Genomic DNA, 568,021 nt, shown 5'->3' on the forward strand with positions numbered 1-568,021 from the left:
ACGGAAAGCATCCTTGGCCACGGACGCACGGAATGAAGAATGAAGCATTTGCATTCGAGAAAGCCAACCTTCGTCGTTTTCTTCCTGCCCAAGAAGTCGCACCACGAACCAGGACGTGGAAGCGAGCAAGTGCGGAACGAGGAGACGAAATAATCATTTTTCTCACCCAACACTCTCCATCATCGTAAAAGCCGGGTATGATTTCGTGAACTTTCGTGTGCTTATATTCAGGACACCATAAAAGCGGACACCGAGCAGGGGTACGAAGCATGGATTGGCAGGACACCATGTGCTGGGATGCGGCCCGATTGCGACGAAAAGTTTCGCAATAATCGTAAGATTCAATTACTCGTCGACTGAGGTTGTTTCGCCAGCAGATACCCGATTTGGTTGGGTATTTTTATTTATCATAAGCAGGCAACCAGCAATATTGGTACACCGATCGTATATCGTTCAAGCGAAGCATTCAATTAAGCTTCCATGGGCACCTGTGTATTTTCTTGCAATGCCGTAATGCCGTTTTCTAAATGATGACTTAAAAACAAAAATGAACGTGCGTGCGGCGCTTGGCATGTCAATTCCACCATTTCCCTTGTCAAAAGCGCGACATGTTAAACGCGAAACTAACGCCTACATAAAGTGCCAATCAAACGCAACAAACGCTTTTCCACATAATGGCCGCCACACGCTCACACGTTGAGCTCATTTTCACGGCTCAACGACAAACACTGATACACAGAACGCTCGCCATTCGGCCGTAGTGTTTCTCCTATCGCCCTAGCGCGGCACACAAATTAATGAGATGCCTTTTTGTAACACTCTTTGGCATGCTGCCATCTAGCACAGTGTCCCATAATCATCACCATCATCATCAATTGTGCATAATTTCGCTAGCAAAAGATCGGAATAGTGGTTGGCACGAAGGGAAACTTCAGCAAAGCGCCACCACTTGAATGCCCCGAATTAAGCTTCGATTCCCGTGGCCAGAACATGCCGGAGTCTCTACGCTCGAACATCCCGCTGATGGCGTCCGAACCGGGAACGGTTATGGGCATTTGCCGTGCCACTAATGGGTCAGAAGCGCCGACCGGAAATGGGCAAGAAAATCACGGACTGATGAATGCCCGGCCCGTTAAGGCATGATCTTTTTTTTCGGTAGTAGACCAATAGGCCTGCGAAAACAATCGTCCGCCGACGCTACAACAAACGTAAGGATATTAGTACCGTTATTCAAGCAAACCGTTTTCGTTTTCGTCTCTCCTACTCAATTATCTTAATGTGTAATGGAGCAAATATTTATAGCCCTGAAGTATTTATGATATGTACAACATCAAATAATGGTTTTCAATTGAAAAAAAAAAAAACATTTTTTTATAATCGCGATTTATGATTACAAAAAACTGGATCACGTGCCAACGAAACATGCGTGGGAGCTTTCCATCTTATTTTCTGTCAATCGATGTAGTTACTCGCCGCTTCAACCATTAAGAAATATTAAAATAACAGTCAAATTAATGTCATAAAAACATCACGATAGATAAAAACATCTCGATGGAACGAGAAACAATTTCTTTGCTACTCCGGGTAGCGAAGTTTTAATGGTGGTGAAATTTACAAGCGGATTATGAAATCGTAAGGAATAAACATTCGTACTTCCATCGATACGTATCACTCGCACACGAAATGTCACCAAATCGATTCTCCCATCGACGACGTCACTTATTCGACAGCTGAAAAAGGACGAAAGCGACACGCTGTGGTGGTACAATCACACGAAACTGGCAATGTAAAAATATGTGCATTCTGCGAGTTGAATGGTTGAAAAATGAACGATACGAAATGAAGAGAGTAAAGCAAACTCCCACGCGTCGCACGGAAATACGCGATGACCGATACGTGAATATGATTTTTATCCTTTTTTTTTCTCGTACTGCTTCCTTCTCAGGGTACCCATTCTAACGTAAGAAGGTTTGTTTGCAGCAAAGTCATGATTTCATCATTTACCATGAACCCCAGAGAATCGCCCATGACCGCCTGCGTGGTACGCGGGAGTCTCCACCGTCGCAGGACAATTGATGGCTTGCGTGCGAGTGCAAAACGACACAAAAGCTCCCTTTTCCCATATGTAGTTAAGGACGTTCTCGCCGGTGGACAATCAAACGCCCCCGAAACAGATGTCATTTAACGCTACATTGTGAGCCGTAAACCGTGTGAACTAAAAAACACAAGACATTAGGGAGAAAAAATTACACTATTTACCGTAAAACCGAAACCGTTTGGCTGCTTAATGGAGTTATAGAACAATTTGAAAGGGTCAACTTAGCTTTTAATGCAAATGAAAAATAAACATCAAACAGGTTCACTTTAATGTAACAATTTTTTAAAACAGAAATTCTACTCCATAATGTATTGTCGATGAAAATCTTGTTGAAAGTTTTTACCAAACATTTCATGAAACAGAACGCGAAGCAAAATTGTTGTCCATCACTGTATAACGAACACCAACCGGTACCAAATAGTGCCTGTTTCACACGATGATCACACGTTATGTGACCGTTTCACGCAAGTTCGCTGCGGACTTTCCGTGTGCACGATGAGTTTCGCATCCAATCGACAGGACACAACAAAAGGGTTTTCCCACCGTTTACTTTTCGTATTTCCCCGTTTGCATCGATCCTGTTACCCGTGTCAGACCATTTTTCCTTGCCTAATTCCCTTTACCGGAGCTCGTACCACCCAACGGATCGTCACAAATCAACCCACGTGGATTGATGGCCCATGCCCATGGCTCGTGTTCATCGAGTTCCCATGCAAACGGAGGTTAATTAAAGCTTACCGAAACGCATTCCTTCGTCGAAGGTGCGGCTGGGAATGCGGTGATGGAGCGCGAAGCTAGAAATTAAGGGACGGAAAATTGCTTCACTTGCCACGAACGAACGTAGACACCGTGGCAACCGAACTTCCCGGAATCGTAAACCCCGTCGGTTGCCAGCGTAACCAAAAGCCCCATTACACCAATTCGTTCCGTTGGGTTCTGTAGTTTTGAGTGGGTTCGATGCCAATTTTTCGAGCCTACAAAGGCGCTGTTGGGCTGGAAAACCCGTTTCCCCACAGACGTCACCAAGGTCACGGGTACGTTCGGCATGAACCACTATTTTACGCACGGCACAATTTTGCAGAGGAGGGCAACATGCCGACACGATTTCTCATAACGTGCGGATTTTCATCGTGTTTGAAGCACACCACCACTTGAGCCTCATTTTGATGCGGGGCTATTTTTTTAGGGAAAAATATGACTGGAGCAAATTAAATGACTCTAAGACTATTACAGACACGTTCATATCAGGAGTTTTTTAAAAACATTACGAAATCATACAAATTTTAAATTTTAAACTATTATTAAGAGAAAAAACCTTAATTTACTAGACAATAAACACTAACTATTTTACCAATTTTCTGAACAGATATATTAAAATTTGCAATTCAAATTCGTTGAATGAATGAAACACCAGAACGTAAAACAATAAATAATGAAACTGCTGTCGTTGCTTTAAGTTCAAGTCTGTGATCTGAAATTTTGCTATAAGTACTTCACTCATCGACTTAAAGATAAAATGAAATGACCATCACTTCCTAGAAAAGTAAAACCAAACCCAAATGAATATCTAATCTCAATGCATGCTTTCTAGATGAATTTTGTTCTTGATTCTGCGAAGCAAAATTAAATATTCAAACGTCTCTTTTCAGTGAAACGAAAACATCATCAAAACTTGTCCGAATAACTTTTCCTGCGACACTACAAATCCGGGAAAGTTTTTTTTTTTTCAATCCGTTTCATCCAGTTTTTGAGCAAAATAGTGAAGTTGAACGAGCCGACGTTCCTTACTGTATTGCCAGGATAAATAATGAAACGTTCAAGATGGTACGAGCTGGCGAACTAGCAGATGCTGTTTAAAAGTACGCTCGCCAACATTTGATTTCTGAAAACGCCATCCATCAAAAAGAGAACAGTGGAGCGAAAATATGCACCCCAGTGAAGGAATCCTGTGGCGATCGATATTCACTTATCACTTAATGAAGCCGCTATGTAGTTAGTGGTGCGATTCATTCTACACACTTCCTGTTCTTTTATATTTTTTGCGCTCTCTCACATAGACCTGATGCTGAGCTGCAACATGCTTTCTGTCCCATAATTATGTGACGATGACGATCCGAAATTTCACTCCCAGTAGGACGCTGCATGATGTGTGAAACGCATGGTGGCTCAAATTTGCGACGGAGTTACGTTAGTAAGCTACAGCAAGAAAACTTAAATTTGCTAACAAGCAAACACTGAATGGATCGATCGAATGGATTTCGAACCGAAACAGTAAGCAAATATTTGACAGGACTCGTCGTGAAAATTGAAATATGCAATCAAATTAATAAAGATTCGCTTCAGGTTAGCTTCAGAATATTTGCACAATACTTTCGAGCAAAATACCAAAATTACGACTTTTGCATCTTATCATAGCAAAAAACAGATTCTCTTAACATAAAGCAGTGTTAAGGGAACTTGTGAGCAATCCACGTACACTACACGAATCATTCCTATCACCTGGGTGAAACATACTAAGTGAAGTCATCTGGTGCTAGCCCGACCAGATTACCTGGCACTACAAAATAATGCAGAAGAAACAGGACGCATTCGTGGTTCTCCTTGATTTCGTCCGCTTCGATAGCCGAACATTGTCGCATGGCCATCGTAAAATTCCCTTTCGTTTCGAGAGGTCGGGTAAAAGCGAGTCACCCATTTACATTATTCATTAACCTGTTACAGTGCCAACATCGCGCCTGGACTATCCGACCTCTAAGTGCTGCCCGAACGACCATGGGAATGATGACACCGGGAGAAGTTCAACAAATATATACCGACCGACCGTAGAGCACCAAAACAGTACATTCCCCCTGAGGAAAACAAATAGATGCATGTGCCTCCAAGAAAGCAAACGCTCAACCTGTTTCCTTCGTTTTAGTGCCTAGGACGTAGGTGGAAGGCAGTTCTTGTTGGTTACATTTACATCCAGGATTCAACACGTATTTGGAGCGAAAAAAATAGAGACAAAAACGTCGACCTAGTCGGGACATCAATATGATAAAACTAACAACTAAGGCACCGGAACAGAAGAGGAAAAAAGAGTATCACGATGGATCACGCTACGAAAGCGTAACTGTCGATTAAGCGATCTTCAGTAAAGCCTGGTCTTAAATTTCTTATCGATTCCGGTGATGCAAACATGTAGTCAGAATCTACGCTCTTTTTTTCTAACAATTATTTTTAAGTGGGATAAAATCTACCTCAAAATGACAAACTAATTCGATAAAATCGTTCTTGGTCCGTTAACCATACCGACAATGAACGGAAGTCTCTTTTATCGCTTCATTTAGAAAGCGAATAAATGTAATGTTAAAATACAATTTTCACACCACATAAAAAAAGATAGCCCTTTGAGAAATAATGATAAAATACAGATTAAAAATACACAAATCAACGCAAAGTACCTCGTTCGATAAGTTAATAACATTAAGAGAGTAGCATTTTATGATACCAAACCAAAAGGTTAACAAAATTAATCATGTCTCCACCGGCGCTCCACTACTAATGAGCCCGACACAAAAGAAACCCAACACTTTCAGCGTGACAAACGAGCAGAGCCTCGTTTATGGTATTTTTCATGAACCGAATACCATAATAACGCCCTGATTGTTGTTCAGCCTGTTCAGCACCCTTCCACCATCCAGTTGGTGGTCGAATCAAGGGCTCCAACGTGGCAGTATTTAATAATGAAAAACAACTACGCTCCTCCCAGGTAGCCTCCCAATGATGAGTGCCACCCAATTTCACCGGTTCACCCCCGTCTCAGTGAGGGTGCGATCAATTATAAATGCTTTAATACATTCAATATTTATGCACGGCGACATTTGATTTACCACACCGGCGGGGCAAGGCGGGACACAAGCCCACGCCAGAAACTCGAAACGGAAGTGGATCTATTATTTCGACGGCAGAAGCAAGAACCGCCAAGCCGAATCACCTCTGGCCCGGTGTCGCGAAACAACAGCGAGCTGTTCGTAACAAAATGGCAAAGAAAACACCAAAAATCACCCCGGCAACGGAAAATGGATCGATCACTTCCCAGGTGTTCGCTGTCAGACTGCCGGTTGTGTTGAGGAACAGAAGGACCAAACGCTCACCCGCTCATCGCCTGGGCGCGAAAGCCAAACAACGGGTGTCCCTTTTTCTTCCAACCGACGACCACGAGCAACGGGCGGACGGTGGATGGAAAATGCATACCCCACAGGCCACAGTTCCCCAGCACTGCTCTATTGTTACACAGCACTGGTTCCGTGCCCGGCGGTTAAACGTTTTGGCGCAAGAGGTTGCATAAAATAACGAAAAACGACAAGCCGGCTCGTGCGAGCAACAAGCGGTATTTATTTTTAAAGTTATCAACACACCCCAGTGATGACATATTGCGGAGTACATAGCGAAACTGCCAACGATCGGACTCGGAAAATGATCTTGAGCCCGAAACGATCCGTTTCTCTCCCTCACTCTGGTTGCTCATATTCGATCCTTACCGTTGCGATTATATTGAAATTGGTAGGCACTCTAGTTGTAAATATAAAAATCAATAATAAATGCTTAAAACACGATGTTCGCATGATAAACATTAAAAAACTAGAGGGTAACTGGAAAAAAAAATATCATTTAATATTGCTCCAGGATATTTCTTGAAATCCTCAAAAGGCTTATTTTAATTAACAATTATTCTTCACATAAAAAAGTAACAATAATAGTAAATGTTTTGTTAGTATGCTTGTTAACGTATCCTGTGGCCAAATAATATATATAAATATATATATATATATATATATATATATATATATATATATATATATATATATATATATATATATATATAAATTATATATAAAAAAATATTTAAAACAAAATAAATCTAGGAATGTTACTGGTGTAAGCTTAATGTACTTTAATTGAGAGCGATAGCAAAGATGATAGTGTTCGTCATATCCCTGCGAAGATGACATTGTTCTAGCATTGAAATAAAATAGTAACACCCGTGGATGGATGTGTATAGATGGACGAGAACCATAGATGGATGTACACTCGTAGATAAAGGAGGAAAAAACAACCATCTAATGGCAAAAAACAACGACGACTACTTCTCCAATATACTTAATACAGGTTTGTTGGCCCGAGGAGCACAACGCACGCTTTGTTTGCTATCATGTCCAATGTCTCCCGCAGGTGCGAAAGAGAGCAGACAAGGATGTGTGCGTCCTCGCGCTAGATGCGATGCGAGTAATGTATGCACAAGCAGGACGACGATGGACCAAGGAACATTTTGAGAAGCAGCATCCTTTCCCCCCTCTTTCGCATGTTTTTTTTCTCTCAAATACAGTTATTATCTCGCATTTCGGTGGCCGACGATTGGCTCCAAAATGCAGGTGCGACGTTGTGACTATGAAACATCCCGCCACATTCTCTAACGCACTTCGCATCTCCTTTTTTCTGAGCCCCATCCAAATAGGCCAACCATGCGGCAAATGCAAAATTGTTGCTCAAAGACTACTTATTTGCCAGGGTATATATGTTCGGGAAGTAATCTTATTTATTAATTTATTCATTAAAAAATATCCAGCCGACTTACCTTCATGGAAGCGACAATTGTCCCGAAGTAGAAACGGGATTACGTTAGAAGACAACGCATCGGAACAATACCGACGGAACGAAGCAACCAGGACGATATTTACCCGATCTGCATGAATTCAGCAGCGCATCATGGACTAGTGCAGTGGAAGAATAGACACTCACGAACCTAACACAGTCGACTAACGAACGGTTACCGTGCACTACACTTCGGAAGGCGCTGATGGTGGCCAGGCTCACGAAATGCACGAAAAAGTTTGGTAGATTTCAAATTGCGATTTTATCACGCAAAACAGCTCTGTTTTCTTCGCTAAACTCGATAAAAAATCGCGAAAGAATAAACCGCTGTCATTTCTGTCAGTCGTTGATATGACGTTTGTGACAACAACCCGGGCCAATATGGATGGATGCTGTCAGATTCCTACCCCTCGCTTGTTTGAATTCAACAGCGTGATCCGTTAAAAATAGTAAAAATTAAATATAAAATAAAAAATTTTACTGATCTTTAAAGTGATTACAGAAATTAAACTTGTTTTATTTTTAAGCAAAAAATAACCATTATATTATATGATATATCATTTTTAGCAATAATACGGAATCCAAAGCCATTTTATCTCGATAGAACAATCACTAAACGATTTCTAAATATGATTTATCTTTTTGTTTCAATAATAGTTTGTTTAATACCCTAAATAACAAAATAATGCATATATGTAATAATACAATGCATAATTATTTATTTAGGTACGACCAGGAAAGGCATATCCTCCCAACAGTATAATACATCACAAAATCATACAAAACTTAATCCTACATAATAATCATCATCAATAAATTAACTGCATTGATGATTTAGATTAGAATCTAAACCTCAATGGAATCGAAATCTGGCTGTCTAGCCAGCAGTGCTAAGCCTATTAACGATTTTGTCTGCGAATGTCTAACAACCGATCACTGGCCGCCAGTAGGTGAGTTGTTCGCTCCAGACGTGAAATCATTCAACCTCGCTCCCCCCTAAAAGAAACGGATGCTCTAACGATAGTTTGCAAACCTTCTGCTTCTTTGTGCTTCTGTTCACCTGCAAAAAATCCATGCTAGTCGGTTAGTCTAGTTTGCCATGCACAGTGCTCGCGAGACACCGCAACACTTCAAAGAAAACGATTCTCATTTTTTCTAAAGACGTGCCTAAACATGACGGAGACTAGTGCACATGCTGAGCGATTTGGATGAATGGTAGGAAGCAAACAACCAGACATCAAGAAGCAACAAAGTCTAGACCGCAGACCTCCGCGCCAAACTCCTGCGCAACAATTCCCACCCGCACGTGACATCTAGCGCAGTAGACCGAATCCGACTTTGAATCACTTTTTTGGCTAATGCGACTCCTCCAGACATTAGCCCGTCCGTTGCACTCGGCTCCCCCAACTAAGACCCCTGGGGCCGGTACGCTCTTGAGACGCCCTTGTGGTCGATTATATCACGTTTCCTATTATCTACAGTTTTCGCATTCCCAGACACCGGTGTCTATGAGATCCTCTGAAGCACCATTAGTTGAACTTCTTGGTTATTCACTGTCCCGCCGACGCTTCCAGTTTCCTTAGAGGTGACCCCAAACGACACTCCGAACTGGATAGACGACTCGCGTCTCCCGGGCCGATCGTCTAGCGCGTTCCTTGCGCTCCGTTCTCCAGGAAGTCTGGAGGTCGTACTCTTCTTGATCCGCGCGCTCTTGCGGGTCTTTTCCTTCGCTCCTTTATGGCTCGCGACGGTCTCGAACGATCGGTGATCGCTTGTTCTGTTCCTGGGCTCTAAACATTTGGCAATACGGCGGACTCGGCTGCATATGTGTTTCGTTTTCGGAACTCCTCTTACTCGTTCGTGGTAGGATGATTTGTCTCAGCTCCATAGAACCTACAAAACTGGCAGCGTCTGCGTCTTTCCCTGCATCGCCGATGTTTAAAGGCCTCCTATCGCTCCACACACAACTTGAACGCTATAGTGGGTTTTAGACGCACTGATGACCTCGACGATGACGCCGAAAAAGCGATCAAACGCAAGGATCGAATCGCAGTGGTGGGTGCACTTTAGGCTTGGCGACAAGCCGCCGCCAAAACCGTGGTTAATAATTTTGTGTAATAAAATGAATCCGCGAAATGGACGTTGCTAGATCATGCCGGCTAACCGCCTTATTCCATTTCCATTCGGTCGTGAATTCCGTGTCCTTGGTCGGGCTCTTGATTAGACGGGGATGCGCGTGATCGTTTTGCTTTCTTTCTTGTTGCCGCCAACAATCGGCGGCTAATTATCGGGAAACCAAAATTAACCATACCGCCCTTTTACGGATAACCATTAAATTTTTAACAACAACCATTGCCAGCGGTGCGTGATTTATTTATTTCTAACAATCTGTTTCTTCGTGCCCTCAGGTAAGGAACTCGCTTGAGCTTCATTATTATTCCCACGCACATTTTCGATCATCTTAAAACAAACATCTTTAGATTCAAGAACATCATTACAATAAACCAGGCGGCTCCATCGTCATTGTTGACAATTACGGAGATAGATTAAATTTAGTTTGCTTGTCTTAAATTAATATAAAAATCTGTTCATTGTGAGCTTTCATAGCTAAGTCCTATAAATAGTCGATCAATTACGACATTTCATTCAATATACAACGTTCTAATTATTGGCTTCTATAATGAGTCGACAAGATAGTTAAAATTATGCGATCCGTCCATTCTTTCTAAACCCCCGCAGCGGTTCTCAGTGTTGCTGGCTGGATCCATCTTTCGGTTTGGGCTTAACTTATTATTTAACGCTTCTCCCTGCCGTCATCCGCTCAGGCCTCCCATTACCATTGAACAGCAAAAGGAAACAACGAAAGACAGACACGCAGGGGGAAAAAAATCCCGCCATCGCCGCTACCCAGTCCGGTTGTAAATTTGGCAACAAACTCTCGACTGCAAGGTCTGTGGAGGTGAATCACCGCGGAAGACGTGCGCCGCGGTTGCACCAACCCTTGTCACGGGTCCACCCCGGTTGCATCCTTCGCTTCCACGCCAATTCGCGAATAGATTTCCTGTTGCTTATTTTACCTCCGTTTCGCGCTATCCGCGGTTTTCACTTCTTTATTTTTTTTTTCGTTTCCAGTCCGTCCTATAATGCGCCCCAAGCTACGGGTTAGTGCCGCCACGGTGTGCATGTTTTTCTTGCTGCATTCGTTTTTCTGTTTTGTTTGGGGCTTCTCCAAGCGAAAGAAAAAGAAAACCCAGAGCTAGCCAAAAGGCCGCCCCGTTTATTCAGTCACTCTTACGTTCGCGGCCCAATATTTGTCTTTGAAAAATTGGCATCTCCGAGCGTCTCGATTCGCGGGCGTTTCGCTGCGGCCATAAACATTGGGCCGTTCGTTCGTTCGGACGATTCGCTCTGGCCTAATCCTCACACAGCGCGGCTATACTCGCGGGTTCGCGACTTAGCGAAGCCTCCTTTTCGGCTGCATTTTACGGCGCGCGTGCAGCGATCTTTCACGGGTATGCGAATTTGGTGTTGTCTTGCAGCCTTCCTTCTTCAACCTCCTGGTAAAACTGGTGTCTTCATTCATTCGCTCTCTTTTCTTTTCGTTTTTGTTTTCGCCTCCCAACCCCCAACTCCGTTCCAAACCTCTGCACACCAATCGATACCGGTGGCGCTGCTGGAGCGTTTTAAATTTAAAACATTCGTATTTGAGCGTGCATCGGTCAAGGTTACCGGTGCGCAGTTTCGGCGCAAGGTTTCGTGCGTCCGCCTTGAGTTGGTGCACCTCTTTTTTTTTTGGCTTCGCAATGTCCGATCGCTCGACGAAAAATGACTTCCCGGTGCGGAGGCAAGGCGCTGCTTGTCTGTTAGCACAAATTGATAGAAGCACCCGATCGGTGTGCAGGGTGAAATATTTCTGGTGGGGATAAATAGAGAAACACCAACACAAAATGCAATCACACACACACACACAAACATGTTCTGGAAGGAAGTGTCGATGAGGCGGTGGGAGGGTTTTAACGATCAGCTAAAGGGTTTGGCTCGCAGGGAGCCACAAATGCCTGCCGCAGAAAGGGTAGAGGGCGAATATGCTCGGGTGCAGCGATTTCATCCGGCTTCGTGATACTTTGTGGACCGCAGGGACATCAGCTGGAGGAGGCAAGGTGCAAGAGAATATTAATAAAAGAGAAGTGGACAAAAAATTTGGCTTAGAAGCTGGAAAAGAAGTAAAAAACCGAAGAGGAGGAAACATTCCCAAGTTGAGATAAAAGTTTTCGAATTCGATCTTGCAGCCAGATCAAGCTGCACAATCGCAAACGTTCGGAATTCGGAGTGATGAATAAATTTGATGTTGTGAGAGCCGTTTTGCTTTCAAACTTCGCTGAGGCTTTTATTATTTTCTTGAGGCACAAGCCATAGTTTATTTTACGAATAAAATCAGACAATTTTTTAACATTAAAAACTACTTTTTACATGGGGTAGTTTTTAAAAAGGTATATTAATAAAGTTTTTTGAGTGAAATAGCACTAATTTATCGCAAACTCACATTCTTGAAAACCTATTTCAAAACGACCTTTTCACTGTGATGTCATCGCATATCAACTGAAAAATTGGGAAACTATACACAAAATATTAAATAAAAAAAAGGACGTAAATCTCCCCATTGTCTGATTGCATTAAATGCCGCACGAAAGCTTTAACATAAAATCACACTTTATGGCTCTTTATGCACCGAAAACCGCCTTGAGGCAATCATGAGACCATTCAACGTGTTTAAATGAAAAAAAAGAGGAAATCCAGATGCCGCCTGGGATATGATATCCTCGTTTCATGCATCCATCACTTGACATTGCATTGACATTCGCATCCGATCCGATTGGGTTGCCTCGAATCGCGCGGAGATGTGTTGGTCAGTAGTTTGGGGCATTTTGGTTTTGTTTGTATTGTTGCATGGATTTCGTGGGCTCCGAGCTTTGGTTGCAGAAATTGCATCAACCCAGACCAACCGGAGTGGGGATTCTCCTTCTCGAGGTTCTTATGCCACCTGGCGAGGAAGTTTTCTCGAAGCTAACTCTTGAGCGAACAGCGAGGGCTTCATATGGTTGTAGTACGAATTATCTTCATAGAACGTTCTGAAGGATGTCACATCATACTCTTTTCAATTTTGGGTGTTTTGTAATCAAACGGAAAATACTTTTCTAATCATTGATTTTTGCTCTATATAGAGCCAGTGATTCAAGGGTTTAATGCTTAAAAATCGTCCAAAATTTGCCATCATCACCTCCCAAAAGGTTGAAGGTGGCCGACGGCGACCACACGAGCCCCACGGCGGTAGTAGTGTTAGTAGTAGTAGAATAAGTGGTTTTGTTCCATTGACCAGACCCGGTCCGGTGGAGCGCCAATTTTATTGCAATCACCCCGCAACTCCCTCCGCCGTTTGCAGCTTGCGGTGCATTTGTGGCGAGGTCACGGCTTTTCGGTTGCATGCCGCTTGACTTTGGCATTGGTCACAAGCGATCGTGAGAGATTTTTTACTAGCTGTTATTTGTTTTTTTTTTTCGTTTCTGTTACTAGTCGGTTATCTTCTGAAGGATGGATATTTTTTGTGCACGTTTTCATGCCACTAACACGTTTCGAAAGGAAATAAGGCCTGCATTTGGGCAGACAAAGCACAACGCGGATGGAAATGATTTCCGGTCGTGAGCGGATTGCAAGAATTGCAGCTTATAGCCACGCTGCAAGCCCCTCGGGGTTTTGTGGTTGTAGTTTTTTTTTGTTTCCATACTTGATTTTAGACCACAAACAGAAATGAATTTCGTCTGCAGTTTCTTCAAGATGATGTCAAACGAAAAAAAACCGGCGCTCGTCTTTTGATCCGGTATTTATGCTCACTTTAATTTTCTAGTCATCTTCAGAGATATATTTTGACATAATCTTTGCGACGTTTGTCATAAAAAAGGGTCTTCAAAATTATCTCTCCCAACGTTGATTAGTATTCGCAGAGCGAATGACGATGTTTAGTTAATGACGAACCCAACTCAAACGATCAATAAAGTAGAGCGCAAACCTTCCTAGAAAGAAGGGAAGCCGATTAACGGTGTTGCACATTTCGAGTGGATCTTAAATTTTTAATCACAAAAAAGGGACACGAATTTCTATCTTATGTATGTGTGTGTGTTTTGACTAATATATAATCTAACGGAACAATTCACATCCGCCAAAGAACCTTTTGTTGAATCCTAGAAAAAATCAAAAGTTTTATAGCAAAACTCTTCCTAGAACCTACCATTTTCACTCGTTTTACGATGGTCCGAGAGTAGGGTCCATCCGATCACCCAAATTGGTTGCGTTGTAAAAATGTTCGCCAATATTACGACCATATCTCGTCGTCCGACGATCTCCACTCCTTTTCTGTTTCTTATTTTAATTTCTTATTTGCGATCGCTTGACGCGGCTACCCACGATCCTCGGGAGATCACGGGAGGTGCCCTATGATCCGCTTACGGACGCTTTCAAAATGGCGCAAAAAACAGGGGTACAGGGGATCGGCAACATTCTGTCCACGCAACAAATCCGCGACATTACCGCTTCGCTTGTTCTCCAGTGGAATCCGGTCGCCAATTCTCAGTGCGCGCAATCGGTTTGATGACCATCCTTGAAGTTGTGTTTTATTCGCCTTACAACCACCCCCAACCCGGCCCGTGGTGAAGCTCTGGTGTCCAGCAGGTATAGAGCTTTATTTTATTTATATTCACGACCGGTGCATTTGTTTTGCTTCACCGCGATTCAGTCCCGCTTGCAGCTAGGACGAGCTGGTGAGATGACAGTTTATTTGGCGAGCCGCCATACGCTGTCAAACAGTGCGGGCACGTTTAGAGGGGCAACAGCGGCTTTATTGGCTTGTTTTTCTTTTTGTTTTATTTCCCTTCCTCTCGAAACGATGCAATTACCATCCGCGTTAATGAGCTTCAACCCACACGGCTCCGTTTTATAGTAGACAATCCGCGATTACGATTGATTGTTGCACTGCGCCCGCTTACGGTGGGCAAGCAATGTGGGTGAACAAAGGTTATTGACCCTTCCACTGGTGGTGGAAGCTGAAGGTGGGTTGGGGAAGGACAATTACATGTGCCATCTTGCCGTTTTCCTCACCCTTGTCTCTCTCCAGCTAACCGGGAGCTGCAATTCCAAAACGAAAATAAGACAAATTTATGGAGCCACACGCGTCACAAAAAAGGGGTAAGCAAGTAATGCGCCACTCAATCGACAACCTGCATCCTGTCCTATCGCGGAAGGACGCTCTCAAGCGGGGGAATGCTGCACAAATGTGCCAATGTGTTGGTGCCGGTGTCACCGCTGCAACTCCGCGAATGCGAGCTCGCGCGTAAGCACGCTTAAACCGGCGCACTGTGGGGTGATTTATATTTATTTCGACATTTATGATCTCATACTCTGGCTTGCTGACGGGCGAATGACCGAAAGGGGTGGAGTATCCATCCGGGGATCCAGTGTGACGGCCGGATTGGTGACAAAGAACGCGCGAAATCGAGGTTACAGTGCATCCGCGCAGGCCTCCGTCGTAAACCTTCGGCGCACGGTGCAAGTGCAACATCTGAGAAACGGAGTAAAATGGTCGGCTGCTTAAGATATCAACCATTTGGTTACCATGTGCAGTTGGAACGAAAGGGCTGTAGTTTAGAGAGCTGTTTAAGATCAAAAACACTACTCTAGGGTTTTTTGTGGGATTATATTAATAAAATATTTGATCGTATCATTCATATAGAGATGTTTAAAAATACTTAGCCTTATGGTAACGATTTAACATTTGACTTTAACATCAACGATTTTACAAATGTAGAATTTTTCAACCGATATGGTACCTTCATGGAAAATTCGCACAGAAAGGATGTCCTTTCCGATTTTTCCGAGGATTTCCTTTTCAGCACAACCCATCAGATTACGGGAATTAGATGCCACCGTTTTTAAATTTAAATTCATTCTTTAGTCCCCTGAGCTAACTAAACAAATATTACTATAATCCACCCATACCCAAATTTGATGCAACGGCGTCAACGACCACATGGTGCACCTGATTTATCTGTCACCCCGGTGTAGGTAAATGACATCTGCGTTCAACCCCGAGCCACTTCAGCGTGCGCGAAAAGGAACAGCATTGTTTAAGATGTCCGCATGATCTTCCCATCCCTGCTACTACGCCGCCTTAACTTCCCAACTTACTGCATACTTCATTTATGTGTTTTTTTTTCCTTCTTTTGCTCAGCTTCTTTTCGCATCTCCCGGAAAACACATCCCAGCGTTCCGCCCGCATCAGCGACCCACAGCGCGCCTGGAAGGGTCGTTGACATCGCGCTAAATATCACCGACCGGAGGAGGAATAACTTTTGCGAAGGTGTGAACTGATGCCGAACTGTTTCTGAACAAATATCGCTCCTTGGGACCACGGACAGCCGGAGCGAACGTTATCATACCGCGCGAACCACAAACGATCGCCCGGCGGCGAATGTCGAAGCGAAGCGGTTAAGAGGAATGATAAATTTGTTAATGTTCATGTCGCGATCCAGAACCCCAGCACGGTCGGGTCAATTCTTACACCGTACCGGACGCCAAATTTGACCGTCCGATGCACGGACAACGTCACAACTCGGTCGTGTAGTGACCGAACGCCTACGTCCAAAATCGGTCTCCCTTGCTGGCCATCGCTCGCTCTAGGAGCAGATTAACGAGAACGAGTTCTGGGTCGATATTTATTCCCCTTCTCGCGGTAAGCCGGTCGACAGGAATCCGGCACTAGTGGAGCGGATCTGGACCAAGATAAAGATGCAAGTCCGCTCGTGGTGTCACCCTGACCGGGCTGATTCATATCAGGTTAGCGTTAAGGTGAATTTTAAATAAATTAACGGCAAAGAAGCAACAGGACAAGCGAGACCAAGCTCTTCTCAAGAGCCCAGGAATTTATTCGTACGGTCGGATTTCCCTAGTACCTGTAGAGCATTGTTGTGTAAGTTTCATTGTTTAAAAATAATGAAAATTATAAAAATGATGCTATAGTTGACTAAAAAGAAATAAAGATTACCTTTCTCCAAAGAACCAATGTTACCTATTTAAAGCATTTAATTTTGGTGCCTACCAGCAATGGTTGTTTCAATTTACTAAAGCACAACCATTAAACGTCCATACGATTTCTAAACGTTCAACCTTGTTCCCATTTTGATAATAAATTACATTATGATGTAAATTTATAGTAGAAGCATACCCTTCTCAGAACTCGTAAACTTTATCGTAATATTGAGCATTATTCATGTATCAACCCAAGATTACAAACAGCAAAAACGAATTGGCTAGAAATTGCATCACCGTTCAGCACAACGATTCCGCAACCAAACGACCCAATGCACGAACCTCCACCGACAGGTTTACAAATTAGTTCTTAATTAGTGGTCTTGAGCAATCGTCTCCTCGGTGAGCAGCGCTGGCGTCGAATGAAAAAGATAAATAAATAAACCACCTCGCGATATAATCTACCGAGCCTATCCGGCCTCGATGCGCAAATAAAAAATCGGACCCACCTCAGCTGGATGCCGATGCACTTCTGCTCGTCGGTGCAACTGCTCGCAGAAGAAGCAAAAGCAATCCGTGGTCAAGCCGAGGGCTGAGGTACGAGTCTGTGTCCATCATCTCGTCATCGTTTTGCGGGCCCCAATCCACGTTCAACCCCCCAGCCGAGGAGAAGTGGTTGACCTCCGCGAAGTGCAGCGTGGTGGCGTCCGCATGCAAATTAGCCGATGCGAAAACTAAGAGTGCACTCGAGGTGCCTCTTTTTCGAGGTTTGTCCCTTCCAGCTCCACGGTGACCTTCTCGAGGCGAGGAATCACACCGGCAAGGTACAGGTGGAATCGAATGGTTAACTGATTTTTGGGTATGAAAACTACAAAACCTTTGCGAAGATAGCATTAAACAAATGCAATGACGTAATACTGCAAAAAAGCATGCTCTTTTTTAATATCGATACTCCTCTTGCAGCGTTCGATCTCACGATCAGATGCATTAAATTGATCAGAAACATATCGAAGATCGTTTTCCACGCCGATCGTCGGATATCGAGAGATGGAGCGAGATTTATCATCGCTTCATCACCTTATGTCAGATTCTTTTTTTTTTTGCCCTGTGAATGCACACTTTTTCTGTTGCATGCCTGCTCTTTTTCGGCATTATTCGATCACACCCGAAATAAAACCGAAATAAAGCATCGGTGTGCAGCGTTCGTATTATGCTCCGGGACCGATACACGATACCGGAGTGGAGATCGCAAAATATTTGTATTTGGCAGCCCGCACCAGGCGGGCAGCCTCATCGAAACGAAAAAATAAGGCATCAAGCGAGCAGAAGAGAACGAAAACTTGAAGCCGTAAAATATTACACTCAAAAACCGGTATAAATATCGCGGGATTAAGATTGCGCATGCAACCGCGCGCGACCAAATGAAGCAACAATGCAGCGACTCCTGCGTCGCGGAGAGAAGCAAAAGCGAAAATACGCACAAAATCACAGAAGGAGGGCCGACCGTTCGGGGAGGTGGCCATTATGCATGCACGTAGGGCTTTGTTTATGCTTCCGTTTACGATTTTTGTGCCCGAAAGCTTATTATTAAATGAGTGAGGTTGGGTGTTTTTCTGTCTCAAAAAAGAGCCATTGCAAAGAAGTGTCCGAAGCAAACCACGAGAAGCCGATCAGGTAAGCGAGATTGGTGTTATCTGCGCTCGAAATCGAGTGTAGAACTCTAATCGGATTCTCATGCAAGATGTGAAAAAAATTCTTCAACAAAACGAACAATGTAAATGGCTTTTAATGAAATGTTTACGACATTTGCTTCTGGTCACATAGTGACACATGATCCAGGGGGTGGCTAAAGAATAACGTAATAAATTGCATATATGATAATAATGTTCTTTGAAGCTCGTGCTTCTACAAGTGTACTTCTAATCTTTTATCATTTTTTTTGAATAGTTTTACATACATTCTTCAATATCAAATTGAGTATTATTCTCTAATTTATATACCATTTTTCAAATTCGTTTGAAATTGCATTCTACATTCAAGTTGCCAGCCTTTTCATTCTCTTTTCTAGTGTTCTTCCTTTTTTCATTAGTGTTTAGTTGCCAAAAATATTATTATCAATCTTGGTGTGCAACCAAATTACCATGATTTTGTTTATTTTTCACTTATAAATAATACAACGCGCCCAATGTTACTTTGAAATTCAAACCAAAGCCAGCAAATCCATAAATGATGGCCACAAGATCCTCGCGATCGCACACCGGAACGTCTCGCGCGCCGTTGGTGGTAGAGTGAAAAATGTTCCCCAGCCACCAGCTAGGATGGAACTCTCATTCGCCCGAAACGAAACCAAAGCGCGGACCAACGAAACCGACCCTAAATCGCTGTGGAATTCAACGGTTCCGCGCCTTCACCCATCGCTTCGCTGCACCAGCAGAAGCAGCTTGAAAAGTTGCACTTTTTAAAAGTCGATTAATAGGGTTTGAGAAACCATTTTTCACGGTCATCCCGATCCTGGCGGGCTGCTCCTGGATGCACGATCGCTCGAGGGAATGTGAACAAGAAATCCCCCTGACGTTTGGAGCTTTGCTTTTCTTTTCTCTCCCTTTTTTTTTTCATTGAAGTAGCACAAGGGCGGAGTCGTTCATTCCGTGCCCGTTCCCCGGGCGTTTTTTTAACCCGGATCACGAATGGAAGGGTTGAATTTTTGGCGGAAAAACCCCCGCCAAAGGCTTGCGCCACAGGAAGAAGGCTGCGTGCCTTTCCGCGTAGGGCCGCGTTGTGGAAGCCGTGCAGTGTCGATGGTGTCCAGTTGATATTGTTGCACAACGGGGGAAGCTCGTTCCTGCTATCTTCTCCGGTTGGTATTACCGATCGGGCGTATCATGTGGCATTAAATTGCAATTAGTACGAGCCACGGCCGACAAAAAGCGAGTTCGCTTACCTACATGCTCTTTTATGCGACTTTTCGGGAGGAGCTCCCAGCGTTTTTTTAGCTTCAGATCGATCTTGATATTTTAAACTCAAGCACCACATCGTGATAAGCTTCTGATTGGTCCTCGGCATTATATGTTTAAGCTGCTTCTATTCATCAAAATCATTTTCCATTTTTATTTTACAAATATACTCTATGAAAGTTATCGTTCTAGTCCTGCGAAAAGTTTTCATTAGTAGTTATTTATTTTTAATCACCCTCGTTTGAAGTATACACATATGAATTTATGCGTTTATGAGTACTGAATCGATCCTATCATAAGTCCTTAGACTTAAACTTTTTTCAGGAGCTTCCGAAAAAAATAATAATAATTATAGATTAATTTAAAATCTATTAATTTACCACGTAACGAATAGATCTAATCACATGCTAATTTATGAACTTTTCATGCTTGCATAATGCAACGAAGCAATTTGTTTTTGGCTCTCTTTATCACACTTCAGGCTTGGCAGCTCGCCTCCAAAAGACGTCTGCCGCTTGAAGCGCAACCCCAGCTCAGGGCGGCTTATCGCAAAATTTAAAAACTGTTTCTCTTCGCTTCGACGCCTCGTAACGCCCCGTCAAACGCTGCATCGGGCGATGGAGCGCGTGTGTCTCTTTCATTTCCGTTCAGAAGATGAAAAATTTAGCAAAGCGGTCACAAGGGTGAATAAAATAAAACACGCATACAAAGCCGCACGGGCGAAAAGCGCAACACTGCCCGCTCGCCCGCCCGCCGAACATTAGCATACATTTTTAATAACTCGCTCCAGACGCGCATACGCGACGAATGGCAAAGTTGTGAGCTGGAGACCAAAAAAAAACACTGCCATTTTAGCTTATATTTGGCACCCGGAGCCGCTTTCGTATTGGTGCATTCTCGCGGTTTGTTGAGGTAAGTTGAGGGACCCTCAAAAAAGAACTTCGTTCGAAATACATCGAGCAAACAGGGATGAAAGAAAATGTTAGTTTTGTGTGGATGATCGCGTTTAAAATTTCATAGGAACGAAGAGTCTTTAAAACTTCATAGAAACATAAAATTGGATTCCCAAACAGCATCAGGAGTATTTAACAGTAAGAAGACTTTCTGATATTAAACGTTCTATTTTTTTAATCGGAAATAAACCCACCCATCGGGGCCCATCGCATAAAAAAAGCATATTCCTTAGGCTAAACGTGCCTGATAGTTGATGATTTTTTGTAAACCCTTTATCGCTTTCTGCTCCTTTCTGTTTCAGGCGAATATCTTAGCTAGGCTCTGTTTGTGTGCTGTTCTGCTCGTTTCGTTCATTAGATTCATTTGGCGGCTTGCTGAAGTCATCTTCCAGCCTCTCTTCGCAAACATCTTCCCTATTCGTTATACCTCTCGTAAGCGCTGTGCCTTTTGCGACTCTGGATGTATTTTATGACTGCATCCAACCCGTTCCCTTCGCTCGTTTCTGTCCGTTGGCCGCGTTGGTGTGGATTGTTGGGGTCCGCGAATCGCGTATATCGCCAATCATCGATGCAGCGTCCCATTTCGCTTCTCCATCGCTGCTAGGGATCGGAAAAGCGGTGGTGACGGAGCGGGAAGAAAGCGAGAAAAAAAAAGCAAATCAACGAATCGTCACCCCACGACTTACGGGCCGATACTGAAATTGGCGTGAAGCGAACCCAACCGGGCCAAGCGTTTGCATGGATGAAAAAAAAGGGAACACACAATCCACACTACGAAACAAAATTGTGGGTGCATTTTGGATGTTTATGTTTAAAACGTATGATTAGTAAAAATCAGTTAATTCTTCCAACTGCTTCATTGTTAAATTAATGATTGAAATCAAAAGCATTGCTATGTTTTAGCAAGTAAAATCAATTTGAATATCTAAAGGCAGTGTGTCTTAATAAATATAATAGTATAGAACATTTGTTATTCTCTACAATCATCAACAAGAGAACAATCGTTTTCCGCAGGGTTTTCATACAGGTTGATCAATTTTCATGAAACTGCATTCCAATTTTCAAACTCACCCTTATTGCCACGTGGCACCCTTAATCCAACACCCCTTAGTACACGGGCTCGGGATATCGAAAACGCTCAAGTGGGTGGCGGCGACCGTCCGATCGTTCGTTCGTTTGGGTGTTGCAGACCCAAATAAAAAAGCCAACCCTTCCGCCATTTTCCCGCCACCACTACGCGACTGATCGTCCACCCCAAAAACGCACCAAAAAACGCCAAATAGAAACGCAACCCAAAAGCAGACGGAACGAGAATAGCAACAACGTCGCAGCGAGGCGAAATGTGTGCACCAAAGAGGAGAGACACGAAGAGAAGAAGACAAAAACAAAGAAACGAAATGCAAGAATACGAATTGCCAAAAATGCCTCCCATCATCCTGCCCCCGCCATTAGCCCCTATGTTCTTTGAAACCCGATCGTGAGCTCCATAACAAATGGCGAGTTGAAAGAGAGCAGCAACATGCGACGCATCAAGAACCGCACACCAGTCCGGGATCCTGAAGAAGAAACAGTCCCCCATGGAATCGGTGGAGCAGCGAGCAGAGAGAAAAAAAAAGCAACCCCAACCGAAACGGCTCAACCGCACCCTCTGGGCCACCCCTAGGTGGACGGCGCCGAACTCTTCCCACCCCTACGAGGATTTCCAGCACTGTATGCGCTAACGCATACAGACGCGTTCCGGCCGGCGTATCATAAACGGCCGGTTTCGCGCGAAGGAAAAGATCTTCGACTCCACCGGATCCGATCGGTTTGTTGGGTACGCACACTGCCGCCGAAAAACCTCCCGCACGCATACACACACACACACTCAGGCAGATCGCGATCGCCGAAGGAGAAGGGATCGGTGAAGATCGGGTGAGATCGAGGGTCGGAAAGTCGCGCGGGCGCGCCTCGGCTTAGGTGAAGCGCCCGGGCAAGGTCGAAAATTTTCAATAAGACCAGATTTCAAACACTGCAAAATTCCACTCTAACGTCAGTTTTCGCCGAATGCAGACGTGTCTTTCGAGCGCGCTCTTTCGCGTCACTCCATCCGGTTCGGAGGTCGGGTTCGAGATAGAGACTTACCATAGTCGATCACACCCGCGATCAAGTAGTTTTGTGAAAACCGTGCGAGTGAAACCCGTGTGAGCACTATTTATCTACTAGTGAATTTGTTAGGAATAGAGGCGCCTCCATCTGGTACATGCTGTTGACTCAGGTGTGCACGGATGACGGCCAGGTGGAGCGATGGAATTTTTTTTTCTTATCGTTATTCAGTTAACAATTCTATCCGGAACTATTTCGTAAGCGATCGTTAGCAGCATTTGCGAATGGTTTTGTTTGCGTTGGACATTAACAGCCCGTGACAATCTAGCGTTAGGAATCATAATTCGGAACTGTCAATTAGTGCCGCGAAAAGTGTTCTCTCGCGATCGCGATCTTCATGCTGGTTTTTCCGCGTGGTTTCATTCGCGTGGAAAAGTGTGTGAGTGATCGTTATTTTTTATTTTCTCCTGCGGAATATGATCGCGGATAGCGTAAAGTGTAATCGAAACTGATCAAGCGCCATTTAGCGCACTGAAGAAGATCGATTCGGATCGTATTCGAAACAAAGACACCAGAACAAAAATACAACGTTCTAAATCCACCCGGCACCGGGGCGATGATGTCTCACTTCCTGAGCACGCACACATCGCTCTCGCAAACGTCGCGCCCAGAGAATATTAACGAAGACATCGGGCGTGACGGTGGCGGCGGCGTTTCGAAAGCGAAACGGAAGGAAAATACACCACCGAAAAGAAACACACTTCCCACATTTGCGAATGGCGGACGGAAAACGAAACATGGCGGGCTCGGGGTGCGTCTGGTGACATTGGACGTACCGACAAACGTGTGAATGGCCTCCAAAATGGGACCTGAGGTGGTGACATACGGGCGTGTGCTCCGGTCGTTTCCACAGACATTTCCCACTGCACAAGGGCGTGCATTTGGTTCGGTCGTCGCTTTCTTTCATTTCGCACATGGCGCACATGAGTTTTACACACGGGCTGCAGAAGAGCAGATGTGGATCTTCGAGAGTGCACCACAAGAATGCACTTTTACGTGAGTTCAGTTCAGGAAAGCAGCATGCTCAGTAACAGATCTAATCTAGCCTCTTCTAGGCTTTGTCTGTACAGTTTTCGCAAACCAGACATAGCCTGTCAGAGGTTAGGTGAAATCTGCAAGAACACCGCACAGTTGAGCGTGCAGATCCAGACCTTTGGTGCAACCGGATGAGAGGCAGACGTGTCACAAAGCAGGATGATTCGTGTCGAAGGTATTTCCGTTCGTGGAGGTACATAAAAAAATAATTGACGATGAATCATTGGGAAGGAATCATTCATCACATTCCATAAAGGACTTTAACCTTATAGGAGAATTACATTGCATAAAGAACGGTAAGGAAGCATAATTAGTGATGTTACTGTAGATTAATTTGATAGTTTGGTCTGTAGTAGCAGTGCTTCATGTTGTGTCTTTGATCATCGTTTAAACAGCATCGTATATCTTGACAAAGTTAGTTACTAACTAAGTTAAAATAATGACCAAGTTAGAAAAGAAATCATTTTGTTTTTCATCTATCAAAGATGCAATTTTCTAGCTTCCTCATACATATCCTAAAACACTGAAACATGTTAGGATAAAGTAACACTTCCAATCATCTAATTATTACGCCACCCTCATTTTCAGTTCGTTAAAACGCATTGTTGCGCTCAAATTGATGTCATTGATTAGGAAAGAAACATTTAAAGCTGTTTGTTAAAAAAATGACTGCTGAAAACGAAAACAATATCAAGGCCATCGTCAAACTGTCGGCTCAATGCCTCTACGTAGCATGCGCAGATGGATGAAGGTGTTGCACTGCATCGGTAAACGAAAGCGCATTCACTGTTGCGTTCACAATTAATCGCCATCCGTTGTGCGCGAGTGCCGAAACAAGGGATTGTGATAAGCTCGATTCACGATCAATGTCACCGCACGTTAAAGGTCGACCGGTTGAAACCGTCAGCTGACGGTGGTGGGTCCAATCCACAGTCCACGAAAGGTCAACTGCGGTGTGGTAGTGGAAAACTCGCAGATAGTGTGCTCGTGGTGGAGGCGAGTAAAGGTATTGCTTAACTATGACATAAGCGTCTAGAGGACGTTAGCATAATTTCGGCATATATTAGTCTGCAGCATGCCCTCTTAATGATGGGTTTGCGGTAGAGTTTTCATTTCAAAACCTTTTTGTGTTTCTGTGAAGAAAATCTAACACCTTTATTCTGAAAAATAGTTCACAATGCATATGCAGCAAGCAATTGCAGTATAACTTATCAAATGATTTATTTGAAGATCAATCAGTACAACGTACGTTAAGAAATTATAGATTCTATGTGAATTATAATCCAAGAGAACTCAAGCTACAGTTTCTCCGGAATGAAATGCTCCACCCAACCATAAAATCTAGCGTACATAAATATTTTGCTGGTTTACCAGCTGCAGTAGAACAACCAAGCAACGATAACAATAGCAATCCATACATGAAGCGATAGCGACTCACCAAAAGGCACGTTGACTCCCAAAAAAAACTCGCATCTGCTAGGAACCTGTTCTCAGCCGCCCAAAACGCTCCAAGCCAGTCTGCGGACTCCCTACTCATTGTTGGCTCAAACGCGACATGCTTTCTTCATCGACAAAACCTGACGTCATCGTTAAGCCACAGAGATGTAAACGCTTTCGAAAAACGTCTCGAGGCGGCATTCGTTTTCGCTACATCTGGAATGTGCCATGAGGTGCAGTCAGTCGCACCAGTGCGCCTGTTTTCAGTTGTTTCATCTCTCCGGTAGACTTTGTTGCTGTTTCGAAACCATCCAAAAACGATAGCAGAAATGTTCAGCAAGTCAAACAAAAAACATCAACTCTCTGGATCGGTTGATGTGCTCGAATGGGTTTTGTTAGAACATAGGTTTGTAAGCGACGTTGGTTTAGAAGTAGTTTGGAAGTATTCGTGGCAATTCGTGCCCCAAAATGTCGGCCAGATAAAAAAGGAAACGCAAATGCGTTGTTGTACTATCATACAGCTGTTCCACTTGGCCAAACAGCCGTCGGCCGTCGTTGCCAGTCATTCAAAAACGACGATCATGTGGCAGGGAACTTGATCGTGAACTTGAAATTTCGCCCGACCACTCATAATGAGACAGCCAGTTCCCGAGTCGTGCTCGTATTGGTGAACTAAAAGTGCGTGCATGCGTGCGGGATGGTGACTTAGACGCAACAAACTCCCGTCGTTCGTGCGTACGTGTGCGCAGCCATCAACGCGGCCGCTCGCTTAGATGGTCTGGCAATGTGTTTTGGGGTGTAGGTTGGCCGAAAAGTTTACGCCCTGTTTCTCGACCGGCAATTACGACATAAATTCGAAGATAGCATCGGCTTCAAGATTTCAAGCGAAGATACTCGTTGCTACTGTTACTCGAAGGAATGTCTACAATGTTTTCCTCACAACGTAACGGGGATAAAAAAATTATAAAGTTTTATTGCTTTTTCCACTGTATAAATTTTATATGCTAAAATTTAAAAGCCAAAATTTAAAGTATGTTACACTATTGTTTTATATAAATTTGCTAAAAGATGCAAATGAAATATATAAACATTAAATAACAATAATTCGTTAGAATCTATACATTCAGCTGATTTCAAAAGGTTTCAAGAACGATCTGCATGATCATCTAATATACAGTAAAATTATATGCTTCTCAAATGTAGATTACCAAAGATGCATTTCAAATATTTCTTTAAGAGCGTACACTTACGTAAGAAATTAAATAATCAAAATTTACAATTTTTCCCAAACTTAACTATTACAGCAAATTTTTTCTCTCACAAGTTTCAAGGCAAAACATAAAGTATTAAGTTCCGGCTTTTCTCAGCTGACCTCACAGATTGACCTCATTCCGCTCGTAATACTCGCAGACATTATATGCTAAGCTCGAGGGAAAACATTTAACTGGCAACCAAAATCCAACACGCTTCATCTTGTTTACCGCGCCACCCTTAAAAAAGCTGCTCTAATTGTTTAATCACATTCATTCATTACTTTTACATATTCCACGTGCACTTGTTCGCGTTTACCGCCAGACTCTCATCTTTTAAACATATATCTCCGTTTTGAGTTGCCTTCCAAAGGGACGTAAAGCCCCATCTGCACGTGGGTAAAGCGGCCGCGAAACAAACGAAGTAGGAATGCCGAAACAATATACTTTTCTTCCACCATGGAGGGCCGGCCGGTCCAAATTACCCGAAAGAGGAAATGGCGATGGAGATGGAAGTGAGCCGCACGAATAATTGCCCCTTGAGAAGAAGTCGAACAACAACAAAATACAGTGTGAAGAAGAACACTAACCTATAAACCCACTCTTCTATTAGCGAATCAGTCGTGCAAGCTGAAAGTGAAACCTTTGAACCTGCGCATTTTCCTTCAATTAGCGTGCTGGCCTGAAAATTATCGGTCGATTATCTCATCAGCGCTCAATCTGCCTGGGCGGATCAGATCGAAGGCCAGAGTAAAAGTGTTGGGTCGAAGTAGGGAAAGTGTTCCCGATCGATTCCGATCGTTTTATTGATCGGGGATTGCTTCCGGTTCATGTCGACCGGTAGACAATCGGTTTCTATTCCATTATCGCGTTTTTTTTTTACTATTTCGCTTGAGCCAAGACTGAGAGTGAGAGTAGAGTGTCGGTTTATTTGAATCCCCTAGCAGAAGCTCCAAATGTGTCTCTGCATTTCCGATAAGCGACAGTCGGAGACATTTCGTCACGATCGTGATTTGCTATCAATCATGCTTTACGAGAGGTATTTGTCATCGATTACCTAATTTCGGAGCCATCTCAATCCCCCCGAAGATTGAGCAACGTTTGAAACAAACCGAAAACTCTACCCCAGGTACGAAAATGATGGCCCATTAAACGCTATCGCTTAGGCAATCGGAAGCGCTCGGGTAGTTTCCGGTGGGAAAAAGCTAACCCGCCCGTTGGAAAATGTGCCGTAATCCGATCCGCCGCTAGATGCTGTAATGCATGAGAGCCCTAGAAGACGATCGCGCAGTGAAGCGCACACTAAAACCGGTGAAGATCTCACACGCGCTCTTCTTCCTCGATCAAACCTCGATGTGTGTGTGTGTGTGTGTGTATCCGATGATTCGATCCTTAATGTAGGTTACGAGGGAATAAGATAGGGTGGAAAATTGTTCAGTTTGGCCTGTGGGCATCGCAAACAATTATCGTTGGTGGTGCGAGAGTGAGAGTGAGAGTCATCTGCCGTAAAAGGCGAGTGAGGTGAAGGAGAGATGATCACCTCATAGATGGACTATGATTTTCTTACGGAAAACTCAGCCACGCGTGGAATACGTTATTTATTGGGGATGATTCACTAGTCCGAAACTAACACTTGAATCGGTCAGAGCGGCTACTGTGCAAAAATAGCAATGAAAGATGTGAAAAGTACTGTTTTCAGGTAACAAAATCGACAAGAAGTAAAAAGGCAATTTGAACAAAAATAAAACTGACCCACTTTTACTTATTAGCCGACTCAAAAATAGTAAAAATAAATTTAAAAAAAAGTAGTAACGAAGGGGAGAAATTTTTGAAATAAAGATGACAAGAAATAATGTCAATTTCCTCGATTCAATATCGATTATTGTGAAAATCGTATTCGTATCGTAATCGTATCATAAAGGTTTATTGTGTGGTAATACTACAAAACAACATAGTTTACATGTAATAATAAATAATTATGTCATGTGAAATGGATGTTAAATATGTTATATTAAATACATCGGATAAATTGGGAAAAAGTAATGATCAAAATTACTTATAAAATTATTCGAAAACTGTTGTAAACTAGATCCGCCTAAACTACATATAATTGAAAACGTAAACTCAATTTTTCACTGCCAACGAAATATTCTTTTACTTACGACATCCTCCACTGCACAGACATGGGTGGATCAGTCAACCTCTGGTTTGTTTGCTCCTTTCGCACATTGGAGAAAGTCACTCCCGCGATCGTCCGCTCCGTTCGTCAGCACCACCACCTCATCTTGCCTATATTTGGTCACTCAGCTCACGCCACAATCCACACCAGCAGCTGAGCGTCAGTGGCGTTAAAAAACAATCCCCAGCTTAACCTGCGTCGCACGTGCCGGCCTGGAATGCTTTCACGATCATGCCAGCCTCCGACCGACGGCGAGCGTGAGTCTCTCGAAGAAAGTACCCCAACCATGGCCGAGGCACTCAACGGAAGGCTAATCGCAGGCGAGAGAAATGTGATTCGCGGACAACAGGGAAAGGTGATCCAGCGGTTTCGAGCAGATCGACCCGATCGCTGGCTCAGTAACGGTTCGGTGTTCGAGCGTTTCGGTTTTGCTACGTCCCGAGTGCTCGAGTGTTGCCAAAATCTAGCCTAAAACGATAGTTTGCGATCCAAAAGCGCACCATATCGGACCGGTTGTTGGTGGCAGAGTGGACTATAAATCGATTGTTTTCGGCTGGACAACGTCAGACGAGCGTGGTAGTTTAAGATTCCTTCCAGAAGAAATTCGTACACCGTCGAGCGAAGCGGTCACGCAGTGCTACATTAATTTCGCTGGAATTGGCACACCTTGTTTGGTGAGTAAAAGCATCCCAGCATCGTACGATAAGCTCGGGAAAAGTTGGCAGCAATTAGGAAGCAAGTGTAATATTAACGACTGTACGCTCGATAAATGTATAATTCATGTACAATTGTCCTCTAGATGTGTTTACGAGTACAAGCGCCGGGGTGAAAATTGTGAATTATTATGACCGCAAAATCAGATGGCGATGTTGCTGACAAAATCTCAAGAAACCCTCCACCGAATGGAACATTTTTAGAATTAGTTTTTTAAAGAAAACTTCCTTTGTTGTGAGATCAGTCTCATGTGATAAATAGCAAATTTCTACAACGTATTTGAATATCAAATGAAATTTTTTTTCTGTCTCATCAGCCTTTTGGTTCTTTTTTCTGATCACTAATTAAGAAAGGGTCTTTAAAAAGGGCTAGAACAAGTCGGCCAGCCCGGGCTTAGGCATCGAAATCGGTCTGTCAGTGATAACCTGAACTATAGAAAATCTCGCTCTCGATCAGTAGATGATAACGGTGGATCTGTTGAATTATATAACTCAGCCCCGGGGCACAGGCCTATAAAACATCCTGTACCGTTCATTTTATAGACCCATCTGAAGTAACAGTGGGTCTACTAAAGCCATTTTCTCACATGCCTTTTTTGAATTTTTAATCGGCGGAACCATAAATCAGAGCAATTTGTCTAAATAGCGGTGGATGAAGCTATACATGTCTTGAAGAAATTTATCACCGTTATAATCCACTCCAGAGCATTAAAAGTTGACAAAACTGTATCTGAACTCAGTGTAGCAGATCAGTTATGTAGAATTTGTTCAAAACGATAGAGATGATTTATACATACATCGTGCGAAGTAGGAGCTTTAGTTGAAACTTTCAATGTCAACATCAATGAGCTTACTCATAAATGAACGGAATCTAATTAGTGTTTTCCTATGGTGCTATGTAAAGGCTTTTCCAATATAATTTCATGTTATCGTACCATACACAAACCTTCCATTGTTGACTAACTCCGACAATTGCGGTGCCATGATGACGCTTTAAGTGACAACTCTATTTCTCTTGCTACCGGATCCGCTCATTGTCGTCACTGTCAGCTTACTTTTAATGCCTTCAACGTACACTCGCCCCAATCATAATGGGGCTGCAAAAGAAAAATGTCCGAGTCCTGTATCAACGTCGCAAGTGGCATGATTTGCTTCGCATTCCCGCCCGTCGTCACCGGAAAACGCTCGTCATCAACCCTCTTCCGAAGGGTTTCGATTTCACAACGATTTACATTCTGCCCGCGAACGCCATCTTCCACCCCCATTCATGTCTCCAACATGGCCTTTTCTTTGCTCCCCCGATCCGTCAATCGGTGTGTGTTTGTAGGGCTTGACAATTTCTCGACCTTTTGTCGCAAACCGTAGGCAACAAGTAGACGACCGATCGTTAGGGTCAGTAGCGTTTCACTTTCAAATGCTCCCGGCTCGGACACCCTTACACAAGGGGCACATAATTCCCTGTCACAATCGGAAATGGGCAGGTGTTTACATTTGCCCCCTTTCGCCGTAGAGATCGGTCGAGTTGTGAGTGCATGTTCAAACTGGAGCTCATCCAAGTAGGCCAGCTGTGGCTGCTGCGTTGACAAACGTTTGTTTCCAGAAAAAGCTACACCAGCTAAATGTTGGGACCTTAAAAAGGTACGCATAAATATTGCTTTTAAAATGTATCGCTTTTAAAAGGAATCGAAGAAACAAGCCCACTCATCGGATGGCTCTCAAGCAGTCACATCGACGTCGCTGACCCGCGCGTGTTTCGAATGCGGAGAGCGTATTTCGAAAGCCGTTTCCGGATATTTTTTCGAAAATTTTACCCAATTCGGTAAAAGTACTGCTAATTTGTCTTCCTGGGTGAAAAGTGAAAGGGGACTACACGAGTGCGTATGTTTGAGATATTGTAATGTAGCACATTTTATTGCAGACAACCCGTTAGATAATTGATTTCAAATTCCTAGTTTTCGTGAAATTTTATTCACTGCAAGGCACTACGAGTGAAAAACTTTTTTTACGATTTTCAAACTCCTATTGTATAATATTTGGCGTAAACAGAATGCTTTGATATTGAACAAACATCTCATCCACATTTCGCCTAACCAACTGACACATTAACACATTCCTCCAATCATACCCGGACTCGCATGTTCCGGCACACATCGAGCGTAACATCTTTCACCAACGCATCTCTGGCAGGGATTTCTTTCCGCACCTCCGTCCATCAATGGATGTACGGTTTCTGTTCGGGGAGCGAAGAATCCAAACCACGCACATCACAATGTATCACGCGGATCCGATAATCGATTTGAGCGCAATTGTTTCGACGTGCTGAATGCAAGGCACGGCAATGTACAACAAAACCTCACTACGCGCTCGGATTCTGCCGGGCCAGGACTTTCACTCGACGGGCGTTATTCGAAACACGTGCAAACATGCGGCAAATATCGCACAAAACCTCGAACAAACGCCCCTTCTCGGTGCAGTGAAAGATCTGGACCGAAGCTTGGCTCCGAAAATTGTGACGCTCAGGAGAAAAAAACGCACTGCGTCCAAACCGCACGATGTCTGATCGAGGCGAAATCAACAACAACCTCGGCCCAGCCAGATACAACAGTTCCGTGGGGTGGATCAACTACTTTTGATTCTAGAGCACTTTCATCGCTCTCTTGCGGTTGCAGATCGATCGCAATGGAGAAGCAAAAAAAACGCATAACACTTCGTTCCTTTCTCACTCGATCGCATACTTTCATTTTGTTTCGTTCACAGGCGGCTAGAAACCGCGTACGTTGAAGGCGTCATTCGATCAGGAACAGTCAGGCGATCAGTCATTGGTGGATGGTGGTGATCGCGAGATCGTTGATTGCAGTCGTTGATCCTTGGTGCAACGGAATTACCTTAGGAGATCTAACCGGATTTAGTGAATGTTCTAGAAGAGGAGCTCTCTGAGAAGATCCTTCAAGCCACAATGAAGCAGCCAGTGTTCCGAACGACACCCAGGAGGTGGATCTACGCCATAGTACTGCTAATGATGATCACCCTAGCGATCACAGCTGAGGCAGCTAATGTGGCGACGAAAGAACGCAGTTCTGGAACCGGAATCGCTGGTAAGTTCTCTGATGCTCACATCCACAAGAGCTGCTACTGATTTCATGATCCCTTCAGAGTCTCGGACATTCGGGCGTATCAGACGACTGCAAGCGATGATCGTTCCGGCGATGTTTTTCCTGGGCGTGATGAAGACCCTGTTCGCTCTGCTAGTTGCCATCAGCTTAAAAACCCTGTTCGTCGGCGTCTCCATACTGGCGATTAACGTCGGGTTGGCAATGGCGAAGGTGATCGCGTTCTTCAAGAGCAAACACGAACACCACGGCGGGCATGGTGGCGGATGGGGTGACAAGAACATTCACGTGCACATCCACAATGATGGGTACGTCCAGCATGGCAGTCTTCCAGTGGAGTTCGATCACGTCCCACCCACGGGTTTGCAGCACGCGTCACCGAGTGTTTTCCCGAGCTATGGACCACCTGTTCTCAACACGTATCACCAGTCGAACCTGCGCTCCCGAAGTGATAATGTCGCCGATCCGATCTACGTCTCACCGACGGTGGATCAGAACGAGAATCTGTACCCGAAGGTGCTGATCTCCGATCGTGACAAGCTCGATCAAATCTACGCCCAGTGGCGTCAGCTGCATCGGAATGGGCGATAGGTGAAGGAAAAGTCCTACCAAACCTCTCTATCGATCTAGTGATGCCAAAAAATAACCTATCCCAGGAACTCCTGCGAAATCTCGTTGAGGGTTCTGCGACCTATTTATGCCACCTACTCCGTAAAGAGAGCAGGGTTTTCCCAAATCAGCTCAGTGAAACTCGACGACCTCTATGCGTACCTCCACAGTGTACTGTACATTATTTAACTCCGTTGTTTTTGGGGCCGTTTCCGTTGCCTCGTAGGGTATTTAGGATCTGATTTAATTGTAAGCTAGCGAAGAGAGTTAGATAGATTTCAAGGCCATCCGTACTTCAAGTGAAAGCGGTTAGGGAAAAAAGACATCCCTTGAGCGAGATGCTTCAAATCGCGCTCGTGTCTGACGAGCGATGGTGCGTTTTATGGTGAAGAAAATAATGCTAATAAAAAGGGTACCCACCTTCTTAACGGGTGGTACATGCCGCCTGCAGTCAAGTGAGTCGGAATTGAAATTATCCCCTGGAGAACCCAACAACATTGGCACGCGTCTGCCTCTAGGCCGGTTAAAAATGGTCCCGTACAGCGCCGTGAGGCGTAATTGTAAAAAATGGTAGTAATAGCATTCCGGGAATGATTTATCAGCATTGCGAGTAAGCAAAAGAGCACACACAAAAAAGCTAAAGCCACGCTAAGCGTTGGCCTTCACGAGAAGCTTATAGCGTCCAGCAGGAGGCTTCACTAATTAATACACCTGATGGGGCAGTTTCTCCTGCCTTTTCGGGTGGGAAACTAACTTAGCACCTCGAGCCAGCATCAGCTGTTCCATTTCGGCAATCCGGGAGATCCGCTTTTGTAGGTGTAATTTTCCCGCGTGCACCCGAGGGAAAAAATCAGTCATGGATGTAAATTAGATGATCTTCATTTGCGTCTGCGTTTTTTTGCCTTGTTTAGCAACCAGAGAAAGGGCCATAACGGACGTCTGGGTCAATGGGCGGGAAGGTTTGCGATTCAAATAGGTCGTTCGGATGGGAAATAGTACCAGCAGGAAGTGAGTCGGAAGCTACGTTTTGTAGGCTTTCATTGAAGTCATTGAAGAATGAAGTTTTATATATCAATTCAAATGACGGTAAGGATCATCTACTCATGAATAATTCTTTGCACTAATTAAAAAGCGGACTTACATCATAATATATAAGATATAGATTCGTATGAGTTAGAATTCAAATTTATGTAACGTATATGTTTAGCAAACACTAATTTGGTTTGATACAATAAATTATTGGTCATCAAATAACTACAAAACTTGGAATTTAATAATAGCTTAAAGCATGTGATGATTGAAGAATTTTAATGATTAAATAATGTATGCTATGAAACATTAAATTATGCTACACTATGCCTGATACTTATGCAATTATTATGCTATATCATGTACGTATGCTATTGACATGTATTACGTATTGCATACCCTACAGGCGTTTTGCACCTTAAACGGACAGAATTATTGAAATAACCCTTGATGGTAACTAAGGCTTGTAAATAGCACAAAAGCAAACATTGATATTTAAAATTATTTATATCCGTGTGTATTTTTAACCCAAAAATAAATAACTGTATCAATGAACTCAAATTGAAGAGCTACATATGAATAAAAAAGTATATTTAACAGTCGTAGACGAAAAAACTTAAGCATTAGAGAAACATTTTATACCGAAGATTTGAATTTTAGTATCTATATACTAATAAATCTTTTAACTAATAATCTAACGTGTTAATAATATTGCGAGTACACAACAAAGTGTAGCAACACTATCATTTTCTTTGCATAATGCTATTGTATAAGGTTAAAAGTATCCTTTTAGGTATTGTTCGATATTTCATTCATTAGATTCTCCAACCATACTCATCACAACATTCGGTACATTGTGCCATATCTCATCCAACAATTTACAGGACAAAAGACCCACCAAGACATTAATCAGTAGCTCACTCCCCATCGGATGAAACCATCTAAACATTTCCTCCGTCTCCCTATAATGACCATTCCAATGAAGGAATCAGCTCCAACCATGCACCCTTGGTCGTCAGCCTCCATGGGACAAGATTTCATTAACCTTCCATTCAAAACCACTTGACGCACTGTCACTGCGAGAGAAAAGCCCTTTTGCGAGCTTTCTTCTCGCACTTCTCAATACATCCAACCCGCTTGCGAGCCAGCTCGTTATCGGTTCAAGCACCAAATGGACACCACGCGGCGGCAAATCATATCGATTGGGCCCTGCGGTGATTACCATTAAACATGGGCCGCCACGTACAATAGTTTTCCATCCGGTGCATCTTCGTGCAGCTAGGGCCGGTATGCGCGCCGATGCGTTTCCCTATGTGCTGATTGAGCCTCAGACCGACTGGGAAGCGGCACATTCCTGACGTAGCGCAAAAATGTCTGCTCGTTCGTGATTTCAATCGAAATATCCCTTCCACTGAAGGGATGCCTCTTCGAGCCTTCGTTCCAATGCTGGTGAAGGGATGTGAATTTTCCGAAAAAATAAAGAAAACCATAGCTAGCAAAAATTGCAAATCCCACAAAACCGATCAGTACAACAACATGCAAAACCTGCAGTCAAACACAAAAGAACCACACATCAAACCAGGCGAGATGGGACGTCGTCGCAAAACGATCGTCTTCGTCGTCGATGGGCAACCTAGCGGGCCGTTGAATATTAATGAGCCCTCCGCGCTAGTGCAAAAGGGAGCCGCAACGGAATGTCCGCGACCTCCCAAAGCCGACGTTCGGTAGGTTTCGCTTTCTACTGCAAAGTCTACGGCTCCGTCCAGAAGCTCGATCCGTTCGGGAAAAGCGCGGCCATTTCGCGTAATGTCTTTCCGTTGGTGGCCTTTCGCGCATCGACCCATCGCCCATCGCTGCATCCTCCCGGGTGGGTCGTACCTTATTCGATTCTCGAAGGGCTGCCAGTGGGAGGTGGCACGATTTTTCATCTCCCTTTGCCGCACGTTCTCCAGGATTCCGGGCCGTTTCGCCTGGCGCATCATGTACGTTTGCGCTTCCAGCGCAAGGATTGTGATTTGCCCCTGCCCCTGACCTTACCCAACCACGGAAAGATACCGTCAAGAAGCAAACAAAAACAGCACTCCTCGACACGGTGACAGCGACGGTGAATGAGGAAAAATCGTGTCTTGTTTTCCGCGTTACCATCCCACTTTCGAGCAGCGCAACCTCACAGACAACCTGCCGAAACCGGCTCGAACCCGATACGGCATCAGATGGACACTTTCATCGCGAAAATGGACCCGCACACACAAGCACATGCAGGCCCCCGCGAACACGTGTGTGCCTAAACCAGACCCACGAAGATTAACGGTCGATTAGATTTTTCCTCCCTTTGGGATGGAAGATTCCTAGAAGGGTATTTTTTCCATCTTCGCAGTTTTATTTATGACTCAAACTTCCACATCGGATTGAAGCCGGGTAATGCTTCCCACCAGGTGTGTGTGTGTGTTTTCCTAATTTAGCGTAACGGTTTCTACAGTGACACGCGGCGAGAGACATGGGAACTTCAGCACGCGTATCGAATCGCCAGACTGGAAGGAAAGGGTGAACCATCTCGTAAAGCTGTTCGGATTCGTTGCACCTTTGGTTGAGTAGCCTTCGTGACCTTCTGACCGATTTGGTTTCTGTGTCAATCATTAGAAGTATTACGTTTCGAAGGCATAGGTTTAATCTCCTACATTAAGAACCCATAATTGGTTATTTTTATACTTCTAACACAAAACAAAAATTATCCTAATCCTGCTCTAACAACTACAAAATTCTTAATCCTCTTCAAATGTTTATGCTAGCGTCATTTGAAGAACAGAATAGCAAGATTGCCATTGCTGAAATCAGGGAAGAAACAAGAAAGGCGTATGTGGAATATCTCATTGAATAAATGAATATAATTAAAACATCAATGTCCGGTTAATTAATCTTCGATCAACTATGTGCAAAATTCCACCAATGGCAAACATGCGATAACCGCCCGTTAGCTTGGAAATAGTACGAATTCCTCTTTACCACACCATCAAACAAGTCTCATCAGTTGATGAATGGCATGCTTTTAATTAAGTATGCACATCCTGCAGCTCACTTCAAAGCTGCCTGCCCATGCTATCGTTATCAGTCGTTGACCGGGCGTGCTTTCCCTTTCGGTTTTTTTTTTTGCAATTAATATCGCATTACCTGTTAGCTGATGATGCTGCTGTGCAAATATCAAAACTTACGATCAAAAAGCGTCTGGAGTGATGATGGTTTTCCTCACCTGCAAACATCATTACCTTTAGGTATGTTATGAAGGCAAATTTAAGTAATTAAAAAATTACGCCAGATTTACTTTGTTGCACGTTGCTGACCATACTGAGCCTAAAACCCACCACCTACTATGCGCGAGTGCGATCACCTTCGAGTCTCTCTGCGAGGCCATTCGTAGAATGAGGAGTGCAACAAAAAAGCTTCCCTAAATGACCGTAAAAACGCGCAGCTTAAGCTGAAGCTGACCACCGCCATGGTATCGTGCCATGTTGCGCGCGGATGCACTTTCGCAAAGGGATGCTCCAAGCCAGGGCCACTGATAAACGTGCACGTGTACGTGGTGCCACTAATTCGCTAATCGTGCCGTTCATTTTCTACTGACCATTACCACCGAAGCCAAAGCAATTGACTTTCCTTTTTTTGTTTGTTTTTTTTTTTTTGCTCGTTTGTTTCTTTCCTTTGTCCTTTCAAACGGTTTTCCTTTGATAGGTTTGATAGGCGAGCTAGAGTATTTTACATGAGTATCTCACACAATGTTTTCACAAGGCGACACTCTCTAATGATCTGGTAGAAATACCAGATTGATTTTTACAAAAATATCGGAGATAATGTTTGCTATATTCAAACAAACAACATTTGTTTCAACATTGATCAATAAATAATCTTCTTGAAGCCTGCGGCACATCAGCCGAATCCATACCATTCCATGCAAATCATAGATTCCCCCCTGAACCAAACTATTCAACTTTCACTTTCAAGCAGAAGTTCCGTTCGGTTCGGATCTCAATCGCAAACCAGCGGATCACGATTCCGAACGTCTCAACACATTAAACATATCCCCAAACATCCTCCGAGCCGACGACTTAGCCGCGCCCGCTCAATATTTCGATGAGCAACTAAACAGCGAAGTGAAAACACGCTAAGCTATTCCTCGTGGGGTCTTTTGGATCGTTTCGCCTATTGTGCTCGCGTGGGGAAGACATTTTCGCAGCTCATTTAAATTCTGTCAGGCTGCTCGCCCCAGACGGCGCTGGGTTTCCTTATCGTCGAGAGATTTCGGCTCGTTCGATCAGCAGGTTGATCGCGTCGATAAGGATACCTCGGTCGTTGGAGTTGTTACGTTTTTCTGTAGGCATTTTTTGCATACAAATTAAAGAGCAAAAACAAACGCACTCTGTTTTCGTTTTTTCTACATTTCTAATCTACTTACGCCGAAGGTAAATCAAATTAAGTACATTTCCAAATAGCCTCTAAACATTCCATTTTGTTCGGATCGTAGAAGATCAAATGCATAAGAACGGTAGCCTTAATTATCATGTCAACATTTTGCTTCAAAAAATAACACAAAAAAAATTATAAATATATATCCTGTCAATCGCTTTCTATTTACAGTTTCCATCATTTGCAGTAATGTGTTACTGCGAAACTGTTTATTTTTACTAACGCCTTCCTCATTCTCCAGAAAATTCGCCAGGAGCAGTTTTCTTCACGCCAATCGTCCACCGTCAATTATGCGCTTCCCACTTACCACATACTCATGATGACTAGGCACTGGTAGGTAAGCCGCATGGCCTCGATAAGCAAAAAAAAAAGTGTATCACAAACTCCCAGACTGACCCACAAAGTCGGCCCTTCCGAGGGCGAAACATGAGCAAAAAATGCCCGCATCCCTTACCGGTTTCGTTAGATAATGCGTGTCCAGCCTTCCCAAGCGCCGAACATCGCCACTTACAACTGTTAACACCACGCGCGCGTTATATCGGCAGCGCCCTTTTTCTAGGGCTCGTAGCGATCGACGAGACGGGAGCATGTCCGGTGTGGCCGCCTTATCGACCCGCCTCATTGTCGGGATATAAGGATCGCTCGTCTTGTCGGCGGGAAATCAGTGAACTATGGCAAAACAGGAGGAGCATCTCCTGCCGTTATCACACCCCCTCGGGATGAAATTCCAAACGGCGGGCGAACGTGCGGAAATTCCGTTACACTGCCAGCTCACTTGCGTGAGTGCGTGAGCTCGGCCTTTTCACTCTCACTTTGCTCACTTCACTCGTTCGCTCTCACGCACGCCCGTGTGCCTTTTCGAAGGGCTTACGCACCGAAGAAAGTGGTGAGCAGGATGAAGGAATCAAAATTAAAAGAAAAAAAAAACATCCCCTGCCATTCGCGTTTCGCCCCATGAACGCCACCCCACCCAATCCGCAAACGTTCCGTTCGTTCGCTCGCTCACTCGACTCACTCTCTCAGGGCTCGACGCCTGCTATGACTCTCGAACACTTCCGAGACCGAGTCTTTCACTCGCGATCGCGCGCCAGTATAAAACCGATCGTCCGGAAGCAGCTCACGCTTAATATTACCTTGATCTTGAACCGGTACGTATCAGCAGATTCCAGCGCAGCTTCGAACCGTTCCACTCTCGTTAATAGGACGCGAGATAAAAGGAGTCGTTTTGAGTGTGCTTTTGGTGGTGTCCGTAACCTATTGATAACGTTTAAATGTGACGTGTGAGGCGGTTTTTTTTTTGGTGTCAACTAGTGGGTGCATGATCTCCTCTCTTGGTGCTTGCATTCATGTCCGTGTGTGTGTTTGTGCATTTTTGTGATGCAAGTGTAAGCGTGTGAGGACAACGACAGGATGCTGCTGGAAGCGAATGCATCACGGCGATAAGCACGATCGTCGGTTGACTCACGCATACCACTCGCGAAAATGGTGTCAAAAATTTCAAAAAGCAGACAAAAAACTCTGTCAAAACAAGCCGTTGCTGAACGGTGCTGACCGGTTGGTGGGTTGAGCGGGTCGATGGAAAGTTCAACGGTTCGGTTCCGGGAGATGGATCTCGAGTTTATCTTCCCCCTTTTCTCTGACCCTGAAACGCCACATTTTGACAATTGATTGCAGGAACTAACGCGTCTCAGTCGACATGACCTACCTTCTGGTTGTTTTCATTGACCGTTATCGGTGTTTAGTGTTTCTAATGAACGCACTGGCGCCTTTAAAAAATAACTCACACACTTGTTTTTTTTTACTTTTTATAAAACGGGATCAAAAATGGTGGAACATATTGGGTTATGTTTCACAGCAGTTTACAGTTACACATACTGCAGCCAATGGCTTATCTGATAGGAGATCAACCGACCCTCTTGATCTGTTCGGTCCGTGACTTCTCCAAAAAAAAAAACGAAAAAGCTCATGCTTCACGCACAGTTGATACTCGGCGCTGACCCGCTTTTTTACCGGCGTAGTGAAACTTTTTTCACTCCATTCGATATCCGAACACCACCAGCTTCCAATGCGAATAATAGCGAATTCCGCTTCCGTTTACCACGCTTATTTCGTTGCTTTTTTCTTCTCTCATTTTCGGCTACGCAACGTGGGCTTCGATCGCACCCAAAACCCCCATCGAAACGCAGACATCGGAGTGCTCGATCCGGCAGAAAGTGCAACGCAGATAGGCGCGACATTACAGCATGATCAGCATAGGCGGGCGGAACGGGTTGCGGCCCACGGTGGGGCTAATGTTGGTCGTCTTCGTCGGGGTGGCCATCGCTGGTCAGGCACCCGATGCGCCCGATGTGAAAGTGGAAAACGCAGGTAAGTGCGCCCCAGGGGAATTAGTTTTTCGATTCGAGGGATGCCTTTTTTCGGCGGGTTGCTAATAATTGATCGTATGTAAAAGGGGCGAACGGCGGGGAGCATACGTGTGTGTATGAAGTCCCATTCCATTAGAGCAATGCGTGATCGTTCGATCGAGTACGTGTAGAGGACAAATGTGGTGTTGCTTTCGAAGATCATGATCGAGGAACCAAAGAGAAATTAGATATTGGAGTAAACAAATGATCGGTGATAAAGTATTATTTGTGGTATACTTATGAGTATGCGTTTCAACAAAATAAATATCTTTTTGGGAATTTTGCAACAATCTCATGATATATTTAAATATACATCTCGTACAACATGAGTGTTTCTTTACTTGATTGTTGTATAGAAAGTATTATGCTATAATGCACTTGCTTGAATATTCATTTAAAAGAATTTAAAAAGAAGTGCACAAAAACATACATTTTATGTTTTGTATGTTGATCATTGGAAAATTAAAATAATATATAAATTATTTCAAACAATAGTCATAATACTTTTCTCACACACGTAGAACAAAACGGCTAAATTATGATAACGCCTCAGCAGTGGTGCATAATGAAGCCCGTAAATGAATCTAAATAAAAGCACAGTCCATCCCTCCGATCCATATCTCAAATATTGATACAACGCCTAACGCACGGTCGTAAAGAGTTAATCATGCGCGCTACCATAACCCACCCAGTACCTGCTGAGCTCGAGCAGGCATTATTACTACGTCTAGCCCATCATCCACTATCCACTGGGCTCCGTTAAGCTCGCCCTATACCATAAAGCTTCCCCGCGAGGGCTGGAACCGAGATGGAAATCACCGTAATTCCTTCATCACCATCATCACTACCACAGGCAGTGCGAAGACGAACCCTTTTCGGAACGACCCTTAATGTTATTACTGCTCTCCGCTCTCTCTCTCTCTCTCTCGCACCAAACCGCACCTGTCCGACTAGTTTGGTTCATTCGCTTAACGTAAATTACTCACCCGCGGATGGATGGAAACATCTCGTGAGCAAACAAATCAACTGTGGCTTCCCTGGATCGAAGTGATGTGTGTGTGTGTACCAAAAAAAAGCGACAAAAAATTATTCACACCATTCCGCACCCAGGGAGAGTGATTTTACTTTCTACACGCTTCCCCGATGGGAGGTGGTGTTTATTTTAAAGCCATCCCAGTCCGTGAGGGGGCTTCCAATTCTATCGTTGCTAAATTTGGGCCCGGGAGAAAGTATTACAAATGGCTTACACATTTATCTATTTGGCTTAGGCGGAATACGAGCCGCTGCCTGGGTTGCGGTTATCGTAATCCGTGGTCACCCGTTTGGCGACCCTGGTTATGATGTTGACAGCACAGTTCAAGGTCGTTATACGTCTTGGACCCTCTGATGAACCGTGGGTTAATCATTGCATGATCGACTCGACGAAAGGATGGATTATGTTCGTAAAATATGATCAGGATGGAGGAACAGCTGAGTAGAGACTAAGCGAATTTTCCTCAATGTCCTGCTACTTATGTTTCATTCATCCCATTCAAGAAGTATGGCTTTTTGATTAGTTCCGTAAGCAAACGGAATCATCATTCCAAAAAAAAACTCCGTCCTTAATCTCAGCCCAGACAAATTCCGTCCCCCATTCAGTTCATTCACCACTCCATTTAGCCATTTCTTGAGACGATTTCCACCACCCCGCAGGTCAGGATGACCTGGATGGTCGGTCCCCGGTCTGAATGGAAAGCCGTTTTCGGTTGGCTTCATTTTTACGCGCCGCCCCTGACACGCCTTGCCGCCTCGCACCGCTGGTCATTTTCCAAGCGTCAACCGCCTGCCCGTCCTACATTTGGCACCGGGCTCCGGACACGAAAGCGAATCGTAAATCAATAGAAAATCTGCGTTTTCCGCACGCCAACACAGTGTTGGCGTGTGTTCCTTTTGCTACTCTCCGGCTGTGCACAGCCAGCTGCCATGTTTAAGCGAGCTGTGATTAAGCACGGCTCTAATAAGCCAAAAATCGTCACAAAACGTATAGGAGGAAGAGCTAAAAAAAGAAGTCTATGAAGAAAATTTACTTGAAAGCGGTTGCATGAAAAACGTTTTCTCGGGATCATGCCTCTGCCGAGATCTGATGACTGCCGGATGAGCTGGTGTCGTTAGAAAAAACAACGAGTAATAAAAGCTCAATCAATCAGTATGAACTCGAACACAAAGTGTTAACTGTTAGAGCTGGATTCGCGAGCAAGCGATGAACGTTTCGCGATGATGCCATATTCGATGGCGTTGGAACAATTCGACTAGTTGCAAGACAGGCGAATAAATTACAAATGAGTTAGAAAGTTTGCCAATTCGGTATTGTGTGAGATCGAAATGGAGTAGCCGAATGCGGAAGTCACACCTGGGTGGCAGTTTTTTAAATCCGAAATATTGGCGTGCTAACTGTTGTCTACGTGTATCACATTGTTTAATACATCGCAGCTTATTTGATCGGTGTCCCATATCTTAGTTCTAAAAAACCTATGTTAAAAGCAATATTGGCTAATTTATAATGAGAACTACTGTGAGCTGTAAAGTTTTGATTCATCTTACCATCAACTACCTATCATAAAACAAAAAAAATGCTGTTACAGCTTTCAAAACAAGCTAGGCGAGATACACCTGTACATAAAGCAATAAAGTAGTAAGCACCTTACCTCATCGCTCGAAAATAAAACCAACTCCTCGAAAGCAGCACCAAACAGCAAGCTACGTCACTCAACGAAACCCCCTCGAATACATTAAACAACGTCCATAAAATCAAATTCTCATCAGCCACCCACCCAAACGAGCGCTGTCGGGCGAACCGGAAGAAATTAATCCGCACGCTTGCCACTCCAAAAAGAGGCAGAAGAGAAAACGCTTTCACTTTCCTCGCTCCCGTGGTGGTGCTGAATAGTCGAGAAGAAATTTTATCTTGCAACGAAATGTACACAAAATACACCACGCACTTTTGCATGCGATTGGCCGGCATTCACAAATCGAAAAAGCGATCAAAGCAGGCGCATTCGCTCACGCAAACACCGCGGCCTACTTGTGCTGATTTACGCGAACGAATCCTGTTCCGGATGGGCAAGGCTGTGTGCCACATTCGGCCGAGGGTGACACGATTCGCTGTGCCACCACCGATAGCACCATATATCCTCCGCCGGCATCAATTCTGGCACCGATACTCCTTACATCATTTCGTACGCTCGATTCTTTCTGTTCCCGAGGGCTTTCGTACCGTTGGATAACGGAGCTAGAAACCGGATCCAGATATCAATGTCCATATCCGGCCTTGAGGAGGGCCAGTTTCGCGAACCAGTGTGTTTCCCGACCATCCCTTTTTTCTCGCGGCGATCCAATAATTACCGCTAATATTTCGATCTGATCCCGGTCTTCCGGGTGAGGCTTCAGCATTAGCTCACGTTCCGCGTATCCAGCGGTGTCCCTTGCACGTGACATGCTTTACTCGCTAGAGGGGGTTTTGTGCGAAGAATTGGAACAGATCGTGAAACGGGTGTGCACTACATTTTGATCCACCTTGATGTGGAACGGGCTGCAGCCGGGCTGCACGCGTTATGCTCAGCGGGCGGGAAAATCAAAACCCACTCACAAACACACCGCAAACCGATCCCATCCGATGGCTAATGATGTCCCATTACGACACCGGCGAGAAAGAGGTGTAATTTATCGCTTGCCATCTAGCATATTCTGGTGGCATTGCGGAGGGTCTCTAGCGGGTGGTGCTTTATAACACCGCACTTCACTTCACTGTTATTTACGACGCTGTTTTGCTTATTCTTTCTCTAACTTTCTTACCCTCCACAGCTTCGATTGACTCGTCGGCCCTACTCGAGGCGGCCCTCTGTGTCGTGAAGGCCAACCCGGGCCAGTGTGTGCGGCAACAGGCAGCCCGTGTGCTAAACAACTGGGAAGACATTCTGAACGCCAAGAAGACGGAAATGCTCGGTAAGTATGCTCTGCGCTTGCGGTGTTTTCTTTGAAAGGACCACTATTCGGCGAAGGCTTAGAAACAATATCTAGAATCATTCTGAGGACCATGAGTGTTTATTACAGCTGCAGGTCTCCCATTACCGTAAAACGGATCATTTCGTAGCTTTGGATGGCCAATTCTACTTAAGATATAATTAATTGAACACCGTGTTTATAGCACACCTATAAACCTAGCTCACGAAGGGCTGCTTAACGGAGCTTCTACGGCCATTGAATGATTTTGCCCATCATTTTTCGAAACAAGAAACATGAGCTATGTGCTGTCTGCGGTGCTGTAGGACCTTAGCTCACATAGAATAGCACATTGAAGCAACGGTTCATAAGCCTCAAAGGCGTAAAGGTCGCCACACGTGATTGGTAATAACTAGCTTCCCCTCGAGGCATGAAGCAGCGTGTGGTGAAAAGCTCCCAATGGCTTTTTCTAGCCTTCCGAACGTTGAGAAAATCGCTAACGACTTCATTAGTGGTTGTTTTTGCCACCCATCATCTGTGTTTATCATGCAGATGGTATAACATGCAGCCAATCATCACTCACCTGGGTGCTGTTGACCTACTGACTCCTGCATTGTGTTTCGCATAAATGGATTTATGCATTTTAAAAGCATTACTTTTATTTGAAAATCAAATCTGTTAAATTCATACTGATATGGCAATGAAAATTATATCAGCTGAACATTTTCAGCAAAAAAATGTAAAAAAAATCAATTTTATAGCTTATTTATCGATTTTTGTACAAAAGACTTCAACGCTTTTCGCGAACAAAAATTTAAGCGACGAACCCTAATTTGTAGTATTTGAAATTTTGATTTGGATTTGAAAACCAAATCTGTTTAATTCATAGTGATATGACAATGAAAATTATATCAGCTATACATTTTCAGCAAAAAAACGTAAAAAAAATCATTTGTATAGCTTATTTATCGATTTTTGTACAAAAGACTTCAACGCTTTTCGCGAACAAAAATTTAAGCGACGAACCCCTAGTTTGTAGTATTTGAAATTTTGATTTGGAATTGAAAACCCAATCTGTTTAATTGATAGTGATATGACAATGAAAATAATATCAGCTAAACATTTTCAACAAACAAAATGTAAAAAAAACCATTTTTATAGCTTATTTATCGATTTTTGTACAAAAGACTTCAACGCTTTTCGCGAACAAAAATTAAGCGACGAACCCCTAATTTGTAGTATTTGGTTCAAAAAAGTTACCTTTTCAACTTTTTTAAAGTTTATTGTTAACCTTGGACTAAATGAAAAAAAACTGCAACACTATTATTCAACTTTCTAGTAATTTACAGTCCCACTATCTGCTTAGCAACACAAATTGCGCTTCGCAATTATCAACCAAATGCGCGAAGAAACTTCAAGCACCATATTTTATAAACCAATTTTTTCCTTCGTCATTCCACCAACCTCAATAGAGTGAAAATCGTCCCAAAAATGTTTACTCCGAAGCTCTGCCAAGTAGAGATGAAACTGAAAACCAGCATGAAATTGCGTAAAAATTTTCACAAAATTATGGATGCTTTACCTTAAGGAGGAAGTGTTTTATGCATGCGAAACCTCATCACTGACCATAATTAGCTGCGCTCTATTAGCAGTCGTGCAATTTTCACTACGGTTTTCAGATATATTTATGGTGACAATTACTGCCACTATTTCACCAAGCTTTATGTGTGCTTTCCCTGTTGGAAACGTCATAAATCCGCGCCAGCAAACAAAGAACAATTGGCCAGTAATCGATCCACGACCTACCGCAAAAGCTACCACCATTCGCTACTGTGGTGGACGCCAACGATTGAGCGTCTTCGGAAAGGCCAATTAAGAACAACTTTCCCCGTCTTCCGGCCTATCGTGCATGTGGCTTCTGTCATTGCGATGCATCCCTATAATCAATTTCGATTTCTACCAAACAGCCCAGATTAAGTGTTTTCTCTTTCATCGTGCATGCGGCTCTTTGCGCATTCTACAGCCCTTTATCCCTCAGCGGGGGTTTTATGCGATTTCAATAATCGTGCCACAGGACCACGATGGATGCATCCCGATAAACCCTCCCTGATCTCGGAAAACCGTTACCTTCCGCGAATGGCGCATTACCGGTAGCATTTCGCGTAAGGTTCAATAGAGCAGCGGCTTTTCCTTGTTTTCCATTAGAGGGAAAGGTCGTCAACGGCCGCTGCACCATCACCGATCACCGGTGACGATGTCGTAGCTATGTCGTGCGAGAAAATGGAAAGCCCCGATGATGCGGAATCCCGCGATGCTTCCCACGAGTGCCTTTAGCAGCAATAGCAATAGCTCGCCCGCGCTAGACAGGTAACCCGCGCCTAGCGCCCAATTATGTCTTCTCGAAAGCCCCATGAGCGATGATCATCCTCGATCGTGCGGTGGAAAGCGAAAAGCCAAACGGCAAAACGTGCTCACTTTCGCCGGGAGCTGGGCAATGCAAAAGGATGCTGATTCTCGAGGAAGATACCGGAAGATGCCTCTACGAAGGGCTTTCCCTGCAGGCATTCACCATCCTATCGTGTTTCTAACGGTAGTCACACGGGATGAATTTTCGCATTGCATTCCGTACGTGCAGGTAAACGATGTCTTTGCCAACGAACGACGTGTTAATCCAACTGCGGTGATCCCGTAAGGAATGTTGTCTTGCGAATGTGTCATGTTGAGCACGATAAATGCTGCATTTTCTATGTTGACGTGCCGGAAAGGAGCCTGATTGTTAGTGCTGAAGCTTAATATGGCACAGGCAATCTTCCTGCCGGTGAAATTGAAAACCATTTAAGACAGACTAGCCCTAATTAAAATATTTGAACAGTTTTGTAAGAACTAACATTCTATCAACCAAACAATGATCGAATAAGAAGAATTTGTCAGATTCATATAATCAAATCGCGAAATCAACTCAATCGTTAGCCGTTCATATTCAATTCGATACATAGAAACAAGAGACTCACATGCGCGAGTAAGCGACGAACCCGCTCCAAAAAAGAGCAGGAGCAGGTAATTCGCTCCTGGGTACGATTTATCGGTCGAACGACAATTGAAGATGATGCTTTTCCTCGGAATCGACCAAACGACCTACAACCAGCAACCGGTTCTTATCCGTTTCCTGCACCACACCGCGCAGCATGGAAACGTCATCTCGTTTCCTTCTGCCAATCGCAATTACTCTCCCACCAGCATCACCGGTGACAGTGAGTATGGAAACTGGCCACACATCACGCTTCCTTTCTGCACTGGAACTGAACCACTGGTGGGCTTACTCTCGTGACCCATCCTGAGCCCTAGAATCTGGTTCAGGAGTACTCGCAGCCCGGCAGCTTCCACACAACTCGTAGCAATAAGGTCAGGAATTGGAGCAAACTGTAAAAACAGGAATACTGCTCCGTGCAAATCTATCGTACCGCGCGTCGTAAAACTAGTTTGTGGTGAGAGCGATAAGGTAATGGTGGGTAATGTGCTGGAAATGGATACCATTGGCCGATATCGGGCTCCTGACCCGTTTTTAAAAGTGTTTCATCACTTCCATCATCTTTCTCGCCTACGGGTGGAATGAATCTGCATGTTACGCGGTCAGTTGAACTCACTTTCAATCCAGTTTACTTTTTTTTCAAGTATTATCTATTTTATTAAATTACTTTATGGCGTATTAAACCTACACAAAGATCATACCCCAGCAACCAGCATATTGCAATTAAAAACGTCACTAATTGACCGATTTCTTGTTAACCATTTGCACTCGAAAACTCCACCAGCCGAAGCCGATAAGGAGGTGATAGCGAAGCAGCAGAGCCGTGGACTCAGCGACGCCGAGATCGGACGCGGCAAACCATCGACCCTGATGAGCCAGATCGAGACGGGCCTGACCGCACTCTCGGAGTTCGTTTCGGACGGTGTGGACGAGTGAGTATTCGATTCGCCAAGCAAACAGTGCCACGTGGCCAAACTGCAACTGCGCTTTGTCTCCGCAAAACCCACCCCCCCCCCCCCCCATACAGGTACGTGTCCGACAAGGAGCAAGCGAAGGAAGGCGAGGAAACATCCAAGACGCACCTGCACCATCTGCTGAAGCTAGGTAACGAGGACGGTGCCGTCCCGGCCCAGGCCGGTGGCCCCGTCGGTCGAGCGGACGCCGACGACGAGGACTACCGCGATCAGCTCGCTGCTGTGGAGGATGGTTTGGTGGATTATGCTGGCTTGGCGGGCGCCCCGGATAAAGCACTTGGTAGAGGCAAGCAAGAGGGTGACCAACCGGATTATGGGTTTGGTAGTGGCGAACATAGTGCTGGTTTCGGAGGTGGGTCTCGTAGCGCCATTGGCGGCGGTAGGACGGCTACAGGCTACAGCGCGGTGCAACAGGAGCAGCAGCAGCAGCAGCAGGTGCAGGAGCAGCGGCAGGATGTAGAAGCAAGCGGTGAGGTGGCCGAGGACAGTCCGGCCGCCTCCGTGCGCTTCATTGACGATGACGTCGGTGGACTGCGAAGACGACGTACGCACACCAACGGGCGAGACCTTTTCTTGCCTTTCTATGCTTTGAGTACATTGGGTCCAATTTTGTGCTACAGAAACAAAAAACTCAAAACCTTGACGATGAAAACCCACCCGTGCGCTTCCTTTTGAAAACCACCCCAACCAGTCCAATGCGGTGAATGGTGTTTTCTTTCCAGCGAGATGCAAAAACATCCCATTTTTTTTTGTTTTGCTCACCAAATGGACACTTGTTCCGTTCCGTGGCATCGTTCTTTGTCCATGGGTATTTTGATTTATTCTCCGTAACATCCTTGATTCGAGAGGTCCTTGTAAACAGAGATAATCCACCACCGCACCATAAAAACCCGATCACGGGACAAAGGGTGTCGGTGCTAGCCAAACCCGAGTAAACGATCGTAAGACCCATAGAAAGCCATCCGTATAGTGCATTTTAAGCCCAAAAACCCATTGCTCAAAGCGTCTGATAATGACCCACAGAAGGCAGAAGACTTCTTGGGGAGAAAAAAGCGTTCCTGTTTTTTTACTTTTCGTCCCTTTAGTCCTTCATGGGCAGGGGGAAATTTGTTTGGGCAAACTTTTGTGCCCAGACTAGACCTTACTTTTATACGCAGCAGATACGTATGATGTGATTTGATTACTCTCAACTATGCCTCCTTCACACAGCCACATATACACGCGTCCTTGTGATTAAAAAGAAACATCTACAGCACACGCACAGGACACCCAACACGCACTCCCTTTTGCCTACACGATGAACCAGCAGCGAAAGCATTTATGTTCGTATCACTATCGCATATGAAAGCAAAAGCGAGAAGAAAAACGAAAACGAAAAAGAAATTACAATTCAAAATCCCTTTGGTCACCTTCTGGGGCATGATTGCATGTGGCATCGGAGTCGGAATGTGGCTAGATACAACTTTGGCATGATACTGTTTTTGGCTTTGGCACGTTGCACGTCGATTAATCGCTAGTGAAGCGGATTTATGCAAACTAAAACAAACAAAACACACCAACATTCATCGTTCATCCATGGTACATACATCATCATAAAGAAAACGTACATTCACACCTATCCTCATTATCGTCATTATCATCATCATTATCATCACCATCTGCTTCATCGCTATCAATGATATGCCTGTGGTTGCATATGCATCCACCAAGTGGTTCACCAACCGCTTGGTATGCTTGCGATAGCGATCTGTTCCGGTGTGCTTTTTCTTCATTTTAGCGGGCCCTACGTGTGCCATTCGTTACATCCCTTTAGTGCATGCCATTCGTAGTGTTGCGCTTGATTTGTTTGTTTGTTTTTCACTTCTTGAGCTTCTTTTTCTTTGCTCTTTTTATTTTGTACACACATTTTGTTCGGTTACGTATGAGTTGCTTCTTCATTTATCGCTCTCAATCGATGCAGGTCGGATTTCCATGTGTTATTAACTCATCTTAAGCGAATTATGCCGCACGTTCATGCTTTGATTTCATACGAGTTTTTCACGTGTGGGATTTTTTTATGCACGAGCATAAAAAGAGCACCAAAGCTCTTGTTATGTTTTATCTTTTCACGCGTGTTAGCTAGCTAATTAAGCGTCAAGGTATGAAAAGTTGCTTGATACATTGGCACAAATCAGGCTTTTTTGTCCAACTGCGGAGCCTGTTAGCACCCATTTCTCTCCACCCATTTGAAGCCTGAAGAGTGGGTGCTTTGAGAAATCATTTATCTATTTTTTACCACTTCATGGTTAAATTGCTTCGGTAGCAACAAATGTTTGCCGATTTTTCTCAGTCTTCAATTTATCTTCTAGAAATTGGTGTAACCGATCACTTGTAACTTGAGCTTATGGCAATTTATCGAGAGTTACTTTTTTGCTCAAACATAAATCATTAATTAATTGCATCAAACTGATGCAATATATTGACATGACATGCAAATTAAATGTTTTATTTTTCAAGCAACTTCATAAACTTCAACTACAATATTAAAGCACCCCATCTGAAAAACAACAACAAGATCAAGAAACCGAAAGACGCTTTGAGACGCTTCATGTTTTAGTTAACTTGAGTTAGTGCCACTAACATTGTAGAAGTAGTACAACCCATTAGCCTAACTTTTTGTTAGCCCTGCAACCCCTCCCGTAGAAAATTAGTAGTAGCTGCAGAGTGTATGTGTGTGTTTGTGTGCGAGTGTGTTTGATTAAGCTTTTCATTTGCTGAAAATCAGCCTGAAAACCGAGTGTTTGAGTGCATGTTTGTTTGTGTTTGTTGCTTCTAGTTCATGCTAACCGTGTCCGCAGTAGAACTCCGTAGTCCCGTACTAACGCAACGCGTCCAGCAAGCGATCGTGCAGCTGAAATGGAATTTTATTAACATTACTTTCCATTTTTTTCCTCCTTCAACCCTCGCCGGATTGGCACGATTTAAACACAATCTCTGAACGCTCAAACACTCGCAAAACCCACATCTACACATGCACACACCACAGGCAAGCGCAAGGGCAAGAAGAAGAAGACCTTCATGAAGCTGTTCATCCTTGGTGCCGCCCTGAAGGCCAAGATCGAGCTGCTGCTGAAGATACTGTCCTTCAAGCTGCAGCTGAAGTTCTTTGCCGTCGCCCTCATCGGACTGCTGATCAACATCGCTCGGTTCTGGATCGATTTCAAGAAGCAACCCTCCCCACAGAAGGTGAGCAACCCTTACAGCTGATGATCGCGTGTCTCTGACCTGTTTGCGTTCCCGTAGGTGATCTACTACGAACACGCCCAACACCAGCACCATTACGACGATCATGGCGACGGTGACTTTGGTGGGTACTGGAAGCGATCGCTCCATGGCATTAGCGAGGACGAGCCTGTGTACCAGCACGGTGTTAAGGATCGTGCCGAACGCTACGACGAACCGTACCTCTACCGGAACCCGAAGTACGCCCCATCCGCTAACCACTATGCGCCCCAGCTCGCAGACCCACACGCCATAGCGTACCAGCAGCAGCGGCCATATTGAGGTCCGAGACCCAACCCCGGCTGCAGATGAACGTGCGAAACGCATTTCCAAGCGGGTGAAGCACGAGCTTCACCTTCCTCCCACCAGGAATCCATTCTATGAAAAGCTCCCTCTCGTAATCTGCTAGAATTTCCTTCCCAACGACTGTCACTCCTGCCCGAGTCGGTTGCGTTTGCTGCTCAGTTATGTGTTCGATGTTTCTCGTTTTGAAAAAGACAAAAAGTAGGCTTCATTTTAATCATCTTCATCAGCATCATCATCCACATTCACATTGTCATCGTTTGTACAAAATACTCCAAGGGCAGGCATCACGAACGTCCTATTTTCGCGCCAAATTGTTCTTTTTTCTTTATCGAGGAAATGTACTGTCTAACCTGACCGAGCCTAAGCACGCGCGCTGATCAACGGGCAGGTGGTGGGCAGGTTAATTTATTGCTCCGTTAATTTATTGCTATTTATTTGCCCATCCCTTCGGCGGTGGTCGCCCCTGGCGCACATCGAATGCCACAGCGAAGGGTCGAAATGTACGCCACGTGATTGCGGCACTAGCAGACAAAAATGTCGTAATAGGTAGAACCTTTGTTCGTTGAGAACGGTGAAGTGAAGTAATGTTAAAGGTAGACTAATAAAATTGGCTTGATCAAATAGAAATTTGCTCGCTATTTTTTCATAGAAGCATACTTCAAGGATAATTCGTCCTGAATATGCGCATCTGATAAGACCATGAAGGCTATGCTGATTTATATCGCTGTATATTTTCAGTCACTGTGTTGAGTTATTGTGTCACTAAATAAAAGTAATAAAATTCAATGTCTTGTATAAAATTTTCCGCTTAGCTTCCCTGTTACATAGTCAAGTCACATTCAACCAGTCTAAAAATAGCTGACGGTAACTAGCACAAACAGTCCTACCCAAAATTTCAACAGAATGATGACACACCACTTTTGGTGCTCACATCTGTGTCCCAAGCACGATGGCTCATTTATGGTTTTAGCAAACAAAAAATCCAGACACATCGAAGTGAAACGCAACGTTGCAGACGCTCTCTCACGGTATACTTACATACATTTGCAGCTCCATTCATGGCTTTATTTTCCTTTTTACCATACAGCCGAAAGAAAAAAGAACATAGCCAAACTACAGAACACGAACCGCATAGCGTATCATCTACGGCGATCACGATGTGACAAGCCGACCGGAATGCACGCACAACCTGATGGCACGCCGAGCGTTATTCCAATCACAGGTTTGCCAGGTCGCGAGTCGCGAAATTCACCACCCAGCCCACCTATCGAGGTAGAACATCACGCATGCAGATCGCTACTAGCCTATACAATGTAAATGTTTGTCGGACCCCAGCCAAACACCTGACGCGTCTGACGACATGCCTCAGGGGAGGCTCAACTCCCAACCAACACCGTCATGTGGCTAGAGGAACTGGTCCTTTTTGCTGGGCGGGGAGGTTTTGCCCATTCCAACATGAGTGCCAGTTTTGCCATTCATGACAGGTTCGTCACCTGGCACATGCATGAAATCTGTGGTGGATTTCGGGTGGAATGTTACCGGTATCAGAACAACGGGATCAATTTTCTTTTAGCACATAAAAGAAATACATTACGACTGACGTAGATAAGCAATAAGATGCAGATTTAAGCCTTTACATAAAGCTTGCGTGATTCTCACCAGTACATATTTTTGTAATAGTATTCCTCAGGGTATTATTTAAAAAATTGATTCTCAAGCCCATTGTTCGTAGAGCAACGGAAAAATTGTCCTAGGCACACGTCCCATCGCACCCGCACGTCAAGCTATGAAGACATTAAACTCGCCAGGAGGGCAGTTGAGACTCTTCCACTCGTACGTGACGTGGTCCAGTCCAACCACACTGTGATAAAAATAACACTCACCCCGTGAATCGATTGGAACTGGGTTTTATGCGTTTTTAATTGAAACGAAACACCCACCAAAATGCAACTTGCATCGCACAGCCGTGACCACGCCTTTCATTCCACCGATAGCCGCCACTCGAAAGACGTGCTCGTGCTCTAGGTGAAGGTGGATCACCATTCGAATGGCGACTGGCCGCCGCCAAGGGGGAAAGATTTTATTTTTATTTTCTCCGGTGCATTCGAGTGCATGAATAATTCACCCGCGCTTCGACGGGAGGCTTTCGGGGATCGTTTCATGCTTTGCGTGAGGCCATCCAGGGGTTGGCTAACTTGATTCAAGATACATTCGGTCAAGAGCAGTCGGTCGAGTGAAACGCAACTAACGAGAGCACTGGTGAAACCGTTGGACGTTGTTCCGTTGGAATTGGAGCAGGTTTTGGGTGCTCCTATCACAAGGGAAAGGCTGGAGCTAATGTTCCGGTGGCGTTCCGGAATGATTAATTTCGGTATCTCTGTGCTGTAGCATAATTAGATTCCGATACTTCACCTGTGTACCATAAACTGGTGAAGAATGGTTAGTTGATTTGCTTGCAGTTTTATGCTTGATATTAATGCAGTATTATTTTGACATACAATTTGAAAGCTTCTCAATTGAAGTGATCTCTAACTGCCTAGCAATCAATGAACTTTTCGTCAGGCGTCAGATGGCACATGGAACCGTTCAACGCTCAAAAGGTTTGTCCACTTCCACGTGCAGTTAAAATGCATTCAATAACGTGAACGTGAGCATGAGCACTTCTTCAAAATTCGACAACCCTTGGGGAGGGATCACGCTGGCAAAAACTGAATGGCCACCATCGGTTTGGTGCATATGATCATCACGCTTTCCGTTGCAGTTTTGATTTACTTTCCACACCGAAACCATCCAGCAGTCATTGACAGTCCACCGTGGAACAGGAAACACAACGTGACATTAATAACTGATCGATATGGCAGCGTTTCGGTGATCTTGCAGTATCATCGGTTCGTTTTCTTTCCATCATCATTATTCGTGCAAGCCATCGAAGCTGAAATTTTCATTTTATGAACGAAACCGAACTTGTCATGCCAGCGTTAATTTCCACGCGATCGCGTCCCCTCTGTAGGTCAGGAAATAGATCGGTATGGAATATTAATTTTTGGATACTTTCATTGCACCCGGTGGGCAACGCACGCACACGACAGCCGGTCAGTGTCACATGCTTCACGCCCTGCTCAATATTCATTCGGCGCAGGATGCCCCTAGATAAGGGCTTAACAACGCGCACCCGAAAGCTAGGGTGGCATGTAAGACCGAAACACGTAGCAGTGAACGAATTTCGCCACCCCGTCACCACCTTTCGGTGGGAAGAAATTGGAGAAAAAAAGAATGCTTCGAATTTTCAGCCCGATTTTATGGTGGCAGCAAACGAAATAAAATTCACGTTTAGGGTAATTACTTAAAACCAAATTGCCGGCCTCAAGGCACGCTTGCAGGGTTTTAAAATGGTTCGGCCATGAATTTCTATTTAACATAGCAATTCACTTTCCATCCAGTGTAATTCCCTTCGTGAGGGTGAACGGACTGACAAGCCCCCAGAATTACAAGCCGGATCCATTTTTAGATCAAAATTTTAGCTTTCACAAAACCAAGGCATGATGAACGATCAACATACCAAAGAAATGTACCATTGGGTGTAATTTTCAGTACACTTCTTTTCCACACTGTGCCCAAAAATGTCCTCTACATTAGATTAACTTGATTTTCGTGATAAAACAACCATGCAGTCTTATTTCGTTCGTTTGACATTCAACTTATGTGGCTTGCTAATTTTTCACGATACCTAAAAGCTCATAAAGGGCTCATAAATTATTGATAGAGATATCAAGTCGAATGTGTGCAAGGATATTACCCTTATCACATGGTAATACGTAAAAGGTAGACAGCATGACTATCGTGCTGCAAAAATGGCTTGCTATGATCATATGAAAATTGCAATCCTTGCATATTAAGCAGATTCGGTCGACATTCAGTTCTTCTGAGAATTTATTGTACTATAAATTCTGTCAATTTAAACCACTTCACAAATCTTCATCACCTCACAGGACTCGTTTGAAACACGTTGTATGTGCTCTGGCATGTGTGATGCAGGCGAGTTTGGTGAGTTATTTCGCGATTCCACACAACAAGTGTTGACGTTCCCCATTCCAACGCGAATACCTCACCATGAATGCCATCCAAAATACCATCGAACACGCCACTCTGCTAAACTCGGTCAAAATGGCCCCTGCACCGTACACTTGCGCACCAAAAATAGGCAAGTAATTTTTTTTTTCGAAATATTTAAACTTGCATTCACAAAAAAAAAACCACCAGCGCGAGCCACCGAACTGCTGCAGTGCTCGAAATAAGGCTCCCGAAACTGCTCCACATGGTGCGGTACGCCCGCGCCGCGACCCATATAGAAATAGCGCGCCATAAAATATTCTGAACCTGTCCGGCAGGCAGGCAGGCAGGAAGCCTCCTTTGCAATGCAAACACCGTTGACCGCGAACTGGCGCGCTTCCACGATCCCGACCTCGGCAGCCGATGGGATGGCGCCCTCAAACGCACCCTGATCGAACGCGAAATAAAAGCACCACCGGTGGGGGTGCGAATGTTCCGTTAATGAAATTATTGCCATCCCCGGGGGTGAACCAGGTGGAGCCGTCACCTAAGCCACCAAACCCGCCACCTTCCGAGCACCATTTCCGAGCCGCTGGTGCCGTTGGTGGTGAATAATTTATAAGTCCTAAGACTACATTCTTCATTCTATGCGCCTAGGCGCGTACGGCTCACACCCGGTGCTGTCTGCTGGGGAGTGAAAGAGGGACAATTGCACGAGGTACAAAGTCCTTTCAGGGCATATGTCCAAAGTCCAACGACAAGCTTCTTCACTTCCGATGCAAGCAATGCAGTTGCATCGAGTGAAAAGCGGGTCGTGTGCAACCCACGTTAGGGTGGCCCAAACCACCACCGATCTAACGCCACACCACGGACAGTTCTAGATTTGATCGTCGCCGAACGCGGAAGGCAACCATCGATTAGGAGTAGACCGTGTCCGACGTTGTTTGCAAATTGATTGTGTAAATTGTGCAAATGCGGACCGGTAATCGCGGGGGTTTGTTCTGGCAGTCCCCTCAACCTGGGAGGCTTTTCTTTTATTAGCATTCACCGAAGGGCGTTGCAGGGGTTCTATCGCTAGTGCGTCACCTGCAGGTGTGATGGAGCTGCATTCCAACGGGAGATCGGGGAACGGTAGAGGAGCCCTTTGTGGTGTTTGCTGTTATCCTTTAATTTTTCGAATAGGAGCAGCATGTTTAACAAACAACTCTCAGTGAACAAATGTATGCGCCTGAATATAGGCAATCTCAAAGGGCTGGCAAAACTTTTTTTAAACATTTCTGAAAAAATCATGTCAAATGAAACTATAATTAATTGAATAAAATCGATGTCATGGATGGCTGTTACTTTTTTGTTACCATCGTACATACAACTTTTATTAATTCACACTCTTCCAAATCGTCCTATTTTAGTCCTGCGTGTTCAGCTACACGCTCAGTATCTGGGGAGTTACTATAACATCCTATATTGGTATGGTATGAAGTTGACCTGCAGCAAAAGCAGTCCCTATATCACGTCACGCGTGCAAATGCATTGACTGTTCAGTCCATCGATAAGACGTAGCTTCAGTAGTAAAAACTGCGATACCAGAGCTCCCAGTAACGAACACGCCCATGGTCAAAGCCAAGATCGGACCTCCGTCTACCGTCTACGTTACTTCGCTGTACGGCAGACAGCCAACGTTCTAAATCCAGCCCTGACCGAGCGACGCCGGAAGAACCCAAGCCCAAATGCCGGTATCCAAACGAGCAAGAAAACCCGAGAAAGGTCGCCAGACCAACCGCATATGCAGCCCTATCGCCTGGCAGCCCCGTTCCGCGAGGACCGCGTGCAACCCACGGTCAGGCAGTATGCTAGCTGCATGCATAAAAGTGTTTCCTTTCGCATATTTCTCCCGACCAGGTTCCACCCTCGGCGTGAGTCAACTTGCGCGGGTGTTCGTGGCTACGTGCATCTCGCCTTCGTACACATGCGTATTTGGGCGAGGAGAAAACTGAAACCGACGATGTTAGCATACCGACGATGTCGATGATGGCGATGACAGCGCCCGAGACCCAGCCACTTGCTGGTAGTCGTGTGGCCCCAACGGACCAAGGGCCGAATTTGACCGGCTCCGATTAGCCGCGGCTTTTCACTATAAATTGGTGGTGTTTGACAAATTTTCCGCACATACTACGGTTGGCCAAGCACCGGGACGGGGGTCTATCGTGAAGAGCGCCAGCACCAAAGTGTCCAGAGTGAGTCCACACGTGGCGTGGTACGTCAGTAGGTTTTAGAACGGTTTTTTGAACGCGCGCGTCCAGACAAACCGCTACTGCTGAGCGAGTGCCCAATCGATAAAGCCCCAAGTGCGAGTGCGAGTGGCTGTGTGCAGGGCAATTTTATGCAGACTTCAATAAGTGCCTAAGGATAACGATATCTCAAGGATAACCTGCCAGCGTGCGTCAGGATCGGTGACGTCAGAACCACTTGAGTGTGCGCTTCAGCCAAGATGGTGCGGATAGTTCCGTTAGCAGCCGTACTGCTTACGCTGGCAGTGCTAGCCAACGCCAGAATACTGCCTAACCGAGTAAGTGACTCATTCTTCGCTGTTAGAACGAAGACCCATGCAAGGGAAATAGCGGCACCAGACATTCCACATCACATCCTGGTTAATTTCCGTCGTCGGAGTCGTTTTTAGTTTGATGAAGAAAAGTGGCAAAATTTATTTGATTCGGCTCCCAATAGATATTGGTGTGCGCTCTGTTATTTCGCGAATTATTCAATACTAACTTTACTTACTTGTAATGCTGAAAATCGATCCAATTATCTTTAAAAATATTCTTTCTGAACATCTGCCTGCTCGCATCTAGATACAGATCTATTGTACATTTAGACCTATTTGATAGATTCATGCTACATGTAAACGATTATTTAAGGCTACAAGATTTGAAATCAAATTGATAATAACTAGGTCAGAGTACGTTGTACAAAGAGGATATTCCGTATGCCTTCTCTACGTTTAAAATATTTTCAAAATTGTGTATCGAAATATTAGTTAAAAATAAGTTAAAATTCATCTTTCAATGGCGTTAGTCACAGCTATCCATACGCCTACAAGCGCACATGCTTAAGCTAACCAGCACCGCATGATAAGGAGCTTTGCTTTCCCATGCACCCTCAAGTGCGTTGAACTTGGCACCCTGTCCCAACATTGGCGTGTGGCGCCGCTATGCCACGCGTTACGATCTTTCAAATTGATAATTTGCTGGCACGTTTCGTGCATTTAAAAATATCGTTTAATTGATTTTTTTATTATTCGTTTAATATCAATCTCACCCTCCATTTCCCACCTTCCGAATTCTCCCAAATAGAGCAAACAAGTGAAAGTGTACAGCTACGTGCTGCCGGCCGGAGCGGAGGAGATACGTGATGATATTAATCACTCGTTTGCGTGCGCTAACCGTACCGATGGGTTCTACGTTGATATCGACAACGACTGCCAGGTAAGGAAAAGGGTCACCAAACTGATAGGTTTAACGCCTCGAGGGATTCCTCCGATGGTTTTAAGCCTAGTGGATGGCGTCAGCCGGTGAAAGGTGCCGCATGATAAAAGGATTGGGGTTTCTATTTCCCTTGAGGCTTGACTGTGAAGTGTCAAAATGCCATCCGCCATATTTGATGCCACGTACTTGTACACTTTTTGACAAACCAAAACATCGTTTCCATGGTTACCTTCTCTCGTGTGTCTAGATATTCCATCGTTGCCAAGACAACGCTCGGTTCAGCTTCATCTGCGCCGAACGAACCGTGTTCAGCCAGATGTACCAAACGTGCGTCCACGATGGCCAGCTCGGTTATCCGTGCGAGGATTCCGCACAGTATTATCCCGATGGTGAAGGCTATGAACCATCGGCAGCCGAAACGGGACCAGCAGAAGAAGCTTCCCAACCGGAAGAAATGCTGCCTGAACGACAGGCAGCACCCTCGCAGGAGCTAGAAGCACCACAAACTCCTACGAAAATGGACGACGCCGTCGTGCAAACTGCTGATGATACTCCTGTTGAGAATGTTCAAAGCATTGCGGAACCATCCCAACCAGCCGTGGCGGTCGAGGATATGCAAAATGATCTGGAGCTGCAGGAAGATCATCATCATAACCATCAAGACCAAGTGAACGCAGATCTGTTTGATTCGGTTGAGGAAGAGAGCGATAAGTCTTCTGAAAACTCTGCTCAAGAGGTGATGGACGAAGAAGAACCATCGGCTACTGCCGATGCTGCAGGATCTGAGAGCTCTAACGCGGTCACGCAGCAGCAGGAGGAGTCAAATGAGATGGAAATAACCGAAGATCAAGATCAACCGGCAACAGCCGCCCCCACGTCTGCTTCCGATCATGTCATCTCTGACGCTACTGCACAGGTAGAGATCGTTAACGAACAATCTCCCGATGAAATGCCCAGTCAAAGTACTCCAGCTGACGAGACAAATGGAGATCGTGAAGCTCAGTACGAAGGAGACTCGCTATTGAACGCCGTTCAGATGGTGGAAGAACTAGAACCGATCGTGCATGATCTAGCTGTGGCTGGTGAAGAGCTCCAACCACTTGTCGCCGAAATGGTGCAAGACCCCGCTCCGGTCAACCTCGATGTAGCAAGCCATGAAGACAACGAGGTCCTGCCCGAATCAAGCGCTGGAACGTCCGATATGGAAGTGGCTCCATCGTCCGCGTCATCGTCCAGCGAAGGTGACGAAAGCTCGAGCGGGGAAGAAGAAAGTGATCAGCAGGTGAACGAACTGGCCCCGGAGTCGGAGGTGAACGCCGCTAGTCTAGTACCTACCGCTGATGAATCATCGTCGGAAACGATCGTCAGTGGTGATAGTGAAGCAGACGAAGCCCTGCACCAGCACACTTCCGAACCGGAAACCGCTGACGTCAAGCCGGAAGACACCGAGGCAGACTTGAGTGTGGATGAGCCGGCTTCAACTTCCACCGGCGAACAGCGGCCACTTGAGAGTCCCGCCATTGTCGAAGAGATGACGGCACTACGACCGAACGATAGCGCCGAGCTGCCGGAGCTGATCGTATCGACAGAGTTCCACCTGGACGTTGCTACTCAGGGGCCAGCGATTCGGCGAAGGAAAACCTTCCTTTTCCGAGCCGACGCCATCGGGAAAAGGCCATGAAGGTTAATTAGAATGAATGCGGAGCAACATCCGTGCTCGTTGTAGGTCCACTGGGTGAATGAAGCTTATTCCGTCCACGTGTCCCTCGCCTGTCGCTTTGTCAGGTGGCCAGTGTAGGTTTAGGTAATTTATTGCAATTTTAGGCCATGATCGCCTTCTGGGTTGAATGGTTTTACAAACGAGCCCTTGTCGAAGCGTACCCTTAAAATATCTCGAAAAATATACTAGTAGAATAATAACCATTCATGGGACAAGTTCAAACTAAAGAAAGAAAGAAGTAGTGATACGCAATCCAATATGAGAATGGAAAAAATGAATCTATACCCACCACTGTAGATAAATGTAATGCGTGTTGCATACCTTCAGGCGTTTTCCCTTTATATGCCTGATTTTGGCTACGTCGTTGTTGGAGTAATATTCTCAACAAACTAATGGTAATCAACTTATACTTACGGGGTTTTCACTCTCAAATTAAAGCTCTAACAACGGCAGCTGCACTCACAAAGTTTTATTGGAATAAAATCATTCTTCGCTCTAGCTGCCGAGCGTTGTTGAAATGCATGCGCTTCCACATGCCTATACTTATTAACCTATTCAACTGTGCCTCTCGATGCTTCGGAATCGTGGAAAACAGCACCAACCATCAAACGAAGCCCGAAGCTTACATCTATCAAACCGTTAGGAAGCTCGTTGTGGTTGGTCGTTTAAAAATTATACAGGTAGCATAAAATCTTGCAAGCTCAAACGAAAAAAAAAATACGCAGACGAAAAAAAAAACATTTGGTACGATACGTGTAAGTAATACGTGTCCGTTCCCGCCGCCAACACTCGGCTCGGTGCTAGGAACGCATGCTGGAGGCTCAAACTAAAACCATAAGCCCTCCGGAAGGTTGGTTCATTAGCATATATGGACTAGGATTTGCACTCAGGTTGGTCCCGTGCGAATGTTCTGTTGGTTGTGGTGTTGAAGCGGCCGCCGTTTGGTTAGCATTCCCACGCGCCTTGATCACGCTTCCGTTTCCTGCTCCGTGATGTCCTGCTGCATCTCCTCCGGTGTTCGCAGATCGATGGCAAACTTTTTGCGGAGCGACTTTTCCGAATCGCAACCACTGCCACCGTTCGTTTCTTCCGCTTCCTTCACTCGTTTGGAGTAGTCCTGGAAGGAGGCGGCCAGGGCAAAGGTCAGCTTTCGTGCCATCGCTCTGCAGGACAGAAGACAACCAATAGAAATCGATCAATATTCAAATGTCGCTTTAAAACACCCACCTGTTTCTCTTACCGGCTATCGCACACAAACGCGTGCACGTCAAACGGATTCTTCTCCTTCAGGTTGTAGTTTTCCTTCACGACGATCATCGCGAATACTCGCGTGTACACGAGATCCTGCACACCGTACGAAATCGTGTCGATCGTAAAGTTCGACACCGACGTCAGCTTGGACGTGATCGATTCAATCTTTACGCCATCCAGCGACACGGTAAGGTTGCAGAAAGGCAGGATGCGATTTGGTGGAAGATTTTTTGCCACACTAACCTGCAAGGACGAATAGATAGTAGATCAATACCATATCGTCTTGATGCAATGGTTTTCCTGGCTAATACTTACTAAATGATCGACCGGTAGTCTTGTGTGTTTGATACCCCATAATCCGGTGGCGGGTTGGCTTCCAAGGTATTTAACCTACAAATGATTGAGTTATTGATATTATATTTTACCCTAAGTAATTAGAAGTTATGCGTATTCTAGCTACAAAACCTTTATACGCGTTAGTACGATCAGCTTTCAATCATCGTGATTATAAGTTTATGCTCTGTTTCACCCTCCCAAACATTTTTATTCAATCATGAGGTGATTGTGCGCTTAACTATATTATAATAACCTAATAATAGAGATGGCTTTTATATTTTAATGCTCCTACAAATGCTACAATAATGATCGTTTGTGAGAGATGAGTTTTAAGTACAAATTTTTAAGAATGAAACCACTCTATCATCAGTGGCACTAATTGAAACATGCTCACCATCTGATTTAACGTGTGTTGTTGAGCTTTAAAATCATATCTCATATTTTAAACCCCTCCCGTTTGTTGCATCGTTCTACACATAAACGGTTATCCCAGAGGGCAGCCCTATTCGAAAACCCATCCACATAACGAGCATAAATTAGCACCAAAACGGGCTGGCATTATTAAATAAATGAAACCACCCCAACCACCGTCCACCACAAACGCGTTCACGATTCCCGGGGTGCATTCGCACGCCCAGCGGAACACGACGCAAGAAACAACCGACTGCATCCGCCCCGATCCGATACTCTCCCATCCATCCAGCCCCAGCGCCTTCCCATCCGGCTAAACGGTTTAATTAATCCCGCCGACCCAAGGCGCGCGTACTGTTTGAATAGCTCGCGTAACGAATCATTCATCCAGCCCGTTTTACACTCGCGGCCCCTTTTTTTCCCTCCACCACGGGAACGGGGAACAAAGGCTACAAAAGGCTGCATGAAATTATATTGCAACCGATTTCCCTTCAAGCGAAGGGCAGAAAGCGACAACCCGAGCGTCCCCGTTCAATACCAACTCGCCGAAAGTGATCGCCCTCTTTGGGAGCGCTTTGTCCCGAATTCGCCGCTGGTAAGGGTGGCCACATGCAATTATGTGCTTGCGCCCTTCCCGAAAAGACCCGATAAAGCGACCGCTAGATGCGGCCATTATTCATCAAAACGGTGTTTAAACGGAACGCCTTGGAAGCAAAAAGGGCAGCCAAGCGGGATTTAAACGCGCTCGATACCTTTACCCGGAGCGCTTTAATTGATGTGCCTTTTTTTTTTTTTTTGCTTCTTCACCATCATCTTTCTCCGTTTGAAAATCTCAGCTTGAAGTGAAGCTTTTCAGCTCGCCTTTAAACACTGCTAATTCATGGCATTTAATTGGTTTTCCATAGCGTTAGGCGAGTGTTAGGCGCTCTGGCGATCGACGGACATTACTCGACGTGGAACAGGTAGTAGGAAGTGCGTTTCATTTCCACGTGACACGGTCGCAAAGCACCACATCCAGTGGCTAGAACGGACCACCTCGGTCACTTCCGGACCGTGCACGTCCCGCCCGCGAGCGGAAGTTCACGGTTGACGGGCGACCGACAATGTACCGGGTGACTGGAGCGAGAATAACCGTGCTGGAGAGGTGGTGGTTTCTCTTTTTGATAATTTTAACAACAGCACACACACACAAAAAAAAACAAGTAAAACATTAAAACCCCTGCCCACCGGCTATTTAGAACCATTTCACCTGAACGGATGGTACGGATCGGTAGCGGTGCGGGTTATGCAAGCGGAACGGCGAGTCGAACCCATCCGTGATGATTCCCTGACGCGGCTCGACGGCGCATTTCCGGTCGACTGCACCCGGGACGAGACTCACCTTGAACGAGATCGGAAGATCCTTAACGGTCACTTGTACGTCGGGTGAATCGTTGTTGTTGTTGTTGCTGGTGGTCAGCTGGGATGCGTTGGTGGCAGGATTCACACCACCGCTGTTGGCGTTGCTGAGTTTTGTCGACATTTTGGGCTACTTTTCACGTCACATGCACATGCACTTGTTGATCGTTTTTTTCTCCCTAATCGATCGTCCGTTAGCAATCCGCTATCAATTAGTCGAAGCGATCGTCACTTTATATCGGGTGCATCGGTAACACTTGAACGTTTTGAGATCACACAAGCACGTTATCGGCACGGGATGAGTTTACGGTACCAATTATGGCTGCGTTCTGCTTCCCGGCTGCGTACCACCTAGCTGGCTGTGTAGGAAAAACGATCGAAAGGAAAATGCGCGTGTCAGTTCGAATGATTTTTTCACGTTTTTATGAGCGTTATCATGAGCCATGAGGTAATCTTGTCTACCCTTTGAGGGTGGCTTCACTGAATCGTCGTCGAATTAATTTTCAAAATAAAAAAAAGCATCTCTACCGAAGCAACAACGAAACATAAAAAGCAACTCGACACAAACCACGTCCGAGTGCGTTGCAATATTATGAAAAGGTTATCCGCTGCGACGATGGCGCAATGACGGTTGCCTCCAGTTTCCAGTTGGTTTGGTTAGAGATAGCAAAAAAATAAAGCAGGAGAAAAATAACACCAACAAACACCACGTTGCAGCAAACGCCACACACAAAACCGGTGGAAAACCGTCATTATTGAAATGGTGGTGCCTTTTTGAATTTTCCTTCTTTTTTGTTGCGCTTTGTCGTGATTGTTTTTTTTTTGTCTGTCCAACGAAAGCAAAAGCTTACAAACGCGAACGCGTGAAGCAATGCCATGCCGAATGTCACAGGCCCGAATGCCCCTCTTGGCCTCACTTCCCCACGCTCCGCTTCTCTCACAACCCAGCACCTGATGAAAACAAAATCTGGCAATGGCAGCCAACCTTCCGGACGGAGAGCAGTGAGCTGTGACGTCGTTGATGGAGCTTTTTTTTTATTTATTTTCGTCATCACCATCATCATCATCATCATCATCGTGCCTTTCCTCTAGTTTATCCCCCGTAACGCTCTTTCTCTCCGAGTTTTTCCTTCCCCCAGCAACGCATTGCTCATCTTGTTTTAATTCGTTTCCGTTTTAACATTATTTTTACCTCGCGCTTATATTTCACGTCCCTCCGCGCCACGAGTGCTTTTTTACGGTACGTTTCTTTTACATGTTTGTAACGATTTTCGAGCATTTTCCCGCCCCGAAGACTGGCTGCTTTTTTTTCGAGGGTCAATTGTTGCGTTGTTTTTTTGTACATTCTTTCGTTCGTTTCCGATGATGTACGGGTAATTTTGTCCATTAAAATGTACCACCGGCGTAAATGTAAGCATTTACGCACTTACACACGTGGTAGTTACTGCTACTAGCTCATCCTTATGGTAGCCGCGTTGTATAACTCATACAAAACAGGGTATTAGAAAGCAGCGAGTAGAGAGAGAGAGAGAGTGAAAAGGAATGGTGCACACAATTCGCACAAATTATGCATCTTGTTTTTCAGTTCCGGACAGACGAAAAGAATACCAACAAAGGTTAGAAGAAATTTGAAAAATGGTGTGATAATGTTTGCATGCGAAAAACTTGCCGGCAAGCCACTCAATGCCTTTTGCTACATTTTCGAGCACCAAATTTTCCACCCAAACGCATCCACTTTCGCATTCTATTTTCAGCCCAATGGCAGGCGAATGAAACAGCGGCTCGCCACAACACAGAAAAAGCACACCGGCACGAGTTGACTCAAACACGTAAGCCGCCCCGAGGCGCCTGCTCCACGAACCACACCGACCCTGAGCTACGCGAATCGAACGCGCGATTGTTTATGCAGCTGAAGGGGGTTTTGCAAGCTGATGCGAAAATATGGAAATAAAAAAAAATACTAAACGAAAACATGTGCCCGCTGCATTCGCGCTGCATGTCGGGGCGTGCGCGTGTGAGTGAATGTGATTTGTAGTGCGCAAGTAGTTATTGTTCTTTTGTCGCGCATACGTCGTTTTCCGACGTCCTCCCGATGGGTTTTTGGGGGAGGAAAGAAGAACGCCAAAAGGTCGAGGCATGGTGAAGGGAACAGAGTTTTCGACGCGCCACGCGACACACTAATGATTCACTCCTTCCCCCAAACGGGTGGTGGTGTTCCGTCGGTGCATCGGAAGGACGGTTTCGCAGGAAGGTCTGCATCGACATTGTGCATTGAAATCGTGGGTCGCTTTTGTGGGTGAGAAAGACCGGCTGCTCAACGGTAGGGAACAGTTTCATACACAGGCTCAAGCAAATGGGAAAGGAGCACAAATAGAAGCCCGTTTCCTTGGTGCAAATGCAACGCAGCTGCATTATGCAAAGTGGCAAAAGTATTTTGCAAAACAAATACGACACAACAAATATTCGGGTGAATTGTTTTCCGCTCTGTCGGCAAGCGTTATTAAAAGCACCAAAAACACACAAATGATCGTTTGTCGTTCACTGAAAGATGTTCTAAATTCAATTATTGCGTGATGATCTTTCGTTGAACACTGTAAAACTATCGCGACACGTCATAAATGTCAAATTTCAACTACACTACTGTATCGCACACTGCTGCACACGTGTCTTACACCCTTCATCGGTTGGAATTTGAAAATGAAAATAAGCCCAAAATAGTTACCCATTATTTCGCACACCATAATTATGACCAATCCCCAGCGAAACCGTACCGTAGTTTGTGCAAAACCGTTTACCCGCCCGGGGTTATTTTTAGTGAATGCCATTTTTCACACTTAACCACACCGAAGCATGCTACACGTCCGCTTGGCAAGCTGCACCATCACCTCGGGTTCGCTCGACTGCGGTTAGAATATTGGGCACGTTCCCGTCCCGACCAAACGGATGGGCCTTGGCCTCGTGCCAACAGAATCTCCACGGGGTTGGTTCGGTTCGGTGCATCGATCGTAGCGCGGTTTGTCTTCGATGGGCAAATTATGCATCACCACTATGTCTATGCTGCGCTGGTAGGGCTGACCGGAACCACTTCCCCGTGATTTACACTTCCTGTACATGTGTGCACCGGTTAGAATGTGCCCCTAGCATCGGTCCGTTGCACACGTGCCCTCGGTTAGGAAGGAACAAGAAAAAAAAAACCCCAACCCAACCAAACCATCGGTACGGTTGAGCGACTGGCACACCTGTTGTGTCATCCTGCCCTGTCCGAGGAACCCCATCCTGCTATCACCTCGGCTCATTATCTCGCCATCAAAGCCGCAGATTAATTGTAATTTAATCCATTTCACTTGATGCTCCTCGGCGAGCGCATTAATTACGCGCCACGAGCTGGAGCGATCCTCGTCGGCATTGGTTGATTAATTTACTCTCCACTTCGATCATTAGGCCGTCAGTGATCGCATCGAAGATCGGGGAGAGTTCGTACCGGCAGAACATCGCATCCTTTTCGTTCGTCTCCTAAGCGGGTCGTGAAAAAGGCATTCGAAGGGGAGCCCACCATTAAAGGCTTATGTTTACAATTTTCTCTTCCACGCAACACGATCACGTAACGATGCACTAAAACGCTCGCTTTTGCCTTGTGGTGCCTTACGAAACACATCCGATCACAATTAGCAAAATTACTCGACATCGGAGTTGGCAGATGAGTGTCTGCAGGGTTCCTTCGAATCGCTGCTGATGGGGCGGTTATCTTATCGTGCTTTACACCCACGTCGGAGCGTGCGTTAAAACGACCACCATTAGTGATTATATGGCTGCCGGTCGCTCAATCGACCGAACCAATCAATAACAAGCGATCGTAAAATGGCGACAATGGGCTTGTGGTAAATGTTCATGTCCACGCTACGCGTCGTGGGTATGAACGCGAATGGAAGGCATCATAAATTCTGCGTAGTTATGGAATGTAGTCCACAGCATTATGGAATGTCCTGTTTGTAAAGGAAGCAGCTTTACAGCGAGAGAAACAAAATCTATAAAATGGTATTTTCCGTCTCATGTTAGTCCGTTTAGCCCGTACAATATAGAAAATGCAGATGGATCATTAGCTGCAGCTCGATTGCTCTTAATTGCACAAAAATTAACACAATTTTTCAATGCACATCACAACTAACCCGAATTAATGATTGATGGTGATGGAATGTTTTCTAGCATAAATGCAAAAGCATAATAATTCGATAGTGATTTTCACGAGATTGTCTAATCTCAAAAACATAATGCAATCATGTTTCCGTGTCTTTATCGTACCATTATGTTGCCATTTATCTATCAAATCGATCCATTTCGCTCTTCAAATGCACTCCCATTCGCATGGATCTGATATTTACGACGAAAAGCACGTTTCGTCGACAATTTCGCACCCCGAGCAAATGGCACCCAGTTGGCGAGCGTTTGCCCGGTACGGTGACGGTGAGCACTTTCTTATCAATTACACCCCGCTTGGTGCCCATTATCAGCCCCATTATATATCGAAAATGAAGTAAAAGTGTTGCCACCACCGTTCGACAACAGCCGGTAAAGAGGTCTACCGATTCGACCACACCGACGAAGATGTGTATAAAAAATTGGCTTTATGTGGCTTGTATCGGGCGCCTGATTTTGGAACATGTTTTTTTGCTTCTTTTTTCTATCTATTTTCTTCTATTAATTTACAGCGCATAAAAGCTATTTGCAGCCCGTGAACCTACAGGGAGCCACTCACGGCGGGACAGTGAATTCGGCCGGTTTTTTTTTCGAGGTCTTAAAAGAGAAAAAAAAATCCCCTCAATGTCGGCCCACGGTTGCGGATCTCTTTGTTTCGATGTGGGGCACAATGGGGCACAAACCACACACATAACGATCGCCAGTTGACGCACTTTGTGCGATACAAATTGATACAAACGGTCCGGTGGGCGAAAATTCGCGAATCATTTTCTTGCTGTGGGTTTTTCTCTATCCCTTTCCCACATCACGCATCACACATCTGCTGGAGTAGGTAAGCGCAAGAGTTAGGAAAAAAAGCATAAACCGTAAAACCCGTAAGGGACATGGGGAGAAACATATAACAAATTCTAAAAAAAAACCACAATACCAATTGGAGGGAAAAAAATGTGCAACATAAAAAAGAATCGGTTTGCAAAGGCAAACGAAAGAAGTGAAACAAAACAGTGAGAGGAGAAACAAAAGCGAACGAAAGAAAGGTAAAACCGCGCAGAGAGCTTCAGCGAGTGGGAAATGAAGTGAAGCAAACAAAGCATTTTCACCCAATTTCGATCGTTTCCGGATGCACACACACGCACACACACGTTAGGTTTATGAATTAATTTTTCCGCTGATAAATATTCCAGCAGATTTACTTTTTCATATCACCAGCCTGTGTTGAAATGAACAGAGTGTCACATGGCGGGGGATGTTTTTAGAAGGCAAAAATGTGCGAAGGATTAAGTAGGTATAGTGGCGTATTGCACGATATTTCTCGTATTGCTATCATCATCAGCAGAACGATTAGAGTGGTTTATTATCGCATCAAAGGCGACACTCATCCGTCCCGGGGAACGCCACGTGGAACACGAGCACACCTTCACGCGATCGTGTAATTAAAGCCGACGAAAAGCATGATAAGAATCGCCATTTCTTATCGCACAAAAGTGCCCGATGGCAGATTGATGTACCGCCGCGTTCGATAGCCCGCTGTAGTGCGTGGACAACGCCACACCAAGATACGATCTCTGCCCCTATTCGGTGTGGGATGGAAAACGCTCCATGACACGGCGCAAAAGGAACGGTCCAAGTTCGAACGCCAAACCTGCACACCGCATGGAAGGGAAAAGCCACCACAAAATAACTTCGGCACATCTAAAAACGCGCACCGGACCAGATCCGATAGTTCACCGGACTATGCCACTTGTCATGGTCACGGTTGACCGACGATCGCGAAAATCGGCGTTTCACTTTTCTTTGCGCCCGTAGATTTATTATTTATTTTCGCCCGATAATCCCGCCCATTGTATTTCGGGCTGCTTGTCTTTCTCTTTTATTTCCCCACGGGCCACGGCGGCTGGGAATGTGGGTCAGTCGGGTAGGTACTAGTGCTTCACTTCCGCAATTTTAGCTGGGAGGAAACGGTTGATCTACAGCGGCAGATCAGTTCACGCCGAAAAAAAACAAGCTAGAGGAAATGTACACCAACCGAAAAAACGGCGGGAATAAAAACATGCTTCCCATTTTTATGCATTTTTTCGCTCTGGGGACAAAGTTATAATCCTCTGGTGTTCGGTCGTTTCTCGAGCGTTAGGCGGTTGATGGTAATTTGGAGAGCGAAAATCCACCGCCAATGCTTAGTCACAGTGAGTCGTGGAACGTGGAAAGTGGCACCGACGAAAGCCGGAGTTGCTCGATCCGCTGACTCATCTGCGATTGAGACCTTCGAGTGGTCAACGGATCTCTACCCAGTACGCAAGGTAAACTCTCACTCTTGACCGTGGACTAAACGACGAACTCTGGACACCCGCTTGAAACACGCACAACCTGCTCGATGACAAAGGTTGTGAATCATACGAGCTGCTGCTGGGAACTGACTCCTGGGGCCATCTCTAAGCAGGTGACACCTGGCGGGAATGTGTCTTATCTTCCACAATGTGCACGATACCACACATGTGGCACACTAGTTTCTCTCAGTCAATCCATCTGGGTTACGTTTTATTCCAGTGCAGGTGTAGATCTTAGTTCAGACCTTAGTTTAGATTAAAAAAAAACACAATAAACACTCACTGGAACATTTGCCTGGTGCGTTAGACGTTACTAGACACAAACCATTGAAATGACGTCGTAAATCGAAGAAAAGTACCAATATCTTTCCCTGTTCAAGCAAGAACACCTCGCAATTCTCGACAAAACCCACCTGAAGCATCCACAGCACGTAAACCACTATCCAACAGAGCAGTCGGTCGGTGTACGTGTCGCTCTTATCGGGTGCTATTCAATTGCCCTCCAGTGTCCGCGTGTAATGCGATAACAACCCCAACTGGTGCGTTGATAAACTTTACCCAAACGGGCGTTCTTTACCTTCTCTTTTGCAGTGTAATGCCTCCTGCTACACATGACCTGTCGCAACGCGAAATAGAATGCCGCAAAACACCAACAGGAGAGAGACTTTCAGCACCGTGTTGTGAAATTCTTCGTGAATTTCTTATGCAACATCATACTCTTTGAGGTTATTATATTGCCGTAGAAGAAGTCAAATATATGGCAGCATCAAAACCAATCGGTTTTTGCAAAAATTTCTTCACAACTTATTCACCAATTTCCCGCTCAATTCCCGGAATGATGGCGATGGATGGATGTGCAACAATAAAGTGTTTATTATTTCTCCCTTCACACAACACATATATCTATTATGTAGACCGAAAAATAGATTCAAATAACACTCGCTTTATGAATGTTTCGATACGATTCAATATTACTCCACGGCCGCTTCTAGAACCAGAGACTTCAAAAGCCAACAATGCGCCCCCAGAAGTGAGTAATTGACCGCCAAGAACAACATATTGCCACCACATGCGGCTCCACCATTCTTTGGCTCATGAGTAGCGGAGATATTTGCTCCATTAATGTACCACCCACGCGTGCTGCAACGGTTGGGGGGCATGTGGCCACACAAAAAGGGGGCGCAGCTGCACTATCGGAAGCTAACGGGTAAGTCCGCTTTCGGGCATAATATTGATCGATCGGAGCCATATTTTTCGTCTTCCTGAGCCCAAAAGTGCTTAGACGCGCTAGAGGCGGAACAACGGCACATGCAATCCCAAATTGAGAACGAGCGTTGGGGCGTTTTGGGGTTTCGGCCAATTTTGGGTCAAGCCGGAACGGGCCAGAGGTGCGTAATGCTTGCGTAGTCGAGGAAGAAGTCGTTTCGCACCCTGAGGGTGTAGTCATCGATCACAATGAAGCCATATTTGTGTAACTCCGGTACTGGGTTACTGCAAAGCCTACTTGGTCTCGTGCCACCGAAATTGCCGCCTCAAGAGGGTTACAATCATTCATCGAGGTGTTTGATTTTCTTATATTGTTTTCCAATCACTAATATCGCTAATTAAGTGTTATTAGGTCTTGTGTGATGCAAAGATTACGATAAAAAACTAATATTTTATATGAGCTAAACAGTGGTGTACAAACGATGCAAAAAAAAACCGAATTGGTTTCAATGAAACACATTTCACAAAAAGCGTTCTGTTATCATGGCTAGATAATGAAAACAACAGTATGCACTGCAGAACTTCTCTCCCTCTTTCTTTCTCTCTGTTTGTACAATCATTACCTTGTTCACCGATAAAAGCATAGCTGTTCACACCTCACCATGCCAAGAACGGACACGAAGGTCAACGGTACCGTATGGGCGTATACTGCAACCGGCAAATTCATCCAAACCAGCTGTTGCCGGCTATGGAAGGCGTTTGGGGCATTATATGCAAATTGGCTTCATCATCACTTATATCCGCCGGTGGAACGTCCGCTATGAAAATCGTACGCATCGGGGTAGAATCGAAACGCACCAACGGCGAGTTGGAAGCAAACGAAACAATGAGCCTGATAAAGAATGATCAAGTATATGAATGCATAAGGCGAATAAGCAACAACCTGCTCTTTCACTCATTTTCGTCGATAATTCGCAATGATATGTTTCTTTTAAATATTCATTCATCCACAATCAACGTTAAGCATCGTTGCGGTGTTCCTTTTCCGGTTTGTATCAGGTTCAGGAAACGAAATCTTGCAAACAGACCATTAAAAACAGTAACACAACATACTTCGAAATATGCAAATACCAACAAAACCCTCCCCCATTCCTGATTGGTGGAGGATAATTAAATCGAAAACGGCGCAAAAACGCACAACCGCACCTTATTTACGACTACCGCTATGGATATGGTCAATTAAATTGGCCCAAACGGCGGGGGGGGGGGGGCACAAGAATAGAAACATCCTCCGCAACACATGCGATCAGGCCAGAGCACCAGCAAAACGATTCATACCGTGGCCATAAAATCTTCTCGCTTCTTTCCTCGGTGCGCAAAGCGGTACGCGAACGAAGACGCCACGTGCTTTACGCCTCAAGCATTAGGGGGTGGCATTTGCAGATGCGTTAGCAACAGATGTAAACAACACCGGTCTGACCTTTCTCCTTTGAAAATCCCACCCTAAAACCCACAGAAATTCGAACGTACGATTGGAGTACTGCCACGGGAACCGAAATAAACAAAGCTCCCCGTTTTCCTCGAACGCGCGCGTGGGGGGTTTTTTCAATTCAGCTAAATAGCTTCAATTCAACTAAACAATTCAGCTAAATAGCTGTCAATTGGCGTGTGCGTTCGCCAACTGAAATGAAATGTTTGCAAACTCGTGGCACACCGCCATAACGATCGATCGGCGCACAGTCTGGTCTGGAGTGCAGAATTCAGCCAAAGTGTTAGGTGGTCAAATGCGGGCTCTACACACACACACACCCACACACACACGCAAATTGCACCCTTTCGCAACGGTGCCCTCCTCCCATAGGTCATTTGGTACTGTGGGGGATGCAGCAAAAAACAAAAAAGCAGCCCATCTTTCGACACATTCACCCCTTCCAACGCGACTTAACGAGGGGTGCGCGCTTTGGGACAAACGGGCGAGTGTTTTAATGTGTGTTGTTTTTTTGTTTTTCAATTTCAGCTCAACCACCATCATTTTGGCACCGTGCACATCCGCATCCGGTTCGTATTGGAAAGCTTTCGCCACCCGGCGTATCCGCAACCTGTTCCCCTTCTATATTTCTTTTTAGCTCGACCACGTACACAATCCCTCGCCGGGCTAAGAACATGAATGGACACCCTTTGTTCGTTCGGTTTCGCCAGACGGTGGCAATGCACTTCTTCACCACGTTTCAGACACTGCGCCAGGCGTTGATGCGCTTTACACGTGTTTGTCCGCCGCGCAACGGACGCACAAATATACCGACTCCGTGGGGAGGAATCCTTATCAGTGCGAGCCCGGGTGATACGTCTCTGTTGGTTCGCACACTTCACCTCACATTCACTGGTTGGCTCTCGCGCCAGCAGATAAGCGGTTCGCCGAACGTTTTCTATTGTTTGCAACGTTCGTAAATGGCGTTTCATTTCGTACCACCTTTTTGGCGTATTTTTACCCCATTTGATTCCGCTACTTTACTATATGCTTTTGCGCGATCGAACGCGATCGTACACAAAACACACCGCTGAACTACGCACGATCAAATCCCGCCGCCACACCAGATGCACGGTTTTCTTTCGCTTAATTAGTATGTTTTAGTTTTGGAATAAATTGTACACACGCACGCCGCGTCTATGCGTCGACTCACCCCGTAGAGCGGTTGGATTACGCGCAACCCTTCGTTGGGCAAAACGACACTGAAAACTTCCTTCCACAAAACGCAACCCCGAAAATGGCCGTCCGCACCGGACGATGGCTCTCGAAGCGAATGAAACGCGACTGACTCGCTGTTTGCTGGGGCTACCCTCCAGGCGGGCCAGTGCTGACGGCGTGCTCACCTGCGTGTGATGCGCGCGTTGGAAGGGGAGAAAGCATGGGTGTGTACAAAGGGGGCAAGAAAGAGAGGGAATGAGAGAGAAGGCAGTAGAGATGGCGAACGGCAGATAACGTGGTGGAGGAGCTCTTCCGAACAGCTGACTCTACCGGCAAGCGGTAAGATCTAGGTTTGAGCCGAGAATCCCTAGCCTTAGCATACTTTTGCTAGCATTTTGCAATAGGTAATTATAAAGGCTTTTGAAAGGGTTGCGGATGAGTTTTTATATGCAAAATATGTTAGTAAAAGTGTGTAAAGTTATGCAGAAAGTTTCTAAAGTGTTTCAGCTTCGTAGTTCGTTCATTGCTTATGAAACATTTGAAATGATTGAATGAGGAATGCTTGAGAATTTCATCTACAAGTTCTTTTTGCCACAAATGAGATATTATTCAGTCACAACGTGTGCAGTGCGGTTTATAAATTTACAATTGCTTCCACAACTAAGCTACAAAACCGCGACGTGCGTTACTTTAGAGCATTAAACCGTTAAACCTCAAGGATGCTTTGATATCTACGGCACGATGGGACGACAAAAGAGCCATTAAATTAATATCATGTGGAGGTGACATGAACACCCACACGCTTTCTTGGCGTGAGAAAAGTTTACTCTTCGCAATTCCCGCCATCAGCACTCCAGAAACTGTCGTACGTGCGGTGGCGGCGTGTCATCATTTCAGGCACACTGTAGAACTACAATAAATATATATTGCTGGTTCACAGCAAAGTCCCGTGGCTCTGCTTATTTCAAGCGATCGCAACATGTAGCAGCGTTTGTAACGATCATGGGTAAATCAAGCTGCATGTGGTGCCCGTCCAATTCGCAACCAATGAATGGTGCAGAAAACGCAGCTTAGCGACAATTTTATGACTGAAATATATCTTCATTCGTTACACAGTAGAGAAAGAGTATAGAAGATAGTGAAGGGTGAGAACAAAATATGTACATGCGACTATAGCTAGTTCGGTTGATGATATTCTGTAAGATTAGAATTCAAAAAGCGACAAAATGGGACGCAAAATATATATTAAATAGTCTACATTTATAACACAGAAGAAGCGCAAAATGTCTTTCCATAATTGCCAAGCTGTTATTCGATATAGTTTAGAGCCTATTCTTTCAAACATAGATGAATGAATAATAGTAAAATACAAGTGTTACACTCCATATATTTCAAATAATTTTTAAATTTAAAAGTAGTGTCTTGTTCGAATTATATACACGTGTTTTCTTCAAATTAACCCTTATGCACGGATATCTCGAGTAACAAGTCTCATACTATAAACATACGACAAGAATGACAACACGTTTGTTTACCACCTGATTATCGGAATAGTGCAAGAAATCAATCAAAGCTACGTGCGTATACTTGTTTCTAGTTAATAAGTGCTGCTATTGTCTTTTAGTGATTGGTTTAAAAAGCTAAGAATGATTTTCAATTGTGAATAACAATCCGGAGGATTTATGTAATCCATCAAACCAACGCATCCGAGTGGAACAATCATTAACAGATTGGTCGCAGTTCAACCACGTCATAGTTTTCACTATGGGGGACAAATCGGGAAATCCATACGACATGGACGGATCGTCTTTCGATGCTGATCGGTATCTGCAGAAGCTGCTAAAGGTAGAACCAAACACTTTTCTCCATATGCTGTCTTTAATCTTGCTCCCCATAACTTGATCTAGGAATGTTCGCTCAAACAAATCATGGACACCGAGTCGACGATTGTGCGCCAAACGCAAACCCTACACAGTGACATGCAGACGCTTGTGTACGAAAACTACAACAAGTTCATCTCAGCCACCGATACCATCCGTAAGATGAAGACCGACTTCAAGTCGATGGAAACTGAGATGAATCTCTTGATGGCCAACATGCAGTCGATAACGGACTTTAGCGAACGGATCACGGACACGCTGCAGGAAACGCGCTCGCAATTGACCCGCTTGTCCGGTAAGCACCAGTTGCTGAAGAAGCTGCAGTTTCTTTCCTCGCTACCGGCAAAGCTTAAGACGCTGATCGAAGAGGAGAACTATCAGCAGGCCGTGCAGGAGTATTCTCACGCACAGAAGGTACTACAGCAGTACGGCCAGCAGCCATCATTCCAGGGTATTCAGGAGGATTGCATCAAGATACTTGATGAGCTAAAGGAGCGACTCAAGGGTGAGTTCCGGCAGACGGGCAAATCCGCCCAATCGCTGACGGAAATCGGCGAGTTGCTGCTCCAGCTCGGTGAACGGCCGTCTTCGCTGGCAAAAGAGATGCTCGAATGCGCCTCTAAGCGGCTGCACGAACAGATCGTCGTCCTGCAGGATCAAACCGATCGCGACATGATCGAGTTCATCGATCTCGGCATCGAGGGCTTCCTGAAGGATCTTACGCTGGTGATCAGCTCGTACAACGACATGTTCCTTACGAGGCACCTCGAACAGGAGGCGGACAATTTTGAGCAGGTGGCACGGCTCGACCTGAACGAGTTCGTCAACCGAAATGTGGACGAGTACCTAGGCCTGGTGCAGGATCGAGCCGAGCTGGAGATTGGCCACGGAGACTCGCAGATTATCCTCCGTGGGTTGGATCGCCTGCACCGCCGCATGACGGCAATGAAATCGCTCTGCCGTGCGGTCGACATGAGCAAATCGGGTATCGACATTATCGTCAACGCCGCCCAACAACTCTGCCAGACGCACATGCGCTCGTTGAAGGATCATTTCGCGGACCGTCTTAGTTCGGTACGGTTGGCACTTGTTTCGTCCAACACAGCCTCCACCGGTAGCGCTTCCGCTTCGTCCTCGCAATCGGCAGCGGGTGGTGGACAGAGCAGTGCCAGCGGAACCCCAGGCAGTGGTCCGGGAGGACTTCGAGAGCTCATATCGAACCTGTACATCTCCACCATCGAAAAGGTGAAAGGTCTGATGCAGGATCTACTGATCTTCTTGCAGCCGGAGTGGTCCTTCAACCTGAAGGGAGACCCGAAAGGTATCCAATGCATCGAAGGTATCCGGGAGAACCTACTGGTTGCGTTTCTACACCACTTCTGCTCGACAGTGAATGGATACGGAAATGTCAGCTCCACCGCACCTCCAACGCTGCTGCTCGTGCTTTCGAAGGTGTGCCTCGAGATGGACCGTGCTGGTGTTCACGCGCTAACCTCACTCGTGGACGAGCTGTACAGTCTGGATGCAGAGCGTAGTGCATCGCTCGTGCACGAGTCAGAGCTCTGTACGGAGATGCGTGATTCCGCCCAGTTGCTGCTCGATTCGTACGTACGCGTACAGGGTCTTCATCTTTCGCAGATGCTACGGAAAAGCGTGGAAACACGTGACTGGCTCAACTGCCTCGAACCGCGATCGGTACGAGCGGTCATGAAGCGCGTTGTGGAAGAGATTTCATCCATCGAGCTCGTGCTTGGCGAGCTGTACGATAGTAGTGCGATCACGCACGGTGGCTCACGTACCACTGCCAGCAGTGATTCCAGCCGCAAGACCCACTTCAGCATGGCTGCCTCGAAGCAATCACAATTCCGGTCGACTTGGTCGACCTATACGCCCCAATCGCAGCTAGATAGCAGCTTCGTATCGAACATCCAGCGGTTGTTCTCGGAGAAGATCGAAATATTTGCACCAGTCGAATTCTCGAAGGTTTCCATCATCACGGGTGTTATTAAGATCTGTCTCAAAACGCTGCTGGAATGCGTACGACTGCGCACGTTCAGTCGGTACGGTCTGCAACAAATTCAGGTGGACGCACACTACCTGCAGATGAATCTGTGGCGCTTTGTTAGTGATGAAAAGTGAGTAAACACGGCCAAGTCTGTCCATCGATTGGAGGTTATTAATGAGGCGTGCCCGGTTGCATTTTTCTTACAGCTTAATCCACGTGCTCCTCGACGAAATCCTCGGATCGGCCGTGCTTCGCTGCCTCGAACCCATCCTCATGGAACCCAACGCGGTGGAAATTATCTGTGAACGAAACTAGCCAGTAGCGGACTAGCAGCTTTCAATTACCCATGCGACGAGCATCCGAAACCATTTACATGCATGCGCAAGTCATAACCAATAAAAGACTCGCGAATGGTATTATATTTATGGAAAATAAAATGGCTAAATTGTACTTAATGCTAGTACAGCCCCGGGCACGTGGACGTGCGAAAGCGAACCGAAGAATGGTCTTTTGTTCTGAGCAAGCGACGTGATTGGTTTAATCGATCATCGCTGCACTATGGGGTAATACATGTCAAATGATCTCCGCTTTTATTTATTACTTTAGTTTCACCTGTTTTCGTACAAAACAAATGCTACATGCTTCGGGAAACAATAATTATTTCACAGACGATTATTGAACACAATTCTTGTTTTGTTTTGTGCCCAAAATGAAGCTTCTTTATTCAGTTAAATAATTTAAGCCCGAAACAAATCTCACAATTTATGCCCACCAAGATCCCGTAGTGCACCTAGAACAACAAGCGATCGTGGGTGAGAGAGATAGGATGCGGATATTCACCGCGCCAAAACGAGCGGCGATATGGATTGATAACGCTAGAGGGGGCCAAAATGATAACCTAGTTTTGCAGATGCGTGGAAGCGAGACGACGCTACTGTCGTCGTACCAGGCTGGTAGCAACCTCTTTGGAGCATGTTCTCCTGTTATCGGCCAGTTTTCGATAGCAAAATTTACCTTTTTGTTGAGCGCCGCACAAAAAGAGATTTCTCGAATCTGGTGGAATTTTGGGGCTGAATTGCGCGGGAAAAGTACCGTACGCACGGTGATTGGTGGCAGAATTTGGGGGGTTTTGGAAAGATAAGTACTCCTGCATGATTTAGCTGCCGTAATTATGGGTCATTGCTAGAATGTAAGATGCACAAAAAGTGCAACAATGCAGTTCTGATCGATGTATTATGGATTAAGGCGTTTTTCTTTCGTTCTTTTCGGAAATAGCAACAAGCGCTCGTGTATAAATAAGGATGTGAATAAAATTACAGTTCTATTGGATGTTATTTGCATTTCTTTTATTATAATAATGACGGCGTTACTTGTATTTGAACAATTTTCCCAATAAGCGGAAGTAGTTATAAAAATAACCCTCTTATACACGCTCTTTCTAGTACAATCCAATATAATTTCGAGTACAATCCAGTACAATTTAGAAACAAATCGCTTTTCATGCCACAAATAGGACATTCTAAGCGCAAACTTACCCTTTGTATCGTCAACGTAGAACGAATCTTGTGCATTTGCATTTACCCTTGATCCCCATACAACCGCGAACCGCGGTTGTCCATATTTCGGATATTCAAAACCCATAAAACGCAAGGCAAAAGGATGATTTTTGTTCATTGTTTTTTGTTGACTTTTTCTTATTTCACTTTATATGATACAAATTTATGTACACTACAATCACATTAATCATTAATTTGTTGTTTAATTTGTTGTTTTTCTTTCCTGCGCCCCGTTCTTCATCCGTTTTGTTTCCGTATTTCAGTTTCATTTGTATTTTTGTTGTTGCGGGGGCTTTTCCGTATGACGTGCGACCCACCCCTACACTACCTACTACTCGCTTTTCTACCACCGTCGGAAAACTTTTCCTCACGACCACTCTCTCTCCCCGTCGCTGGTTGTGGTTGGTTTGTCGCTATACCGGTCCGTTCCTAATCAACCGTACTAAAAAAAACACATCTCTCTCCAAGAACCGGCTGTATTTTCCCCGTTGGTTCTACTGTTCTGAATTTTTTTGATCGGGGGTGTGTGTGTGTGTGTGAGTATAGATATTTGTGTTGTTTATATTTCGCTATGCCTCCACTCTACAAAGGATCTTCAGCTCTCACATGTGTCTATCCTGTTTTCAATTGGTGTAGTACAATAGTGGTGAGCTTGCGGTGTTTTAATTTAGTCTTTGCCTGCTTATTTCATCATATTTCTGTGTGCGACGTGCTTTGTCTGTACCGCGGCTAGCGGACTTCATTTGGCGCTTCCGGAAGGAATTGGTTTTCACAATATTTCTTTTTTCTTGTATTATTACTCAATGTTCACAATCACTCAAGAGCACACTCTCTCTCTCTCTCTCTGTCTCTTTTGTTTATTTGCACTTTTCTTACGATTAGCTTTTTATAGATTTCTGTTTTCCTTTCTTCTTCTTTAGAGCGTGTGTATGGTAGGGGAGGGGGTTTGTTTGTGTGTCGTGATAAAAATGTACTTTTCTCTCCCCTCTTGGGATAACAGGCACCATCCCCCATATCATCTTCCCCCGGGGCTCCCCGGACACGAAGGGGGAGTAGTAAAAGCAAGTGAAATTGTTTGCTTATCAAAAAACGAGAAAAACAAAATTGTAACAATCAAAAACGCATCTATAAAAACTTCATTCGTTGCCAGTTGCGTCCTAGTACTGCCCCCCGAAACACGCACGCACACGTGTGCCTTCCCCGTACCTGGGGTTAACTAGAAAAGAAACTGAGAGTATTTCGCGTTCGATTAACATAAAACCGACCAGTAGGCGGTTGCTGTGGCAACGGTAGAAAGAGGTAAAAGAAAATTACTATCGACAGTGACCGTCGGGATGATCCTTTGGAATCCCGACACGCGTGCGTGCACCCTCGGGTGTATGTGTGTGTGTGTATGCGCTGCAGTATGCGGCGATAACGTTTAAAATTCGACAGATTCAATTTCGACAAAAATCGACGCGTGTCCTTGCGGGGAGCGTTTCGTAAATTTGGTGCAACGGAAGGAAGGCTCCCACGCACATCCTTCTCCTCGCCAACACACCCGCCCGTCGGTTGCTGTCGGGTTTTCTCAGCCCTCACACATCACAATGAATTGCAATTTGTTTTGTTAATATTTGTTATCCTAGTACACGTGTTTTTTTTTGTTTGTTTGTACGCGACACACCGCGACTTGTCTCCCTGGGATCGACTCCTCGTTCGCCATCGTAAAACGGATGCCCACACCGTGTGGTTTGCGGCCTGCGATCGTCAGGCAACGATGTAACGAAACTCCCCCATCTGGATATTAAACGCTCGTGAAAATTCCGCGGGCCGGTGTTTTCGTGGATGAAATGTGCGAGCTTTTTGAGGTTGGTGTGTCGATTCCATACGAATTCCGTTCCAGTTCGATCGCGTCTAGTGTCTAGCGCTAACTATATAAGGTATAAGTTTACAATAGTAATATATTTCCGCATTCTCTCTTCCCAGCACTCATTCACTCACTCTCTCTCTCTCTCTTTCTTAATAAACAACGCCCTTCTCCTCACTACCGCCGTTGCATTGTCACCCACGTGCACTCTTTCCTGCTCGCACCGGAAAAAAGAAAACTTATCGATAATGCAACTTATATATTACGAGTAATTATCTTTCCGTTTCGCGCCCTTAGTGCAGTACCCAAACGAACGGTAGAAAAAAAAAACTTACAAACGACATGAGAACCAACAAATGCGCATTTAATAGAGGTATTTTCGCGAATAGGAAACAACTTAATTTTCCTCACAATCTCTCTGTTTCTCTCTCTCTTTCTCTCACTTTCTCCCTTTCTGTCTCTCTCCCTCACACGATTACGATTTATATCCTTTCGATCCGTCTGTCTAGCAAATCCTTCTTCTTTCTGTCCCTTCCACAAGCTATAAAATAGACTATCCGCTAAATCCGATATATGCACTGGTTTTGTATCTCTAACATGGACGCATACGATGGGCACCCAAAACGTGCAGCCGTGTAAAGTGTCTATATGTGTACAATTGAATGTCCTGTGTGTATTTATGTATGTGTATGTGTGTGTGTACATGTGATCCTTCTTTTTCTTTTTCAATTTCCGTATGACTCACAATGGGATGTGTGTTGATTTTTGCCATTTTCTCGATTACATACATATGTTTCGTCCTTTCGTTTTTTAGGTGTTTGCTCCCCCCCATTTTCGCTCTTAGCATTATTTGCCCACCCGCACACGTGAATTCTTCCTTTGGTCTTGCGTTCATAACACCCCATACAACACATCCGGCTCATTGGCCACCCAAAACAACGAATATGCCGGCGGTTCAGCATCTACTACTGCTCGATTATCCGACAACCACAATCTACTACTGGCGTGTGCCAACGTTCACGCTTTCGCTTCATCACATACATTTTACAGCTTTCCTGCGTAGATCAACCCCTCTATCCCGCGATTGGTACTGTTATTGAAACTGTGTTTATCAATAGAGTAGTTACTTTTATAGTATCGTTATTAGTAGCATTATCCGTATCATATGATTAGTTATTATTATTATTATTATTAGTTTTAATAGTAAATTTGTACATGTTTCACATGCTACGCGTTCACATTGACCGATTGGATTTTATGTTTTCGTTATGTATGTATTATCCTTTCCACGTTCCATTTTCTCTTGTTATCTTCTTGCCCTCAGCGTACCTGGTTCTTGTCTGTCTTTACTGTTCTTGCTCAACCTTTAACACATTTGCACTGCCCGTCGTTTAGAAGAAAAAAAGTTGCCATTCTAGTGACTCGGTTTGTATTATCGGGGATAATGGTTTTTTTTTTTTGTTCCTGGGTTTAGGCTGTATCCACTCTCCTCTGCTGCATTACCGCTCTTTTCGTTTCCGTTCCCAGCACACCGTACTAAGACGGATAGCTGTGCAAGCGAGAAAGCTAATTTGGGGGTGCCATATAAGGAAGTACGAGTGTGTAGAGGGTTTTTCTTTAAGCCCTAGTGCAGCTTAACTCTCGTTCAGTTGGCAAAGTGAGTTGTTGCTTTCTTATTTTAATCCAGCGCGCCAGCAAAGACACACGATCTCTCGTTTTCGCAGTGCATCGTATTACGTTTTGCTTGATAAAAATGTGTCCCAGCAGTATGCAATGCCGTTTTCGAGCGATCCTTGACCTTCCACACTCTTTCTCTTTTTTTGTTTTTGCTTGTGCATTGCATTGCGAATGTGCGAAGTTTTATCGTTTGCTTGGGAAATGAAAATCACTAAAATTCGTTCCTTCTCCTTGTGCTGCTCTTACACGAACGCTCTATTTCCACCCACAAGCAAGGAGGGGGGAGGGGGACGCTCTCACACACATTCATATTCATGCGGTTCGTTCATATTGTGTTATATTTTTTGTACGTTTCGCCTTCAATCTCGCATCCACCCGAGAGGATAAGGAAAAAGCCTATCCAAGAGAAAACACTAACATGACACAGGAAACGCGCTGTTTGCAATTTGTTATAGCTAAATTGATAGTGGCCTAGGTGCGCTCATCTTCGTTTTCGTTTTCGCCACCGGTGCAAGCTGTGGGTGCACGAGTAAAGGAAGTAGTATGATTGGTTTCCAATTCTAACGACTAGGAGAAACACGCACATTTCGTTTTGTATTGCACCCCTGTCAAAAAAGGAGCAGAGCGTGTTGGAGCATTCCTTCGCGTATTTGCGTATGCTTTTGTATCATGGAAAGCGATTTCTAACAACCAATTGTGGCGCGGTATTTGTTTGTGTGTAACGGCTAGCACTAGAATTAGTTTAGCTTTTGCCTTTCATATTTATTTTGTTTGTACCTTGCAAAGCTGAAACAGACACGGTATGAGAGCACTACTGCGACAAAACTATGAGTGTGTGTTATACTACGAACTTGCCCTTTTTATATGAATATATGTGTTTATAAGTTGCCTTATCCTGCACCCCTTATGGTGACTCTATTTGTTGGATTTGTATCTATATGGGCGCTGCAGCATTGGTTATCACTCTACGTTCTTTTGTCTGCCCTTTTTCTCTTCTGATCACCTTCGTTTGCTCGTCTACTAACGTTCCCAGGATAAGTTATATATGTCGTTTTGTAATTCGTTTGCTTACGCATTAATTGTCCCATTTTGTATTCAACCTACACAACACACATGCACAACAATATTTGTAATGAATATATATATTTATGTATATATATATATACGTCCTGCTTTCTCTCCCAACACCCATTTGTAATTTGGTACTGTTTTTTTTATAAGTTTCCAATATTGTAGTCTCATTTTATTCTTATTACAAAAACGGAACAAAACAAAGTAGAAACTAGTACAATTATAGCACATCCTGTAACCCAAGTTGACCCTGTAACGCCAGTCCGTTTGGAAATGGTGTTGTAATCGGTTATCGCTTTATTGGCGAATGCCTTCTGGGATACTTTATTGAGTGAATCACGATACATAGTGCAAGCAATCCTGCCAAACAGCTGCTTATGACAGATATTACCGGTGCCATCAAAAACACTACTTTCAAAGATGCGAAACGAAATTTGAATATTGCAATTACGATTCGATCAAATTCACAATACTAAGCAGAAGCAAAGCTCGCCGGCAGCATTGCTGCATTCAACACACGTTGTCTCTGATGTATCGGAAAACACTTATTACTTCACTACCGTGAACATAATGATCTTCGGAATTAATTTGAAACGCCTAATTAAACGAATAGTGAGCTATAAAAAAACATGAACACAGCATGCCCGTAGGATTTTCTGTGCGCAATAACCAAACTTCTATTGTTCTTGTTTCTATAAGAATAAATCAGTTACATACGAATATTTGCACATTCTACCCACGTTAGTTGTGTCGTCCTTAGTCTTCGGCTGTAGCTGTTGTTGGAGTGAACGGGAGCAACTAGTTTGTTTAATTTTGATTTTCGTACCACATACATCATTAGCCCTAGTTTAACTAGGCGCGCATGTCGGCCTCACTCTCTAAGTGTTCACATAAATCACTTCTTTTCGATTGTTTGCGTCATTAGCCAAAGATTACACCTGCTTTTTTATACTTATGTGGCCGGTTCACCGGTAAGGATTTCACGTTTTGTTTCACAAAAAATGCTCCCCTTACACATGCGCAGTATATATATATTATATTACGTGTTACTGTACGAATATATATATCTATACATACATGCATTATGTATAACGATTTACATATGCATCTATGTATATACACATACGTGTATATAATATATCTATGCTGAATGAACTCTTACGGTATAGTTTAACACAGTTACGCAACATTTGTTTGATTCCTAAACATTCATACACACTTTAAAACACACATTCACTCGGTTTTTTTTTCCTCATACCCTTTGTAACATCTTCAACGCTTCCTTTTTGCTTTCGTTCTCTCGTCCTTTTCAGTTTCCTGGCCCACTTGCATTCTCTATCACACCCAGCATTCATTCATTTTACAATTATTCCACAAATTTTAAATCCATCCAGAGACTCGGTTCTCGGTTCTAATGCACTATTCTCATTGTGCGTGCAAACATACAAATCACACACCCGTGTACGTTTTGTTGTGGTTTAAATTTTCTTATAATTTGGTGTAGCAACTCCCAGCAGTAGTAGACGATTCTTCCGGTATACGGATGCGATGGTTACTAAAGTGCAAGTAGCAAACAATCGCAACAACCAAATCGTAAGAGAGTTGCCTGGCGCAGGAGCACACTCATCGGTTTTGTATCCGTTTTATTGCAGCTTTTTTGTGAACGGGTGTGCCTTACTACTTCCCTTACTCTGTCCTAACTGAATAACGATCAAAATCCAGAATCATACTTTACTTCCACCGCACGCCAGCCGAGCGGGATGAACATATTAAAATTAGGATAATGTAACCTCCTTAAATATTATACATATACAAACGAACGAGCCCCACCTCACCCCACACAAACTTCCTCGTTGTATCTATCAACCTTTTGTCTTCCTTCACTGCTCGTTTTATCACCCCAATGCTTTTATCCTCTACAACACTGAGCTTGAATTCTATGCTAGCATCTACGCTTCTTGCTTGCCTCTCTCGTTCTATCGCCTTTCGTTTTAAACATTATCTATTAGCTTCATATCGTGACATTTATCACCCGTGTCTATCGAGCCATGATTTCTGTCTTATTCTTTTGTTCAGCTGTCCTTTGCAACTCAAAACCATTACAACTTTCGATAAGCCAACTCATGGAGTTTGTAAAGATCATCCATACAAAAAGCCAACGTATCCCATTCAATATTGATCTTCAATGCGAAATAATCAAAGGAAACTTTGCTAAAACTTGTTTTTTGTTAGTTCTAGCCAAAAATAAACAATATAATAGTTGCAAAACAAAATCGTTACGTAAAAATACGTAGAATTTAATCAAAAAAAATCTTCCTGCATTTGCATGCCAATTCATTTGCTATATAACCCATAATGCAATCGGGGAAAACGTACCCGTTTAACTTTTAATAATAGAAGGTAATATTTTTAATACCATCCATGACATACACAAAACCTAAAATCCAAATGCACTATTGAATGCTATTCGCACGATACGAAATTGTAACCAAGCGAGCTAAAATAAGTTGAAGCATTTTCGCAACAGCTCATCAAAACATACTTTAAAAAAAAACTATCTAATATTAATTCCGTTTCGGTTTGCACAACCTATTATTTCATAGTTTGGAAGAAAGAAGTAAGTAAATGTTAAAACAAAAATTACGCCTTTTGATTTCATGTTAAGACCATTCTATGCCATTATTAGAATACTGTGTGCCAAGAAACACAGAATGTTAAAAAGAGACAAATCCCATTTCTAAACGCATTGTAGAGAGAGTTCACCTTGCGCAAGCTTTCCGTCCAAATAACACATAATAAAATTGAGAAGCAAGAGAAATACATCACTGTCATTTTCACTGGCTCTGCGCTTACCCAACGTCTTGTGCGAGAAGCGAGACAAAAACATATTCTAACCGCCGACGACAGTGTTTTGGCGGTATCTAAATACAAATTAATTACTGAAAAGTACCCGAACGTAAGCCAAAGAGTAGATAAAACAAACAAACAATACAACAAACGAACGTAGCTGCGCCATCTTAAACATATGCAACTATCGACGAAGTAGCGAGTGAAGAAATCATTCGCATGCATTATCGACGCTCTGCCTACGTTCAGGCGGCAAACGAAGTCATACCGGACCAAGCGCCTCCATCACCGGGTGGTTGTTGACGAGCGGAATTCGATGGTGCAGGGCCGCTGCCACCATTACCTCCGCCACCAGTGGCGACAGTGGAAGCCATGGACGAGAATGCCGGATATTTTAACGTGGTCTGCAAAAGATCGTTATGCTCCTCCAGCGAGTTGGTGGCGTAGTGGACGACCAGCGATTTGAGTGAGTCGTAGATAAAGTACGGCTCAGCGAACCCGTACCCGCGTTCCGTCTGGTGAATGATGCAATGATTGACCCGACCATCGCACGCGATCGATAGCGCATAATGGCCAGCGTTGCGCGCTCGAATCAGGAACGTTCCAGTCGGTTTGTTGGCCAGCTTCTTCTCCGCGTCCTGGCGGGAGTAACGCTCCCGCAGCCAGGTTGTCTCGTCCAGGTGCGGCAACTCTTGGCTAGCGTCTGGGTTTGTCGCTGATAGATAACCGTCCTTGAGTATCTGCTTGATCTGCGCGTCCGTGATGGCCAATCGCTGGAGTGCTTCCAAGTACTGCTCTTTCAGCTTGCTGAGGTTCATTATTTCCGGTTTCAGCTTCATCAGCTCACGCTGAAGCTCCCGCACTCGCTCGCGCTCATGCTCCATATCCTCGTCGAGGTTTTTCTTGCACTTACGCAACTCCTCCAACCGGCTTTCGATCAGCTTGCGGTTAAGCGCCAGGCTGTTTTTCTCGTGCGGTTGAGCCTCTTTCTCGAAATGCGATTGCACTTGCAGCTGGTTGTTGAACAGCTTCTCCGCCTCCACGAACGCATCTTGGGCTTGCTTGCGCAAATCGAGGTGCGACTGGGCCTGATTGAATGCTTCTACTAACGACTCGCGCACGTTCTGTATGTCGTTCAGCTTCTGCACCGTCTCATAGAAGTTCTGCGCCACCTGGTGCACATCGGCGGCCGATGGGTAAATCGCGTCTTCCTCGAACCGCGAAATCGGATACAACAGGCTTATGTCAAGGATGGTATTGTACTCCTTCAGCGTGGTCGTGCGGAATTCATTAATCATGCCGACCAGACTCTCGAAGGTGCACTCCTGCGTGAAACCGTACTTCCCGTTCTTGTGGTAGATCTTAATCGGTCGATCCGCACCGTCCTTTTTCAGCACGAGCGTAAACTCGCCGGCGTCATTGATGGCGTCCCGCACCAGAAACGATCCGTCCGGAGCATCCATCATTTTCTCTTTCGCGACATCGCGCGGAATCTTACCCCAGTACCATTCCGCATCGCGCAACTCCTGAGGTGTGTCTGGATCGGTGATCAGCGAGCTTTCTGCTAACAGCATGGAGCCAGTTCCCACCGTGGCCACCGGCTGCTGAGACGCATTGCGGTACATCGGCACCGAAGATGGCCCGATGGAGGAGCTGACCTCGCTCTCGATCAAAGGTGGACCGACGGTGCCACCATCCGGTGAGGCAATGAGGGCCTTCTTCGTTGGACCTAGAAGGCTACTGCTCTGAGCACCACTGCTGTTGCTACTACTGCTCGAGCGAGACGTTTTTCTCGGCGGAACAGCCGGAGTCGAGAGAAACTCGGGAAGCGTTTCATTCCAGTCCAATTTGTTCATGAGAATTTCCAGCACCCGCAAGTGGTTCTTTATGTTGCCCACAAAGTGCCTATAGTGAAAAGAGCGATGTAAACCGTGTCAATAACTATATAAATACGCAAGCATTAGGAATAAATATTAGTCGTTGAGTTGATTTCCTTATTCCATGTGTTAGACTTAATTAATTAATGAATTAATTTAAATCGCGAGCTAAATTTGGTATAATGCAAACGAAATACATGTTTACATCATTGTTTCTCCAGAACGCTAAAACTATTCTTGGATATCCCTTTCGAGAAGCAAAGTTCACTTACACAATCCGTTCCCACGCTGGACGCATCAAAATATGGCACCAATTTTGCAGCAACATCGTAGGCTGCTGCTTGTTCCCGCGCATGAACTGCAACCGGCAGATTCGTATCAGATGCCGCATGAAATAGTGGAGCGTCTTGTTGTGATGTGGCGCCATATCCTGTATAATAACATTCATACGCTCGGCAGCCTGGGTGTCGTCGAGCGCTGCACAGGAAGAGTATTTTATTTGGAACGGATATGTTTAGAAAGCGAATGTTAGTATATTTACAAAACAAAAAAAAAACAACCACAAGAACTTCCAGTAACACTCACCAGCAGCATCTATGAACGATTGGTACAATGCCACGGGAATGAGTGGATCAGGCAGTTCGTGGAAAAACTTCTTGAGCACCGTTGCGACACATTCAGCCGAGTAAGTGTTCAGATCGATGTTGAGCAGATTGTTCTCGTTAAGCGCGTCGCGCAGCTTGTTCACCTCGTCGTATCGAAGCGGCGTAGTGCGATACAAGGCGTACAGGTCGAGTCCTTTGTCCTGTACCGCTTTCTTCTCCAGGCTAAGGCACAGATCCATCACGATCTGCGGGGCAGCCTGCTCGTTAGAATCGAACAGCAGACAGAGGCTTTTGCCGAACACGTGCTGCAGCTGTTGCAGATGTACCGCACCCAGCACGCCCGTCGAAGATGTTAGCTGCGGTTGTTGCTGCTGCTGCTGCTGAAGTTGCTGCGCCGCACGGTCAGCAGCGTTGCAGGGTCGCAGGCCCATCACCGAGCACTGTCGATGAACGACCAGATTGCACTGGGTGCAGAACAGTCCCTGGTGGACCAGTCCGAACAGGTACTTCTTGCACATATCACATTTTTGCTGTCTCGAAAACGAACCGTCGATTAGGTTGTGTCCATGATACTGGTGCTGTTGGTCGAAGCTGGTAGGGACGGTTGCCGTGGTCGACACTGCGCTGATGTCTGCCGCCGTCGTCATGTCAGCACTCGTCAGAAGATGTCTGATCGTCGTCAGGATGGTTTGCTGATGGAAATCATTCTTAATACCCATTAGCTGCAATACGCCAAGAAATGAGGTAGATTTTATATTATCTTAAACTTAACTGCTGCTTCTGTCGTCCGTACTTCGTACTACAAACTTACTTCAAGCTTATCACGATCCAAATTCGGTAAATCACAGCCTTTTATAGCTTTCGTTTTGAATACCTCTACGTGGTCACACATATTAACAGCGGCCAACCATTCCAGTACATTTTCCGTTGTCCATTCGTTAATTGACTGCAAATCAAAATTAGTGATGCATTACCCAGCCATTTTATTTCACCTTATTTACGCTTACCTTTTCCGTTCTGAAAGTACTCGGTTTGTTCTGGTAGATGTCCGAATTTCTTTGGCACGGCCTGTACAAGGCCATCGGTAGGCAATTGATGTGGAAACACGCGGAGCACTCTGTGGAGTAGGTAACAGAGAATGTGAGGCGGATTGGAACGAAGAATCCGAAACCATTATGGAAGATCTGTGAATGATCTATCAAATGGCTGGAGTATGCTCCTCGCTGATACTTACTGCTACATTGTCCACCTTGCCTTCCAAGCCCCCAGATGTAATCTCGGCCTGCATGGAGACGCACGCGGGACGAACCATGATGACATCGCGCAATCGCCGAGTGAAAAACGCCACACGAGCAATAAACAGTATCACAAGGAAAAGGGAAAAGATGATGGTCAAAGAAAGGAGGCCGCAATAGTCGAAGGAAAGAAATAAATGGGCGCCACAGGGAATATCAGGGAAAACACAGTTCAGGATAGTGACAATACATGAAAAAGAGACAGAGACAGTAAGAGAAAGAGAGAGTGAGAAAAGGAAGAGAATAAAGAAAAGGAAAACAAACAAACAAACAATAGAGTTAGTTGGTTCTATATTCTCCTTTTGTTACCGACTCCAAGCTCACACACGCGGTGTCGTACGGACGATTTTGAAAATGTGAGTTCACAGTCCAAATTGATCTAAGGCTATTTTTTTCCAAAATATTTAACAACAGTAAAATAAAGGTCAAGCAGAAATGAAAAATCTACCGTTTGCCACCTAGGTCGCATATCTTGCATACGGATCTCTTTTTAGTTTCGCTCACTACCAACTGTGCGTGTTTGCGTTTGAGCTGTTCTAATTCGTTCTCGTACATTCTCTCACTCATTCACTCAGTCTAGTAAAGGCTGCGGATTTAATAGTAGTTCGGTAATAATACGACATACTTACAAAACAAACATATAATGGGAGTAACAAAGTAAACGAACTCGGTCGCATGACCTCTATTATTGGGTTTGCTAGACATTTCATCTTTCAAGGCTACGAAATGGTCACAGTTAGAGATGAAAGATTGAGTAGTGGTTGGAATTGAACGTAACAAAAAAAAGTATTAAGAAAAACATAAAAGTGAAAAAAATAACAAAACAAATTACAGGAAAGCGGCATTAAAAGGTAAAATGGGTGATTTTTGAAGAGATAAAGAGAAAAAGAAAGAGAAAGAGAGATAGAAAAGAGAGAAAGAGAGAGAGAGAGATAAAAAGAGAAAAAGTATAAGTCAACTTGTATCGAGAAAACGATGCTCGAGTTGGAATACTTTACATCAAATTTAAAATTTACGCGCGCACACACAAAATAGGTAAGAGCAAGCGTTGGTTTGCATTGGAGGAAAAATAACCTCCAGCAAATGTTGCCGGTCTTGTATTTATAGAATATATTCAAAAAAGAAAAATGACCTGTGTCTATTCCGTTCACATCTGGAGATAGTTCTAGTTTCAAACGGAGAAGTAGGGAAGAGCCGTATCTGTTTCAGCAATGCAACTGGAATAAAATGTATTGCTATCCTTATAATATTTTCATTTTTTGCGTGAGATTTTTCATAGCATCGCACGCTAACACTATACGATTTCCAATGATCTAATTAGCTATGTTAGCTGATGATGGTGCATGTAATATGTTCATGATGGTGAAAAGTAAAATAAATATTTAAAAAAAGATCTATGTATCGCGCTTATTCGAAGTTTTTTTTGTGTTAAGAAGATCGTATACATGAAACAAACCAAAACGATATCTGATAAAAAAAATGCTCAAGCTACTGCGCAAACATAATCCCTTTAATGCCATCCATCACATTGAAAAGCAAACAATACAAATATTAGTGTTTGACCTTTCGCTTTTCACCAACTAATACTTTGATACTCTCTTGTGCCACAAAATATGCAACATACATTCCGTAACACAGATCATCAGTCAGAATGTACTGGAAAGCACTAATGTTCCTCGTTAAAAAAAATAATTTGAATTCTACTGAACCACGTAGTTTTAGGCACCGTTTTGGAAGCTGTGGTTTCTCTTCTCTTACCTGGATCATTCAGCACCGAGGTCGGTTTGACGCATTTGACGTAGAGCTCCTCAGCACCAGCTGTGGTCGAATCAGCTGCCGAGACGGTGCCACTTCCCAACCGAAGTCCAGTGAAGGAGTCCGCAATGGCGGTTTGTTGCGATTGCTGTTGCTGCTGCTGCTGTAGACCGCCGCTAACACAGGCGCAACCGATCGACACGGAACCCAGATGGAAGTGCCGTGGTGTTCCGGGGCTGTACGGTGTGTTGTTGTCGAGCGATGAGAGTTTGCTCACTAAAAGTTATAAAAAATGGAGTGGAATTACAAAGATCATGTCATCAACAAAGGGGTTAACTTTAACTAAAAATATATATGCTACCGAAATGTCATGAGTGTTAACGATTGCTAACGCCCGTCCTAATTCCGAATGCAACAGCAAAATATTTGAGTATATATCCCGTTCGCTAGCATACAAAAAAAAGTAAGTAATCATCAACTTACACTGCACGTAGCCCGTCTGCTTGGTGCGATCGTTGGTGGCCTTGTACCAAGCGAATCGGGTTCCTCCTTCACCCTCGGCTGCCGTACTGGTCGGCGGCTTGGTCACCGGTGGCATCCACACGTGCACCACGTCATCCTTCTCAAACCCCAGCTCGTCCACCAGCGTCGGTGGGCCGGTATTTTCCTCCAACGCCACGAATGTACCGAACCCTTGCTGCTGCTGCAATTCCTTCTGCTGTTGTTCGCCCTGCACCGGAACCTGTTGCTGCTGCCCGTCCTCCATGCCGACCACACTTATTGTACGTTATTTTTCGGTGTGTCTCTTAATAGTTGTGTCGCTTGGCTCTTGCCTTATTTCCGTGCCTTCCACCTTCCGGCATCAACAATGGCGACGGCGACGCGTAAAGTCCCCTCAAACCACGCGCACCCTCTCATCCACGAGACCGCTGACTTAAGCGACGAGAACACAGCCACGTGAAGAGGACACGGGCTTAAAACAGGAAAACCGGAAGCAATGTTCGTGATCTTCTTCGCACCGTTTCTCACTGCTTTGTTTTGCGCTTGTTACCGGAAGCGCACACCCGCGATCGGGATTGCCGGGCGATCGTTTACTTTTCGTTCACTGATTGTGGGGATTCTATCCCTCGAACGTATGGCCGACGTATGAGCGTGTATGAGTGTTTACGTTACAAACTATACCACACCTGTCTACGACAAGCGCTTCTTGTACTACGGGTTATTTGTTATTAGTTTTTATTATTCTTTTGTAGTTTTTCTCATCGCACGACGACGGGGACGTGTTTTGTAGGTTAAATTTTGTTCCGTTTTCTCTTTTCCTTCCCAACGTAGGCCGCTCACTTTCTTATGCTGGGCCGGGTGGTGGTGGTGGTGCTGCTACTTGACGTAACGGAAACGGGCCAACAGATTGCCAAAGAATCGCCAGTCACCCGGAGCGATGTTTTGATTAAAATATAAAACTACGATGTATAATTGTATATAAATCCAGTTCTCTTCGCGGGACATGCGACGCGAATGATGGCGCAAGAGGGTAAGCTTGGAAGAAGCCTAAGCCGGTGTGAGAGTATGTCCTTTGAGGATTATCCTGGCGATCCGATCTCGTCCTTTCGGGGCTAATGATTGATTGACTGTGTGGTTGATTGTTTTCTGCCTTTTCGACGCCGAGCCGTATATATGCCAACTTGTCCCCTCTCTTTTTCTCGTTCCTTTTCTCGCTTTCGTCCCTCCGTTTGTACGTGGTGCGTATGATCGCTTTTTCTAGCTGGTTACACTTATGCTACTTCCTTCAAAACGATTTCCTCCTTGCCGGATTGCGTCTGCGCGTATGGAAGGGGGAAATAGGACGAAGTTCTCGATCTCGCAGATTGATAGTAAGGATGAAGAATAGCAGATGGTGACAGTAAATCGTACGACGACCGATTGCACTGCGTGATGCTGCCGGCTGGGTGGGTTTCCTCTACTGACGGCACTCCTGTTCTTTGTAGCGTTGCGTTTCGCAATGAGATAAGGCACACATTGTTGTTCACGAGGAAAGCTTGCACTTTCGCTTCTTACGATGCATCATATCATCGGTTGGTGGCCGTTGCCGTTGGGTTGGTACTGGCCGCCAAGAGCTGACTACTGCATGCGATGATGACGCTGCTGCTGCTGGCCACGATGGGCCTGCCTGTTGTTGTGACGTGGCAGGAAGCGATTACCTACGACCGTGGCGGGTTTGCGGTAATTTCGCACAAACCGAACGAAGCATTGCTGAAAGAGAGAGAGATAGATTGAAAAAGAATTTTAGACAAATATGAAACGATACCGGGAGCTATTCATGATGTGAACAATCGCACATAATTGCATGATCATGCTACAATAATTTGCATTTAATACGATTTATCTCCGCTGTTAATACTTGTAAACAAGAACGCGAATATTACCATTTTAATCAAGTGACTACTGTAGTGGATAAATTTATAAATGAACGACCCCACTACCACCGTTTCGCATCATACCGCCGTATCGATTGAGGTTCACACCCAAGGCCAATAGTACGATATTGTTTTGACGCATTTTCCAGATCATTAGACTAAATTGTTGTTCACTTGCTTCATTTCAATTTGTTTTGTCGATATACAACATTAAATCCGCAAGCAACCCCGTTAATGTATCTAACAACCTGTTTTAGAAACAAACGAAATGCATGATACACAAACAAAACACACAACGCTGGGGTGGTGTGTTTGCGATAACAAATCATTTTCTAAACATTCGCTCAATACTTCTTCGTATTTTTTTCTGATTTAAATACCGCAAGTAAAGTGAGGCACACATTAGATTGAGTCACCAAACACCTCCAGGTCCTGTCGCGATCGTTCGATTGATGGGATTCGTTCTAGAGCCGCCAAGTAGTGAAGTGACGGGTCTGGAGAAGCTGGAATGTTATTTATTCCACACAAATCGCATCGAACTGGAACCGATAAATTATGAACTCAAATACACACACAAACGATGAAGGCCCGACTAATAAACATTCATCAGGCCGATCCAATATACACACCCTCTCTCTGTCTCTCGACCGGATGATGACAGACGGTTTCTTCCCACCTCAGCCACAACCCAACAAACAACACCACACACGCCGGGGTCGATTGACATTTTAGTATCGCCGGTTTCCTCGGAACGGAACGAATGCGCGCGCGGGGACGGACGTCATCAAAGTCGTCCATATCTTTTCCCCTAATTGACAGCGGAGAAACAATAGCGAACGCACGCGAACCGAAACATACACACACACATACACATTATTACTTGCAACCGAAAGCTCGAGGGCATCATCATTACCGCCGTCTCGAGACGTTCATTCATATCGGTCGCTGCAGTCGCACCTTGCTGGCTGGGCAGGCTTCTATCTTTCTCTCTCTCTCTCTCTCTCTCTCTCGCTCTTGCTCGAACGCACTCTACCTCATGCGCTCAAGCGCACGCCGCCGCACAATAATTATTCATTGCACACTTGATCGCGTTTTCGGACCAACGCGCGGTCGCGATGCATACAACGGCAATGCAAAACAAAAACAACTACGGACACATCATCGGCCAATTCTGAAAACAAAAAGCAACACCCACAAGTTTTATTTCACAATCCCCATTTCGTATTGTGTTACGTTAAATTTTGGGTACTTCATGGGACTGCGCTAAAGATTGATGTCACATTGTTTAAAGTTTCTTGTGGCATAGAAATCTTTCAGAAAAAATACTCTCCAAAATGCTGTTGCAATCAAACGCCAGGAAAAAGGGAGAGAAAAAACAATTCAACAGTTGTTATATTGATAAATAACCAAATATATAGATCATAAAGTTCCATCTCTTTGCCTTTATTCTAGTGCTACATGGTTGTTAGCAGGCAAAGTGAAGAATTCTAACTCGGCATCCGAATCAAACCCCGGAAGATGGGTCGGTTGAAGTTCTCCCTTCAATTCATTATCCACGAGACAAGTAGGCTTGTTTCCTCCCGCCCACCCACTCACCCACAGTGCCACACTCGCTGCTTGTAGCGGTAGTCACACTATAAAACACGCACACACCAAACCAGCTGATGCTTAAGACACTCGCGAGGCATCAGGCCCATGTTCTCGGGTGCACTATGCTCTATCGTAGCATTATCATACTCTTGTACGGTGTTGTGTAGCCCTCCGTTATGCTCTCCCACTCGTGGTCGTTCGATATCCTTGTCTCTTTCTCTCGCGTGCGCGCTTCATCGCTCTTATCAACCGTAATGACTTTCTTCTCCATCAAAAAGCATGTGGGGAAGAAAGATAGGCCAACGAGATTACAGTGCTGAGAGCAATGATGTATCCAAACGCGAGCATCAATATTTTGATCGATGCATAACCGAAACAAAAATGTACCACAGAACTCGAAACATTTTTTGTGACGCCGTGAAAAAGCAGTGCAAGAGATAATCATTAGAAAAAACTCAACAACTATCACTGAAAAGAGCTGTCAAAAATAAAATGTCAATAGAGGTCCTTAAAAGGTCTCTGAGTCAAGTGGAGGGACCTATTGTGCATTAACTAATTTCTGGACAGTGTGTTTCTGCTCTAATCTACGAACAACAGTCTCACAACATAATCGCGCATTGCAAACCGAACTCCCGGGTGGAAATGAAACTGCAAACCACGACGCAATTCTCCGGAGGACCCACTTCTTCCCGCCCGGGCGCACACTCGGCTGATGTATTCTTAAATCGCGTGTGTCGAGTATTTTTCGAACGAACGACGCAATACACGCTCTCGGCCGGCGTGCTGCAAACAGGCGAGAAAAACTGATGCGATTATTTTATCCCCGATTTTTTTCTTTTTCGATCTATTCTGATCCATTCTTTACAACGCCTTCACGACTGATTTCGCTTCTCATTAGGGCTTTGATGCACGTGGGTGGGAAGTTGATAAAGGTGTTTTATGAAGCGCAAAAGCCAGTGAAGCAGTGAGGAATTCGTATTTGTTTTTCACACGTCGAACACAAAAATAATACATTTTCATTCTTCGTTAGTGTGTACGTTTCTACCGAAGCGATATTTTTAATTCCTCATGGAATTGAAGCAATCTAACCTACTTTCAACTGGCCAATGAGTGAGACATTCCCAAACGAGTGGTGATATTCAGAATTTTCCCTTTTCCTGAGTTTGCTTCAGAGCCCGGGTTCTTTCAAAAATACCGGTTATGAACTCTCCATTTTTGCGTACCGCACTGTAGCTTCTTTCCACCGGCAAATGTCAGATACTGAAAACGCACACCACACACACACACACATACCTATGTGGGCACTAGATACAGGATCGTTCGTTATCAGCCCGGAAAATGAGCATAGGGGGAGGCGACGAGGGGGAGGAACTCGCTGTAGAGATAAGACGGAAGGGACCCGACCGAAGGTGAGAGAGTGAAGAGAGTCAGCCGAGTTGAATCCCTCGAGCACTGTGTGTTGGGGGTGTGTAGGTCCATCACGAACACGAAAGTCAGCCCAAACTCCCTTCCGTCCTTCCGCCTATCCGACCCAAGAAATCATCCCACACTCTGCTATTACTCACACGCACGATAAACGCTTCGCTTATCTCGTATCATCAATTTTCAAACAAACCTTCGCTTCACCCCTCCCACTCCCCACCACCCCCATCGAACGCCTTTTGTGTACTTCTTTATCAACAAAGTTCCTTTCCCTTTTCTCGGGCCGAGTGCGTGTTGTGCGAGCTTTATCAGACCGGCCGTCTTCTGCTGGGCAGACTACAAGGAGACTTCTGTTCCCCCGGGCTGCCAGAAGGCACAGGGTGGCGGCCCTTAGCAAGGGGCGGGAGTGAGCGTGGAGGGCCGGCGTTGGGCTTTCAAAATAATAGCAACATCATTCAAAAGCCTGCACCCTCTCTCACATTTGCTGCGCTTCCCCCGCTTGGCGTACGTAAGCTATCGAGATTTTATTTCAGCAGTTTTTTTTGTTCGTTTTATTTTAACATTTTTTTGTTGTTGCTGCCATCAAACGCATCGACTAGAGCGGAAGCACCGAAAGGTGGAGGTGTTAAAGAGGCAACCCTGCCACACCAGCAACCTATTAATGCGAACCTTTGGGCTGGGGAGGTTTTTTACACTCAACTTCCCCCCCCAAAAAAAGAACGAACCCTATCAATCACAGCGGGTTCTCTAAAACCCATGAAGTGATCGCTTTGGAAAGGGGGAGCAAAACTTATAATTACCAAGGACGTAATGAAGCACGTGCAATCATGGTTCTTAGGAAGAAAGGCTGATTTTGGTTGCTTTTTCGGCAAAATATCTTGTAGATTGCGTTTTTTAACGACTACATCTTACGATGCTTTTCGAACTGAGGAAAATTGAGAAGATGACAGAAATGGAAGCACCCATTTTCACGACACCCTCATTCAACAGGAAGACGACTTCAAAAATCACATCCCTGCGTCGGGGCGATTTTTTGGAGTAAGATGCCGGCAAGCATAATCTGAGCCGTCAAACACCTTTTACCTTGACATTTGACACACGAGCGCGTACACACACACACACAAGTTCCTGACACGAGTTCCTGAGTTCCGCGAGACCAACTGGACACACAGGAGCGCGGATTTGGTTTTATTTCTTCGCGATTATCGCGCGCGCTCGAAGCACGTCTGATTTTACGACACACGAGACTTTTTGGCCGCAAAACGCAGACCCCGTGCCTCTGTCTCTTCTCGTTTGGGCCAGGGAAGAGAGTGCAACAATCTTCCTGCCCGACCGCCAGTGCCGCGGGATAAGCCGACAAACTTGCCGCGTAATCGAGCGTAATTTAAAGCACAAAAAAAACGTACGAAGAAAAACGCACCCTCTCGCTCTCTTCCTTCTTATCACTACGACACGGTGGTGAAAGATAGAGTAAAAGGACGAAAGAGAGAGAGAGAGAGCGAGAGAAAGACGCAAAGGGGGATTTGATTTTTGTTGTAGTTTATTTTCATTCACTTCGCACATTCGCGTGCAAAAAATAATCAGCGTCGCTACTAATCGTGTCGCAATGAGGACAAAATAATAAAAAGTAACAGACAGAGTGTGAGTGAATGAGTGTTGGGTGGCGGGGGGGGGGGTAGGTAGTGTGCAAAAATGATGTGCGAAAAAAAAATGGAGGCAAAAAAAAATGTAGACGTAAATCAAACCCTATCAATGCCCTGACGCATGCAAGACGTTGTAAAACAAGGAATTAGCGGTCCAATTCTACCGTTTCTGGAACGTAGTTTTATTGGACGTGCGTGGGGATCTCGAGACACGATTCGTCAGGGAACTGATCATTTCAAGATCTAGATATCACTCTAAAGAAACAGTAGAACAATGTATTTCTTATAAATGCAATAGGATGCCTAACAAGAATAAATCCTTTCTCCAAATAAAAAAAACCCTCTTACGTCTTGAAACGAGCTAATCTTGACGCTTTACTCATAAAAACTGTACCCAGCACGCTGCTAGACGTGCAAATAGAATAAATACACACCTAAAAAGAAACAAAGGACCTGTTGGTCGACCTAATTTTCTCCCGCCAGCTCCCATTTAACATCGCTTCAGATGTTAAATCAGAACTGCATTCAGAGTGTGTCATCATCGGCACCTTCTCCTATGGAGGTGTGTGGGGTGGGTGGAGTGGGTGATGTGTCCCCCACCCCATCAGCAACCCATTACGGAACACACATCAGTAAACCCCCACCCCATTGGCAAGTTCTTTGGGTTTTTTTTTCTTTCTTTTTTTGGGAGTGGTCCGACGAGCAAAGAAAATGCATTTATTTCTTCACACATTGGCCCCGCTTCTTCTTTCGTGCAAATAATCTGCAACAAATGGGGCTGCGATGAGACGTACATAGCACCATCGCGACAAAATTAGCGATCAATATAAGGGGACGACAATCGTCCACTGCCCCTTCATTCACGGGGTTCACCTACCACCACCGGCGTCTTCCCAACACCTGCAAACAGACCAAACCCCCTTTCCACGCTCAGCTCGCGCTGGAGGGCCCAAATTAATAGATTTTACTTTATTGATTATCGGTATCGAAAAATTGGCTTTTCACACCCATGGCAAATAGAGGTGGTGCGATAATAAAACGGGAAAGCGCAGGTCTCGCCCTCCCCGATCGCCCGTTACCTCTATTCATTTAGCAGAGCAGGATCGTCGCCAAGCCTAGGAGAGGGCTTGTGTCTTATCTACCAGATGCGTTCGAAAAGAGGCAAGAAGCAACGACGTTTAGTGCGTGAGTAGATACTTTGAACTAAAATAGTTCCAATACATATTAGACTAGATCTACAACCGATCGTTCCATGATCTTCTCGCGAAAAACCGTGGACATCCCTAACATCTGTGCGATGACATCTGCCACCAATTAGCTCCATTTTTGGCACAAGAGCACACACACACACACACACACACACACACACACACACACACACACACACACACACACACAAAACGCATTCAACATCCCCGAATACCCTTGGCAGGGATACCAGGGCTGAGAAGAGGATTCACCGTCCTTTTTTTAGCCCGCGAGAGTTCCGCACATTCGCGATCTATCGATTAACAGATACCGCACCTAATTCGCACCATCATTCTAATGGGCATCATGTGCGGGGGAATTTTCTGTCACCCCCTGGTGGGGGGTGGCGTTTGTACTCTAAGGGGACATGGATCGGAACACTAAATGGGCCCCCACCCCGGACAGGGCTCACGGGACCGGTCAGACACAAGGTCGCGATCGGAATCGGCAACAGCTATCTAAATATAGTTTTATTTATTGTCTGGTTGCGATTAAACATAACCACCACCGCGCGGCTCACACACGTGTCTCCTGCACTCTGAGGCTGACTACTTTTGCTTTTGTCCTCCCGTCTGGAGACACCCCTTCGGACGGGTTCCATCGGGCAAGGGAGGAATTCAATGAATTTTTCCGTTCCACTTCTCCAACCGGCGGGGAGTGACTCTACTGGCGGCGATCACTAGACGCCCGGGACTGTTTAAACACGATAAAACTTCGAGCCGGCTTGTCGGACGAAAGTAAATAAAAGGGGAAACACTCAACTGCACAGTCTCGTGGAGCCCTGCATAAGCACACGTTTAAGCCCCTAGAAAATGGTGGCCGATTTAGGGGTCGAAATAAGGGGTTGCATGCGCTCCAGGAAGGAATGGAGAAAGAGCGAGAAATGAAGGAACAAGTCGGGAATAGAAATCCCGATGTCATTTGGAAGGAACGCATTCCAATATTTCAAAAGAAATATTTCGAACTTTGGAGTGCATTCCTTATTACAAAGCCATACGCACCCTTCTGATGTACTTTACGGCTTACGAAACATGATCTCCGACAAACGATCTTCCTTGATCAGCACAAAACACGTTTTTTTAGGCTTTACTTCTATTGAGAGTTGGGATTTTAACGCATTAAGTCCAACTAGGACGTATATTCCAACCCCCTCAACTTCAAAATGTCAGTTACGTTAAACTGATTAAGCAGAGGTGTTAAAAAGTTGTCCAATCGAATGTGTTGCAGGAATGCTATTATCCTAAGTCATCAATCATTGAGCAGAACATTTTTGAATGGCCGAAAGAAAGAATGACCCTTAATCCAGATGATTCTTCTCAGGATTCGTGAAAAGAAAGATTCAGTGACAATGCATCGCACACTCCAGCAACATTTTCGCCTTTCGTCCTTCACAACAATCGCTGTCATTTACGAGAAACTGAACGGAACAGCCTGGCTGACTCTCTCCGCCGTTGGAAGAGCTAAAAGGGTTGCGACTGTTACGATGACTCATCGCTCGAAATAATTGCCCGCTCGGGTGTGGAAGGAACCAAGGTCACAAGGATACGGCGAGTCGGGAGAAAACATTTCCCTACGTGCACATGAATCGGTGGTTTCGGTTCGTTGCGAAGCGTTTTAGGAAATTGAAGCAGATCCTTCTGCCAAATGCCAATCGCAGGACGCGTCGAACCGTGTTAGCTTCTGTTCTGTTGTCTTATGTAGCCCGAAAAAGGCCCACTCTGCTGGTGGGAGAAAGAAGGTCCTCCACTGATCGGTCACTTTCACTGCACAAACGCCGTTTTCATGTTTTATCCCGCCCGTGGGAGAGCGAGAGAATTGAGTGAGATAATATGAGCGAGAAAGAAGGAGCGAGAGAGAGAGAGCGAGAAAGATGAAACAAAAAAGAAGAGAAAGACATAAAGCCGGGAGGGCATCGTTAAAAATATACTTTTGGAGAGCGGTCAGCCCTCAGCGGCCCCAAACCCACCTTCTCTCTTCCGACAGATGCGAGTCCTTGAAGCAAGGAGCAATTCGTTGGCATGAAAGCTGAAAACCGCTTTTATCGCGGCGAGTGACTTTCTATTTTGTTTTACCTCATACGTTTTTTTTTTTCGACTGCGCCTCATGCTACGTCATCATCACTCCTCCCTCTCACCCTTCGGGCACTTTCCTGCCCACCCACTCCGTGCGTGTGCGTCTGTTTTGTGTCTAGCTTAATCGACGTCGGTTTGTCCGATGATGATAATGTAATGTTAATGCACCCGGCTACTTTGAAGGTGATTTGACAACGGTCCTTTTTTCTTATTACATGACTCACTGCTGCTCGAGAGAACAACACGCTTCGAGGCAATAAATAAGCGGTGTGTCCCCCTTCAACAGTATCGGTCAATCGGCTGGGTCTTAGAGCGTATGTTTTTAAGGAAGCCGAGAAGCAGATAAAATAAAGAAGTCGTACGCGCGCAGGGCCAACGGTAACATTTGACCCCTAAATCACAGCTACGTGCGGAAATGATGGAGGCGGTGAGGGAATGCACCCAACGGAGCCTCGTCCGAGTCGTCGTCCGACAGAAAAAGAGAAACTAAGGCCCCCTCGCGCTTTTGCTTCTTGTTCCTTCAGTTGTTTCTTACTTTCAGTCCAACCGGTCGCGAGAAGCCGCTAGTTGCCAGAGGGCAGCTCCTTTCTCTGCCTTTCTTTCCATTTCTGCCGCGTTCGAGTAGCAAAGAGGGGGAGGTTAGATGAGCAGAAGCTGAATATCTCGTTGGCACGTGGAAGGATCCAAATTTACATCATAGTTGGCGAAGAATGAAAGAGCGAGCACGAGGCTAGCCGCAGAAAAGAGAACACAGTAGGCGCGGCAATCATGGAAAAGTGACAGGTGGTGGAAAATTCTCTTCAACACTCCCGCGCACGCACACACACATTTTCCACTTGGTTCTCTTTCTCTCGGTCTCTCTCTCACTCTCTCTTCGTAAATCCATTTTCAAGGTGAGAAAGCACAGACAGGAAGCGATGTTTCCATAGGGTCCTCCCCCTGCGTCGAAATGTGCACGTGTCTGCCCTTGTGTGCGTGACCGGAAAAGCGCCTGCTACTGACCGGTAGCAGAAAAGCCGCAAGAAACCCTCCTGCTAGTAGCTAGTAGCCATATCCCCGCATTTGGTTTGAATTTTTTTACATCAAGTATCCTTTTTGATAACGAAACAAGCAAAATGGACTACCGTGCGCGGAAGAATGTAAATTACTACCATTATTAACCGTTTGCTAAAAGCGATGCGAAACACAAAGACTTCCGCGGGTGGGAAATTTTTAAGGGAAAAAAGACGAAACCAGCTAGAGAAACATCCTGCCGATTTCGGAGAGGGGGCGCGCATGCGCCCTACGCTTCTGCTCTCGCGTCTTCGTGGGGCTTCGCTCCATCTCTCTCTCGTGAAAGCATGAATGAACATAGGCACAAACCTTTCCCCGGTTAATGTGCGCGTCCTTTTCTTCGGTGAGGAAAACAAAAAAAACACAAAAATCTGTGGTGAAGATGTACCACCACCAACTACACGCGCACACGAAGAAAGCCGCATCACGCCGAGGCAGGGCAGAAGATGAGCCGGAACGAGACTGGCGTTGGGTACGAGGAAAAGTGAAAGACAGAGCACGAACACCACACGGGGGGTTCACATTTCGTGTTGGTGGTAGAAAGAAAAGAAAGAAAAAAAAAGCAATACCCGATGGCGTTGACCCGATTTTTGCCGGTTTGTTCCTAGGGTGAAAAGTGCAAAAGAAGCTGGCTAGTTAGCAAAGAAAACAACAGAATGTGTGAGGCAAACTGTGGCGAAAGGCAAACACAACTGCTGGGGCAGTCGATGAGAGTTCTCTGCAAATCGTTTGCATAGTCTTTACTTGAACAAGTTCATAAAATTACAACAATTTACAAAATATCCCCCACCACGCTTCCAAATGTAACCGGTAGTGGAAACGTAAACGGATGATGATGTAAAATACAGGAAAAATCTCTTCAACATCTTGTGGAATCTTCAATCCGTTCCGCTCTCTGGTACGGAATTCGGGAAAACACTTCAGGAAACGGGATAAAATTGAGATGTATTTTATCACGGTCACATGGAAGCGACGGAAATAGAATTTTTCCAGGAAATTTTTCATTGACAAAAGAGCTTCCTACCAACCAAAGCGAACGACCAGATATGAGCACGTGTACGTGGGTGTGCGTGTGCGCGAGAAGGGGGAAAAAAAGGAAAAGGAAACAAGGAAGCAGTAACCCGGCGAATGCCTGCAAGAGAGCGACAATACCACCAGCTAATGCTGCTCTGGTGGAGCATTAATGTTGGACAATACAATAATGCAACCCTCGTACTTCCGCCGGCTTATGAGCCAATGGAGCAAGCGAGCGGAAAGGTGGGGGGATGGACAACTTCGCAATTCAATGAAAACCGAGGCACACGCATCAAATTCTTCAATTCCTGCAAAACACGCAACAGAACAAAGGAAGCAGGGGAGAATTTTACATTAGAAACGGAACTACACCACCCCACCCACAGCCCACCGCACCCACTGACGCGCACCGTTCGCTATGCGCGTTCTCGCTCGTGCTCTTTCTCTCTCTCTCTCTTTTGCACTCACGCGCAGGTACCGGGGATGACGCGACCTTGAGCTATATTAACGCCGCCCGGTCCCGATCCCTTTTCCGTCTCACTCGAACGCCGGGCGTAAAAGAGAGAGAGAGAGAGAGAGAGAGTGAGCGCTAGGCGATGATGCGCGCAAGTGTAGAGCCCTTCCATAAAAGGGATGGAGGGCGGAGACAAGGGGTGGGAATTTTCTCTTCGAACTGCGAAAGTGAAATCGCGTGTTCCGGAAGGATCACGGGTTCACCCATTTCGGGATGTGTATGCAATATTTCCTCCTGTGATCACCCTTTCGATCTCTCGCTCTCTCGTTGGCGCACACCCTCTTTTGTCTTGGAGCAGTTTTCCACCCTCCCAGCATACTTTTGGCTAATGCCACACACACATACATACACCCTAAAATGGCAGGAAAAGTGTGCTGTCAAAAAAACCGGTTCATTCCGGACAAAGAACACATTTCGGCCCGGTACATGCGCGCCTATGTTTGTGTGTGTGTGTGTGTGTGAGAGAGCGTTTGCGTGCAGGCTCTTATGCCAACTGTATCTCGCTGAGCGCAGAGAAGGGGTTTTGAAAGTGTGTAATGTAAAAATGAAGAAAACCCTCCCTTCCGAAACGGTTAGAGCAATAACAAAAAAATACACAACAGAAAGACGGAGCGACAGAGAGAGCAACAGCAACCGTGTTCGATCAACAATCGGTTTCTATGCAACGTTTATGTGGTCACGGCTTGCTTCGCCTTTCTCCGGGTGACAGTTCTTCATCCCCTAAAGCGAAGCATAGATCGAGAAGCACACACACACAAATACAATACCAACCCCCATATACCGAGAAGCATCACGCGTGGTGTTCCACTGACGGATGGAAAAGAGTCCCACAGGCAGGCAGCTTTTTGGGAAATAAGAAATCGACATTATTTGTGCAAACCAGCAGCAAACCCGAAACGAAGTACAAACATACCCACACACACATGCACACCAACTCGTGCGCATAGGCCATTCGGCGCACACGGGGGCATAGCGGCGCAAATTATGCAATGGACACGGATGGCCAAGCATACCGGTTAGCAAACGATAGCAGAAAAAGCATACGAGAGAGAGAGAGTGAGAGAGAACGAGAAACAGAGTGAATTAGACCAAGCGAACACGAGAGAGTGAGCGAGAGCGAGGGAGCAAAAGAGCATAGAAGGGCACGCGAGAACAGGAAGCATACATTCTAAGCGAAGAAGCGTCGTCACCGACGGGAACAAATTACGCACACCGCCCCTGGGACGGGGCACACAAAATAAGCAGCCGAGACCGCCGGGCGGTTCAGAAATGGCGTTTCTAAAAAATATTATATTAGAATATTTACGCGATGCTTGCTACGCGACCGTGCACGCACACCAACCAGCAAGCAGGCCCCGCGAGCAGCCGTAGCAATCTGACAGCTAGAGAGGCCGCCGACAGCAACACCGAGTCAAGCCGGCTTGGGATGGTTTGTCATGCACTATACACAACTTCCGCTTGAAACACCGCGGGTTGCCAGCGCGAACACACACAGAGGACACGGCCCCACAGCCGCGGTGTGTATGCGTTTTAGAGCCTTTCGGCAACAAAATAACCAAACAAAAAAACTCCGGGTGTTCGCGTTCTTTCTGGGGTCCACTCAATTGAGTCCTCTGAAAACGCACGACGGAAAGGGTTAAGAAGGGAAGGGGGGATGGGAACAGGCAGCCAAAGGACGGGTACCACCTTCAGGAGCATTTTGGCTATTCCTTTCGCAATATGCGCACCATTTTTGCAAGCGTAAACCGGCCCCAAAGCTGACGTGAGTATGCTCGACTAGTGAACCAACCATCTTAAACCGTGCGCTAGCCGTAAGCGTGCCGGTTCCATCTTAGTAGCCCCGTGTGTTTAGCACCGAGCAACCAACAACAACAACAACAACAGCAGCATGTAAAGCGCAACAGAGCCGGCCACAAGAGCCAGAGAGCATGAAGCCGTGCGGCGTTGTTGCTGCTGCTGCTGCTGAGCTGCCTGTGTAGTTCGTTCCTTTTGCTCAAGGACAAATCGCTCTCCGCGGCGCGCACCCTCTCTAACGCCACCCTATTCCGCGGGCGAGTACACACACACACCCCACCCGACTCCCCTCACCCATGGTGATGAAGCCACCGCCGCCGAAGCGAGTAGTTAAACTGTTCATCTGTCTCGTTCCCGTTCGCTTGCGTTCGCATCATCCATCTCGCTTGCGCGAGTGTAACCGAGAAACTATTCTGATGTTACACGCAGCAACCCCTCCCTGTTGGGGGGTTGGGTTGGGTTGGGATGGGATGTGTGTGATGCCATTCGGGACTCGCGCTCTCTCTCTTTCTCTCTCTCTCTCTGCTATAGGCACATGAATGTTTTCTTCTTCACTTTTTTTTTTCAACCCCTCAAAACACCCCTAAAAAACCGCGGCACACACAGCAGCTTCTCTCTCGCGAGGTTTTGGGACGAGATTCGAGCAGCAGCAGCACGTTAGATGCCGGGGGTTGGTTGGTGAGAGGGTGGCGAGTCCCCCTCTACGCCCTGCTCGCTTACTTTGCATACACACACACACATTAGATTCGACTTTTCGATTGACTTTCGCCCCTATGCGCGCGCGATGGCGACACAAAATCAACCCCTCTCTCGGGAGCGCGCACAGGTGGTGGTGTGCGTTTCATTTAATGAAAACGAAGTCCCCCAACCATCCCCCTAGTGTCCGTCGTCCGTCACCTCAACACACCCCCTACACCCTCCCAAAAACCAAACATGCCAAAACTTCTGCGCCACCCTACCCTCCGCGACACCACCACCATCACCGAGAGATTCGATCAAGCAGCAGCAACGGCTTACGCCTCCCTCTGCGCATATGTATTTCTTGACCAATTTTTTTTTTGCTTATTCCCCACTGCACATGGTTAATGTATGTGTGTGTGTGTGTATGTCGGTCGGTGTGTGGTTGTGATTAACACACAAATTCAATGGTTGCTCCCCATCGGTTCACCCCCCATTCCGATGTCTTCGATCCACCCTCTCGCACAACCCCTTTCGCGAGATCATATGCTTCTCGCCCTCCCCCTCCCCTCTTCAACCAGGGACCACGACACCCCAGGCGCCTTCCGCATCCCCTGCTCTCACCCCACACACAAGCTGTTGCGCCGAATTCCGGAAGGAGGCGACAGGCGCACGTACGGCCACCTCCACTTCCACCGCCTCCTCTTCGTCCACACCCACCACAACTCTGAGCCCCCTTTGACCCTCCCCCCCCCCGCCTCTTCATCATTGTGCTATTTGATCCGGATCGTCTCGCGAACCGCCCCCACTTCCACTCGTGCGATCTCTCACCCCCCCCCCCCCACCAGCCTGCGCGTACCAAACCACCCTTCGATCGCTATCTCATCCACTTTCCCTGTCTCGTTTCCTCCGCCTACCCTCGCTCGTACTATCTCTCATCGCGCACACACACACACACGTTGTAGGGTGATCGGGCTTCTTTTCTTAGCCCCAATGTAGGCTAAGGAAGTGCCACTCTCGGCGGTTGGCTAAGGGAAGGGAAGGGATCGGGAAGGGGGGGTAAACGCTAGCGCGTGTGTGGCATCAGCGATGATCGCGTCACCAAAAGGTGGCAACTTCCGCCAGTGCAGCCAGACTAGAAAACATACATACACGATGGGTGGGTGTGTGGGGGAGCCGAAGAAAAAATCCAAATATACATACACACACACACACACACGCCGTCCTCCATCCCCGTCGGTCACCCTCAGGACACTCCTGAGGAACGCGAGGGTGTAAGATCAGCTATTAAGCCCTACACACGTGAAAAGAACGCGGATTGCTCCTTCTTCACCAAAAACCGGCGCGAGCATGAACCGGCGCGCATGTGTGAAGGTTGAATGCTGCGGGGTGTTGTCAGAGTACGCAAATTGTTGATAGAAGCCGATGAAAATGTGGTCGACCTATGGGGCCGGCCAGGAGCATCCTAGATGGTATTCAATTTAAACCGTTCGCAGGAGAAGACGGTGCGCGATTCTTTCCGTCGTCTGAAGCCAGGTGAACCCCTCCCTCATACAGTGAGAGGTCCTTTTTGGTTTTGTGTGGACTTGGCGACCCCTGGCGTAGTGCCTTACGCAGGATGTATTTCGTGCTGAGAAGGCTTTCATCGCGCGAACTATGATGAGATCATCGTTAAGCTTATAGACAGATCAGACGGATCAGATCGGCTGGGCTTTTGAATGAATGCTGGCCACGAGGGGTTCGTACAAAAAGAAGAAAAATGAAAAAATGAGAGAGAGAGTAACCCTTAAAAAGTTATACATTGAGCGCACTTGAGGATCTCGGTCGAACTATCGTTTCGTACAAAATTGTAGCGCTTGGAGTGCGGGGAACGTATGAAGTGTGATTCCGATCGCTTGGAGCCAGCGCGATTCAGCAATGTACGCTAAAATATCCAAACTGCTCTGCTCAAAACTAAATACATAAAAATTTGCTGTTGGTTTGCATATCTGTAACGAAGGAACTGCTGTCAAAAGTTTAATGGACGAACGTATTTCTGATCAGAATAACAGTCCCACTTCAAGCATTACATTCTAAATGGTTCTGATGATCGAATCCTTACTTTAGGCCCACCAGTGTCGATAAAATCGCATCAGGTTTTGAGTCTTTTATAGGACCACGTGTGATACATTGGCTCTAACACTAGGTGTTCAAAGTAGATAAGCACATTTTTCATTATAAAGCCTTGAATAGCGAGAAGAAGATGTACAGAATTAATCGTTTGAATGCAGCGTGGTCAACCTCTTTTTCCCTCAAACTTTATCACAATAGATTATCATATCCTTACATCCAAAAAGAAGAAGAAGAAGAAGAAGAAGAAGATCAGAATAGAATTGAATGCTGATGATGTTGGGATGTTTTTTTGTAGCCTAAAAAATCGAGAACAGTTGGCGAAAACTGTTCTAGTCTAATTGCAGGCAAAAAGAGAAATATAACGCAAGCGATGAGCCCTTCTTTTCTCCCTCTACTGATCCTCGCGGGCAAATATACTCCCCCTTCGAACAGGGGGGTGGTGTAAACATAGAACGGACATTCATTCATGAAGCGGCACAATGAACGGGCCTCAGACGAACACTTATCTACCTTTTATCAACCCTTTCGAGACACGTCTTTTTATCGCATGCGCTCATAGGTTTAATCAGTTCAGTCAGTCATTCCATAGGCTTGCAACGTGGTTCTAGTATTGCAATCATAGAAAAAAAAAATACTTTTAAATGAATCGTATTAATTAAAAAAAAGGTCAACACCCACAATTTCTCGATTCGTATAATTAACATGATAACAAAGCAACAGTAAGATGACCCCATCTTTCTCAACTCAATTCCGTACAGGACTTTGGCAGCCGTGGGAAGGATTTAATTTGATTTTTAATCGAAAACAGAATGACTGCGAGTCGTAAAAGCAGTGATGCAGAACTAATGAATGAGTTTTCTCGGAACGATCGCTCATAAATTGAACGTGAATGATTTATGTTGACAAACATGCCTCGCATGCGCAAAAAGGTTAGAACATTTCCGCTATAGTTATCGATGACGAAAGGCAACCGGAGAAGGTGTCCTTTCTTACCAGATGGGTGTTGACGGACGTAAAAGCGATAGTGCAAAACTAACGCGTTTGTTTAGTCTTCCTTTAATTGCTTGCATTGTGTTCAGTGTCGTGGCCCGGGGCGCGTCTACTATATTCAACTATTCATCTTGCTCTAGTGGACAGTTGAAAAAACACTAACTACTTGATCGTATAACGTGCCAATATTACTCATTTTTGTTTTGCAAGCATGCCCTACTGCGAGAGAGTAGCCAATTTTCCGAACCTCTAAGCCCGGTGTTTAACCGAGGGATTAATTTCGCACGAGAGGTTCAAAAACCTCCGGCCAAACCTTTTTCACACACCCGCAATTAGTAACACCTGTTTTGGCAACATTGTTGGGTTGAAGTTTTGCTCGCTTATCGCATCCCGCGGCTACACCTAATTAATGCCAAGCAAGCTGGCTAACGAGCGCACGCGTTACACTAGAAAAAAACCTTAACGCCCGCTAAACCAGCCGGAAGAATTTTCTCGACAAGAAGTCCCCCTTGCCAGCGGAGGAAGGGGGGAGGACGCAACAAAACGGATTCCGGCCGGAAAACTATTTTAAAAAATTCCATCTCGTCCAGATTGCCCCTGCGACTGGTATGCTGCGATCCACACACAAAAAAAGCACCGCGGCGGCCACAAGGGCGAAGGATGTGTGCCCGTGTGCTCGCGTGCGTGCGTGTGTGTGTGTTCGCAGTGTACCGTGCCTCCGCGGGTCCGTCATTCCAAGGTGAGATTCGAACGAAATGTCAAAAACTCATCTCTCACTCTAATTCTTCTCATCCAAACGGCGAACAAAGGGAGCGGCACTCGGCAACGCGAGTGTACATGCAAGAGCGAGAGTGAGAGAGAGAGATAAAAAAGAGAGAGAGAGATAAAAAAGGATAGCGAGAGAGAAGAAAGCGGCATATGCGTGCGCGCTGTAACCAGTCCCAGGCTCCCCATTTATTCATGCACATTTTTTTCCGCACCATTTTTCCTTTTTGGATCCGGCCTTTTTGCTCCACATCGGTGTCCGGAGGCATTAGCTTCTCGCTTCTCTCTCTCTCTCTCTCTCGGCAACGCCGTTTACATACACGGAACGACCCCAAAGCCGTCTGTGGGGGTTTTAGCCGGCATGAAAGCGCACACACCATCGCCCGATGAGGCTCCACCATCCGAACGAAACTCTCAATTTCATGTTCGCTTTCGCAATAGGCTGTGAGACAAACGCACAAACACAGCAGCAGCAGCAGGCCGTGTGTGCGCCCGCCGAGAGGAAGATGATGATGATGATGATCTTCTTGCGAGATGATGATGATGTGTGGTGTTGAACGTCTCCCCATCGGTAAGTTTTCTTTCTCCAGCCAGTGTGTGCCTAAGCCGAGCCATATCCATACCGACGACTTTGTCGTTTGCAAATTTATTCACATTACTGCCGCCTCCCACACGCCTTAATCGGAGCAGACCAGGGCGATGGATGATGAGGGGCCATCAGTGATCTGGAGAAAAATTAAAATGATCTCTCGGTGACAACGGACAAGAAGCGCTCCTCCTCTGTCCATACTACCCCTCCCCCCGCCACCTCTATCAACAAAACTCACGTCCATTTGACATCTCTTCTTTCGCTTTGGTACGTAGCATTTGCTTCCCTGCTTTACATCCGCGCAGTGGCGGCACGGAGGAGGGAAGGATTAGTTTCGAAGTTATCATAGTTATATTACATTTGACAGGCACGGATGAAGAAAAAAACATCATAATTCCACACACCACATATTTCCTCCTCCAGCCGTACCATTGCTAGCGCCTCGCAAAGCATACCACGTACACGTACACACATACACACTCGCGCACGCCAGAAGGCACACGAGATGATCGATGTGTGCTCGTGTATTTGTGCGCGCAAGGCAAAACCAACCAACGAACGACGGGGCTCTCTCTTGTAAGGGTTAGTACGTACATAAGGAAGACCGCTTCTTTGGGCGATTTCCATGGGGAAATGGTAGTGTTTTTCCGACACTTTCGGCGTTCAAATTCACCGCACAGATAGTGGGTAGGGAACGGGTTAACAGAGGAAAGCATTCATCCTGATTTAATTACCATTTTTTTCGCCAATCGCCAAGTCGAGTGGTGGCCAACTTTGTTGCCAGCTGAAACAATGTGTGCTGCTCGCGCTCTCTCGCTCTCACGGACCAGCGCCAGCATACATAACCACCGACAGCATCTCGCTCGCTCGCTCTCTCATCGGCTCATCTCTAGCCTGTCCTGGGCCGCACAGAGAGGACGATGAGAAGGAGGAAGAGGAGAAGAAGGGAGCAACCGCGGGCAAGCTGGTATTTGTGCGCTGTGTGCGTGTGTGCACGCGTTTCCTTCGTTGTCGTTGTGGATATGTACGTTTCCGAATATATATGTATATATATATACCCCTAGCCTTCCTGCACGACGGAGCCGGATTCGATGAATGTCTCCTCTCTCACTCACTCTTGCGCTATCTTCGGCATACACTAAGCACCCGCGCCCCACCGTCGTGCTCCTTTCCGACGATTTTTGAACCCCCTCCGCACACACCTATCACCGGACGACGTTTCCGTGCTGCTCCTTATGCTGCGCGGATAGTTTGCTGCTGCTTCCAACTCAACTCTTCTGCCCCGCACCGGGCACACGCTGCACACTACTAGTTACCATATGCACACACATAAACACATACACACAAACACACTTATACGCGCTGCCTCAGTGCACGTTTGCGGCCGTTTCCACGGCAAACCGCTTCTTTTCACTATGGCGAGCGACCGCCAGCGAGATCACACCACAGTAACACAAGAGGAAAAAACCTTCACCGCGAACACTAGGTAGCCACCAGGGAGAGGAAGGTTTGGGGGGGCGGCGGGGGAGGAATGAACGTCATGCACTCTCACAGCGCCTCGCAAAAAAAAAAAATCGCCGCACACACGACGTTCCGTTCACTTCAGCTTCCTGTGGTGCTGGGAAGTAACCTTTTTTCGCATCCTTCCTTCGAGTGCTGCCAGTCCGAAGCAAGGGAGGGATAGTGGGGGGCCTCGAAACACTAGCAAGGAGAGAACACTGCGCGAATGTGGCACCACCAGCAAACGTTTCGACACTTTTACCCAGTAGCTAGCCGCTACACCGCTACGAAACCGACATCTCTCGAGCTCGCGTTCAACCACGTTATTCGTCCTTCTCTCCGATTCGACGAATGGCGACCGCTTGCGCACGTAGTTCCGAACTAACCATTTGACGGTTGCCCTGCTTATCGACAGATGGTTGCGGGGTGCACATTAGCGCCCTCTAGCACACTCCCTGACACAAGCAGTGGTTTAACTAAAACGGTAAAAACTCAATATATACTCCCAACCCCATTTCTTCACTGGACCCTGACAGTTTGGGCGCTGTCAAGTATACGTCACCATGTAAAAACAAATGGGTTAGCTCAAAAATGTCTTGTTTACATGGTAAAGCTAAATACTGTTGAATAAATTTTACCGTTTATAGTTTTTCCCAAACAAATATTTTGGTAAAAATGTATTTAATTGGGAGTGGGAGGGGGTTGTTGAATGTGTTGGGTGGGAGAGAGGTGGGGGTGAAATTTTGCATAAATCCATAAATTGTATAGCAAATACTAATTCCGTTTCGAACGGAAATGAGCGCGTTGCTGCTGGAGAAGCTATACGTTATGGGCGTAATTCCGACAAAGTGGGATCTGGAGAATGCGAACAACATCAGTGCATCGTCGTTCTGGCGCAGGAATCTTTTGCTCGTGCTGGTGCGTAACAAGATGTCGGAAAACGTGTCCCATGCGATCAAGATGGTCGAGCATGGCCACGTGCGCGTTGGTGTGGGAGTGGTTAAAGATCTCGCGTTCTTAGTGCCGCACACGCTGCAGGATTTCGTAACCTGGGTCGACAGTTCGGCAATCCGTAAGCACCTGCAGGAGTATGATGATATGCGAGACGATTTTGAAGATGGTCGAATGTGAATTAATTGAGCATAGTATATGCGAGTTGTTTTTAACTAATCAAGTGCTGTCCTCTGGAGAAAAAGCTCAAGCCTTCCCTGTTTTGAAAATACCCATTATATATGTCCATCTTTAGTCAGCCTTCGGAATCAATATCTAAAACAATCTTTCTATAAAAAAATAACTGTAATTTTTTTTATATTTTTCAGTATATTTGAGGCAGTTAATATGATGTAGTTCGACTTCAAACCACTGCAAGTAATAATTCTTCAACAATTCCAAAAAAAATAAACGTATAGTTGTTGGTATATGAATAATGAATAATTTCCCTTTGAATACCTTTTGCATTGCCATCTACATCTTTTCGGGGTCCATACCCTGCTAGTTATGGTGTTAGATTCTCGTTGATCCTTTCTGAACATTAATTTGTTTGTTGTTGTTGTAATTTGTCATTAATAGCTGTTGTCTCTCTTCAATTATATTTGATTTTAAAAATTGATCAAATGCACTCTGCCTCTCTTTGTCTCTCTCTGTCATAGTCTGTCTCTCTATGCCTCTCTCTGTCTCTCATTGTCTCTCTCTGTATGTGTGTGCGTACGCCGGCCATCGCCACCGTCAGGATATCTGGCCTACCATGCAGCTCAGCTAGCTCGTCGTCGGTGGAACAACGCATCCTAGCTGTTTTACGTCTCGTAGGATGCCAAGACTAAGTGTACAACCGCCCCTGACATGGGTAACAGACGCTGGTTCGCGCCGCTCGTAACCTGGAGAATAGATGCTCAGGGATGAACTACTTGCTAGTACCAGTCTAATCCCCCTCTCAATTCAGCCTTATCGTCCATCCGCCCAAGGGGGTGGGTTTCCCCGTATACCCAAGCTTGGATATTTAGACGACAAGTTACCGTTCTGTACGTCGCGGACGTATTGAGTAGGAGTTGGGGAGGAGAGCCTATAGTAGCCTTCAGGAGGCGTCGGATCCAACCCTTTAAAGAACAAAAAATTATTATGCCTGCGTGCGTGTATGCGTCTGTGTCTGTGTCTCTCTATCTGTATCTCGCTTTGTCCTTCTGTTTGTATGTGTGTACGTGCGTGCGTCTATCCCTCTGTGCCTCTGTGTATCTGTGCCTCAGTGCATCGGTGGCTCGGCATCCGTGCATCAGTCGATCAGTGCCTCTCTGCTATCTGTGGACATCAGACGATCAGTGCCGCTGTACATCTATGCATCAGTTTTACTATACCAGTGTACAATCCAGTGCACCCGATACCTCTGTGAAACTATGCCTCTATGCATCGGTGCTCCTGTTCTCTGTGCCTCTATGCAACTGTGCTCCTGTATCTCTGTGCCTCTCGTGCGTCTACGCTACTGTGCCTCTGTGCATGTGTGTATCTGTGCCTCAGTGCATCGGTGGCTCGGCATCCGTGCATCAGTCGATCAGTGCCTCTCTGCTATCTGTGGACATCAGACGATCAGTGCCGCTGTACATCTATGCATCAGTTTTACTATACCAGTGTACAATCCAGTGCACCCGATACCTCTGTGAAACTGTGCCTCTATGCATCGGTGCTCCTGTTCTCTGTGCCTCTATGCAACTGTGCTCCTGTATCTCTGTGCCTCTCGTGCGTCTACGCTACTGTGCCTCTGTGCATGTGTGTATCTGTGCCTCAGTGCATCGGTGGCTCGGCATCCGTGCATCAGTCGATCAGTGCCTCTCTGCTATCTGTGGACATCAGACGATCAGTGCCGCTGTACATCTATGCATCAGTTTTACTATACCAGTGTACAATCCAGTGCACCCGATACCTCTGTGAAACTGTGCCTCTATGCATCGGTGCTCCTGTTCTCTGTGCCTCTATGCAACTGTGCTCCTGTATCTCTGTGCCTCTCGTGCGTCTACGCTACTGTGCCTCTGTGCATGTGTGTATCTGTGCCTCAGTGCATCGGTGGCTCGGCATCCGTGCATCAGTCGATCAGTGCCTCTCTGCTATCTGTGGACATCAGTCGATCAGTGCCGCTGTACATCTATGCATCAGTTTTACTATACCAGTGTACAATCCAGTGCACCCGATACCTCTGTGAAACTGTGCCTCTATGCATCGGTGCTCCTGTTCTCTGTGCCTCTATGCAACTGTGCTCCTGTATCTCTGTGCCTCTCGTGCGTCTACGCTACTGTGCCTCTGTGCTTTAGTGCTCCTGTGCCTCTGTGCTTTAGTGCTCCTGTGCCTCTGTCTCTCTCTGTATGTGTGTGCGTACGTGCGTCTGTGCATCTAGGCATCTGTGGAAGCGCAAGCATCCATGAGCAAAAGCGCTCGTGAAAAAACAAACTGTGGAACGCTATTCGCTCTTTTACTCATTCAAACCCTCATGCGATGTAACGCCTGGAAGCGCAAGCATCAATGAGCAAAAGCGCTCATGAAAAAAACAAACTATGAAACGCTATTGTTCCCTATTTTACTCATTCAAACCCTCATGCGATGTAACGCCTGGAAGCGCAAGCATCAATGAGCAAAAGCGCTCGTGAAAAAAAAAACAAACTAAGTAACGCTATTGTTCGCCCTTTTACTCCTTCAAACCCTCATGCGATGTAACGCCTGGAAGCGCAAGCATCAATGAGCAAAAGCGCTCGTGAAAAAAAATGTAACGCTATTGTTCGCTCTTTTACTCATTCAAACCCTCATGCGATGTAACGCCTAGAAGCGCAGGCATCAATGAGCAAAAGCGCTCGTGAAAAAAAAAACAAACTATGCAACGCTATGGTTCGCTCTTCTACTCATTCAAACCCTCATGCGATGTAACGCCTGGAAGCGCAAGCATCAATGAGCAAAAGCGCTCATGAAAAAAACAAACTATGAAACGCTATTGTTCCCTATTTTACTCATTCAAACCCTCATGCGATGTAACGCCTGGAAGCGCAAGCATCAATGAGCAAAAGCGCTCGTGAAAAAAAACAAACTAAGTAACGCTATTGTTCGCCCTTTTGCTCCTTCAAACCCTCATGCGATGTAACGCCTGGAAGCGCAAGCATCAATGAGCAAAATCGCTCGTGAAAAAAACAAACTATGAAACGCTATTGTTCCCTATTTTACTCATTCAAACCCTCATGCGATGTAACGCCTGGAAGCGCAAGCATCAATGAGCAAAAGCGCTCGTAAAAAAAAACAAACTATGGAACGCTATGGTTCGCTCTTTTGCTCCTTCAAACCCTCATGCGATGTAACGCCTGGAAGCGCAAGCATCAATGAGCAAAAGCGCTCGTGAAAAAAACAAACTAAGTAACGCTATTGTTCGCCCTTTTACTCATTCAAACCCTCATGCGATGTAACGCCTGGAAGCGCAAGCATCAATGAGCAAAAGCGCTCGTGAAAAAAAATGTAACGCTATTGTTAGCCCTTTTACTCATTCAAACCCTCATGCGATGTAACGCCTGGAAGCGCAGGCATCAATGAGCAAAAGCGCTCGTGAAAAAACAAACTGTGGAACGCTATTGTTCCCTATTTTACTCATTCAAACCCTCATGCGATTTAACGCCTGGAAGCGCAAGCATCAATGAGCAAAAGCGCTCGTAAAAAAAAACAAACTATGGAACGCTATGGTTCGCTCTTTTACACATTCAAACCCTCATGCGATGTAACGCCTGGAAGCGCAAGCATCAATGAGCAAAAGCGCTCGTGAAAAAAATGTAACGCTATTGTTCGCTCTTTTACTCATTCAAACCCTCATGCGATGTAACGCCTAGAAGCGCAGGCATCAATGAGCAAAAGCGCTCGTGAAAAAAAAAACAAACTATGCAACGCTATGGTTCGCTCTTCTACTCATTCAAACCCTCATGCGATGTAACGCCTGGAAGCGCAAGCATCAATGAGCAAAAGCGCTCGTGAAAAAAACAAACTAAGTAACGCTATTGTTCGCCCTTTTACTCATTCAAACCCTCATGCAATGTAACGCCTGGAAGCGCAAGCATCAATGAGCAAAAGCGCTCGCGAAAAAAACAAACTATGGAACGCTTTTGTTCGCTCTTTCTCTCTTTCAAACCCTTATGCGATGTTGTTGTTGTAAAGATATTAGTAAGGTATATATATGATATTAGTTTAAATTAGTTATGAATATATTAATATATAGAATAAAAAATATATAAATTTGTAAGGTATATATATGATATTAGTTTAAATTAGATTAGTTATGAATAATAATGAACCCTAATGATATATATAATGAATGATATATAATATAATGATATATAAATAATGATCATTTAAAAAAGGGATACTCCGAACATCGGTTTTACAAATCCACAACTTCATCAATAAATGAGATGTGTAATTTAACTGCATATGTTGCCGCTCACGCCTAAATTATTGAAGTATTAATCGAGGATCAACATAAAACTGTATACTATGAAGTAAAATAGTACAAGTGAACTTTTTGTCATCACATGTAAATTAGTTATGAATATATTAATATATATAATATAATATATATAAATTTGTAAGGTATATATATGATATTAGTTTAAATTAGATTAGTTATGAATAATAATGAACCCTAATGATATATATAATGAATGATATATAATATAATGATATATAAATAATGACCATTTAAAAAAGGGATACTCCGAACATCGGTTTTACAAATCCACAACTTCATCAATAAATGAGATGTGTAATTTAACTGCATATGTTGCCGCTCACGCCTAAATTATTGAAGTATTAATCGAGGATCAACATAAAACTGTATACTATGAAGTAAAATAGTACAAGTGAACTTTTTGTCATCACATGTAAATTAGTTATGAATATATTAATATATATAATATAATATATATAAATTTGTAAGGTATATATATGATATTAGTTTAAATTAGATTAGTTATGAATAATAATGAACCCTAATGATATATATAATGAATGATATATAATATAATGATATATAAATAATGACCATTTAAAAAAGGGATACTCCGAACATCGGTTTTACAAATCCACAATTTCATCAATAAATGAGATGCTAATTTAACTGCATAATAAAAAATAAATAAATAGTACAAGTGAACTTTATGTCATCACATGTAAATTAGTTATGAAAATAATTATATATATATATATATATATATATATATATATATATATATATACATATAATATAATATATATATAAATTTGTAAGGTATATACATATGATATTAGTTTAAATTAGATTAGTTATGAATAATAATGAATCATAATGATATATATAATGAATGATATATAAATAATGATCATTTAAAAAAGGGATACTCCGAACATCGGTTTTACAAATCCACAACTTCATCAATAAATGAGATGCTAATTTAACTGCATATGTTGCCGCTCACGCCTAAATTATTGAAGTATGAATCGAGGATCAACATAAAACTGTATACTATGAAGTAAAATAGTACAAGTGAACTTTATGTCATCACATGTAAATTAGTTATGAATATATTAATATATATATATAATATAATATATATAAATTTGTAAGGGATATATATGATATTAATTTAAATTAGATTAGTTATGAATAATAATGAATCATAATGATATATATAATGAATGATATATAATATAATGATACATAAATAATGATCATTTAAAAAAGGGATACTCCGAACATCGGTTTTACAAATCCACAACTTCATCAATAAATGAGATGTGTAATTTAACTGCATATGTTGCCGCTCACGCCTAAATTATTGAAGTATTTATCGAGGATCAACATAAAACTGTATACTATGAAGTAAAATAGTACAAGTGAACTTTTTGTCATCACATGTAAATTAGTTATGAATATATTAATATATATAATATAATATATATAAATTTGTAAGGTATATATATGATATTAGTTTAAATTAGATTAGTTATGAATAATAATGAACCCTAATGATATATATAATGAATGATATATAATATAATGATATATAAATAATGACCATTTAAAAAAGGGATACTCCTAACATCGGTTTTACAAATCCACAATTTCATCAATAAATGAGATGCTAATTTAACTGCATAATAAAAAATAAATAAATAGTACAAGTGAACTTTATGTCATCACATGTAAATTAGTTATGAAAATAATTATATATATATATATATATATATATATATATATATATATATATATATATATATATATATATATATATATATATATATATATATATACATATAATATAATATATATAAATTTGTAAGGTATATACATATGATATTAGTTTAAATTAGATTAGTTATGAATAATAATGAATCATAATGATATATATAATGAATGATATATAAATAATGATCATTTAAAAAAGGGATACTCCGAACATCGGTTTTACAAATCCACAACTTCATCAATAAATGAGATGCTAATTTAACTGCATATGTTGCCGCTCACGCCTAAATTATTGAAGTATGAATCGAGGATCAACATAAAACTGTATACTATGAAGTAAAATAGTACAAGTGAACTTTATGTCATCACATGTAAATTAGTTATGAATATATTAATATATATATAATATAATATATATAAATTTGTAAGGGATATATATGATATTAATTTAAATTAGATTAGTTATGAATAATAATGAATCATAATGATATATATAATGAATGATATATAATATAATGATATATAATGACCATTTACAAAAGGAATACTCCGAACATCGGTTTTACAAATCCACAACTTCATCAATAAACGAGATGCTAATTTAACTGCATATGTTGCCGCTCACGCCTAAATTATTGAAGTATGAATCGAGGATCAACATAAAACTGTATACTATGAAGTAAAATAGTACAAGTGAACTTTATGTCATCACATGTCACTTATGTTCCATTTGCCTTCTCTCAAAAAGTCTAATTTAAGATATTTATATATTTGAATTCTTATGTATGTGTGTGTGTGTATGTGAAACTAGTGTTAACCTTATATCATACATCGTTTGCAGTAAAAACAAATTGTACATTTCAATCAAATTTTGTGGTAAATAATGGCGCTAATGGTAAATAATGGCGGGAGTGGCTACTGTGCTTTGGTGTTAAGCAGCCGTACATTTCCATTGCATTTTGTTCAATAGAATCCACATTGCGGTAAGTGCATTAATGTAGGGCATTGTATAATCCAAGCGTGGAGATCCTCCTTATTTTCCACTTCCACCAATAGTATTTCTATGGCTGCAAGGAAAACGGAAAATGATTACGATTTATGAGTGTTATAACAGGTTCATGCATGATTCTTGAAATTACGATGAGCGCAGCACGATGGAATGACAATTACCGGTTTTGTAAAAAAAACATCAACCAGTGATTGTTTCTTCTTAAAATTATACAATGTATAAATTATGAAAACAATTGAAGAGAAATTTAAGAATGTACTTTAAAAATGCATTGGAAAATATACAAAACAAATTTCATTATTGTTGTTGAACAATCTAATCTAGTAATCTTGGGCATTTTGAAATCAAAGCGGGGAGATGCTACTAATATTCCACTTCCACCAATGGTATTTGCTAGCTTAGGTACTTGCCGCGATTTGTTCGTGAATGCGTATGCTTCCATGTCGTTGAGGTAAGCGACGGTTGGTTCAGCACCACTCGATTTCGAAACACTGTAAGCCATCCATTGCTTTACGTATTCAACCGGGTCATCCACGTCGTTGTTGATGCATATTTCTATGCCTGCAAAGAAAACGGAATATGATTAAGATTTATGAGTGTTGTAACAGATTCATGCATGATTCTTGAAATTACGATGAGCGCTTACATTTGTAAACCACTTCATCGGATGGTTCGATACCCAGCTCATCGAACTGCACGCAAACAGTTTCAACGCACACTATTTTCACACTGTTCTAGGCTGCTTTTCACAACTTTTCTATGGAAAACACTCAATAACATACAACATCTTTGCCACAACTTACTTACCGCGATTTGTTCGTGAATGCGTATGCTTCCATGTCGTTGAGGTAAGCGACGGTTGGTTCAGCACCACTCGATTTCGAAACACTGTAAGCCATCCATTGCTCTACGTATCCAACCGGGTCATCCACGTCGTTGTTGATGCATGTTTCTATGCCTGCAAAGAAAATGAAATATGATTAAGATTTATGAGTGGTGTAACAGATTCATGCATGATTCTTGAAATTACGATGAGCGCTTACATTTGTAAACCACTTCATCGGATGGTTCGATACCCAGCTCATCGAACTGCACGCAAACAGTTTCAACGCACACTATTTTCACACTGTTCTAGGCTGCTTTTCACAACTTTTCTATGGAAAACACTCAATAACATACAACATCTTTGCCACAACTTACTTACCGCGATTTGTTGGTGAATGCGTATGCTTCCATCTCGTTGAGGTAAGCGACGGTTGGTTCAGCACCACTCGATTTCGAAACACTGTAAGCCATCCATTGCTCTACGTATTCAACCGGGTCATCCACGTCGTTGTTGATGCATGTTTCTATGCCTGCAAAGAAAATGAAATATGATTAAGATTTATGAGTGTTGTAACAGATTCATGCATGATTCTTGAAATTACGATGAGCGCTTACATTTGTAAACCACTTCATCGGATGGTTCGATACCCAGCTCATCGAACTGCACGCGAACAGTTTCAACGCACACTATTTTCACAATGTTCTAGGCTGCTTTTCACAACTTTTCTATGGAAAACATTCAATAACATACAACATCTTTGCCACAACTTACTTACCGTGATTTGTTCGTGAATGCGTATGCTTCCATGTCGTTGAGGTAAGCGACGGTTGGTTCAGCACCACTCGATTTCGAAACATTGTAAGCCATCCATTGCTCTACGTATCCAACCGGGTCATCCACGTCGTTGTTGATGCATGTTTCTATGCCTGCAAAGAAAATGAAATATGATTAAGATTTATGAGTGGTGTAACAGATTCATGCATGATTCTTGAAATTACGATGAGCGCTTACATTTGTAAACCACTTCATCGGATGGTTCGATACCCAGCTCATCGAACTGCACGCGAACAGTTTCAACGCACACTATTTTCACAATGTTCTAGGCTGCTTTTCACAACTTTTCTATGGAAAACACTCAATAACATACAACATCTTTGCCACAACTTACTTACCGCGATTTGTTCGTGAATGCGTATGCTTCCATCTCGTTGAGGTAAGCGACGGTTGGTTCAGCACCACTCGATTTCGAAACACTGTAAGCCATCCATTGCTCTACGAATTCAAGCGGGTCATCCACGTCGTTGTTGATGTATATTTCTATGCCTGCAAGGAAAACGAAGAATGATTAGGATTTATGAGCGTTGTAACAGATTCATGCATGATTCTTGAAATTACGATGAGCGCTTACATTTGTAAACCATTTCGTCGGATGGTTCGATACCCAGCTCATCGAACTGCACGCGAATAGTTTCAACGCACACTATTTTCACACTGTTTTCACTAGATCACACTGTTTTCATTAGATCACACTGTTTTCACTATATCACACTGTTTTCACTAGATCACATTGGTTTCACTAGACCACACTGTTTTCCAATAGATTGTTTCCACAACTTTTCTATGCAACAGATTTTCACAACTTTTCTATGACACTAGATTGCTTTTCACAACTTTTTTATGCAAAATACCCAATAACACACAACATTTCGCGCCACGACGTTAATTCAACAAAACTAAGAGTAAAGCGCGCGAGCGTCTTGAACGTAATGACAGTTACCGGCGTCAGTTACAAATGTCAATGAGGCGCTCTGCCAGCACGATGGAATGACAATTGCCGGTTTCGAAAAAAAAACACCAACCAGTGATTGCTTATTATTAATAATATACAATGTATAATATAGTTATGCATAAAAACTCGGTAAAAACTCAATATATACCACCCTCATTTTTTGAATACATTTTTACCAAAATATTTGGCGGCGAAAAATTATATTACGATGAAATTTGTTCGACAGTATCTAACTTTACCATGTAAACAAGACACCTTTCAGCTAATTCATTTTTTATACCTGTTACCAATCCATGGGTCCGAATAAGTTTTTTCCAAATAATTTATTCCACAAGCAGCACAATATTTTAGACGCCAAAATTTGTTTTAGTAAATGCAATGCTAGTTTTAAAATCAAGGTGTCATATGACATGTGCCATATGATTTCGGTTTTGTCAAACCATGTGCGCGTGTTAGTGTTTTGATTTGCATCGCCGCGGTAGGATTGCATATGTTACGCGCTTGGTCATTGATAGTACTTTCTTATAGTAACGATTACTGATCAACTAAAAAAGTGCTGAAAACATTATCTCAAAATCCGATTTTACTGATTTATTGATTGCCTGTGTTAGAGAAGGAATAATAGTTCATTTAGAACAGCTCGACTGGCTTTCCAACGATGGAAACCACTTCGGTCGATTTAGGATTCCTAGAAACGTGCGAATCGTGGAAATTAACGAATAAGTTCTTTTGCAGCAAAGTTGGTGGAAAACCGGCTTGGTTGGAGCTGAAAAACCTTCCTAAACCAGAAGAACTGTTATGCGAACAGTGCAAGGAACCGCTTGGGTTTCTTTGTCAGGTAATTCAAAATCTTTTAACTTTTAAAATGTGGTAATTTCGATGTATTCATTATTCTTTTTTTAGATATACGCTCCTGCAGAAGAAAATGAAAATGGATTCCACCGAACCTTGTATGTTTTTGTTTGTCTTGCTGCGGCTTGTAATCAATCGCCCGAACCAACTTCGCGGTAATATATTCTCGTAAAAAATGATGATTAATCTAGGGATCTAAAACTCGACTGAACTGTATGTACCACTTTAGAACGATGAAAGTATTAAGAAGTCAGCTACCACGAAGGAATGAATTCTACGAGTATGATCCACCAGATGATTCAATCGAATCGGTAATATGTTGTATTTTCTGGCAAACGTTCCCTGTAATCCTAAGCGTTCCTTCACTCATATAGCCCGCCGTAAAGTCACCAGTTCCATTATGTGTCGTTTGCGGTTGCCGTGGACCTAAACTATGCTCCCGTTGTAAAGCAGCAAACTACTGCGGCGTATCGCACCAACGGTTCGATTGGAAAGCTAATCATAAAATCGCGTGCGTAGAAGGGGAGCTCGTGGAAGCTTCCTGCAGCAAAAACGCCTTGCTTCTCCCACAATTCGATATCATTACTGAAGCAGAAGAATATGTAAGATTAAAATGTAACTTCCTTTTCAGTGTTCAAAGTTGCAACATTTAAAACGAATGCTTTATATGTCGATTGATGTAGGAAGCAAAAGAAAAACTCTCAGAAGAAGAAAACGCAAAGCGACAAATGGAGGAGTTGGAACGCCTGAAACAGGATGGTAAAGCTGGAACACTGGACGATTTACCCGAGGCAGAACTAGACAAATATTCTGCTGACCAGGTGGAGGATAAAACATTCGACAAATTCAAAGCGCGCATTGCCGTTGATCCAGAACAAGTATTGCGATACGAGCGTGGTGGCAAGCCGCTCTGGCTATCACCCGTTTTCCCGAAAGACATCCCGGGTTGCAGTCGTTGTGGCAGTGCCAGAAAGTTTGAATTTCAAATCATGCCCCAGCTCCTGAACCATTTGGGCAACGATCAGCTGGACTGGGGCACTCTTGTGTGTTACACATGCGAAGCTAGCTGCAACATTGAAGAATACGCGGAGGAGTTTATTTTCAGACAAGATGTGCTAAATATTGACACCGTCAAAAAATAAACCAAAGGGATATCAGCAGTATTTTGATGCCCAGCTAATAGCTAGAGTTAAAATCTAAACGTCCGTTTATTGACGTTCATAAATGCATGCTCTGGAAGACTCGTGTGCGTTGATGGCTGTTACATTTTGCGAGCAAAGCCGCTGGCCGGTTACCATGGCATTCGTCGCTCACTTGCCCTCAGTGTTCTTGAGGAAATCATATACCACCGAAAAGTCCTTGTTGGCCAATCCCTTTGCCATCAGCGTACGATAAATCTGATGCGTCAGCGCGCCCATCGGAATCGGGGAGTTTGAACTGGTAGCAACGGCCGATGCAATGCCGAGATCCTTCGTGATTAGCCCAGTAGCAAAACCACCAGCGTACCCGTTAGCAGCTGGTGCAGTCGGGATGATGCCAGGCACCGGATTGTTCACTTCCGACGCCCAGCTACGGCCTGTCGACGCGTTCACGATGTCCGCAAATACCTTCGCATCGAGTCCAAGGCGTATGGCTAGATTCATACACTCAGCCAGGCCACACATCGAGATGCCCAGCATCATGTTATTGCATACTTTGGCCGCCTGGCCCATACCGTACCCGCCGCAGTGCGTAATTTTCTTGCCCATGCCCTCCAGCAGTTCCTTCACCGCCTGGTACTCTTCGGTCGTGCCTCCGACCATGAACGTCAGTGTGGCGTTCTTCGCTCCGGGGACACCACCCGACACTGGGGCATCGACAAACGTGGCGCCAGCTGCTTGCACTTTCTTCTGTACCTAAAGCGGAAAAGAAAAATCGTTGTTTCAATATTTGCTTTATGTAGAATCGATTAAAGCTTAATAACAACACTTACTGCCTTCGCCACATTCGGATCGATCGTGCTGGAATCGATGAAGATCGTCTGCTTCTTGATGCCACCTCCGCCGATAATGGTGTCGTACGTGTCGGCCACAATGTCGTTGTTCGGCAGCATCGTCACGACGAAATCGGACGCCTTGGCCAGGTCAGCCACGTTGTCGTACGAGACGGCACCTTTCGCCTGCAGTGAATCCTTCGCTTCCTTCGAGATATCGAAAACATGCAGCTTGTGGCCCTGTGAAATTTAAATTTAAATGATGACAGTGGATATCAAGCCCTCAAATCTGTTGATAAATCATAAGCTTAAACATCTCAACCTCCAATTAGTGCACAAAATAAAAATTAAATAATAAACTGTTCACTTAATGTGATAATAATAGACGATATGAAACAAGTGCAAAGGAAATGCTGAATGTACGCAATACCCGCTAGTACAACCATGTTGTTTGGAAACAACGAAACGGACATATCCAGATCAAAACGTTCCCCTTCCGTAATTGCGCAGTAGAGCCGAACATACGCCACTCATCAACACGGTAACATGTGTCCGTGGCCGTTTCACTTTCGTTCTAGCGCCACCGTGCAAATGACCGCAGTTTGCGTTCGTGACGCGAAAACGCGTCGAGACGTAACGAATGAATTTTCAAGGTCGACTAAGAATAGGTTAGAAATTCGCTCCACCATACCCGTACCGAGGCATGCTTGGGGGTGGCGGAGAAGGTGATCTTATCACACGACAGTGATTAGATCCACCGAATCAGCGTAAGGAATCTCTCTCACGAGTGTGTGTATGCAGAATCGGTACAACTTATCAGTAATTAGCAACATTGGGAGCCTCGCGACAGAATGTGGCTTCCCCAACTCGGTACACGTTTCCGACCACGCCAGATGGGAACCACGATCTTGCGTGTATGCGTGTACGCAACCTGGCAGACGGCAGATTAAAGGCTCTATCGCGGCGAGCCTCCACGCATTGCGGCGAATCTGAATTTTATGAATGCGATATTCACGCCCTTATCACGCCGTCGATGATAAAAATTCGCCTCTCCACGATTAAGACGCACCCGTGGCGGTTTTTTCATCATACAAGCAACGGACACGTGAGTGTTCGTGCGTATTCTCGGGACCCTTGCCGTTTTACGTAATGCCAATGGCAGAGGTCGTGACTTACCTTGGCCATCAGGTTGCTCGCCATCGGGGTGCCCATGTTGCCAAGACCGATGAAACCGACGTTCTTTGATCCGCTGCTGAACGAGCGGATCAACATATCGGTTAGCATCTTGAGCTGTTGTTGCTGCTGGTTGCCGGAGGCACGGGTCAGTACGCGAAGGGCCATGTTGAGGATTTCCGCAGGATAACGACAAATATGTGGCTGAGATCACTAGAATACTCCGTCTTCTGATCGATGAAGACAAGGGCAGCTGAGATGGAACGGACAATTGGCAAGAACGCACCGCCGGGATCGAAACCTGCCTTACGACTTGTTGGATCTGTCGGATGGGGCCCGTGTATCCCCGCCCGTATATACGCACACCATTGCGCGGGCGCATAGATTAGAGCGAAACCGGCTCAACATTGTGGTGCTGGCCAGTTTAAGGCCGCACCACTACACCGTATGTCGGTGGTTGGCCGACATCGCACGAAACGACTTACATTGTAGCGAAATTCAAATTGACCGGCTGATGATCTTAATTTAATCATGTTAGGAGCAACCACACATCCACATCATTTACTCTAGAGAGTGTTTTGCCGTTGTTTAGAATAAACCTGCGCGTTTCAAAGCATTGCAAAGTATATATCGCTTAATATCCTTTTAGGACGTTAAGGATAAGGATAACAATTTTCCAAGGGTATAGCTATGTCATTGTGCATCTAGACGTGCTATTAGAATAGCTGATGCGAGAGAAAAAAGAGATTAGAAAAAATAATTCGATACAATAAAAAATTTTAAACTCAAATCATACATGGAAGAATTTATGGGCCTAGTCTGCTACAGGAAACGTCGATTTTGGTTGATCGTCCAGTTGTGTACTCTTTCATTACCTTTCTTTTGCTTTTTATATTCATATTTTGTTAGTTATTGGCGACGATTTGTTTACCAAATTAATTTGAAGTTTTTTAACTGTAAAAATAGTTTTGCCCAGCTGACGACTCTCACAGCGCTAATAACAATCGAATTGAAATGTCCGATTTTTCGTGCAGGCCGTACAATCTAGAAACGTCAAATCCCGGCAAAGGGTAATCAAAACAAACAAAATTTCGTTATAGTATTTATTGATTCGTTAGTTTTACGGTATATTAGACTGCGTAGCAATGTCTTTAGTTATGAGAAAGCTTTTTTGCAACTACAGAATATCTCGACTAGCTAAACACTGCACGCAACTATCGCTGTGTGCTCCCTGCTCAAAAGTTGCATCACCAGCTCAAAGCCCCAACGGATACAGGCTTTGGACTGCCATTGCACCGAGAAATTTTAGTAGCAAACCAAAAAAGGACGAACATTGCAATGTAGGAACTATCGGCCATGTGGATCATGGTAAAACAACACTCACGGCTGCAATCACAAAGGTGCTATCGAAGGATGGTGACACCAGCTACGTTTCATACGATCAGATCGACCGAGCACCTGAGGAGAAGGCTAGAGGTAGATAAAACCTAGTGGCTAATGACGACGCATCCATTAATATATTTTCTATTTATGTTTCAGGCATTACAATAAATGCGGCACATATCGGCTACAAAACGAGAAAGCGCCACTATGCTCACACCGACTGCCCCGGGCACGCTGATTACGTGAAGAATATGATTTCAGGAGCATCACAAATGGACGGTGCCATTCTAGTCGTGGCCGCTACTGACGGTCAAATGCCCCAAACGCGCGAACATTTGCTACTAGCTCGGCAAGTTGGAGTTACCCGGATAGTTGTATTCATCAACAAAGCGGATCAGGTCGATAATGAAGTGATCGAGCTGGTTGAAATAGAGCTTCGTGAGCTTCTGACCGATTTCGGCTTTGATGGCGTTGAAAGCCCTTTCATCGTTGGCTCAGCGCTTCTTGCACTTCAGGGAGACCAGTCAGAACTGGGTGAACCCTCGATCCATAGGCTTATGGACGCGATCGATACGTACATTCCCACGCCGACCAGGGACCTTACGTCACCGTTTTTACTCCCAATCGACAATGCCTTCACCGTTCCCGGCCGAGGTACAGTTGTCGTGGGAACATTGGCACGAGGTATTATGAAGAAAAATGACGAGGCGGAGCTGTTAGGGTTCGACGAGGAAATACGCACTACAATCGGTGGAATGCAGGTGTTCAAGAAAGACGTCAGCGAGGGAAAAGCTGGCGATAATATCGGCACGCTATTACGTGGAGTGAAAATTCATTCCGTGCAACGCGGTATGCTGCTGTGTGCGGCCGGAAGTGAGCGCGTATCGAACCATTTCGAGGCATCCATGTACCTGCTGGCAAAGAACGAGGGTGGCAGGTCAAAACCGCTAACGTCTAAATACATTCAGCAGTTGTTCAGCAAAACGTGGAACGTCCCATGTCGGGTGGATTTGGTTGGACTAGATATGCTCATGCCTGGTGATCACGGTGCTATAAAGTTAACGCTGCTTAAAAAAATGGTTATGTCACGTGCGCAATCGTTCACGGTGAGAGAAAATGGGAAAACCGTGGCTACCGGTTTGATCACCAAAGTGCTGGACCCAGTAAATTTGCCACAGAAGAAGCTTATAAAGCTGGAACTAGAAAATTAAATCCCTTTAGTAAAGGTAAAGTACCTCCTGGCTGGTACCTGTTGCTACGCTCGTCAGTCGTTAGATGAAATATAGATTATCCGTATTACCCAAACCATCGGAACATTGTGACTCTGCGATGAAAATAAGTTTCCTGAGAAATAAGCGACAGCAGCAGGGCACTGCTGTGCTTTTACATAACGCAATAGAAGCAAAAAATAAATCATGGGTGAAACCAATTTAAATTTACAAATTATTTATTATTTGAAATCTCGACAGTAATGTTGCTTCTTTGCTGGTTGCTTAAAACGGTAATAATTGTTTGTGCTCGAAACAAGATACTTTTGCTTCGGAAAATTAGCATTGTGTTCTACAGTACCGATAGACAGATCCACAAATGGCAGAGACAGATAGAATAAGAGAATTCAATTGACTAGGCATATGATTCGTTTGCTTCAACCTTGTGAGCTTGCTCAAACACTTAGTTCCGCCGTGCCATTGCGATGACTGGAGCACATAGCAGATGTTGGAAAAAATCGAAGCACCGCCCTATTTGGTTTTTGCTGTTAGCCACCATTTAGTTGGAATGTGGAAGCATAATGCTGGTATTGACAGTCTTGCCCAACTCCTCAATCGTTTCCGTCCAATCGAGAGCGGCTATCTTGGGTATAGTGTTGATTATAAGATCTGTTACCTTGGTGACGTTTTTCTTGAACGTTGCCAGTACATCTGCAACATTGACATCTTCACCCGTTTCCCTCCAGCAGTCATAATCGGTAGCCATGGCGATGGCGGCATAGCACAAGCCTGCTTCCTTCGCCAGCACAACTTCCGGTACCAGAGTCATATTTACAAGATCGGCACCCCACTGGCGGAAAAGATTGCTTTCAGCTTTGCTGGAAAAACGAGGACCCTCAATCGTGACAACGGTGCCTTTCTCGTGTACACTCAGCCCGATACCCCTGGCGGTTTCGATGAGGACGTCCCTCGTTCGATTGCAGAATGCCGGTTCCATCGGGATGTGGCACACGCCTGATAGCAATTCATTACCATCGTAAAACGTCTGTACGCGCTTCGTTGTACGGTCAATAAAGTTGTCCGGAACCACGATATCGCCCGGGTGTATTTCTTCCTTCAGAGAGCCTGTTGCTGTAGACACAATCACATGCGTACAGCCAAGCGTCTTCAACGCCCAAATATTGGCTCTATAGTTGACGTTGGACGGCATAATGGAATGGTTTCTTCCGTGTCGTGCCAAAAGAACGCAATCCACGCCAGCGATTTTACCCTCGATAAGAACATCCGACGGAATGCCGAAATGTGTGTTGACCACGCGTTCGGTGCGGTTTTCGATGATTTGACTATCGTCCAGGCCGGAACCACCGATGATGCCAATCTGTTTCAAAACATGCGAAAGCAATGTACGTGAGAAGACGCCGCCATTTAATGTGCCCACTTTCAATCACCTTAACTTTCGAAGCCATGTTATACTTATGTGAAAAAGAGCAGCGACTCTAGCTTCAGCGTTAGGACTAATTTTTGTGCAATGCTTTGTTTTTCCTCTTTATGACGGTACCGTACGTTCTAATCTTATCAGTCAAAGTTCTTAGAGGTCGAGGTAAATTTACACTACGACAAAATTCGTGTTTGAATCAATTTGTTTTGGTTAATTTCCTAAAAAACAAATAATTTCAATAGGGGAATTTTCATCATTTTCATATCTTTTTCACAATTACCATAAACTATTGTATTCTTTAGAAAAATATGCTATATTTTAACCTTAAAAGCATCAGTGTAATCATAACCTTACATTGTCTACTCGTTCGTCAGCTGTTGTCAAACTGTGGTTTGTTTAGGTTGAGCACGCGTGCAATTCACAAGTGAATGGTCCGAATAATTGAAATTCAATACTCTTATGAATTAACCCATTACGTTAGTTTTGTGTTATTTATGTTGCGAAAAAATGAGTCTCTGGACGGAGAAAAAATTTGCCGACCTTGGCCTGAGCTACTGGATCACACGGCAAACCGAAAAACTTGGTACGCAACAGCAGATTAGGAATAGCATTGGTAACATGTAAATACAATACTTCCGTGCATTTTTAGGACTTCGAAGACCGACACCAATTCAGGTCGAATGTATCCCACGTATTCTTGAAGGACAGGACTGTATCGGTGCGGCTAAAACGGGTTCGGGGAAAACTTTTGCCTTTGCCTTACCTATCTTACAGAAGCTTAGCGAAGAACCTACCGCCAATTTTGCCCTCGTGCTCACACCGACCCATGAGTTGGCGCATCAGATAGCGGAGCAGTTCATCGTTGCCGGACAGCCGATGAATGCACGTGTTTGCGTCGTGACGGGTGGAACCGATCATTTACTTGAGAGCCAGCAACTACAGAAACGGCCACACATAGTCGTCGCCATGCCCGGCCGGTTAGCTGACCATTTGACCGGCTGCAATACATACTCGTTTGCAGCGCTTCAGTTTCTAGTGGTCGATGAAGCGGATCGGATGCTTTCCGGAAGCTTCGATGATGACCTGAAGGTGATCAATCGCTTTCTGCCGCAGAAACGGCAAAATTTGTTTTTCTCCGCTACGCTCAAGGATTTCCTCAAAACGTCGATTGTGTTTCCAATCGCGAACGATGTATTCGAGTGGTCCGAACAGTCGCATGTAGCCACGGTGGAGACACTGGATCAGCGGTATTTACTGTGCGCCGATTACGATCGTGACACGGTTCTGGTAGAAGCCTTGCGCAAATACAAAGAAGAGAACGAGGATGCCAGCATAATGATATTCACCAACTCGAAGAAAGACTGCCAGATTCTGTCGGTGTCGCTGAACTCGTTCGGATTCGATAACGTGTGCTTGCATGGGTTCCTCCGGCAGAAGGAACGCGTGACGGCTCTCAACAAATTCAAATCAAAGCACGTGCGAATTATGATCGCAACGGACGTGGCCAGCCGTGGACTGGATATCCACGACGTACAATTGGTGCTGAACCATCGGCTTCCCAAGCGCCCGATCGAGTACATTCATCGTGTTGGTCGGACAGCACGTGCCGGGCGATCCGGAATGGCAATATCGATCCTCCGATTTCCAAGAGACTTAGAGGCGCTGGGAGAGATTGAAGCTCTCATTAACACGAGGCTTACAGAGTACCAGGTGGACGGTAAGTAAACCCGGTGTCATCAATAAAATTGCATATGGTTGATGGCTTTTTTATGTTTTTTTTCCAAGACCGGCTCGTCCAGCGAATATTCATGCAGGTGAAGGTGGCTCGGGCAGAGGCAGAGATGAATTTAGACAACAAGGACTTCGATGAGCGTCAGCACAAATATCGTCGCTTGCGATGGATACAGGAAGGTCTCGATCCGGACGTTATGGAAGCAAAGTGGAAGGAGGAAACAAAAGCCCGTGAGGAGGCGCGACGAGAGCGCTTACGACAGGAAAATGAAGAACGCCGGCGACGCGATAAACAGATGATCAATGACCCGCAGGTGGTGAATGATTCGCGTTTTCAAGCCGCCGCATCCGACGGGAAGTTTAAGAAACGGAAATTCGTCGCTCAGGACAAGCTGAACGAACTGATAGAGAAACGCAAAACAGAATCTGCTGATAAAACGGCAGGGAAGAGAAAAGACAAGAAACCCGTCAAAAAGAAATCAAAACTGACACAATAAACACTGTTCACACTTGTTGCACAGAACGAATTCAAAGCCAAAAATACGTTTTCTCCTTATATGGTACTGTTGCTTATATTCTCATTCCTTTTGCGGAATGTTTTCCATTTTTCCGCACAAGAGAAAACATATAAACTTAAAACACGGACTGAACGACGACCACCACGGCACAGGCGACGGGCAGACCGCAGCTAGCCAGGGTTTTACTTCTTGGTGGCCTGTCCGACCTTCGCCTTCTTGGTGCCGCGCACCTTCTTCATACGGTTCTTGCGTTCCTTGCGCTGCTTACGAGTCATCTTCTTCTTCTCGTATAGTCCGTGACGACCGAGACGGTGCTTGGGTTCGAACTTCTTCGCATGGTCAAGCGTGTCGTAGATCAGGGCGAATCCAGTGGACTTGCCACCTCCGAAATTCGTGCGGAAACCAAACACAAACACTACATCTGCGGTGGTTTTGTACATGACGGCAAGCTTATCACGGATTTCCTTTTTCGGAACCGAAGCAAGTCCGGGATGCAATACATCGCAGATCATTTGCTTGCGGCACAGCAGCCGATTGCTCATGTAGCGACGGGTACGAATGGTTGCAGTGGTCATCTTGGAATCGATCTAAAAAATAAATACCCCATGTAACACATGCATTAGAATGTAGAACATATTGAGCCACCGAGATTTCAATTCACGGTCCAGTCTCGTTCCATGGTTCGTGGCAACGTCGACGAAACGTTAGCCGAAGGATCTTGCGGCGCTTAGTACACATACTGAAGCATAACCTCACATCATTCTGTGGCTAAGCGACGAACCGATTAGAGCGTTATAAACTGAACCTTGAAGCGATTTCACTGGTAACTGAAGCGGCGTTAGCCAGCACGAAGGATATAGAGCATTTTGCGATGCACCCAATTCAAAATTGAACTCGATAAACACCTTTATTTGCAGACTAAATCCGAAGTCGCAACACGTCTTCGTGAACGCACTTTAGCGAAAAGAAAGAAACATGCTCTTTTGACAGCGAATCCGCGGTTGGCTGCAATGTGTAGCGGTTGTCAACATTAGACGTATTCTAACATAAATTTTAGCAACCTTGTTCAATTGATCCGTACGATCTTGCTGGCTCATATCATTTGTTTTATTTTGCAATTCTGCACAAAAATTACGATTTCATGAAAGGCTTCACAAGGCAAACCTCCCAATATTCTTTTACACAGTTTCAAAGAATTAATATAATGAAGATTATTAGAGTAAAAGTAAAGATTTTTATCTTGGCAGTTGATAGAACATTTTCAGTCCAAATGTAAAGCTGTTTCTCATAAATAGTCAAGGAAGTGTAAGTATATTCACTTTAACACTTCATGTTACTAGCTCACGTAATATTTTATGCTGCAGTTCCGAGTTCATGCTATGCTAAGAGTTGTTTGTTGATGTTGCGGGTAGCAGGAGAAGGGTGATTTTGCCGGTTGTGCAAAGCAAAATAATCGCCCAGCTGCTACATATAAACATAGTTTTGACATTTAAAGCATGATCAGTGTCAGTTTCATGTTGGCGAATAGCGTAAATTGTTTACAAAGTTAAATATATTTAAATGACTGCCGTTTACTACTAGGAAACTTTTTAAGTGCCGCAGTACATAATACAGAACACATTATTATTCACGATAATGCTACCGATACCGATTATTTACTATAATGCGTCATTAAAGACGTCCGCTATGAATAATTTGTTGATTAAGACCTTGCCATGAATGGTGACTCAAGAAGAAGTGAAAGGGAACAAACGATAAGAAGAAACGTAAACACGTAGAATTTCCATAAGCTTTTCATGCCATTTTCCATTGTGTTTTGCTATCAAGAACGCTTCTAAGGGATTGTACAATCAACTGCCCAGTTAGTGTTCTACTGCTGTAGTTTGTACTGAACGTTTGAACTTATTTTGCTTGGGTGAGCGTTCTGTTGCTGCCAGTGCGTTATTCATATTTGTATCTTTTTTTTGAAGAAAACTGGAATTGGTATAGAGTGTGTTCTAGTTTTTGCTCGTAGCAATGGTGGACCCAGCATGGATAGAAATTAATGAGATAAAAGGTTTCGTCACGTTCCTAGCTAGTGTAAGTGGTATTGATTCGTTTGGAAACGTTTTTAAGAATGTCGCGTTTCGCGATTCCTTCAATTATCTTCTCGTATTTCAACTTACAGATTGATTGGTACGACCCATGGTTGATTGGATTAATAACGTTTCACATTTGCATAACCTCGACGGCGCTGCTCACGCGAAACTACGGAAATTTCCAAGTGTTTTTGTTTTTCGTTCTGTGTAAGCCAAACAATACGTCTTATCGATCGTTTGGGATCGATATTACTCACGCTATCCCGTTTTTCTTCGCTTTACTTTAGTACTGCTAGTATACTTTTCGGAAAGCATCAACGAGTATGCGGCGATTAATTGGAGATTTTTCTCAGCACAGCAGTACTTCGATGATAAAGGCTTATTCATATCGGTGGTGTTTTCAGTCCCCATTCTGCTAAACTGTATGCTCATGGTGGTAAATATCGACCTGCTCAAAATACCGCTTTTCAGAAAGTACACGTTTCGTTTGCACCGTCCACAGGGAAGCTGGCTTTATCAGTCGACACAGCTGATGACCAAACTAAAAACGGCCCAACTAAAGCAACAAATCCGACAGTCCAACAGCAGGCAACGGTTAAAAGACGAAACGCAAGAGTGAAAACCTTTCGGGTTTTTTTTTGTCTGTCCAATGAGCTCGTCTAGGACGTGGCAAAAAACTGAGCATATAGAAGGTAGGAACTATGCTTTAGAATACGCACCACACCTTGAAAAGGCGAACGTGGTATGCTGTATGAAATTTGTGTGCTAGGGTATTTGAAGCAAATTGTTTTATACTGCAGAGCACAGCTCTAGAGTGTTGAAATGCCGGCAATCGATTAGTCAACCCCATTTTGAGGTATTCCCTAATGTTTGACGATAGTTAAGCATATTTTTATCTACTTTTACTCTCTACATCAAGATGATTTTTTGATGCACTGCTTTTCGACAAAATGATTCCCGCAAACAATATTAAGCCATCTTTTCGGTAGGAGGCTCTCGGGCTGAGCCTGGTGAGGGCGCATTACACCAATGAGCAACACAAAAATCTTTCACCTTGTCAATTTGCCAGCAGCCGTTTCCTAGTCAATATGTATTCCACGTGTTTGCTTTTGAGGCGACACGTTGCTCGATAAGGATGATAGCTACACGGCCAGTTATGGGTTGGTTTTCACTTCGGCTTAATCCACAGCAACAGCATCAACAAATTAACAACCGGAATGTATTTTATTTCCGGATGGATTATTTTAAGAAAATAAGTACAATCAAAAATCACCATACCGCGTGTTAGCCAACTTTTATGTTTCTTTCCGTGATATGTACATAGTGAACAGCTACGCGATGCCAGGGCCAACACACAGTCTGAAAAGTAAATAAATTGACTAATAAAGGGATTGTTGTTTTAAGATGTAGTATACAGCAATTTTTCTATTCCCTTTTCAAGTTATTTCACCGTAAGTTTGCTCGGAAGAACTGAGAAACAAATGCTAACACCGTAATAGTGCACATTTCAACAGCAAACAAGGAAATGGATCTTTTTGTTTTATTAAAATCTATAATATGCGAAACAAGTTTATCTCCGTCAGTAGTGTCGTATGCAGGGACACCCTTGATCTAGTCCTAGATCCTCAGCCTCTTGCTTATATTTTTTAATTTTTTTGGTGATTTGGTTGGGCCAAATTGGTTGGTTGGCTGTCATCTATCTGCTTTAGTTTTACTTTGCTCATCTCGTTTAATCTCTTACAATTTTTCATTTTATAGAAAAATAGGTAGAATGGCTTAGTAATGCCTTGTCTGCGTATAATTTTCTTCGCTCTTTACTCAATTTGATATCCCTGTCTCGAATTTGGTAGGGGTTCTCTGTCTCTATCTCTTATTCTGCTATGCTCATTGCTTTCCTATCTGGTAAATATCCGATTCATTTTATGGATTTGCTCTTTCAACATTGATGAAAAACTAAAATCAAAATAGTTCAATTGTTAAATAGTGTATAACAATCCATTGGATGTACAATCATTTCTACGCTATCGTTCTTCAGCTGTCAGGCGAAACTTTCCTTCCATGCTCCTCCCTCCAAGTTGCGCTTTTTTCGCTCTGCTCTGACTAGTATTTTTTGGACTGTACTCCAAAAGCAAATAACTTTTAACATTGCGTCACCTTCCTAGTGTTATCCTGGGACAAATCAATTACCTACAATTTAGATTGTCCCACTGTCGGATCAGTTGCATTGGAGTCAATTTTTCTCCTCATTCCGTCAGTTGGGGGTAATTTTGCCTATTTTCCGATCACATATTTATGTTTCGGCTTCGTCCTTTCACCAGCAACGGGTTAGCTTATCAAGCAATGGGCCAAAAAGCAAAACGTGCCAACCAGCACGCCATTAGGTATGCAAAACACACGATTGTCGATCCCACTTTGTTTTTATCAAATTGATTAGGGTATTTTTGATGCTTTTACGTTTTTGCATATAGTGCCGGTATTTATAACACGCGGTCATATGGTCGCGTACTAATTTTCGCAAACTCCCATATCGCCCACCGTAGTACTGGATTTTTAAAGCTTTTTTTAATCTCATATACCAACCCCCCATTTGGATGGTGGTTAAATCAATCGACCCGTTTTCCATTTATGTATTTTTAGTATTTGAAAACTGTAAATCGTGTCCCGAAACGACAATCTTTGCGATGCAAAGGGAAAATATTTCCATTTTCTTGCGCTGACTGAGGCGTTTCGTTGCGCTATAAAATAGTTACCGTAAAGAAGTCATTACGAAATTACTGCTGTTTTCCGTATGCTCTCTCTCTTGCACACGCGTTTTATTCCTATTGCTCTTTATGTGCAATAAATAGGAACAGCAGTTCCCAATTGCGTCCAACCAACATTGCTATCTCAACAAGTGCTATCAAAATATAAATCCAACGATAAATTCAGCGATAAAAAGTAGTCACAAATGTCCTCCTCGAGGTGGCTAAAAGTAGTCATTAAAAGATTCAGAAATAAACACAACAGTGGGGGTTGTGTGAATAGGTTAAGGTAAAATAACACCTCCACAAACTTGTACATGGCATAACTGACGCGAGCAGTTTGAATAAATTATGGCAACAATTAACAAAAGTGCAGAATTAGTATAGTCAAGGAAGGGAAATTCATCAACATATGCTAACACGAAAACGAAAGCAAGTTGTGGTTGGAGTGTTGTTGGTTTTTTGGGGCGAAAGGCCAATTGCCATTCTGGTATATCGTTGGCAAAAACGGGTCAGCTCATCATCGTACGGGGAGACGCATTTTAAACGCAGGTAGCCGTAGTCCCATTGCTGGTGGCTGTTGTTCCATCGAGCCGGAAGTCTCGGCTCTTGGAGCACATATCACAGATGCGTTTTACATCCGGGTTCAAGAAGGTACAGAAATTGCAATTCCATTCGCCACCCGTTTGCGTTACTTCCCCGAGACCGCCGCCGGTTGTTGGGCTGGGGTTGATTATCGTTACCCCGCCAGTGTCGAAGGTGGTCGTTTTCTTTTTTCCCGGCGCTGCAGCTACGCTGCTGTTGTTGCTCTGGTACACGTTGCCAGCGTTGTTGACCAAAATGCCCAGAGTGGTGGTCTGCTTGGTGGTGTCCTTGAGAGATGCACCGGCGGCCGCTGATGACGATGATCCAGAACCTTGGGGTGTTACTTGTCTTTTTTGCACCGCATTCCTTCGACCATCACCATTCTGCTCAAATCCTAGCAGCTCATTGGCGGCCGCCTGGGACAAGGACATTTTGCCAATCTTCTGTACCATGGATGCGGTCCCTGTAGAACCACCACCAGAGGAAGCGTGCCGTTCGTGACGGCGCGTTTCAGTGGCCTGTTGCTTCGAAGATGAAACGCCAGTAGACGATTGCCGTACAATTCCATCCACTTTGTCGGCGGCTTTTGGCTTCATGGCTTTTAGCTTGTCGTTGTGATTACGGCGCAGAGTCGTCGAATGGCTCGACGATTCCCTTGCCCTTCCCGAACGATTTTGTGTCTCCTGACGCCGCTGCCGAGTGTCCTCACCATCGTCGGCCATACCGGCCCGGTTACCGACACCATCATCCATCTCGTCAACCAAAAAATCACCTCGTTCGCCCAAATCCTTGGTGTAGCCCTGTTTCTCTAGGTTTTGGTACACATAGTTCCACGATTCAAAGCATCCGAATCCGTCCTGGTTTTTGCTTGAAATTCGTCGGCTCACATTGTTGCTTTGCTCTTGTTCGCGCTGCATCTGCTCCTCCTCGTAGCTATCGAAATCCGACTGCCGCGAGTTCCGTGACGTCTGATGATGCAGATGGTGATGATGGTGATGGTGCTGCTGCTGCTGTTGCTGCTCCTTGTGGTTCCTTTCGGCCAACGCTTCGGGCAACATGTCACTCTCGTAATCAATTAGCAGCTCAGCATTCTTATGATACCGGTCCAGTTTTTTGGCACATCCTCCAGTGGTCCGTTGCAGGGTGTCGTTACTCCGGCGCATACTGGACACCACATCGTAGTCATCGTAGGCTTTCTTTTTGTTGCTTAAAATCGAAGCACCCGGTTGGGCCGGCGTGCCTGCATAGCCTGAAGTCTGCGTGGCAGCGGCTGCCATGGTGGAACCACCGTACATTGACGCTTCCGCCATAGCTGGATCGCCGTAGGGATACGCCAGCATACCGTTGAAGTTGCGGATTGCAGGGTACCCTTGGTTCATGGCCGAAAGGCGGTACGAACCGCATCCATCCAGCAAACCGTTCTGATGATGTTTCATTCCACTCATAATAGCCGGGCCTCCACCGTTCATGAACATCGGTCCGGGCGGAATCCCCATCGGAAAGTTTGGGTTGCCAGCGTACTGCATCGCTGGGTAGCGTCCGCTGCCTGGAACATTGTTATAAGCATGATTGTTACTGTTGCAGTTTACGCCAGAGCTGCCACCTCCGCCACCGGGCGCGTTGCTGTCGCCGCCAGCAATAGCACACGTCATCATTCCGTCCAGGGTTCCCTCGTAGGTGGAGGACATGGCGGCTGCCGACGATACTGCCGGCTGTCCCCCACCGTACGGCGTTGCTAGCGTGTAGTGAAAGGGTTGGTCGATCGAGTGTCTTTGCATGTACATGTTCATGCCGTACATGGCAGAAGCAGCAGCAGCAGCGGCACTATTCGCGTCCTGATAATGATCAAGGGACTTTGAATGGGGCATCGTTGCCAGAGTGGGAGCGCCAGCCTGTTGCTGCTGCTGCTGTACTGCCGAAGCGCTCGTCGGCGGTTGGACATTATGAAAACTACCGTGTTGAAGATGATGATGATGATGGTGATGATGGTGGGGTTGTGGTGGATGGTGAAGAGGTTGGTATGCACCACCGTATACGTTGGCTGGCATTGGCTGCTGCGGCGGCGGTGGCGGCTGTTGTTGTTGCTGTTGCTGCTGCTGATGATGATGATGCTGCTGATTATGAATACTACAGGGTGCAGCAACAGCGCTATTATACAGCAGACTACTGCCAACAACCATTCCGTTGCCACCACTACAATAAGCAGCTGCTGTTTGCGGTGGTGGCCCAACGGGAAGAGTCTGTTGGCTTTGCACATGGAACTGATACGGGTTGCAAGAATTGCAGCTACTAGCGGACGCTAAAGCGGACGCACTATTATTGCCGTACGTGTCTGGAGAGAAGAGAAATGAAGAAAAATCGAACAAGATTTACGATTTGCCCACGAGCTTTGGAGTATTTTGAAACCAAAAATTAAATAGACTTGTCGTCGGGACGCACACAAGGGACATGAAGAGGTTTTGATTGTTTGGAAGATATTAGACGGATACCTATGATCAAGTGATCGAACATGTACATCATGCACAAATCGTTTTAGTGTGGAGAAAAAAGAGAAAGAGTTTAGTGGTCACAATTACAAAGAAGACAAAGTTATTTTATTCAAAACTGTTGTAGCAATTGGTGCCATCTAGTACCATCTAGTAAAATTCTTTATATCAAAGGATTCTTGAAGCTCGTGACTAGTCCTGTTTGCAGGAATTAGTAAACAAATATTACATTATATAAAACATAATCAATGATCATTATACTACCGCTAGGTTTATAAGGAAAAGCCTGAGCTAGATTGTGTTAATATTGCAAACAGGTATGACATTGATAATTAATAAAAAGCTAAAAAAGTTTATTTTTTACGATACATATTTTACGCTGAAATGAAATTCAGGTCCATTCAGCTATATTTATAACTTAACGGTTATTATGTAACTTTCGTAGGCAAGTGCATTCGAGTAAACCAAAGTGCGTTCGGGGATGTTTGAGAACGTGTACGGTATAGTAGCACATCGTCTTTTCCAATTTAGGGCAATAGATAGTTTTTAGCTTAAATAAATGACAAACAACAACGAAGCAATGAATGAAACGATAAAAATATAGTATGTAAATTTAAGTACTACGTAGGTTGTTTAAATAGTTGCATTCAAAAATAGATTTTAGCATATTTTCATGCGGTAGGTGATATAATGTTAAATATAAGATGGAACAATACAGTGAACTATTTTCATTGGACTAATTTTACGAGTGATGCTAACAAGATATGTTTTTGAGCAGTATACCTCTTAATTTAGCTTGTTGCTTTTTATGATGCTTATCCTGTATAGAGTGAGCCATTTGTTTGACTGTTTGCATAACATCAGCTAAAAATTATAATATGAAAAGCAAGTTGTTGTCTTTATCAATGCTGTTTATGGCTAAAACTAATACTAATTTTGATGCACTCACCAGCGTGGTAATTTCTAAAATTGTAAATATCAATCCAATCAACCGAGAGCCGAAGAGCAGTTAATTCACTATAAATTTCTTTCATCATCTACGAAAGAAAGAAGATTTTGAATGAACAATCCGTTTCCGTGGTTCATACATTTGTCACCCAACGGCATTCTAATTACCTGACATTCAACATACGCCGTGAAGGCATCTCTTGCAACGTTCATCACCTGGTCCGGACAAATAGGCCCGTCCAGAATGAGAGTTTTGTTTGGCATCAGCTGATAGCCCATTGCTTGAAATAGCTTTTCTGCGTTCACTAGGTTGGCAGCAATTTCGTGTTGGTAGAATCCCGAATACATCTGAAATCGTGGCAAACAAATTATAGTGCAACTGAGTAAGCTTTCGCAAACCCGTAGCCATTTGCGTACCTTTATAACTTTATATTCCTTTCTCCATGGTTTGACAAAAAGATTGTTCGCGTATTGGCTTATTGCCTCAAATCCGATCGATGCTTTATAGGCCGAAAAATCGTCCAGTTGTGCAACAGAACTGGAAGGGAATCCAAAGTTGCATTGATAATTTGTACAAAATTATCAAATAATTAAAAAAAACATCACTACCTGTCGAATGCATATTTTGTGTCGTCTAGGAAAAACTTTTCATTTGGTGGCACCTTCCCCAATCGCTTTTCAATCAGATCTAAAACGAAAATAAAATCATGTTTTTCAGACATGAGTTGTGCATATAATGACAGTGGTGTGCTCATTTTTTTAAACACTCCACTATGTGCTAAGAAGGTAAAAAAAAACCCGCAGCATCAGGTAGTAAAAATTGTTGTTTCTACCGTTTAGAACGTTCACACAAATCAAACAATCACATGGACGAAAACGCGACATGCATTGTTTCTTATCTATTACTTTTAACGTCGATTTGCGCTACGCCCATCGATGATTGAAATTGCAAATTCAAACGCGACGTTTCCATTTGATAACACCAATGATTCACCCAAATGATTTACGGCTATCGCACTGTGAACGATAGCGTGACCGGGTGAAATTCTACAATGTTAAGATAATTTTTGGTTAACGCTCTGTTTCGGTTGTAAAAATCCTCTAATCAATTAAATAGGAAGTTGATTAAAACTTTCTTAAATGTACATCTCGTTAATTGATTTGTATGTTGCACAAATCGTACAACAATTTTTGCTCTTAACCAATTGCAATTTAGTTCGGACCCTGTGGCACCTGCCGCAAGGTGATATAATTATACCTAATAACGATCGCGGGGAACTGGTTTTCCCACAGCACTCGCGCCGTTCCTGCAACAATCGTACTATCACTTTGCATTTTTAAGTTTTTACCTTCCACAGCTCGCCGCAGCTCAATCTTCATCATCGTTTCCTCCGACTCGACGTACTTCCAATGGTTATCCAATATTTGTTTCCATAGCGCGTCGTGCGTTTCGTTCGGTGCATAGGCCATCTTTGGATAGGTGGTTTGCTTCGGGCCCCGCGGTAACAAACTCCAATCGGGCCAATGTCGTCAATTGATTTTTCCTCGCCGACACGACTTTGCCCTACTCTCGTTTTAGTGATACCACCGCCACCGCGATACCGCTGCACAGGTCCAATGCCGGAACCGGAAGGAAAGTTCGGGAGCCCGTTTACGTGTACACTTGTCCGCACTTTCGTAGCGTAACATTGGGATCGGAATGCACCGTCCGACACCGATACGACAGGTGAACCGCCTGTGGGGTGGTCGTAACTTCACACGTTTCACAATAAAGAATCACGTTGCGGTCTTATTCGCCCGTATCCGCTTCCACTCGTGACATTTTCGTTTCACCAGCGATTGAACAACACATTCACTCGGACAGCTTCGCCAGCAAGCAGGATTGGTAAATTGGAAACAACCAGAAAATGATGCTTTTTTAACTAGAATTTACCGAATACTGGTCCACTTTTTCCTTTCGTTGCACAGTACAAACCGCTCGTTATAAATATAGTGACTCGCCAGCAGCAAAACACGGCGAATGAAACAAAAAAAAACACTAGCTTTCTATAAAAAGATCTGCATAGCCAGCTCCGTCTCTGTCGACGACACAAAACACTCACTCGTTGGGGATGATGTGTCAGGTGTGTATTGTTGTTGCTTGTTATTGCTTCGCTTTATATCGGTCATCACTTGGCCATTTCCTCGGGATACATACCTCGTTAGATCGCAACATCCCTTAGCTTGGTGTCCGCAACCGTATTATTTGCGCTCGTTTTTACACATCTTACTCGGCAAATCAGCTCCTTAGCTAGCTCAACTTCCGCAATGATTCATTTCATCTCGAGTTCTTTCACTTATTCTTCTCCTTGTTCTCGCTCTTTCCGGAAAACAGGTCAATGGCAAATGCGCCAAAGGCAACCATCCACTGCGCACTGGTTAAACACTACGTACATTTTAGTTCACTGGTTTACTAATACTTTAGGATGAGAGATACATTGCAAAATATGATATATTTCCAAATTGCAATGTATAGAACACTGCATTTTCTGACAGATGTGTTCCTGCTACTTTTGCTCTTGCACTGCGCCACTACCCCTGATGGTGATTTGCTTCCGTATCCCTCAGCATTACACAACGCCGTAGCTTTGAATGCTGCTCTGGGGAAGAAACCAGCTGAGACCATTGCACGAAACACGCACTCAAATTAACGAATTGATTCTACTGTTTAGGAATTTGATAACTTTTTCACAGATGCCCAGGATTCGTGCAGGATTGTTGCTACTATTTACGTTTGCCTTGCTGTTGCTTTCATTACTATTGTTATTATGCTTGTGCAAAGTTAGACCAAAGTCTAGCTAATGATTTCAACTACCAGATGACATACGTAAAAACTACAGAGCATATGTAATTGTTATAATTTTACAGTTTACTCGCAATTTTCTTCGGAAACATTTATCAGAGATACTTGGATAAATTTCTGCTGTTACTTTAAATTGTGGAAAAGATGTTCGCTATGAAAGTAATCGCACACTCTTGTTTGTTTCGAAATTTGTTAACAAATATACTAGAAAAAATTACAACAAATAAGATTTTGTTAAATATACTGCACGAAACAGTTGTTACTGGATTTTTTAATCAGCTGCAAACGTCAAATCCATACAGAATTGTAAAATTTGATACGTTCCACGATTATTCGAGCAGTTGGAAACCATTCTTGTTCGAAAATGTTCCGAATTTCAAATATTAGTGAATTTTAATACATATGTAGTTGTAAATTCCATGCAAATTAAATTATAAAAAGAATGGTTTGTGTACTTTGTTTTAGATTTTTTTTTATGTACAAAACATTGTAAAAATCGATGAAAAAAATAAAATGATAGCACGAATCAATCAAATCGAGCAAGAAGTAAACTAGCTGTGTTAAACCTGCTGCTCGGAACGGTAAAAATAGCGACAGGAAGAATAAGAAGACCTCCATTTTCTTCGAGCAAGTCGCGCAGTTCGTGCGAGGAAGTGAAGGAACCCATTACCCAACAACGACGACATCCGTGCAACTTTAGGCCGAAGAAAGAAGTATTCTAAATCCAGCTACAGCCGCAAACAACAACGATGTCGATGATTTCTGCCCGTTTGGCGGCCTCGGTGGCCCGCAGCCTGCCCCGAACCGCTAGCCAGGTGAGCAAATTTGTCCCAAATAACGATTCCGGAAACCTCCCCCATCGAAAAACGTGTGTGTGCGAAGCGGTCTTATCGATTCGTTCGCTAGCGGAAAAACTGGTGACATAACCAATGCGCCGGGTCTTTTCGAGCGATTCTTTTGAGAAGCAAAAGTAAAGTGCAAGTGCTGGTGAAATGGCGAAATATTTTGTGCATGGAAAATGCATTTTACTAATTGGCGCTAGGTTATGCAATCGAGAAGATTTTCACAACGCCGGGTGCACGGTTCTTCTCGTCGCGATGACGGTTCTGCGTTATGTAACGTCATATGCCCATGGCTGAAGTTGTGAAAACCGCAAAATAGTGAAGAGTTGGAAAAGTGTTTAAGATGCTTATAATCAACAGCGAGTAAACGAGAAAAAATGGCTTTTAACCAAAAATGCCGTTCAAAAGTGAGACCGATGGAAATGCCCTTCCAGGAGAAGAATCCATAATGGCGGATGGACAATGACAGCAAAGGAGAAATGCGAGATAGTCTGCCGCATTGCAAAGTAAATCTAGGATGTATTTATGCCGGTTTAAAAAAATCCTTTTAATTTTTTGGCGATTTTTTGTGACCATTCCCCAATTCCTTTTTCGTGTCATTGTTATGTAATTAATTCCAAACTTTTTTTCTCTGCCGTAGGTCGCCAAGATTGCCGTTCCGGCTGTTTCGGTTGCCGCTCGCAACTTCCACGTCTCCACTGCCAACCGTGGTGCTGAAATCTCGTCCATCCTCGAGGAGCGTATCCTCGGCTCGGCCCCCAAGGCTGACCTGGAGGAAACCGGCCGTGTGCTGAGCATTGGTGATGGTATCGCCCGTGTGTATGGCCTGAAGAACATCCAGGCCGATGAGATGGTGGAGTTCTCCTCGGGTCTCAAGGTACGTCGGTGAAGAGCAGCACATTTTTTTTTCGATATTTTCGGATTCATGGGCGTATTTGGTTTCTCTAGGGTATGGCCCTTAACTTGGAGCCCGATAACGTCGGTGTGGTCGTGTTCGGTAACGACAAGCTGATCAAGGAAGGCGACATCGTCAAGCGTACCGGTGCCATCGTCGACGTGCCAGTCGGTGATGAAATCCTTGGTCGTGTCGTTGATGCTCTGGGTAACGCCATCGACGGAAAGGGCGAAATCAAGACGAACCAGCGCTTCCGTGTCGGTATCAAGGCCCCGGGCATCATTCCCCGTGTGTCGGTGCGCGAGCCCATGCAGACCGGTATCAAGGCCGTCGATTCGCTCGTACCGATTGGACGTGGCCAGCGTGAGCTGATCATTGGCGATCGTCAGACTGGGTGAGTTAATTCTCCCATCCTTCTGTAAAAAAGCAAGGGACTATTTAGATGGGTGACAATTACTGATTCATGTTTTTATACGTTTATTTTCGTGTTTGGTGGGTGGGAATAATTGAAACATGCAGCAAGACCGCTCTGGCCATCGATACGATCATTAACCAGCAGCGTTTCAACGACGGTCAGGATGAGTCGAAGAAGCTGTACTGTATCTACGTCGCCATCGGTCAGAAGCGTTCCACCGTCGCCCAGATCGTGAAGCGTCTTACCGATGCCGGTGCGATGAAGTACACCATCATCGTGTCTGCCACGGCCTCCGATGCTGCCCCGCTGCAATACCTGGCGCCGTACTCGGGATGCGCCATGGGTGAATACTTCCGTGACAACGGAAAGCACGCCCTCATCATCTACGACGATTTGTCGAAGCAGGCCGTGGCCTACCGTCAAATGTCGCTGCTGCTGCGTCGTCCCCCGGGTCGTGAGGCCTACCCCGGTGATGTATTCTACTTGCACTCGCGTCTGCTGGAGCGTGCGGCCAAGATGAGCCCGACGCTCGGAGGCGGTTCGCTCACTGCCCTGCCGGTCATCGAAACGCAGGCTGGTGACGTGTCCGCGTACATTCCAACCAACGTCATCTCGATCACGGACGGACAGATCTTCTTGGAGACTGAGTTGTTCTACAAGGGTATCCGTCCGGCCATTAACGTCGGTCTGTCCGTGTCGCGTGTCGGTTCCGCTGCCCAGACCAAGGCCATGAAGCAGGTCGCCGGTTCGATGAAGCTGGAGCTCGCCCAGTACCGTGAGGTGGCTGCTTTCGCCCAGTTCGGTTCCGATCTCGATGCCGCCACGCAGCAGCTGCTGAACCGTGGTGTGCGTCTGACTGAGCTGCTGAAACAGGGCCAGTACGTGCCGATGGCCATCGAAGAGCAGGTCGCAGTCATCTACTGCGGTGTGCGCGGTTACCTGGACAAGATGGACCCGAGCAAGATCACCAAGTTCGAGCGGGAGTTCCTGGCGCACGTCAAGACCAACGAGAAGGCGTTGCTGCAGCAGATCGCCTCGGAGGGCAAGATTTCGGACGAGGCTGATGCCAAGCTGAAATCCATTGTTACCAGCTTCATGTCCACCTTCTCTGCCTAAACGGTGCTGTGTTGCGTAGAGTTCTCGGAGTCGTAATTCATTTTTTCACATCCCTTCTAAGAAGAGAGCGAGAGAGCGAAAGCGAGCAAAGTAGCGAGGTTTATTAAAAGACCTAGCGACAGTGTGACAAGATCATGGTGGGAGATAAACCGAGCAAGAACGCGCGCGCGCACAGGTATTTGTTTTGTATGCCATCAGCAAGAGTTATTGTACAACCGCCCGCCTCTAAACAGCTAAGATGCAGAACTGTAGGATGTTCACACCTGTGCGATTGATAACATAAATGATCCTACCGCTATTAAGATCCGAGGGCGAAGGCGAACGTGTATTAGGGAGAAAATGTAGATGGAAGAATTTAAATAAAGCGAGCGACGGTCACCTCCCAGCGCTCTGCCAAGCCATGGTGCTCGTATGACCCTCTGGGCAATCATTAAGGCTCTCCGAGTGTTCGAGTGGCCCGTTTGGACGCTGGGATGACTGAATAAAAAAATCGAATATACCTTGATTTTTATGCTTTCCTTTGTATCCTTTTTATCACATTCGACAACCACATTTGATGGTATACACATTCTAGCATCACGAGACATAGCGAATTTTCCATCTTTTGTATTTTTTGTTATACGTATTATTTTTTTTCATTCCAAGGATACGAATGGGTTCTGAAGGAATCTGCTGTTTTTTTTCTTTCAAATGCTTGACAAAAAAATAAAAAAAAAACAAGTCGATTTTTAAGATTCTTCTTCACGTTGCTTTTTTCCTTCACAATTATTGTTTCTGGTTTAGCATTTATTCGCAATAATAGGTGTAATGTTATAATAATAATGATAATAATAATCAATAATAATTGTGTATATAATAGATTAATAGTTATTTTACTTTGTGTCGCTTTTTTCCTCCTTATATTGCAACTGCCGTTAGCGTGTTCGTCCGTGAGTCCGTGTCCGGTTTGTGTGAATATTCTTGTTTCTTTGCATTTCTTCTCCGCCAGCTCTTTACATCTTATCTTCGCTAATCGATTCTCTTTTTTTTGCCACGGCTGGTTGCAACTTTTCCATATTTCAATAATATCTATGAATATATATTTCTATTTATTGTATTTTTTTCGATGAGCTGAGATAAATGCTACCATCGGCATTGTTGCTTTCTTTGCTTTGTAGTAAAATAAATGTTGTATAATCTGAATGTGTGAGAATATTGGAGTATGAGAGTTGTTTTCGCTGCCTTTTCCTCGCGGTGGTAGGACCACATCCTTCCACAACGCAGTTTAGCAAGTATTAGCATTGATTTGTGGGTCTTTTTAGTATCCTTCTTCTATTAAATATGAGTTGTGTCTAGCACGGGTTTTTTATTATATTTAAAAACGAATGGGCATTTGCTTGCCTGTTTTGATAATTTATCTATTTTTACAATGTTTCTCTGTGTCAGGTTCACATCTTACAGGTTCTGGTGTTTTGTTTCACGTATGCCATCTTTCGAACAATCATCTGACCATGCGAATCACTGGTAGTTTGTTAGACGGTACAACAGCGGTTACATTATGTATATTTGTGATTTTCTTTTGTATGTTTATGTGTTTATGCTCCCAACATTTAAATCAACAACCAGCCATAGTTTTTCCCTCGGAGTGTTGTGAATGTTTGGTTTAGCTTATCTTGTCTGTACATTGTTTCATCTCCCACAAATTCGTGCTATTCAACTGCAACTCTACTGTACACGTGTGATTAGGTTAATCGAGATCCCGTGAAAACGTCCTTTTAAAGCATCAATTCCCGCCCTCTCTATCGCTCGTGTTTTTGCTTGGTGGTACTCTACTTATGATACTTGGTTCGAAATATGCGTTTTTGCCGAATGTACAGTGCTCCATTGAACGTTACTAAAGAGTCTAGAGTTTGACTGAGTCGTTTTCTTAATTCCTTTTCATTTCATTTTTTGTTTTGTTTCAAGAGATCAAATCATGAGTTGGAAAGACGAGTCGAACCATCTTACAGGGTGGTTTTTGTGCTAATGGATAGTGCTATAGTGCGGGTGTGCTAAGGACTGGCGATAATTCATACGCTTTACAGGATTTACAATTTACATGCTCAGCTACTGTTAACTCCTGCATTTGCAAGGGAGTTTTTATTGTGTTTTAGCAGCTGTGTTGCTTCATTTGTATTGCATCCATTCGGTACTATTTACCTACTTTTATACCGGCAACGGTGTGCCTATTGCCAAAACTGTGATCCACGCCGAATGCAACGACGAGGGCAATGTAAAAAGAAAAGAATCTCATTAACGAAGAAAAAGAACCACGTGTCTTCTAACGGAACGCTCGAAATTTAAAAAAAAAAAACAGAACAGAGAGCACTCTTTCGAAGGTGAGGTTTTTGCAACCAGAACACAGGAACAAACGACCCCTCGTAACCACGTGGAGTACGTGTAACTAGACTCAGAGAAGAAACCATTATGTACAGCGTGTCTAACGTAAAGAATTTGCACTAGCATACATGGCTTTAAATTACGTTTTTTCGCCATCGCGTTTGCGTTAACCGAGAGACATTATTTCACATAAAAACAAAGAAGCTATAAAAGAAAAAAACAAATATCCTACTGGCTACGCGCACGTGTGCCCTTTTCACCCTCATTTGGCCGTTCGTCGATGCCACAGCAGCGATCCTCGCGCTGTGCATGATCAACACAACTATTAAATAAAGAAGTAGTTGCAACATCGGTTTCACTTCGCTTGCCCGCAGCGGTCACACAGCGTTGGGAAGCAATGCTTCCGACCTTATGCTAACCTACCATGCACATGTCACATAGATCTGCAGGTCGCAAAAACATCATGCGCATCTCTAATCTAATCTCTCCTCCTCTTGTTTAGAACGAGGGTTCGATAATAGTTACATTTTGATTGCATTCCCAGACTATACTAATTTAAAATATGTGCTTATTTATAAATGTACAATTATATGCAACATACGTATATAATTCCGCATAAGGGTCACTATTGTATTGTTTAGCCTGTGTTCGGAGTTTGCTTACCGCCCAAGGAGTGGCAATGCTCCTTTTCTTCCTACTACGTCTCATTTACCGACTATCTCTATCGCGAAGCCCTCATGGCCGATTCAAACGCGTCCAACGCGTCCTATTTTCGCCAAAAGGACCCTTACTGTAGTTCTAAAGTAAATTAAACTATTTAATCATCATCTTGTGCATTTGTGATTTGTTTTTTTTTTTAGTTTTCTCTATCTTCTCTCTTTCTCCCTTACATACACATAGTTTCAAATTTGTACAGATTTGTGTGTGTTTTTTCATGCTCAATATCAATGCCCCTTGTCCTTTTTTTAAAATGATGAGCACGCTCGTTCTGGGACTAAACAAAAGAGGTTATAGTTTCTAGGTTTCTTGTACGCTCAGCAGCTCTGCATAAGACAACATGTCGAATGCATTTGCCGTAATAAATAGAGACTATCGTTTTGCTTCCCTTTCTGTATGTTCTGTATGTGTATATGCTTCGTGTTCATTGCACCAGCCCGTTTATACGGTGATTGAGCGATAATTAATAAGGAGTATGATAAAGTCTCAAGTTTCTACGTGCTAATTGCGGCGAGATACGATGGACGACGTTACAATCAAACATTAGATGTTTTTTTAAAATGCTGTACGAATGATGGACATAAAGCTTTACAGAGAATTAGTCATTTCAATAAATTGTGTTACACCGGTACTGAATCTCGCAATGGGAATGTTTGCAGTTTACAATTTGACTAAACGGTAAAACGTACCAACATACAATTGACGATTGTTTCCGCAACAACATACTTACTTACTTGTCCAGCGCTACAACAGCGATCGCGGGCTTCCACCAAGACCAATTGGAACTACTCACGATCGAGCGTCATATCGAGTCAATTGAGACATACCACGGAACCCTTGACCATTAGGGCGGTCTAAGAAGATTTTACCATCCGGACAGGTTACATGATCAATTTGTAACTAGTGGAATTGAAAATGGTATGAATAGCTCCAGCTTTGGCCTTCGCGACAGGTAGTTTGAATGGAGATGTTTCCACAGGCCTTAGTTCAATCGTATGGCTGCAAACACCTTAACTCGTACTTCAACGTAATATTATTTTTGGTACTAACTTTTGACCCAAGATAGGTGAAGTTTTGAACGACTTCAAAAGTACACTAAACAAAGCAAAAACGAGCAGACCAGGGATAGCAACCGTGAGCAAGACATGCGGTCATTATTACACGTATTGAAATGATTGTTGCAAGTAGTCAATCGACTCGGTAAAGCTGTCGACGAAGGGGAGGTTGTTTGGCGTTTTTGATATATCCGTGGACAACGCCGTCGCGTTTCCTGCGGCATCGCCCTGGGACTGAGACGGATTGAAATTCATACCGGGTTGCTGCTGCTGTTGCTGGCCTGCTACTCCACCAATTGATGGGTTGTGATGAGACATATGAGGCTGACCACCGGTACCACTTGCACCCGGCACAGAACCACCACCACCTGTAACACCCACCTGTCCAGGGGGACCAGGCGCGTGTTGATGATGTTGCGCCATCTGCGGATGATGCGGTAGGTGACTGTTGTACTGCTGTTGCATTTGTTGTTGCTGTTGCTGCTGTTGTTGCTGTTGTTGCTGCTGCAAATGATGCTGATGTTGATGATGTGTTTGATGCGGGCTTGGGGTTTGCTGGGCGGCGTGACCATGCTGTAGCTGGCCATGCCCTTGAAGTCCATGTCCCATCGAATGGCCGATGGTTCCGGAATGATGAGAATGGGGTATCTGTTGATGGGTACCGTGATGGTCCTGAAAGTATTGTTGCTGATGGTGATGCAGTTGCTGCTGGTGATGATGCTGATTCATCATTTGTCCCGGTTCTACTACAGGAAGCATCTGGCTATGGGCATGTGATGGATGCTGCTGTTTGAAGTGGTTACTTTTCGTATGAGGCTGTTGTTGATGATGTTGCAGTTGCTGCTGCTGCTGTTGCTGTTGTTGGTGCTGATGGTGATGGTGATGTTGTACTTGCTGCGGTGTTAGGGCTGGCGATTGTACGCTCTGGCCCCTAGATGGTTGATGCGAGTCTGAGCTTGTGCGAGGAGTAGCTATCATATCGTAGCCTTGTTGTTGCTGCTGTTGCGATTGCTGTTGCTCAAAAGTGCCGGACGTTGCACCCATCATTTCTAAGTTGTTCAATATATTGCCTAAATTGTTGTAAGCACCATTGTTGCCAGTATTTGCATTGCCTGCATCTTCTTGAAATTCCATTTTCATCATATTGGCGTTCCACATGTCCTAAAATAAAGACATTCGGTCTCGTTATTTCAAATCACCCGAGAAAACCTCAATAGCAAATAATTTGAATTATGTATTGACTTAGGTTCATTATCGTTTTAAAAAGTGTCTAAGCCTAAGATCAATCAAAAAAGTAAACTAAAGTTTAAGATCAATTTCTTTCGAAAGTTTACCCAACTCACCTGATATCCCATCATGTCCTGACTGTTCATGTTCATCATATGCTGCTGTTGCGAATGAGAATGTTGTTCTTGCATGGGTTTACTTTGCAATCCAGCTGCCTGTGTGTGATGAGAGTGATGTGAAAGATGCTGCTGTTGCTGTTGTTGCTGCTGCTGCTGTTGCTGCTGTTGAAGCTGAGATTGCTGTGCATGGTGTTGCATGTGCTGAGCGTGATGCGATGATTGATGCTGCATTTGCTGCGGAGAAAGGAAACCAGCCGAGACACCAACACCCACTGTCCCGGCGGTAGTAGCGTCGTGCATTGCGTTGTAGTACTTGTTGTTGGTCGCACCTTTCATTGCACCGCTCGATGAACCCTGGGTTGGACCAGCGGATCCAACTGCAACACTGCCTGGCAAATTCGTTTCCGCGTTGGTGGCGTTTGCGATTTCCATGCCTTGCCAATCGAAAGCGTTATTCAATTGGCTGTAACCATACGAAATATTGCCAGTATTCGCAGCTGCATTTGTGCTCGTACCCACGGATTCTCCCAATCGATAACCCATCGAGGCGGCTTGCTGTTCCGGATTCCCGGCGGCCCCACCACTTCCACCAATACGAGCATTGTAGTGGAGACCTGCGGCATTGACAGGACTGGCCATTCCGACAAATTGAGATTGAGCATGATGATGTGGGTGTGCTTGAGAGTGGTGCTGCACCAGCTGAGATTGTTGCTGCTGTTGCTGCTGCTGCTGCTGCTGCTGTTGTTGCTGCTGCTGTTGCTGCTGCATATGATGATGATGGTGAGGATGATGCGAATGATGTGGCCCGCCAGTAGATACACCAGACCCCGACGGACCGAGCGCGGAATTGTAGTTCATTCCTCCAGCATCGTACGGGTTGTAGGGAATATTCGGTCCGCTGCTGCCATTATTACCACCACCCAACCCGGCGCTGCTTCCGGCGCTACTTGTTCTTGACGGTGGCACCATCATACCGCCAGCGGATGATCGTCCGTCCGTTTTAAGCGTAACGCCCTGATTCAATGCCATCATTGGATTCGTACTCAGCTGACCCATCACATTCGGGCCTCCCGGTGGCATTGCTGCAACCGACGGGTCTTGGTGGACCACTTTTTCGATACCTTTCAACCCAAGGCTACCACCGGGGACGGTAGACGTTCCTGCCGCCATCGCACCCAGCGGTAGTTTTGTGCCGGAAACGATTCCCGATTTGTCAATGATGGGGTCAACGTGTGCCATCACGTTGCTCGGAGATGCAGCAATCGTTGCGAGCCCAGGCGGGTGGGACAGTTTTTTGTGTTTAGCCAGGTTCGCCGCCGTACGGAACGCTTCCTTACAACCGTCGATCGGACATCGGAAGGCTGCCTCTTCCTCGTGGCACAATTTATGGCGTTTTAGTGACCGACGGGCGGCAAACAACTTATTGCAAATGTTGCACTTGTATTTCTTATCCTGTTTTTTTTTGTTTTATGAATTCAATCACAATGTTTTAGGAATATAGGAAATACAGGAAAACAAATGAAATATTATACGTAGCAATAAATTTTTTTTAACTTACCATCGAATGTGCTATTTTGATATGTTCTTTAAGCGCTTCCTGCGTGAGGAATGACAACGCACAATGCTCACAAATGATAGATCGGTCCGTTACCGTCTGATGTACTAGCTGATGTTTATCGTAGTCCTGTTTCAATATGAAAACCTTTGAACACTGTTCACAAGCAAACCAAACGTCTGTTCGAGAGGAAGCAGAGAGAGAAAAGCATTAGTAATGTGTTACGTTACCAGTTACAGAGTTTTTTGGCCGGACATACCATTCTTGTGACATTTCAGCATGTGCTGGTAAACCTTTAAATTAGAATTGAATATTGCACTACATATCTCGCACGCTATGCTCTCTGTGTGATGGTTCGTTTTCTGAATGTGTCGATCGAGCTGGGCTCCAGTAGCAAACACCAAATTACATGTTTTACAGTTTAATCGGAGCAGTTCTGAAGCGAAACGAGAAAATATATCGCTATTAGATGCTGTGGGAGACGGGGACCCATGAACTTACTCTTGCCTGGGAGTTCTTTGCCTTCCTTGCTGACGAAATGATCCTGTACGTGCAGTTGGAACTGCTGCGCATTGATAAAATTAGTTTCGTCGCAGTGTTCGCACATAAAGTTAGCCTCAGGAAGCTGAAAAGCAGTAATTTAGAAGGGAGGAAAATAAAGAGTATTACTTGTAGTCCTTTCAATTCGTAGGCGATAGCGAATGTGGAATTAAAAGGAGGTAAATTAACACTACCACCACTTACAGAGAATCTCCTCGTATTGCCGGGTAAGTTACTGGTACCCATAAAACTGCTCCCTGGTCCGCCTATCGTATTCGCGATTCCGCCCGATCCATGGTGATGCGTTTGGTGCTGCAGATTGTGATTTTGTAGATGATGGTGCGCACTCTCTATGAAAGTGCCGGTTGTTGCAAGCGGATCTTGCATCGGTTGCACTGTGCCACCGCCGCTACCACCAACTCCCGGAAGCGACGACGATCGATGCGTCGTAGTCGATGCAAACTCCAGATTTTGCCATCCACCGAGATGTTGTTGCTGTTTGTTCGATCCGAATGTGAGAGAGGGATCGTTAAAGGCCCCACCTGCTGGCTGACCAGTTACGGTGCAGGTTAGTGCTGATGTGCGGCTACCAGTAAGCGATCCGCTACCGGCAAGCATTCCAGAACCTCCGTCACTGCTAGCACCTATCGTCGACGGAATAGCCGGTGTCGACGATCCCGCCGCCGTATCGGAAAATTCATAGTTGAACGACATGTTATCGCTAAAGTTGGTACTGCTATCGCCAAGCGATTTTTCACTGCTTCCAAGCGATTTCTTTAACGCACCACCGATCCCCTTGAGAGAATCACATGAGCCTCCTCCCAACATGGCACCATCGCTATGGGTGAACAAATCTGTAGGGCTTGGATCGACTAGCGAGCTAGGCGTACTGGCGGTTGCAATGGCGGGTGTGGTTTTTGCTTTCTGTATTCGTTTCGAGGGAGGATCAATGTGATGGGCAGTCTTCATGTGTCGGGCAAGGTGCGATTGGTTTTTGTACGATTCCTTGCAGTTTTCCACCGTGCAGCGGAAAGCGCGCTCGTCTGAATGGCAAAGTTTATGGCGTTTTAGGGACCGTTTGGCGGCAAACAGTTTGTTGCATATGTTACACTCAAACTTGTTTTCCTACAAATAAAAAGAGATTATATTGCAATACAATGCAATATAGAAACACTTGGTTTTGAATAAAAATACAGCGCAATACTTACCGGAACGGAGTGTGAATGCTTTATATGCTCCCGCAAGGAGGGTTGTGATAGAAATGAGACACCACACTGCTCACAGGTGTAGGCTTTGTCCGTAACACTAGTTCCCTGCAGTAGCATATTCCTTTCCAAGGTAGTTTTTTGAGTAAACACTAGACACGGAGATGAAATTATCATTGGACTATTGTTGCAAGAACTCCTGCAAACGCAAGCGCTTCTACTCACCGTTGTGATGCGTGCGAGTAACGTGCTGGCTGAGTTTGATACTGTTACAGAATATTGCACCACAAATGTCACACACCAAACCTTCCGCCTGATGGTTGGTTTTCTGGATGTGCTTTTCGAGATATTTCTGGTTGTTAAAAACGATACCGCACGTTTTACAGCTGTATTTGTGAGTTTCTGATAGGAAAAAGTATAGACAGAGTAATGATCATTAGAATGTTACTGATATGAGAGAAGCAACAGCAGCTGCAAAGGCGAATACTTACTTTTACAGTTTTGTTCCGCAACCCTGTCCTTGCTTATAAAATGCCCCTGGACGTGTATCTGATACTGTTGATTTCGCGTAAACGTTTCACCGCAGTGTTCGCATATGTGAGGTCGATTTTTGTGATAGATCCGATTATGTTCAACGATTTCCTAAAGAAACATGTATGCAAATTGTAATTAAAATTGCGTGTTCCCATTGAATTATTTCATTCTCTTACCTCGGACGTGACTCCGCGCTGCTTCCCACAATCGGGACAGAATCCCGGATGGTGACTAAAGTGGATGACAAGAGATTTTCGTTTCCTATAGCTGTAGGGGAAACGGCAAAACAAGTAAACCATTAGTTTGCATTTCTCACGAGTGACTCACGCGACGCACCTTTTATCACATAGTAAGCACTGGTACACTTGCTCCTTGTTTCGCTCATGCGAAACCATGCTCGAATCGTTTGTATCGAGCGTGTTAGTGTCGGAGGAAAGCATCAACGAGGTGTTATTCGTCGACGATTCTTCCTCCGAAAAGATTTCGTTCGAATTACTAATCGAATCGTCCTCTTTCATTAGCATCAGATCCTCGTCGTCCTCATCCTTTAGCTCCTCGAAGCAATGATCGTCGGCGATCGAATACGGCGGATCGAAATCGAACTCTTCCTTCTTGATGTAGGTTGCGGGTGGTGAGTGTGACGATCCACTGCCGTAGCAGATGGCGGGAAGCGACGTTCGAACCGTCACCGTGGTTAGCGCGGGCCGTTTCCGCACAAATATTCGTTCGTTTTTATAAATCTTCCACGTCGGAAAGATGCTTTGTTCGAACATGTTGAACAGCAGCTTAAAATCATGATTCGCAATCATGCGAACCAGCGATCGGTTCATCCGCACATTGCCTAACCACCGATTGGCGTGCGCAATTCGATGGCTCGCCTTTAGCAAAGAACTACCTTTAGTGCTAAATTTCGTCCCTAGTTGTACACTGTCGGTTGGTGGCAATCCGTCGAAGATGCTGCCTCGTAACAGCTTCCCCCGAAGATCCCACGGGGCAAATGGTGGCGGTTGGGTGCGGTGCGGGTGCATAAGCAGCAGACCGTCGCCACTGAGGGAGAGATCTGTGCAGCGAACGCTGGTGGCAGTGCTTATGTCAAGACAGGCTTTGCCTGCAACATCGCCTCCGTCGTACGAGGACAGGGTCGTGCGGCCTGTGGCTATGGACGAGGACGAACCTGAAGCTGCCGCGCTACGCGATTTTAGCAGGTTCACCACAATCACATTTTCGATATTATTCAACTCTTTGAGTATTGCTGGCCTGTAGAGACGCTCCTGGCAGTCGTTGTACAGATACTTGACGTACAACTTGATGGCCGAGATAAGAAACAACAGCGCCTGGTATTTATCGTCCGACTGTAGACATTTCAGCGTTTTGATCAGCGCTTTGACCTACGCGGGAAGGACGTAGTAGCCGTTTATGTCATGTTGTGCAAATTTATTGCAGCCACATCGGGGACAGGTATCCGTGGCCACACATACCATACGTAGACGCGCCAGTTAAGGAAATGCACAATGGAAACGCAAGAAAAGTGAGAGAAAAAAAATCCCAACATTAGAAGCTGTGAAGAGATGCAGTCCCAATTTACGAGCCACTCAACCACCACCGGACCAGCGTCGGGAGTGGCCGTGCCGAATTAGGCCATCCTCTGTGCTTACCTGTATCTGGAACATATGTGCCCGTGACCTGTGCTGCATTTTCACTTCCATTTAGGCCAGAAAATGGTAAGAAAATTAAAATTTTCTTTGATTGTTTACCAAAATCCTATCCTTTGACATATTGCTTTTCAGAGTTTTTTTTATTATTTTTTTTGCTGCTTGACTTTTTTTATTTGTCAATCTGATGCGAAGAAGCGCAAGGTTATCATGCCTGACAGATTGGATTGTGTGCACTGAGCCGCCATTTTAACCATCCGTTTGACATTTTTCTATCCACTTGAAAGTAATTGATTCTTTAATTTTGAATTCTTTTACTTTTTGCGAGTTTTACATATATTAATGACCACATAAGTGAGAGAACATTGTTTGTAACATGTATAATATGATTGTGGACTGGAAGATAGATATGATCTCTAACGCACCATGTGATTTTTATCGCTAAACTACTTTCAAAATAGAGCTTGTTAGTATATCATATGCATAGCAGTATATGTAAAAAAAGAGGCAAAAGAATGTGTAATATTCTATCTTAACGATTAAGCGAAATTACATATGAATAGCATGGTTTTGAGGTAGTTTCAAATCAGTCGACATAAGACACCATTAGTCGACTCCATTTGCCGATTGCTTTAGTTTGAACATAATTAAAAGAAATTAAAAACTAATAAATAATTAATTAGCATGTTGATTTGATTGTTTGTATAAATTGTAAGCTTTCGATACTTTGTTCCAGCTCATTTTTCAGCTCAATTTCAGCTCATATTTTAAACAAGAGTGAAATAAGAAATAACGAAAAATATGCATGTTTTATTTGACGTTTGATTTTGTCAAAACGCGCGCGATTGTTTTGGTCTGTTCTTTGTAGCCGTATATTGGGCAATTTATCACTTAAAACTAAACTAAAATACATCGTTTAGTAGTGGTCATACCAAAAACAACATAAGTGTAATGTGTCTCCATTTCATTACTGAGTGAATAACAATTTCTCAGGGTATATGGTCATATAATTCTTCAGTAAACGAAGAAAAGGAAGAAGCTGTTTGCGGCATAGTTGGTGGCGGTACCTAAACAATCGGTCCTTGCTGTACAAGACTCGTGTTAATAAGATGGTATGTAAAAGGAACATATCCAAATTACAAAGAATCTACGTTAATTTTAATATTGCTTTCAGCTATTCTATTCGTTCTTCAAATCCCTCGTGGGAAAGGATGTTATCGTCGAGTTGAAAAATGATCTAAGGTGTTTGTTTATCCTTGTCCTTAAAGAACGCTATTTGTTGGCGTTTAATGTTGGATGATTCGTTTACATTATCTTCTTGTTTTAGCATCTGCGGCACACTGCATTCGGTCGACCAGTATCTCAATATCAAATTAACCGACATCAGCGTGACCGACCCGGAGAAGTACCCTCATATGCTATCGGTCAAGAATTGCTTCATTCGAGGGTCGGTCGTGAGATACGTGCAGCTTCCGGGCGATGAGGTGGACACGCAGTTGCTACAAGATGCTGCTCGGAAAGAGGCGGTAACCAGTGTGCGATAAATAATGACTAAAGGCGGACATGTGTAAAAAGTACTTATGGTTTCGACTTTCTTATAACTACGGCATTGTCGGTCAAACTGCCGTATTGATGACAGTAATTTTTTTCTATAAAATGATGCAGTTCAACAGTGTCCATTGAATAATTCAATCAAGTAATTCAATCAAGAATAACTTTGATACTTTGTTTGATAAAAATACTTTGATTTTTCTTAGATTACCTAAGCTAATATTCATAAAAAAATGGAACATAAAATTCATTTTCATAATTCATTTGTCATCTCGAGGAAATAAAATGTATACGGTTTGATATTTTTTTAATACGACCTTCTTCTTACATTTCTCACAATTGCTCGGTTGGGATTTATTTTCTCAATATGCAGGCCCTAATGGCTACCCTTACGTTCCAGTACGCGATTAGGAGGCATTATCATTCGTGTGGAAAACTGAAACTCCGTAACAACAATAAATTACTAAAAACTACCAATCGCAAAAATGAAAAACCACATATGGGCAACAGATGCTAAGATCTTCTTTCGTTTTGTTCCTTTCCCTTGTTTAATCGCGAGAACAAGACTTTTCAAAAGAAGATCGATAGAGTGAAGAAGAGGAAACACAAAAGAATAGCGCCCTTCACGGTGTGCCCCCCGAGCTTTTGTCCCCCTTCAACGAAAAGCTCCCAAGGATGACCTGGATGTAGCAAAAGATCGGTTGGGCCTCGGGCTGGCTTACAGGATCTAACATCTCGCGGGTTTGATTGACTAGGTTCGGTTCCGTTCCGATCTCAGTGGTGTTCGATGGCCGTGCTCGCGTTCCGTCACTGTTCGATCACCGTTGAGTTGAAGTAGGAGTTCTGCATCAGGTAGAGCTTATCGATGTGCGTAATGCTACCGGCGACGTTGGACATCATCGAACCGATGGTATTATTGTTGTGGTTCACCAATTGCCCACCATTGTGAATGCCTGGCCCCGGAAGCCCTCCAGGACCTCCACCACCACCAGCGCCCAGGTTAGGCTGCAGGTCTAGGTTCTGCAGCGACATCGTATCGGAGGTTGCTTCGTCCACGTTGTCGAAGCTTTCGTCGAGCGAGATGTCCGAACTGCAGAGGCTGGCGTCGGAGTTGTCGGGAAAGTCTGTGTATGGAGTGGCAACGTAAAGAAAATCAGAAAACAATGGTCTAAGTGTCGTCAGCACACGTGACTCGTGACACGTGACTTACCGGGTGAATAAGGAAGGTTCGGGTTGAGCGGTTGACTGGAGGAACTGTACGAGCTGTCCAGGCCCAGGTAGTGGCTGTGGTCGCTACTCGGCGACTCCAGCTTGATCGATTTGTCCTCCTTGTCCGAGTGGCCCTTATCGCCCTCGGTTCCGTTCGCGTTCGCTTTCGATTTGCGCGATATCTTCTTCATTTTGGCGCGCTGGTTCTGGAACCACACCTGTACGACCCGCACCGACAGGCCGGTATCCTTCGCGAGGGCCTCTCGAACCTTCCGGCACGGTTTGGGTGACACATCGAATGACGCCTTGAACTGGCGCCGCTGGGCGGAGGTGAGAATCGTACGGGGCCTTTTCGGTCCCCGGCGGCCATCCCGCGTCCGCAGCCCATCCTCAAGCAGGTAGTCGTCCCCATCCCCGTACAGGTGAGCCCCCGAGGGTAGATGGGTCGGATGAGGGAGTCCGGCCGATCCGTGATGGTGGTGCATGGCCGCTGCAGCCGCCGCCACCGCCGCTGCGGAACCGTAAAAATCCTTCTCCAGATCATGCTGGCAGATGAGCTTACCGGCACGGATCGAGAACGGTTCGCCCTTTTGCAAGGGCCGGTTGCAGGTGTAGCACAGAAAGCAGTGCAGATGGTAGACGAGGTGTTTCGCTCGCATCACCATTTCGCTTGGGGCGATTCGTTCACCACAACCGTAACAGTCTCGCTGCTGGCCATGCATCTGGTGTGGGTGTTGTTGCTGCTGCTGAAGGGTTGACACGCCAAAGATCCTGTAGAAAGGACAAAAAAAAAAGATAAAAAAAACTCCATAAGTCACGTGGTGGCGATGGAAAATGAAATCCCCTTCCCAAGACCAGCACCAATTGAAAGCTAGCCGGGGAAATTTCTGACGGCCCTGTCTGTGTGTGGAACCGGAATTTTAGCACCCGCACGTCCGTCCTCGAGAAAACCGGTATCCGGTGGAACTGGCCAGGGGCTCCACCATGGGCCACCCAAGCAACGCCCCGTAACGTCTGAACTTTGCCGATGGCAACTGGTTCTTCTGGATTTGGGCACGGCACGGCGTGTTCGATGGTAGTGGCACTGATTGAGAAAATTCACCGCCAAACTGCGACACATATCGTCGATTCCAAAACACGGTCGGTCGGTTGGGTGTGAAACATGATTTTTCGATGTCACCTACACGGGTTTTGTGAGTTAATCCGAAAGCTCAGGGTGTGGTGCGAATAATTACCCGTTTTGAAAATATTGATACCCCTGGGAGTTGTTTTAATAGCTGTTAGTCTGTTTAACGTGCTTTAGGTACGTTAATTGTGTTTCTTTCACTGGTATTCGGTTGGTGCAGCTGAATTACTATTTACTTTTAAGCGGTGTGCAATAATTGCATTTCGCGGCGTTTATACTTGATCGTTCAGCTCTTCGCTGGGCTAAAGCAGCGCAAAAAAGCTTTGCAAACTCTTTTGTTTTATCAGCCCCACGAGCTCACGAAGCACAAAACGAAACAAGCTACGACGGGAATGCCGTTTCAATTTCGATGCGCTCATAAACCTACCGGTAGTAGTCGTCCTTGCAGTAGACCTTGGTGTTTTTGGTGTAGCACGTCTGGTTGAGCTGGATGCGGCATATGCAGCAGAGAAGGCACTGCTCGTGCCAGAACTGGTCCGGGGAGAGCTTCATAAAGTAGCGATCCTTTATCTTTTGTCCGCATCCTTCGCATATTTCCTGCGTTTTTTCGCTCTTGATCGTACCGACGATATCTGCGGGCGGAACAAAAGTACACGGGTAGGTAAGATAATGGAGATACGTGGGGAAAAAACTACGGAATGTCATTTAAAGCGGTGCGAATTTTCGTGGGTTTTTCTAAGAACCTATGTTTAGCTGCATTATAATTTCCCGTCCTTCGTTTAATATCAAACCCCAGGTAGGACTTGGGACACAGTTTGCTACATGTTCAGGTTACAACTGCATTTCCTTTAACAGTTTCTACTGGCTCTATCGTACTGTTTGGACGTGCTTTAGCAGGGTAAATCAACTTTGGTCAGAGTTGTTCATCGTTTTACCGGCACCTGATGAAGTCAGAACACTATGGGAAGCGTAACGTACTCCCACTGCTATCACCACCCTCCCGTTGGGTGCATTTTTGCGCACCTATGACGCACCGCGGTGCAGTGCATTCGCAGCATTCGCTGACAAAATCCTCAAACATGTGGGAAACTCCCTCAGCAGGAGCAGTTCCGTTCCACAATCCGCGAATGTTTGGAAATGATCTCATGTTTCGCTGTTTGCTCTTAATTTCATGCAATTGCAAATTCATCTCGATTTCTTGAACGCAACCGACCGCAACGACAGCTTTATCGAAAAGTGAAGTGCTCGTGCGTCACTTGCATACATCGAACAAGTGTCAATGCAACACCACTGTCCTCGGAAGTGCATGACGAATGCGGATTATCGATGTCATGGTACATGGGGGTGTGTAAAAAAAAGGAGAAGAATAGCAAAAGCCAGATAAAACACACCCAACTGACAACCCGTGCGGTCTTGCTCCTGTGGAGCTCAGGTTCACGTCCTCGGTGCAATGAAGGAGTAAATGTTCCCTCTCTCTCTCTCTCTCTCGCTCTCACCAAAGAGCCTGTTTGAAGTGCATAAACAAATAGGCATCCATTCGCACGGGGTACAGCAAAAAAAAAAAGAATGGGGGGGCACAATAACAGTGGCAATAAATCCGGCCGGTGTTTATGTGGCATGCGCCGGTCAGATGGGAAAGGGAATACCGAATGACCCAACTCTCTTGGTGGAGTGCAAAACTTTTGCTTCGTAGCACTCTCGAAATTCATTGCTAGCAATTTGTGGGTGGCCGTGTACACCAAGGACACAGGACCCCTGGGAGGGAGGCCATTTTTTGCTGTTGTTGTTTCAGCATGTCCTTATTACACTCCGCAACAATTTTACCACATCCGTCGGTGGGGCAATTGGGCTGGCTGCCAGGAAGGAGCGTGGGTTTCGTCATTTATCAACCGCTTGAATTATGAATCCGGGGTCATTTTTCACCTCGGAATGTGTGTTTGGGTGTTTTAGAAAATGGCACCGAAATGTGACCCATTTTGGGCTGCTGGGGGATGATGAATTTAGAATGGCGTCATAAAATGTCGACCATACAGAAGCTTGATGGTTGCTAAATACAATTGGCTGTGGTGATCGATGCAAAAGCGCTTTTCTTTAATGCATTTTGGAACGTTTCCTGTTTGCGGCATTAAGCCAAAGATGGGAATAAATCATGGCGTAAATGGGTTTTGGTTTACTTTCGATCGTGGTAAAATATTACGACTTGCTTCCGTGAACGAGTCCCATCTGTGGGGATTTTAATTGCCCTTTCATGTATTCGATTTCTTTGCTGTAACATTTTCCACCCGCTCCAATTTTGGGGTCGGAAAATGCAGCTCATTCCTCAACGCCAGCAAAGGATGTTACCGTTGTTGTTGTCGACGAATGGAACATTATTTGCCGACGGTGAAAATGCAAACACCCGGACGATACCGTGCCATCTTATCAGCTGTTGGATAAAGTTTTCCCCTCTCACCACCCGCATCCCTCACCCCACCCGGTACATGTGCGAACCATTCCACCGGTTCGATATATTCCGCAATTTATGTGCAGGGACGGGCGGGGGAGATTATTTGCTCCAAAAGGGGGGAGAGGCGGCTGGGTGTACTAACAATAAATCATGTATAAATCATACCAAGCGCATGGTGCGGTGCTTTTTCTCTCACTCATTCGCTCTCTCTTTCTCTCTCTCACTCTCTTACTAAAGCTAAATCGTGCCTGTTATGTTGGTGTTTTCACGTGTTTGGCTAATCAATATGTTGATCATATGTTTCAATTCCCGCGCGTTTTGATTGATAAAATTCCACTAATTATATATGTTCCCTTGTGTTATCGAACAGCATACCGTTGGCTTTCTCCCCTCCGTGTTAGCTGGTGAAAGTCCTGGCATGAATGAATGTGATGCCAAGCGAGTGCTAATAGCAGCATTTGATTTACCATAGGTCTATACACCTTTTTTATGAGAGTAATTTTTAAATAATCTTTGCGCAAACTGCTGAACTTGTGAGGCTTACATTTGTTCGTAAAATATGTGTATTAAATGTGTATCATACTACAAGCTTATCACAATTGTAGTAGGTAGAACTTTGACTGAAATAAGCTCAACAGCAACATTCTCAAAATATCATCCGTCAGGTTAGATCATAAAAAACCAAATGTGCATTAAAGTCTACAAACGCATGAGCGTCTGTTCACAACTTAAAGACCCCCTTCTAGGGATCGAAATACTCGACGATATGTTTAGCTCCTTCGATGGAACCACTCTCGAGGTGCAATCGAGTGGCAAAAGGAACGAAATCGAGGCTGTCCTAAAGGTGGACCGAGTCCGTCTTGTTGATTCGCTGCCACCATCTCGAACTTTAACCCAGCGAAGCGAATATCGATTACGGCCACTTTTAGACGACTTTATTGCCACTCTTCCACTGCCACCCCTGATAGCGTCAAGAAGCAGAAAGTTACTCCGAGAAGGAGCAGCGCGATGCCAATCCATCGTTCGCCGGGGATGATGTCCTTACTCAGTCTGTGGCTTTTCGAGATGGACCTAAAAACCAAATGCAAACCGTAGAGTAGCTTCCGTAACTCGGGCGGAACGGCCTTAGCCAACGTTGACGTGTTAACTTGCCACCAAAGCACACCGAGGGTGGCGGACATTATCCATTTTCAACCCCACGGACTTCCGGTTGGGGTGCTATAGCGCCCACTCGAGCTAATGCGATCGACGTCCACTCGTACATTCGACGGACCAAGAGAAGATACGGGCACTAATGGCGGGCCGGGAGCCACTTCCGAGAAAAGCCAGCGACCGGTGTAAAAGGAAAATCTTCGGCTGAAGATCATCGAAGGGTTTTGCGATTAAAGTGGCCTTGCCGTACCATCTCCCAAACTTTGGTGTCTTCAACTTCCCGCCAAACTTGGGCGGTGGTTTTTGTTTTTTTTTTCTCTACTTTTGTTACCTTGGTCGATTTTCCGCGCCACACAGGCTGATGGCACTCGAAAATGGCGTCTTGCAGTCGTCGTGCCGGAATTGATTAAAACATATCCTTGCGCTCTTTTGCACTCGCGCGTTCGAGGTCCTTTTTACCTTGCACAAACGCGCTCCATCTCGCTCGAGCTCTGTGCGTCTTTCTCTCTCTTTCTCTCTCTCTCTCTCTGGCACACAGTCTAGTGTAAGGTTCTTTTTACCTCTCTCGCTCGTTTTTGTTAACTTATTTATTCGAACGTTCGCATGCGCGCCTTCCGAAAAACCCCTTCAAAAACTTGCCCAGTAGGCGCCGAGAAGGCAGGAAGAAACAAACTCCCTCCCGGCGGGGCGTTTTTAGACGTGAAACGAGCGCATTCTGGTTCTTACGGGTTTTTACCACCCGTTTTGTTGGGGTTCGGTGGGCTTCTCGCCCTCACCGTCAAAGGAAGTGGGCTTGTTTACCGCGGACAAATATTTCCGAACCCATCGAACCACGTCGAGTTTCGGTGTCACTTCCTTCCCGATTTTTCCGCTCGCTTTCGAGTGATGGGGTCGAAAGGGGCAAAAACGGCCTTTGTAAATTTTGCAGATGAGCAAAAGTTTAGCAAACAGCAAAAAAAAAATAGTTCATTCGGGAGTTTCTTGCAGGACTTTAATTTACGCCAACCGGTACTGACCGTGGTAGCTGGTGTAGCCGTCCTTAAAGATAAGCGTGCAAAGTGAAGCGATTTTCGTCGATATGGCCCTCTTGGATGCAGGAACTTTTTGTGCATTTGTTATCAACGATTTATTTAGCACATGCTTCTAATTGAACACGAAATGTGGTTATATTTTCCCTTCGATAGCCAATCAAGTTAACCGAGTCAGCCCGGGATAAGGCTCTCTGCGGCTGTTGGGAGGAAATGCCTTTCAGCTCATAAATAATTATTCAAATCTAAATACGGCCAGGCAGTTCTTAAATAAATAATAAAAACAATAACAGCCAATCAATTTTTTGAACAAATACGTGTTCTGCATCGATATAATGCTTATTGTTGATCATAATAACATTCCACTGTGTTGGCAAAATTACGATTGTTTGCTTCAACAAAAATGAAGCATAAAAAATTAGTTGTTTTGTTTGAGAAAAAAGAACTGATTTGAATTATCTACATGAGCGCACGATTCCATGACACATGATTGGTTCGTTAGAATAAGTATTAAATCATTGGATACTCTGTCCCGCATGTAATATTGACCGATCACGTATTGGTTGTGCGTGAATAATCAAATAAATCGATTGATATAACATCACAACCACAGTTTTGCGTTTACAAAACTGCACAATCTCTCATTTATATGAAAAGTAAAACACTTTCTCCCGCGTCCACTACATACCTGTACGTTCGTTCCCGTCGAGCATGTTATTATTATCCTTTAAATTGGTGTCAGGTGCTGGTGCCGCAGGAGGCAGACCGGTGTTAATGTTGAGATTATGATAAAATTCCAGCATCTTTTTCGTTGGCTTTGTCGGATCGTTGTTCCACCGTAACTTCTGTTTGCTATCTGTTCAATTACTGCACGCGAACGACTCTACAAACATGACCATTTCGTTTCAAATTGCGTTTGTTTTGTGTCTGTTTGTGCAGAATCTGTTCCTGCTTCAACGGAGGCACAAACACTCGCGTATCACACAAGCTTTACAAACCGCCACACACTGTTTACGATATCGAAAAATGCCTTTTTTTCAGCACGGGATGGCTCAATTTTCTGTTTACGGGTAATCACGTGTTCCACTGGTCGTAATCGGATGCACTTGAGAAACTTCTATGGCACGAAAAACTCGACGCTCGACTCGAAATGTCCACCAACGGCTGGAGCCAGTTTCGTTCACGCACCGAACAGCGGCGATCTCTTAGGAGGTCCCAAGCAGTCGTTCGCAACGTTCGCAGGAAAAAGCACGTCCGTCTGTGACGAACGACCGGGCGCATGTGAATCGGAGAAAATCACATCATCCCCTTGGCGGGAGAGTTTGCGCCCTCGTGTGCTCTTCTCTTTCGGTTCGCGGGGTTCCGGCGGCAGAATGACAAAAAGGGCGCCGGAAAGCGATGGAAAACCGGGACGACGGTGACTCGAAGGGAACTGATGGCAGCGCAGGGCTGAGAGGTGAACCGGTTCAACCGTTCCGGCCGCGGGATTCCGAGGGGCGTTAAAACTAGGGTAGATGTGGTTTGCTGCACAGGGGATTTCGGGCCCTTCCCGATCGGAGGGCCGCTGGAGGGAGTAGAACCGGCAGGTTGTGGTTGTCCACCGTCTTTGCCGTGTCCAGCCGAAATCGGATGCACCTGGATGCCATGGATGCTGCCATCGAAGAAGCTTCAAATTTATGGCGCTGTAGGTAGTGTTGAGGAAATTTGTGCTGTGACAGTCAACGTAAATTGGCATTAAACAATAATACATGGCGCCATGGAGCCGTGATAAGTTACACCGATTTAGTTTTGATTGATTTTTCATGCCATCGAATGATTGTTTTGAAGACTTGATGAGTTTACAGTTATTGATGTTTTTTATCATTGGATTTTAAGTTAAAAAAATAAAAGATTTTTTCAAAATTTGTTTGGTGTCGGTTTTTTTAAATCATTCAATCCCTCAATTGTCTCGACAATTCTGTTGTATCTTTGTTTTGCTGACGTAGGATGAATGAAAGTGGGATGCAAATATGTATAATTAGTCAAAAATGGATTGTTTTATGTAAATAATAAGTTTCGCAAGCGATTCCCAAAATTTAAACACATTTTGTCAATTACAAGGAGCATAAAGATGCATAATTTTTGGTGTAAGATTTGAAATCAATCCACACGAGTCAGACCAAAGTTGCAAAAGTAAGTGTCTAATGTGTGCGAGCGCAGGAAAATTCAACCCGTGCTCGGGAAAATTGTATGCACTTCGGAGAGGCGAGCGAGAGAGAGAGAGCACGTGCGCGAGAGAGAAAGAAAATGAGAGCGGAGCGCATGAATGCCACGCCTGTCAACAGGCTCCCCCTACTTATTTCGGGCTTTCGTCGATTCTTCGCCTTAATCTGGTTTGATCGATTCGAGCAAGCAAACAAAAATGGCGTGGTTAAAAATGGTTCCGTTTGGTCCTTGAAATAGATCCTACGCACAGTGGTATTTTCACAGGATGAATGTCGATAAATAGCTGCTGATATTGCAGCGAAATGGAGAGTATTTCTTACTTTACAGCTAGGCTGAAAAGTGTTTGAGATTTTTCAGTTTACAAACATTGCAGGATACACGAGATTTCACTACGAATAAATAACAAGATATAAAAAAATAGCAAAAAAATCTTGTTCAGCTGTACATCACAATGTACGGTAATTTGTTACTGTTGTTCCGATATTTGTTTGCCCATAGTTGGCGTTCAACTGTGCACAGAATCTTCACTGGACACTTTTTGGCCTTTTTAATTGTGCGTAGGTGGATGTTTTTTGTTTGTTTCGCATTTGCATTCAGCGTCCATTTTTTGCACTCCCAGCACAGGCGACAGTTTCGTCGTTTTCCCCTTTGTTCGTTTCGGCGTTTGATTGCGCACCGGTGGGATGCATCGATTCGGCCATTCGGTCGTCCACGGGCGTTGATATTTTATTGCGTACGACTGTAATAAAAATGTCTCCCAAGTGGTATATCTGCTGGTGGGGAGAACTGGGAATGCAGGAGCGAAATGGGCCGTTGGGAGGCTGAAAGTGTGGTTTGCTGGTTTTTCTCTCGACACCGTCCGCGTTTGGGGTTTGATTGTGCCATTTTCACAGCTCGTGTTATGTTTGTCTCGTCGTTTTATGGCCAGTTTCATTTATATAAAGAAAGTCTATGAAGCTGCTTGGCACCCTAGTTCGGTTCGAAGAAGGACAGCCATTTTTTTTAGCTTAACGCTGCAAAACAAAATAAACTTTAAACTAACTTTCTATGCTAAGAAAGAAGTCGTTTTTTTTTCATTCAATAATTGTGTTAAATTTGTTGCGACAATTTTCGAGTACTTTCGTATAGATGATTTTTGAAACAAAGAAAGATAAAAACTTTCTCTCCTTCTTACACGTAATGGTACATTTAGCTATTGGTTTCCTCCACCGATTCGCACGTATTTCGAGCGAGAGACAAAATTCCGCTCACGAAGGCCGCCATCCCGACTTGAATGCTGATGAGACCGGTTTTGCATTTTTATCGTTCGCAGCGTCCGTTTGCCAATATCTATATATATATATATGAATGTGTTTATATTTTTGTCTTACTCCAATGGGCCACTGCAAAAGCGAAACCGACTGTACGGGCGCCTGACGTTTGAATAAATAAATATGGCGCCAATCCTTGTGCTGCGTTCCCCAGCCAGGACGATGATCTCGCCGTTCGTGCTTTCTTTTTCAACGTGCTTTCTTTTCGCTGCTCGTTTTTCGCACATTCAGATGATGGTAGACGGGAGCACTTGCACCCGTCGCCAGGTTACGATGGTGGCATTGGCGAACGACACGCATAATGGTCTCGCATTTCTTGTCAGCGAAAAGTCGCCCACTTTTCTTGCTCCAGTTGCTCTCGTGTTCTCAATCCTCGTCACCGCATTCCTTGGATTATTTGGTTCTGTACTTCACTCGCGCGACAAGCAAAAAAAAACACACGAATGAACACGGTGTGTAGCGATTGTGCTGCTAACGGGATGGTGTAACGCAACGAAAAAAAAAACAAAATGGAAACACATTTCATTCTCCGGTTATTTTTGTATAAGTTGAAGACGTTGTTTTTCGATTCTAGTTCTTGTTCTGTAACTTATGATGATGGTTAGCTTTAGTATAATTTAAATTATATACTGTATATTTCCTCAAACGTATGAAACATACATGAATATCAACAAAAAGAAACCTTTTTTTCATGCTTGCCTCTTGTCAATTTTTCTTTTCTACGACACAATTCCTTCACAAACCGTTCAAACTCTCCACACTCGCGTTTCTTCCATGCGAGCTCCACTGCCTTGTCGTCGGTGCTTGTGTCGAAAACACTTCAGCTGTGAATTGAACATATTTTTTAATTCACTACAATACGACGCAAAACACTTCTGCCTTCGAGTCTCTTCAGCAGCGAGAAGGGGGATCAGGTTGTAACACCTCTCACCTTCTCGGGCCGACAATAGCGCTCCGGGCTTTCACCCACGCCACCACCAAACGCGAACGATTGTAATTTTTTAATAAAGCTCAGCAACGGCGCGGCAACGCGACACGCAGCGCTGAAAATCGTCCTCGAGGGCTACGATGAGAGAGCGAGAGAGTGGGAAAAAAATAGCAAGAAAAATGCGGCCCTTATCCTCGTCCTGGGGACATGGTGTGGCGAACCATCTTGGTCGTCGATGGCCCCGACCGCCCGGTGCATTCCTGCGCGCATGTAGCACTCGGTTCGGTTTCGCTGCACAAACGCCACGTCCACTGGCAGTGATAAGAGCATTTCGGAGCGTGGTGTCACTTGGGAAGCCCGGGCGGTGAAAAACGGAAAGCGAAACCGAGACCGGCGAGTGCGGCCATCAAGAAGGTGATAAATGCTGAAGTACATATCGTTAGCGTCCTGGCGCGAGGACTTCTGCGAGTTGGAGGCGAGCGCACACTTTAACGGTGCGCCTGGGACGGGAGTGCTGAAATTTCATCACCTCGTATTGCGTTTCAGGGTATTGTTAATATTTTCTGGCGCGTGGAAGAAGCAGAACTGCAATTGACGCCATCTTCTCTTCGCAATTCACGCCGAGAGGAGAAAATATATATGAATTGAATCGAGGAGTGAAATGGATGCTCTTATTACTCACATTAAGGAAAGCATTCGGATCGTGCTTTTTTTTCAGTAGATATTTAGCTAACGAAGCAATTGGAAATTTTATTAAACCAAGCCACCAATTGAAAGTGGGGCATTGTTTTACATGATTAAAAATTTTCTTACACGTTCCGTTACATACTACATGGAAAATTGCGAAAACTGCTGCGTCTGTTTGACAATTTCAACCTACAATTACGAGGCAAGGCTCTATAGGACCGTTTAACATTTTCTAGCATCGCATGAATTGCTTTTGAAAGAAGAGATTGAAAAAGCTGATTTTTTAATTCAGCGCTATTTGTTTTTCACAATCAAAAGCGCTAATGTTGATTGAAAAATGGCACAAATGCACGAGGCACCGATTTGCATAACGCAAAGAAGCGTCTGTCCGTTTTAATTAGCCCGCTGTTCAATATAAATTAAAATTTGAAAAATTAAACGCAAACAAACCTAGGGATAATAATTGAAAAGCTATGCAAATGCGAAAACGGTCCCATTGCATAAATCCACGGTACAGAAATCAAAGAAAACGGACCCACCCGAGTGCGGGCGTATCGGGAGTTTGGCATGTTCGGCAGCGATATTGTATAAATTTTCATTAATTTACAAAAGAAACGATCGCCCAAGGGAGCAAGGATGTGGATAACCGCAGGGCGTGACCGCGATGAAAGAAAGCTGTCTTTTCGGGATCATCTTTTACGTTCATGCAACCGTTATCCTTTTCCCCGGTCCCTTGGCATCCTTTCCTCGGTCGCGTTGCGCTGCTGCATGCGAAAGTTTTTGCTCGTTGGGTTGCAGTTCCGGTTGCGGCGTATCATGGCCTGCTGCGTTTGTGGGTTACTTTGCCGATTTTCATGCTGGCAATCCCCCCGAAGCTGTCAAACGTGTCAAACGTACATAAATATTCATCGAGTGTCAATATTGAAAAGGGCGTTCATCTTCATCCTGCCGCAGCTTTTCACCGATCCGTGGTGCTCGTGCGGGAGGAAGTAGGATTTTAATGCCACCATCTTTTTGCCACCTCACCTCGGTTGGCGTTTCTTATTTTAATTAATTTTCTTTCGATTCTAGCTTAGTGGCAGGGCGCCGTGTTTGAGGTTTCATTGGAGATTGATTGATCAATATGAGTGCGCGCTGAGAAATTGTAATGAGTAAATGATGTGCTTCGATGCGGACCAAAAATGCAAACAAATCATCGTTAGCTCAAGAAAAACATTTAGCCGTGAGAAAAAGGGCCATGGAGGTAACTAAAATTGAAAAAAAATAACTAGAACGGAATGCTACAATTTTTCCGATCGAACGCGGGGTGGAAACTTCAAACTGATTTGCATAGTTTCGCGCATTATTAAAACATAACTTAATCCCATTTCTCACGCTGATATTGCGAAACGCAAGAAAAACATTCAGCAGACAAACAGAAACGAAGGAAAAATTGTAACAAAGAGTGCAGCAAAAAAAAAAAGATGAATGTTTAAAGAAAACTTTATCGACATTGATGGAGTTGCAGTGCGCCGTTTTTTTTCTCTATTTTCTCGCGGTTTTCCCGAGCGCCATTCCAGCGGGAAGTTAATTAATAACAATTCGTCCCCCGAAGGGGTTAGGCGGCTTTCCTCAAGTTAAACGATTTCTCCGGCCGCATGTTTCCAGTAGCAGTTCAACTAAAAAAAGATACAGAACAATTTGTTGAAGAATTCCAGCCGGGTCGAAATCCAACTCCGATGGGACTTCACGTGCTGTGGTATTTCTTGCGTGAAACCGAGGCTGCAGGAGATGAGTAAAAAGCTTTTGCTCACAAAACCGGCCAATTAATTACCTACCCGGTTGCTTTACTCATTCTATAACAGAGCCAGTGATAGCTACTTTAAAGGGGGAATATCTCTGCTCCTTAAGAAATGCCCACGAAGACCGATCGAGAACGGGCGATCAATCGGAAACGGAACTCGATGCACCCGGTTGACGGGCGTTGGATAAATACGTTGTCATAAGTCGTCAAACAATCGCCACTTAGCCAAAGGGACGCAACAGGGCACTGTGTGCGTGTGTGCGCAAACATCTGTACCGGTCACAGCGGATTACTTACCGCTTCCAAAAGGACCCACAGCTAATAATGCCCGAAGGGCAAACAAACTCGGTGGCGCATCATCGTGCGTTTTTTTTGCTCCTCTCGTTCCTCGACTCCGTCCATTACATTTGCGGTTTTTCCAACCGGTTTCGAGAGCCACCAATGGAGCGTCGAATACAGCCCGAAATTGATTCTTCAATGCGCTCTCAAGTGGCTATTTACACGCTGCAGGGTCTTCACTCTCAACCCTATGTCATTCCGAATTCGACGACTGCACGGATTGCAGCTTCCTCGCGTGCAGTTGCGAAAATCTGCTCGCACCGGTCCGTTGCACCTCTAAAGCGGCCGTTTCTCGAAGCGTCCTTGAGTGGGCTGGATCGATTACCTGGCCCGGTGAGGAATTATCCCTTCTGCTTGGTGTTTCCGGGGGTTTCGAGGTCTGGCTTATTAATTTTTTGTTCACACATTACCACCGACAGGAGCGCGCTGCCGGAGGGCGCGTGCTTCAGTTCCTTTTTTGTCAATTAACTGGTCCCTGTTTGCGTGACGGCGATGTGTTTATTGTGGATGCGAGACCCGAAAGCACAGCCCTTTTAGGACCTTCAAGTGTGCGGTGCAGGGCTCCGAAGGGGGTCGGTGAAAATGCTCACCAGAAGAGGGCTATCGGTTTCCCATCGAACCGTTTTCGAAACGGGTTGATGTTTTGTTTTCACCCTGCTTAGCCAGCGACGTTTTGTGGTAATTAGCATACGCGGATTTGTTTGTCGCTTCATTCTTTTTGGTAGCGTTAAAGAGGCGCCTCAGGAGAAATATGTTCCAAAAGACTCGCGCGACTGGAGAGTAAGTTTCAAGTGGGTTTTGTGGCTGTATTGTTTGGTTTGTAACAATACGAGAGTAATTTTACCGTCTCTGGAGCTGACTTGAGAACCATGAAAAATTTAAAAACTATGTACAATTTCCGATGAATTTTCGCAAGATAATCGATCTAATTTTGAATTTTCAAACGGATGAATCGGCGTTTATTTAGCGGGATTTAGAAAGTTGTGTTAAAATTGCTTTGTTTGTAGAATTAAAACAATTCAAAACGATTCTGTGAGAGCGTACTTTACTATGTGAATTTATGGCTGAATAACCGCAGTCAGATCATTAATTTCGCGATCCTTTCCACCGAACGCACAACCACGCGTTATTGGGTTAAGGAATTTCTTCAACTCGCGCACAAAACCCAACTGTCTGTCTGGTATTTTACAAAACAAACTAAACCGAGCGAACCAAATTTCCACATCTCACGGATCAACACCTTCTCCGGGGCAACCGGAAACCGCCCTCGGTCGATTGATCCAGGAGTCCTTCCACCCGATAGTCCGTGCGAGCCACACCGTGTTTCGCGCGGGATGCTTTTCCCAAAGGACGCACGCTACAATACGCCAACAAAAGCGCACGGTCCGTGCCGTTTTAATTTCACACATTCCCGACTTCATTATTTAATATTCATCGATGCTAGAGGGCGGGCGGCACTCGCCTGGCACCGGCTATTAGCCCTCCGGTTCGCGGGTCGCAGCCATTATTCATATCGCTCCCGGCGGGCCAACAATACCTGACCCCTGGGCGCAAGGATCTACACCCGATCGGGCCACCCCGGGGCCAATTTGCTCACCCGGCGTACCCTCCCACGCGAGGACACGTGACTTGACGCCGGATTTGGGCCGTAAACCGTAAACAGTGGAATTAATATCGCCAGCACGGTAGACTACAAACAGTTTAACGGATGAGCGGCGTTTGCCTTGTCGTCCTGGTCCTCGGGCGAAGGGTTTTATCTTCGAGGGAAAATCTTTTGCGACCCGACGCAAACGCGCACGCACGCGAGGGGGAAAAAAAGGACACTGTTGCTGGTGCGCCTGCCGCTTGTTTTTTTGTGCAGCTTCTTCTCCTCAATCGGCCCGCTAGCGTTGGACGGAAAATGGGAAAACAAAACGCTACAAACTGCGGGCGAGTGAGCTCTGTTTTCTCGCAACCGATTAACCGACGCACGTTTGAACGAGCAAGTCCCTCTCGCTCCGAGGGACCTTAAACGCGGTGGTTTTGTTTATTTCCATTTTCGTTGCTCTCACTCCTCAGGATCGCAGCGAAAAGGATCCGAGGAGGCGGTTGACTGAAGGCGAGCGCGTGGCCAGTCACGTGTCGAAGCCTGCGGGTACCTGTTGGCCACGTGGCCCACGGGCTGCAAGGATGCCAATTTCTTTCATCAGTGCTCATCGCTTTCATCCGCGGCATGCCTCTGAAGGATGCTCCGGCACGATTGTTGCTGGTTTAGCCCGTTGCTAACGGGTGGGCATTTGTTTTTTATTGCCAAAATTGGCCCACGAAAACGCCGCACCTATCAAAACACTCCATCGCTTGTCAGTGTCCTGGTGGGGTGGGTGATTGTGGATAAGCGTGCAATGCGATGGGTGCTTTGATTTTTGCATCGTGATTCGCCGAGCCAAGTGGCTGTATCGTAGCCACGCTCGAGTGGTGCCATGGTGCCATGGCAACGTTTACGGGTCATGATGGTATCGCGTTGTCTTTGATATGGATCAACGTTGATTGCATTGTTGCAAGTGAGCGATTTTGTTTAGTGTTCTATTATTTTCTTAATTTTTGTAGATGACTCAATAAGTGCTTTTGTGCCGTCTTTGCCGACAACAACAGTCCTTTGATAAGCAGGACGATTTTGTTTCCTCTGTTCAACATTGGGATGAATAGGGGATGAAATGAATACACATTTACGTTATAGAAAATTCTTAGATTTTCCATGCATTACAAAATTGAAAGAATATAAAAGTTTGCTTTTATTTTCTTTATTCTATTGAATTTGCTCAGCTGCTAGCTTTTATTTTATCTCATGTTCAAATGTGTGATATTGTTTTGCTCGTGTTAGCAAACTTTATCTTTTCGATGAGGAATGGGATGATTGCCATAAGCAACCGCACAACAGAAAGCAGATAATTAATTTATGACTTGACAATTATGTAGCATAATTTATTGCGTTTCCATCAACCGTGCGCTTTCGAACTCGCATCGCGATAATAAGTATCAGTTTTCCTGCCAAGCAACGCACCTCGTGGGTAATTTTCCGCATGCGAACGTTCCTGCCACGGTGTCGCTTTCCCATCGTTTAGCGCAGTTTAAACGAAACGAAGGGACACAACGCACACGCCTCCTGAGCGAGGTCACGTGCCGGTAAGCACGCGGGTTGCCGGGGATAACATCCTAATCTTCGGAGTGTGCTGATGACTTTATAATATTTTCCCCCGTTGGCGATTGCTTTGACGGGTGGTTCGGGTTTCGCGGGGTCCGTTTTATTGAATATTAATAGCTCACAGGACGCACGCCCCGAGGGAGGGAGTTGCCGGAGATGTGGACCACATCCACCGGAAGTTCGCCCTTCCGAGAAGACGCTGCTGGCGGCCGCAGGTTGTTTGTACGACGACACGATACCGTTCAACCGTAGCAGAAAAAAAGGAACCCTCCCGCGTGACCGGAAGATGACGGAAGACGACGGAACCCGGGACACGTTTTGTGGATCGATTAAAGTGGTGCATCAAAACCCGGGCCACGCGGGTCCGCCTTTATGCCGCCATTTGTGGCCACGGCGTTAAATGCGTCGTTAATCCGTCTCCGGTTCGATTAACTCCGGACGAGCCGCACGCATAAAGCCATCGGTGGCTGGAAGTTTTGCGCCGGCTCACCCGAACCGGGAAGGCGTATAAATCTGCGATGGGAACTTATTAAATATTTATGATTCTGGGCCGGGAGCTGGCGCCCGAATGAGAATCCGCGCGGTGGCTTCGGGTCGCGATAAAACTGGGAGGATTAAATTAGGTTAAATTAGACATCAACGCTGGCAAGGCGAGGCGTCGTCTCGCCGCCTCGGTGGGGTTTATATTTATTTCCTTCCGCCGTTAGTGAGGCGGTTGTGGTTTTCGCGGTTCGGGAAATTAATGTGAAAAATATTAAAATCACTTACACGCGATACCACCCGTAGACGGTGATAAAGATGATTACGATGCTCATTTGGTGTCTTTTATGTGCGTGACTGATACGTGTGTGGTGCCGTCGCAGGAACTCAGGATGTATTGGGAGACGATCCCGCGGTGCCTTTGATGGCCGTTTGAAGCTCGTTTCCTGGGCGTGATCGTGACGCATGATGGTGGCAGTTTGTGTGGACTGTTTTAACGGGAGCGTGAAGCATAAATCAAAGCGTTCCATAGCGCGGTTGTACCGATGGCAACGGAGATGAGTGCTTTTCATTCCCTGGGTGCTCGAGTGTAAGGGTTTTGTGTGAATCCTTGCTGTGGAAGAATAATTCTCTAACAACGAATTTCGAGACCTCAATCGCATCCATCATACCTTCTGTTGGCAATGTTCTAAGGGCACATGCTTGTGGGAAAGTTTGGAGCAAACTGTAGGATATTTTTGATGAGTTGAAAGAAAGCTTTTAGTTCCCAGGGGATCAAATATGAAGAATGTTGTCTAGCACAAGGGTCTATCGACGGGAAGATATTGATTTATTTATTCATACAAATTTTCCTCACTTTTTATTTGAGCAACACTTTCCGGTGATATTATTTTCCTGTCGATGATTTCAATTGCAGAAGCATTTACACATCCTTTTGCAGCCTTTTATCTCCTCAGACGCACAAGAATTGTATTGTGTAATTTAATTTAGTCTCTCTTGAATACAGAAAGATCAAAGTTTCATGGCGATATCGTTGAAATGTTTAATTTTGCAACATCCATGCGGAAGAACCTCTAGCGAAAAAGAAAATCCTCGGTTCTAATACAAGAAAGCTGCACACCCCATTCTCGTAGTAGCAAAACGAGAAACGAAAGGCGTATTCCTGGCGAAAACCGTGCTCCAAAGTTTAGTGCATTATTGGTACCTAACTCATGAAAAAGTGGTCATTTAATGATCGCTCAATCCCATCCTTTCAGACGCGCTTCAGCGCTCTGATGCATTGGTCATTAGAAGTGGAATGGCCTCCAACGTTTCAACAACAAAAAAATCCCATTGCATGATCCTGGATCTGTGGTTCGTTTCGGGGCAAAAGTGACGCGCGTTTTGTTCATTTCCACACGGGCGACCAGTGAAACGGTTATCGAAATAAAAAAGATGCAAACCCAGGCCGGCTACGGGACGAAATGAACCAAATGGCGCGTTTCGGTTTCAGGTCGCATGAGGCCCCCGTCGAAACCGATTGAGTTTGGCTGCCGGCCACGAGCTGGGACGGGTTTTCCGAGGCATCAAAAGGAACTCCCCAGCGGTCAGATCCGTATGCACCGTCGACGCCACTCGACGGATGGACGGACGATGCGATGACGGAGTGTTTGCAAGCAACTTCAGCCTAGCCTGCGGGCGTACAGCAAAAAGGATATGCCGTCTTTCGGGTTGTGCCTGCTGCGAAATATTGTGCTGGTCAAAGGGCCCGTGTTCAGTGAGCCGAAAAAAGGAACACCAGGGGAAATTTAATTTTCCGGAAACGTTTGAAACCTCCCGCTTTTTCGGCAAGTGCCGTACCGTTGTATGCTCGTTAGTTTTTGCGCGCTTTTGCCGGACTCGCACGTATCCATCTCACGGTGGGTCAGAGGGACTCTTCCAGCCTCGTTTGGTGCGCGATCCTTTTTGGGATGTGGAAAAATGTGAAGCAAAAAGGCGCCCACCATGAAGTACGTCCCTTTGAGGGTGCTCACTGAGGGCGCTGTTTATGAGATGCGTTTCGGGTCGGTTGTGCAGCTCGTGCGGTGAAGAAGAAGCCAAAAAAGGAACGAGACAGTTCAAAGCCCACCAAACAAGCCACCGTGTTGGAGTGTTGGAGCCTGGCAACGACGATTCGCGTATCCGGGAGACTAATAAACGGGTTTTGTGTGGCCCAGCAACGGAAGGGCAAGCATCCAAAAAAAAAAGGGAAAAATGAAATCCACCTCTCAAATATGATAATTGCATCCGGCCTGAACGAGAAGGATTGACTTTGGAAAGGATATCTCGAATTCTCGTTGGCACTCGTCGAGGAAAATGCGACTATGCGAGTTGAGCTTCTTTTTTTTGCACGCTGCGTAGAATGTGCATTTGAAATCGATGATGTATTGTTTGCTGCCCAGGAACTAATTGTGGGGCTAATTTTGATGCCGAATCCGCTTGCCTCTAATGAGGTTTGTTGGCTAAAGTAGTACGGATTGGATATACTTAGGATAGAGGAAACGTAGGTCCTATTTTTTATCTGCCAAGCATTGGAATTCCTTCATTTAACTGCAACTCTATTGAAGTTTGATGAATGGACAATGAGTGAGCAAGGAATGGGAAACGATAATTCAAAGGATCAGACTGTTTTACGGCGTTACTGATTTTAAAAGTAAAAAGTTTCTTGTAGAAGTCTAAAAATAATGAAAAAATTGAACCGAATGGTTTTGTTGTTTATTCAAATACTAATAGGTAACACGTATTCAGGATGCAACGCATGCAATTTAAGATAAATCTATTCTATAACGTCCAAATCGCTCTGACAATAGAGCCAATAGTTAACTAGTTTTTCACAGTGATTCCCATAAAAAGGGTATTGAATGACCAACCCAGAGTTGGACACGTGATAACACGTACCGAAGAAGTGATGAAATTTCCAATCTTCACTTCCAGCATCCATCAAACAGAGAATAGAAAAAAGGACCCGTGCCGAGCCTCGACAAATGCGTCACTTTGATTTCGTGCCACCGCTTGACGGATCTGTTCTCGCATTTGTTCGAGATTGTGCTAACCGGTTCGTCCGGCTCGGCATCCGGTGTGCCACGTCTGAAAGAAGGCCCATTTTAATCCTGCCTCCCACGGGTCGAATCTCTACGCGGAAGCAATTCACTTCTCCTGAAAGCCTCGTGTTCGCCGCGTGTGCCAGAACCACTCGTCCGTGGCAGGTCCTGGCAATTGCACATGCAGTCGGTCTTTCGTCCCAGAGAGACCCCACCATGGTGGCCAATCTCGGACCCTCGACAAAGCGGCTCGTGTCAAGTGAAGTGTGCATAAAAATAGCGACAGCAACGTAAACAACTCGTTGCCGCCTGGAAGCAGCCCAACAACGAGCAGCAACACGAGCATATTGTCGAGGACGAAACGCACTCGCGCAGGAAAACGGCGTGTGGCGCGTAAGGATTATCCGGGAATAATTCCGGCCTGTTCCGGTTCCGGTGGGCGCCTCGCAGCCACTTTGCTACTCGAGTCTCTCGGGTGCTGGCAAGGTTACTGGCATTCCTCACACGGGACAGCATGGGACGATCGGATCGCCCATGTAGAGGGTTCTCGAAGCAAGCCGTAGGCCAATTCTTCGACCCATGCCTGTGTAAGGGACCGGCAATATCGAACAGACACAGCGTGCCCACGGCGCTCTTGGGGATGAATGTTGAGGTCGTCCGAAGAACCTCGAACCCTGGCAGACTGATAGAGTGGCGTAGAACTAACCCATCGGAAAGGGTTTTTTGTGTGGATCTCGAGTGGAACCAGCCAGCGGGAAGTGAAATTGATCGTTGGAATTGGAAATGATTCTGGTACCGATGACGATGGAGGGTTGTCCGGTACGTCGAAGGGCCTTTGTAGTTTTGTGGTAAGAACCAACAAGAGGCCACCATGAGCAAACACACTCATTTGATTTACGATTCATTAAAGATTTTGAAGTGAAATTCTGTTTATAATTTCGTTAACATTGATCGATGGAATTATGATACGTTTATGTCTGAAATTTGATAACGCACATTATTGGTGATTTTGAATATTAGACAAGCCAAGGATTTACTTCAACATGTCTCTGACTTTTCTAAAATATTAAATGAAAATTACAGCACAATAAAACAAAATTATAGCACTCCTGCATTATGCATTTGTCTAAATATCAAGTTAGGTACTTGAGGCTATGATCATCAGGCATCCTATTGCTGCATGATTGTGAATTTCATGTCACTGTTAGCATCTCTCTTGTGCATCTGCATGTGTCGTTCCGCCTTGCTCCGATAGCAGCCGCTGTTTCACCGAGAATGCTTTATTGCGCCGGAATCAGCAGCCTTGGTATTATCTGCTAATCCCTGACAGGCCGACGAAGGACGACCGCGTGTGGCGGACGCTTGCTCTCGCAGGAAGTAGACGCGTACACGTCCCATCCGGAGCTCTCAAACCGGCCTCAGACGAAACGACGGCAACTTCCTGCGCGACCAGAAGGCTTCACGCGAAAGGCACCATACGGTGCGAACATGCGCGCGAATGCACGTTCACGCGAATCCGACCATACGTGGTTCGCTTGATCCTTCGTTTTTCATGTTTTTTTTTTGCTGGAAGTCCCCGCCCCCCTCCAAGACGGCCTCGGTGCGATGGTTTGGTCCTGGATCAATTTTGTGCGGGAACATGCCTGCGCTGCCGTGGCACGGTACGGTTCAAGCGTGCCCGACAGCATCGTTAACGGTGGGGATATCGTCAAACATGTCTTCATGGTTGCTTCGAGGGGGAATTCTTTACGTTCGTTCGCTCATCCTTCCCATCGGGTGATAGGTGGAAAAGGCTGCGCTGTAGCTGGAGCTTTAATATTTTGGGCAGACTCGCGGTGAGACTGCTTCTCTTGCAAAAATTCGTTAAAGTGTGTCTATGGACTTGGTGCTTTCCGAAAAGCCAAGACGAAACTAAAGTACATGAATCTCTTTTAACATAATCTAGTTGATTTATAGAAGCATAGAACGAATGAACAAATAGAATGAAAACCATGTAAGACTTTTCTTCTGTGAAAACAAGTGCAGATTAAAGTAACAATGGCCTTTGATTGAAATAGCACAGGAGCGTGAAGCTCTGCAAAGATTACGGAGGAGTTTTAAATTCTTCAAGCTTATCAAAACTCGGCAGATCAATCCAAACACCAAACGCATCCGGGCGATGCATTTGCTTTGATTTCGAACGATCGAAATCCTGAGCCTCTAACCCCGACCGGTTTCCAATCAAAGCAACCTTTGCTAATCCCTGCTAAACAGCGGCAAGTGTCCTCGGGCGAACCGAAAACAAACCGTGCGCAGCAAATCGTGTCCGTAATTGAAATTAGTTCCATCGATTAGCACCGTATCGATGTCGCTCGCAGGCTCTCGTACGCCCTCGAACGCAACCGTGACGTCGTGTGCTTCCCGGGAGTGACATCAATTTAACACTTGTTCGCTCCAGAAAACGAGCCCACACCCCGATGGTGGCTGCCGAACGCCGAAGAATGCCCATTTTTAAATGGTCCATCACCGTCACGGCATTTTACACGACGTGGATCAAATGTGTGCCCTTTTTCGGGTGGACATAAATGACGGGGGAAAATTCGCGTCCTGCCGGGTTCGCGTCCTTGCCGACCGAGAAAAGCGCCAAGTCCGTGGCGTAATCGCTCGGAATGGTTATTTGAGTAGCATAAAATTTACCGTACCCAATCCGGGTGAGGGTTGGATTTTACTTCCCCTGTTTTCTTTCTTTTTTTTTCTTCTTCACGTTTCATGCTTGTTTTCCTTTCGCGCCTCGCTTTTATGGACGGCGTTCTGTTCCCTGCGAGGACACTGGCTCGTTGTGAGTTGGACATTTTGTAGCCTATCGTTAAAGGTTTCACTCGCGACACGTGCGACACGTTTGAAGAACCTTGGTCAAAAGCGCACCTCGTCCTCGCCGTTCGGGATGATCGGTCCGTTTATGGTTTTATGAGCTCGAATACAAATTTCTCTCTAATGTTTTCCCCCCGGGGTCGGTTGGACCGACGGGAATCCTTTCACCGTGCGTGTCTGTAGCAACCTTGGGCCGGTCGGTTTAGTATCGCTCTTAAAATCGCCCGCCCATACCCACAGCATCCGACCCATCCGGTTCGGCAATTTTATTGGACACGTCGCGTTCCATGTCAATAAATTCGCTCACTTCTGCGTACTTTTTTTGTGTTCCACTCCTGTACGGCTTCGTTCTGGCACGGGACGTGTTTTTCCGACTTCAATCCGCATCCAGGTTTTCGCCGGTCCGACTGGAAAACGGTACGGCCACCGGGTTCGGTTTGCCGTGTGGTTCGAGGCGGGATGATACGCAAAATTCCAAATTTGTCACGGCTCGGAACAGGTGACGCTTTGCGATCGGATGGAACCGTCGCGAGAAAGCACCGGAACCGATGTTCGAAGCAGCGAACGAACCCAAGGAACGGAACCCTGGAAACGGAGTGGAAAAGGGCGATCGGTTTGGGTGTTTTTTTTCCTTCCTTTCTTCCTTCGTTCGACTTTTCGTTTCACTCTCCTGATGCCACCCTTGCGTAACCCCCGGCAACCGGATGGGGTGTCGCTTTTGACATCGAAGCAGGCGAGCTAAATCGTGGCCGTGGTGGAAAGGGCGAGCTCTGTTCGGGAGGGCAAAATTTTACGATTTTTCGGTGGTAACACGTGCAGACAATTGGGCCCTGCCAGGAGGCCGCACCCTCGGTCGAAGGGTGGTGCATAATTTTTGATGTGCTGCAGTTTCGCCCTGACACAATTATGCCATCACCGAATGGGATGGTTAGGCGTCAGCTTTCGCTTAAAGCTGCGCGCCCGTTCAGTAGGCTGTTGCGCATTGGCGTAGGGCGAGGGAGAACGAAATTGAGAACGTGAGCCAAAGGGATACGCTTTAGCGTAGGTCGTTTGGATGCGAACGTAATGTTTACATTTGCATGTTGTGCGTCCAGAGTCGCCGGAGTCAGATGTACTACAGAGGTGGTAAAGAGGCCGCCTGTGCAAAGACACATTTGCGTACACAATCAGGATGGGAAAGTTGAAAATGAAAGTTAAAATTCAATCGTATGCTTGCTCTAAATTCGATTCTTTGTTTTACGCCTAATATCGAGGAAAACTTTTGAATCTGTCGGCATTATTTGGAGGTTGTTTATATCGTTTGAAATTGGTTTTCTTCGGGTCTGGGTATCTTGAGAAATAAATTCTGCATATAATGTGGTATGCAATAAGCTTTTCCGAATACATTTCTTAAAATGGTACAATTGAAATCTGTAGAAGTCAGATCACACTTCTAAACACACTTCTAAATGAGCCATTAAAGGGTCAAATGTCGTCTTCAAACCCGACTCCAAAAGTAGATGTATGTCAAATGCTCTCAACACCCACCGTTTCGCACGCCGCGAGTTCCGATGTGACACTTATCTTTTCGCTTATTCCCATCAACGGGTCACACGGCACCAAAATTCGCACAGTTACACCACGGTGTAAGCCGTGTATTTGCGCCCGACAATCATTCCCGTTCGATTATTTATTTTACTTACCCCGGCGGGCGTGATTTCGCTCGTAACGATGCGACCAACAGTATCGCCGTGGCCTCGATTGCGGTTATTATTGTTGTCATCCCAGGGAAATGGTTCGCCTGTAGCCCTTTTTCCCAGGCCCACCGGGCAATGCGCATCAATCGCGCCATTCGAACGGTTCGATATTTACTCACGCTAGTGACGGTGGTGGGATGTTGGGCCTTTTGGGCTTCTCCGTGAAGGGCGACGGTCAGCCCTTGTTTGTTTACCGGTCCTGGGACAAGTGACGGACGCACCAGTCGGTCGTCGTAAAAATAAAAGATCAACCCGACAGGCCCGGGGCCAAAGGTAAATAAATATAAAATCCCGGTCGACCCGGTCGCACTGCGGCGCGGTGATGAATTTATTGTTTGTATCAGCTTTGTGCACGAGTTTTGTCGTCCCGGCGTTCGGCGGACGTTTGATTTATCCGCGAGCCATGTCCTCGGCCCTGGAGCCCAATCGCGTGGGGTGGGTTTTCCCGAGGAGGCTTATTAAACGATCACGTGCATTTTCGGTGGCGCCTGGCAGCGTGTGACGTTGTATTCCGATTTGTAGCACAGAATGGCGGGTACAAGCTCAAAGTTCGTTTGGTGGGATTTTTACAAAAAAGCATCATCGATTTTTGTTGAGATTGCAAAGAAGCTAATCTTTTTAATCCAGCTAATCGTGATTACCAAACTACTAGAAGTATTCTACATATTTTACCACACACAACAATCACAAGATCGCACTGAAATATGGAATAAATTTATCATGTTATAAGCTTAACCGATCTGACATAATCAAAGCATCTAACAAGCTATCAAAATGAGATGTTGACTGTGAAATGGGTTAGACAATATTTTCTTATTTTCCACCAATTTACGATCAGCCCCGGGGTTTAGTCTCTTGAAACACTAAGAGACGTTTAAATCCGAGTTTAGTTCATGTTCACGACTTCCGTAGCTTTCTCTCATCGCTTCCTCGCAAACACAAACGTGTATTTAAACACTTAAATTATACGATCGACCTAACTTTGAGCTAGGGGAACGAATATCCTCGTCCCCAGTAATGACAGTGGCCAAGCAATGGTTATTACCCATGGGGTCACCGTTACCGAGTGCGAGTCTGAGCCAACCTAGAGCTTGCCTGGTGTTTTTTTTATTCGCCATTTTCTTCACTCAGCCGGCTTCCCACCTCGCAGCATAAAACGCACTCATATCCATTACCGTTTTTATCACTTTCACCCAACATAAACCAGAAAGTCTCCTAATGTGATAACGATACTGTGCAACCGGGAGGAAGCACATCGCACCCAATCCCGAAGGCTCGTAGTGATGGCCATCCGGTTGGCCATCCTTTCTGGCCACACTCCCCAAGGGGCCTGCGGTGTAACATCTTGAACGACTCAGCGTCCTTTCTTTCTTCCCCAATCGGCTCTTCTGGCTCAAGGAAGGCCCTTAGAGCTGCACCGTGGAATTTCAACCACGAAACGGCGAACAGGGAACTGAAGCTGGGCACGGTGGCCATTTTTGTCCGTCACAAAATGGGCGCTGGTCAACCGAAACGACGAAGGGGAGCTTTATCGTTATCGCTTCGTTTATTTTTATTGAACCATTCGATCGTTCGGTTGATAAATCGGACCCTTTTTTTCTCTCTCTCTCTCTCTCTCTGTCGAATCGCCACTATCAAAGCCGGTCTGGTGGTCAGTGATGAGGGTACGATGAGCCTGGACCGGGTCCGGGTGATATTTTTATGATCTACCATTTTTCCTTAAACCCCCAAATCGAAAGATGGCTCCGTATCCCCCGACTCCGGTTTCAGAATCAAGCCGTTCGAACTGAGCCCGAGGGCGTCCGGGAGGGTAATCTGTTATCCCTCTGTTTTAACCCTAGGCCTCGGGTTCCGAGGGGTTTCGTTGAAAGAAGTCAGATATAAAAATTAGTACCGTCCTAACGCGACCGTAAGGGGGGTTGAGAAACGGGACACATTCCGGGTGCTGCACCGCACCGGAACCAGAGTAAAGGGCTATGGATAAGGCAGTTCTAAGCAGCCGTAGCGAATGGTCGAGTAAATGGTCCCTCCACCCCGCTCGGTTGAGGAGTTTCTTGCCCCTTTTTTTATGACGTGTACGATGACGCCGAGGAAGAGAATGGCATCCTTGGAATGTGCATCGTTTGCTTATTCATGCCGCCGGTTCGGACACAATTCACTATCGCCCACTAGCGTGCGCGTATGGGGTATTCGTTCGAGGTTTTTTGGGGTGGATTTTTCGCTCTGTTTCGCTTGCTTGAGAGAAAAGCATGCGAAGAATACATTCTTCGCTAGAACCCTGCACGCAAGACAGCACACGCGCATCCTGTGGGAAGGAGTTTTTTTTTTCTATCCCTCCGGCAAATATCCCCTATTTTGCATCGATAATTAATGACATTCCGCGGATGCTTCACCGTTGACCGAGCGCGTAAGCGTTGGCGATGGGCAATGGAATGATAAATCCAGCGTCGGTTCACGGGTTGGTCTGTGAAATCGCTGGCAGGTTATACAAGCGTGGCGTTTCTTGCCAGACAATGGGGTGGATTTTCGTTCATCAATCAATTAGCGAAGGAAATGCTGGCTTTACTACCCTTTTAGGAAACACAGGATGCATTGTCAATCATTTGAGCGAGTCAATGGAAATGGATTAGTTCATTTTAGATGATATAAGAAATAAAAGAAAATAAAGTCCATAAACGGTTGACGTTTTTAGGCATCATTTTTAAGGTAAGAAAAAGCAGGAGGAACAAGCAATTTTGCCAAAATTAGGTGTTATATTAAGTAAAAATATAAATGACAAGAATCTAACAAAGGCATCTGGACATTACATCTAAATTTTTATTTATAGCAGCAGACACACAATTTACGCATCAAATCTGCATACTTACGGTATTAAGCATTGAATCAAACAGCATGTCGGATGTATTTCGCCACAAACACAACACAAGGACGTATGATTTTTTGCAATGTACATTTATTTTTTGATTTAATTTTCATACGCGAAATAAATATCTACGACTGTTTGATTTGCTTATATGGTGTACGTTGTGCAGTAGCCTTGCAAAGGATCTCAACGGATTTTTTGTTCCTACCCAGAACCCAATCTACGTTTTGAGTGCGGTTTTACCTAACAAATAAATAAAAATCAATAAAAAAGCTAAAAAACATTCAACGCACGCGTCAGACAATTGGTTGAGGATTTTCCATCCCCTTATCGGACTACGCAACGTATCTCACTCATCTCGCGTCGTGTATTCGCAAGGTCTACTATGATTAGTTCGCCTCGTTCAAGATGACTGCCTACTAAGTAGAATCCGCGCGTTCAAAAGCATTGCAGTAATTGACAGCTCCTGGTTAGTGGCTTTCTGCTGCATTATGTCACCGTTCAAAATCAGTGTCCTCCTGCAGTACCATCAATGGCAATAAAATTGACGAACTACGAACGTCGTCGCCGTCGTTTACTATGTTTACTATGAACTATGGACTGCATTCTGCCGGCGCTGATGTGCGACGTGTGTCGTTTTTCCATCGTACAGTAGGTTGACTTACAGTTAGCAGATTTTTACATGTTATCTATTTAAAATAGTAGCGTTTTTTCATGTGTTTTAATCGAACTCAATCGAATTTAAAGCGGATAAAACAAGATTTATTCCATGATTTACGTCCCTCCTTTAGCCAAACCTCTGGCTAGCAAACGAAACGAGATCCAAACGTCCGCTCAAAATGAAATTTACGATTTTCTATCGATCAACATTTTCACCACCCCAAATTCAACACAACAAAAGTAAACTTACACGCTCTTCGAATGCTATTCCGTCATGCTTACATTACGCTCTCTTGCTGCTGTTGCTGTTGCTGCTCGATCATGGCGTTGCACATTCCACCAATGTGCTGCGCCATGCCAACGTTCGATGCACCTAGACCACCTCCCATGCCCGATGCACCGGGCGCAAAATGGTGCGGCGCCATCGACTGTATCCCGTGGTGTTGCTGTAACGGTGGTCCTGCAGTCCCGGGCGCAGGACGTTGGTGGTTTCCGGTCGGTGGTGTTCCGGTGGCATGTCCGGTTGAACTCGCAGGACACGGTGGAATCAGCGGGCTGTCTTGGTTGCAGAAGTACGAGCTCTGCATCGAGTAAAGCCGATCGATGGGGTTCAGCATCGGTGCACCGAGGGATTCAGGACCTCCGTGGCAGCCAGTTCCGCCACCGGGATTGCCTCCATTCAACGACGAGGCCAACTGTTGCAGCGACACACCGTAGTCCAAACCGTTGTTGCCGGAGGTTAGCAGCGATCCCGAATCCAGTGCCATGTTTTCCGTCTTGATGCCTGCATTCGCGTGGTGTTCTTTGGGGGAGTGGAAAAGGCAGACAAAATAACGGTGAAACTGACCGTTTGATGAGGCGTCATCGGTGCTGGCTCAAAGGGGTACAGGGATACTCGAGTGAGCTGGGGAAGTGTAACTTTCTGTCGTGGTGTGTTTACGGATGGCAAATAAAACCGTGCTTCTGAACACGTGTTTCCAGATAAGGTCTGGCAAATCGAACCCTGATGCAACGTGGTGTTGGTGGGTTCATGCAAAAGCATTCAGCACAAAAACTCTATCGATCGATCGATTTATGAAAGGTCTGAGTAAATATGACAAGCATACGAGTGCTTCCGCTGTGGTACATTTGCCATTATCAGTTGGAAGTGGGCGACGAGCATTACGGGGGTGGATTGGTTAGTGTTACAATCATTGGTTTGAAATTTCGTAGTCGACGAGGTTACAAACTAGGTAATATAACTCATTTAATCCGGTGTTGTATTTAAAACACATCGTTAGAACGTAAATCTTGTATCAAATAAAATTCGTTTAGAATAGTTGACAAGATTTGTGTAGATTTTATTATAAATTAGGGTAATTGGATTTTACATTACTTTAATGTATGTAATTTCACTTTCCTTAACTTATTTTCTGTTGCCAAGATTGAACAGAATATAATCATATAAGTACTACATTATATAATCGTTTTCATTATCATATAACTGCGATTTGCGGTAAACCAAAGAACAAGGACGAAGAGTCCAACAACTATACCAGCCACAAATGGATCCAATCCAAAATGTGCATTGTCCCTAAAATATTACAATCTCCGAATAATGCGCTCGACTTCCGGCAGATAATAAAGCACACAGTCAAGCAGTTGAATTGCTGAATGTACGAACGCTTCCGCTTGCGCAAATGTTGTCTTTACAGATTCCATATTTCCGGCCCTTATTCTCAGTTCCGTTTCCTCATCGCCCGGTTCCACCATCACCTTCCATTTACGCCCTTCGTATTAGCCGTATTTGTTGGGGCGCTATGCGTTGGTGCATCATTGCGTAGGGCGGCAACCTGTTGTTTACAACCTGCTCTCGCCTAATGCATTCACGCGATCGTGCAATTTATTCTAACGACCTAACGTACGAGAAAACCCCCATCCGAAGCTGGCACTATTTGTACCGGAACGGTTACCCTTCGACCCAGGGACACTCGCTACCAGCAGGTGGTGTGGCCTAACATCACCGACGACTACGACGACGACGACGATGGCGACGATGGATCATAATGTAGGAGGATCAACGGAAGAAATGCGTTGGTGTAAAATAATTTCACATCCGAGTCATCCTTCCACCGGCCCGTTGGGTGGGAGAGGGCTTTGAGGAAGATTATCGTTAGCCTCCCGGAGAGCGCTGTTAGGCGTTCCCAGGCACAAGTTTTACGGTGCTGGACAAGCAGCAAGCACGCCAGCACGGAAAATCCCACCTTCAGAGCGCCAACGCGATCAGCTTTAAGATGGCCAGTATCCTGGGCGGTTTTCCTCCAGGGGGAAAATCCCGAGCAACTTAATAAATCACAACATCATCCCCACGGACGTTGGGTGTACTGGGAGACGAACGCCGAGCGGAAGGACTCGCATCCTGGGCGAGCAAAATCCTTCGGGCTCAGGGCTCGTTTATGATGGACTAAGCCCGGTCCACCCGGCGGACCATGGACCATGGCTGGAGCAGAATAATGTTGCAGGATTTTCCTCAAACGACGGCTCCTTTCGCAACGAATGAATCTTTCCCTCGTCGCGGGCCTCGTGGCGTTTTCTTCACCCCGTGCGGTGTGTGGTGTTTGTTCGTGGCTTTTTGTACGGCTGTGTGTTAGTGTACGTGTGCGTGTTTCCCGTGTGTTTATGGTCCGGATGTGCGTCCGGTGGAGCGCAAAGCAACGCGGCGAAAATTCCTTTCTAATACCTTCGGTAAATAGCGTCACGGTTTTCCCTCACTGGGTGTGTCTGGAGGTTTTCTCGACTTCTTTTCTTCTTCCAGCTTGCCCGTTCGCATCTTCAAAGCTCCTTCAAGGGTTTTTCTACGCACGTGAATGTGTATGCGCCCGAGCAGACGCCATGGATCTGATACCACTCGCTAAATCTTCCCCGGCCGTGCCTTTTGCGGGAACCCCCATTGTGCAAACGACGGGAGTGCTTCTCTCGTCCGACGCGTCCTGCGGTGTTTGGGGATTTTTACTACCGTTCCGAGACCAGCTCCTCCCACCTCTCACGGAGGCAAAGGCACTGACAATGGGGAAGAGGGAAAAAACAGAGAATGAAAGAAAAAATCTCGTCCATCCCTTGGCGAAAGAAAAATAACTCATTCGGCATCGGTGGGGGTGATGGTTGAGAAAAGCAGGGTGAAGGAGGCAAAATAAAAAAAAAAGAACACGCCATCACCCGCCATGTTGCGTGGCAGCAGTTTGTTGCCGAAAACGCACGCGAAGGATGGCTGTCTGCCGCCCGCTCGAGTTGGTTGGTTTTGGGATGGAAATTCGCTTGGAATTTTCGCAGCATAGCGCGCGCCCGAATGATTGAAGCCGGTAAGTTGGGTAAGAAAATTTTATTGATTTTTTACGGCTGTCCTTTCGCCTTCGGTCGGATGTGGGTGGTTGGTCTGGTGGAGGTTTACCTCGTACAGGTAGAGCCTGACGACTGGTGGTGGGGTCTTTTTACGACGAACAGGTCCGTCGTTTTGCGAGGGATTACGGATGATGGGTAACTTTTCGGAAAAAGTCAACACACGTATGATCACATTAAACAGGGGACCTGTTTGGGCTCGAAATTTGCAATAACTTTGGCTCAACGTGTCTAGATGTGTATTTGGCAGCACTAATGGCATAGAATGTTGCCCAACAATCGTTAAAACAGCCGTACACAGTGCACATTTAACAACAAACATGATTTGGAACTCATCCTTTGTAACTTGATACGGTTATGTTAATCGTATAAAGCACGTTTAAATGTATTTTCCATCATTCAAAACGGTTGTTCAATGAAATGAGTATCAAATTAATATCATGCGATCAATTCGAGATGTTTGAAATTCGCAGGAAAAGTGAAATGTAACGCAACCATCAAACGAACAGTAACAGGAGCTGATTGTCCAGGCGCAAATATACCGGAAGCACCATTTTCCAAGGACCTTTTTGCTCAACCAAACGCCTGCGTCTTGTGCACTTGTTTTTTTCCCGCATCGTACGAAACACGAAACATAAACAGCGCAAAGCAAACGCCGCTCGAACCGGATTCAAACCGAGATCGACATTTCCAAACAATTTCCTGGCACGTAAATTATGCACCTTAAGGTGTCGATTAAGGGGCGCGAAAAGTTTCCAACTTTCCTGCGCGCTTTGTTCTCTGTTTTATTATGCAAAGGGAGCCTCCTTTCTTTTAAAAAAAAAAGCGTGCAGCAAGGCAGCAAGATAAAAAAGAAGAATTAAAACAGTCGAACACAAAGCAGAAACAACTTTTCGATGGCAAGGCAAGATCAACAAATAGTACCTTTTCGCGAGGACTCGAAAAAGTTTGCCGGTGTGCTTCCTTCCGTTCGGTTTGCTCTTTATTTAACCGTACGCACACACACCGATAGACAGACATCCGGGCCATCAGCATGCCTGGTGGAGTTTCTTGCCCAACGACGAAAGGCATATGGAAGCAAGTGACACGGATTGTGCGTCCCAACGGTCCCCTGCTGGTGCGATCGGCCCACAAAAGTTGCGCGTGTTCGATCGGAAGAAACGCGCGAAGAAAGGAAACAATGGCACAAAAGCGTCGTGGCAACAGTAGCACCGGAATGCGGTGCCGAAACGGACGGAAAATTGTCTCCATGGCATCGGCCAGCCCACGGGGATGCGGGAACTTTTGATTTTTCTTTCCGATTTTTCCTCCCACTCTCGGACTGCGGAGCGAAAACGATGAGTCGCCGTCGGTACGCGTCGGAAAAGTTTCTATCAATTTCCGCGAGGAAGAGGACGGTGGAGCACACATTTTTCTTCGCAAAGCATAACATTCAAACAAAAGTTTTTTAGGAAGAATGCAATGAATTTTCCTCCGCGTGGCATCCGGATCGATCCACGGCCGCTGCAAGCTGTGTAGGGTGGAAAGTGTCCATTTGCTTGTGCTGCCGAGGAACACATCAGTGTGGCAAAAGAAATGAGACTTGTCGAAATACGTTTGGTGGCTGGATCTTGTAATTGTTGAAAATTTTAGCTTGAAAAGGCATGTTTATATCATGTTCCATATAGAAGAAATGCGAAGGCAACAAATATCGATAAGCTACTCTGGCTAGTTTTTAGATGTAAAGTTCAAAGAAGTTCAAAAAGTTGTTTTTATTCATTATGATAAACTGTGCTTAATACTTCAGTTTAATTTTCACAAGAAAAGACGTATAAACAGGCTGTTAAACAGACTACCCTTATCTTTTTTTGCTGTGATACTACTAGCACACATAAGCTTTACGATAACGCGCCAAGAGACGTGATGCTCATAAATACCGTAGCAAAAAGGTGAAATTTTCCTTCCCCACAGATTTATGCCACAGGTTTACAGGTGGCTAATCCGGTACAAACCTCCCATAATCCGTAAGTATTACGTACGATATTTACAGCAAACGCAACCAGAACCGAACTGAGCGGTGTTCTTTTACAACTGCATGCTGTTTACGGTCGGTTTTGCGCCATGTTGTGCTTCAGCTTACCAGCGGTTCTGTTTACTCTTGGCTGGGTTGTAGAAGCAAAAACGTGTACAAGGCGCTCTTGTTGCAAGTGCAGCGAAGTGAGGCGAAGCTTATGGTAAAATCTGAAGTTTAGCAAAAAACTGATTTTGCATGCAGTCAGTTGCGATTTATTTTCTGCTTGGCAAGGTGACAATGATCAGAGCAAGCGCCACAGAAATATGGCCTTTAAAGTGTGTTATATGAGGTGAGTAAGTGCAGTACATCATAAACGATTGATAAGTTTGTTTGAATCGTTTATCGATACAACACTGTGAATGAAAAACAAAGCTGTTTTGCATTAAACACTTTGCGATTAAAATGTTGTATACTGTAAAGGGAAATTGATCGTTTGGTGTGATGGTTTCATGTTGCGTAATTACTATGAAGCCTTACAATACCCACAGTGAAATAGTGCTTATAGTGGATTATAGCAAACCTTCTTTGTCGAATCCGATCAATTCTGATAGCATATATTTTACATATATTATATATTTATTTTGTTACACAAATAATAAAAAAAGCTCTTCTCCCGCGAACTTTAGTCGTGTAAACTTATCAACCAACTACAGTTTACGAGGGAAAATCAACTCCGCTTCTGCCTCACTCTCCTTCGACTGTTTGATCAGCTGGATTTGGTGGGTGGATTACCCGCATTATGGTAGATCTGCTTTCATATGATCCCAACCGTGTTCCCGTACATGCGTACCGTATCCCGGTCTCCCGTGACGCAAGGACACATTGTTTTTTGTTGTGTTTTTTTACGACCACACGATACGTGGGATTTTCCAACGTTTGTTTTTTTTTTCCCCGAGCCTGGTGTGTTGCCATTTCTCCGTCACCCGGCGTAGTTCAAGTTTGTGTTCGGTTGTTTGTTGCGACACCACCGTTTACGATAAACCACTAATACTCACCCCCACACGGGGTGGTTGTGGAAATGCTGTGCTATTTTATGTCGCTCCTCCTTTTTTCCCCGTCGTACATTATCCGCCACACATCGTGTGTGTAATGTCGGTTATAGTCAACTAGGCAACAAACCCCACACGTGCCAGGGAGCCCTAGTCCAGGGTGTGTGTGTGTCGAAAAGTGAAAGCGTAAGCGTAAAGTTTTCCCGGGGAAAACAGCCAAACAAAAAAAAAAGCGAACCAAAAATCCCCACGAAACAAAGCGACACCTAAGAGAGACAGAACAAAAAACGTCGCCCACAAAGGTGTACGTGAAAAACCAGGGTGACTCTGGTAGTTCTGGATGGATAGAGGGGCCGTTTTGTTTGAGTTTTTCCCGCCACCAACCGAGCGGCCAATAGCGGATGACAAAGTGCAGGTGATTGTGGTCGACAAATTTAGGAATAATTGTATGTGTACGTGTGTGAGTGTGTCGGCTTAGCTGTGGCACCTCGGGAAAGGACAACTTACCGCTGGCGAATGATTTTCCACCGAAACGGCCCCCGCCTGGCGTCTGGAGGTGATGATGGTGATTATGTTGGTTATGCTGGTTCGGATTCGGCTGAAATTGCTGCTGCTGCTGCTGCTGCTGATGGTGGTGATGGTGGTTCGGAGTCGACATGGCCATCCGGAAGTAGTCGTCCTCGAGATCCAGCTCCTCCTTCACGATCTTGTAGGGATCGGATCCACCCAAACCGAGGCGAGCCGCCGTGCCACCGTACGGACCACCGTCGTTATCAGTGACGGTGCCTTCGTTATCGCTGCAGCTATCATGGAGGTAGTTGTTTGACCCTATGAAAAATGGGTTAAATGCGCGTAAATTGAATGCTGTTAGTTTTTTTATAGAAATTTTTGCAGCACATCAGAATCTATCTATAAAGAAGCGTTTTTATTAATCTATGAAACAAGCAGGAACAAGAGCTTACTCGTGTCCATAAACCAAATCTACGTTTGACGGTTTTGCCCTGCTATTATTTTATTCATTTTCAAGCACCAGCTCTCGTTGGTTGCAGGTGTTTGTCCGGCTTGTAAGTAAAAGGAATGATTTCTAGCAATAGTTCATAAGCAAAATACCTCACCAAAAAGCATGTTTTCGGGCAAACCGACTTTACCGGAAGCGAGCTAAAGCTAGATCTGCATACCATGCATGGCTACGACGATGAAGCATTCGCACCTTCCTGCTTGAGGCATTTCTGTACTCTTATCGAGCGGATGGCAAAAACTTCAAACGCTTTTCCGACCAACCAGAGTTAACTATGGCACACGGAACGATCAAAGGAAGGAGCAAAAAGCAAGCTCAAAAAGCCACCCACACACACACACAAGCTTGGTGTCAAAAATCCATCCTCATTCGACACCGTTTCGTGCGAATGTCACTCAACGAACCCAGAATGGAAACGCCAAGCCTTTCCTCGGGAAAATGCGGCACCGGAATATTTGACACCGTTTAGCCGCCTACCAAAAGGACGACGATTGCTCGAAACGCCCTCGGGGATGTCATGATGGTGATATTTTTAGAGGCACACTTTTAGAAAGCCACCCACGAGCAACGGTAGTCAAAAGTCGGTGTCGGCAACAAGACCGAACGGTTCATTTTGGGAGGACTTTCCCGGGGGGGGAGATCAACCCCTGGGAGAAAGTGTTAAACTTTGTGGGTGTTTTAAATATGTGCCGACTTCCGGTTAGTCGGTCTGCCGGGTAGGCAGTTGAAAAATGCAAATGTGGTAAATGGGGCGCACGGGTGTTAAGGTACAAATTCCGGTACCACCTGCCGGATGCCGCCCGGCTCCGGGGACAGAAACGAGCACACCCGGAATGACTTCCGACCGCGGGCCGGAACAGGTGCCCGGGCAGCTTCCGCACTTGGAATTGACTGCCGTGCGCTGGCTTGAGCTTACTTACTCGAGTTTTCGTCCTTGATGCGGAGCGACAACTTGCCCCCGACGGCACTCTCGTTGTCGGACAGCTCCTCCTGCGAGTCGTTGCCCTTGGTACTGCTGCCGTTGTGGTTTTTCGTGCCGGTGTGGGAGTTGCCACTGCCACCGCTGGAACCGCTACCGTGATGTGAACTCTTGCCACCATCCTTGAGCTGTTTCTTCTGGATTTTCTTCATTTTGGCCCGCTGGTTTTGGAACCATACCTGTTGTGTGGTGAAGGTAAGAGAAGGAAGTAACCAGATGACCTTTCTCGAACAATTGAATGAGGTTAGGTTCGATGATGAACTACGAGCTACAGCGTCAGCCTTGCATCAGTACCCTACTTGAATATTTTGCTAGCCAGCATTCATGCAGCTTTTTCATATGATAAAAAAATCATTTTATTGCCTCATTACCATTCCGAGGATGTTTTTTTTTGTATTTCGGACAAAACAATCTATGAAACATGCGTAATTAATCCAAAAATTAAGAGATAGTGCCAAATTCAAAATAACTCAATCGAAAGAAAACAATTTGCCGTCTTAAATGACACTATCAATTTCATGCAAATCATCCACACAGTTGAACACACTCCGTGAATCCCCTTTATTGACCAGATAATGATCCTACCTGTACTATCCTTATGCTAAGCCCGGTGTCCTTCGCTAAGCCTTCGCGAATTTTCCGGCACGGTTTGGGCGATATGTCGAACGACGCCTTAAAGGCACGCCGCTGTTGCGTCGTCAGGATGGTTCTGGGGCGTTTCGGGCCACGCCGCCCGTCGATGCGCGTCTGAAACATGTCCTCACAGCAGTACTCATCTGCAAAGGTTGAGATCGTTTCGCCATTAGGGCACGTCAGACACCACCTCCACTGATCGCTTGGCCCCGAAGAAGGGCCGTACCTACCGTAGCTGTAACCCTGGAACATTTCCACCTCCTTCTCGTAGTCGGGCCGGCAGAACAGCTGACTCTGCTTGATGACGTACTGATCGCCCTTCTGCAGCCGGGCACCGCACACGACGCAGATGAAGCACTTCAGATGGAACACATTATCCAGGGCGCGCATTACCAGCTCGTCCGCACCGATCTTCTCACCACATCCGAGGCATCTGTTCCGCCCGTACAGGCTGTGGAGCGAGAGCGAACGGAGGTGTCAGCTAAACGGTTTTAGATTATCATTGCAAAACTTTAGCTTCCGGGAATGGGGACGGGAAAACCACCGTGGCCGTGGTGGTTCCGGGAAATTGCTGGATCGTGACTCGTCGGGACGTTATCAGGATAGCGCGCCAGCAAGCGTTCGCGCCAGAGAAGTTCGTTATCAAACGACGATTTGAATGGCAATAAAAGGCCCATTCCGATCGATGAGAAAGGTAACGATTGATAAAAACGGCGTGCAAAAAGTGCTATTCAAGTGCGATTTGCTTGCGGATTGTGTTTTAATGATTCCAATGAATAATATCACGAAACCCGGCAAAAAAGAGGCCTTAAACAACTCAATGCAATGTTATCGTTATTTTTATTATTTAAAGATTGTTACAAGAAATTAATGATGATTTACTTAAAACAATATTTTTAGAGATCGTTTACTTTAAAGATGAATCTTGATGGAACAAATCGCTTTAAAAAGTTTGTTTCCAGTCCATGGCTTTTCGCGCTGTTAACAGCACAATGTTGTGTTCATTGAGCACTCTCATCATTTTTCATTTTTGTTTTTTTTTTCTTGTTCCTCCATATGTACCATTTGCACCTAAATCCCGATTGTTGACTGCTCAAATATTGAACTGCCCCGCGATGAACGATCATTGATTTTATTGCCAGCGCCCTCTTTTTTTTCACCCTCGCGGCATTTTCCAGCAGAAGTATTGTCGAAAAAAAAACTCGTTCCATTTCACCGGGCTTGGGTGAAATGCAAAAAAAAACACAACAAACTAGTCACGCCGAGGAAAGAGTTGCAAAATAGAAACAAAAAGCCAACGTCGTGTGTGTGTGTCAAATAGTGTCCCATCATCGTTCGGTTCGCAGCAACAAGCCATTGCTGTATGATGTCCTTTCGTTGCAGAGCCCATTTTCGTCTACCATTAACCACGTGTTGGGTACCGGACGGGGCAGGACACCGCGACACGATTGTGATCCTGGTCGGGCGGTCGATGAATCAATCTCCGGCATTCAGTGGGTTCCTCCGCCCATGCATGGGAGGACATACGCGTGCGTAAGAATTGACAAATTGCCCATAATTTATTTTACACCGCATTGTGATTGTCATTAAAATTCAATCCATCATGCGGCAAACAATACTCTCTATCTCTCACCCAGCCAATGTGCTGAGGTGCGTGCTTTTATTCTTCTTCGCTTTCCGGCCTTTGCTTGCACTACGGCCAGGCTGGGGTTTCGTCTTGTTCGGCGGCTGTGTAAATCGGCACGAGCAGAAATCATAAACCCCCTGCTAGGGGTGCCGTAAAGGATGACTGACCCTGCTTTCTAACATACGCAGCTAAACGGTGCAGCGTACGGAGCGTGGCTGCCTGCACACTGCCCATAGGGGAAGCGCATAAAAGTCGAAAGGACATCGAAAACGACCACATTTATGTGCTCGACATCGTTAAGGGGTTAGGGCTGTGATGGTTCGTGTGATGCGAGTGTCGACCCCCGGTTTTACAGCGTTTTTGCCTGCTCATTACAACGCTGCAAACCGAGGGATTGTGCGAGCGTTGTTTTTATGCGAACGATACGTTGCTAGCGAAACATAAATTGTCAACCTTTTGTCCGTGCGCTCGGTGTAACACGGGGTTGGAAAATTGAATAATACATTGAATAAAAAAGCGCAGCTCAACATCCTATTTGAGTGTTGTACCAAGTTGTTGTATGGCATTTTTCATCCTATTTCTTATCATATCTTTACTACAGCCTTGAGAGTAAAGATTAGAATGATTTCAAAGAGGGGCCAGCAAACGAAAAAGGCACTAAATGCCGCTCGATTCTTGCCTTATTTACCACATCCCAAGCTTCGATTATTTGTCGTCGCCGTCTCGCAATGTCGCTCGTGATCTAGATGGGAATGGTTTGATTTTGGCAAAATTTACGACCCCCATCTGTTACGCGGACGACGAGGACAACACAGCAAAGCACCAGAGAGGCGCTTCTCCTGCGGTGGAATTCGCCATCGACACACCGAGCACAGGCTGCGATAGACACGAGAAAATTCATGACCACCATAAAACGGACACTGTTGCGATGGCCGGTTTTAATTTGGCGACAGCACCGAAAGGGCCCCACGACGATGGTCTAATGGGTCAACGGAGCCGGAACATTTGAAGTAAGAAATAAAATAGCAGCAAACGGCACGAGCTGTCGCGATAGACTTATGACTCGAAGCTCATAAGTCGATCGAGAAATGAAACAAAAGCTTGTATGTTGCGTGCGCCAAGCAGCGTTCGTTGAGTGTCCAATTTGCTCGGAATTTAAATTAGGAAGCCAAAGATGACGCCACTCGCACATGGGCGCTACGGACAAAACCACTGAACACGCGCGAAATACGAGGCACCGGGCTTTTCTCAGGTGGTACCATTTCCCGAGGCACCCATTTTGTGTTGCCACTCGTTGACATTCTGCCGAGCGCTGACGGTGCGTTTCCGCTGACACGCCGGAAAAAGGGCGGCACGCCGGAAGCGAGGGAAGGACCGATTGTTTGAGCTACCCTTCTAGCCAACCCACCCACGCGCACCCACAATTTACATTCGCAACCGTGCACACATGCGCATGAATGGAAAATTCGACAATCGTTCCGCTGGGAAATGTTTGCGAATCTACCCGAATCCTCCCATCCCACTCGCCCCGTCGCGGGGTTGGAGACGAGCGAGTGGGCGGTGCGGGGAGATCGTTTCATTCCGCCGGAGCGGAAAGACAATAATAAAATGGAGTATCGCTTGGCGTTCGGTGTTTGCCTTTTTTCATCGGAAAAACAAGCCCGTGAGTTCCAGTCCGTGGGGTTGCAGCGTATCCTTGCGGAAGGATTCGCTCGGTGGCGCGGCAGGACCAACGGTTGGGCTAAGGATTGTAAACGATGTCTACATGACTCCGGTCCCGAAGTGACGCCGCCTGTCTCGTTGGGACGAAAACTCGTCCGCCATCGCGCCCGCACACTAAAGAGGGCGCACGGGCCAGGGAGCCAAGATTAAAGAATCAAGCCCGCGAAGACCTGTGCAAGGATGGGGATGAGAGCACCGGTAACGGAGCGGGTAGCATGGAGCGGAAGCGGAACAAGTATAACAATAAAATCTTCAAATTTATTTGTTTGTTCTATCCTGAAGAGCGGGGCTTTTGCGCACGGGAAACGACATCGTTGCGATGCCGGTTGTAGGTGGAGTCGGTGGCGCCGGAAGACGTCTGTCTCTTCACCTGCTCCCCCCCGGGATGAAGACATTTTTATGTGTGCTTGTGCGGAGCTTCAGCGAGCGCTCTTTTTCCCGAGGGTTAGAACACCGTCCGGGAGGGGGTGAAAATAAAACAAAACCTATCACTCGAGGAATCGTAAAAACTCATCCAACATCGGCCGGATTTGGCGCGATGTGGGAAAACACAGGATGAAACGAAAATGGCGGCCGGGAATTTTTTTCCCGCCCAATGGAACGAGACAGCCATTCATCAGGATGCCCGAACGGGAATGTCCTTCCCGAGCAACGAGTGCCGTTGTGGTGCGATGCAAATCCTTGACATACTGATTGAAAGGTCGCTCGAGGGCTCGGTAGAATGGAATATTTCACAAATGCCGTACCAATTGTGTTCGATTAATTAGATTTCTCTCCCACTCGTACATGGAGCACTCGTACATGGAGGCCGAGCAAGTTGGCTGAGCAATATGCCGTCGTAAACAACCCGTATGCACTTTAATTCAATTGTAAGAAAATACGATTCATTACTGCCAACAGAGAAGGTTTTTGGTGAGTGAAACTTCCTTCAAGAACAAGAAAAGCTGCTCTTGTTAAGCCTGATTCATAAACGCAATACAACCGTTGTAAGCTAGAATACATGTTTTTCATGGTTTGGTGATCAAGTTTTCCTTTCGCATGAAATGGTTGTTTGATTCATATTCGCATGAATTGGTTCATTCTCTGAACTGTTTACCAAACAGACTAAATCAACATTAGTTTAGTGTGTCATATAGGCACACATTGTTTGACGATGATGGCTGATGATGATAAATGGCTCATGAGTTATACTCCATCGAATTGCACCACTAAAAAGGTCAACTAAAGTCGGCATCAATGCGCCAACACACAAATACACAAATGTAATTGTCTGATTGCGTGGGCTCTAGTTTCCACTTTCCCACATCACAACACCATGCTAACCTTTTCCAATTAACAAAACTGCAATGAACAACGGCTGCAGCAACAGCTCGTAAATAAAAAGTAACACCAAACCACGCCGACAGCTGAAGTGCGTATGAAGCTCGACCTGTCGACATCGCGCCTCAATAAGCTTGTCAACTGCCCGGTCAAACCAGCCCACATCTCACCGAACACGAGCCACCGAGGCTCTATTTTGTGGTTAATTTCGTGTCCCTCTCCAACCACGGCGCACCCTTCGGACCCTTGTGCCCTAATCACACACCAAAACATGGTGGTCTCCCGCTCCAGTTCGAGTACTTACCGCTCGTAGTCGAACCGGCAGTACAGCTTGCCATCGCGCATGAAGCAGGAGTGCATGAGCCGGATCGAGCAGGACGTGCATTGGAGACACCGCTCGTGGTAGGTGATGTCGACCACCTTCATGATGTAGCGATCGCAGATCGGGCCGCAGCACTGTCCACACAGGGATCCAGCTAGGTGCCCCGCAGGTTCCGTGTCCCCAGGACGTGTTCCACCTTCACCTGGACCTGTCATGACGGCGGCAAGCAGGAGTCGTTGGCCTTCTGCTAACGTGGGTGATGACACGGTCGACCCGGCAGGGTATGGCCTGTGGGCTGAAGGTGGGCTTAGTGAGGACGGGGTCGCGCCAGGCGTCGTAATTGGTGTTTTCGCACTACCACTGACGGTGGGTGGCGGGTGTTGGGTGGGTGTATTTTCGTTCGACAACGATCCGGCCGTATCCGGCTCCGGTGGTCCTCCGCTGCACCTCGTGTCGATGGGAACTGAAACAGATGTGTATGTGTGAGAGAGAGAGAGAGGCAATGGTTAGAGGTGGGTTAGGAGGGAAAATGATATTTTCTCGAGGCAAATAGCGCAACGTAAACGGGGCAAAGGGGCTAAAGGATCCAAAACGGGGGCTCGATGACGCGACAAGCCGGTGTCGTCGTAGCGTTACAGCCAATCACCAACACCACTGGCGTCTTTTGACATTTGACTACCCCCCCACGGGAGCAGTCGCAAAAGGACGCACGGTCGAAGGACGTTATAGGAGTTTTATGTAAATTTACCAAATTATTCGAATCTTGCGCCGGTGCGAGTAGTGTCGCCCGTTGCTTACATCCGTCCATGGACATGGATGTACGGTAATTTTCCTCCCGACGACCCAACTGACGGCAAAGGGCAGCTTAAAAAGGACGCGCACACGAGAGCAATCAGTGTTAGGGGGAAAAATTTAATTTTAATCAAAAACCCCCACATCCCCGAGCTCTCGGGCGAGACATCAAAAAGAACGAACGGACGGCGAGTTCCCGGTTGCGCAGGATGCTGCACATTTACACGTTTGTTGCACCTGCCGGGGTCGGCCCAGAGCCCTTCGTGTACCCAAACCAACCTCGCAACGGTTGGGCTTTGCTTGCTCGAACGAGCACCGGGTGCGTGTTTCGGTCGTTATGGTTGCGTTTAACATTTCCCCCTGCTTTTCCCCGGGAAGTGTGGGTGGAAAACAGTGCACCCGGATGACCCGCTCCACCCTGCCGGTGGATGAAGTTATTTGTTTTAAAATTGCACTTTTCCACCGTAACCGGAAGCCGTTGGTGCGTGCACGCGCCGGACACAGGTGACCTGGTCCTCCTGTGTGGTCGGAGTGCATTCAATTCCCAGCCTCGACTCCCGAGGTCTCTCGTCTTGCTGTGCGGGATTTGCATTTTATTGACATTACAATGTTGCCCTCAAGTGAAGCGGTGGAAATTTGCCCTGGCAATCGGCAGAAACACTGCCGGACGTCACTGCAAGTGCCACACGGGCACTCACGGGCAGCCGGTTTGCAATTGACTGTAATTTAAGTGATATTGCGGTCGAGTGGCGGTTCCCGGAATCGGCGAGTGCCCATTGCAAGCCAAACATATCTGCATGCGTTGCAGATGCAGCGGGTATGCACCGGAAAAGAACCCACACCCCGGTCGATGATTGCGGGGAAGCAGCACAGTGTTTATTGAGAGTGCGAAAGGACACCGTTGTGTGGCATGAAACGTGAGCGACAGGAGGCAAATTAATTGTTTTCTGCAGCGCGATACAGGCTCTTTTCGTTCTTTGAGCGCCCCTCGAAAGGTGCTACAAATTGTGTTATCTTTCAGCTTGGCTGAAACAAATTAATTTTACAAAGTTCTTAAAAGGATCACAATTTGATGATGTTGTGGTGATGTTAAAAGGATGGCTAGAAAGGGGTGAATTTTTTCGGATCAATCTACAACAAAGTTCAAGCTTTATAAAACGCAAGCCAATTCATGTATGGTGCAGGCTAAAACAAACAGCAAATAACTCAAGTCAAAAAGATAAAGATAATTCAGAAAGAGATATCAAAAGATGCAAAAAATTATACAAACTATTATGTTTTCAAACAACTACGGCGATCATGGTATATATGAGGAGCATTTACAAAACAAACCCAATAGAAAGCAAAACAAGTGACCCTTTAAACATATGTTACATACAAAGCGGCTGATGGCTTTGCTGTTCATCCAGAGATCAAAGCCTCCACGAATTCCCTTTAATGCCGGCATCGCACCAGATCAGTGTCAGGCATTAGTGACACCCTGGAAACACACCATACCATGGGCACTTCTTAATTCCAGCACCAGCAGGAGACCGAAAAGGTGCCATACCGGGTTGGCGTGACTCAATGGTGCCATGATCGGATTTAGCTCCCGCCAGGACACGCAGCCAAGTGCACCTGTGCGCCTCTGACTTTGGTGACGGATGCGCCAGCGAAACGAGCGTCGGTCTCGGTGTCCGTTTGATGGATTTATCCGATTATCCTTCACAGTTTAGCGCCTTTTTTTTGGGTGGGATCGGCCGACCCGGCACCAGGACATCCGCATCTAATCGATCATAAACAATTACGCCTCTCGTCGGTACGGTCGACCCATTACAATCAGGCACCCGGAGCAATGAGCTGGCTGGCCCACTTTATTCGCCCCGGTGGCGGTTTCGTGGTCCCTAGCTGTACGGTGTGAGGTTGTGGTGGCACAAACTTCACCCTCTACGCGAGAGCGGGCAGCAAAAATCACCTCTCGATCGGTGGGGGGACGCAAAGCGTCACCGACACAACGACTCCTTTCTCCAGCACGCGGTAAGGCGCATCCTTCGCGCAAGAATCCTAATTATGCATGCACATACCAGTGACCATTTTTATGCTAATCGCATCAGCGTAACAAAAGGCATGCACCAGAAGCGACGTGGTGGTGGCGCGTCCTGGCGCGTCCTGGCGCGCGGTGTGGATGAATTATTTTGCCCTTTATCCCGGACGGGACGCACTACCGGGTCGCAATATCCTCGGTTCACGTGCGGACAGACAGGCAACATATTTGAGTTCCGCTTTCTTCCCCCGGTTTGGCCGTTCCCGATGCCAGCTGCGCTAGCAAGGGTGGACGGAAAGGAAGAAATGGTAGAAAAAAAAAGCAAAAATTGGGAAAAGGATACCCTCCGTAAGTTCCCTGTCAAAGGAGGACAACAGCGATACGCCGAGATCCGGCTCAAACCACGGCCACCGTGGGGTTGGTGTTTCGTGATCTCGTTGTTTTTTCCTCCCTGACAGTGGAAAATCAAAACTCACCCGCTTGAAAAGGGACACGGTGCTGGGTGCGTAACCCTAGGAAGGGCGACAAAATTAAAGCAAACCGGAAATCGATGCACTTGCTTCGCGAAACGGTGGCTCTAGTGCTAGCGTAAGCGGTAGTAAGTTTTTGGCAGAACTAATCCGAACCGTAGGTGGTGGCTTAGATTATGTCGCTGACGTTGCGCAAACTTGCGAGCAGGAGATAGGTTGATAGCTAGATAGAGGGCAGAATTCGGTGCTGTGCGCTAGTTTTCCAACCCCTTCCGAGGAGGAACACGCGGAAGGATTCCTGCCGGGCGTTCGGAATGCCATTTTTTACGGCATAAGCAGGGTTTCATTAATCGCTGCTGCCGCAAGCATTAGGATTTTGGGTTTTACAGTTTGCTGCATGAAACTGCACTGAAAGTTTTCAGTAGAGACTGAAGTAAGAACATAAACAGAAAATTCTGAAATCAAAAATCTTAGAATTACACTTTTTGTGAAAAAAAATATTAAAGAACGATTGCATAATGGATATAATTTATAACTAATGAATATGATTTTACTTTTAATTTTGAATATCTTAAAAAATCAAGCAAATTTTATTTATCCTTTAATATCTCTTTCTGAATAGATCCTAGTGAATCACAGTTAGTTCGTTAGTGGCTAGCAAATTAAACGTTTACTATATATATTTTGTTCATAAATTTTTTTAGCCAAAATCGTATTGCAGCAACATGATTTATCATAAAAATGATTTAGTGGTGATGCTCGTAGACTTTTTTATTCCATGTCAGGTTTTTTATTTCATGACCGTTGGCCATGCCGTCTTACACTGTCCCTTTAAAAAGGACTAAACCGTGGCTCGCTGCTTCCGTGAGATGAATTCCTCGCCATTGCTCATCGTTAGTCACGTTCCATTCATTCTCAAAACCCCACCCAAAACAGGCGACCTTCGTCGGCAAGAAGAGGATGGTTTTTCCACACGTATCAATTAGCCGTGTGCGCCCCACGCCGATCCAAACCGGATCGACAGGGCGCGGAAAAACAGGACTCCCAGGACCTTGAACCCCGTTCGCCGGCGCGCCTAATACCGGTTCCGCGACTCATTTCGCAGCTCATTCACTATTCATCGGCCGTGTTAATTATGGAATCCGTTTGTTTTCGAAAACGAAAACCCGAAAAACTTTTCATTACGGAGCGCGGCTAGAATTTCGCCTGCTTTCGCTTTCCCTTTTCACCGGGTGGGTTCGACCATCTGGTGAGGCATAGATCGCATGTATGTGTGTGTGTGTGTGAGTGGGTGGACGTGCTCAGACACGAAGGCTCAGTTGCTTTTCTTTCGTCCTTCCCAGTTCTCTTGCTTTCTCTCACGTCCCCCAAAAGGGGGCTTAGATGCTGATTCGGGAAAACGAAGCCTCAAGGGGTTGGTGGAAAACGGCGAAATGTTAACACCTAGCCCCATTACCAACGGTTGGTGGTCTCGTGGCCTCCCCGACAAAATGTATCTCCGTTTTCTCGGCACCCACACCGGTCGGCTGCGTCGGTCGTAATTATGTACCCCACTAGCATAAATTATGCTGCCGGTGCTCGCGCTCGCCATGTTGGAACTTTTAGCCAGAACAGGGGAGTGGGTAGGTGATCTGTCGTCACGGCGCGTGGCGAACAGGGTACGCGGGTGGTCTTTTTTTACTTTCAAACCACTGTCATACAACAGGAACATCAAAGAGTACAAAGCTATGAGCAAACGCATCAGCTGTAGGTGCCACGAAAGGGTCAGCATTTATCGGTGTACGGTTTTACACCAAAAGGGCACGAGGACAACTTTTGCAGAATTTGTGACCCTTTTTTTGTTGCTTTTTTCATACCAATATTTCCAATCAAGTAAATTAATAATGACTAATCGACGTTCAAGAATGCCTGTGTTACCTTGTGATCGTTAGCAAAAATCGTTAAAGGTTATTTTTAAAATCATGCAAGAAGGAAAGTGTTTGTTAACGTCAAATACAACAATCAATAATTACATTCACTTAAAACAGAGTACCAGTACAGAGTAAATGTAAAAGACAACCAGTAAGCTAAACTAAAACGCCATCATCAACGCCACCCGTCGGGAAGTAGGCAGCAGCAGCCTAAATTCGTCCGACAGACACGTGAGCCTTCCTAGAGACAATCGATCCGCCAACACCTTTAGTCGCTCGTAACGACGGCGGCGACAAACGCGATGACATGTGGCGCAAGACAGGAAGAAATACTTAAATAAACATTTCGCTCGACATTATGTAACATTTATTCCTATCATCACCTTCCCGGCCCGGCCAGCACTGCCAGCCTAGCGACGGAAAAAGAGTCCGGAAAAAGAGTTAAAATCCCATCATCGAATCAGTCCCGACGGCTTTCTCCACGGGCCCATCGTCTTTACGTTCGCGTAATGAGGCAACAGCAGTAATACCGTCTTCGGCAAGGTTATAAATCTCTCCGAGGTAAGGTTTCTTGCCCAAACTCTTAGGCCGACCTCACGGCCTTAGGGAGTGAAAGAAAAGTCACCAACTGTCTCGGCAACTGCTCTCCAGTTTCCCGAGCTTGCACCGTTCATCCTCCCGGCTTCAGCTTCAACTTCATCGATTTATTCCCTTCCGCCAGATGTTCGTACGGAGAAGTTTCCTCGAGCACCCTTCATTCGCTTCTCTTTCGAGGCCATCGGGGACGGAAAGAGTTACAACAGCCTCCGCCAAATGTAAAAGAAAGCGAACACCAAACGGCGCGACTCGACGGCAGGACAAATTAGTCACAGTTCGTTTGAGAGACAAGAACCCGTCGGCAGGGGTCGACAAATATGTTCCAGCGATCCATTCTGACACGGAAAATGATTAATTCAGGCAAAGCAGAGTTTTGAAGAATCATCAAATTGATAACAATTGTTGTTTCCGGCACGACGAGGAGTGGGTTTAAATGAATTAAATACGTCCGGTAATTTATAGTACCCCTGTGAATAGTTTGTATAAGACTAGCAGCAATAGATGTAAAAAAACAGTAATTTTATATCTAAAGGGACTGCCTAATATGTATCCTTATCGATTTAATATCTTATCTAACAAAGAAAAAAACACTAAAGCAACAATTCGACGTTCATCTACCAAAAATTACCGACGGCAATATGTATTCAATCATGCACCCTCAGAGATAATACGAGCAAATAACGATAATGGTATCACTTACAATACGATAGCTTTGGCTGCTGATCAATCATGATATCACAAGGTGAACTGCCGAAGGACTGTTTGGGTATTTTTCACTAGCCCTTCTTGTATGCAAAACTAGTTTAGATAAGCATTATTCTCTCTTCCTGTTTTCAAAGAGCTAAGCACTAGATAAAAATCCGCCGGTGAAATGGACTAATTCTCACGCCAGAAACATAAACGGGTGAAATTGTTTTTATTGAATGAACACCACAATGCAGGTTGAAAGCAACCGTCCCGGACATTTTAAACACGCGTAAAATTAGTCACACTCTTCGGTACACTGTTGTCCTTTTACGAAACACTCGACCCATTCGTACACATGGCATCGCATTCTGTGTAAATTGATCTTGCAACACGAAGCAGAAAATTCAACCCAGAGTGTTTCGAGCCGACTCCACGTGCACCAGCGCCTGCTGCGAACGTGAACTAAATTTTTACTACACTTTTGACCACCGTCTGCATCAGCTTTGGTTTACTCCGCTCTTCGTTTAGCCTTTCCTCGAGTCCGATCTAGTCAGCAAAGAAACGGAGACATGCTAGACGTCGTGTTCTTCCTGGATCTCTCAGCCGGTCGACACACACTACCACTACTTAATACCATGCACATGCACTGAAATGCATTCTAGAATATGCACAGATGAAAGTGCATCTGCATGTTGGATCAAAGCTTCTCGCGAGTGTTTGAGTAGGACGTGATTTTATCGGAATTCAACACGTTTTGGTGTTAATTCGCAAAGCCAGCATATCCCATGTTCGTCATATACGTTGGTTAGACTGTACTTTTCTGTAGACACATGGTGGGACTACGGCTCACGGAGAGTTCACACATTTTCAAACCACGCAAACATTCACCAAGGATACGCATATCGCAACGATAAAGAGGTTATGTTACTGTCACACGTCCATTGAGGTGCACTAATCCCGTGCAGAAGGATGATCCTTGGGTATCCATGGCTGACTCAGACGTTTCAAAAAGGACACATCTACCAGCACATTGCTGTACGCTTGTAAGTAGTTAGTAGCTCTTGAACGACTACTACTGTCACCGTTGCTACCAACACTAGCACACACAAACACTACGTGGCAGGATGACACCCAAGGATGACCGATCATGTCGCGGCGGTTCCTGCGATTGGCGTCGTTTCGCGTCCAGTATGGCGCCTTTCCTCGAAATGCCGAATGCACGTAACCATACCGCCCGAGCCTTCGCTCAACCTGCCCGTGAGCAGGAGGGTGAGAATCCTTGGTGTTGGCTGGAGCAAAAACAAAACGAAAATCAAACATCACCCGCTCGCTCGTCAACAGGCGCACGGTGGGGTCGCCGTTATCTGTCATCTCGTTGGAGCTCTTCCTGTACGGAGCCGACACAAAAAAACATGGCCTGCTCGGAGGCATCGGTTACACGTGAGCATGGTAACCGGCGCATCCTGCATCCGGTCACGCTCGTCGTGCAAGATGGCGGAGGAGGAAGAAGGCTAATTGTATACCTTTTGAAAAGTGTTGCTCGATCCAAAGCAACTGCATACATCGGCGAGTCTCGGCATATACTAAAGAAAATGGAAAATCATGAATTCATAAATTGATGAAAAAGGTGCAGGATTTCAAAACGACAACTCTATGCAAGAATAAACCAGTTCGAGGGAGACAGAACAGAAGATTTCGGGATAGTCTTCGCGTCGTTCCAGCAAAAAGAGAAGCTAAACGTCTGCAAGAAACGTCTCTGAGCTATTGCGTTGTTTTTGCGAGACGACCTGTGAAGCGGAGAGAAGTTCCGGCGGTGATGGCGCGCATGCACGTTGCTAAACCACGCCCATGTCTGCAGACGCCAACAAAACTGATGCAGTGCGAGGACGAGATTGAGCCCTGGTGGAGTTGCACCCTAAATGGCTCCAACGGACCAAACCGTGGAAAGAACACAGCATCACTCTTTTGTTGTACTGCTGTGCTAATGACACAGCTTGTTTTTAGCAGTCTTTCTAATCGCACGGAACGGAAAGGATCTGGGAACATGTTGCACGTATGAAGATATGTAACGATTGTGCGTAAAGGTGAAGCAGGGGTAGTGAGTTCAAATGCGGTTTATTTTAGTTTCTGTGTGCAGACGATTGCTGGACAAGACGAAAATAATGGGATACAACAATATTACATATTTCATCTAAATAAACATACCTAAATAGTGATACTTGTAACAGGCAAATTGAAATAAATCAGACAAAGCTTTAGCTGAAACAAGAGCAATCAACTAGAATGTGATATTCGCACTTAGCAAATAATTTAGATAACGCCAGAGTTAGAGAAGAATGAGAATGGTAAAAGAAATCAGCTACATCACTGATGAAACATTATTTATTATTACATTGATCGCTAATCAGGATTAGCAAAATTTGTGGTTGTTTTGAGATGCACCCTTCCTTACATTTGTCAGAGAGTAGTATGGTGTTGCCGTAATTCGGTCATTTGACCTTGTTTCATGTGTTACGGGTAGGACGAAAAATACACACCCTTACTGACCATATTACGATAATTTGATAGTGTATAAACGCTATTAAGTAACTCTGCTGGAAGATGTCAATACAGTTCTTGTTCGTGTTATATGAAGTATGTATCTTTTCCCTATTCGGCTAGCCGCTGATATAGTATATTAGGTTATGTAAATTATATTTGTCACTCACTCACTCACAAAACAAGCTTCCCAACGTCATACAGGAATGAATAAACATATTTATTTTTATGAAATGAATAAATATTTTCCAAATAAATATTGCTGATATACGTGTACCTGTGATTTTGCTTTGCGCGGACCTCAATTCTGGTATCATCAATTGCTTTGCAGTGCAGTGTTTATACGCTAGCTTCAGGTGAATTGGACTCAAACGCATGCAACTTAAACTTATTTTGATGATCGTTAATCGCCATCATTTCACATTGAGTGAATCTAGGGTTTTAATGGATTGGAGAATGTCCGTAGGAATGCGTTAGTAGAACTGAGAGTGTGGAATATAATGTGTTGTATAGGTTTCTCCTATTTCTAGCCTGATGTTTAGGAAGGATATAAATCGAGAAAAACTCGATCAAAATCCATGGTTCCAGTACGTCTAAGTCAATTGTATGCAACACCACATGCTTAGCTTCTTCTGTTTCAAAGTACACCATTTATAGGGGTTTGTTATCTAATTAGTTCTGTTACTCTGAAGACAAAGGGCAGCTGGTCATATTTAAAAACAGCAAAAGGCACAGATATAAGAGGGTGTCTTTGCTTGCTTGAACGTTCAAGATAAAAGAGTTGCAGTTACGATCGGATTCGGTTCTTACAGGTATTAAAAATACGCTATCGCTTTCAGCTGGTCAATCTTTGAATCACGGACAATGATGCTTAGGTTACACGCATATGCCTAGGACTAGTTGAGAATCTACAATCAGTACAAACTATTTTTGTTTCAACAACTATCACACTAGTTCCTTTGCCAAGGACATTACTTTCTAACGAAGGATTCAGAGGTAGTCACAGCAATACGCAATCCTACCGACGATATTTGGACAAGCCATACCCTTATTAAAATAAGTCGAACATCAATATCAGCTCTGAGAATAATTACAACAAAACAACACTCTTCCCGAAAAGCCTCGGTTTTCACACAACTAATATAAAATTATAAAACAGTAATAGCAATTGCTAAAGACTCACAGAATAATCGTAGGTAGCAATATTTGAATCACAAATATAACGTTCATCAAATAAAAGTAAGAGAGCAAACAAACAATAAATCATATTTTTTTCTTTTTACAGTAGGATTGTTGCGGCTCTGCCGTTCAATATTCAGCTACAATCCAATTGACATTATACCATTGCAGTAGATATGTATACTTCGAATCTACGAAAGCACAAAAACGAACATTTTGAGTATGCTCTCTTACTGGCTAAGAGGGGAACGAATACTTCGCATGTTTGATTTCCTATTGTAAACGACTATTAAATCACATGTCTTCTTCATAGCACTACATATTCTCATGACTTTCTACACACGGTGTTGTAGATGACTGCTAAGTATGTAATACGGTAGAGAAAGGCTACAGATTTCATTTGTCTTTTTCTCAGTTAAGTCATCGCTAATCTAATATTTAATCTTGTTATACCAATTCCAAATTCACTTTGCTATAAGTACACCTATGTATCAATCAGCTTTTCAAATCGCAGCGTGTTTTGTTGCTCATTCGCGTACGTGCTAAAACACTCTAATCTCTAATTAAAGGAGCTGAGCGATAAAGCTCACATAACGATTAATTGATTTGACTAGATTAATAATAAATGACTATTAGTGTTGATTCATCGGTGATGTACTAAATCATCGATCATTCCTGGTAATTCGCGCGTCGCTGACTAGAATATTACTAGACTAGAATATCACGCAGACTGAAGGGGAATATTCTTTGATGACGGTTCAAGGAACACTTAAGGCTTTCTGTTGAGTGGGACATCTATTCACAGTCACTATTTTTTACTGTCTGGGTAAAGTCAGTATAAGTTCTGCATCTGGGTACATGGGGAAAACCCCACCAGCCATACTACCCAGTTGATACACCAGCTTTTAGTCTTGAGTCTAGTGCTCATCTAGATAGGAGCCCTGTATCTATATGTAATAAGCTCCAGCATTACGAATTGTCAAATCGCTTTGTTTAATCAATTGTTGAGCCTTCATTCAAACAACTCATTTGGGTGCATGACGGTTTCAGTAAACCGGACCGTTTTTACCTGTTTCTTTTCACCTTACCGGTCAAACAGCCGGCGTCATTGGATGTTACAAACGGCCGACGAACCAGCTCCAGAGTTATCCAGACGCCGCTTCATACCTTCAAGATAGACTTCGCGATTGAACAATCCCGCAGCCAACGGAATTCTATGATTGAGAAGAAATTGCATCCGCAAAGTTAGTTGACGGCATTTAAACTTGTTTTGAGCTGTTATAGTAGCTTACGTATCAATGCCGGGTCGGATGATATTTTTGAACAGCGCCCAAACAGGCTTGTGATCGGAAGATGTAATGCTCTGAACTGAATCGTACGCGATGCATTTGACCGGAGAAGGTGGGTGTGAAATCTTAGACCCAGGTGGTACATTTGAGCCTCGTCGGTGGACCGTAGTTACAGGGAGAGGTTTAAATTTGTACAGTATTCGATCAGTGTACGCAGGAGCTCGTTGCTTGCTGGAAGAATCGAACCGCTGCGTGCCGGGATCATACTGCAAATAAATGATATAGGTAGGAACACATTTAGGACTATTCCGCGCTGAAAATGAAAGAATTTATTTTACAATTAAAATTACCTTATAAGTTGGAGGGAAGGTTATCTTAGCCTCGCGGAACCCCCGAAATGCAGCTCCATCAGCCAACACAGACGTTAGCTGGTCCGTGTGCATAAATCCGTGTGGTAGATGCGCCGGAAGTGGGAACTGTGTCGTCTCTATCCACTGCATCAGCTTATCACGCGGCTCGCTCAGGCGAAAGTTAAGATCCCCGCACCAGTAAACGCTGTCAAAGTTTTGTGTTACGTCTTTATTCCGGTGCTTTACGGTTAGATTACGCGGCAAATCCAGCGCGTGTATGATCTTTTTCACATCGGATACGCGTTCTTTCACCTTTTGCTGGTGGGCCGTCAGATGCGAGGTCACAAACAGGAACGAAGTACCAAACAGACAAAATGAGATCGCAACCGCACCTTTCGTTCGAAAAGCCGTACCAGGCCGCACGGAGAGACAGGCGTCCTCCGGTTCCGAACAGAACCAGATTAAATCACGTCGGATGAATGCAGCCAAGTGCAACGTACCGAGGCTGGTGGAGTGTAACAAGATGTGCGAGGGTCCCAACGTTTCCTGTAGCGTTACTTCCCACTCAAAACGCTCGGAGCAGGATTCTTGGGTGCCGAAAACGATAATGTCTGGCACGTGTTCGAGGGCCGTTGGCAGCACAAAATCGTTCATCTGGCGCGGTGGGCTCTGTCCATTCATGTTCCACGTGCCGACGAAGATCGATACCTCGCGTGTGGGGAGAATTTTATCCAACTCCGCCGCTCCCAACAAAGACGTCGAGCCAAGCCGCCCATGAAGAAAATTACGCTGACGGGCCTTTTCCGCAGGAATTAAATTGAGCACGTGCGCAGCCATTAGCGCCTGGCGGGCGAGCGAATCAGCTGATCCCGGAGGTGGTTTTTGACCAGCAGCTGCATCATCCAGGATGGCAGCGTTTTCGCAGGGGGCTGTCGTTACCATGTCAAATGACATTGACTTTCGGGACTCACGTCGGTCAAGATCGCACCCACCGGGAAGCAACAAATCATCCTCCTTCTCGGCGATGTTTGGTGAGCTGTAATGTTGTTCCATCTTTTCGTACCCATCCATGTTGCACCGGTGCAATGGGGGCAGAAAGCGTTCCTTAAAACGCGACTTACTCGACATGATCGCTCGCTGTGTGTGGTTTTGATACTCGCGAAACACGATTGGTTTTGTCACGACGCGGTTGTTCACCAGCGATACGTTCGCCTTTTGATTGCGGCCATTAATATCCTCTTCCTCCTGCGGCGTTTCCACCTTCGGGCCTACCTCTAGTGGCCTGCGGTGGCGCATTGGGCTCGACTTCTCAATCGGATAACTGGTGCATGACTTGGCGGTCAGCTCCAGCTTCAGCTGCTGCCGCCGTTGTTGCATTTCGAGGTCGTACGAATCACTGCCCGCACTAGAACTGCCTGTAGCCGGGTGCGAAAAGCGATTTCGCGGTGGTGACTTGACGATCGCTTCGTCCATCGAACAGCACAAATTGAACTGACCGCCAACGTCAGCGCTCGTGGTGCTTCTACCTCCTACACAACTGCTTAAACGGTTGCTGAGCGTGCTTCGGGTGTTTGAATTGTCACGCTTTCGAATGGCGGTCGGAATTTTCGTCGCCGTCGAGCTTTCCGGCCCCGTAGACGAGGTGGTGGTCGTGGTCGTCGTAGTCGATGACGTCGAAAGAAGCTGGTACGAGTTGGTGTCACTTGGATTAGACGAGTCCTGCCGATGGCTGGTATTGCTAGTTGACGTAGTCGTTGCAGTTGTGTTCCCCCCATTGCTAGCGGTGCTGTTACTGCTGTTGGTGGTTGTCTTCGTTGGGGGATTCGAAGCCGCATGGCTATGATGGTTTCCGAGTAGACTAAAACCAGACCCAACGTCGATCGTTTGCTGTTCGTCTTCGCTCTCCGAGCATCGCTGCGGCTCGACACGTGACGAGCGTTTCGACAGCAAACCGAGAAACGGTCGTTTGCCCTTTCCACTTGCGTTTGCGGTTGCGTTTATATTCGAGGAAGGCGGTTTTGAGCCGCTCGGCTCTGGTGCTGATTTATCCATTGGGCGTTTGTGTTCGAAGGACTCCGAGTTTCATGTGAAAATTAATCTGCTGCTCACCTAAAACAACCGATTCACTGCACTCGCTGCCGTTATATAAGACTGTAAACATCCCTGCCGGACGCAGGATTCTGACGGCGCTGCGACGATCGGGTCCCGTTGCAGCTGGTGACTTAGTACGAACTGATGTTCATGGTCGCGGCAGCAACGGTAACGACGGGAACTGTGGCGATACTTTCCGTCCATTGTTATTTATTTTTAGCCACCAAACGGGTGGTCCGTCCCCATGCTGTGCCCTTGATAGTATGATGAAGATGATGGTGAAACGTTTCTATTGGCCTCGTAATACGCCGACAGTAAACAACGGGAAGATACTCTCGATTCGCGCTGCTCGGACATCGTACTATCTTTGGTCTTAACAGTGGCGAATACTTTAGGCGTCATCATTGCACCAGGTTACGTTTAGGGCCGGTGCATTCGTTCTGTGACGCTGCGGTCCGCCTTGTCTGCACCTCCGAGATGACCAAACAGGTACATGTTTTTTTATGATTTACATCATCAAAATTTGAGATCTTGAAGGTCAATGACGTACGGTAGCTGTGTGGATAGAGATGTTGATGCTTTAATGAACATAAATGGGAACCTAAATTCATTGAACTTTGATCTTGGGTTATTCTAAAACAAAAGATTGCTGCACCCTTCAACATGGGTTCTCTTAAAACACGTTACACGTTAAAATATCGTCATGTCTTAATCGGTTAATTAAGTGATTCTTAACAATATGTACAGAAAGGAATAATAGATCCAAATTGAGATAAAGTGATGATTTGGAAGTGTTGGGGAAAAATGATATTATTGATTGCTAGACAGTGGCGCATGACCACAAGCGGTTCCGGTCTATTCTAAAACTGACCTAGACCGCTATGTGGATATAGTGCCGGATAAGTAAGTAAACAACTCCAAGCTCACCCAAGCAAAGTTAGTATAAATTGTTGTTCTATGTAGTACACTTATCACTTGATACAAACAGAATCAGTAAGAGGATTCATCCTTCCAGCCATGACTACGACATTTTACAGAACAACTCATTACAGGAATAAAAGGATTAAGTTCTTTAGCTAAAGAAGTTTTAACGTTAATGAACAATTTTTTCCCTATTGCGCACAGCAACCGTAAATTATTATTAATTGAAAACAATGCCACCCTCTCAACGATACGGGTGATTTTTTTCAGGATTATTTATTTACTTATACTGTCAAATGGCTTGACAGATCCTTTTTTGTTTGTTGACGTCAAAAATCCTTGTGAGTTAGGCACCAAAATCTATGGAGATTTGAATAAAAATATAAGATTAAAAAAAATAAACAGTAAAAGCTGTTTCAGATCATCGTATTATTTGTCTTTTGTTAATGTGCATGTAAAAACTAGCTCTGAATAAACGCAAAAAACTAAAAAATTGCTGTCTAACCCATTTTGCTTAAGTTAACAGCTGACATCTGACATCTTTATTTTGACAGATAGGATAATAGAATCTTTTTTCTCATGAGTTTACTTCAGTCTAATGTTGTTGTACAAATTTGCACGGAAATAATTTAGTGAAAATAGTTCGTAATTTACCCCGTTTTAGGGGAAGTCGCTTGCGTGCTTTAGTTAGAACCAGCCCATTTGCAACGATGGATTTGAACAAGAACAATGCTTTTTTCGAAAAGGTAAACTTTGCTACTGCAGTCCATTCCTTGTAGGGGACCCAGTCTGTTATTGTCACTGAATGTTTTCTGGTTTTAGCTTAAGCAAAATGTTACTGATTCATTCGATCGTTTGCGGAAGGCCGTCGACATGCGTGAGAAGTTGCTGCTGAGGCAGCTGACGGTGGTGGTTCAACAAGCACAGCACATCACATTCGAGTACGATAGCATTCGTTTTCTATGCGACAGCGAGGAAGAGCTTGTTAGTCGTATTCGTACGTTTGGCAGGTACAACATCGACAATTTCAACGTTATTCTGCAGAAGGAACCATACGAAAATGAAGATTATATACAGCCTTCGAACGATCATGATCTGATGCACAAAAGCTGTCGCCAGGGCGCAGACGATGAACGGAACCCAGAGAGTGAAGAGATAGTAGTGGAGTTCTTTAACAACCGTAGTCTTATAAAGGACAGCGCTGAGATGGTGCGAGAATCGATCATCAACCTTACGTTAAACGAAAGTCGGGAAATAATTGATCAAATGATAGGGACTAAACCATGTGGTCTCGTTGGAATGACCGCCGAAGAACCTATTTCAGATGCCATAGAATCGTTACGCGTGTGTAAAATCGATCAAACAACGCATCGAATGCACAGAACTCGGAATTCTATATGTGACGCCCCATTGGTTTCGCTTTCCGTTCAAGGTGAGCCGCAGCAGGATGATGGTAGTAATAATAACCTTGTTTGCGTTGCCAACGGCAACTCGAAGAAGGTTCGCAACTCTTCGCGTGATGGGGAAAAATGTATTTCACTTTCGCTGCCACCCCATCGTATGATACCAAAAGCCTCGCAAACCGATGGACTGATTATCACGACAACCGACTCGGAAGGAAATATACGGGAAACAATGCCTGCTTGCAAAGCAGTGACAGACAAACGAATGAAAAACGTAAATCATCTCACGATGAGTAGCTGTGGCAGCACGATTAACCTTAAGAATGTCACAAATCTTACGATTAATGCATGTGCTGAGCGATCATTATCTAAACCAGTGAAGGAAAAAGAACATTCGGCGTTGACTGATCCTGGTATCGTCAGTAACGTTCAATCGGAAGAAGGTAGCCCAGAGTGTGGCTTTTACAAGCGGCTCATAACGGAGAATAAAATTCTCCGCAATCACATACTCAAGTCTAAGCTGGGTTATGCAGGATCAGGGCCAGAAAAGTTGCAGCAACCTGTGATCAGTTCCTCTGTATCGAATAATTCACTTTCTTCCATTATTGATGGCGTGACCACAAACTCTAACAAGACCGTCCCGACGGAGTCGGACAGTTCCCCGATTGATGATACCAGCACTGCTGCTAACAATGAGGCTAATCTCGATATGCCTCTCTCGGAGCAGGAATTGCAGCAAATGCTGGAGATGCCTTCTTCCATATGCGAAAAAAGTTTGTCATTCGTTCTAGGTGAATTGTACGGCATACCCAATGGAACAAATGGTGTGACTGCACTGCCGAGTTCTGCTTCCGGTGAAACCAAGGAACATACCATGCAAATTCAGCAATGGTTGAAACAAATCATTTCCGAAGCCGAAACGGAACCGTTTCAAAACGCAGAAATGCTTGAGTTTAGCAAAATTCATAACTAGTTACGCAAGGAACCATTTTAACGGTGATTGTTCCATGATAGTGTGCGAAAAACTGTGCGATTACAATTATTCCTGTTTATTATCTGTGATTACTTAGCTTCGGTATAGCTTCATTGAGTTGCGATCGGCCTGTGATGTGTGTCCTGTGTGTAGACATGCACGTTTGCTATACTTAACAAAAAGCCCTCGCCATGGCTTCGAATATGTTTCGAAATGTTACAAAGATTTCATGAACTTGTTCACCTTTTTGATTTGCACGTGTTTCATTTTGTTGCATTAACAGATGTTTATCTTTCCAATTTCTTCGTAATGCGTATTTTATATGCATTTTAATATTTGATTTCTACGAGTTGTTCTCCAGGTTTCTTATTATTATTATTGAAAAACTACTTATGCGATAAGGATTTGGCAACATTCCATTTTTTACCGGAAGAATAACATTAGTAACTAAACAATCTACTCACATCCACCCATTAAAAATCTTTTAGTGTGTGCCATTGTGGTCGATTTAAAAAGTACTTAGATGTAACTTAGTACTTGATAATGAAATATTCTCATAAAATGTGTGAATTACGTTTTGGTACGTGTAGTTAGAAATTTCAGATCGTCGGCAATCTGTTATCAAACAGCTGAAAAAGTAATAGAAATAGTACCACAATTGGTTAAATAGCATATCCTAGTATCAAATAATGCGTTTTATGTACTTCTTGAATGTAACGATGTTTGTGTAACCGTAAGCCGATAGTAGAGAAGTTTCTTCACATTACGAAGCCTTTTAAACAAAAAGTATCGCGAATTAAATGATAATTACGGCTAATCCTTAAACTTTGCTTAGTGCTTCTTCGAGTGCCGAGCGAAGAAAAGACGCTAATATTAATGCATAACATCGTGTGTACTTATGGGTAATAAACGATAAAAAAAAGAGAGGTCCTTTTTGTTAGTTGGATATCCTATCATAAATCCATTTATGGGAAATATTATATACTACTAGAGATAGTTATTTGATAACCTGGTTGTTAGTGCCTTCATAGCTTTTTCTCAGTGTTTTTGACTTTAATATATGGTAATTCAAGCATGGTTCAAAAGTATTTTAAATTTAGTAGATTTGAAAGGATAACGGAAGGCAGATTTTTTGTAATACTATCAAAACAGAAAATGTTATCGAATCATTAACAACCTTGAGGCTATGATGATTTGAGCGCAAATGTCATAGCTGATTAAGAAAAATTGGTTATTATAAAACATTTAATGAATCATGCAATGCAATAAATGTACGTGATATAATTTATAAAAAAGAAATGATTACTTTTTGGAACTCTTTTTGTCATTTATCATAAAACATGTATCTTTTAAAGTTTCTTAAAATAGAATGAAAATCGGACCTACAACTGTCAAAACCAGACCCGGCATCGTGCCGCTACATGTCGGTATGAGCTAACCGGATTTGCACTCAGTTCAGTTCAGATTTTCTGCACAAAAGTTGTGTGAATGGAAAGAGCCTAAATTTTGTTTTAATTGAAGTGAAACAATTTAGTGCTGCGGCCGTGGAAATTGTTCGAGTGTTTGTGGTGATCTAGAAAGGACTGTGAAAACGGTTGTCCCTTGCATCATGTCCGCCAACTCGATTTTGCTGGATTTTTCCCTGGACCCCGCCCGGATTATCGACGAAGTTTCCCGCAAGGATATTGTGCGGATGTGCAAAGAGAATCTGGAGAAATATCTCACTGCACTGAAAATCTGTTACGACATGCTCACGGCCGATGGTTATCTGTGCATCCTCAACGAAACCGGCACCGGTACTATCGTAACGATCCGGTTCTTTGAACAAGGCCTGATAACGATCAACGTCGAATACTACCGGAAGGATGGCGATGAACCGAAGATATCCTTTGATGTATGCGATCACGCGGTGATATGCAAATAACATTAGATGGTCACAAAAAACATTGTTCTAGTCTATTCGTTAGCGTTCGCAGATTGTTACGAATGAAAATTCTTAGGGAAATGCGATTGATGGGGTCATCGTGTGTGGGTCAGGCCTTTCTTTTGGTTACCTCGCTATTAAAACATGCATTGACTTATAAGTCATCTTTTATGTGTACCACTGTAGATTACGTTTTTGTCATTTCGTAAAAGAGAGCTTTTACACGGATTATCAAAAATATTACCTACATAAATGGGGTTGGAAAATCGATACAGCAAAAGGACGTCAAGCATTGAAGCAAACACATACAAATTTGCACTCACACATGTTTTTGCAAGGTCATTTGTTTTACCCACATGGTGCATAGGATGCCTCTTCTCTGTGCTCCCATGCTCTCAAAGCTATGTAGTTATGCTACTGCAAACGAAAAAAATCCGCGCCGTTTTTTACGCGATTTGACAGACGTCCGCACGTGCGAAACAATCGTACACCGGTCAACATCCAAATAAGTGCGAGACCATGCTGCCGATCAGATTTGAACGATTTTTTGATCACTAATGAAATATTTCAATACATATTTTATTACTGATGTAATGGGAAGCTGGTTAATTGCTGTAAATAATCTTAATTGGACTTTAATAATTTTAAATAATATGCATACATGTGCATGTGCATGTTGCAGCTACTACATTACGGAGTACAATATCAGCTGCTCCAATTGCGTCATATATTTGCGCGTCCTATGAATAAATCCTCTCGCAAGAGCATGAAAATTTGCGTGCCTAGTTTTGAACGTACTATAAAGGTAACCCACTATTTGCACATCTTCTTGGCACGGTGTCATGGTCATTAATATGCTAGCCAAAGTTGTTATCACCTGTGCAGCGCAGTAGTTGATTTCACAGTAACTGTGAATTTTTAGAAGAGTTGCTCTTTAGATTTTTAATAATCAGCGATCATAATGCGTTGCAGTGAGATGAATGGCAAGTCCCTTGAATGCACAGTAGAGTCTTCACTAACATTCTCTACACTGTTTGATCTAGTAGGCTCGATAAGATTATAATTTTTCAACACTCCCCTAATTATCTAATGTTGTGTTATGTCCTTCTCGTTTTGACACTTTTTACTATGTTTAATTCACAAATACACCTGCGGTTTATGCTCGTCAACGGTTGAATTGTTTTCCCGTAGAACATGAAAACGCTAGAGAACGGTTTACGCATCAGATTAGAGGCAAAACGGTCCAAGCACCTTCCACCAATAAAACGAGGCAGTAACGTTGACGTTTACTTAACAAGCTCAGGTTAGCAATAGCTTGATTCACTTGATTTTATACACATTTCTTACGATTCATCGAAAACGACACAGTCTGTTATGTTTTCAACACCATTCCGTCCTCGTTGATACTAGCGGTTGTAATCTTCTTTGTTTTATAACTATCTACTACATACACCGTTTGTATCATGTAAATTTTTTGTGGTTTGTTTTATGAGTTATGAGTTTGGTTTTTAGTTTTCTACCGGTTATTCCTGGTTTATTACTTCTTCCCGCTAATGGAACACCGATACTGCGTTCCGTCTGTACCCTTGCTGTTCTGAACTTTTGAAATGTTTGAATTTTTCAATTTTCAATTATCTTTTCCAACTTCTCCTGTTCACAATCGAATGCTTACTATATCATTCTTGGAGTGTTTTAGCTAGACCCAGCCTATGCAAGCTATGTATCACATAAAACTTCCATTATTTTCATTATTGGAACCCCGATCGGAGCATCATGACAGATAGCTGAAAATTAATATGTATCAATCCGTTAACGTAGGTCTCCATTTCATTCAACAACTATCAGTAGATTGGCCCTTCTACCATTTGCCCAGCATTTTTTTTCTTTTGGTAATATAATTATTTCAAATGGCCTACATAAGTAGATTGAATATCACATATATGTTTATTTAATTTGTGGTATTTTAAGCCATTTTTTATTTAAAACTTTTCAAAATATAATGTCTGATAAACGATTTATTCTGGATCAAATTCACACAACAAAGAATAATCTTAAATACAAAACCACATGTCACCATGGTGCCTTTTAGTGCATTCAACGAACTGGGAACGTGTCATTTATTTTATGTTTCCTTGTATTTGGGATTTATGCTTTTCATAATGATACTGAAGAGGTTTATTCTTTTCTGCATAACCGTTCCATATATTTCGTAATGGTTCTCAATTATATAACATGTGGCTTGAACTCAGATTTTTTACATTATTCTCATACTTTTAATTTATGAAATTTTTGAGGAGAAAGATATATTGTTTTATCTGAGATATTTCTGAAATCTTCCGAATGAATAAGACTAACAAGCCTCAATACTTAGGAGTTTTTATAGCTCTAGAGACCTTATCTATTCAACACCTTTGCCTCGTTCTGCGTGTACGATCTACTAAAATGAGCTAATTTTTAACGAGCAACACTTTGCATAGGTTTTTTTATTGCTAAACTGACAATTTTAATTTTGTTCCTTTCCTTTTTTCTGTTTCATTCCACCGTTTCCATCCGTTTGCATTCCGGTTTATTGGTTGTCGGTTTCTCAAACGAATAAACATGCTTGCACTTCGAAACATCATCGTTCCGAATCATCATCAACCATCATACCACACCAAAAATTGTCCATTGAAGCAAATACGCGAGCTCGAGAACAATTTGGTGCAAAAACTAAAACTCAACCATGGCCAATCGCTACCACCGCTCCAACGGGGTCCCTTAACCCGTTATTTCCCGACCGCAGGTAAGACATGCGATCATCACTGATATTCATACTAACCATTATGATCTAAGAAATTAATTCCTTCATCGCTTAACCGACAAGTCGATGCCACGATCTTCATATCCCGATCCCTTCAGCTCACTTTCTCTAATGGCTTGGATTAGTTTATACTTTTTATTGTGTCTTACTTTTTTTGCAGAGCGCGCATTATGCATTATTTTAAATCCAACCCATACATATGTTGTGTTTCGTTGTTTCTAAGAGAATGTCTCAATTGTTTCAAATTCGATTTTATAAATACTATTCACTTCAAATATGGTAATCGCATGGCAATAGATTTTATGGATTTATATACCTGTAACAACTATACTGTAGTTATACTACATAGAAAAGCATATAAAATATCATAAAATAACTAATAATTTGCATGATCTACTAAATTATCTAGTTATGCTTAAAAATACTTTATATTATTTAACCCTATTGGTTTGTGTTTGATTGCAGACGAGCGTGTCATCGAGTACGACATCGATAGGGTGCTTTTCGATAAGCGTTCCGATTTCCAGAAGATCCAAATCGTGCACTCCAAAAGCCTCGGCAATATGCTAGTGCTGGATGAATTGCAAAGTATGTAGTAGGGTGAATTTTTTTTTCAGATAACAGTTACATATGAGGTTTCGCTTCTACGAACTCTTCGAAATATAGTCTTTTTTTGTCTTTTTGACCATTTTGATAGATATTGCCGAAGCGGATCTTATCTACACCGAAACGCTGATGTGTCGCGGTGCTGAAAATTATGCCGGCAAAGAGATCTGCATTCTTGGCGGTGGCGATGGAGCTCTGTTGTACGAGCTGCTAAAGGAAGGCCCGAAACACGTGGTCATGCTTGAAATCGACGAAATAGTCATGCAGGCATGCAATAAGTACATGAACTCAATTTGTGGCGATGTACTGGAGAAACGTACGGATGAGAACTACGAGATCATTGTCGGGGATTGCATGGTTTACCTGAACAAGTACATCAAAGAGGAGCGCAAGTTCGATTACGTATTCGGTGACTTGACTGACATTCCGATCTCCGACACCCCAACTGGTGAAATATGGGACTTTATTCGGTTGATCCTGGAATGCTCCTTTCAGGTGCTGAAGCCGGATGGAAAGTTTATGACCCATGTAAGTAGACTCGCAAATGTGCGTAGCCGAAACGTGGACGATAAAGGTGAAACCTTTACTTTACCCAATCAATAGGGAAATGGTGTCAGCTGCCCGGAGTCACTCCGCATGTACGAAGACCAGCTGGCAAAGCTAACGCCAAAGGTATCGTTCACCAAAAGCACGGCTTTTGTGCCATCGTTTATGGAGGAGTGGGTTTTCTATCAGGTACAGCGTGAGGTCGCTAACGCCACCGAAAGCGTTTGACTTTGTTCCTTCACTACCAACGCCACCGGTTGTGATCGAACGTTGCAATCGTTGACAGCGACAGCACGTGGCGTGTTCCTTCCGCAAGCAATGGTTCGGTCAAGCATTATTACGTCTAGCACCAAAAGCGTGAAATTACGATAGCAGCACAATTACGAAAAGACAGGCCAAAACGGCGCTAGGTTTACATTACGAAACTACTTGAATACAAAGAAATACAGGTTAGCTAGAAAGGAAACTATACGCTCGAAATGGAAAGCAATGCTTAACCAAAGTTTGCCCAGAGAGATAAACCAAGGAGAAAACCAAGAGATGATAGTGTAGAAGTAACTTCCATCTTCCCATCTTCCTCCTGCATTCACTTAGACAGTGATAGCAAGCTTAATAGTTAAAAATTGACAATTATAGTCCTTTTTGCCAGTAGCGAATAGCGCGATTATCTAGTAATCTCAAGTCACTGCTCCGGAGAAGCGGAACCTTTGCGCGTAGTGTAACTGATGTCATATTAATTTATAATTCATCAATCACGATCTGAACGTGACTTGTATTGTTATATTCTTCCGTACGCCACGCGTACACGCGTATCGCAAGGCAGATACCGTACTAGTGTATGCACAATTTGTAGACTCTTATTTTTGCTTCGAACATCATCCTTAACCAACTATCGAATTACGCGAGGCATATAGTCGTTGGGTGTTTACGCGTTGTTGGTTACATGCTTGCGGCATGATGAGCGCTAGTTTTAGTTTAGATACGTGTTTTTTTTTCTTTAGTTTATTTTAATGTTGACTTTTCAGTTTAATGTACTTACGGATCGAATGATGATCATGTTGCTACACGCTGCTTGGTAGGATGCGAAATGAAAGCGTTTGAATAGTGTACTAGCCGTGACAACTATTTAACGTAGATGCGAAACATAGAAAGTTGCTCGAACAAATTGCCATTAATAAAATCTAAAAGAATTGTCGAAAAGCGGATTGTGTGTTGTTAGCATTGATTACTGCAGCAGCAACAAGAAGCTTTAGATTCGTTAATGGTTGGGGAATCGATTCTTCTTGAAGTGTTTCAGAGTCCTTGAATATTTTATTAACTAAAGTATTTTGAAGAGTCCTTTAGGTTTTAAAAATGACTCGTTGAAATATTTCTGAAATGTTCTTAACCCGCAAAACTGTCAATGCACCAACCTGATGAAATAGATCGTCACTGAAGTATTTGTTTATCGACGATATTTTTCCGTGCAAGTGACGCAATGTTGCATATTTCGTGGTTTCAATTGTTTGTGCAATGTATGGGCCCTTTAAATATGCCATGGGCGTATGCATGTCAGCACAGTATTCCGTAGGTCGCGCAGTATTCAGGTGAAGCAAAAATCGCTAAACGATGCATAGTTCTAAGTTCAAATCGGATTGTTTTCAAACCTACCCATTCCACCGAGCCGCGGCTAACGGATGTTCCGAGGAAGTGCGGCAACAGTTGGCCACCGGTGCAAACCCATATCAACCAACACACCAGGGATGGACGGCACTACATGCGGCCATTGCAAACAATGCGGAAGATATCGTTCATCTACTGCTCACTCGATACGACGAGGATTGGGCGGTTATCCGTGAAACGATCAGACATCGATTTCTGTGGAAGACAGAGCAAACCGGGTGGATAAACCGACCGACACTGATAGCCTGGACGGAAGAGGAATGCCAGCGTGCTATGGCTTTGTCCGCGAGCTGCCCGGCCGGGATTCCACTTAATTTGCAGGTGTTTGTAATGCTGCATCACCCTCAACAGGGCCATCGGTTCGTTGCTCTGGACGTATGCAACCGGAATAAATGGATCGACATCATGCGAACTATCCGGCGATTGCTGCCAAATGGAGTGCTCTCGTTAAACCGAAGCGATATGCGACAGGACGTAGCGAATTACCTTCACCTGGCTTGCAGACTTTCAACGAAGGAAATCATAGTAAAACTGATCAGCAAAGGTGCAGCGCTGAACGTGGCTTCTGGCGAACATGGCAAGACGCCCTTTATGGCTGCGGGAGAAACGATGCGTAAGGACGTGATCGAGCTGCTGTTCACGAAATACCCCGATCGGTTTGATCCATTTGCGTGCGATTCGAATGGGAACAACTTGCTGCATGTGATGTTGCAACGGCAGCAAACCCACATGGTGGATTACTTGCTCAAGCACTTGTTGAACTATCGCACGAAAGCTCTCCGGGAAACGGAAATGCAAGCATTAACCCGCGCCCTGAGATTTGTATCCGAAGAGTACAAATTCACGAACGTCTGGACGTTTATAGGATCGGTACCGATGAAGAAGCTGCTCAGCAAGTACATCAAACAGAGTGGGCTGGATTTGTGTGCCCCTGCGGGCGAAACGACAAATCTCGCAGCTATGATCAATAAAGGCATTGCGTTGGATTACTGTTTCGCGCAAATCGAACAACATTTGGAGCTTTTGCAGCTGCGAGCTCACGAGGAGTTGATCCTACACACGCTGATAAGATCCCGCCAGTTGACATTCGTAAAGGCTCTCTACAAAAAGCATGGGCCGCTCGTTAAGAAACTGTTCGAAGCTGAAAGTCCTGAACATCGTCCTGCCTTTGAGCTGTTAAGACTGCTCGTTTACAATACCGATATCGATGGGTTAAGGTTCGTGCTGGAGCATCATCGTGAGTTTTACGCGAAAAACGTGGCAAAGGTGCGTAGCGTCAGCGTTAGACAGCACCATCCAAAGAAGGCTGCATACGAGAAGGTTTACGATCTGCTCGTAGAAGCTTTTCCGGAACTGCACCCATCTGCGGATGATGAGGTGAAACAGCTGCACGATTCTCTGCAGCATGAAGGTAGGAAGGTTGAGTTTTTATCGCAAATTTGCACTCCATTTGCTAATGGCTTTTTTTCTATCCTTTTTTTTTGTGGTAGAATTTTACAACGAGCTGCGATCGCTGCGTGACAACTTCAAAAAGACGGTCACCCGGCTCGAACAGGGCGGCAAACGGCTCGATGAGTATCTGGACTGCGATCACAGGACGTTTCTGCACGTGGCCGCGTCGTGGGGCGACAAAACGTTGGTCGAAAAGCTGCTCAACCACGGCATGGACGTGATGAAGCCCGATAGCAACAATGCTTTGCCGATTCATTTGGTTGCGCGATGTGAGAGCATTTTTTCGATGCTGCTGGCCCAAAACGAGCAGGGACAGTTGTCCTGGGAGCTTGAGGAAGGATACAATCTGTTGCACCTGAGCTGCAAGAAAGGCATTTACGGAGATGGGTTGGAAAGACTGCTCGAGCTTGGTTTGGATGTGAATGCAGCGGCAGCGGACGGTCAGTTGCCATTGTCGCTAGCTTCATGCTGCGGGACGGTGACTTTTCTGCTAGATCACGGTGCACGTGTGGAGCTGCTGAACGAAGACCTGCTGAGTAGCAGCCTGCAGCACATGCAGTACTGTGCAGCTTCCGTGCTGCTTCCAAAAGTGTTCCAACTGGAATGGTTCCGCAAATGTGCCCACCAATACCTGCCGTGGATGGTGGGAAGCCAGAATCGGGATTTCTTCTCATGCAGCAACCAGCGGTTTCTGGAAGAGCATCCCGATATTCGTCGGCTGCTGTTTGATAGTTTGTACGAGCACTCGAGGGAGAAGGCGTCCGAATTGTTCAGCCGGGTTTGCCACAGATCGATCCTTAGTTGTGCGAAGTGGTTCAAGGAGTACAATTACGCCATCGATTACGACCATCGGGATTGGGGCCAATCGACGCCGCTCCTGGGTTTGGTCAGCTACTTCGAGTTCGATGTAGAAGATCAGCTGGAAATCGCACGATGGCTGCTGCAAAAACCGATCGACGTTAACGCCGTCGATGATCGGGGAAAAAATGCTCTCATCGCACTGGCGTCTCGGTTTAGATGGATGAAATCTTACGGTGCTTCTTTCATGGCCACGGCAGAGTCGCTGTTGCAGTGTGGGGCGAAACTGGACGAACAAGACGAGTCCGGTAACACGGTTCTGCATTACGCGTTCCAGGATGAACAATGGGAGTTGTTGGAGCTATTGATCGACAAAGGGGCGAATGTGTCGGTGAAGAATGCGTCCAAGAAGTTACCATGTGAGATGGGCTCCGTTTTCAGTCGAAGTTTGTTCGGCTTCATGAGGCTATGAGTAAAGATACAATTCGAAATTTACAAAGAGGAACTCTCGTAAAGTGCACGTTTTGAATTCGACAGCTAAATTATTTACAAAACCGCTCGGAAAATGAGGCTATGATTTTCAAACCAAACGCCATAAATTAATTTTTATAAAACGCTTTGAAAGCGTTATGAAGTGCTATAATTCATGTTCATTTTAGCGCCATCTATTGATCAAGATTTGAACCACTGAAGCGTTTCATACAGCGCCATCTATGAGTGAACTACAAAAGCTTACAGATAGCGCCATCTATGGGTGAACACTGAAGGATAGATGAACAGCGCCATCTAGTGTACACTAGATGAACTATATTTTTGTTCACGCTACTAGCGTCATCTGTTGGTCAGTTGGAAAACTACCGCTCATAACAAGCATGCTCTCCTGTTACTTTTTTTGCGACCAAAAAGTAACAGGACAGCATGCCAGTTTTTCCCGACCAGTGGGCGGATAATTTTTGAATCAATTTTATAAATATGTTACTTTTTTGCTCTGCACACTATATTTTACGCTGGTAAAGGGCATGTGCTTTGCAAATACGTTCGCAATATCGTGATATAAGGTGAGTGGTTGACTGATTTGTAATGATTTTATAAATTGTAGATGTATAAATTATATCTTTTTAAATCAGAAGAAACGCCCGGTTTCGAAGATTTTGCAAAAAAAACGTTGTGTAGCTTCAACTTCGAGCAAGGTGTTTGTAAGAATTTTAAAAAATAGTGCATTAGTAACGGTTTGAACTCGAATAAGTAATTAAGTTGTGAACAAAATATGTTTTAAATTTTTGTGCAATTCAAATTATAATAATTTTTTTAAGGTTGAATTGGACAAATTTTTAATCTATTTTCTTTAACTATTTATCGTTTAATCCAATTCAAATTTAAATACATTAAACTCTAAAAAGCGTTCCTTGAAAGTTCCTAGGCATAATAAAATTCGTGTTGTGTACTTTTTTACGTAATTTGTAAAAGAAAACGAGCACTTGGATTATATTATATACCAAAAGCATATATTCGAAACATATCGCAGTGTCGATTTATTGGACTTATTTTAACCACTTCACAGCCCATATTGAAACCATACCAGCTTTAATTTATGCAACCAAGCATCAAGAATGCAGTTGTTTTGAGCGCTTAAGCAGTGATCGACACACACACCAGAACACTGACGATCGTGCAGGGCTACTCGCAGTATTGTGAAGCCTCTGATTTGACCATTCTTGTCAAAATAATTCCTTACGCAGTGTTATCATCCTGGCCAACAAAATCGTTTACCAAAAACGCCAGAAATAGATAAACGGCAGTTAAACGGCGGATAGAAGCACATTGTCCGATGTTCCATCAGCCCCTTTAACAAACCAACAAACCCCAAACGCATATATGTAAGTGGATGCGGCACACCCCAATCACAAATCCAACCAAACAGAGTGCCTCATGCACATGACAACATCCCCTTGCCGGGTCGCATTATCAGTCACGATTGGCCCCAAACCAAGCGATCGTATCTCAAGTACCGTCGAGAAGCAACAACGAAGCCCTACGGAAGGAAGGTGTTCTCGTCAGTCTCGCCAGTGCTTCAATCACAACCAGTTCACACAGGAAGCCCTACTCATCATGTCGTCGATCGTACGCAAAGTGATCTCCACCAAAAAGTGCCCAAAAGCGGTCGCCCCATACAGGTACGTGCAGATCGCTCCGTACGATCGTCGATCGCATAATTTCGCCTAACTTTTTCCTTTCAACTTTTGCAGCCAAGCGATCGTTGCCGATCGTACGGTGTACTGTTCCGGCGTGCTCGGTATGGAACTGGACACCTTGAAGCTGGTTCCAGGTGGTGCTGGAGCTCAAACGGCGAAAGCACTCGAGCATCTGACCACTTTGTTGGCTGAGGCGGGTTCCGGCATTGATAAGGTTGTCAAAACGACCGTCCTGTTGGGTGATATGAACGATTACGCCGTCGTCAACGAGGAGTACAAGAAAGGTATGGGAAGTTTTCGGGCAGCTTGTGGCCGCTGTTGATAAGAGTTGTTGTTTGTGGGGTTTCTTCCCGCATGAGTGCTGGCATGACTTCATATTCGCCTAATCTTTGCCTTCTGCTCGATGCTGTTGCCCTGTTAAACGGAAGTCTAAATATGCTAATGTTGTTGCATCGTTTAACGTGTTTCGCTTTCCCGGGGATGGGTGTGTGTGTGTGTTTTTTGCAGTGTTTAGCAGCAGTTTTCCGGCTCGGACGTGCTTCGGTGGAATGAAGCTGCCCCTTGGTGCCGCCGTTGAGATTGAAGCGATCGCATTGACCGGTCCGGTGGTGAATATTTCCGAATGACTAGATGCGAAAATGTAGCACCCATTTAGCGTTCGATCGGAAGCGAATGGTGCGCATGTTAATGTGGTGTGTGAAATGCGTTAATTGCCCGCATCCCTATGGGGTACGAGTTGGCAACAGACGGTACTCTGAGCGCATCTCTGAGCCTTGTGAATGATAATAAATGGTAAATAGGTCGAAATTTGGTGTATTTTTTGGTACCAACTGGCCGCAAAACTGGCTTGTTAACATCACACCGAATCAATTAAGATAAGAGTGTGAAAAAACACCCATCTCCTTTGAATTATCTTGGCAACAAGCAATCTGATTTATGAGAAAAGAAATATATTATTAGCAGAGAGTAGATAACGAAACCATCAGCCTGATAATAAGCCAGAGTGTTTTAATCACACAACTCGCGAACGAATTCGTATACCTTTTGCAGTTCCCGAAATAATTTAGCTTAGGTTTACAGATCAATTTCCAAGGACGAATATTCAAAAAATAATCAAACGAAAATCGAATGTTTAATTTTTCCTTTTAAAAATACGTCAGCTAACAGTGTGTGATATTATTTTTGCAAACTTTCACACAACTATGTAGCGCAATGAGTAGAATTAGATACACTCTCCTAACTACTCACCTGCCCGTTGTAAAGTACCATATTGACCTCAGCCCGAACGGTGGTTAAACATTAACTAACTTGCTTTAAAGAAACACACACACACGCACCCTTCGTTCACCTGGCGGCCTGTCCTTAACGAACGCCACTCCATTTCCCTTTTATTGATTCGATCGTGCGGGCGAAGGTCGCGACCCTAATCTACTGACCGTCGTTTATTAATGCAGTAATGCCCGCTTCGCATGTTCCTTTGACACTGAGTGGTTCCTTTCGCGGAAAGAGAGCTAAATTTCGTTTGTTTAAAATGTTCCCAACACGTGCGCGATACACGCCTCTAGGGAGATTCGGCCACTAACGATGGCAGTGTCGAGTTTTGGGGGGGCGTTTTCGAACGAAGCATGAGCCTACTTCCGTTCGTTGGCATTTGTACCGTTTTACAGGGTGTCAGAGGACCCACTGGAACTGTCGTCACACTGAAGTAACCGTCTCAGTTTCGCGTTGTTCAACAACAACATCTGCAGTGCGTCTTCACCATCACTGCCCTGGTTCGTCACACGTTGCAGGTAGTCTTGAAGTTTCTCTAGGGCCGTTTTTTGCTGCTTATCGTCCTTCGATCGCTCGGTACCGTCGTCAACAGGATCTACTCCCTCTCGATCTTCGGCAATTCGATCTGCCTGCTCAAGGGCGCGAAGTTCCTGCAGAAGTTCCTCACAGATACGTTCTTCCTCCTCGGCGTCGTATGACACATCCCGGAAGGAGGTGTTCCTAAGCGTCTTTGTCGACTCCTCATTCTCAGTGGTCTCGATCACATCAAGCGATCGCATTCTTCGATAACTTGCACCTTCCATGGGTGGCTCTCGATCGACAAAGCCATCAAGTGATTGGAATCGCATTAAAGCCCGCAATCGAACGGCTGGAGGGATGTCCTGAAGCATGATCGCTTGATCGTCGGTTCGATCACACGATACCGATTGCTGTCGTCGAAGGACCCCATTCGGTAGCCTTCGTTGGATGGTTCTTTGGCTTAAATCCTCCTCATCCGAATCGCTATCCCCGTCACAATCGATGGACGCTTTACTGAGCAACTCAACCACCTGATCTGGGTTGCGTTCGAGCTGCCGAACCATGCTGATGTCCTCATCCACCCGTTCCTCGATGTCACTGAGAATGATGGAGTTCAGCTTAAAGATGAACCGTTGCACACGTTCGGAAGCTGCAGTTGAAGGTGGAGGAGCTCGGGTGACACTGTTTGGCCGTCGAACTGGCGTCCGACCGGGTGTTAGTATTGATGTCGCCTTCAGGACCTCAGACCGGAAGTGTTCCTCGTTGCTGCTCAAGGATTCACCATCGATCGAGGTTTGTGCCGGGTGCCAAGTTGCGTCTCGGCTGTGTTGGGGATTTGTTTTATCGTCCAATTGTTCGACCGTTCCGTACGTCCAAGAACCAACACGAACGAGGAGGAGGAATTTGATAACATCATTAATCATGCATTTTTGGGAAAAAAAAACACCCGGGAAAAAGGGCAACCACACAACCGGACATCGCCGGCAGCGAGGCCAATGCGGTGAAATAAATTGGTTTCTTTTCTTATCGATAGCGAGCGATCAATGGGGGAGGTTTGATTACAGTGAGGGATTACTTGAAATTCATTAAAAACACATTAAAGTTAAAGCATGTCACGGTCGTGTAGCATGTATGAATGATCCAGGAAGGCGATTTTTACTAGTCGTATGGCTGCTGAATTATGATTTCAAACGAAACGGGTTAGATATGTAGAGCAAGATAAAGGTCAAACTGAGCTATAAAGCGGGAATTATGTAGGAAATCCTAGAAAGCGGAATATGTTTGTCTATGTTACCCATAGGGCATATTAAAAATATTAAAATCTAGCTTGAACATAAGTATGATAATAAAATTTACACTTCATTTACAGGGGTTCGATTTATTTGTACAATACGATATAGCCTTCGAAATTATGTCATCATGTTATGTACAGCTGCATCATGTTTTTGTAATGTAAAATAATAAACCCAACCCTTACGTCTCCTGCAGCATAAAAGCGCCATTTTCTTTACATCATTATTCACACCCAGCATCACACGCGGTTAAATTCCTAAATAACGATACATTTATTTTCAAACATTCCTTTTTACAATTACTTACACTAGGGCAGGCTTATTTACAGTAATCCTGGTTTCTTTTGCTTTGATTTTCACACATAAACACACAAACACACAATGATCGGACATTATGAAACGGGAATGAAACGCATTGATGGTACAGTACCGATCAGGGTACGGGTTTTTGTTTTGCTCTTATCACCCTCGTAGTTTGAACTGAAATTATATGCTTTTGGGAAAAAAAAGAAACAAAATATCGTTGCGCCAATTATTACACAATGTACAGCAGGTGAAAAACAGGTCGATTAATGCTACTGAATGGTTGAATTCGGGAAGGTACACATAATAACTGTAAATAACGCGAAGGATTCCTCCGGATCGGCGACTCATAAGGTGTGAGAGTTTACAATTATGGGGTTGAAGGGTTGAATGGAAAAAAACCAGTAATGTTGTGAGACGCACAAAAGGAAAGACGGTGCCATGGTTCTTCTACCGTACTCACACGTCGGGTTTGGGGTCTGCTGTTGCAGGTGTACCACCCATCGCCGGCATCATCCCTTCATCACTGGCGGCGGGTACGGTCAAGGTGTTGAGGGTTGCCTTGGGGGAATCGGGCGTAGGACCGGCCAGTATCCGCTCGATCTCGGGCTCTGGTGAAGTAGTTTTCAAACTATCAATCGAGCGGCTCGGCGAGCGTGCCGTGTTACCTTCCAGATTAAGGATCTCGATCGTACCGTCCTCGGAGGAGGTGATGCGTGTCGTCATCTCGATGCCGGTTTCGGCGTCTCGCAGTAGGTCCTCCGTTTCCTTCATGAGATCGTCTGCCATGCGGTCGGTGTCGTCACCGAAGCTTTGTGCCTTTGTGAGCAGGTCGTTCTTCATGTTCTCCATCAGCTCGGTGTCCTCGACGCTGTTCTGTTTCGAGCCCTTCAGCCGGATGATCTGATAGTCGCCGTTTTCGTCCGCCGGTGCGTCGTCCTCGTTGACGTGGTCCGATTTGTCCTTTTTGCCACCGAGCACGTTTTCTATCTCGTGCGTGACATTTTGGACGGCTTCCTTCACGTGTTCCCCGACGTCTGTGGAGACGGAAAATAAATGGAAATGTTTGAAAAAAAAAACTGTGATAAAATGAGATATCTCTAATGGTTTGTGATACATTCTTGACAACAACAGAATTCTTGACGGTTGATAAAACATCATAAAGGGAAACGTTTACCAAACGCTTCCCCGGGACCGCTGGTTGTTGCGTTGGTGACCTTTTCCGTGAGGGTTGTTGGGAAAACAACCAATACAGTCAAACGCAGCAACCCGAGTCAAACGCCAAATGGCAACGCGCGGCCCGGACGCAATAAATAAGTGAGCCGTCCTTTTTACGCTCGTCATCTAGCAGGCGGCGAACGGTTGCAACGGGCGCAACACATGTTTCGGGCTCGGAAGGGATATGCATAAATCTTGGGCTTGTCCCATAGCCGGCTTTAGTAACCGCGGGTCAGCAACAATGAGGAACTGGCGGAATAAAAGTAGCAGTTACTCTTAGTGGCTCCGTTGGGGGTCACTTGCCTTCCAGAGGGACAACGCGACGTGAGTTACATTAATTAGCATTCTAGCAGCCGACCGGGAAAACGCCTGGGAGTCGTCCTTGGTCGAGGGTGTAAAAAAAAACTGAATGCATGTTCGTTGCTTTTGGGAGCTTTTTTTTTTGCTCGTCAAGCGTCTTTTACGAAAGCATACCACTCTCGTTTGGGTATGTGCATAAAATGCATTCGCTTTCGTTTATAATGCAACCATGGTATAGCAAGCATTCGAGAGACTTTACCACACAAAAAGCTACCGCCATGAACCATACTTGGTGCGCAAAATGTCGGTAAACGAGCAGAGAGCTGACCAAAGATTTGTGGCAAGTTTGGTTAGAAAGATGGAGTAAATGTGCACACTGTGTGTTTTGCTACCCCTATGGCGGAATGAAGAGAATGTAGGGTAGGACATGGATTTAACCACATAGCTTTCTTTTGCACCTTTGTGGTTTTTGGTTGAAGCTAGTTGAAGCTAAATGAGCAACACAGGAGGCCCAAATAGTTGGAATAATTGGTACGAAAAAAGGTTACGGAAAATAGTTGCAACTAATTAGAAGCAATAAAGGTTCAGAAAGTGGGTAATCAAATGGTGTTTACTCTTAACACTATTGTACGGAGATATGATTTTAATTTTCTGTGATTTGAGTTCTTTGACTGCTGCTTGAAGTAGTTGATTTCTCATACCAAATACATTAGATTCATAACCGAGTCAGCCCGGGATAAGGCTCTCTGCGGCGGCTGTTGGGAGGAAATGCCTTTCAGTTCACAAATAATTATTAAAATCTAAATACGGCCAGGCCGTTCTTAAATAAATAACAATAAACTAGATTCATAACGAGCGAAAACCGCTTGCACTCAATCGGTTTTTGAAAATGTTCATAGCTTTTCAAAACGATCACTCTCTTTTTTAAGAGAGCTTTGCTCCAGAGATGTAGCTCGCTGCGCAAAATAATTGCACCGAACGATAAATGCCCGCTTTTGTGAACGAAATGAATTATTTGTTCTCGAAAGGTGACCAACAAAATGGCAGGAAATTATACTACAAGTACGTACAATTGCAACCGGTGCAAGCCGCATCCGGTCACTACCAGGTGGGCATAATTTTTCCTGCACCCTTGCATTCAAGCTGTCGATGAGGATTTCGCTTTCCTTCGCTCGTTAGACCGGTTTGTAGGCCGGTCGGTGCGCTCATTAGAGGCTCGTCGCTCGTTGACCTTTCATTTTACTACCAGAGCGAGGAGAGGTCGCACTAAAAGCCTGTTGCTGCAAACGAATGGTAAACATCACGCTCGAAGGGAAGCAACAATGTTGCGCTCCTAATCGTGTTAAGACTGCAGTGGCGCCAGGAGAAAGAAGAAACGCTGATCATAGCCACGTTGTGTTTGTTAATTAAGTCTTGTTTACAGCGCAAGTGGATGTTTAAGAGCAATTTTCAAAGGCTGAAAAAATGCCGTTGAGCTGTTCTTCATAGCTTATAATTTATTTCTTACAACTAAAATTTATTCTAAGATTATTCATAATGTTTTACAACGCTGCGTACAAAATGACGGAGTGCAAAGGAATGTTACATAAAATACCGTTGTGCAAGATTGATAACGAATCTGAAACCATTTATTATTAAAGTAAAAGCATCAGCTTCTTGCGTAATTGCAGTAAATATAAGTCGTAGATTCGACCTCGATAGTGTCAAAATGTTACAGCTGCGTTTGTCAGCTGTTGGCGTTTGCCGGGAAGAGCTCAGTTTATGGCCTACTAGATGAATGCATGTGTCAGAAGTGATCATTAAATTTGATGTGCCTTTCAATTCACGCCGTAGGCTATTGGTGGGTTGAAAGAAAAACCACCATCACGAAGGCACGTTGAACTGCCTTGACCCCGTGCGGCAAGGACATTCATTAAGACCGCGACGAAGGAAGCGAAAGTGGGTAGTGAGCAACGTTGGAGCTAAAACATGCATAAGGAACACGTGTCCCGAGTGAACTGTCCGTTTGGGAAAATGTTTTTGTCTCACCGAGTGAACGAACGGGTGGGAAAAAGATTGATAACCCAACTCCCATTCGAAGGAGAGAAGTCGAAAGAAGAACAAACGCGCGACTTGTTGGGCTAGCCGATCGATACCAATTAATGGGTTGTATGATGCAGCGTTCGAAGTACGGTCGTTACATTTCGGGGTTGGATATCCAAGGACACCCCGCAGGGCATCAGCTGTGGTCGTTCTGTGGCGGATAAAGGCTATCGGGTATAAAGGTGCGACCATCTGATATTCCTTGCACCCGAAGGTCAGTCGTGTTTCTTTCTCGTTCATTTACAGAATCTTAAACAGACCACCCATGGCTCTTTGGCAGACGACGGGGGATTTTCTTTTTTGTTTTTGTTTTGCTTCTGCCCAGGACCTCCTGTTATGACCGTAACCTGCGAGAGGTGTTGAAAGTAACGTCTTGCATATTTCAAACACTTAACGGCTGGGCGTGGCGGGACAAAAATTCAATTACCGACCGGGTCGCCGAAGGATCGTCGCGGCGATAACTCCATTATGCGATGCGCCGTCTTCTGTGTGCAGCGTTCTGCTTCGCACCGGCCCCGATTTGCGCCGTTCTCGATTGCGGTCCGCTTGTTTTGTTTGAGGGCTCATTGTTTATTTATTGTTCATGCGCCAACTGGGAATCGGATATTATTGCTCGTTCCCAGGGACACGCCTTTATGGTGGTATAAAGGAGTAAAGGAGCACCAAAGGGAGGATGGGAAAAACAATTGATAGAATTATGACAAATCAGGGGATGAATAATTTGTTTCGGGCCGGCTTTTTTACGACTCCGTTGGGAGCAAGCTTTGAGGTAGCTTTATAAGTATAGTTTTCCTGTGTTAATGTTTTCCTTCAAACCACCGTGTTATTCAATTTAATGAATTATAAGAACGAAACACTGGGCGGCTTCTGTTTGGTGACTAATTTTGCTCATTTGAAACATCGACACTTCAGCTGACATTTTGTCCGTGGCAGCTAATAATGAATTTACAAAACAGCCCCGATACAACGACAAAAAAGCAAGCTCAAAAAACATCTCCCGGCCTTGAACTTTGGTCTGCGTTGTTAAAAGTGAACCGTTAGACAATAACAAACCAACCACCCTCGTCCGGTAAATGAGCAGTCGAAGAAAGGAAAACACCCAAACGAAGGAAAACGGCCACACTGGAGGCACTTCGAAAGTACACAAACCGGCACAATAAACAATTTACGCGCCAAAGACGCCACGGCAACCGACGAAAGCAACGAAACAACATAGGAAAAGGTGAAATCGATGCCACTGTTTCAATTGTACGAGCGACCGGAAGGGAATCGAGAAAAGTGAACGAGAAAAGCGAAACTGTCGTCTATTGGGAGAATCAAACCAAACTCTCGGGGGCTGAAGTAAAAAAAAAATAAACTACCCACAAAAAAGCTCGGGCAAAAGCTCGACGAAGGAACCACAAAAAAACCGAACGGAAACAACGACCAATATTGAGGAAGCTCATTAATTATTCATGATTTCTCGTCTCTGTCAAGGTAGCGCCATGAAATGTGAGGCGGGAAATGTAAGGCACGTGCACGCGTGTGTGGGTGTGTTGTGTATGTGCGCTTGAATGGGTGTTTGATGTTTTTTCCTCTCATTAACTTTGATGTCTCGTTCCGTGCTTTGTGGGGGGATTTATTTAAAGAAACTGGGGTTCTCCCTTCATCCGGTTCTTTCTTGCCTTAGGTGGGTGGACAACCCGGTCGAAAGTGTCCCTAAGTTGGGTGGGTTGGGTCACGGAGAGTGGGCTGTACTGGCGTAAGAGGTGGCGGAATGTCGGCGAAACCATTAGTACGTCTGAGCCGAGGATCGAAACTGGCCATTATCGTAGTGCGGTGAATTATTGCGTCTCGCATCTTCGAGCAGAGTGGTGCTATTTATAATTTTCGCGCCACCCATTGGTGAACTTTTATCGAGAAATTGTGCTTTTTTGTTACATTACGAGTAACTTCTTTGTTATTGCAGTCCAATCGAAGCAAGTAAAAAAGGTTGATGAGAATAACAGAGAAGCTTACATTAGGAATGATGGATGGGCTAGATTTTTTTTTCGTTTAATTAGACCATGTTTCAACGCTGTAGGTATCGTTTTTTCTTCGTAATACAATGGAGTACACCTTTAAAAGGATACAATGCTAACCACTATTGCCATCTTTCTTAATATAGATCTGTGGGTGTAATAAAATGCCAATCTAAAACGCCCCTCCCGTGATTGGGTGACAGTTTTTTTGTCCATTAGATGTCGTCCTCCCACCGTGGGGTGCCAAAATGAACGTAAAACGATAGTAAAAAAGGCAAAATAAAATAAAAACCCCCAAACGTGAACTGTGAAACTCGCCGTTAACGATAGCGCGTAGCGTGTACAAATCAAGCCATGAATAAAATTAAGATATGCATCAATGCTTAGATTGATGGTTAGCCTTCCGCGTCGAGTGAGAGTAGCAGAGGGATTCCACCAAACGGTATGTAAGCAAGTGGAGCTTTAGCCGCTGGTATGCTGGGAAAAATTCAGACACATTCAGACGTGGCGCCGTCCGATTCCAAGGGGGAATGCACTCGGAGTAAGGCAGCTGGAGGACGCGGTCCAACCGGAGAAGGTTCGCTCTGAAAACACGCTAGAAAACACTTTCCGATGGGTTCGTGCCGGGCGCGGAAAGATGGTGAAAATTCGTTGATTTGGTGGTGAATTCACGCGAGCGGAATCGGGAGTGGTTTTGGAAAAAAACGTTGACCTTTTTCACGGAGGGATAATGTTGTTTGAGTTTTTTTGTTTTGCAGCAAGCCACTTCATCCTACACGAGGTCAGTTTGCGTTGGGAATCGTTATTTGCCATGTTGAAATCCGTACCGTTTTCTCAGTAAGCCCGACCGCAAGCGGAAACGGTTGCACACGCCAAAAAAAAACCGAAGCCCGCAATTCCGTTGAAAGTCCCATAAGCAATCCATTTAGGGCGTTTCTTGTAATGGGTGAATTTTAGGCAATTCGCACGAGCCGCGGGAAAATCACTATCGATCGGGAATGTGTTTGCGCGCCGGAACGTGCGCTAGCGTCCCGCACATTCGTGGCAATGGAGGCGCATGGTGGTTGACGAACGCCACGCGATGGAGGCGCATGGTGCCTGATAGCGTAATAGAGTTTATTGCCCGTAATGATGTGCCCATTTGTGTTGGGAATGGAATTTTCGATTGTACCGAGCCCACCGACGGTGCATGTGAAAGTGAGTGGCTGAGCTAACAATGAATGTGTGCCATCGCGCACCCGTCCCTCGGTTGACGTGGACGTGGAGGGTATAAATAGGCATGTCAGTCAACACACGGCCCAATTGTTTGAACAGCGAATCCCACCGAAGTGTGTATGTTTTAACGGAGAAAGCCCTAGTGGGGAAGATATGTGTTTGATTAGATGGTGGGCCGGTGTGGCAGCTCGGTATTGCCACGTTCTCGATCGTAGATAATAGCTTTTCGCGTGGATTTCAGAATATAATTTATAGCATAAGCCGCGTGTTCCTCGACAGTTTTGTTAACACAAGATCTTCACGTTGTTTGCTTGCAATTATCGTGCGAAATCAATCATTGCTATGCAAAATTATCTTTGATCATCATTCTTTGTCTCAGCAGAGGCCACGTTGTTCGTGGAATGGATTATTCGTCTTGAAATGAACATCAAAGCAGCGGATTAGAATGTCCACTCAACTATATTATTGAAAAGCTATTGAAGCTGTAGTAGTAGTTCAGCATCATTCCTTGAGTGTGTTTTTAAACTCGATAGAGAACATTCAACTCGTTTAGTAAATATGACAAACCACTCAGCAAGCTCCCCGAATTTCATTCAATTTCAAATCCCTGCACTTCCGTAGCGCTCTCTTCTGTTCTAAAACACTAAATTGAAATCAACGACTGCACGTTGTATTAATTAAGCTCGCTTACCATGCATCGCCGCTTCACCAGCATGCAGCACATCGTTTGCGGTTTTTGCAGCGGCTTCCTTGGCCGACTCAACGACTCCCCCAGGACCTCCACCGTTGATGAGAGGCGAACTGCTAGCACAACCCATTTTCACTGCCGAAAAACGTTCGCGATTCGCTTCTAAGCTCGCTTTCTCTCTCTCTCTTTCTTTCACCTTTCACCCGTAAAGGACGAGTCCACGCTACTCACTTAACGGACACACTTTTCGAGTTCTCGCAGGACGATTGGAGCCACTGATAAATTGCACTTCACTTTTGGGGTGAAACTTTGAGCCACCGCGCAGCGAGAAACTAGAGCGCCAGAAACAAGGAACGTTGACTTAGCTAATTGTCTGCCATTACTGCACCGCGTAGCTGGGCGTGCCGTAGAGGGTGATGCACCAGTAGATTGATTCTTACAGCTGCATCGGTGCCACGGCGTCTGTTCTTTGGAAATGATTTCACTCCGGCTTTCGGTCAAACTTTCCCTCACTGGATTTCCTAATTAATACGGCTGCTCCAACGAGGGTGATGTGGCCGCGAGTAAGTAATGAGCGGAACCGAACAGGGGTGGTTGTTTGCGTGCACTGAAAGGACTCCTTTTTCGCTCTAGTCCGATTCGTCTGTTATTAGAGTTGAGGGCAAGTTTCCTCCAGCATTCTTCCAATGCGCGTCCCCGAGGCGGAAAGTTTGGCTTCCTTTTGACCTGTGAGAGACAAAAGTAGATTCGATTTTAGTTCAAGTCTCTTCGGAACAGAGTGCAACAAAAGTGACTCTTGGAAAGAAAAGTTACAAGTTCACCGTTACCGAACCGAGGGTGCAACTTTCTTGGCCAGATAGAAGATAAAGTTCTTTTGTTATTTGATTGATTGGAATTGAATATTACTCTGCGTTTGTTTTGACAGTTTTTTCTAGCGCTTTACGAACGAGAAGGAATCAATATTTTTGTTTAACGATACGCAATATTCTCAACGGCTGCTTGAATATAGTTCATAAACTCATATGGAGTGTAAAATGATCGTTTTGAATTATCATCCATCCGCTATCAAGCGTGCCCTATTCTAGATGATGACAAATGATACGGGTTTTTGAAGTGATTTGACAAAAAAACATTTTTCCTTCAACCTAATAGCTTGAGTATCGTATCGGAGATTTACACATTTTTATTTACCCATTTCCGAGGAGTTTCATTTATCCGCCCAGTCATGTCGCAACTTGAAAATTGCCAGTCATACGAGATTCGGGAGCGATCTCTTTTGATAGAGCTCAATATTACTGAGCTTTGGGTCCTGGCTCAGAATAGCCCTTGAAGTAGTGCCACAACGGAATTGCTTCAAGCTGTTGTACCTGTCTAATCGCTTTGGTGCTTTTTTCAATTTAAAATTCAAACAGCACTACTTTAAGCGTGTGTTTCATGCCTGTTGTATTCATCGGCGAGGTTTTAGCTAAACACGAAACCATGAATTATGCACAGCTCTTTTCATTCCAAGCCAGCGGAATGGTCCAGAAAATGGGTTTGAATAACGTCCCGGGGGTCATTCGAAGCCAAACCGCTGATGGAATTCGATCGTTCCCATTATCTTAACGGAATCGCGGTTCGAGGGAACTAGGTGAAATGGGCACCAGGAAACATGGTACCACTAGCGGGTCCAAAAAGTGTTAGTGAATAATTTTCGGACCATAAATTACACCTTCACCACCCCCCCAAAAACGCCCCAGGAAGTGTAACACAATGCGAATGCATGCACAAAATCGCGGGCACCCTTGATTACAGGGAACCCTAACCTATCCCTTAACAGCTTACTTTTTTTTGGGGTCAACCTACCCGAAGGGTTTCCTGTGACCCGAAATGAGTAAGCCCCACCCCGGGGAGCGGGACATTTAGCCGAGGGCCAGCTAAAACTCGCGAACGAAATTGCTTTCCGTCCCATTGAGCGCAGTGTGGGGAGGAATAAATTGCTCCCTCGGGCGAGTCGGCGCGTAGAACTGTACGTAACCCAGTTTGGACCATGCGATTACCTGTTTTCCCTGCACCAGTTGGCCGTTTGTTCGAGGCACTCTTTTCAAATGCAAACAGGCGGCTTACATTGACGAGACCGAGGTGATTTTTACTTCACTTTACACGCGTTTTACAGCCGAATGCATGCAGCACTTCGTTTCGTTTGAGCCGCACGATCGATCGGTTTAGTTTATCGTCCCGATCCGCTCAGTTGCAGACACACTGTTTCACTTAATCACCCGACGGGAGTCTTAGCTGCTTCGGAGGTCCTAGCGCTTGTTACCGTCTCGGCTGGCGGTTACAACAAAACTGACCAAAGTCCAGACCCCACCGAAATCCGGAAGGTTCCGAATGGGCGCGTTAGGACTCGCAAACGACGCCTCGCGTGTTTGATGGAGTTTTTCCCTCTCTGCTTCATTTTCCCTTAGCCACATTTCCCAACCTACAGACTGGGGGGTCTCTTTATGAACAGGAAAAAAGCCCCATTGGTCATCGCCGTCGCTTCGTTTGTGGTAGTTAGTGGAAGTTTGTGTTGTGTTGGAAGGAAGCGTTCGCTCAGCCAGGCCATTTTTCTTACCTCACCTGTACCCAGTGGTCGCGTCGTTTCCTCCACCGAGGTGGCTTCTATTTTAAGCATTTGTGTTAGGACCCCTTCGGCCCGGTTCGTCTGGCGTCTGGAGTGTAGCCTGCATGTTCCTGGGTATGTGTGGTGTTGACTGTTGATGTATGGGGGTCTGTACCAGCACGACGGTACAAGCCAATCATATAATTATACCTCACCGTGCAGTGGTTCCTTTGATTGTGGTTTCTCGCTGCTGGACTGAGCTTCAGATATATCATACAACCCTTAGGGGTAAATAAACCTACATAAATTAAATAGATTATGAAAAAAATATTACACAGTTGCATGTAAGGTGTGACAAACAACATTGTTGAGTTGGATTTCTTAAGTCTCGATCTAAATCTTTTAACATAATGAATTTTATTTTATTTTAACACTTCTGAATAAATTGTTTTGTTGTACTTATTATCTTTTTTTGAAACTTTTTCGTCATGATTTCAATTTGATTAAAGCTAAACGCAAATTTTATTATGCTTTTCCGTTGTTAAATGAACTGCAAATAGCACCTCCTTCGTAAGGGTTAAGTCGAGCCTCAAACGCGACCTGCTAATCAGTTTTTCGACAGCCCCAATTTTGTCTGAAGCTGTTGTAGGTCGCGAAGCTCGTGTTCATTCCCCTCGCCAAACATCAAACTGTTGAAGAAATGGTCCAAGTCGTAAAGCTTGCCGCTTTCGAGAGGCGAAGAAGTTAGAAGCACCCGTGACATGTTGATTCCTTGGCAAAGAATTTAACACTTTTTTGCCTCACACGTCCGTTCCACCGCAAGCGTATGTGTGCGACGGCTCGGATCATTTCTCCCTTCGTGATAGACCTACATTTTCGTGTCCTCAGAACCTCTGAGGCGCATTTGGCGATGTTAAGAACGAGCCCAGCGTGTGGTTCCGCGTAAGACGGTGCTGCTATTAGGTACCTAATTCTCGAACGACGATTCCCATTCCTACCACGGAACACTTTCACTCGTCACGGCCCAACACACACCTACACCTGCGTGCGTTTGCAAGGAAAAAGGGGACAAATGTACCACCCGGTAGAGCGCGACTTCCAGCACTCACTCTCAGGCACTACAAATGGGCTTTAATTAGGCGATACGGCACGCGGAAAAATGTCCCACCATGAGCGTGTACACGCGGAAACGAAATGCCGTTCTGGTGGGCGCACGTGACGCGATTAATTGCGCTGCGGAGGTTCATACTCGTCGGATTCGGGGTGGCTATTGCCTGCTGGGGAGAATTTCCAATTAGCTGTAGCGAAATGTTGCGGAAAACCACCGAAACTTGGCTTTGTTTATACGCGCAATTTACGGCCACCATTCGCAAACCAATGAATGGAAGGTTTTTTCGTGTTGATGGTGTAAAAATAAACTTACCACGGACTATGTTTTGCTGTTGCGATTATTTCTGCCATTCATATTATTATTTTCCGTCATTTTTTACATCAGTGGGTAAAGCGTTATCCCGAGAACAAACTGAACAATGGGTAAAATTCTTGCCTACAATTCGCGCAACATTTCGTACAAGCATTTTCTCGTTTGCCTGAGCAGCGATACGCCAAGTGAAGGCAATTTGGATGATTATTCCACTCAATGTGCATCATGCATTATGCATTTGTTGCTCGATGTTGCTACGGAACTGAGTGCATCAAATTAGCTTAATGCACCTAATGAAATGATCTCCATTTAATATATCACATTCCAATCCAAGGCAAGCGTGAGTAACAGCGCTGTTAGCTGATTACGTACTGTAATTTGCACGTACCGAATTTGGAGGAGAAACAGCGGAAATTTCTCTGTCTATTGCACTGAAGGTAGAATCGATTGAAACAGCTTATTCTGTTAAAAAGCTTAAAAAGCAAGCAGTTTTGTTCAACAAAATGTTGTTAAAAAGCTCTGCAATAAGAACGTAAATTTGAGAATTATATCACTATTGCGCAGCGTTTTATTTCAATTACATTAATCGTTGTAAAGATTACTGCGTAGCTAAGACCATTAGTTCATTCATATGGAAAGGCAAGCAAAATTAAGAAGAAATATTCTACTAGATTTTTGCTGGCGAATTTTGAATGTAAATAAAATAATCATAAATTAACTCTGAAAACCCGGCTAAATAAAACATTTCAACATCCAAAACCCTTTTCTTTTTGAATGTAATAACATTTAGCCATCGGTACAGATGTGAAAAGAAGCCCTTTTACACAAAGGAAAAAGGATGGGAATGGGATGAAACAGGAAATGGCAACAGCTGCTGAAACAGCGCTCATCCATCTGCGGCAAAGTTTTCCTCTCGCTTGTCGATGATTTAGGATATTGTTATGAAAAGAAGGCGAACACGAGATGGATCCACCCATCCGCTGCATGCTAGTTTTGATAGAAATTTTGTTTTGGTTTGTACATTTTTTAAAACCATTACTCCACGCCTCCCACGGAAGCTCCAGTCTGTACAAAACCACTGCAAATCCAATCCCTTTTCAAAGTTTTTCCTTTGCGTGACTTAAACGGCCAAACCAAAACGGGTCGGAAATTGTGTCACCATATGATAGGACGTAATAAATCACCTGCATGCACTGGCTGAGCGGGAGCGTTGATGGTGGCTTTTCAAAAGTGAAAAATAATTGGCCGTAACATGGGCGAGAACATGAAAAATCAAAAGGAATACGAATCATTTCACCGCTACGTTGACGTTCTCGACACCAACCGGTCAGCGGTAGTAGGCCAATCGTAGGACCACAATCGTATTTACGTTGTGATTGAGTTTCCGTTGCAGCAAGTCGAGATTCATCATACTTTTCACTTCCGGTTCAAAATCAAAATAAAAAGAAAATATAACGGTGTGTTTTCGTTGGAATAAAGTTGCTTCTAACTTTATCATGCAAAGGAATAAAATTTCGGTGGTTTAGTACTGACCAGATTTTGAAAAATCACGCCCTCGGTACATTTGTGGTCATGTTACCGCTAATGTGTTAGATCGATAATATTTTTGCTCACTCTTAGCAAACGGATAATGTAATTTCCGCAAGGCAGAAATGCTTCTTTCGGTATCATATCGTTCATCTTTCCGCATCAACCAAATGCCACACCAAAGCCGAAAAGCAGCACGTCCTGCTGCTTTGGGAAGCTTCCGTTTTAATTAAATAACGACAACCTGTTTCCAAAGGAGAAAGTAAGGTCAGCGTGGCCTCCACCAAAAGTCACATGCACCCTGGTCATGCTCCCTCAGATGCTCCGGGAACGATGACGATGATCACCGTACGTTCACCAACGGAACAATTCGGTCAGGACATACCCGCAGCGTGCGCGCCATGTCTCGCCCGGACATAGCGACATAAATTGGTGCTAACAAATGTACACTAGACATTTAACCTATTACGTCGTCGTTGTCGGTCGCGAGTGGCGTAATAGTTTGGCTGTTATTTCCGTCCGTCGGTGCACGATCGAAGGAGGCGAAACTTTGCAAAAAAAGCTCCCGCTGACCCTCGACTAGCACGTCCCTTTCGCCGACGATCGAAGAGGGCTTGGAATATTTTTATTGAAGTTTGTAGCATTTCCGTTTTACCTTGGCCGTGGATTGTTGCCTTTTATCGGTGCTTTCTCGTGTATTTTTAATTCCGGCAACGCTGGGGAATGCATTTTAGGGCGAATGAGTGAGCTGATGCTATTGTGGAACGGAGAATAAAAAAAATGCCGACAAAGTTTTCCCATTGGGAAAAGTTGAAGAATGTAAAACCGAAGCTTTTTTTGGCTCGGCCGAACGCTAAACAGACAAGTTTTCATTTTTTATTGTTGCACTGAAAGCAAATAGATACTAGGTGGGTGAACTTTCCCGTCCGTTGGTGATCGGTGGCAATACAAACAGAATAGTTGTGCTAGCATTTACTTAGTTTCGTTTGCATTGACGAGTGCCTGAATCGATGCAGCTATTTGTGTGTGCCTGGGGATGTTGTGAGGTATATTAAAGCTTGTTACAACATTCTATGCACGCTTTGCAAGCAAGAGAGTATGAAACGGGTTCGAAAGATGATGTAAATTTGGACAAATTTTGTTCTCTTTATAAATTTGCTACACACCTGGGAATGAAAACACATTGAATCAGCATTAAGGCTTTAATTCTGGATTGGGTTCTTTATTTTATCATCGATGTTAAGTCGATTGCAACCTTATCAAACCTCTAGCAGCCAAGGATGCATCGATTACTCAATTTTTCCCGGTTCAACATGCTTGCTTCTGCCACCCCTATTAAAATCCCTTCCAAGAAATACGATCGATGGTGGAATGCTTCGGTTCCCCCAGGCAAAAGGGATTAGATTAGTTTCCAACCGGCTCCACTCGCTCCGTTTCAACCCTCATGTTTGGGTATTTAATTCCCGAACTCAACCTTGCACGTGTAAGGTCGATGGGTTTACGTGAAATCAAACGAAGAGCGAGAGAGAGAGAGAGAGAGAGAGAGAGAGAGAGAGAGACAGAGAGTCTATGGGAGAGGAAAAATGCGCCTAGAACGCCATTTGCCGAAAGATCACGTAAAGGTACACTGCATCACGCTATGGGACTGCACCGCGGCACCGACATTTGCATTCCGGTGTTTGCAAGTGCACGCGCTAAAAATCGATAACCACCAGAAACGTGCCTTTGTTTGCGGGCCATTTTGTCGTCCTTAGCATTAGCCCTTGCACGCTGGATGGAAGTCAGTGCTCGGGGGGTTGCTCGTGAATGACGGTGACGATTGTTGGCGATATTAATCGGAGCTAGGGTTGGGCGTGCTACGCGGAAACACGCATGCTTCCGGTTCGTTGTGCTCGTAGAAGAGGTAGTACAAATGCATCTCGCGTAGGGTGTTATCGCTCACAGCAGGCCTTGACGAGCGTGCATAATGATGTAAAATCGGTTGAAGGCTCGCAAGTGCGGCATTAAATGCGTGGCTGTAATGATTGCGAAAATGTCGGTGCAACTTTCCTACGGCACTTTTCAAGGCTATACTCTTTCGAAGAGAAAGTGAGGACTTTGACGATCACTTAACGCTTTAATGAAATGCTGTGGATAGAAAATTGCAGAGAAGGACATTTTCAAATGACAGTGACATTGAATAATAAAAGTCATGCTATAATTTATGACTTACAACCTTCTAGTTAATATACGGTTGTTATCACATGCTGCCATGGATGGTGTTGAACATAATACATTGAATTAATTTATAATAAATCCGTACCAGCATGCTAATGATTCTGGGAGAATCTATTGAAAACTAGTGAATAATTCAGATGATGGAAAATTGGGTATCTGAAATTATACGTACATTAACGATAATGACGAAACATAATTTTGAGAAGTGAAAAACTGTGTAACTGTAGTTAAGTTCAGAAGAAAATACTTAGATGATAAGCTTGTTCCGTTAAACAACGAATTGTTGCCCGATTATACATGGTTACTTTAAACACTATTCAAATAAGCATTAGAAAAGGAATACCACGAAAGAACATTTACCTAAATAAACAATTCTACAAAAAGTTTCTCTAGCAAAAGTATAGGATCTGCCGGAACATTTATCAACCGTTACCCGGCTTCCCAACATGCCACCGCGTACAGGAAACGATTTTCCTACCGAAACGTTTCCGGCACTTGATTGGAAAGAGGGTCTTTCACCGGTCGCACCTGGTGCGTCGCACCTTCATGGTGGAAACTTTTCTCGGAGTTCGAATCAATTTCGATTTGATACCGGGTCGGCGAGGCGTCAAGTTTACGCTCGGCTGTGTGCAACAGAGTTTATCGATAATTAAACACTTCATAGTTCCGACCAGCTGGTGGGAGCTATTAAAAGTCAATTTTATTTAGAAAGTCATCCCAGTATTGGCGAGAGGCAGAACGATGATAGATGTAGAAGTTTTGAAGTGAATCAAACATCTGCCGACAGGTTCGGTGAGGTAAATGAAGTCTGAAACCACGTAAAAGGATCATCAAGAGCTCATCGAGCTAGCAGAATCGTTCGTGCACTCAAATATCAAAGTGGAGTATCAATCAAAGGAGAATTTGATAATAATGGACAATATGACAAGAGAAGAGCTCATTATTTCAGTGATAATTAATGGAAAAAAATATTGTAAAGTTTTCATGTGCTTTCACATCAAACTTGTTGGTTATGAAAAAAATGAAACTTCAATAAACGATTTGACCGAAATAAAAATTTTAATGATTCTTTTACGAATCGCACAATGATAAATTAATTTTGTCGATCTAACATGTGCCTTAATGGAATTTAAAATGATTTTCCTAGCAAAAGGCAACAGTAAATGTGTGTAAACATAATTGCTCCTCCCACCGCAGAGAACAAAGCACGGTGGCAAAAGTCATAGGGCAGTCGTTTCACCGCTTCGCCTGGCATGATGGCGCTATAAATCATATTTCAGACCATTTTATCGTGCCCTAAGCGTGCGGGGTAGCGCATTTGTATTTTTCTTCCCGTTATCCCTTCGCTCTGCACAACGAAGCGTAACAGTGCGGTATCGAGCGAGTGCTTTGTTCGGGAGTCACTTTAAGGGCCCGTGATCCCGCGTGAGCTTCCAGCACGCTTTTCAACAGCGGTTCCGAAAAGTGTTTTGTTCTCGTTTCATTTTTTTCTCCTCCTAATGGCACCAGCAAATCGGTAGCTGATTGTGAGGCAATCAAGCAGGAAATCACACGCCGAGTGGATTCGCTTGTCATTTTCGTCCCGTTGCTTGCTTTTTTGCGTGCTTCTCGAACGGGACCATGCTGGTTGATTTAATTATCAGCCATTCCTCGCCTCACTTTGTAAGCGGCAATACGCTTGAACTTTGCTCCCCGTTCGCATGAGCCAGTGCTGGTTTGAAGGTTAAATCCGAAGACGCCCCAAGAGAGAAGTTTGTTGCCGCGAGCCAGCATAAATCATGAACGTTTATAGAACGGGTGCCCCTTTTGGATGGGGTGTTTTTTGCCACCCGCCCCACCATTTTACCGAAGTCTATTTCTAGCAATAAAACCATTCCACCCGCACTCCGGTGAGGTTTCATATTAGTTCGTCTGAGGATTTTTTTCTCTCCCCTTCCGTTGTATTTTGTTGCCCCGACCGGTTTGTTGCTTAATCCGGAGGTGACGTTATGTGGCAGGAAATAGAAATAATACTCCTAACCGTTCCCTTCCTTGGGCGCTTCCGAGAGGGAGTTAAAGTTGTGCCGTCATCGAATTTGATGACGACGAACTTGGGGTTTCTTTTTTACATTTTCATTTAGAGGAATTATATTACTCACCTCACTTTGCTAAATGGAACGGCGCTGAGCGTTAAAGGATATTTAGGCAAAGTGGAATAGAAAATTGAATCTTGTAGAGGTGACGGAATAATTATGCTGCTCGAGTTGAAGCATGGAAGTTTTAATACATCTATATATTAACTAGCATAAAAAACATACTACTTGCGTAGTAAATGGACTATAAAAATTGTCTCAGTAAATCTTAAATCTATCTGCATATATTTTGTTTGCAAAGTTTATAAACAATATTTCCAGACCAATATATTTCATAACATCATTTTGGTGCATCATTCTACTTGGCAATTTCAAACACCCAAACGAAAAATCCTTGAGAAGGTCAATGGCGTCGGGTCCACCCACCCATCCATCTACTTCTTTAGTTGACGTGTTGGAATATTTTGAGCATACAAAAAAGCCCAAGTTCAATCTTGTAAAAGTCATGCCCTAACTTCCTGTCACGCAAATGGTGCTATAATAAAGTGACGTATTATAGGCGATGAATTATACGTATGTAAAACTTACCATACATAGCTGCGTTCGGTTTGGAAAACAAGGAACAGTATAATTTACCGCGACAAAATTATCCAGTTGTATTAACACGAATCATTTTTAATGCTTCTATGAATGATGGAAATTTTAGTCCTGAATATTTTTGACAATCATGTGCTACAGTTGAAACGACTTGAAGATTCACCTTGAAAAACAACGCTGAAAAATGGAAGCCGCACGAAGTCAAGGTCCTGTTCTTGCACTACACTTCGGAAAAGAGAAGCACAAAATTAACCACCCTTGAAAATTCTAACAAAGGATGCGCATGGTGTAAAAGTTGGGCACATTTCCTGCGATAAGGATTATTGTCGCAACCCATTGTCACACGGCTCCGAGCGTCTGCTGCAAGCCAACGGTGCAACGGATGCATCGCTCGCTACACCCGGCTTCAGCACGTCGTGGTTTTGCATCGGAATTCTTTTGTGCAGTCGTCACTTCTCGGATCGTTAGCGCGCTTTGCACCGTTCACGTTGGTGTGCGAATCGGGCAAGACAAAAGCACGTTTCCCATTGCAGCCAGGAATGTTTGCCTCTTGTTTTTCTGTTGTCTTAGTGACACATCAGGGTGCAGAGAGTCTGAGATGGCGTGAGGACCGGAACCACACTCGAACGCTCTTGTGCCGAGCAATGACACTGTTCGTGGTTGATTATGTCGCACGGTGCTTTTTTATGATGGTACATGCGATCGTAGCATGGCGGGACGAAGCCTCTAATCATCCAAGTGCTGCCCTTGGTATTACCATCATGGCGATGCTCATATACTGATGGTGGGCTTTTGAGTAAGACATCCGCGCAAGTCGTTGTGGGTGCTTTTATTGACTTGCGTTTAACGAGCAACACGGTGAACGTCGGGCAATCGTGGTACTTTAAAAAGGTAACAACACTTGACTGGCTAACGATGTTGATGCTTTTTTAACAGCTTTTTGAGCATTCTCATACGGTTTATTGGCAGCAGCACTGGGAACGGCAGACGATCATGACTAAAATTATTCTGAAACCACAAAATATGCGTAAATTCTGATCTGTATTCCAAGCGTTCTACGTCACAGTAAAATGTTTATGTTGATCATCGAAGGCAAAGAAACATGTGTTGAAATGTGTTGTCTTCATGGACAATTGAAAAAGAAATTTAGAATATAAAAAGAAAACGTTTCGGTATAGAGATAATATTCCATCCTATTATTTACTCACACATTTACCTTCGATAAGCCAACGAAGCAAATTTTATGAAAAAATTTGAGATTGAACACATGTATGAGCGTAAACAACCAGGCGTCTCCATCGGCTCATAATTATTTTCAGAAATGCAGTTCTTATTTATAGCTCATGATTTAAATTTTCAAAAAAAGTAGTATTCTATGTTGTTATCTATTGTATACTTTGTTTACGTATAAATAGACACGTTTTATAGAGTTTACACGTGATTGAAAATAAATATGAACGAAAACAACCAGGCGTCTCCATCGGATCCTAGCTATTTTCAGACAAGTGGTTTTTTAATCTAGCTCATAATTTATAGTAGCACGAAATATTCTATGTTGGTTTTATATTCTTTTCTATTTTCAACTTTGTTTATGTTTACGGCTCCATCGGAGCATATAATTTTAGAAATGCAAATATTAAGTATAGCTCAAAATTCACTTTTTTTTCAATTACAGCACCTACATAAGCAGGTTTAAGTAAGTAAACAGGCAACCTTTCTCAAGTGGAAAAACACTGGAAACAAAAACAACTCCAAGCAAATTTGTACACCAAAACCACATTTATTTACTGTCTTTCGCATGCGTTAGATATACATCATCCTTCACCTGAGACCGAGATAGCAGTCTCCGTGTTCGTGTGCAAACGCGAAAACATGAACAGTGTTGGGAGTTTATTTATTTGGTTTAACAATCGTACTTTGGCTCCCATCCGTGGCCTCGCGTGCGTGGAAAATTCGTTTTAAATCATTTCGTTCGTCTGTTGAAAAACGGATATAGAAATCGTTACTGACTACAAGAGCTATAAAAAGAATCCCGCACCATTTCGAGCTCTACTACTCATCATCATATTCTTCATAAGGAAACAAACACAAGAGTAACATTGAGTAATATTTAAGGTAAACACAACTTCGTCCAGAGAGGCATCTATTTGCAGGGTTCGAAAAGCAACTATTGACCGGAAATCATAACTGGAAATCTTTCGATACACTCCACTCTGCGTGTACGGTGCAACAATGCATCCTCATCGACACACGCAAACATCACAATGCCGCTCGAAAATCTCGTAACAAACAACATATACTTCAAGCTCTGATTTTTCTACCTCTGCACCGGGGAATTAACTCTACGTTCAAATTTGTTATCTCTAAAGAGTTTTCCCGTGCACGACCCGGTGTTCTTTCGTGTTGCTTCCGTTTTTTGGCACCGCGTGCCTGTAATTCATCCTCAAACAACCATCCGCGCGAATTATGTACCACTTCCGTGGGTGAGGTCGCGTGCAGAGTGCTCTATTTTGTTTCCATGATTGATGTGAGTTAAACCGAGGTTTCGGTGAGCAAGTGTGAAGACATTTCGTGCAGATGTTACTGATCCTAGTTAGTCCTGTGAGGTCGAGTACGTTGGGCAGCATACAACTTCTATCGCATCGATTGCTTATGCCTAGCGAATTAATCACAAGTAAATGTACGTCCCGAATTTATCTACCAACGCCTACTTTGACGGACACTCGCGGCTTGCGTTTAACTTGCTATATTTGTTTCAAGTATTGCACTCTATACCGTGCTGTGCGTTCGCAATTCATCACTATCATTATGAATACCCACCGTTTTTCCTCGGTTCATTGTCCTGCAAGGAAAGGGCGGCCAATGTTAACGTTTTTTTTTTCGTGTGAAAGAATACTAAGAAGGCGTAGTGTGTAAATTCCCACTTTTTTTCGTACGCCTTCCATCACACTCGCTACTTATCGCTATGAACGGCTGTTGAAAAAGTAAACAACACTCACTAAAGCATAACAGAAACAGAAACAAAAAAAAATACAACCACATTTACATTGAGTTTACGGTTCTAAAGTGGGTATTATCAATTCTCCCGCACCGCTTGCCCATCTCTCGACTAGCTCGGAGGCCGCTCATCATGTGACTACTTGCGCCGTTCTAATTTAAGCTTATCCTAAACGAGCCGGTAACTTTAGTCGGGTGCTTTTATTACTTTTTCTGTTTCTTCACCTGCCCGTGAAAACCATGGTTAGTTTCTGCTGCGTTCAATTTGCACGTTTGCGCCCTTGAAACTTTTCGTACCTTTCCGCGGTGAGTCTGTTTGGCTTTGCTCTGAAACAATTTCAATTCCCTCGTTCGCAATATGATTGGCCCGCGTGAAGCGTTACTCTTACGCCAGGATTACCTTCGTTGCCCTTTCTGCAGGAGGCTTCATGTGCTTGCTTCGCCAGTGTTTGTTTCGAGCGTAAACAATCTTTAGATATTGAGTTTATGGCTCCCTGTCTCTCTCTTTCTCTTGTGCGCTTCTCTTGTGCCAATTTTCATCGCTACATAAGTCGACGTTTTTTTCTGAAGGCCCAACATCGCTGCCGTGTGGTGCGTATTGCGAGAAAGACCTGTCTGTACCAATTTCCAGGCGGTTTGGCGCGATCATTTTTACCCAATCGAATCGGTTGCGCTTCGGCTGCTTTGAAGACGAGCTTTTCCGTTCGCTTTGCATATCGGTTTTATACGCATGCGGTGAAGTCGCGCTTTGTTTTCGAGGTACAAGAAGGAGTTTCGTTGCCGGCACGGCTGAGTTGGTCACAACCACAAGAATAGACGCTGCACGTGGTGTGTTTTTGAATCAAGTAATTGACTTTTTCGTGTGCACCTGGAGAAAATTCGAATTGCTTTTTGAGACGACTAACGAAGCCGCATCGTATGTTTCGATCATTGGGGGAATGTGACATCTGAATAATGCTTTATTAGTTTCTCTATTCTTTATTGCTTTGATAAAAAAATTATTTAAAGATTTTTTAAATAATATAATTATTAATAATTAGTTATCAAATAATTTTTTTTATACTGAAGAATTAAAACGAACGACGAAACGTTATATGATGTGAAAACACCCATCAAAAAAAGGTATCATTGAAATTTAATTGCCGAACCACCCCGGCAGATTGCAGCCAGTTACAGTTTCGAATAGTCAAAATGAAACGACTTCAAACAAAGACCAAAACGATGGAGGTTGCTGTGGTTTTTCATCCACCCTTTATCCACTTCGCTGAAATCTCTCGACAAATGGCACTGGGAGGCTTTTCTACTTTCCCTCTCGTATTAACTCGCTATCCAACGGTCAAACCCCACGGCGGTTAGAAAGTTAGTTGTCCGTCCGTTTTTATTCGAAAGCAAAAAGTCTCCGAATGGGTGGAATGTGAGTCCCAAGGGATTGTCATAAAACTTTTCCAACACATCTGAGAGTGCTCAGGGCAAGTGATATCATTGTTTTGGTCATTCTGGTCAAGGAAGGTTGGCAATAAGTTTCAATTTCGTACGATGTCAAAACTGAACCTGTGCTGAACCTTCATGCTGATGTTTAAAGGCGTGTGTACGAATTTGCCAACCAAGCAGAACGGTCTCACGATGCCAGAGTGTGGATAAGACCCAAGTTCGACTCGGACAAAGTGAGTGAAATCCATCCTACGAAGCCGTGCCCGCACGTGGCTTAGCCGCGGTCAGCAATTCATCCGATTCCAGTCGTTTGGGTTGTGGCGAAAAGTCAAGCGAACGTTCCAACTCCCGCAGCATGGTTCCACCCATGATTACTTCGCTTGATGATGGATGATCTGTCGCTCGAAGCGAAACCATCCAGAAATGCTCAACGGTGGCGTCGTCTGCAACCCGCGTCGATGAAACTATGTCAAGCGTATTGCGAGCGATTATGGAAACAAATGGGTTCGTTCGAGATAAGACATGTAACATTTGTGCCACAATGTGCGGGCCATAAACAGTTGACAACAAACTGAACAGATCCGTTTTCGGTTCCTTTTCGGAATCTTAATGTAAAATATTGTTCTAAAACGGTCTAGAGAGATAAACAAATTTGTTTTTTTAACGTATAATACCATCAATAGCAGAACAAGTTTAACCTTAAGTTGACAGTTCTACAGTAGGCCTTGGAAAAAATGCGTCAGGCAATTTGCCAACTAAATGGCTTTAAAAAAAATAAAAAACATTATGTATGTTATAGCAACCAACTTACTCATGTTATAAGTAATTTATACCAATCGAAAAATTATAACAAAGCATGTAATCATTTACAATGTACTTTCTTAAATAAAAACTATTTTAGAAGTTATTTTATTCTGTACATAGCAGCCATTTTCACTTACTTTAAGCTTTAAACGGAATGGAATCTCAAGAGAAACTTTCACAAGCAATTTATTAAGTTTTGTTGCAAGAAAGGAAAAAAAAACAACCGAAGCCAAACGCCCCGATGGGCCAGAAAATAAGTCTCTAGCAGTCATCACAAGGATGATTGAAACTCGAAGCACATCCCATTCCTTGTAATCGAAAAATGCACCAACTGCTTCCCCGACGGCTGCATTCATGTCAGGAAAAGTATGAAAAGACGCCTCCAAGGGCGCTTGTTCTGCCGTCTTACCGTTTGACCCAACTTCGATAGGAAGCTACTGCAGCGCACAATTGCACCCATCGTCCCGGACATCGGCAGGACATCACCCGGTATCGGTAGGGGTAGATTTTTGCGCTGAAGGCGATGAAATGGCACTGGTGCCTGGCTGGTCGGCAACTACTTTTCAACACTTATCGAGCGATTTCACACACATTACGTCCCACGGCTTCCGCTGAGCGTACAGCGAGCAGGTCAACTATTCTGTTCCAGCGGTCAGACAGCCTTTTATTGTGAGTCTTTGTTCTCGTCCTTTCTCGGCCCCAGTGCCAAAGGGGTTTGATCCTTCGGGTAGCTCGCGGCCACCATTTGGTCGCCTTCGGTTGTCGTAACGATGCCGTTCGCTTGCGTCACTTCAGACGATCCAGCATCATTCGCCACTTCCGGAAGCGTATCCTTGCTCGCGCACGATTCCACTACGTTGCTGGCAGGAGCAGGCGATATGTCCGCCACGACGCTAATCACGTTCGATCCCATCTTCCGGTACTCGCCCTCTCCCGAACCGCTAGCCACGTGTCCTTCGTCCTGCGGGCTTGTTGGTGCCGGTGATTTGGAAAAGTTTTTGCTCCGCCGCTCGTGGATGACCTCGATCGAATCGTAATGGTCGTCGTCGGTGGGGTGCGCATGCGGTTGGAAATTAGGATAGCGTTGGCTTCCGGCTGGCCCCGGACCTCCGGCAGCTCCGGCAGCTCCGGAGCTAATGACGTAGATTTGATCGTACTCGTTGCTAAGCTTTTTGCCCGTTACTTTGGGTTTTGGCTTGCGGAAGCTTTTGGTCGAGTTGCTTCGCTGGAGATGCACTTGTCGGCTGGCCGTTTCTTCCGTGCCGGCTGTCTTGGGGGTGAGTACTAGCGAGTCCGGCCGTAAGGGTGGGTTTTCCGTGGCGGGAGGCACCTCCGAAGGGGTGGGTTGTTTTCCGTGGGTGAGTCCTCCGTCGCCGTCAGTAGCGTCCTTTTTATTCTTCGCATCCTCGTCCGCCTGTTCGTACTCGGGTGAACTTTCCTCTTCCGGCACGCACGGCTCAAGGCTCGATTGACAGGACAGATTGCGCTGACTGATCGCCGCTGGTTCCGAGCAGATGGACAGCTGGCTCCTGGGAAGTGGAAAGCAGAAACCAGGACACAGAAAAAAGAGGTAAATGTAAAATTGAAAAAAAAGGCTGTAAGGTAGCAAAATCATTCCTTTGCTATTTTAGCCAAAAAAGAACCTACCCCTTTCGGGTAGAACAGGGGTGTAATAATAATTCGGTCATTAGCATCGTTGCGTGACGGAACGGAATTTGGCGTGCCGTTGTCGTGGAGAGAAGCACAACAAAAAAGGCGAACTAGGCGAAGGGCCACTTTATCTAACGCCATCGAATGGCCCGAGGGAATTATGTACCTGACACGCGCCAATCCTGTTGCGTCGTGGCATTTATTTATTTTCCGTCCGACACCACCTCACGCAATGCGCGAGTCATCCGTAGCCATTCGCGCGTTACCATGGTGACGAAGGGCTTATTGTTGTTTCCTTTACGCCCACCACCACCCAACTAGTGGGTGGGTCAAATCTAGCGGTGATTGTTTCTCTCCCTTTCCACCGTAATCGGGGATGTTGAAAAGCGAAAAGAAAAATGCGAATGTCCTTAGTGCCCAAACAGCCACGCATTCCTGGGATCCGCCGACAAACCGCACACGGGTCAGTCAACTGTGGAACTCGATTTGAGTTTTTCGTTTCGTTTTTCCTCTTACCAGCAATCCACCTCCGCACGCTCGGGTGAAAGGCATGGAAACAAGGACCAAAACAGCGGCTGGAAAATGCCCACGTCCCAACGGCGCGGGTGGGCCCCAAAAATGGCCGCTCGAAATCGATACGCTGATGGGAAAAAATGAACACCACAGCCCTGGAGACATTGAACTTTGCCGGTCGGGTGGAGTGGGACAGAAGGGACGAGATGGATGCAAGTGGCGGAACGGAATTAGAAACTTTTTTGTTTTTCGAGAACAAAGGCCTGACGCTGCTCGGGTGTGGATGGGAACGGACGGCCAATTTTTGGGCATTAATTTGAATAATCGCGGGACCGCTCAACAGATGGCGAAGAGCTCGAATGTGGCTACTTTGATGGTTTCTACCGATGACCTATGATTACGGTCGCGCTTCTTTGTCGTTTTGCGCGCCGTTAATGTGGTGTGGGTGAGGAAAATCTTTCCTGTTTTACTTCGTCCAGCTTTGATGCAAAAAAAAAGATTCCAGTAATGTGATTTGTTGCCCGTTGTTGAGTGTCGTTAATTTTAAAGCTTTTCAACGGAAATAATTGGATAACATATTTCAAAATTCTAGTGATAAATTCTTTCTTTTGAGTTTCGAAACATTGAAACATTTTAACAATATAAATGAATTCAACCCCACGAATCGTGCTAGAAAGCTCCGAAAACCAACATCCACCTACCTGCACTCTTTCTCAACCGACGGCGTTGAAATCGGACCGAATGCCTTCCGTGGGGGCGTCAAACCAAGCAACAGCGACCGGTCTGGGCTGTTTATCTCGATCGTCGAAGCGGCTCCACGCGAATCGACACTTGGCGTCTTGGAGATTGTGGAGGCACGCCGACTGCTTCGGTTCAACTTCGAGGACACCGATGTGTTCGAAATGGTGGAGGCGCGCCGGCTGACGCGACCGTGCTTGGGGCTACCGACCGATTCGTCCTTTTCGATCTTGGTCTGACGCGACAGGACGTGCCGGCGGGCCGTATCCGAGCGCTTGTTGCGATCTCGCAGACGGTGCACAGGCACGATCTCGCCTCCATAGCCGTACTGGACTGACCCATGCGAACCAGCCTGATTGAGGGTCCTTTTTTGGGGGGAAGAGAATGAGAGAGTTACAAACTAAAAAAAGAAAACATGCCCACACAATAAGGAAACGGTGAATAAACATGGACGGTTTGATCGTAATTTCTAAGCGGTGGGTCAGCAGTTCTGCGCTAGTTCGCAACTCGACCGAAGAGAAATTACACCATTTGGATGTGGAAACAGGTTTTTGTTGTGTGGCTTTTCTTTAGATGATGGATCGCAGTTTATAGTTGTTTGAACAGAGGGAGCATTTAGGCAGTGAACGTAGATGCGAAATAGGGTTGAATTGTAGTGACATATTTATGCACATTTCATTGGTCAAATCAAGAGAAATAAATCTTATGTTCGGAAGCTATTTAAGCTATTTAAGTTTAACTTTACCGATATGTTTTTATTGTATTCTAGCTACGAGTTGATTTTATTGATGTTTCATTTGTGGAATCAAGCTGCTGACACGCTACTGATAAAATATTGATGATAATCTATTTGCGTCTAAGAACTATTCCAATAAAGTGTCTTAAAATGTTCCACGATCCATCAAGTTCTTACATTTCTTCGCTTCAACAAACGACTTTACGCTTCTTTCGGCGGGTTTCTCATCCTTCAACTCACCTGGCCAGCGGTTCCGGTTCGTCCACCGACAAAGCGTGCCTGTGGAACTGAAGCATCCCGGGATGCAGGAGTCCTCCGCTTCCGACGGCTTCCCTCGTTGACCGTTGCACCATGCTGCTTACCCTCGAGCCTCGGTGGTGCCGATGGCTAGTTGGACCCTCTGAACGGACGTTGGCTGGTGAACCGGATGCCATCGCGGGCACGTTCAGCTTCTCGGCGTACAAATTGGGCACCGAACCGCTCCGGGACACCCGCCGACTTTGGCCCGCGCTCGGTCGTCGGTGAGGTGACGATTTGGGTGTCCTTCAAGGCGAGGTAGAAGAAAAAGAAGCGAGAGATAGTGGTGGCGTAAGAGATCATAAAACATCAGAAGCACCCCGCAGGTTTTGAAACGGAGCTTAGAAGCTCGGTCCATCAAGGCGACTCAAGCGGATGAGATATCCTTAGCTGGTGGCTTCTTAACCCGCATCTCGCGAGCTTTCGTCCTTATTGAGCCGCTGGTGATGATGGGACGCTGGAGCTCGAGTGTTGTATGATAAATCGTTCCACTGGCCTTGTGTTTTCGTCTTTTTGTACCTATCTTTTGCAATGACGGTTATGGGAGCCGTAAAGAAATAGTATCCTCGTGGCCAGGAATGGCGCATTTTGTTACCGCTTTCACCGCATTATCATTATTGCTATGATTAGCTGACATAATTCACGATGATTAATCGACAGCTGCCGAGGAAGCTGTTCTATTTGCAGCCAAATATGCTAGTTTGCGCGTCTTCAATAATAAATCAGTCTGTTGTGCGAGCATCCGTCCAGCGTGTTTGAGCCGGAAAGGCATTGCAAATAAATCTACATTCTTTACGAGCTTAAAAGTAATTTTTGGGAGCACTTGCAAAATAATCAACCAGCTATTATATTCAGACAGGTACAGTTCTGCACACTGCCAAAAGGTATTCATCATCATCAACATAATGTTAGTGGAATAAATCAAAGTAATGCTCCTTTCTGCGTTAAAAAAAACAAACTCCAGCTCCTGCAACATTTTCTGTGAAACATTCACACATGAAACATTGAGTGAGATGTACAATGTTTCGTGGTAATCTTCTTGAAGATCTGATTCCACCGGCAGGCGTGTTCCACAAAAACATTGTGCTAGTAGTGCTTCAGGTTGTTCTCGTGATAACATTCGCAAATAATGCAATCAAATTTTACCTCTCAATTGGCTTTTCCCAACAGAATCATGCATGATGTCATATGCCCAGCATCGTACGGAACTGGCATGTTTTTTTTGCCACACTGGTGGTGTTGTTTAATTGATGTCGAAAGTAAAACAATGCTTCCGGGAGCGACGAGTTGTTGATTGAGGCAATATGAAATCCCACTGCTGCAGAATGTTCATGAAAAATGGAGGTAAACACGCTTGACCGAGCTGTGAAGGGTCGAAACCATCCTCACGAAACGATGTACATCTCAGCCGAGCAGAATGCTGTTTGTTGCTCGATAATAAATGTGACGTTCTGCAATTCATGCTCCACTACTGCACTGGGTGGCACGAGATGGAATGTAAGTCGTAAGGAAAATTTAATCAACACCAAATGCGGTTGGAAGTGTCGTCAAACGGTGCTAGGAAATCCTCGCCACCGAATGCGTTGGTATTGTGCTATTTAATGTAACAATGTTGCCCGAGGAGATTTGCTCCAAATGGTACATAAATTGTTGTGTTTTAGTGTTACTTTACGAGTTTATGGTGGGACAATTTCCCAACTATCAAAGACGATTGTGTGTTGTAAAAATGATTGCGTTTACAAATAAAGCATAGTATCCTTTGGATTGTCCTTCAAATTACGATTACGGGTTATTGCTTGTGTAAAACCCGCGCAAGCACACGATAAACGCTCCATGAAAGCGTCATCCAAGCGCATGAAAACCGTATAAACGATGAAATACCAGTATTTCACTTTCCAAACTCCCCTCGTTCAAGAGCTCTTTGGCTAAGGCGTGGTACGGTGCAAAGTTTTGCCTTCCCGGGCAGATTAAATTATCCTTTCAACGGTATGTCGACAAAGGAAAAACGTACCGCACCTTCCCAGTAACCCGATTTCATTGTCGTCTGACGGCAGGAAAAGCCAAGAAAGGTGCCCAGAAACACGGTACAATTACACCCAGTTGGAGTCGGCCGCCGTAGCCGTTGCACAAATTACATAGCGTGGCATCGATGGCACCGGCACGCTGTCCGGTTGTTGTGTTCCGTGGTCAGCCGGTCAAAGCGATCCCCCACCATCGCAAATTCTTCGCCCATTCGCTTATGGTACGCGGAAAATGGAACACCCGGGTCGCTTTTCCGACCCGAGTGTGAATCGAGAGCCGGTAAGCTTAGCTGAACTTAACGCGAAATGTTGTGATTTCTTGTCATTTGTACAAGCTAGACCGTCCGATTTGGACGATACGGCCACTTCCGTGCCCGACCACGTGGGGTCCTTTTTGAGCTCGCCCGTTCGGTTGGTTGGGAAATCGTATAACAAATGATTTTCATGCTCGCACGCCATATCGAGGGCTTTCGTCTTCCCTTGTGTGGAAAAGAGCGCGAAAAACTAGGGCACACGACTGTATATCCCGCTGATAATGCACCCCGATAAGGCGCTGGTGTTGATGGCCGTTGGCGATTAGATTTGGGGTTTTCATCTGTCTCCGATGGTCCGTGAAAGTAGCGCTGCGACAGTCGTCAACGAAATAGGATTTTGCTTCCCCGTGTGCAAGCGTGGGGTGGCTTTTGGGTGAGAAAATCCAACCGTATTGCGTCACTATTCGTTTGGTTTTTGAAATATATCAGCGCTTCGTATTGATTTTGGTCTGATCCTCTCAAACAGGCATGCCGTTTGCTGGACGAAAAGAAAAGATCCGAACCTGCAAAGGCAGCCGAAGACCTGAACGCGAAAACATTCCTTTTAACGGTCGTCCATACCATCGACCCCAATCTACGGCTGGTATTTGCGTACCGAGAACGGTTCCATGGCATCGGCTATCAGGTTACCAACGGTCCCGGACCCGTCGTGTTCTGGGAGAAAAACTTGCATCAATCCACCTGCCCGGTCCGGATGAAAGAAGTATCGATTTGCTTCCAAAAATAGCCCCTCCCAATCTTGCAAGATGAGGCAAACATATCTTGCGTGCGGCTGGCGTGGCTCATCGATATGAACGGTAATTCAATGGTACAGTCCGATCGTAAACGATATTACAGCCCAAGGGTGAGTGGTTTCATCTGCCGCCTGGCAGCCTGTTTTACCCAGCGACCATTTCGGGATAAAAGTATTAGCATGGCAAGCAATCCATTAGTATTGACTGTCGGATATGAAAATACTCCAGCGAAGGCATGGAAAGGACGATATTTGATCCTTTCTGGGAAACCCTGGGATATTTCAATACTCTAGTTTCCAATTGACGAGCAAAGAAAGCGACCCCTCATAAGGCTCATATTCACAGCGAACAATTTGATTCTTCTTTGACAAGATCTAACGAATATTAAGTCGAGAAGACGTTGAAAATAGAAAATGCAGTCCAACTTCTTCTCGTTCGCTTTCGCATGGAAATTGATTGAAAGAGAAAAAAAAATAACGAAAATTCCAATATTTGTGAGCAATATTCATTCGTTCACCGAGCCTCTATGCAAGCTATCGTTATATGTGAATTCACCTTGATATATTTTCTTCCGATTCACGCACAAACTCACGTTATCGCCCAACACCTTCTTGAGGTGCAGTGCTAGTGCAGTTATTTCCCGATTTGTGTGAGCTACTTGACACCGGGGATGGCAAGCTTTCTCGCTGCAACGGCATTCGCCTGCTTGGATATTATGCGCATCTTATTCGCATACATTTTCAGTGGAGTGGAGTCTGGCTTTTGGCGAAGTAGGCGTAAGGAATGCCGGTTAGGATGTAGCTTCAGGTGAAAGCATCCGTTTGCAGCACGATTTGATGGTGGCATGAAAGGACGATATTGCACAGGACTTATGAAATTCGCCAGCAAGTTACGCTGGCAGAATGCGCGATAGTAAAATTGGCTTTTTAACACTGGGTACGTTTGGATTGAACACACAATTACATTATTACCCTATGTTGAAGTATCTTACCAAACGTAGATACTAGCTTTTTTATAAGCAGTGATTTAAGGTCAGTTCTTTCTGTAAGGGTACTACATATTTCAAGTTACTTTAAAATGAAACCTGGCGCTCAAACAGCGACTCTGTGGCAATATTTCATAGTGTGACCTCTTAACAGCACTCTTTCGTGCCGATTACCTAGATTTTGAACCGTAAACTTGAAGAAATCGAAAAATGTACACCCTCTTCGCAAATACGCTTCACTTCACTTCGGCACGAGACGAAACACTCTCTCCTTGCTCGCCCATGATGTAGCATCCTTGAGCAAGTACAAAAAAAGAACCCAAACACTCTTATCGGTTCGCACAGCGTAACGTCCACCAACATACCCTAAGGCTTTGGAGAAGTGCACGAGGGCTGCTGTGAGTGCTTTTCGGTCCGGGACCTGCTCGGTCGCGGGCGAAGTTCGAAAGACGCCCAAGTGCTGCTCCCAGCGGGCGGTCTGCGATCCCACGATGGCCGTTGGACCGTTCGAGACACCTGAAATGGAAGGTAGAAAAGAAAAATGAGCGATGGCATTGGCAGACCTGCGAGCAGCTACTTAGAGAAGATGGTATATTTTATTTTTTTGAGGGCGATGTGCTACGAGACGCAAACCTCTAACAGCTGTATGTTAACATCAACCAATGCCCTGCTATAAGTCCCTGTGAAAAGCCACATCTTTGCAAGCCAACTTCTGAAAGTGCTTCTCTATTTCTGTAACCCGTAGAGCTCTCCATAAAGGACGATGTTTAATATTCAAACAAAACTAGCTCAATCTCCGAATCAGTTCTATTTGCTCCCGTGAAACCGTTTAGCACAAAATAATAACAATAATGCATAATCTTTCGCTTTCGCACCCTCAAAAATGAAAAAGTTTCATAACAAGTTGACAGAAAGTCTCCACACACAACGTGGGAGCTGCAAATTGATGCTAGAAGTCGTCCTTCGGGGTACTTCCACCACGAAGCCCCAAAAGTCGGCTGCACTTGACAAAAGTTGTATCCGACAAACTTTAACCACCATCGAAACGGCGTTCTTGAGTCTAGAACGGCACTCTTATCGTCCAGTCCACCCTCTCGCTGGGTGGCATCTTGTAATCCGCCGATGCAACAGACCGTAGTGTGCGCTTTTCCATGCCGACGTGGGAATAGTGCAAACACTTCTCACACGCGCCCGTAACGATGGTCCTTTATCTCGTTTTGCCCGAGCTGCGGGTTGCCGGTGGGCAGAAGTTTTGGGGTCTCCTCCTGCGGGCATAAAGTAAGCCACAAACAAGCAAACTTTAATTGCGGAAGGACGCGTGTAGCCGCGGCAAAAGTTGTTGTGGTGCGAAAATGAGGCAGGCACGGCACTTGTCCCAACGGGGAGCCAAACGACGGGTGACATTTAGCGATGGAGCTGATGGGTTTTGTTTTATTACCGAAGATAACGCCAGAACCACATCCTGCGCATATGCAGTTGAAAGTAGAAGATGAGCAGTTGTTGTTGAGCAGTTGAAATGAAGGCAGTTATTTGCATATTTTTTGGACAAGGCTGTAATTACTTTAACTTAAACTGTTGATGAATAATTTAGTTTTTGTAACACTAGGACTGGAGGCAAAAACTAAATGTCTAGAGTTTTTACTCTTATAAGCTTTTCATGTAAACTATTTTTATAATTTGAACACTCTTCTAATTGTCAATTTATTTCGAGTATTTTTAAAGTATTTTAGTCATCCGAGTCAGCCCGGGATAAGGCTATCAGCGGCTGTTGGGAGGAAATGCCTTTCAGCTTACAAAAAATTATTCAAATCTAAATACGGCCGGGCCGTTTTTAAATAAATAACAACAATAACAATAAAGTATTTTAGTCGAGCTTTTGGGAAAAGCTTCGAAATTATAGCATACACTTTGAACAACTCTTGATTTATGCGCTGCCTCCCATAACATACAATCAACACGTAAAGGTCGAACATACTCCAAAACGATCTAACTAACTAGTTTCGTTACACCTTCCTGATTTTGTTCAACTTGCCTCTTCTTTCTCGATGGCTTAATTTTGCGTTCGCCTTCTAGCACAAACCCATCGCACACGAGGACATCTCTTTCATGGACGTTCGTAGCGTGTTTGCACCGTTATGGTGTATTTTCCTTCCGGCTGGATGTCCAGCACCAGTAATACGTGCCTCTTGTGGTGGAATATTGCAACCGTCTTTTGTTTGCCCATTTCCGTGCCGTTGTCGTAACTTTCGACGTCACGGAATGTCCTGCGGCAACAGAAAGAAAATCACAATATTCCACGTGTTTGTCAAGCGAGATGCTGCTCTTCCTGGTTTTCAACTTTTTTAGGTTCACCTGTCCTTTTCTTGGAACGTTATTTTAGTGCGAAAATTGATTACAAAATTTATCTAAACCTTACTGGTGTTCCCTAAGTCAGGACACGAATCTCTCACTCGAAACGGACCCTCATTTATCTGCTCGGACCGGTGTCTATCAAAATACGTAAGACGGGATTTTTTCAAAAAGGACCTTTCTTGTACCCCCTTCGCGAGAGAACGCCGACAACTCTCAACGGGTGAACCTTATCACTGACGTTTGATTTGTGTTTCTTAGACCCTTTTCAGGATGACGGTGAATGGGCCCAATGACAGATAGATGGCTTGGTTTTTCATCATAACCGCACCACATTTTAGACGATAGATTTTCCCAAGAAACAGTCCAAGTTCGACTTACCCGTGGATCGTCGGGAGTTATTGTTGCGGCTGGCATTTCGAGCTGATCCTTGAGCGTTCACTTTAAACCGAGCCGGTACCACCTTAGCTGCCGAATCTCGCGCCTCAAACGTCATCACACACGAGGCCACCACGATGAAACCTGCCGAGAGAAACCGGAAGAACAAAAACGGTTGAACGGTCGAAATAGGCAAACAGAAATGGTGAGCTTTTGCTTGGAGTTTTTGAAAAGCAAAACCTCAAATTTCTCGAGGAATGTGCCTCGATGTGCAACCACCTGATTGCGTTTAACAAACGATAAACCCTTGCCTATCTTTTCGAAGGTCGCTGGCATTCACCACGAGACAAGATGGCGGGACTAGATCCAGGGAATTCCATTTCCAGCTCCCGTTCACAACGATGCCACATTAACATTTCAATTTTGCTCAAATGTCAGACACATCTTTTCCATTTGTCAGACAGTATTTTCTTTTCGTTTACCGTAAAACTGTTTTGTTGCTCACGCCCGGTTCTGGAACGTTGGTGGGTGTTTCGTTTATTTTGTTCTCTTTTGCGAGGTCACGGTCGTTCTGCTGTCTTTTTTTGTTGTTGTCAGCCTGTGGCGTTGGAAGTTTTCGGAAAAGAACAACCGTGAAATACGCGCACGATGATGCTACCACGCGACAGAAAGGATTCTCGTTTGCAGCAAGGAAATAAAGGGCATGTAAAACCATTCAGTGCGTTTGTGGATTGGGAGCACGAATGTTACATGTGAAATGACAAACCGAATCACCGAGTCGCGAAATGAACGTACAATTAGCAAACGCAACGGATCGTGTGGGGATGCACCGTCTTCTTTTCAGCTTTGAAACACGCGGGCCGTTGGTACAATCCGGTTGGGAGAGCATTTTCACCACACATCAGCATGTACACAAGAGTTTAAAACGACTGAACTGAACTAAGACTGAACTAAGCTTTAAAGCGCATAAAGTTAGTTGACATTTTCTTACGTAACGTAGGTTTATCTTTAATGACATAATTTATTTTTTGATTTGTTAAATGATTAAAGTATTATTTTATGTATTTTTCTTTCTTGCGTACTTGATAAAGGTTTACAAATTGTAGTAAATATACATTTCATACCATCCAAAACACTCCATAGTATCATAATTTTATCTCGCAAAATCCTTATTAGCTTCGTGAACATGAACAAATTGCCCAAAACGTGCCAGCAGGACGTCAACCAATATCCATAATTTAGATATCATGCACATCGTTGCTTGCGTTCGTCAAAACATCTCGCAAAACCACCGCAACCGACCTTCACGATTACGATTATGATCGTCCGGCATTTGTATTGGCGAGGAAATTTGTCCTGCATAGATTGGCGGCTGCGGATGACGAGTGGAACCAATTTGCATACGCCCGTGTCACACAGGATATTTTCACGCTCGACCCAAATGGGACCCTGGGAGGTAGCCACATTCCGGCTTCGTTAAACAGTGTGCACTGTGGGTGTGTGTGTGTATGAGCGCCTGCTATCACATTCCTCTTGAATCTCGTCACACAAAGGACGTCCGCTTTCAATTCGGATGTATTATTTTCCATTCAATGCCGTACGCTGCATGTTTCTTTCCGACAAACGGAGAGCTTTTTCGGGGATCTGTTTTTTGCTGTTGTTGTTCGTTCGTCGGTAGACGTAGACGACGTCCTCGCTGGCGGGCATGTGCGCCCCGTGGCGACATCGAGCTCGATGAAGCAGGAGTTTTCATGGTTTTTATGCCCTTTTTTCTCGCCGTCGCACGATGCTTTTCAGTTTGCTGGATTTGCTTAGTATCGCTCCGTTTGTTCAAGCTCGGAAAAGTACGTACGATCGAGACGAGGAAGGTATTTCTTTTGTGTAAGCCATGTTTGCCGTCGTATTGAAGATGTTGGGAGGCAACATTACGATGGAAAGCTATCACCGATGATATGTTAGAATTAGGGTGGTTTTGATATTTTTATTCATTTTTCAATTACGCTTCCTAATTGACTATCATTATGAATCGCTACAGAGGCAATTTGTATACATAATTGAAACAGCTAATCAGTTTTGGGAGTAGCCTGTGAGGAAAGCTTACGAATCATATCCTTAAAATGTAAAGCATTTAGAGCAGGAGATGTTGGCACTAAGTGAAGCATTAATGCATATTAAAGAATGCAAAAAAATCGATGCATACTATGCATTATCAATTATTTCAAAATAAACTAATTTGATATTAAACAACGAAAGCTCCAACAACACGCGGCAATTTCCATCAAGGTCCTAAAAGCTCCGACACAGTACAAAGCTGCTCTCAATAATCTGTTCAATGATTGTTCTAATAGCACCGCCAGTACAACGAAAGACATTACACCAATTGCCGGTCACGGTTTTAGGTCCTCTGCAATGCGCCGAACATCTTAATGCAGCCCGTCAAAGCGCTCCACAACGTCTAGCTCAGCAACGTAACGGCGACGAGCGGTGAATCGCTTCACAGTCTGAAGGACCGCAGCTTCCTCAACATCCTCGTCGCGTACGTTTTGCTTTGTTAAACCTACCGAGCGGAACTTCTCGTGCCCTTCCAAACGGTGCCGCATGGCGCAAGGATGCGATCCTTCTCCATGTAAAGCTCATCAACACGGTTCTGTTTTGGAGTTCGTGGCACCACGAAAGCACGAAGCATGGTCGGTCCGCGCGGTTCGCACTTCATTAAACATGAATAATTCTTTCCGTTCCACTGGCGCTTCTGAAACCGCTCTCCGGCGCCGAAATTGTTATTATGTTTCAGCTCGGTCGGTTGAGGGAGTGAAGTTGAATAATATTTTCTTTTCCGCTGGCGCTGGCCCAACATAAACCATTCCGAGGCAGAGAGCTGTTGATTTACATGTAAATATTGATACTGATGCAACCCCACATTACGTGTGTGTGTGTCTGCGAGTGCATACGCACCACCCAACACGTACTAAATCAAATAAAGCAAATTGTAAACTAATGCTGATTGATGTTGCCAAAGCAGCTCTCGGATCTCCTTCAACGCCCTCCAACGCCAAATATACGCGTGTTCCTCTTTCTGTCCCTTCGTTCAATCTCCCGTGAAATTGAGTGCTAAATTTTTGGCCAATTTTCTCCTGACCCTTGCGCGGGAAATTAGAAAATACATCCGCGCGAAACCAGGTTGGACCAACGACTCATTATCCTATGTAAATATACGCACACTCGGGGTCAAAATCCTGCACGATGGTGCAAGGAAAATAAAAGTGGCACCTCACGCTGGTACTTACCTCCCACGCCCATGATGATCGGACCGACGTACGACAGATTGTTCAGGTGCAACCCGCGGTGTTCGTTTTTGACGCGTATCGACGACGAGCTGTTGCTCCGCACGTCCGACAGCGAAGGAAAGTTGTTGGCGTAGTATCCTGCCATCGCAAGGAGAAAGAACCATCAGGAAAGGCAATCAGGAACCCAACGCCAACGAGAGCGACTCGGGAAACTTACCGACGGTGGCCATTCCACCCCCAACGAACATCAGCACCATGCCAAGGACGAGAGCACGGCAGGCATGCCACAGGCAACGGGACGTCATTTTGCCACGCACCACCTGCACATTCCAGGTCGCACCCGACGCCGGATGGGCCCGCCGGAGCGGCCCAAGCGACGCTTTCCGGCGGCTCTGCCATTGCGAACCGCCCCGAGCGTGCATAGCACGGTCTCAAGTCTGAAGCCTTACCACCCAGTCCGGAACCCCTGTCCGGCCCAGTCCGGCCCGGTTCGGGCGCGCGCTGTCATTCACCGGCCAGTGGGGTGGGTTTTTCCTTCGCGTCGGGTGGCGAGTGAGCGGGATATGATTTATCGCCGCCGTGGGGCTATGGACAAGAGAGAGAGAAAGAGAAAGAGAGAGAACGAGAGAGAGTGAGATCATTAGCGGAGTCGGAGCGGAAGATGGCCTGATGTGCGGCAGATTCGTGGCTGGCGTGTGGAGCGGAATAATAATGTTACGCGTCCTGATGAAATGGTGTGTGATGGTTGGGGAAAAGAAAAGTTTGACGCGCCAGGATACGCGGGAGCAGATGCTGATACGGGAAACTTTAAAAAATATCCTCTTAAGGAGCTTAGCAGGAAGCGATCCCTGGAAGGGATGTGAGTGTGTGTGTGATATTTTGTGCAAAGACAAAAGAAGGCAAAAAATAAGTAAAGTTTAATGCGAAAAAATAGCGCTTTGATGTGGTTAAAGAGCGAAGATTCTGTAAACTGCAACAAGGCGAAAGGAACATTAAAACTCACTTTGAAAACTATTCACAGCTGGCTGCTCTTGGTTCACAGTTATTATCAATGGTACAAGAAACAATTGGTCAATTGTTTAATTCCATTAAATTAGTAGCTAGATACACATTTTATGGCATCAAAATATAAAACTCATATGTAAGCGTTTAAAGCACATTTTTGCACATATTATTCAATCAATGATTGCTAGAAGTTTAATAAAAAGCTTCAAAAGAGTTGAAAAAAACCTTCATTGCTAATCACCCTACTATGAATCTACTACGCAAAGGAGTTACAACGAGACGGTGGAAAAAAAAATTAATAATTAGGATAATGCTCCCCCGATCGTTTGGATGCATAATTTAGATGCCCCGCTGTGGATTTGGGCAAAACGAAAACCCCAAAAACCATCGAACCGCCAACGAGTTTGGCTTTAGCGTACGATTCCAAAATCTGGCTCTCATGAATATTCCACCCGTGCGGAAAATGGGAAAAGTTTATCACTTCGACCACCGGTGGAGCGAAAATTCAACCACAAACAAGCAAATTTCCCTCCGGTGCTCTTTTTCATCCCCGCCTGTCTCCTGGTTTTCCACCCACAACAGCCCACCGGCCAGCACACAGACAGTGTGGTCATTCCACGTTGCCACATCAATTGAAACCCGTCCATAAAAATCCAAATCGCTCATAATGGCCCAGGGGTTGGGTTGGATTTGGGGTTTCGGGCTGCCAGTTGGAATGGAATTTAGGTGTTTACAATCAGCCTCCAGACACTGGGCTGCCGAGATTTAGGGACGCCAAGAAGGCTTATCAAAACGCTTAGATTACACCTCGTACGAGATGTGATCGATACTCCGTGAGCAAACAGGAAACAGCAGAGAAAACGGTAGTGGGATTTATGGTTTGTAAAATGCGAAACAATTTTGAGATATAGATGCTTAATTAAGAATGCTTCAAAATGCGAGTTACATCAAAATTTTTTACATTTTTAGTAAGTAAACATGCAAAAGCAAGAATATCATCAAATTGTTACACTCTTTATCATTGGAATACCTCTCTTCTTGAAAAAGAGGATCTGGAAAAGGACTTTTCAAACAAACAAACAGAAAAAATAACAATCGTTGTCAGAAATTTCCATTCTATTTTCTTTTTTCTCCGATACCAAATTGATTACAATGATAAATTCGTTCTCCGTCCCGGCCTTTCAGTTTCTCTGACACAGTGAATTGGAAAGAAAATTTGTTTTCCACGCTGGTCCCATTGCAGGCTGTTTTCCATCTGTGAAACGCGGTACAGCTGGAGCGAAATTTGAATGTTGATACAATATCGTGATTGTTAAGGGACCTTCGGGACAAAAATATGGACTGATACTCAATAGCAGCCGGTTTCGTCGGCGCTAACTGCTGGTTTTTTGGTTTACGTAGCTTTTGGGGGTTCTCGAAAAAAGCACAACATTTGGATACGATTTCATTTTACAAATATTTTTCCCCTCTTTCAGTAGATATCGGATAGCTGCAATAGTTTAAAAATGTATAATACACTTTCGAAAAGGAATTTTATCACATTAAAAATTGATCATTGTCCTCAGCTTTACGTGATTGTATTTTAATATTAGCTTTTCTTTCATAATATGTTCAAAATTCGCCAAAGTATCGTTTGTGATAAAATTTCTCAAGTATAAAGAAAGAGACCAGGGATCAATTTGGTACTCTCGAGAACAAAACCGTTAACTAGGCATGGTGTCGTTTGATGTGACTTTAAATTCTGAGGATAAAAAACAAACACTGTAGACTATTTTTCCCCCTCGACCGCGATACCGAGAAACATCGTGGATTACTTATCCCCACTTTAATATTCAACTCACGTCGATGAACGCGTGGAGCCAAAGCCATCATCGTTCGCTTCTCGGTGAAAAGTCTCACGGGGCTAAGGGGCAATCGCCCGGAAACATCCTTATGAGTCAGTGTTTTCGTGCAACATGCCAAACGCAATCAGAATGCCAAAGCTCCAACCACCCGAAAGGTGACACGACAGGCGACCGAAGATTCTGGCGCTGACCCCAACGAGTGGTCTTGGTTTGTGCTGGAAAATCACGGCAACCGTTTCGTTGGAAAAAGCTTGACCATTAATAATTCAACGGCGTGCGAGTGAAAACGAAACCCACATCGAATTGAACACATCATCCATTCGAACATTTTGGGAGGGGAAATAATTAAACTGTATCAGCTTTTAAAGCTCGAAGCATGGACTCTGGATGGCGCATTCGGATGAACCTGAGATAGCTCGGGTGTAGATATAAAATATTAATTGTAGTTAAACGTCGCTATACGGTACGCTCCGAATGTCGGGACCGTCCCAGCGGGGATTAGTTGGTGAAGCCGAAGGTGTAAATTAGCTCCACCAAGCGTACGCTAATGGAGCAATAGAGATAATGGAGCGATAATGAGTGGGTGGGTGGAGAAGCAAACAGCACTCCGCCCCGGGTGTCGAGGTTTTCACGCCTTTATTTCAGGACCAAGGGCGTACAGTGCGGGAACATTTTACTCTTATCTCGAGTGCCATGCGGAGGTTGGACTGAACATGCCCCGAAATGGCTTGAATCGTATGAAATTGCGTGTACATTTAAATTAAATATTTGCATGATCCATAAGCCTAAAGTATATAATGTTATTCCGTTTTAAACACTGTGTTCTTGTATAGTTTTTCCTCATTCAAAGTAACAAATATTTCACTGTTTGAGTTTTACGTCCTCTTAGAATAACCGTGATTAATTTTAGTGTGCCGACTAAATAGACTTGACTGCAGCGTTGGTGTGTTTATTTTTCACGCTAAAAAAGTGCTTTTTTTCCAAGCTTGCTCAAAAAACTGCAAAGCACATGGCAGCAAAAATATGATTTGTCTAAATTTTGTCACAAACAGCGCAGAAATTATTCCCCCGCCGCTCAGCACCAAGTTTAGTGCAATGTGATAAAAATGGAAATAAATTACCCCACCCGGACCGGTACAAAGCTGCGATGGTGACGATGCCACCACCGACCGGAAGATGCGAAATCCGACAGAAAAAAGGATGTACATGTAACGCGCCGTGTACCGTTCCGGTGGACCGCTTCTGGCGCCGGCAGCTGTATCCGTTCGTGTCGTGGAAAATCAAATGCCAGATGCTTCACCTTCCGACTTGCCTGGTGACGGAGGTGGTTAAGAGCATGGAGCTTCCGAAAAGGTCATTCGGAAAGAAGACAGAACGCGAACAGCAACCGAATCTCCCCGAGGCCTGAGAGCATAATTTACGTCGACTGTCGTAAAGCATTTAGGCGCAAGGGGCAGATCACCGGGACAGATCGCGTTCAATTAGGCCGCGATGTTATCGACATGGCCTCCGGAGTATGCTGGCCGCAACCGGAAGCGAAGGATTGATTCGATCGGCTAATCTTTTTAATGCGTACATCCGTTGGTCGCATTTTACGGCTTCTCGCCCTGAGCGGCTGAGAGTCGTAACTCGCGAGGAAAGCGGTAATTTAATCATAATCGTATTATATCGCCCCCCGGGGGGGGCGTGATCCTTTGGAGCTTGTTGGCTGTTGTGAAGTTATCTGTAACATTTCGCGATGCAATGAAACCTTTCTTCACCGTTCGTGGTGGATTCAGCGTAACTGGTTCCAGCATTTCGTAGCTTCTAATTATGCAATATCTCGTCCTGGTACGGCTGGGAAACAAAGCATAACTACCTGTTTAATCACACGCGAGCAAACAGTCGCTTCTGCTGCCCGCGGTAGCATAATTCGTGCGAATTGTAACGAAACGAGAAGAGGAGCATTAACAACAACAAAAAACTGTAGCGTAACCCACTTTCACCACTCGGACGAACGCAGAACAGTCAGGTGTCATTTCCAGCAATGCCGTGGCTGTGCGAGACTCTCTTGAGCTGTCCTGCCTGATGAAGAGCTTGTGTGCCTCGGGGCCGGGCCTGGTCGAGTTTGGTAGAGGATTTTCCATTTCCCTTTCGTGCTTCCCATCGCACGGTGGCTTCCTTCCCAACCGAAATGATCTACAACATTCGCTTGTGTCAGTGTGCGCGTGTTCTTCTTCTACCGCAGCTTTGGTATTGTGTTTGTTGGCCGTTTTACCTGAGAAAAGTTAACATTTTCCGATGAAGTGAACTGCGTCTCTCGAATTACTCGAGCGTAAACTGCGCGACATAATAGAGCCGGTACGGTGGGAAATGCTCCAAAACATGGAGACTGTCGTGGCAAAAGTAGCGTGCGCTAATTTTCATCGCCAACCGTGCATGGTGGATTGTTGGGCGAAGCGGCATAAATCGTAAAGCAAACACCGTGTGACGCTGGAGTGTATTTATTGCATGTGTTCATGCTTTTGGCAGACCAGGACGAAGGGATCATAATAAAGGCTAGGTAAAATAGCCCATCTTCCCGACACAGGCGCATTTTTGGCGATATTTTCCGGAAGGTAAATGAAGTAATATAAGCTTGAAATCATGGCAAATCAGGGGAACAACGAAAACAACATAAGTGCAAAAAAGGCATGATGGGATGAGTGTGCTAATTTTGAACAAATATGCAGTTCATATACCTGAAACCACTGGTTTTTAAACTTCTTTCCTGTGGTGCTTTCTGCTACTACCGTTTCCTGAAAGCACTACAAAACTAGCCAAACGATGCAATGCTTCATAAAACCACAGGTTCTTTTCATTCCGTGGTCCGGAAGACCACGCTCTAACATATATCTTGCGCTCTATCACTTACAGCTACCACTTTGCTCGCGATTTCTCCGTCGCGTACACTAATAATTAACTTTACCATGATAAAAGCTGCTTCCAAAAATGAGGACACTTTTTGAAGAATTTGTTTTGAATCTTTCTAACACACGTTAACGTTGGGAACGCGTTTCACCACGTTCGTTGAAGAAATCTCCTGAAATGGATCCAATTACAGCTAGCGATAATTTACTTAGCAGCGATTTTTTTCTTCATCCCCAGGCTTCAAATTTATTTTTACGATACACAAGAGATGTCTTCCAGGCTTCCCTTTTTTACTTCGTTACGCACAGACACGGCCCTGTTTTGATGGCTCGTTTGGGGAAGGCAAGATTTTATTTTCAACCTTTTACTGGTTTCGTCAACCAGCCGTTTAGTTGATGATAAATTCACACGAGAATATGAACTACACTTTTTGGCTTAAATTGAAACATTTTCTTTTTCGAAAGCTTTCTTCGATGGGTTTGCATTTCAACGCGTAGGGGAACAAATTTCACTCAGACTAAATGAAAATGTATGCTTTTCCCGATCACAGAGAACCGTACACTAGCCATGCTTTTATCCCCGAGGATTTCAATTACGCACCACGCACATCATTGCTTCGGGAAAAACGAGCCACACACGAATTGCCAGGCCATTATTCTTGTTTCATCTGCATTTTGCTCCTTCCCCGGTGATTAGAGCGATGGAAAGCATGAAGAGTTACGCCTATTAATAGCGATAAATCACCCCCGGGGATTGTTGATGCGAGCTGATGGAAGCAATTTTCACTCTTCGCACTGGCGAACGTTTTCGCCACTGAAATACACTCTGCTTTGGGGAAAAGCTCAAGAAGAGCCCGCACGGATGCAACTGGGTGCAATGATGAGTCGTTCCTCACAACGTCGGACCGTTTTCGTCCCACACTAGCCTCGTTTAGAATATCCAAACTAGTCCCGACATTCTGGTAGACAGAGCTTAACGGTTGCTTAGATCAGTCAACCGCTCGCGACCATCGGAGATTGATAACTGAACTGCTGGTGCTGCTAAAGACTGATAGCTTTGCTCCAGCGAGGTTCCTTCCAGGTGGCGGAAAACTTAGACCAGGGTACACGAGAGAGAGAGAGAGAGAGAGCGAAAGCAAGAGCAACAGCATCCTGTGATAACAGGTTCCCGTGCATCCTTCGAGTGGTTCCACGCGATGAAGCTGAACACGCTCCGGAGAGCTCAGGTCAGCATCCGGGCGTGTTAGGTGTTGTTTCTCAACCACTCTCAGTTGCTCTCAGCATCCTTCTGGCGTGGCTTCGGGAGTACTTTGTTTTGATAAACCACTTGTAACCACTCCGGGTGGTGGGCTAACGGCTGGCTGGAGGGTCGAAAAAACGCGCGTTTTTGGGTTGTGTACGAGAGGAATGATTCATTATTCAATGTTCAGCCAACTATAAGCTTCTTGTTATTACACAACATAGCCTTCATTTTTCACATTTTAGTCTGCTGGTGTTTTGAATGTAACATTTATTCATCCATCCATTGAAAAGAGTGTCAAAATAGATTATTTCATTGCGAAAGCTACTATAAGTGTTGTTTTACAAATGCTTTTTACAATGAATAAAGCATAATCATGTGTGTAACTTCCAGCTTTAGAAGAGGTCCTTCAAAAAAAAAAAACCATAGAAAACTGTTCGATGTAACGTGTAATAATACACAATCGTCAGCTCATTCAATTGTTTGTTTAACCATCAGAGTACCCACACTCGACAACCTGTCTGTTGGTTTCATTTTAGACCAAACCATCCAGCATCCTTCCGGATGGTAATATCTCTCATTTTCTCTATCTCTTTGGGCGCTCCTCTCCAAGTGGAAAACACTCTCCGGCACATGGAAATCCCAACTCATAAATCCCGCGAGCGAGCGTGAACTCTTTATCAGCGAAAGCAAAAGTTTGCCCGTAACAGGTTTCCGTCGCTCGCAACAGGTGCCATGCGCGCATCCTGTCCGGACATCGCACTCACGTCTGACAGGGACGTTTCCCGTATTTTCCAACCTGACTTCTTTGGTGACTCTCTCGCTCTCACTCGCAGATGCTGAGATCAGCTTGCGACTCCCACCGGAGCGGTCCGTTGTTATCAAGCGTATCCTGTTTGTGTATCCTGGCCATCTGGGTCTGTTGGGTGGTTTGTGTTTGCTTTGCGAAAGGAGACGCCCGCGAGAGTGTGGGTGGGCTTGGAAAATAAGGCACCTGCTCGACGTCGTTCGTCGCGTCTTCGATGGCAGCAGCACAAAAGCTCCGGCACAAACACAGCGGTAAACAGTGGCATTTTCACCGGATGCCGTCATCCGCACGGGAATAGCGGGAAATATTGGAACTGGGATTGCCCGCGGGCGAAATAAACTGTACTGTAGCCTGAATTCAACGGTGGTGCTCTTTGGAGGGTATGCATAAGAAAAAAAAAACGCTCACCTTTCGGCAGAGAAATTCAAGAAAAAAGAACGAAATATTTACGTGATTTTAAAATAACTTTTCATGTTCATGTTCTGATGGCCATTTATTTAAAATTCAAAGCTGACAAACTATGCTCTAAACATTTGAAAAACACTCATATGGAAATATCCTTTGAAATGTGACGTCCTAAATGATCCTACTCGAGCGTTTCTAACCCGACAAAAAGTTGGCCGGTCCGCACCACTGCTCTAGAAACTCGATCACCCCCGGGATATCCGTCTGGGGTGCCATCCGAGCGGCCACCGTCAGCTTACTCCACGCGTCCCTGTTAGCCAACCGATGAGTACGTTGAAAGACAACAGGTTGTCGACCCATCACGGGGTATCCGCTAACCAAACACGGTTGATCCGACGGCCCCAGACACGCCTCGTACAGGTTTCGATCGTCAGTCGGAAGTGCCTGGTCGACCTTCTGGTCCATACTAACGGCCAGTACCCACTCGCGAACCTCCTCGTGTAGTTGTAGCTCATTTTTCAAGTGCAACCCAGCTGGAATCGGCACCGAGCTCGGAAAATCAGTCGCTGATAGGTCCGAATGATCTACCAGCGTGCCCGAGCCCTCCTCAATCGCCTCACACACATCCAGATAGTGATTCAGGATGACAAACGCCTCAGCCTCGCGACCCAATCCTCGCAGATCCATGCCTGCCTCATAGTAGCCCTTATCGCACGGGATCACGTCCGTATAGCGCAACATCGCCACCGATATCTTCATGGCCAGTGATGCCAGTGCCGGCGCCTGACGGCAGGCAGCACGTGTAGCATAACAGTGCGCGATCACCAGCAGATGTTCGAAGCGATCGATCATCTCCGGTTCGGCGTGATCCGAGCCTCGCATGGCCTGCACCAGATGTAGAAGAAAGGTACGCACGTTCTTCCACACGCCACTCGCGTCGGGTTCACGTAACGCGAAACATTCCACTGCGATGCGGTTGTAGATGTTGTAATTGGCGGCGATCGGTGGAACACCATGCTCGAGGTACAACTGCAGTGCCCCGGTGCAGTCACCATCTCGAATGAGCTGTGCAGCGTACTGAGCCATGTACTTCTGCAACACTGGCACACTGTGTTGCTTCGCTTTCTCGATGCATCGTGTCCACTGGCCCTGTTCCGCGAGGAGATCTAACGCACCCACCATGTCGATGTCTGCCAGCTGTTCCACGTTGCCTTGGTTACGAAGGCGCGCCTTCTGTTGTGCCTCCACGTAAACGACCAGCTGTGGATCGATCTCTTTCGCGAGTCGACGTGCCTTTGCCCAGTTGTCGGTGCGGATGAACACGTCTACTGCCTCCTGAGGCAACTCTGCTGCCAGATATAGCTGAGCCGCCGGTCCTATCTGCCCGATCTCGATCAACCGTGGACCAAGCTCACGTGCCATCTCGATCGCTTCCGGACCCTCGAGAAACTGGTTGCAGATCTCGGCAGCTCGCAACAAAGCTCGTGCCACCGTCGCTTCATCGGCGTTGCTCTCGTTGATCTGCAGAAGGCATTCCGTCGCTCGACGGAACTCCTCGTTACGTGCGTGTTCTGACGCTTTCTGCAGCAGGTATCGGGAGTCAGTCGACTCACCTGCACTGCGGTTCATGCGCGTGTACAACTTCTGCAGCTCGGCCACCGCACCAGGGACGTACTCCTTGGCGATGCGTAGTGCGTCCGCCACCATGTTGTACTCCTTGTAGTGCTCCAGAATTAGATCAGGCCGATCGGCACGGATCATCAGTGCCTCATACTCCGCGTAATTGCGGCTTTCGAGTGCCCCGTTTGCTTGACTCAGCAACACCTCATGTACGGCCTCAGGCAGGTACTTTTCGGCAACTCGTAGTGCTGCTTTCCAGTCGCCACCGTGCGTATGCATCATGATGGCTTCACGAGGCTTATGTGCCAGCAGAAACTCGGCCTCAGCCTCCGTGAACTTTCCATCGTCCTCAAGCGCCATCGCGATCTTCAGATGAACGTCGTCCGCCACGCGACCACTAACTTTACACAGCTCAAGAGCGAAATCGAACTGGCCTGCTTCGCAAGCGTACGCCACACAGCTATCCAGCAGGTTCATCTTAGTGAGCAGTCGTGCAGCACTCTCGATCGGCAGCGATTTGGCCCACATGAAAGCGACCTGTTCCGAGGCTGGTTGGCCTCCCTTCTGCTTGGCAACTCGGTGCGCTTCTTCCCACTTGCTGGCGGTGCAGTACATGTGCACGGCAGCCTTCCAATCACCCGCAGCCAGAAAGTGGACCTCGGCATTCTTGAGCCTTCCCTTCGACTCGAGTTGGCGACCCAGTTGCAGGTGGGTCTGCTCTAGCAAGCTCTTGTGGAAGCGTTCCACCAACCGGATCATCGAATCGTACAACTCGAGCTCCTTGTACATGCCGATTGCCAGATCTGGTTCGTTGATCGTCAGCAACACACGCTCAGCGTCACGGTATTTGCCCTCACGTTCGAGTCCTTTCGCCATCTCAACGAACATCTCGCGAACATCCGCGCCCGGTAGCGAGCGATCTGCGATCTCGAACGCTTTCTCCCACTGACCGTGTTTGTTTAGCAGCTGAACAGCCTCCCGGTGGAGCTCGGCACGTACCAGTAGTTCCTCTGCCGTCTTGAGATCACCGATCTGACACAGATGTTCGGCCAGTTCGATGGCGTACTTCTGGATCTCGTCCGGATCGTCGACTACCTTCGCAATCTGGACGGCTTTTCGCCACTGTTTCGCACCAACGGCCGCTTCTAGAGCCTTTACTGTGGAACCGGCCTCGATGTAGTGGCTAATGGAGGCGTCAAGTTGTCGTTTACCGACCAACCAATCACCCCATTCCTCTTCCAGGTTGGTGACGTCGTCGGGCGTAACATAGCGGGCAAGTTCGATGGCTCTCGCGTATGCACCACCCTTCCGATAGAGTGTGATCGCGTTCTGCTGCTGCCCTGTCCGGTTCGCCAGCTCTGCTGCCAGCTCGAACAGCTCTACAAATAAAGGGATAAAAACGAACATAGAAAACCTGAGTGACCTGAGCAAAATTCATCAAAGCAACCCTTCCATTACCGGATTTTATCAACGACGCGGACACCCTTGATATAAGATTCTCGTTCGAAAGTAGATGAGGTGTTTTAAGCGCCAATTTCGCCGCTTTTACCGGTTTGTTGGCTTTCATGTACAACGTCATGGCTTTGTCCTTTTCACCACGTTCCTCCAGCACCTTGCCAGCCTTTTCCTCCTGATCGGAGGACAGCAGAAACTCCATCTGAGACTCCTTCAGCTCCGTTAGCCCGTGGTAACCTCGGCGTTCGGCCAGCTTGATCGCGTCATCCCACCGGCGTAGCTTCGTGTACATGGCCAGGGCGGCCTCAATGTCACCCTGCTCGATATAGATGCGTTCCGCCGTCCTATTTGACCGGAATATGAACTTGTTAACAGGTATGCCTTACAGCTGCCACCTTCCCTATGTCTAACCTTAAATCCCCGCCAAGCAGAGCCATCATGGCGCGTACTTCTGGACAACTCATACCGGGTCCGGTTGTCTCCTCGTACTGCTCAGCTATCTTGATCATCTCGCCAATGTAGAACGTCTTCGAGGCGTTCCCAAGCGCAGCAAAGCAACGTTGAGCCACTCGTAGATTTTGCTGTGCCAGCGCGATATTCGCCAGGTTGTGCCACATCGCCTTAGCGGCGGGTTTCTCTCCAAGCGACTCCAGATAGAACACCGCCCGTCCAAAGTCACTATCATTGACGGCGGTCCCAAACTCCACCAGACCCTCGTCCAGTGGATACACGTGTTCTGAAGCGGCCTCTCGGGTGATGATCTCAGTGCGGCCATCTTCTCGCAGGACATCTACGACATCTCCACGCACCGGCATGATGGTGACGTGCTCCGGTAGGTCGATGTTGTACCAAACCGCGACGTTGGTGTCACTTTGCGCCACAGCCACATCGCTCGATGGAACCCACTGCACGAAGGCTACCTTCGCCAGTAACGTCTGCTTCTGACCACTACCCACGTCGACCAGCACAAGGCGCATCTTGCGATCACGGAATAACAGTTTATGGCCTGTTTCGCTCAGCTCCAGCCAATCGATTTTAGAATCGTGCGTGATCTGCGCGATCGTCGACTGCAGCATCAGGTCCACCACGCAAACCGTCTTCATGTCAAGCAGGTAGGCCAGCTTCTTGTTGTTGCGCGTGTTGCCCCGTTCATTCAGCCTCACCGAGATGACGTGCGGGTTTACGAACTCCGTGCGTACCGATCCAAGGATGTAGTGCTCGCCATACTCGACCAGTGAGAGCTCACCCGCGTTGAAGATCAACGCCACTGTTGGGTTCTCGAAGTAGAACCGCTCGTGACGGCCCGTTGCGATCCATGGGATTTCGCTCGTTAGGGAGCGTGTCAGGTCGCACAAGATCAGTGAGTCCTCGGTGCGTCCCACTAGGTAGCTGTCCTTTCCCATGATGCGGATGTCATCGATTTCAAGCCCAAGCTGCGACTCCACCAGCATCGTTGTGATCGGCTCGTGTAGCGATCGCAACAACACCTGGCTAGGGGCCACAAACGTCAGCTCGAACTTGTCCTGCCAGATGGTGCGTCGAAGCACGGACTCGTACGCCAGAACGGCTCCACACAAGGACCCAACGGCTAAACGGGATCCGTCCTTACGCCAGCAAACCGCCGTGACGCTGTACAGGTTCGGGATGGTCTTGCAGAGAGACTCAGCCCACGCGTTCTGGCGTGGACTCCAGCTGAAGATGCGCAGACGGTCGAAACTACCCACGGCGACAGCTTGTCCGTTTGGGCTGCCTGCAGCCACGGTGAACTCTCGTTCCGATTCGTCCCGCGCGTAATCGAAGGTACGCATCGGACGTCCTTGCAGATCGTAGAAGCAGATCTTCTTGTCACAACCCGCCACAACGATGCCACCCTGTGGCCAAGCTAATGCCACCGGAGCTACCGGGTGTTGTAACAATCTACCGGTTGGTTCTCCCGGTTCCTCTACCAGCTGGAAGCGTACAACCGAGCCATCTTCATGCCCTGACAGGACACCGGTCCCTTTCGTGTTTTGTGCCAACGTGACTACCATGCTGTCCGTGGCGTATAACGTCTTCGATTTGTTGTTTTTGCTGTAAAGCGATCGCACTTTTCCATCTTCCAACCCTGCCACGATCAGCCCACCGGCCAACCAGGTGATGCACGTGACAGCGGCACCCTGGGGGAACTTATTACAGATCACCTTCTTCTCGTTCCACTGTTCGCCCAGCTTGTACACGTACACGATACTATCACTCTGTGCGACGGCGAGCCGGGTCGAGTCCGGGCTGAACGTGATGCCCCGGATAACGTACGAGTTCTTCACCGCATTCGGATCGGCCGCTTTGGTAGAGAATTTATCACGCCGATCGCCATTTTCATCGAACAGTAGGATGGTCCTGTCGGCCGTTGCCACCGCTAGTTTTTGGTTGTTGGAGGACCAGCACAAACCAGCGACACGATACAAATGATCCTGCAACGTAGTTTGAACCGATTATGTCCTTGCGGCTCGAATATCGAAAGCTACAAAACAACTGACGATGCGCTCTTCTTACCTGTGCCTCGACAATAGTTTTCATAAATTTTAGCTGCATCGTGATATTTGTTAGATTATTTGCACAAAATTTTGCTAGCCAGTGCTTAGAGAACCATTTCGTTGCCTTACTGGTGCGTTATTGATTTTGCACCGCTTGAATTGTTGGTGTTTGCGTTCGATTCCGTGTCCTAGCAACGGTTGCGTTTGAGCACCGCAAAAGGTGGTTTCTTTCAACACGTGGTTAATGGTTAAATATACGCTCATGCAACAGGTTGTCCTGTTTCAAAGCGCATGTGCACATGATTTATTTCCTGTTTGCTTTTGCGCATGATAAAATGCTGTTGTGAATATTGTGGAAAATCGTAAACATGTGTTTGAAAAAATAAAATGAAAGTATGAACAATAAAACCTCCTTATAGATAAAATTTTTCTATAAGAAACGACAAGTATATTAACGTTTCTTTCTCCCATTAAGCAACTTTTTTTTATCAATACAGAATGAATGATTAAATACAGCTTTCGTTCAATTTTTGACTGAAATAGTCCGTTTTATTCGCTCTACATTTTTCTCCATCAACATCATATCCAGCACGTTGGATACAATTGCACAACATTTATTCAGCAAACGGCTCTTTCTACGATGAATGTTGGCGTTCGGCATCTAAGTTGAATCGTTGGCTGTCGGTCGACTACTCGTTATTTGGTCTCTGTTGTTTCTTCGACTCTGCTTCAAACAGATTTCGACGAGCGAATCCTTACCGATAGGATATCGTGGATCGCTTAAAGAGGGTGGTGCTTGGAAAATCAAGGCATTAAACAAACACACGTTCAATCTAACACATGTATACACACAACTGCACATGCTCTTTTGGTACATAAACAAGTGCTAGTATACATCATGGTGCTAATTATGTGTGCAACATAATCAGGTTCTCTGGGAGGGGGTGCCACTTGAGGTTTTCTTTGTTTCTTGTCGGTTGAGATACAAATACGTTCAATCCATACTGGCCTAGTGATGATGCGCGTTAAACAAATCACCAGCAGAAGGGAGCGGAGCCAGACCACCGGTTACATCCGGTAGGGAAGTCAGATCGGGCAAATTGTTCATATGGTTCCTAACTTCTTTTTGTACTTCTTTGATTTTAGCAAGTTTATTCTGATATTCCTGGTGTATCGAAAGAAATTACCATTAGTACAGAGATTAGGAAATGTTTTAAAATTCAATTTGAGATGCATACCTCTAACCGATTTTCTGCTTGCAGCAGCAGTTCTTGTTGTTCACGTAAGAAATCTCTCAACATTGTTGTCAACTTCTTTCGATCGTCCATCTCCGCCGCTAGCCGCGCGTTGTAGTCATTTAGAATCTTTATGGCATCGTTGACCTTCAATAGTAACGGCATGTTATCGACTTATCGTTATGTGTCGCTCTTATTCTGTTATAATACTTACATCCGCGGCAAGCTTCATAGCTGCCTCTTTGTCTTCTAGCTTATCTAGTGCTGCCAATTCCGATACTTCCGGCTTCAGGCTAGCTATTCTTTCACGTACCACCGCATCGCTTGATGCCGAATTTTCCAACTCCAGAATTACTTTGATCAGATCTTCCGGTTCCGGAGGGTCGCCGTCCGGTTGATGTGGGCTGAGCGTAATATGCGTTTCAACCTTTCCGTTGACCTCGACAACCTCGCTTTTGGCCTTCTTTTCTGTTCCCACAGCAGCACGTGCTTTTTTCGAAGGATCATTCTCGTTGCCAATGACGTCGCTTTTCCGTTTCTTATCACTACCATTCACTTCCACACGCGGAATTGTTTCGGTTCCGTTCAGTGCCGTGGAGTATTCTTTGATTTTGGGCTCTTCATACACACCCCGATCGCCCCAAATGCCCAGTATACGGTTGAGACTGTTGATCGTTTTAGGCTCCGGCGATGATTGTGCCACGTTTTTAAACGCCTTAACCAGCACGTGTTCGAACTCGCGACCGAACTCAGGACCTTTCTTTTTACTGTTTTGTATCACATCGTTGGCCAGGTACATAAAGGTGAGTTTCTTCGCTGAGTGTGCTGCAAGGACATGGAAACAATGTATTTAACACACCGCGCATGGTCGTGCGTGCAATCACGCAATGCTTACCTCTTTGCAATTCTTTCAGCCATGTTTTAACGATAATTGAGTGATGCTTTCGATGATGAATCAACCACAGCGAGAGAGTTTGAATGCTTTGTTGGCTTTGGTTTAGATCGAATAGTTTCTTCACCAGTCCCGTCTCGGTGAACGAGGACATTCTAGCGTTTTAGCTTCCAACTGCTGCTGTCTATAAGTCGACCGACACTGGTTAAACAGCTCCAACCCGGAAAGATTTTCTGAACGACGCAATGTTTGGTGTTATGTTATGATTATACTTCCGATGAAATGATGAAATATGACTTCTTCTTCTTCTTCTTCTCTAAGATTGCACTAAGGAACTCGGCTTTCTGTATCTGTTTCGCGCCAAAACTCAGGACAATCGATCTCAAAAACTGCACCCGCTTGGATACCGATAACTAAGGCTTTCGAAAATATTCTAAGCCTTTCTAATTACACAATTAATGGGGGTTATAAGTTTAAATTTTTATTGAATGTTTGGTAAACAACATTCGGGTTTGTTTTGAAACATTCAAGACTCCTGTTGTCATATGTTTCTTCATGCATGTCAGCTGAGACGTTTATAGCATACAAACTAAAGGTTCAGCTCTTAAACCACGTGGTGTGGCTGAATCTCGTGCATTCTAACATTGTTACGATGATTTGTATTTATTGAAATATTTATACAGTATTCTGCCTTAGAATGCGTTAGAAGAAAGATTTGAAACCCAATTACAAGAATCAATTCAAATCAATTGAAGACCTAATTTGAAATAAGTGTTGAATGCATGCTTGAAATATTTCAGAAATGTTTCATTCATCAGGTGCATGTGCAGCATGCAATGTGATACTTTGAAAAAAAAAACAGAAAAACATTTAAGTAAGAAAGAAGTAAAAATAATAGTGGAGTTATAGTTTATTCTGTGTGTGATAGCCTCAAAAATTTGAAAAAAATTAAAATTTTTATCGATAATTTTGCTAAATAAATTTTCCTATGCGTTTCATGATAAGTACATTTGTTTAGCTGACCATGAAATTCATGTTGCAAATGGAATGTAAATATTTAATAAATCCTTCCATCTACGCTTAGAAACATATCTTCAGCAAGAATATCGTAACAAAAGTCTTTCTTAGTGTTTTTAAATGCTCAGAATTCATGTGACTAAGCAAATACGAAAACAATCCCATATGTGAATGCGTCTGTTAAAATTGTATAATCAAACCGGACAAAGTCCCAGACACATGTCACCTGAGCACCGGCACCAAGCGTAGGTGTCCCTCGGTGCCGGTACATGGTGCTTCAGCATCCCGTTTCGGTTTCCGCTCGATCGGTAGCAAACCATGCATCTCATCTCAATCACAGCGCCCCAATAATCCCCGCCACCTCAACGACGGTTGAAAGTAAAGGTGCTGCTGCTGCTGCTGCCGTTTGATACGAAGTAAAAATAAAAAAGAAAACGTCAACCACAACCTCAGAAACTGGAAAAACGAGCCTACGGTGGGCCCACGAGTGCAGGGGTCTCCTTGTCTCCCGTCTGTTTGGCGACCGTTCGCGAGGGCTTCAACGCAGCAACTCGTAGCTGGTAGATCTCATGTACCTCGTGCACACGTATGGGCGCGCGCGCGAGCTCGTGTGCTCAAAATCGAAAGTGATTCAATTCCAGCACCACCATCCAGCAGTCTCGCGGCGACCTTCTTCAGCGCAGCATCGCCAGGCACGAGTGCGGAGTCAAAGCTAGCCAGCTGGGAGCAGGTTCGTGTCCTGGGTCGGATTTTCCGTCGATCTGATGTGGCCGGTGCGGTTTGCAGGCTGTCCTCATACTACGACGAGTTGTGTGCCGGTGTGCCGTTGTGCAACGTTAACGCGCCTTGTTTGACAGACGGCCACGCAGCCGTTGGGCGGACTCGCGGGTCCAGCATCCAGCATCGGGGCTTCGGTTGCAAGCGCTTGCTACGCCAAAAACCGGTGTCGACAACAATCGCCGTGTGATGTTGTGGTAGTCTTGGTGTCGGTTGCGGATTGTTTCTGCTCGCTCGATCGTTCGACAGATCGATCTCCACCAGGGGACGGATCGCGTGTAGTTACAGTTGTTCGTTGGTGCCGTCGAGAGGCCCGTCATCGAGAGTGCGACGTTCGTGCGAGTTTGGGGTTACTTTTTTCATTGTTTTCGTTTATTGTTAATTACCTGTTTCGAAAGGTTAGGCTACTCTTCCGGAAGTAGATACGAGGGACACGAGAAGCACGAGGAACACGTTGGGTTAGGGTTGGGTTTAGCTGTGATCGTTATTTGAGATGTCCTTCGAACGTCCTTGACATCAGGCAGACCGTACAGAGGCATTTACTTCACTACGCGTTTGCTTGTTTAATTGGCTAAATTTCGTAAATGTTCTAAAAGCTTTTTTTAACGTTTTCATTTGAAATTTATAATTCTAAATTAATTATCGTGTGTGCACGTAGCACGATCAGAACCTTCGCCGCGATCGAAACGAAATTGAAAGCTCCTTTTACGTTCCCTCCTCTATCCCGTCGTTGACTCAATCCATCGTCTCTCAGGCCCACCGGTTCCGGTTAAATTACGTGTGACATTTAGTGTGAAACTGTACGGTGGATGTGAGACGGCAAAACATTTTTACGAATCAACATAACAAAAAAAAAACATCTCGCGAGACGCCTTACGAATCCATCGCAGCAGTGTTTCCCATGTCGGATGGATTTATCCGCGTGTGATGAAACGATTTTTGTCGCCAGTGTGAAAGGAGAAACGATTTTCGTGCCTCTCTCGTTAGCGTACCCGCTCCGGGCGGACCAGCGCCAGGCAGTTACGGAGTGTTTCTAGGGTTGTCGCTTAATTTTCCTACCGTTCTTACTACAGGCCCCAGAAGGTGCAATAAGAAACGAAATTCGCTTTGCGATCGAAACAGGGCACACGTGGTTGCCTCGTGGCTCGAAGGACTTACAGTGCGAACGTGTGACAATCTAGGATATTCGACCATGGTGCGGCTCGTGGTTCTGCTGCTGTGCGTGTCGATGGCGACGACGCAAAAACCAGGCAATTTTAACTTCAAAGAGAAAGGTGAGTGCTCACGCGCCTTCCACACACCCTAGGCCAGTGCCTTCTGCTCCTCCTACCTCCCTGTAGACCGTAGACACCAACGACCGGATTGGCTCCTTTTTAGCTGGGTGCATAACGCCAGGTTTGCGTACCCGTGTGCACATTTGGTGCCTTCCCCCGGCGTGGACTCCCAGATCCGTTGCATAATCCGTTTGTCCTCCTATTGGTGATCCCAGCCAGGTTGCCCTCCTTTTGCTGCCTTGTTTTTTTGTGCGGCACGAGAGCACACTCGCTGGTGGGATTGAATATTTAATGGTTTTCAAATAACAACTTCGTGGTGGTTTGCGCCGTAGAACAATGCCGTAGATGTAACATGTAGCTCGTTAGATCAGTAGTGTGCATTAAACCAAACGCTCGTGAGTGGAGTTGCATAACGGGCCAGTAGTAATTGTTCCTTGTAGTTCGTGCGTGCTGTAGATCCTTCCCAATACAGAGCATATCCCTAACAAACGATGCATTCCACGCCAGCGAAACCTGTTCGTCTTTTACTTATTCCATCCACCGTTAATCGGTACATCCTTGAGTACCGTTCGTAGACGCATCCTGTCGGGTATTTTTTTACCTTTTCCCAGTCGATTGTTGCCCCATTAACCGTGAAAGATGTAAACCCACGCCCGAAAGACCTCCCGCAGCTGAGTTCTTCACCACGCGAATGTCCTGACCCGACCCGACCCCGTTCGAAACCGGCCGGAGGGTAAACTCATGTCACTGCATAAGCCTCCCGTGACCCCAATCGCTGGCGGATGGGTGAACGATGGGGTGTGATTTCTCGCGCACCCATTACTCCGTCCTCCCATGATCCCCGTTTACATAATCGCAGGTCGCGGTGTGGCCTGCCGTAGGCCGGCGACTGTGACGATGATAATTGGGATGAGTGGAAACGAAGATGCGAACAAGGAATAGGGGAGGAACAATATAATTCCATCAGGGAATATACTTTTATTCACGCCATTCAGCGTGCCGGAACGCATATTTCTTGACCTTTCCCTCTTTTCATCCTTGCTCGCCTGTGGGTAATGGTATTTCATAACACGACATCGGCATCGCTGCTCCTTACTCCTTGTTTGGTGTGTTTCGAGTCAGAGTGTAAAGTTCCCCGGTATGAACGCGGGACGAATGCGATTCCTCACGCTGTCCGATAGCGTAGGCCAAGGAATAGCTTTGGAGGCGGATGTTTTGTCGTATGCAAATTTTATTGGCCCATTTCCGCGACGCACGCTGGTAGCCGTGGTCTCAGGCACGCTTCGAGCCGTATTATCGCTCCTTGCGACGTTTTAATTGCTGCAAATCGATGATTAAATTAATTTTAATTGTGTCCACTCAGACTAAGCAGCTGCTTTACTAAGCTATGCGGCAGCAGCTCTTTCCTTTTGTGTGCTTAGACGCAGAATTAGCACAGCGATATGCTAACGTTATATGATCAGGATGACTTAATTAGACCAATGGAGACATATATTTAGAGAGCTGAATTGAGACATCTATGCTGTTTATTTTATGTCTTCATCAAACTTTCTTAAATTCCAATAAATCCATACCGGATACTACAACCATTTAAAAAAGCATAGATGAATTTACTCCATTCGACCGCATCGTTTGAAAACTTCGATGAAGAAATTAAACGATATCTTCTGATGGACCTACGACTGCCTACAAAAACAAAACATTTGGGTGTGCGAATGTTATGGTAATATGGAAATCATGGTATTGGACCTGTAGGCCTTCACCTAGTAGCGACAAAAATTATGCTTTAAATTATACAAACGAGCGGAACAATTTGAAACGAGTATGATGGCAGAATTGAGTGCGCATTTTCAAACAAAAATCGGTTGAATTAACGAAAGCTCGGTTTAATCACTGTGTTTAAGTTGCGTGTTTATTGGTTCAACACTTCCAAACAATGCTGCTTACGGCAAGATTCTGTTTTCGTTCATGAGACCGTTGCGTAATGCTTTTTTTTCCAACGACTCCGGGCCAAAGAATCGAGCACATTCCAGTTTCCAACGCGAGCTGCAATCTAGATCGCAGTTATCTAAACATAGTATGCATTGCGTCGGTGAGGTGCAATCGCGATTTCGACACTCCCGCCATCTAGCGGCATTTCTCTCACTCTCTCGCACAGCTGCATTCTACTGGCAGTTTAGGAAAATGGTGCACTTACCGTCGCGTGCCGTCATTGGATGCTGCTCGGGGCACGCGCTGCATATCACTATTATCGTCACCGATGGTGCAACGGTGTTTGTAGAAAAGCAGTGAAACCGGTTGAGAGTTTAGCTTTGGGTGTGATAGCACGAGCGAGAAAGAGCCGTGAGTTTATTCAAAACGAGAAGATGCTGGTTACATATGACAGCGCGTTTACAACTCGCTCTTTGTACGTTTTATCGAGCTATAAAAGCCACATAACACTACGAATAGTTATTGCCATCGTTTCTCACTTTCTCCAACGGCTTTCTCCGTGGCATATTACAAAAAAAACGCATCATCGAAACCCCTAAGAATGAATTCCTCAACCAAAACTGTGTATTTTTTCTCAACCGATTCGATGAAAGACTTGAGCGCGAGGGAAGTGACGAACCCGGATTGACGTAATCGAATTTATATAAAACACAAAATACGCACATACCCATCGGACGCGGTAGGTGACCCAAATACCGAAAGGCTCGAATGTGGAGTACCCTGTGGGGTGCCCCAACGGTGCAAAAGGGGGAGGCTGTATGGCTGCGGGTTGCAAGTCTATCATGGGTGCAGGCGCGATCAGGTGAGAGCGATGAACCGGTTTTTGGACCGACGATGATGACGATCGACATACCCTTTCTCGGTTCGTGTGTTGATTAGACCTTTGGGTGAAATTTCCGCACATGCACCGTACGAAAGGGAAATGATAAGCGAGAGGTTTCGAGATCTGGTCGGGGCAACCTTGAATGCTACGTAATGTTATTGCCAACCCTGTAGGATGTCGAAACAGGACAATTAGTTTCAGGTTCCATCGACACCAATAAATGATTATGATTCATTGTGGTTTTTCTATCAAGATTGGGCGGGTTTTTACATTCATTAAAACGCGACTCATGCAAGATGAATCGGATAAGACTAGGATACCTTTTGCCTGATGTAACACGTGTTCAATGCAGCAAAGTAACTGTACATAGCCTTAGTGTTCTTAAGCACAATGTTCCAGTGTGAAGTTCATTCCCTTCGCGTAGGCAGGAAACCGTAAAAGAAAAGCAACATTGTTACGATCATCGCAACACTAGACGCAGGATATCAGTGTTCGTGCATCTACGATTTAATCTTCATTTTTCACACGATAACACTTTGGTTCTGTTTGTCGTTCTTGGGTGGACAAGAAAAAATCCTTGCTTGGAAGCAAACGTTTACGCCCCCACGTCGCATTTATCGCGCATTCTATTATTAGCCACTCCGTCCAAAAGCTCGCTACCGGCCAGCTCTTATGCTGTGGTCCATCATTAGCATAAAGCGCCATTGTTTTACGTCCGAATCGGGATCGGTGGACCATGGCCGGTGGCATTCATCTCTCGCACACGCTCGCTTCACTGCGGATCAGGTTGTGTTTTCACCCTTTTCCACCTGAAGAATGCTGCTGCCAAAGTTCGCGAAGAATCCGTGTTTCGTCATCGGGTAACACATCGCGGTGGAATTGCACGCGCCAAAGCGCTAACGTTCGAGACTTTTCCATGGAAACCTGATCTGTCGCCGCCTCCAGTCGCCGGTAGTCGGCCGTGGAGGTGTACAAGGAAAGACACATAGTTTTCTGCTTTCAAACATTCCCGCCAGAATCCAGCCACTTGATCAGCCGACCGGCTCGAAGGGTGGAAGGAATTTGAATTTCAATTTATTCATTCCGGGTGATTAATTGCGCCGGTACCCTGGTGCGAGGGAGCGTTTCGGTGCCAATCAACCCACCGGGGCGGTACTCATCTCCCGCGTGGTAGATGGGGTCAGATAGGATCGAGTAGCGGAATATACTATGATGTTGGCTCCAACACCACGCCCGGACGATAGAATGGCGAAGAGCCCGATTCTGCGGAGGCCATCCAGTGCTCGGCGAGGGTGGCTCATCACGGTTCGGTGGCTTTTTTGGTGTTATTTTTCTTTCGCGCTCCGACAGGATGCCGTGCTCATCCGTGCGCACGAAAATGCTTCGCGTCGATCTGGTGGCGTAACGTGCCGCACAGCATGAATCGAACGAAACATGATCGAGGCTCGAAGTGGTTGTGGTTGCAGGGAGAAGAATCTTCGACGATGTCCAAAATGTTGAGCAATCGGAGCCGCGAATGCGAGCGCCTTCCGATTCGCGTTTTCTGCACGGATCGCTGATGAAATGCATTGCTTTTTTTCTGTTTTCACGCCATCAAGGCACTCGTGAAGCTTCTTTTCTGCTCGACAAACCACGGGGTGAGAGAGAGAGAGAGCTAGTTCAAACGGATCGAGCGAGTCGTTCATTAATCAAGTGGATGCAAATGACGATGAGAAGCGGTTTTGTTCGGAAAGAGGGAGATCTGGATGGATTAAATTTTATGTTTATCTAAACTGTGTTTCTTTACTATTTGCCTGGTCTTATTGCCCTATTACCATACCTTTTTTCTATCATTTTGAAAATGCATACAAGAATAAAGTACTCAATTTACGATACGATAAAATCGACGAAAAGTGGTTTTCCGTATCACTTCAGTCTTGCAATCTTTTCGTCATACATGGTACAGTAGATTAAAATCACAATCCAGGATCAACAATATACACGGCTTGTCTATTTTTTGTAATTGTTCTCCTTGGAATCATATGTATTTATTGCCATTTCTGTTAAACGTATACCTGATACATACATAAATAGATCACCTTAGTCGCAGTTTTTAATGATTTTTTGCGAGCTCTGCAGCTAATTTATTGCCATTTAAACAGTTTTATTCCATGCAATAAAATGTAGCCTTCGTCAACCTCGAAGGACACGGTACATTCAAAGATTGCTAATCGACCATTTAGCAAAGTTTGACAACATTCCCATTGCTTGAATTCATAACATCTTTTAGTGATTTTTCTCTACATCATTTATAGCTAATCATGTTCGGTGGCACAGTTGTTGATTGAATCATGAGAAAGAAACCCCACATCGTTGTGTGGCTGCGTGGGATACTTTTCACAAAGCATCCACTGCTACACTCGCCCACGTAATTCCGTAACCATTCGTCTAAAGCCAAACACGTGAACACCAGTTTTAAATGCACTCAATTATGCTCCTTACAAAACGACCCAATCGGTGCGCGCGGTTTGCAAAACCCTCTGCCCCAGATGCCCCACAATGCTAGCCGCCAGTTCAAGGTTCCCAATAATTATCGCGAGCATTTCGCGAGCATTCGGATGCGCGCAACCTGCCGCTACTGCCGTGGAAGGAAGAGCATCGACCATCTAATTATCTCCAGCGCATTTGCCGCAGCAGGCGTGTTGAAGCGTTGCCCCTTTCCGAAACATTTGACAATTACCACTTGCACAATTTGACAGCACCATTTATGCGGCACAACAGTCCGTGGCTACTTGGATTGTTGTGGGTTTTTTACGATTCTGTTTCCCTCTGAGGCGTGCTGGCGCTTCGGCACCGCGCAACGTTAAGGCATGGAAGCAGATGCGCGATGGCGAGATTGCCTCAAAGACACGCTAACGTGGTGCACGATTCAAAGGCCAGGTTCATCGTTCGGTTCCAGGTGCATATGGGGGCTACAAATTGATGGCACTCGCGTCGCTGGGTAAACGAGGATTTTCACACGTGAATCAATTCACCATAGATTCACCGCCCCATTGAAGAGGGATTAATTCCGTCGCGTGCCTGGTTAGGAATTACGATAGTGGCAAAGGGATCCGAAGCATGGTGTGTGCTGAGACGTAGCCACATCAATTTGCTTCACGATGCTCGAAAGGGAAGCGATCGGTTGAACGGTAATGATCGAAGATAGGTTTTCGATTAAGCTAACCAACCGAGAGACGATCTGAGGGGATGAGATTTACCATGGGAAAATGTGTTAGCGCATGTCGAACATGTGGCCTTTGACGTACGCAACCTTTGCATTCCGTTCGCATGCAAATACATCGCAACATGTGGGTGCGATTTGAATGCCTAAGAAAATTTAATCGACTCGTTTGAATGCAGGCAATTTATTAGGACGTATATTTGCATTTCCATATGAACTATTGAAATGGAGTTTTGTGTTACATTAACTCTACCAGAACAGGTCAAAATCATTTGCCGTTTCAATGAGATGGGATGCTGATTATCATGCGTCAGAGAGATCGGCGATATTTACTGATAACATTTGTAGGGGAAATCCATTTAATTTAGTGTGGTAATCCAGCTGGTACATGTAACCTCTTCGACACATGATCTCTCGTTACTAGCGAATTCAAATTTGGCGATTTTGGCGTTCGAAATGCGACGCCGAATCGAACCGCTAAGCGACGAGCGTGGGCTTGATTTTTGTGTATTTGTTGCATGCAAGCGTGTATCTTCAGATTTGCCCAAGCAGTGCTCGGGTAGTTTTGATTAAACTTTATTCTTCCCTATTTGCCTTGTGCACTGTTATTTCTTCATTTTTTATGAGCATGCATAGATTCTCCATAAACATATGTGCTGCGATTTTGTACTTTTATGTTGAAATCGTAAAATTTTTATAAATTACTTCAATTTTTTGATGGAAGGAAATGCCACGTTTTTTCCAAACAACAAATAAAAAAGGGTGACAATTTTTTGACCCTATGTTTTTAAACTTAAGGACTGTAAAGTGTCAAACCAGTAGATGCACGCTCAATGTGACCGAGGACTGCTCACCCAAAACTGTGAAAGGGTTAATATCCCTAACGAGATCCGCCAGTGCAGTTCCTTGTTAGCCCGCCATTACCGTAATCAACAGCATCTTGCCGACCAAAGAACGGCCACAGTTCGATCCGAAAGCGACACCCGCTTCAATTATGGACATACGCCGCCGCACATGCACCGCAGCAACAGTAAAACCAATGGTCCACATTATGACTGAAACAATAGTGAAAGGAACGCAAAAATTTTCGCTCCCCAAAGACAGTTTGGCTCGCACCACAGGATCCCCCGGCCCGGAGCCAGTTCGTTAAGTAACCGGCCCGTTTAATTCCGTAAACGTTGTGCAATGCACCTCGTGGGTCATACTCTCGGTGGGTGAAATGAGACAAAAAAGCAAAAAATCAAACGAGGATCTACGGTTACGGAATGGTCGAGTGTGTTCCTTAGACGTGAAACTCGGTTCCATCCACCCGCTGTGGCGTTTTAGATTTTCTAGACCGCAACCACGTCGCCGAGGGCGTAAAAGAAAGCGTTACTCAAGGCTTCATGCCTCCGTTCGACTTCATGGATGGGGGCCGGCGGTGAAGGAGAAACATCCCTGGTGTGCCAGGATCGGGCACTTTCCGATGACTGCGGAATGCGATCGGTGAGCTGGTAAAAGTGAACGTGCCTCACCAGGGGAAACTGAATCTGCGCCCGGTGCAATTGCACCTTTTCCTCCGAACGATCACTTTGGGTTTGTTCGGGTGTTTCGAGAGGGAAATGGGACGGAAGGCCAACGTGGTTCAGGTGGCTTACATCGAACCAGCACCAGGTGGTGAAAGTACACGAGCGACATTCGGGTTGAATGTAGCAAATTTCAGCCCGATTCATGGAACAATTTTTGACTCGCTTTTAACAAGCATAACTTCCTCACAAAACAGCTCACGTGTGATGTTGTAGACCTCCTGGAATGGATGCTCAATTCTGTCTCACATTTATGGTGCCAATAAGTGGCATAAAATCGACACCAAACCCAACCAGTTCGTTCTCTGCTCGGCAACAAAGCGCTTCGTATATAAAACCCATTGAGTCCGATTTCGCCCCCAAAGGCGCGCACACGAAAGGATCATCATCGAACCGGGGCGGCCAAAGAATGTGGACAAGCCGTCCGGTGTTCGTGCTTTTCTTTTTCTTTACTTGTGAAGTCCTCCTCGCGCGGAAGACCGGTCGACCTTCTACGTCGGGTCCAAAGCCGGACCTGGTCGCGCCTTTCGTTCATCTGCTCGCTCGGGGTACATACGCAAACGCAGAAAAGTGATCGAAATGATGATATACCTGTTGCGCGGATAAACCCCGAACCCCAGTGAGGGGACATTCTTTCCCACCCCACGTAATCGACCCTAGATCGGGGTGGAATATTGAGGTTTTTTTTTTGCAAAACCGATCACCAGCCACTCGATCCTGGCCCGGGTTGGGTAGTCCGTTACGGCAGCTCAATGACCATTGGGAGTGTTCGTGCGTTGGTCAAGAGACCGGTGCAAGGTCAACCACGATCGGCCCCCGGCGCAGGCATGAGATGGTTTTATTTTTCATGTATTATTTTTTTTGCACAACTCTAAGCCTTGCGCGAACTAGACGTGGGTTTTCCCCTTCTCTCGCGAAGCGAGTGAGACAAAAAAAATATCTCTCCGCTTAGTAACGGGTGGGTTGTTTGGTCCGTTCCAACGGAAAACTCGTTTTCCTTATCGAGGGGTGGGATGGTGGGTGAGATGAGGGGTGAATGGGCAGCTCGAGCTTTGCTTCGCCCACTTGCACCCACCGAGAAATGTAGAAATTTGAGTTTAATTTATCCAGACGGAAGGATTTACTTACGCCTGCTCGAGGGGTTGCGATTCATTACGCGTCCGTACTAAGGGAGAAAGTCCATTGCAAGGCGCCCGCGCAACAATGACCGAGTGAAAACCTGGCCTTCGCTGGTCCGGTTATGTTTGTGAGCCGGAAATCGTGGCCACGGTTGTGGGTCTCGAGGAAATAACATCTCGCCGAGAAGAAAGCGATATTATTTATCTCGCAAACTGTGGACCTTTCGAGGAACCGGGCAGACAAATGGTCGTGGAAATGGGAGTTTTCGTCCCGTTCCACGCTGACGGGCGATCTCGTGCAAAGGCGGAAGTAAGTGCCGCAGAAATATGGTCCTTAGGTTTCACGTGCTTCACATGGATCCTGAGGGAAAGCTTCGTTTCATTTGGCTATTTGTGCGATAGATCGTTCTTGTGGTGAGATTAGGTTAGTTGATCATTAAGCGGCTTATCTTTGAAGTGTAAGATTTCGATCAAACCGCAAAGGCTAAAGGGTTTTCTATATTAAGGAGCTCAAACGGTAGTAATTTTCTCTTCGCTGCGGGACAAGAAAGTTAAATTACAAAATGTTGTACAACAACGTGCTGCATATTTCAGTTATCCGTACCAGATGCCGTTGAGCCATTTGTTGCCATGGTGATTTTAAAAGGATGTCATGGATTCACGATGAATTGAATTTCTCCTTAGTGACTTATGCTGTTTTATATTAATTTTTTACTTAGTTTAATGCATTTACATATGCTTTACTTTGTGTTACTCTATGTTCGTTGTTACATAGATACTTTTAAATATGTTTGACAGAAATTTTACCTCGAAAATGTGCCATAATTATGCAACAAGTCCTAAGTAAAGCGATATGCAAATGCAAATGAAACAAAAGCAAACACGGACACATATTTACCCGTTCGTGTATGCTTATGGTAAAAAAAATATCGCAAACACCCGTCAGCACCAAAGATTGCACAATCCCAAGGTCAATGGCGTCCATCTTCGCTCGTCCCGTCCGGCATTGGCTCACCCAAACGGCAACCAAATGGCAAATAATTTTCCTCTCATTATCGCCACCACGCGGCTTGCTGGCAATGTAATTTTACTCCCGCGCGAGCAAACAGTACCGAACCGTCGGCTTGACCATGTCCTACAAAAACTGAAATCTAAACAAAACCAAAAAAATACATTTACCCACCCCAACAGCAGCTTCTGAAGGGGTGAAATTATTGGCAACTTGACCCGCCTATCGACGATTCGCGTGGAGATGTAGGAACGGCGCGCAAAGTGCCGTGGACACGTGCGATGCTGAGATTGAAGCTTTTACACTAATGCTGCTGGCGTAAGAATGGCGTGTCGTCATGCTTCTTTTTTTGTTTCTTCCTCTCACCTTTTCGCTGCTAACCACCTGCTTGTCGCTTTCACACGAGGATGATCGAAGCTGGATGGTAATGAAAATTTCGCTGTTTGTTTCACTGTTTGCAGGTTTCAAAAGCAGCCAAAGTTACGGTGAGTGTTGTTGGCCGCGCTGTATCACACGCCGGATTGGACTTGACAGGCCATGATGATGACGTTCAGCTACACACGAAACGTCGCCACACCTTGGCCTGGTTGAAAATCGCTTCCCAATTATAATTGCTTCGTTACGATATTCCGTGCGTAATGCGCTAATGGTTAATTACAATCAATTTTGAGTGGTGCTGTTTGCGGATCGTTATTTGCGGATGCAATGTAGAGCGTAACATCTTCGATTGAGATGCAATCGCATGGCGTTTTTGAAGGTCAATGTCTGGTTTAATTCTCTCTGCTGTTGGCTGTTAACCATTAAACAGCGATTACAAATGAAAAGCTTGATCTGTTGATGCCCTAACTTTGCTCATGGCATCCTTGAGCTAATTTTTAACAGCATTTTAATTTGATTTCACTTCTTTAGGCCTGTTTTGAATGCAATCTTGTAATTGGTGATTTTATTCATACTCATCAGCAACGCCTTAATTCGCTCGAAAAGTGGAAAAGGCTATTGTTTATCTAATACCTTGAGCGGGTTTAAGAATGATCAACTCATCGTCCCTCAATTAGTCACAACGATCAGCTAATGATACGCCTTCGTTGGGGTTCGTTTAACGAAGATTCGTTGGGGGTTTCAAAAACATAAAAGTTGCTTGGTATTTTTGTCATCGGAAGAGATGTTAAAACACAAGATTGCTTGTACATTTACTAGCAGAGATATGGTACATTTCGCTTATCAGCATTATATCCTACTCATTTGAATCAGTCGATGTGACTGTGACATGCTTCCTTCAAGGCAGGTTGCTCCCGAAAAACTCGCAATTGATTTCAACACATCGCCATCCCCGCAGGAATCGCTAAAAGCAGTCATACGTCACTGGCTGCCGATGGGTCATAATATTTATAGGCTCGGCAATCGTCCAGTCGAATAAGCGCACCTACTCCTATACAATCGGCATACAGATACGGCCATCCATTAGCCTCATTGTTGCGGCTCCGGGAAACCACCCCAAGGAGGATGCAGTGCAAATCAAACAAAGGAAATTTATTCATCACTTATTTGTGTATCCATCGCCCTCGATTTGGGGCTCCGATCGTTGGGGGTCCGATTCCGCACCCGTTGAGGGTTTGGTCATGGATGTTACGCAGACCTCTGGCCGGATCGATAGATGACCACTCCTTGGGGCGCCATAAGTGTTAGATAAAACTTCCCTTTGATATCGTTGGCCCTCATCACAAAGGGGTGGCTTTTCTTGGGTTGTCGATCGCCTCCGAAGATGCCTGCTTCGGCCTGAAGGGGATGGCGCCATTTGTTTGTTTCCCTCAAGCCTTATACTGCCACCATCGTCACCACCGCCATTACACAACCAACCCCAAGCGCGCGCTCTCTCTCTCTCTCTATTTCCGTATTTTCTTTCTCCTTCTCTCTCCCTCTTTATGTTTCGCTTTCTGTTTCTTCTTTTGTGCCATCGTTTTCCGCCTCCGTATTTCGCTGCTTGCTTACAAACTCGATCTTTACATCCAAATTCCACCCCACCGACACCGTCCCTCCTTCCGCTCGGACCGCACCTGACTGGATTCGCACACGCCACCCCCGATTAGACATAGACCCGCAGGTGCTGGAGATCCAGCGGCAGAACCTGATCACGCAGAAGATCCTGCAGCGGTACCTCGAGCGGAGGCTACATCCAGGCCGCAAACCCCAGATCCGCGTACCCTCGGTGGAGGAGATCCTGCCAAAGCCCTTCGCACCGCTTGCCTCCGTGCGGGACGTCCGGCAGCAGAATGAAACCAACGACGCCACCACGGGCGAAGGATCACGGTACGATCTATTCGACGGGCGAAACGGTCGTCAGTACAATCGCACGGATGGGGAGGAGCAGTACCAGGAGGACGGGGAGGAAGGCGGTGAGGATTACCAGGAGGAACGGGACCTGGACCAGTACGACGATCTGGGCGAGTCCTTCGACATCGAATCGCTGCAATCGGGCGAATCGGAACACGTGGACTCGTTCTACCGGGACAAATACTATGGTGGCCACCGGCAGAGAGGTAATTATCGTTGTGTGCACCCTTTTCCCTTCCCCCCCCCCCTGGGTCCTGGTTCCTGCCGTCCTCCCCCTCAGCTCGTTGGACTTCGTGGCCGTGGTTGCGTGACACCTAACCTCACTCTAACAACGCGCCATACTCGCGGTGCGGCGCGGTGTCTCCGACGGTCTCGGTTGATTGTTAGGGTTCTTGGTGTGTGCTTTGCTGTCCGATCGCGTGATCTTGACCCATAATGGGATCGATGGAGGTGATCGTGATATCGCGCGCGTGGTTGGCGGTGCGCTGGTGACTTGCTGCATTCTTTGCCAAGGCCTTCGGTGGTGGTTTGGTGACGCTACTTAAAAAACCTGCTTTCCATTTCATTCTAGAACTAACTGGAGCACGATCGAGGGAGCGAACTAGAGAGCGAGTGTGTTTGTGTGTATGTTGGGTCGAGGGACACCCTTCCAGGGTGCCCTTAGGTGGGCTTTGGAATGACATCCGCGTGTTCTCGAGTGTCGTGAGCGTGTTGATGGATGGAAAGACATAACTTTTTAGCTGAGGTTGCAATCCCAACCGTCACTTGATTTAAACGGAGAGAACCCCTCGGGATATTGGGTAACCGGAACCAGCTTTGCCCTCGCTGGTTTATGACGATCGGGAAGCAAGTGGATGTGATTCCACACGAGTTTGAACCTCCACACAAGCCGTTATGCAAAAGACCGCTCCTTTGGAAGAGCCTACCGGTTGTGGATGAGTGTAAAAACGAAGGAAAAAAAACCCGCCCGGTTAAGTTATTCGTTCAGCATGCAACAAACTATCTTCCAGCTGGCTTGTGAAAGTTCCCACTTGGGTAGTTTTTGTTTAACATTTTTTTTTGTACCACCTTCAAGCTGCGTCAACTCTGGTTGGATCCACTGCGGTGTAAAACGGCACGTGTGCGATTTGAATGAAACAGTCTGCACAAGCTCGAGAAAATCTCGTTTGGGTGGGTAATGAATTGAAACATCACTTCAGGAAATGGCCGGTTACGTGTGCGGTCGAGAGTCGAGACCAGCTTAACTCCGATGGATTTACCAACGATATGTAAAGTGTCAAAATTGGCCTTATCGCTGTGTTGGCTCGTCGACGAAATGGTGAATTCCTTTTTCGTATCTGAAAAGAATTAGCATAGAGTAAATATTTGTCACCAATAAGTCCTGTGGCTTTTAACAGAGGTATTTAAATTAAATCCTTATAATGACTCCATTCGAGCCAAATATGTCCATTTTCGAAAGGCGATTTGTCTCAAAATTGTTAATAGTTACATGATAAAAATTAAGAAAAATTTGTGCTCAAATTTGAAATGTGAAGCGAATAAATAACAGTTGATTACAACCTCGCTGAATAACGATTAATCGTAAATTAGATTTGGTATAATTCCATTACCAAGTCACCAAATCTCCCAGTGCTCGCCTGCTAGCCAGAAAATGACCATTCACCCTTTTCTCCGGACGAGGAAAACTCGCCATAACATCTCAGCCAGGTCGTTTGTCACGCACAGCTCAACGCTGCATAATCGAATTACGCCCCACGCGAGATGAATTATCTCGATTCCAGTCGCTAAATGTGCCAGTACTTCCGCAAAAGTTTGTCCACCGTCGAAAGGTTGCAGCTCGTCTCGTGCCAACGGTGAGCTTTTCGATTAGGCTCAATTTATCGTCCCAACGGCGAAGCGGGTCCAGTTCGGTCGTCATCGCCTTCATAGGCCTTTCCGTTCGATGGCTGCTTTCTGTCGAATGATCGATCGATGGTTGCGGTAATTATAGCTGTTTTTTTTTTCGCAATACGGCCACCAGACTCCCAACGGCAGCGATCGGTCAGTTACGCCAGGGACGTCTCGAATGGCGGTACGACGACGATAACCATGGCCAGAGAGTCCGTTGGGGGAGACAAATTCTGCGCGATTACGGGCCCGTTAGAGTGTCCGGAGTGCGTTCGGTGCATTCAGGTCATTTCCCTTGGCCGTGCCAGTGGTCCATAATTTGATGGATGAAATGTTTGACAACTAATCAAGGGGAACATGCGCCACGGTTGGTTGGAGAGAGCCCATTTTCATCGACCGGCTTGATGGGAAAGAGAGAATAGATAAGTAGTGGCTGATAGGCGCTAATGAGCGGTTACGCAATCGAAGTCTCTGATACTTTGTACGACCAAACAGACAGCTTCTGAGCAGTGATCCGTCCATGGGAGCGGGACTAATGCATTTTGGAATCGGCCATCGACGTTTGGTTACTTTGTAGCACACTTTCAAGCGCATGTACCACTGCTACATTAAGACCAACGAGCCCAATTAATGCCTTCTCACGAGAAAACTAACTGTAAATAGAACATTTTTTGAGCAACTACCTCAGATTGATTTTTCTCTCATCCATTCTTTTATCCAATTGTTTTTTCATCAAAGCCCGATTCTAATGAATTTTTGTGTATGTCTTTTTTATTGCAGCATCTCAGCTCTCGGGTACGTACCAACTATACCTCATGAGATCGATAAAGTTGCATAAATTTCCATCACGCAAAGAACGAAGCGTTGTTTGAAGTTTTTCAAATATTTTTTATATTTTTTGATTCACAGATTTTTTACAATTTTTTTCAAATATTCTTTCTATTATTTTAAACGATTTTTCCAACATAAACTATAAAACATATGATTAATATCCAGTTAAAACCTAGACGCATTGAAGTATTTATTCAAGTTGGCGATTTTTTCAGCATCAAGATTTGTCTTTTTACGTTCAAAAACGAATTGCTGTTCAGCACTCTGCTGCCATCGAAAATATTTAAGGCTTACTGTCGTTTCCTTGACCTTTTTTTTATCGGTATCAGCCATCACTTGATCATCTCACGGAAATCTCGACCTCATGCGAACGGTGCGTGCTCACGGGCTTAATGTCTTCCCGTTCGAGCACTTCTTAACGCTGCAATGAGTGCAGCTTATCCTCAAGAGTGTCGTAGCTGCTCCCGTCGAAGCTATTTTTTTAAATGTAAAAGCAATTATACCGCGAGCTTGAGCGTGTCGAATGGTGCCACTCGAGGACGGCGAAAAGCCCCGAAAGTTCAAGAGCCCCTACAGCCCACAGAAGCCCATCATTTGGGTGCATCAATGCTGGTCCGGTCTCAAGTAGTTGTCGTCGGAAAATATCAAAATTACTACCCTCCACGCTTCGCTATTGAGAGCGGAGATGATTTTTTTTATAATCAAAGGGTATTCAACCGTTTGCATAATGCAAACCTGTCCACCGATGTGGAGAGGGCTTTAAAAAACATATTCCTCCTTCATCGACCGAAACAAAGCGGGATATAAGCCAAAGCGAACTGACCTTTGGAGGGCATCGTTTCGTTTTACGACGTCTCTGGACATCTGCATCCTGGGCCGCTTTCCCGACGAGCAACCGATTCCATTCGCTTCGGCCAGGGTGGCGTTTTCGATTGCGAGACTCTTATGCTCTGCAGCACCTAACATAAAGCACCATGATCTACTTGTTCGGTTAATATGCATATCGCTCGGTGGATCACGATCGTACTTTGTTTGAGACGCGTTTCGCAAAAAAAAAACAAGAAAAACGGCAATCACAACGAGTGCTTCGCGATGATCGCACACGTCAAATTATGAGCTCGACTCAACACGACCTGCGCAACCATCCGCGGACCGGATCGAGCTCGATCGCGTGTACTCTGGGGTTGTTGGGGGGGGGTAGTTCTGACCAAATTCGCCCACCCCACACACTCGCACATGCGCGCTCTTAACATGGTGCGAAAGCGTCCGCACGCTTGCCGGCAACAAAACAGTAATTAACCTTTAAGACATCGCGCAGCCCAGCATCAACGGCACAGCGGTAACACCATCGTTGTGCCATCGTTGAAACTCCACTCGAAGTATCGAACTTGCGGTACTGAACGTGTACGACGGGCGGACAAAAAGGAAGCCAAGGCTGCAATTGGGGTCGCGTGCCGAACGAAAATTGGCCGCTAGCGGTGGTGGCTTCCTGCTTACGTTGCTCTAATCTTTGATAATGATCCAGTTCTTATTTATTGCTGCTGTCGAGCCACGAGCGCTGTGTTCGCACAAGTGCTCGAAACTGGGGACGCTATGATTATGAAAAGGCTGCAGTCTGTGCAGAGAATGGCTTTGCTGATGAGGAAATGGTTGAACGAGAATCATTGATGATCAACGCCTGCCGAAACAATGGCAGACGCTTGCCAATTTCTGAGGTTGTAGGGAAAAGCGATAAAGCATTTCGGAAAATGCTATCATTTACCGTTTGCCGTTAACGCTCGATGTTAAGCTGTAGCTTTTATGCAACGCAGTATCTGCTGGCGTAGTAGGCTGGATTTGAGCAAGTGGTTGGTGCAATTTGGTACGAACCACCAATCGAGATAATCAAGCGGTAAAATGGTGGAAATTACACGTTTATCGAACATAATGGAGTTGATAACAAGGTGTAAAGACATGGACAATATTATATCTTTAACCTTTCGTGAAAAATTACGATGATCGGTATGGTTTTTTTTTTGGTAAAGCTAGGAAAAAAAACTTTGAATGAAAGGATGGAATGTAATTTTAATAACATATTTTTAAAATTTCAATGTACTTCATCCTAAACGATTCCGTAATAATAGGGCAGTATTTAAACGCAGCATAAATTGATTATAAAATTAAATTTTCATCATTCTACCTTATTTGGAGCCTTCTTCAGATACTTTTTGTTTATGCATTACAAGTAAAATAAATTAACATTTTGTTCATGTTTCAAAGCTAGTAGATGGACTATTTATCTTTTGTTTGATAGCATTCAATTTACAAACCACGTGACCGCACATTTCATTGTTCAACCCTCACTGGCAATTCAATGCATCATTCAACCATTTACACCCCGATTGACATTCGTCTTTGTAGCCGTCGTTGACGAGGTCACAACGTGGCCCAACAACGAACCCCTCTTCCGATTCCCAGGCTACTTGAAGCTGGTTACATTTTTCCAGCGATAAAGCTGCTCGAGCCCTTTTTATTACCCAAGGGTGACTTCATTAGGTCCTCAGTAAAAAAAAAAAACAAGCAACTCATTTTAATCTAATCAGCGAATCATTTGCTCCCCGCTTAGCGCCTAATAAACTGACCAATGCCACAAAGAGCCGGCTAGATGACATTCCATTGGGTGCGAGGTACCTAATTTAGCGTTGGATCTCTCATCTTCCGCGCCAAGCCCCCGATCCCGAAGGGTAGTAAATCAAACAGAAAATTCGTCCTTGACATTTGCGTCACATTCGCCTCCCGAGCGTGGAAGGGTGACGCCCGGCACGCACACCGGACGATGGTGATGAGCTTGACGAGACGCTGGATCCGGACACCTTCAGATACCTCTTGCGCTACGCACGATTCAGGTTCAGGTCTACCATAGAGAGCGGTTAGCTTGGGGAAGCGATAAAAGAGCGCAATTATCATTCCGCGCCAATTAGCCCCCAGGGCTCCCTGTTGGAGACGGAGTACATTGCGCTGGCTGACGAGGCTTCTCTACCGTGGGACGTTTGGAATTCGCGCTTGGACGCGTACCAAAAGGTCGCTCGGACTGGAAACCCGGTAGACCGGACCTGTAGCGCGGTTTACTTATTTTATTCCACACTGGGAATGGCTTGATGGCGGCTGTGGCGCAAAACAAGCAGCAGAAATCCATAAACGGGCTGGTGAACTTCCATCGAGTGGCTGATCGAGTTATCACACGTAGCTGTAGTCTTTTTGCGATGGAGACCAGTTTTCCCCCAGAGAGACCATCGTTTATGAGAGATTTTCCTGTTCCGCCCTAGCAGGAAGCGAACGAACGCGAGTGATCAAGTTCAAGGACGTCATTAAGCGCCCTTTGGTGTGTCCGCGAAATCCGCACAAGTTTACGCGCGCACCAGATTGCCCCCGGGTCAGTGGAGCAACCGTACTGAGGAAGGAGATGCTGGGCTGACCCTTTCGAGTGTCATTAGCGAGTCGAGGGAGAGCCGCTGATGATAACACGCGTGTGCTAATTTATCACTTATCGCACACGGTGTCGATTATGTACCGAGAAACCGGCGAAAGGTTGAATCAATTACCCGTGGAGCAAAATCAGCCAATTTGTAGGTTCAGAAAACCGTGGGACTCATGTCATTATTCATACTTAACCCTGAAACGTACTCATTTTACTTTGTGCTTCTCTTGAGAGATCCTTTTTGTGTCCATTATTCACAGCGATTTTTCCTACTAGCGACATGCCTGCAGTCAACTGAATTGATCCAAAATTTGTTTAAATATTCTTATTAGCCTGTGCTATATGTTTATTCCATGTGGGTTTTCAAGGCTTCGGTTCCATATCCAACTGTTTCTCCAACTGTTCACTTATCTTCACAGTTTTGAGTCCTGAATTGAATACGAAATCCTTAAAGTGGTCTTGGCTCTTCTTTGTAAGTGTTCAAATTAGCTCCTGCCCTTTCTGTTGCACTGGCCCAATGACTAACGTCCTGTACAGTCCCCGGATTCCTATCCTGTCCTGTATGTTTCATATATGGTTGTTCGATGTAGGCAGTTTACGCATGCGATAAATGTATTTAATCTTGTATTATACGTCCTATCAGTATATAAGGTTGATGTACTTTGTATATGGTTAATCACACATATAACACACCTATTCACACTTCGCACACCACCCGTTCACTTTAAGTACGATTGATCAGATTAACCTACTCATCTGTACAGCCCCTGGGACATTGGGAACATATATGTTCGGGAGTTTGTTAGTAACTACAAAATGACGTTTTTCCAACCAACTGGAAGGAGACGTGCAATTGGTTGATCAAACTGGCCGTTCGACACTACTACTGACCCCATAACACTGAAGGAATTTATTCAGCAGCAGCAACAAGGACATGACGAGAAACACCCACGCCCCCATTGCCACATACACACCCTTCTCGCTGAAGCGCCGGTGGTCATCTCTAGCCTAATTATGTGTTTTCTTTTTTTCTTCTTTTTTTTCTTCCTCGCAACGGCACTATTGCCCCTTTGCTTTCTGGCGCGCCATCTTTCGGCTTGCCGCGTCTACTTAACATCGTTCAAACGGGATGGCAGCACGCGATTCTGGCGGGTTGCTTGATTTGAATGATCTGGATGAAGATTTCGAGGACGATCCCGAGCTGAGCGTGTTGAGTGAGATCACGAACGAAATTCGCCTGCGGCAGGAAGCGGCCCGGGAACCTCCGATTGGCACCGGAACCGCCAGCCGAGTGAAACGTCAGGCGATAAACAGCCGTACGTCACGGCGAGGTCGGGTGACATATCGCGAGACACCCTCCATCACAAACCGGGTTGATTCGCGGTACTATACGTCGGATGACTACGTCGACTACCCGACAACGCCCAGGTTGAATAAGAATCTGCGCGACAACTACTCCGAATACCGGCTGCTGTCGAAAAGCCGCATTGCCGCCAATGAACCGGTCAAACCAAGCCGGCCACGTGCCACAACGACACAGACCACGCTGGCTCGGAATGCGGCTCGATCGCGCAATCGTAACACGTTGAAGTCTCTCGCGTACAAACCAAACGTGTACAACGCCAACACCCGGCGTCCAACGTTCACGCTGTCGGCGTACAACAAGGCTCCTACACGTCCCGGCAACAACCGTCGTGGTGGAAGCGCGAGACCATCCTACAACAAGGACGAAGAGCAAGGGCGTAACTGGAACCGGTTCGGGCAGGCATCCGCGTCGACGCAGGATTGGCGCCGAAAGACGGTGAGCCTTGGAAGCTCCAACATCCAGCCCAGTACGGCAGCCCTTACGGTGACGTTCTTCCTGCCTACGGACACGACCGTGTCCGTGGTGGCCAACTCGAAGACGGAGATCAGTCTGATCAAGACGACGACGACCAGCATCGAGGAGATCTGCACGTCCTGCTTCTCGTTGACACAAGGCCCGAATGGGCTACCAGTGCACGTGTTAAACAAGGAGATCACGTCCTTTAACAACGACGGTCTGTTCGAGATCACTAAGTTCATCCTGAGCTCAACTCCGACCACGACGATTTCGGTGTCGCAAAACACCTTCCGCGGTCGTTCGACGGCCTATTCGGCTACGATTTCGACCACGATCTATGAGGCGACTCCATTTGTGCAGACCAAAGGCAAAACGGCCGATCCTAACTCGGTCCTTTCGAACGCACCACTCGCGAACATCCTGCTCTCTCAGCTACTCCTCGGAAACTTGGGTGTGGCTCCGGAACCAAACTACATTCCCCGGCCGACCGAGTTCCTGCCGGATCCAAACCGCTACCAACTCGTGGTGACAACTGCCACGGACTACAAAACACACGTCAAAGAGATCGTCGAAACGGTCACGCAGACGAAATCGATCGTACTGCCGGTCACGTTCCAGGGGCGCGAGATCCTGACCACCGTGTACGAGAGCGACGTTACCAGCACCGTGATCACGTCGTTCATCACCGAGACGCTGACCATTCCGACGACATCCACCATTCGTATTCAGCCCACAACAAATCCAGCCGACGACCTGTCGAATAAACTGAGCCTGCTGCTTCCGCTGCTCGAGGAGCGCGAACGTCAGAATCGATTGCTGTCCGCCATCGAGTCAACGCTCCCGATCGTGTCGACGACTCCACCAACGATCGCGCCCTCACCGACGGCTAACAGCGCCGTGTCGAAGGTGTACGTGTCCGGGCAGCATCCGGGCGAGTTTAGCGTCTCTTTTACGACCATCTTTAACACGTAAAACCACGAGGTCCGGTATTGTCACTCTGGAGATCCAGAGATCCACTCTAGTAGATTAGTGGGCTAGCTACCTGACACCGAGATACTCGTCGTGGCTTTAGGGCAACTATGTTCTTCCCAATTTTTGATCTGCGGAAGACTGTGCCCGCAGAGTATGAGAGATTCCCCTGTTTTCCAAATCAAACCAGACTAAAGTTGTGTCATCGTCCCCATTAGAGTACTGACAGGGATTCTGCATATTTTTTATAATTTTTGTATGTGCTTTCAACACGATGTGTGAGATTCTGAAAATCAAACGTTGAGCACGGATGAAACAGGACATTTTTTTGTTTAGAATAATTGGAAGCTCATCATGTGGCGAACGTCTCGGTTTGAGAATGCGCACCGAGGTTGGTTGTGTAACATGTTTTTCGTCATAAATAAATCGTACTAAAGCTGTGAAGATGGAACCAGAACGCTTTGCCTCCTCAGTCGTCTTTGTAGGGTAGGTTCTGGACATCCTGCACGATTTTTGGAACGTTCATTTTCAGGCAGAAGCTCTCTGTGAGGTAAGATTCCACAGTGGAAGGTAAGTATACCAGCCAGTTTGAGATGAAGCCTGCCCTTTCGAAGGTAATACAAAATTGAATTAATTTAACTAGAACGTTGGTGTTAGTGTCGATCGGTGTCGGATGTCTCCTAATTAACTGTGCTAACCTTTAGCGTTCCGAATCTGAAGCCACTCTTGTCTCTTAATTGACTCTTTCCGGTAATTTCAACGTGCTTCGGGTTTATCGATAAACTAGTCATTGTAGTTTTATAATCTCCATTTGATCGTGCTTTTTCACATTTCTTGTGCCTCTTATGCATTGCTTCTTCCGATTTCTCTTACTTTTTTAATGTTCAGTCTTTAGTCTTCTGTTGGAAAAAAGGTTGCTTTTAGTTCGCTGATTCGTATTTCACAACAAAAAAAACAAAACATATATGAATACCACCTGATCGTTTCTCTGGCATTATGATCATATCGCATGTCCTGAGTGGGTTCCATCGTGAACCACGCATTTAATGGACGCTCATTTACTATCACCTGCTGTTGTTAACCCACCGACTCTGTGTGTGACATTCGTAGAAAAGGCCAACTTTTAATTAACAGTAAATAATGAATCCCATACACCATTACTCCTTATTGCCATGCTCTTTTCAAAACGTTCCTCTTGGAGAAAAGCCTCAAGAACTCTGACATTATGCTTAAATACCGCAGGACTGTGTTATGTTCAACCAAAATCCCTCCGTGCCTGATCGCGAAATGGTGCAAGCATTTCAGTCAAGCTAAAGCCCCATAAACGTCTGCTTTTTCCTTTCCGGAGCACTCAGACGAATATGCAAATGGGCGTTCAGGCGCGAACCGATCGGATTGAGCCGGAAACATGAACCCGGAGTGCCGCAGCGTTCCAAATGTCACCGGAACACAATGACCTTACGGGCGAACGAATACGCGTGGCTCAGAACCGGTGGGTGAATGATAGAACACCGATCAGTTCGCAGTTGAGGTTGGCGATCTAGAATTACCGAGAATCAGAACGATCGACCGGCTTGGTTACCATCGTCGAAGGTCGGCTGCTATTTTTATCCACACCACAGCCCGTTCCTTGATGGCTTTCCGCTTCGGTTTTTGTGGTGGTATGTTCTCGCACAAAGCTCCTGCTGATCGATCGGCAACTCTCGCCAATATGCGGTTTTTGTGACATGCACTGTAAGATTAAAGAACAGCTTCTATTAGTACATGGAATCGAATCGAAAGGGAATACTTGAAAAATACCCCAAGCAATTCCCTGCTTGTAAGAATTACCACATGATTGCTTTATGAATAATCAATGGCCCGTTAATTGATACTACCGCTTCGCACTTCTTACGAGCTATGGGACACGCTTTTTCTAACTCAATAAGCCCCGGAATGTCGGCGGAATGGCGCGTTACATAACGCGGTCAGAAGAACGGGCCAATTTAATTGGAATTTATTACCCTTCCGCCAACATGCTTCCGTCCACCGAGCACGCTTTGTTTGCTCTGGCTGTCCGCAATCAATTAGTTTATGTCGCACTTTGCGCAATAAAAGAGGATTGTTTGTGACTTTCAATTTAAAAACAATCCCCCCGCCGTGGCCAGCAATGTGACCTGATTGCATCGATTAAATGGCCGAAAAATGGCCGAAAAGTGTCAAGCGTAATCCAAGCAACCGGTTCAGCGTTCCTTGTCCGCTGCACGTTCGAATAATTAGCGCCCAAGTCGTGGTGACATTCTCTCGACCAAAGAGTAGGCCCTGGAGAAGAAATACTTTCGCAGGAACGCGTTAAGAATGCTGTCTCCTTGACCGGGAGCTGGCGAGAGGAAAATGCACAAGACAAAAATAAAGAAAATCGCGTTCTTCTCGCTCTCCCTCTGTTTGGTACACAATTTATCAACGCCTGCGATGAAAGTGAAATGATCCTTGGCGGTTTGGTTTCTGATTTTCTACTTCTTACCATTGTGCAAAACGGCCCACAAACGTCTCAACATTCACTCGCACGGGGCGAAGGTTGTTGGCTTCTTATCCTTGCCGAAGCATTTTAATCAGGACGTCCCTCTCCAGGCAATCGAAATCAGGTCCAAATCGCAGGCCAAGGATGATATGCTGACAGGCGTGCAAGGTGCACGATCCCATCCCACTCGGGGCGAACATTCGCTTACGGTTTCGGTTCCACTATCGGCATCATTTTTCATCCCTACCGTTGCCTTTGCCCGACAAAATATCCGGGGGCACGTGATTTATGACTAGCTGACCTGTCGATGGACTTTTATTCGTGTCACGACGGCATCATGCATGCGGGTGTTGGCGTGAGAGGCTTCAATCAGTACACCAAACATAACCCACATGTCGGTGCCGTAGGTGTTTGAGGATCCGTTTCGCATCTACTGGCCGAACTGGCTACCGGCATACACGCCGAAAACCGGCATGCCTGTCAACGTGATATTCCCTTTCTTCAATGGCAAAAAAAAAACACCTTCATGTCCGTAAAAGGGTAGGCATGTCGAGAAAAGAAAAGCGAAGGCAAAACAGTTCACTAATCTGTCAACCCTTGATTGCGTAACACATCGGTCTGTTGTTTACGCCACGGCCGTGATCGTGATGCACGCGATCGTATTCGAACGCTTGCGATCGTTAGGAATGTTCCATTTTCGGAAGCGTCTGGGATGCCCAAGGCAACAATAAAAAAAACTTTACATCCATATCGGTGGCGAGATGAAGCGAGAAATGAAATAAAACAAGGAGCTTGTCTTCATCTCGTGCTTTCTCCCGTAAGCGCCATCTCCCAAAACGGTTGATGATGTAAAATTCGTGCACCCCGTGAGTGGCATGGTTTGGGACATCGAGTACACGACGTCTCGCGTTTTTTGTTTCTTGTCCAATACAGCAATACATGCCTTGCGATGAACGCGCTAAATGAAAGCAAAAGTGGTACGACGTGACAGCTGTTGCAGTTGCGCTTCTCAGCGAAAAACCGGTCCGGACATAGAAGCATCGCGGTTAGTTTCGGATTCGCCGATGGAAAAACTAAACCCTCCACACCGTGGACAGCTAGCCCTTAGATGGCACTAGAATTCACGCACGCCACACGAAGCGCGAGCGATTGCAAAATCCCAAACTGCATTCCACTGGGGCGATGTTGTTTTGTTTCTCTTGGTTTTTTTTTTGCAACCTGCTGCTAAGCCTCCCGCACAAAGCCACCTTGCGGGTGTTGCTCGTGGGCGCACGCCTCTCAAGGCCAGCTATCGTGCATTTTTTTTTGCCCTCCCGTTGTACGTTTGCCTTCAAATCAGGCTGAAGGAGAGAGCATAGTGAAAAAAAGCTGGGGCCCGAAGCTGTATTTGCATATCGCTGGTGCCTTCATTCGACCGTTTGACAAACGGTTCGATTTCCCAGCCAGTCGTCCTCGTGATCGTCCTTCCCGCCCGGTTGAGCTCGTCGCAGCAACACGAAAGACTGCCATCGTCCACAAGCGACGAACCTCACGCGCGCGCTCGCGCTGAAGACGCAACCAGCCGCGATCCGTTTGTCGATCGTTCGGTTTCGAGCGGTTCGTTCGGTGCGGTGGGAACTGCAAAGCCTGGAGAGGGGGTGGGCCAGTCTGTTCGCAAGGGGTAGGGGAAAGACTCGTATGCACCAGCCAGTGCCAGCAGCGATCTCCTGTCGTTGGCGTCTTTTTCGAGCGCGTGCGTGGTTAGTTGCGGTTTGGCAGTCGTCGATCACGAAGCTCGCGTTCCGGATCGCGCTTCTGGTTTCTGGTAGTTTTCTTTTTTTGTCAATCGAGTGTTGGCGCGTGTGCCGTGGTGAATGGTGTGTTCCCTCACAACCGGACTGCCCTCGAGTGCGTTGCGAATTACGACGCGGTGATAGTGGATTATAATTTTTGAGTGTGTTTTTTGGATGCGATCGCGATTCAACTCGATCGATTGTTCGATTCGTTTTCCCAGTTTTGTTTCGAAGCGGTTAAGCCAAAGTCTCACCATGCAACCATCGATGGCTGGGTCCCGTTCGCGGTGGAATCGGATGGGTTTCGTCCTGGCCGTGCTGATCGTGCTGCTCAGTGAAAGTGTAATTCAGTGCGCAACCCCGAAGGCTCTCGCTGGCAACTCTCACGGTACCAGTAATTATTTTCCCCCAATTTTCCTGGGTTCCTTGGTGGTTGGATCAGAGTTTAGTGCGCCCGTGGAAGCTTGCTCTCCAACCAAGCTCCACTCGGCATGTGGTTCCTTTCTCCAATTTTATGACATCATAGATAAAAGCGCCGGCACTGGCCACGAATGGAGCGCTGCGGGAGCGACTCGATTAACATAATTACGCCGAAGAAAGTGACCCTTCGCACGCGCGTGAACACCGATGGACCGATCCGGTTTTCGTGAGCCACGGGTGGCACGAAACGGGCTGGTTGCAGGGAAATAGGGCCAGGATTACGCCGACGCCGGAGGATTACGTTACCCAGCGACGGTGACAGGCGATGGATCGAGTCATCCACCAGTATGGGGAAAATGTGGTGCCGGATCGATTCAATGTTACCCGCTACCGCACTTACATGTCCTTTCGCAATCATGACCTTAATTACACGCGCGCTCCGTTTGTTCGAAACTCGATCTCGCAACAAGCGGTGCGTATTTCCCATGCTGTCGCGCTCGATTTCAATCGATATGGTGCGTGCGCGGGGTTTAGTTTGCGCGTGGTATAAATCCAGCGTACCCAAATGCCGGCCAACATGCCGATGTCGTAAGCTTCCGGTACTGGTGCTGCGTTGTGGAGGTTTCCGAAAGCGAGCCCTTTGCATGCAAGCCTTAATCTTAGTACGATCAGTTTAAGCTTGGAAGGTTCAATTGAAATTCGCAAATTTTCACATGCCGCCTGTGAGTGGGAATAGCGGATGCTTTTTAAAACTCGCTTCACTTTACTTTATTATTGTTTTTATATAGGAAAAAGGCTAGCCGGAGTATGTCATACAGCTAGCTTTGCTAAATTATTATTGATGTTAATTCTTTTAAAAATTATCTAACTTTTTAATGGTATATTTGGGAGCTTATCATAAAAGTTTACCAGAGCTCTAAGAAGTTTTCCTCAAACCTTTCCGAGGATATAATGACATTAAACTTACCTGCTGCCCATCAAAATAACCCCACAACTCATACTTTTCCCATATGAGCTGACAAATGATCATAACTCAAAAAAAATGACTACGATGCTTTTACTAATGATCTTCGATGGTCAAACCACCGGCTTGTTAGCTGGAATGGCTCAATAGCACCAAGATTGTAAATAAATTGGCTTAACCTTTCCATCAAGCACTCATCCGTCTTCCTAACGTTGTCCGTGTGGGCAAAGGATTTGATTAAGCATCATATCATATGTGGTATTTTGCTTTTTTTTTACTTCTTCTATGCGTTTTGGGTAATCGTAGCATCCATTGCTCGTATGTCGAGATCGTTGAATGTTTGCCCCGTTGTAGCTTTTCCCTCTGTACCATGAGCTATGCGATCAACAGAGCCTCATATGCCCTTCACAAGCATGGGAATTTCACAACGATCTCACCCCAAATAAAAACGGTACGCTTCGTATCAATCTCGGTGCGTGCATTTGTCACTATTGTGACACTGCGGTCTCTCAAATACCGTAGCCGTTGCGCCGAAATGGTAGGAAACATTAGCGTCGAATTGTATTCAAATACCGAGCGTGCATTTGGCGCCACAGCGACTGAGCATCCATCTATCGATTGCTTCATATCAATCAGACGCGCGCGCGCGTTCGAAGGCTGATCATAATAATCCGTAGCAGCGTAGAGTCACCGCACGAGTTAATTGTTTCGAACAGATACGACCGCGACGGATCGATGCCGACCGCATCGAGGTGTCTACCGATCGATTGTTTCGTGCAATTGTGCGGAGCTCTGAAACCATAGTCTCAAGAGTGCCCCGAAAGTCAACTTCCTTGCCGCACTGAGGTAGTTTCGTAACGACTCGAGGTTTCATGGTCGGTGTCATTTTGGGGTTGGCAAGGTAGGGAGTGATGCTTGTCTATCGCCCTATTTTGCCTTGATGCGATGGACGATCAGCCCTCCAGCTGGCGCGACCCCAGGTGGCTGTGTCCATGTGAATTTAATGACATTTCGATCGGTAGCCTATTTTCACGCGGTGTTCGATTCTCGTCAAGATCACCATCGGTCACCATGCGGTGTCCAAGAAACGCTCATGTTGGATTCTTTTTTACGATGCGCTCATTGAACGTACAAATGAATGCACACTATTCAACTCCAAGATTGGGAGGAAACGAAGAGCTCAATCGGTAAAGACCAGGAGGAAGCAAAAGCTTCAATTAACCGAAGGAGAGCCCAAATAGGGAGTAGCTTTAATGTGAACTCCACAACAAAGACACAGCGGTCATTGATAAGTCATCGAAACCATGGGGAAGGCTTTTTGTGAGGCTGTGATCGAGCTTCATGGACGCATCCTTCCCCGAGGGCAGAAAGACCGATCGCAAGGTGTGCGCGTTCGCGATCCATCTTATGATAAATCGTGTGGTGTCTTGAGAAGCAGGCCATAATGACATGCAAGGTGACGGGTTATTATGTTATTTTTTTTTTCTGAAATACATGATCTATGGCAGCAAGATAAGCTGAAAGCTGGATCCAGTGTCTAACATTTAAAAACCGATTTCATGCACGACTAGTGAAGCTGTCTAACCGACCAACGAATTGAGCCTTCACGCTGGAATGCATTCGGCTACGAAAATTGCCAACTCAACCGAGCGATATTCATATATCTTCAAAAAGATAAGAAGCTCACGGTAGGCAATTAAAAAGCATGTTCAACGGTGTTACCAAAACTGCTCACTTCAGCCAGGGGGCTTAACGACAGAAAGTGCTAAAAGAAACAAACCAAATGTCACCGTGATCGGCATCATCTTGCTCCGATGGCTCATCCTCGGAATGTTTTTCGTATTTCGGGCCTGTGTGGTTAACGAAACGAGCCCCAAACTCAAGGTGCCGTGCCATGTGCAGCCCTGTAATACTTTCCCCCGAGATGTACCCGTGAAATAAATGTCAAGGCGTAACCAGACAATTAATCCCACATTAAACCCCGCCACCCAAAAATGCGCACCGATGTCACGGAAATTGCAGACGCGACTCCCATTTGGGCTGCTCTCACATACATGCACCCGAGTGGGCCGCGAAAAACGGGTGTTTTGATCCGCCCGTCCTTTGCCGATCTCCCGGAGGCTGCGAAGTGTAAAAAGGGGTCCCACCGGGGCCAGGCTCTTCCGTGGGGTCGGCCTTCGAGTACCGTCTTCACGCGGGGATGTCAAAATTGAATTATCTCCGTACCGCGACGCCATTACGCAATGTCACTCAGCACGGTTATGGCGGTGTGAGTCCGTCCGAGCCACTAGCCTTACATAAGAGAAGCGCCCGGCTTTAATGGGCAGAGATCACGAAATCAAACCCAAGGAAGCCTGCGATGAGATGGGAGGCGAATGTTGATCGCCGGTATGATTGGTTCGGCGTACCTGGAAATGCGATCATATTTCAATGAGTCTGTTTTGTCCGTCTATTCCTAACAGCTTTGGTATTTTTGTTCTGTTGCAGCCATCGTGTACCTATTAATTAACGCGATCATTGCTTTTCATCGACTTTCACATTAAATTGTGTCCTGTTAAATTGATGAGATGCTTAAAGCATGTTGCTAAACATTTTAAGGCTGAATTTATCCGACTGATGTTTATCATTTATGGAACTTGAACTATACACAATTCTTACAATGATAATTTGATTTGCCTGAAGGGCAGATTTTATAGGTATTTAACAAATATTGTACTTTTGTTTAATAATATCTTCAAGGACGTTTCGTTAGCTTCAAAGGTGAAAATCATCCTTCTATTTATTCTCATCACTTAAATCGTACAAATATTTTGCATTCATTAATGGGTAATCAACTAAAAATAAAAAAACAATGATAGTCCACATGCATCCAACCGTTCAAATGTCAAAAATTTGAACTCCTTCAACTCCTGCAGATGCCGCGATCATTTTATGCAAATACTGCGCCCCGTGATCAATTAGCCGTTACAAACGATCGATATCCTCGCACGATCGCTATTTGTCCACTCTTCTCGCGTTGGCTGCTCATCTAGAACCAGAAGCGAACTGAACATTGTCGCTCCATCCTGTGACTGAAAGTCACCGCTACTGGATTCCTTTCACTTCGGTTCGCTGCATAGTAATAATCCTTTGAATATTTCACTCTGTTAAACCGCATGGAGCCGTTGGAGTGAAGAGCTCAGCCTTGGGACGTCGTTCGAAGGAATTTAATTAATGCGCACCCCGCTGCAGATTCTCCCAGTAGATGGCTGAGGCAGTTCGGAGGTTGCGTCGGATGACCTTAACCTTAATGCACCTGCCGAGGCGCTAAAGACTCACAAGGCGCACTTGCGCACGGAGGCTTCGACGTCTGGACGGATTCTCGTCGCTTCACCGGACGATCATCGATCATGTTGATGGAAGTTCAACTGGGAGCAGGATTAGATACTCCTGGGTTATACTTCAGTGATCGTTGGTTGTTTGAAATAACAACAAAAAATGCCCACAGCAACCAACGTCACTGCGTTGCATCACACGATCGAGAAATATATAACTCCACCGTGGTATCTAGATGATGTGACTTTATTGAAATTCTATTCAAATGATCCGAATTTAGCAAACCGTTTCTTCGCCTAGGCTGATGAGAACCGGCTTGGGCCTTGGCCTTCTCGCGTGGCCTAGCTTGAAGTTTGTTAGATGTTTTTATCTATCGTATTCGAAAGCGCGGGCACCAATTTTCGGGATGTTAATCCCACTACACTCAGAAAACGACGTCGGTTTTTCAAACAAAATTAGCAATTGATAACAGGAGATTAGATGTCTAAGAGGCTGTATTCGGTTTGATTCCTGTTCACAAGTGATCTTATTTATCAATCCAGGGATACGAAAATCAACGAATTCCGTTTGACACATATTTCCTATTGGGATGAAGCTCGTGCCGCCACGTGGTCTACTACGCCCACGTGTTAGCCACCGTATTCAAAACAATCGTTATTTGTGTGTTGTGTTAAACTAGCATTTTTCGTCAATGGCTCTATTACAAAAGTCAATATATTAAGCACGCTTTGTTAGACAGTTCCAATTATTACATGCATTCTATTCAACTTTATTTGTTTCTTGTTAGCAAGTTAAATTTACAAAATCAATCCTTTATGCTGAAGCTACTTGGAATGTTAACGCCTTTTGAAATAAGAATATAAATGTAGGCGGTAATGTTACATAAATTTAAATGCAGTTTTTTATTTGTTTGATGGAAATTTAAATAACAAAATCATCGTATGCAACTAAATATATTTCAATATATTTGTATCGTACATTGAAAGAATCTAACATTAACAAGTCTTTTAATTACTTATCATTTAGATTGTCCGAACTGCGTGGAAGAATCGTCCGCTCCACCTCGGTGGACCATGCCTCTGCTAAAGCTCGGTGAAAAGCGCTACTATTTGAGTATTTTCTTCAAGGTACGTATGATCATCCTTTCACGAGTGTGCAATTCCTCAACGCTCATTTCACATTTTCTCTTCATAGGCCAATTGGTTCAAGGCCCTGCAGTACTGTCGTTTCCACGGAATGCAGCTTGCTAGCATACAAACGCAGGAGGAAAACGATCGATTGGAAAAATACGTCAAAGATTACGGTACGCCTCATTCAATTCCTTCAAAGAATTCCCCGTTGAGTTCCGTTTTTATTCTCGTCACCACTATAGGCTTGGCGACGGAGCACTTCTGGACATCCGGCACGGACCTTGCCGAGGAGGGCAGCTTCTTCTGGGTGTCAAACGGACGGCCTCTATCCTTCACGAACTGGAACGCCGGTGAACCGAACAATTTCCGCTACGAGAACGGCGAAGAAGAGCACTGCCTCGAGCTGTGGAACCGGGATGGCAAGGGTCTCAAGTGGAACGATACGCCTTGCAGTTTCGAGACGTACTTCATCTGTGAGGTTTGATCGATCGCCCGACTGAATGCTACGTTGTCTTTCACCACCTCTGTGTATCCTCTGTCGTCAGGGAATCCTAAAAAGCGCCCTTTTGTTCCCGTTCCTCCATCAATTTCTTTTTTCTCCAGCGCGAGCCCCTAAAAGGGACACCGGAAGCGATCGCGCTCCTTCCGGTCTGCCGTCGCGCTGATTGTGTGTTCAATGAAGTGTGTCATTAACGATGGCGAAAAAGCTTTCTTCTCAGTCACAGCTCCTCACCCAGCACGAAATCGCTTCAGCTCCTATCGTGTAGTATTTATATAGTTCATATCTACGAGATCGATGCAACCACCATGATGGTCGTCTGCGGGCGTGGAAACAAACCATAGTTATTTAAGAGCATCCGACATCGTTCTGGGGGCTACTAAAATTTGATTTGAATTGTTTCACAACTACTTTTCTTCCTACACCGAGCCCATTCTTGTTTTTTGTTCGTGATTCCATTCCTTTTTACGTGGTTTTGTGGTCGCATACGTGTTTTTTCACTGCCCATCTTGTTCGTAAGAGTATGTAAATAAGTTTTCGCATTACTGGCCAGAAATGTGTAGATTAATTAATAAAAAAAAACTTACCAAAAAGTGTATTTTGCGGTGAATTTTGTTTTATTTGTTGCATATTGAAAGAAGACATTCCTATCGATTAGTCAAGCGCCATGCGTGGTAAGCCAAAGAACTGAAAGTTAATTGTAGTAACCAATTGCAAAAGCGGTGAGATGCATCGTAGCGTTTAAAGTGCACGTTTAGTGAGTTCATAGCATAAACTAACACGTTATCAAGGTACTAACGTTGCACATCGCTTTATGCAATTCAAGATAAAAGATTTAGCAATTAAGTATTTCTTGGATCGCCCAAGATATTTTTCTTTTCTCTGGAGTACTAAAAAAGCTTGATAAAATATAATACAATATTTTTGTGATTGCCGATACGCTTGGTACAGCAGTAGTTGAATATGTGCCAATGGTATATGATATTGAATTGATTGCTGTAAATAACATAAGAGCTATCCCTGCAAATTGCATTACTAATTCCTTCGCGTTTAGCTTACGAAAAGTAAGTAAATTGATTTGCTGGTGGTGTGGGAAATCCCCGGCTTATCAATGAGTGGCTGACCCACAACCAACTTCTCCTCAAGCAAGTGGTGTTATCACCAATCATCACCTCGAATGCAAAACACCTCGATCGTGCCATGCATCATTTACTACCAGACTAAGCCGTATACAGTGCGCGATCTTGCTTCTCACAGATGCATGGCATAGATCTGTAGGACATAAGCGTTATACATTGGAAAAATTCGTAAAATTATCTCTCCAACATCACAATAGCTACGATGGATCGGTGTAGATTGATTTTGGTATCACTTTTCCTGACTTTGGCCTTCTTCATCACAACACCGATGGGCCAAAATATCCCATCAAATCCAAGTACCGTCGAACGTAAGTATATATACATGTCCAGCAATAAGACAATCAGTCTCAAAATTCTGCGGTTTTGTTTTAGATATTCTCTTGCAAAACCAATGCTTTTGTCCGTGTAAACCGATGGAACGTAAGGAATACTACATTCCAATCAGAAGGGTAAAGTTGAGATCGAAAAACAATTCCTTCCAATCCTCCATTTCCGTTTAATATGTATAGTCTTTTCTCCCATCAGACTAATGATTGGTTCGGGGCCGTGTCGTTTTGCCGCGAGATCGGAATGGAAATAGCAGAGGTGTTGAATGAAGCCGACGCGGAAGCACTTGCCGGAGTCCTTGCCGAGGAAGATTCTTACGAAAACGACGAGTTCTTCTGGATCGGAGCGAACGATCTCGGTACGCAAGGAATCCTCCGATGGGCCCTTACCGGACGGCTTGTGACGTACGCCAGCTGGGCTGAGGGTGAACCGAATAATGCTCAGGGTGAATCCGAAAGTGAGCCTGCTGAACACTGTGCCGCTATCGGGAAGGATTCGCTTAAATGGAATGATTTTCGCTGCACGCACAAGAAGAAATTTATTTGCCAAAAGTTTCAGGATGACTAAAAAGCTTTTGTTTCGCGTATGGGTGATATGTGTGTTGTATTCTCAAGAGTAATTATAACTAAAGCGATGATCCGTATTTTGGTATTTATTACACTCATTTAATGAATCAACTAATATTCGCAAATAAATTGCCTCTGCTCACGGTCGCACGCATTCGCCATCCATTTCATGGTGTCGCCTTTCAGATAAACGCAATAAGGACTCGATCGTGTGTTGCTATCTTCTGCGGACGTATCCCAGTCGGGTCTTTTGGCCTCCAATTTGCTCAAACCCCATCGTAGTCCTCCCCCGGATAAAAGCGTGTTCGCTCCTATCCAGTACGGAGTTTTGCTCCTTCTCGGCACTCGTAGATTGGGACGTAACTGCTCCAGATAACGCTGAAGTGATTGATTTTCAATTGTATCCTGTATTGTGGCGATCGACATACCCAGCGAGTTGCAGCTCGCTACAGCGTCGAACCAGTTTAACTAAAACAAACACTTATCTAATGAACGTCTGAAAATCATTTGACAATTTTTAAGCAAACTTACCCGTTCGTTTGGAACATAGTAGAGTTTTCCACCATTCGGGTTACCACAAGGACATATGCAATGGTTTTGTTTAAGGATATCTATTGAGGGCACCAAGTGGCCGTAATATTGATTGATTGCAGATTGAGAAATTTGATTTACAGCATATAAATAGAAATGATTTACAAGGTGGTGAAGGAAACAATTTCTTACCGAGTGCTGTTTTATATTGGTTACAATCACTGATAGTAACGGAATAAAGAAGAAGGAATGAAATGCATCCAATGGTTGGGATTTTCATTTTATATGATTTACAGTAATTTCGACAAGTAAAATATTATTTTCCAGGATACGCACATAAAAATTACGAGAATTGTTCCCAAACGCGTGTTTATTTAACAAACTCAGGGAGAGACTGATGTTTTTCAAGGAATATTACTGACTACAAGCGAGGAATGTAAGCCCTGATAACGATCCCCCTGAAGATTTGTGTTGGTCTTTTGCTATGAAGCTCTGCGTTAAATATTTTTAAAATAAGATTTTTAAATTGGTTTAAACTATGGTAAAATTTTTTTAACAGCATAAGCTGTGTAAATATGCTGGCCTGTAATTCACTTGCTTTTCTCCGCATGAAACACGAATTGAGGTATGATTGGAATATAAGAAATGAGAATTATTTAATATAATAAATTGTACAAAATAAATAGTTATTATTATTTTTTAATTTATTAAACATAATGTACATGTGTTCAACATAAACGTATATCCTTAATGCTTTCAAAAGAGTTACAGCATGTAAATGTCAAACATAATTCCAATATGGCGATCTGAGATCTGCAATGGGCTAACCTTGTTTTCTTTTAGTTTGTTGTAGACGCTTACAACTGTCAATTTTTGCCAATAAACTCGGCTTGGAGCGTATAATTACTCTAGAAAAGTGCAGTGAATTAGCCGTATTATTAAATAATATCCATTGCTTCAGCTTTGCATAATGTCGCAGCGATTCCCTGCGGCCAATGTGAACTCCGTTCCGGGTTCTCAACGGTATCCCGCATCTCCGGGACAACCCAATCAGCCACCCGTGATGCGCCCGTACGGACCAGGAAACAATTTTTCTGTAAGTTTTTCAATGAGACGGGCGTGTGTACGAAGAACTGGTCTATCATGATAATGTAATAATTTGTTATGCTCTCGATTCTGCCATAGCCGCGACCGTACACTCCACCACCACAGATGGGTGGAAGCGGTGTTCCGGCCCAGAACCAGCACCAACGTCCGATTCAGCCCGGCTTCCAGGGTGGAAGCATGCGGGGTTCCCCGATGTCTAACTCTACCGGCGGAAAGCGAAACGCCGACAGCCGTTCGTCGATGAACCAATCTCAACAGAAAAAGTACGCTGTCGACGTGCTTGTCGAAGGAATGTTCCCACAATGAACGCGGTTTGTTTCCTCATTTCAGCGATTATTCAGTGAAAAAGAAGAAAAAGCTAGCTGACAAAATTCTGCCCCAGAAGGTGCGTGACCTCGTTCCGGAATCTCAGGCCTACATGGACCTGTTGGCGTTCGAGCGCAAGCTGGATGCGACCATCATGCGTAAACGCTTGGACATCCAAGAGGCACTCAAGCGTCCGATGAAGCAGAAGCGTAAGCTGCGTATCTTCATCTCGAACACATTCTACCCCAGCAAGGATGGAAGCGAAGGCGATGCGAACCCCGAAGGTTCGGTTGCATCGTGGGAACTACGCGTCGAAGGCCGGCTGCTGGAGGACAACAAATCCGACCCAGCCAAAATCAAGCGTAAGTTTTCCAGTTTCTTCAAATCGCTCGTCATCGAGCTGGACAAGGATCTGTACGGACCGGACAACCATCTCGTCGAATGGCACCGCACGCACTCCACGCAGGAAACGGACGGGTTCCAGGTGAAACGCCCGGGAGATCGGAACGTGCGATGCACCATCCTGCTTCTGCTCGATTATCAGCCGCTCCAGTTCAAGCTGGATCCACGTTTGGCCCGTTTGCTCGGAGTGCACACGCAAACTCGCCCAGTTATCATTTCCGCCCTTTGGCAGTATATCAAAACGCACAAACTACAGGACGCGCACGAGCGCGAGTACATTGCGTGTGATAAATATCTGGAGCAGATCTTCGGCTGTCCGCGCATGAAGTTCGCTGAGATTCCGCAGCGACTGAACCCGCTGTTGCACCCACCGGATCCGATCGTAATCAATCACGTGATCACGGTCGAGGGCGGACTGGAGAACAAGCAGACCGCTTGTTACGACATCGACGTGGAGGTAGACGATACGCTCAAGAACCAGATGAACACGTTCCTGCTTAGTACGGCTAGCCAGCAGGAGATACAGACGCTGGACGGTAAGATTCACGACACGGTTGAGACGATCAACCAGCTGAAGACGAACCGCGAGTTCTTCCTAAGCTTCGCCAAGGATCCACAAACCTTCATCCAAAAGTGGATCGTGTCGCAGACGCGCGATCTCAAGGCGATGACGGATATTGTCGGTAACCCGGAGGAGGAGCGGCGTGCCGAGTTCTACCACCAGCCGTGGACGCAGGAGGCCGTATCGCGATACTTCTTCACCAAGGTGAACCAGAAACGAGCCGAGCTCGAGCAGGCACTCGGTATCCGGAACTCCTAATGCGGTGATATCGACCGCCCGAACTAAATTTTATTCTTCCTGTAATCAGGCTAACAAGCCAACTGGTGCAGTTGCAATCAATTTGACGCTACTCTTTTTTTACGAACAAATCACGTAACCGAATAAAGCTTAATACTCCAGTAGTGGAACGATCATCCTAATTGTATGAAGTGGTTTTTGTTTTGTCATATGGGATAAGAACCTTATTCTGGAAGCACCAATGAAGCGTGAATGACTTCTGTTAAGTTCCTACAAAATTTGCCATTTCAGCTGTTCGTTTGCTATCGAAAGAATTCAGAATACACCTTTCAGGGCTCGTTAGAAAACAATGACTAGGTGTTGTCCACAAGCACTCACTTCTCATTGATGGGAAGGAACAAAATCTAGCATTAAAAGCAACACGAATGTTTATACAGCTGGCTGCTTAAGTTCCGTTTGTGGCTGTCGATACAGGTCATTCAATTGATCATGCTGAAAGTAGCGCTCCTAACTTGTAGCTACCATAGTACATCCTTCGATATCGCTTAAAATGGTTCGTCCGATGGCATCATGGGGCATCATGCTGGCATTTTACTTCATGCTAAGCTTAGTGGAAACCAGTGCGTATGACGAACCCCGCTCAGCACTGCGAAAGCGTCCGTTAGTCTGATGATTGTGCATTTTTCCGCTACCAGGAGAGGTTGTGTGCTATTACGGCACTTGGGCGACGTATCGGAAAACGAATGGGAAATTCACGGTGGACAACGTAGATCCTTTCCTGTGCACACAACTCAACTACGCGTTCTTCGACATCAACCCGAACGGAACGGTGCGTATCATCGACGAATACGTCGCCCTACCACCTGGTCCGCCCGTGTACGGTCTGGATGCGATAGCGAAGTTCAACAATTTGAAGCAGAAGAATCCTGCCCTGAAAACCATAGCCAGTGTTGGCGGATATAATGCCGGTACGGCAAATTTTTCCACTGTGGCCGCTAGTGCTCAGCTACGAGCAACGTTCGCGAGTAATGCAGTGGCATTTCTTCAGAAGTATCGCTTCGACGGTATGGACATCGATTGGGAGTATCCATTGTTGGCGGATAAGGCTAATTTTGTGCTGCTTCTGAAGGAACTGGCGAACGCCTTTGCACCGTACAAACTACTGCTAACGGTTGCTGTTGCTGCGACGGAATCGACGAGTAACAATGCGTACGACATTTCTGCCATTTCGAGTGTGGTGCATTACATCAACCTGATGGAGTACGTCATGCAAGGCAATTACGGTGTTACGCGGCATCATGCTCCGCTTTACGTTGGTCCGACGACGGTTGACGATACGTCTTATAAGCGTCAGCTGAACGTCGAAGCTAGCGTAAAATACTGGCTGAGCAAGGGAGCACCAGCAGCAAAGCTCATTCTTGGCATTCCCTTTTTTGGAAAAACGTTCAAATTGACCAATTCAACCGTTGATGGTGTCGGAGCTCCTACCAACGGTGTCGGGACGGAAGGTCCTTACACCAAGCAGGCAGGCACGTTGGCTTATTACGAGATTTGTCAGAGGCCTTGGACCCGGAATCAGTTCGATCCGGTTCAGAATGCAGCGTACGCCTCGGGGAACGGAGATTGGGTCTCCTACGACAACGTGAACAGCATCGCGTTGAAGTGCAATCTGATCGCAAAGTATGGGCTCGGTGGCGGTATGGTTTGGTCGATCGAATCTGATGACTTTCTGGGTGTTTGTGGAACTAAGTTTGAGCTGCTGACTGCACTCAATAAATGCGTAAATATTTAGTAGCTTCAGAAACAAAAACACCCGAGACACGTTTGTGTCACACTTGATCAATAAACAAAATTTCTCAAGAGCGATTTGGTGGCATGAATAATCTTAAGTGGTTTTATTGTTTCATAATTATTGCCCCGGTTCATTGCTTCGTTGTTCTCTTACTGCAAGAGACGATTTGAATCAAATTCGGTTTTGCAATGGAGGCGCCTGGTTATTGTCCCCAATACACAATGGAGACGCCTGGTTATTTTCAAGTTTATAAGGATTATGCGAGCTGCACCAATTCAATTTTTTCTTCAGATACTTTCGTTATTCTGGAAGTATATTATTCAAAAACGAGTAGAAAAGCATAAAATAAATATTTAATTGAAATTTAAACAGACGCCTGTGATGTTTCTAGAACAAGCCACAATAGCTTTTAATTATAGCATTTCCTTTTTACTAGCGCGGCTGTTTGTTTTTTATCTTGCTCGACGAGAGCGTGAGAGAGAAAGAGAGAAGAAAAAAAGAAACAAATAAATAGAAAATCTAAACAATCGCTGCAAGCTGTGCAAAATTCGCACCCGGCTGTGATTTTCGCGTACTCAACCTTCCACCAGGGGCAACATTGTGGCACGTTGAAACGACGCCACGAAACCACGCAAGGACACAAACAATCATCTTAAAAATTGTACATACTTTTATTACATTTACATAGCATGATGGGATGGGATTTGGATTGACTATCGCGGATAGATGGAGGGATGAGTAATTTACAGGTGTGCACTAAAAGTAAAGTGTTACACAAAACACGCGTAACCGTGAGCGCAGTAAACAGCAACCCTTCGACGCAATGGTACGAAACAACACGGGCCTTATGATTGCGGAGGTGCGAAATTATCACCTGCATTGGGTGTTCGCACCCGGCGCCGTTCTGTGTACTGCGACTTGTACCGGAACACTGGCCGGAAGAGATGCGTCTCAGCTGCTTCCAGATCCAGGGACTCTTCGTCGACGATCTGTTCCACAGCAGGTTGTTCTATCGCAGGCATCTCACGCTTGTGTCGAGTCTCATGATGTGCAACGTGATGATAATGCCCACCCAAATCGCCATGCTCTTCTAAGTGAGCCTTCCGATCGTCATCATCATCATCATCATCATCATCATCATCATCGTCGTCTTCATCGCAATTACACTGATGATTGTAAACGCTTCTAAGCGACTCCTGCGAGTGTTCCTGTTCCTCCGTCATCTCTGTGCTGCTGTCCTCGTCCCATGTGTTCGTGTCCCAGTCGATCGCATAACTGCGACACACGGTTCCAAATATCATCAACAAAATAGCCACCTTTTGGAGTGAACGTTCCCATAAAATTAGCTTATTTATTGTTCTACTTTTGGATCCGCTTTCGGCACTTACCATGCTCATCTTTTTAATCGTTTGGCTTGACATTTTCAACTCTGCTCGATACGTTCTCAACACTGGAAGTTACGATCGCTTTGCACTCACTCTACGCTGATCTGAGCTGGACTAAACTTCACACCTTTCTGCCGATGGATGCTCTATGTGGGTGCCCATTTATACGACCATCCCTCTAGAGATGTGCTTGACCAAGCCCGTTCGGTTGGTACCTTGCAGCAAATGGCGCAAATTGCCCTGTCGTGTGCCTCCAGCCCACCCCAGACCAAGGGTTTCCGATGCGTCGATCGTTTAATCTATGACGTCGAGCGTCACCTCGGGATCGGCACAACGCGAGAGACGTAAATCCTTCGTCAAACAGAACCACCAGCTCGTGTTAGGAGATGATCCGCCAGGAACTGGTTTTGTCCACGTTGGGTCACGAGCTTTGCCAACCGTCGTCATTGTAGGCACGTCTCCGGGAGCAGAAAAGAGAGGGGGCTCTGTTAGGATAAGCGGAGGAAACAGTTGGCGTAGGTCAGGTTCATTAAAAGGGGCCGGGTTTGGTAGTACATTTGCGTACTCGTGGAGCTGTTGAGCTGCTGTTTACATCCGCAATACGAGTGAACTGAGTAACGCGGCTTTTCCACGAATTTCATGGGGCAAATAAGCTGAGCTTTGAAGGGTCGGGCCCAATTTACAATGCTATTTTTAGAGCGGTTACGTGAGACTGTCTGTGCTTTTTTTGGAAGTGTTTAGTGCTTAAACGAAATTCATAAAAGATAAAAGCTTGAAAGCTCCCCGACATCAAAAACTGACAGAATTATTAAAGCTTTTTGTAGGCACGTGTCTGAACCCGGGATTCACGTTTGATAAATATGATTAGTCTAAAACCATGCTATACAAAAATTAGCGGTAGTACTCTAATAAATTAAATGAGAACAGCCACAAGGCAAATTCAATAGTATTTGCAACGAGAAAGAAAGTTAACCGAGTCAGCCCGGAATAAGGCTCTCTGCGGCGGCTGTTGGGAGGAAATGCCTTTCAGCTCACTAATAATTATTCAAATCTAAATACGGTGAAGCCGTTCTTAAATAACTAACTAACAAACTAACTAACTGCAACGAGAAAGGGTATCTTTCTTGGTATCGTTTTCAAAAAGGGCCATTCGCACTTCTCCACGTTCCAAAAATTTCCACCATGTAGCTAATAAATGTCCCAAACACGCCAAACTAGGTGTGAACTGCGAGACAAGAAGCAGCTTGGGAAGCGATTTTCATCCCTGACCAAATTGTATGTTTACGTTCATCGCCTTCCGAATCATAGAAATAATAATGCCATCGACCGAGGCGAAGCCTCACACGGTTTAAAAATACTTCTATCGGCAATTGTAAACAATCAACAGAAGAATTTGGCACACAAACAGAAACGCGCTAATGATCTTTCAATTTGCCGAACAAGTGTTAATTCTGGTGGGCAATTCCAGTGGCCAAAAATTTGATCACAACGATGATGATATTCGAGCATGCTAATCGTTTTCTTATGGGAATGAGAGCACGCATCGAAGTCAATAGAAAGCTTATTTTATTTACAAAATTTATATAATCACATCGGGTGCATTTGGTGCAAACTAAGAGTATCAACGTAAACCTGAGAGGATGTCATTTCGTAACGGAATGCAATCATCACGTGCAGCTGCACATTCGTCGATTAAACGAGGCTGTTAGATACAACGAAACCCACCCACCACATGGCAGAAAGAACAAACATAGCATATCCCCCTAGAGAACGATGTGGCGCAAGTTAAATGGAGAAAAACGGGCGCGTGCGGGATGTGGAAAATCCGCGATGTTCGATGAGTAATTCGCGCCTCCGCTCTAAACGACTGGCCACGAGCGCTATCTGAGTGGTGCTTGCTGCCTACGACTGCTTTTGCACACGGCGTCGATTGCCGGCCTTCTTTTTGTAGCGGAACACGGGAATGAAAATCTTACGCCCGAGCCCATCTTGACCCTGTACTTGTTCCACGATTTCGTCCTTGGAGGTTCCATCTTGTGGGGCTTTTGATGCCGATTGTGACGGTCGATCTATTCCAGCATGTGCGTGAAAGAACAGGCCAGCGAGGATCGACAAAAGCAGTAGATAATGTATCTGAAGAAGAAAAACACAGATGATAAATTTGGAACACCTTCCGAGCGTGCTTTTCTTACCGTCAGCATTTTATAAGGACGGATGTAAAGCGAATTGTGCACTGACAGGCTTTCTCAACCGCACCTTTAATCGAATGACATCTGATCGAAATACCCATCCGATGGTGGCTTTTATCTTTCCAGATGGCCCCCTTCCATTGGGGATATCCCCACACCGGTTAAATGGTGTAACCGAAAACAACACACGACACCTTCTGCTAATAGGGTTACGCGAAAGCGTGTCACTGGGTTAGCCGGAAAACAACGATTCATTGCTTCATTAATGCCATAATTTTCAAAGTGCAGTAAAGGCTGACGAATGTATAGCTTTAGAAGATGTTTTAAATGAAAAAAAATTGCAAATGTTACACGCAGAATGAAGCTGCTGATGAAGTAAAAGGATTTAAATATGATCAAACCATCTGTTGTCATCAAAGAAATGATTTCAAAAGATTCGACAATGTAAATTAACTATACTCTGTATTAAATATGTTTATTTTACTTGAGAGCAATAGGTCTTTTTTGTTTGTTTGTATTTTTTTTTTCTCATACATACAGTTTACATATAGTGCCGGGCTCTCCAACGGTTCTCCGGTTGCTAGTAAGCTATGTGACTTTTGGTTACCCATCCTAAAGTAATCCCCATGACCAATGCGAATACTGTGAAACGGAAGGCATGTACCAACCAACAGATAATTAAGCGTAAAATGATGACGAAAAATACATTCATCGATCTCGCGTGTGGCCACGTAAATCGGCTTAAGATGCATAAACATTATATCGTACCCTGGCAAACGCTGGGTTCATTTACCACACCATGTGCGTATATGTCGCTAGCAGTACGAGTCTCTTCCCTCTTCCATTACAGCCATCGATAAAGCCTCCCTTTCAGCCCTACCGGCAAGAGTCTAAAGCCAAGCAAAAGCTCGCGTTCATTTGTAAGATCAACAGGGGTTTTCATTATGAAACATTATTTGATAGCTTTTCTTTACACAATCCTTTCAGCGTAGTTGAAATAGTTTTAACAGTGTATGTCACATTATCTCTTATCGGTGAGCGCGTTTGCAGGTTAGGGTATGCTAGCGTTACCGTAGCTATTTTAAACGACTACTTTTAAATAACATCTAATATTTTGTCCTTTTTTAACCGATTTTTCACCCATGTGAGCACTTGGGAGCATCCACACTTTCACTTCACGGTATTATCATCGTTCCGACGTTGCTTTGGTCTATAACGGCTCAAATGTTGCACTGATCCCTCACTGTTCATACAATTTGAAATCCTTTGCCACGCTCGGTTCCTACCCCACATGCTTGGTAGCCTCAGAGCAGTCCGTTCGATTTTTAGTTTATACATCACAATACCATCGGTCGCATGCGGCACTGCAGCACGTGGGAATTACTTAAAATCTATACACATCTAGTGTTAGGGAATGTGTTGTTGCGTAGCGTAGAGCGTCAACCATTTGCCTTACGGGCTGACCTGCTGCACGACCCGGAAACACTGCCTGCAAACCGGCACCGGGTTGCCGCTGTCGTGACCGGGCAATGATAATGTCTTGTCGATGCACCGGCCGCAGAATACTTCACCACACTTCCAGCAGTGGTTCTGTGGGGAAAAACAGATAATAACCAAGATTAAAATCAAGGCTCCACTGTTACACCGGCCCAAACATACCTTTTTCGTGATTTGATCAAACGGTATCGAGCAGGATGGGCAGTTTACGACCGATCGAAGCGATTTCCACTCGACGGCAACCGTGTTGATGTCGTCGTTCACTTTGTCCACTTCGTTGTTGTACTCTGAGATCTGCAAACGTAAAAAGCGTTGTGTCATTTTCACTGTTGCGGATGATTATCCTGGATAGACAATTAAGTATCAATACAATCTGCAATCTACGTAACAATGCGACTAACGTACCGATAGGTTAGAGAAGGAAAAATCGCTCGTTTTCAGCGGGTGGTCGTCATCTGCCGCCGACAGCTCGCTCAATTTCCGATCGTAATTGTACCGGTTATCGTTCACCTCGATAGGTCCGCGCGTGTCCGTGTTGTAGCGAGACTGTAGTGCCGCACTACCTCCCTGCAAACGTTTGGCCGACTTGGAGAGCATGTTCTTGAAGCTGTTGATGCGCTTTGTCAGATGCTGCACGTGATCCTCCAGCGAGGTGCAGTGGTCCTTGCTGGCAATCAGCAAGTCTTCCAACGGTTCCCGTGGGTGAATGCCGCTCTCGAACCGGCTGTACATGCCGCGCCAGAACTTGATGTTTTGCGGTGAAAGATTCGGTTTGATTGTCTCGTCCATCTCTGGCCGGTACAGGGGGTTGATATACTCATTTAGATGGTTCGACATGTAGCCCCACAGTGAAAACGTTTTCTCCGCTAGTCGCAGATCCAGACGATCTTTTTCGCAGTTACCAACAAAGGTACCGTACTGGCACGACATGACGTGATCGTGCAGGATCAGCAGAAACCGCTCGTTAAACTCAAACGCATCGTTCCGTTGCTGCATTAGCTGCCAGGTGCACTCGAGCAGTTGGGTGAATACGGGCGACACTTCCTTCGGGTCGTTCTGAATGTGTCCACAGCGATCGCTGAACTTATGCCCAAACGCCAGCCAATCCTTTTCGATCAATGCCTGGGGGGGATGGTGAAGCAAAACATGTGTATTTCTTTCAATTACATTTTAAATGATAATTTGATAATCACCTGAAATCCTTTGATAGTCCTGTAGTAGGGATCCAACATGAGGGCAGCCAAGGAGCATACTTGTGCCGTACGATCCCAACCGTCCGAGCAATGCACAACAACCGAAATGCCCTTATCAACTGCATTTGCGATGAAACTGTAATAGAGAGTGAGAAATAAAACCACTTGTAACAGCGATATTGCCGCAACGAATCTAAAAACTTTTATTCAATTCCAAAACATTTCATGTAAAGTCTTCGATTGACTCAACACTCGACCCAAAGCTGATATTAAACCCTCCATAACGGAGACCAAATTTTCATCATAAAGACGAGCCCAATACACGCTGTCGTTTCTACTCTGTGGCCCTTTCAAGTGGACGAACCGATAAAAAATGGAAATGGCAACAGGATACCAAATCTAATGTGATTGCAGGATGAGCGACATGCAGGGAATAGAGATCCACATTTCGTTGAAAGCATGTCAAATATCATCTATTTCGGGTCAAAAGTCACAACGAAGTCATATCGGAAGGACGATATAACGATGAGGTACGCAAACTGATTGATATTCAATGCAGAATACCCTCGAGATTCCAATCATGTCATGAAAATGACACCACATGACCCAAAAAAGTTGAATCAGCTGATGCCCAAGGCAAGATGACGGTTATTTAGTGCTAAGCGTAAGGAATCAGCAGGCCAAAGACGGCTGTGTAATATTTAATTATGCCAACGTGAGATAATAAATATGGAGGTGTTTTAACGTAAAAAGCAGTACTCAATTGCTTATAAAGCAATTCTTATTCAAACACCAAAAACGACGCCAATCGTGAGTAGATCAATTTCATTGTTCTAAGAAATGCCAACAACCATCCAGGTCTAATGGCTTTTGCAAACATTCTCGTTCCATTAATCGTCCATTAATTGCTGATGAATTTCACTGTCACGCGGTAATGGCATCGTCAGTTAATGGCTACAGTTGCGCGCCGGCATGCTACCGGTGAAAATATTTACGCTCCACACGTCCGTGAGATAATCGTGTGAATCGTCTCGTGTCGGGCGGTTCCCGCCGGTCTCCCAGCGTTAATTACACTCCTTGTCCCAACCGTATTTCTCCCCAGACACCGTACTCACCAGGACGTATCCAGTATCGATCGGATGTGCTTCAACCAGCCGGAAGACTCCAGGGCACTTAAGAATCCACTCATGGTAGGCGACTTTTGTTCGCAACCTGAAACGAAGAGCAACCGCACACAGGGGGCATTCAGTTCACCGACGGATAACGGATGGCGCGCCCGTTGGCGGGGAACGGCTTATCACGGTCTCATCGACTCGTACCAGCTCCATAAATCACGGTCGCCGGCGAAAAGTAATGCTTCACTTGGCACAATTGTGCCGTCGGTTCCGAATTTTTACCGAGCGAAATCCTCTCGATTGCTTGGTCAACAGGTTTCTATTGTGTCGTGTGGACGCGGTGGTGGCGCAGAAGGACTCAGGACACCGACTAGACTACATTATTGAAATCGAAAAACACTTACACTCCATCAGCTTCTGCAGGCTGGTGCGCATCGTGTGGATGTTTTCGATACCGAGAAACTGGAACTTGATGTTTTCGTAGTTGGCTTCGTTCTCGTAGCCCTTACCAGCGGCTCGGTTTGCCATGGCGTTAATCTAGCGGACGCCGGAGAAAAATCGAAACGGTTTGGTTGATATACCGGCTCGGGTTTGGCAAACAAAGAAAGCAATATATACACCAACACCCTCGCTTACCCTTGGCCGCGTGTCCACGACGTACATAAAGTTGCAGTTGGGGTTGGTCTTGCGCACCGTTTCCAGCATCTGTTCGTCCTCGAGACAGCGGGCACTGAAGCCGGACAACGGTTGGCTGCAGCGGCAAATCGACGCCTTGTTGGAATGCAAATAGGTAAGCGCCGGTAAGCGGCCCTTCGAGCGGAACCGCGAGCTGCCGAGCAGGATTTGCGTGTTGGCATCGGCCGGCACGTAAATCTGCCGCGGGTACGTGTCACACAGTTCGTAGCTTTGATTGAGCGCACAGGCACTCCATTGCTCGTTCGGGACACGCATTCGCTTGAACTCGTGCTCCAGCTTGAAGTAGTCCCAACCGGCCGCCTTGGGCAACTCCTTCGCGGCTGTCGTGTACTGGAAACAGTACAGGTTCTTGATGTGTACCGGTTGGTACAGCTTCGTCAGCGTAGTGTACACGTCATGACATTCGCGCTCCTTCGGTATGACGAACGTGATCGAGAGGAACGTCTTGCAGCGTATCAGCAACGGCGAACCAGTGGTGCTTAGGGGCAGCTTTTCCACGTTCGCGATGTGCATGTACAGCACCTAGGGCAGGACAATTCATAAGTTACAAATGATGCACCAAATTCCTTTCAGGACCGAGGAAAAAAGTCGCTGAAAGTTCTCAAACGGGATCTTCAAGTGTTCAAGCATTCTTTTGTTTGTATATTCAATTACCACCGTATAGAACAATACGGAACAGATGGCACGAAACGAGAATAGCGACCATTCATTCTACGAGTGGACGTTGTTTTGTCATTCACGTATTTCAACGAGCACGTGTCATTGGAACAATTCCGAGAATGTGTAGTAAATAGACAAAAAAGACTGAAGGTGTAGTTCTCATATACACTTAGATAATTATAAAATTTGTTACTTTAAGATATGAATAACAATAATCAAAAGCAAATCGAAATCCTAATTGCTTATTTTTGGTGTAATAAACATTTATCAGTAGCTAATATGTTCTATAAATAGGATCCTGAATATGATAACCCAAAGATGAAACTATAACTCCAAGCGAAATACTCCAATGGCGATCGAATCGGCCATTGAATCAAGTGTTGGGGCAATAAAACAAATGATAAAACTACCCCACATGAGCACCACATGCACACCCACCCACAGGAGCAACGAAGGAGCTAGGATAAAAGCGCATACACATTCCGATTGGAACGGCATCCGCTGGTCCACACGAAGAGGAATTCATAGTGGCTATCTTTTATCGGAACGAAAATCGTGGGCAGCAAAAGCGCCATGGTCTGGGGCGCATAAAAGTAAAAGCGATATGTAAATTCATGCGCGGCTACATTTTTATGCCGCTGGGAGCATACCACCGCCGGCTGGGGAGCACTTACCCATGTCTCCTTGTTGGCGTCCGGATCGACGAATATGAGATGTGTGGCGGTAAGGTACAGCACTCCGACGGTCGGATTTTTGCTATTATATCTGTCAATCATACGAACGTTTTCGATCTGGAAGCAAAAAATCGGGGAGTGTTAGAGAAAGAAAATGAAAAGCGATAAAGAAAGCTGTACATCAATGTTGCGTTAAATGTGAAATGTATACTTCTTCTGTGTCCGACGTACGTTACGGGAAATGGACACGCGTCGTACATTCGATGGCGAACAGGAAGCAAGAAACTTGATCAAGATAGGTTAAACGCAATCAATGATCGAATGTCAACCGTCCGGAAAATCATCTATTTCGTGCATTTAATCTCACGCATTCGTTCAACGTGCCACCGTCGTGTAGCACGGAAGCGAGCGTTTTTCAGCACACGACGGTTAGGGATGGGCGATTGATATGGATAAGATAGAATTTTCTAACATTGAAAGAAATGGCCAAAAAAAGCGGCGCTTGATATCGAGCTTTTGCTGGGGATCGGTGGCACCAGCGATAATCCTACGCTACGTAAGAGTAATCGATTTTGTTAGTAATCCCAATCAAGCAGGGAAAATACACGGGGGAACATAAACGATATTGAATCGAGATGGGTCCAAAAAAACTCTGAAACAAAAACTTTGTTTAACAAGCACCCGTACATGCGACGTAAAAAACCCAAGCTACCGAAGTTCATAAGCCGCTTATTAGAGCGTTTGCTGCAGAAAGGTTATATTTATCTCTGCTCATTGATGCAATAAATGTAACGAGAACAAATCCAGTTTGGTGCAAAGTGCCACTCGAATGGAAAAAAACAGTACTTCTGTTCAGTACGAGCCGGCTTGTCCCCGCCAGGCAAATACTATAAATATACTTGCACTCGAACTGCGAATGGCACGCGGAAATGTTCAAATAAACCCACATTCGAGCCTCGTTATCGTTACCGAGATCGCCCGAAAACACGTACAAAACGCCAACACCAACGTCCGGCCGGCGGCTATGGACGGGGCGTCCTTCGATGACTGCCTGCGTGGATGCCATTTCGAACGAATGTTATTACACGCATATTACGAATGGTTCGACCGTTCTGGCGTCTCGGACCGATGACGCAAAGAAGTTTCTTCTTGCGCCCCCGTAAGGATGGCGACCGAGCACCGTTTGACATGCGATTGCAAGGACCCACTGGGGCCACACGCGAAGTGCCCGGTACGGCGTTCCTAATCCATCAAACGGACAACGGGCGCATTAATCTAGCGCGTGCATGTGTGGGATCGCCCCAACCATTTCCGCAACGGCGAGCCATTGAAAAAGAGCGCAAAGGAAATCCATTTAACCTGCCGCCTTGCAGGATTAGTTCGGCCTTAACCGTCTCATGAGAATTCGCGCGGTTAATTGAATACGAACACACGCGTACGTAATATGTTCCCACGTGGGAGGCAGCATCGACCAGACGTGGTCCTGCTGAAATGGATTTTTGGTCGAAAAAGAATGGGGGAAAATGAAAATGAAGCATACACACACGCACAGACGCAGAGAAATAAAAAAAAAACAACCCAACTGACCATAGCGGGTTGGCGGTTTTATGAGAAGGATCAACAAGCAACGCCATAATCAACAGTCACCGGAACGGCATGCACATGAGGTGAATTTTTCATGAACTAACTCTCAACCGGCGACCGCACGAACCGGCCGGAGTTTTCATTATTTTTATCCCTTCCACAGCACGACGAAACCATCGCGGCCATTTCGCACCGTAACCGGGCTCCCTCAAGGCTCGACGAGAATGGGACACAAATCGAAAAGCAAAGCGAAAACAAACGGCCACAAAAAGTGAGCCCCGTTTTTGTGGGCTTCGGTTTTGATCCGAAACCAACGAGATCCGGCTCCGGTGGCGGGAGACCGAAAGTTTGCTGTTATTAATCGGCAAAAAGTTTCCCCGCGGATGGTGGCGTTTTCCCGCCGGTCGACTTATCCGCAGAAATAACATTGAGGTAAAACTACACCTCGGAGGACCTGCCGTGAACGCCACTCGCTTTGGAGATCACGATCCGGCTCGCCAGGATCGTATTGTAGGCGGCAAAATGTTGCCTTTTTAAATGTCAGATTGCCTTACCTGATATCTTTTATGAATGATTAACCATTCGCAAAAACTTTTTCGATGTTTTTCTCACCAAAAAATTGGCAAATAGAATATCATGGCTAGAAATGGCTTGATGCGACAGGAAAAGCATTTACTACGCCCACGGATAAACCCTCGGGCGTACTTGAGGTGCGGACAGGCGCACGTAAAAACGGGCTAAGCCAAAGAAAATGCCCCCTAATGCGCTGCCATGTTGTGGTAATGCAAACCGTCTTTCCTTCACTTAATCCTTTCAGCCTCAGACGGGCGGAAAAAGGGAAAAATTTCAAACGCACACACACTCTCACCAGATGAGGATGAGAATGTCTTACTTTTTCAACATTCCACCTGAAATGCGAGGGATTTGTAAGCGCCATTCCTTGCGGGAATGGTATAAAAATACATTTTAAAAGCCGGACACATTTCTCTGTACGTCACGGCCAAAGCTCCAAGGGCTGGCTAGATTTAGGCCCGGTGAAACGGATACTTTCCCTACCGGCACCGGATGATTCCATCGATTACGTAATTATCCCGACAATAAAAGGAAGAGCGAATTGTACAACGAAAAAGGGAAAGTACAAACCTCCCATTTGTAAACGGTTCTTTTGGATGCCGTTGCCGGTATATTAAAAATAAAACAATGGCCGGTTGATCGTTACACGTTTTTTTGCAGCATTTTTTTAAACAATGCCTTTACCATCCATTTTGTGGCGGGTGTCCTGTTGCCGAAGGGCCCGACCAAACGGTGGTCAAATGAAAATCGCACGAATATTTGCCCTGATGTTGTATCGTCCCATCAGCCCTCCCACTCGCAGCAGGGAAACAAGAGAAATAATCCGAGGGTTTTAAATCGCGGTAGAAGATGCTTCAAACAAAATCCATTACTCTTAATATGTTGGGTCATCTTCAGAACATGGATCTAATTTCAACATTCAGTTTCATTGCATTTCTCAAACTTTATTTCCCCAAGACTAATAGGACTATCACGTGGACGCTTTTCCGAGATTTGTCCGCAAACGCTGTGAGGATTTCAAACATTTGTCATGATAACAAGTTAATTGAATATTTCCACTTTCATGATATGATTTAACACACAATCAATTTCCACAGTATGGGTATAATGTTAATTCCAATACAATAAAGGAAAAATACACTGGAAAAATATTAAATTCATCGAATTTTACTCACATAATTGCATAGTAATTTTTTATTGATAATCACATTAGATGAAAATCGATGTCGAAAGGAATGAAAAAAGCAATCGATTGGCCAACGTTTAACAATCAAAATTCAAATGAATTCCTATTTGAAGCGAGTAGCGTTCTCGAACATAGACTTAAACATAAAAAAGCTATTGACAACAGAGCAATTTAATCAAACGCTGTGTATTCCTATCGTTCATTATAATTGCTTCTAAAACGTTATTAAAATTACGATCACTGATATTAGCTCATTATTTTTCAATAAAATTCAATTCATTACTTGCTTCGTTCGGATACGGTTCGGTTGCATAACCCGGAAATAATATATTTTAGGTTTCATTTATTCTGCATAACTTTCCCGTCCGTTTACACGGTTAACAAATCAACAAGATGTATTTTTGGGTTGGAATTTGTGTGGGATTCTCCAAACCACGGCGGTCCATGAACCGCAGGCAACGCCGTTACATCATTGGAAAGGGAAAATGGAAAAACAGAAACCCCATTGTAGATCTTGCCACAAGCCGCGATTCTGCTACCTCCCGAAGGATGCAGAGCGACGCCGACGATTTATTCAATTTTCACTTCACATTTCTCGCACCAAAGAGGCATCATCGGAAACGAGACCAGCACCACAACAAGCCAGCCAAGCGTGCGTTTCTATGCATGAAACCTAACAAAATGCGCATAAATTCTCACCAATGGCGTCATCAACTGATGGAAGTTAAGGAGACGCGTAGTAGCGCGTAGCAGACCTATTTGCAAAATTCTGTGATCATTTCGATGCCGCTTGGAAGTGGAAGCACTACCGTATTCATTGAATGGGATGTTGCTAATTGAATAAAAATTTGTTCTCGGTACCGTTTTTGGATTAAGATACGATCAAGATCATCCCCAAACCTAGAATCGTAGTTTAAACATGACAGTTGAAAGGAAATGCCATGGCAAATCTAGCCCGTTCCATTATTATCCAACGAAATATGAAACATTCGTTTGTGGAAACCTCTAAGAGATCTTAGATAAACGAGGAAACCCGGAAAGATATGCTAGTTTAAAGCATTGCCCATCTGAATTATTCTGCACGTACCGGACCTCAGCCGCATAAAAAGCGCCCTAATGGGTGTGGAATTCCAAATGCCACCACATAAACTTGCTGCCAACCGTTTGCGGCCATAAAACAACCGATAAAACACGGTACCCTTTCGGAGTTGGAAAAGCTGCTGCCTGGTGTGGAAACCAGCTTTGGGTAGGATGTTTCTGCAAGAGTACTCCAGGTTTACCCTTTTTCCCCGTGGACGCCTAGGGTTCAAGTGGGGCAAAAGGATTGGTCAGGCTATTTTAGAGCCAGTTTATCCTTCAAGATTCCCAAAAACTTGCTCAACACAACCATCGGAACCAGCTGTGTGTAGTAGCTTATCCTCCCGGGCACATCCCACTTGGCCGAATTTTCTGTTACGACCCAGAAAAAGACACACACTCATTTACCTTCCTGAGGACATTCTGGCCCCGGAACTCGACCACCGGCGGTGGCTGATGGGGAAAGTTCTCCTCGACCCACGTCACCACCTTGTCGGAGACGAACGGTGGCACCGGAACGCTGCCCCACAGCAGCTTCGGATCCTGCTCGAACTCGGGCGTCACCAAATCAAAGTTCTGCTTGAAAGAGGACGCCGACGGTGACAGCGGTTCTGCCATGGTGCGTTCGGTCGCGCTGGAGCTACTCAAGGGATCTGATTATTCGACGAAACTTCGCTTGTTATCTGCACACCGTAACGTCGCGCGTTACAGAAGCCACTACCGTGGAGGCACCTTGGAATGCTATTTTCGTCACACGAGAGGCCACTTTCTGCCTTTGCGCTTTTTTGCTCACTTTCGAAACTAACTTTCCATCGTGTTTTTTTTTTGTTCGATCGGAACTGAAGATACCAATCCAATACTCCAAGTGCGAGTGTTCTAGTCTCACATCCTTCACGCCGTCGTCCCGTTTAATGCGATAACAAATTCATAACGCTAACCATACCCCCATCGGAATATCGATTTTTTCGTATGTAAACACTAAACAACGGCCACGTTCGACCTATCTTCGTTCGCTCGATTGTCCTGGGACAATTAATGCGACGTTGGTGTGCGCCCGAGTGCGCGGGTACTGGCGCACATTTGTACATTCATGAATGAACTCGGCAACCTTCACAAGCTAGCCAACGAACCGCGAGGCTTATGGGCCATTGCCCGCTAGTTTCCTTCATCCACCAGGGATTACTTATCCGATGGACGTTAGCACAGTTTTGGCTCAACTAGCGTCCTCTAGCGCACATATCTTAATACGCTAGTCGCAAATGATTGCCCAACGTGTCCGGGAACCTTTCTGAAGTGTTGTTGTTGTCTATTTTTCACAACCCCCTGACTAGGGGCGAGCGAACACACCCGTTCGTAACGGTTGCTAGTCGAACCAACCCTGAGCCGTGCGACTGAAAACGCGAACTGAAAAGCGTCCTCCTGCGGAAATGCCGCAGGACCACGGATAGCGCCAGCTGCAGTACCGAGAAGCCCCATCGTCGGGTGTCCCCTCCAGGCGGGGATTCTCTCGCGCTCACGCCGGACAAAAACCTGGCATCCGATCAGACCGCTCAAGGACTTTTGCGTCCCAGTCGCACGCGTTCTCTCGCGCGAAAGCACGATGATATATAGCGGGTGGGTGCTCCTGCAGGATGCGCTAAATAAATGCTCTCCTAGTAGTTGACCCATCTCCGCTCGAAGTCCACTCGCGTTTTTGGCTCTCCGTATTTACTAACTCGAACAAATACAATGCACTCGCTATTGCCAGTCACGTTTACTCTATTTACTCTCCTACGGTGGTTTGAGACGTTGTGAAGTGGGAGAATGCTTGGAGATACACAACATACGTATTAAAACTTTAAAATAAGTGTGTTTTTTAATAAAACTGTTTTTTATTTAGTGAAAGGAAATATCCCACACAAAACTGACTCTAGCAACTGAAGTTAAAATATTTCATCGTCTTAAATTTAAATAACAGCTTACGTTTTAAACCTTCTGGACCCCAATTAAACCCCAAGAGAATCTTGCTCTAAAAATTATTCCATTTCATGAATTATACAAAATGAATACTTTTTAACGTGGTATTCCATAAATTAAATTGAACATTTATATTCCAAACATATATGCATCCAAGCATCGCTTTACCATTTCGTTCTAATGCGCTTGACTCCTTACATTTCCAATCAACCAGCATTCCCGCAGGCCACATTGACAGGCTAGACGAGGGAGTATGTTTGACATCTATCCTGCACGGCGGTTCGATACCGTGGTCCACAATATTCCGGAGAAACGGCGCATGATTTTCCCCGTCGAACACGGACAAGCCGTAAGCGAGAGAATGAGCACGTGTCGTCACGTGCTGAAATCCTGGCGGTGTCCCAACAAACGGAACGTTCACAATATTCCATCCCCAGGCGTTCGAAATGCTTCCGCCAAGTTTTGATTCCAACCGGGGGCGATTCAATAATATTCAGGTCACACGACGTACAGACTGTGTGAAGTGGTCGGTTTCCACGAAGGAAAACGGGGGAAATAAAGAAATACTCTAACTGCACAAATGCATTTGCTATGAAAGTAGTTCGCTGTGAAAGTTGTATGAGGTAGGAAAAAGGCCCGCCACATTCTTCGAAATAGTCGAATTCTAGAAGGTCAAGGACGAATTCATTTTCTCTCCGAAAGCTACATAGTCTCTCTTAGTCACGCGAAGCTACTACATAGTATGTGCCGCGAAATGCAACTCATGCTGCAATTGCAACTGGGTGAGATCGTAACCGTGGCCTAGTAACGTCAGCGGTACGAGTTGGACAAGAGAATTGAAAAATTATTGCTTTCCACCCGCAATGTTTGTGGTACATGGTTGTAGTACGAATATGCTCGCTTATGTAATTGAATTTGTTAGATATGCTCTGGTGATGATGGGAAAAAATAAATAATACTATTTTCTTTGAGACAGTGGTATTCAATTTGAGTAACACTTTTACACCGCACTTACTGCTGTGGCTAGAATCGTTACTATCTTTACTATTCGGAAAACTAAACAGAAATATGAGTTAAAAGATACATAAAGTAAGAATTTTGTTCGATTCAAGAAGAGTCTATTGAAAGAAATAAAATTCCACTAGTTTAAAATCAAAATAATAAAAGCAAAAATTGAACCGATTTCAATAAAATATCAAGTACTAGAAAAGTACATATGGTTATAAAATAATTTAAAAGTTATTCGATCCATTCAGTATCATCTTGCCAGTACTAAGCTAATTAACAGATATATTTAAAAATATTGAAGAGCATAAACGAATGAATTAATAAGCAACATATAGCATATATAGCAATATAAAAATCAATACAAATATGTTTGTTTATTAGCACTTAGGTGAAATTTAAAATATAATAATTAGTTAATAATTCTATTTAAAAACTAACTATCCAAAAAATTTGAAACAGGCTTTTTTCAAATGGATGATAATAACTAGACTAACAGCTTTTCAATACAATATTTTTTTATATTATTATTTTAAAATTTGCATCATACGATACACGATCCAAAAAGATCGATGTGTTTATTATGCATTTTACATGGAGTCATTGTTAACATACCCTTGGCGTACAAAATATGAGTAAGGAAATATAAATGGAAAATCTGGCTTTTAAGGCATAAATTTTTGAATCATTTTCCCAGGTGACAAGCAATTTGAATGCCTCAGGAAAATTGATCTCTTTAGAAAGCTCCTTGTAGAACGTTGATTCATAATACAAATTAACACCACGTTAGTTAACAATGTAACATGACGTGCTTACGACTCAATTCAGCTGTGTAATAAGCTTACATTTACCCATTGACCGCAATCAATGTGAACGGTGAAGGTCGAATACAAATGACCATTTGTTTTTAAACAATATGTTGAATAAAGTTGTACTATTGCAGGACGATTAGGAGGAACTGGGAACGCGAAAAGAAAGAATACAGAGAGCATTCGTGCAAAGGTTTAAATAAAAGGGGCAAATGCAATATTTTTAATTTTTCTGCCACAAAAGCAACAGATGTCCATTAGAAGAAAAAACGAATGGAAAATCCAAACACACAACAAGCAACAACAAATATGCATCCCTATCAAAATGCAATCGATAACAGCACATTTGTTCCATATGCCAGCTGAGGTGTTACACCAAAACTCTCAATAAACGACTATAGATTAGGGTTAGATAGATGCAGTAAAATGCAGCAGAAACCATTCAAACGGGTTTTAACAGCTGTGCATACGCACACGACCAGTGGGCGGGGCGGGCGATAGCGGTGCGTACTTCCGTCTCAAGCACTAATTAGCACGTCAGCAATGCTGCTGTATCGATCGATAAGCTATTTTTATTTCATCCCACTGCCACTCAACTTCGATGGATGACCAGCAGGAGAATTTCGCGTTGCACAACGCATTTGCGTGATTTTCACGCATTTTCCGCAACGCGGCAACACCCAAACAAGCAACAAGCGTTGATAAGCTTTAGCACTTACCTTTGGTGTATTGATGTGCTCCATTATTTTATCGTTGGTGCTGTTGCTTTGAGTAAGAGTCTGCTGATAAGGAAAACACGCTTTCCACTTAATACACAAACTGGAGCTGCTTGCTGTGGAGAAAGTTAGTAGCAGCTTTTATCTACTTCTTGCACATACGGAACACACAACAATGCGATCACTGTCTGGCATAACATCCATTTACGAACCACGAATATACTATTAAACAAAGTAACACATTTTCATCGGTACACATTAAGAACGGCCTTAATAAATAGGCTAGAACAAGTCCAAAAAAATGGGGAATATTTATCCCTGAAGCTACGAAAAATGGCACAAACCAGGGCTGCACGGCGACGTCAACCCACACACGAATGAAAATATAACTCCAACTGTCAAGTCTGACGTTGCATGCTGCACATAGGAATTTCCAATAGGTCGTTTCATTAGACATTTTACAAAAAATTTGACTTTGAATTTGTAAACTATGTTCTATTTCATAGTTCATTCTTTGAATAATTTAGGCATCTAATTTTCATCAAAGTTCATAAACGAGTATATATTTGCTGGATAAAGCAGCTCAAAAAGCAGAGAAAAAAAAACAGCACAAATAATTCTTTATGAATAACAAGTTCAAGCTTAAATTACATTTATTTGAAACTCTTCTGGTTTAACTTATAAAAGTAAGCTTTTTCAATACCCATCAACTTCATAACTTAGCCGTAAGCCCGTCATTTTTGTTGTGGAGAGTTCGAAATTTGTGACTGTCGTTTAGGTGCGTTGTAATGTACTCAATGTAGTTCCTCGAGGAAATAATGTCCAACAGCATGAATTTCGAAGAAAGAAGGCGTTTCCGATCGGGCGCCGTAATACACCATGCTCTGTAAGCGGTTGAGACTATTTTGTCCATCATCTGGTAGACTAATTTTCGCGTAACGACAGTATTTTCAGCGTCCTCCACTGTGGCACCCATACGGATCCACTGCCACAGTTGGGACCGGGAAATTTCCGCCGTTGCTGAATCTTCAACGGATCCGTTTAAAAAGAACACACCGCTGCCCGTAAGCCAGTGATAAATGAAGAGCAGTGCTACAGTAATATTGTTGCTACAATGCAAAGCGAAACACGTGGTCAGGATTTGAATAACGGCTAAATTCGATTTACAATTTACCCAAGGCCAGCTAAAGTAACGCCGCCCTGTGGTATCTGCAGCAAACTTTCTGCCGTTACTTGGTTAATATTTGGTAAGATGTTTAGTTGATTATCGGAATGACTCTTTCGGTGCCACAAATCATTGATGGCATCCACCATTCGCAAGTCGTAAATCATGAATCCATCGACGCCAGCATCTATTTCAACCGATTTGCTCAATTTTACACTCTCGATGATTTCTTCGTCGGTTCTGAAAGAATATAATCAACAACAGATTAATTCATTCATGCAAATCGAGTCATCGCTCTTCGGACGCCTTCGCTAACATACAGAAGAGGTTTTTCTTTTCCAATCGGCAGAATTTTGGCTGCCATTCCTCCAGTGGCCAGAGCACCCCTCCTGTGGCATATGTTAATAAGCAAGCGCATGTAATTTCGCAGGAACGGTTGACCCATGTTCACGTACTTATTACGATCAGGCAGAAGAAATTCTTTATCCTTTCCAAATTTTGCGACAATGCTGGCACAGTAGTCCCAGATGCCACAGTTCAATCCGATTGCATGTTCCCTGATCGAATACAAAATATCCTCCATGCGGAAAGCGCCGAGAATATTTTCAATTAAAACACATGCTTTAATCGTTCCTTTATCCAAGCCCAACACGTGCTCAGTCCATGTAAAAATTTTATTCCACAAATGTGTTTCAGCTGGATCTTCAATCTGCAATCAAAGCACAAGTAAGAGATATAAAATAGAGAAATAATTTTGATTTGAAAAGATACATTCGTGTAGATTGAGGTTCGTTACCTTTGATAAATATAAAAATGGACCAATGCCTAGACTGGCCATTGCACGAGCGTTATGGTACATGAGAATCGCAAAATCAAACAAGGGTCCTATTACTTCCTTCCCATCTACAATGCAGTGATGCTCAATCATATTAAGCGCCCTGGGACGCAGCATCAGTATCGGATACGCCTGTACGTCCGCTGGGGCTCCCGGGAGATCACCTTGTACCGCTCGCTTAACATTGAAAAGACCTTGCACAGTGTTTCGCCAGGTTGGACAGTGTCCATCATCGAAATCAACCTGCGGAACCAAGCGAAAAAGATCGGATTCAACGTAAGTTTTAACTACAAAATGCACTTGCATTTCATACCTGTATCCCTTGCACGTTAGCGTAGAGGCAATCGACAAAGTGGACCGTGTTGGCTGGACTTACGTCTCCTAGATCGAGTTTTCGATTACGCAATCTCTCTGGCAACTTGTCGATGGACCATTCGAGCGTCTCGCTATCGTTTTGGAATCTAGGCTTCCACTTTCCTTCATCAAGTAACAGTCGACGTCTGCATCGGTTTTGCAGAAGCTGCGAAGCGTGGAAAAGGAAAAGAGTAAACAAATGCTGATAAGCGCCACTTCTGTATACCTGCGGACTATGATTGTTCACATACTTCTTCAATTTCTGGATCAAACTTGGATACCAATTCACCCAGAAACTGCAATGCTCCGTCGGTGAATATTTCCTTATAGGCCGCCTCCAGCCGATGTGGAGCAGATTCTATCAGAACTCTCCTTTCGTTGTTTTTCGTCATTGCGCATCCGTCTTGCTGCGTTTATGCGCGACTGAAAAGCTTTGCCGCGAGCGCGGGAATGACGACTGATTAGCCCCGCAAGCGGTTTATTATCTTTCCTCGTTACGTATGCGTGCCGTCAGTTTTGAGGAGGTTTCTCGGGGCCGCCGCAACCTTTGCGCGGTGACCGGCGAAATTACGTCGGGGACTACGAACCACGCATCAAGAGGACTTATTTTTGTTTACTGATTCGACAAACATGTGCTAGCTAACTTAGCAGAGTTAGGAGAAGAAATTAAAATGCGCAACAGTCACTAGTCGATTTTAAAAATTAGTTATAATATCTTTTGTTTAATGAATATACATGTATATTATTATATTGACATGTAATATTACTCACATTACACCATATGTAACATAAAAGAAATATGTCGCACGTGGTCAATTTGGAGAATAAAAAAATGCCAAATTAACCAACGAAAAGCTAATAAACATTTAAATCAAAGTGATTAGCCGATTGCATGATTATTTGAAACGTTGATTGCATAGAGATTGCAGGAATTTAATATTTAAAAGTACCATCTTTCAGAAATAATATTTTATTATGAAATTTTTTATGAGCTTTATTAACATTTTGGTATAATTACAATCTTCTCATGCTAACAAATTTAGCCCACGATTTCGGTTGTAGAAGATAAGGCTGTTTCTTGCAACATATAAGAGCATTTCGCAGACAGTCGGCATAATTATCCGGCAATGATGCATTATGATAAAGACAGAAAAAAAACTCGTAGAGCTTTAAAACAAGAAGAAAGGATTCGAAATCTGTAATATTATATAATAAGTTTGGCAGGATTTTTCTTACCTTTATTTCAACTTCTCTCCAAAGATTTCGCTGGAATAAGGTAACCAAAGCTAGTGGAAATAGTTCCAAACGTAAGAACTTATTCTCGGCTAATGTTTGCGCTCCGTACAGTCCACCATAGCCGGAGAAACTAATCACTGCTGTCGCCAAAGTATCGAGCATAAAAAGAGCATCCTGTTCGATTCGTTCTCCTGCTTCCGTTCGAGTTTCCTGAATAAGACCGATCAGTTCACTGATCCAAGAAATCAATGGTTTATCCTTTGTAGCGTCGTCTTCGACTTTAGTGAAGAGTTGCACGAAGTAAAAAAAACTTCGTAAAAAGTAAACGCCTAACGAAGGGTCCTGGTGTTTAGCAACCGTTGTCACAATATCTGTTAATCCTAGTAAATGCAATGACTTTGCACTTGGATGATGTTTCTTGAAACTAAACTGAAGAAATATCGATTTTTGTAGCTTGGAAATGTTCATTTCTCCCGGCCAAGTACTGGGATTAAGTAAACTGTTAAAATGTTGTTCGGGAAGATGTACTAGCGTTTTAATGTAAGATGAGAATATCTAAAACGATACCATTATAGATCATAATAGAGGTAAAATTAAATTAAGAGAAAAGTTTCTTTTTTAATTTTTCATCATTTTCTCACCTTTGATTCTAAGTTGAACCGCATGAAAAAGTTTTCCAATGTCATACAAAGATGATAGAAATTGTCCTCGTTTTCGTATTTCTGCTTCTTAAGCAGAGCGTTTCTTATATGTGCCATTGCCTGTATGAATGGAGAATTTTTTACAAACCCTTTATCTTCCGCCCTCTCAGCAAGATATTGCAGTGATAGATGCAAAAAAGGCTTATAAATATCTAACTGCACCGCTTCTGTAATATCTCCGATAGCGGAAAAGATTTTCAACAAATCCTCCTCCTGCATAGACGTTTCGGTCAACTCGTGTAGATAATTTTCCACCAATCGCTTGGCCGTTCCGGAGTACGGCATTTGTTTAATGGCAATTTGCAGACAGTAGTCTCGCATTTCTACGCAATGGTGAAAATACTCATGTAAAAAGCACCAATTGAGTGGTGGAATCGGTCTGGAATATGGCTTTGCAACTATGCGTAACATTTGAACAAGCACTAGCTCATCGGTATTGTTATTTTTTGTAAATTTTGTGCTTTGCGATATCAGATAATTGATAATCGTAGATAGTATGCTTGTACGCGGTAGATACTTTAAGTTCGATGGTTCTGGACGGCCTTCAGGTGTTTGGTAAATACCGCTACGGAACCGATCTACCTCGATATTAATATAACGAGTTAGCATGTCACCAACAGCATCGATCGCACAGTGATTGCTGTATTGTATAAGCTGAATCCAGCACTCAGGGGGCACGGATCCCTCACTATCGGCCGAGGATATGCCATCTTCGTTGGGCTCTGGGATATCAATACCTTGTCGAAAAAGTTCTGGTATTTGTCGCAGTGTTAACGAATCCGGCATGAAATGTTGCAGTGTACCCAAGGCTGCCTCTATAACTTCTCGATCCTCATAATCAGTAACGTAATGCCAGAGTGTACCCACGATATGGTTTACCAGCTGCTCCTGTTCTGATGAGGTAACTTTTATCAACGGTACGCTTTCAAAAAACCGACACAAGCTCTTGATGATTCTCGGCCGGCGTTCGTTCGCGAAGCGGAATCCCAACACCTTCCAAGTTGAAACAATGTTGACGACATGATTTACACATAGGCTTGAGATAGCGTCAAGAGCCAGACAGATGGCTACTTCATTTTCACTGTTGTTTGGATTGCTCAGGACCTCCGAGAATAAGTTAACCAAATCTTCACCATGCTGTTGGGGTCTGTGGGAATAGAAATAAGGAAAAACAGATTGTATCGGTAAAACTGCAATGGAGAACTGTAACGATCACTGATTTTATACCTACTTTATACGACACACCTCTCGAATTGTGAAAGTGCGAGCGATCATATACTCCCAACGATCTTCGTTCGATCGCTGACTCGTATCTTTAAGCAGATCGTATAACAAAGGGTAAGTTCGCGATTCGGCCTTCCATAACCTCAGATATAAATCCAAGCAGAGCGCCCGGTCAAGATCCTTGGTCAATGCTTTTAGTATACCAATGAAGTTTTCTTTTTCACCCATTGTTGCAATCATTTGCAGTACTTTCAACCGTCGATGTGCATTTGTATCTTGCGCCAACCCGTACAAGAGCGGAATCATGCACTGAGCGACCTGTAAATTACTGTGCTGCATTATGCTCACCATTCGTTGAAAATTCGCTTGCCAAACTTCATCCTCGTAATGCGATGCGAGAAAAATAGACCGATGCAAGGGACTAAGGGAAATGGTAAATTCAATACATGATTCAGCCCGTCGAAAATAATCCCGCAACGCTGTAGCAGAAGATGACCACCAATTGCAAATAACGGTCCATTTTGCCAGTTCAGTATGCCAGTAAAGAGTTTTATTGGAAGACAATTCTGTATTATCCTTGCACTCTAGTGAGGCTTGATCACGTTCGATCGTTTGTAGAATGTTGTCACAAAGAGAAAGGTGCTTCGTTAAATATGTCGGCTGGCCTAGCAATTGAATCATTGCTTCTTTTGTGAGCATGCGACTGTTTGGTCCACAAGCCTTTAAAATAGTGTTAATAATCTGTAACACACCACAAGCCTTCGATGGTGTCAATACCTGGAGCATATCTACGGTGAGCATTAGTATTATATCCAGATTTGGATGGGAATCGCATTTCATGGCATCGTCGCAGACAGTTTGCAGGATAACGAAGCATTTAGCTGGATTATAATTGTATTCGGAATAATCCTTGATCATGGCGGTAAGATAACAGGCAATTCGCAGCCTATACTCCATGTCATTTGAAGCTTCGCGATGAGCAATCTCAAGAGCGTCCAAGAGCAAAGAGACAATATACGATGTTTGAGATGCTGTTGTGCTTCTTTGCCAGGCCATAATCTCAAAGAAAACCGTTTGAGCTTTGCGATCATGTAGTGATCTTCTAACAAGGAACCTCCACAACGTTTGGCTTTCTGGTAAAACGGACACGCTTGTGAAAAGGTGTAACAATACGGGTCGTAAAAATTCGATGCTATTTTCACGTATAAGTTCGTCCGGATGATTAAACACATCGCTAATGAGCTCAATAGTATTAGCCGTACATCCGAGCTGTAATTTTTCGATAAGAAGAATCACTGGGTGCTGTGGTGACTTTATACCGAATTGGCACACATAGCTGCAATCTCCTCCGTCCAGTAATCTAGTAGAACATCGCTTGCGTAGATCCAATAACAGAAGCTGTAAAATTGCTTCACTTAAAGGGATAAATTGACCGGCTGTTGTGGTTGGTAGAAGAGTAACTAGCAATCCTACGGCTTGTCCAAGCTCTACAAATTGTTCCTTGGCCAGGTATAGGAGCACTTCGATGGCAAGCTGACTTATTCGTAGATTGCTCGATGTACATAGGCATTTTATAAGCTGGATTTCTTCTTGTGTTATTGACCGATCCACCGAATTTAGTTTTTGAGATATTTTTAAAACCTTTTCTATTTGTCCAGCTGCAGATAACACCGTCGGTTTAGAATTAATACACGTATAATGATCCATGTTTACACCAAACGAACCGTATTTAGAAAATCCACGATCAAAACAAAATATCTACGACCGGCATGTAATATGTTTGACAGATACGGTTATGGAGCACGAAATGATTTAGAATCATTCAAAATCAAGAATCCTTTGCTTATGTTATGTCAACCATTTTATATGCTTTCTACTTCTGGGAGTATCAAATGTAGAGAGAAAATTTAAATACCTTCGTTGGAAGAATGAAAGTTTAAAATATTACAACGAAACATTGTGCAGGCTGTAATTTTCAAACTCAAGCAAATTTGCAGTACTAGAGTATGACATTCCATCGCAAAACGTCAATTTGATGTCAACATGACGGTAAGAACATTCTAAACAAAGCAAATGATGAAACATCAAACGCAAAAATCGCAGTGCTGTGTAACCCATTATTTTCGGTTCTTATTTTTCTCCAAATTATATATATTTTAGTTCTACGACGGAGCACAGCTTTCGGGGAACAAATTGCAACTGCAATACCTACGAGATCATCAACTGCGTTATAATAGCAGGTTCAAAGAGGCAGCTACAAGATGCAGGATAATCGTCCCGAGCTCTATGAAGAGGTGAAACTCTATCGACAGGCAAGAGAGCGAGAAAAGTACGATAACATGGCCGATTTGTTCGCCCTTGTGTCCACGCTGCAGAATTTGGAAAAGGCATACATTAGAGATTGCATTACACCCCAAGAGTACACAGCTGCATGCTCGAAGCTGCTGGTGCAGTATAAGGTGGCCTTCAAGATCGTCCAAGGGGATGAATTTCCTACGATCGATTCATTTGTGAAACAGTTTCGCCTGGACTGCCCGGCTGCTCTAGAACGCATTCGAGAGGATAGACCAATTACCATCCGAGATGATAAAGGCAACACAAGTAAATGCATTGCAGACATTGTTTCCATGTTCATCACGCTCATGGACAAGCTCCGACTTGAAATTCGTGCCATGGATGATTTGCAACCAGAGCTGCGCGATCTGCTTGATACTATGAATCGTCTGTCGCTGATTCCCGACAATTTTGAAGGCAAAGAAAAGGTTGCCAATTGGCTTGCCACTCTCAACACGATGCAGGCGTCAGATGATCTGACCGAAACACAAGTGCGACAGCTACTCTTCGATCTGGAATCATCCTATTCGGCATTTAATAATCTTTTGCATACAACTTAAGCTTCAGTATTGAGGTTCACCCTTTTCCCTGATGATTGTAAATAGATTCACATAATGATGTTGGAAACAGAGAACATGATAAGAGAGAAAGCTATCGGGAACAGAGCATCGATGGAATTTGACGGAAGTCCGTATCCGACTAACACTAATAGAACTGATTGGAAAAGGAAAGCATTGAGATTCGTGTAACCATGTGCATATTTTTAATCAAACACGTATAAAAAAATATACATATATATTGTTCAACCAAAAAATGTTACAACATTCGTGTATTTGTTGGTCTTGCTTGCATTATTTCAATTTATAGCCATGCTAGGTCTTTTTTGGGCTAGACTGGAGAGGATTTCACAGATTCTATGAATTTCTTTTATTATTTTTTAGCATAATTGATAATCACATACCCTGAAAGTTATTCAAAACTCCAAGTGCGATGCGTCGTATTTTTTTTAGTATCAGTATTCGCATACGTGTCTTTATCCGAACGTGAACTTTATCCGAAGCTTACCGATCCCTGTGAGCTTTGTTTGAAAAGAAGATGAGCAAAAAGATTTTTGTCCTCGTATGCTTGGAAAAAAACCGTTACAATAACAATATGTAAACTGTACGATAGTCATACTGTTTGGCGGTAATTTCAAATCGCCAGACTCCGTATGTTATTAGAATGGTTATAAATTTGATTTCGACTGGTCACCCCTGAAGAATTAAGGAAGTCTTATAATTTTTATTGATATTTCATTATATATATTGGATTTATATACAATAAACACTAATCGTTATTTTTTATGTTCAGCCGCCATATTGAAATATGCATATCTTTATTACGTAAAGTATACCGCCCTAAGGTTAACCTAAGATGCCTAGAAATGTAGGTGTTGTTTTTGATGATTGCAGTCACAGACAGAGCCTTGTAGGGCAATTCGCCCAAATGGATAAATATGGTGCACGTTCACACCTGTGATAATAAATTACTTTGCAACGCGGCAATGGCAGTTGTTCATTGCACGCCACGCAGCACTAACATTTATTGGGTGGAGACTGTGTCAAAACCTTCGTGATTTTTCTTGTTTAGACAGCGTGATTTGTGTAGTACATGTTGTTACTATGTTCATGGAACGAATGGGCTCATTTATAGCCGACTAAAGGAACGATCTCCGGTATATCTATTGACCGTTTTTAATCGCGATCCCTTAACCGCAACGTTAAAGATTTTTCCATGAAACGTGCTGAACGGGATGACTTATCGAGACCATTCTTATTGGAGAAGTCTCTTACACTTATTTCTGCGTACCAAGAACTAAGCAGTTGAGTAATCTGTCGTTAAAGAAATCGCTGAATGTTCTTCAACCGATTCCGCCTCACATGCACATTGAAGGCCATTTGTTTTGTAAAGAATATGTTGGGTTTCTATGCAACAAGGATTTACGAGACGAGTTTCGCTCCTTAACATAACGGCTGCGTTTACATATTCCAAGGAGCTTAATAAAATTATCTAGGAATATATTACACGCACATATAGCTCACTGCAGATGCTGACGTCAGTGATGAACTCATTTATAATCTCGTTAGCAACACAGACATAAAAGTTCGACCCCTAAAATGTGGCTCTAAAAGTGCAGCATTAGAAATGGTCGAGCAAACAGGTGTTAGCTGTGATTTTGTTGAATGAATACTCAGAAACACGACATGGTAAGCATTCCTGCGGATTCCAATGGTGGAGTTAACTGAACAGCTACACTTTACTCCTGGCAGTTATGAATGACGGCACTAATAGGTACTAAAATAGACTCGAATGGCATGCAAATATTATGCAAGCCAAACATTGCAAGTACTTTGAAATAGTTTAATGTTATATTTGACCATTTACAAGAGCTGTTATTTGGTTTCAACGAGAAATGTTGATGCTTCATATAATAAAAACAACATATCTGATTTATAAAAATTTACACGAAACTTAACGTTTTACATAGGTATGTAAAAAAACTTAAGTATTCGCTGGTTGTCTATTACACCATTCCGCCGTTCGCTACGAGTATGCCAGCACACTTCACGGTACTGAAGCGCCCTTCCCTCCCGACGAACGCACAAGCCTGTTTTACGCGTATGCATACGCCTGGACACCGATCACGTGCCACGCCGGTGCGTAAATGCGTTTCCTTGCATCTCGGGTCGTACGACTTGCTTGCCGCCATTCGCGTCAGGGTTCAATGGGTGGGGTTTGGGTTGAGCTGCCGCATACCTAGCCCGGCTTACTTAGGTCCCTCGCATGCCTGGTGGCGCTTGAGAAATGCAACAACCTTCACTTAGGACCCAAGAAGCCCGGGCACTGCCGCGTTTTGAAACCCACCAGCCGATAGCTGGTACGATTGCTCGATGTCCGTTCGGAAACAGAACCGCGGTTCGGTCTGCCGCTTGACTCGATGATAAAGCTCTCCTACTCTTTCGGTATGTGTTTTTTTTCTTCATTTTGTTTTTCAACGCATTGCGTAGCATATTTTCTCGTTGAACAGCGACCGAAGTAACGAGGCAGTGCCTGCTTTGATACCGGGCCGATGTTGGCGCCGTCACATGTAAGTCACATTCATGTTGGGCGCTTTTTGGTAGTAGTAATTTCGATCGGTAAAATTGAAAGTAGCACCGATTGCAACTGGAATGGAGGGATACATGCTTGGATTACACCGAGAGGTACCAAATAGATGCATTGTAGATATGTGTGATGTAAGAAAAAAATGTAAGCTACTCGAAGAACCCTTGTCTAGTAAATACCAGAAAACGTACATCATTACAGTGGCATTATCCACCCATCCCACTCGAAAGCAGTGCCATTTATGCGTTCATTTTTGGCAGCCCACCGCCTCCGAGAATGGAGGAAATTCACCGCACGTCCTCAGCTAAAGTCAAGGACGAGCTCCCGGTTCTGTAGTTTATGCAACGCTTCCTTCGTGTCGACCTTTGCAAACTACCTCAGTCGACAACCGATGCCCGCAAGCTGCTATCCGTACGGTGGTGATCTTCGAGGTTTTCTTTACAGCCCCGTCTGTCCAGAGATCCTTCGAATTTCAGTAGGCAATTAGCGAGTAATGGGTATCTGTGATCATGCTACCGGATCGCCGATCAAACCCGTTCTTGAAACGCCGAACACCGAAGGAAAGGCCCTAGAACCGGAGTGAGCATTTGGCGCTCCTCGTGAAGGTCTTTCGCGCGCCGTCTTGGGGACTGTTCTCTCCAGCTCAACCGGAAAGACGGATGGCGCAGATAATCACAAGAACGGAGGGTAAGTAAAAAAAAAACGCCCAGTGAAAGGACGAAAGGGGGACCAGCGGGAGGATCAACCATGGCGCACTTCCGAACCCTCGGGGCGTCGAAGGTGGTGATTGAAGCAAGTTCACCTTCAGCTAGTCCCATGCACCCAGTCTGACCGGCTCTCGTAGTAGCTGGGGGTTGCGTCTCGTGCGCGTTGAGGTTATGGATCGCCATGTTGCGTCCGGACGGGCACTGTGGGTCGGTAGGTCGGTAGGTTGGTGTGTCGCGTCGATTGCAATGCTGTATAAGGCTTGCATCAAGACGGGTTCGAGCCGTAGAGCCTTGCACTGGTCTCACCGAGGCGGCAGTGACCGCGTGCGGCTGTCGCCGATAGCCCTGGCGGCTTCCTCCATTTCCGTTCGCGGGAGCGGACCTTGAATGGGCTGGTTCTGATGTTATTTCACTGCCCTCTCGGTTCGGGCAGTGCGTAAGCCCTTTCGTCGATCGCTCCTTCCTCGCTGGGGCAGCATCCCAGAGGCGGTGCAATAAAGTGATAAGTACGATCGGCATCTTCGCTTTGGCGATGTAAATGGCCTGGTGCACTGTAAACCGAAGGTTTGGCCTCCGATGGTGATTGAGTCTCGGAAGCGTGTGAGCAATGAACGAGGCGTGTGTGCTTGTTGCTTGGAAGGAGATAATTTTATAACTTATCTGTCTGACAAGGTTTTATTAAAAACCAGGAAGCTATTTTCATTCATGAGTACAAGATTCGCTCATGGCTGCATATTTAAATTTTCCTGTACTTATGCAATACTTTGTTAAATTCAAAATTACAATAAATAATTTACAAGCTCTTATGTCACCTATTTCTTTCAAACGTTATTCTTTCAAAATATTGCAGGATTAAATTATAAGCTAAAAGCTTTTTGCAATCAATAGAAATCCTTTTTGAGCTGTTTCGTAACATCAATCCTTATTTCTCCTGAACACATCCACTGCACGACAAACTGGAAGCAAACGAATGCCAACTACAATCAAGAAATGCACACTTCTCGTACTTGTAAATTGATCCTCCGAAATTAATCGATTTCAACTTCCCATCGATCGCCCGGGTGCACTACTGGTGCAACAAACTGCATACATCCCGGCATCTTGCACCCTCGGCATCTGCACTGCATCTCCTGCCTGCCGGGGAGGATTTATTGGCAACCAACTTAACCTCTCCTGACACGAGGCTGACACTAAGCCGGCGCATTGAGTCAGCACGTACAGTGATCGGTACTGCGGTTTGTCGAACGTTTACTTTAATCATACGGCGTTCATGGCGTCGATTGGGTGTGCTCGAGTGTGGGCTTGCTGACCGCGTGGTTGAGCTTGCAGATAGTAAGTCGCGATAAGTCGATACAAATTTACGACTCCCGCATCGCACACCGACAGTCGATTGCTACCAACATCACGGATTCAATACACCCAGTTCTTATATTTCAACAATGCGCTTTTTCGTACGCTGTTCAGAGCGTTGGAATTGTATAGTTGTAGTAAAGAATCATGTTGGAAATGTTTGCACAATCGAAGATCAATTTGTTGCACTTGTAATATCATTATCGAACTTTGTAATATCATTATCGCACTTGGGTTCGACTTGTACTGATCCAGTACTATTCTTTAACTCTGCTCACAATGCTCATAAATCAAGCTCAACAAGCAAACGGAAAGGAATAACTTACGCTCATAATGAGAAATCGCTTCGCACCGTTTTCTGTGCTAGGGTTTCCGGACCATTAAATCTGCCAATGTCAACATGCATTAAAATAATCGTCCTTAATTATAAATGCCACCGAAATAAACACATTCATTCGCGCGCAGCTCATCTTTCGTATTTTATTTATAGTGCCGCATTTTGACACCCCCGGTGGGAGGCTGTGGTTGACGAACAGCGAAAGTGAAAAAGTGACATCCATCCGCGAATTATTTCTAGCTACACCATCGCCACCCCCTCATCCAGTACCACCCCCACGGGAGAGAAGAAGCCAAGGGACGGGGGTGAAAATTATGGAGTGTGAAAAAAATATAATATCTAGGTCACAAAATTAATCGCGACACCGTGCGGCCGTTCGGTTTAGTGACGGAGTGAAACGTGGCAAAAACCACACGACGGTCGTGATGATGGGGACATGAGGAGGACCCATGGGACCCATGGGGTCCCCCCCCCCTCTGCAGTGACTCTTTCCCAGCTAGCCCAGGGACTCCGAAAGTAGTTCAAGTTCGTATTACCTTGACAAATAAAAATGTCCGTTTGCATTCGCCAATCTTGGTTGGTTTGTAGCGCACGACTAGAACTGTGGTACGGTATACCGCTTCTAAGCAGCTGCGTGGGGCGAAAATGTCTCGGTTGAATAATGTTAAGCAAATTAGGATTTAGGATTTTCGTGCACGCAAAATTTGCATTCGTTTTATTGGAAAAAACGATAGGAAATATTTAGCAGTATAAAATATTTAGATTTTTGTCAATTTCAATCGAACCAAACTAATCAAACCCCAGATAGTTTGTTTTTAATTTAGAGATTTTTTTCTGTTAACTTTAATATCCCAGTGTGCGGAAAAAAGGCCACCCAGCGTACGGCTAGTGGCAACCGAAAATGAAACACGACCAAAATTGCCCACCTACTGACAGTTTTGGCAACGATCCCAACCCTTTGGCATCGCTCACAGCATTGACACGCCGTTGAGGCGACCAGCAACTCCGTGATGCAGGTCAGCGTGTTACATCCGCAACAAAAAAGCCACCCTCCACCGAGACACTGTATCAGGTGTCTGTCCCCGCCATGGCTAGCGTGTTGTTTTTAGCACCCAACTGGCGGCAAGCTAGTGCTAGCGAACACGAGAATCCTCTTGCGTCACGTGACGATCTCGAGCGGGCCCCAAAATGGAAGCTCATCCCCGAGAGCTGGTCGGAACTGGTTTGCAATTCGCGTGACTGATGAACGGATACAAAATGAACGTTGCTGCGACTCCTGACACACCAAGGCCAGAACCGTCTAACGAGTTGGTTGCGTGCCGTACCGCGTGCACGCCTCCTCTAATCGCCGGTGGGCTTTGTTTTTGTTGCAGCGCATTTTTTGGGAAGCTGTTTAGTGCGATCGGTGCGATTATCGGGGGCCCTAGACAGAGAGTGATTTTGCAACAACGAAGGACGATCTGCGATCCGGTAAAATTGTGTTCCGTTTCGGGGTGTTTGTGAGCCTTCCCTGCCCCAGTGCCGGTTTTTTACAATCATTTGTGCCGTGGGACGGGCGATCGTAATTTTTCATGAAACGTTTACTTTTTTTTGTACTCTCGTGACGGTTCTTGATGTCCTTGCCCGGTTCATGCGGTTTTGATGGATCAACTTTTTACCTCACCACGCTGACGTTGACTACACGGCGTCGACAATGATATTGTGCACAAATGGCAAAAACGCATCCATCACTCTACTTTTAAAATTGCAGCTCAATGATTAAGATAGAGCAGCTCTTGGATGTTGCGTCACGATTTATCGTTTGGCTAATTTTCACGGAAGCTTATGAGCTACACGATGCATTTCCGCAAAACGAAAACTACATAAGCTCTTTTGAACAGGTGCTACAGCCTTGTGTTTTATTTTTAAGTTATCGTACTATATTACTTAAGTTTTTTACTGTAATTCGAAATCCATTTCTTTCTTCTCTGCGATCGTTACACAGGAGATCAGCCTTATGGTTTAGTCATTTTATCGGATAATTACTCTGCAATGATTGTTGTTTCCATTGACGAAGCTTAGCTTCAGCCGCTGAATATTTCATTCCAGCTTTGCTATCGAATGATCACCTCTTTTCATTGCATTCATGTAATGCTGTTCCTTTAAGTGGAGCATCCAAGTGGTGCAAATATCTCCCCCAATTGCACATGATGTCGGTGGTTACCGCAGCCCGGATGTAGTTTCGCTCGTGGAGATGGATATTTTAACGATCCCGCATGCTGCAGTAACGCTCCCAGTCGCGTGTACCATGCGCTAAATGTCACTTTCATTCAACCCGTGTGGAATATGCTTCACGGCAGCATCGTGCACGGTTTATGCTCGTCACAATAATGCACGGTTGATAAACCGTAACGAGACAGCGTGCGTCGAACGAAATGATCATTCACCGTGGCGATGTTCGATCTGACTTGGGAGGTTCTGAAGTTACATAACACCAGTAGCGAAAGTTGAACATAAAACCGAACATTAGGACGTCGAGGCACCACGTCGCACCTCCCGACAACGACGACGACGACGACAACGGAGCGTTTCCGGCGTGTGTTCACTTTTGTTTAATTCCACCCGTACGCTACTTTGTGCGCATAACTTTCTTCCTCTTGGCCATTTCGTCGGCCGCCTGGTAGCATAAAAACATACATCCACACGCCGCCTCCGCCGCCGACAGTGGGCTACAGTGTTTTAACTAGCAAATCACCGGAACAGAACGAGAAAATCCGAAACCGAAGCGAAGCGCGAAATGGTTCATTACCGCGCCTGGCTATTACTGCGCCCCGTGCCGTGGCGCTATTTAATGGTTGGGGGTTATTTTTTTTTTTTCAATGGCCGTTCGTTTGCCAGACAGAGAAACTGCTGGCGGCCGTAAAGGTACGGACGAAAAGGGCGATCGATAGATCCCGTTGAGGATTTTCACAGCCCACCGAAGGAGGTGGGCACGAGTTTCGCCGCGGTTACGTCGAGCACTTTCTTCTCCACGCGGGTGCCCTTTTCGGTTGCTTGCGAATGGTTTTTTGCGAATGATCGGTACTGCGAAAGTAGCGAGCGTGCTCGTGGCTGGGAATGCAATGTAAGGGAAGGTGGAGAGAGAGAGAGAGAAAGAGAGAGAAAATGGTGCTGCACACCATTTCAAACGTGGAGGCCAGTCACGAAACCCACCCCTTTTGGGGGGGGGGATGAGTCGAATGAGGTAGCAATGAAAATGAAACCCTACGCCGCACGATCGCTTTCCACGCGTTTGGTTTTGCGTGGTTCCGATTTTTTCGGGGATTTTGCGTTCGTGTGTCTTTGAGAGGCTTAGCTGGGGGATCCTGCACATGAGGGCATGCGTGGTGCAGGGATCGTTTGTTTTCACCCCCCCTTTTTCGCGCACAAAAACGATCCACCCTTTTGTCGGCACGCATTAAAGCCCGAGCTACAATTAACGCTCGCGTTTGGTAATTATCCGATCGAGAGCAATTAATTGACGGAGCGAGTGTTGGCATGTTTCATAACGGGCTAGGGTTTAATAGTATTACACGTATGTGTTTAGATTGTATGCTGGCGTGAGAGGGTGAAAAGAAAATTAATAGATCAGGTCTTTTACATTAAAACAGACTCATTGGATAAGTAGCGACCAGCATTCAATGCACAAATGGAGCATACTAAATGTGTCTTTTTTACGATCGGTAAATCTTATATCTCTACGATCTTCTATTTGTTATTTTTTATTCGTTCTCTATTTTAATGACATAGTTAAATTTGTTGAAACGTTATAAAGCAAATTCTAACTCAAAGCTCAAGCTTTATTTGTATTAGTTATAGTCTTGTTTGCAGCCAAAATTTAATGAACCACTTCAGGACGTAGTTTATCAATTTTGGTAATTCAATCGAAATTAGCTGCGATTGAATCCATCACCATAAATGATCATTATTACGATCTTATAATTATACCCAATAATTGTGCATGTGTGTGTGTGATTTAAATAATTACCAACAGCACCGCCAATGCGCCATATCGCACGTGGCTTTACCGGTAGAAGTTCGTAACGGTAGATGATCGACCATGAGGCAGGACAATCACACCACATAAACCGAACGGTGCGGTCAACCAGGCTGCTGGAAGCCACCGGAGCCACCCCAACAACGACTCCCCTCTCATCCACCATCTTCCTCCCCCCCCAGGTAGGTCGATCGAAGAAAATGAGGTGGAAAAACGGCCCGACCAAGATTTGCATCTCGCGCGGAGGAACCGTTCAAGTTCAAGTGGAGGAAAGAATTCAATGTCAGCGGCCACTGACTGGTGCAGCAGGCATGCAACCGTCATGCACAATAGTGCTCCGGGGTCTCATTCGTGTGCGAACGCCATTTCCCACCCTCTTCCCCACGTTTCTGGCCGCTGGCCACCACCGATCGGAGCACTATTTCACAGTTAGGTTCACGGTTTCAGATTGCATTCCAGCCGCGTGCTGCGGTGGTTCGAGATCGACGCGTGGCGAGAACGGCGGATCACTTCCTGATCCAGAGCGTTAAACAGCAATCGCTACGGTAATTACAATAAATCGCACATGTATGAACGCGGGTTGTCGTGTGGCTCGATCCCTCTCTCTGATATCGAATGCTGATCATGCGATGGGGGATAATGTATGAGCAATGAAATCGGACTGCAATTGTTTGAAATAGTAGCATAAAACAACGAAGGCAAACGAATGTAAATAAATGATTGACACAACGATATTACGTTTGTCTATTTCGTGATTTTAAACTATATAATAAAATTATACTTTTTTGTACAAATTTGAATTAATATTTATGTACCTGTTTATGTAATAATCTAAAACATTTTGAGAGTTTTCCACGCTTATAGCTTAAAGGTATTGCTCAGTTCTTGCCGTTCATTCTAGAATTTTCCGACCCATTCCCGTCGATTGCCTGCTAGGGCATGTTCACGCAACCCACCGATCACCGATGGCTACGGAATGACACGCGACGCCCTTTCAGCTGGATCGGATGATCAGATCGATGACCGGTGATTGGATGGAAATCGGACCGGATAAGGGATAAGGCCAGATCGCAAAGCAGGAAGTGATTAGAAGCCGAGCTCACCTCAAACGTGGGGCGCAAGCCGGAAAAGCGTGGACGTGAATCGGACGAGAACGGTTTAGCCGGTTACGTCAATGGTAACAAGGTGGCGAATCGCAACCATCATAGGTTAGCTTAGGTCCTTTGCGATTAATTAGCTTACATTTGTGTTGGAACACTTTGCTGCTTTGAAACGCGAGGATCCGTTTGTTTAATACGTAGCATATTCAAGCTCTTTTTTTCGTCTTATTTAGGATTTTTTTCAACTATTTCCCTTACTCTGCACATGTTTTATATGCAAGGATCATCAGGCAAGGCAAAAAAAACACAATTAATTGCATAAAACCATGCACCATATTTCAAACTAATGCTTCGATCCGTTGTAAGCCATGGAGCATTAAATTATATTCTGCGAGCACGAAACGCTACGTAAAAACGGTCCAGCATGCCGTTGCCGAAACCGTATACTCGGCTGGGGGCAATTAGTTTGTTCATGCTGCCAGTTCCGTAAACACCGTGCCAAGCCGCCCACCAGAGACTGACGAAGTGCGTCTCGAGTGACACTGTCGACGCGGAATGGAATCGTCATGGAATCTAACCTTGTGCGCGACCGCAAGCCCTTGCCCTTTACCGGACGGGTCAGTCAACTGGCTGGCTGGCTGGCTCGTTGAGGGCTTTGTGCGCGTTGGCTAATCGTCACCTTTGCGACGCCATACTAAGCCTGCCTACCTTTATTGCCTTCGAGTAACGGTTCGCAATGGGTTGATGACAGCGTTGATGGAGCGCGGGTTGATTATAGAGCAGGAAAATGGCTCCCACAGCATTTTAAACGCTAATCGTGTTCATTAATGGAACCATTGATCTATTCTTTGGTGTTTTAAAAATATCTTTTTTTTACCTGGGCGTAAAAAATGGGACAAAATTAAATTAAACCACCGATCCACTGATCCTCTGATTATATACAAATATGTTAGCTGAAATATCGCACCTTTCATCGATGGTGAAAATGTTCTCCACTGTCCATGTGATTAACACAACGTTACATGATGGCGGCACTTGCGCTCCTGGTACCGAGGACGTTCTTTTCAAAGGAATTTATTTTTAACACCACCGCGCTGGCCCTTTTTCCACGAAGCATTTCCCACCAACAACGCCGATGCACTCTATCCATGCCCGTGACTCACCGTTAGGGGAAAGAAAAAAGCTGCTTTTCTCAGGCTGTGCGGCCAATGCCCATTTATGGTCAGCGTGCTGGCTCTGCAGAGACAGTCACCTGACCAATCGACCGGGACGGGCCTCTCGCCGTCACACGTCGGCCGATGATGTGGACCGGTATCGATCAAGCGACTCGCGTCCCTAATCCGTGCCGGCTCTTGTGCAACACCCCAACTACCAGAAGGCCAACTGCCGTGGTCCTAGACTGGCACCTGGGTCTAGTTGGCGGCGTGTGCCATCGCTGTTCCGATTGGTTCTGGTCGCGGTCAGACCACCCTGACCGGGAAGCCATAGGAAATTGGTTTATTTTTGCATAATGACTGCGGGACTTGAACGCGTTGGGAAGCGTTGGAAAACCCCTGACCAGGTGGCCACCGGTTAACCGTGCTGTAGAGGCGATTATATTTCAGGTGTAATGCGCACTGGAACATGTTTAATCACCATAGAGAATGACTCGTTGTTTGGGTTTGCTCGCCGATCGATCGATTGTCGGGGTGCATGATGAAAGTGTTTTGCTTTGTTATGTAAAAATGGCATGTAAGCTGTGAGTAGAAAAAATGCGTCATTCATTAACTATTCGGAGGATTTGAAATCCTCCCATTGTTAGGAAAAACATTATATTTTTAACAGTATGGTATAGTAACTTTTAAAGGGCCGAACTTAAATAGGTATTGTTGTATGTTTTAATACAAATAGCAGATATATCGAACTATTTACCACATGAAAAAAGATGTAATGGATCAATTTAGTGAACATGGTTTTATAAATTCGTTAACTCGTATCTGCTGACACTATCAGCATCATTAGGGCATCGGAAGCGCAAGTTAATCACCGTTCATCCCTTCACGCTAAGGTTATCTATGTGCACATGCGTGTTTGAAAATCAAAATTAATTCAGTGGCACACGATCAATCTGTACCAACCTTAGCTACAGCAAACGGTTTCTCCGGAAAGAACATCAGGAAAAAGCTACAATTTTGTTTTGTTCAAATGAATAAACATGATCCACATAAATCCTAACGAAAATCAGCACCTCAATCCACCCAAGGCTGTGGTTGCAGATCATCCAAATCCCTCGATGCTTGATCATTGATGCGAACTCTCAACCCAACGACTGCGACGAACTAGCAGTCGTGGCTCGATACACGATGAAGCAGTTGATAGTTCACTCATCGTTAGGTCCAAGCAAAACGCACCGAACTGATAACACGGACCGCACGATTGTGATGTTTACGGGCGAGCATAACCTCGAACCGTATCAGTCAACGCTGTCAACGCAGCCCACATTCCTTCTCCCTTCACGGTGGAAACTCATCGAGGAATCGCTGGCCCGCAGATTAGCAATGCTGATGGCGGTGTTGCAGCTAAAATGAAGCGTTAAATTAATGCCCAACCAGAGAACCACCCGATGGAACACGATATCCAGCCTGGGGAAAAGCTGGGCACGTGTTAGCGTGTGTGTGTGTGTGTGTGTGTAATGGAGATACCGAATAACGATCGAGGAAAATCGACCACATTGGTGTTGAAATGGTAACGATCGCGATCGTAAAAGCAACGGCCAAAAGCGAGCCGTACCATGGCGCGAAAGAGGCCACAACCGGGCGCGCTGAGGTGAACCAGTTTGGCCGTGCGTTTTCCGATGGGCATTTTCCTGGTGCCCAGCCAGGCGGAAGACGCGAAACCCGAGCCTCACCGAGCCGCTCAGTCATCCGAGCGAAAATAAGTCAAACTTTCTATCGCACTCCCGGCAAGCCCACTCGTGGTTGCCCCAAAATCGCTAAGCTAGATCGAGAAAAGTCAGCTGAGCGAAGCGCGACGTTCTCCTCTACCACCACCACGGTGGGTCGGTGGCTTTTCCAGTAACCGCGATCGCGGAGGTCAATGGCACCGGTGACCGGATGGTTGTAATAAAAAAAAATTCAACCCACTACCATGGAAAACTCAGCCGCGTGTTGGCCTCCGATCGGTGGGGTGGAGCAAAAACTCGAACCCATTCCTTCACCCTTCCTGATCATGTCGGCCATTTTGTTTTATTTTTCATCCCTCCGCTCCTTGCCTCGAACAGGTCGTCCCTTCTCGTCGTTATCTTAATTTTCTCCGCAATACTCTTTTTTTATGTTCGCTTGCTTCGGTGGGGCGCGATTCGCGTTACATCCAATTAATTCGACTTTATTTCGCTGAATTCCCTCTCCACCTCTCCCCTCCCCCATTTCCCACACCCTTCTTCTTTCCCTATCACCCCTTGGCCATTGCATCAATTGCACCAGCGGAAGATCGCGAAGATATTTCGATCACAGCTAACAAACGCAGGCCAGGGTTCGGAATTCCATCACCAAGTGCATCGCCGAGTGCACACGAGTGAAATGGGGCAACGGGGGAGAAAATATAAATTCGAGCCCCCTCCCACCTTCCGCCTGTCTTCCCCCAGCCGATCACTAAGGGTGGCCCCGGTCGATCGGTGGGCTTGGAAGAATAAATTATCAGCCGTAATTGGAGAGAGGAAAAATCTCACCATCGCCATCATTTCCCCTCGAATGGCCGTGGCCGTGGGCAGGGTTGCAGGAATTGGTAATCATAAATCCACCGCCGGTAGAGCACCATAAAAATGTATCTAGGAAGCGGCCGATGGACGATAAAAGCTAACCGGCGCGGTAACTGCGTCCGCGCGCCTTTTTAATGGAAAATCACGTCAACAAGCTTAATGAGGCTGCTGAGGCTCTGATTGGGAAAACCCGAAGCCGAGTAGGCTCTATATATTACGGGTTTTTTCCCATTCGTTCGTTTGTTTGTTTGTTTTCCACGTTTCAGCCTTTCCTTCGATAACTAGCATCTTATGGTCCCTCGTTAAGAAAGCTACGCGCAGAAGGAGTTAGCAATTGTTTTCACAGCCGACGCGATCGTTCGGTTCTCCGAATCATCAAAACTGGTCACAGGGTTGATGAAAGGAAGTGTGATGAGTGTTTTCCACCCTCGCAGGGTAGTATGATTTATGCCCTTGTTTTTCGTGTGATGTTGCCCGCCATTTGTCGCCCTTTTAGAACGGTTTCCGATCATTCCGTTTGGCACGCTAGAACATTGCATTCCATTTAATTTTACAATTGCCCAGTCCACGGAAACGAAACACGACCGTTCAATTATCTTCGACGGTGTTCGGTGGTAAACAACGCTTTTTGCTTGAAGCTCGCGAAACATTCTACCCCCAAGCCGAAACCGTAAACAACCCACCAGATACGCGGGAGATCCTTCACATTGCTGCCACGTAAAAATATGGTACCGAAACAGTTTCGGGACGAGGATTGTTTTTCTGGTGCGCTTGTTTACTTGTTTACGTGCTAGAAAATCACGGATCGAGAGAGACAGAGAGAGATGCAAGGACGGCAATGCCCTCGGATGGAGTCATTCCCTTCACAGGGTAAACCGGTAAAGGTTTCTCTCAAATAAAAAAAAAACAAGGTGAGTCACGTTTTACCGCAAAACCTCCCCCAAAAAAGGGCCAACGGAAACAGCGAAACAAACCCCTCCCTGATGGTTGATGAGGACAACAACAGCTCGAAATAAAAAAAAATCGGCGCACGAAAATCCAACATCCATGGTCAAATGATCGCCCTCACCACCGGCGGATGACCGGTGTACTTCCACGGTACTTCCTGCTGCGCCATAGGTCGGGAAGATGCGCCGTAGCGTGGGGTGGCTCCCGTTGGGGTGAGGGTGAAAACACACACACAAAATCCACCCATCCATCACGGTGCGCACCCTCGAAGTCCGCACCATCCGATGGGGTTGCCTTCCGTAAACAGCTGATTACGCGTGCTCCACGCACCGGCCACGTGGGGATTTCGGTGGGGGCGACAAAATGGTAAACAAAAACAACAATACTCACCCTTCCCGAAGCACCCTCGTTACTCGTTCCCACCCTCATGCATGGAACGTTAGATAGAACCGGTTTCTTTCCCGAGTCGTGTGTATGTAGCACCATTTTTTTTTTTTGGTGGCTGCTGTTCATTTCATTATGAGAGAACCCCTAATGTGTGTCAGTCTATTTTTAAATTCGGTACACCTGATCGCGGCCTGTGCGGGAGATAAGGGTGGAACTATTAATAAAACTCGTACCACCGGTTATGGTGGGTTGGTGCTAGGGTTTGTAGTGCGTAGAAGCTCGCTTACTGTTTTTTTCCATTTTTTCCTGTTTTTAAAAAATAGCATTAAAAAATAACAAAAAATATAAATTGACTAACGACATAAATGACGCAACTTAACACGAATAAAAGGTTCAATACTCCATTCATGAGATTCGGTTGAGTAAGGTCACGAATGGATCCTGAAATGTTGTTGATCACTAGTGGGGAAAAAACGAAGGAACAACTGCAAGAAAAATAAACCACATTCACATACACACAAATCGGCCACAAAAAGGGTTTCCTTTATGCGGGTTTGTTGTTTAGAAATTAACGAAACGAATCCAACAAACAATCTTCTCTACATTCTAACCAAAAGTTCGGACCTTTTTCGGATAAGGCCATGAGTTCCGATGATGCTCCAAGTGATGAACGTTCCCCATTCTACAGCGGGTGCTTTGTTTTTACCCAATAATCCATTGGAAGGTGTTAATTGTTTCTCGCATCCAACGGAGACCAATTCAATAGCCGACCGGCCACTTCGGGAAGAGATGAGATTCAGTCGAAGGTGCAGGAGAAGCCGGAGTCATAGCCGTTGGAGGCTGGATACGTCACGATCCATCACCATGCGCGTGAATGTCGAGGACGTGATCGGACAGCTCGGTGGTTATTGATTGATTTGCCTCTGCTGCTGAGTCTGCTTTCAGTTCAATTCCAATTATGATGTGTGTTTGATGTGTGCTACAACATAACTAGCGATTCCGACACATTTATGGCCGGCTGTCCGATGTCAGACGTGGTTAGCTATCTTTATTCGCTCATCCTTGAACCTAATCAGGCATGGAAATATGACAGAGATCCAGTGGGCATGTGCGAGTGGCCAACTAGTTCATCTGCTGGAGCGATCAATCGATTCTAGATTGTTCCCACAAAATGTGTTACAAGAAGTGTGAAAGAAGGTGTGTAAGAAATTTCACACCTCATAAAGGATGCAAATCCATAGCGACTGCACTTTAAGGCCATTACCAATACCTATTTCTGATATCTCACGTGTTGCCGGAAAGCTACCGCTTATTTGCCATTCTCCCGAGGGAGTATTAGCGACACCTGCACTAAATATATGCCCATAAAAGGAAAGCATCGTCGACCATCCCCATAGCTCCCTGGCGAAAACCCCCATTGCAGGAGGTTTGTGGGAAAGCGAAAAACACTGCACACCATTCACACCCCAATGAACGGACGACTAGCGGCTTAGTAGCCGCACGATGCACACACGAACGGCGCTTATGTCACCCTTGCACCACGTGAGTAACCCCGGCCAAGGTTCTGCGAGTCGATCTAATCGATCGCGCGGCAAGGCATGGAGAAACGGGCGTCTCTCTCTCTCTCTCTCTCTCTCTTGCCTGCTCCTAACCTACATTTTCCCACCCCTGAAACCGGCCCCCGTTGGGAGGCTCGCAAGCTTATCGGGGTGGGCAGGCTCATGGGTTCCAATTTTTTTTTGCTTTCAAGTTTAATCAACGCGACAAAATTAGACCCTACCGTAGGGAATCGGTGCCCTTCGACGGTTTATCAATATTCCGTCGTTTAGCAGTTGGAGCAACCTTGTGAACTCGGAAGTTTCCGCGCGTAATACCTCAGTAGGGGAAGGCTTTTTCATCAGGAGGAAAGTTCCGACGAGCCTTTGGGGCAACGAACAGCTGCAATTAGACTCTCCGTGACCTAAAGCGGCACCAAACAGAACCGAGTGCAGCAATGGGAAATTTACTACCTTCCTGCAGCAGTTCGCGAACATAGAGCACATGGCGGAGTCGACGATTGACATCTCGGGAGGACCCATTAGAGAGAGAGCGAGAGAAAAACGAGACCCCAGTCGTGAACGTGTGTTCGCGAGTTTTTGATTTACGATCGACAATAAAGGTGACTCACTCGGAGAGAAGCCCCCATGCAAGCGGATGATAGTGAACGTCTCGGTTTGCCTCCGTGAAAGGGGTGGAAAGGTGATCGAGCAGTTTGCCATTGGGGATGTGTGTCAGGGTGTACCGTGCAGGACATCCCTTTCTTGTTTTTTTGCCGTTCCCAACCGGGAAACAGCTGCAGGGACGCTACACTTGTCATGCAGAAACAGTCCGCCATTGCTCTAACGCCGGGCTGCTGAGTTGCACGTGCGATGGCCATGGCATTGACCGACTAAGATCAGATCGAAATGGAAATGGGGGAAAACTCACGCTACGAGCGAATCGCTACGTTGGCCAACACCTGTCAGAAACAATTAGTGTCGGCTTTGTTCGGTGTTTGTTGCCGCATGAAATATGGCCTGGCTGTGTGGAGGTGTACTATGGTGGGTTAAAAGAGCGAAGCAATGAGAAACAAAGCGCAGGAGAAGGAGAAAAAAAACACGAAAGGATATGAAGTGTCTCCATTACATTTTAGAAGGTTTCCAGGCAACGCTTATTGAGGTTTACTCCGATCGACCTCCCTGACGATAGGCAGCTGAACTAGACGTGTTTCGTCAAGTGATCGGCTCTAACACCGCTCAAAGTAGGCTCCAAAGATTTGAAGGCGAGTTTTTTTTTTACCCCAGCTTGCTTAGACCTGCAATTCGTGGAGCCGCCAAATCTCGACGTTAACGCTACTACTTCCTGCTTCTACCAAGCGTGCGATGACTTGCTTGTGCTGATGGAAGTTCAAGGCTAGACGGAGCGAATGCGAACGATTTATGCTAAAAAATGCCATTTCCCCATCCCATCCGTTACCGTTGCGGACGTTAAACTCGCTGCGCCTATGGCAGCCTATGGTCTATGGAGAAGCAGATCAAGCTGCCTGATCCGCGAACTGTGGACTCGCGTGGCTGATTAGAAGCTCGAACTGCCTCCGCTAGCAATCGCAAGCCGGTCAATGGTATTGTCTCGGCGAGATGCCACCCTCTGCTACCCCTCCCCCCCCCTCCTGCACACCACCCATTGCACCCCCCTCGTTTGCGTGACAACATCGCATCTTGCGCGAGACGCCAACCCGTCTCGTAACCTTCTCCGGTGCCAGATCGGTGCGCAATCGCCATCTTGCTCGCGTGTGATTTGCTTTCCGCGTTTGAAGCTGACCAGGCGCGTTTTACTGCGCATTCCCACGTCTCGGACCGGTTGCCTTGAGCTTCGGCGTGTTTTTCACTGCCAGCCGGTTGCGATGGCTCAATGTAACGATTTAGAATTTCTGGTGGGCCTGAATGTAGCGTTGTGACATCTGTCGACCAGCTGACAAACGCCTGGTGTAGCTGGGCAAGTGATGATATGTTGATATGTTTTTGTAGCGATCAATAAGCATTTGCTGCAGCATCATGATTGATTATCGTCTCGAAAACCTGCTGAAGGGTAATTTGTATTTTTGAACGAAACTTGCCGAGCTGAAGCGTGACATGATGTTTCTAGAATCATATTCTACATAACATCTTTTCTGGTGTAATTGATCGTTCTAGCCATGAAGTCGTTAAGTTTTGCATGATTAATTCTCTCAACGCAGTGCGCTGACATAAATGAGTTTCGCGTGTTTTTGCTTCAAATCTTGATTCGGGCAAGTCTCACCGTCTTTTTTGGCGTTGGAAGATCATGATCAAGTGGCAGAAGAAGCATGCAAATGAGTTTGCTTCAACGGTAGCACAATACTGCCCACACCGGAAGGAACAAGAAGATGCTAATGAACGGTCCCAACACATCTAATGTCGTGGTATTATTGGCTCGGCGAACGCGTTTGCTCATTCAAATGTAACATGGCAGGCTTTGCGGTAATAACAGCGCGTACTGCGGCTTCCCTGCCGACTAGAATGTTATCGCGACAAGGACACGCCGCAAAGCGCCACAGATATGGCACAAGGCCCCTTGGTCGAACCCTCCTTCTCTGACGAACAAAAAAAGCCTTCCCCCAACCAGCCTGCGGCACTTGCGTAAGGTGGCGTAGCGATACGCAAGGAATGGGGCACACTTTCGATCGCACGCCGCTCACTTCCCAACACTGTTGCCAGTAGGTCGACCATGCGGACGAACCTCTCATGTGTGCGAGGCGACGACGAGCGCAAGTGCAAGTGCAAGGTGCTTCAAAATTATTTATTTATGTCACTAATGCTGTCATCAAATGGCAATTACCGTCAGCCAGCCTCTGCCCGCGTGTAGGCTGCTTCCTAAGACGCGTGAGCCCACCCCACGTGGGGAAGGGCCCACGAATACTGGGTCGAATAGAAGAACCGAAGCGACGCAGCTTCCGACCAAGAGCAGATCTCGGGTGGGAGATGTTGGCAAATATTTACACACACGTCCCCAGCTCACCCAGAACCGCGCAACCGAGATTGTCTCGGGCTGTGCAGTCTTGGCACGATATGTAAATAAATCATCATCCGGCTGCCTTTCGAGCACCGCACAGATGCGAAAGACCCTGGCAACGGATGTGGGGTGATCGGTGGCGACGACAGCGGGTGATCATCGCGGCCACAATCGATTTGCAAACTAATTCGAGCGTGCACGATAAATGGGATTTTCGCGAACGGGCTGATGATGATGATCCGAGACCACCCCCGGAGTCGAGCACTTAATGTGGGACACCTCTCGCTGTGCGATCGCTTCTTGCTCAGTACTTCTGACAGCTGTCACTTGATCCTTTAAGGAGGAGCGAGAGAAGCAATTATTCGCGTGGTTCAGAAGGTGCATTTGGGGGGTGGTTTGTATCCGTTCGCCCCCGGGTTAGTGTGTTCTTCCGTCCCCGGCTCCTTCCCTCACATCACGCACCTCTCTCCTTCTCTCTACTCCTGATGACCTCGACGATCGCATTCTCGGTAGACGTATGAGTGATTTGCATTTTTTTTTTGTAATTCAAACTTTACTATAAATAAACACTTTCACTTCGTCACTCCGCACAGATGAGAGCATGTTCTCTCTCTCTCTCTCTCTCTCTCTCTCTGTCTCTCTCATTTTTTCTCTTTCACTTCCACGAAGGACTCGATTGCGGTCAAGAGTACCGGCATGCGTCCGTTCTCAACCGGCATGCCCTCCCGCAACTCAGCCGAGAACTTGGACGTGGACGACATAATGAAACCGTCAAATGGGCGCCCTTACGCACCCCTGAATGCATCAGCCCAGCCCACCTTCCCCCTTCGCTCGCTTACGAATAAAATGTGCACACGCAGCTTGTTGTGCGCACGCCGGCGAATTCCGGCTGTCCTCGAGCGGTGGCAATGGATGGATTAATTCACCAATCGAATAGCCGTCACCATCGTCATCGCGAGAATGTGTGCGCCTGGTTGCCAACCCTCTCGACGTGTGACATTGGGTTAGAGGTTTTTCCTGGAGGTGTCCCCACGCACGCACGATTGGCGATCGTTCTAGGAATGTCGATGGCGATATGTTGTGTTTTTTTTATTATTTACTCTCCTAGTATGATTCTCACCATCGGATTAGTATCCATCTGACGCCCTTGCCCAGCCCTAATAGTTTCGCATTGCCGGAAGTGAACGATGTCCCTCGGAGCCCCAGATCGGAACGGGGTCACTCGGTGTGATAATCGGAAGTGATGCTTTGACAGCCGCGGGCCACGAGCTCGCACGTGACTGCCATTCACCGGAGCTGGCGTTGGAAGTTGTGATAGTTTTTTTTTTCATTATTATGATTTTGCCACCCCACCGATCGTGGCGTTTGCGCTTGAACTTGGCACATGCGTGCGTGACTGGGGTACTGCGAACGTTGGGCCTAATGGTGGCTCGACGTGCAACGAACGTTGAGCGTTAACCTTTAGGCGGCTCAACTGCTGCACGATGTGAGAGACCACGAATTGCAAGTGTACGAAAAAAAAAAGCAATTCCCCACCAACGGTGGTGGTCGGATTTAGAACGTTTGGGTGGCTAATGGATTTAGTGGGTCGGTTGAGTGAGATAATTCCGCTCTGTAACGCTCTGCCGGCATATCTGCAGGTGAAGGCCGCTTGCTCTCGACGCGGAGTGGTTTCACGAGCGTGTGGAGTGTGGATTTTTTTTTCCATCACTTTCATCCCCAACGGTCGAGGTGCATTGACGATCGAGCCCACCGGATGTGGTGCAGCTCCGATGCAATTATAGAGGGGATGGTGCATCTGCGAGAGGCTGTGGGGATGGAATTTCCATCCGACAACCGATGGATTACGCCATTCGTGGTGGCAGTTCTCTCGTGACGTTTTGCGAACCGTAATTCGATGCACATTCTCGTTCGCACACCCTTGGTGCTAAGGACGCATTCGTCGGTTTCAATTCAACCTCTGCGAGCCACGAATACTTGTGTATTGAATCGTTCAAGCGCTCGAGAATTGAACCAGACTGGTATTTATTGATATATTCTTGTAAAAGGAATCCCATGAAATGATATGACAGGAAATGATCCTGAATAGATAACTCATTGATTTTTAAACAGTATGCAAGTTTAGAAAACGTGATCTACCATTACTTAACACATTTAAATATTTGCAATTCTCATAGCACCCAAACGAACGGATATAAACCATTCCACCAGTTCACCTAGATCACCCATACTTTCGTCTACGTGAAATCGCGCCCACCCAAATACCGGTTATCCTGTGCCACAAAAAAAGCCTGACAAGATCAAATGCCAAGGATGCGGTTTACGGCTTAAAGCGCAATCTACGGGCATTGCTGGGCCAAAAGGTCGACCAGCTGGGGTAAGCGAAACGATCGGCTCAACATCTAGCACGCTGGCAAGTGGAAAGCCACACTGATTCTAGCTTGTTCTCGAGTTCCTTTCGCTTTTTTTCCCCAGCTCTCCAGGTGAAGCTTATTTCGTTTTCTCTCTGCTTCGCGTGTACTAAAGGGAAGAATTTATCACACGGGAAATGAATTCAATCAAACGCAACCCTTCCCAATCGCTTGATGGCCACGCAGTCGGTCGACAACGGACCGGTTGGGTTCATGATCACCATGCACGTCCTAGGGTTGCTGCACAAACGTGCGTGTACTTTTAATTTTGATCCGAGCAAACGCGGACTTCGTGACCAGAAACTCTCGTTTTTGTGCAGCTCACTCACCAACACTCGGATGCGGCGAGGACCACAATCGGTGGGTTCAATTTATTCTACGTGATCGCCCTCCATTGGAGACCGCTCTATAAGGAGCCATCGAAGGTCAGTGTGTCAATTCACTTGACTGGAATCCCCAGTCCGTTGTTGTCTGTGGAGTGTACCGATTCTGGCACACTCTGCCGACCCTGCACCGAGATTGTCGGATCCTTAAACTCCTCAGGGATGTGTACGATGAGGTACAAATTGGCGTAGACCAGTTCCAGAGCGATCAGACTCAGTACCTGTCGTGTCGATGCCGGCTAGATCCGCTTCATCGGATATTCCCTCGGGTGCATGTCTTTGCCAGCCGGCCATTATGTCCTTGAATCGTCGGATGGCCTGCACCAGTGGTGTATCGAAAATTCACTCGAGACTCGTTCGAAGATTGCTCTTAAAGATCCACTTCGAATCGCGTCGCGTGCGGGCCTCTCGCAAGAGTCGCTTATGTAAAACATGCTCACAGGCATCCCCTGGCAACATAGGCCCACAAAAAGTGTTCTTCAATCTCTCGCTTCCTCGCGATCGCCTCGATCTGGAGTCTGAAAAGGGGTGAGAGAGAAAACGAGATGGAAGCCTAAACCCTCTTCCAGTTGCTGCCCTTACCGTGCGGTGTGTGACACTGAAAGCAATCACTTCACCTAGCTGACCCTGGAAAGTTCAGTGAGCCTTTTTGGAGGCAGCAACTTTGTAGCCGCAGCCACGATCGAGCGGATTTTGCAGGAAAACGATACTGCTGTTGCTACTCGTGCGAATGGGGTGTCTGTTTTTGCTGCTAAAGCTTCTGCATTGACCTTCTGGTCAGATTTCGTCAGCACCAGACACACGAGAAGGCTCTGTGCTTGTGTATATGTGTGCGGACGCTTCCTTATCATCTCTTTAACGATGATCCGATCGAGAGCAAACGACGATCAAATCACAAGGATGCATGTGCTTAAAATTACCAACTTCACATGGCTCGTTACATGTGAGGCTAACATTTGCCGGGTACCATTTCATTAAATAAAGACCTCCCCGTCAATTACGTGATCGATAACCTACAATTCCATCGCCAAACATCGATCGCTTCCGTTTGCCGCCATATACGTGTGTAGTAATTTTCCGTTTGATTGGTGCGAATTTCCGGCTCTTCGTAGACCAGTCATTAGCCGGCAAACAACATCGTTCAGGCCAACAAGTTTGAGGTCCAAAATTCGCGTGCCAAAACCCCCCTTTAATCACCCATAGGTGTCAAGGGGAGGATCAAGTCACTGTCAAAACGCTCCGAAAGCGATCTGTCAAAGTAGCCCAACCGATCGGTTGGGCGTGTGCTGAGAAGCTGGGTGTGTTGCGGTAACAAACGGATAAAATATGGTCCAAAACGAAACAATATCCCATGCCTCGACGACGGAAAGCCGGTACGCGTACCGGTAATGCGGTCTGGTTGACTTTGACCTTATGTTTGGCAGAAAGTGAATGGCTGCGATCGGAGGACCGCTTGCTGAACGATTTTTTGCTCTCACTCGCGTATCGGTTGAGCGCTGTGAAATGGGGCACGTGATTTTCGTTCTGTTTGTATAGGACGTGTCAAATCAATTTCTAGGCCACCAACCTACCAGTTATTCTTTTATCTCGTAGGGATTTATGTTCAGGTCCTAGGTGTTTATAAAATGCGTTGAATTTCAGCGCGTATGTATCCTTTATTCGTTTGAATAGCTAATAAATGTATTCTATTCACTTATGCATAAATAAATTTTACTTAAACTCCTGAACTGTCTAAAAAAACTGATCGGTGCATTGTCTTTACAGTGCGGTAATGCGTTCCCATATGACCCTCTCAAATTACGTCATTTATGCATCGTGTAAGCGTTACTCACCGAGCAAAAGTAATGCTATTTGCGCGTGGTAATGTTTTGACGCGTTTTCGGACAAATTGGATGAAAAACTATACTCTGTGGCGGCTTTTACGGAAACGGATTCGAAACAGTATCATTCACTTTTGATAATCGCCTGGGTGACACGAAGGGCATTAACAACTGCTCCCAAAGGACGACGCATGTGCGACAGGGCTAGTTAGTCAGACGAATGGTAAAAAAAGGTTTGTGCATGCGTATGCGAACGGCAATAGGCGAAAATAATACGGCGCGTGTGCGTCACAGTTCTGCATGGCATCTAGTTTTTTTTTACGAGGTTGCATCATACATCACCGACCGTTTGCTGCCTTTACGCGCTAATTTAGTTATGGGCCGGCGAACAAAGCCAAGCAAAATGACGACCCCGATAACCTTTTCTCTTCCGACCGGTGGCCCAAAACGGACAACTAGTGACCGTAATAGGTCATATTAGTTACATAAACGTTCTGAAATGGGGAAAGCCGAGAAATTTGATGCACTCCTAACTCCTTTCCAAAGCTGTTACAACAATATAAAGAAAAATGTAAAATATAATGCATGTAAATTAGCATGCGTGAGGTAACATTTATTTACCAACAATTAAGCGTTAACAAATAATGCTTTTGTCTCAACAGTACAATAATTTCGCACCCGTGACAGGGGCCAATTCCACAGAACGATCTATTAAATGCAATTTAATATTCTCAATCGATCGTCAAGGTAAATTATGATTTACACTTCAAAGCCCCCGAACGATAACTCATCGTTTGCAAAACAGTGTCGGGTGGCGCAATAAATAACCACCCGCCCGTCCCACGGGCATCATCGTCATGAACGTGTCGCGAGCACTTAAATCTTCTCCCCCAGACACCCATACGACTGGCGTTGTTCGTGCACGATTCCCTGTGTACTGCAACCATAAATGCGTCCGAGTCTGCGCCCAGAGTGCACCAGAGACGACCCTACAAACCTACCGACCTACTGCGGCGTGACCCGAGACTGCCTCCGGTGGGCCAATGTCAACGACGCTGGCCGGTTGTGGCCGTTTAAGGAAGCACGGACATGTCGTTAGCATACGCGTTAGTTCGTCTGCTCATTAAACGATTTAGACGTATGGCGGGACGATCGATCGAGACAAGTCGAGAGGCTTCCAAACGATGCGCACTGTGGCGCCCTCTAGGTCTCTCTAGGCCGATCGTACCTTGTGCAACTTCTGCTTCCTGCTGTGATCGAGCGCGGTGCTAATCGAACTTCTGCAGGACGATCACGTACGAGAGCAGCGAGCGGCTGGTCCGGAGGGGTTCGAGCAGGGGCCGTTAATTTATGTAATCGACAGCGCGACCTTTTCCTTCACTTCCTAAGGTTCCGCAAAAGGTGCCGCGCCGTGTTTACTTCCGGTCGTTCGATCGTCTCGCCGTTATCCCTTCCCGGGTGCTTGGGTGGGAGATATTTAAATTATCTAAGGCTGGTTGAGAAGGAGGTTTTTGCTGGTTCCCAAATTGATCTGTAGGTCACATGAGTCATATTTCTCTGCCTTTCCATCGGCACCTGCTGTTAATTAGGCGCATATGATACGAATGTCGGTTGTTTTTTTTCCTCTGCTTCGTTAATTTCCTAAAAAAGTAAGGAAACGGACCGTGCTTTGGAGCATAATTTCATGGCTGCCAGCTCGACGGACGGATCGATTTGTTCGATCGGTATCGGAACCACCACCACGGGGGTACGAAAACCCATCGAATGAACCCAAAATGGGGGCCCACCAAAGGCGAAAAAAATTGGGGTAGACGCTAACAGCACGCGCCCGTTTCCGAAGGGAACGGAACGGATATTCGAATGTTGTCTTTCGTGCCCGTGGGCAAGGTTAACGACCACCGGTCGAAGTGAACCACCACGGGAAGGCCCAAACCGGAGCCTTTCGGAAGCTGAGCTACTCGTCGGTGCCTTTCGCTGGCTTCGAAAAACCCACCCAACGAACTCGTTGGCCCTCGAAGGATCCGATCGAGAGGACGTGATGCTTTTTCATTTTCTTTTCCAAAACGAAACAAACAAAAAAAACTGACTGCTTGTGATCACTCTTGTCCGAACGATGCCGGGATGGGTGATAAGATTCCTCAAGGGTGCAGGCTTTATGGGTCTGTCACGGGGTTTTATTTCTCTTGTGCACATCTTAGTGAGCCTATGCAACGCCCACCGTTGGAGACATCGGCCTTTCCCGGTAGCAAGCGTCAAACACTAAGCTTGGGAGGGTGCAATAAAACGGCATCCGATCGTATGCAAATTCCATTGCCAGCTCACGGTGCGAAATGTCTTGGTCATGGACATGGCGCTTTATTGTGAGAAAAAAGCGTCACGGGCCGAGGTTGGCGTCATTGCAACAATCCATCCGCTCAATTGGTGCCGGCTTGTTTTTATAGATATTTCTCCACCCGTTGGTGCTGCTCGAGAGACGCAGACGCGCCAATTTCATTCTACATCGTGTACCGCCAGACCAAACATCAGCCGGAATGAAGAGAGTCGACCTTGGTAACTAGATCCCCGATGTCGGAAAACACACTCGATCGTATGAGTCATCGTTGGAGTCTTCGGTGTGGCTTATAATAGATATTTTGTGAGTGTGTGTAGCGAATGAAGAGGAAAACCCCAAGACTGGATGTACTATTTCGTGGAAAATACGCACGGTGTTGAGAAAAGAGTTCCACTGAACCGGAGCCGTGTGAGAACTGGTCAATGTTGAAACGATGCCATAGTTTTCTCATGCCATCTCGACTTAAGCTATAGTTTATTAAGCTTTAAGAAGAACAGTTTCTTGATAAATTTACGTAACTTTACATAGAAATATATAATTGAGCACTGAAAGAAGTAACACATCTGTTAAAACGAATCTCCACGGTTGTTGCTCCAGCCGCTCATGGCATTTCTATAGCCAAATATGCACTCTACTCTGTGCCATCAAGATCTTTAGCGTCTCACAAAAAAGCCGCATCCATCTTCTGTGATGTTCAGCATTGCGTACATGTCATGCTGCGAAATAATTAAAGGTGGAGCCTGTCCAAATATGGCGAATGGTATGCCTCAAGCCATGGGGCTTCTTATCGCGCGCAGGAAATCAACCCGTTCCACAACTCAATTACCGAGGGTCTCGAGCCGCGAGGTCTCGTGATTCTCGCACCCCTCACGTGCTCTCGAGTGGGTGTCCGCCCTGTGCGTTGAGATCACGTATAGATTTCCTTATTTGCATACGAGCGGGGCCAAGTGACTCCGGCAACACCCCATGTCACTTACGCGATTTCTCGTCTCTCGAGTTGACGATCTGATCTGGTGGTGGTTTAATAACGCTCGCCGATGATCTACTTCGTGCGCACATGTGTGACACTTCCTGAGCTAAACGCCTCAGGCTTCGTGTCCTCTGACCTGGTTCTAGTAAACCGCAGTCACCTCCTTCTGGGTAGGGATCGAGTGTCAACGCGAGAACTGGCGAGAACTTACGATCAGAAGCCACGGAGGTTGACATCATGTCGGCGAAAATAATCACCACTCAGGACGGTAATGCGAGACCCCGAAGGGTAAACGGTTCGCTGGGACGTGTGGTTCAAGGTTTTTCCCCGTTGGGTAGCCGGTTGGCGGAGAATGAACTCGAGCCTGCTCGTCCGTGGACGGCGCCCTGTTATCTACTGCTTCTCGAGGGGGCCGTCCTCATCGTTGGGGCATCCAATTTCTGCCATTCATTTCGAGCGGCCTTTCGAGATCCTCCCGTGAGCCTGGCGTGGAAAGCAATTAAGATACGTGCTGGCGAAACGGGGCATGGTTTCGAGCCACGGCGGACTCCTGGGCGTATATATATGTACTTGGTGGTCATGCATCGCTGGCCAAGTGGGCGATCAACTGCACCCGGTGGGTGAGGTTTTTTTTTTGCTTCTTCTTTCAACGCTCCCAAAAGCCGAGCTTCATCGCTAGCGAGTGATTTTCGGATAGTGCGCTATGTGGAGCATGTGGACGATTGAAGCGCGAACACATGGGCAGCCGCGATTTAGATTGGAACTTTTTCGATGTGCAATTTCACCAACCGTTGCAGATTTTGTTTCTCTTCTGCTCTTTCCTTCGTTGTCTCTATCTTTTTCTTTCCGGTTTGGTTTGTTGAATGGATTGGAAAATGTTTTCCATGTTATTTATGGCCTTTTCGATATGTTATTTTATATCTACTGACAGCAAATTTCTACAAAACGTAGCTTCAAAAAACAACTGTTTATAAGACAACGATTGGCGAACAAAAAATTCTTCGGGTGAATGTTACTATATTTGAAAGTGATTAATAAAAGGTTTGTTAACGTTTCGGAATGTATGCTTTTTAAGGGCAATATCACCACAAACCATACCAGAGTCTTTAAAAACGAGCGATTAGTAAAGATTGTTCTTCCTTTAAGGTGTGAACTGGAATGGAAAGCCAAATGCAATAAACAGTACATTTCCATCGTGGCTAATTATAGCCGATAACCAAGGTCATATTCATCGCTTTCCTGGACAAAGAGCAGTTTACATGACCAGTTGAATTGACCTATTAAAGCAATAGTCTTTGTCTATTTATCATACTAATACATCGAGGAATAAACCCTGTGGAAAATGTGCATCTCCATTCATAATAATACAAATATAGTAATGCATGCTATATTTGGTAATACGTTGGTCTTTTTAAGATGATTATGCAATGTGGTTTTAAATTAGTAGCAAATAAGTTTTAGACTAACTTTACGACAAACTCTACTTCAAACAAAGCTACGTATTTATAAAACGTTCATCAATGCATCAAATATTCAAAACAGATGCTTTAGTTCAGCATCCCATTGTCACTTCCAATGGAAAATCCCAAAAACCAACGCTCATTCACCAGCCGGTAGTGATGTTGGTTGGCTTAAATAAACGTATAATGGTCATACACAAAAAAAACCGACCCCATGAACGCCAAATCGTCAAATCCGCAATCGTATACAACAGATCGCACGGTTTCTCAATGACACGCCGAAATCATTGACCTTCTACCGCGTGCTCGCGAGTATCATAGCGAAACGAAAATAGAAAAAAATCTGCCGAGCTTCCCCAACGAACCTTTGGAGGGCAACGCTACCCCCCAGGCTGCCGAGTCAAACTCCTTTCTAATCGCAAATCACTTAAACACCACACTCAAACACAGCGCCCCCTGAACCACTTTGCAGCATCCAGCAGCTGTGACCACAAGCGATCATAAATCTTGCCGGTGACAAACGGGGTGTCTTCTAAAACCATTGTACCATCGGGCATTGCAGCGGGTGAATTCTGACCCCCGGAGGAATTGATCCTTCTGGCCGATTGTCTGCTCTCAAGGCGATCTGCGAGGTATCAGATCGCAAGGAACGAGACCGTGGATTCGTAACACGCGTGGAATTCCCAACCATTAGTTGCACGCACAAACGGTTCACTTACATTCGATCGTGCCAGATCCTTCGCCAGATGTCACACGGAGCGGAACAACGCGTGATCGCAGGCGGAAACAATTCTCCGAACATCCCAACCCAGCGCATCACCTTGACCGGCTCGAATCGTGCCCGAATCTCGCGGTTTTGCCACTACTGACCCGCTGCGTTGGCTGCAAAAACCACTCCACATCGGTGAGGTGATCGTCGAGGCGATCGTCATCTGCAACCCTCCACCGTGGGGTGCCGATGAAGACACTCATCTTGCAAACTTATTCAAACACGCGAGATAGAGGAAAAAATCCCCTTCGGACACGCTTCCATGTTGCAGGGCCGCGAAACCAACATGCTGGCACTTCTCTCTCTCTCTCTCTCTCTCTCTCTCTCTCTCTCTCTCGTTTGCTCTCTCGCCCTATCTATGCTCCACCAAAACCGCCAACGATGGGGTGGTTTGGTGATCGTGTGCGCTCTTGATGTTGCTGTCTACTCGGGGTGGGTTTTTTTTCTTCCTTCTTCTTCGTTGTACATATTATATTTGGCCACCGCTGACCATGAGGATCAATGACATCGGGTTTGAGAGCCGCCACGTCGAATGTTTACATTTCTACGAGCCGTGTTTTGTTTCCGTTTTATTTTTCTTCCTGTCCTATCACGGCAGGAGCATTTGCGTGCGTAAGAAAAAAAAACGCCAACACTGAAGCGATTTGGCGGCCTACATTCGACTGCGGTGCTGACAAAACGTGCCGTTTCTGTAGACACACGATTAATAATGTGCGTTATTAAACACTTCGTGTAATGGTTGAGCATCTTTTTCTCGCCTCTTACGATCTCGAACGACGATATGTACCAGAACTAATGGAGAAGTAATGAAGTAACGCTTCAAAAATAGCGTTCGTGATAAACTAAATATTCACATACTTTAAACATTTGCTTCCATACATTATATATGTTGTTGAATGACGATGAAAAGAAATCAAGACAGTTTATTATGCCCTACGTCAAGGCTTCCACCCTACAGCGCCTCTCATTAATCTCGCCCGTTTTTTTTTTGCACAGGGCCCGACAAGGTCGCGAAGCATGCTAACCTTGAAACATCAACCCCAACCCCTCTCGGAAGCACAATTATGCTGCACCAAACACGGCCACTTGGACGAACAGCGGAAGAAAGGAACTCAAGCCTCCTTCTCGGTACTTTTCTCCCTTGCAATCGCGCACCATTGCGAAACGATCTGCAGCGACCCTGAGGCCTGACCATGGAAGAACCCAACGGCCTGGAAAAAGGGAGCCTAGCTGGTGGTAAAATAGTACGTCTCGAAAGAAAGGAAGAACGAATGAAAAAAAAACGAGCTTTGCGGAAGAACACGGCGACAACCCTTGAAGAAGGCTTAACGGGGGGATGTTGAAGTGGAAATAAAAAAGAAAAACAACAACACACCACAGAACGTCCGCTTCTCGCGGCCACCCCATTCTTTCGTGAATCTTGACTCACCGTTTCGGGGTGGTTTCGCTATGTTGGCTCTACATAAGCCGGGGCGCACATTGGCGACGCCGCTTATGCCCCGTATGCAACGGCCGAGATCGCCCGAGCTTACCTTAAAAGGGAACTGGTGCGGAAATGGCATTGCATCATGCTTCGATTTCGAAGGCGAAACTGATTGCCGTCCTCCCAGACCGCGTAATGCATTTACTTTGTGCGGTTTCTTGTTGTCCCCTTTTTCCAACGCCCGTGATCCTGTAACGAGCCGCCACACTTTGCGACTGGTTCTCCTCCTATCAGCCCCGAGGATGCTTGAGGGAAAATAATTAAACGAAATGCAAAAAAGACAACCTACGGAAAGCATCAGCTCGCCGGGAGGGCAGTGCGCGAGCTCGAAAAGAGAGCGCGCATAATCTGTTCCACGCCTAAGACGATCACCTTGAAGGAGGAGTTTTGAACTCTGGCAGCTGTGGAGGCTCGAGTTCGGTAGCATTTCTGCTTCACCACTCCCGAATGGGCCGTGTGGGATGAAGATTCGGTGTGAAAAGAGCATAAACAACTGAATTATCCACCGAATTCGAGCGCCTAGGGGCAGGATTAACACCCAGGCGATGGTGTACCTTGAGAGCCATCGATCGAAGGCTTAAGCGGTTTCTTCGATCGTAAGGGCCACGCAACCAAAACGAAATGGGACAATTCACAACGACGTGTTAATATAGGTTCGATTCGGAGCTCGAAATCATCTCCCTTTCAAGGACATGTTAGAACGATCGCGAGTGATTTTGGGCGGGTTGAGCTTCATAAACTTATTTAGATCATAGCCCATCTGTTTGGAATTCACTCCCGAACCTTTCGCGTGTCATTGTTACAATAAAATGTTACATGCCACCGATGGTCGCGCAAAAGGGGTTGAATTCGTTGTTCAACGGCTATCATATAACCACGCCACGGCGACAACACAGTATCACCGTTGCGGCGTGGTCCTTGCGCAAAAGGACACACATCATCACCGGGCGATGAGTACCGTACTTCTCCGCTTATTGGATTAAGCCTTCACCGCCCGACCGGCCTGGACAGGGTGGTTTCGTTAACGGGAGTTACACCAGTTGAAAGACCTTCCGCGCGGGTGGATGTAACTATTTCGGTTGCGTGAACGAAATCGGCTGCAACGCGGCGCGGTTTTGTCTCCAAACGAAAATGTGATTATTTCGTAAGCGTCTATTTTGCGCATTTACGCGACTCGTTCGAGAACGTAACGCAGCTGAAATGTTGCATCTTTGCACCTAGCAACATGGTTTTGGGTGACTAATTAAACAAATTATGTTTTAAAATAAAAATAATATCGTTGGAATTTATCATAAAAGAGTATTTTCTGCCTACAGCCTAAGCCTAAATAATCAGCTGAAAGAATTACGAATGCGTATGGTAATGAAAGTCCCCGCCAGTTCGCAAAACAAAAAAAAGCCCCCTATCGGTATCATTATAAAAAGGCAACCCGAAGGTGAGCTGCACTTGCAGCTACCCTCTACGATGCAATATCCCTCCTCGGTTTAGAACGGAAATCGCCGCTTAATCGCACCCCAACACCCCACGCGGAGGCAAGCAACAATCGATCGAACCGCTTCCGATCGTGGGGCTGTGCGTGTGCATACAAAGGGAACTGGGGTGGAAAAGTGAAAAATAAAACCTCCTTGCACGAGATCGCGAACCTGCGTGGGGCTGAGGGTAAGCGACATTTTTTCCCCGAGGTTTTTTCGGTGCGTCTCCACCATCATTTTCTCGCCCTATTGGGTGGTTGGGGTTGGGGGAAAAGAAAATGCAGTGAGATCGGTGAATCGATCGAAACGTGCACACCACCATCGTTTGGGGGGATGCATTCACGCTCCACGCTCCACGCTCTCTCTCTCTCTCGAACGCAAGAGAGCTTAGTCAACAAAGCAACGGAGAGAGAGAGAGAGAGACACCTTCTCTCTTGGTGCATCAGAGAGCGAAGGGAAAACCCGCCGTAGGTTGTAGTTCCGTTTCCCCGGTTCGGAAGTGCGGGAGCACGAAGCGAGAGAGCGAAAAACCACCCCTTAAAGAGAGAGAGACAGAGAGTGAGAGCCACCCCCAGAGCGGAGCCCCACGCACAAAGGGGAGCTTGCATGCGCCGAACGTGGCGGAGAGTTGCGGAGACTGTATAAAACCGGCGCCAGTGCGTGCCGTTGCTTCAAGTCTTTCAACAACACTTGTCGTAGCAACACCTTTCGAAGACGAGAACAGCCGATCAGCAAAATAAAGCAAACACAAAAAAAAAACACATATCAACAGGGAACCGCTCCGCTCCGTTGGCCACCACATTGGCAGTTGCAATTGCCATTCCGGCTTCCCCTGTGATCGACCCGCAGTGTGCGTGCGTGTGTGTGTGTGTGTTTGTGCGCGTGTGATTTTTCATTCGTTGAGCAAAGGCAAGCAGTGCTTTCGCCAGAAGCAAGGGGCTACAGTGAGTTGCTGAGTGTGCCTTGTGATCGCCAAAACACACCCCCACGGGACGATCTCGAAAAGTAAAACCCACCCCCTTCCACCCTTCCAGCTTAGAGGGTGCGTTGTGTGGTAACGGGGAGGAAGCGAGTGCGTGCCTGAGTGCGTAACGCCCTCTAGACACTACCCTCTGCGTTGCGCCAGCTGCCAGCTCGAACGGCCACCCCACGTGTAGGTCTGTGCGGTTTTGCGCTGATGGAGCAGCGAATCGGTGCCAGTCAGTGGAGTTTGTGCGAGCGCACCAGTTGAGCAGGCCCTCTACCTGTGCGTGTGTGTGTGTGCGTCTCTTGTGCACGATCAGGTGTTGGTTGTTTGAAGCGTCGAGGAACATTTTGCGTAGAATTTGCAGCCACCGCCCCAGGGAGTGTTGGAGGAGTGGCCACAGCCACGGTGCGGTACGGGTGAAAGCTAGGTCCTTTTCTCGGGTGCAAAACGGAACCGGAAACCCACGAGGGGCAGTAGCTGACGATCCAGTGCAGCAGGAGTTCCCCCCAAATTGTGGTTTGGTTCTGACACATCCAAATCGACGAATCGTCGTCCTTGCATCGTCGCACAGTGACCCCCAGGACATTGGCTAACAGTGAATAGGAGAGTGCGAAAGAGAAAGAGAGAGAGAGAGAGAGAGATACCCGATCCCCGTCAAACGTATTTCTGCAACACAGTTCGATCGCCGTAGTATACTACTTATTCGCGTGCAGCGTACTTACTACTGACAGCGAACGAACGGACTCTAGAAAATCTCCAAGCGAACGGATTTCCCAACGTTCCAACGTCCAAAACCACACGAAACTCGGTGCACTCGCGTGAGGGAAAAGCGTGGTGAAAGAAGGCAACACTTTTCCACGACGCGAGCACCGCGAAAACCAAACCGCGTGGAGTTCGCGCACCAGCCAGCCTCGCGCTAATCGCCCTTGCCCTTGCCCTCGCCCGTGGACGCCCGCGAGCTTGCGTGCGTGCGTGTGTATGTGTGTGTGTGTGTGTCTGCGGCAATTGTGAAAGTACTTGAATTCCGGTGGAAGCAACCGAGTCGGTGAAACAGCACTAAACACGGAGAGTCTAACGCAAACCGTGCGATCGTCCGCGGCACGTCCGATGTTGGCAGGGCCGCAGTGAAAGGGGCAACACCTCGTTTCCACGGTGGAGAAAATACGCGACTGTGACTGCCAGCAGGCTAGGTGGCGAAACCGTCCGGTTTGGTGACGAAACCTTCCGGGCACTACAGCAACAAAAAATCAAGCAGCACTAAAGCTCCCCGGAGAAGGAACGTTGACCTGGAGAGCATAAGCATAAGCTAGCATAATTTTGGAAGCAGAACCAGAGTGAGAAAACTCTACGGACAGAAAGAGAAAGAGAGAGAGAGAGAGAGAGTGATAGCTGAAAAGCAGGCTGTGTAGTGTTAAAAATTGTACAATTTCGCTGTTGGTGTCGCATGTGCGTTTTGTAGATTTACTGTACATAGTATAGGGTGAGTCACCGTTGAACGGAACCCTCAACCCATAACCTCAACCACGAAGACTGGAAGACGCGAAGGCAATCGCAGTAGGCGGCCGCACCAAGTGCATCAATCGGAAACGTCAGCTGGAAGCAGCCCACAAGAAGAAGTAGTGGAAGCATAAAACACAAAATTTCCACCCCAAGAAGAGTGCCTTAACTGCTGGGAGCGTACACACGTTCCAAATCTATTCGAAAGCCTAGCGAAATCAAGAAAAAAAAACGAAAAGAAAGACGGTGACAAAACTCGCCTCTGCGCCGTGCGAGAGGAAGCCATATTAGCCATATTAGCGACAGAAGGTAGAAAGCGACAACCGAAAGCCGAAACTGATCAGCATGGCCGATACGACGACGACAACGACGACGACAACGTCCACGGAGCTGGTGGCACCGGAAACGGCAAAGCAAGCCATCGCTAGTGAACCTGAGGTGACCGCGAGTGACACAAGCAGCCCAGCATCTGAGGCTACCCCGGTGAGAACAATGGTCGAGACGGCCACGATGACGGACGCGGCAGAGCAGAAGGAAAGTGAAAGTTCCGCACCGGTGGCGCCTGAGGTGGACGTACCGGTGGTGAAGGTGCCGGAGGGCGAAGGTGCAACAGCGAAGGAAGCGGTAGAAGCTGAAGAAGAGCCGGACACACTGTCCCCGCTGATGACGGACAATCACACGTTCCTGCAGCATCATGAGATAATGCGGGAGGATCCGAACCTGGAGGAGGTTGCGACTGAACCGGGAAGTAGTAGTCCTCAGCAGCAGCAGCAGCAACAACACTTCCATCGGCATCATCATCATCACGGACACGGTGTTGAGGAGGTGCATGACTACGGCATCTACGATGATGACGAGCAGGAGGATGATGAGGATGAAGATGATGACGATGAGGACATTGACGACGAGGACGAGATGTTCATGCGCGATCAGGATGAGCCGGAACCGAACATGAAGCACTCCGACACGAAGGAGTCGATCAGCTCGATCGACAGTGACGTTTCGCTGTCGTACGATCGACGTAGTGCGAGTGAGCTGCAGCAGTTGCAGCAGCAACACCGTCAACACTCGGAAGATGCCGGCGCTGGATCGTCGGACGATGCGGCCAAGGACTCTGGGTGTGAGATCGCGAAGAAGTCGTCTGGTGAGGGTGAAGGTCTCGAGGCAGGTGAGATCCATGAGGACGGTGAAGAGGGCACGTTCGAGATCCCGGACGATGAGATGTGCGAGAGGATCATCGAGCAGGTGGAGTTCTACTTCTCGAACGAGAACATCCTGAAGGACGCGTTCCTGCTGAAGCACGTGCGTCGCAACAAGGAGGGCTTCGTGAGCCTGAAGTTGGTGTCGAGCTTTAAGCGTGTTCGTCAGCTAACGAAGGACTGGCGTGTGGTTGGGTACGCGATCAAGCGTAAGAGCGTCCGGATCGAGGTGAATGATCTCGGCACGAAGATCCGCCGGTTGGAGGCGTTGCCTGAGCATGATGAGACGACACCATCGCGCACGGTCGTCGCAACTGGGCTGCCATACGACAAGTACACCGTCGAGAAGGTGTCCGAGTTGTTCTCGAAGTGCGGCGAGATCTCGCTGATTCGGGTGTTGCGTCCAGGTGGACCAATCCCGGCTGATGTAAGACAGTTCATCAACAAGCACCCGGAGTTGCAGGAGAGCGAATGCGCGTTGGTTGAGTTCACTGAGTCGTCTTCTGCTCGACGTGCTCAGGCTCTAGCAGACTTTGTCGTGCTTGAGCTGGTAGCACCGAAGAAGAAGACGGGCAAGAAGGCTACCAACGTGACGAAGTTCGTCGAGAGCTACAAGGTGGCGGCAGGACATGAGATCGAACGGAGCCGTGGAGGTGAGGGCTTTGACCGCTTCCGAATGCGCCGTGGGTCTGGCTTCTACCCCAAGGCGGACATGATGGTTGGGGCACTGTATCAGCAGCAACAGCAGGTAATGTCACCACATCACCATCATCACCATCACCATCAGATGCTACCGATGATGAGTCCACCAATGCAGGCGCCTATGCCAGCTGATCCTCATCAACTTCAACAGCAGTCACCGCCGATGCCTTACATGGTACCGCATTCGCCTCAACCACGCAAGTACTCCTTCGGCAATGAGACCTACGAGTACTTCCAGCCTCAACAGCAGCAGCGTCGGGCTAGTGCTTACTCACTCGGATCTGATGCATCGCGCAAGTTCTCCAGCTGTTCGGAGGGCTACTCAAGCTGCGGAGAGATGTCTCGTCGAACGTCTGCCTGTTCGTCTGTACCAGCTGAGGGTATCTCGCGCAGGACATCCGCCTGTTCGGAAGTTCCTTCATCACGTCGTTCATCCAACTGCTCGGACTTCTGCTCGTGCAATGCTCGCCGCATCTCGCAGTGCTCTACAGACCTGATGTACCGTCGGATGTCTCAGTGCTCAGCTGATCACCCTGGTACGCCAGTGCATTCGGTCCCAAGGAAGTACTCCGTCGGTTCGAACTATGATCGCAAGTACGCGAACTCGCCCGAGCTTCTCCAGCAACAGCAGCAGCAGCTCCAGCAGGGTCATCTTCTGCAACGTCGCATCTCGATGGACTCGACTGGTGCGTACGATGGACGCAAGTTCTCGTCAGGATCGATCACAGGCTACCACACGGACGGTAGTCCCAACATCTCGCCGCGCAAGTACTCCTCAAACGGGTTCGATCCTCTGCGCAAGCTGTCTAGCGGTTCGGATCAGTACTACAACGGGCGCAAGATCTCGACCGACTCCGGATATGATCGGCGGATCTCGATCGGATCCGAGTGTTCTGGGCCACGATCGCGCGCTGGCAGTGTTCTGTGTAGTCATGGCAACACTGCTCTGCCGACTCCTGCCAATGAGGCCGTTGTACGCACCCCAATCGGACCGGATGGCAGCAAGGGCTTCGGGACGCGCACGCGTCGCATTGGACAGATTGTGCCACCGGCCTAAGAGACCTCTGCAGTATTCTAGCCACCCTCGAACACCTTCATGAATCCCGAATCAGCGATACCCTCGTGTAGGGTTAGGTTTAAGCAGCGCCACATGCTCCCAAATCCCCCCGGACCGGCATGCGTGGGGTCCAGAACTTGCGGCGATCACTTTCACTTGCACGCGCCAGCTGGTGGCCTAGATAAACCTCGATCGTTGTTGCGACTCCATTCGCCATTTGCCAGATTTCTCTCTCTCTCTCTCTCTCGATCGTATGCTCTCAGTGGCGCGAGTTCAGTGCCACGACACGCGAGACATGATATTGCGCAAGTCCCTGTCGTCGATGAGAGCGAAAAAGAGAGAAAGAATGTGTGTGTGTGTGTGAGAGAGAGAGAAGAATGGCAAAGAGTGCGTACGTGGAGCTGTCTGACTCTCGTGATCAACTCGTGTTGCTTGAGTGAACAGCAAAACGTGCGATCAGACAGTCTGGCGTGATCGTTTGTTTGCTGGCTGGGTGTGTGCGTGCGTGTTGGGATGGCGTGTTTGCGAAATTCCTTCGCCCCGTCATCTCCCAACCCACCCCACCCTTAAAGCCTGACGATGCACGCGACGATCGTGGCACGGGAGGAGAGCGAAGATCGCGCCAATGCACCTCCACGCAGCGCCAGAGGACACACGCGAGTCGATCGCGTTGCGATCTCGTGCTTTTCGTCCTCCCGCACTAGATTTCATTGAACTTATTTTAAGGTGCGCGCGTACACTCGACCCAACCCCGGGCACGATCGCGTCACTTCAAACAGGGCGCGAACAGCGTTGTTGGCACAGAGGTCTCGAGGCTTTGTTCTATTTTCTCGACGCCATACGGTTTTGATTTATACTTCGCACCTCGCGCGAGACCGCCAATTCAAATTCGACCCTGGTGAAACGCCTTTTAGACCCCGTCTGAGGATTGATCTTTTGCCACCAGGATCTTGATTTATATGTCCCCTGAAAGAGCATCTGGCCCCCATCGCAAGGGATCCTGGAGTCGTGACCTACGATCACACATTACATCTATCGGTTAGACGTTAGTTAGTTATCCCGACGACCCTATTTCGGTTCTCCTTCCAAGCTTCCCGCTCCTTGTAGTACAGTAAGCGATCTAGCGTGTAAGATTTCTGTTTTAGTGTGGGGTGATCGGTGTGCAGGTGTTGTACTTGTTCCGATACACGATCAAAATGTGAATGATAGTCCTTTAGTTTAGAGGTTAACGACAGTTAGTTAGGTCAAGAAGCGGCCGTCCGCAGGTTTAGTTTTAGCAGTTTTGCCTCGTTTCGCAGCAGCAAAAAGAAAAACGCAGACTCTACTGACCAGTTGAACCGATTCACGAGTGATCGACGCGATCGAACTGGTTCCTATGCCGAATGGGTTGATAATGGGGGAACACCTCGTACTTCAAGCAGGTCTGCCCATACCGGTTACACCGGACTTAAGCTTCTTTACATGGATTTTGTTACTCTTCTCCATTTCGTGTCGCCTCCTGACAGTGGAGTTGATGATCTTGATGATCTTGTTGGGAGATGTGGGGATTTTTCGTTCGAATGTGTTTGTGTGTGTGCGTACGAACAAAGTGTGAGCACCTCCACAGACCTTGACCCAGTTGTCGCGGTTTCGTGTGTTTTTGGCGTGACAGGACGCCGTACTGTGTGGGATTCGGTTACAACCCGCCTGATTGGGGGATTTCAACGAGTTCCGTCCTGATGACGATCACCTCCACGTCCGCCTGAGCAAGCCATTAGCGAAAGCATACGAAACCGTGGCGTTATTTGCTTCCCGATGGCAGGAAAATGGATTAGTTTTCACCGTGCAGGCGCTGATAAATTGCACATGCGAAGCACCGTGGGCTTTGGCTCGGGGTTTTTGAGCTGTGATCACTTTTTCCCCGTAATATTCCACTCACCCAGGAGTCACCGACTCAATTTCCGGTCCATCGCGCCCGTTCGGGGAGACGGCTTGCAACGAACGGTTCGTTAGGTTTTGATTTTCATTGCCCGCCTTCATTCGAACGGGTTGGAAATTGTGAGCTCCTCCACAATGGGCCTCACCACCTCAAGAAACGAGGGCTTTGAGACGACAGAAAACGTGGTAAGTTGAAGAAAAAAAAACTGAGCTATATTGGAGCAAAAGCACGCCTCACCAGAAGTGCAAGCCTACAGCACCGCTCGGGAAGTGAAATTACCACGCCAACCGGCCAAACCCCCCGGATGGTTTTGGGCCAATGGTTTTTGTTGGGCGTTGTAAATCAGCAGCATGGCGACGATCGCCAGCGCTTGGGGGAAGGGAAAAAACACCGAGCAACGTAGATTAACGACCTGCATTTCACTCGAGCTTTACGGGCCAGGAAAAACCGGCGACGGTGCGGCTGAAATGTCGATATTCCGTTCGGCAGGCCGCACCAAACAATAGACCGACTCGGTTCACTTTCCGATGTTCCGCGGGCTTGGCTTTGGTTTTGTTGGATTAGCGCAAGCATTGGCTAATAAGCTCGTTCCTTCCCTGCCCAAAAAAAAAACACTCTTCCGAATGATGGAAATGCGAGGAAATGCCCCCAGCAGGGTGTTTGCATTGTTTGCGGTCACCGACTGAGCAGTGCAGTAGTTTTATGGTGGAACAGGTGAAGCTCACCCGACATGCTTGCGTGAAGCGAAACAAACCAACCCTCATCGGTTGGAATAGCGGCAGGTTTGGCCGTCGAATGGAGCTCAGTCCTATCAGCTGCTCCTCGTTAGGAGGGCACCCTGATCGGTGTTATCTAGGGTTGGAAGTAAACGCAGTAATTACTACACAGCCAAGGCAGGTTTGCACGCGGGTTTGTGCACTTTCGTGCCAGCGTAGTTGATGGCGTTTACCAATTGTGCATGCCGTTGTTGGCGTGAGTTTCGCTTACGATACGGCACGGCAAATCCTCCTCAACACAACACGGAAGTGTACTTCTTCGAGCTTCCGTAAGGAAGCAGGCAGATCCTCAATTAGCACCGGTTCGGTGCCATGAAACCGCTCGGAGGCGCGTTCAAGATCACGGCAGTGGTGGAGTTGCGATCGTCACGGATCGATCGGTCGGTAGGGTCGCGTTTCGTTGGCGAAAACGAAAGGAATTAATAGAAAAGAAAGAGAGAAACAAAACGGATTCGAGGAAGAAAATCACTTACGCATCCAACTTCGTGCTGTTGCAGTGTAAAGGCATTAACGTTTAAAAGTGGCTGCTATGACAGTTAGTTTAGTATATTGTCTCGTAATGATCGTATGGTAATCAAGTTATTTGTTTTTGTTATCATTTAGCTTCCCACTACCTTTTCTTCCTTTTTCCACTAGGTTTATCTGCTTAGTCAATAATTAATCAATCACGCCTTAACACGTCCAATACGCAACTAGACATAGCAAAACACATACACGCGTCAATTGCGATTGCGCTGGGAAGAATGCAACATAAACTGTCCTTTCCCTTTGTCGTTGGCATCGGTCCTTTCTACTTCGGTAGTCAGGGTGGATGTCTTCCGGTTCAGAGAGGTTAGGCAGACCTATTCATAGGATGCGATCTCGTCACCAAAATCCGGTGGCGTTTTTGCTTTTAAACCGAAATAGCCTGAGTAGAGAGAGAGACGGATAAACGAATAAGTGGTACATTTATTAATTATATTAATTATGGAGACATATCTGGGTCCCCTACTGTGTCCTTTTTTCCGATCCCTCCTAATCCCTGCGTTCTGCTACAAGTATGATAATAATCGTTTATTATTTTTGTTTTTGATTGAATAACCCCATATGATAACGTTAAGCATCTACAGACAGGCAGCAAAAAAAACCCCATGGTGGCTGCAAAGTGCACTCGAGTGCGCTCTGCCCACGTCGTGGATGAAGAACATTGCAAAGTAAAACCCTCCCAGCAAGAGCAAGATCGGCCAAACGCGATCGGCAAGCGCCCGGAGGAGAAGGTTTTTCTCGTGGTCGGTGCCGCGCCTGAGGTAGACATATATATATATTTATACGTGCGAACGGCCCACGGATGAGCACGCGTGCGGACGTGCATTATTTGTCTAATTTTAAGATCGTTTTTATGTGTCGAGGAGTAGAACGCGCGCGTTATTGCGTTTGCCGGCCGTCCGCGTGGCCACCGAGTGAGAGAAAAAACAGATGAATTTAGATGTTAAAACTGGTGTACTGGAAACAAAACTCGGAACAAACACAAGCTGAAATACAGGAAAGAAAGTATTTTATACATGCGTACACGCCGGCGATGGTGCCGTTTTTCTACTGCTACAGTTGGTTACTGAATAGAGGAATTGAAAGAAAATGGAAACACATCCAGACAAGATGAAAGAAACTTTCCCTTTCATTAGGCGCCGCTCGGTTCGCAAAATGGGGCGTTCGATGACAGGCGAACTGGGGTTGTGTTCCATCCAAAAATGAGATATGATGACGTCTTGGTGTTTTACGATCGCAATGATTCTTTCCCTTACATCGTGCCTGCCCCATTTATCAATCAGAAGAATGTCCCATGGGCGCAGTGAGTACTCGCCGAATGGGAAATGGAAGGCCAAGTGTTGATTTTCTTCTAAAAATACTCCTTCAACCATTTCTTGGGCCACTGGAAGGTCGCGTGGAGTTCGGGAAATAATTACAAAAAATGGCACTTATTTGCTCAGGCAAATCATAAAACAACACTCAACGAAGAAGAAAAATTACATCAGCCTGCTTTTTGGCCGCAGCCTTACACAACGATGGCCTCCACGTCCTTACCTTGGTGTCACCGCGAGTACGCTAATCCACGCTAATTTAATATATTTTCTTAATCCCATTTAAAGCAAGCGCTTAACTGAGGGTGAGCGTTGGAGACATTTCCTATTCGAAGGGGGGAGGCCAATAGCGAAGGAAAACCATTGACCGTTCATCCGTGGTGTGGCGATCAAATGGATCGTAAATCACGATGAAACGGGTAGGAGACGCACTCCCAAACCGACCACAGACCCACTGACCCATATTTCGACGGGTGGATCGGAAGGATCAAGCTTCCCGATCAAGGGAAGGGACGTTCGCGAGGACGTCCTTCGTTCCTAAACACAACGCGTCTGTACGCCGCACGCTCAAAATAACACTCCTTCTGGCGAAGTCATCGTTCAACGCCAATGGGAAATGTCAACAGCGACGGCAAAGTGTCCCTGGGAAACCGTGAGCAGAAGGAAACGAAGAAGAAAAATCCTACATACAAAGAAAACGCACAGAAGTGAAAGCAGTACCAACTCGCTGGAAGCGAGAACCAAGCTACCAGATTCCCTCGGTGATCGATCGGTAGCTCCGCTCGTCATTTCCGCTGAGCAAACCCTTCCGCGATGTTGGCAGGAACACGCACCGGAAAGATGGCCGCCACCCTTCATGGCGCGAGGGTCCCTTGAGCTGTCAACGGCGGTCAAAGGCGGGTGCCGCATCTTGGCGCATTCCAACCAGCGCAGGGCCTGGTAGAGATCCACCCGGTGCGGTGTGACTAAATTTATGACTGATGATGGCCTTCGTCCGTCAAACGCGGGACGCCAGCTTGCACGATGTTGGCGCGACCCAGGTGGCAGAGAGGTGGCAAATGGTGGTAACAAATATAAATCATATAAATAGTACTGCGTTCTCGAGCGTGGTTCTCGTGCAAAAGGGAAGCAACAAACGATTCCGAGGGACCTTGCCGAGAACCAAACCGCTTCCCAGGGGTGGTCATCTCAATGGCGGCAAGCATGGGTTGGGTATCTCTTGGGTATCCCTTCGGTTGCAAGTCACGATGCGCGGAGAAAAAGTTCATTGCTATGGCTTTGTGTGGGAAAAATGTCTTAATTTATTGCCAACGTATCGCACGATCGGAGAACTTCGGCGTTCGCTAAACGCACAGTAGAATCAGGTTGAAAATAGAACTATTATCGGGTGCTTAAACGCGACACCTGCGCTAATAGGAGGGATGGACATCGACATCGAACGAAAACCCAACCTACCTCTGTCATTCATCACCCGAGAGGTTTCCCCCAAAAAAGGCCCATTCTGAGCGAATAACAATAACCACCGGTGGCATTGAGCGAGACAAAACGGCGCGAAATGAAGCACACGCGATGCATGGCTATATTTGGCAATAATGGCGGCGAGACTAGGGATGGCCGACCTGCGAAAGGTCAACCGGATTGGCGGCGTGATTGTGGTGGGGCCTCGGAGATACGGCTCGTTTCCGCTGACTGGTCATGTTCCGGTTCCGTACTGAGCACGCGTCACCTTCGACGGACGACCCATTATGATAGGGTGGCCCGCTAAGGACCGTGTGTCCTGGTGAGTGCCATTAACGGAGTTGCCTCAAGGATCGCTCCTCTTCCGTCATTCTCACGAGACGGTTTAGATTCTCAAAGCGGAAGCGCCATGATGTGTCTAGAATTGGCCTTCTGCTTTGACTGGCATTTAGGAGATGAAATGCAGCAAAAAGATACAACCCTCCGTGTTGCTGGTACGTTTAATCGTCACGAGCAAGTGGTTGGGTCTAAATTTACAAGCGGCCGCCAGCTGAAACTCCCGGCTTCCCCGCAAACTCACGTGCGGCAGGAGCTCGAATGTCAAATCACGGGGTGCACCTGTTTACGGGGCAAATGTTAGCTCAACAAACACGGCATAGCGCACCCTCTCGTAGTCGTACGCGCTCTAGTTGGGTGGCGATAAATCCGCTCGCCTTGATTGTGACCGTCAGGCGGACCGAAAAAAAAAAACACTCACAAAGCGATAAAGCCAAGCCAGGAAGGAACACAAACCAGACGACAGGAACAAGGAGGGGATGGCGTTAAACGTTATACACGTGCGATTACGCAGCGAGTTGTTTGGGTGTCTATTGGAGCATCCGATTTATTGATTTCAAACAAGATCATTATGCCCGACCTTCATCAAATCAAGGAAATCGACCTTGAGTACGCTGCTATCAGGTTTGGGGTTGCAATAAACACAGAAACATAGTACTGTTGACAATTGTTTCTTTTGAGGTGATATCACTTACTATGTCCTATGATTATCAACGATTAACGAGACTTATGGTGAACGTTTATTTCGACGCAGCAACTGTTGACCCGCGGTTTTTCCGATGACATCTCGTGTAAGGCATTGGCATCCTTTCTTTCTAATTTTTCTTTTGCTTATTTCCTCTTCATTCTTGTTCATTTCCTTTAACACATCGTGTTTGCTGATCATTCGATATGATCATCGGTTTATCCTCTTTAACGTTACTAGCGCCATCTAGGAAAAATTAAGTGTACTTCATTACATACCTTGCAGGCGCTAACCAGAGTTGACAAGGAGTCAAGGGCTATTTTGTTGAGTAAGACTTAAATTTTGCAAAAATATTAATAAAGTAGCTTACTTTCCATATAGTATGGTGTGTTACATGGTAAATAATAATGAGAATATTGTTCATTTGTTCACAGACTCTTTATTACGTATGAAATATCAGCAAATAACGCTATAGAAAGTAGTACAAACATGATCTTTTCTGATTATTAGAGGCTAAAGCGTTCATTGAGATTGAGCTTGGATTGACAAAATTTAATATATTTTAGTACAGTTTTTTTTTCACAAAATAGTATTTGTAAAAATTTGCAATATTGTCGACATGTTTTGATCTTCCGAATCTTGTGACAAAAATATCCTCGGCGATATCTTGTCATCCGGTAGCACCATAATTACTACAATTAATTGTCTCCGGAAACACTCTGTGAATATTTGCAAAATGGCTACTGTGGTACGCAGCATTAGCAGCTTTCTTGCGTTTTCTACAATGTTAGCATGCGAAATAAAAAAGAACACATACGTGAAAGAACCGAGTCCAGACCAGACAAATTAATGCCGACATTCTCCCGATATCTTTCAACGCGATCGGGCTGCCAAATCCTTGTTGCCTCATTGCCATCTAAATCCTTGAACGACAAGGGCACTTGGCGCGGGTGCGGTATCGAGACGAATCACACAATATTAGCCAATCATCATTTTTCACCAAGCGTTCTTTGGACACCGACCAATAAATACGCCTTCTTCCTTAGCGGCGTGGAGACGACGTTCGATCTTCGCCAATGGCGGCGCCACGATCACACACGGTTCTAATTTCCTCGAATTATAGGACCTGTCAGTCTACCGCGAACATCTTTCAAGGATGGCCCTGGGAAACTACAGAAAAATATCTTTCGTTTTCTTAAGCTTCAAATTTGCAGTTAGATCCAGAGCAGACCTTTTAATACTGTCAAAGTGACGAGTTTGAGGTCCGCTAAATTCGCCGTGAGTTAATCGATGCAATGAAAATTCATCGCAAGCAACCATTTTTTCGAATCGGCAACGGGCATTGCGGACGGTGTATGCTCTCCGTCCGTTACTGACCGGACCCCGGTGAAGGTACGTTTTAATTAGCGATAATTTATGCATCCGCCCCGTGATGTATTAGCGCGGTTTCGGCCCTTTTAATTAGGATATTAGGTGCGTCTAATGAAGATATCATGCCGGTCCCTGCACTGACTACAGTTTGCAGTGCGATTTTTCCCTACATTTCCTAGCAGCATCCCTCCTGTTCGAAAGGATGAGATGGGATCCGCTAAACGTGCGCGTAATTGCTTCATTTCTTCGAATTGCGCGCGCGTTGGCGCTCCTAATGCCGAGGCATCGCGGTGCCGAAAGGCCGCCCGGTAGGGTTTGGGGCGGTTGATTTATGTGGTTGATATAAATTGTCAAACATCTTCTCCCATTACGGGTGCGAGCGGGTTGCGCGAGCACATCGACGGGGATCGCGCGCCCGCTCGCACCGGGAACATAAATTGTCACCCAGTTAATCAAATGGTACATCCTTTTCGTTCACCCCCTCGGCAATGAGGCCTTTCCTGGGAGTGTCACGGGAGTAAGAGGAGCCGGAACGGGTTTGTTAAAATATTTTCATAATTGCTTTAATACCCTCTTGTGTGCCGGAGGGGTGGATTAGAGTATTACAGCGAACTACGTGTTGAGGTAGTAAAGGATACTCGTTGCGTTTTTGCGTGGCTCTTTCGTGAACACTATTTGACGACAGGATGTGCTGCTCGGTTGTCATAAAGTGACTCAAGCAGTATAACAGTAAGCGGAACACTTGACTAGTCAATCTCGATTACTTGATATTTTTCTTGTGATATACTATCATCAAACAAAATGGTAAACTCTAGTTATTGAAAATAGTTTTCCACGCCATATCAGAGCACTCAGAAGTATTTTAGCCTAATGACCTGATTGAATTGAGTAACAGGCCCCAATCCAGCGTAAGTATACAATTCACATAGCTTTCCTCAACCAAACGCAGATGGAGGCGCGTTGTAAAAAAATATTTTAATTAATCACAACCACTCGTTTCGTTTCGTCGTGTTCTAATTATGCATCGTGTTGCCTGGAATGATGCCATCCGAGGGTGTTGCCTGGCAACCAAAGAGTTCGGTTTCCTGCTGGATTCATCGCTTTCGTGCGCCTCCTTTGAATGATCGCTCTACATTCTTCTCCGCGGCGATGATCATGGCATGCGCGATTTGGTTAATTTCATGTGTTTTCCCCCAACGATCGCGCCGCATATGTTGACAATCGTGGAGAGTTAAAAAACCAAACAGAAAACAAAAAAGGCAAACACACACACGCGGGAATGCGAGTCGAGAAAATATGATATGATTTCTCTGGAAAAGCACCACTGGAAACCGTACACCAATCGTGCTCGGGTTCGTGGCCCGCGCTAGATGGGATAAATTATTGGTACAAAATGAAATCAACCAAAACCGCGGGACGCTGGAGAACCACGCACCGAGGTTCGATCTGGTAGACTTTCTGGAGCAACGAGCGAACGGAGTAAGTGTAAATACACCGATTAGGAAGAGGACACTCACCCGACAACGAGTGGGCAAGTAAAGTGCAGCACAAGGAACGTCCTAGCTCCAGCGGGATACACCGGAAAGCGATGAATTATGCGCAAATACGTCAGTGGCAGTGGTTTTAGATGCAAGCGGTGCAGTGAGGGCAAATGAATGCACATTTCTCCCCACATCCTTCGGCGTAACCTTACAGCCAAGGTGTGTCGTTTTCGGAGAAATGCGTCCTAATTAGAACTTGAGTAGGTGACGAGCGCTGTTCGTAATTATATAATTGGCCTCTTCTGTGTTATGTGACATAATATCCAGCCAGTAATGGCACAGCTTCATTTCATTATGCATGGCCGTTTAACATAGGACAGATTCATTCATCGTGCGAAGCACCGTTGAACAGAGTGTACAGAATGTATATTTTTAGCTACAAAGCAATTTGAAAGTAGATACTTCATGTATACATTATGAAAAGCAGATATATAAAATACATCGTCTTTTCATTATTATATGAAGAGCCTGGTGCATGCCATCAGACAATAATTTCAAAATTAATCCACTACAAGTTAACAACGGCACTTTAAAGAACAAGGACCTTCGAAAACGGCTTGCAAGGACCTTCGGAAAACTCCTTCGACCCTTAAATCAAACAAGGACAAACATTTGTCCCCATGTTTGTAACGGTACACCATCAATGTTGGCTCTCAAAACCCCTTCAGGCGCACGACCTGATTCGAATGGGCCTGCCAAGCGCATAGAACAACAACGGCCTAATTATGCTGAACCGCAGCATCGTTTGCGGAGGCGTGGCGAACCTGCTTTACCGTGACATGACGAAGGATTGCTGCTGATCACTTTCACGCCTTCGCCAGAAAAACCTACCCCCGGTGATGTAACTGCGATCGTTTTCTTCGAACGTACCCCAATAAATCAGATCGATTAGTGTCGTTCATGGCGGAAAGCGGAGTATCTGCCTGAGTTGGACATAGTTAGTCGTGTGTTAATAATTCAATCCCTTCCTTTACGGTTCATTGCAGGGAGAGAGGCAAGCTACATGGTTTTTCCCATTTTAATGATTTTAATTCCATCCACGTTTTTTCGTTAAGGATAATTGATATAAATTACACGTGAACGTCTTTGTCTCGTTTAATTTCGTATGAAGGACGCAGATGGTTCATTAATACGAGCAATTAAGCTACCTCTCGCTCAAAGGACACTGAGCTAATGGGATTCATAGTTTTTTGCTGCATAGTTTGCAACGCAAATTCATAGATTATTATTAATTTACATTAGTAAGCCAACTAAGCTTACATCTACTTACCCCACTTATCGCATCACTCATGCAGTCAACAAGTTCATGCTAAGAAGTGACCCAAACACAGCTACATCCTCCTGGGACTATTTTCTTTCCGCTAAGCGGCGATCTATACCGGCTACTAAGATTTACGATAATCATAAATCAATTAGCCGCATTGCCAAGCAGCGTAAAGGAAACCCTCGATTTAGCGGACTAAGCGACTTGGTTACAGTGATTGCCATGAGAATAGGCTTATTTAGGATCAAGCAGTCGTAGAAATAATGCTTAGCTATTCTTTTATGTAATCTATTCTCACTCTGTTTCCTATAAGATGTCTGCAGTATTTTAAATTTGCTAGCTCATGAAAGAGGATGTTTCTCGTAACTGAACATCGGCTGTTACACACATACACGACAATCACTGTAATATTTTCTTCCGCGCAAAGAAAACAGGTCGAAAGAAAACTGTGGAAAACTCTGACAGTGGCGTGCATTTACACTGGCGGCGCTACAACACTGCGACATTGCGGCGGAACATGCTTTCCCGCTGTAACCGCTCATGTTCTCCAATTACACCGGCAAGCGTGTCAGTTGGCGGTGGCGGTCCCGCAAACGGCAGGCTTTGAAAAATGATGATCAGGCTCGCACACACGCTCGGAGCAACGAAATACAAAGTGAAAGAAGGATCGAATGCGGTGGAAAACGAGAGCAACACCGCCGGCAAGTTTGTTATATTTTGACAGTTATTTGACATGCGCGATCGTGCCGAGGGATGCGTTAAATACTTGTTTTGTTCGTAATTTACTGCTGCCAAATACGAGCGATCGTACTGTTGATCGAAGGCTGATCGGTGATCACGAGCCGCAACTTTCAATACGTAGTCTGGGTCTCTTGAAGTGTTCTATTGATTCTTGAGACACATTCAGATTTGCGAAAGCATTACAAATCAGCAATCGATTATTAAACACAAATAGTTATATGAATTTAGATTTTATTGTCTCCACATTTAGCATTATTTTAATTACAGTTTTAGTGATATGTCATCGGTCATTACTTATTTCCTGTAGACCCCGCAAGTCCTCATTAACATAGTTCCGAAAATATGAGATCATATGTTTTCTCGCACCCAAAAATAAACGCACCGCATCGCGCATTTCCCATTCAATCCTCCGAAAACGACTCAAATCATCCCTCCACCATCCGTGGAGCCCCGAGCACCCACCATTGGAGGAGGCGCCAGATTGTTTTCGAAATTTGCAACGAACCATACATTTCACACATTCCAGTGGCAGACCCTCGAAAATGACGCGATCCCAACCCGCCACATGATGACACCGAGCCCGGACCGGAGACGGAAGGCAGCTCGGTCTGGCCACGTCTTTTCGTCACACAGATGCCTCCCGAATCCCGTTTTTGGGCTGCGTTAATTACCGACTCAACAAATCATGACATGCCAAACGCAGGCCCAACGGAGCCCGCGGCTCTCGGCAGCAGGACTCCGTCGTGGGATGATCCGATCGCAATGAAGCATGCACGGTTAGAAGAAGTTAGCAAAATATTCACTCAAGGAAAAACAAGCTGTTCGTCTTGGGAGACATTTCACAGAACTAACGACCGCGGGAAGACAAAAAAACTGTGCGAGAACGAGAGGACATACCCTAAAACGATCCTGTGGTGCTCTGGCGCCCTGATGAGGTACAAATATTTCCATTAGTCCCGAATTTCAAGCGAACACATTTGTCATCGCACCAGCGGAATCGGAAGTAATGCTTCATTTGTGTGCCCGCGAGATGACATCACTTCGGTTGAGCTAGAATCCGATTTGAACTGTTTGTCACGTCTGCTTGCTAGCGCGAGTTCTAATGAGGTTTTAAATGTGATTTAATTTTCCATTCCATTTTCGGAGCCCAACCAGAGAAATGATCCCACGATCAAATCAGTGTCGCATCAAGCGCTGTCTAGTTTAAGTGTATCCTTGGTATAATTGATTGCCCATGCATTATGTGATGCTTTATGAGAGCCTTTGTTGCCTGTAAAAACTGGTAGGTTCTGGCTACTCTTTGAATTAGAGATACCATGATTGCAAGCGACGTAGGAGCACATAAAATTCTTTGCAAAAATGTACGGTTATTACCCAATATTAAAGATTACTATCACCATCTGAATAGAAAATAGAATCAATTCTAAAGGATCAAGAAAACAAAATAAAAAAACAAGAAAACAAAATAAATGTGTGTGATAAATAATATGACTAAAAACTATAAGAAATTTAAACCATTCTGCCTTCAAAGGGGTTGATTTACAGATAGCATCATGTAATTGATCCGTTTGCTGTCGTTACGGTTGTCAAATGTCGCAAGACTACCATCTACCCCGAATAATGCTATCTGCGCCACGTTTCCGAAACTCATTCATCGACGCCGTTCATTGACAACGAGCAACTCTTTCACGTTCTCGCCTCGAATTCGTCCCCAAAATAAGCCACTTAGCCAAAAGTCGACGAATGCAATCAATTATGCTCCAATTACCGAACAATTAACGCCTCCGGCCGAACTGATGCGTCCCGGCGTTGATGAATGAGTGTGCCGTTTCGTGGCGTGCAAGAGATACACGCATGCGAGAGCTGGAAAATGAGGAAATTTTGCTCCCCTCCAACGCCGGTTGGTTCGGGAAGATCGTGCAGAAGATCCTTGCACCGGCACCGGGGTGGAACAGAACTTTGTTGGAAATTAAAAATAAATCTTGCGGTTAATTTATCTTCTCGTTCACTGCCGACTTCTTCAGCATTTCCTCCATCGTTCATCTCTTGAGTCCTCCGTGTGGAGGGACAGGACAGGAAATGTGGAGCATAAACCAAACTCCGAACCCAATGCAGTCAACAGTACCGACGGTATTAGAGAGGGACCCACGTTAAAAAGAGTGTTAAGGCGGTTCGTCTTCACACGTTGGGTCCGGGCGTGGAGGTTTTTCCTTTACGGCGGAAAATTGGTCGAATGATTTGTCTTTCTTCGGTTTCCCGTTCAGCTACTGCGTGTCAAGGCACCGGCGACGACATTCGATCGTTCGTCAGGCAGCTAATTTATGGTGCCCCCGGTGAACCTGTCTGCGATTTTTGCTAATTTGAGGGAGATGTTCAGGATGCGTGTACTTGTCGTTTGCCATCCACGCTTCGAGAATGGTACGGAGCATGGATTGGATAGCAGGGCCATTCAAAAAATAAAAGTATTGATCAATAATCTGCCCACGAAAGGGAGAGAGAAAACAATGACAAACCGTATGTAAAACCGCAAATTTGTCAAACTGGTAATTTGGCTTGACGCTTTGAAAATATAAAAAGACTAAGGTACTTAATGGAAATTTGAATCTTAAACCCACAATATGTTGGTATATTTAGCAATTTTTTAAACACACTACACAAAAATGTTGTCCATCTTAAACCAACACCTCTGGCAGGTTTTTAACATTTTTCCGCCCTCACCTAACTCATTCCATTCGCCAAGTTCAAAAAACTTAACGAGCCCGGTCATAATCGTCGCATAATTAGACACTAACTACGGGAGCCATTGAGACGCAACTCGTACGTCTGCTCCAACTACGCCTCCTGTATCCTCCCAAACCAAACTTTTCCCGGATGACTCAATAAACAGATTTTACCAATTTATTTCACCCTCGATCAGCCCGCTTGCCGCGACAATTCCGCCATGGCGTATCGAAGTAAATATCGCCGCAATAAAACCGAACAGATGAGATACTAACGATGAAATGATGCGTTGATAATGTTTGCGCCCGTCGCTCGCCTCGCGATCGTCCCACAGCATCCACGAAATGAAATAAGGAGGAAAAATCACAGCCCCTAGTCGAGGAAAATGTGGCCTGCTGCGATCCTGTCGACTCCACCGTCGTGTGTTCGATTTTCCTGCGCCGTCGTTTTGAAGGGAGAAAATTCCTTCCGTGGCCGCGTCGCTGCCGGGGTAATTAGGCGATGATTTATTGATGCGGCTTGTTCACCGAACGGGCAGAGCAGGCGAGATCCTCGCATGATCCCGAGACACGCCCTCTTTTTTCCGGGAGAGAAGGCGATCGCGAGAAGCAGCAGCAGAAAGGCGTTGCACCGTGGCGACAGAAGATGAGTTTTGCTTCTTCTTGCGATCGAGTTCTTGCTCTCGCTCGCAGCATCCCAGCTGCCGATTGGGAGAGGAAAATCAGTAACGATCCCGCTTTTCCGACCGTCAGTTGATCGTGGAAAATTTGCCGGGATAGACGTTGGTTTCGGAAGGAGTGGAATGAACAAGTGATTCTGTGCCATCAAGAAGTTGCCAAAAAGCTTAGTGATCATACTTAGTTTTAATTCGGTTGATAAAGCCAATCTGTGAGTGAATCATTTGTGACCAGGATTAAATGGATACCGTCCAAAGATGAGTGGCTAGGAATGTGAACTATTCACGGTGTGTGAAGTTGGTTTTTTTGCTTGAGCTGATTGAACCATACTATGAACCTTCCCGAAAAGGGTTGCAATCCGGCAGAAACATCCAGAACCACCGATATTACAACGATGGCAGCAACACTTACACCCTCTAGCTCGACCGTTCTTCATCCCGCCGGTCACGCTAACAACCGAGTGAAAAACAGCTTCTCCATCGAGCATCTCCTTGCCAAACCGGATCGTGCCAGTGCCTCGACCTCCGGCGGATGTTTTCCGGGAGGATTTCCCGACGGACGCTTGACAGGGTCCTTCGAGACCGCCAGCCCGTCAATGCACAGAGCCATGGTTTATCAGAGCATCATGAGCTGCGGAACATCGACGGAAGCGTGTTTGGAGGAGGATAAGACTGAACCGGGCGATAGTTCGTTCGAGGATCGGCTTGAACCGGATCGGACGGGTTCTTCATCGCCTGGATCTAGCTGCAACGAGGACCCGATGGACAATTGCTCTGAGATTGCATCGGAAGGAAGCGTTGGAGGCGAGTTTTCTTGAGATTTTACAATTTATACCATGAATTTTACTCTCTTCCTCTAAGAACTAGATATGGCTGAACTATAACACATAATAAATTAGGATAATACCAAGCCCTAACAGTCTTTAGCGCAAAGTCCTGAAGTGTTGGTTGACGTCTAAAATATCGTAAAAATCTCTGCATTAAAGACGATAATGAGCAGTAAAAATCGTTACATGCTTTCCCAAACACCCATCACTCGTCGCAATCATCCCACTAAAAGGTTGAATATTTTTAGTCTCCTACTCCGTCTCAAGTCACTTACCATTGACGATCGCTGCTCATTTTCCCTCGCACTGAACACCTTTCAACCCATCGGGGCACCATTTTTTCATGCGTTTCCGTTCGGCACCCGGGACCGCCGGAAAATGCTGCCGAACTGAAACAAAGCACCAAGCTAACAAACCTGTCGCACCGGCCATCAATCATCGCCGTGGAAGCGTTTAATCGTTTTCTAATTGCCTCCCAAATGCGCCACTTAATTGTCGCCGAGTGTCGATCAGCGCAGGCTCTAACCAGCGGAAAGGTCGTGAGAAAAGCCCGCGTACTGGGTGTGGCAGTTTTTTTTCCCCTTCAAACAGTAGACGTTTCGCTGATTATGCACTAAAATTAGATTCGTCGGGACCACTTCGAAATGTGGTTTTTCATCCCAGATTGACAGTATCTTCCATGGTCACCAGTTGTCAGTGAAATGGCCACAATCATTGAAGGTGGCGCATTTTTTTCACATCCCACTAATTGCCATTTTTCCACCGTTCCGAACCACGCAGGACTCACGAGTCATGATGACCGAAAAAAACGTCCTCGGACCGCGTTCTCGGCGGCTCAAATCAAGGCACTGGAGACGGAATTCGAACGTGGAAAATACCTATCCGTGGCCAAGCGAACAGCCCTGGCCAAGCAGCTTCACCTGACCGAGACGCAGATCAAGATCTGGTTCCAAAATCGACGCACCAAGTGGAAGCGCAAGTACACGGCCGACGTGGAGTCTCTCGCATCGCACTACTACTCCCAGCTCGGTATTGGCAGCTTCGCCCGACCCATGGTCGTTGGTGATCGATTGTGGCTATTCAGCCAGACACCAAACGGACCAACACCGGTACAATCTCTGCTTCTTAATGGACCTCAACCTGCTCCTTCCGGTGCATCGACACATCATCCGGCACTTGGGATGCAACATCCGGCAGGCATGAGACCATATCCTGTGCCACCAATGACCGCCGGTCCTAGCTTCACAAACCGCCCCGTTCTATCACCCGGAGGATATGTGCCAGCAATGGGAGCCACTGGTCCGGGAGGATTCCTACATAAAATTCCCGCAACATCGCCGCCAATCCGATTGGGACCTCCGCTTGGGTTGAGGCCACTCTCGTCCAGTGAGCTCATCGACGGGGCATACTACGGACCGGCTGGAATGCCTGGGCCAAAGTTCAACCCGAGCGAGCTGGTGAATGGAGGAATACTCGCACCTGATGGCAGTGGTTCCGGAATAGCGGATCTCGAGCGAGCTTTTGGCAATCCAAGCAGCATGATCGATGGTTTAGCTTCGTCGAGTGTGACAGGATCGGTGTTGGACAGTAGCGGAACACGAACCAAGCGGGGTGCAGATCTGCTCAACAACAACGAGTGCAACAGCAAGGACGGGTTCCAACGGAGTGATCACGATTCGTCGAGCGATATCGATTGCGAGGAAATCGACGACGAAGCAATGGTTTAGGTATCCGACGGTGCACAAGAGTTTATTGTATCGAAGGAACTGTATCTGTACAAAGTGTGCAATGTTTTGTGTACTTAAAGACCCAAAATGTGTTACGTTAATTTGTCGAAAGTTGGTTAATGATGTATAATAAAAAGATTTCGTTTTTTTGTATTTGAAAAGTTCAGACGTTTTTTCGTATTTATTCACATTGCAATGAGGGCAACACCATACAATAAAACACCAATCCTGTACAGTAACACAAGAGCTACAAAGAGCTGATTTATTTACATTGGTTCTCGACAAACGAGTTTTCCACACACATTTTCTTTATGGTGCTGAGCGTACACGTCCCCTCGCCGCGTGTTCATTTTTATCAGATCGGTGCACTTTAACACACAAATATATGTCCGATTTGCGCAATCGTATCATTGCCATGTGGCGTAGGTTGTCTTTAAGCGTGCTTGATCTACTATCGCTATCTATTGGTTTACTTTTGTTCGGGTTAGCCAACAAATGTGTGGGCTCCCGTTTGACACGTTTAGTTTCGGTGTTGGATTCGATTTATTTTTTTCTTGCTTTAGTTTTTCTTTTGTAGTAAAAATGCAATTTTTCTATATTGAATATTTACATAAAACACGCGAAATTGCATAGAAAGCAGTGAGCGATATTCACACTTCACCGTTTACGAGAGAGATTGTTTTATTTTGTTATTACGAATATTTTTTTTTCATAAAGATAGACTACAGTTTCGCTACACCTTATTCTGTACCGCGTTTGATTGTAGCAAACGCTAATAGTACGGGTTTAATGAGTGTTTTCGCATCATTGTTGATTTTTGCTAAATTCAATTTTGCCTCTAAATTACCTATTATCGCCTTTGAGTCAGAATTTCGGGCCGAAATGTATTGCTTTTTCGTTTTATTTCGTTCACACCTCTGCAACTGTACCGCTTGTAGGTTTACAATGTGTGTTAGATCTGCCTTAATAATTGTTGTTTAATATGCCACTTCCAAAACACAACCTGCAGGGGAAGCATTTTGTTTTGACTGTAGCTTAAGTGTGATTTTTAATCCACACTCATAAACACTCATTTGACTAGCGCATTTTCCGGATGCTTTCTGCATCCTTTTTCCTTACGTTCTATTAGTGCACACTGCATGCAGATGGGCAGTAAATGGATAGAAAATGCAGACGTGTTGCTGATGCGAGTGCCAGGAAAGAAAAGGAACATAGTATGGAAGTAGTATTGAGGAACTGCGTTTGATAGTACGGCGTTAACAGAAGATTGATCAACCATTCAGAATGGGATGTGTCTGATTAGATTATCTGTTGTAGAAAATCATGCATATATATTTGTTTTTCTTTGTACCACAGTTGTTAGCCTATCGTTATCAAAATGTTGAACCGTTCCAATTCGTTTAGATTCTCTCGAATTGTTTCATTGAAACAAAACAATAAAATTTAATTGTAAATACCCTAACTAAATGCCTTCAATAACGTATAACATTCTCTCGTTTCTGTTGAGCAAGATTGAGCTGGCTTTGGGGGGAAGTTAAAAACGATAGCAAAATTCAATAAATTCGTACAACGAGGGAATGGTCCATGCGTGATAACTAGTTGCCTAAAACCGACCGGGATAAGCAGATCGATGTATGTGAGCATGTGTCCATGGGATTTTTTTCCGGTGGCTTGTTTTACAAACAAAAAATTCCTCTAACGCCAGCCAGAGTTCTTAAAAGCACCTGACGGGTGAACCGGCGTCCGGTTTCCTGACCGGGTTTATAAATAAAACTCAAATATCTCAAAATTGTCACTAAAACATAAACAAATGCATCAACTATTATTCTATTAATCCACTTGTCATGCGAATGTCCTCGGGAAGGTTAATTTTTCACAGACGCAAAAGCCCCTGGAAAAAGGTTTCGCAACAAAAGGATTACAATGCTACGCCGCTAGGGCAGCATCGGCATCGGAACGCTCTGTTAACTCCAGGTGAGATCGTAACCCTTCCAGTTCGCACTTGGTGCCAGGTATACCCGCTGACCGTTGTAGAAGAACGACACGATGCCCCGATATGCCGTCCGTGGTACGCCGCTCTGCGTAAAAAATTGATCCACAATTAAGATTTTCATTACTAAATGAAGTGTGTAATTCGCACGTACCTTAAAGTCGTCCATTAGTCCCAGATTCTTGGTGGCCCGTTTGTACTGCTCTTTGGTGTGATAAGCGATGCGTATCGGTTCTCTGGTCGTCACTATGCCGCGTTTCAGTTCATCCAACGTTACCACCGGGCTTTGGTACACGGTTTCAAGGAACGCTTTGTCATAGGCGGACTGAAAGTGAGTCAAATGAAACATCAATTTTAGTATCATGTACAAAGTAACGACATCGCCGCTTGTGAATGCAATGGTAATTAAAACTATAGCAGTACCTTCATTAGGTAGGTTAGATTGTTTTTGGTAAAGCTCGCGAACTCTTCACTTAGCTTGATGTACTTTAGATGTTTGTCGAAAAAGAGTCCACTGAAATGACGTAAATTATATTTCATTATTTCAACGAAAAGCAACATTTGTTGATCGGGACATGTACTTACTTAGATACACCAACTTTTCCGAACGTTCGTGTACGGGGCAGTTCCGGCCGTATGCAAGCTCGCTCTTTACGCTGCTCTGGCTGGCGGATCCAATCATCCCAAAAGCTAAAATTATAAAAACATATTGCGATATTACCTTTAAACTGTTTCGTTTCAAAAACCCAATAAGTGCTCGCATAGGATACTAACGCTTTAGGCCATTTTGGAGACAGCTCATCCCACAAATCCTTTGTCATCATCCAACCAAGTCCGGGGAAAAAGTCAGATCTGTACAACAGATCGTGCGCTGAGCTGTCGATCAACCCCTCCTTGCCATTATCATTCCATGCCGACACGCACCAGAGTGATTTGTCGCGTTTCAATATGGGATAGGTACCAAGGAAATACTCGTAAAAATCTGGCGCTACGCTGAGATCGTCCTCCACGAGGATTACGGAATCAAACCCTTGCCCAAACACCGCTCTTAGGGCCCAACCGTAGTGGCGCGAGATCTTGTAATACCCCTTATACTTTTTCTCCTTTGGTGGCACGGGAATGTCCGATTGGTCCGGTTGCTGGATAAGTGTTACTTCGTCGCGGTACGACAGGATCGTGTTTCGTGTCGGTTCGTCGTCGCAATCCTGCGATACGATTATGGGGAATTGCTCAGGGCTCGGCCGATAGCGTATCAAATCATCCAAACACTTGTTGACCGAGATACGATTACACGCGAATACTACAACCGGTATGACCGGGAATGCGGGATCATTGTTGAGATAACGCTGCTGAAATTTGCTGAGCACACGTTCTACCTCCGGTCGACCATCCTCAGCTTCAGGAACCGGGATCAGCGGTGCCGGTGCTCCGAGAACACCGTTTACTTCTGCATCGCCCTCTTCCGGAACTCCTAGAACGACTTTCTGCGTGTCCTCTCCTACGGAACCCGGAAGCACATGCTCTTGCTCAATCACAGGGCCGTCAGAAGACGCAATCGGAATCGCTTGGGCAGGAACGCTGGGCAGCTTCTCGTCCCGGCGCAGGATGTTTATGATGTCCCGGTAGAGATTCTGCCGATTTTCGGCGAAGTTTTTCAGGTTATCCTCGAAGAACTGCACTTTCTCCATCACCTGTCTACTGGCAGCGGCTGGTCGAGATCGCGAACCATCGGTAACCCGGACGGTGCGCATGAACGCGAGATAAGTCATCAGCACCCAGATGACCAACACGCCAACCAGTAGAATCGTTTTACGTGGCCGCATTACGTCGTTATCACACACTAGGGGCCTACAAAGAACCACTTGTACGAAGCGCTAGCCAGCTTGTGTGTGCCAACTGGAGCCGGAATTGCGAAAGCGCACGCCACACGGAAAACAAAAGCCTCTATCACCCGTTCGCAGTTCCCAGGCGTGCGCGCGCGTTTTCCACCACCATGCAGCGCCGCACGCGATTGTATTGTTGCACTATCACGCCCGTCCGATTTCACCTACCTCGTGCGTGCCACCAAATCTGCCAGATATCATACCACAGTAAAAACCCGTTTAACACCGCAAATATACACTACCGCTGGTTGTCCTTTCATTAGATTTTACCATCGCTAAACCAAAAAAATGCCTTCTTATCACCGAAATTGTTTGGCGTACTGAGCACGCTGGGTCTCAAACACCGTAGCTACTGTCGATACTACAAATTTGTGCAGAACTATCTACACTGGCAACGAGACCGATGCGTTTGCATTACACAATTTTCGCAATTACCATGGATAGCAATTAAATAATACAGTTGTTTTTCACACGAAATATTTTCCAGTTCCAGACCGATACGTGGATGAATGCACTTTGTTTACGTGCTGTCACTTCGCAGTGACGTTTGCTCGTTACAATTTTGCTCTGATATAGAAGATCCATATGGCTATGATCACAAACCTGCTGCAGGAATTTGACTTTATTAATATGTTCTACATCTATTGAAACAATAAGATTGCACTCAACATTTAATAAAATTTGTCTTGCCATTCAATTAATTATATTTAACTATTCAAACATTGGGAACACTCAGCACGTGCTCTTTAAGGGTTGACGTTTATGATGCACATGCATAGGATTGTGTTAGTGAAGCAGCTGATTTTTCGAATTCGTTTGTTTACCAACATCTGGTTTTGTTTACAATTAAATTCTATTCATGTACTTTGTGTTCGAATAAAAAAATGTTAATATCCTCAAATTTTAGTATGATTGATGAGGCATTGTGTAATAGCTAACTTAAACACCGTTATTTTTAAAGCTTATCAGCAGAAATAACGAGCATCTTTAGTTTATTACCTCTACTTGAAGCTTTGAGTTTAAATTATACCGTTGGGTGTCAAATTCATGCCATGTGCTACATAACAACGTGGATGGCATCCGCATGGCATGATTTCACGTGGTTTATAATGTAATATTAGTTTTAAATTATTTGTTACAAATGTTTCTGTTATAATTTCTCAGATATTATGGCTAGGATAAGAACATTTCATACCGATAAAAACACTTATTTCTTTATCTAAATAATGATCAAAGTTTTAACTGGCCAAATCAAATGCAGCTAACCGTGTCATATGGAACGTGATGTCAAACCCCTACAAACAGTTCAATGGCCTTGTCTGCTGGCCGATTTCAAAAAGGAACCGAAATAGAAAAAGTCATAGAACATCCATCATGCCTCATCCTACACGATAACCGCACAGGTTCAACGTAGCTGAAGATCGTATTCTAGATTCACTGCCGGCATTTCGGTTTACCGGCTTTTTCTGGTTCTTCCTACGTACTCGGTATGGATGCTACGTTTGAGCTAACGTTTTTCGTTTGGCGGAGCTCGTATTTCAACGCCAAAAGTTGCTTCATTTATATGGAAACAAGCCGTACATAAACCCACACACTCGGGAGGAACAAAAATACGAACGGAACCAGAGAGCGCGAATAAAACGGACATCGAGAATGATGGAAAGGTGAGAGCCAAAAAACATGAAAGGAAACGGAAAATAAATTCTACCACACATCGTTGTCTGGTTAGTAGAATTCACCAACTGACCGCCGAGCGGAACGTATGAACAGAACGGCAAATTGGACCTGAGAATGTCTGCCGTGTCGAGTTGGGTGCATGTTAATTTATGCCAGCCATGCTCGCTAAACATCAACATGCTCAGTGCACACTATCAAGAAGACATCAGCACCTACATTTTTCTCGATAAACGTGCAAGGATGTAATTTTAATTATATTATTGACTCTTGTATGATATATTACAGAGCGCTTGTATCGAAGCATCGATTCAATGTCTAAATTTGGATTGTGTTCCAACGGTAAACGGATTCTTTTTTGCTTATTCTAAACACTCATTCTCAACCATGCTTTCGTTTCCATCCACCCACCTTGTAGCCTTCACCTCTCCCCATCGAAACATGATGACATCATCAGCACGGAGAACCTCGTTTACGTTTCATAGATTCGCTCCCGAGATACGGTGGGATGTGTTGAGCGAAAAATAAAAGAAGAGAAAACAAAACTAATTCATTAATCATATTCTCGCCAACAAAGCCACCCTTCTCCAGAAAGCCGGTTAACTCTAGGCCCTTTCAAGACAACGAAGGGCTCGCGATCGCTCAGCATGGTCTGAGAACGTCTGGCGTGATGGCGGTTGTGGCCCCCGAGTCACAAACTGTTCGATGCTATCCACCCCGACGATCTGTTTCCATAATCAGCTGCTTATCGTGCGGCTTGCAGGAAGGGATTTCGATCGCTGTACAGGTAGATGTGCGTGTGTGTGCTCGTTTACGCCAAATCCCGAGCACGCCTCACGCTCCACGGCATGCTCCGATTTGATGCAGATAATTCGGAAAGCAGAAGGCAACCGGGGAACACTTTTCCACCTTAAGAACGGAGCAGCAGACAAAGAGCCTCGCTGTTGCGATCGGGATCGTACACCGGCTGCTGTCTACAGGGAGAGTTCGCGGGGTTAAGAATGATTTTAACAAACAAGCCTGTTCGAAATAATAGATGCATTTGCGGTTCGCTGGAAAAAATACTGCCGCACACACAACAGTGCTTGCCACACAATTTGCAAGGCCAGAAACGGTTCTATACGTTGCTAATTCCGATGCTAGCATCGAAAAATGGTTCCCTTCGTTCTTGCCAAGCACGCTGCCACCATGGGAAACACGTCCGGCTTACGGTGTGGTTTGGTTTTGGCTTTTAGCCACACGAACGCAGTTAGAGTTTTGCTGACCTACACTGTGCACGTTAATTACTGCTTCCCCGGGGAAGCAATGAAACCCATGTACGCTCCATCCAGACCTCCAGCACACCAACCGCAGCACCGCGGATGGGCGAGCGAGCGAAAAATAATACGCTGACTTTTATCGCGTACAATTACGTCTAAATGAAGCTGCTTCTGAGATCGATCCCCGCGTGGTTCTCTCGCGTACAGAACAGCGAACGCAAGCCGAACCCACTGACGTACATGCGAGCCTCCAAGCGCGCGCTCGCGCCTGGCTGTGTGTTGTTAGCATGGGGCAGACCTGTAACTGTGTTAATAGTGTGGCTCCACGCTACCGAATGTAGGTCTTTCCGGTCTTTTCGGGCTGCCCCGGCCCGGCAATGTTCTTGCGACGGCACATGTGAACATGTGAACCGTTTATGTTCTAGCGGATCATCCGGATCCGCCTGCGCCGCAACGGTGCGCGCAAGATCCAAAGCGCATGATTAAAGACCGCGCAGACCTCCCTGGCACATGGGAAGTGGCCCTTTTCATGAACCGGTCACCGCTTTTCCTCCCCATTCCGGCTTGACGGTACCGGACCACGGGAAGGATCGTTCTTTTAGAGGTTTTTTTTCGTAACTGTCGTCACCGCCAACGCCGAACGGTAAAGGTGATTGCCGGGATGACATAGCCGAGTTTTTATTTGAAGTCATGCACGGTGGCCTGTGGTTGCTGCAGATTTTATCTAACCGCACTTCAGTGAGTGATACCTGCCCACTTGCTTTCCGGCAGGTTTTATCGACTCATGCCACCCTGAGAGTGGGATGAGATTTGTTTGTGGCTTGTCTGCTACCGGGGCAAACCTCTTCGTGCTGTTCTGGCTTGTGTTCTTGATTAGTGGATTCATCAGAGTCAACTAGCCGTGGAAATAGGAGGGCACGTTTTAAAGCAGTAGTTTACGTGAATGATTGCATGCTCCTGTGTTTGGTTGTGTAGATGTTGCAATCCGCACTGAAGCAGTAATCGTTTCCCGATTGTGGAAGATTGTTTTGAATGCTTTCACAAAATAAAATTCACTGGAAATAAGATTCAAAATAAATCGTACATAAATTACCAGTGGCCCACTCTTGGCAGCGTTTCTCATTGTCAGGTCGTTGTCCTTGAGATAACCGTTGCCAGCAAACCCGAAGCAAACACCCATGATCCAGCTCCAACATCAGAGCTCCTTTTCAAGACCGGAACAGGTTTTCTCCCCGTGCAGCGTGCTGGTGCTGCTGGCAATATCCTTTGGTGTCCCATTTTGCGTTGCCCTTTTTCGTCCGGGCAGACCTTGAGCTTTGTTTTTTGCTCGATCCTGAGGCGTCCACCGAATGAGAGACCGCAGCAAACGTGGAGACAAAACGGATTGTTCGAAAGGGCGGCTTTCGTGCATTCACTGTGGAGGGAAGGCGTTTTCTTTCGGATTTGTTCAATTGGAAGCTCTAAAACCCTTGACGTTAGGTTTTAGTGTTGAAAAAGTGAAAGGAGCTAACGAAACAAAGATGTGGTACAGGAAATTTATTCTATAAAATAGTTGAAATTAATTAGGATATTTTTATTTTTTGAAACAATATACTGTACTAAATACTGAAAAAAACTTGCAATTTTATCAAATAACTGGCGCTTCAAACTAATTATATCTTTATTGTTAAACGTGTAGTTAAAGCGTATTTTAATCATTTTCTGATATTATTCAAGTTTCCACGTATGCTTATTTTCGCTCAAGAGTTAATTTACATCAGTGTGAAGGTTTATATCGCAAAATGTGCTCCTGCCAGATTGACCAAGCAGAAATATAAAAAGAAAACTTTATCCTTTACGATCCCGATCGCCAAACCTCTGCGCCGGGTCAAATTGTCCTACCTCTCTTTCGTGAAATATCGCTCTGGCTATCTCTCTATCTCTCTCTCTCTCTTCTTAGCTCATTGACAAGATATTTGTAAAAAAAACCTGAACTTGACGCGCTCTCCGATCTCCACGTTCTCGCGGTTGCGATCGCGAGCCGCGCGATCACGATCGGCCTCTTCCAAGACGAGTTCAGTACATCTTGAGTCGTTGCACCGAGAGGCCGCTGTGTTTTGTTTCTCCAAAAGGCGCTCTTTCTTGCTACTCGCATGTTCGCAGGCGAAGGCGCCCCCTTGTTCGTATAGTGTACGTTAGTGGGTTGCATATTGATGCTGAGAGCGCAGCAAAAAGAGGTAGTTTTTCCCCGTTTGCAGCAACAACAACAAAAAAGGCACGGCCGGATGGATTGTGTTGCCGCGGCTACTATCGGCAACCCGTCAGCGGTAGTGAAACATCGATCGAGGGTGGGAGCAAGTCTGATCTTTTCCGGGCGCGTGTGCGTGTAGTGGTGCTATCAGAAACGCAAACTGTGCAAAAACAAGAACGATCTCGGGCGTTAGGGCGAAAACCCCGGTGGGGGCCGCAGATTAGTGAGATTTTTTTGTATTATCCTCCTTCTCCGCTGGCAGCTGGCTCCTTCTTTTGCAGCTGCTTCGCTTTTATCACGCGGGATCCGCTCGATCGCGAGCTAAGGCTCCGTGATCCGCGGGTTTGAGTCTGTGTCGGTCTGCTTCCAGGCGTCCGTTGGCTGGCGTGATCAGGAGGCGATTCGCAACGGAGTCACAAATTATCGATCCACCTTCGGTTGTTTCGAAGAAAACAAGCTACCAATCTGTACCGGGAGCGTGTTCTGAAGCCGCTTTCTCACACCCGGTGCATGTGATGCAGTTTTTAACACATTTCCCAACCGGCTACAATATGGTTCTCCATTTCGTTTGGAGTATCTTCGTACCATATTGCGTGGTTTTTTTTATTTTGCAAGCCCGCTTTGAAAGTTTCAAGTGGACCGGTAGTTGGGGAATGGCATGAAAATTCATGCAGATGCTCTTCCCTTCTTTTTATTGTACTCGGCGCCGTGGAGTTATTAGAAAGTTTTCCCCCAGGAAGCGCACCGGTGTCTATCGGAGTTGGTTTCGTTTGGCGTAAGACGTCCGCCAAAGGGAAAATGAGCGCACGAGACAAATGAAAGTTTATGCATCGCTTCATAGTCACAAACGGCGCTTGAAATTCGTTTAGTTTCCTGCATATTGTGCACAGTCGTTGCGATTGTGATTTGCTTTTGTTTTAAATGCTTTTGTGTCAAAGACATTCAAATTGACCTATGACGACAATAGTGACTTTTTTTCTAATAAATTATGAATTACGTGGCCCTTCGAAAATAATTCATTAATCCAAAGGCAAAAAACGGTTGGCCACGCAATAAACTGCAGCTAAAAGACGGAATAAAATGAACCACTCCATGCTCCAGCACGCGTTCGTAACAAGCCCGTCTAAGTACGTAACCGAAAATTTCCCTATTTTCCAGCCGCATGCAAAATAGTGGTGCAGTGAGTGCCTACCGAAATTGCCGCCCCGAGGCCACCGCTCGTGCAGTGCCCTCCTAGCCGCCTGTGCCCTTTTCTAGCCGTCCTTCAGTCCGCCGTGTTAGCGCAAGTTTCTGGTTTAGCCTTTTTTTCAACGGCACCGTGCGTCTCGAAGTGTGCCTGTTTGCGCCGTGCCGTTGCATAACTGAAGCCTACACCTTCTAGTTCGCCATCGAAACGTCAAACGAGAGGGTTCGTCGCTTGCGTCAAGCATCGAAGTCTTTCGATCGATCGAGATTTTAGGGTGTGCAAAACTCGACTCGTCTGTGCGTGCGGGTGGTGTGTTTGTGTGTGTGGGTGTTGGTGCGTATTTTGCAGCACCGTAGATTCGTGCTTTAGTGCTTAGTGTTTTGGCGATTCGTTCGTTCAGCGCTAGAAGGCCAAATTGTTGCCCAGCGAAATAGTTTCCCGATCGGTACGCAACGGTGGCACCTACACCCCAGCTCAAACGGACCTCGTGATCATGAAGGTGTTGTTCTACACGCTGGCCAGCATAGCACTGGCGGTTGTTTGCAGCGAAGCGAAAGGTAAGCCGTAACACGCGTTAATCAGTTGTCTTGACTCGTCAAGCAGTCAACCTTCGTCTCTTGAGAGCGGGCACCTAATGGTTGAAAGCCGAGCGTAGGAGTGCGTGTTTGACGATCGTGATCGTGGTAAAGAACATGCACACATTTTGGCATTCAAAAAGACCGATAGAATTCCCCAGACACGTGTTTCGAATATCGGAAAATCGCACAAAAACTAAACTTTGCTCATTATTTTGAAGAAAAAGAGCAAACCTTGCTTGCTTTCCGGCGGTCGAAAGTGCATTCCTAATGTATCTTACCACACCATCAGCGCAGTTGTACAAAAGGGGCTTTGGCCGATGAAAAACTACCTACTATTATACCAGCCTCATTTCAACCCACTCATGCGACACTTTCCCACCGGGTGGTTCGTTAAGACTTTAAGCAATTTGTCACCAGCTGCAAGAATTCGCTGGTTCGCAACCACGGTCCCCATTCTTCGAGCCCGATTGTCGTCGGCATTAGCATAATCGAGACAAAAAAGGCGGCGGCCTCGCTTACCCAACGCACACAAACCTCCTTCACGTACAGACACACTCAGACGTGCGTGGTGGAAAAGCAAACCGGCCCCGCACCGTGAGGTTGAATTCCTTCTCGCCAGACCGGGTCTGGGGGCTGAGTTGACTCGTTGCGCCACCGAAAGACGCCACCATAAACAGCGTCGCCTCGTCACGTCCATGTACGGGGAGTCGTTTGTCCGTGAATGAAATTCGGTGCCCGGTGCCAGGTCCTGGTGGTTGGGCTTGGTGTGGCTTAATCCCACTGACCGTACTGACTTGGGGGACATTGCGCGGTTCACGCCGATCGTGAACCGGTTCGTGAGCAAGTCGTTCGAGGTAACCAACGACACGGTGCGACAAACACTCACCATCAGGGTCTGTTTCGTGGTGGGTGGGTAGGTGGGTGGTCGTGTAGGTGAAGGGTGGGTGCAGATAAATAAACCTCGGTGGGGATGGCGTCATCCTCGCACCGCCTGGAGGTCGAAGACGTTCGAACTGCACTCAGTAACATCGCACCTACGGCTCGTCGAAAGCGGTTCCATCGGTGGATATCTTGGTGTCGATGAAGAGGAAAAAAATCCCCCCCACTCTATCTCTCTCTCTCTCTCTCTTTATCTCTCATTGAGCTCGACTGCAAGGGTGAGTGTCAATTGTACGCTATCAAAAAAAAAACGGTGGTGCTGGTACAGGCTGTGACATCAGCGAGCGGAAATGCACAATCCCGGATGGGCGCAACCCCGCAAGCTGCCTACCGGACAATTGATTGTGATTTCTTTTTCCCAGCCCGGTGCACTCACACACACACATCTTCTTTATCGTATTTTTCCGGTTCGATTGGCCATCTCCTAATACTGACCGTCTCCAGCGTTGGCAACGGCTCGTTCATTTGCAACTGGTTACATTGAGCAGTAGGCGATGACGCGTTGCGCTTCCTGTTTCGTCATATAAAGATTATTGGCGAAAGGATGGGATAGGGAAGCAAAACGGCAAACAAGTTATTCGGGGTGATAAAATTTTATTCCGATTGAGTAGCGACTTGAATTAACTGAGCGAAGTTTAATATACTTGCGGTTGGCAGCTTCGCGAGGTGGCAGTAAATATTGTGCGGTATTTTACTGATTAGTAATTGGTTTTAAATTGATGGGAAACATCATGAAGCGCTTGATCATTAGTAAATTGATACATAACAGGTTTTAGGATAATTTTACATAGCTGCTGTTTTTATAATTTAGTAAAATATAATATTAATTTTAAAATGCCTGACTACCTTGCGATGGAAATATTTAACACGGCAAATGAGTTGAACAATTTAGGTCGTTGGTATTAGAGCTTTGCGGATATAAACTGAGCCCTTTAATCATCACAAGAAAACCAGTACACACTTCCGCATGATTCCTAACATTCTCCGTCACGCATTTATGATCCATTTGTCGTTTCCCGATGTGGCTCTCTAAAAAGAACCTCTCAACCAATAGAAAGTGTTCTTTGAAGCATTTGTCACAAATTCCACGACAGTCAGCGCGTTGGATGCGCTTACCGGAGACCACCTTGGCATTCCTTGGCGTCCCGACTCGGACCACCTTGCACTCGTCCACATACACCTCGGCACCGACCCATCATCATACACGGGCTGATTTATGGCTTCTAGATTCCGTACTCGCCAATGCACCGGCCAGCCATTCCACGGCGAGCCTTATCTGCCGTGGGCCGTGTCGGCAGGCCGTCGTCGAGTGGCCACCGCCGGATGCACACCAGCGTCACGTATCGCATGCCGCATGGAACGGAAATATGGCAGTATGATTTATGCCGGCCGGCGCATTATCGCTTCCTTTTCATTCGTGTCTCGTTCCACCATCGGCTTATCTGTGGTGGTGCTTTTCTGTTCCACAGGGTATGACGAAGAATATTCTACGATGATCGCGAAAGCGAATGAACGAGGTTGATCGCGGAGGTTTTTTGCTCTTTCTGCTGACACGCCAAATTACTCCCCGTGATGGCAAGTATGCACCATAATTGGAAGCTACACACAGAAGCAGCTCAGTTCAAGTATGCGTTTTCTTTTCTCATGTGTTTTGTACGATATTTTTTTTTTGCGACAACCAACTTGCAAGTAAAAGCGAAAATCTCATCCGCTTCCGACGATGGGAATGCAATAATGTGGCCTGCGAATGCTTGGGAACATATCTAAGTGCAACGGACACAGTCCGCATTGTGTATTATCACGAGCCGGACGTAATTACGGTTTCGAGACTCCACCAAAGCTCTTGTCGATTGTCACGTTGTGTCATCAATGTCGGTGTGATGATGGTGTGGAGGATTTTGTTAGGTATGTCCCTCCTTTGAGTCGAAGATCATCCACGAAACACTCCCTCCTGATAATTTGGACATAATTCTATGCTTAAGATACTAGTGTGGCATCAAACATCCTGTCGTTTTCCCTCCGATTCACCCCAGATGGCTCGTTGGCGATACTATTGACAACAGTGTTAAGTCGTGTGATTTCCCATGCTCTCTGCAAGCCATAACGATGATGGGTCGTGATGTTTTGTTTGTTTCTCGCTCCGATTACCATCGTATCCCTTGTGGAAACGAAACAAGGTGTCGCAAACGATCACCGCACGTCATAAATTGTTTCCAGAACTCTCCCATCCATCCACACGGCGACGCTAGTGGCGATGATCGCTGGGAAAAGATTCATTATTGCAGGTTTGGTTGCAAATGGCATCTCTACATGCCATGGCGACAGATCGCTCTCTAGATGGGGAACGTCAAAAGCCCGAGACCGCTTTCACCTTGCAAAAGGGTGAACAGAAATATGACGCTCAAAAAAATACAATGCGTCTTTAGGCGACGATTCTGACCAAAGGGTTTCTCGCTTATTCGGCTGTTGAAGTCTTTTGAAGTCTCTCAGCGCTTATACGCTTAAAACGTTTCAAAATCTTCTCGATTGGTGGGGATTGTTCTAAATGCTTTCATTCTGCCTCTTCCGAAGGTTCTCAAACAGTTCTTTCTGTCCATATCTGGGTTTCATGGCGAAAGTTGACGTCTCCTAACGACAGTACACGGAATCGCGGGCTCACACTCATTTCGAGTCGCACCATTTCGTCTAAATCCAACCGAACACGACCTCATCGCCTCGATAACTCACTTTCGCTAGCTCTTCCCTAGTCGTTGTGGCCTTTTCCTCTCGGTTGCTCCTGCACTACTTTCACTGCACCCCTAGGCAGCATCCAGCACGTACGGTGAAGACGCATGCTCATTCCCATGTGGCTCCACCTTTTCGGTTGGTAGAGCATGGGGCACAAGAAAGAAAGAAAACGAAAAAAGGCTACACGTTTCGTGCTAGAAAGTGGCAAGATGTGCCACCCTAATGAGCGATTTCGAGTGGCATTGGCTGACTCATTCCGATCCGCCATACGCGTACCACCATAAAGGCACCAATTATTCTGCACCCACGTCGACACCGAAAGACGTTTTTTTTTTTCAAGAGTGACATCACATCTGTAAGATTCATACGAAGCCGTGAACTGCTCTCATCGGTATGGGTATTTTCATCTCACAACGGACGATCGAGTCATGGTTTGTGGAAGAGGAAGGTCTAATGCAAAACTTTCTCCATCCAAGCACCCTGCGCAGAAGATGGCGACGACTGACAACGACAGCCCGAGGTGGCATTGTTGGTTAGATGTCATGGCTTGCTGTTTCACCTTTGCGTGAAGGAGCGCAACACCAGCACATTATAAATCCCCTTCCAGCTCGTGTATTGCCGCTGGCCATATCATCGAAATTGATTGGATCCCTTTTTTGCACACTTTTATCCCGAACGATGAAAACCCCCGGGGCGGAATTAGCTTGTCATCCACGCGACAGACTGATTGTGGTTGTACTTTATGGAACGCCTTCCAACATTCCATGCGACCCAGCGACTTAAGCGCATTAGGACATTAGGTCACCTTGAGGTCAACGGTGTGCAGCACTTGGAAAACATGATCTAAGGAGCAGGCGCCTGGGCTAATGATCATACCAATTTGTCAACCGATCGGGCAACGGCTACTCTTGATGCTAGTAACCATTCCCTTTCTAATATCGAAGGCAGCATTAAGGTAGCGTCTTAAAGAAAAGCGCTTCAAACGCCATTTATAGCCACATTCCTGATTCATTCCAAGAAAGTGCATTTTATTAGATTCTTCTAACCTTCGCGGCTTCGGGTTGAAAAATTGACGGTATGTCTTCTTCGATTAGTTTCATTCTGGTCTTGCTTTGGTTATAAATATAAATACAAAACAACCGTTGGCTGTTTTATTCCCGTCTGGTGCATCTTGCCGTAAATGGCTCGACACCTAACATGAACCGCTTCGATGAGCAAACAATACTGACAGCTGCCTCTCTCTACCTCACTCGATCAGGCGCCCCGAACCCAGCCCAGTCTCGCGCAGACGATCCTCAGTATTAATGGATAATGTGGTCGCGATTAATCCACAATTGCCGTCCGTTTGCCATCCCGGTGGGACGGTACGTGACGTGGGCTTGTCAGAAGCAATTCATTTCCATTCGCCCTTTGGCCGCGAGACGGGCCGATCCATTCTAGGAAGTGATGGACCTGATGGAAACGCCTGCATCGTGTAGGATGCTCTCTCAGCCGTCTTCGACTGGATAAGTGTGCGGTTTCTTTCGAGATGCAGCGTGTGGCCTTGGAGGCAACCCTCGGGCGTAGAACGGATTCGCGTGGGACTTGGTTCATTTGCACTTGCAAGGCGTCAATGGCAAGCTTCCTTATACGCCTCCTTCGAGCTTGAACGCTGTCGAACATTTCACCAAACTCGGTCGCCATTTTTATGCAGTTGCCATCAAGTGACGCCATAGTAAGGGACGTTGGCTGTTGTCAGACGTTGCTGACTAGTGATGCTAGTTGAGTAATGAAACAGACAACTCCAATGTCAATATGGCGTCTGTTTTTATATCCCTCGAAAGCTTTTAATGATAGTACCGTACCAACTAAAAAAAAATCTATCTCAATGCAGAAAATATTATCTGTCAATATTACATTTCGTCTAGTAAACTCACGTCACAGTAAAATCACTTCTCACGTTGAACTCTATAATCCATTTTCTATTGATGCATTTTTCGACATTTATTGCCACTTACGGCACGTGATGGAGAAAAGTTCTTATTTCCAAATACAATGATTCATCATGCTTCCAGCGCTCTTTGCATGATTCAACGGCAACATACGACGTATATTGTTCATGCCCACCGCATTTCACTAATGCTGTCGATCAATTCTCGCTATGCACTCGTTTGAAATGAACGTTGCTACGCCTAAGCTCCAGGTGGTTGCATGACGAGTTGCGAAACCTTCTCTCCAACCTTCCACAACCACTGCAAACCCTGGCCCGAAAAAAAAAACCTGAAGGGCCGTACCACCTAGTGCTGATCACCCACAAACCCGGACTCACCTCCCGAGGATGCAATTATCGCGCATAACAATTCAATGCAGCGCGAGTTTCATAATGCGATCCGGCCACTTGCTTCCCATGGCCAAAGGTGTGCACGAGGAAAATTCGCCGACTCATGGGAATCAAAGACCACTGGCGGACCTTATGGGGGCTGCGAAACCGTGATAAGCACCCTTCGGCGATCTTCTTCAACTCAGTGAAACCGTTGTTGTTGACGAGGGCCACATTAACGCGTCGAGATTGCACTTTTCGCCACTGCAAAGTTCTTTAGGAGGTCTGATTTTGATCATATGTTAATGTTAAACTTTTAATCGATTACCTGAATCGGTTTACGAAAAAAAAACAGCTCCCAAAGGGTGGACAAATATAGTATTCAATTTACTCCTGTCGATCTGGAAATGGTCGACAAGTCTTGAATTTATCTGCCAGCCACTACACTCGTCTTCAGATGCATTCACTGTGTCTGGAACGGCCGCAAGAACCACAGGGTGAGTAATGATCGACATCAGCATTCGCCTCATGATCATTACGATTTATCGCCTTGCCTTCTCCCGATCCTATGAACGTTCTGCTCACGTGAACGTTCTACTGATGTGTGCGTGTTAGTGCCTAAAGCAGTGTGATGTACCTTTCCTTTAAGCCCAGCAGGGTGTTCGCTGAAGGAGAAATGTGTAAATTACCACTCCCGGCAACCAGGGAAGGGATCGCGATCGATAACGTTCTACAACGCGTCGATCGGTCGATACCGGACGGTTTACCACCCGTGCAGACGTTCGAACAACGAACAAGGAAGCTCATCGAGCCGGCTTTTGCAGCCGTGTGCATTTATGCCAGCGGACGATGAAAGCCGATCAGAAATTGCACATCCCGCGATCGGTATCGCCCAAATTGACGGCTGCAAAATGTAATGGTGCCAGGTTCGTCGAAGAAACGCCATCGTCAAATCGCATCGCTGCAGATCGTTATCTCGTAGCTGGCTCAAAAAGGTTATCCTCGCTCGAATATACCCTCGTACCATTGAACCACTGGCTTGGAATTTGGTTTTGCAAATTTAGAAAATCTCTAATATTAACGCTCGCTCGCCGTTCATTCGGTTGCGCCGTTTGACATTTTCAAATTGCGTTTAAAATTCAAAAGTATACCTTTCAGCAAAACGTTTGAATGTCGGCTCAATCATTGGCGAGGTGTGCCCCTACGCGGTGGATAAATTACATGAGACGCGTTGAATAGGCATCGAACCGAACCACCCTTGGAGCCGGAAATGCAAAGTATTATTTCTCCACCACCCGAAAACCGGCTCCTTCTCCCGGACATGGGACGCTCGGACCCACGGGCGTAAACAAGTTCCTGTGGTCAACGACGATGTAAATGAAATCATGGCTATAAATCGACCCATCGACCGGCGCCCGGAGATCGAAGCGGCGCGTATTTGTTTAACATTTTGATTTTCTCACTCCTGGGGTATGCCGCAGCCGGTTGCGTGCGAGTTGGCGCAAAATAAATTACAACGCGGCAACAAAGTCTTTCTCGCAAGCCGGACGAAGTTCGACCTTAAGCGGCGTTTCCGCTGGTCGTTCGCCTCCGGGAGAAGCCTACGCCTTCAGGGAAAGCAACACATTCTCGAGGAAGCGTGCAAGAACCCGTCCGTTGGCATGGACGAACACGGTTGCCTCAAGTCAAACGGGCATGTCACAGGGCACGGTGACGATTGCAACTGGTTGCGGTGTCTGGAACGCTTCTGGCTTCTTCGTTAAACGCGCTTTCGAGGTCCTTCCGTCCAGCTCCTAATTGGAAATGCACGCTGAAGCCCGCGAACGGTCTATCGTGATGCCGTGTGGCAGGTTTACGATTAAAACATGCTTAATTGAAGCCGCATTTATCTGCCCCCGGTGATCTGGCTCGGTGCGGTGATGTTTAATTTCAATTTATTGACAGATTACGGCACATCGGATTCTATGGCCCTGCTGTCAAACGGTTCAAATCTCGAACTCTCCAGCTGTATAATTAAATGAGTAGCGTTGGTTAATCTCAATCATCGTATAACCTGCGCAATGAAGGAAATTAAGCGATGGATTAGAAAATACTCTGGTTGAAAATAAAGCCAAAAAATGCATAAAGTTATGCTATAAAAAATCATATTCATTTTGCCATCCCGCTTCCCAAACGATCATCTACATCGTTTACCACCAATTCGGCGAATGTGTGAAGAAGAGAAAAATGTCTAATTAATATCCTCTTCTAGCATCGAACCGCAGTACAGGTTTTGGAGCAGTACCGTTCGAAATAGACTAAATTTGTGGGTTAAAGCTACCCTACAAAACAATCAACTCCGGGCTCAGACTCATTCCACCGCAGTTTATCGATTTCCTTTGTTTTCTACTTGTCCATTATCTATCCGAATGCACCGATGAGTACAGTTTTTCACCGATGGGTTGCCACTTCCGAGTCATGCCGGCTAACCGCGAAGAGACCGGTTCGGTCAAGATCTAGTCCGAACATCCTGGGCGGTGCACGACGTCATGTTTCGCCTCTTGTTCCAATTAATGTTATCTTTATTTGGTTTCGCGGGCAGGGAATCAATTAGTTCTGCTAGGGGTAATGAGCAGGGGTCTTTTATTTTGATTTATGATGTGTGGCATTTGTTCTTCATATGCTATATTAATGAGCAAAAAGATAGTTCATATCTTGAAAAACGGGTTACTTTGATTTATGCTTGCAAAAGAGGCATAAACTGTCATCTTTGCTTCGTAGAGCTAAAGTAATACTATTGATGGCGGGACTATGAAATGAATATAATGATTCTTATCTTTAGCAAAATAATTATAAAAATCTAAACACAATCATTTTAGACAAGATATAAGTAAACCCAAATCCCCACGATTAAGATTCATTTTCCAGGATAAAACTAGTAATTGCACTGATTATCGCATCGTTTGCACCCTAGCTTAATTAATCGTGCAGTTTAGCATGAAAATAATGCGAAGATACTTAAAAAGGTGCTCACCTTCGGCGCTATAAAGCGCACTGGCCTTAAACTGCACCAAAATCAGCCCTCATCCGCTCGAACAAGGCACCGAGCCCTGCATTGTCGCCTACCAGCGCCAGCGCATCTCAACGAGAATAGAGAAAGGAACATAAACCTTTCCAGCGAAGGCAAAAAAAAAACGAGAATAAAAAAAGGAACGACACATTCACTCATCTCGCATAACCTTGGCCAATAAACCGCGACTCGAAACAAGCCCCAAAACGAGCAGTACGCATAAACCGCTCGAACGCACGCGCCCCAACCATTCGGTGGCTTGGGAATCGTTGTGCACGATCCCTTACGCACTCCCTTCCATCACACGCCGTCGGAAAACTCTAGCCACCGGCACTGGGCTCTGTTCCCAAAAACAAACCCCGAATGGGGCACCGCCCGCCCCCGAAAGAAAAAGAGGGCTGGGGTGGGAGTGAGTGAGGTGGTTGTGGTGGCGGTGTGAAAATTCGTTCCGACCGTAAAACCGTAAAGTGCTCCAAATAGTCATCCCCAGAGCGTGCGGCGTGCGTCAGGAAGCATCGGAAGCGGGCGGACCCAACCAGTCAGCCGGTGCTCTATAATTTTGATTCAATTAAAGCGGCAACGTTTTCTAGATTTTCGGCACTTTTGCCTCCTTTCCATTTTTTTCTTTTCTCTCCTCGGCCCCAACCCCGTGAGGAGGAATTTTCTTTTCGGATTTAAACCAGTTCGCTTTCCTTCGGCTGCGCGAGGGGCGTAGGCTCATTTTCTTCCGCCTTCTAGGTCCAGTTTCGAGCGGAGGCCAATTGGGCTGATCGTCGGTGTGGTGGCGCACGCGTTTGCGCGTTCCGGGAGCACGCATTGATCCGTGGGTGCCGTGACAAAGGACGGGAAGCGAAGGGGTTGCGATGCGGTGGGTGGAGGAGATTAGAAATTTTCCACCCACACCGGGGGCCACACCAAGGCGCGATGATTTGGCTTTCGGTGTCAGCGAACGTAGCCGCCTTAGGCTCGGCTGTGTTCCCGAAATGTGGCACAAATTTTGGCAACAGCTTGTGCACATTCTCTCACACAGGGAAAAAGGAGGCGCACGATGCGGTTAATAATGCAATTGGCCACACGGAGGCCGGCCGGGCGATGGTTTTGTTTAGATTGAAGCTTTTCTACAATTCAATTGCAAAGAGAGGGCGAACGCACATTCCAGCGCACGGTGGGAACACGAGGCGCTCTGTCGAATCGGAGTGGTATGTAAATTTTGCGCCGTTTCATGCTCACCTTGGAGAAGGGCTACCGAAAAATGACCATCCAGGTGTGGGAACGGGATTTTCCTTCAAGTCACACTTTTTAATAGCACTTTCCATACGGGACGCCGTTAGGTGACGTTAGGTCCCACAACCTAATGTAGCACCGAAAAGGTGGTCCTGCTTTTAGACAAGTGCTCCGATCGCTATCACCAATTAAACGGTAAAAAGACTGTGTTCTGCGAAGATCCTCCTGCGAAGAAAGCACACAAATTAAGCTATCACGCGTGTCAGAAAGGCTTGGAAAACGTTGCCCAATTCCGAGACATCATTATTGCATTATACTCGGCGATGCCACTCGGAGTGGCTCTTCTCACTCGACTCCGGACCTTGCACGGTGCAATCTTTATTAGACCGAACCCCTAAGTGGGTCTCGCACAACGCCACACGTTATCGGAGCCCATTCTTGTCGAACCACTTAATGCCACCGTGGACCACTCCACCCAACTGGCGTGCTCCTTGCGACCGTGTATGGGCTTCGGCAACCGGTTTTCATCCCATCCTAGGGATGCGCAACATTCCAGCGCTGTCAATCGATGCGGTGAGCCTTTTTGTTTCTCGTTTTGTTCTCGCGGCGTCGCCCTCCGGGATGTCTGGTGGTTCACCGCAGAAGCGCAATGCCGGTGGGCAACAGCGGTTTGTTCCCATTTGGCCAGATGGGCAGCTTGGTCACCGATCAACGGACACACGAAGATACCGCAGGAAATGTTCTATCGAGCGGTTATTTGTTGTTCCACTCAAAGTTATCTCAGTTGGCAGTTGCGGATTATCGGTGTAGCCAATTAAACGATTTTATGCTCCGGTGGATGAATTTCACATTGGCGTTGCAAGCTATACGATCGTTTTAGTTCACTCCCGTTAGGGTGGACTCGAGTTGATAGAATTAGCGATCGATTCTTATCGCTGTGGGAACACAATGGACTTCAAAATTTGCACCGCCTTTCACAGAAATCCTTCAACCGCCTAAACCATGAATCATCCAACCAGTACACGAATCATAAACCGGCCACCAACAATGTTTAATGACCATTGGAACATTAAACAGCATCAAAGCAACCGGTCCTGGAGTGAACGCTCGTACCTTTCGTTCGAAATTAAGCAATCACTGGTGTATAACTGTAAGTTGAACGCTAGAACCAACCCAACCGGGAGGAATGATCATACACAATCACGCGTAATACGAGCGATTCCTCGTTCTCGCAGCTTGTGACCTCGCTTCCTTTATTGCTGGTTGTAAATTAATCAAATCATATCAACATAACCTCCGGTCTCTCAAGCGATCAAGGTATGCAGGCGTTGTTTACCGATCGGTACCGTTAGAATCAACTCGGACTTGCATGCAGCAGAACTATCCGAAACCCCGTGGTGCTAATGAGAGCACCATTGCTAATCGATCGTGGGGTTCTTTCCACGCTCAAACAGAAACAATCATAATCCGTCAGTGAATAATAGCAGAGGGGGGAAAAGAGGCCCAAAAAACGAGAGATATTTCCGTAAATTTGGGATGCACCTGTACCAGGATAGTCGGCCCCGTGTTAAAACCGTGCGCTAATGAGCATCGTCCGGTTTATACAGAACGCTTGAGCAGCCCGTGCTGTGGACCGTTCAAATTGATTCCTAATATTTTACTATCCTTTTCTCAGCTCCCGGAGTGGTTCACAATACCAATCGTGAAGGCAGAACGAACTGGTTCGAGTTTGAATGGGTCTCGACCACGATTCCAGCTCGAATCGTTTCACGTTCACGCGCGGCAGGTGCAATAATTGCTTTAGAACCCCTTCGTGGGTCTCGGCGACTACCCAGTTTTTGTGACTTCTGAGCGTCGTTTATCGATTGGAAACGGACATTGGCAGTAAACCGATTCGATGCCAGAACGTGTGTGGAATGCTCAACCCAGCTAGGGCTCGCTGGCGTGATTGAGAAGGTGCGGGCTTTATTGATCCTCCACGTCATCCGGACAAAGCATCATCAACGACGTCGATCAGCGCCTCACCGTTGAGGTTTTGGAAAAATGATAATCAAATCATTCTCAGCGCTGTCAGAAAAGAGGCTCTCGCCTGTCAAAACAAAAAAAAGTGGGAGGAAAGCAGCTGATGTAGGGAGAAGAAAACAATAAACCATCTAATTGCACCAACCGAAGCTGTTCTTCGAACACCGTATCGGAGGCTGCTCGGTAGCTTGAGCCGCATATTGGTAGTCCATTGGACCGGTGAAAAGAAAGAAACAAAAAAAAACACCCAAGCAATTTGTCCAGCTTTTCCTCAAGAGATCATCTCAATTCGTTGTCTTGTTTCTGGTAGGAGGAATTTTCCTTGACGAGGCTAAAATTCCATCCACTCCATCCAACGATAAGGGTCTTGTTTGTTTGATAGAATTTTTACGACAAATCTGTGAACGCTGACCGGTACAACACCGAACCAGGCCCTTTTCGGAATGGGGTCCAGATGGGTGCGACTCATCCAACATTCCACAAGACACTGTTACAACTCCTCACACCCGATCGGACCGTGCCTTCTTCTCTCGATTGCTCTACCGCCCCATTACACGGAGCTTGACACTAATGTAATGCCGAGAAAGTGCGACAGCTTCCGGAACATTTACAATGCCCACGGAACAGGTACAAAGGCCCCGAATCTCCGGTAATGAGCAGAAACATTGGTAGAAAGTTGTCGCTTCCCAGCGACGATGAATTACCCGCGGGCCCACCGTGGCAGTAGTATCTTACTAAACTGTCCGATGTTGTCCTCCTTCCTCGGGGTGGGATGCCAGAAATTCAATACCGTACAAGGCAGGAGGCAGAAGGGAACCGCACGCGGGAACAAGCCATCGTTCGGGCGCATTTAATCATCTGCCCTGGCTGCACCCAACCACTTCGGAGATCTCTGGGTTGAGCATTACTCCGGGGTCCCTGGTGCTCTATAGCCAATCTATGGACGAGCTGAGTGGCGAAGCTAGCGGACGCGGTGTCTATTGTTTCCAATTAGACGACGGTTTCGCCTAAATATACACATCTTCTGCTGCCTACCTTTCCACGGGCTTGCTTTCGTCGTCCCAACGAGATCAACCGCAAGGTGGCTGGTTTATGGGAAAAGAATGAATTAATTACAATCTGCCTCTCTGTCCATCTGGGTGCTGGAGGAACCGCACCACGCTAATGGGTTCGCCTGTTTATCTTTGGTTAATTTTGTGACCCGCATTTAGGTCACTGGGGTAGCCTTGGAGGTGGTGCAGCTTTCGAAAGGGTGCCCGATGTGATGTAATGCATTTTGCAAAAGGGTTGCACTGCAGCGACGCCTGAATGGCACAATGGCGGTCGACGATGGCGAGACACGAGGATCCTTTCACCTTACCAAAGCCGCCACCGGCGAAGGAACCTGCGGGCACGACTTTCGTGATACAGATGATCGATTATTCCCTGCAGTCGACAATGTATCGTTGTTGTTTCATTTGTATTCAACTTAAGCTAGCTCTCCTGATTTAGTTCTTTCCGATCGGTCGATGGATGTGAGCGGATTTTTGCTGCAGTTCCCGATAATTAGTGCTTCAGAATTAATGATCCGACCCGGGAAAGAGAGCCCAAAATGTTGCTCAATCGACAACCGCTGTTGTCGAAACGGTCACCTGCCGGCGTACCGTTCATATCGCACCATTTACTCGTTCGATATCGCCCGCAACCATCGTCTAATCTATTACGCAACATCTTAATCACCCCTTTTCCCGGGAGGCGGTTGCCATAAAACAGAAAATACAACGGACGAAACAATCCGAAACCGGGCACAAAACGGTGATTTACAGCCCGCGCTGCCATTCGGCGCAAAGATCCGCACCGGGAACGTAATGTTTTCGTTTTCCAAAACCTTAATCATTGTGCTGTATGACAACGGCGTTGCCTTGTGCGATCGCGCGATGGTGGTTCGTTGGTTGTGCGAGATAAGATTTCCCACCGCGAGTCAAGCGTTTTCTTCCCACGGGTTGCTTGCTGAGGTATCTCGAGGGTCTTTTCAACAACACCGGCGAGAACGGTCAACTAACTACGTACTGATTTGGCTGGTTATGTGATAGCATCATGGAAAACATCGCTAAAGACCTCCATTGCGGCTGTGGTGTGATGAAGCGCACCTTGAATTAGAATGAGACTCAGCGGTATAATTCACACTAAACAACACAACGACGACATCATGATACATAGCAAAGCGACTAAGCATTCTTTAACATTAGATATTCCGATAAATTTAATAAGCTGAACTATATAATTATTTTATTTCACATATATGTAGAGCTTCTTTTTTCTTTTTATACAAAAAAATGTATCCTTCTTTACATAACGATTCGTATTCGTTTCGATCGGTTGAAACGATATCGATCATAAATGGTGGATCATAAATGTTGAGCCTTAAAGTGTATAACAGTTTTATGATGTTTCATTCCCTCCATGAGGTTGCCATTCGTACCTTCCTCGCAGTATCCGTTAGCCATTTTTTCTCAATTTCTTGCCACGTTCCCATCGCGCATTCACATTCGCATGCGCTTTCCAGCCACCTGGGCTGTCATGTAACACAATATGGTGCTCCATAATCAACAGGGAACCAGAATGCGACGAAATTAAGCAATAGTCATCGAGACCCGTCCACGGTCCCATCAGAAAGACAACGGAAGAGGAAAACTCGTCCCATCGAGAGCTTGCGAAACTGTCACCAGGGGGTTGGGAATGTTCGGATTGAATCGCAATTAAATGGACCGATTTCGTCCAACAGCCTGTGCCGTCGCATGTATAATTCATAACGTCATTCCAGCTGGAGCCCACTGCAGGGGGGACAGTTTTGTTGAACCAGGTGATGGCACCAGCTGCCGTTTGCTGGCTTTCTTTCCACTACCCGTGAGATACCTCGACGCTGGATTACGATCTTCGGTAACTTTCATCGGGAGTGAAACAAAGCAACGAAAAACAAAACAAAAAATGCAAGACCATCAACAACACACTTCAGCAAATAAAACATATGATCCCCATTACGACAACACGGTAGGCGACCCGATGCCCGTTGGCCCGTTGGCTCGGGTTTCGTTCTAGTTTCTGTGAACAGACCGTTCAATTTGTGGAGCAATTGAATGCTAATGAATTCGTGATCGGTTCCCGCGCGTGGTACCTTATTTCCTCGCGCAAACGGTACCGGTAGGTCCACACGCGGGGCCAGGATCTTGCGCAGACCTGCACGTATTTCGAGCCACACTCCACATAAGTGGGTGGTTGGATGGTGGAATTTGTAGAAAATAAATTACAACCGCGAGCGCGGCAACGCGCGATCGCGAGGAAAATGGTTGCCCGGAAACAATCGGTGAATAAAAATCGACCATTAACCCGAGATACGACGCACACGAGGCGACGTTGTATGATAAGCAGCTGGCGTGCATTCTCGTGCTCGTTGCAATCGATGACTGCATTTTCATTCCGGTAACTTATCAACGCAAGCGGCAACTGGTTCCTTTCAGTTTTTTTTGTGCGAGTACTCACCCAAACGCCAGCGGGCCGGTTTCGATCGCACAACGCCTGCAGACAGTGCCAATTTCGAGCCCAATATTGAGGGCAGCGCAAGGACGGGCAATAAATAAGTATTTGCGTGGCCTTTTTTTTTTGTTCTCCCTGCCCGCGTGTATGATTTATGTTTATTACATTTTGACCTCGGGGCCTTTCCTGCGGGTGGGCATGACCGTGGCGTTCCTCGCGATCGCTGGAGTGCGAGTGGTTTCTCAGAATGCTCATCGCTTGACGATGTCCTGGGGGATGATGCACCTTTTTGGTACAATGTTGCGACCCGCCGCAGCTTCCGAGGTAGTCACTGGCAGCCTAGAAATGGTTTCTATTATCAATTCGGCGATCGAGCGCATGTTTTGGCATTTAAGCCGTGAAGAGAGCAAAAAATATGCGCACCATAAATATGGTTCTTTGGTGTTCCGTTCCCTAATACCACGGAACGTAACGGGCAGAGGATGGTAGGTCTCTACATTTGAATATGTGTCCCGTTGTCCTCGTAATCTCGTTCTCCGATGGCGGAGCATTAGAAGCCAATAAAAGCGGGCAAACACATTTTGCATGCGATCGTGGTGTAAAAACCGTGGATCAATAAATTCACACAGACGTAACTGTACCATGGGATGCGCGAATGTACGATATTTTTTATTGGACCCAAAACACTGTCCACCACCAAACACGAGCCTCGTGCGAGATGATGTACCCCGATAGGTGGCCGGGTGCTGGTCACGGATTTGGGATTCCATCAGGTTATTTTTTGCATGGCATGGCTCAAGAAATCCGCAGAAGATCTGAAACCGCCGAGAAGATCTTAAGTTATGACCACCAGCAAAGTTGTGTTCCTCGAGCGTAAACAACGCATTCGCCTGTTCAAGGTGTCGAATCGGTCACTCCGGAACGCCTTTCCAATCCTGTTCGTTCGTTGCTCCAAAGTTTTCCACATCTATGGGGCGATGATCGGAATCGCAGATGCAGCGTAACATAACGGGACGTACTTGGCCCCTCAAGCGGGTTGATTCGTCACCTACATTAGCGAAACTCATTACACACTCACCGGGCAGGGTCCATCACCATACGCGATCCGCGAGGGTGCGATTCTCTGCCGTAGATGATCCCAGCAAATGCGCACGATCATCGCCACCGCCAGCCGTTCGCTAAATTGTCTTCCCGCGCCGCGCGAAGGTAATGAGACGGATTGTGGATAACTTAATTGCGGAATCGTGCATAAAAACTCCTCTTATTGCATAATTGCTCGCATCAATTCACCCGTTCTGTGCACCGCGAGACCACCGAGGAGACAACGGGAAGCACGACAACTCGCAGGATGATCCATCATCTGCCGCTCTTGAGTAATGTCTTCATTTTCCACCCATATGACCGTGGGTCGGAAGGGTTTGCCTGCCTGGAAAATTAATGTCTCTCCGGATGTCCCGCCAGATGATAACCCACGAGACACGAGAGCCCGAGTTCTCTTCCCACGGGCTTCTCCTAGAATGATACGATTTAGTTTCGTTTCTCAAAACAAACACTAATCGATGGCGTGAAAATGTGAGAAAAAGTGCATAATAATGGCCGGTCGGGTTCTATGCCGGAAGAAAAGCACAAAGCTCTTGCAACGAGGCGTGTGCTTTTGAGAAGTCAAACGACCGTACTAGAATGCCCACAATACCCGGTCTGTTTCACCTCACTGTCTCTCTTTCTTTCCTGTTTTTCTTCCCTCGATTTCCTTTCTTTTCATCACGTGCCCTCGTTTGCCCATTCGTTACGGTCTTGCGTTCAAGCGTGCATCCGCACCATACCGCGGCATGATGCGTGAACTCATCACGATATGGCATTCAGGGTTCAGGCCCAGCTCCCAACACCGCCAGAGCGAGTGTGTGCAAATTTATGAGCCGAACAAGCCCTACTGCTTGCCGCTTTACACATCCAACGGAATGAACGATAAGGATGCCGCTCCAAAGGGGGCACATGCTCAGCCAGCGAAGAATGTCGGAGTTCTTCCAACTCCAGAGGGCGTCCGGAACTCCTCCACATCACGGAACGCACATTCTTGTACCTCCAACGATTGGTGAGGCGCTGGTCAGCCACCTTCGGTCGAGTGTAAACTTCTCCGGGTTCTTCTTTTGCCGTCCGGAAAGGTGGTTTCGGATCCACCAAGGTCTCTACCACCAGAGGTCCAATGCACGTCGTCACGCTACGCTGCATTGCGGGAGTTCTTCCGACCACGGCCAGCCGGCCGGCTTTTCGTTTTCATTATTTACAGACGATAAAATCTTGTAATTAGAACCTCGGAACCTGCTCCAGCGGTTTAGGTGGTGGCGATGGTGCACTCTTTCCGCTCTCGCACGAGGAATTCTCGATGCCTGGAAGCGAGTAGGACGCCCATCCTGTGCCTCTATCGCAGCCGTGTGGAAAAGACGAATGATTCTGGTACGCCTTGAGCTGGTGGGATGGCAACACTGTAGAGCCCGCGAAAGTTTTCCCCGCAAGAAAACCAACGATTGTGTGGTGGCCAATTACGCGCAGGTTGAATGTTTCCTTTCCGGCTCTTTGTCTTTGGACCTTTGGGGTGGTGCCTTTCATCCACCCTCGGATCTACCGCTCGTGCCTTTCCTTATCACGGTTGCCGTATCGATTGTGGTCATATGTTATCCCTGCCCGCGCCATACAATGGGCGAACCACCTATGTGCTGCAATCAATTAAAAACGCATGAATTCTCGAGCGCTACATACAAGCCTGGTACACCGGCTACACTTCGTGGCAGAGTAGTTTTCCCTTCATTAGCGCGCGCTTTCCCAGCTCCGGTCCTAATTGGTTCTATTCGATTCTATCTTTCCGCAGGTGAGTGATAATTTCAACCGTGTCCGTGCTCCCAGATGTAGGTGCCTCTAATGGAGTGCCTCGATCGAAGTAGTCCCCGAAAAGCGCTCGCAACGCATCGTAGTAGGCACTGGGGGTGTTTTCTGAAGGTAGGCTTATCTTACTAGTGTTGTTTGAGCTTGAAATTTCTGTGGAAAATGGACATTCGTGGTCGAATAGCGTTTGTCAGGAATTGGTTTACGAACTTCAATCGAAACCATCCAGCCCTTTACCAATTGCTAACGGGAGAAAAAAGATCCGATCTTCTGCTAGTTCGCGTGCTGCTTCTGAGCCTATACGGCTTACTGGTGGGGTTTCTCTTCTACCGGTTAGTCCTGGTAAATTTGGATCTCCCCGGAACCATCGTGTTTTATTTCGGGCTCGGAGTAACACTAGCCCTTGGTAAGATATTTATACCCCGTGACGTGCCCTACGGTCTTGAACCAATTTTTCAAACTCCACTAGGTCTCGGTTGTGCCTTCTCGGTGCAAGTTCGCTGCATGTGCGCCCTCTGTTGGATGGGATTTTTTGGTAAAGCCGGTCGAAACCTCCTAAAAACCATCACCATCACGCTCGTGCTCACCGGTCCGATCGAGAACATGGCACTAAACGGCAAGGAGGTGATCCGGGTGTTGACCTGCTCCGCCGAGCTAGCCTTCAACCTGACATTGACACGGATCGATCTCATGTCGAAACCGTTCCAAAATGCGCTGCTTCAGGGAAAGGACCGATTACCAGAGCTTAAGCATGAGTTTTCCCGAATCGTCTCTATAGTCGAACCGATCGTGCGAGAGGTGGAGTTGTCGCCGGAAGGCCAGAACGATGACGATGTTGACGTAGATCACGCTCCCATTCGTTCCGCTGCCGATTATCAGCAGCAGTACGTGGCGAAGCTTAACGAGCGATGCTTAGCGCAGCTTGAAACAGGCATCACGCGCTGTAAGGCTGCTTTCGAGCGCACCTATGACGAGTGCCATGACAGCTTGCCTCCGCTCGTCAACACGCTGTTGTGTTGGCCGATGAAGATCGATTTTGCGTGCAGTTCGGCTGAGCTGTTCGGTGTCGGTGCTGTCTGTCGTATGGAGGACGTGCTAGGTGAAGATTTTGGCGAAAATTACCGCTTACTGAAGCAAACCGAACACCAACTGACTGGTGGAATTGGTGACATCCAGATCGATTATCAGGTTCCTGAGTTGCGTAACCATTCCGGATATTTGTAAGTCACCTGGATGAGGCATACTTCTTCGGTTTGTAAGCACATCACTCTTCTCTCGACCATCTTCAGGAAGATCAAGAGTGCCTCGAAAGAGATCGGCAAAGAGTTTGGCAAAAAGAAGCGCTTTCTTCGAGTCGTCTTGTATCTAGTGCGGAAGGTGTTTGCTTTCATCTTTCTCCGCGTGATCTACCAGTCGGTACAGTACCACAACACATATCTCTGGCGGATCGACTTCGCTAACTTCTACATCACGGATCAGTTCCGTCAAATTGATGCTCGCCGTTTGATAGAAGGCCATTCCACGGTGCTACCCTTGCGAGCGGTGCAACAAACCGAACTCATCGACACACGAGCCGGAATCTGGAACACTCTCGAACTCCGGCACGTTGTCGGGTCCTTTGCCACAGCACTCTTCCATCTTCTCTCCACCACGGTGCTGCTCCTGATGGATGCACTTCTCGTCGAAACGATGGACATAGTCGCAAGGCACTCGAAGATCGATTACCACCAGCACGGGTTCCATGGCGTCAATGTTACGGTACGTCTGCTGCGCTTCCTCCAGAGGTCCTCATCAGCTCCTCATCAGCGTCTCCATCACAGGTAACCGGTACCGGTGCGCTGGCCGAGTTGATACGCAACACCGCCGAAGGGTTCCGCACTAACGAGCGGCTGGATTTTCGAACCTCCAACGAGAACTGTCTGCCTCGGCCGGTGTGTCTGTCCAGTTGGACCGTCACCGGTATCTACGGGCTGTTCTTACTGCTGGTGGTTCTCATCACGACCGAAGCCTACGTCCAGAGGGCTCGACGGTTGATTTGTGGCTTCTTCTATCCCGGCCGTGAGCACATGCGGACTGTTTTCTTGTACAACCGTGTCCTACGGCAAACGCATGTCCTTCGAAAACGGCTCACCGAACGCGTCCAACAGTTGCTAGAGAGGCCACCATCCAAGAAGGTTCCTTTTCGAGAGCGACTCGCTTTACATCACCCACACTGGCTCGGTTGGGTTAGATCTGGCAGGTGTTCGATTTGTCGAGGTTCCGGAGCGCCCAATGAATGTCCTGGGTGTGAATGCTTCCTGCGGTATTGTGATGGTTGTTGGCAGGACCTCGACCAGCGGTGTGTAGCTTGTGTAAGCCGAGCGACACTCGAGTGTCCTTCTTACAGCTGTAACCCCACTAGCCCGATCTGTCAGCAACAAGCGACGAGATGAGCCACCCGAGCCTGGGTCAGCGTGTGACATCCTCCGGCAAGAATTTGACAGCACCGTTACGCTGCTCCCTGGCGAGCTGCTAAATGCGTGCTACGGTTCGGGTCGGTTCGATTGTAAACGGACCGTCGAGATGGCCCCGAAGCTAGCTGATCCCGTTCACGGCCTCCCGGCGGTCTCGAGCGAACCGAGAAGCCATACGGTCCCGCCGGCATGCCTGTGGTGGAACCCAACGCAGCGTAACGGCACGGTACGGTTGTCTCGAGGCGGATCATGCCACACGGACTCCGGTTGCATGAGTGTGAGCGAGAAAGAGAGGGGAGCATAATGAATCGCTATTAAAATAATCATCCCGAACGAACCGCAGTACGAGCTGGCTTACGGGCTACATTCCCGAGTTGGTCAGCTGACCGAGAGTCGATCGGGAACAGCCCACAATTCGGTCATCTTACGGTGGGCCATAACGCCACATTGAAGCCGTATCGCCCTTCAGAGGGTCGGCCCTCATGTGGACTGTACCGTGTTATTTTTGGCCCCCCCTTTTTCTAAGCTCCCATAACTAGGCGATTTTATGTTTGCTCTTTACGCTTGGGGAGAAAATACAACAATACCATCCAGGGTGCGGTGCCCGGATTCAACTAGAGCATATTTATTCCCGAATTTTCCCGACCACGGTGCCATAAATCAAGCACCCTAAAAAGACACCGCGTGGAAAATCTCGATTTCCGCGGCACTGATTCAAATCCGGCGAGCCGCGTTCGCGCCACCGTTTGAGGCCACAATTTATGATCTCTTCATTGCAGCTACAACAACGAATGGTCTTCTCCGATGACATGAGAGCGGGCGAACTTTCACGCTAAATTAAATTTCACTCGACAAACGGCACCATTCGGCGGTCGGGCATCGGGCATCGCAAACAAGCCGCCTATCAACGATGCGCCATCTCAGTAGGCCACTCTTAGCCGCGGTGCGTGTATGCCCTCGTGTGCATGCTTTTCCACGATCGATCATTCGTGCCTCGTCTCCTCTGCTTTGCGATCCCTCCATGCTCGATGGTTGGCTTTTGTTTCCCGACGTACTAGCGGGATAAACCACCCTTTCGGGAAGGGCGAGCCACAAAGCGCCGCTCGATCCAGCCGCACGATCCGTTACATCAGGCATCGGTACAGAATTTCCCGAACCGGGCGCGGAAGAGAATTCCGTTTTTGGGTTGCGGAAGTTGCGAACCCACGCGGTGGGCTTCCCTTTTTCGGGATGGACCACACCAGAACTGGGTCAGTGGGCAAGGAAATGGTGCCTCGTGCAATTGAGGAAATCAATCCAAAAACCCGCAGAACGAGAACGAGCGCATGTGAAGTAAACCGGACTAAATCCGACCGGGAATTCCACCTACCACTACTAATACTACTCTGGCTCCGTAACTGGTACGTCCGGAACGGGTGGCTTGTGGAGTATGGGAGCGGATGAAACGCCACCCCCACGTACGGGGGGTTAGATTGCTTTTCGGCTCGAAACCGATCGAATTCCTAGCAAACGGAGCCAATAAATTTCCATTTAATAAATAATGCAACCCCACTCGCTAGAAACGGGCTCAAAGGGAACCGGTGCTGGCTTCGATCCACCGAACCACCGGATCTTCGATCGATCGACCACGATTTCCGATGGGATCGAATCGGACAAATCTGCATGCCCCTTCGTGGTGCGGTTTGCGGTTGCACGCCGGCTGCATTATGCAAGCGAAGCGACGTAATTGCATCGCGCGCCGGTTGCGGTTCACATTCCGGTGCAAGGACATTCCGGTCCGAATGTGCAACGAGTGCCGGTGGTTTGTGGCCGCCCTGGGACGCACGGGATTAGTTTGCATATAGGCAATTTAAATGGTTTTCCACGTCCGTTTTCTCTCTCTTTCTCTCTCTCTCTCGTGTGCCTTCCACCTGGAGGATGAAAAATTGTTGAAGTAATCTCTAGCCAGGTTGGTGCAGTTGGAACTTCGAGGGTGGTTTAGGGCTTTGGAATGGTTCGATCGGGTTTTACTTTGTTGTTGCACTTGAGTTGTCGCCTGCGCGCGCGTGGAGTAATGCGTGATTGGGTACGTCGAACGCCCGCCCGTGGATTGCTCGTAAACATATCATAAACATAGTTTATGATCCGACTTAAGCCGCCGGAGCCGCGGGCTATCGACGGCCGAGTGTCTTCAAGGGAAACTTTTCCTTGAAGGGTTCTGAGAATATTAACCAAAAATAGCACGTAGAACGATGACTGCTAAAAAGATGCCTTCAGCGATGCAACTATACCATTCAAATAAATTGTGTTTGCAAACATTCTCAATTCCTCATTTCAACCTTTATGGTATATTTGTTTAGAATGCCGACTGTAGCAATCCTAAAGACTGAATAAATTGCAATGTTTCATCTTTGCCAGCAATTTTTCACCAACCACCACTAATAATGATCCTTCTATAGCAAACACACACGGATGGTATGTGCTGATCGAATGATCCTCACGATCGTGCGTTGGAAATGAAACGGACACGACTGCGCTGTCGCTCGCGACGGAACACATTCATACCGGAGCAATCCAATAAAAGATTAAATTACCCCCTGCTATTTGCACGCTGCAAAATGATTGCGGCATTTCCGCCGTTGACCGTAATGATGGATGTTGCCAGGATAATGATAACGATTACCCCGCTGGTCGGTAATAGTGTTGCGAAATGCCCCAGCAAGCCAGTAGAATTCAGACGGATTCCCTTTCGTGGATCGAGCCCTGCGAAAGCCGGTGGAGACGTTGCCGCAACATCTGCGTGTGGCTCCAAAATGGGCGTACGTTCGCAAAGCGTTCACCTTCGTTCACCAGTGAAAGCACCGGCGTTGCAGCTGCACCGATTCTTAAGCCTACGACCGTGAACTAAATAAATGAATGAGAAAACGATTGCTCTCCCACAAGGATGCTGGGGCGCGTCCGATGGCAACGAGCGGACGGTAAAATGAATTACGCCATTAGTAGCTCTTTAAATTGCATTTACGCAGACGCGTACGTAGCACGAGGAGCATTCACGACGGAAAGCCACAAAGCTCCCCGAGCACAATTACTTTCGACGCGCCACACCACGACAACCTTGACGCGCTTGGGGTCAGCCGACGCACTGGCTTCCAACGAACACGTTGAACGGTCTCGTTGACTTACGTGAGGCCTTCCTTCGGTAAAGCTTCGACCGGTGGAGTCCTCCAGCTAATGACGTAATTGCAAAAATTCCCTCCCAGAGTGCAGCAGGCCTCAAGAACGCCAGAATTGTCCACTTCTGCCAGTAACTGACCGTAGCCATAATCGAGACCGCTTTTCATTTCATTGTGCCGTCGTGTGTGCGTTCCTGAGGTGGGTCGATTTCTTTTTAGAAGTAATGTATTCACTGTCAACAATAGCTCATCAAAAGCTCTAACCGATGGTTCTCCGTTCGAACGCAGGATGTTGGCTGGCATTGAGTTATTTCTTTCCGCAAATGGTACCGACGACAGCGAGCCCGGGGTTCTTTACGACCCTGGAACATTCGTGTGCTGCGTTGTTTTTGGCCATAGCTGTGACTTCCTGGTGATTGTTGCTAGGATACGGATTGAAGCAAACCCCAGTAATGTTTTTAGCACGAAAAGCCTAAAGAACATTGAACGAGCGGGAAGATTGATGTGAGATTTTTCCACAGATTTCTTTAGTGATCGTTTAAAGCGCTTTTTTTTGCATAAATAAATACAATTGTATTTGTATTGTCATCGAAGGCAGTTCACCAGCTTGCTTTATTATGCGACTTTAGATTAATAATGGGAATCATTATTAAAATGTTCGTCACGGTCATCTTTCAATTGTGCATTCTTTAGTTTGTGAAGCGTTGTAACATGTAATCAATGCCTACTATGGTTACTAAACTGAATATGTTAAAGTATATTCAATTTCATTTACTTTAATTTTGGGGATTTTAGATTGTGGCTAAATTTCAGGTTTCTGTTATACATATACTCCGATTCAAACAATAGAAACAAGCAGCTTGACCATAAATTATGTTTTATATCACACAAAACACACATTCAAACCATTTCGATAGCAGCATGTTTAGTTCTTGCTCGAAAAAAGCACAAATTCATGTACCCTTTAAAAAGCTCTTTCATCCGCACGTTCATTATTCATTTCCCGGCCCAACCGGCCCCGTGCGGGTGTGCTGCTCGATGCATTAAACATTGTAGCAAAAAAAAACGGCTTCAAAGCACCGGTTCCAAATCGCCAAGTGGCGTAACAAACTCCGCAATCTCCATAACGCACGCCAAGGCGAGGTGCTACGAAGGGCCGGCAAAAAAAAAACACAGAACTATCCCCTTTCGTTCGACCCTTTTAGCCGCATAAATCTAGCACAAATTGATCACACTCCCGGGCCAACCCGGGCAAACAAAGCATTAAAAGCGTGCACACATACACTGTGGTGTGCGCGTTTGTGGACACAACTGCACACGTACGCTTGGTCGTAAATCAAGTTCCGCTGTTCGGTTGCGTAGACTTGCGAGCCCTTCTTGCCCGGTGGGGATGTCCGCTCTGGGTGCACACCGGTGTCCACACCCAGAAACGAGGACATTCCCTGCCCGCCACTCCACCCCACACGTGGCCGCCTTTTGCGGATGCGCGATTTCGATCAGCGAACGCAACCGGTGGAAAAGCGTGGCGCACTTTTATCGTCCGTTCTAGCGTTAGGGAACAGTTATCCGACGAACGAAACCGGCTTGAACCGATCGAGGAAAATGCCATGACGGGTTTGTGGTCCCGGTGGTCGGTGATCGGTTTTTCGCCTATTCTACCTGTTACGCAAGTCGCCAGGGCCGGCAAGTGCGCTCATTATGCGACACGACTGACCTAGTGATGGCGATCCCGCCCTGGGCAGCGTCCCGAGAAAAGGGTGGTGGAGTGCGCATTAGCTGATAGGGACGATAAAATTCCTCGTCGATTCAGTCGAGATTCCGCGGGACGCTGGGTGGAGGTTGTTGATTTGAAAATTCTCGACACGGTTCGTCGCGAACCAGCGAGTAGCGTTTCAGGAAGTCACGCAACGGACACGCGTTTCATCGGTGCGCGTTTCTGAAAGCACAATTTCGAGAACGCTCGGAGAACTAGCAGAGCGTTAGAGGCGGCTCACTTAACGCATCAACGCCTAGAGTAATAATGTATCGTTAGGAAATTGAGCTTGTGTTTTCCTCCACGACATTAATGAGACGAAAAAGGATGGTGCCAGGGAGGCACAGCCATTTAATTTACGATTGCGGTACGAGCAGTCAAAATACGTTAATAATCGATCAATCGCCCGAGCTCTGTTGAGGCTAATAGAAACCACCTTTCAAAAGCAGATTTTATTTATGACAATTAAATCATAAAATGTTGCTTTCAACGTTTGAACCATAACTTAGCAAGAAGCTTTTAGATATCATTTTAACAGAAGGAACATTAAATTGGCAAGGAGTTCAATTGCTGTACGGTAAATGATTTAAATTTACCTCACTCTATCACTACCCTAAAATCTACCCTTGAAACGTTTGATTCTTCGCTGTTGATAAAATAATTCGCTTAAAAAAGTGCCTGCAAATTTGCACTTAATCTGCACAGCGAAATAGCATGCATTAAGGTACACTCTCTGGCGCAAATACACAAAAAAAACATCTTTCTGAGAACCGTTCGTCCGAACGTCCCGACACGTTCGTTCAGCCTGCTGGAGCCCATTCTCAGCCGCTTAACCCAACAACGGTGCATGCAATCATTCTTGAGCTCGAGGGTTCTTCTCAATAGCGAGTGGTACCATCGACATGAAGCGCCCTTCGAGTCGCACCCTCGAAGGCAATAAGCCACTCGGACGAGATGGGCCCAATAAAATACACTCCACACCATTAGCCCGCACCAAACGGGACACTTAATCTTGCCACTTTTAGCACTGCCGTGCAGTTGCACTTCACCCAGAACGCACCGGCGTCTGGCTTCGGTTGGATGGTAAGCAAACATCATCCCAGTGACAAATGAAGAACCAACGGAGAAGCATACAAGGTACACATGTTTATGTCTCGTCCCTCCGGGCAGCCCACGGGGAGCCTTGCAAGTAATCTGAAAAAAAGGAGATAAAATAAAATAAACCCAACCAGATTAAGAGCATCCTTCAACGTAATCGTCGAGCCGGCAGGGGTTACGAGTACGCAGACAGCTGGAAAGAAATGTTGCTGCTTCACCGAACGTCCATCCAAGAAGGCTAGCTCGTTTCCCTAGCGATCGCTTTTGGCCATTCTCGCCCCGGAAAGGATAGCCAACGGTTGCTCGCTTTAAATGCGCAGGAAAAAGGGTAACACGTTTAATGAAGTTGTTACTACCGCGGGCCGAAGGTTGTCGTTTCGAACGGTACACGTACGGTAATTGGACGGGCGGCTTCATATCGTGGGTTCGTGGTTTGCAAAATGCCGTCTCGGCAGGTGCCCCATGTGTGATTTCCTTGTGGAAAAACAAACATAACACGATCATAAATCGCGAAAGTGGTGCTCCATCGGTTTAGCAACCTATTCCACCGTAAGCCTATTCCACGGCTGAGCCGTTGTCACACGAGGAATGCAATTAGGTTGACGTGGGAAACTCGTCACTTTAAATACTTCAAACATCGGCTGGATAGCGAGTGTCGGCTCGATAATCTAACGCGATCATGGCTGGGAAGTAAACGGTAGGAGCTAATGAAAATACTGTTTCCTTTTTAATAAAATAAATGAACGAACGCTGACGGGGGGGGAAACAATTAACACGCTTTTAAGGGCGGCTCGCAATTCGAACGGAATGCCGCAAAACGCGTAGCCAGCTACGATAACCCGTTGCGAAATCGTGCCACTCGGTGCGCCATTATCTCACACTTTACAGCCTGGTGACAGCCGCCAATGAGCGCATGTTATAAGAAATCAGGACAATTCGCCAGGGCTCGGTGCAAACACTAACTACCCTTAATCTAGGTCCGGTTCTCTCGCTCTCTCTCTCCCTTCGATGGTCGATTGATACGATTGCTTTTCGTTTAAATTGCCTGGTAAGAACGCGACAGGAGCAGCAAAAAAACAGCATATTCACACATGGCACTCTTTTATTTCGCTTAGCGGCCCATTTCCGTTCAGTTTAGCCTGAGACCGGGAAATCTATCTAAGGAAATCGCGACGCTACCCGGACCGGGTGCCGCGCGACAGGTTGCAGAACACGCGTCACGCGTAATGAAGTGGACGTAATTAAGCGACGCAGTCAATGGACCGGACACGGGCCGGACAGGATCGTGTGGTTGCTCACGGATGGCTTTGCCGGAAGCGGCTGGGCATCGGTTCGTTTTGGTTTAAATGCCCGATTACGGGATTTTTATTGAACCGCAGGTTAACCGGGTCGAGCGCGAATCCGTCCGCGTTAGGTGCGACGCGGTTTTATTTCCCCGGATCGAAGCGCCAACAAAACGCCACCCAGCAAGCGTGAGTAGGGAAAAAACTCTTAAACACACAAGTCAGATAGGTGGCAGAGGAAAGGAAAACCAAAGAGAATGACTAGAACGTTTTATCTCGTTAAAACGGTGCGAAGCGCCAATGGAAACCGTTCAATAGAATAAACGGGAAACGAAAGACTTGAGTGCCCTCCTGTACAAGCGACGAACCCTCGGAAACGGTTCGAAGCTTTAAACACGAGACACAAGACTCGCCTGACTCGGTAACCTTTTTCGGACATCGTTGCTGGCCCAAGACGACCCTCTGTTTATCCTGTAACGGTGCTCCCACGAGCGGTCGTTTAGTTCTGAAAGGAAACAGGCGTCGCTATGCAGTCGGAATCGTTGTCACGATTTGCGCTTTCCCTTTCATTGGCTTCATCCCCGCTACGTAAGGCCCTTCAACTCCTCGGGCGCTGCTAACACGGTAGCTAGTTAAACCCCACAGTAATTTGACTTCACGGTCCTAACGTTCTGGCTAGGGTTGTTCCGGAGTCGACAAAAAAGGTTTTTGTGTCAGAACCTTTCAGCACGGTTGTGACCATGAATTAAAGCAGACAAACGAACGCGGAAGTCTATTACAAGGTGTCTTTTTTAAATGCCAATTGGACCATTTAACCTAGTATCTTAGCGTATATCTATAGCAGGATTTGCTTTACTTCAAAACATTTGAATAGATAGACATTAAGTTGAGAAAAGAGCTCATAAGTTTATACAAAATTTCATTGCTATTTCATGTCCTGAATCATCAAACTCCATGCATCTCGCATGCTCACAAACAATTGCCTTGTCCTAGTTTAAGATTGTTTAGTATTAAAAACCTCAAACTATTTCAGTGTTTGCCTGCCTAACTTGCGGAAGCCCTTGAACTGCGAAATTGGCTCCCTTCGTTGGCCACCGGATGACGCTCCAGTAGTCGCGATCGGTTCGATCACACTCACAGCACACCACGATCTGCTGGCTTCGTTTTCCGTACCTACCGCACATAACCGATTGCAACGGCTAATTTGAGCACTTATTGTTAGTGGCAATGATTGCACAAAATTCCCGCATTTTGCCGCGTAATCCATGTCGACCGTGGATTAACGCCGGTACCCGGATGGCTTTGGCAAAGCCGTCTCACCGGGATGGATGTTTGCTCAACCGCTTCGATTAGCCGGTGCGTTAGTAGGTTACCGATGTACCACCATGTCTATCCCAGTTCCCATTCAGCACACTCCGATCGGTTGGTTCGCTCTTCGTGAGCTGTAATCTTCTCCGGTAATCGTCCTCCCCATCATCAGCGACGCGATCGTCGTCGTCGCCGACGTCTTCTTCGTTTTGGGTAATTAATTCCGATACAGCACGCGGTCTGCAATCATGCACGGAAGGAAACGGAAAAGTAATCGCTACCCACCGCTTCGATCGATGCTTCACGGCCGTGGTGCGTGCTAGAGATGCGCCTTTCACACGCTTCGATCATCAATTGGGAGGGTTTGCTGTGAGATTAATCAAGGGCGTTAATCTCGCTGATGATGGTCATCACTATTAGCGTATACTTTTTGCACATGCAGAAACTGAAAAAGTACTAGATGTACCAGCTACTGGTGGTTTTGGTGATTTTATTAGCTATCAAATTTAGAAATCTTACCAAACCAAACGTTTTATGTTGATAAATAGAATCATAAGCTATAGAACAATCTATTCGAATATTGCCAGATTTATAACTTGCCCCTCAAGCTCGATCAATTTCAAAAAGTTTGCGATAATCATCATCGAATGGTAACGATTCATCGCCTTTCTGAAGGCGATCGATTTATGAAACGTACTTCTTCTGCTCCGCTGTTTAATGCCCAATGAACGTGCTCGAACTACTCAAACAATGCAGCTGCACTGTGAACCGACCAGACGATCTTCCGACGATCGTTCGCTCCGACCCCAACACAATGGGACAATCCGGTCACGAAGGAAACGCTTGCATATTGCATAAATATCTCGTGAACACGTTATGCCATTCGCTATCAATAATGATCCGTGGGGACGGAGTTTGATTGATTATTCTGCGCCAGTATGGTTGCCCGCTGCCTAGCTCGCCCGTGTGATGTGAATTTCAGATTGCATTTCTTTTGTTTTCCATTTCCTCCATTTTTCCAGCTCGGGACTGTAGATGGAAACAAATGCGCACATCGTGACTGGGGGACGCTTGCTAAATTGTGATCTTGATCGAAGGCGATATATTCATACAATCACAAAGGGCATCGCTCTTCACTGAAACGATTGTGGTCGTTTTTGTTCAGTTGAAGGCTAGTCAAATTGATCTATAATAGCGTAAAGTGTAGCTCGAATCAATCAGAAGTTTATCCTTTTTCCTTTGTTGCAGCTTACTCTCAATAGTCATGAATTTCATCCCTCAAAAAGGGTTAGAAAACTTTGTGGAAATATAAACAGTTTAAATTAGGTACTTATTTTAGATAAATATGGCACTCGAAAAATACACCTATTTGTCAGTAGCGAATGATGCTAAAAAACAAACAACTTGTGTGCACTTCTTTCAAAAGGATATTTTTTCTAGATAAAAAATAAAAACCGCAGAGAAAATACTTCAATCGCAAAGATTACTTTTCACAATCAGAACCATCGAGATTGCAGGACAAATAACATCATCACAACAAATCAACCGCAACGGACCCGAGCAAATAATGACGGGTTTCAATTCGTGCAGGCAAACGAACCGAGGTTCAGCGAGAATGATTTGCAGTTACCGCGATCAAACGCGTGATGTACCGGCATCATCCGCCGTAAGGGCGAACCCAAAGCCATTTCGATGGATGGAAGATGTATTTTTCCCAAACAAACAGATAAAGAACCCTGCGTGATACGAATAAATCCAGCAGCACGCCTGGAGATTAAAACAGAATCTCATTGCACCACCAGTGGGCGAGTGCGTGGGGCAACGACCTTTGCCACGGGGTTTCCCAGATAATGGCATTCGGCTGTCGGGTCGGGAAGAAAAAAGGAAACAGAACAAACATACTCTAAACGGTAACACAAACCAAGACGGGAGAGAAATGCATTCGCGCACGCCAGCGGAACGCGGTGGCATTTGCGTTCCATTCGTTCTGGTGCACGTGATCGCGGCGCATCCTTGGTGAGGTTGGATTTCATTCGCAAAACCCACATTTATGTGGTTCGAATCGTCCGCGTTCGACGGACGAGAGAGAACGAGGGCTAATTACGTCCATTATCGGTGCGATGAGCAATGTTTCTTACGTGCGTGGGAAATGGCAATCACCATCCACGGGCTCTTGAGAAATTCTTTTGCCTAAATCATTTATATGGCTGTTGAGTGCTATCATTAAAATGGAAAAATAATTCTTTATACAAAGCGTCAGAAAAACAGATACACTCTTATGACTTGTTCATACCATTTTCATCGGTTAAGTGTGTAAACTATCGGTAGATATGCGAGAAACGAATCCCTATGCGAGAAACGAATCCCTGAAATTTGTCTGGAATTAAGCCCATTTCCATATTCATTTTCCAAACGAAATATCGATCCAAGAAAATCAATAAAAATTTATAAAGCTCTACCCACAAAAATGTATCACCACGAAACCTACAATAACGACCCATTTGGGGCGCTTTTATTTCATCAAATTACAGTCCACCGGGTCGCAGGTTGATGAAAATCGATTCCAAAAGCCACACCATCGCTTTCCGATGGCACACCCCGGGTGGCGAATCGATTGGTCGTGTCGCAGCTCACACCTTTTTCCCTCTGCTGGCACGGTTTCGAATGGTCAGCGGACGCAAGAACCGTTAAAACGACACACGGAAATCTCGCCGCAAAATCACGCAGCTCAATTTGTTCTAGCGACTCTTCTTTCGCACCTTTTTCCTGGCACCTGCATTGGACCGCGTGCCGTGTCATTTGCAAACAAATCGCACCGAGGCCACATTTATGGCCATGGATTGCCATCCCCGTCCTGGTGGGTCTGCCCGTCAAAGGAGAAGGAACAATTCCCCATAACCGTAAAGGTGGGGAATCTCACATCATCATCATCATCATCATCGTCGTCGTCGTCGTCATCGGCACCATCGTCCTCGCAGTCGTGATCGTCGTTTGTTTTCCTTCGATCGACCACCTAGAGGGGCGCGTTCTGGTCCGTTCTAATGCAAAAAAGCAAGTCGATCGGTTGACGGGAGAAAACCCACCGATATGCCGATTGACCACTGACGTGTTGCGATTTCTTCCGGCCGTTCCGGGCATGCAGCGATACACGATGCCACCCCGATGGTTGGTAGTTCCTTTCGGCTTGATCGGTTTTATGGTCGATTGTTCGGCGCGACGTGTCTGTACCGTTCTGTAACTGCTCGGCCCGGTGTTTTATGTCTCCACGGTGTTTTATGCACTGGCGATGCACATCATTTCGAGGAACTCCCTCCGGTGGCTTGCGACAGCTTCCATCGCTTGCGGAATCGTTGAATATTAATGGGAAAGCATGTGCGTCCGAATGGTTCCTCTTTCTACTCTCTATTGAACGGATTTATGGTGGAGCTTGTGTTTCATCAACACGTTGCACTGCGCGTTGAATTTTAATCGACAAGAATTTCCGCCTGAATGTAAACCGTTTCTTTGCACGACGCGTCAATAAATTGTCCGCGCAGATCATGACTATAAATTATTCTTTCACGAATCGGTGCTAGAATGTTTATGTGCGTATTAATGCAGAATGTATTTGTATGGATTCATGTTTTTGATGTGGAAGTCTCGAAGAACTTGGAGTTTGGTTTAATATTTATAAATGCAGAATCAATATTAATGAATAGTTGAAGTTATGATCGTAAATATGAACATTGCCATCATATCTCCAATCTCATATCATAAATTATACTGGTTTTGGTTTGGCAAAATATGATAAGGCAGTTATATACACTTGGTTTGTATTGTGTCAGTAACATAATTCGTTAGTATGTAGTACCATACTCATTTTGAAATAAAAACTGTAGAAGTATTTCATATTTTATGATAATTTACAAACCATTTAAAAAGCTGTGTACTGTAAAATAGAAAAGCAGCTTTTATTTCCATCTAACTTGCGGTTTTTTTTATATTCTTACCGCGCAAAAAAATCTTTGCCACCACCCTCAGGAAAAACGCATCGGTATTCTTTCGCGAAAAAAAAACACAACCCTCTTTACGTGCGATAACGGGCGGTGCTACAATTTGTTCCGTTCGTCGGCGAAACGTTTACGAATGCCAGCCGTTCATCTGACGGTTCCATCGTAATCACCCTCGCACACACAGCCCAGGTACACAGCGTGGTATTCAAATTCCCTATGCCGGTGCCGGTTCCTGTGCCCTTCGCCGGCAGCGAAAGCTTTCAGTGCTTTCGTTTGCGCGAGGCCGCGAAATCACCACGAACATATCAATAAACGCGAAAAGGAGAAAAGGCAGAAAATTCTTACCCAACCCATTCTCGATGCACAACAGGCACAAACGGGCTACTCGGACGGGCAACGGGCCTGCCTGGTACTGTTGCCATTGGATGGGAAAATTCTCAGCAATTTCCATAGCGAGCCAAGGAAGGCAGCTTAGCGCTGGAGGTCGTGCCGCAGGGAAGCTTAAGGTAAATTATTAACACGATGGAAAAAAAATCAAGAAACGTGCCGTCAATGGCAACCAATGAAAACAAAACCATTAACAACCGTTTCTTCACTCTCCCTCTCGCTCTGTCTCGCTTCGCGGAAATGAAAATGCTGAAAGATAGGATTTATTTTTATTTTCCCTGCATTGCATGACCCTTACGTTATCGTTCACGTGGTGAAAAAGATGATATCAAACAGTGCAAGGGAAGGCCTATAAAATCTTTATGAGTTCTACCCCAACCATCGAGGCACTGTCTAACGCAGAAGATCGTACGAGAAGAACAACAAACAGGAGCCCCCTGCTCATTTAGAAACGAAACAATCGACCCTCGCGCCAAGTTCTTCGGGCTATTAAAAGGCCCAAAGAACGAACCACCGCAAGGGAGGGAGGAAAAATCGACGACAAATAAAATGAAAATTTATTCCTCCGCAAGGCCTTCGAACGTGGGGCACCTGGTTCCCGTTCCAGGGGTAGTTTTCCGTCCCGATGCGCGCGCGTATGGCAGCACAATGGCAAGGCACCATGCCAGCCATAGAGGAAAGACAGAAAAATCAACCCCTGCTAGTTGGTCATTGACCATCGAGGCTCATTCTGTCTCGCAAGGTGATCCCACAGGACGGTGGGGTGGCTTGCTATAGCCTAGCGGCAAGTACTGGGTGAACAAAATGCTTGCATCACTCTAGATCCGTATCCGCGATCGGTTTCGCAACCCGGATCGATCGGTTTATTTCGCTCGAACCGCAGCTGTTGGCAAGCGCCCGAATATCAGCTCCACCGCAAGCAGGAGCTGTTTGCATATGGCCCGGATGAAAAGCCACAGCAGCCATAATATGACGGGATAAGACGGCTAACCACCGGACGATTGGATTGATTATCCAACCACCCCTCGGGTGCCGTTGCGGTGAGCCATTACCCGGTGTGGGTAGGTTTTTTTCTCTCTCTCTCCATATTGTTGGTAATTTTCAATTACAAGCGAGCTAATAAAAATCACCTAGCTGTAGATGGAATTATTTTCCACCCGTTCGGTTTTCCCTCCCCGTCGGGCTTCATTTGCCATGCGATACGAGACGCGCGCGTGGTGATGTTATTTTTGGCCAAAAAAAAAAAGAAAAAAAGGTAAACAAACATTTCCCTCGCGTCCCAAATGGTTCGAGCTAAAGCCTTAAAAAGCCTACCGGCGAAACGAGAGCCAGCGAAGCGTGCGCAGATCGAACCACCAGGGTCAATGGAATGCGAGTTTTGGCGGTTTTAAATGCTCGCGTGGAAGAGAGTGTGAAACACACCTTTGAACCGTCGTAAGGTGGCCAACTGCCACTTATCCACCCTCTCGCTTCACGCGCGAACCCATTTAGATAGAGCAAACAGAAGATCATCGCCTCCAACCTTCCGGAACCGTAATGGGGCGAGGCGTAAGAACCATCATTAAATTATGTGCAATTAATATTCTAATCACGAGCATTATAAATGCTCATCCGATTACAATCGCTTCATCCTCGTGGGCACGCTCGTGATCGAGCAGGTAAACGGAGGCTGCTATCTTCTCCGGGAGCGACGGAGCGCAGCCGGTTTAATTAGTGTTTCGCAATTGGGGCTGTACCCAATGTGCACCGTGCGCCAGCTGGCCTATCGGAAGAGACCCCGCTGATTGCCGTAATCGAGGTGGCTTACCTTCCTTCGGCGTAAGCTATCATTTTTCATCCCCGCCTAATGGGGAGAGATTTCGTTGCGATGCTGTCGATGCGCTAACGCACAGCCACATTATCGACTTCACCCGAGACGAGCGTAATTGATAAGAGTTGGGGCTTAAAGTGGGAAAAAAACGAAACTCCTTGCATCCTCATGGGCTCCCCAAGGTCGACACGTTATTGCACTCGGACCTGACCGGTGGATCGGAACCGGATCGTGGCCCAATTGCCCCTCGTGATGTGTTACGTACCATTATCAGCGATGGTAATGAAGTGCCGATGCAGGGGTAGACCTTTCGCACGCATTTTAATTTTCCGCCAAGCGCCACAACTCGGTTTTGCATAATCGTATGCAGAAGAACGAACTGCCGATGCACCTTTTGCACCAATCACCAGCTAAGCACGATCGCTTATTTTGCCTTCGACAATGCGAATCAGTGCCCGCTAATTGCCATAATGGATTACCCCCCGGGAGGAGTTCCAGTTCCGACCCCATCGATAATGGCTTTCGGGTCGATCGAGCATGGTGGAGCGTGTGAAGTCCAGCACTGAGTAGCACGAAAAATGCTTCCATCAATTGTGGATCAACCAAAGCGGCGAGATTGACGTACGAAATTCACCAGTCGACCATCCAAATGGGCTACTTTTCCGCCCGAGACCCAATGGGAAACGGCGCATCACCTTCGAGGAATCGCACGCGAAATGAGTAACGATCACACTGGGGTCAGTGGCGCAAGCTGGCCTGGCCAGGCTTGACCTTTTGCACTCCCTCATCTAACCAGTGCGGTCGGTTCGTGACCGCGTAACCTGCGAGGTGACGCGTGAAAGCGTATGCGAAGGAGGCAACTCGCCAAAAGATCGATCGATTCGTGTGGTGCGCATTCCGAGCGATTGGAAGATTTATGACTAATCAAATGCCACATCGAATGGGAAGATGCTCTGTAACAAATTTTTTGGGAAAAGTAGCAAAAAAATGGTTTTTTGGTCAAATAAACACAATTTAGTACAAAAGACTTCAACAAAAGCGACGAACCCGACAAAAATTCACCACGCAAAAGATTATGTTGGAATAATGTGCCAGATGCATCAAATGTGAATTATTCATTATTTTTATTTTATTATATAGAAACAGTTTGTTAAATATCCGACACAAAAATTATTTCCTTAATCATCTCGAAAATAATCTCAAACAAAAATGTTTTAATTTCTTCGAAATATTTCAAATCTAGCACGGTTGTTGAAATATTTCAACATTATTTTCTTCTGACTTTCCCATATACCTCCCTTTGGGAAATTAGGGACCTAAATCAATCTCGTTTGCTCATTCACTTCTACCAGCTGGTTTGTCCGGTGGAAGCCAACAATCGCATTGACCGTCATTCGTGACTACCCCCATGTCTAGCCCCAAAATGCGCTAATCACCTTATCCCAGTTTCGCTTTCCAGTTTTCATTTTCCATGCACTAGCTCAGGGTCGATCCAAAATCGAGCTGGAAAAAGGTTAAAAAAAATCACAAATCCCCAAATCGTTTCCGATTAGCGCAGATAGCTCTCAATAATCGTCATCACCACCAACGAAACGCTAGCGCTGCAAATCCGTGCGCTTGACGTTCAAATCGGTAACGCAGGCTTTCACCGGGTGGAGAAAAACAAAACGTTTGCATCCCGGTAACGACCTGTCCGAAGCCCGTTTGCCTCGCTTTGAATTCCATTTCCCAATTCTCAAACGGAAAGCGCGATGACACGGAGATAAAGCACTCGCATCCGCCGCAGAGGAACCCAAGGGCTCGAACCTGACCCCAAACGCTAGAGCTCGTAATTTGTAGCTCCGGCACCGGCCTCGTAACACCGCATGCCGTTTAATCGCCTCGGTTCAAGGGAAGGCGCCAATTATTGGGAACGAAATGTTAAAACAGAACCATGCGCATGCATTCGAACGCGGAACCACCCGCTTCCTGAGCTTGAATCAGGTGGCGCTCGTTCGTTGTGGCTGTTCGAAAGTAGCCCACGGTCGGAAACTGCACATTACCAGTCCGGGTGTTAGCCAGAGGTTGAATCGTCAGCGTGGCTTGTGCGTAGTAGATTCGATTTCGATATCACCCTCTGAAGCCTTCCCGGCTAGAGAAATCCATCTAGGTCCAAAGCTCAAACCCATGGGAAGGCAAAAAGCACACCCAAGAAGAAAGAAAACTCATTAGTCAGGGATAGTGCGGCCAGTTCACTCGCTCAACGATTTGATTAACGAGATCTCGGACCCTTTTCCCGGGAATGCATGGACACGGACGGTTCGAGATGTGTGTGCGGGTGGTTTCCGATTATGAATCGCAACGGGAAATTAACTATTGTATTTGTTTGAAAGTGTTTTTCCAAAAGGGAGCCCATTATCGGTGGAGCGGAATCGAGCCGGGAGTGGTTCACTTTCCCATGAGGCTAGAGGATATAGGAAACAGCAAAACTAATCCGAATTGATCCAAGAATCATAGAAGTATTAGCTACTATCGTGATGGAAACGATAGAAAATCTTTTAGAAAATCATACACTGTTATATTGTAAAGATGTATATTTTATAGAATAAAAGAATCTCATCGCCAATTATACTAAAGATTGTGATTTAAATTACTTGATTACGATTTAGTTTAATGATTTGGAAGTCTCTCAATTCTTCTATATAACCCTATGCCCTCGTAAGCTGCTTTATGGATTCGTTTGTAACGTATACGATAACAAAATCGCAAAATATGCAATTACACTCATTAGGGCCCTTTTCAGCCGTCACAAAGCCATGTCAGCAGGGTTGCTATCATTCTGAAGCATGCTACTTGGTACCATTTTCCCACCAATGCCGCCAGCAGGAGAAATTATTAGAAAAGCGCTCAGTGACGAGCAGATTTAGACCGGACTCGGTCTCTGCGGCAACCTTCCAATAAAAAGGCTCCCCACCGAGATGTAGGCGTTGGCTGTGAACGGTTAAAATGGGTGGAGGCGGGAATTAGTATCGAAATTAAAACCCCACAAGGTACGCCGACACGGGTGGTGAGTGAGGGTCGGAAAATGTTTCCATTTAATTAATCTTTCCCAGGCACATCGATCGGCGGCTCCTGCTGCAAGTGCCACCATACGCCCGCGTATTCAGGTCACACCTCGATCTTCCCTTTTGGGGCTGCTCGAGCGGATCGATCGGTAGTATTTTTTCCCTAAACCTAATTACCTAAATCTCGATCGAACCCCGATTGCATCGATCGCGCCCCATTCCAAAGCCTATCGGATCAGCAAGAAAAGCTGAGAAAAAACACCAAACAGCGACATTGTTCGGGAGCTTCACAGTTTATCTTAAATTTTCGAATTGCTTTCTTCCGGCGAAGCGAGAAGACTCACTTTCCGAGCGGCACGTTCGATCGATTCGTATCGAATCGGAGCTCAAAAAAAAATCCGCCGTATCTCTCACCCGCCCCAAAGTAGGACCAGCGTGGCCGATCTGTAATGGCTGGTTTTAGACGATGAGCGTGTGCTTCTTTCCACTAACCACCCTATCGAGGACCCACCGAAACCGAACGGAGCGCGGCCTTTGTTCTGCTTTCACTGCAATGCGCAACGAAAACAAGTGCACCGAAAATGAGCAACACTCCACCCCGTGCGGGTTCCGAAATTGATCTAATTTATTTTTTCTGGAGCAATTATCGACCCGATCGGTTGAACTAGAAAGTAGAATAAAGCGTAAGGAAAATTAACCAAAGTCCCACCAGCCCTCGCTACCGCATGGGGGTGTTGCGTAAGGCCAGCCTCATCCCGGGCGGACTCGGTGCGTACCAGATTACGCAGACGGTGCATCCGGCACCAGAGGATAGCGCACGTACCGGGGTGGCCATGCCGATGGTGTGCCCATTTCTGGCACGACGATGATTGAAGCGTACCCGATTACCGTTTACAGCAGCCTGGTTCAATTTTCCCATCTGGGGCATGTAATTGTTGTCCAGCGTCTCCGAACCTGCGGGCTGCGGTCCATTTTTCCGTCCGAGAGATGCAATTGCAGATCACGCAAGATACCGATTGAAGTCATCCATCGCGAGATATGTTCTCTTGCTCACGGTGAGAAACCCTTTGAAACGAAAACTCCAGCGACCAATGCTAGTTGATCGATATCGATAAGCAATTAAATTGATGAAATATGCTAGCTGTAGCTTTACCCTGTTCAATTTCCGTACGATCATTATGAGCAAATCAAGAAAAAATCTGGCTATGAAATACACATATTTTTTTTCAATTCGCAAACATAATTTTGGGCTACATTCTGAAAGCTACCATCTGGAAACGACGTCAAATAGCTTCTTTTTTGCTACAAATATAATTAATCATGCCTACTTTGTTTGAAAGCGCATGCTTTATTGCAGGTTTTGAGAACCTTAAAAAAAGCGATGATGTTTTTAAGCATCTTTACTCTCGATGTGATTTTTTCCTCTTCATCGAAAGCGGCAACCTTTCAACGCAAGTGGCATGTGCCGTGCTTCTTTCTTTCAATGTGTGCGGGGATGCACATGTCGAGAAATTAACATTGATGCACTTACCCCAGGGAGTTGTGGGTTCATGCAACATGTGCTTCACGGTCAGAAACGCCCCTTACATTCGCTCCTGAAGAACAGTTAAGCTTTTAACGAATGACCGGAAACGATGTTGTGCAACCCATATGGGATGGACATCGTCAAGAATTTGAGGTTACAATCAATCACCGGCACCAGGAGAGTGAATGGAAAAGAAGAGACACCAGGTTGTGCGTTGTTGATAAAGGGAATTGGAGCCATAAAACTGCAGCCCATCATAGATTTGATCTCGGCCGCCTGTTAGGTGCAGTGGCTTCTGTCTGCAATTCAATTATTGGTACACCCTTGCAGCTCGGAGCGATATTTATGACTTCATTATTTATCTTGCAGTGCACCATAACGAACCAAACATATATTGTACTAACGGATGGCCGGACATTCGGCTGAAATTGGTAAAATAAATTGGAGCACATGTGTAACGGTAGCCACATGCCAAAAGGGGTGTATGAGGATTCTACCACCATAATACCGCTCCCAAAAAAGCAAATTTTCTTTGTAAAGATTAACAAGTCACTCGTTTGTTCTTGGTTTATTTCGGGTTGGAACCTTTCACCTAATTTTTCACAGTAGTTTTTGGGGTGGATATCAGGAGTGGTACGCTGGTGCAGAATCGCCCTCGATTGCAATGATGGATTGATTGTGAAAACCGGCTGGGAATGTCTGTGCGAATGTGAAAGGTGAAAAGCTCTGAGCTGACCGACCGCATGATAAGCATGTTTTCGAAACCGGTACGTCGTTGACCATTGAGGGTTTGTTTCTGGTTTTGGTATTTTAGATGGTTCGAAAAGGAGCCATGAAATTTCACTCGATCTTTTGGTCTGGTTTTAGAGTTGCGCCGAAAATGGGCAGGCAGTTTTTATAACGTTCTACTCCAACGGTCAGCATCATCCGAAACAACATTATAATTTAATATTTCGGTTTAAAACGAAACTAACCACTATAACATAGCCATCTATCTTCTTATGCATCAATTTGCATCTTTGATTCGTCCGGCGCTTGAATCATTTGGGTTTTAAACGATTTCATAATCCATTAATCATTTTTTAATGAAGATTTACATCTGTAAGAAACTATTTATGGTACTTTGCTATCGGTGCCCCAAAGCTTTGTCCCCATTCTGAGCAAATACAGACCCAAACGACACCCTAATATGCACTTCCAGCCGACCTCTCAGCATGACAGCGGTCGTAAAAGAGCAGTTGGGGTCTCGCTATGGTCCGCTCTATTTTATCAATGCCCTTCGTGGGACACAAACACCCAACATCTGACCGTGTCTCAGCGCTACATGCCATGAACGTAAATCTCCACCGATCGATAGGTGCGTCGGCCACGCTTTTAATCTTTTTCCCGCTCGACTTCATTTTTCCGAGTGTGCGGCATTAAATCTTGCTCCCCCTGCACGTGGACCCACACGAAACCAGCACGAGACCAGCCACAATACGCATCTCCTGCCCACGGGATCGTATGGACGCGTGCACATCCCAAGCACGGCTTCAGTCACCGTCCCACGACTAGGCGCGGTACACGATAATAGCCGCCTTGAAACGATCTCCCATTAGCACCTGAACCAGCACCGGCAACGGCATCTTGAGCCTCCCGCAGACTTGAACCTTCGCTAGCTGTCCACAGTGTCCAGGTTCTGGCTGGACGTGGACCCGATGATGGGACGAGCCAGCCAACGGAACGATCGCGAGGTTAAGACGAGCGTCATAATGATTACACATCTCTCGCCCATCTCGTGGGGGGACGGAGCTAAAGCGGATAGATTTCGTTGTTTGCCGAGAGCTTCTTCGTCTTTTCTTGCCTTCCAAAGGCTGCCATGGAGGCCTGCTACCGGTTGGACGCAATTGAAGCTAATAACGGATGACATCTTGACAACTCGCTAAATGATAAACGAACGAAGAGTCTATTATTCGAGATTCCTGTTCGGGATCGGTTCTAGATCACCCGTTCTAGCATTACATCGCTAAATGCAACTACAAATTAGATGGTTTCAACGGTTTCGGATCAACGGAGCATAGCTTTACAGCTGGTTCTCAGCTCAAACAATCTATGTTGTTTAAATTTGATGTTTTAATTTGCTTTTTGAGCAATTACTGGTTACCAAACATAACACTGCTATTACCAGGTAGCAATGCATATGCTTGAAATCCCGATATGCTGACAATCCAAAGCTTCTTCCCTATGCATTGCATTAATATGCGTTCATTAAGTCCCAAACTACCGGTTGCAAACGAGAATGCAATCATCGACTCCAGTATCGGCAACCGGTTTGCAGATGAATCGGTGACACGGAAGAATGGCTGGATTCGTGCGGCATCTCCATAATTGACTAAACGATCGCTATCAGCAGTAGCTGTTTAGATTGATTGGCTCCCTGGTTGATAAAATGATGATGTGCACGTGAGAGCTCTGCCCTTCAGCTTGTGTCGCAAAGGCAACAAATGATGTTCGCCTTCCGTTATTGCTTGCATCATGCGAAAGAACATAGCTCATAAACTATTGTACAAAGACACGTTCCCGTGTTACCTACAATATGTTTCAAATGTTGAAGCGTTTTACGTGCCCTGAAATTCATATTAATTTGTTCTCTTTTCGTTGTATTATTTCCAGCCACCCACAAGGTGACATGTGCCGACGAGATGATGCGAGTGGACGTAGCACTGCCGACGAACAACTTCTCCGATGATCTCGTCTATCTGGATGGTATGAAGGGCTACCCGGACCCGAAATGTAAGCCAACGATACGCGAGAATCTAGCCGTGTTCGAGCTATCCCTGACGAACATCTACGACTGTGGTGTGACACGTGTGATCAATCAAATTACGGTAGGTTATTGTTTTCGAGTGGTTTCCGATGCATTGATAATACAATATTTATCCCCTAAAACACTAGGGGAAGAAAGTGTTTTATCACCGGATCATCGTCGAAGGCGGTCCGGAGACCGGAAAGGAGATCGTGAGCGTGAAATGCATCACCACCGGGCCGAGCTACAACGTTACGCACGGAATCGTCAAGCGGGATGTTCTTCCGGCAGGTTTTCAGGAACCAGAGTAAGTGCATTTTTGAAGCTATGCAATACAAATGGGTTTTTCAAATGAAATATTTCACGATGAAATGTTACCGAGGTGGGCTATCCTAGCTAATGTAAAACTGTAACCATTACAACTATTCTGCAGGGATCTGGAAATAACGACCTCCATCACGGAGAACGCCCCGGAACCGTCGCTCGGAATCGCCATACGCCAAGGCGACAAGCTGGTATCGGGTGACCTCAACGTCAGCCCCGGGGCTCACCTTCAGATGGAAATTTTCCTCGACAACCGGTCGGCCCCGATCTACGGGTTGGGCGTGAACTACATGCTCGTCACCGACACCAAGTTCCAGGAGGAGACGATCATTTTCAATGGGTAAGTTGTGCCCGTAACATTTCGCCCTCTTTGCCACCCCGAGGGCATCCCATTTCAAGCGCTTCTCATTTGGCTCACCTTTCCACCAGTTGCTCCGTTGACCCTTACCTGTTCGAGAACTTCAATACCGTGGACGGTGACCTACTGGCGGCAAAGTTCCGTGCCTTCAAGTTCCCCGAGTCGACGTACGTTCAGTTCCGCGGTACTGTTAACGTGTGTGTTGATCGGTGCAAGGGTGTCATCTGCAGCAATGGTCAGACCGCGTTTGGACGGCGTAAGCGAGAAATAAACCCTGCACCGGCCGATCCGAACAAGATCTACGAGGTCACGATGACCACCTTCATCAAGGTGAACTACGACGAGAACGCGGATCAAAGTAAGTCACCGAAGGAATTCCACAACCCGCTGCAAGGAAGACCATATTGAGCGTCCTTTACCCTCCATTTCTAGATACCGTATCGGAGATCGACCAGAAAATCCGTCAGCTAAAGCTCACCAATCAGAAGCTCGCCCGCAACAGCCGCGCCGGTAACGTGTTCGAGAGCATCCACAATGGACCGGCGCGAACACAGGATGTGGAGCAACCGGCCGTGACCGTACCACAGGCGGACAATGAAAGCGCGAAGGTTGAAGAGACGATCGTGTTCCGTGAAGTAATCACCCGGCAGGAGGAACCCGTCTTCGAGGACATCAACAATGGCGCGCGGCGGACGGGATATACCGTCGCAGTCCTGGTCGGACTTTGCTCGCTCGTCCTGGCGGTTGCGCGCCACTGAACCCTCACGATTTCTCACCGGTGAGCGTGCTTTTAGGGGCACCTTATCGGCAAACCAAACGCGATGCGGGACTGCTTCGCTACAACCGAGCTCGGCGGGCTGAAGTGGAAGAGAACGATGAAACAGACAAGGCACTGATAGCTGGTGTCCTTTTTTGTACGATTTACTTCCACTTTGGCCGTCGCCGACCGCGGTAGCCACGGAGATAAAAGGGGAACATTAGGGGATTTTCTTCCGCCTTGGTAGAGGGTTTGTGCACGCGAGCGAGTGAGTGTTTCTTTTTTTAACGCGTGAACGCGACGGAAGCAGTACAAGTTGTAAATATTCGAACATGCGGCAGTGAAACGACCGCAACGGACCCGGCCACGTGGTGCAAAGAGGGAAGCGATGTGAGCCTTCTTTTTTTTAGCACCGATGTTTCTTTTAATTTTAAAACAACTCACCCTTTGGTTAACTGCGGATTGAAAACAGAACAAATTAGTGACTAATTACTGTGCTTTGTTGATACTAATCGATGCTAGCGCTAGCACAGGTGGCGAGTGATTCGAATTGATCAACCAACGAAGTGGAAATCTTTACTTTTACTCGAAATCGGAAAGATAATAACAGATGCATAGCTTACATTACAAAGACTCGATTGCTTTCGATAATAAACACATATGTGATGCGCGGGATGAATAATTTAAAAAGTTCAGCTGGAAAATGATTTAACGGTTCGCATAGTGATGTGCGTACTTATAAACGTAAGGATTTGGGCGCGAGGGTCGCTCAAAAGCGCATGCATCCCTAGCCGCAGCAAGATAAGATTATGCTAGTCTAATTACTGTTTAATTTGAGCGGAAAAACAGACAGGGTGACAAAAATGCAGAAAACAGGCCAGATTAAGGCGATTTCGAGGAATCGCATAAGAAGCCTTTTACAATTCCATGCGACGGCAGCGCTTACACTAACGTAAATAAATAAGCGTTAAAACTAGACATTTATTAGAAGCTTGAAAAATTGAATTGGCCACTTTGCGATAGGTAAAGCTAACTCATCGGATTATCGCCACGAGAACTGAGAGAACAACAAAGGAAAGGAAAGTAGATTGAAGTGAACAGTACGATTCGCATGATTAGGAGGATTTAAGCAATACTGATAGGATTACGAACCACATGCAACGGACGGGACACGGACGATCGTCCAGCCAACGTCAGCAATAATGTGGATCATTTTGTGAAACCCGTGAAAAACTAGGAAATAAAACTAACAACAAAACTAAACTACAACCACGTCGTAATCACCAAACGCGGCGATACGCCCATCATCACAAATGGTACATTTATTCATATCGAAACATTTGTTAGACAAAAAACGAAAACACACCATTAGTCTAGACTGTTTTTTGATGATATCTACGGTATGTGTTTTTCATCGCCTATGGATGTAAAAGGAAACGTAAATTAAATACCACTAAACACAGCATATCGAATGCAAGCCACACATGATTTCCACTCACTAAGATCGTTAAATGGAAGTTGATTCTTTTTTGCTGCTCACTTCCTTGATCGATAAGAAATTAAGCAATGAAAATAATTGACGCAGCTCTTGCTCATTTTAATCCACTAAAAATTCACTGAAATAACTAACTGATGATTTTCGCATTATCGAAAGGTAGTGTCTCCTGAAGTGCACACTGCACCAAATACACCTAGTTTCTTAACTATAATATTCACATTTTGGAACTAGGAATGGGTTATTATGACCGTCTCTTTTCTGTAACACGTCTAGAAATGCCCTTCGAGCTATACCATGAAAATAATGGTACTCCTTGATTATGAATCATTGTACAGTCGCTCGAGAGTGAATCATTGAAATGAAGCCCATTTGTATTCTTTAATATTTCATTTCTAAGACAAAATTCAAATAGTCCAAAAATGTAAACTCCATAAGCACTGTAGTTTTTAACGAATTTACGTCATAAAATTAAACTAAAAATGCAATTTCGTAAAATAACATCACTTGCTCTTGTTTGGTTGAGGTTAGAGGATTTGATACAACGGATGGTCACAAAATCTATTCAGCTCTACACTTCGTACTCACCAAAAACAAGATTCCTAATTCTCTCGCTTATTCCAACCATTTTCTAATGCTCTTAACTAGCTAATACGACTAAAGGCAATAATTTAATGCCTGACATTCAAGCTCAATTTTATATGCAAAGACACTCACACCCCTTTTAGGAATTGATTCGATTGTTCAACGTTTCACTTCTAATACTTTGCGTTCAAATAGTGATTGATTCAGAGTCAACACCTTAACTGCTCAATAGAATAGCAAAGTGTTTACAGTGCTATACGGTTGACTCTCTTCGATTAGGGGTAGCAATATCTCTCCCCTTATTTCCTCATCGATCCCATTCTTTGTATCTAGACTCCTACAACATACCGATGGCCGTTAGTTGTTCGAAACATCATTTGATCGCATATGTGCTGGCTTACGGCACTTCTAGTACCGATCGTAAGATGATCCTCGACCATTTCCATTGCGGTTTCTGCTGCTACTGCGGCTGCGACGACGGCGATCTCGCTCCTTGTCCCGTGACCGTCCCCGTACCCGATCACGTTCGCGATCTCGCTCGCGGTCACGGTTCCGATCGCGCTCACGGTCACGGTCTCGATCCCTGTCACGCTCGCGATCCCGTTCATGCTCCCGATCGCGGTTCCGATCTCGATCGCGACTCAGCGAACGACCGTTCTTCTGATCGCGTCCATTCCTGCGGACAACCACCGGACTGCGATTCGACGGAGGCGAGCGGGACGTCTTTCTTGTGACTGGCAACAAACGCCGACGTCTAACGCTGTTGCTACGACGCGAACTATGTGACAGACTGCGTCGTCCCGGAGATCCTCGTACTCGATTGTCACGACGACTCAAAGGCGAGCGACGTAAACCCGATCGAGAATGGGAACGAGAACGAGAACGAGATCGAGTTTGAGCCCGACGCCGATCTGCAGGAGCTGTTCCCCGACCACGCACAGGTGATCGTGATTTCGACCTGGAACGTGAAAGTGATCGCGAACGCCGTTCTCGAGGGTAACGTGACGTCATAAAGCGGTTGCCTGGATAACGAAAAAAAAGTTAAAAATTTACTGCCCATAAACCTAGGAATAACTCCTTTCACTTCTTTTCCTCGTACCTTTCGATTTAACCTTCATGCTCGTCAGCTCCACCAATTTTGGATTGATCACTTGTTTCGCCTCCTTCAACACATCGATTAGGTCACGCGCTTTTGCCGCATTGTTGGGTGTAAAAAATGTATACGCCGTTCCGGTGTTGTTGCACCGTCCTGTACGTCCGATGCGATGAATATAATCCTCCGAGGTGGTGGGAAAATCGAAGTTTATCACGAACTTTACATCGTCCACATCTGCGCGGGTGCGATAAGATGAAAGAAAAACAGCACATGGGTAAAATTAAAATCGTGTGTGTATATCCCCTCACCCGTTCCCAATTCCCAGCAAATGGACACAAACGTATTTTGTTCTCATACTCCATCGAAAGAAATCCTGAGCAGTTTTCGGAAAAAATCTCGTGACTTCGTATTTAGTCTAAAAGGATCGAACGCGCATGGATGCATGGGTTTCGATGTTTGGATTTGCGTTTAGAAGGTAGCACAGAGGAAGTAAGATTGGATTTCACACCAATCTCAACGTTTAATGGCGATAAGTAAAACTGTGCAAATGGGCGTGTGAAAGGACATGAAAACAAAAACCCGACGAGATAAACCGAAAACGGAAAACGAACAAAAGTATGTAACAGAAATCAATGACAGAAAGTTGATTTTTGTGGCTTGATTGACCTGGATGATTGCGTGAGACATTCGCCTCCTTGTGTTGTTAATGAACCTATAAACTCGACCGTGGTTTGCCCAAATTTCTCCCACACATTCGCTCACTCTGCGCATGCTGTAAGTACTCTTCTTGTGCATTTACAATGTCGTCCGGGAGGTAGTGGCCTCCCATGGTGTTAGGGCAACATCCGAAACCGCAGACGCTGCAGCCGTCGTAGTCTTCGCCGTCGTAGACGCAGGCACTGCGAACGCCAACGCCATCACGCTTGCCGCCATCGTTCCGTCAAAGGAAGTGATGGTATGCAAACTGGATCCAACGCCGCAAAAGATGGAATTTTCGCCGACCGTGATGGAGAACTGCCACACCATTGGTCAGACTGTCGCCGCTACCGCTCGCCACCGGAGAATGTAGATTACTCTCGATCCAGATTCGTAAGTATTTCATCATCCACACGGCATCATGGACATCATAGAAATTACCGTGTAGGACTACTTGTGCATAGTTCGCGATGATAGTTGATGTCGTTGTAAGGGATGCAGCAGCCGCAGCATCAGCAGCAGTATCAGCAGCAACAGCAGCAGTAGCAGAAGCAGCAGCAGCAGCAGCGACAGTACCAACAGTATCGGCAATAGCATCCGGAAAGACCGACCGACCTCACCGACACCATCCATCATGGGCGGACGGAGTGCAGAAACAGTAACGGGATCGGTCGTCGGTTTGCCGGCCAGTCTCCCTCGGAGTTCTCTCTATCGCCGCCGATCCTTGAGAGTCCGCGCTCGCGTACGCCCAAGCGAGCCCACTCGCCGAAAGCAATCCGGCAATGGACACACGGCGCAGACGAGTCGAGGTGGGATGCAGCACGATGATGCGCGTGCACGGATACGTGTTATCTGTTCTTCCTCATGTTCCGGAAGCACAGGGGACGCATTCGTAGCACATCGCATGCACGAACACCCGCAAAGATGTACAACCGATGGGTCACCATGGTTAGGCCTTTGCCTGTCTCGCTATCCTTCCCCAATAAAAACCGGCGCCAGTTCTGCTCCCGTGCGCAACGGCCGGGGACGGAACGGCCGGATGCTTCTCTTCAAGGCAGACGTGAGTGTGTGCCTCTGGAAGGATAGAATGGGAGGCCGTATTTTACTCGTTAGCTATCGTTTTTGGCGGTTATTCAGAAAGAAAAATAGCGGATGAATTGGTAGCAATTACTGCGTCGTGAATATCTGAAATGCTGGGGTTTTGTTACTAACGAAGAGATTCACAACACTTTTTCCTCGCTCTCTCTCTCTCTCTCGCTCTCTTTCTTTGTAATTATATGGTAATCCTAAACAAAACTAAAATTAAGACAAAAAGTATCCTGACAAGCTAATAAATGCATGAATCTATGTTATGCTATAAAACCGTTGCTAAATCAAGTTATATGACAGATTATTGAGTTTAATGTATCATGCACCTTAAAAGTGAAGAATCTCTTATGAAAATGCTCCCTGAACATAAATCTTTTAAATTTTAACTCTATGCCACTCGATAGTTGACGTCTAATTATAACAAGCCGATCAACCCAACAAGTGCCATTCCATGGTTATCAATATAACTCCCCGTAACTGTCATCCTTAAAGGTAGACCCGAAACATTCCCGTAAAATAGTTTATGGTAAATACTCACCCAAACCACGTGCTGCCACATCGGTGGCTATTAAAATAGGAGTTCTACCAGAACGAAATGCTGCAACGAAAATTCGAAAAAAAAGATAATTAAATCATCGTTTCATCGAATACATAACGTCCTGATTAGATACGTACAATTCAACGTGGTATCTCGTTCGGTTTGGGATTTATCACCATGGATACAGCGGGCCGGCCAACCGTCTCGCTTTACCTTTCGCGTTATGTCATCGACACGCTTCTTCGTTTCGATGAAGATGATTGTTTTGCACTCCTTTTCGGCCATAATCTCACGCAGCAAAATGCTCAACTTTGACTCTTTCTCGTACTCCTGGCACACGTCAATGATCTGCAGGATATTGTGGTTTGCTGCTAGTTTCAACGATCCCACGTTGATTTGTGCATAATCCTTCATGTAATCTTTCACGAGTCGGGCAACCACATCCGGCCATGTAGCAGACCACATTAGCGTCTGGCGGTCAGGTCGGATCTGCTCTATGATAGTACGTATCTGCGGTTCGAAGCCCATGTCCAACATCCGATCTGCTTCGTCCAAAACGAGGTACGAACAGCGCCGCAAGTTTGTCTGATTGGTTGACAAGAAATCAATCAACCGACCCGGTGTAGCGATAACTATTTCTACACCAAACTCGAGATCATCCAACTGTTTCCGCTTCTTACCACCTCCGAACAGGCAGGTATTCTTGTACTTAAGTGCGCGACCAAAATCATCCGCTACTTGCTTAATCTGCTGGGCCAGTTCACGGGTGGGAGCAAGAATCAGCGCGATCGGACCGTCTCCTCGCCGAAGACGCGGCTGCTGGTCGATGTGAATAAGTGCCGGTATTAAATAGGAAAGTGTTTTTCCCGACCCGGTCTTCGCAATGCCGACCATATCCCGTCCTGTCAGTGCAATTGGCCATCCCTGTGCTTGGATCGGCGTTGGTGTGGTGAATCCGGCAAACCGCAGCTCGTCGATGATTTCAGCTGGAAATCCGGACTCCTCGAACGTGAATATGGGATCAGGAATCTCGCGGCCTTTCGTAGTTATCTCCTTCGTCCGGCGCCACTCTGATACCTCGCGATCCGTTCGCCGGTATGTTGCCTTTGAGCGGTATGGTTCGCGGACAATCGGTTCCAGCTTTACCTGTGACCATTGGACGGGCCGTAGTGATTGCAATTTTCCGATTTCGTATCGACTTGCCGGTGGCCCTCCCCGTCCTCGTGGGCTTCTGCTTCGACTGCGACGTCTATCAACAATAAACATATATCAACTTTGTAAAATAACCTTGATGACCTTGCCCGGGAGGGTCAAGTTTAATCACCCCAAATCCCGAAACCGAGTTAGTGCAACTGGACCACAAACGCACTTGACGAAAAGCACCAGTCGCATATTCGGTTGAGAAAAGAAAAAACGTGTTTATAGTTACCTGCCGTTACGGCTCATACTTTATACTACAAGTCCAAGTGTAGCTTGAATGTACGACGCAATCCCTTAGCTAAAATGCAATTTCCACTCCCTTCTAGGAACAAAATTATTCGAAGAAAATTATTTTCTTCACTTCTTCTTCTTCTTCTTTACTGGATGCGAGGCAGGATTCGACTAAGATATAGGCGCACGTGGGATACCCGTAAGCATGACCGATGGCATAGCACTTCTTTGGTATTTCGGTATAGTATGTGCGCAACGAGAAATGGCTTACCAATTAATTTTAAATTAAAAACGCTGCCAATTTCTTTACTTGAAGCACACCCTTCAAAACAATCACTAACTCATACTTCCACAATACGGTTGACAGGACAACGGAGAAAAGGAAACGTCAATTGATTTTCGAATATGATGAATGTTAAATCAATCGTCTCTAGTTGTATTTTATCGTTAAAACATATATTTCTTGTCAATACATTACATAAATTATGTCTTCCGTGATTCAGCTAACCCAAAAAATGTGTATTGAATCGATTATCACACTACAGAATGTAAAATAATAGGTGAGGCAGTAAAGCGGGCATCTGGTACACAAGTCACCATGCTCATGATCAGCTTTTAAAAAAGTAAGAGTTTTTTTTACTTTATTCTATTTTTCTGCCAGTTGCCAGGTTGCTTGATGTTTTTATTACATATTTACAGTTTATCTAGCGGCTATTTTATCGCCCCATATGAGCAATTCGAACTGTTTGTCAACGAAAATCTGACGGTAATGTGTCAAAGTGTGATTGTCACTGCGCGTGCGAAGGTGCAATTGTTTTGGGAAGCAGTGTAGAAGCGATGAGTTTTGTAAAAATTTAACAAAACGAGGATTTTGACTACTTTTGTACTCGCGGACGTTCAGGCATCAGATAAGTGGTACACCGTTGAATTGCTCACGATAAAAACCCACGTGTTTCTGTACCACATAAATTACACGTTCCACCCCCCACGGCTAGGGCTAAGAGAAGGCAAAGAAGACGGCAAACGTGCTGCTATTAATATTGTTACCTGCGCCTGCTTTATTTCATCGCCGGATTCGCCGTGTTTCGGTGTGGTTTGCTGTGTATTTCGCGGAAGCAATTTTCCATTCCGCAGTTCGAGCGTACTCGTTCCGTCGCATTCCGTTCGACCCCGGTTCGTGCTAACAATAATTCGCTCCACCATCGCGGGGGTAGTTCTTTGATGTGTGGCGTTTACGGCGGTAGCGGCATGGGTTTGGTCGAGCGAAAGAAAATGTCGGCGGTACCCATTCATTGACGAGCAAGCACACCGCGCGGGGTCGTGTACGCGTCATTCATCATCACCCGGATTACGGCGGCACCTTCCTTTCGTACGTTCACAAAACCGTGTGTTGTGGTGCAGTGGCATAGCCTTTTTGCTGGTGATTCGGAAGGCTGGTGTGTGAAGAAAAAAGTACGACTGGTGCTAGCCCTCCATCGTTGACACTGTGCCTGCAATTCAGTGGCGTGTGTTGTTCTTTAATTCGCATCCGTCCCAGGCAAGGCTTCTGGTGCGTTTTTTTTATTTATTCTCCCGTGCGAAAGCCAGCATCGAGTGTGACATTTTCCTGTCCCCTTGCAATCACCCGAGGGCGCAACATGAAACGGGTTGCCAGCTAGCGAAAAGTGTGCCCATTGTTTGACTCCAGCAGCACCCGTAGCGTGTGTGGGCTTTGTGGCGACGACGACGACGACTACGCGACAGTGAAACGCGTTGGGTTGATTGGCTGGCCAGTGCACGGTCAGTGCTTGTTTCGTGCTCGAGATCATCTCGCCCTGTTTATCTCCCTCCCGTGAAGTTGGTGCAAGTGGTCGGTGACCGGTTGTGTGTTTCATTTCGCGCTGTTCCGAGTGAAAAAATATCGTGTACGCAACGCACCGTGAAATGCAAATCAAGCCCTGTGGTGGCGAAGCAGCGGCACAGTGACCTGTGTTTAACCAATCCACACTCGCTGGCAAAAAGGGCACGCAATAAAACGGGAAGAAAGAAAACAACGCAGCGGCGATACATAAGCTCACGCCTCGCACGTTCGTTTTCACCCCTAGCAGGGCCAGTAATTGCGGTCCTATCGATCGGGAATATCCCGAAAGTTAGTGCGAAAAGAGCGTGTGATTGTCCGGCGTGGCACACGGGTGTCGGGGAACGGGAAATCCCGTGCATAGTGGAAAACCGCGCCGTTTCGATCTAGACGCAGCGAGGACAAGGAAGCGAGGAAAATGAGTTCGAGCAACACAACGAGTCCTGGAACGGGTAGTGCGGGTGGTGGAAGCAACGGGAGCAGCATCGAGGCCGAATACAACGAAATCGTATCCCGGAGAGGGTGGCCAATGGTGTTCCAGGTAGGGTTTTGTTTGCCTTCTCTCATTCTCTCTTCTCTTCTCTTCATCGTGCTTCTACCGTCACTCTTGTAGCAGGGCTTCCGCTTCCAGATTTCTTTCTCTTTTGGCCTTTAACTCGCTTGGATAGGCAAAGAAAATTCATCCACGTGTGTGTGTATGTGGGAGTAATTGAAGGTTCTGTCTTTGAAGGGCTTTTTTAAAGGGATGGCCTACCTTGATGCACCCCGCGGGTGTCAAACGTTCGCGGAATGAGAGTGCAAACGAACATCGTTGGCTTAGGTCATGTAAGCTTGTCTCTGTGGGTGCGTGCGTGTGGGTGTGCATGCGGAAGGGTTCTTGACCGATTCCCACCCCCGCATTTGGCTGCCAGCGGTTCTGGCGTGGATTCAGCAACATCGATCTACATGACGGTGAAATCATTTATCCTTAGTGCTTTTCCAGCGGGAGGATACGTTGCGGTTTTGGGGTAGAAACGAGAATTATTTGAATTTCGTAGAAATGGGGTTTATTTCTAAACACACCCCTGCAATCGTGCATGCAAAGCTTTATTTAAACCATTTCCGAGAAGGTGCTTGTGATGTAAGAACCTTGTACATACACGCGCCACTGCCATGGAGAAGGTGCAGCATCCCGCCTTCCTTTCCAGTATCCTTGTCCATTCTCCTTCGAAAGCTTAAACGCCAGCACCAACCAACGACAACTCTTATTAGACTCAAAAGCACGTATTAAGAATTGCCTGATTTAGTTCGATGGATTTTGCTTATCGATTTTATAGAACGATATTGAACGTTTGTTGAATACTTTCTAAACGTGAGTGATTTTATAACATGGCGTTAAAATCTCTTTATTTTCATAAGAAAATAGAGCGAGAGAGCCTGTTAACGCGTGATTTGTTTAGACAGTTGACCTAGCTTTGAATGATAAAGACAGGTACAAGGAGAGATAGTAGATTAGATAGGAACTTTCTTCATTCGCCGGCTCGAAGGTGGCAATCGTATAACATGTAAAATGAAGCAGAAGTTAGCTCCGAGACCCCAGTGTCATCCGTATGCTTTAGGGAACTAAGGAATCAGCATTATTTTTTTTGGCCCTCTTTATTTTATGAAGCATACGATGTATGGCCGAGCATATGAAATAGAACGAAGTTCCCAATTAAATAATGTTGCACGTAATTAACAAATTAAAATCGAACCGAGGGACTACTTCACAATATCTGCTGCTATTATGTATGCGAAAAATACACACGATTTTAGAGAGGCTCGTGTCGTGCTTGCCATTGCTTTCTTTTCCTGAAATCGGTAGCTTGATAATTTAAAATGCCTTCCAGGAAGCGTTATCTGCCGGTGTGTCAGGCCCGGGGTATTTTGGACGGTATTAGATGGCGAAAAGTGCCGTACCACTCGGGAGACGGTGCCTTTTAAACCTGCCTTTCTTTTACTACGTTGCCTCTTTGCACTCATATCGATATCCGGCAACGTGTGTAGAGTGCCAGTTATAAATATTGTTATAAAAAGGAAAAAAAAACGATGATAACACACGCCAAAACGCTGGCACAGGTCTGACGAGTCTTTGGCACTGCTCGCTCTTGTTTTGCTCGTTCGGACCGTTGCTTATCGATTGTGAAAGGTTATTTTAAAACGCCCCATTCAATCCACTATCACCCCTTCAGTTCTCCCCTTACGCCCGCCTGCGGAGGCCATTGATTGTTTCGCTTGAATATAGAGGTAAGCAAGAACACAACAGCAGCACGTTCGATAAGCAATCTGATAGGGGGCGGCAAGTCGACGAGAGCGCAAATCAATCGCGTAGAATGAAGAGACGAAGAAAACAACAACCATGGTAAAATAATTATATCAAGGCCCATAAGCTTGCGATCGATTCCACGAAGAACGCCAATCAGTTTCGAGGAGTTAAATTGTGTCCCGTCTCTTTAAATCACTATCGTCGTTTTTTCTCGTCCTCTTTTCCATCGCCAGCCCTGGCTTGTAATGTTCTTATCCAAAAAAAGCCTTCCCGCTGACGTCACGGGCTCTTGGGTGGGGGGTTTCCTTGAACCCTCTACCATTCCGGCGACAAAGATCGATGCAGACAGTGCGTCTGGCCCTCGGTGGTGGTTCCCTTTGTTCTGCTTGCGCTCAGATCTAGAGCACAGTGCGATCAACGGCCTTGTTCGCTTTGTTGCTAGCCCTTCGCGCTCCTTCCCACTCCCTCCAACCTACCCTATCGGGTTTGGTCAATGGGTTGTGTAAATTGCTGGCACATTTAAACAAATAACGTATAAACACTCATAAAAAGGGAAGAAGAATTCGGCGCTGGTGCGGCATCGGGGGTGGTTTTCCCGCGTAGACTTTTGCGCACGTTTGTGTCTGCTCAGTTCCCCGAACTGGTCCGATCGGATGTTTTATCGCGAGTGATGGACAGCATCGAAGGGAGCGGGCTAGAGGCAGGCGGTTAGGGAAAGACCAAAAACCCATTTTTTGTCACGCAAAACGAGAAGTAAATACTGTGTTCTGCAGCCAAGGGCACGCCCTTTGACGTCGATGGTCCAGGAGGAACTAACAAGTGGGAAACAACTTTTTCCAAATGATCCTGGTAAAAAAGGTTTTGGTTATAAAAGTCTGGTGTGTGTTGTAAATAATATTTAATATTATATTTTAAAATCGTAAATACTTGTCTTAATCACTTTGTTCTAAATGCGTCTTTTTAAACTCCATTACTTCTTTATTTGAGTTTTTTATCTGCATTTAAGTGGCGCACTTTATCAGCTGTTTATGGCAGTGCAGTAGAACTTCAACTGAATCATTTTGACATTTGACTGACCGTCAGCGCACTGCCTGAAAAGTAAACCAAAATCAATTCAATCAGTTTTGGTTTCGCTTTTCGTGTATTTTTGAGAATCTGTTCGATTCATCCTGTTTGGGAGAAAAAGAAAATATGTGCAAAATGCGCCTGCGGTTCAGCCCACCGTCATCACTCATTCTTCATCATGCTCATCACCATCGTCGGCCTGACTCTTCTGGTGAGCTTCGTTGGGGGATTTTTTTCCACTGCCCTTCACCAACCAACCAGTCAGCTCTCATGCGGCGGGCGGTCCTCATTCTGGTTCGCTTTTCGCGTGCGTATTTGCGGCAGTTCCCTGAAGCGGACAATTTCGAGGAAATAATTAAATTAGCAACCCCCTCTCTCCGACAGAGACAGGGCGGGGAGTATCTGTAGAAGGGACATGAACAACAATAAAAATAAAATTACTCATACACGGACGGTGGACGTTCGAACGCGGCGGCCGCAGTTGCCCCCTTTGGGCGAGTTCCGACGAGCTGTTCCACTCAAGTGGACCCAAATTCATCGCTCTTGCGCGAAAAAAAAATACGCCCTCTTCTTCATGCTGCCATTATGATCGATGGCCACGATGGAAGGCCTTAGGAGGTAGGGACAAGGTGGAGGTGGAGGACACCCAAGACACGGTTCCTGAAGAAAGCGAGCTGGTGGCTGACGTACGGATGTCATCGACATGACCCGAACATGACGTCTGCGGTTGCGCTTTCACGCGATGGATAGTATTACGGGACCGTTTTTTGACATATTTTTTATGCTTCTTCGTAGTGGCCTCTAACACCGCGTCTTTGGCTTTGTTTACGTAACACATTAAGTGCGTTAACACCTTCACATCGTTTGCTTCACGCCGCGTACTTTTGCGCAGCCTCAACCTGGCCGCGTGAACCTTTGGGAGCGAAATGAAACGCATTTTGATTGTAGGAGGTTGGTGGGTTGATCCTGGCGAAGTTTTCCGCGAATCGGTCGCGGTTCTTCCGTTTCGCGCGAGCTGCGATCTTGCTCTGGCACACTCGACCATTCGTCACCGTTGTAGGTATTGTCATATTTGCTGATTGTTTCCGAGAAGCACAAAACGGGCCTTATTTATGTCTTTTGCATTCATGCTTCGTTGGTTTGCCGCCTGTTTTTGCTGGGCGGCATTATGTAAGAACGGGCGCGCGATCGTAACTTTATTTTTCCTTTTTTTCTGCACTTCTGCAACACAACACAACCCGCTAATATCATCCCCCCACGCGAATATCGGTGCAGTCGAGGCACCTGATCACAAAGAAGTCGTGCTGGGTTTGCCGAGAAAACGAGATTAGCTGTCCCCAGGAGATGCCGGTGACACACGTGTGTATTTTCACAATCTATGCCACAATGTGTACTCTACCAGGGAAGATAATGTGAGTCAGCGTGATGGTGTTTCATTTTTCGCTAAACTCATCATGATGGAGTCATCCGCCGGGCACCATGGGCCTTTTACGCCTCGGTTTGTGTATTTCTTTCGAAATTCCTACGATATTGATTAATCCTCAGTACGACTGATGAGTTGTCCGCACGATTTTGGGAATAAAGTCCCCGTTATCTTAAACATTTCTCCTTTTTTTTTGTCAAACTTTATTTTCGTCAAGTGGTCGTCACGTTTCTTCGAACGAATGATAAGTTGCTCATTGCGAGTTTTTGGTACTGGAAAAATTCTGAAAATTCAAAATTATTTTTTTCTCTTCTAGCCCTCAAGTAATTAATTGGTTTCTCTTAGATGATTATTTTTTTATTAATTAAAAATAGATTAGAAAACCGTATAAAACCCTTACTAAACTAGTTTAATCAACCAGTTTCGTTGCATCATAAATCGATATTCATTTAAGTTTGGTTTCAATGCTTTCATCGCTGACTTATTTAGCTTTATTGCAAGATTGATACAATTAACGCACAATTGTGTGAAGCGATCGCTCAACATTTGAACCTAGAGTTAACTATGTTTCTTTAACTTAGCTTATGCGCTCTTAACGATCTCCTGACGATGCTCTCTCTCTCTCTTTTTCTGCACCACTGCATCCTGCGGCGATAAAGGAGCAATGAAAACTAATTTCCTGCCACACTTAAGCGAACTAATCGGGGCAAATAAAACCGGCTCATCAATTCGCACCTGAAGGTGCAGCATGTGATCGCGCGGAATGCGCACATCATTAGTATTTGGAGGCCATCAGCGAGGCGTAAATGAAATGATTAAAATGCGTTCCGTTATCGCGTCGCGGAAATGAAAAGCTAAAATGGGGATGGTTACTGACTTTCGTTGAGTCCCTCCCCCGTCCGGTTCTTCTGTCGATTTCACAAAAAAAAACTTGTGGAGGGGTGTGCACGTAAAGTGATCGGAATTTTCTCTCGCTTTTTTGTTGTTATCAGAAACCTACCGGATGTGCGATCGTACGCGGACGCACCTGTAGCATAGCGCGCATAGTTTTGTCGCTTTTGTTTGTTTGTTTATCAAATGTTAACAAACGGACGTTCTTTCCCGCTGAAAACAAGCCCTAGGTCGTGGTACTACTCCTTCATTCGGTTCTGCACACAGTACCGTTAAAGGGAAAACTTGAAGGCGAGAGTCGACGATGAGGACATCCCACAATATGCTGACGGGAATGTTCTCCACGTGGTCCGCTTCGCCCTCGCTGCTCGCCAAATTCAGAGGTGTCCGTTTGTTTGCGGAAGCTTCGTTTCAAATGGAACGCATCGTTAGTGAATTCCGCTTGCGAATGCACTTTTCGTTATTTTTTTCTTGTTGTTTGTCTCACTGCTTTTTTTTGAGGAAGTATGAAACAAGAACTCCAACAATTAGCCGTCGTTGTCCCATGATAAACGGGGGGAGGGTTGTTTGGCAATGATACTGGTTCGCCTGGACGGAAGAATGTGAAGGTAAAACTGTATTTTTTGAATTCAGTTTCACACACAATCTTCACAATGAATCACGCCACAATTCGGACATTGAATATGGATAAGCCGTGGCGTGGTTAGAAACTGAGAAAGTGAACCAAGGTTTTTTATTTTCGTTTTTTTACCCGATGTGTTTAATGGTCGCGCAAAATAAAATCGTCTCGTTTTATGTGGTGCAATTTAAGCAACGATTCAAGCCATTTACGCACGGAATCCTTTATTGCTACAATCGCTTCTGACAAGCCTTTACATTTCCCGTTCAGGGATGCCCGTTTACTGTGACACGCAGGTGAAGCATTAAATTCATGGCTCGTCATGACGAATGACTTCCGGCGAGGAAACGGAAAGTACAAGAAGTTTCGTTTAGCGTTGCCCCTTAAGACATTCTTTTGACCCCCGTGATAATAAAGTGCAAAAGAACTTCAGCTAAGTTTAAACTTTTGTCTTCGTACATGAATGCCATATATTATCTAAGGCAAAGATGATAGAAGAGAATAGATAAAACAAATATGATAGTTTTGAAATCTTCAATTCATTTTGATTATTTGTAACATGATATGTCGAACATGTTATGCCTATTTCCAATTAAAAAAATAAAGTAAATTTCTAGCGTTTGACTTCGCCCTTCGACCCTAATAGCATTTTCATATTCAGCTATTCTTTCATGAGAAATTTAACGTGTTTTTTATATTATTTTCTACAATTCAGTTTCCAATAACGATTTATTTGTCTCGATGTATTTGCTGTTGGATTTTCCATCGACATAAAACATCATATTGATTCCTCGGCGGCGACATGTCTGGAATTGTTTACTGCATTCTTCCGCAAGCATGATATTATTTATCAATTGTCCCAGAAGCCTTTTATTTCCTGGAAATTTTCCATTTTATCGAATTCCATCCGTGTGGTGCGTGGGTATGCGCTATGTACCACAAACAAAAACCCACAGTGATATCCAAATGCTCCTGAAGCATTATTTGTGGAACATTTTTTTCTTCTAGAGGATTTTCGGACCATGCAAAACCGAGCTAATTAGCTATTGTAACAGAATACATTTTCCATAATAAATCCGATGCAATTCGTCCGTAGTTGTCTTCTTTGTGAATGTCATCTGTATGCTTTAACTAGGGTTTTCCTATGAAAATTGGGGTTGCTTTGTTTATGTTTAACATTAAGTGTGTTTATGATAATGTCATGATAATAAGATTAAATTAATCGTATACATCACGAACTTATATGGTCTCGCTTTGTATTAGATAACATGCACAGCGCCGTACGACGACTACTTTTGTTCCATACATAATTCAAAATGTCCCTTTCCAAGTAGTATCGCTTTCCCACGGTACGATTAGTGCGATAACATGTGTAACATGTGTGTAGGTTATTCGTTTTGCGGGGAAACATGCACTCATATCGATCCGTCTATACCCGGAAAGAGCTTTATCTTTTTTTTTTATTTCATCCATTTTATCCATTTTTATCGATTCTGGTTTCGTATGATGTAAGCGTTGTATTATGACTTCATAGTATCTGCGCCTTGATAACGCTTAACCGGGCTACATAACCCACTCACTTTCCGCTTTCCTGCAGGATATCCGTGACCGGAGTGACATTCAAGCGCGGACGAAAAAGTTTTCCACCGACGAATCGAAAAAGCTAGACAATCGGCGACTGAATCGATACCGGGACGTGCTACCATATGACCATTCCCGGGTCGCCTTGAAACGCGGAGATGGCGACTACATCAATGCGAACCTAGTGAAGGTGGGTAGACATGTGCCTTTCTCGGCGTTTTATTTTTGTTGTGCTGCTCATTATTTTCTTACTCATGCTTTTTTCGTGTTTTCGGCAGATGGAACGGGCCGGGCGGAAGTATATCCTTTGCCAAGGACCGCTTCCTCACACGGTCGGACATTTCTGGCTGATGGTATGGGAGCACGATTCGCGAGCCATTCTGATGCTAAACAAGCTGATCGAACAGACGACGGTCAAGTGCCATCAGTACTGGCCAGCAAAGATCGGCGATAAGCACCGGCTGGATCTAGCCGGGGTCCAGCTGTCGGTGGTGCATTTAAAATGCGTCGAATACAAAAACTTTTGCAAAAGAACGTTTAGGTAAGTTCCCGGATCACGTAAATGGCGCGCATCTTTCGTTGTTACTAATCAGCACATGTGGTTTTTTAGACTGACCGACATGGAATCGGGCAAAAGCCGTGAGGTTATACAGTTCCATTACACAACGTGGCCCGATTTTGGCATTCCGAGCTCGCCGGTGGCATTCCTGCAGTTTCTAAAAGAGGTTCGCGATTCCGGGACGCTCGATCGCGACGTTGGCCCACCGATCATCCACTGCAGTGCGGGTATCGGCCGTTCCGGAACATTCTGCCTGGTGGACTGCTGTCTCGTGCTGGTACGGCCAGTTTCCGCGGTTAAGCGACGTGGATCGTATGCAGATTGCTAACTTTTTTTTCGCAAAACACTTTATTTCGGCGTAGGTCGATAAAGAGGGAGAGGATCACGTTTCGGTGCAAGACGTGCTGCTCGAGCTGCGGCAGTACCGAATGGGGTTGATCCAAACACCCGATCAGCTGTACTTCTCATACCAGGCCATCATCGAGGGAATGAAGCGCATGAATAACTCCGTAAGTGAGACCAATGGAAGTGTCGTTGTGTGGTTTACTGTACGCTCTTGGTTTCAATCTTCTTACACAGTCATTTGAGGAGTTTGAGGAACTGTCGGTTGTGTCATCGTGTAGCCAACCCAACAGCGACCAGGAAACGGAGGACAACGAGGACACTCCACCGCCGCTGCCACCGCCACGCACGCATTCGCTCACGACTAAACCGCTGCCGGTGATTCCGACAAGCGAAAGCGTCCATGAGGACTTCCTCATTGGCAGCAGCAACGGTGGCGATCGGGACAAAGTGAACAACCTGGTGAACCTGGAGAAGAGCAAGCAATTCGAGATGAGTGACGACAACCATCACCATAATCATCACAAGAACCATCATCATAAGCGAACCGGTAATAACAACCACAGCAGCCACCATCACCACCCGTACAGCAATCGGCCACTGCCACCTGTAGCACGGGATAGCTCGCTGTACAGGCTGACTGAACTAGATAGCGATGGCGTTGGTGGCGGTGTTGGCGATGGTAGCAGCGACAGTGGCTCGAGCGATTCCAACGCGATCAGCAGCGAGGACGAGCTGATCGAGGAGAATGACAGCGACATCGGCGAGGATGAGGATGAGCTGGAGGAGAGGAATCGCGGCCTAGCAGGCAGAGACGTTCCGTCCGAAAACAGTGATAACATTAAAAGCTCCTTGCTTGACGAAAGCACCAACACGACAACGACAACGACGACTACGAACAGTACCAGCGGTACTGGCGGATCATCGACGGGCTTATCCACTTCAACGTCGGTGTCCACTACGTCGTCCACCACGGCTAGTGCGGTCGGATCCAACAACTCGACGTTGGAATCCAAACGGGGCGAACCGAAGTCGTCTAGCGAAGGACATCAGGCTTTCAACGCCAACTCGAGTCTGCCGCCGCTACCGAATGGTGAGCTGGATGATGGCGACGAGATGATCTCCAGCCCCGAGCGAGATTTGTAAGTAAACGAATAATTTCGAGTATTGGACATGTTATTGTGCCGGCGGGGTTATGATGTTCCATTGCGCTTCATCGTCCCATGGTTCCTTCCGTCACATTTGCACAACTATAAACCATATCACCATATTTCACGCCATTGAATTGTTCATTTCCTAACTCCTGTTTTTCATTTTCCTTTCCCTGCAGGTCGCCGAACGCCGAACTGCGTCGCCGGAAACGCATCGAGCGCCAGTCGGCAATGGAAGAGAAGATACGAGAGATCAAGCGCAAGCGGAAGGAAGTGGAAAGCAAGGGTTCACCGAAAAAGCGCAGGTTATTACTGTTTTCCATTGCAGCCGGTGTTTGTTTCAGCGTTCTGTGCGTGTATCTTTACACCAAGCAAATGTAAAACATAGCGTTATACTCTGCGGCCGGGTGGTGTTCGAATGCGCCAAATAGAGATAAAAACCCTTGTGTTAGGAATCGAACGTGTGTGGGAACAGAAGCATTGGTGATTAGGCGAAGAATTTTAGTGGCCGAAATGGCCGCACTGCAGAATAACTTGTTTTGTCCGGTGTGTCCGATTGGAAATCCCCTCCAGTGGGTTCAGTTGTAGCAACGAGGACAATGACGAACTTTCGCGACGCGATTTTCGATAGGTTGAGTGAGCATTTTGTAGTAACGTTTTACCGTTTGTTCGGTGCAAGCGATTGCGACAACAAATCGAATAAGGGTCCTTTATGGAACAAGGTCTCCGGTGGGACATCTTTTTTGTGTCGGTTATTATAAGTTGATTGCGTTGTTCATTACTCCGACCATTTGTACGCTTTGTTAATGCTTAAACTAAATTTCTCTTTGACACCGTAACAGACTGTGGTAGCTTTGAATGGTTGAGCCTTACTGCACTGCAAATGGTTTGGAGCTACAGAATGATAAAAAGAGGAAGCAAATGAATATAGAAACAATAACAGTAGCCCACGTTAGTGAAACGAACATTTCCAATATTTCGTCGCGATAGCTGCAAATTACGAAAGTTTTTGTTATAATTCTTCCTACAACTAGCACCGGCAAATTATTATCGACATGTAGCCGATTTCATTCCTTATCGAAACTTGCGTTCACTGGATTCGCTGGCATCGGTAGCATAGGTGCTTGGATTTTAAAAACGTCTGTACGTACGGCAAGAATCTCTGTTTGACCTGCTAGCAACATGGAAACACACTTACCGCAAAAGCCGATCAATATCGCGGATGAAATAATGAATATTGTAGATTGAACGCATTTGTTCCTGGCAGTTTGAGAACACGAAAAGCAAAGGTATATTGTAAATTTTCCACACACGTTGAGTTTAAATCATAACACCGTTCTATCCTATTTACTTTTTATACATTTTTTTCTATACTCTTTAAGTTTATGTCCGTACAGTTTTGTGTGCTATTTTAGAAAAGCAAATCCGCACCGTTGCTCTAATTCAATGTTGCATGTAAACGATGTTCTAAAAAACGAACGGCGTACTGTCGATAGCAATGAATTGAAATTATTACAGCACTGTGTTTCCGTGATTCCATCAAAACGTTAGCTATAATAGGTACATTTTTTCATTATACGGATTTCCACATGTTATATTATAATACCGTAGTGTAAGGAAGCAATAGATATATTAGGAAAAGTTGCGTCAGTGCAAAGACAATGTTTTTGTTATGAATTTGCTTTTTCGGTCATGCTTTGGAAGGAAAAGAAATGTTCACGTTGGGTTCTATTTAACGTATTTTGCGGGTGGTGTGTTTGCATGTACGAAATTCGATATAATTGCATAAGTTGAGCACTAATATCTAGAAATACGATTCGGTGTTACTAATTTACGCAACTGATTCGCTTGGAAATTGTGCCAGAATGGTGCAAAATTTGTGTCTGTGTTAGGTTTTTATACACCGAACAGTTTTGCGTTTAGACAACATTCGGGAAAGTCGATTTTAACGATGTTAGTCTGTGTTTAGTTTTGGTTTTGGAACGTTGAAATATTGAATGACTTTAACCGGAGGTATATAAGAAAGAAGTCCTGTTTGGCATTTAATTGTGGAGCAAACATATTAAATCCGCATCTAATTAGCCCGTTATTGTGTGACTAAAGAAAGCGAGATCGAAAGTAGCAGCGGTACATAGTGTTAATAGTATTTCGTGTGTGGAAGAAACTATGAGCAAAGATCAGACCGAGAGATGAAGTAACGATGATTAAAATGAGCATATATATATATACCCATTTATATATATATATATCGTCCATGTTTTCTAGACATATTGAAAAGCTTATTTTTTAAACCATTTCTTTTTCTAACAGATCCTATCTCTATTTGTAGTGGAGAAAAATTGTAGAAATATTTTATAAAACCATCCAAACGTTCAGGTCTGAAGATGTTACGAATAAGGGATGCAGAGAAAAACAAATTTAGGAGGATTTGCAAAAGAAAAAAATTGATCACAGAACGAACGACATAGAGGAGCAGGACAAAAACTTATACTAGACAGTATACCATAGATACGTGTCTAATATTTTTGTTTATCTTAGAAGAAAAATTGTATAAAATCATGTATGGAGTAATGGTCGCGTAGCTGTTGTTTTGTGTGCGTTGGAAGAAAGAAAGCTGCTCTTTTTGCTGCAAAGGTTTAAGATGGTTCATCACATTTATTACGATTGAATATTTGTTTGACGACAGCGGGCAGTAGCGTTGAAGAAAACTTGAGATCAATGGAAATGATTTAAAAGTTCTATACGTAATATTAGATTACGTTCGCCAACACAGAAGAGTAAGACAAGCTAACAGCTTATAAAGTCCCAATGCATATAAGCTGCGGAACAATGGTTTTCATATTTTATGTTTGTTCTATTTTTCGTTTTAGAATGCCAACGCCTAGATAACAAAAGAACGTGTGAATCCAAAATGAAATATGTTAAATTTGGATTTTGAGTATCGCGATAGCATTCATTTTAACCATACAATTTTCTAACATCGGCTAAAAATTCGGCTGGAGCATTAAAACAATAGTAACAATGTGTAGATACCTGGTTTTTTCTCATTCAACCAGATTCAAAAAGGACGAGACAACAGAACTCCGTATAACGTTTTAAAAGCATGTTCCTGGCTGGTAACTTTGAAAATTGATGAAGATTAACTAGAGGACGACATTTGAATTTTGGTTTTTTTTTCATGTTTCAAGCACAAATATGAACGCGCATTGGAAGAGCAGATACGCTGTGAACATTATGGTGAGTGGTGAAACGTTTTCCAACGCCTATGACACACCCACAGAACGTGATATTTCTTATTTGATTAGAAATGTTGAACACATAAACAAAATAGATATAAATTAACAAAGCACACACGCGATCGGTTGGCCATATTTACAAAAAAAATATTAGGTATATGAACGTAGGAAAGTAGATGCAAAATATGTAAAAGACACGTAAAAACTCGTTTATTTTTGTTAGCGTATTTATGTATATCTTTCGGCACTGAATCGTACAATTACAGACACACAAAACAGCGTTTTTGCCAAAACCATCTGAGTACCGGCTGAAATGAATATACCTTCGTGAAATATGCACATACAGTTGTTTCCAGTTAAGGCTACGGATTAAGTTTTTGCACAAAATCTTACATTTATCTTTCAATGGCAGCATTGTTCAGCAAGCATTCGTGGAGGTTTTTAGAGCCAAGAGGGGTCAGGTATGCTAGTGTTCTAACTTTTAAATCGATGTATTTTGTTGCTATTGAATGTTTAGAATTGGCTTTCAAGTGTTTCATTTGTGAAGATGGCTTTTAAACATCGAAACCGTTTCATTATGGCAAATTGAACGAAATTATTAGCAGGCTCGTTATTCGATTTCCAGACTAGTATTTGTAGCTTGTTGCAGTAGCATGTCATCAAGATGAAAGTCCGTTGAGTAGGTACTGCGTCCTATGGCAAGAAACGTTTGTTACCAATGTTGAACATGATTTAGTTTCAAATTCACACTGCGAAAAGATACATGCACAGAACAGGTACATAGATATGATGCATGCTTTTGTAAATGTTGCTTATTTGTTCGTTTATGATGTTCGCAATTTATTTACTTTGCCAAACCAAATCAATAATCCGCTCATGTGTTATTTTATCTGTTGCAGGAAACAAAAAGAATCAGAAAAATGATATTTAGAAATTCCCTGGAAGGTATACTTTATTTGTCACATTTAAAGTAGAACCGACGATGGCACGACACAAATGATCGATAATCAACCGATTATGAATGATACTAACCTGCAGACGTGTTGTTGTAACGACGAAACAGTGGATTTGGGGTCCTCCTGTCGATCTGCTCGATTGATCGATCCATCCATCAAACGCAATGATTTTTTATAAAACATTAATAGCCACACACACAAACTATGGAGAGACGGGTGTATCGGAGGTAAAAGACTGCATATAGCTATTCGTGAAATAGAACTAGCTTGCGGGTTTTGGGGAATTGCATTTTGAATGATGAAATTGATATCAAGTTAATATATGGTAAAAGGTTCCACGATTAATAATGTCAATTTGCCGAGTAGTAGCACATGGGATTTGCATAGCGATGCAGTTAGTGGTGAGCGGAAGATGCATTCATAATATTTTTTGACAATCTCAACATTTGTAGAGAAAAAAACATTTGAATTTCTTTCCTGCTTAGCGTGCTAGGGGTTACAGGTAGAAAACTATCGTTGAGGAATATAACCGGTATGGTACTATTCTACACTTACCATAAGTTCGTTGTGCTTTGCCTGTAGTTCGAACGATTGGAAGCATGTAGATCAGATCATTATTGTATATCATGTGGGTCAAGCAATTATCATTCACTTCTTCTAGTTTTCATTGGAGTTGTTTTTCTCTGTTGAAAAACGATCAGTCATTAAAATATATGTTGGTAAACAGGTCTTCCCATTCCTGTGCAGTTGAGTAACGGCCTACGTTTAGTCCATACTCTGTTCAGCGTAAGATCAATCAATTTATATAAGTTCAAATCATATTGTTACTTCATTCATTTATACAACGATCGTGGTTAAGTTTTGGGTAATTCCTGGGTGTGTATTGTACAGCAATTTGTTCTGAAACTATACCCACTGCCAAATGAAAATAATCAAAATCAGGAGGCCAAAATGGGAGCACGTAATCAATTAAAAGCAGTTATACTTTAGAGGTAGGAAAACAACATAAGCGATTAGCCTAGTCCTTCAGAAAGGACTTAATGGTACCGATAATAGCACGTGTGTTGGAATTGTACAACAGTAACGTTTATAATAAAACTTTTCATAAATATTTTTGTAATTTTGATCGATGTTTGCACGAAAAGAAGTAAGTATTTTTCCTACATAGATTCAAAAAAATCTACACGTGCGCCAATTTTATGGCTCTGAATAATTTACAGTGTACCAACGTGAAGTCTTGCAACGGCAGCCTCAGTGACGTTCACGATAACTGTCAGTGGTATACAAAACAAACTTCGCCTTGGTGCCGATATAATTTCTCGGTTGTTTTGTGATCATTGCGGCAAAACTGTACAAGCTGTAGTATAAACAAGAAATAATTAGTAATGTTTACCCTTTGGTCGCTGGTGGAAGCATCATTGCTGTTCCTCAATGCAGTGTGCGTTTTAAGTGAAGAGCGATTCCTGGCCAAATGTAAGCGAACCGCTTTCGGAACAAACATCGTTAGGATCCTCATTGCTTGATTTTATGCACCCATTCCAGATGGTTGGGGTATGGCACAACAGGTGCAGGGATTCGGAGAGCCCACATCGACCAAATCACAGCTTTTGCTGCTCGTACGATCCATTCGGACGGTGGCTAAAAGTAAGGTGTCTTTTCCTATAACACACGACGATCATCACAATGCAGAGCGAATAACACAATTGTTTCTTTTTTCCAGTTCCTTTAATATTACTCAATGTAGTGGCGATAGTATTTAAATTACTTCTTGGCTGACGATCCTACGTTACATTACTTATGCGCATTTCTAACTGAATAAATATATCTATGCTTAATGTAGTAATGGTTTACTGCTTTGTTTTGAGCGATTTAAATTTGTTTTCCAAGCGAATAGTGTACGAATCTAGCTGATAAGCGGCAGCTTCTAATTTGTCCACGGTTGATTCGATGTCGTCTACTCGCTGCAGCAAAGGTTTCTGTAGTATGAGCGATGAAAAAGAAATAAGTAAGACTACTTTTCACTACAAACATGGGACTAGCATTACTTACCAATTCTTCGTATTTTTTATTCAATTCAGCATTTTTCGCTGCAATCGATTGCGACATTTGACGCATATCGGCCACCTTTCCCATCATCGCTCTGTTCATGTTTTCTATCAGCTTGTAGTCGTCCACTGTTGAAGCGAGTTCGTGTGTGATATATTCGCCAGTTTTCTGGAACATTTTCGTTGCCAATCGCGACAAATTCGGATCGTGGGCATCGAACGGCTCGAAGCTGGACGTCGAAGTTGATAATGTTGGCCCTTTCCGAGGAGAATCAGTTACACCATATTCTTCCTCCATTCTGCCGTGCTTTAATTATCGTTTCGGTGGAATAAGTTGCTCTGATTTTGGATTTACGTTTTTACAGTTTTGATTGAACGTATCTATCGACGAATTCAGTTGCCTTTGCTTCAACTTGCAATAAATGAATAAACCACTAAGCTATACATATGTAGCACATTCGAGACACTTCACAATAGGCTTTACTTTAATTAAAACATTGTTTTGTAAAACAAGTTACAAAATTTACCCAGACAATTTATCTGGAGCATATTCCAAATGTTTTTGTCAACAAAACCGACCAAAACAATCATTTGCATTCTGAATACTTGACACAAACAACGAACGTCAGTTCACCTAATCTTGCATCTACCAGATTCATACCCCTGGACTACCATTTATTTTTTAAATCAAATATTTTGGCTAATGTACCCGTTAAAAACCCCTTTAGACGGATTTAAATAAGCTTATCGTGGTTTATTTCACTCTCGAAACGCCACATAACAACGTAACTTAACAAACACACGAGCTTTGATGGCTCTACATCATCAGTTCTAATACTGCTTTCAAAACCAGGATAATTCTCTTCTCTTTCCATAATTCTTTCGACAACGATCACGAGCATAACTCGTATACATCACAAACATAACTTCTATAGATATTTATTATTATCGCTAAAGAAGAAGTTTTCTTCAGCATTTCTTACATTAACAGGTTTAATTCACATGCGGTGAATGCATCACGTTAAAACAAAAGAGCTGCTATTTATACAAAACTGTTTTTTATCTTGCATATATGCACGTTATATGTTTTTAATACGGTATTTAAACATATTACTTAGCTGAGAAGTTGTGTGTTTGCTAAATTTCAGCCACACATTCTATTCAAACCATGCCAAGGATGCAATGCCGTCCAACCGGATAATCGAGCAAGCGAAAAACACATGGCACGAGAGAACGAAAGCAAACGGCTGAAAACCGAAAGAGAAAATCTACCAGCTCGTAGAGAGCTTCGTGCGATGGAGCTTTTCCTTCGGCAGGGCGAACGCTTTACATGGCTTTTACGAAAACAATCCCTCCACCGACCGGCCCGTTGCACCGATGCACCTTATAAAACATCCGGCACATGTCGTCTCGCTCACACCATCCTCCAGGAGGGCGCGACCGACCGATCCGGATGGTCACTACTTCCTCGTCACGGCCATTGGGGTTGGCCGGGTAGGTGGACCAGTCGCACGTACACCAATGCGCGCGTACATGTGAGAAGCGTCCATCAACCATGGCCAGGCCGGTATGGGCCGGTCGGGTCGGGATCCGATTTGCACGTGCAGCGCCGGAATGGTTCGTCCTTCGCACGCGCATCCCATCGTACGCCACCGAAAGCGCACCCAGCCATCCTGGGCAGCGCCTGGGCTCCCGGCTTTAACCCCACCCGGACGCTGGAAATCGGGAAATGTACATATCTATATAAACGACGTGCAGTAAGCGCACCACCAGTCAGTCCCACTTTGTAATGCAGTGTTGCAACTTGTGCAGCAAGGCTCCGAGCCGAGCGCAGTTGGCGTTGGGCTAGGCGTTCGTCTCACAGTTGGCTACGACTTTTGCTGCATAGCCGTCTTACGTCGGTTTTTTACTGCCACCAACGTGTGCGCGTGTGTACGTTTGTGCTTGCGTGTGTGTGTGTGCATGCGTTTAGGTAGGAAGGATATTTTGGACACGATTTTTGCGTTACGACCCAACCCAGTGCGATGGTACAGTGAGCGTGGAGGTATCCTTTCACCATGCTACCACGGCGAAAAAATGGGTTTGAATTAATGGCGTTCGTTTTAGCGCCGTCCAGCACGTGGCCAGTGACGATAAAAAGCAAAGAGCGGAAGGAAAAAACTCTCACAACCTTCTTTCCACAGGACCACCGGAGAATACCGCATGAACGGTACGTAGGCCTGCTGGGGCTGAGTAAAAAATGGGTAAATTAGTGATTTCGGACTTTGGGCTAGCGAGTCGATTAAATTAACGGACACCAACCCACACGGAAGGGCTAAACGGCTGCGCGTTCGAACGAAGCTCGTGATGGGTCAATCGGAGAGGATTTAAAATTCATGAACCGTCTTGCCGAGGGCGTTTGCGCCCTTTACCGCGGCTCCATGGCTGCCACGTGGCGTGGCATTTTGTAACGTACTGCAATCCCTGGGGGGACTGCGTTGGAGCATGAACTAATTTGCCCGGGAAGCCATGTTCGCGGACATGTTCGCGTGCATGGTAGTGATTTTTTTTTTGGAATTCGCTTGCTGATTTTTTCATACCCATCTAAAATCAGTCGAGTAAATTTGGACCGGAAGGTTGCATTTTACATTCATTAGCGTTTCGGCTAGCCAAGTGTGTGTACCTCTTATGCTATACCTTCTCGATCGCAGGACGAGGTGAGTGATTGCATCCGAATTGCATTAGGTGCTCATTTCCGCCGGTACATTTCACAGACGGAGCGAACTAAAGTAAAGCGTACATGTGATGAAGTTTCCATGAAAAGGCGTACTAGCACACGGACGGAATGCAGTAATTAAAGAACAAACAGTAATTAACGAACAGCAAGCATAAAGTGGAGAAATTAATAAGCGAAACTTGTTTGGAAACGACGGGAAAACTCTTATAACTGCCCTGCGTATCTTCAAGGTTGAGGAAACATACAAAAAAGACGGACTATATATATTCTCGCGTACGGACTTGTAAATTGAGTAGCAAAGTGACCTGCTTTTACATAAAACAAAAGCCTTATCTGCCTGGGCTCTGGTAGAAAGCCAGCCAGGCCAGAGACATAATGTTTGCACTAATGATACATAAATTTTACCTCCATTGTCGTCAGCTCACCGTCCCCGGCAGGTTCCGGAGTTTCCCGCTGTTTTAATGATTCGCTTGCCCCAGAAGTTTCCGTACCGGTAGAGCTTCTCTGTCCCGCCCTTCAACCCGGTCCGGTTGTGTGTGAGCTCTTGCCACATCCGGTTGCTTTAGTGAGGGTTAAAAAAACAGCCAGGACAGAAACGGAAAAGAAAACGCAAACTCTTAACCTAACTCTTCGGGGAACTGCTACAAACGCCCTGTTCGCGAATACAATGCAGCTTCGTCTGCGTCGTTGCATGCGTTGAAGTTTTGCATCCTACCCACTCCACCGGAGAAGGTCCTTCAATTCCTGCTTTCGGTTCTGCTGTGGCGCTTTAAGCTATCGCCCGATTTCGTTTCTACCAACAGGGTGTTTTCTTTCAATGTAATTGTTTGCATTCGCGAAGTGGAAACCGTTTGTTATTTTGAGTGACTCGCTGCTCGGAGAGATAAGGATCAGTTAAAACAACCTCCCCCACGAGCCAGTGGGGGAAATGTGCGTGTGTTACAACGTGACTTTGACCACGTGTTTCCGACGTCGTTGTGACTTTTCCCGGCGCAAAGGTGCAACAAAGTTAATCTTCCAAGTGAACGCCTGGGCGGGATGTAAATGATTAACGGGAAACCACGCAGATTGACTTCTGGTGGGTGATGTTTCGGGTAATTTAAAGGACATTTTCCTTAAGCGCTTAAGTGGACGCTCCATCGCTCGCTCTCTCTCTCTCTCTTTGGCGATGTAAATCGTGCTCTCTTCACTCGCACCTCGAGATACACTCGAGACAAGCCCACGGGGCGTCGGCGAGGATGACTCCGCTCTCAGCAGTGAAAATCCCTTCAGCGGGAAGTTTATCACGTACCGGTGCAGCATAAAATTCATTCATCCCACCAAACCCATCTCCCGACACGGCACGATGGGGGATGATGTCATATGCATCGATTCCGATGAAGATGATGAGGATGAAACAGCCCGTCCATCCCCCGGAAGTGCACGCGCCGGGGGTGGATATCGAGGCTCGGGCGGATATTGGAAACAGCGACGCAAGGGTGAGTATGGGGAGCGTGTTACCTTTCCATTTTGTGATAGAGCAGTGTGTGTGTGTGTGCGCTTATCGCTATTCGGAATCGGAAAGGTGTTCTCTTGCAGCTTAAGCGTGGCTTGCAGTAAGAGAACTCATGCGGTCGGTGAATATCGCTTATCGGGATTTCTGCTTTATGTAAACGCATGCACTGATAAATGTAGAAATTACTCGTGCGCGCTTTAGTTGCGGTTTAAGTGGAGTTGAAAAGAGCAGCGAATGAATACACCGAGTAAAACAAACACACCACATCGTGGAGCAGATGGCTGAATGTGATTATGCAATACGTGAAAAACGATAAAATATGAACCGCCTGCATGGCTGAGTGGCTTTGATTTTTTTGTTAAATGAATAACTTTTTTTAAAACTACGTAGTTAATCATCTATTTCATTACATCACATAGCTTTGGTTTTTCTTGTAATACGACATAAATATATGAGCTAATTCAAAATTCAAAAGCATGAGAAAAATGTGAAATCACACACACATTTATCTCTTGTTTTAAATCTAGTCATATTTCGCTACATATTACAGTCATACTATGGTACAGAGTGGCTGTTAAACATTGCTGGTAAGTCGACTCCAGGCACCCCAGCCCTAAGGGTTTAATTTTCTCCACCAACGCCCTGACATCACCATCTCTCTTCCAATCGAGTGAGCAACACCATCACGTTCATATGACCTTCACGATGGTGAAGCTTCCCATCCTGCCACAGAGATACACCCATTCACACATGCTCCGGATCCGCGTTAGAGCAAGTGTTCGCGGATCCGCCTCGACGCCACCGAGTCGCGATGGAGGCGCCTGGTGCTGCACTGATGCCACTTTAAACGACAATAGAACTACCCCATCCAGGCGCATCCTCTGGCTCGCTTCTCGGTGGCGTCTATTTTAGTACGTTTTCCAAGTCTTTTTTTTTAATTTAGAAAAGAAAACTGTCCCGTCGCTGTCACGCCACACGTTGTGTTCGCGTACGGCGTGTCTTACTGTCTGCTTACATAACCTCAAACCAGCGCACGACTAGTTAGGCGGCAGTCCGGAAACACGATGCAGCCCCTTTTCTCACCTCTTCTTGCCCTGTTATCCCCGTGTCGTTCGTGCCACAACAGTATCCCGTTGTCAATTACAATTTCCGCCGTTGCATTTTCGGAGGCGCATCGGATCGTTGCGGTGGGAATGCTTCGCCGTCTCGCATGCGGCAATCATCCGTTTGCGAAGATGCCGCAAATATTATGTTCCACTTGGGAATTCCAAAAGACGCCACGTGGTGTACACCGAGGTACACGGAGCTGCGCGCGAGTCCTGCACGGAGGCGATAGTTATTGCTCGAAATGGTGAGCACGTGTGCGGGTCCGGTGATGTGTGCGCGTATGTGAACAATACAGGCATGGTGGGTTTATGGGAATTTCACCGTGTGGCAATTTACGGGTTTATTTAGAAGACAATCGAAGCAATCTGCAGGAAAATATCAAGATTAATTTGTTTTTTTTTCAATGAAGGAAGGAGATCATCATCTGGATTTATGTAATACTCTGGTCAATGTTACTTCGCTAATGCTTGAAATTAAACAATTCGTAGCTACGTCATCAATAAGCTCCTAGCATTTGATAATAGTGCTCAATAGATTCTGTAGTTTTGATTCAAAGAGAACATTTAATAGGAAATTCTATTATTTCTACGAATGGTTTAAGTTATTTTTGAAAAATAACACATGTTAAAAATTAATTTAAATTGTTGCATAAATAGCTCTCAGTATTGACTGTGCTATGGTCAACTTTTTTCCACGACAAAACACTAGGAAAGATTTCCCGATACCGTTTGAACTGTGCTTTGTGACGTCAAAGGTATCGATTGTTTCTCAACCAAGCCAACTAGATTGAAATAATTCAAAACAGAAACGAAAGGCACGAGAGCTTCACCGAAAAGTTTTTGTCATCTACATTCTGCCGAGAAGTTTAATGTTTGCCGGAAACTGTTCTCTTCCACTTTTCATCTTTCGTTTCTTTGGCCTTCTGCATTCGCCCTCATCTTCATCGAGTGATTGTGGGTCGTTGGAAGGTGTCGGGATTTTGAGGCCGGAATCCAGAATGAGCTTATTATTGCGCACAAGACATCCACCCGGTGCTGTGCTGTCATATGCAGCTATGAAATTGAGTTGAAACTTTTTGGATCGCAGCCATTGGCTGTAATATTTACCGCATAATAAATATCAGACAGCGGGCTTACTTTCGATAGCAGGTTTAGTTGCTTTCATGCATCTCAACTACCCCTATTGTGGGAATCTTCCAACGTTGTTTCTGTCTTCTCCATAAGCGTTTCTTATGCCTTGTTCGGGATGCATCTCTTGAGTTGACACAAAACTATAACGACACGGTTTTCTCTTTTCTCACCGTAGCGAAAAGCTTTCCACTTTCAATGCCGCAAGGATCTTCTCCGTTGTCACTTGCAGTGTTTAATTACCTGTCACACGAGTTCGTCGGCTAGATGGCTGGTCGTTTAACACTTGAAAGTGGCTTTTCACTCAAGCCCAACCAGCGCTGCAAGTGTCAGCAGCACGTCATACTGTCATTAAATTAATTACAATCGCTTACGATCTCGATTATCGTCATCCATCATCCAGCGCTAGCATGGGAAGCTCCTCCTACAATCATCATTCGACCTTCCATCAATCTACTTCTACCATTTCAAGGGGAAGCTTTAAATTGGCGATAGCTTATCTGATCCCCCTCTTACTGACACGGTTTATGAATTGTAAAAGTATTGTTCAATTTAGCGCTGCAACCATGTTTCTTGTCGACGATAAGCCGCCGGATTCGAGGTAATTCCATTGTGCTGAACCGGAAACGTTGCTCAAGCATAGTAAGCAAAAAAAGGAACACTGCGAGCTCCCGCCAGTTTGAATCCCGTTCACAAATTGTGCACAATAAAGCCCCCAACCACCGGTCGCTCGGTTTCGGTCGTGAAAATCGCTTTCCACCCGGAAATGTCATTCCGCCGGTCGAATGCAACCGAAATTGATTGTGACCGATCGGAAGTTTTTCTCGTCCGCTCATCCACATCCAGGAATGCACCGACGGGCCAAAATCGTGCACGGTCATGCAACATAAATCAGCATCAGCCCCGAATGGGTTGACGTGATGAGAAACGCCGGTTCTAGGGGTTGTTAGACGGCATCCGGGGTGCTTGTTTTACCACCGCCAATGGCTAATGCGCCTGGAGAATTAGAAGACTTTGGAGGGCGAGAAAAAAAAACCCCAATAGAGAGAAAGAGAGCCACCGAACTCGGACGCGTCATTCGATGGGTAAATAGTGAATGGCCGCTCGATGCGCCGTTGTAGTTGATTTTCCCACCTCATCGTCATTAGGACACCCGCTTCCAGCCGGTCAGGCGAGCTAACTTTAAAGCATCGCACCCTTCCATGGCGACAACAAAGAGAGGTTAGATTTTGACGAACGCTCTGCACATCACTCCAGGATCATTGGGTTCTATTCTCACCCACCCCCTGGATAGGTGTTTCCGGCCCGGTCGTCGATGATGGAGCCCTTTTTCTTGCGCCACCGTGTCACATCGCTTTCTACGGTGGCGGTGACGATCGTGATTTGGCTCGTCCCTGCGAGCGTCCTGTCTCGCTCTTGACAAGGCGCATTGTGTGAGTGCCGGTGATTTATGGACCTCGCCATCCTCCCACCAACAAGCCTGCTGTTCCCACAATATATTAAATATTAATGGCTTGTCGAATGCACTTTCCAGCGCACCATTCCTACCGACGGGGATGCGTTTTTCGAATAGTCAGCACATTTTGACCACAAGATATTGGGGTCGGGATGCTTTTTTTTCTCTTCACTTGAATCCCACCTTCACTTGCACTCTTGCGCCTTGGCAGGATCGATGCTAACGACCCACCCACGCTGCCCGTTTGTTGTGTATCTCTCACCCACTCGGACAGCACTAATGTGTGATACAAATAAATCATGGTGCAGGGGCGTGCACGATGATTTCGTTGGGGTAAGTTGTTTTTATTTCCTTTGGCTTCTTTACTACTCTCCGCCAGTATTCTAATGATGCCATTTTGTTCCCTGACGTTTGCCCTCGCGATTGGGGTGGTTATTTTTTCGGCACCGAGCATCCCAGCGTCGGGACGAAGTAACTGTGCATACATTTGACGGGTTGGCATCGTTTATCAAACGACGGTGGGTTCAATGGTCGGTAATTAAAGTGCGGTGGTGTGTTGTGGCAACACTCACCACAAAAGCACATTTAAATAGAGGAACCGAGCTTTTATGTGCGGTGATGGTGCGTTTTTCTTGTCGTCGCGGTATTTGCCGTTCATCATTTTGATTGCTGGCGGTGGTATCGCCAGGAGAGAATGAGTTTTTTTTTATGCTAGAAGTGTGCTTTTTTGCACCTGCAAATAGACTGTCCGTGTTGCGGTTGAGCTAATGGTTCAGGTGGTTTTCCGTGTGGATGATTTTCGATGGAACATCAAAGGCTTAGAAATTGTCCTGAGAGCACAAAGAGCGCGTCACGTTGTACTTGATAAAGAACCGCACTTAATCTGTATTAGGTGGAAGTCGTAAAGCATGAAATAAATTCATTTACAGGCGAACAAAGCATAGCTTTCCACCAATTCACGGTTACGAATCGAGGCTGATCGAACAGATGCTGGCTTCCGTAAGTTTTCACTCTTTCAGTTCGCGAGTACTATTTCACGGAACGAACAAATTGTGATGTAGCTGTCGATGATTTCTAAGCGAAATCTGCAATTTGCTTACGCTACTGTTCTGGCATCAATTTTTAAACCGTAAGCACAAACAATCGACGAATGACGTGCGGAAAAGAAGCGGAAAATCACGGCCATAAAACGATGAACGTTTGAACGTTGCAAAAATGTCAAGTTGAAAACTGCATTGTTATCTCTCTCTCTCTCCTTCTCTCTATCTCTCTTTCTTCGTTGCAAGCCGCTTCCAGTTAAATAGACAATATCGGACATCCTTTTTTGCGTGCAAAAATGTGTTTCATTTAGTTTTCTCTTCATCAAATGGCCGTGAATTCCGAAACACTGGCCCTTCACGCGGGATGCATAATCACGATGAGAAAAGCAAAATATACGACCCGGAAGGGACGAAAGATGCTGCCATTAAAGGCTGGACGGTTTACGCGCGTAATAAATGGGGTCCAATGTCGGCTAAATAGTCTTCGGTTGCATCATGAAATATTTCACTCTTTTTTTTTCTGTGTTCTGCTATCCGCGTGGCTGCATGTCCCGGGATGCTTGTCCTTTTTACCATCCTGCACCCGGTTCGCCGCGGTTTGATTACTCCTAATGCAATACCGTTGCATTCCTTTCCCGTTCGGATTTCCTTTTCGCTCTTTCTCTCTCTCTCTCTCTCGCTTCTTCTTTTTGCACTACAACGACACTCGATTCGCAATCTTCGACGTTTGGGACCGTATGGCAGGGACGAACAGGGTGAATTAAAGTAATCGGCTTTCCGGTCACATTCCGAAGGATATTATTATCCGCCTTCGGGCAGGAGCTATTAAAATCGTCCAGCTGCTAGAGTGGCCCACGTTGCTCCCGGACCTTTGTGTTCCGTACGGTGGCATGCGGTTTGTAGCGACTGAATTAGATGAAAAGCCATCGTTTTGCTCGAGCACTCGAAAGCAGGCGCGGTGTCCTTCGGTGCTACGATGCTACGGTGCTGCATTTGGCTCAGCTAACGTGTATCGTATTAGTGAGTCACATTTTTCTACATAATTTCTACTACGGCTAATCATTGCTAGTTAATGATGCCGCGTGCAATAAGTGTGGACTAATATTGGGATCATTAACAACCTACAAATTGTGCACTTGTGTTGAGAGTTTAACTGCGCTGTCGTAAGGAAAAGAAGGGCTTTGTATCAATCCATTGTAGGACATATCCATTGTAGGGCTTTAGCTCTTCAAAATTTGATCTGACTAGTTTTTCACCTCGTTCCAAAATTTTAAGACGGTTTGAACCTGGAATAAAACATGAAAAACAATATCGAGCATTAAGCGAAAAAGAAATTCAGCAGAATGATAAAGCGTGTAGAGTTAGCAAGCTCCACAGTACTTTAGCCCTTGTGTCGCTATTGCAATCAATGAAACCAGCAAAGTTCGAATAATCACATAAGGCAACAGCACAGAAGACAAACACCGATACAAAAGCAGTAAAATACTCAGCGTTAAAGCGTTATGTTGTTATTACAGTTTAATGTACTTAAAAGGATGCTCCTAAAAGCCGAGAGCCTGTGCATCTAATGGGCGTGGTGCATCGTTTAGCGTATCAAAATATTGCCCCCGCGTTCTAGCACAGATCGAGAGGGCCAAGGTCGGCTGTAGTGCCATCAAACGCTGCCAAACAAATTTGCCACTCCAAACGAACGGGCACAAGAAGTGAAGCAAAAGAAGAGCACATTTGCGTTTTGATTGCGGACAACCTCAAAAGGGTGAAGCGATGGTGCGAAGCGTGGGGCGATAAATGCGGTTTACCATTTACCAGTGGGTTCACGGGATGCACCCGAGGCTTGAAGGGTTTCACTGCAGCCGCATGTTCATTTTTCAAGTGCAGACAATCCTTCTCCTGATGATGATCTTCGTTGAAGGACGCCGTGGGACGTGAATGTGTTCCGGGCACTTTTCCCCAACAGTTTCCCGTGGTTTTTGTGGCTTTGGGACAGCGTTTTGCGGTTACCCCAAACGTCAACAGTTCGATGCGGCGCTGGGTTTGCTGTCCTTTGCGTGATGGCCGCTTTGGGCGCGTCCTGCTGACCATCGATCGATACCGTTCGGTGTAGCATTATCGTGCTCGAGGCGGCGCGTTTATCTCGTCTAGCTCTTGTGACACACAAAAGCGTTTTGCTCACGTAGACCGGAGAAAAGCTTCCTGCGCTGGGAAGCATTCCGAGAATTGTTTGCTTGCATTGAGCGAAAGGAGAAAAAGATGCAATCTAACGGTATGAATGGTGATTGAACAATTGTGCGATTGGAGAAGCTAATCGGCCAGTAGACTTGATGAACACGGTTCGTTTTAGGGCTCAGGCTCATGAATTGGTCCAAATCGTTTTATTTTACAATGGAGATGCAATTGTTTTGTCGAAAACTAAAACCGAAAAAAAGATTCAATCAATGCTCTGCATCGGTCGATTGTTTAACTTGCAGCTGGTGTTGAAAATATCTGCACATAGCAGCATTAGTTTGGTTCACAAAATAATGCTAGTAAGATGAATGCAGCAATGAACGTATCAGTCTTCAAAATTAAAAAGACTTTATTTTAAATCCACCACGTTACGTTAAATCAGCACAAATTGTCGAGCCACGTCAACATTTGTCGCTCGTGTTGTGGGAAATTATGCATATTAGCGTTGATTTTTCTCACCAAGCGAGGCAAAGTGTGGCATGGTTCCAAATTAGAAGGATTCATTTTTTGCGAACCTTTGAAACGTCACGCTGGTTAATTTAACAAATGGCTGAAAATTACAGCCCCACCGAGGTTTCACCGCGGAACATTTTGCGTTGTTTTTTTTGCTGGTTGAACTGACAGCCTCCCCCATTCCGTCGTTATGTTTCAATTAAGCTCATGGCCTGCTTGGAGCGTTCTCCGTGCACAACACTGAAAGCAACAGTTTTGGAGAGGACGTTTCCGGGAAAAAGGTGATCAAAACCGCTGGCACCCGGTAGGCAGGAGGGCAAAATGACTTTTGCATTTTCTTCCTCAATGCTGCCGTCCGGTTTTCTAGTGCGGTTTTGTGCCATGTTAGCACCTTCCTTCAAACGGGACAGGGTAGTGGCTTGGCCGCAACTGTACAAAACCATTTCGAAGTGGTGCGAATGGCACCAAGGGCTACGGGAATGCCGAACGGCCTTTTTGTTCGTTCTGCGGAGTGATGTCTGTGTTTTGGAAGCTTACAAAGGTTGCAATCGTCAACCGCAAAAATGAAGCCTACGACAAGCGTGTTGAAATGATTGCAAAAAAATAAACTATGAACAATACCTTCAACTATTTGTTGGAAACATTAGAATGCATTAGAATTCGCGTGCCAGGTTATGTAAGTTATTGTTTCGCTTTGCTTTCATACAAATGTCGCTTTTCGTGGTGAATAAAATCCTCCAAGGCTTGGATAGGGATAATGGGGAAAAAAACTAAGCCAGAGAGATATGGTACACCATCGTACACCCATTCAAACGGTGTGCCATTTGCATTTGCTCTTGTCAACTATCGCTACTACACGGCAGGTGTCAGGTTGTCATGTTGGCACGTTACCTCGGCCAGCCGGACACACCTTTCTCGTTTTGCAACGGTCAAAAGCAGCGAAAATGTACCGGTAGACAGCAAACAGGAAAAGCAAAAAAACGCACCACGACCGTAAGCCGAAAAAGCAAATAATTTGTACGAAATGAAACTTCAAAATGAGGCTTTTCCATTCCGTTCTTTAAAGTGCATAAAAGTGCATTAAAGGTCGGATAGGCAACGGTTTGCTGCATCACCACACACCTAATGAGCTGGCCGGCTTTAAGCGATGGAGCTGTATCGGTGCGTTAATGCGAACTTCACTGGGCACAGATCGCTTGGGAAACTAGTTAGCAAACAATCCGTCCCTTTGGTGCGAGGTCCGAGGCTAACGAGATTACAATAATTACATAAATTTAACGTAGCGTAAGCGGAAGTCGGGATGCCCGTTCGATCATCGAACGGTGGTGACTTTATCTCGGATGTAGCTTGATACATGGGTGACTTTGTAAAGTGGTATAACAGGGGGAAAAAACAACGATCCTCTCGGAGAAAATTGAATATTCTCATCCCGAGGGGGAGGTGATTTTCCCCACCCCTTTACTTGATACTTCTTTATGTGGACGACCGTGGCGTAGACTGCCAAAGTTTGATTACCTTTCGTTCGTGCAGGAGAAATAAAACCAAGTCTACTACTTTTTTTTTGTCGCGGAAAAACTCGCGCATAAAACTTTTGGGATTCGATCGGCACGACTCAGGGAGTGAAGCCAAGAAACTGTGTGCGCCATTTGGAGAGTTTAGCTTGGATATTTCTCCTTCATTTGACTTTTTTTCCAAAAGCATAAGTAATATTCGTGGTTAAGCTCGAGAGCAGAATAAAAGTATGCTTTTGGTTTCGAAGCGTTTGCGTTGACTAATTGACGTCGTTTGAAATAGCTCTAGCGTGGTTTTTCCAGCAACGTTTTGCCTACAAAACTGCAACAAATCTTCGCACAAAGCATGAGTGTGGATCCTCCATAACCACCCACGTGTAGCACTGTTGTACATTAAATTACAACTAATGCAATTGCTCTTTAGCTCTTCTTGAAAATGAAAAAAAAAATACCCGCCTCTACACCTTGTTTCGTGAGGTGGTAGGGTGATTATCTTACTGGCTTTTGACAAGTGCTTCACCACGTTTGGACAGCGCTCGAGCCGGCTCTGTGGTGTTATGCCACACTTGATGTAACATTTCACTTCGCTTCTCGCACGCGTTGCATGACTGTTTCGTGCCATGCAAAGCGGGAAATCGCAAAACCGCATCCTCGAGCATCTTCCTGTAAAGTGTAGGTGCGTTTCGCTGTTGTGGAATGATTACGTTGAGCCACAGGGCAGGGATGCGCAACCATGCGAATAAGAAAGTCCTAGCCTTTTTTGTATATGAAATCAAGTTATTAAAGCATTTATATTATCCTAAGTATTTTTCGCTTTGTGCATGCAAGAATTACTAATGAAATTAATTTTCGTCCTAGAGCTGGAGAAATATATGTTGCCTTGGATCTAACTCACATCACGATATCAGAACCTCGACAACGAATTTTGTATTCCGGCTTCAGTTTATTCGCAAATAAATTTAATCTATTGTTATAACAATACATATGTTTCAGTAGTTTGGAAAAATGGCACATATAAATAATAAATTAGCGTCATTTATTACTTACTTTCCATTCGAAATTGGCGAAATGCACCGTAAGAAATTAAAACGAGGTTAAAAAGCAGCTTTTGCAATAAATGTAATAAACCATGCCACTCGAATGAATAAATAATTCCCATTCGTACTGCCCCACGACAATCCGAGGCCCGAGCGGTGCATTTCGAATGCATTGAGTTGCCTAGCCCTGGTGATGGAGCGTTCATCTCGGGTCGTTATTTATGGCCTTTCTCTTCTCGCCAGCTTCCACGACCTGGACGTGAACAAGGCCAGTTACCAGGGCGCGGAACAGCTCGTAAAGCTCGTGTGGGTGTGAGTCCGGGCGGATGTCCTGCGTGTGGATGCCCTGCGGTGGAATACTCCACGTGACACTCCATTCGCGCGTGCAAACCCCACCCGGAATGCTGGCCGTAAACATTATCGAGCGTGATAATAAATTTCCCCATCGTTAAGTTATGAGTTTCGGTATCGTGACTTTATGGGAACAGCATACGAGAGAACCAGCACGCTTGGGATGCGTGCAATGCGCCTCGCAATTATCGTTTTTGTTAGATCCGGCAGCGGAATTTCCGCCATTCGGTTTGGTGCATCGCGATTAAGCCGTTCCTGAGCTCATTAGCATAATCATAACCATCGTCGTAGGTGTGGGTGGTCGCCGTGGGTGACAGTTTTTAATCGGTTCCGCTGCGAATTGGCGGCACAGAATCGATTAGAATAGAGCCATCATAAACGCTAGAGAAACAAGGTTTTTTTTGTCATGCAAATTATATCAGTTTCGTTACATTAGCATAACACGCATTTTATGAAAGGAACGAATAGCATCAGCATGAGGAAAATATGCGTCTGCTGTCTTTGCTTATTTATTAGTGTTTTTGATTTCAAATTTTTGCTTAAGGTAGAGAACTCCACATCTAACCATTTTTCGGATAGGATTGTTTTTTTTTTCAGACAATAAAATCATTTAGAGTCACGTGAGAATGCTGCTCGATGGTTGCATCCTTGTCTGCCTTTTAGCACTTGCATCGAGAGCTACTTTTTATTGATCGATTCCATGTGCAAGCCGTTTCTTAGTTCAATCGATGCTTTTGCGGAGTTTGCGTCATTTTGCAGTATAACAAAGCTCTGCATCCTTCCTTCGACCGACCGCTAGCAATTAAAATAATGAGGTCTTAGCTTTGCGAGGGAAGAGTTATGATTCGATTGATCAAAAGCCGCTGGCTTCTTGGGTGACTCGCAATAGGGTGCCAATTCGTGCCTCGGAGCTATATTTCTTAGCATTTCTAACAGGATTACGAACCATTAATGGAGATCAAAGACGCACTTCATTTCGCTAATGGCTAGTAATCCTTCCACATGGTGCAGAATTTCCATCAGTGCAATGTCATCTGGCCTGTTATCGGTCCGGCCTCTCAGCATCCTGCCGGACGAGTTTCACTATCGTACGATATTATTATTACATTGCTTTTCACAAATGAAAACGGAGACACTGTGGTTGTGTAGTGAAATAAGAAGTAAAAGCCACCAGATAATGCTACCATGCCAGAGTAAAGGGCGGTTGTTGGGTTGTTTTTCAGCTGTTGAGATAACACGCTGCTGCCCCGGTGCACTTTCGCTGCGATAAACACGCCAGGACGAGATGTGCTCGTCATAACCATGTTGACACGTTCCATTGGAAATTTAATTAACATTCGCTTCCCTCAAAGGAGAAACCGAAGTTGCTCTATTTTTGCTAGGTTTCGCCGTATCCAAATTTCGACGACGAAATCATTCTAAACCGGGCGATCCTAGTGGGTGTGTATTTTTCATCTTTCAATTCCAACGTTTCGGTGCAACTCGGAGCAGAAAGACGCTCACCTACATTTGCTCGACTTCTGACACATTTCAAGCAGGTTTCATTTATTTGTGTGCTTTCATCCTGCTGACAGCCTGCTGTCCAATGCTGGGATGCAACTTTCTTCTCACTCCCAACCTAGGAGATCTCCTCCGTGGGAGGTTTCCTGCGCAATCAAAAGGTGCGAGATAAATTGGATGAGCCACGGATATTTTTGCTGCGTTTATTTTACAACTCTTCCGTTTTTATTTGCTCCCATCGGACGGTAAACTTCAGCCTCCGTGGCAGGTGAAATTATACAGCGGAACCGCGTGTCAGAGGATGATTTAGAAAGCGGAAAATAGTTACGAAACGTGAATACACACTACTCACATTCGCCATATTCGCGCTCTGGTGTGGGGAGATTGTGCTAACTGAATTCTAGAAACTTATCTACTTAGTGATTTTGAATGTTTTTTTTTAATTCAAAGTTTTAATCATCCATTAGTTGATAAGAGCAGCCCATTTATTTACCATCCCAGCTGTAAATTAATTAGACTGCTGCATCTCTCATGACATCATCTAGTTAATTTAAAATTTAATGGATTTTCCAAAGATAGCATTCGCCCAAAAAAAGTTAGTTTCTTCCGAGAACGTGTGGCCTTTCATTCGATATCCGGCGTAGTTAAAGTTTACCGGCAAAAAGTAAAACAAATCGTCTCTAGCTCAATCGATCGGATCCGTAGCTTCTTCGTCTCGCGTTATAGGCGAAAGTTTGATGTTCAGATCTGAAAGCAACCGAGAAGCTGTTCCAATACTGGTTTGTACGCTTTTCCGAGGGATTTCGGAAAATCACAAGATGTTCGAGGGTTTTCCCCGGAAAATATTATTTTCGAAACCAATGCTGAAAGGAAGCATCAAGATTGTACGTTGAGGAAAAGGGGCTCTAGAAAAAGAAACTTCACTCCGTATACAGGTCTGGGGAAAATTCTCGTCCAAGCCGATGACTTCCTACGTTTTGCTCTTTTTCGTGCAGTATTTACATCGTGTGGTATTCTGCACTGGTTCGTAGTATCACTAAGTACTTTTTATTCTCGGTCCTCGGTTCGCAAGCTTGCGTTCCACATGCCGCCTTTGCCTCTGAATGCCTCTGAATCCTCCCAGACAACCTTTATTTGTCCGTCTATCGTTCATTCGATCATGCCACATCTATCTATCCATCTTGTTGTCATGACAGAATTGGGTTATATGCGCTCCTGCATTCGTTCCGGAAGCGTCAACCTCACCAGGCCGTCAAGAACCGGCGCCGTTAGTTTGTGGTTTAAATGTAATGCACGAGCATGATAAATCTGTAAACCTCTTCTTCTCTCGTCCAGTTATCTAGAACCATTCGTCCAAACACATCACGTATCTTCTGTAAGTGTCGGGTATTTCGGGCCACAAGTAAAGAGAGCCTTTTGACAAATAAATCAATCACTAGCCTCGGCGACAAAGCTTATTTGGCGAGGCACGCGCACTGGCTGAGCTGCTTTTGACAGGTCGGTTGCCACGGGCAACCCGGTCCATGTGTTCATGGATCCATTATTGGGGATGATATTAAAATTGCATCAATTCCACCCCATTTCCGATACAGCACCATAAAGCCTGCTCCCCGAAGGGTCTTTCGAAAACAGATGCGATGCTAGGCAAGGATTATGCATGTTTTTCACCAGCTGCAGTTGCATCAACCGTTCGTTCGTTTAGTCGGAGAAGGGGTTGGTTTTGTTCGTGTAAAATTGCAACATGCTGGTTGAGCGTTTCGTTACACACATGTTTGATGTATGGCTCAGAATCAAAGCGAAATCGTGAAACTGTTCTGCTAGAATGAGTATCACAAATCCTGCAACAGCGAGTTACAGTTGCAGCGCTCCCTTCGCTGGAGGTAGCAAAAGAATGGTACCGAGGAATTTTATAAGCTTCCTACATATTCATCCTCTACTGAGGCTTCCGCGAAACTTCAAGGGCCATTGGAAATGGTTGTTATATGCTATACAAAAAAAAGCAATATTCATCCGAACGCTAATTATGCTATGTAATGTGGGGTCATTTAATGGATTAAAAGCTACCGTTGATGCAATATCAGATGCTACTAAGGGGCAGTACATTAAATGAAGCATGAAATGAAGCCAATAATAGCCTCCAATTAATTTATTTGTTCGTTATGAAATTCCCACCCATTTCATAACCATTTATGGGCTGAAATTTTAAGCTGGAATTTTAAACAAAAATACATGGAACCATTGAAAATGTATGCCAAATGGCTGCAACTTTTACCAAGAAACGCCCTCGTAAGCTCACTCATACGAGTACGTCTGATAAACCCAACATAATTGATGGTCATTTTGATATCGTCGATTATTGTTCATTTCATCGGTTATTTTTAATCATCATCAACTCACGCTAGCGTCTTCAGTAATAAGCTGGAAACTCCCCTCTAAGTGCAGTCCATTTTCTTTGGCTTCTGCAAACCGACGTTCGGATTGGCAAACCATCAATCTCGTGCTACGGGGTTAACAATCATTTCCACCACAACATCGCTGCACTGGGTTATTTGGACCGCAACAATGAAATCAAATTTATTTCACCCTCTTATCAAACGCCTTTCCGCTAGAACGCGTTTCCATGAGTCTTTTTTTGTTGTTGTTGTAGTTGCAGGCAACTGCAACTGCACCCGATGAAAAGGTTTCAACAAACGAGCCAATAACAAACACACATCCATATTATGGAGCAAGAGGAAACGAATAAAAGCTCTCGCAAGTGCGACGTGAGCTCGAGCGTCCGGAATGATGATCATAATCTGAAATTGGAAAATGCATTAGTACGATTTTGTACCGACGGAATCACAACAACATTCTCGATAGAAAAGAAATAAAAACCAACACGATCATGCAGGGAGTTAAATAGTACAGGAGTGAAAAAAAACAGCAACAATCCCCGTTTGTTCGTTTCGGATGCGATTCATTTGTTTGAGGAAAGCTGCTTTTACAAGAGCAGCCTTTTTTACATTAAGCCATAAGCGGGACGACTCGTTGTCGAGTCTTCGGGGTGTTTCGTTGTTGCCCATCTTTTCGTAAATTCTTCCGAGTCGGAAAGCGTTCCTTCGAAGTCCAATTGTTCTACCATCGTGTAGCTCTCATACGTCCCCTTAGTACTGGCGCATGTTAAGCTTTCTTTCCGACAAGCTTAGATCTCGAAGTTCGAGATGCTGCATACCATAAAATGAACAAAAGGGACTAGCGATTGGGCGCCGGTACAGGATGCAACCCGTTCCGAAGACTTCCTTTACGTCGGTTTGCGAACAGCTCGGGACGATGGTAGTTGTGAATGATACCTTCAGCGGGTTTTGGCATTCATTTGTATCACCGTGTCCTTTCTGCGACGCTTCTAGGTGCTCCCGGTCTCGATAGACATTTTCCGTCGCCACATTCCCATCCGTGTTATCGATAAATGTATCGAGGAAGTAGTGCCATTTATTTGTTGGTTGTGCCAACACCCTTGAGTTTGCTGTTGGCTCGTTCTTTTGGCGCGGTTTCTTTTCGAATGCATTTTATACTGCATTCGTTTCGATCATGTCTCCCCTTGTTATATTTTTCACGTACAAAACCACTGTCTGCTTCCCTTCAGCGTGTGACGATTTGTGATTTTCCCGCGGCATAAAGAGCTCGATGCTGCAAGTACTCAAATGATACAAAAACCCGCACCAGAACGGGCAATACCCGTATGATTAACGATACGCGAATGCTTACAATATGTTGGTGAAAAGAGTGTTGTAAAAAAGTGCACATGAAAAGTGCAGCAAAAGAAAAATGCACAACAATGTGAACAAGAAAGCGCCGCGATGCATTTTTTGATTTTACCATCACATTCGGAGCTCGTTTGTTCGAGGACGTTTGCATGGCAGGTTTTACCAAATTGATGGTTTTGCTCCCCACGATTCGTGGTGCTTATCTGGGATTCCGGTATAAACGAGATGGAAACGAGTGACCTGTAATCTGATTTGGCATGATTTTTAATAACGGATTTTTAAGAGATGTTTTTCACTCTTTCTCTCGCCTACATGGCTACAGTGTCGCGCTGCATTCGAAAGAATGTAAATGATTAATTGCTTTAAAAGCAGAAAACATCTATCAAGTATATTGATTGAGCGCATTGCGCTCCGTTTAATTGACGTAATTGTTAGCAAACTCAAAAGCAAGAAAAAAAAGGTTAACCCTTTTAATCAAGTTCCATAATTACGTTTGAAAAGCAAATGATCGGTTCAGCATTACTGGTGTTTGTTTTAATGATGAGGATCGATGCAAAATGATTGAAATTCCTTTATTAATTGTCAAACAAAATTGACAATGTAGAATAGTACAGCATACAGTACAGAAACATTTAAAAATTTCCACCACCTATGCTCGGTATTATTTGGTGGTAAGCTTGAAATAGTAGAAACGTTAAATTTTCAGCAACCCTAATATGCACATTACGAAAAAAAGAATTAGTTTAGCGACGCCTGATTCTTCTGATTATATGAAAAAATTAATCTTTCCAAAGGATTCAAAAGGACTTTTTTACTCTTTCATAAAAAATGCTCCATTTTCCTCCCTTTCGAAATGGTCACCATTATAAAAAATGAAAAAGAAAAGAATTGTTCTCAGCACTAAGTGCTTTGCCGAGCTCACGCTAGCGGCCACACGTCCAGTGGCAGACGTGGATCTCGAGCACATTTTTATCCTTCCAGCAAGTAACTGCGCCCCACTCGAACCAAAGCATTTTTTCTCGTCTTCTACCAGCCCGTCTTACGAGTATGCGTCATCATTAATAATATTTTCCAGTTGCCGCACCCGGATTCGGATTTACTTCATATTTCTGTATTCCGGTGCCATGCCACTACCGCGACAGCCTGGGTGTCCTTTAGAAAATGGAATACAAATCAGCCACTGTACGATTGTCGGAAACAGCCTGGTTTGACAAATGATGCCGCGCTTACTGACCGGGTGAAAATTGGTACCAGGCGGGATTGTCGCTGAAAGGGTGAAGCGTTCTTTTTGCTTGGAAGTCAAACGCTGCACCCAGATCAGGATGTGCGTTGAACCGATTGCCTGTTGGGTGGGAAAGTTTGTGGGACGAAATCTAATTTCCAGTGAAGCGTAGTGGTTTGTTAAAAAGTGTCGAAACTGAGAATACACCACTGAACCATAAAAACGGCTGAAGGTAAACGGAGAAACGAATGTTTGGTGAGATAAAGTTTAAGGCTCTTTGCAGAGCCGCGGATGCGCGAGTTGCAATTAAATAAGGGAAATTTTGTCAGGAAAATAACGTGGGATGGGTGCATAAATGCTTGTTACCGGGTTATCTCCGTAGAACTGAAAACCTTCTACTACTTCTTTAGCCACACCTGACCACTCTCGATGCGACAAAGTTTTTCCAAAGAGTGCTAACAACTTCCTAATGAAGTTGGACGATGAGCACTCCGCAAGTGGCATCCTTTTTTCATGTTTTTTTCTCTTGCTATTTGGAGTCGATAATAATATGTTAATTGTGCTGTTGCAGCTAATGAGTCTTGTTGCATTTGTTCCAGTTAAAAAAACTCTCATATCGATCAAACACAATTTAATGGACAGGCTCCGCAGGTCCCCAATATCTACAATACTTGAATCAAAAATACACCCCTTAATAAGCCGTGAAAATTGGTTTTATAATATATGATCACCACTCTCCACATGCACCGTGACAGGGTTAATCGCGTGCATTTGCCCATGTGCACTTCCGGGGGCTTTTGGGGCATGATTTAGATCGTCTCTTTCGCTGCCCTGCTGGGGAGTTATTTGGGGCTCTTCCCGGTGAATCTAATTAATGTTAAGCATCACAATGGGACCACCGACGGCTTTATTGTCGGGTGAAATAAATAAATGTTCTTTGTCTGTGGGCTTTCAAAGGCCTCAGCCAGCTTGAGTTATACCGTTCTGCACTACGAGTGTGATTAATCCTGACACTACACCGGGAATGCCCAGCCGCGAAGCTGCGAAAGCCTTACAATAACAATGCCGCATTCAACCAGAGCCTGTGATAATTATGTCCGAAGGGAATGTGTGGCACACGCATAAAGTATGTTTCAAAAATTAAACCATTTTCATGGCATGCGCTGATTGAAAATGCTCCCAGGACCGTGTACGAGTGGTGAATATGGCCGGCATAAAATAATGCCGGAACATGGTGCACATACCCATCCGATACTCTTTCGAACCATGCCCGATTCCTGTCGACGAGGGATTTATGCCTTGCGTTGCAGGATGGTGCTACGGTACAGGGTTCTATGTTTTCTCCGGACGATACGTTTCCTGCTACAGAGGCGAATTTATGGTAAACGTACGAGGTGAAGCTCCCATCCCGGATGTTTGCATGTCCAACAAAATGAGGGTTTTCAATGTGGCTTGGAATAAAAAACACACGCTGGTGCACGTTGGTGTGCTCGTGAATATGATCATTAATTTAAATGATTCCTCTGTGGCCAGTCGCTGTCCGCAGCACTATTTTTCTAGTTTTCGAGAAAACACAAACCACGATACAAGCATATTAGCAGTGGTGGTTGGTGGCTTGGTTGCTTTCTATTACATCGATTTTCGTCATTTATTGATAAGAAAATCAACTCGAGGGTGTTGATGCGATTTAAGTAACTCACACCCAGCATCGACAGTCTCTGAACACGTAGAAGCACGCGCTTATGGCAGCACGTTTAGAAAGCGCTTTTCCAAGCTAATGCATGGCGCGAATGAGAGACGAGCTTTTCCCACGTTAGACGTAAATAAAATTTAAATTGGATTACTATCCTACTCCGTGCACTTCGTCGGGTTGCTATGCGCCCCGGAAACTCGTTACAATAATATTCAATATTTTCCTCATCCCAATCGCTCTCACGTGCTTTCTTCTGGCGCAGGATGCCCATTTCCCTCGTTGTGGGTGTTTTTCAAGCAGAGCAACCAGACAGCAAGAACTGCACTACAGAACAAGCACCGGATTAGGGTAACTTTATTTTGGGATTTTCGAATAAATGCAGCTCCCCGAGGGGTTCAGTAGAGAAGCACAAAATGAAGAAAAACATACCCGGAACTTTCACAAGCTTCCGACTCGTTCGCCTTGTTCGGCAAACGTCTTATCTTCAACGCAAACACTGTTATGAGCTGCAACCGGCACGATCGAAACACGAAACATTATGGGTGTGAAAATCGGACGAATGTTCGACGAGGCATCTCGTGTTTCTTTCTCGAGCGTCTTCCGAGGTGTCGGGCAGGTGAATTTAATTCGTTGGACAAACAGCAGCGATTCAACCACAGGCGAGCTCGGGAAGGAGCCCCGTTTGCTAAGCTGTGCCATTTGATTGCCAAGTGGCGTGATAGAATGCACGAAAAACGGCTAGTGCATCGTCGGGTGCGTATTGACAAGGTGTTAGATTTCTCCGTGCATTCACCGCCCGGCGGGATGGATTGAGTTTCCTGTAACGTAGGGTTTTGCATTAGCCGCGAAGCTCTCGATTGGGGACCAATTTAGCTGTGAGCTACATCGAGCAAGCGAGACGGTAAACAGAATGTAGAGTGTTATTTATATCCTCTGTTTACGAGCTAAAAAGGTCTTAGCTTAGTTTAAAGTTCCAAGCATGCACAGAGAGGATGTGTTTTGTTGCAGTGATATAAGAACTACAATCATGCTCCAATCTTTTAAAAAGTGTTAAAACATGGTGGTTAACGATTAATTATTTGATTTTAATATCTGAAATTATTAATTGTTCTAGTCTTATTATATAAATATTATACAATAGATAACTATATAGCTTTAATATAAAAAGTTTCAAGTTTAAATATTTAATTTGAAGCTTTATTTTCAAACAAATTGATGAAAAATTGAACAAAATATCACCTATTTCAAACAATCATCCTGCCACACACTGGTTGGTATATACTACTGGGAATGGTATGCACGGAATATGAATTCAAATAAAACCAACAACACTGACACGTTGTCGGACATTAAACTCTTCGTTAACACCTGTTTTGAACAGATTGTCCGTCTCCGGTGTGTTGTGATCGATCAATGTACATGGTACCCGTGCAGTACAAAATCTTATTACGATTTTCGGACAGCCAGAGCTAAATTTCCCTTTTTTCACTGTCACACGTGGACATTTATGACCTTCTGGGGATGTTGCCTTGCCACAGGTTACAAAAACACAAAGAAGGTTCTCCGAATGAAAATCGTAATCGGCTTGACCAGTGCTGCATGGTCATAGCATCATTCAATTTGAACATGACCATCCTTCGAAGCAATCGAAAAAACTGTTGAATCACAGATTTTCATACCTTTTTCGAGATGTGACATTCAGCTCACCAGGACGCAGGCAAGCTATACCGCATGATGTCGTTTTAGCTTGCATGCGTTATCAATACTTCCATATTGTCTTCAAAACAATTTCATTCGAAAATTATTTCTACATTGTGGGTTGTTTTTGGGCTTTCAACTTAAGCCTTAGATTCATTTTTACTAAAAAATATATAGACGCACTTTCAGCGATGTAAGAAACTCTTATGACGTGAAAGATTTGTACCTTCACAACCGTGGTGTTATTTCCTTTTTTTTCTATTTTCATTTTCCGTTTTCGAATCGTGTCGCTCCGAGCTCAACGACATCGATGCAAAATAGCATGCTTGCTGCACCCATATCGTGCACATTGCTTCCAAAGCACCAGACCTGTTTATGAGCACATCGTTTGTTGAAAGGCTGCCACAATCTGCTGCTCGAAACGTGATACCTGACGTTCCGGCAGGTCCTTGGTCGAATGTGAAAACTCATCAAAGCGACCTTGTCTGCTTATTTATGAAAAGCCGGTGCCAAATGGGAATCTACCGGTAGCTTAGTAATGTGCAAACATATTCCAACCGTTGCATCATTTTCGCATCATACCATGAGCAAATATTGGGCGGATTTGTTTCGCACAAAAACCGATCCATTCCTGGCTGCATTTTGATTCCCTGGCCCTAGGTGCATCGGGAACATCATTTGGGTTGCCATGGGAACCGTCACTGATGGGCAAATGTTTGGCAAGTTATTATCACTCGAAGGACCCTGTTCTGCCAATCTGCCCAGTTTATGAGTCTCACACAAATCGTAGCATGCGCTGCATGCGTACAAAACCAACGTTTGAACGCTCGACTGAACCTAACCTGATTCGAGCTGTGTATGATTTTTTGAATGACTGTTTATCTGCACGCACCCAATAGTTTCCGCAACATAAAACTTTGCCCAAATCATTATGTATGACAAGCGATTTAACACTCAAACGAAGGGGGACTTACGATAGGATTATTTTGTACGAACCTCCATTACGTGAAAGCCGTTATCTTTCTCCTTCCGGTTGCCTTAAGACGCCCGAATGTGACGCTCCGTCGCACATTAATTAATTGTCTCTGGATTATATTCTCTCTCTCCTCCTACGAGAGCACAACAGCTTTACTACGGTGCTCAGAATTTCATTAATGAACTCGCTTTTAATTCCACACTCACGCGTCCTCGGCTAAGGAATGTCCTTCTGCGAATAACGGAGTTAATCCTGCCGCTCGGTGTGGCGTTCCAAACATCACAACTGCAACGACTCAAAGGTCGTCTAGATCTGCTGATGTAAGCGCATTAAAATACGCACCAGCAACGGTAACTAACAGCCGCTCGATAGCTGACGGTCGACGCGTACGAGAACACCTTCGGTGCATTTTGGTTGTTCATTAAATTCCGAGCATCCGTAGCATTGATGCGTGAATGCATTATTTGCACAGCCAGCCATCAGTGCAATAGTGCATCGGCACGGTAGATGCGGTAATGTACACTGGTTAGTATCGACCATAGCTAAGGGCGAGCCACCTGTGCTCGGTATCCCTTACCAGGGGGCAAGTTGCATAGCTTCACACTGCATCCTCGAGGGTGCATCCTGCGTATTGACAGAAGTCGAACGATTATGGCAGCACAAGACCGCAAGGCATCGTGTTTTGGGAGGGTTGGTGTACATCAAACCGCTGTGGCAACATTCGCCACCTTCCTTCGCACGAATACCTGAGAAGCCTGCCGGTGGTGTGGCTTGGCCACGACCTGCCGTTGCCAGGATCCGAGAGGCCTCGGGACATTCGGTCACTGTAATCCAAGTTCCTGTCACTTCATGACCCGTTCGAGCGACTGCGTACGATGTCAAACTTCGAACGCCCCGTGGAAATACTTGCCTTTATTAACGATAACCATCGGATACCTTTCGATCCGTTGCAGACGCTGGGGAACTTTGTTGGACAATGTTCAAAGTATGTTGCGTTCGCTTCAGTTTGATATAGTTAGCCGTGTTGTCTGGTGCAAGTTTTGCTGCCTGTGTTGGGGAAGTTTCCGGAGAACTATCGTGAAGGTATTTGCCAACGGGAAAACTATCCGTTTAATTAATCAATGTTACAGTATGGCTTTGATGTGATTTTCCCGCTTGGATGCTGATTTGATTTGAATTGAAATCACTTTACATGAAATTGAAATTGAATTAATTATCTGAAAACAAGGGCCATTTACAACAAAATAGACAGTGTTTAATCAGTTTATTTATAAGTGAGGTACGGTGTAAATAAACAGCATTGATTGGGATTATGAGCGGGACTTCGTCCTTTTTTCATGCTTCTCGTCGACTTCAATAACTGCACAATTGTCCCAGCAGTGCTAGAATGTTTAGCTTGTGTCATTTGAGTTTTGTCTATCTATTATTCACGGTTTAAATCATTTTTAATGGTTTCACATATTAAATAAAGGTATTTAAAAATAATTTAACACGAGTTTGTTAAGTGCTTATGTCATATAAAGCGTATAACACAGCAATTACGAGTGGTTTCTGCTTTGTTTATAGTAATTAGATTGCGCTGAACATAAATCAAACACCGTGTGCAACTGTTGATTAATGCTTGTATAGCAGAAGGATTTAACATCGGAATGGACAAACTTTAAAACACCACGAACACCATCCAAAAGACGGCACAAAAAAGGACTCACTTCCTTCCGTGCATTCCGTGCTTGTTGGGTAAAAATAATCTCATCCCCGAAAGCACACGAATGCAAGCAAACAGCACCAACGGAGAGCCGTTTTTTCTGTCTAAGCCCGTTAAACAAGGGCACATTTACTTACCTCGCATCCTGCAGCACGAACTCCATTGTTTTACGCTAAGCCACCAGCTGCACAGGGTGACCCTCAGGATAATCGACCGATCGTGGCCCAAACCGGAATGTTCCGCAGCCTTGAACAGCACGCACGACCGGCATGTTTGACGAAGCTTTCGTGCAAAAGTTCTCTTCCCACCGAAGGTCTGAGCAGCAGCACGTAAACCAACATCAACTGGTGCATTGTGAAGTACGGCCGGCCATTCACGGTCAGAAAGGCTATTTTCACATTGCATTTGAAGCGCCATTTCGTTCACCCAAGTGGCCCATTTTGACTTCTCCGTTCGTCGTGGCGAGCGTGTGTTCGACTTCTATTCCACCTGGGACGAGTACATGTTTGCCTTTTTTTTGCCGCCCTTCCCTGTTCGATCGCGATTGCGGGAGCATATGCATGCGAGACCACTTTTAGCTCGTTTCCTTCGAAACATTCCGTGCGCAGGTATGCAGATTTTATCGAGCTTTCTTTCCGGCTTCCATTTTTCCGTTTCAGCTCCCAGGGGAAGAAGGAAAGGCCCACGCGGACAGATGAATGTGACCCCGCTCGCGGCACTGCTGGATGGGTTGCGTGGACTTAGCAGGGAGATGTACTTCGGCGAATGGGCGAATCGCAAGGGTACCGATTTTTTTCCTTTCCACTCAGTAGCCCAACGCGTTCGTTTCCTTGTGGACGAGTTTCAGCGGAATGGCGTCAGAGGGTGGGTCACCCCATCCGAACGCACCGAGGGCTGGCAGCAGGTGGTGACATTTTTAACACACCTTCAGGTGGCTGGTCCGTTCAAGGACCTGGAGAAGAAAAAGGACGAAAAGCGGTGCAATTGGGAACCGATTGGGGACGCGTGTTCCAACCCGCAGGTAAGTGTCGATATTTATCACAGAATCTGTGGTCGCATTCTCTAGGTCAGTGAAAAATGTATATCCTTTTGCGCTATTTGAGTGACTGTGAATATGGTAGATAGGATATGCAACATTCTCCTGCTAGTCGAACCGATCCGGCTGTGCTTGGGATGGAAACCGCCGAAAGTTTTAATTAGTTGCCATTTCATGTATGCACTTTGAGGCCGAGGCAACGGATGCCGCTTACGAGCCGGAACTTCGTGCGGTGTTTCTATACATGTGTGTGAGTGTGTGTTTTTTTATCTTTCGCCATCGCGTACCTTCTCATCTCCTCTCTAACAATGAATGGTTGGCCATTTTCCAGCTCCTAAAGCTTATGTTCCATGCAAACCGACACCACGCACGGTGCACCAGAGTTCCATTAGGACAAATGAAATAGTTGCACATCGTTGGCGCGTAATCGCTTTAGCATTGCACCATCGCACAGCGGGAGGAAAGCAAAGTCAGATGTGCAGGGGAAAATTCACACCCGACAAGTGAGAAAACGAGCTACGGTAGTGACTTTCCCTATAAACTCATGCTCAGTGGCGTCACTCCTTGTGCTTTGCCGTGTTGTGGAAGTTCATGATGATTCGGGGCATTTTCTGAGATTGTTAATTAAAAGCTGAAACCATGCCACGCCACCAGGGCACACCGGGTATGGTGTAAATCGGTAAAAAGTGAGGCGCAAGATGAGAGAAGCTGACGGTTAACTCCTTTTTAATGCACGTTGCATACATTCAGGCGGTTACGCAGCGCTGTAACCATGTCTAGCTGAAATGGTATGCATAAATGGAACATTCTACCATCAGTTGACAATGCAAAAGTAGTACGAATTAAAATTGAGATGACAATAATCTCTACCTTGTACTTCGCTAGTTAAATGCATCCCTCATTTTCAGCCGTCCTAGAGATGAGCGCTTCTACGTGAATTGCCCATCACCGAGATGAGATTACGTGCAAAACTTTGCTTGTTAAAAATGACTGTCTGTCGCAAAAGCGCTTTCATTCAACAAAAGCTTATTCACCAACCCCTGTGTTAAATGGTAAATTAATTTAAATGAGTGCTTCGAGTAAGTGCGATTCTTGTCACTCATTTTCAACAGAGTCATCTGCATTCGGGATATAATAAATTAAATAGTTTCCTTGTCGTACTCATTTGATTTTCTGTCACCGATGGTCGCTAACAGTCTAATATTGCAGCATATTCCAATTTCGTACAACATTACATACTTTTTATTTTGTTTAAAAGAGTCAAAAGCACTTCGCTAGTCCTCGAACATTCTCAAAAGGCTTACGAACTTACCTTCCTAGCTAACCAAAACTGTTACGAGCGATACACCTTTTCAAGCAAGGTATTTCATTTTCTACCGCTTAATTTTGGGCATTTAAATCACACCATTTGGCAGGTAGAAGCCTCTCAATTTTCATTTTAATTAAAATAGTTTCGCACGAGTAAATAACTCACCTTGCAGCTGCGTGTTGTGTATCGAAATGTCTTTCAAAGCCGATTCCTGCACAAGTAAAGCACACCCAGAATCATTTACTGAGGTATCCGAATGCATTAATTACCTTCGGTTTCAACGTGTGGTGCTCAATATTTGTTTTACCATTGTCCTGACAATGCCTGTGTTCAGTCAACTCACATACTCTTGCCATTATTCTATCCACAAAACCCTTCCCCATTACGACCACTTCAACAAACAGTTGCATCAGCTGCAATCATTAGTAAGATTCGATGCCGACGGATGGCACTTTTCGCACAGACTCACGGGCCCGTACGGAAATTGATTATATATAATCCTATCTTGCAAGGCACACGAGCACTTTCGAAGCGTATCGCGACAGCTCCGTTACGCTTCGTAGCAACAGCAAGACGAGAACGATCCGCTGCATTGGAACGCAACAGTAGCAGCCTTTCGGACCCACCCGAGATCAATTACGCTTAATTGGTTGTCATGAATTGGAGCTTAAAATTTTAATGATGCACCGGTGCGAAGCATCATGGTGCAAATTCCATTATCCCCACTGATCAAGGACCACTCGGACACGGGTTGGTCAACGCCTTGCGCTAATAGTGTGGGGTAAGTGTGAAGTTGACATGCACCCGACGCTGGACCATCTGTCGGTTCCAATAAGATTACCTCCAATCGTGGTTGTGGTGAGAAGAGAAACTTTTTTTTCACCCTCACCAAGCTTCCAACGAGCTGGTTTTGAAATGTTGCTTCTGCATTGCTTGTTATTTTGTTTGCATCGGATACGCTCCAACCGCTGGTAGTGCACGCTTTGGGAAATACCCTGCCTTTGGGAGCCGGTAGAACTAGTTTCTTTTAAAGAAAATTAAAAACATGCACACTTCACCCAACACAATAAAGTCGTCTCGAGAGGGTGTAGGATGCGAAATACTTCAATTAAACAGATTACGAACGGCTGAGCGCATCTCGTCAAACCGATGCACCTAAGTAGAAGAGCAACAGAAGAAAGATGCACCCGAGGAGGTGTTGAGTAATAAATAAATTGCGTCCTCCTGCATGTCGATTGCTATTCGCCCATGGAACGTGCCCATCACAGACAAACATCTGCTGTGCGAATTGGCATCCATTGCTGCCGACACGGGCAGGAAACCCCGTCCTGTTCGCATTTATGGGAATGAAAATGCGACCGGGGAAAAAGTTTCGCTTCCATCGGAAAGGCGGGAGCTTGGTGGTACTACGCTGGGTATCATTTCCCCGGAGCTGTTATTTGTTGGCTTTGGGATTTTGCTATGTATATTCCTAGCCAAGGTATCCTTTCGCAAACAATTATAATTGATCCCGCTCTGTCCCCGGTCGTTCGTCGCAAACAACGGAGCCTGACAGTTAGGAGTTTGTTTGAAAGAGTCTGTTTGAAAGAGGATTTGCTTCTTATTTATATGCGTATGGGTGTGTCGGTCTTTTTGGTGAGCATATTTTTTGCACGCTACGGCAGATGGTCGCGCCAGTACACATTCCACAATGCAACCGGGAAACCACGCTAAAATGGCCCTCGAACCGCATCACAAGCTGCTACGTTCCGACGCGTCCTGTGTGATAGCTCTCATTGTAGTGTATGAGAGTTTTTTCATTGAGTGTATGAGAGTTTTTTCAGCGCTAGTGTGATGGCATTTTGCAGCGCACCGTGTCACAGGTTGCTACGTTTATTTATCGAATCTCAAACCCGGATGCATTCGCTCTTTCCATTGGCATGTGATTCAGCTTCGTGGGAAATATAGCATCCCTATGGCGAAGGGAAACGAAAAAAAAAAGCAGCACCATCATTCCACTCCCGCAAAACGTTATTTCTGTTCACAATCTATTTTTCATTTCTGAAAAAAAAATACACATACGAATGCATTCATGAAATCGTATCAATAGCACCCAATGGTACGGAACGTAAAACATAGAGCCACCCTGTGAACGTTTCGGCCATTAATGAGACGTGTGAATATAGTTTTTATTTGCATCACACTGAATTACTTTTCTCTGTGATAATAATCCGTTGTAATGTGATATGGAGCATAATTTTTCGTAAAATTCAATTCACCCATTCTACATGTAGTAATTAATGCATATGGGAATGCACACTAACCCCGCCTAAATATGCATAGAAAATGGTCATTGCTAATGGTTATTATTTCGTGAAATAATTCCATCACACAATGCATTAGGTGGTGTATGATTTGGTAGTCTGTTGTATTTTCATGCAAATTGTCCCAAACGAGGACCTTCAACCGATTGAATCCCATCCAAACTGGAACAGGAAGTTATTCGTGCTTGAAGCGATCGGAAACCGCTATGTTCGAACCACTTCTACCACGTTTTCTATCGCAAATAAATTACTCGCAAGTGCTGCACATGCGGGCATATATACCTCCAGCGCACTCGCTCTTCTAAATGCCCTTTTCCCTTATCAAATTGCCCCGAGGAACCTGCTCGTTCTTAGGTGGTACGAAAAGTGCAAGCCTGGGGCAGAATTCACCCTAACCCGACGCGATTTTGTGGTCCCATGTCTTCCTCGAGACCACGTGCCTGACAAAGAGAGAGAGAGAGAGAGAGAGAGAGAGAGAGAGAGAGGGAGTGCACGATCTCTGCAGCAATTATGCCGCAATTAGATTGTTGATTTATCAACGTTGAGTGTAATTTATTTCCGAGTACCGTCGCATTTATCAGCGAACAAGAGATCCTGTTGCAGGAAGGTTCTGACCTAGAACCGGGTCATCCTAAGGAAACGAATGGGATTAGGCACGGTTGTGCAGGGCATTCACGTGTGTATGATAAATATGGGACGTTGCATCCCTGTTTGAATGCCCTGCTCGATGCTGGCGGAACTAATTGGATAAAAAATGCGTTCAATCTTCACCGGTGAGCCCTGTAAGATATTGCTGATGCTGATCCTTCCGAACATCCGTTTTCTTTCCAACCGCAAGGTTTGCAAGCGATAATCGATGGTGAACGTCTCACAATGTCAGGCATTGGATGGTGCTGCTTTACTACAAGCATGGCCCAAAGTGAGTGTCTACTAATGAATGAGCACTTTTTGCTTTCCACGGTCAGGAGTACGGACATCCTTGAGCAGCCCGTTTGGAGCTTTGGTAAACGATACCTCACCGGTACGGCTGCACGATTCGCAATGAATCTGGAGTTGTAATGAAATTAAAAATTTATCATCCACGTCGGTGCAAGTCGGCCAGTCGGTTGGACACGTTCCAGAGCCGGTTTGTACAACGCAAACGTTCTGGACTACCCGCAAAGCCGTCGGGGGGTGCGACTTTTCCCGTTCTCAGCCATTCTCAGCGACTCCGTGTTGGATCGTTGCTCGTTTCTCCGGCCATGCTAATCCGGTTCCGGTCGAACCATGTGTGCGACCGTCAAAAATCGCCATCTAGTACTCTTTTTTTTACTCCACCACCAGTCGTCTCCATGACAACCGGTTTGAGTAGTTGACGGGCATGTGCTGCTCTCCAGGATTGCAAATTCGTGACCCGGTGCTTTGCGGTTCTGCGCTTGTTTAAGTTCTCGCGGAAGCCCTGGGGATACGGGTGAATTAGAATATGCAAAATCTGAAGCTCCCACAATGTCGGTGCTGCTTTTTCCTGCAGGAAATGCAACAAAAAACGAGTCTTGGATCGCGTACCGTATCCACCCGGTCCCGATGCAGGCTTGTTCTGGTTATTCTGCTTCGCTTCGTAATTAGTATTAGCAGTAGTCTTTCTGTGCTCTTTCCTTTCGGCAGGGTTGACTCGGCACGAACGAGGAGCGGAGAAAGAGTGCTGCGATGGAGTGGTAAAAAGGATCACGTAAGCTCCTGTAGAACTTGTGGCTCCGCAAGGATAAATCATGCCGCCTTCGTGCAACCACGAGTGAAGTAGAAGAACTCCTTTTGTACTCTGCGGAAACGGCCAGCACGGGAAGTAGGCTTTGGCGGATTTGCCCTAGGGCGCCAGGAAGAGCACTTTGCGGGAAAAGCGCATATCGTACTGAGTAGCGAACGGTGGCTAGGAGAGTCCTGCAAGGTTGTATCGATAGAAGCGATCGTATGCATGTGAGCATGATGATGCATATGCACTTACACGTTCGTGGGTCGGGAAATAATTCACGCCGTGATGCACATTTATGCTCGTTCAGAACGGGCTGTAAATTTAAATTTAAATTGAAAACAAAAATTAACATTCGAACGTGATTTTGGATCCCCGAAAGTTAGTTTATTCTGGACTTTTTTATTACGCTGTATTGAAACCTTTTCGAGCACGTTTTAAATGCCTCGGCAGTTAAGCAATTGAGAGTTTTTCATTGCCAATTGTGAACAATTGCTATGGAAAGCAATAAAAAGAAAGAACTTTGACAAATGAGGGTCAGAAACCGGATAACCGGAACGATAGCTTTAACTTGTTCATTGTTCAAAGCTACTTATTACGGTTCTTATAACTTTTACTCCCTGGTAAATGAGACTTCTAATTAGCTCGCATAGAGGCGCAAGCCAAGGTTGCAACAATATCGTAGTTTAACTTATCCTCTCCAACAGCATATATCCAAATGCAGTTCACGGATTTGAATACAATTCATTTGAACTGAACTGGCTTTTTATATCGATGCTTTTGTTGCAAAATTTGCATAATTATCACTCACGCGTTTTCCAAGTTTACATTCGCGACATGAAATGCCAATTAGCGCCCGTGGCACACGTTTGCCTTGGGGGTTGGTGTTGATACTTCCTAATTAATTCCATCTCGCGCTATCCGGATGGGCATTGTGCAATAACGGAATGCATCCGACCTCGAGCTGAAAGCCAACATTAAGTCGTTTAATTAAATGGCCAATCATGATCGAGCTCTGACGAGGTTTTGCTTAAAAAAAACAGGAATTATTTGTAAAGGGATTTGCATTCGAGGGCAAAAAAGAACCCACAACGCCGTAGCAGTCAAGAGCAATTTGTACGCTCATACTCGAGGTTGAGCAGCCCATCATGTCCTCCTTCTGGGTTTCCGCACAAGCAATTAATAATCCCGCAAAACCACTACAATTGGAATGATAAATAAATTATCGCACAGAGCGCATCCGCCCCGAGGCGGCTGCAATAAAAGCCCGGGCTTAGCGGCTGCTCGTATGAGAAATGGATGCGAAATTATCCTGACAGGACCGCGCCCGATGCGGACTGTAAATGATTCCGAAATCTCGACTCGGTCGTTATCTATCATTTTACAAATTCTTCCCCTTTGTGCCGGTTCCGCCTGCGCCAGTTTTCTCCGAGAAGTGCATGTGCACCACTATCAATCATAATTATTACATGCATTTACGGATGTTTTCTTTCTCTTTCTATTCCTTCCGGGCGTCACTTCTGCGATCCTTTCTTATGAAACGCTCGCTTCCGGGATTCGCTCCGCCGAATGCGTCCCCGTGACGGATTCGCCTGAACGCCCGGATCATCGGTCACCTTCGCTTCCGGGCGGTTCTTCCCGTTGGATTTCCAGCAACCGGAACCAGAGCAGGATCGCAGCAGCCAAGAGAAAGCGCGACAAACGCGTCGCTTCCAACTGACAGTGATCGATATACTTGCGGACTACATCCGGTTTCGATGTGAGTCGGTGGCCAACCTTCGGCCTCCCATCCAACCTGCTACGTTGCTGCACGAGTGCAACCGCGTCGTCACCTGCCTGAACGTGATCTTTGACGGTAACGCGGAACTGGTGACGCTGACGCTGCTCCGCATTGTTCCGGATCGACGCTACGCGCCCCTGCTGTATCCGGTGTTTGAGAAAATCCTTATGACCACCCGCGAGAACCTCGCGTTCATCCCCGGGTACGTCCGGATGTTGCTCTGTTTCAAACGCTGGAAAACGCTCGCTGCTGGCCGGACGGAAAAGGCGCGTATCGATTCGCAAGCCATGGAAATGTTACCAAACCGATGTCCCACCATCCAGCGAGCTTCCGATTTACCATTTCTCCGGCTACTTCCGGTCATACCACCGGCACATCGGGTCACCGAAACCCGGTAAGTTTGAACGACCTGTCAGCTCAATCACACGTCCCGGGTGGAGATGTCACAGCCTGGTTGAGCTTCGTTTGTGCCGTTCTGTGTACTTTGCAGCTACCTGCTGGTCAACGATCTGTTCCAACTCGACCGGTGCATCGCGCAATACTTCCGCCATCACCCGGTGGGTGGGAGCCTGCATGGGACGGGCAAGGACAATCCCGATGACAGCTTCGTCCGTCAGCGGCGTCTGGTGAGTGTCATCGTTGTTGATCGTTGTCCTGTTTCAGCGGTGGGCAGCGTTGAAGCTGATGACATCATCAATCGATAAGTTAATCTTGCGCCGCTTTCAAAGCGACGCGACATCGCGAAACGCGCCTCGATTGCGTACCTGTCAATTGGAGTTTTCCTTTTAGATTCCGCGAACAAAAGCGTTAGTCGTTGCGTTCCCGATGGACACACAACGCTATCATTCAACCGGGCTGCCAGCTTGCCCAGCTCGACATGTTAGTGTTTTTCCCTTAGCTGTCGGTTCATCGAGCAGCTTTCGCGCAAAGCCCCGTGCGGATAGCTACGATCTGTCAGATGGTAGTGGATTGCTCGTCGTTTGACAGCGAACATGGCAATCTTCGACCTGAATGCGTTGATTCGACCACGTGGATCGCGCGTATCACAGTGGAAAAACACAACGTTCCCGAATGCACCCGTAGCAACCACTATCAGGCTCGAGCAAGCCGATTCGCTTGTAATTTATGCGCATACAAAATGGCCGGCAACGGTCACACATTCATCATTCGGAGAGCGAGATCATTCCGGCGCTTTGTCTCTATCTCTCTCTCTCTCTCTCTCTCTCTCTACCTCTTCTTTTTTATTTGCTGCTCGGTCGCTTTTTATCAACACAGCTAGATGGTGCTTTTTATCAGTAGAACGAAGCACTCGATAGGCTTCTATGTAGCTCATGCATCAAGTAATCGTTAACGAACAATCGTGAAGCCATAAATAACCCATACGCCGTAGTGTTCGTTTTTGTTTTGTTTTGGAAAGCGATACTTTCCACCATAACCGAAACGGACCGACGTAAAAGTTCACGAAACGGAATTTCGTCCCAAACAAAATGTGTTCAATGTCCGACAAAGGGTACGTCTCTGTCGCTATCAAGCCCTCGACTAGCTCTATCACTGCCAAATAGTCATTAAACTAGCGAGTACGCCGAAGCGGAGCATGAAGTGAGTGTAAAATAGAAAGGTTTATCATTGGTGTGATGTTAAGTGACGGTCTTTTGAATGCTCCTTTCAGTTATCCGAATCAGGTCCACTTACTTTCAACTTGCATCATTTTAATTATTTCCGTAAAGCCCAAAGCGCAATTTTATGAAGTGCTATAGCTGATTGATTTCTGACCAGCTTGATTCCAACGGTATCTATTGTCTAACCAGCTTCGTACGGAAGTAATTATTGCACGCCCATCCTGATTGATTCGTGTGGCATATTGCTCATTCCTTAACCCCTTGAGGACTTTTTAAATCCATAGCTGTAGGCTTTAAATTTAATTAACTGTTGATTTAATTGCGATAACCACTGGCTTTAGTTTTAATACCACGTGGCCTTCCGCTAATACGGCGCCTCAGGGGAGCATCGAATTGGCGAATGTAGCTCTGAAAAAAGGTTAAAAGTGAAATCAACAAATGGCGGGATTGAAAATGTTCGGATTTTCCCGAGCTGTATTAATTGAATTGGTGCATGTTTTTTTTTTCAATACACCGGGAACGGGGTTTCCAGCAACGGAAATGATTTTCCCCCATCATGCTTCAATCCGGATTACCGTTAGTCGCAATGCATTTGATGTTTATTAAATTTCATTTTACCTGCGGTCTCTGGTGAAGTGAGCGTTTGCAAATGAAAACGAATCTCATCCACCCGCATGACGAGCTTCTGACAGGCAGGTTTTCCATCATACGTATTCTCACCATCACCCCTAAAGACCGTAATCATTGGCCATTAACATTGTCCACGCGTTTTCAGGTCAGCTCGTGAAGCACTCAGCACAAACCAAAAATAGTTTCCCTTGTCCCAAAACTAGCGTCCATTAGTTGAAAGTAGTCCATTTGAAAAAAGTAAAATATTTTCCTGCTAGCTTTACGATACTGAACATTCGGTCAACCGGGAAACGAGAGGTATTTCTGGTTTAATTTTTGATTGAACAACGATTTTCCATTGGTTTTTCAGCGCCATCACGGTGGTTGTGGCTGACTCACAAATTCTGATTTGGTAAATGGCATTAAAAACTAATTGAAATCACTTCTGCAACTCGATGCTTGGGCTTTGGGCAATATTACCATCGAATGGTACTATTAAATGTTTAATTCATTACTTTGCAATTAATTAAGGGCCGCTGGGAAGTGCGCGAATTACTGTATCCGATCGATGATGTGGATCCACTTTCATTGGGTGATGAACATGAGATTCGATCGCTCGAACGCCATGAATTATGTTTTGCAAAATTCCACAAATTCCAGCTGAGGTTGCATTGCAGCTATTTGCTGTCATTACTGTAATATTCTGCCCAATGAACGTCCCAAAAACTGTTGAGTTGTGCAATCTCCAGGTTATGGGAAAGGCTGATCGCGCGATAGGAACTAATTTCCGGTCGTCACGGTTCAACCGGTTGGTACTTTGCGGGCCTGCCCGAGTACGCTTCACCGGGTTCAAATCGTGTCATCATGGTCATTGTTCCGCAAGAACCATAATCGCAACTGTCACTAGGTTTCGTGCCAAATGTCCCATTTGCCGCAAGGCTAGAGGTCATTGAAGGGCGCTCAGCCAGATGGTTGGCTCGGGATGTGAAGGATTAATGTTGAACAGTCACCAAACACCGGTGGGTTCCGCGGTACCCTTTTCGGTTTCCCATATCCAATGGTAAACATTCCGCTGTTGGAATGGCACCGTAATTTTACCACTCCCAATCCGATTCATGCAAATCCGCTACAATCAACAGCTGCGTTTAGGGCACTTCATCAATCAAAGCTCGACCGCACATCCGTGCGCTTCTTCAATCAATCCAATCGCGCCGTAACGAGCGCACGGTGCAATGCGTAAGTAATTAGTTTGTTGAAATTGGGATGTTCACGGTGCAGGAGTACGGGAGAAACTATCCTCATTAATGTTTGATGGCCTATTCAATTTGTACCGATAAGCACAGTGATTGAGATGTGAGAATTCACAATATTAAGCCAATTTTCGTTTATTATTATTGTGCCAAAATGATTTATTTTGTTAAAAGTAATGTTAATCAAATCTTTTTTAGTTTTAAATATAAATTACATAATTTAGATTTATTGAATGTATTTTTGTTATTTTTAATATACAGCATCAGCTACAAGAAACAGCTTTCAAGTTATATCTAATGAATGGATATGAATAGGAAGCAATAAAATCGTTTTATTTACCTTTCAGCCATTTATTTAATTACTATCCTATCCATTCGAACAGATTACTGTGCTCATCCGATACCATTGTTTAATGTTCGAAAAAAACTTTCTAGAGTGGATTTTTAATATGGCATACTTCCTTGCTTAATTAACTATAGAGCATCCATAAGTTGAACACTCACCATCCACCCTTAACTTCGCTAAAAAGAAGCCGCCGTTTGCCTGCGGCACCGAGGCATCGGATGCAAACAGAACTGGACCGTGCAATAGCGTCGAAAGCAATTAGCGTAGTTTACATCGATTTTACTCTAACCGAGAAACCCCTGGCAGCAGAGAACGCCGCAAATATCCCATCCCAAAAAAAGGGAAAAAGGGGGAAAGGGGGAAAAGCATTTATCGTCAAGCATCATATATTGCGCGCACCATGCGCATCATTAACGTGTTCTGCGGTTCCGTTTGCATCCTGCCAAGTTGTGGCCATGTTGGGAGGCGAGTCCATACATCGGTGGGATGGGAAAGAAATCAATCTCACTACCACGCGCCGTTGCAATTCAAATAACACACTGCACATGCTGATTTTTCGATGGACCGCGCAACGTTTCCAAATCAATTTGATACTATTTTTTAGCGCAAACATTACACACTCACACAGACACACAGCTTGGGATGAAAAATAATTGCAAACCATCGCGGGCTGGGAAAACCAACCCCACTAAACGGGTAAACAAAAGAAACGTCATTCGCACGGCCATCTTCGATCGAGTTCGATGTTTTTGATGTTTCAATTAATTGCTTCGATTGCGCCATCTCGCTCTATCTCTTTCTTGCGTTCTCCGTGTGCGAATCCAACCAACCGTGTGTATTTGTCGAACGGCGGCCTTGCAACTGGAACATCCATCACTGGAACCGGCCGCTGGCGGTGCATCGTTGGGAAAATTAACAAAACGTGGCAAAAAAAAAACACAACAGCATTCGATGGAAATCAGAAGCAATTACATCAACGTGCCGCTGCTGGCGGAACTGATCGAACGGAAAAGTCTGCTCTGGGCTGGGTCTGTTCCTGGCGCCATCTCACCCGATCAACACCTCCACCAGGAGGTTCGCTCCATCGTCAACACCCTGCGGCTGATGTTCCGCAATCGGGCGGAATTCATCGAGCTGACGCTACTGCACGTGTCCACGCGTCCAGTCCTGGCACCCCTGTTAGCGCCCGTCTTCGGTGCGTTCCTACGCCCAAGGACACCGAGCTGTCCATCCTCAGCCACCGGACTCGCCGTGTATCGATCAAACGACGTAGCAACGTACGGCCGGTTGCTGCTGTGCTACGCCAAGTGGAAGGCTCTGTACTGGGACGTCGATCAGACAGTCGAATGGGCCCGGATCGACGCCGCGGCTCTGATGCAGCTGCCGAATGGTTTTCCTCGCGCCATTTGCCGCCGGGATGCGTTGCTGAGGCGCATCTTCCCGCCAGCCGATGCAGGTGAGGCGTCTCCACGCCACACAACGACTCGGTAAGTTGGGGATGGCTTTGTTGAGGGAAGTTTAAAAACGGATCCCACCCTCCAGTCCGAAACCGAACTCCGCACAAAGACGGACAGTCGGGGCTTAATGAAGAAAGGTGGCGTCGTGTAACGTTTGCCACCAGAGAAATTGTGAGCATTTCGCTTCGGCCCGTGCGGGGTTTGTTGATGGAAACGAAGTGTGGAAACGTAACAGAAGATGCGGCAGGAAATGAATTCCTCAACCGGTTGGGACAACGTGCGGAGAAGAAACGAAATAAATTGGATTGGGTTTGCAGTCTGCTTCATCGCTTCCCGTTTCAATGATTCCACGCCGGTATGCTTGCGCTTGTTTGTCATGTACGGGAAACTTTGAAAATATGTTCCGTACGCATCGGAAAAATGGGTTCAACCCCATTTCGTCGAAGATGAAATTCAGTTCCTCGGAAAAACACTCCCGTTCGGTAAATGCTCCAAAGCGCACCAAAAGTGGGCAACCGATTTCAATTTTGTTAAAAGCTCAAATATTCATTAACATTCATTAATTTAACCTACACCAGCTAAGCGGACGCTTATAAACTAGCCTCGCTTAAACAGCACCGAAATATTATCCTTTATTCGCAGAATCCTCCTACAAACGCTCCCAAAGCGAGCCGATCTGCACGAGCTGTGCTTAAAATTTATCCAAGCGTCTCGATGCGGCTCGAATGCAACTGCACTTTCGGTGCAAGAATCCAGCCTGAATGGAGCAGATTGCCTCACGGTAAGTCCCTGTCGTGCTGCCCCATATCCCGGTGAGTTCTGTCCCAGATGTTCAAGTTTTCAAAACTCCCCCAGCGGGGAAGGCTATGATGGTGTGTCTAAGAATGTAATTAGAACCCTGAGCGCAACCTGAGCCAGAGCACTGTTGACCTAACACCCCAACGGAGGTTCACGCGAGGGTTGTGGAATACGAAACCGACAAGCTATTTCACCAACACGGCATGTTGTGTTGACTAACGTCCGAGATGCAATGGAGTTTAGTTCGCGATCACTAATACCCGGCAGAAGGATAGGAATTTGTTGCAAAGGCTAAATCCCGTTCCCTCGAGACGTACGAGCGCAGCCCTGCTCTGCATGCATTCGCACTCAGGTGATGAGTGGCGTTGGGGATTTGAATCCTGGTAAATCCTGCATCAACTCTTTCTCATATGGCTCCTTGACAGTACACTTCGTCCGGAAGGGGAACTCTGTTGTAATTTATAGAGTGGAACTTTTTATTCGAATGCACCGACTATTTCCGAGCCCGGCAGCTATTGAATTGATGTGCTTGAACGTCGGTCTTTCGAAATGTTGCAGAGGCATTTTGCGTCAATTTCAGTTGAGAGCCTGTCGAAATTCAGTTTTCCGTTGTAATTGAAGCACTGCGTAACATGATATGTAGAAGGCATACCAAAATCGACACGTTGTTACCGATTCAGTGATCGAAATGTAAGGGCTTTTTTTATTCTATCTACGCTGTCGTTGTGAGGTACGCTTGTTCTAATTTGCCCGGTAGGCTAAATCAGCATGATACCTCATATGCACTCGATTGTAAAATTATCCATTTTCAATCCGGGAATAAAGCTTAATCGTACACTTCATGCATTTTCCAAGTATACAAAATACAAACGCTAGAAAAATGTCATTCCGTAGTCGGTTGATAGTTGTGTTATGGATTTTTAGGCGATGATGGAAATGTACTGATTTAAAAGCATATTGATTGAAATGAATTCAAGATGAAAATTTTTATCAATCAATTATGACAGGCACTCTATATTAGCAAAATAAAATAACATTAAAATAGTTGAAAGTAGTAAATGATTCGAAAGTATTTGGACAATATAAAAGCTCACATCCAAGTAATTTGAAAACATTTGAGTTACCCGAATGGTTTTGTTACAGGAGTGTATAAAATTCATGAATAGTTTGCAGTAGTTTAAGATGACATTTTTGAAGTGCAGTTTAAACATTCAAACAGCGTTTAGCGACATTAAAAAAATATTTTGCTAAAAACCACACCCCTTTGTCGTGTAAAACTACCACGCTCAAACCCAACCACTATCAATCGTCTCTGTGATCGGTGCACTCCCACAGGACAATGGTAATTAGAGCATTGCCTCACATTGCATGTAGCAACGATACGCTCGTCAGATGCAAGTCACACTTGAGTGTCACCAACAGACGTCAACACTTCTCACCCGTAGCATAACATGTTCCCACTCGATGCCGAACGACTGTTGACACGACACTTCATCCGGATGAACCTTTGGGTGGGCTTTTCCGGATCCAGCGAGGTGCACTGCTCCCGCGTACCGACCTTTCTCAACTACATCCTAAGTGCACCCGTAAGAGTAGTTTAAAAGGAGCCCACTTATCGGCCATCGTTGTAACTTGGCAACAAAATCAACCCGCATCAGGGGATCTGGAACAAGCAGTCGAAATAATGGAATGGGAGTGGGTGGTATTTGATGTGGTCTGATCGACCATTTGCAACCGTTCATTCTTTCTGACCTTGAGTGTAATGGTGTGGTTGCACGTACGGGGTTGATTTTAGATGCTGGGTCATGTACACTCGTGAACACGATTTGCCGTCCTGCGTGGCACATTCTCTGTACGCGTGGTTGCATTTCCTCCCTTGCGGCGGGCATAAATATTCATGCGCCCATAAATGTTCCATGGGCAGCGGTAAGGGAGCGAAAGGGAAAAAAACTAAAACACTAACATAAAACTTTTCCATTGCTCTTCGCCTCTCAAGCGCAGTTGCATTCCTTTTATTATAATTCTTGTACTTTACGTTCGCTGTGTCGCGAAACCGAGGAAGGTGCAAAGTGTCACAACAATTTGTTATGCAAAGATGCGCGGTTGCCGAGGCAGTGGAAAAGTTTTTCGTTAAATTTATTACCCTCCGGCCCTGTAGGACGAGTAATTCGAGTAAGAGAGCGTAGTTGTACCAGGCAGCGGGTGGAAAACATCAGAACGCCTACACTTGAGATAAATTGGAAATATTTTTCCCTCTTTGCAACGGGCAAATAGTAAATTATGGGTCGAATAAAGCAACCACAGGAACGCCTTTTTCCGGTGGCGCCAGACTCGTGATAGGTACGAGGCATGAGGAAAACGAAAATGGCTAGTGAAAAGATTTGCAATCGAGATCGCAATCAAAGCAACCCATTTTAGACGCCCATGTTACGTAATAAGCAATAAGGAAATAAGCAAATAACATTTGTCAAGAGCTTACCGTAAATGAAACATTTGCAGTAGAATATAATCAGCCAACTACCTTCACCGTCACCTGCGTTCGAAAATACCGGCTTTACTTCGGCATTAGTTTACACGAAGTAATTCTCCATTTCACATTAAGTTAGTACAAATTACGTGGTACAGTAGCAGTCATTGCAACAAAAATGTGATAGAAGTTGGTGGGCCGAAAACATGATCTTTGCATAAATAAAAGTCATTTTCTTCTCTTAAAGCTATCTATTTGCGGTTTCGCTTCACATTGGCACTAACACTTATAAATAAGAAACAAAAATAAAACAAAATTAGCAATCTCTACCATGTTTTTCGACTGCTACCCATCCGTGATTGAAGCAAATTTCATTCCACGCCCATTCTCACTTATGTTTTTTTTTATTTTGCTCTTTTCACTCCTTTGCCGCTTTGTAAATCTTTCCAGACATGCTCAGCCGCATACAAATCGATGTCCTCCACATTGTGCGGAGCTACATCCGGGAAACCTAGCATCCCGGCGCACCAAAGCACTGAGAACCGATCGGAAATGAAACCGATTATTATTCTGGACAGCGACGATGCAGACGAAATGTCCACTGGCAAAAGCCCAATGATACCGGCGCGGGACAGCCATGTTACGCCCATTCCACCCGCTGCCTGCGTTACTCGCCCATTGCCAGTTACCGGAAATGGTGATACATACGCGGTGATGGAGCAGAACCGAAACTCACCGTGCATCCCACTCGATGGAATCGGAGCTGAAGGTGCAACGCCCACACCACCGCTGTGGTCAGCTCTGGTGGAGTGCTTTCTCAATACACCACCGGCGACACCGCAGCAGGATGTAGCACCGGAAGTGACCGATGAGGAGCACCGGCGAAGTGTACTGGTCAAAAAGCCGCCACCTGACTGCTCCAGCTGGTTGCGTTTGAAAGGTACCATTCGGTTGATAGGTAGACGAAAAAAGCGAACCCCCGAAGGCAGGCCAGTTGGACGAGTCCTGACGAAGGTGTTCGCTAGAAGCGGTTGGTGGAACTATGGTGACGTCCTGGCCGTTAAGATTCCGAGTGCACCGAATAAAGTTGCAGGTTGGTGTTCTTCAATAATGAAGCAACTAATGGGACCAGGCGATGTTCGAGCGGAACACTACGGGTTGGAAAAGGAGCACGTATCCACAAACGACCGAGAGGTGCTTTTATCGAGCCTGCCAGTGGCACCAATGGATCACTCGAAGGACGATGCCTTGCTGCGCGAGCTTATCGACTGCCTTGGAGCGGTCGATTCGATGCCTTTTGATTCGACACAGGGCTACGTTGATTTTGCAATTTTGCCGGACAATCCGGGACATGGGACCGAACGCAGCCACACGGGTGCCGAGGGCGACCAGGCGTCTCCATCGGTGTACGAGGGCTGCATCGATACGTCCCCGCTCTTTGCTGCTGATAGTGATAGGTATGTGCTGTTGTTCACCGAGCTGGGGCCGGTTTCCTGGCCGATAGAGTAGAACTCGGCTACCGTTAGAGTAAGATGTGGAAGAGTACTGATTTGCTTGCGGTGCAGTACGCAGCCATTATTGTTATATTGTAAGAAACTGGGCGCCTCCAGCGTCTGGTTATGGTAAGCTCTCTACAACTTTTCCCGCTCCCGATTGGATCGACCGATAAACGGTGCACGATCTGCAGAAGCTCATCAGCTTTCAAGGGCTGTTTGTGTCAATTTCGCCTTTTCAATGCCCACTGACAGTGATCGGTGTTGTACAGACGCACGGAAAGCCGTGGCACACTCGTTAGAGGTATTTTGATAAGAATAAAAGGGCAATGATGCGTGAGACAGCATTATGTTGCATAATAGAGTAAGTAAGGTAAGGCCTAACATCAGTATGTTATACTTAAATGTCCTTTCGTCTTTGCCTTTTGATTGTCGTTGATGTTGTCTTCTGTGTTTTAACTGAGCAACCAAGATACTCGTCATCTCAACTAAATCTAATACACTCATTTTCCTGTATGCGTTCATCTCATACAATCTACAATAACGTAACAAATAAGCGCAAGGTAAACAAATGCTTTGAAAAGTGAAAATTTCCAAAAATAAAGATTCATTTTAAATTAGACGGTTTTTATTCAAAATTTGTACCACTGTGTCTATATGTCGTCTATATCCATCGGACGTTACCACCAAGGAACGTTAACGCATGTCATTAACAAATCTTGTCGAATGCTTGACGAACGATTGAAAATATTTTCAGATACCCATAAAGAAAACGAGCTACTATCGGTCCAAGTTGGACCGAAGGGATGCAATCCCACAATTCTTAGGCTAGGATAAAATAGCAAACAGTAATATATTTAACACCAACAGAGTGTGAGCCATTATTTTATCAAAGATTGATTTTCGTATCCATGTGTAAGCATAAGCATCACCGTAGGTCCATGTTGAAATCGCTTTTCATTTCCACCAGCAGATTTTACCATATACCCTTCGTAGGGAAAAGGATGAGCTCTCTCACTCTTTATTGTGTATTTACAAGCGTGTTTCGCAAAACTAGAGCAAAAACCAAAAACCGTCTTTTATTTTAAGCTAGCTCTCTCAACTAGTGACAGTGCGAGCCATATGTACCCTAGAAGACCACCATCATCACCAATCATGCCTTTGCGTCGTCACCTTCTCGGTATCTAGCATGCTCAACGCCACCGTCGTATGTGCGCGAGCATGTTTTGCGTGTTTGTATGTGCGTGTCAGCAGGAGTGTGAATGAGTGGGATGTGAGGAAAAACTTTTCGTTCCTTTTGCCAAACTTCGCTCGTGCACAGACGAACGGAACCGATCTTTGCGTAACGAATTTATCGGTTTCAGCGCGTTTTAACGAGTTTCGGTTTCAATGGCATTGTTGCCCAGACAGACAGCGAAACCGCTAGCTGGTAGCCAAAGCACTGTATCAGTACAATTGAGGGAAGAGAACCGAAGGGTAGGGTGGTCAGCAGCAGGTCAGCGAAATGGTGCGCTATCCGAAACGGACCAGACGCAGCGCTGACCCGGCCGGTCTTAACGTACTTCGAATCAACCACTCACACACACACACACAAGTGAAATAATAAACGAAAAAAAAAGGAAAAACAAACAAACCACAATCAACGTATCCAAACAAACGAGCACGAGAAGGACGAGATGGTAGGCGAATGGATAAATCTTAGATATAGGATCTTAAGCAGGTGTTTATCGTCGGAGTTGGCACAGTTCTCGATCTGATCTATGGCCATTTGTGACACAGCAAAAAGGGCGGTGTATCGCCCACAGAAACCGTCCTCTATCTCCCTTTCTCTTTGTCTTGTAGCAATAGTAAATGACAGTTCCTGGGAAGCGATGTGTGGCAAAGTTCGCTTTCATCCACCATCTATGACCCACAAATATCAAATACGCTATTACAGGCTAGCCTCGCAACACTTGAAACCAAGCAAAACGCGCAGCAATCAACCGAACCAACAATCAACCCATCCCTTGTCCGGGGGGAGAAAAGTAGTCTTGTTGAAGAAAGCAAAGAAACTGTGTAGATTTGGACCGCCGTTCTGTACATACACTGAAGCAAAGCGAAACCCAATGGTCCTTCCCTTACGCCATTCGATGGTTTCACCTATAACTAGAGAGAGTGTGTTGCGAAGATTGTGCTAGGTGTAAGTAAATTTGCCCTGCTGTTGGCTGGGAAGAAAACTGTAAACGCACGAAAGCGTTCCTGTACTTTTTCGCAATCAATCACTAACCGGTGCACTACTTTCGCCCCATAACTAGCGGATGCAATAACTAAATAAAGCGTATTGCGTACATATTCATATATGAAGATCGATGTAAAGATGTCCTGTTGGTGTTTTTTGTTGCTTAATCCTTGATGACCTTTTGAGCTATTTAAAGCTTCATGGTAAGTATCGGGTATGGGCAATATTTGGACTTAATCCAGGTATTTTTGCAGTATTTTCCCATTAAAGTTGAGAAGAGAAAAGACTGATATAGTTTTCAATTTGTTTATCTATGATAAATACAAAAATCATCTTGGCTCTTAAATTTTTCTTGATAAGTGATTCGTTTAATTAGAATATTGGATAACATCAATTTATGTGACGTTATTCAGTTCACTCAATAAATGGGTTAAATAAATGCACTAAATGCAATAAATAAAAATGCAAGAACTTGCTTTTAACAAAAACAAATTAAGTGAGCCATTAAAATTGCATAGAATGCTAAAAAAGTATTTCAAAATGAAATAATAGAAACATCTATGCTTACAATTCATTATGCTCCGAGTAATATAGTCCAACTGGCAAAACGTGTTGGAAATAAATTTGCTGACAGAACTGCTGTAAAATTTCATTCTTCACACGCTAGAAATTGTACTTTCATTTGCTGGCAGGAACACTGAATTAATCATAAACCTCCCGATATGCCAAGGCTCGCCATAGTACACGACACAGCAGAGCGTTGATTTATTCGCTGAACATCTATCGAAGAATGAGAAATGTCTTTCGTCATGCCGTTTCGCTGCATTTTCTAGTGGTATGATTTCAATTGATCGTCATTCTATCCGTGAGAGACTTTCAAGGATGCATTGCTCTTGAAATGGTCGTCAAAATGAGCCAGGCAGCGAACCACGTTGCAGCGCGTTCATAAATGAAAAACAAAAATCACGTAAAGGCACGTTGGCAGAGGAGAAATTCATTTTCAGGCTTTTACTATTACTTGCCGACATACCTAGGGTACACAGCACGGAAGATGAGAACAATGACAGAAAGGATGAAAGTGAATCATTAGAGTGCATCAGACATATGGGAAGGGATGAATTGTGCTTATGAGCCACCTCAAAGCTTATGATCCTTAAAGTTGTAGTTAAATCATCCAACCATAGATGGCGCTCGAAAGCTTTCTGAAGAGAGATATCGAGAAAGCTTAGTACGTTCTAAGTTATGTCCATTTTATTGCATCGGGAAGTGAATTTAGATAAGAGTTCATATTTCACTACACTATTATACGAGATTTTTGTATGAGCAAACAGTAGGGATAACTATTGTATTTTCTCTCTTTCAGCATTGCTAAGTTAATAGATTTATTTAACTCAACTCAATTGGTATTTAAAAACATTGCATATAATATCATCACTTACGGTTTTTTATTTATGAATTACTCATTTTTATGTTAGCAACAAATTTGTAAATAAATGTTTACCTCAACGATTTCAGTGTATCGAATACACTCACCTGTTAAAAGCTAATTGCGAAAGCTTTCGATACCGCTCCACCCATAATTAGAATAACCTGTTGAAAGTGGCGCCGAATGTAAACACTTAACATCTGCTCTTGCGGATGTCTTGTCAATGGAAATGGCGTCCGTAAGGACGAAACATCGCTGAAACAGACACAGCGTCACACCGCTGCACAACGTTATTAGCACACTTTTGCCCCACAAACACTCACACTGTCACGCATCGCCACGGTAGAAGTCCACTTGTCGCGTGTGTGTACTTTCTCTCAAAGCAACCCGAAAGCTTTCGCTTAAACGAAGCTTTCTTCAGCTTTTCTCTCGCGGAAAACTCCCTACATTTACGCACTCTCTCGCTCTATTGAGCTCTCGATGAGAGTTGCGATGGATGATGTTGCTGGATCCTTCGGCAGTCCTTAGCTTTCGGTCGTTCGTAACGGACGCATCGTTGTGTTCCGTTCTGTGCTCAGTACGGCTTGAAGTACCACTCCGCGCGACATACCACCGACAACGACCACCAGTTGGATTGCGTCAGCTGCCGAAGCTTGACGCCGTTCCGCGATGCAACCGCGAAACCATACGCCAGCCTGACGGCCGCCATCGTAGACGCACTTGATTGATTAATTCGGCAGAAGTGAAGCGTGATTTTCGTGGGAGTGATTTATGCACTGAGTGCGCCTAGTGAACTAATCGTACGAGCCCGAGGCGTTGTTTTGGCACCATGTTGTGCGTCACAGTGGAACCCGAAGCTTTCGACGTCGCTGGGGAATTGTGTGTCAGTGCACTTTAAATAACCTTCAAGTGGGAACGAAGCACAAACGAACGATGGTGGCCACCCGAGTGAGAAAGCAAACAAACAAGGTAATCCCATTTGGTCGTGATTTTGACGCGGAAATGAAAAGTCTGCAAATCCCACACTCCATTACCCATTGACCTCTGCTTTCACCCACGCCGCACGAATGCGTGCGAATGTTCACCGTCACCAGGGCAACAGCCCGCTGTCGTGCTCCCAGATGGGTGAACTGAATGGAAAAAGGTGCGCTTCTGATCCATCAGGGTCTGAAATAAATCTACGCCCTTCGCTCGTGCAACACACACAAAAGGTTCCCGAACTCCGAACCACATCAACGCGCCCATGTGCCCGGGATGTAACAATGGTTGCCTACCTTTCAGGCGTGGTGGCGTTAACAACGACGCACGAGCGTGTTGCGTTTGCATTTTGCTTCCCCTGCCTCATCCTTTGCTCGCAATGAGGAAAAGTCATCGCGCTTTAAGCTATTATCGTCGCCGCTCTCTCCCTTCCTTTCCTTCCTTCATCGGTAGCGATTGATTCACCCGTCAGGCCCCCAATCGAAACGCAATTAAATCACGCGCAACAGACCAACCGTTGGCGGTTAGGAACGACCGGACGGGATTGAGCTCGCGTGAGTCGCTTTCCGGGTTGCCTGACCTGACGGCGCCTGCTTCCGGTGCTCGATGTCGTTGCCGACGGCGCGCCAACAAGTGCGTGGGGTGCCTGGCGTGTGCAGACCTGGATCCTTGCGCGCGCGCTTCCTTCGTTAGTAGCGATGATGGTGCTGTGCTAACAAGTGCTTTCTGATCGATCTCTCGAACAAATTCAATTACGTGATGTGAAAATAATAAGCAACCTGGGAAGCCGCTCCGAGAAAGAAAGGAAGCGTGAGGACGGCAAAACCCACCGTCTAGGCAAGTAGTTTTCCATTCGTGCAAACGAGAGAAAGAGAGAGAGAGAGAGAGAGAGAGAGAGAGAGAGAGAGAGAGAGAGAGACAGCGAGTATGACGAAGAGAAAGCACACCAAGTAACGGCACAAACACTTACTCACTAGCGATCCGTCTGCAAACGTTGGAAGCGCGTCCCTAGCAAACACAGACACTCGTCAAGGAATGGATCCCTAGAGAGAGAAAAAAGCTAGAAAACGGGCATCGATACAAGAAGTAGAAAATCGTTACCATTACACCGACATTCGACCCCGACAGCGTGGAAGGAAAGGATAAACCACTCGATATTATTGCTGCCTTCCACGACGATGTCCCGCCGCCGGCAGCGAGCCATTCGAAGCTCAACAATAGCTCAAATGGCGCTGGTGTGCGTCCTGACCGTCTTAACCTGACGCGTTAAGCCATCGCTCGTGGCGAGTGAAGTGGCGCTGTGTGAGTTTCACCTGCGGCAGCCCTTCGAAGAGTATGATCGGAGCTGGAAGGCAGGAAATGAAGATATTTACCACAGCGCAGCGAAACTTTGCACCACAACTTCTTGCGGGTGCTTCGAGCATGGAACAGCGATGCACGCTGCCTGCCGCGAAATGGTTGCACAAACGGGCTTGGCCACTTGGCTGAGAGGTTTGTTTGGGAACGCGAGGACGCATTGAGACAGGTCGGGGCATCGGAAATACCGAATCGATTGATCAGCCACCTCGCTGCATCGATTCATTGCCTTCACTGCAAGCTGCATTTCGACAGATGTTTTGGAATGAGTTTACTCGAGAAAACAGTATCAAACAATCGTTGCGCTTGAAGGCTTTTATTATGCTTTAATTACTTTCAAAGTATGCTCTTTTTCTCGTGCTTTTGTGGCCACAAAGTCAATCATGAAATTTACTGCTAACATTGTTGCATACTTCGCGGCGCTTGGATTAATTATTCTCAGAAAAGAAATTGCAGTCTGTTAATATGTTTGCAAATAACCATTTTTATTTTGTAATAAACGTGTATTATAACACTGTTTCTTGCCTCTTGTTTTATGGAGACAATATCGTTAAACAGCACAACCATCTTTTCAGGAAATTTTCATATTTGTGTGACATGAAAATGTGCAAACTATCCATTCCTAAAAAATGAACACACACACATATGAAACTTGCTCTCTTCTTTTTTGTTTGGCACAATTTTTCATTCCACCAGCAGTATGGCCACTTTAAATTGATTGCCACCGACATTTGCCGATATGGTATGCGGTGATGTTTCGCAGGGGATAGTGCGATGGAGGCGCCTGGTGCCTGGTGCGACGACTACGGAAGGGTATGAAATTATTCATTCTCGTTTAGCATAGCCTAACGACGCTCATCGGTGGAAACCACGCGGATCGTTGACTGGTGCTTGATGACGTTGCAACGAGGACGCACAGACCGTCCAGCCATAAAGGAGACATCTATTTTTAACGCTTATCTGTCTTTTACGTGCTGTCGTTTAAAGCGCATTAAATATTCTGTACGAATTCTGTGGAATACCGATCAATATTTTCCTATACAGGATTGGTTCATTGTTCAACGGGTGCAAAGAACTATGGCGTTGATGGAAACTGTATAAAACTCGTCGCAACACTGCTGAATATCAAGTTACACGATCTATAACGCTCGGCAATAACGTTACAAATTCTTTCAATTAATCGTGTAATGAAGTTTACATTTCACATTTTGTTCGCTAACGAGCTGGCATTGATTACAACCGAAACGCTACTATTGTACGCTGAATACCACGTGCAAAGTAAGGCTGCATTGTTGCAAAACTGCTCCCTCCAGCTCGGTGTGCTCGAATGCAGTGGGTGATTTTGAGAGGAAATTGAGCCGCATAATAAAATCAACTCAATCATAAGAGCAATTCGCTCGGCACTTGGTCTTTCAATGTGAAAGGGCAACATAGCGTTATTTTTTTATGCCATGCCTGCCGCGTGACTTCCGGACTTTGCCTCTCAGCGCAGTGGCCTTCGTTTTCTTCCCTGCGAAACCTTCAACCCATCCGCCGATGTGGACTTTGCTGATGCGAGAAAAGGAAAATTACTTTAGCAACAACCAAAATACAACAATGCCGGGAATGGAAAGACGAAAAACAAACGCAACACGCAATTGGTAAGCGATGGTGGGCGTGGAAAATAGTATCATGTTATGGTGTATTAATTTCTCCGTGGCACGCAAAACCCCTACGCTGCTCAGGGACGACAGGATAGTGAAAGGAGCGCAGACAGGGCATTGGATTTATCGATTATCGTATGGAGTGGGCTTGCGGTCAACACCGGCCACGATAGGGCAGCTTTTGCGAGGGAAGAAAATTGCTTTCAACGGTGCACAAATTCCTTTTTTTTTCTTACGCCGCCGTGATCCTTCACGTTAGGCGTGTATTTATCGACACTAAAAATAAACGCACCTGGTCTTTGTTTTGCGTGTAATTAAGTGAGCTGGAGTATGTGGCTTCAACCCACAGGGTCTAGCCGTGCGATGATGACACGAGATTGGCGAGGCTGTTTTTTAGCATGGAAAGGAAAAACGACTGCATAACTAGAAGAAATATCGAATTAAGATGCCTATTTTCAAAAATACCTGTCACACACGCAACTCTCAAAGCAAGTGAGGAAAATTGCTTTACCTAAACTACCTTTTCACCATTGGAAAGAACTCTAAAATAGTTCATACTTTATTGGTTACTGTACTATACTGAATTACTGATTATACCATCGTCTCCACTAATGACTGGTTATTCCTACTCAAGGTCAGAATGCAAGAAAAGACAATGAACAAGCAAGTCTAAAACTGTTTCATTATTCAAGCGCCCTCCAAGCGGCTAGATCTGATGAAAACATAGAAAAGAGTATCCGCTAAAGTGTTGATGACAGGAAATTTCCCTGTTGAGTGCCGACTCGAGTTGTTTGGAATTCTCATCATAATTTCATGGCATGCTTCGTAACTCGTTGGCGAGTTCATTGTACGCTAGTCATAGCCTTGAAAAGGGGCAAAAACATGAGAATGAACTCTCACATACATGTGGTAAATGAAAATAGTATTACGGAGGTGACATGTATGAACAATAAATCACATTTTGAAGCAAAATGAATTTCTTCATAAATTGTGGTCCAAATTTTACAGAACGACTTGGATTTCATCCCTAGCTGAACTTAGCCAAATGCGTTGAACTCCAGCTTTTGTTCACATTTGCTCAATTCATTATCAACAGCAAAGTGCTTACATATTCTACATCAACGCTCGCCACCTAATTCATTACGCAATTTAAATCAAACCGTACCGGCATTCGAACGTACGTAGAAAATGGAGTTCCGGTAAACACTTGACAAAATGAAGCCATCAAACATGATTGTACCGGGCGTGCATGTTGCGTGCCTTATTATCACGCGCTGCCTTCAAAGGCGGCCGTCCTCGGGAACATCCGGCACATACACACAAACACACTAATCCGTGAGGAAGTGAACAAGCCAAATATCCGCAGATTGAACCTCCGGTAAATGCAGGACCGTGTGGGCGATGACGGAGCGCTTCCGGTTTCGCAACACGACGCTTCCGTTTCCATTCTTGTCCGTGCGATTAATAGCACAAAGACTTTCAGGAATGGAGGGGCCACCTTTTTGGCACTGCTGCTGAACTGCGGCCTTCTGGTCGTATGTTGGCGAGAGAACGGAGACGTCAATTCGGAGGCCCGGAAGGACACTCAGCTGCTCGACTTGGAGGTCATATTTTACGGTTATTATTCCTGCACGGATGCCAGCGACGGATCGCATCCTTGAGCAGCTCGCATCATATCCGCTAAACGGAAAGTTGTGTTCAGGGGTTGAACGTCAACTAGCTGCGATCTGGATGGCTTTGTGGTTGAGTATGATCGGCAAGAAGGATGGTTTAGGGTCGTGCTTTCAGTGGGCTTTTGATTGAAACCAGTGATGTTATAAATAACTTTTGCTGGTTGAATTTTGGTATTAGCCATAGAATGTACACCACTAGAGACCGAATCGAAAGCTATCAGGATAACAGAAAGAATGATTCAATCTATTAAATGTGTTATTTTAGCATATTGATGCTTATGATATTGCAATTTACTGCAAAGTAATATAATGATATCGAGCTCATGCAAATTAATACTTAACTAGTGGCTTTGATTGCAAACACTACCAGCAAGAAATAATCACTACAGCAAAATAATAGGTCCTTTTGGTCCTTTTGGAGAATCCTGTTTTCTCAAGCCGTATACAGTAATTTAGATCCGTTTCCATACCATTCGAAAGTAAAGTATTTTATTACATTTTTTATGCACGCATAGCCTGATTGCTAGCAATTCTATCGCAGTGTAATTCGTCATGCTTTGGTTCGCTTGGATGGATGAAAGTCGAATTCAATTCCGAAAAAGGTTACCACCATCAGCCAGCCGTTTTTGCAGCGGTGCGTACAATTTCATGTAAACCTCAGTGAGGCTTTCTGCCATTTTACAAAACATTTTTCCTGCAAATTACGGTTCTGCATGCTGCTCCTGAACAAAAAAGAAAACAAAACGAACTGTTGCGCCCTGTGACGCCATAGCCGCTCCATGTGATGTAAAGCGTTAGAAATCGGTTTGGTTGCATCACCAACGGGAATGGGGTCCCGGTTTCCTTGGCAATAAATAATCAAACAAAAGCACATCAGCATCGCGCACACCAAACAAGAAGCCCGATCTGGCCAAAGACAGCAGACAGCCAGACAAAGGAGATGCCGCAGGTTCAGCGCGTGAAAACGAAATTGCTGCCACTTCATGGCCTACCCACGCGAGCCATCGTTTTTCCAGTGATGCAAAATGAAAAGCGCCAAGGTGAAATTTCACCTCCAATCAAGGCAGCCACTGCTGCGAGGAATGAATACCGTGAAATGAATGGCGTTGCTATTGGTTTCCGGTTCGCGATCCGTCTTCGTCCCACGCTGTTCACGAGCGGGTCTGCACCGAAAATCGAGGAAAATCGTGAAAGGATTTCAATTTTTCTCCATCTCTACCTTTGTTTTGTGATCGCCATTTGTCTCGTCGCACAAAAAAGAATAAAAAACCAAAACACCAACGAACAGACGAACAGTTATCTAATGAGTTGTGGTGCAGTGCGAGAAGGGTTTTGTTGCATTGTGCGGGTTTTTTGGCCACTTGACCTATTGTTCGCTTCAGTGTGGTTGTTCACCATGCTTCTGATCGTGAGATACAAGAATCTCTCTTTGCTGTCAAAGCGATTGCAATCGAAATGTTGATAAAAAAATTCGTAAAGCATTTTGAGTAGAACAAACAAGAACTGCATAATAACAGCATTTATCATATGATATAGAAAAAATAATAATTTACCGACCAACTATTTGCTGCATAGTTTTCAGGTCATAATTTTTATTAAATCATGAGCTGTTGTGTGAATTGAATTTCACATTTTTCAGGCATTCTAGAGCATGGCATCCATTCCAGGAAAAAGCCTTTCATTTACAAAATTAATCTTTTTAATTGCTTCAACGTAAAAAAAAGCATACCCTCATGCCAAACAACGTTATGCTGATAAATATTATCATAAATCCCATCAGCCTTTTCCCTGTTCTCAGTGATATCATGCCACCCCTTAAGCGTGCGGATGAAAATTTTGCATTCAAACGCTTAATTGTTATACCCAAGCCCCTCAGAGGCTACGAGAATGCGGTTCGCAATGTGCTCCAATCAGGTCACATGCACGAGACACACCCGGTGGGACCAAACCGTGGTCGCGGCTGTTCACATCCATCAGCACGTTCGCCTGTCCACGCTAGCCACGGTTTGATTTGGTTGACCACCGGCGACAACTGCAACCCAAGCGCACGGCATCGAGCTCACTGGACGTTCTACAAATTGGATGGTTTCCAACTCGCCCGAAATGGTACACCCATGACCCATCCCCGGAAGGACGAGGACACATTTTTCATCGCATTCAGAACGTTCGCGAACCGGTGACGGTAGAGCTTGGGCACGTTGGAAATGCGGCGATGATATCGCTTTCCCGCGAGATCCCGTGCCGTGTTCCGGGAATGCGTCGGTGTGAACATTTTTCATGCATGTCTGCACCGCAGAAACGCTGCCATCGTTGATATTTTGGTGGCATTTCAGTTGAACGGTTCCGTAGGATTGGGCCACACAAATCGGGACGGAACAAAATGTGGCCCGTGCTCGTTTGTGTCATTGTGAGGGCGTGCGACAACATTAGCGCACAAAAGATGTAGTTTTGAAATCGTTTATGTCGGGTTTTTTTTTCTTTTTCCAAGCCATGAGTACGGATGTTGGGCGAACCATTGCCGTGGGTGATGCTTTTTGCATTTGAGTTTTAAATTGCATTTACATCGTTCACTGTTAGTTTTGCATTTGTGAATAACACAAATAGCACACACAGATTTCACGATGATTCATGATAACTGTGTACAAATCACATGTTGTTCGTATTATAGGTTTTACAATCTTCAGCAAAAGTTAGGAGTTATTTGTATGTTTCGAAAGCAAGTTGCTGTTCAGTAACTCATGTTCCGTCGCGTTAAGCAGTATATTAAGCTTTCAAACTATGCTGTTCGTGTTATGGTATTACATCTGCATCTATGCACAAACGCTTCTTTTAAAGTGTTATTTTAAAGAGAACTATTCGCAAAAGCTCGTCCGCACGTTTTATCTACCAACTAGCAAGGTCGGTTATTGACAACTTGATTCGTAAACTTCAGAGGCTCGTAAACCACGATCTTATCAACGACGATGATGATGAAAACGATTTCACAAAATAAAAATGTGCACATCAACCTCCAGCACGATATGAAGGGGTTCCGATTTGGTTATCTCATAAATGCTGAAAAATATGATGCAAGGCGAGCGACGAGCTGATATGCAAAGCAGTCGGATGCACTTCATTCGCCAGGCAAAAAAAATATTAAATAGCGTTCAAGAATTCGAAGCCATCTTTATGTAAGGGTATAAAAACCTTCTTAAAAGGTAGATTAAACTTTCAAGCCCTGTTGGGCCATCCTTGACATGGCGGCATTACGATAGAGCCGACATTCAACCTGCAAGGCTCTACGTGTGGTCGAATGAACCGGTAACACAGCTTACATAATAAATTATTAGCAGTTTACTAGAACTGGAATTTTGAGGATGAATTCGTTCTGCTTTTAGCGCGGTGTTATGAATTTCCACGGAAGCACATTGCGTCAATTCAAGCCACGCACACGCCACAAATGAAGCCTTGAAGGTTGATTAGCTTGAAGTTCTGCTCGGTTGCTGGTGGATGGCTGCGAATAACTTACCCAGTATTTGCAACATCGAAACGAAATGTCGCCATCACACTCAAGCCAAAGCACCGAACATCGAGAAAAGGACGCGTTTCGTACGATCAATAATTATGGTCACGGGAATCCTGGGGACTCGGCAAAACCATTTCCTAGCGCCTGAGCGCTCTGTTGTGACGTACTGATAACGGTGTTAGTGGTTTCGACATTTCGTCCTCACGACAACATTGCTGGTTCGCGCGGTGGACGACCTGCCATAATCCTTCGTTCCGTTTTGACGCGCGAAATTGATCGTAAAAAGGCGATATTCGTAACGGCAGTAAATTCGTCCTAGCACAAAAATCGCTCTACGGTGTCGAAATGTTTATTGTGCATCCTTCCACTTTCCTAGATCCTGGCGTCTCGACAAGCGTCCCTATTGGATCACTTATTTCGATCACCAACCTCGCGTCCCATAAAGTGTCTTAGTATCCTGCCCATTCGGGCCAACCGGTCACAGCCTACTGCTGCAGAAGATGGTGGTAAGCCGTCTGCTACAAAGTGTTTCCGTAGCAACTCGTCGGATGTCGTCAATGTCTGTTTGAAGATTTCAACCTTAATCCTGAAATAGTCCCACCATATGGGAAATATTTCCACCGGTTGCACGATTCGATCCTTGCAGGTTTGCAAAAGCCCATTAAACAAGCAACATACTGCGGTTGAAGAAGACATAAATCCATCTGCACCGCATCTACTGCCCATTCCATCGCGTGCGGTTTCTGAATCCAATTTGGTGAATCCAATCATCGACGGTAGGCAATTAAAATGTTTATTTATGTTTTCCGACTAATTACTCGTCCAATATCAAAGGACACGGTATTCTGAATCGATTGCACATCGCTCAAGCTCTGAGCGTAAGGAATCTAACCAGACGTTGTTGGTGTGTGGTGATGATTTTTAATTAACAATTGCTATTAATTAAGCTTAAGCCCACTGCTAAGTCCGTGAATGCAATATTGAAGCAGATAAGAGGGATTCAGTTGATGCATAGTATTGGTGCACTGTGAAAATTATCCATTTTTCATCACTAATACATAACGTTGCAATACTTTATATGGATAAAAATACCGGGAAATTCATACGCTAAGAAATCTTTGTGAAGAAATCATAACAAAATTGCTAGAAATAACATGGATACTTGCAGAAGAAAAGTAAGAAAACTAGAATCGAAACAAGATAATCTTTTCCAATTTACATGGGAACTCTTAAAAAAAGTTTTATGTAGAGCAGGAAAGTCCGGTGAGCGAATTCTTCCTTCGAGCACAAAATGAATTTACATTTCCACTGCGGTGGTTTTTGGCTGCCGTGAAGCATTTAAAGTAGGGAAAATATTTTGCAAGTTTGTTGCAACCATCTTTTACCATCCATTCTTGCCAACATTGTATTTTTTGTAACATTACGAATATGGATACAATCCAGAGACGGTTGCATTCGTTCCCATGGGTAATACCAGCATTAAGAAGAGCGCAACCGGCCGGAAAGCCCTTTTCGAACCAGACCCAGTGCTGTGCGAAATTGCGAAACAGAGCCTCGAGGAAATTTTTCAAATTTCCAGCAACATTCGGTCTTTAAAATCGTTCATCTCATCCATCGGTGAGATGAAGCGCTATTTATAACTCCATCCCACGTAATACCCACTGCCCACGCTCACCCATGCAGCAATATTCGATGCAATAATCATTTCCAACAACCCATCGCTACTATCACTTCTTCTACGGCCTGGCTATACTGCGATGTCGGGTCATTCGGAGAATGCTTTTTTGTGTGGTAATTTAGTAGGTTTTCTGCTCCCGAGCTTTGCGTTTTTTTTGTGTGCAGTTAGTCGTTTAATTTCGGAATCTCCATGCTCGAAGGAATCGTTTGCCTGCAGCCGTGGGAGAAGTGTGCTCTTCCTGTGCAGTTCCGGACGCACAGAGCTGCTTCGATGCTCGATCGTGTGTTCCGGTCGGTACGTCCATGATATTGACACCAGGAATCGATGTTGCAGCTACACCGGAAAGAAAATAAAACCGTTCCTCCTACAGAAAATAGCTTTGCAGATATGCAAGAGCAAAAAATGATGATAAAGAGTGGGATGTGAAAATCTAGCAATACTGAATAAAAAGGAGCTAGGGAAAGTGCGTGAGCGAGATACAGAAGTGTGAAAGAGTGTGGTGAAAAATCTCAATCATAGCAACCTACAAGCTAACGACGGTAGCAACGAGAGTAATGCATAAAATATGCTAATCAAAGCACACGAGCTCACCAACCAGTCGTTGAGATTTTTCATTTGAGCGTTTCGTCAGCCGGCTCGAGCTTCATTTCTCAGATACCTGGCCAACACTGCCGTGCTGCAATTTATGCCGAGCGATTTATCGCTCGATGTTATGAACTAAAATTTATTATCTTGCGCTATCGTCTGCAGTGGAAATGAGGGGCGCGTGCGTTTATTAAATATTAACACGGCACCAAAGCAAATATTGACCATGTTTTCATGCGCTTAGTAGACTATTTGTGAACTCAAAATTAATGATTCGATAAGAATACCAATCTACGACACAGTTAGCGAATTAGTGAACAGCTTCTGCTACGCGGCTTATGATAGGTTTTTCCCGCATCCAAATGGTAACTTATGAACTGCGTTTCATGTTGAATGGATTCTTGTGTATATGTATTATATTATATAACATAATTGATTATTCAGGTTATTATTCCGTACATGTTTCAAAAGTATTTTTTTTACAAACTTTTCTTTGATTTGTGATCACAATAATTTGATACTTTTCTCTCATGAGAACTCTTGGAGAAAAAATGGAAAAGCAAATGTAGAATAAAGGGAAACAAAAAAAACAATATTTTCCACCAATATCTATTGCATTAAGATGATTTTATTTTAACATTTAAAAAATTTCCATGAAACAACTTGCTGTCTCTGATACGTAAAGTTGAATGCTTATTTTATTGCTTTCGAACACGAACACCGTTCATTTGTAGTAGATTATCGTGGACGCATTTCACCCAAATCGAAAATAAATCCGCTATCGCCATTGCAAATCCGCGAATCAATCTTTGATGTTGATACCAGCCCGATGAATCACCGACCGGAACATGAGCCCGACGTCCAGCTGCGGCTGGTCGGAATTCTAAACTTGCGATTTTTTTATTTTGCGATTTATTTATTTCATAGGCGAGATCTTTCTTTCATCATCGATTCCTGGAATCGAACCGACCATATGCCAGCAACCTAAACGTGTCACGTTTCCGAGTTTTCATTCCGGTGGCTGGAATTGGCGAAAAATGGCTCCACTTTGAATGAGAAAAGGAAATAAAATAAAAATCCCACCGTAAATTGAACCGGGTACCGGAAAAAGGTGTAATTATCACGTCCGGTGTCGAACCGTGCGGTTATAGAGCTAATTTTGATGATCGCCATTAAAATAACCATAAAAAATAATGGTCACATTACTCAGCCAGAGTCACAGGAGAAGTATCGAAAAGTTCAGTCATTTTGCTACGGCTTCATTTTTTGTTTTTGATGCCATCTTTAGGAGGATTGAAAAAATAAAGAACCATTTACGTGACCACAAATTTCTTCTGGAAAGGAGCGGAAATTCAGATCTAAATTTGTGTTACATTTCAGTTTGACGATCGCTGGCTAATTAGACTTTGAAATGTATTCCGTATTTGAACCTAATTAAAAACCGACTTATATTGTCACCAAGCAAAAGTTCCCACCGCTAGTTGCCGTTAGACCTCTCCATATCTCTCTAAGCCCCCTCCTGTCCTGTACTAAAGCATTGCTAAAAACAACCTACAGAGACGGCCCGGGGAAGTGGGTCTTATCGGAATGAAATTTATGGCCATCACTCGGTTAGGTGGTTGCGAAATGTGTTGGCGAAATTTATTACGGTTTCGGTTCCGAGTAGCCAATACGAGTTGTTTGAGGCTTCTATATTTTGTCATCTCTCTGTCTCTCTCTCTCGATTTCTCTTTTACGTATGCACTCGCACCCAACCGTACCGAGAACCACATTCCCCCATGATGAATGTGTGCAAATTATGCTAGCAAAAAGCAAAATCCCATCAACCTGACCCTGAAGTGGCAAGCAAACGCCATCGAACGGACGGTGGCAATTTGTAGCTACAATTTTTAACATCCATTCGGTGCCGTTGGAGGTGGAAAAGCTGGACGGTTTTTGAAACACCGGAAGCGACAGTACCGTGAATTCTCTCTGTCCCGGGCAAAGTTTTACCATTCGAAACCATTTTTTGCACGTGGCAGTGGGTGCAGTTGCTTGTGCAGGTATTTGAAATATGTGGAACTAATTAACATACATGAGCTATTCGGTTCAGGGCGTCTGGCTCTGCCACATGCAACGATTCCGTATCCATAATGAAGCGTGAATTGCATCAAATGTTTCGCAATTTTTAGTGATACACTTACGTTAGGAAAATATTTCAAAAATTCCAAGAATCAAACAATATTACAGACCATAGATTGAAAAACTTTACCTTCCCCAATGCGATCTTATCGATCATTATTTATATTAACCTCAATTATGTGCGACATGATCTCTGTGATTATACTCACACAAAACTCCTTTACTCATAACATTACTACCGTTAGCATAATTCCAACAAACCATAAGAAAGCTCACTGTCTTGCAATGAGAAAAAATAAACAAATACCAAGAGAAACCGAAGCAATTGCCACAGAGATTATTGCAATCAAAAGGCTATCGACTTGTGACAATCTTTTCGTGCGCAATCGAGTGTACAATGTAAGAAGTGTTAAAGCGCACCAGCCCTATTACGGTTATTCGAGCACACCGACAAAGACGTAGCCCGTGATGGGAGAGTGGCTTTTCCGTCACCTCACCACAAAGGACCACTATAGCTTTTCCGCTGCTGTTTCCGCTACAGCAGTGAGCGACGGAACGTCACAATTTAACACAGCCGACAGGACCTATGGAAAGAGGATACGTAGAAACAGCCTCATAAAAGATTCACGACGATCGTCCTTATTGGAAAATTACCAATTATTCGGTTCGCCGGGTTTCTGTGGTTTGGACATTTGGACAGGAACCAGTGAAGCATTACTCAAGTCTCGGAAAGCCGTTCCCAGTAAAATTTGTCCGGAAGTTTCTTTGGAAACGCACGCCCCAATCAATGTCCAATATCGTGCTGATACGATCCAATAGTAGGCGTGGAATAGTAATAATAGTAACGCACTGTGTTCGGTAGTCAATTAATGGCCGTTCAAAGACACCCCAGGCAAAAGGCATCCTTATCTAGCAGCTGGAGGTTTCACGGAGTTTTATTAATATATTTCCATGGCCTGCTTCGTGAGCCTAGTCCAAGTCGAGCGATGGAACAAATCCAAAGGTTAGCTTCTTTCTTCCGGTTTACTGCCGCTATCTATGCGTCAGTCTCGATTGGGGTCAGCCTCCCGTAATCTCTGGCGTTTGCGATAAATTTTTATTCCACTATTGCGTCGCGGTTCAACGTGTCCCCCGATAACGCTATTCGCTATCTTAATTGTGTACACCAAGGTGGCTAAGGCTGCTAAGTTGAACGAAGTGCACACTGAGATTCACTCACGAACAGCCCCAGACACGGGCTTTAATGGCAGAGGAAAACGAAACGAGGACCTTTTGCACTCACCAAATGGCTACTTGGAAACGTCCGTTGATATTTACCGAAGCCATGAGCGCTTTTGCGAAGCACCGTTCTTTTCAGTGCCGTTTATCGTTTTGGGCTGGCTTCCTTTTTAATGCTGTTCGTGCTGCATGTACCGCGGGCCTTCGCGACCAGTAGTAATTGTGGCCTGTGCAGGTTAAGTGCTTTCGCTGGAAGGACCGAATTTAGATAACGTGCTGCGGTACGCAGAAGAATCCGCGATTTTACTGCATGGCCAGCAATGTAAGGAGCAGTCGTTGCGACAACAGCCTCTTGTCGTGATGAGGGAACCTGGCTTGTGTACCTGGTCGAATGCGAGAAAACGGAGATCAAAACGAGCCTAATATCTCTAGGTGTAGCCCAAACAAGGAAGATTTTTTGTACGTTGTAATCTTCACTGAGTCTTTCATAGGTAGTCTAAACAAGGAGCTACGTGTAATGCTGATTATAAGGTCATAAAGTCTCTATTATTATGCCTGCTGGTTTTGTAGATTAGTTATTGTAGAGCAAAGCCATAGCTTCAAATTCAGTATAACAATATCACTTAAACGACTTTTTTATTAATACCAGGATTCTTTTTATTAATACTTATCGCAAACGCAAATAAACGACTCTTTTTATTAATACTCCTCACAAATTGCTTATTAGCCGCATCATACGCTATTTTTAGTGTTGAAAATTATTATCCATCCGCATCGTCGAAGTGCTCTTATAAAATGAAGACTTCCCACTCGAACGATGTCATTAGTGAAAGTGTACATAAATGTGTTCAAGGGGATTGTGGTTGTTTTTGTTTCACCGCTCTGACGCATCGTTCAGAACACCAATTAGCCCCCGGAAGTAAGGATTACGCTGCTCCCAGTTGTGTTGTAGCACTCCCGGTTCAAAATTATCCTTCCAGCGTGTCCCACCCAAAGTAAGCACCCGTGCTGTGTGTTTCAATAAAGAGAACGAGCGGCACACCTATTGCCCTGGTGTTTAAACGCCGCTGGAGCCACGAAACGGGGCGTTGCCACTCCTGACGTTATCAGCCTCATAGTCGCATGTTGCCGCTTCTAAAACTTAGCACACTGACACCAGGCCGATCTCCAGTGTTCACACACACGGGGCGCATTAATCAGGCGGGAAAATGCCGTATGGTTAGAAAAAATGCCACACTCCGTGACGGCGATTATATTTAGCGGAAGTGACGACAAAAAAGCTCAAGCCACAACCCCTGTTAATAGCTTATCGTATGAATAATACATTTCGTGCGACATGGCCCTCACTTCCGGTCTACGGAGTGCCGGAATAAATCGTCGCCTCTCACGCGCTGGCAGGCAACTTGTGAAGGGGCAGATTGGTCGAACATTAGCCAGCGTAACAAATGACCAGCGTGAGGCATCAAAGGATGCACTGAAGCTACCGAGCGTGTTGTCAAACGTCGATAGCATCGAAAACATCTAGTACCCGTTGCAAGAGACCATTTGCTCTCCGCCTATCACGTTGTTAGTGAAGTGATTCCTATTTTCTACATTCTATTTTTCGTTTCAAATAAATAAATAAATTTGTTGTGAGAAAAAACAAACGAAAATCGTCTTCTACAGCTTTTTTTCTGACCACTCGTACTCAAAAGGTCAAAAATCGTCGTCATTCCGAACAAAAAAACTCTCAGGGATTTTTTTCATCACTATAAAAATCCCACATTAAAACAAACATTGAACCCTCTCATTCTATAAATTGTTTTCTTCTTTATCTAACGTCCTTTTTTGCCTCCAAGCGGTAAAAAACGGAGAGAATGGATGTGAACGAAATCCTGTGGGTTTGTGAGAAAATTACTTAACCTTTCCATCCGTTTCCCGATCGATCCTCGGTACCATTTTCTATCAATTCCAACTGACCCGGCTCTCTTGAACAATCACGCTCGCGTTCGCAATGGCGCCGTCTTAGACGGCAAACCGACCCCATCCAGGCCAAGAGAGCCTGTGGGAAGACAGAGCCGGATACGGATGCGTCTGCAAATGAGGTCGCTTATTATGATTACGCTTTGCGGTCTTGATCCTTATCGGGTATTCGCTCGTTTGCCATTCCTTTTTTTTCATCATTCGGGCGTCTCCAGCTTCGGGCGTCTGTTGGTGTCGTTGAGCGAGGTTGGGGTGAGAAAATAATTAAATTCACTCAACGATAGACCACTCGTACCCGATCGTGATGATGCTGGAAGGCGGATTTCCGATCGGAGAGAATGAAAAATAAAAATACCAGCCGGCGTGTCATCGAAGGGAATGGGAGAGCACTTACGAGATCGAGATGAGTGCATTTGGGTTTGGCCGGAAGCTATGCTGTCTTTATGGGAATGCAATCCATCGGGAAAAAACAAACGACACATTAAATCCCGATCCCAATGGACGTTTTCTGTGCATTTTAGAACACGATAAAACGTGGGGTGGCTCCAGAGGAGTGGGAAAATTTAATGAAAAAACTTTACCCAACCAACGAAACACGATGAATGCGCAAGCTGAGAATGGATTTGAGAGGGCCCTTTCCATTCGTCAGGAGGCTTGGGACCATACCCTCTCCAGGAACCCATGGGAACTCATCATGCGCCGCAATGGAGACGCCTGCTTGGTTTTATTATTCCACGATGGAGACGCCTGGTGGATTGTACATTTTTTACTGAAAAATTCCTACAGAGACCCAGGAAGCGCAAAATCTTCCACATAAGTTCGGTTGCAATCCAACATAACGATTCGCTCTCTCTGGAGCCGAAAAACGAGAAAAAGCTCTCAAAACACTTTCCCATCCCAATGCCTATTTCAAACCTGGAGCGATAGAACACCGCCTTAATGCAAGCGCTAATTGCGCTCTTAAAACCCACCCAAGCAATTCGGCACGGAACTGAGAGCGAATAATCACACTAATTACGCCCCAGATGAGGTCATTTGAACTACGAGAAATTTTATTAACGAGCCACAATACTGAAAAAAGGGACCGCTTATGGGGCACGGCATCAAGTTAAACTTTCCACCGCATTGTACCATTTGACTAATTGTTTGCTTTCCACCCTTGAAGATGCACGATCGCTCTACGGGCTGGGTTTTCTCGCTTGCAAAAATAAAATGGTCTTACCACGGGCGTCTGTTTGGTCGGAAATGTATCGTCGCAAAAGATTGAGCCCATATTGGGCTGGATCGCAAGTAAACACTCGTGCCCTGGAGCACACGAACGAACGGACTCCACTGAACGAACGCACGTCAATGTGTGCTGTGGGATTTTCCCAAATTGTGTCCCTACCCGTGCAACCCACCCCTTCTTGAAGAGGGGTGAGTGCGAAACGTGATAAGATAAGAATTGAGGAATGATACATGCGAGCGGCAAAGCCCGCTCGTATGCACGTCACGTCTGGTTCCGGCGATGAAGGGACGCCTCTGCGCATATTTACCCACGTACGAAGCAGCGAAAAAGCTCCACGATTGGGACGAGGCCTGCGAACAGGCTTCCCTCCATTACCGGCACGGGGGTGGACGTACAACCGAATCAACATTCTGCGGCGCCACCAGCAACGCCTTGTTTGTGACGGAAACGCAACGACACAGGACGCAGAAGCGGGCAAATCAATAAAAGCTTTGAAAAATATTAATTCTTGCAGCTCTCGAATCGCCCCAGACACGTCTACGGCATACTGATTGTTTTCGTCATCTGTTCTTTTGTTGGTTCTTCGGTTGTTCCGCTATTTGTTACGTGTTGATTGACTAGTAAATCGTAAAAGTTTTTGCACCAGCGGTACCGCGGGTGGAGGCAATAAAAATAACCCACTAGACAGATAGCCGGGAACAATTGCAATAAACGAAAATCGTATCAATGGCGGCACATTGGAAAAATGGTCACCTTTCCATGTGAAGCAAAGGAAGGGACTAGTTTTTAGGGGTCAAGATAAGATGAAATGTTTTTGATTTCAATACCACACCATTATCATCATGGGAGGTTGGATATCCATAGTATCTTGATTATATTTGCCATATGAAATAGCTCATTTAATTCTTTAACTAGAAAACGCTGTCAATGCTAGGAACTGGTTTATTCGGCATTTTGCATAAATCTACACGCGATCAAAACGTGATAACGTTTTTAAACGAGAACGATACCGCACTACCCACTGTGGGTTGCTGGGGAATAATTCTTGTCTGTCCATAATGGCCATCAAAATTTAATTGACACTTTCCACTTAGGGTTATTTACGTCTTTCAGCTTCCAACCCACACTGGAGGTCGTATCGTACGAATGAAATTAACTTACCATCAACTACTTCCGCTAGATGGGCTCGTTCTGGCGATCGGCGTCGTCACCATCATCACCGTCGGCATTGCCCTAATCGATCTAATAAGGTTTAAAATTATTTTTCCTTCATCCGCAGGCCGTACCGTACCAGGTTCAAGTCACCGGCGCGCTAACAATGTTATGGTAGGCCCCAAAAGCACGCCGCCGCTCGAGCCGGACGAACCTTTCGAGTGAGTCATTCGCCAGCAAGTCAACTCCCTTTTTCCTGCCCCGATCGGCCACCACCGATAAACAGCGGTCTTCCGGCCGAAGAGAAGCTGCAAAGAAACGCCATAAAGCAACAACAGAAACAACAAAAATCAAAGCAACACGACAAAACCACACCGCGAAAGGCAGCAAACAACATGGACAACCTTACGGCTGAGCTGTCAAACTTCACGGCCAGCTCGCCAACGGCCGGACAGCTGGCTGGCGCCGTCATGTCAACACTGCTGGTGCACCTCGTTACCGCGGCAACAAGTGGTTCCGGGACGTCACCACCAGCGAGTACCACCAGTCAGGATCAACCGGCGAACATCACGGAGCTGGCAGGACCAAACGGGACCGAGCCTAATTTATGGTTCGTAACCTCGTTAGCCCTCTCGTCTCGATCGCAGCAACACCAGCAACCATTGCACCATACGACAGCGCCAGGTGCCGGTTCCGAGGGTGGCTCGGGAGGTTCGAGGGCTGGTGAGGTGTCCCCAGTGACCCTCTCGACCGAGTGGCCGCGGCTCGCCCGGTTGTTGTTGCTCGCCTGCCTCTCGGTCGTCGGCAGCATCGGCAACGTCTTCATGATATCGTCCGTCATGATTGAGGACCATCTGAAGAAAGCAGGTACGGTGGGTGGTTCTGTTTGTTTCCGTCTTTCTTTCTGCCTTCCACGCTCTCACCTAGCGGTTGGTCTTTCTCTTTGTCCCATGGGGAGAGGATTTTCAATTAAGTTATTACTTTTGGGCGCGACGAGAGTGACTTTCGGATGACGGTTTGCGTTAATTGTGTGCCGCTTGGCGCCGTTCCAGTGAAATCTCTCGCATGCTTCGTTGGATATGAGACGTTGTTTCGGTAGTTTTCTGGCAGATACCAATGAAACAATGGATTTCAATGACATAGTTGGCGCTGGAACGTCATACAATCGCGGCAAGGCATTTTCGGAATAAACGATCCCTTTTTTCCCTTGCATAAGGATAGCTTCACAGAAAAGTTATACTTACATATTATTTCAGTGAAAATAAAATCTAACAGCTAAAGTTTAAAATTAATTTAAAATACCCACTCATTAGCGATGGATGGCATTGTTTGGAATGCGTTTGCAAGCTGCTGCCACCTTCCAATGCATACTGAAATGAACACTCACAATGTTTCTGGGATTTCACTACAAACATCCAGGAGCAAAAGTCTTAGAATTGAATAGTTCATTTGATTGCATGTTTCCCTAAATTTAAGCTGCCACTTCAACTGCTCAACACTCGGACCGCTCGAGTGCAACTCCAACAAGCATCGTCGGCTGGAAAAACAACGATCGCTTACCGGCACCGAAAGCTCTCCGCTGCGCTCCGTGGGCTTGGGCGCTTCTATCGGAATGCAGGCAAAAGAACGTCCAGCAACACTAACCCGGTCCGTTTGAGCGTGATTTCTCGCCAAAGTGCAACTTTTAACGTCCGCCATCGAACAGAATGTCTGCTTCGGGTTTCTCAGCCGTTTCTCTTCGACCACTTTTCAACATTGTTTTCGCTTTTTGCTTCTATTCAGGCTACGTCTTTTTTATAGCGACTCTTCTATCGCTTTTAGCTCGAAGCGTAGCAAAGATTTTGCTCTCAAGTGTGAGCTAGTTTTGTTTCTTTTTTTTTTTGCTCATTCACGTCCTTTTAACGTCCTAGATATAAAATCGTCATCAGTTAGTTTTTTCCTCTTCCGGGCAGTACCAAATAAAACCCTTTTTCGAAAAGTAGAACACAAAAAGCTCGAGCTATTGCTCGAGATTTTTTTATCCATTTCTATTCGTGCTCTGTCATCAATATCGATATAAAAAAGCGCTAGTTTCGCTAAATTGCAGTAGCGTCTTTCGTTTTTAGAACGATTTTTGCTCTTGTAGAGTTTGCGCGATATTGACTTTTTCTTAGATAGTTACACATTCTTTACCGTGATTTTTGCAGAAATTATACTGTTTGGAGTTGCTCGTCTAACTTCTTCGTCTCACTTTTTTAGATATTTTTAGTCATTAATTCGTGATCGCTTTTTAAGCAAAATGCAATAATTTAGCGTCCTTCTTGTTCTATTTTCACATAATCGGCTACT

The 568,021-nt window shown here is 45.4% G+C and overlaps 50 protein-coding genes across 51 annotated transcripts in view; 29 read left to right on the forward strand and 21 right to left on the reverse strand.

Annotated features, from left to right (window-relative positions):
- Nucleotides 1-32,429: 32,429 nt before the first annotated feature.
- On the forward strand, nt 32,430-33,174 carry LOC128724851 (uncharacterized). Its single transcript, XM_053818573.1, has 2 exons — nt 32,430-32,568; nt 32,627-33,174. The coding sequence occupies exons 1-2, from the start codon at nt 32,430-32,432 to the stop codon at nt 33,172-33,174; spliced, it is 687 nt and encodes a 228-aa protein (XP_053674548.1).
- A 7,748-nt stretch (nt 33,175-40,922) lies between these two features.
- LOC128726794 (uncharacterized) lies at nt 40,923-52,607 on the forward strand. Its single transcript, XM_053820622.1, has 6 exons — nt 40,923-41,046; nt 44,925-45,065; nt 48,875-49,022; nt 49,118-49,608; nt 52,090-52,289; nt 52,347-52,607. The coding sequence occupies exons 1-6, from the start codon at nt 40,923-40,925 to the stop codon at nt 52,605-52,607; spliced, it is 1,365 nt and encodes a 454-aa protein (XP_053676597.1).
- A 6,562-nt stretch (nt 52,608-59,169) lies between these two features.
- LOC128724853 (fibrous sheath CABYR-binding protein) lies at nt 59,170-61,844 on the forward strand. Its single transcript, XM_053818574.1, has 3 exons — nt 59,170-59,247; nt 60,032-60,163; nt 60,411-61,844. Exons 1-3 carry the CDS (start codon nt 59,170-59,172, stop codon nt 61,842-61,844), a joined length of 1,644 nt encoding a protein of 547 aa, XP_053674549.1.
- A 500-nt stretch (nt 61,845-62,344) lies between these two features.
- Nucleotides 62,345-75,793, reverse strand: LOC128723214 (uncharacterized). Its single transcript, XM_053816932.1, has 5 exons — nt 75,685-75,793; nt 65,263-65,638; nt 63,450-63,524; nt 63,124-63,377; nt 62,345-63,046 (listed from the first exon to the last, which is right to left on the reverse strand). Exons 2-5 carry the CDS (start codon nt 65,401-65,403, stop codon nt 62,851-62,853), a joined length of 666 nt encoding a protein of 221 aa, XP_053672907.1. The 5' UTR covers nt 65,404-65,638; nt 75,685-75,793; the 3' UTR covers nt 62,345-62,850.
- A 1,660-nt stretch (nt 75,794-77,453) lies between these two features.
- Nucleotides 77,454-80,042, forward strand: LOC128725710 (vacuolar protein sorting-associated protein 51 homolog). The gene is made up of 3 exons (XM_053819476.1): nt 77,454-77,534; nt 77,597-79,704; nt 79,781-80,042. The coding sequence occupies exons 1-3, from the start codon at nt 77,454-77,456 to the stop codon at nt 79,887-79,889; spliced, it is 2,298 nt and encodes a 765-aa protein (XP_053675451.1). The 3' UTR covers nt 79,890-80,042.
- An 8,774-nt stretch (nt 80,043-88,816) lies between these two features.
- Nucleotides 88,817-94,869, reverse strand: LOC128723727 (uncharacterized). The gene is made up of 9 exons (XM_053817493.1): nt 94,587-94,869; nt 94,107-94,379; nt 92,978-93,067; nt 92,288-92,335; nt 92,061-92,170; nt 91,865-91,999; nt 91,034-91,775; nt 90,721-90,925; nt 88,817-90,476 (listed from the first exon to the last, which is right to left on the reverse strand). Exons 1-9 carry the CDS (start codon nt 94,867-94,869, stop codon nt 88,817-88,819), a joined length of 3,546 nt encoding a protein of 1,181 aa, XP_053673468.1.
- A 17,696-nt stretch (nt 94,870-112,565) lies between these two features.
- Nucleotides 112,566-116,632, forward strand: LOC128724855 (U3 small nucleolar ribonucleoprotein protein IMP3-like). The gene is made up of 2 exons (XM_053818576.1): nt 112,566-112,586; nt 116,270-116,632. Exons 1-2 carry the CDS (start codon nt 112,566-112,568, stop codon nt 116,630-116,632), a joined length of 384 nt encoding a protein of 127 aa, XP_053674551.1.
- A 10,382-nt stretch (nt 116,633-127,014) lies between these two features.
- Nucleotides 127,015-128,359, forward strand: LOC128727356 (programmed cell death protein 2). Its single transcript, XM_053821260.1, has 5 exons — nt 127,015-127,194; nt 127,260-127,363; nt 127,438-127,519; nt 127,583-127,810; nt 127,892-128,359. Exons 1-5 carry the CDS (start codon nt 127,015-127,017, stop codon nt 128,348-128,350), a joined length of 1,053 nt encoding a protein of 350 aa, XP_053677235.1. The 3' UTR covers nt 128,351-128,359.
- Nucleotides 128,360-128,397: 38 nt separating this feature from the next.
- Nucleotides 128,398-130,653, reverse strand: LOC128727357 (probable 3-hydroxyisobutyrate dehydrogenase, mitochondrial). The gene is made up of 3 exons (XM_053821261.1): nt 130,357-130,653; nt 129,181-129,420; nt 128,398-129,103 (listed from the first exon to the last, which is right to left on the reverse strand). The coding sequence occupies exons 1-3, from the start codon at nt 130,519-130,521 to the stop codon at nt 128,519-128,521; spliced, it is 990 nt and encodes a 329-aa protein (XP_053677236.1). The 5' UTR covers nt 130,522-130,653; the 3' UTR covers nt 128,398-128,518.
- An 845-nt stretch (nt 130,654-131,498) lies between these two features.
- LOC128725460 (elongation factor Tu) lies at nt 131,499-133,100 on the forward strand. Its single transcript, XM_053819208.1, has 2 exons — nt 131,499-131,829; nt 131,893-133,100. The coding sequence occupies exons 1-2, from the start codon at nt 131,499-131,501 to the stop codon at nt 132,945-132,947; spliced, it is 1,386 nt and encodes a 461-aa protein (XP_053675183.1). The 3' UTR covers nt 132,948-133,100.
- A 117-nt stretch (nt 133,101-133,217) lies between these two features.
- On the reverse strand, nt 133,218-134,460 carry LOC128723555 (S-methyl-5'-thioadenosine phosphorylase). The gene is made up of 2 exons (XM_053817308.1): nt 134,393-134,460; nt 133,218-134,322 (listed from the first exon to the last, which is right to left on the reverse strand). Exons 1-2 carry the CDS (start codon nt 134,408-134,410, stop codon nt 133,504-133,506), a joined length of 837 nt encoding a protein of 278 aa, XP_053673283.1. The 5' UTR covers nt 134,411-134,460; the 3' UTR covers nt 133,218-133,503.
- A 429-nt stretch (nt 134,461-134,889) lies between these two features.
- On the forward strand, nt 134,890-136,610 carry LOC128724856 (probable ATP-dependent RNA helicase Dbp45A). The gene is made up of 3 exons (XM_053818578.1): nt 134,890-134,965; nt 135,032-136,099; nt 136,168-136,610. The coding sequence occupies exons 1-3, from the start codon at nt 134,890-134,892 to the stop codon at nt 136,608-136,610; spliced, it is 1,587 nt and encodes a 528-aa protein (XP_053674553.1).
- A 44-nt stretch (nt 136,611-136,654) lies between these two features.
- On the reverse strand, nt 136,655-137,606 carry LOC128727582 (40S ribosomal protein S24). The gene is made up of 2 exons (XM_053821511.1): nt 137,537-137,606; nt 136,655-137,218 (listed from the first exon to the last, which is right to left on the reverse strand). Exon 2 carries the CDS (start codon nt 137,204-137,206, stop codon nt 136,814-136,816), a length of 393 nt encoding a protein of 130 aa, XP_053677486.1. The 5' UTR covers nt 137,207-137,218; nt 137,537-137,606; the 3' UTR covers nt 136,655-136,813.
- A 1,015-nt stretch (nt 137,607-138,621) lies between these two features.
- On the forward strand, nt 138,622-140,360 carry LOC128722475 (transmembrane protein 18). Its single transcript, XM_053816139.1, has 4 exons — nt 138,622-138,710; nt 138,799-138,916; nt 138,997-139,145; nt 139,212-140,360. The coding sequence occupies exons 1-4, from the start codon at nt 138,648-138,650 to the stop codon at nt 139,326-139,328; spliced, it is 447 nt and encodes a 148-aa protein (XP_053672114.1). The 5' UTR covers nt 138,622-138,647; the 3' UTR covers nt 139,329-140,360.
- Nucleotides 140,361-141,964: 1,604 nt separating this feature from the next.
- On the reverse strand, nt 141,965-162,683 carry LOC128726210 (uncharacterized). The gene is made up of 13 exons (XM_053820004.1): nt 162,545-162,683; nt 161,226-162,277; nt 161,066-161,156; nt 160,847-160,997; nt 160,581-160,757; nt 160,359-160,507; nt 159,355-160,275; nt 159,112-159,235; nt 158,870-159,046; nt 158,614-158,789; nt 157,053-158,507; nt 156,351-156,870; nt 141,965-143,944 (listed from the first exon to the last, which is right to left on the reverse strand). The coding sequence occupies exons 1-13, from the start codon at nt 162,593-162,595 to the stop codon at nt 141,993-141,995; spliced, it is 6,996 nt and encodes a 2,331-aa protein (XP_053675979.1). The 5' UTR covers nt 162,596-162,683; the 3' UTR covers nt 141,965-141,992.
- Nucleotides 148,961-152,103, forward strand: LOC128726211 (ATP synthase subunit alpha, mitochondrial). The gene is made up of 4 exons (XM_053820005.1): nt 148,961-149,126; nt 149,794-150,030; nt 150,102-150,442; nt 150,568-152,103. Exons 1-4 carry the CDS (start codon nt 149,061-149,063, stop codon nt 151,577-151,579), a joined length of 1,656 nt encoding a protein of 551 aa, XP_053675980.1. The 5' UTR covers nt 148,961-149,060; the 3' UTR covers nt 151,580-152,103.
- Nucleotides 162,684-163,470: 787 nt separating the features above from the next.
- LOC128726213 (U6 snRNA-associated Sm-like protein LSm2) lies at nt 163,471-164,085 on the forward strand. Its single transcript, XM_053820007.1, has 3 exons — nt 163,471-163,653; nt 163,716-163,783; nt 163,869-164,085. Exons 1-3 carry the CDS (start codon nt 163,651-163,653, stop codon nt 164,083-164,085), a joined length of 288 nt encoding a protein of 95 aa, XP_053675982.1. The 5' UTR covers nt 163,471-163,650.
- A 338-nt stretch (nt 164,086-164,423) lies between these two features.
- Nucleotides 164,424-171,856, reverse strand: LOC128726212 (LIM homeobox transcription factor 1-beta). The gene is made up of 4 exons (XM_053820006.1): nt 171,742-171,856; nt 166,855-167,059; nt 165,303-166,072; nt 164,424-165,216 (listed from the first exon to the last, which is right to left on the reverse strand). Exons 1-4 carry the CDS (start codon nt 171,854-171,856, stop codon nt 164,900-164,902), a joined length of 1,407 nt encoding a protein of 468 aa, XP_053675981.1. The 3' UTR covers nt 164,424-164,899.
- Nucleotides 171,857-193,410: 21,554 nt separating this feature from the next.
- LOC128725891 (uncharacterized) lies at nt 193,411-213,695 on the reverse strand. The gene is made up of 7 exons (XM_053819665.1): nt 213,665-213,695; nt 207,155-207,635; nt 202,412-202,632; nt 202,134-202,324; nt 201,490-201,727; nt 200,059-200,379; nt 193,411-193,936 (listed from the first exon to the last, which is right to left on the reverse strand). The coding sequence occupies exons 1-7, from the start codon at nt 213,693-213,695 to the stop codon at nt 193,413-193,415; spliced, it is 2,007 nt and encodes a 668-aa protein (XP_053675640.1). The 3' UTR covers nt 193,411-193,412.
- Nucleotides 213,696-218,473: 4,778 nt separating this feature from the next.
- Nucleotides 218,474-221,059, reverse strand: LOC128726396 (inositol polyphosphate 5-phosphatase E). The gene is made up of 3 exons (XM_053820201.1): nt 219,008-221,059; nt 218,661-218,923; nt 218,474-218,582 (listed from the first exon to the last, which is right to left on the reverse strand). The coding sequence occupies exons 1-3, from the start codon at nt 221,057-221,059 to the stop codon at nt 218,474-218,476; spliced, it is 2,424 nt and encodes an 807-aa protein (XP_053676176.1).
- A 1,631-nt stretch (nt 221,060-222,690) lies between these two features.
- On the forward strand, nt 222,691-224,647 carry LOC128726200 (uncharacterized). Its single transcript, XM_053819994.1, has 2 exons — nt 222,691-222,765; nt 222,842-224,647. The coding sequence occupies exons 1-2, from the start codon at nt 222,730-222,732 to the stop codon at nt 224,393-224,395; spliced, it is 1,590 nt and encodes a 529-aa protein (XP_053675969.1). The 5' UTR covers nt 222,691-222,729; the 3' UTR covers nt 224,396-224,647.
- Nucleotides 224,648-225,919: 1,272 nt separating this feature from the next.
- LOC128722998 (spermine synthase) lies at nt 225,920-231,497 on the forward strand. Of its 2 annotated transcripts, none has more exons than XM_053816701.1 (5): nt 225,920-226,289; nt 227,511-227,622; nt 229,585-229,707; nt 229,817-230,253; nt 230,329-231,497. In XM_053816701.1, the coding sequence occupies exons 1-5, from the start codon at nt 226,005-226,007 to the stop codon at nt 230,497-230,499; spliced, it is 1,128 nt and encodes a 375-aa protein (XP_053672676.1). In that variant the 5' UTR covers nt 225,920-226,004; the 3' UTR covers nt 230,500-231,497. The 2 variants fall into 2 exon arrangements, with proteins under 2 accessions (XP_053672676.1, XP_053672675.1); XM_053816700.1 differs by lacking the exon at nt 227,511-227,622 and adding an exon at nt 228,993-229,101.
- Nucleotides 231,498-231,879: 382 nt separating this feature from the next.
- LOC128724857 (ankyrin-3-like) lies at nt 231,880-234,655 on the forward strand. Its single transcript, XM_053818579.1, has 2 exons — nt 231,880-233,344; nt 233,424-234,655. Exons 1-2 carry the CDS (start codon nt 231,880-231,882, stop codon nt 234,653-234,655), a joined length of 2,697 nt encoding a protein of 898 aa, XP_053674554.1.
- A 1,570-nt stretch (nt 234,656-236,225) lies between these two features.
- Nucleotides 236,226-237,173, forward strand: LOC128725228 (rutC family protein UK114). Its single transcript, XM_053818953.1, has 3 exons — nt 236,226-236,357; nt 236,430-236,659; nt 236,883-237,173. Exons 1-3 carry the CDS (start codon nt 236,293-236,295, stop codon nt 236,999-237,001), a joined length of 414 nt encoding a protein of 137 aa, XP_053674928.1. The 5' UTR covers nt 236,226-236,292; the 3' UTR covers nt 237,002-237,173.
- A 2,728-nt stretch (nt 237,174-239,901) lies between these two features.
- Nucleotides 239,902-247,394, reverse strand: LOC128726879 (uncharacterized). The gene is made up of 3 exons (XM_053820721.1): nt 247,268-247,394; nt 240,225-240,798; nt 239,902-239,951 (listed from the first exon to the last, which is right to left on the reverse strand). Exons 1-3 carry the CDS (start codon nt 247,392-247,394, stop codon nt 239,945-239,947), a joined length of 708 nt encoding a protein of 235 aa, XP_053676696.1. The 3' UTR covers nt 239,902-239,944.
- A 16,186-nt stretch (nt 247,395-263,580) lies between these two features.
- On the reverse strand, nt 263,581-277,337 carry LOC128724858 (uncharacterized). Its single transcript, XM_053818580.1, has 7 exons — nt 277,133-277,337; nt 276,916-277,053; nt 273,635-273,775; nt 271,270-271,420; nt 266,794-267,096; nt 265,781-266,182; nt 263,581-264,445 (listed from the first exon to the last, which is right to left on the reverse strand). Exons 1-7 carry the CDS (start codon nt 277,335-277,337, stop codon nt 263,581-263,583), a joined length of 2,205 nt encoding a protein of 734 aa, XP_053674555.1.
- A 7,896-nt stretch (nt 277,338-285,233) lies between these two features.
- On the reverse strand, nt 285,234-290,751 carry LOC128726432 (intraflagellar transport protein 172 homolog). The gene is made up of 4 exons (XM_053820241.1): nt 290,713-290,751; nt 288,592-290,630; nt 288,184-288,524; nt 285,234-288,104 (listed from the first exon to the last, which is right to left on the reverse strand). Exons 1-4 carry the CDS (start codon nt 290,749-290,751, stop codon nt 285,301-285,303), a joined length of 5,223 nt encoding a protein of 1,740 aa, XP_053676216.1. The 3' UTR covers nt 285,234-285,300.
- Nucleotides 290,752-291,244: 493 nt separating this feature from the next.
- Nucleotides 291,245-293,086, reverse strand: LOC128725448 (regulation of nuclear pre-mRNA domain-containing protein 1B). The gene is made up of 4 exons (XM_053819190.1): nt 292,824-293,086; nt 292,143-292,753; nt 291,932-292,075; nt 291,245-291,858 (listed from the first exon to the last, which is right to left on the reverse strand). Exons 1-4 carry the CDS (start codon nt 292,972-292,974, stop codon nt 291,703-291,705), a joined length of 1,062 nt encoding a protein of 353 aa, XP_053675165.1. The 5' UTR covers nt 292,975-293,086; the 3' UTR covers nt 291,245-291,702.
- Nucleotides 293,087-295,766: 2,680 nt separating this feature from the next.
- On the forward strand, nt 295,767-317,074 carry LOC128727654 (uncharacterized). The gene is made up of 5 exons (XM_053821590.1): nt 295,767-295,888; nt 306,059-306,082; nt 307,685-308,134; nt 310,596-310,610; nt 315,240-317,074. Exons 1-5 carry the CDS (start codon nt 295,807-295,809, stop codon nt 316,895-316,897), a joined length of 2,229 nt encoding a protein of 742 aa, XP_053677565.1. The 5' UTR covers nt 295,767-295,806; the 3' UTR covers nt 316,898-317,074.
- Nucleotides 317,075-321,421: 4,347 nt separating this feature from the next.
- On the forward strand, nt 321,422-327,982 carry LOC128724859 (C-type lectin 37Db-like). Its single transcript, XM_053818581.1, has 4 exons — nt 321,422-321,560; nt 326,892-326,992; nt 327,060-327,168; nt 327,238-327,982. Exons 1-4 carry the CDS (start codon nt 321,422-321,424, stop codon nt 327,477-327,479), a joined length of 591 nt encoding a protein of 196 aa, XP_053674556.1. The 3' UTR covers nt 327,480-327,982.
- A 760-nt stretch (nt 327,983-328,742) lies between these two features.
- LOC128726966 (C-type lectin 37Db-like) lies at nt 328,743-329,672 on the forward strand. Its single transcript, XM_053820817.1, has 3 exons — nt 328,743-328,941; nt 329,006-329,082; nt 329,159-329,672. The coding sequence occupies exons 1-3, from the start codon at nt 328,836-328,838 to the stop codon at nt 329,525-329,527; spliced, it is 552 nt and encodes a 183-aa protein (XP_053676792.1). The 5' UTR covers nt 328,743-328,835; the 3' UTR covers nt 329,528-329,672.
- Nucleotides 329,638-330,353, reverse strand: LOC128726967 (perlucin-like protein). Its single transcript, XM_053820818.1, has 3 exons — nt 330,250-330,353; nt 330,058-330,137; nt 329,638-329,994 (listed from the first exon to the last, which is right to left on the reverse strand). The coding sequence occupies exons 1-3, from the start codon at nt 330,335-330,337 to the stop codon at nt 329,638-329,640; spliced, it is 525 nt and encodes a 174-aa protein (XP_053676793.1). The 5' UTR covers nt 330,338-330,353.
- Nucleotides 330,354-331,027: 674 nt separating this feature from the next.
- On the forward strand, nt 331,028-332,827 carry LOC128727401 (brahma-associated protein of 60 kDa-like). The gene is made up of 3 exons (XM_053821309.1): nt 331,028-331,153; nt 331,243-331,427; nt 331,495-332,827. Exons 1-3 carry the CDS (start codon nt 331,028-331,030, stop codon nt 332,690-332,692), a joined length of 1,509 nt encoding a protein of 502 aa, XP_053677284.1. The 3' UTR covers nt 332,693-332,827.
- A 394-nt stretch (nt 332,828-333,221) lies between these two features.
- LOC128724860 (acidic mammalian chitinase-like) lies at nt 333,222-334,463 on the forward strand. Its single transcript, XM_053818582.1, has 2 exons — nt 333,222-333,291; nt 333,367-334,463. The coding sequence occupies exons 1-2, from the start codon at nt 333,222-333,224 to the stop codon at nt 334,461-334,463; spliced, it is 1,167 nt and encodes a 388-aa protein (XP_053674557.1).
- Nucleotides 334,464-335,163: 700 nt separating this feature from the next.
- On the reverse strand, nt 335,164-335,930 carry LOC128724861 (uncharacterized). Its single transcript, XM_053818583.1, has 2 exons — nt 335,852-335,930; nt 335,164-335,779 (listed from the first exon to the last, which is right to left on the reverse strand). Exons 1-2 carry the CDS (start codon nt 335,882-335,884, stop codon nt 335,309-335,311), a joined length of 504 nt encoding a protein of 167 aa, XP_053674558.1. The 5' UTR covers nt 335,885-335,930; the 3' UTR covers nt 335,164-335,308.
- A 2,561-nt stretch (nt 335,931-338,491) lies between these two features.
- Nucleotides 338,492-343,060, reverse strand: LOC128727624 (myotubularin-related protein 8). The gene is made up of 7 exons (XM_053821554.1): nt 342,479-343,060; nt 342,247-342,379; nt 341,843-341,939; nt 340,728-340,863; nt 339,940-340,656; nt 339,697-339,828; nt 338,492-339,627 (listed from the first exon to the last, which is right to left on the reverse strand). The coding sequence occupies exons 1-7, from the start codon at nt 343,049-343,051 to the stop codon at nt 339,490-339,492; spliced, it is 1,926 nt and encodes a 641-aa protein (XP_053677529.1). The 5' UTR covers nt 343,052-343,060; the 3' UTR covers nt 338,492-339,489.
- Nucleotides 343,061-353,423: 10,363 nt separating this feature from the next.
- LOC128725972 (malate synthase-like) lies at nt 353,424-355,524 on the reverse strand. The gene is made up of 6 exons (XM_053819747.1): nt 355,384-355,524; nt 355,092-355,298; nt 354,740-355,021; nt 354,264-354,652; nt 353,953-354,183; nt 353,424-353,887 (listed from the first exon to the last, which is right to left on the reverse strand). Exons 1-6 carry the CDS (start codon nt 355,522-355,524, stop codon nt 353,491-353,493), a joined length of 1,647 nt encoding a protein of 548 aa, XP_053675722.1. The 3' UTR covers nt 353,424-353,490.
- Nucleotides 355,525-356,146: 622 nt separating this feature from the next.
- LOC128724862 (focadhesin) lies at nt 356,147-360,000 on the reverse strand. Its single transcript, XM_053818584.1, has 4 exons — nt 358,301-360,000; nt 357,010-358,216; nt 356,369-356,923; nt 356,147-356,299 (listed from the first exon to the last, which is right to left on the reverse strand). The coding sequence occupies exons 1-4, from the start codon at nt 359,998-360,000 to the stop codon at nt 356,147-356,149; spliced, it is 3,615 nt and encodes a 1,204-aa protein (XP_053674559.1).
- Nucleotides 360,001-360,458: 458 nt separating this feature from the next.
- LOC128722700 (vacuolar protein sorting-associated protein 28 homolog) lies at nt 360,459-361,433 on the forward strand. Its single transcript, XM_053816375.1, has one exon. It carries the CDS (start codon nt 360,555-360,557, stop codon nt 361,185-361,187), a length of 633 nt encoding a protein of 210 aa, XP_053672350.1. The 5' UTR covers nt 360,459-360,554; the 3' UTR covers nt 361,188-361,433.
- Nucleotides 361,434-396,484: 35,051 nt separating this feature from the next.
- LOC128726036 (uncharacterized) lies at nt 396,485-399,421 on the forward strand. Its single transcript, XM_053819816.1, has one exon. It carries the CDS (start codon nt 396,809-396,811, stop codon nt 399,419-399,421), a length of 2,613 nt encoding a protein of 870 aa, XP_053675791.1. The 5' UTR covers nt 396,485-396,808.
- A 15,720-nt stretch (nt 399,422-415,141) lies between these two features.
- Nucleotides 415,142-417,300, forward strand: LOC128724864 (ventral anterior homeobox 2b). The gene is made up of 2 exons (XM_053818585.1): nt 415,142-415,551; nt 416,352-417,300. Exons 1-2 carry the CDS (start codon nt 415,142-415,144, stop codon nt 417,298-417,300), a joined length of 1,359 nt encoding a protein of 452 aa, XP_053674560.1.
- A 1,964-nt stretch (nt 417,301-419,264) lies between these two features.
- On the reverse strand, nt 419,265-421,113 carry LOC128725606 (alpha-1,3-mannosyl-glycoprotein 2-beta-N-acetylglucosaminyltransferase). Its single transcript, XM_053819364.1, has 5 exons — nt 420,065-421,113; nt 419,876-419,980; nt 419,714-419,804; nt 419,445-419,615; nt 419,265-419,378 (listed from the first exon to the last, which is right to left on the reverse strand). The coding sequence occupies exons 1-5, from the start codon at nt 421,111-421,113 to the stop codon at nt 419,265-419,267; spliced, it is 1,530 nt and encodes a 509-aa protein (XP_053675339.1).
- A 24,770-nt stretch (nt 421,114-445,883) lies between these two features.
- On the forward strand, nt 445,884-449,268 carry LOC128724865 (protein sneaky). Its single transcript, XM_053818586.1, has 6 exons — nt 445,884-445,965; nt 447,031-447,159; nt 447,223-447,973; nt 448,043-448,511; nt 448,574-449,104; nt 449,155-449,268. The coding sequence occupies exons 1-6, from the start codon at nt 445,884-445,886 to the stop codon at nt 449,266-449,268; spliced, it is 2,076 nt and encodes a 691-aa protein (XP_053674561.1).
- A 19,696-nt stretch (nt 449,269-468,964) lies between these two features.
- On the forward strand, nt 468,965-473,038 carry LOC128724866 (uncharacterized). The gene is made up of 6 exons (XM_053818587.1): nt 468,965-469,040; nt 471,211-471,425; nt 471,493-471,650; nt 471,777-472,007; nt 472,097-472,383; nt 472,458-473,038. Exons 1-6 carry the CDS (start codon nt 468,965-468,967, stop codon nt 472,781-472,783), a joined length of 1,293 nt encoding a protein of 430 aa, XP_053674562.1. The 3' UTR covers nt 472,784-473,038.
- A 1,935-nt stretch (nt 473,039-474,973) lies between these two features.
- LOC128727067 (uncharacterized) lies at nt 474,974-479,727 on the reverse strand. Its single transcript, XM_053820934.1, has 5 exons — nt 479,711-479,727; nt 478,419-479,530; nt 478,282-478,341; nt 475,962-476,192; nt 474,974-475,884 (listed from the first exon to the last, which is right to left on the reverse strand). The coding sequence occupies exons 1-5, from the start codon at nt 479,725-479,727 to the stop codon at nt 475,271-475,273; spliced, it is 2,034 nt and encodes a 677-aa protein (XP_053676909.1). The 3' UTR covers nt 474,974-475,270.
- A 2,336-nt stretch (nt 479,728-482,063) lies between these two features.
- LOC128727859 (tyrosine-protein phosphatase non-receptor type 61F) lies at nt 482,064-495,624 on the forward strand. Its single transcript, XM_053821809.1, has 8 exons — nt 482,064-482,090; nt 489,429-489,602; nt 489,691-489,953; nt 490,023-490,248; nt 490,334-490,480; nt 490,551-491,455; nt 491,644-491,769; nt 495,600-495,624. The coding sequence occupies exons 1-8, from the start codon at nt 482,079-482,081 to the stop codon at nt 495,622-495,624; spliced, it is 1,878 nt and encodes a 625-aa protein (XP_053677784.1). The 5' UTR covers nt 482,064-482,078.
- Nucleotides 495,625-497,025: 1,401 nt separating this feature from the next.
- LOC128723642 (immediate early response 3-interacting protein 1) lies at nt 497,026-497,535 on the forward strand. Its single transcript, XM_053817404.1, has 3 exons — nt 497,026-497,129; nt 497,199-497,300; nt 497,377-497,535. The coding sequence occupies exons 1-3, from the start codon at nt 497,042-497,044 to the stop codon at nt 497,430-497,432; spliced, it is 246 nt and encodes an 81-aa protein (XP_053673379.1). The 5' UTR covers nt 497,026-497,041; the 3' UTR covers nt 497,433-497,535.
- On the reverse strand, nt 497,397-498,014 carry LOC128723641 (biogenesis of lysosome-related organelles complex 1 subunit 2). Its single transcript, XM_053817403.1, has 2 exons — nt 497,706-498,014; nt 497,397-497,632 (listed from the first exon to the last, which is right to left on the reverse strand). The coding sequence occupies exons 1-2, from the start codon at nt 497,997-497,999 to the stop codon at nt 497,504-497,506; spliced, it is 423 nt and encodes a 140-aa protein (XP_053673378.1). The 5' UTR covers nt 498,000-498,014; the 3' UTR covers nt 497,397-497,503.
- Nucleotides 498,015-525,451: 27,437 nt separating this feature from the next.
- On the forward strand, nt 525,452-543,878 carry LOC128724867 (uncharacterized). The gene is made up of 6 exons (XM_053818589.1): nt 525,452-525,778; nt 532,785-533,305; nt 533,402-533,537; nt 537,681-538,222; nt 538,835-538,973; nt 541,908-543,878. The coding sequence occupies exons 1-6, from the start codon at nt 525,452-525,454 to the stop codon at nt 542,964-542,966; spliced, it is 2,724 nt and encodes a 907-aa protein (XP_053674564.1). The 3' UTR covers nt 542,967-543,878.
- A 22,210-nt stretch (nt 543,879-566,088) lies between these two features.
- Nucleotides 566,089-568,021, forward strand: part of LOC128726723 (melatonin receptor type 1B-A-like) — a 4,633-nt gene continuing 2,700 nt past the window's right edge. The window contains exon 1 of the mRNA XM_053820546.1: nt 566,089-566,560. Coding sequence (XP_053676521.1) covers nt 566,089-566,560 — 472 coding nt within the window. The remainder of the gene's footprint in view (nt 566,561-568,021) is intronic.

The sequence above is a fragment of the Anopheles nili genome, chromosome 3, assembly GCF_943737925.1.
Source record: "Anopheles nili chromosome 3, idAnoNiliSN_F5_01, whole genome shotgun sequence".
NCBI lineage: Eukaryota > Metazoa > Arthropoda > Insecta > Diptera > Culicidae > Anopheles > Anopheles nili.

Excerpts from the sequence above, each read along its gene's own strand:
- LOC128724851 (XM_053818573.1), top strand. The coding sequence starts at position 32,430 with ATGAAGCAGCCAGTGTTCCGAACGACACCCAGGAGGTGGATCTACGCC. Across the intron at positions 32,569-32,626 it reads TTCTGGAACCGGAATCGCTG|AGTCTCGGACATTCGGGCGT; the intron begins GTAAGTTCTCTG and ends TGATCCCTTCAG.
- LOC128726794 (XM_053820622.1), top strand. The coding sequence starts at position 40,923 with ATGATCAGCATAGGCGGGCGGAACGGGTTGCGGCCCACGGTGGGGCTA. Across the intron at positions 49,609-52,089 it reads CGGTGGACTGCGAAGACGAC|GCAAGCGCAAGGGCAAGAAG; the intron begins GTACGCACACCA and ends CACACACCACAG. Across the intron at positions 52,290-52,346 it reads AGCAACCCTCCCCACAGAAG|GTGATCTACTACGAACACGC; the intron begins GTGAGCAACCCT and ends GCGTTCCCGTAG.
- LOC128724853 (XM_053818574.1), top strand. The coding sequence starts at position 59,170 with ATGGTGCGGATAGTTCCGTTAGCAGCCGTACTGCTTACGCTGGCAGTG. Across the intron at positions 59,248-60,031 it reads CCAGAATACTGCCTAACCGA|AGCAAACAAGTGAAAGTGTA; the intron begins GTAAGTGACTCA and ends TCTCCCAAATAG. Across the intron at positions 60,164-60,410 it reads ATATCGACAACGACTGCCAG|ATATTCCATCGTTGCCAAGA; the intron begins GTAAGGAAAAGG and ends TCGTGTGTCTAG.
- LOC128723214 (XM_053816932.1), bottom strand. The coding sequence starts at position 65,403 with ATGTCGACAAAACTCAGCAACGCCAACAGCGGTGGTGTGAATCCTGCC. Across the intron at positions 63,525-65,262 it reads ATCTTCCGATCTCGTTCAAG|GTTAAATACCTTGGAAGCCA; the intron begins GTGAGTCTCGTC and ends AATCATTTGTAG. Across the intron at positions 63,047-63,123 it reads GCGTTTGTGTGCGATAGCCG|AGCGATGGCACGAAAGCTGA; the intron begins GTAAGAGAAACA and ends TCTGTCCTGCAG.
- LOC128725710 (XM_053819476.1), top strand. The coding sequence starts at position 77,454 with ATGGGGGACAAATCGGGAAATCCATACGACATGGACGGATCGTCTTTC. Across the intron at positions 77,535-77,596 it reads ATCTGCAGAAGCTGCTAAAG|GAATGTTCGCTCAAACAAAT; the intron begins GTAGAACCAAAC and ends AACTTGATCTAG. Across the intron at positions 79,705-79,780 it reads CGCTTTGTTAGTGATGAAAA|CTTAATCCACGTGCTCCTCG; the intron begins GTGAGTAAACAC and ends TTTTTCTTACAG.
- LOC128723727 (XM_053817493.1), bottom strand. The coding sequence starts at position 94,869 with ATGGAGGACGGGCAGCAGCAACAGGTTCCGGTGCAGGGCGAACAACAG. Across the intron at positions 92,336-92,977 it reads TCCCATTATATGTTTGTTTT|GCCGAGATTACATCTGGGGG; the intron begins GTAAGTATGTCG and ends GTCTCCATGCAG. Across the intron at positions 92,171-92,287 it reads GCAAGGTGGACAATGTAGCA|AGTGCTCCGCGTGTTTCCAC; the intron begins GTAAGTATCAGC and ends CCTACTCCACAG.
- LOC128724855 (XM_053818576.1), top strand. The coding sequence starts at position 112,566 with ATGCCTCGCATGCGCAAAAAG. Across the intron at positions 112,587-116,269 it reads TGCCTCGCATGCGCAAAAAG|CAAATACTAATTCCGTTTCG; the intron begins GTTAGAACATTT and ends TAAATTGTATAG.
- LOC128727356 (XM_053821260.1), top strand. The coding sequence starts at position 127,015 with ATGGAAACCACTTCGGTCGATTTAGGATTCCTAGAAACGTGCGAATCG. Across the intron at positions 127,364-127,437 it reads TCGCCCGAACCAACTTCGCG|AACGATGAAAGTATTAAGAA; the intron begins GTAATATATTCT and ends GTACCACTTTAG. Across the intron at positions 127,811-127,891 it reads TTACTGAAGCAGAAGAATAT|GAAGCAAAAGAAAAACTCTC; the intron begins GTAAGATTAAAA and ends CGATTGATGTAG.
- LOC128727357 (XM_053821261.1), bottom strand. The coding sequence starts at position 130,521 with ATGGCCCTTCGCGTACTGACCCGTGCCTCCGGCAACCAGCAGCAACAA. Across the intron at positions 129,421-130,356 it reads CGAGCAACCTGATGGCCAAG|GGCCACAAGCTGCATGTTTT; the intron begins GTAAGTCACGAC and ends TAAATTTCACAG. Across the intron at positions 129,104-129,180 it reads ATCCGAATGTGGCGAAGGCA|GTACAGAAGAAAGTGCAAGC; the intron begins GTAAGTGTTGTT and ends TTTCCGCTTTAG.
- LOC128725460 (XM_053819208.1), top strand. The coding sequence starts at position 131,499 with ATGTCTTTAGTTATGAGAAAGCTTTTTTGCAACTACAGAATATCTCGA. Across the intron at positions 131,830-131,892 it reads ACCTGAGGAGAAGGCTAGAG|GCATTACAATAAATGCGGCA; the intron begins GTAGATAAAACC and ends TTTATGTTTCAG.
- LOC128724856 (XM_053818578.1), top strand. The coding sequence starts at position 134,890 with ATGAGTCTCTGGACGGAGAAAAAATTTGCCGACCTTGGCCTGAGCTAC. Across the intron at positions 134,966-135,031 it reads ACGGCAAACCGAAAAACTTG|GACTTCGAAGACCGACACCA; the intron begins GTACGCAACAGC and ends GTGCATTTTTAG. Across the intron at positions 136,100-136,167 it reads TACAGAGTACCAGGTGGACG|ACCGGCTCGTCCAGCGAATA; the intron begins GTAAGTAAACCC and ends TTTTTTTCCAAG.
- LOC128727582 (XM_053821511.1), bottom strand. The coding sequence starts at position 137,206 with ATGACCACTGCAACCATTCGTACCCGTCGCTACATGAGCAATCGGCTG.
- LOC128722475 (XM_053816139.1), top strand. The coding sequence starts at position 138,648 with ATGGTGGACCCAGCATGGATAGAAATTAATGAGATAAAAGGTTTCGTC. Across the intron at positions 138,711-138,798 it reads TCGTCACGTTCCTAGCTAGT|ATTGATTGGTACGACCCATG; the intron begins GTAAGTGGTATT and ends TTCAACTTACAG. Across the intron at positions 139,146-139,211 it reads TAAACTGTATGCTCATGGTG|GGAAGCTGGCTTTATCAGTC; the intron begins GTAAATATCGAC and ends CACCGTCCACAG.
- LOC128726211 (XM_053820005.1), top strand. The coding sequence starts at position 149,061 with ATGTCGATGATTTCTGCCCGTTTGGCGGCCTCGGTGGCCCGCAGCCTG. Across the intron at positions 149,127-149,793 it reads TGCCCCGAACCGCTAGCCAG|GTCGCCAAGATTGCCGTTCC; the intron begins GTGAGCAAATTT and ends TCTCTGCCGTAG. Across the intron at positions 150,443-150,567 it reads ATTGGCGATCGTCAGACTGG|CAAGACCGCTCTGGCCATCG; the intron begins GTGAGTTAATTC and ends TGAAACATGCAG.
- LOC128726210 (XM_053820004.1), bottom strand. The coding sequence starts at position 162,595 with ATGGAAGTGAAAATGCAGCACAGGTCACGGGCACATATGTTCCAGATA. Across the intron at positions 156,871-157,052 it reads AGGACATGATGGGATATCAG|GACATGTGGAACGCCAATAT; the intron begins GTGAGTTGGGTA and ends TCTTTATTTTAG. Across the intron at positions 143,945-156,350 it reads TACCCATCAACAGATACCCC|AGCAGCAGCAGCAACAGGCT; the intron begins ATTCTCATCATT and ends CTTCGGCAGTAC.
- LOC128726213 (XM_053820007.1), top strand. Across the intron at positions 163,784-163,868 it reads GAGTTGAAAAATGATCTAAG|CATCTGCGGCACACTGCATT; the intron begins GTGTTTGTTTAT and ends TTCTTGTTTTAG.
- LOC128726212 (XM_053820006.1), bottom strand. The coding sequence starts at position 171,856 with ATGCTGGAATTTTATCATAATCTCAACATTAACACCGGTCTGCCTCCT. Across the intron at positions 167,060-171,741 it reads CGACGGGAACGAACGTACAG|ATATCGTCGGTACGATCAAG; the intron begins GTATGTAGTGGA and ends TTCCGCCCGCAG. Across the intron at positions 166,073-166,854 it reads TGCAAGGACGACTACTACCG|GATCTTTGGCGTGTCAACCC; the intron begins GTAGGTTTATGA and ends TCCTTTCTACAG.
- LOC128725891 (XM_053819665.1), bottom strand. The coding sequence starts at position 213,695 with ATGATTGATCAGCAGCCAAAGCTATCGTATT. Across the intron at positions 202,633-207,154 it reads TGCCGGTTCGACTACGAGCG|CCTGTACGGGCGGAACAGAT; the intron begins GTAAGTACTCGA and ends CTCGCTCCACAG. Across the intron at positions 193,937-200,058 it reads TGGAAAATCATTCGCCAGCG|AACACCACGCGAATGCAGGC; the intron begins GTAAGTTGTCCT and ends ACTCCCCCAAAG.
- LOC128726396 (XM_053820201.1), bottom strand. The coding sequence starts at position 221,059 with ATGGATAAATCAGCACCAGAGCCGAGCGGCTCAAAACCGCCTTCCTCG. Across the intron at positions 218,924-219,007 it reads CCTTCCCTCCAACTTATAAG|TATGATCCCGGCACGCAGCG; the intron begins GTAATTTTAATT and ends ATTTATTTGCAG. Across the intron at positions 218,583-218,660 it reads ATCCGACCCGGCATTGATAC|AATTCCGTTGGCTGCGGGAT; the intron begins GTAAGCTACTAT and ends TCTCAATCATAG.
- LOC128726200 (XM_053819994.1), top strand. The coding sequence starts at position 222,730 with ATGGATTTGAACAAGAACAATGCTTTTTTCGAAAAG. Across the intron at positions 222,766-222,841 it reads ACAATGCTTTTTTCGAAAAG|CTTAAGCAAAATGTTACTGA; the intron begins GTAAACTTTGCT and ends TTCTGGTTTTAG.
- LOC128722998 (XM_053816701.1), top strand. The coding sequence starts at position 226,005 with ATGTCCGCCAACTCGATTTTGCTGGATTTTTCCCTGGACCCCGCCCGG. Across the intron at positions 227,623-229,584 it reads CGTTTACTTAACAAGCTCAG|ACGAGCGTGTCATCGAGTAC; the intron begins GTTAGCAATAGC and ends GTTTGATTGCAG. Across the intron at positions 230,254-230,328 it reads ATGGAAAGTTTATGACCCAT|GGAAATGGTGTCAGCTGCCC; the intron begins GTAAGTAGACTC and ends CCCAATCAATAG.
- LOC128724857 (XM_053818579.1), top strand. The coding sequence starts at position 231,880 with ATGCATAGTTCTAAGTTCAAATCGGATTGTTTTCAAACCTACCCATTC. Across the intron at positions 233,345-233,423 it reads CGATTCTCTGCAGCATGAAG|AATTTTACAACGAGCTGCGA; the intron begins GTAGGAAGGTTG and ends TTTTTGTGGTAG.
- LOC128725228 (XM_053818953.1), top strand. The coding sequence starts at position 236,293 with ATGTCGTCGATCGTACGCAAAGTGATCTCCACCAAAAAGTGCCCAAAA. Across the intron at positions 236,358-236,429 it reads AAAGCGGTCGCCCCATACAG|CCAAGCGATCGTTGCCGATC; the intron begins GTACGTGCAGAT and ends CAACTTTTGCAG. Across the intron at positions 236,660-236,882 it reads CAACGAGGAGTACAAGAAAG|TGTTTAGCAGCAGTTTTCCG; the intron begins GTATGGGAAGTT and ends TGTTTTTTGCAG.
- LOC128726879 (XM_053820721.1), bottom strand. The coding sequence starts at position 247,394 with ATGGGTTGTGCTAGCAGTTCGCCTCTCATCAACGGTGGAGGTCCTGGG. Across the intron at positions 240,799-247,267 it reads TGGTGAAGCGGCGATGCATG|ACGTCGGGGAACACGTGAAG; the intron begins GTAAGCGAGCTT and ends CCGTCTCCACAG.
- LOC128724858 (XM_053818580.1), bottom strand. The coding sequence starts at position 277,337 with ATGCACGCTCGGGGCGGTTCGCAATGGCAGAGCCGCCGGAAAGCGTCG. Across the intron at positions 273,776-276,915 it reads GATCATCATGGGCGTGGGAG|GTTTCATCGTGGTGGCCTCG; the intron begins GTAAGTACCAGC and ends TTCTCTCGGCAG. Across the intron at positions 271,421-273,634 it reads TAACTCCCGACGATCCACGG|GTGTCTCGAACGGTCCAACG; the intron begins GTAAGTCGAACT and ends CTTCCATTTCAG.
- LOC128726432 (XM_053820241.1), bottom strand. The coding sequence starts at position 290,751 with ATGCAGCTAAAATTTATGAAAACTATTGTCGAGGCACAG. Across the intron at positions 290,631-290,712 it reads AAACTATTGTCGAGGCACAG|GATCATTTGTATCGTGTCGC; the intron begins GTAAGAAGAGCG and ends ACTACGTTGCAG. Across the intron at positions 288,525-288,591 it reads CTGCTTGGCGGGGATTTAAG|GACGGCGGAACGCATCTATA; the intron begins GTTAGACATAGG and ends CCGGTCAAATAG.
- LOC128725448 (XM_053819190.1), bottom strand. The coding sequence starts at position 292,974 with ATGTCCTCGTTCACCGAGACGGGACTGGTGAAGAAACTATTCGATCTA. Across the intron at positions 292,076-292,142 it reads CTATGAAGCTTGCCGCGGAT|GTCAACGATGCCATAAAGAT; the intron begins GTAAGTATTATA and ends TTACTATTGAAG. Across the intron at positions 291,859-291,931 it reads AAGCAGAAAATCGGTTAGAG|GAATATCAGAATAAACTTGC; the intron begins GTATGCATCTCA and ends TCGATACACCAG.
- LOC128727654 (XM_053821590.1), top strand. The coding sequence starts at position 295,807 with ATGGTGCGGCTCGTGGTTCTGCTGCTGTGCGTGTCGATGGCGACGACG. Across the intron at positions 295,889-306,058 it reads TTTTAACTTCAAAGAGAAAG|GTTTCAAAAGCAGCCAAAGT; the intron begins GTGAGTGCTCAC and ends CACTGTTTGCAG. Across the intron at positions 306,083-307,684 it reads CAAAAGCAGCCAAAGTTACG|ACATAGACCCGCAGGTGCTG; the intron begins GTGAGTGTTGTT and ends ACCCCCGATTAG.
- LOC128724859 (XM_053818581.1), top strand. The coding sequence starts at position 321,422 with ATGCAACCATCGATGGCTGGGTCCCGTTCGCGGTGGAATCGGATGGGT. Across the intron at positions 326,993-327,059 it reads ATTTGAGTATTTTCTTCAAG|GCCAATTGGTTCAAGGCCCT; the intron begins GTACGTATGATC and ends TTCTCTTCATAG. Across the intron at positions 327,169-327,237 it reads AAAATACGTCAAAGATTACG|GCTTGGCGACGGAGCACTTC; the intron begins GTACGCCTCATT and ends TCACCACTATAG.
- LOC128726966 (XM_053820817.1), top strand. The coding sequence starts at position 328,836 with ATGGATCGGTGTAGATTGATTTTGGTATCACTTTTCCTGACTTTGGCC. Across the intron at positions 328,942-329,005 it reads AAATCCAAGTACCGTCGAAC|ATATTCTCTTGCAAAACCAA; the intron begins GTAAGTATATAT and ends GTTTTGTTTTAG. Across the intron at positions 329,083-329,158 it reads ACTACATTCCAATCAGAAGG|ACTAATGATTGGTTCGGGGC; the intron begins GTAAAGTTGAGA and ends TTCTCCCATCAG.
- LOC128726967 (XM_053820818.1), bottom strand. The coding sequence starts at position 330,337 with ATGAAAATCCCAACCATTGGATGCATTTCATTCCTTCTTCTTTATTCC. Across the intron at positions 330,138-330,249 it reads CCAATATAAAACAGCACTCG|ATATCCTTAAACAAAACCAT; the intron begins GTAAGAAATTGT and ends TGCCCTCAATAG. Across the intron at positions 329,995-330,057 it reads ACTATGTTCCAAACGAACGG|TTAAACTGGTTCGACGCTGT; the intron begins GTAAGTTTGCTT and ends TGTTTGTTTTAG.
- LOC128727401 (XM_053821309.1), top strand. The coding sequence starts at position 331,028 with ATGTCGCAGCGATTCCCTGCGGCCAATGTGAACTCCGTTCCGGGTTCT. Across the intron at positions 331,154-331,242 it reads GACCAGGAAACAATTTTTCT|CCGCGACCGTACACTCCACC; the intron begins GTAAGTTTTTCA and ends ATTCTGCCATAG. Across the intron at positions 331,428-331,494 it reads AACCAATCTCAACAGAAAAA|CGATTATTCAGTGAAAAAGA; the intron begins GTACGCTGTCGA and ends TCCTCATTTCAG.
- LOC128724860 (XM_053818582.1), top strand. The coding sequence starts at position 333,222 with ATGGTTCGTCCGATGGCATCATGGGGCATCATGCTGGCATTTTACTTC. Across the intron at positions 333,292-333,366 it reads GCTAAGCTTAGTGGAAACCA|GAGAGGTTGTGTGCTATTAC; the intron begins GTGCGTATGACG and ends TTCCGCTACCAG.
- LOC128724861 (XM_053818583.1), bottom strand. The coding sequence starts at position 335,884 with ATGTCAAGCCAAACGATTAAAAAGATGAGCATG. Across the intron at positions 335,780-335,851 it reads CGATTAAAAAGATGAGCATG|GTGGCTATTTTGTTGATGAT; the intron begins GTAAGTGCCGAA and ends TCACTCCAAAAG.
- LOC128727624 (XM_053821554.1), bottom strand. The coding sequence starts at position 343,051 with ATGCACATCGCGAACGTGGAAAAGCTGCCCCTAAGCACCACTGGTTCG. Across the intron at positions 340,864-341,842 it reads TCGATACTGGATACGTCCTG|TTTCATCGCAAATGCAGTTG; the intron begins GTGAGTACGGTG and ends TCTCTATTACAG. Across the intron at positions 339,829-339,939 it reads TTTCCTTCTCTAACCTATCG|ATCTCAGAGTACAACAACGA; the intron begins GTACGTTAGTCG and ends TTACGTTTGCAG.
- LOC128725972 (XM_053819747.1), bottom strand. The coding sequence starts at position 355,524 with ATGACGAAAAACAACGAAAGGAGAGTTCTGATAGAATCTGCTCCACAT. Across the intron at positions 354,653-354,739 it reads CATTTTTATATTTATCAAAG|ATTGAAGATCCAGCTGAAAC; the intron begins GTAACGAACCTC and ends CTTTGATTGCAG. Across the intron at positions 354,184-354,263 it reads GGAAAAGAAAAACCTCTTCT|AACCGACGAAGAAATCATCG; the intron begins GTATGTTAGCGA and ends ATATTCTTTCAG.
- LOC128724862 (XM_053818584.1), bottom strand. The coding sequence starts at position 360,000 with ATGGATCATTATACGTGTATTAATTCTAAACCGACGGTGTTATCTGCA. Across the intron at positions 358,217-358,300 it reads CGAGAGGTGTGTCGTATAAA|ACCCCAACAGCATGGTGAAG; the intron begins GTAGGTATAAAA and ends CTATTCCCACAG. Across the intron at positions 356,300-356,368 it reads GGAGAGAAGTTGAAATAAAG|CTCTACGAGTTTTTTTTCTG; the intron begins GTAAGAAAAATC and ends CTTGTTTTAAAG.
- LOC128722700 (XM_053816375.1), top strand. The coding sequence starts at position 360,555 with ATGCAGGATAATCGTCCCGAGCTCTATGAAGAGGTGAAACTCTATCGA.
- LOC128726036 (XM_053819816.1), top strand. The coding sequence starts at position 396,809 with ATGGCCGATACGACGACGACAACGACGACGACAACGTCCACGGAGCTG.
- LOC128724864 (XM_053818585.1), top strand. The coding sequence starts at position 415,142 with ATGGCAGCAACACTTACACCCTCTAGCTCGACCGTTCTTCATCCCGCC. Across the intron at positions 415,552-416,351 it reads TCGGAAGGAAGCGTTGGAGG|AGGACTCACGAGTCATGATG; the intron begins CGAGTTTTCTTG and ends TCCGAACCACGC.
- LOC128725606 (XM_053819364.1), bottom strand. The coding sequence starts at position 421,113 with ATGCGGCCACGTAAAACGATTCTACTGGTTGGCGTGTTGGTCATCTGG. Across the intron at positions 419,805-419,875 it reads GGAAAAGTTGGTGTATCTAA|TGGACTCTTTTTCGACAAAC; the intron begins GTAAGTACATGT and ends ACGTCATTTCAG. Across the intron at positions 419,379-419,444 it reads GACTAATGGACGACTTTAAG|AGCGGCGTACCACGGACGGC; the intron begins GTACGTGCGAAT and ends TTTTTTACGCAG.
- LOC128724865 (XM_053818586.1), top strand. The coding sequence starts at position 445,884 with ATGTCGGAGTTCTTCCAACTCCAGAGGGCGTCCGGAACTCCTCCACAT. Across the intron at positions 447,160-447,222 it reads CGGAGTAACACTAGCCCTTG|GTCTCGGTTGTGCCTTCTCG; the intron begins GTAAGATATTTA and ends AAACTCCACTAG. Across the intron at positions 448,512-448,573 it reads TCCATGGCGTCAATGTTACG|GTAACCGGTACCGGTGCGCT; the intron begins GTACGTCTGCTG and ends TCTCCATCACAG.
- LOC128724866 (XM_053818587.1), top strand. The coding sequence starts at position 468,965 with ATGGCCGGACATTCGGCTGAAATTGGTAAAATAAATTGGAGCACATGT. Across the intron at positions 471,651-471,776 it reads GCAGGTTTTCAGGAACCAGA|GGATCTGGAAATAACGACCT; the intron begins GTAAGTGCATTT and ends ACTATTCTGCAG. Across the intron at positions 472,384-472,457 it reads CGACGAGAACGCGGATCAAA|ATACCGTATCGGAGATCGAC; the intron begins GTAAGTCACCGA and ends CTCCATTTCTAG.
- LOC128727067 (XM_053820934.1), bottom strand. Across the intron at positions 478,342-478,418 it reads ACGAGATACCACGTTGAATT|CATTTCGTTCTGGTAGAACT; the intron begins GTACGTATCTAA and ends TTTTCGTTGCAG. Across the intron at positions 475,885-475,961 it reads CATGAAGGTTAAATCGAAAG|GCAACCGCTTTATGACGTCA; the intron begins GTACGAGGAAAA and ends TTCGTTATCCAG.
- LOC128727859 (XM_053821809.1), top strand. Across the intron at positions 489,603-489,690 it reads TCAATGCGAACCTAGTGAAG|ATGGAACGGGCCGGGCGGAA; the intron begins GTGGGTAGACAT and ends TGTTTTCGGCAG. Across the intron at positions 491,770-495,599 it reads GGTTCACCGAAAAAGCGCAG|GAAACAAAAAGAATCAGAAA; the intron begins GTTATTACTGTT and ends TATCTGTTGCAG.
- LOC128723642 (XM_053817404.1), top strand. The coding sequence starts at position 497,042 with ATGTTTACCCTTTGGTCGCTGGTGGAAGCATCATTGCTGTTCCTCAAT. Across the intron at positions 497,130-497,198 it reads AGAGCGATTCCTGGCCAAAT|ATGGTTGGGGTATGGCACAA; the intron begins GTAAGCGAACCG and ends CACCCATTCCAG. Across the intron at positions 497,301-497,376 it reads CATTCGGACGGTGGCTAAAA|TTCCTTTAATATTACTCAAT; the intron begins GTAAGGTGTCTT and ends TCTTTTTTCCAG.
- LOC128723641 (XM_053817403.1), bottom strand. The coding sequence starts at position 497,999 with ATGGAGGAAGAATATGGTGTAACTGATTCTCCTCGGAAAGGGCCAACA. Across the intron at positions 497,633-497,705 it reads ATAAAAAATACGAAGAATTG|AAACCTTTGCTGCAGCGAGT; the intron begins GTAAGTAATGCT and ends CTCATACTACAG.
- LOC128724867 (XM_053818589.1), top strand. The coding sequence starts at position 525,452 with ATGAATGTGACCCCGCTCGCGGCACTGCTGGATGGGTTGCGTGGACTT. Across the intron at positions 533,306-533,401 it reads CATCGGGTCACCGAAACCCG|CTACCTGCTGGTCAACGATC; the intron begins GTAAGTTTGAAC and ends TGTACTTTGCAG. Across the intron at positions 538,223-538,834 it reads CCACGCCACACAACGACTCG|AATCCTCCTACAAACGCTCC; the intron begins GTAAGTTGGGGA and ends CTTTATTCGCAG.